Source organism: Podarcis raffonei, chromosome 16, assembly GCF_027172205.1.
Source record: "Podarcis raffonei isolate rPodRaf1 chromosome 16, rPodRaf1.pri, whole genome shotgun sequence".
Taxonomy (NCBI): domain Eukaryota; kingdom Metazoa; phylum Chordata; class Lepidosauria; order Squamata; family Lacertidae; genus Podarcis; species Podarcis raffonei.
This window is the reverse complement of record NC_070617.1, coordinates 2,821,131-3,334,061: the sequence shown is the minus strand read 5'-3', so window position 1 is coordinate 3,334,061 and position 512,931 is coordinate 2,821,131. Positions and strand designations below refer to the sequence as shown.

General features: G+C 47.6%; 10 protein-coding genes across 22 annotated transcripts; 6 read left to right on the top strand and 4 right to left on the bottom strand.

Annotated features, from left to right (window-relative positions):
- The first annotated feature begins 21,717 nt into the window (after positions 1-21,717).
- Positions 21,718-28,639, top strand: MCL1 (MCL1 apoptosis regulator, BCL2 family member). Its single transcript, XM_053368505.1, has 3 exons — positions 21,718-22,552; positions 26,392-26,639; positions 27,078-28,639. Exons 1-3 carry the CDS (start codon positions 21,802-21,804, stop codon positions 27,192-27,194), a joined length of 1,116 nt encoding a protein of 371 aa, XP_053224480.1. The 5' UTR covers positions 21,718-21,801; the 3' UTR covers positions 27,195-28,639.
- A 64,667-nt stretch (positions 28,640-93,306) lies between these two features.
- On the bottom strand, positions 93,307-113,304 carry RFX5 (regulatory factor X5). Of its 5 annotated transcripts, none has more exons than XM_053368337.1 (11): positions 112,971-113,304; positions 111,658-111,720; positions 106,797-106,934; positions 105,552-105,585; positions 102,555-102,637; positions 100,330-100,449; positions 99,327-99,443; positions 98,761-98,842; positions 97,907-98,105; positions 96,624-96,718; positions 93,307-95,616 (listed from the first exon to the last, which is right to left on the bottom strand). In XM_053368337.1, the coding sequence occupies exons 3-11, from the start codon at positions 106,919-106,921 to the stop codon at positions 94,318-94,320; spliced, it is 2,154 nt and encodes a 717-aa protein (XP_053224312.1). In that variant the 5' UTR covers positions 106,922-106,934; positions 111,658-111,720; positions 112,971-113,304; the 3' UTR covers positions 93,307-94,317. The 5 variants fall into 5 exon arrangements, with proteins under 5 accessions (XP_053224312.1, XP_053224311.1, XP_053224309.1 ...); XM_053368336.1 differs by lacking the exon at positions 111,658-111,720 and adding an exon at positions 111,524-111,591 and having other exon boundaries at positions 98,761-98,830; positions 99,315-99,443; XM_053368334.1 differs by lacking the exon at positions 111,658-111,720 and adding an exon at positions 111,524-111,591.
- A 5,362-nt stretch (positions 113,305-118,666) lies between these two features.
- LOC128403513 (methanethiol oxidase-like) lies at positions 118,667-147,030 on the bottom strand. Of its 2 annotated transcripts, none has more exons than XM_053368340.1 (12): positions 146,961-147,030; positions 140,016-140,069; positions 135,727-135,839; positions 132,653-132,838; positions 128,577-128,697; positions 126,302-126,484; positions 124,225-124,403; positions 122,747-122,825; positions 121,297-121,418; positions 120,129-120,221; positions 119,922-120,040; positions 118,667-119,169 (listed from the first exon to the last, which is right to left on the bottom strand). In XM_053368340.1, the coding sequence occupies exons 1-12, from the start codon at positions 147,013-147,015 to the stop codon at positions 119,007-119,009; spliced, it is 1,467 nt and encodes a 488-aa protein (XP_053224315.1). In that variant the 5' UTR covers positions 147,016-147,030; the 3' UTR covers positions 118,667-119,006. The 2 variants fall into 2 exon arrangements, with proteins under 2 accessions (XP_053224315.1, XP_053224314.1); XM_053368339.1 differs by lacking the exon at positions 146,961-147,030 and adding an exon at positions 141,979-142,131.
- Positions 147,031-159,586: 12,556 nt separating this feature from the next.
- Positions 159,587-189,618, bottom strand: LOC128404106 (methanethiol oxidase-like). The gene is made up of 12 exons (XM_053369428.1): positions 189,329-189,618; positions 183,549-183,602; positions 178,202-178,314; positions 175,606-175,791; positions 174,037-174,157; positions 172,507-172,689; positions 170,075-170,253; positions 165,391-165,469; positions 164,471-164,592; positions 162,851-162,943; positions 162,140-162,258; positions 159,587-160,707 (listed from the first exon to the last, which is right to left on the bottom strand). Exons 1-12 carry the CDS (start codon positions 189,330-189,332, stop codon positions 160,545-160,547), a joined length of 1,416 nt encoding a protein of 471 aa, XP_053225403.1. The 5' UTR covers positions 189,333-189,618; the 3' UTR covers positions 159,587-160,544.
- Positions 189,619-208,004: 18,386 nt separating this feature from the next.
- On the top strand, positions 208,005-247,856 carry POGZ (pogo transposable element derived with ZNF domain). 3 transcript variants are annotated; one of them, XM_053369421.1, is made up of 19 exons: positions 208,005-208,180; positions 224,689-224,813; positions 229,708-229,866; positions 230,284-230,459; positions 231,355-231,463; positions 232,908-233,210; positions 234,583-234,777; positions 235,185-235,294; positions 235,739-236,073; positions 236,650-236,804; positions 237,377-237,477; positions 238,039-238,185; positions 239,639-239,773; positions 240,492-240,664; positions 241,603-241,743; positions 241,993-242,052; positions 243,049-243,161; positions 244,204-244,228; positions 244,708-247,856. In XM_053369421.1, exons 2-19 carry the CDS (start codon positions 224,690-224,692, stop codon positions 246,329-246,331), a joined length of 4,185 nt encoding a protein of 1,394 aa, XP_053225396.1. In that variant the 5' UTR covers positions 208,005-208,180; position 224,689; the 3' UTR covers positions 246,332-247,856. The 3 variants fall into 3 exon arrangements, with proteins under 3 accessions (XP_053225396.1, XP_053225398.1, XP_053225397.1); XM_053369423.1 differs by having other exon boundaries at positions 208,006-208,180; positions 232,908-233,087; XM_053369422.1 differs by lacking the exon at positions 208,005-208,180 and adding an exon at positions 209,608-209,691.
- Positions 247,857-249,471: 1,615 nt separating this feature from the next.
- PSMB4 (proteasome 20S subunit beta 4) lies at positions 249,472-256,629 on the bottom strand. Its single transcript, XM_053369429.1, has 7 exons — positions 256,457-256,629; positions 254,134-254,340; positions 252,577-252,723; positions 251,523-251,604; positions 251,224-251,340; positions 250,937-251,025; positions 249,472-249,629 (listed from the first exon to the last, which is right to left on the bottom strand). Exons 1-7 carry the CDS (start codon positions 256,582-256,584, stop codon positions 249,617-249,619), a joined length of 783 nt encoding a protein of 260 aa, XP_053225404.1. The 5' UTR covers positions 256,585-256,629; the 3' UTR covers positions 249,472-249,616.
- A 15,259-nt stretch (positions 256,630-271,888) lies between these two features.
- Positions 271,889-341,898, top strand: CGN (cingulin). 3 transcript variants are annotated; one of them, XM_053369424.1, is made up of 21 exons: positions 271,889-271,994; positions 294,267-295,487; positions 297,707-297,807; positions 298,652-298,721; positions 302,869-302,967; positions 305,291-305,442; positions 307,937-308,078; positions 308,965-309,177; positions 311,040-311,188; positions 311,931-312,072; positions 312,932-313,177; positions 315,163-315,363; positions 317,282-317,539; positions 321,109-321,279; positions 322,553-322,714; positions 324,929-325,018; positions 327,827-327,910; positions 335,676-335,794; positions 338,695-338,803; positions 340,416-340,579; positions 341,400-341,898. In XM_053369424.1, exons 2-21 carry the CDS (start codon positions 294,297-294,299, stop codon positions 341,539-341,541), a joined length of 4,005 nt encoding a protein of 1,334 aa, XP_053225399.1. In that variant the 5' UTR covers positions 271,889-271,994; positions 294,267-294,296; the 3' UTR covers positions 341,542-341,898. The 3 variants fall into 3 exon arrangements, with proteins under 3 accessions (XP_053225399.1, XP_053225401.1, XP_053225400.1); XM_053369426.1 differs by lacking the exon at positions 271,889-271,994 and adding an exon at positions 289,329-290,079; XM_053369425.1 differs by lacking the exon at positions 271,889-271,994 and adding an exon at positions 289,329-290,120.
- An 18,809-nt stretch (positions 341,899-360,707) lies between these two features.
- TUFT1 (tuftelin 1) lies at positions 360,708-413,499 on the top strand. 3 transcript variants are annotated; one of them, XM_053368635.1, is made up of 12 exons: positions 360,708-360,886; positions 389,268-389,342; positions 393,005-393,109; positions 394,847-394,933; positions 398,970-399,041; positions 400,722-400,838; positions 402,792-402,920; positions 405,828-405,922; positions 407,352-407,457; positions 410,295-410,378; positions 411,512-411,603; positions 413,409-413,499. In XM_053368635.1, exons 1-12 carry the CDS (start codon positions 360,770-360,772, stop codon positions 413,470-413,472), a joined length of 1,143 nt encoding a protein of 380 aa, XP_053224610.1. In that variant the 5' UTR covers positions 360,708-360,769; the 3' UTR covers positions 413,473-413,499. The 3 variants fall into 3 exon arrangements, with proteins under 3 accessions (XP_053224610.1, XP_053224609.1, XP_053224611.1); XM_053368634.1 differs by having other exon boundaries at positions 411,512-411,615; XM_053368636.1 differs by lacking the exon at positions 360,708-360,886 and adding an exon at positions 372,645-372,744 and having other exon boundaries at positions 411,512-411,615.
- Positions 413,500-424,164: 10,665 nt separating this feature from the next.
- Positions 424,165-469,741, top strand: SNX27 (sorting nexin 27). Of its 2 annotated transcripts, none has more exons than XM_053368940.1 (13): positions 424,165-424,463; positions 448,311-448,542; positions 453,462-453,654; positions 455,725-455,789; positions 458,742-458,846; positions 460,744-460,822; positions 461,486-461,649; positions 464,522-464,611; positions 465,468-465,617; positions 465,760-465,888; positions 466,126-466,185; positions 467,780-467,842; positions 469,150-469,741. In XM_053368940.1, exons 1-13 carry the CDS (start codon positions 424,180-424,182, stop codon positions 469,195-469,197), a joined length of 1,662 nt encoding a protein of 553 aa, XP_053224915.1. In that variant the 5' UTR covers positions 424,165-424,179; the 3' UTR covers positions 469,198-469,741. The 2 variants fall into 2 exon arrangements, with proteins under 2 accessions (XP_053224915.1, XP_053224914.1); XM_053368939.1 differs by having other exon boundaries at positions 424,165-424,598.
- An 18,964-nt stretch (positions 469,742-488,705) lies between these two features.
- On the top strand, positions 488,706-512,194 carry LOC128403843 (neuronal acetylcholine receptor subunit alpha-7-like). The gene is made up of 11 exons (XM_053368944.1): positions 488,706-489,500; positions 489,877-490,088; positions 497,448-497,587; positions 497,797-497,841; positions 498,163-498,272; positions 499,818-499,897; positions 501,899-502,066; positions 503,332-503,526; positions 504,648-504,734; positions 507,075-507,184; positions 509,465-512,194. The coding sequence occupies exons 2-11, from the start codon at positions 490,037-490,039 to the stop codon at positions 509,969-509,971; spliced, it is 1,494 nt and encodes a 497-aa protein (XP_053224919.1). The 5' UTR covers positions 488,706-489,500; positions 489,877-490,036; the 3' UTR covers positions 509,972-512,194.
- Positions 512,195-512,931: the final 737 nt, after the last annotated feature.

Sequence of the window (512,931 nt, the reverse complement as noted above, 5' to 3'; positions counted from 1 at the left end):
AGGATCCGGGGTGCCGTGTTCATTTCAAAGCAAGAGTTTTGGAAAGCGTTTTTGTCAGACCAACTTTAGGTAGGTGTAAAGAACGTGGAGAGTTTTAAGTTTCACACGGCTCTTCAGCAAACAGGCAGGCCGCCACTGTCGCACAGGTCGGCATCTAGCTTTTCCTCGAGGGCCCTTTGACAGAGTGGCCGCCGGTGGCTCAAAGTCCCAGCACCCCACTCCCCAAATGGCTGTGTTTCCCCTCGTGGATTTTTTAAAAGCCACAACATGAAATTCTGTGCCAATGGAAGCAGAGGGTCGGTTATCTGGATCAGTCGAGGAAATTGTAGGGGCTACAGAGATGTTTGCTGCTTCTCAGTCCTGATTATTGGGAAGGAGAGATCTCAGCCGATCCAGCAGTGCTTGGCTTCTGACATTGCAGCAAAATATATTGCCCTTGTCCTTTTGAGGCTTAAGGACTAGGGCCTTGGCTTAGTTTGTAAACGGGTGCTGAAATCCTTGACCTACAGAGTTTCCCTCTCTATCGCTGCCCTCTACCAAACTGCAAGGTATTCTGTTCACGGGGTGTGATGCTGCCTTGTTTGGAAGTGACCTTGATTCCAATGTTGTTCTTGACAACTTTTAACTCTCTCCCCCTCCCCCCCCAAAAAAGCATTTAGAAAATGGACACAAATTCATCCCCAATGCAGTCGGTGAGCATAATAAAATAACTTTTATGCCTAAGGAAAGCAGGTCGGATTTCTATTTGAGAAAAGAGAATTGGTAAGAGAATCATGATCACTATAATGGAAATCTTTTAGCTTTGAATTCAAGCATCTGGGTCTCGTGTGACAAATTTGAGGGTTTTATTTGGCAGTGGCCATTTGGTTCCACAGACATCCATATACCTCGATGCTCAGCTCTGTTTGAACCTCCCAGGGTCTCGTTGTGTGAAAAACCTTTTCCTTAAAAAATATTGAGCTGAGTTCTGCCACTCTGCACCTCCAATCCCTTGACTCCCCCCCCAAAAAAAAATATTAATTGGATTTTCAAATTAACAAAATGCAGTGCCTTAAGTGGGATGAGCTACGGCCAAGTTAGCTTGACCTTAAGAGTTGGCTCGGCTTCTGGCGGACTTTGAAATGAAATCTCTCATCCTTTAGTTGATTTCCCACTGTCACCCACACTAAATCTCTGGTTCTCCACCCCCTCAACAAATTAGGATTTTATTGCCTCTTTGTGTTCAGGACATCCTTTGCCAAATAGGCCTTCCAGATGGGTCAAGACTACAAAGCCCATCCTCCCCAGCCAGCACAGCCTCATGGGAGTTGTAGTCCAAAACAGCCAGAGGGCAGCAGGTTGAGGACAGCTGGGTCAGGGAAACCAATCCTGTAGCAAGGAGCAAGTTTTTCCCGATGGCTGTCCTTGAGGCTTCTGGAATAATACTGCACACAGCAACTGGCAGAGCTGAACTTCTCCTCTAAAACAAAAAGAAAAAGCACAAAAGATTAATTTGCTGCTGCTGAAAAGATTTAAAAACAAAATCTAGCATATTGCCTCTCCCCCACCCATCTGTGTGGGTCCTCACAGCCTACAACAGAGTTTGTAATAATTAATTTGGCTCCATTTGTTACAGGGCTGTGAGGGCGAATGAGAAAGTAAAAAATGGCAGCAGGGGGAACCTCGGTCCTAGCTTGTCCTGGGCTTTGCCTTTCGATGACACCCGAGAAAGTTCTCTGCAGTTTCCATAGAATGAGACCCCCACCTGTTAAATGTTCTGCCTTCTTGAGTCGACAGCTCTTTGGTGGGGCAATGCTGCAAGAAAAACGCAGCAGAGTGTTTCTGTGAAGCCTCTTCCCCCTGTGACCTCTGGCAGCCTTGTCCCGCCTCCTCTCTTGGCTTGAGGGATTTCACCAAGCATTCCTTGCTAGTAATGCTGATCCTGTGGTCTTAGAAGGCTAGAAACTTCGGGAAAGCTGGAAGCCCTGCTCTGCTGCCAACGCCTGAAGTCCACGCTGCTCTGCATGTTTGAGCTGCCTGGTCCTCTGCATCACCGCCGAACTGGCGCCGAGATCCCAGAACCTCTGCAAGCCTGCATTTAAAAACATTTGTTTACCATGGTGCATCTCCTGGAGAAAACACACCCCACTACCCTTTCTCTGCTCCCAGGAGTTTTCTCCCTGCACTTCTGACACAGGAATGTGCCACTCCCATCTTTTGTCGTCCTCTGCCTCTGTCATTCTGGGCTGAGAAGAGAATTTGGGGCCGTCAGATGGGTTGGAGTACAGACAATGGGAGCAAAGGGCAATGTAAAAATTAAGATGGATGGCTTCACGTATTATTATTTTTAAAAATTGAGCGGTGACCATCCGAGTGTCTCTCTCTCTTATGTCTTTCCAAGAGGAGCTGGCAAGCCAAGGTGGCAGAGACTGGGCAAAATATCTGACGAATGATCTGACCGGTTGGACCTCCGACTTCCTCTCACTGTCTTGCCAGTTGATGCTTCAGGGGTTACAGGCCCAGCAGGGAAAACAAAGCCCACCTTGATTTGAGGGTAGTCGACACCAGCTCAAAATTGTCACAGTTGTCAGATGAGTGCAGAAAAAGGTGCCATCGGCAAGGCTTCGTTGGCTAGAAAGCCTGTGGGGTGTGCCTACCTTGGCACAAGCTGGTCAGTGAGGACGGAGGACTCTCGGGAGTGAGTTAGGCTCGTTTCCTCCGTGTTCAGGTATCTGTGTAGCCACTGCTCCTCCCTGGGTGGGACTGAAACGGCAGGGCATTTTAGAGCGGGTTGTGTTTGGCGGTTGGCTGTACTTGGAGGCAGGTTCTTGTTTCCTTCCCTTCTGCCCTTTCAAAAGACTTCTCCCCTCAAAGTTCGCTTCCGTTTCTCCCAGATGAACTACCGTACGGCAGGGGTGACGTAACACCCTCTTTTGGGGCTCGAGGGCCATTTGAGAGCCGTCGGGGGGCTGCAGGCCAGTGGCGATGGAAGGGCGTGTGGCCAGTACACACCCCAGAGCATCCTTGCAAACGGGCAGCGGTGGTAAATTGAGCTGGGGGCTGGGCTGTCCAAATCTGGCTCTTGGGCCATCTCTGGCCTGCAGGCTAACAGTTCACAACATGGATATATTTCTAGCCTCCGGTTCCTATACTTCCCCTCCCCCCGCCTCCCAGCCATACTGTAAATAGATGTGAATCATATATATATAAATATATATATATATACATACATACATATATATATATAATTTTTTTACATCATCTTCATCTCTATCTTCTGGTGTTTGCTTTTTTTCTAAAAAAATAAAAATAAAAATAGTCAAAAAGACGCATTCTAAAAAACATGCAAAAAGCGCACCACCCCATATCTGTCGCACATCACTGGCCCGCCTGTCAGCCGTTCCACTGAGGCCTCTGGTGCAGCCAAGATTTTGGAGTTTTGAAGCTGCTGCTTCTTGTAGCGGTGGGGGAGGTGGGTGTTGGCACCCTCCTTTTGTCCGGGTCCTGTTGGGCAATTGCAGATGACTGTGTTGTTGTTGTTGATGATGTAGAAAGAGGAAGGAAGGGAGAGTTGGGTGCGAAAGAGAATTAAAGAGAAAATGTGTGGAAATAAAGTAACCCTTGTCTCGACCCGTAGGTTTGAAGTTTGTGCTCTCTTAAAAGTACCTAAAAAGTACTTTGAAATGCCGTCCGGCTCGTGTCGACATGGACTTTTTGATTCCTGGTTCTCTCCTACGATGGCTGCAGCATTTGCTTCCATGGCATCCCAAACTTCGTTCTGTTACTTAGGTTTCCCTGCTCACAGTTTTAGGCAGCTAAGTTTCCAGCAGAGAGTCTCTCTGGTCCCTACCTGGAGATTGAACTGGGACGTTCTGCTTTGTCCCTGAGCCACAGCTCTTCCTTTAAAGGGGGAGTATTTCTTTATTTGGGACGCGGGTGGCGCTGTGGGTTAAACCACTGAGCCTGGGACTTGCCGATCAGAAGGTTGGCGGTTCGAATCCCGCGACGGGGTGAGCTCCCGTTGCTCGGTCCCAGCTCCTGCCAACCTAGCAGTTCAAAAGCACATCAAAGTGCAAGTAGATAAATAGGTACCACTCCAGCGGGAAGGTAAACGGTGTTTCTGTGCGCTGCTCTGGTTCACCAGAAGCGGCTTAGTCATGCTGGCCACATGACCCGGAAGCTGTACACCGGCTCCCTCGGCCAATAAAGCGAGATGAGCGCCGCAACCCCAGAGTCGGTCACGACTGGACCTAATGGTCAGGGGTCCCTTTACCTTTACCTTTTTATTTCCTTTTTTAATTTCTGCACCACCCTTTCTTCGAAGATCACAGGGCAGTTAAAAATTAAAACACTAGTCCTTGTGGTTCTGAAGAAAGCTGTTGACTTAAGGCAGGAACACAGGAAGCAGTTGCAGGTTGCAATTGCAATGGATTAGTTATCAGCTCCCTTCTACTGAGTTGGGGGCATTGGTCCATCTAAGCTGGTCTACACTGACTGGCAGCAGTGGCTTTCCACGGTTTTGGCAGGCGGTCTCTCCCAGCCCTATCGGGAGGACGTAAGAAGGATCTAAGAAACCTTGGTGGATCAGGCCAAAGGGGACTTGCCCTGTTCTCACCAAAGCCCTTAAGAACCTAGGCATTTAGGTAGACTGCCTCTGGACCTGGAGGTTCCATATGTACACCAGAAGAGCCCCATAGCTGGATCAGGCCAAGGCTAAGGACACACACACTCCAGCCACTCTAAAGTATGGATAGTCTGCCCTGTTGCTGGATTATATTCTAAACCGACCGAATCTTTTTTAAAAAATATCCTAAACGACTACAAATGTAGTCCCTTGTGACATGCCAGTAATAATCGGGCCAACCGTCCGAAGGCCCCTTTCCCCACCAAAATACCGGTTTAAAAATAAGATCCGATAGAACGTCAGAAGGGAGGGCCGTTGCAGTTCTCCTTTTGGTCGGCAGAGGCTGAAAGAGACTTTCGGATGAAGCCGGATAAATGCGAATCGCTCCCAAATAAGGGAAGGAGAGGCCAGAGTTTTGCCTTGCATTTTCAAAGGTTTAGGTCATTCGCCTCCGGGAAGTGTGGGAAGAAATGATCAGCAACTGGGGGCAGGGGGGGTTTAAGGCCAGCAAACCATGGGAACCAACTCCTTAGAATTTCCTGTTTATTTGCAATTTGAGGAGAAGCCCCAGTTTGGAAGCATCTTCAGACTTCTTCCAAGTCTGCCTTCTCCCCCTGCCGAAACAAATACACCCCATCAGGCTCTTCACTTGGGAATAAATAAATAAGGATCTCTGTCGTTGGCCTGTTTTGCTGCTGGTGCAACGGAGAGTCATCAGAGCCCAGCTGTTGCTTCTAGAACTGAAGTGGGAAACCTCAGACCGAGTGTGGCTCTCCAGGCTCTTCTGTTTGGCCCCCGGACACCCCCTCAATAGCCCTGCTTTGCACCCTCCTGGAGTGCTTTTGGCCTGGTCAGCATGCATCCCTGAACTCCAACCATGGCTGGAAAAGGGGATATGTGAGTGGCTGTAGAAACCTGCCTACTCTACACAGTTTATGTTCACAATTGTTGCTCCACCCACTTTTCCCTCTGGCCCTGCCCACCACTGGCACGCGGCCCCTGAAAATCTTCCCAGAGGGGAAATGTGGCCCTCGGGATGAAAAAGTCCTGATCTGGAAGTTGGAGGAAATCTGTGCACTTTTTGGCTTGACATTTGTTCCTATTTCCAACTCTCCAATGGTTTGGACTCCCAGCAGTCAGCGTGACTGGGCCGGGCGAGCAACTCTCCTTCATCTGTGTTTAAAAATAAACCTCTCCTGTTTGCTTTCAAAGATATAATCGCTGTTTTCTTTTCCCCCAGGTGCATACCTGCACCCTGTGATTAACTTGAGAGTGTGTCATGCAAGGGATAACATCACTTGACTGGTGCAAAAGGGGGAGACGGCAGCGGGGAGGGAGGAAAGGTTTGCTGGTAAAGTTTTGGATCTGAACCACAGGAGACCCCTTCAAAAAGGACCAGTCTTCAGCCAACAGGCCAGAGCTTACTACAGGGCCACTGGTCTGATTTCAGGAGGGTCGCAACAACAGCACTATCAACTCTGCAAAAATAGAGTAGACCCAACGCTGGGTGGGTTGGGAAAAATTGTACCACCTGACATTCCGATTTATTTATTTTTCATTTCAATATTTATAAACTCTGCTTTCATATAAATGTATTGCCAAATGAGAAGCACAGTTAAAAAACAAAAATGACCAGCCTCAAAAAGAGCTGGCTGGCAAAGCAATCTCTGTGATAATAATCCTTGCACTCTGGCCTGCTATCTAAAAGACGTAGCACAAAAGGAAAAAGGGATGGGGAAATAGGAGGGGAGAGCAAAGCAAAATTGGGCACCAGTTCTTCACTGCAAGGTTCTCGTGACGACTGGCTGGAGTGGAACAAGCTGAAGAAGAGGGAAAAGCTGGAACTTGCTGATCTCTCAGCTGAGCCGATAAGGAAGCCCCGCGGTTCCTTTTCTTTCCTCCTGTCGCCTGATGGAATGGCTGCTTCTAGGCCGGCCGGTGAAAGCGGAGCCTGATGGAATCAATCTAAAGAAAATTACATTTTTGTTGAGACACTGATGCAGAGACACGTTTGAATTTGGCTTGGGGTAGCAAAGTGTGTGTCCCCAAATTCCCAAGCTGCCATTTGTAGTTTCCATTCGGTATCTTCATGCTGTGAAACGAAACAACAACCAAAGTCCCATGTGATTTCTCAAGCAGAAACTGGTCCAGGGAAACAGACGAAAGCGCTCTTCTGCTAATGCAACATTCTTCTTTGGTTCTTCTGGCATGATGCAGTTAAGTAGGGGCTGCCAACCTTTCCTCCTGTTTTGCCCTTCGCCCACATCGGACCAGCTCCCATCTCCTTTACACCTCACCCATCCCTCTTTGCCAGTCCACCCACAGCTCACCCAAGCCCCTCCCACCATGCCCCAAGCTCCACCCCTTTTAAAGGGGGAGGAGCTTCACAGCAGCTTGCTAAACCGCTGTGTATAGTGCCTCCGCCCTGCGTTCAACAGCTTGCCTGAAAAGGGTGACAACAACTTACATTTTTATGAATTATGATTTTCCGTCTTGCTCTTCCTCCCAAAGTTGACCCGGGAGGTAAAGCTGGTAAAACAATACATTTAAAAAATAAAAGTTTGAAACATTAACGCCATCAAAAAAACATTTAAAAACTGTGGCCTTCGCAACTAATAATTCCAGTGTTGCCACCAAAAAGCCTGAAGTGAGCAGGAATGTTTTAAGTTATTCCTGAAAGTCAATAAAGAGGAAGGGTGTTCCACAAGGAAGGAGCAGTCACCGAAAAGGTCCTGCCACGTGGCTTCCTTCGGGCTGCCCCAAGATGCAGAGGAATTCCACTTGGGCTTGAAAAATTCACCCTAAAAACGGCGTATGTCAACTTCCGTCTGTGAGGGTTAAATCTGTGGTCAAAGTGTTTATTTGAATGACGTTGCTCTTCCACCGCAGAGGCCCTCACAAAGCTGCTTACAGCAAAATTAGTTGCTGGGTGTTTTTATAGCCATTGCGTCACGAAAACAAGAATTTTAAAATGGTTTGGTTAATCCTAATATAGCTCTACCAAAAACAAGCAGCACAGTCAAAATGTACCCAAATTGACCCGGAAAGCCCCGTGGGTCAGGTTTCGTCAGATTTTGAATAATTCCAGCGCAGTCTCCGAAGGAGGAAACTCAGAAGCTGTCACCGTAGGTGAGGGGAAACGAGAATAGAGGCAGAACATGGACACGGGTGGCGCTGTGGGTTAAACCACAGAGCCTAGGACTTGCCCATCAGAAGGTCGGCGGTTTGAATCCCTGCGACGAGGTGAGCTCCCGTTGCTCGGTCCCTGCTCCTGCCAACCTAGCAGTTCGAAAGCACCTCAAAGTGCAAGTAGATAAATAGGTACCGCTCCGGCGGGAAGGTAAACGGTTTTCCATGCGCTGCTCTGGTTCGCCAGAAGCGGCTTAGTCCTGCTGGCCACATGACCCCGGAGGCTGTATGCTGGCTCCCTTGACCAGTAAAGCGAGATGAGCACCGCAACCCCAGAGTCGGCCACGACTGGACCTAATGGTCCTTTTACCTTTTTTATGGCCAGTCAGATGGGTGGAGTATTATTATTATTATTAGCTCCTAGCCTTTGATAGCCACCTCCTCCTCCATGATTCTGTCTAATTTGCTCCATGCTGAGAATCATGAGGCCCAGAGTATTTTTAAGGGTCAGCACTCTCCACACAGAAGCTCCCACCTTCAATATCTGGCCTCTCCAGCCAAGGGAGGCTGCAATGTGAAACCTTGGCAAGATGCTGCCAGCCAGTGTACACACCACTGAGTCCGTTGCACCAAGGGTCTGGCTCAGTACAAAGCAGTTTCCTGGGTTCCTCTTGGAACCAGCCTTTATATCACAGCCACGGGGGCTGGTCATTTGCTTTTGTTTTAGTGGAATGGCCCTAACTTGGGGCAAAGCATAGGCTTTGCCTGCAGAAAGCCCCTGTTTCAGTCCCCACTGGCATTTCCTGGTAGGGCTGGGAGAGGCTCCCTGCTTGAAACCCCCAGAGAGCTGCTGCCAGCCAGTGCAGACAGTACTGAGCCAGATGGAGCAATGGTAAAGCCAGCTTCCTCTGTTCTGTGAATCGCGCCGTCTGTTTCTACCACAATATCAGATCTCGGGAGCCTTCGAATTCTGAAAGATTCCGCTTTTGGCATTGGGAGGCAGCCAGGGGGCAGGAAAGGCGCTGGCTGCAAGTTCCCTCTTTATTGTCCCAGGAAAAGGAAACTTATTTCTCTGATCTGCTGACTCCTAATCCCAAAATAACTTGATTGCAATGCATTGTCCAAAGTCAGGCACTTTTGGCTCCAGGCTCTTGTCCGTAAATCACAGCGCAAAAAGCAACACTTGAGTCAACTCTCAGATTAAGCAGAAAAATAACTTAATATTATTAAGGTTTTTGTTAGATTTTCGTAACTTCCTATAGTCATCCCTTTTATATACTGCATACTACCACACTTATCACCGAATTCATATTCCTCGATTACGTCATGCATTTCATCTAACGTATATTCCTCTATTTCATATGCCGTATTTTTTGCTCTATAGGACGCACTTTTTCCCCTCCAAAAATTAAGGGGAAATGTGTGTGTGTCTTACGGAGCGAATGCAGGCTCCCTGGCTTCAGAGATAGCAACGCGAAGCCTCCGAAGCCTGTGCTCCGGAGGTTTCGCTTTGCTTTCGCTGAAGCCTGGAGAGTCTGGTCTTTGAGGCTGGCAGTGGGGGAAAGCAGCGCTTCCCCCCACCGCCAGCCCCACAGGCTCTGGGGGCAGTGGGAAGGTGCGCAACGCCTTCGCGCTACTCCCCGACCTGATTTTGAGGCTGGCGGTGGGGGAAAACAGTGCTTCCCCCCACGCCAGCCCCACAGGCTTGGTCGAAAAGCCCGCAGGAGCCGCGCGCTCTTTAAAGGGTCCGCGGCTCCTGTGGGCTTTTGCGGGAGATGGGGGAATTCCCCCCCCCTCCCGCAAAAGCCGCACGCTCTTTAAAGGGTGCGCAACTTCTGCGGGCTTTTCTACGAGGTGGGGGAATTCCCCCACCTCCTAGAAAAGCCCGCAGGAGCCGTGCAGCCTTTAAAGAGCGTGCTGCTCTTGGGGGCTTTTCCCCAAGGAGGGAGAAGGGACTGACTGGCCGAGTCAGTCCCTACTCCCTTCTGTGGGCTTTTGCGGGAGATGGGGGAATTCCCCCACCTCCCGCAAAAGCAGGGAGAAGGTCTAGGAGAAATGCACAGTATATTATTTCTTCAGCAGAAAAATAACTTGACACCCCTGGAAAACCTCAAGCCCATCTTTGTAGAATAATACTGCATATAAAAAGCAAAAACAAACCAATCTGGTTCAAAAATCCTATTGGGTTAATTTTTAATAGATGGAGGGGGGGGGAGAAATTGCAAGTAAATATCTCAGAAAGGCAAACGGAGGCAAATACCTGAAGCCCTTCTGAAGCAAATACGTGAAGCAGTTTACGCAAATGTTGCTGTCTGTCTAAAAAAGCGGAGGAGAGGCGCATTTGGAATACTGTGGATGGTTCTGGGCACCTCGCCTCAAAAAGGATATGGAAAAGGTTCAGAAAAGAGCGACCAAAACGATCAAGGGGATGGAACAACTCCCCTACGAAGGAAGGTTGCAGCGTTTGGGACATCAGTTTGGAGAAAAGGCAAGTAAGAAGAGCATGATGGTAGTTTATAAAATAATGCAGGGGGTGAAGAAAGTGGGCATCCCTCTCTCGTGGCCGCGCTATGAAGCCGAATGGTGGAAGATTCGAGACAGAGAGATCCTAACCTGTGAGGTAGGTCAGGCTGCATGGTGCTGACTGGCTCAAGGTCCCTCAGGGAGCTTCATGACCGGTGGGAATTTGAACCCTGGTCTCCCAGGTACAGTCATACCTCGGGTTACAGCCGCTTCAGGTTGCGGTTTTTCGGGTTACGCACCTGCCGAAACCCGGAAGTACTGGAACAAGTTACTTCCAGGTTTTTGCACTTTGCAATCGCACTTTGCGCATGTGCAGAAGTGCCGAATTGCAGCCTGCACATGTGCAGAAACGCTGCTGCGGATTGTGAACACTGCAGGTTGCGAACGTGCATCTCGCAAGGATCATGTTCGCAACCCGAGCGTCCACTGTGCTAACCACTATGCCACACTGTCATGGTTGGGAAACTAGGTTCTTCGAAGGCCAGGTATGTTGTGTGTGTGTGTGTTTCATTCTCACTTCCTTGTTTTTCTTTCTATTTCCCATATATATATTCCTACACACACACACACACACACACACACACACACACACACACACACTATACTTTTCCATCTATAAGACACCCCCATGTATAAGACCTCCCCAAATTTTGGGGACTTGGTTTTAAGAAAATGAGGGGAGATGGCCCCAAGTTGTTGAGCTTTCCCCCCGCCCCAGCCGCGGACAGGAAACACTCCCTAGATTATTTCCCGTGCGCAGCAGCATGGGGGGAAGTTGCGCTCCTGCCAACCGGCTGGCTGGTAGGGGCATCACTTCTCCCCCCCCATGCCACTATCCGTGTATTGGACGACCCCAGTTTTTCGACATGATTTTTGAGTCAAAAAAACCTCTAATACATGGAAAAAATACGGTACATTACAGAACTGGGCAATTCCATGAAAATTTCAGCTTACAGATTCATTTTTCATTTCAGAGTTAACATGCTCTGTTATCATTTTAAAGATGATTTCCCAGAGTTTCATTACCAGGTAGCAGGTTCTTTTTCTTCTTCCCAAAAGTCACTCAGGATGGAATTACCCAAATTTTGGATGAAAATAATAATTTTCTTTTTAAAGCTTAACTTAAAACGTGTCCTTGACCTGTGATTGTGCCTCTTGCTTGTCCTTACAAAGGTGAGACTCACCTGCCTGGCCCCGCCTACTTTTGCCTCTGGCAAGGTTACCCAGGGCATTCAGAAAACCCTTCAAGGTAGCAAAGTGCAGCCACTCCTGTTTCTGCCCACTCAGCCTGAGTCAGGAGATTCTTGGGCTGTACTCTGGATATGATGATGATGATTGCATTTATTACCACCCTTCACCCAAAGATCACAATTAAAAAATGTTACAGCCACAGGAATAGAGAGGGTTCTGAAACCAACACAGCTCAGCTGTCAAAGGTGTGTGTCTTCAGCATGTGTCTTCAGCATGGGTAGGCAAACTAAGGCCCAGGGGCCGGATCCAGCCCAATCGCCTTCTAAATCCGGCCCACGGACAGTTGGGAATCAGCGTGTTTTTACATGAGCAGAATGCGTCCTTTTATTTAAAATGCATCTCTGAGTTATTTGTGGAGCCTGCCTGGTGTTTTTACATTAGTAGAATGTGTGTTTTATTTAAAATGCATCTCTGGGTTATTTGTGGGGCCTGCCTGGTGTTTTTACATGAGAAAAATGTGTGCTTTTATTTAAAATGTAGCTCTGGGTTATTTGTGGGGCATAGGAATTCGTTCATCCCCCCCCCAAAAAAATATAGTCCGGCCCCCCACAAGGTTTGAGGGACAGTGGACCAGCCCCCTGCTGAAAAAGTTTGCTGGCCCCTGCTCTTCAGCATTCACCCAAAGCCATATAGTGAAGACACCAGCTGTATGCCAGAGAGCAAGAGTTTAAAAGATTTTAAAAGTCACAGCCGTTCCCCAAAATGATTTGCAGCGGTGCACCTCAGGTTCCACTGTTCTTGAGATTCCCCCCCAAATATTCGAAGGATCTTTGAATCGCTCTGTTGTTTTCGAGTTAAGGGGTAGGGAAAATTAGCTCAGTCTTCACCCGATCTTCAGTCAGCTGGGTCCTCTTCCCTACTTTCAGTTTTACATTGTAAGCCCCACAGGACAAGGAGGGAAAATACAATGTGCAACAGGGAAAGTGGGCATGCCAGACCTGAACTAGCAGGGAGTTTCTTAAAATTGGGCCCACAAAACAGACGACTTTCGGGATAGCTCAGTCGGTAGAGCAGGAGACTTTTAGCTGGGCGAAAGATTCCTGCATTGCAAGGGGTTGGGCTATAGCTGTCAACTTTCAGATTTGAAAATAAGAGATCAGCAGCCTCGAAAATAAGGGATCAGCAGCCTCACCTCTCCCGGGGACAGTCTACGGGATATCTAACAATCTGAGATAGCAGCGGGAAGCAGCAGGAAATGGCTCTGGAATAAGGGAATTTCCCGCAAAAAAAGGCAAGGTTGACAGCTATGGGTTGGGCTGGTTTACCCTCGTGGTCCCTTCCTATTCTACAATCTATGGGTGATCAGAACTGTGCGCCTGAGTGATAACATTAACTCCCAAAAAACCTCAGTGATGGGGCAGGGATTTAAGGGCTCAGGCAGTCCTTGGGGTATCCTGGACTCAGGCTGTTCAGGGCCTTGTAAATCACAACAAGGACTTGAACCCGGCTCGGTCACGTAGGGGCAACCAGTGTGGGCTTCTGAACACTGGAGTTATGTGCTGGAGCTGTCTAGCCATAGAGCTTTGTACCAGCTGGAGACTTTGGCCCAGGGTCTAGGATAGCCCCACACATGAGTCGTGGTCCAAAATGTCTTGTGGGCACCAGGTTGGGCAAGGTTGAGCTAGGTTTATCCTGACTTCCTGCATATTTCAATCTTCTCCATCGCAGTGTGGTTTCTGTGTGGAGTTTGGGGTCCCTTCCCACCCAAGGCAGGGTGCAGATTCCCGCAGGATATCTCCGCGGTCGAAGGTCTACTCTTATCTCCTAGGAACGTTATTGCTAGAGACTTTGCCCTCTTTTTTATGTGTAGGACTTTGAGGCTGGTCTGATGATTAAGTTTATGGGGAGTCATACATGAGAATTCTGTTATCTCAGGGCCAAAGTCTCAGGCGGACGTCATTCACCCTGCAAGATACCGGATGTCTCGGGGGCTTCTTCAGTGCATGACTCAGCCAGGCTGTCAAGAAAAGAGCAGGGACACTTCGGCAGCCTGAGGGCCGCATTTCTTTCTGAGCAACCTCCCAGGGGCCAGAGGCAAAAGTTTGTGGAATGACACACTTTGTGAATTTTGTAAATGTTGCCCTTGTACCATAGCTGTCAAGCGTCCCTTATTTGGCGGGACAGTCCCTTATCCCACCGCCATGTCCCGCTGCTGTCCCTTATGGATGATGTCCCTTAAATAAGCTGCTGAAGATAATGGGGCTCTTTCTATGTCCAGCTGTCCTTTGTCAACAACAAATTGTTGCTGTTTTTTTGTGTTGAATATATGCTATATGGTAATTTATGGACCTAATAGGTATCTAAAGCCATTTGTACGCAACAAAATATGTATTCGATCAAAGTAATTGTTGATCCCTTATTTTGGCTGCTGATCCCTTATTTTCAAGGCTGCTGGTCCCTTATTTTCAAATCTGTAAGTTGACAGCTATGTCTTGTACAGAAGACTACTTTCTACAGATACTCGTCCACGTCCCTCACTATATTCCACCCTTTGGCCATGCTTGCTGAGGCTATTGCCCTTCATTGGCGTCAAGCGTTTTCCTGCCACAATGAGGGCTAGAAACTTGCTCCCCACCCTGTATTGATAAAGCTCAGATCCATGAGCAATTGTTGCTGTTTAATAGAGAGGTGAGTTTTTCTGGTTTTCCCAGGGGGCGGAGGCAGACACTGTGTTTTGCTAATCTAGTTGCACCTTTCTCAAAATAGAAAGGGGAAAAAATGATGATTGGCAGTCCCTAAGCGCAACTCAGGACAGGTTTGGGCATGTCATACGTCATTTTTGTGACATCTGAATACGGCATGTACTTTTTAAAAATAGGTGTGCGTTGGTGTTTATTTTATTTCCCCAGGTATGTTCCCACAAAAGGGTTGCGGTGATGCAATCTCCAGCGACCTGTTAAATCTGCTTACATAAGAGCAGGCATGTCTTTCAAAGAGAGTCCTCAGAGCCCGCAGAGCAAATGGTTTCGTCTCTGTGTCACCTCTGCCAGTTTCAGTTGCAACTGAAGTTCAGGGTGGGCTGCCCAGGGCTGGCTCTGCCGTGGGGCAAAGTGAGGTAGACACTGGTTCTCACCGTTGCTGAGGTTTTGTTCCAACTGGCAACAAATTTTGTCCCTTTGAGAGATGGGGAGCTGAGCACCAACCCTAGGTTCCAGAAAAGTCATAATATTCACACATTTCCCCCTGGCCTTTGGTCTGACAACTGCCTGATCCCTTGTATCCCTACCTGATCACTGAGATCTTGGGGGGAGTCTCTGCTGATGGTCATCCATGGCTGAGATGCATGGCTTGTAACTACTAGAAGATCTGCAGTTGGTCTCATTGGCCCAAGCTTGTGGAACTCCCTTTCACCTGACAGTACATTCCATGCTGAACTTCAGCTGCACAGCAAATACTTCCTTATTCTAGCAGGTGTCTCTTGGGCATTGATGATTATTATTTTTTTAGTTCATTCTCTGTATGGCTCATTTTTAGACACAGCGCTTAGAAATACTAAACAACTGAGTGGTATATAAATGCCTTAAAATAAATACTAAATGTATTTTTGTTTCTAATGGCTCATCTAAGCTCAGTATTGTTGATGCTTACTGGTAGTGGCTGTCCATGGTTTCAGTCTTTCCCTTAAAAATATTATACTCCTCGTGATTCTGAATAAAGAGCTGGTTTAAATATGAACATAGGAAACTTGTACCAAGTTAGGCCATGGTTTTGGGCCTCACATGGCAGGACCGAGTCTCAAATGAAGATGTGCTCTCCCAAGCCTACATTCTGAGCATGATCACGCTTCTGTCTCAGCAACGTCTGCGCTGGCTTGGCCATGTGCGCAGATTGGAAGATGGCAGGATCCCCAAGGACGTGCTCTGCGGGGAGCTGGCTTCAGGCACCAGATCTGTTGAGAGACCAGCTCTGTGTCACAAAGATGTCTGCAAATGTGACACAAAGGCTGGCAGTATCAACACCGCCATGTGGGAATCCCTTGCAGATGACCACAGTGCCTGGAGACAGACAGGTCGGACATTCATAGCAGTGACCAGAGGATGAATGACCGCTGGGAGCAGTGCAGAGAGAAGAAACGTCGTGGTGCATCTGCAGCAGCAGAACCGGATGCCATCATCTGCCCCAGCTGCAACAAAACATCTCTCTCCTGTATCGGACTCTACAGCCACAGCAGGTGCTGTAAGTCTCCAACGGTTTGACTTCACCTCCAAAGGCACACTCCTCCGTTCTCTCCCAAGACAGACGGGTGCCAACCATCTAGCTCAATATTGTCAACACTAACTAGCAGCTGCTCTCCTGGGGCCTTCTGCATGCAGAGCAGCCGCTCTGCCCTTTTGCAAGCCCTGACAATCAGCTGAACGGCGACAACCTTGCTGGTTCCAATGACCACTTCGGAAAACCCTATGCCCTCCACGAGACACAGACGTCATCTGGGACAAACAGGCTTGTCTGGGGTGCCTCTACCTCCTGACCTATATTTCTGCAAAATCAGCTGGTGCTTTTTTTTGCAGAAGTCGGCAGTGGGGGAATGCACATCCGGTGGAAAAAAAAGCACCACTTTCCAGCGCAGACGTGACATCCTGTTATGCTCGGTGCAGAATCAGGAAAGAGGGCAGAGCGAGCTGGACTTTGGGTGGGTGGGGGGAATGGACTTATGCTAAAATCTGGTGGGTGGGTTTCGTCAAACCCTTTTCACTGAAGCCAGCTCACATCCACCTCAGTCATAAATGAAACATTGACAAATCCCCAGAAAACGCTTTGCACCTCTGTTGTTTATGGGGACAAGGTGCCCATGGCAATGAGCAGTGGGCAGGCTCCCTTTTGATCTGCTGCTTCTTTCTTACCTTATACCGAGGCAGACTGTTAATAATAATAATAATAATAATAATAATAATAATAATAATAATAATATATTATTTATTATTTATTATTTATACTCCGCCCATCTGGCTGGGTTTCCCCAGCCACTCTGGGCGGCTTCCAACAAAATATTAATATACAATAGTCTGTTAAAACATTAAAAGCTTCCCTAAACAGGGCTGCCTTCAGATCCACAGAGTTCAGGGCTGTCCACACTGAATGGCAGCAACTGGGCTTTCAGATGGGGGATATTCCAAGCCCTGCCTGGAGATGTTGAGGATTGAACCTGCGTGCTCCCGGCTTGCTCTAATCTGCTCTACCAAATGAGCTGCAGCCCTTGGCCTAAAGATAAGGTTCTATTCCTCATGGTTCTAGAGATAGAGAGAGGCGGTTTAAACAGGGGGAAAGGAAGGGGCCTGCCACTGCGTCAGACCACGGGTCCATCTGCCTCAGTAACGCCTGCACAGGCTGGCAGCTGCTCTCCATGGTTTCAGGCAAGGGAGATGTCGGCACGCCTTCTCAAGCAGAATTGAATCAATGATCCCAAGCGCAAAGGACAGGATGCTGGAGTGTAAGGGACTGTGGGATGCGCTCTTCTGATGCCCTCGTAGTCTTAGGGGATCTTGCATCCACCAAGACCCTATGGCACACACATTAAAGTGTGCTTTTCTTTAAAATGCATCATTTCCTTTTATCGGGTGCTGAAAATAAAGCTTTCGGGAAGCTGCTGGAAGTTTCCAATGTTTGTTCTTCTCCTCAGTCTCATGGGGAAGTTCCCCCCCTTCCTCTTTTTGAGACTTGTTTCCCTTCTCCTCTCTGCCCCCCTTGAGAAAGCGTTACATAACAAAGCATTCTGCATTCTCCAGGGGTGAGTCACACACACAGATACTTCCTATTCTCCTTTAAGATCTCTCTTCTCTTTTCCATTGATGGGAGAGGGGAAAACCCAAATCCTTCACCCATTGAGCTTTTACCCCCCAAACAGATACTCCTCCCTTTCCAGCTTGGCTCCGCCTTCCTCCATTAAGTTCCATGGAGCTGTCGATCCTTCCCACCTCTCCTGTAGCATCGCTGCTTCAGTGTTCAACACAGATATGACAAAAAAATTTTTTTCTTCCAGTAGCACCTTAAAGACCAACTAAGTTAGTTCTTGGTATGAGCTTTCGTGTGCATGCACTCTTCTTCAGATACACACCAAGAACTAACTTAGTTGGTCTTTAAGGTGCTACTGGAAGAAAAAAAAGTTTTGTTTTGACTATGGCAGACCAACACGGCTACCTATCTGCAACACAGATATGTTAAATTGTAGACTGAACCATTTCTTTCTTTCTGGGGGGGGCGGGCGGAGGGAGAAGTGAGCGCTACCCATGAAACTCAAACGGTGCGGGAGGGACTCCCAACATTTTATTTCGTTTCCTTAATTTTATTTATTGTTACATTTCTAACCTACCTTTCCTCCAAGGAGCCGAAGGTGATGGATATAAGTAAAAAAAACCCTGCTCCTTTTCCCTTATGGAGAGCCCATATAGAGTCCTTTTGTAGGTAGGAGAAAATAACAGAGACCAATCAGAGAATATTGAGAATAGTAAGCCTGATCTTTAATAACTGTTGCAACAGGGTGCTCCCCTCACCCGCAGGAGAAAGAGGAGGACCCAGAACAAAGGTGTGCCTGCCCTTATATAGACATTTTAAATTGCCCGCCCTGGAGTCCAAGACCACCCCAGAAACATCATACCTACATCACAGAAAAGGCGGTCTACAATAGAAATCTGAGTGCGTTGTTTTTACCCTGTCCGCCAGGCCACCTGTTAATGGTCACTTGACTGGATTACCTGTGGAGCCTGGCCATTCTTTTGTAAAAATAATACTTAATTCCTGAGCCAGGTCACAGGCTCACCTTAAATGTGTCCTTAAGGCAGGATTTGTGAGGACAGAGACAATGGGGAAGTTTCTGCGTTTCCTTTGACCTTGCAGAGAAATATTTGAGGTGACTGAAGCAGTCAAAATGGCTTTAGGACTTTTCCTATGGGTTTCAGACATGTGGTTTATATATTTATATGTGTGTTTGCTTGGTACATTTATGAACATTTATTATAGATATATAAGACCTAAAAATTCTTATAACAACGACAGTTCTCCCACTCTCTCCATTTTACCCCAACAACAATCCTGTGGGGTAGGTCAGGTTGAGAGGTGGTGACTGGCCCAAGGTCACCCACAGTGAGCTCCATGGGCAAGTGAGGATTTGAACCCAGGTTTCCCAGGTCCTACTCTGATGCTCTTAACAACTGCACCACACTGGCTAATGGGCTATAATTGCTCTGGTAGGCCAATTTTGCTTAGCGTTGGGAGGACTTTGTTAAAAAGAAGACCCAAGTCCTCCTCAGAGTAAACCCACTGAAATCACTGGTGGCCACGAGTAACTTTTAAGTCCATGGATTTATAGGAGTACTGCGGGACGCCGGTGGCACTGTGGGTTAAACCACAGAGCCTAGGACTTGCCGATCAGAAGGCCGGCGGTTCGAATCCCCGCGACGGGGTGAGCTCTCGTTGCTCGGTCCCTGCTCCTGCCAACCTAGCAGTTCGAAAGCATGTCAAAGTGCAAGTAGATAAATAGGTGGGAAGGTAAACAGTGTTTCCGTGCACTGCTCTGGTTCGCCAGAAGCGGCTTAGTCCTGCTGGCCACATGACCCAGAAGCTGTACGCCGGCTCCCTCGGCCAATAAAGTGAGATGAGCGCCGCGACCCCAGAGTTGGTCACGACTGGACCTTTACATTACCCCATGTTAGAAAGAGCTCTTCCTCTTCCTAACCCAGGTCTTAAGTGTGGCATTTATCGCTCCATCCTATGCCCATCTCCTCAAAATAAACAATTTCTGGACAATGGTGGTTTGATGCAGCAAAAACAACAGGATCTTGTGGAACCTTAAAGGCTGATACATTTTATGACGGCATCAGCTTTCGTGGATTGGAGAGCCCTGCAACAGGATCAGGCAAAAGGGCCTGTCAAGTCTATCATCCTGTCCTCGCAGTGGCCAAATCCCGCAGAGAACCTAGGAATCTAGATAGACTGCCTCTGGACCTGGGGGTTCCATAAGAACGTCAGAAGAGCCTGGTTACTGGATCAGGCCAAAGGGGGCGCATCATAGTCCAGTGTCCTCACAGTGGCCAATCAGATGCCTATTATGCAAAACCCTCAAGCATGACCTGAGCACAACAGCACTTTAAGGAAGGGGGGTCTGGTCCACAGAAGCTGATGCCATAATAAAAATTGGTTAACTCCATTAAGATGCTGTAAGCCTCTTTCCTGTTCTTACTCAGAGGTGAACACTACTCATCTCAATAAAACTCACTCCCACACAAATCTGTATAAGGGTTACAGCCTCAGTGTTGAAAACCTGTTCATATCAGCAGGGCATTGTAACCTGTCAGTTTCAAAGTGAGTCAACTAAAGATGACGTTTCTGCATGAAATCAAGCGCTGGATTTGGCCCAGGGAGGGAGAGACCCCAGGGTAGTTTGAACAGAGAAAGATTTTGCTGCAAGCTGAGGGGGTGCTTTACATGGGTGGTCTTGTCCCATAACTCCATATCCAGTCCCAGATGAGCCTTGCGATTTTTAAGCACTGGACTGGATTGCAGGGCTGTTGTAAACTGATCTCTCTTTCAGTCGCAGCAGCACAGGAAGACCCCAATCTGCAATATGGGAGTCACAGCAATGGACAACATTGCAGGACCGTTGTAAGCTTGTCTCCCTTTCCAAGTTCTTGCAATGCTGGACTACACAGCAGGGGCGTTGTAAGCCCACCTGAAATATATGGGCAATGGGCTGCACATTTAAAAAATGCACATTCCACACAAAATAAGACAGAGGTATTTAAAGGGTAATTGCTTGGCTATTTCCATTTGTTTTTCTCTTTGCTAATGGTTTGTGGGTAGGCTCCCTGGTATCCCAAATCACAGCTGCTCTGAAATCTGGCTTTTTTCTTTCTCGGTGCCCACAGCATGGCTGGGTAGATTTCATGCTTTGGAGATTTGTTTCCACCAGATTCCCAGAATCCAGAAACCGAAGCCAAGTGTTTGCACAGTGGCTGAACAGGTCAGACGCACCCTTGGAATCGAAGGAGGGTAAAGAGTACATATGGGAGAACAAACACGGCTCAGCCCAGGAATCTTGTTTACAGTTCCAGTTTTCAGTTTCAGAACTCAACTTTCAGCCTCAGCTTTTTTTGCTCAGACATCCGCTCCTGGTTTCTGCCCTGCCTGATCTAGAACAGCAATCCGCTAATCTGGAATGGCAAACCGCCAATCTAGAATGGAAAATGCTAATCTAGAACTGCAAGCCCATAAACTAGGGCTACGAAACTCTAATCCAGAATTGCAATGCCCTAATGCAGGATTGCAATACCCTTATCTAAAATGGCAAACCTCTATTATTTGTTGTTGTTGTTTAGTCGTTTAGTTGTGTCCGACTCTTCATGACCCCATGGACCAGAGCACGCCAGGCACCTCTAATACAGAAACACAAAAAAACCCACCTGATCTAGTATGGCAAAACCCTAATCTCGAACTGCAAAATTTTGGCCACGGGTCTCAGATGCACTCCCTGCTCTTAGGGGAACTGTCTACTGTGAGAACAGGATGCTGGACTAGATTGGCAAGGGGACAGAAGAACAAACCATCAGCCGGAAAGGGGCCAGTCTCCTGGGAAACCACCCGGACGCCTACTTTGCCTTTGGTTTGGACTCAGTCTGACCCTTATGTTTCCCTCCCCTTATGCTTTTGATCTATGGGCTACTTTTAAAATGAGGCTGCATTTTAAATTGCAGTTTAACCTGTATTTTAAATTGGGTCCCCCCCTCTTTCCCCCATTATGTTTTGTACTGTGATTTTATTGGTGTTAGCTGCCCTGAGCCCGGCTCTGGCCGGGGAATAAATAAAATTATTATTATTTATTATTATTATCATCACTACTACTACGGGCTACTTTTAAAATGAGGCTGCATTTTAAATTGCAGTTTAACCTGTATTTTAAATTGGGTTTTTTCCCTCTATTATGTTTTTACTGTAATTTTACTGGTGTTAGCCGCCCTGAGCATAAATAAAATTTATTACTATTAATTATTATTTATTATTATTATTATTACTGCTACTGCTAACCGACTCCGACCTGCCCGCCCCTGAACAATGGAGCAACCAAGAAGCGCCCTATACAAAAGCGGGCTTCTTCTTCTACCCTTTAAACTTCTATGGTGGCCTGTTTTAGCCACGCCCCCTCCCCTCCCCTCCGCGTCACTGCCTCAAGCCCACGTCGTATGCCACGTCCCTTCTGACGCCAGCGCGTCAGAGCCTTTATAAGACCCTCCCCGCCGCCGCCGCTCCCCTCTCACAGCTCTGCGCGACGAGCTTCGGAGTTCGCGGAAAGCTGCGAGGAGGCCGCCATGTTTAACAAGAAGTCGGTGGTGTTGTATTGTGGGGGCGCACCGAGCATGGCGCCCGCCACGCCGGTCTCCCCGGGGGCCGGCGGAGGCGGCAGCAGTAGCAGCGGAGCCCCAGCCGCCGCGGCCGTCTTCACCGCCAACGGCCGCTCTGAGGGCGCCGGCCCGTTCTCGCCTCGGATTGGGCGCGGCTGGGGGGCCAGCGTCTTCCCTGAGGGGCCCTTGGCGCGGATTGGCTCAGGGGCGCCCCTGGCGGGGCCCCTGGCGCGGATTGGGCCCTTCGAAGTAGCGCCCCGCGCGCTGATTGGCTCCCCCGCCGCGGCGGCCGTTGGCGGCGCCGCGCGGCCGTTGGCGCTGCCGCTCCCTGAGGGAGAGCTGGACGGCTGCGACGACGAGGCCGAGGCCGCCGCGGAGGCCGGAGACCTGCCTTCGCCCACCCCTTCGCTGGAGTCCATCCCGTCCGCGCAGGGCGACGACGACGACGCGGCGGTGGCTGCGGCGCCCGCCCCGGACGACCTGCGCAAAGTGACGCTGGAGTTGGTGAGCCGGTACCTGCGCGAGGCCGCCTCGGGCGACGGCGACGCCAAAGGGCCGTCGGGAGGCGGCGGGAAGAAGATGCTGAAGGGCCTCCTGGGCCGCTTGGCGACCACGGAGGAGGAGGAGGCCGTCGCCTCGCCGGGCGCCGCGCAGGCGCTGGAGACCCTCCGGCGGGTCGGGGACAACATCCTCGACAAGCACCAGCTGGCTTTCCAAGGTGGGTGATGGGAGCGGAGGGGGAAGGGGAACCCCGAGGTCATCTAGCCCAACCCCTGGAAACGCAGTTGGACCAAGGTGGGAGGAGGAAGCGGGGCAAGAGGGTTGCGGGGAGAAAGCGTCTCGCCCTTTAATCCTTGTGTCGAGGTTATTGCAAGCCGCCCCGAAAAGGGGCCAGGGCGGCTTACAAGAGCCGTAGGAGGTGGGCGTGGTGCCAGTTCTTAAGGCTACGCGTTGCCCTCGACGGGACCAGGTTGGCACCCTTTTTTGCGGGGGGGGGGAGAGTAAATGGAAGGGGTGCCTGAAAGATGGCTGGGGAAGAAATGATGAATCATTTCTTATTCTAGACAGCCATAATAATAATGAATAGTGGGGGAGGAGTCTGTTCTGGGGCCACGCCCCCTCTTGATCCCAGATTGGCACCCTTCATTGGGGATGGAAAAAGGTCAAGGGAAGAAGAAAGCCAGAGGCGATCTACAAATAAGGGCTGGGGGAGATTATAACTTGCCCCCAAAGCAGCCCAAGCTAGCTTCTGTCCATAATGATGATGATGTAGGGTGGGGGGATTGCTTTTTCTTGAGATCACACCCCCTTTTCCTAGGCTCTGACTTTTGCATGTTTAAGTGTTCTTCGCCTGGCTGGAATGTGTCCTTGAGCTATGATGATGCCTCATTAAATAAATGAAACAGAAGCTGTTTTCAATGAAGATGATAAACATATACAAAAAAAAAACAGGAAGTACATTCAAGAAAGGACCATAGGCCTAACAAACTGGTAAAGACTCATTTATCCTGTGAGGAAAGCCTGAAGCAGAAGGCCATGGGCCACATTTGGGCAGCCTTTTTGTGGGAACTATTTACAGATACAAAATACCAGAGACATATGCAACAACATTTATGGAAGAGATAAAAAATACAGAATAGCCATAACAATGGCTGCTTCATTTTAAGAAAATAAAAGCCTCTGCAGAGGCCCATTGGCATAAAACAGTTTTTCAAGAGGATGCCTGCCTAATCTTCTGGACGTGTACCCCACTGCCTGGGACCTATGACACCAAGTGCCTGTCTGCTAGTTGAAGCCAGTCAGGCAAGCTGACAGACTGCAACACTCCTCAGCAATATTTCCTGGGTGGCTGAAGAGAAAAGCAACATTTAAAATAAAATTATTCTAATTACATACACTGAAGTTGAGGTGTGGCTTTCTTAGAATGAGAATTAGAAGGAAATGGGGGCGTTTGCTTGCTTGGGAGGAAACAGGAGTAATAACTGATGGGGGGCTTAAGTCATGGGGTGTGGAAACTGTATCAGCATCTCACATTTACTGACATTTTAGTATCTTGCCTTTCTCTTAAAGCAGCCAAGGTGGTTCGCAAAAACTAATACAAGATTTATTGTTATAAAAAAAGCAAAAACAAATCCTTAGCAGCACTAGCAGGAAGTGCAGCAGGGTACTGAAGTGGAAAGGGACTGTGGGGAACGAGGAGGACGGGAAGCACTCACTAAGGTGTGTTTAGGGAAGTGCATGAAAGGAGCTTGTGTGGGGCAAAGAAAAGTTGGGGGTGTCAGCTGTAAGGGGTGAATGGAAGTGGAGGTGAGCACCTGTAGGGCTGGTGAAGTGCTAGAGTAGGGGTTGGGAGAGGGGAGGGAGGAAAGCAGGTTGCCTGAGGGGGGGGGGAGTGAAGGTGAGGAGCTAAACATAGTGGATCAGGGCGTCCTTGGGATGGGAATGTAGCAAAGTTGGGGGGGCAGTGAGGAAATTGATGGGTGGAAGGGGAAATGTGTTGGAGGGTCAAGTAAAGGGGAGAAATGGTGGGGCTCTTATGAAAAAGAATTGGAAGAGTGTCCAGAGTTTAAAAAGAGTAAATAGGGATGTTGAAGGGAAAGCTCCTGATGTGTTCATGGCCTGAAAGGTTGCACATTTGAGTCTGGTTGGTTGACTTCAGTTCTGTGCAGTTTGGGCCAGATTCCTGATCTTCAGTAGAGTTCAGGCTTCTTGAGAGGCCACCCTGGCAGCCAGAAGTTTGTGGGTGGCCCAGCCTGCCTTCCCACCCTGTTTTTCTGCAAGGAGTCATTGTGAAAGCACCAAGCCCAGCAGAAACGAAACTGAATTTAGTTCACCTGACTGTGGGGTGGGGAGAAACTCTTGCAGGCAGAAGAAGATAATCTGGGTACAGATTAGCTCTTGCTGACATCCTGCTCCTGCCTAGCAAGTGAAATATAATTCATTGTAAACATGATGATAAACGATTAGCTGGCTCCTGCTGTGAACAACTAACTTCCTTCGGAGTTGCTTTGGAGCAGGTTTGCTATTTACCAGCACTTTGCCATTCTCATTTGACTTTATTTTAGTATATTACATTAGCTAGGGCACTGACGATGTAGAGTTGGGAAGTAGCCTTAAAATAACCTCCAGTAATTTGAACACTCCTAGAGAGCCTCTATGGTTTGCCACCTCTAAGTCAGTGTCCTCCAGTTGTCTATCCCCTCCCAGCTACCCTTGTGGCTGAGCTGCTCAGGTTTTTGTAATGTGGATGGGCAAGAAAAACTTTTGACAGTAGCTATTTGTGAGATGTCCTGTAGAACATTCCTTACATCCTGCTTATACAGAAGTCACAATGGCACAGACTTCCCACAGAGGTATTGTTTGTTTTCTGGGTTAGGACTTGGCTCACTCATCTAGTGTATAAGAACAAATTTCATTAGACTTATGTTTAATGGTTTGCTTTAAGCCTTCTGAATCATTGCCTCTCCACAGTACAATAAAGACTCTGCTTTGGGGCAACTCCTAAATGCGGATGCAAGCATCCCTGTTCCTGAATCATGAAAATGAACTAGCTGTAGTCACTTCCTTGTTGACTTCGGGATTTCAGCTTCCTCAAGTTTCTTTTAAGTATCAGTGGCTAATAGTTGAAGGCTGCTTAACCCTTAAGGACAGAATTGTACTGCCAGGATTCAAGTCTTGAACCACAAGCTCAAAGCATGACTACTGTTGGATACATTGTTTTGTATTAAAAAATACTTAGACGCTAGAGCTGGGCTTTGGTCTAGAGCTGCGGATATCAGTGGCTGTAAGTAGGAGTTGTGTTAAATTTGTCTGAGTATTGGACTCTGAAACAGGCAGCTGCTGATCTGCAAGTCTAAAGCAGCTCTAGAACATTTTAATGTTCTTCTCAGGAAGTGCTAGAACTTATTATTTTTATTCAGACAATCACTTTATATTCAAATGAATTCATAAAGTGAAAGTCAAAATAAAAAAACAGTAGAACATCAAAATGGGAAGTGAAAACCATTTAAACGAATCTCAAAGCAATGTACAACATGGGAAGCAAATACAATGCAACAGAATTTTAAAACAGCACAAAATAGAAATCAAATGCAATACAGTATATTAATAATCAAATAAAAGCCTACAGTTACAAAATCCCAACCAATCACTTTGTACAACAAAGACAGCTGACCAGATAAAAACTCATATAGCCCCAGAATTAAAGTAAGTAATAACTGCCTCCCACCTAGGACAGCACATTCACTCCCTGTCTCATTGGGGAGGGGGAAGCTCTTGCCAATAAGACTTCTGAGCAAGCTTATCCCATCAACATTCCATCTGTTCAGGCTCTGACCCCGAGTTTTAAACATCAGTGCCCACCCACCATCCATTGCTCATTCAACCAAGTACTGCAACCTCCTTCCTTCCAAAAACAAAGATCAAAGAGGGGGGGAGGGGGAGAAAACCAAACTGCTTTGTTAATGATTTTGATGGTTAAAAGTTCTTGCACACTTAAATGTGGAATTTTCAGTATTTTCACCTGTGTTCCTTGCTTATTGCTCACCCCTTCTTCAGGAATGCTTAGGAAGATTGAAATAAAGAAAGAGGATGACCTGAAGACTGTGTCAGAAGTTGCAAAGCACCTTTTCAGTGACGGCATAACAAACTGGGGTCGAATTGTGACTCTCATCTCTTTTGGTGCCTTTGTTGCCAAACATCTGAAGCGCATCAATCAGGAGAGTGCCATCGGTCGTTTGGCAGAGCTCATCACTGAGGTTCTGGTTACAGACAAGCGGGAATGGATCCTCAACAATAATGCCTGGGTAAGTGAGTCATGGTGGGCCTGAATGGTAGATGCTGTTGTGCTGCCCCTTTCCCTTGTAACTCTTCCCAGTCAAAATCCAAACCTGGAGAGCCCAATACCTTCCTGTAGCTGATCTTTCTGGAAGTGAATGCACGCTTCATCAGATTTTAGGGCTGCCTCCCTATGTTAACTCTCCATAAATAGAGTGAATATCTGTCATGAGGTGTTTAAAAGAGCTACGTTAAAATTGGTTTCCCACAAAGGGAACATTGTTTGTGTGTGCGTGGTTGTGGTTGTTGAAAATGGGGAGCGGATTGGACTCAGAATTGCTGGATGTTGGACTTTGCTCAGTACGTGGTTTTACCTTCCATTCTTGCTGCGAATTCTCTTTGAAGCAGTCAGACACACATGGCTGCCAGTGCTTAAAAGCAATTAACAATGCAATTCTTTCTTCTAGGAGGGATTTGTTAATTTCTTCCATGTAGAGGACGTAGAAGGCAGCATCAGAAGCGTTCTGATGGCTTTTGCAGGCGTGGCTGGAATAGGAGCAGGTTTGGCTTACATGATCCGGTGAGTCAAGGAGTGCTCCCAGTGAGGAGCTAGCTTGGACTATCCTGTTCTACTGTGACTAGAAAACTGAGCCGTTCTTTGAAAGTTGACGGGAGAATTAAAACACCTCGAAATCCCATGGAAAGTTTGGTCTGAACCGTCAGTTTTAGAATGTCATCAACAAGGATGTCTTTGCAAATTGGGAGTAGATCCTTCAAGCCAAGGAACACGCACTCCGCTTCCTCCAGTGGTGGAGCTAAGAGGACTGAAGCCCACCTGAGCACAGTCTTGGGCTTGGACTATGAACCCACAGCCACATTGGGCTTATAAGAACTGATGGATGTGCTAGGTAGTGTTCTATTTGCACAGAACTGTGACCATACGCCCAAGCGGGGTATCTAAATTATCACCTTCAGAGAAGAGAGTGGCGTGTTAGGGGTGACGTGCAAGATTGTGCGGTGAGCAAAATGAAGGACCTTCGGGTGAACACTGCAAATGCCTTATCTGTTCGCTGGCACAGGTGTGTGTTGTGTCTGCTGTGGAGAGAGAAAACTCCAAAATCTGAACCCATCTCATTGCATCAAGGGCTGATCCTGTTCTATGTACTCCCTTCAGTTTTTGTTTCCTGTTCTCCTCTGCCCTCCCCTTGGAAGCGTACACTGCCATAGCTCCCAAGTTATCACAAGACATGGAGCGCAATAGTGTAAATATGTATAAACCTTCACGGGGAAGTCAGCAGAATTGTATGTACATTTGTAGCTGAACCTGTACAAAGTGTATACTCTTAAAAGAGATTTATCTTTGGGAAAGGTTGTAAAAGAGTTTTTTTGTAATGTAATTAGATTCAGGTTTTGCAGCTCTTATTCTTTAGCCCTCTAAATGTCACATAATCTGGGCCTACCTTTCTATGTACTTCAATAACAACTTGGTTCTGCCAGGTGACTTTACTGAACAACCATCTAAGTACAGCTGAGCGCCTTTCTTTTTGTTCTTTAAAATGTTTTCTTTCTTCATGATTGCCAGGGGAGGCATTTCCACAAATCTTAAGTTTTTTTTAACCTTCTTTATTTTGATTCTTGCTTTCTTTAAAGCCAATTATTTTAAGCTAAACTTACAAAAGAATGTCATACTTGTCTCTAAGAATAAAATTTCTCAAATGAGTTAGCAGTGTAAGACATTATGGCCTATGCACGGAATAAATCTGAATCTTTAAGGGAGAATATGAGAGGGGCTTGTAGACTTGGAGTTTCTTGAACTCTTTTATTAGGCAGAAGGGTTCAGTATAGGAGCAAGAGGTTAAGTTGTTTTTGCAGTTTGACTAGATTGCGTTTAGTCTTCGCTGTACTGTTAGCTTTGTTTAGACCAGATTGTGGCAGATGTGAAAACCTAAAACAAAGCATAGACTCAACATGGTGCTATGGTCAGACTTTCTTGTTTACATAAACTGTCCAATAAAACAATTCACAGGTGGTTGCCGTGTGTGCCTTCTGTTAAGGCAGAAACATGAAACAATTGAAGCTATATTTGTATGCATCCTGCCTTCTCTGTGGCCAAACTCTACTAGAAGGCCTGGCCATTTGCTGCCTCTCTTCTTTCCTTTTTGTCACTCAATCTTGCAGCTGGCTCTGGAGGGGAGCACCCCTGGCTGGCTTGTGAAAAAGTAGCCAGTTACTGCTAGATCCTGGATTATGCCCCTGGGGTTGCCATGACTGGTATCTCTGTATCAGTGGTGGGTAAGCTTACAACCCTAGGTGCTGGTGAGAGTTGCAGTCAAACAGCATCAGGAGTGCTTCAGTTTCCCTACTGCACTGCCTTTATCCATAGCTCTCTTAGCATATCTATGCCTATATGCATTTTTCAACGGTAGTTTAAAAAAAGGTGAGAGTTACCGTATTTTTTGCTCTATAAGATTCACTTTTTCCCTCCTAAAAAGTAAGGGGAAATGTGTGTGCGTCTTATGGAGCGAATGCAGGCTGCGCAGCTATCCCAGAAGCCAGAACAGCAAGAGGGATTGCTGCTTTCACTGCGCAGTGATCCCTCTTGCTGTTCTGAGATTCAGAATATTTTTTTCTTGTTTTCCTCCTGGAAAAACTAGGTACGTCTCGTGGTCTGGTGCATCTTTTAGAGCGAAAAATACGGTATATTAGTGCAATATTGCAGTAGTCTCTTTGAAATTAAGTGCTGCATTTTACATTATTATTTTTATTACTGCTACTACCACCACCCGCCCTTAACTAGCAGATTTCAAGGCAGATTGCAACAATTTAAAATTCAGAATTGAAAACAGATTACTGTCATAGGAGTAGGGTGGGTCCTGAATTTATATAAGAAGCAGTCTTCCCCTTCTAAGTGCTGTGACTCTTAAGACAAGAGGTATGAAACCATTTTCACAATCCTCCACACCAACTTTGTAATGCCTTTGAATGTGCTGGTGGTGCACTCTGGCCCTATGCAAAGCTTTGCCCTGGAAATATGCAAATCTGCACCTTCTGCAAAGTTCTGTTTCTAGTTAGTGGTGCAGTGTTTGTGTCAAAGGTGGATGCTTCCTGGTTAGGGTAGATTGGGCAATTTCTGAAGCAACTTATTTCACATAACAGGAAATCTCTCTGTCAAAAGTAGAGGGAGGGGTTTTTATAACCAGACCCTTCACTTAACTATTTAAACACAGTTCTAGATGTTTCATTGGACTCTGTTCTGCTAATTTGCACTTGGCAAAAGTTGACAAAAGCCAAATCCCTGTGCTCCGTTTCAAGGGAATCCTGAGGAAAATCAAGCATTTCATGCTTCTAATGCCAGAGAGGGAAACCTGTGCTGGAATACAACTCGTCATATCCCTGGCCATTGGCTGTGCTAGCTGGGGCTGATGGTAATTGTTATTATTACTATATTTCGGTTTATCTACCAGTTTATATCAAAAGATCCCATGGCCATGGACAACATTTTACAGAGCATAATAATAACAATACAGAGCATAATAATGCCATAATAAAATAATATTAATAACAGATCCCTTTAACAGGCCATTGATTACTTAATGGCTGAAGACCTGTGTAAAGAGGAATGTTTTTGCCTGGTGCCTAAAGACATGTAATGATGGGGCCTGGTGAGCTTCTGAGGAGAGCATTCCACACATGGGAGCCGCTACAGAAAAGGCCTGCTCTTGTGTTGCCACCCTCTGAACCTTTAAGGAAGCAGGTACATAGAAGAGGGTCATGGATGACAAGTGCGGTCTGTTCATCTAGGGAGAGGCAGTCCCAAGGCATTGATGTCCACACCAGCACTTTGAAGTGGGCTGGGAAACAAATTGGCAGCTATTGCAGTTGGGCGTTATATGCTCAAACAGTCTTGTTCTGGTGAGCAGTCTGGCCGTTGAATTTTGTAGTAGCTGAGGTTTCTGAGCCATCTTCAGAGGCCCACGTATAACGCATTGCAGTAAATCAACCTAGTTCATCCCTGTCCAGATATGAGCCTAGCTGGGCCACCCTCCAAAGCTGATAAAAGACCACCTGGGTTTCAAGCAACACCAATAGATCCAGGAGCATCCCCAAGATACATCCCTTCTCCTTAAGAGGGTGTGTAACCCCCTCAAGAGCAGGCAGTCTCCCATCCATCTGGTCTAGGGGACCACCCATCAACAGTGCCTCTATCTTATCTGGCTTGAGCTTCAGTTTGTTGGCTCCCAACCAGTCCATTACCTAGGCAAGGCACCAGTCTAGTACACCTACTGCCTCTCCTTCAGATGTAAAGGTGAAATAGAGCTGTGGGTCATTAGCATACTGCTGGCAGCACACTCCAAAACTGGAAGACTCCACTCAGCCGCCTCATATAGATATTAAACAACATGGGGGAGAGAACTGCCCTGAGGGACCCCACATTGAAGGCCCCATGGTGCCGAAAAACACTCCCCAAGCATCAGCTGATGAAGACAACCATCCGAGTAGGACTGGGACCACTGTAAAGCAGTGTTGCCCACCCACAACTCAGAAAGCCTTTCCAGGAGGATACAGTGGTTAATTGGTATTGAAAGTCGCCAAGAGGTCAAGAAGGATTAACAGATACATTGCCCTGTCTCTCTCCCGACAGGTTATATAGGGCGCTTGGGGTAGTTCCAAGTTGGAAGCCCTGATTGAAATGAATCTAGAAAATAAAGAACAGTTAGAGGGCCAGAGTTTCCCCATCCCTCAGCACAAACCCCTCTACTTGTGGTCTAGGTCAGTAATGGGGAATTTAGCCCTCCAAATGACAGAACTCCCAGTTCTCCCATCATTCCTGACCATTGACTACATGGACATGGGGGGACAGAAGTTGAGGGATCCAACAGCACCTGCAGGGCCACAGTATTCTTCTCAAATCCATGCATACCTCTAACCTGATCGTAAGAATGGGACAGGATCTAAAATGCCCCTATTCTCAGCAGAATTCCTCTTTGGAAGGGCGCTTTGTAGTTCAGGTAACCTTGCTATGCATCCTTTAGCATCACAAACGTATTTGCTCCTGAACCGCCCACATTTTCTTCATATGTTTCAAGCATCTCCAACCAACCAGAAGTGAATTTCTTGCTCCTAAGCTTGCTGCTGCCGCTGCTGGGTAGTCCTGTTACCTAACAGGGTTTACCTTTGGGGTTTCTGCTAGCTTGGTATGTTCAGCCTGGAAATAAATTCCCTCTAGAAAGAGTGATTCACAATTGCTGTGTCTGCCAGAAAATCCCGCCCTGCCCCACCCCCAGAAGATCAGTTCTCTGCCATTTGGAAGGTTAATAATGTCAAGATCATTTGCTTTTAATAGGTGGGTGAATGCATTGTTTCCATGGTACTAGACTTGAAGCATAAATACACCACTGAAATGGTTACCTAATGCAGCCCGCTGGCCTATGCCCACCCACAGGAATAGTTGCTGGAGTTCAGAAACATTCTGCCCTGCTATGAAGGTGCTAAAGTGAGAAGGGATCCATGAACCTCCTGTGAAAAAATGCAGTGAAACTACATAACAATTGGGCCTAATGGAGTTCATTTTCCTCTTAAACTATAATAACTCCTAATAATAATTTATTATTTATACCGTGCCCATCTGGCTGGGTTTCCCCAGCCACTCTGGGCCGCTTCCAACCAAATATTAAAACAATACAGCATCAGACATTAAAAACTTCTAAACAGGGCTGCCTTCAGTTGTGTTTTAAAAGTAAAATAGTTGTTTATTGCCTTGACATCTGCTGGGAGGGCGTTCCACAGGGCAGGCACCACTACCGAGAAGGCCCTGGGGAGGGTTTATTCTTCGTAACATATAAAAACTAAAAAGTAGCTGTGGGTATTTTGCCAGGGAATTCCCAGTTATCAAAAAATAAACAAAGCCCAACATGATCTGTCCTTAAGCACATAGTCATAATTTCCCAGCCCTGATTGATCCAGACTAGTTAACAGTGGAGTTCTTTTTGCACCTTTCCCCAAAAGTAGGCCTTTGTAAGTTTGAGCAAATGTTTTTTGTTTTTTTTCCAGTTTTGCAATACACACAGGTGGCTGTTTTGGAAATCAGGTTGGGTGTGGTGCTTAATTCAATGGCTGTTCTTCAAAGCAAAAGAGGAGGTCATGCTTTTTTAAAAAAAACAAATACCCAAGGAAAGGACACACACACACACACAATGATATTCCTGTGGAGGGAAACAAAACTGGGTCTCAACTAAACTGTGTGTCTTTCTTGCCAAAAACGAAAATCAGTTTTGCCTGTTAGAACTCACTTCAACATTGGCTGAATTGTTTAGGCAAATAATGGCAAGCAGCACTGAGTATCAGCCTTCTCTGTTTACATATCAACTTCACTGTGTGGCATTGATCCAGCCCAGGGTCTGTGTTGATATGAATGGGGGTCAGGGGAGAATCTGGATTAGGAATACAGTCTTCTCTTGTAGTTCCAGTTATTCTTACTTCCAAAGTTTACCACCATAGCGATCATGTTTCAAAGCGCCCTCCTGTAGCCATGGGGACTAGATGCTTACTTCAAAGGTCGGGTTCTCAGAGGTCCATGGTGACCCAACTGTAGCTGCCTTTTTGCAAATGGATTTCGTAGGCTTTTTTGTGATTCATTTGCAAACAACATGAGTTGATGGCTGTCAAGGGCACCATCTGTTTCAAAGGGTGCTGGACTCCTTCAAAACAATTGACCGAAGTCTCAAGGAAAGACTCCAAAAGGGAGCAGGCCTTCAGTTTGCTTGATTAAGGATTTCTGCAGAGGATCCCTGCCTTGGGCTGTTCCTTTTCTTTTGCCTACCTTCTCTGGGATCTAGCTGATTCATAAAGCCATCCAGCCTAACTTAATGCAGCTGCTTTTAGCTCCGGTTGCGAAAGCAAAAAATAAAGCCATCCAAATGTTAACGCCATTCCTCCCCGGTGAAGTCATTGCTGTGGCTTTTCCTGTAATAAGAGGCCTTGCAAATAAATAAATGAAAGGGAAGCTTTTATCCAGGCAAGCAGACGGGCAGCGTTTCCTTCACAGGCCTGACGAGGTGAAAAGCACTCTTTGCTAGTGTGCCTTCCTCTCAGTTATTTGTACTTGTCAATGTTTGCACACAACACTTTCATTTTCTTTTTAATTGCAGTATTTGGGGAAGTGTGTTTGTCAGATATGCAGACAGTTTCCCCCAAACTTGGGGTAGCTGAGGCACCGTTGGTGAACAGATTTTCCACCAGAGGACTCAGTTGCTTTTGCACCTGAAAGGGCTTGCTTGGTGCATGCCAACTAAATGTTCCTCTGGTCTGGGGCTGCCTACCCTCCAGATGTTGTACTCCCTGACTGTTGGCCACGCACTGGCTGGGGGCAGATAGGAGTTGCAAGCTCAACAGTATCTAGAGAGCCACCAGTTAGCCACTCCTAATCTCCTGCAAACCAGATACGTACATCTGAGAAGCCCAGTATAATGAAACGAAAGCAATAGCTTTCCTCTGTAATTCCCTCCCTCATCTTGATATTAAAGGTAAAAAGGTAAAGTGACCCCTGACCATTAGGTCCAGTCATGGCCGACTCTGGGGTTGCGGCGCTCATCTCGCTTTATTGGCCGAGGCAGCCGGCGTACAGCTTCCGGGTCATTTGCCCAGAAGGACTAAGCAGCTTCTGGCAAACCAGAGCAGCGCACGGAAACGCCGTTTACCTTCCCGTCGGAGCGGTACCTATTTATCTATTTGCACTTTGACGTGCTTTCGAACTGCTAGGTTGGCAGGAGCAGGGACCGAGCAACGGGAGCTCACCCCATGGCGGGGTTTCGAACCGCCGACCTTCTGATTGGCAAGTCCTAGGTTCTGTGGTTTAACCCACAGCGCCACCCGATATTAAAGGTACACTACCACTAAACGTGGAAGTACTGTTTCCAGCTATTGTAAAAATGGTGCAGTAGCCCTGCTGGATGAGATATGAAGAGCCTGCCGGGTCAGGGCAGTGGTCCATCGAGTCCAGCATCCTATTCCCACAGGGGCCAACCGGATGCCTGTGGGAAACCTGCAAGCAGGATTTGACCTCGAGCAATTCTCCCCTTCTGTGGTTTCCAGCAGCTGGTTTCCAGAAACATTTACTGCCTCTGACTGTGGAGGCGGCAGAGCGTAGCCATTGTTGCTATTAGCCATTGATAGCCTTATCTTGCATGAATTTTGTCAACCCTTAAAAGCCAAACAGGTTGGTGGGAATCGCTGCCTCTTGGGAGAGCAAGTTCCATAGTGTAACTCAGCGCTGCCTAGATTTAAGCGTCCATCTGGTCAGCCTTCCGTTTGCAAGTCCTTTCCCAGGGGCATCTTTCTGCTGTTCCCCCCTCAGCAATTGCTCTTCAGAAGCATCTCATCTCTAACCACTAAACCGGTGTGGCTAACAGCACTTCCTTTTACAGACCCCCCCACTCCAAATAACGTCTTGCTTGGAGTTCCATAAGCTCACTTGCGTGTTTAAAACATCGAACGAAACACCCAGGGACCTCCGTTTCAATTCCAAACTGTGTTCCTGCAGTACCTGCTGCCCTGATGAGAACTGAAGGTGAGACTGAAAGCCGTTTTGCGTATGCGCCTCTCGTGAAACCAAGGAGGGAGCAAGAAGAGGTTTCAAATGGTCAAGCAGCTGTCATGGAAGACTCACTTGGCTGCCGTAGATATATATACCTCAAAGAGGTCTGTTCTGTGCATGGTTCCCGCTTGGAGAACTCAGGAAGGAGGATGGGATTGACTGCCTGTTAGTGGCTCTGGAAGATCACTGCTTCTATAGGGCTTTTGCAAGAAGGTGGAGGGCTATGTGAAATTAAGCCTTGTGTGACCGCAGGGCTGAAGGTTGCCTGCTTCTGTTGAGCCACTTCAGTACACTGGCATCCAAGCTGACCGGTCCAGTTTTGACTTCTGTTCCAGAGGATATAGGACACCAAAGCAGTTACCTGCACCCAGATATATAACATGCACCTGGCTTTCCACCCCCAGTCCACGAGGGCAACCTTGTGTGGACATGCATTTATTATTTCCTCCCATATACATAAAAATGTACAGCTGTGATTGCATAGCTCCAGTTGGAAGATATGTAGCGCTTCATCGCAGTCCTGGCTTTTATGAAGAAATGGGGTTGGGAAGGTGGAAGGTGAGTTTAGTGGTTGCATGGGGCGGGTAGGGGAAGTTTTAGCGCAGGCATCCCCAAACTCTGCCCTCCAGATGTTTTGGGACTACAGTTCCCACCATCCCTGACCACTGGTCCTGTTAGCTAGGGATGGTGGGAGTTGTAGTCCCAAAACATCTGGAGGGCCGAGTTTGGGGATTCCTGCTCTAGCGGGCTGGTAAGCAGAGCTAGAAGGGACAAAGCTCCATGTATTTCATAAACGAATCTACAACTTGACTGTAAAAACAAACAACCCAGCTCAAAGTGGTTACAGATGAACCTGCGTTTTGCTGAGTCCGTACCACTGATCTGTTTTGCTCAGTATCAATTATTCCTGGCCGGCAGTGACCCTCCAGAGGAACCTTCTTCATCCTAGACCAGAGGGTTGGAAGGCACAAACGATGGTTTCTGTGTTCCAAATCAAGTTTTTGCAGGGCCTTGGCATCGGAAATACTTTCTGCTACGGACGTGGCATCAGTTGACCTTGCCACACAGAGTTAAGGAAAAATGACAGCTGTTATGCCTTGGATTCTCTTTGGGCTTCCCTTCAGGTGGTAGGACCAGGGTGCAAATCTGTGTGTGGTGAGGGGGGAGTAACTCTGCCCCTCCACCTCAACTGGACCGATCCTATTTGCCAGGCATGGGTTGCCACCTGAATGTCACTGTTGTATTGGAGTCATGTCAATCAAACTGCATTGGACCGAGACCTCTTGGCTTGGTACTAGGCCCTATTGAAAATGGCGGAAGGGTAAGGAGGAGTCTTCATATCTCCAGCGATAGTAAGGCCTGAAGCAGCACTATGGGCATGTAGGAAAAGGCCATGAATGAGGCTGCCAGAGTCTCGATCGAGTTTTCTCAGCAGACAGCAGGAGACAGGCATTCCACTGACATGAATTCACTCTTGGGTCCTGTCCAGGTCTGAAAAGAGAACAGCTCTCTCTCTCTTTTTTCCCGCCAAGAAAGAAAATCTGTTTTTCTCAGTATAATTGGTGGTCTGAGTAGTTGCTGGGCTTTTCAGAAAGAACCTTAGCCGTTTTTCTTCTTTCACAGGGCTTGCGGTGACTCTTCCTATTACGCTCCTTGCTTTTTTAGATGACAAAGCAGCTGTTGCATTTAAAAAGCAAAATAAAATAGTTCATATGCAGGCAGGACCCTTGTTTGCATGTTAATTGCCTTCCCCCAATATGGCTATTATTTATTTGTTAGTTGTCTCACATTTGTATTCCGACTTCTCATCACAGAACACAAGGTGTCATAGAAGTGGCTTCTGGGCTTTCTGGATCCTGAGGTGACATCCATCAGCCCTTGCTGCATTGGGATCTGATTGAATTGCAGCTGACCTGAAATCTCCAGATTTGACTGGCCCCCTCCAATTGGCAAGGGGAGGGTTTGAATCTCCAGGTGGCTGAGAGGGCCTTCAATTTTTTTAAATTAAGAAGACTATGCATGCAGCTTGCAGGCTTCATCCTGGTAAGAGCCAGATGCAAATGATTGCTGCTTCCCCCTCCCAATTAACCTCCGTCTCTAAATCTTTGCAAAGGCTTTGGGGGAGTTGTCCTCCCCCCTCCCTCTTTCCTGTTCCAATTAATCTCCATCTCCAGGACTCAGTAGGACAGGGGTCAGCAAACTTTTCAGCAGGGGGGCTAGTCCACTGTCCTTCAGACCTTGTGGGGGGAATATTTTATATTTGGGGGGGGGGAATGAATGAATTCCTATGCCCCACAAATATCCCAGAGGTACATTTTAAATAAAAGCACACATTTTTCTCATGTAAAAACACCAGGCAGGCCCCACAAATAACCCAGAGCTGCATTTTAAATAAAAGCACACATTTTTCTCATGTAAAAACACCAGGCAGGCCCCACAAATAACCCAGAGATGCATTTTAAATAAAAGCACACATTCTACTCATGTAAAAACACGCTGATTTCCCAGACCATCCGCAAGCCGGATTTAGAAGGCGATTGGGCCGGATCCGGCCCCCGGGCCTTAGTTTGCCTACCCCTGCAGTAGGGGGACAGAGTGCAGAGGAAGAATCACCAGGGCCTGCCCCCATTGCATCACCAGGGGCCACCCCTAGGACTCAGGTTTAGACCCTGAGATCTCAGGGTCTGGGATGCTCTTAACCTGGCAGCCCTATTGCAAGATCAAGAACACATTCATTCAAGCCATATAAGTTTATTGTTCCAGCCAAAGGCCATGACAAGCCCACAGCAACAGTGCCAATAAAATGATAGAGATCCATAATACGAGCAAACATCCTTGATGTCATAGGGATGTTACAGAGACACCGACAAACTCAAATTCACCTTGATTTCATTTAAACCTCTGAATCACCACAACAATTTATAGCGATTTTATCTAGCTCCTGACCCTGTGTTACGAAGCTACTGCTGTCATTCAAAGGAAACTGGACCATTTCTGCCAGGGTGTACCTGCTTCCTTGTGTGATCAAAGGTTTCAGAAAGGGATCGCTTGGGTCTCTATCTGAGGGACAGGCTAACAGATAATGAGTGATGTCTCCCACCTGAGGTTGGACGGAAATACAAAATCTGTCTGCATACGGGGCCTTGTTGTAGTGGCCCATCCAAGGCTGCGTTGGACATCACTTGGAAATGCAGCTCAGTAAAGGCTTAAAACAGTGTTTTAAAAGCACCAGTCACACCACCTTTTAAACCTATTCTGACCCTGTATACTTCTTGGATCAATAACAGAAGTCTGCACTCAATGTTGGCAATTTGAAATTTCTCCCACAGGCCTGGGCTTATCATAAGCATTTGTTAATGGATAATCTCTTTGATTTCTGGAACATAGATTGCTAGCAGGGTAGGAATTTTGGGCCCCTAACCAGAGCATATTTATTCCAACACCTGCATTCGGGCCAATCTTCCCTTCTTATCTGTTGGAGCATATCCAGACGTTATTAGGATATGTGACAAAGGCATGAGTCTTACAGCTTGAGAACTTCCTGCTCCTTCCAGCAGGAACTTGCAGACTGCAGTTCCTTTTCTCTAGTAAGGCTCAGGACGGCGGTACCTCAAGGACCGCCTCTCCCCATATAAACTGAGCCGAACTCTTCATTCACCATCTAAGGCCCTCCTTCGTGTGCTTCCTCCAAGAGATGTCCAGAGGATGGCAACATGAGAACAGGGCCTTTTCTGCAGTAGCCCCCCATTTGTGGAATGCTCTCCCCTCGCTTCTATATCTTCAGGGGGAAATGTCCCTCTTCAACCATGTGTTTGTGGGAGGGGGCTATTGTTTGGTAGTTTTCGTTTTAATAACTTATTTGCGTTTCTATCTTGTATTTTTATCTTGGGGAACCACACTGAGATCTTTTGATGAAGGGCAAGTACGTAAATCTAATAAACAAATAAATAGCCGGTACAGGGAATGGATATTTCTAAATTGCCATTGGGCGGGTGGGGGTTATTTGGGAAACCTTTCAATTCTAATAACAGCTGCCTGTCAACAAACGTAAGAATTGGAAACCCAACATTTATGCCATACATCTGGATCCTAAAACGATAGTTTGATACTGCCTCTCTGGTCACAATTAAACAGGTATTTACAACGCAGACCATTTCCTAAATCCAGAGAAGCCCCTACAATGGCTTGTATTCCTGCTTTTAGTTCAGATTCTGTTATAATTTTTCCTCTGGATTTCTTCACTGGCCGGTTATGTAGTGACCTCTTTCCAGAAGAAGCATCATTGAAATTTGGACTTTCCCCCTCTGTGTTTATTACACTGGTACCTCTGGTTGCGAACAGGATCTGTTCCGGAGGCCCGTTTGCGACATGAAAAGCCCGCAACCTGAAGCGCCATATCTGCACAGGTGTGCGGCGTGATGTAGTGCTACTGCGCATGCGCGAGCGGCAAAACCCGGAACCCTTTCTGGTACTTCCGGGTCGCCGCGGGACACAACCTGAAAAAACATAACATGAAGCAAACATAACATGAGGTATGACTGTAATCCATTGCTCACTGCCTTTTCTTCCCGTCCACGGTGGGGCAGGGAGCGTGAAGTTTTCGACTTGCAGCCTGCAGAGCACAACACACAATAAAACACTAGTCTGGAGGGGCTCTGAGTTGCTGCTGGGGTTTTCTTGGGTGAGAGGGAGGAGGTTAGTGTCTCTTCTGCCCCTCCCACAGCCCAAGCAGGTCCGTAAAGATCCCAGAATTTCTTCACCTTCCGGAGAGCTGAGTGGATTCACCACAAATCTTGAGCGCTGACATCTCTCTGCTGAACCAGCGGACTTTTGCTAAAGTCTCGTGGAAATTGGAGACTGGGAAACATAGGTCACAGCGTCTCAAAAAGGGTTATCTGAGTACTTTGTCCTCTACAGTTGACCAACTGTGGCAAAACCTTGTGCAGAACAGCTGAGTTGCAAATGTCAGTTCCCCTGTAAACATCCGAAAAGGAGGACAAGTCATTCATCCTGAAAGATGAAGTCTCAATGATGAATTTGGAAGACTGTCAGAAACAGGGATGGAGTCATCGTCTGTTGTCACTGACTGCTTGCTGGGGCTGAAAGAATTGCATGGGCTGCCAGTTAGCTACAGGCAAGCCTGGGTTCAAGGTGCTAGTCCTGGTGTAAAGAGTTCTATACAGCTTGGGACCAGGTTACCTTACCTCTTACAGACCAGTCTATCACTCAACTGAGGGCCTCCTGCAGATACCATCTTATCAGGCAGTCCGTTCCACACAATGTAGGAAGCGGGCCTTTAGCAGGTTGGCCCCTGTCCTTTGAAACTCCCTCCCACTGTATATCAGACAGGCTCCATCTCTGTTGTATTTTCGGCACCTGCTGAAGACCTTCTAAGCCTTTAAAGCTGAGATCTTTCCCAAACCGCATCTGTGCTGGAATCATTTTAGGATGTTTAACATGTCTGCTATTCTTTTATCTCTTGTTGGATGTCCTGTGTTCCTTTGGAAGGAAAAGGGCAGGATATTCATTTAACTAATAAATACCGGGCAGGGCTGGGAGTTCAGGAGGCAATGTCTTGAGACTGTGTGTTTGCATATACATGTGGGTGATTCCTCAGCTGAGCCCTGAAGGCGTTTTAACTTACCACAATTTCTTGACACAGCTGGCTGGTCTAATAACCATCAGATCAGTCAGACATCTCCCAGATCTGCTTTGCATCAGTTGAAGAACTGATTCCCCTTAACGCTCTTGACTCACTTTTCCTTCCATCATGTCCATGGCATCATCATCATAATCATCATCAACGTCAGGCTGTTTCGCTGGAAAGTCTTTCTTGCCCGACGATCTCTAGGAATTCCAGTTTGAAGTGGCACTTAGGAGTCCAAGTTAGAAAACAGTCTTCACTCTCCCAAAACTACATGTCCCAGGGTCCTTTTTGGGGAGGGAAACAATCATGTTGTTGTTGTTTAGTTGTTTAGTCGTGTCCGACTCTTCGTGACCCCCTGGACCAGAGCACGCCAGGCACTCCTGTCTTCCACTGCCTCCCGCAGTTTGGTCAAACTCATGTCCGTAGCTTCGAGAACACTGTCCCACCATCTCGTCCTCTGTCGTCCCCTTCTCCTTGTGCCCTCCATCTTTCCCAGCATCAGGGTCTTTTCCAGGGAGTCTTCTCTTCTCCTGAGGTGGCCAGAGTCTTGGAGCCTCAGCTTCAGGATCTGTCCTTCCAGTGAGCACTCAGAGCTGATTTCCTTCTGAATGGAGAGGTTTGATCTTCTTGCAGTCCATGGGACTCTCAAGAGTCTCCTCCAGCACCAGAATTCAAAAGCATCAATTCTTTGGCGATCAGCCTTCTTGATGGTCCAGCTCTCACTTCCATACATCACTACCGGGAAAACCATAGCTTTTACAATCATAGTGGCTTTGAATTTCCAGCTCAGATGTGGCTTAAGTCAAGGCAGGCAAAACAGAGAGGTAAGTTTTATCAGCTCTGGCTCTGCTGAAAGACTAGATCCATAGATCCATAGGGCAGTCTCTACCCTCAAACAGTTCCCAATCCAGTTGATCATAAAAAAATTAAGATTTAGTTCCTGTGCTTGCCCCCCCTTTTTTCTGTCCCTTTTCCCTTTTCTGTTGTGTCTTTTCAGTAGCAAACCTGCAGGCTCTCCTTGTTTTAACTGATTGTTGGTCCAGAAGCCATTCTTAGAGCCTTTTTGGCTGCAAGATCAGGGTGCAAGCATCCTAAATGATAAATGTAGCATAGTCCTAACCTGTTCCCATGCTTAAAGGGCTACCTGTGGTTGGATGGTGTTAAAAATATTGGCTGGTCCTTTTCGGTTTTCAGGATTCAGCCATTGCCAGGGGGCCAGGGGGCGTACAGAATGGGGGCACACTGAGGAATTGATGTGTGGCCTTGCATTTATTTGAGAGTTTCTAGGGAGAGCTGTCACATCATCTTTCAAAGCTGGCTTGTTTGTTTCTGCTATCAAATCTCTCGGGTGCAAGCGAATAGCGTTTCCTTGAATTTGCGATGAGCCAAAAGAACATTTACTGCATTACGGAGAAACGGGGGGCGGATGCAGTACACGAAATCCAACCAAGCTCAAGGAACTGGGCTTTCATTTCGCAGAACAGCGGAGATAAAAACCACCGAGGAATCTTATCAGCCCCACGCACACCAAGAGTGGGGGGAAGTGGGGGCTGGCCTTTGGTTTGACGCCTGCGGGTAGCAGCCGAAAATGGCATGCTGACGAGAGAGAGAGAGAGAGAGAGAGAGAGAGAGAGAGAGAGAGAGACGGAAATTCAAAAAGCAACAGCCCAAAGTGTTGACAGCCCATAAGTCAAATTCTAAACACCATATCAGGGCTTTAAAACAAAACAAAGCAAAGCAAAAATTAGGCCAACCGGAACATTGCAAAGCTGTGTGCAAGCTTGCAGCAGCCTCCAGCATTCTTCACCAGAATCTGCTGGTTAGACTGAATGCAGACTCATGGTGCTAAAAACCAACTAGACTTTATCTCTCTCCATCGAGGTAGCGGGGGGGGGGGGGGCCGGGAAGGCCAGCTGCCCCCTCCCTAAATCAATAAAAATGAACAAAAATACACAGCAAACGGAGGTTACAATAATAATTGATTATTTATACCCCGCCCATCTGGCTGAGTTTCCCCAGCCACTCTGGGCGGCTCCCAATCAAGTGTTAAAAACAGTACAGCATTAAATATTAAAAACTTCCCTGAACCCTTCCCTTCAGATGTCTTTTAAAGATAGGATAGCTGCTTATTTCCTTCACATCTGAAGGGAGGGCGTTCCACAGGGTGGGTGCCACTACCGAGAAGGCCCTCTGTCTGGTTCCCTGTAACCTCACTTCTCGCAATGAGGGAACCGCCAGAAGGCCCTTGGAGCTGGACCTCAGTGTCCGGGTAGAGCGATGGGGGTGGAGACACTCCTTCAGGTATACAGGTATATAGAGGTCCTTCCTCTCCCCAACAAAAGGCCTGCCCTCCCAAAAAAATCTTGGCTACGCCCATGTCTCTCTGCCCCCCTTTTGTTTTGCCTGGCTGGAATGTGTCCTGGAACTCTGTTTATCCCTTTTGCTTCTTTGACTGGAGGATAGAGAGGGGTTGCATGGGTAGGCAAACTAAGGCCCAGGGGCCGGATCCAGCCCAATCACTTTCTAAATCCGGCCTGTGTACGGTCCGGGAATCAGTGTGTTTTTACATGAGTAGAATGTGTCCTTTCATTTAAAATGCATCTCTGGGTTATTTGTGGGGCCTGCCTGGTGTTTTCACATGAGTAGAATGTGTGCTTTTATTTAAAACACATCTCTGATGTGTGAACTGATGGACGAAGGGTCTGATTTGATATAAGGCGAGTTTCCTATGCTCCTCCGACATAACTGCTTTCCTTTCCACTTCTGCTCCTTACTTAATTCTCCTGGACACATCTGGCCGCAGGCAAGCTAGCAAACCCGTATACCCTTCCTCATTGCATCCCTGCCTTCCAGGCAGTTTAGCAATTACCAGGATTTGCAACTGAAAAGACAATTTGGAAAGGTATTGCCCATTTCCTTCCTTCTACTGCAGATAAAGGTTTTGGGTTATTTGGGAGAGCCAAAACAGCTTCAGGATTGCTCACCTAGACCATTTCAGAATGTGGCTCATGCACACACACCCTGTGTATTTATGAACATTTATTTTATTGATTTGACACCTTAGAGGCAAGAGGGGTAGGTACACGCAATGGCCAGTTCTCGGGTAACAATAACAGTGGTTAGCTCCCCAGACCTGGTTGTGAAAGGCCCACCCCCCTGTTATAAGAATTTTAAGGTCTTATATATATAAAATAGATGTTCATAAATGTACCAAGCAAACACATACAAATATGTAAACCACATGTCTGAAACCCACAGAAAAGTCCTGAAACCATTTTCTCTCTCCCAAAATGACCTCAAATATTTCTTTGCAAGGTCGAAGGAAATGGGAAATCTCCACATTGTCTCTTTCACATATCCTGTCATAAAGGGACCCTTGACCATTAGGTCCAGTCGTGGCCGACTCTGGGGTTGCGGCACTCATCTTGCTTTATTGGCCGAGGGAGCCGGCGTACAGCTTCCGGGTCATGTGGCCAGCAGGACTAAGCCGCTTCTGGCGAACCAGAGCAGCGCACGGAAACGCCATTTACCTTCCCACCAGAGTGGTACCTATTTATCTACTTGCACTTTTTGGGGTGCTTTCAAACTGTTAGGTTTGCAGGAGCTGGGACCGAGCAACGGACCGAGTGGTACCTATTTGTCTACTTGCACTTTGACGTGCTTTCAAACTGCTAAGTTGGCAGGAGCAGGGACCGAGCAATGGGAGCTCACCCCGTGGCGGGGATTTGAACCGCTGGCTGGCAAGCCCTAGGCTCTGTGTTTTAACCCACAGCGCCACCCACATCTTTCACAAATCCTGTCATAAGGGCACATTTAAGATATGAATAGGGTGTGAGCCTGTGACCTGTGGCCTGGATTCAGGAATTGAGTAACAAGAGAGTGGCCAGGATACCCAGGTAATCCAATCAGGCAACCTAGCTGACAAGAGAGAAAAAACAACGCACTCAGATTTCTGTTGTAGTCCGCCCCTCCTGTGATGTATGTATGATGTTTCTGGGGGTGGTGTAGAGTTTGAGGGTATGCAATTTTAAAAGTCTATATAAGGGTGGGCACACCTTTGTTCTGGGTCCCCCCCTCCGTGTGTGTGGGGAGCACCTTGTTGCAACAGCTTTAATAAAGATCAGGCTTACTAGCTGCTTTGCTTCTCAATATTCTCTGGTCGGCCTCTGTTATCTTCTCCTACCAATAGGGAACCTACACAAGGACTCTATATGGGCTCTTGGGTACCCCATAAGGGAAAAGGAGCAGTTTTTTCTCATAACACCCCCTAACATTCCATGTTTCACACCCCCCCCCAATGTAGGTCCGCCACAGGCCAGCAATATCCAAAAGGCAAAAAGCTGGCAACTGGAAAACCCCTTGTTTGCTTAGAGAGAGTTTACAAAACGCACCAGTTGAGAGCAGAGCAAATCGCAGCGTCCAAATGCTTAAAAAAAACAGCGCATACATTATTGCCCCGAATTGCCCCAAGTTGTGGTGCAGTGCTGTGCTGAGACATTCCGCCTGATGTGTGCAGAAGCAACTCTGCTGATTTCCCTGTGCTTCGTACATGGGGTGTTATTGGGAGTTGGGTAGAGTTTATTGCCCCCCACGGACAGGAAAGGAGAGAGGTGTGACTCTGCGTCACTTCCCTCCTGGCTAGACACCGGAGTCGGGATCCACCCTCTTGCAACAGGGCCTCATGAGTCACGTTGGGGAACTGCCTTGACCTCTTCCCATTTCACAGAGGGAGAAACCGAGGTTTTCTCATGAGGCCTGTTTTTGGACCGCGTGCGGCGGGTGGTTGCAACATTTAGACCTTTTCAGTTCAGAGAAAAAGTGAGTAAGGAGTGGCATGTTAGAAGCGCATAAAAATATGCGCGGCATGGAGACAGCGGATAGAGGGAAGTTTTTTCTCCCTCTCTCGCAACCCCAGAGCGAGAGTGTAACATCCCATGCGGTTGAATGCTGGGAAGATTCAAGACAGATAAAGCCCTGTGGAACTCCCTGCCACAAGAGGGAGTGATGGCCACCAACTTGGATGGCTTTAAAAGAGGTCTGGATAAATTGGTGGAGGGATAAGGCTATCAATGGCTACTTGCCGCGATGGCTGGGCTCTGCCCCCACGGACAGAGGCAAGAGGGCTTCTGAATACCAGTTGCCGGAAACGGCTGGAGGGGAGAGAGTTGCTCTTGTGTTCGAATCCTGCTTGAGGGTTTCTCTTTGGGGCATCTGGTTGGCTGGACTAGATGGGCTGTTGGCCTCATTCCAGCATCCTCTTCTTACGTCGCTATCCGACCGAATCCTACTCCAGAGTAGACCCACCGAAATCAATGTCCGCGGCTTACTTAAATCGGCTGGTTTCAATGGGTTTCTGCTCTGGGCAGAAGGGAGCTGGAGACAACCTGAGAGATCAGTCCTGCCAGTGCCTTGGTTCTGTGTTTCCCACCACCAGAGAGAGGGGTGAAAAAAAAATCCTTTTTCGGTCTTGTTCCGGATTTCCTTCGCTGCTGCGTCCTTCCCCGCTTTGGCCACCCACCTGCAAAGAAAGCGGTTAATTGGGAGCTTTGAAAAAAAAGAGCGAGAGAGCAAGATCTGGCGAAACCCAGGAGGGGAGTGAATAGAAAGCAGAACAAAAGGAGCTTATTTTTGGGAGAGCTGGCCAAAGCCAGATTGCAGTTGGCAAGAGGAAGCTGAGAGTGGCGGGGGGGGGAGAGAAACATATGACGAAGCCCCCGCTCTGCCATCTGGTCCTTTGCATCTGCTCCTCCGAAGGCCCTTTTGCCCCAAAGCTCTTTCCGCGGCAGCTGCTCCTTTTGTCTGCCCCTCTGCTTTCAAGGATCTTGGCACCAGGACAGAGCCGATTAGATCTCCCCTCCCTGGGTGGAAACGAACCCTGCCGAAGAGCACAGCTGGCTCAGGCCTGTTCAGGGAGAAAGGGTGGGCTGAGAGCACACAACAACCTTGCATAGGATTTAGGAAGTGGCCTTAGGCAGAACTCAGTATTGTCAACACTGACCGGCAGCACTTGCCTGGGGTTTCAGGCAAGGGACGATCGAACCAAGGACCTTTTGCAGGCGAATCGGATGCTCTGTCCCTGAGCTGCAGCCGTTAAAAACAATAGTAAGGTTCCAGTCCTCATGGTTCTGAAGAAAATAGGAGGGGAGGAAGATGCCTTTTCCAGACCCTTGGTCCATCTGGTATTGCCAACACTGGTCAGCAGAAGCCCCCCAGGATTTCAGGCAGGGGTCGTACCCAGCTCTACCTTTGGGGGTCAGACTTGGGGCCTTCTGCATTCAGAGCAGTTGTTCTATCGCTGAGCTTTGGGCCCTTCCCTGACAATAGAGTTCTTGCCTCAAGAAGGGTTTCCATGTCCTCTCATACGATATACGATATCTTTATTGTCATTGTCCCATGCAGAACAATGAAATTGAAAAACTACATAAAACATTCAAAACCCCCTAAAAACTCTGAAACCCCATTTTAAAATACACTATACTATAGAGACCCCTTATGCTGCGTTTAGAACCAGAATTGCATTTGGGTAGAAACTGTTTCTCAGGTGACTAGTCCTGGTCTTTAAAACCCTGTACCTTCTTCCAGAAGGCAGAAGCTGAAAGAGATCATTTCCAGGGTGCGTACTATCCTGCGCTATCTCTGCCACTTTCTTATGGCACCTGACAGCATAGATTTGATCTAAGGTGGGAAGAGTGCGCCCAATTATTCTCTCTGCAGTCTTTACAACCCTGGACAGCATTGTTTTTTCCCTGGCTGTGCAGCTCCCAAACCACACATGCATTGCTGGTATTTCAAACAACCAGAATGTGAAAAGACCAGTTGAGTGCCTCTGAGCACGTGCAAAGTGGCTCACCCACACCATTCCTGTTGTGTGGCTAGACCCCACCTGTTGGTGCTTTTAGGAGGCAAGCTTTTCGGTCCCAGGAGTGCGGTTGTGAGGCTCCGCCCAGGACCACGTTGTTCGTGTGGACATCAAGTGGTCTGGCTGCAAGAAGGCAAGGATAGAGAACTTCTTGCTGGACTCCCAACTCTCGTTGTCATCACTCACTGACCATCGGCCAGTCTGGGCTGCCGAGGCAGATGGACCTCATAATCCAGGGGTCAGCAACCTAAGGCCCATGGGCCGGAAGTGGCCCACGAAGGTCCTTTTCGAGCACAATTCAAAATGTTGGTGCTGATCTTTAAAGCCCTAAACGGCCTCGGTCCTGTATACCTGAAGGAGCGTCTCCACCCCCATCGTTCAGCCCGGACACTGAGATCCAGCACCAAGGGCCTTCTGGCGGTTCCCTCCCTGCGAGAAGTGAGGTTACAGGGAACCAGACAGAGGGCCTTCTCGGTAGTGGCGCCCACCCTGTGGAACGCCCTCCCTTCAGATGTGAAGGGGAAAAGCAGCTATCCTATCTTTAAAAGACATCTGAAGGCAGCCCTGTTCAGGGAAGTTTTTAATATTTAATGCTGTACTGTTTTTAACATTTGATTGGGAGCCGCCCAGAGTGGCTGGGGAAACTCAGCCAGATGGGCGGGGTATAAATAATAAATTATTATAATATTATTATTATTATTATATTATTATTTGACCAGCCCACGAGCTGCCCCTGAACCGAGATGCCTGCGCGAGTGCTGCGCTAAATCGGCGCAGTGCGGCGCGGGGACTTGCTTCCGTGGCACCAGAAATCGCGTCTGCGCAGATGCCAAAAATCCGGCCCATGCAGGGATCTCCGCGGGACTGATCCGGCCCAGGCAAGATAAACCTTGCTGACCGCTGATAATCCAAAGACCTAGGGAAGGATGCTGCAAACCGGAAGTAGCCCTCAGTGCTGGGGCTCAGTCCCTAGATACATGGAAGCATGGACCCCCGGATCAGATGCCTCTGAGCATGTGCAAAGAGAGTTTCTCCCGCAGCCACTGAGGAAGCACACCCCAGCTTCCCGTAACCTCAAAGGCAGCATGGCCCAATGGTCAGGGACGACGGTGATGATGAACTCCCTAGGACGGCAGTGGTCTCTCCTTCCTTGGAAGTTTCTAAGCAGAGGCTAGATGGACATCTGTCATGGACGCTTTAGCTGCGATTTCCACTTTGTGATGGGTTGAACTTGCAACTCTACAGCTCTACGATTTTGTGACGGGCGACACGACGCCGGCTACCCCAGCTCCAAATCATGCACAGAGTAAAAATGTCCCCGCGTGCTTGAGGAACTACAGCCAGGCAAGCCACATCCAGGGTACCAAACTCTTTATTTTTATTTTATGGCTAGGGCTTGACCCTCTGCAGTCTTGGTTTTTTGGTGTTTTTTTTAGGGGATTAAGTGCCTAACACACCTTTAGCACAGCGCCCTGCCCTGTCTGGGTTTGGAGCTTCCCTCCGCACGCAGAGCACGGACACACAGCCCCCCACCCCACCCCAAATCATGCACCACCACACGTCCACAGCCCTCGGGACAAAGGGGAGGCTGCATTCCTTTCTCTCCCCTCCACCCCCCCCCAGCTTGTGTACGTGTTTAAAGGGAAGAATTCAGAGCTGGTGAGAAAGTAAAACAAGGTTAGTTAAGCCATGTGCCCTTCATCCATCAAGGGTCTGGCTTTAGGATGATGTTGATGTATGCTTTCAGAGGCAGAAGTGACCTTCCATTATTATTATTTATTATTAATATTATTATTATGACCAGATCTTACAGCGGCACTCAGGAAAGAGTGTCTCATTGTGTCCGGGGTGGGGAGTGGGGGCTCTTGACATTTTCCAGATTTCAGAAAACAAAAAGTGGCTGAGATAAATGTTTTCCCTTTGGTTATCTCCACTTGTATGATTTGACCAAAGGCTATCCGGACCAGCCTGCTTCTGGAAAATAAAACTGGCGACAATCCCAATTTGGTTGGAACCAAAAGCAATCTTGTTCCACGTCTCATATTGGACGGGAAGAGACCCCCGCCTCGTAGAAATGGCACCCCCATCTTTTCACATCTTGGGGTGCTGATTGGGCTGGATTTTTCTCTCTCTTCCAAAGTGGACCCGTAAACTTTATATTTGGAAGGAGTTGGGGGGGGGTTGGAGGTGAGAAGTGGGTAAGTAGAAGGCCTCTTGGCCTCTTAGATCATGGGTAGGCAAACTAAGGCCTGGGGGCCGGATCCGGCCCAATCGCCTTCTAAATCCGGCCCGCTGACGGTCCAGGAATCAGCGTGTTTTTACATAAGTAGAATGTGTCCTTTTATTTAAAATGCATCTCTGGGTTATTTGTGGGGCATAGGAATTCGTTCATTATTTTTTCTCCAAAATGTAGTCCGGCCCCCCACAAGGCCTGAGGGACAGTGGACCAGCCCCCTGCTGAAAAAGTTTGCTGACCCGTGTCTTAGATACTGATCTTTGAAGTAATAGTGCCACTGTATTCTGCTCTGGTCAGACCTCACCTGGAGTACTGTGTCCAGTTCTGGGCACCACAGTTCAAGAAGGACACTGACAAACTGGAACGTGTCCAGAGGAGGGCAACCAAAATGGTCAAAGGCCTGGAAACGATGCCTTATGAGGAACGGCTAAGGGAGCTGGGCATGTTTAGCCTGGAGAAGAGGAGGTTAAGGGGTGATATGATAGCCATGTTCAAATATATAAAAGGATGTCACATAGAGGAGGGAGTTTTCTGCTGCTCCAGAGAAGCGGACATGGAGCAATGGTTCCAAACTACAAAAGAAGATTCCACCTAAACATTAGGAAGAACTTCCTGACAGTAAGAGCTGTTTGACAGTGGAATTTGCTGCCAAGGAGTGTGGTGGAGTCTCCTTCTTTGGAGGTCTTTAAGCAGAGGCTTGACAACCATATGTCAGGAGTGCTCTGATGGTGTTTCCTGCTTGGCAGGGGGTTGGACTCGATGGCCCTTGTGGTCTCTTCCAACTCGATGATTCTATGATCAGAACTGCTCCAAAGCTTATTCCTCACTTCCTGTGGCCTTGAGCAAGTACCGTATTTTTCGCTGTGCTCCAAAGGCTTCAGGCGGCTATCCCTGAAGCCTGGAGAGCGAGGGGTCGGTGCGCACCAACCCCTCTCGCTCTCCAGTCTTCAGTGAAAGCAACGCGTAGCCTCCGGAGCGCGGAGGGAGTGCTTCCTCTGCGCTTTGGAGGCTTTGCTTTGCTTTCGCTGAAGCCAAGGAGCCTGCATTCGCTCCATAGGACGCACACACATTTCCCCTTAATTTTTGGAGGGGAAAAAGTTCGTCCTATAGAGCGAAAAATACGGTATTTAATCACCCTACTTCGCAAGTGGTGAATCTCAGACCTGTGCCCCCACCCCAGGCTTCTCTATCTGCCCCATTGAGGTGCTGAAGGACAGAGCTGTGTGTGCCCTCTGTGCCCCATAAGTAATTCTGCTGCCCACAATTGCACTGCCCTCTTAAGGTTTTGTATGTGGACTATGGGAATCATCATCATCACATTTGCCTCAGGCATTGCCTCTTCGTCACCATGAGGTCTAGAAACTTGCGTCTTTTTTACAGCTGAAATGTTCCGGATGCGAGGTGTGTCTAAGCACAAATATACGAGGTTGTGAACTCAACTGCATTACAATCCACACATGTGATAACTATCATTTTCTTTTATGTTTCTATAGCTGCCATTTTAGTTTTTATAGCTCAGCTTTTACTGTTATTTCCCATCCAAATTTAGGTGCTGTGTTATAGCAAAGGAGGGAACCCTACTCTGTTATTATAATATGGGCTTTTCTGTTTTAACAGAATATTTCTTTCTTTTCTTAATAAATTGTATTTTATTAATAATGTTATAAAATTTTAGGGCACACACACATAGCAGACACATATTCCACAGAAAACCAGTACTTCACCCTTCAAAATTTAGGAAATATTTGCTGAGAAAACTACACATTATTTTAGCACACAGAACAATCCAAAAAAAGCCATATTGGCTCTCCTAATTACTCTAATTATTTCCTCTCCAGAAGGCAATATCTTGGAGACACCTTTCCCATTGTTTCTTTTTCACTTACAAATCCTTAAAGGCATATTTTGTGTAGGAATAGGGTGGGCCTGTGACCTGGATTCAAGAATTTTAGTGTTTACCATCTCAAAAGTATGGCCAGACTGCTCACGTAATGCAATTGGTAAAACATTTTCAGCTATGTTGGCAGACGGGAGAAAAGCCACAGGCTCCAATTCCAGAGCGAGACCACCTCTTTCTGTGATGTAAGTGTGATGCTCTTAGGGTGGTCTTTGGCGATGTCTAAAGTCTTCAAAGTTTCCTGCACACTTTGTTCTTGGTCTCTCGCCTCCTTGCAAGGAGAGTGGGTAGGTGGGTGGACTCTGTTGCAACAGAAAAATGAAGATCTGCCTTGCTTTGACCGGTTCATGGCTCCATCCATTCTTCTCTGACCGATCCTGGACTTAGGAGGACTCGGAATCCCTCAGGGAATTGGACAGCAAAAGTTTCCACAACAATAAGCAAAATAAACCAAAGATAAGGAGTAAAAGAACTACTGTTACAGCAGGTTGAAAGCTGCATAGGTTTGCATTTTACCGCTGAACTGGTCATTCCAAAACATTACAAAAAATACCCATTTTCCCGTAAACCTGTTAGGCTGCGTTATATGTGTTCTTTTGCAACGCTAGCTTAATTATAGTAACCGTGATTAACAACAGGTTTCTGTCGATGCTGTTTGCCCGATCGTCCTAGGCTTTCCTTCAAATTCTGTATTCTAATTTAAAGTAAAATTTTGCTGGGGTTTGAAAGGGGTGGGGAAACGGTGGCCGTATTCTGCCTCTTCTCTGGAGGCTGTGGAAATAGGAAATCCAAAAACATCATGAGTCAGTGTATGTAAGGCTTGCAAATTCTTGACACAGCACCAGTGAGTCATAAGAACAGCTGACATTAGAGGAGGCTGGCAGCCCCATCTTTGCAACCACCACCCCCAATTTATTTCCAAATTATCCTCCCTGGCTGCACGCACACACCATACACTTAAAGCACATTGAAAGCAGCTGGGAACTGTAGTTTAAGGGTGTTGGGAACTGTAGCTCTGGGGGGGTAGTAGTGCCATCCTCCCGATTAAATGTGTGCTGTGTCAAATCCCAAATCCCTAGGAACGAAAATGAAATAAAGACAAGAAATAGCAATGTGCGATCAGCGTTTGTTGATCCTCAGTCGTCATTACGAGGCATCGTAACAGATAAGAAATGCCTACGTTCTTATTCCCCTCCCGGTACTTTCTATTTACGATCGCTATGTAAAGCTTTATAGCGTGTTTTCGTGATGTCCTGGTTCCGTCCTCCCCGTTTCCTGATTTCTTATGTTTTCTTGTTGCCCCTTTATTGTGAAAAGTCTCCAAGCAACTTGTGCTTCTCCTCTCCTAACAACAGGACAATAAATATTTCTCTCTCTTTTTTTTTAAAAAAGAAAGAAATAATAAATGTGGTTTCCTTGGGGAACCCCCTCATTAATACAGAGGTTCATCACTGGCAAGGAAAGTGCGCTCTGCACATGCTCGCGTCTGTTAGATTTTGGGTTTGGATTTCATCAAGACTTTATTATGAAGTCAAAAGAACAATCCAATGCTCTTTAGTTCTGATTATTATTATTTTTTTGCACTTTGCCTCTAAACTTCTTTTTCACCACATGGTGTTTATTTGCCCCCCTGCACAGTCCTCTCACCCCCTAACCAAGGGTAAAGGTAAAGGGAGCCCTGACCATTAGGGTCCCGTTGAGACCGACTCTGGGGCTGCGGCATGTGGCCAGCAGGACTAAGCTGCTTCTGGCGAACCAGAGCAGCGCACGGAAACGCCGTTTACCTTCCCGCCGGAGCGGTACCTATTTATCTACTTGCACTTGGACGTGCTTTCAAACTGCTAGGTTGGCAGGAGCAAGGACCGAGCAACGGGAGCTCACCCCATCATTGGGGGGATTCGAACTGCCGACCTTCTGATCGGCAAGTCCTAGGCTCTGTGGTTTAACCCACAGCACCACCCGCGTCCCTTAACCAAGGGGGGGGGAGATAAATATCAGCTGCATGGGGGACCCCGATACCCAGGACAGGTCAGCCCTATACATTTAAAGCACACACACACACACACCAATAATCCCCAGGGCTAGCTGGCTGAATTGGTCCTACTTGGGCCAGCGAGGAGGCCAGGGGAGAATTACTTGTGGGGTCTCAGAGCGGGTGATCTTCATAAAAGGGGAGGGGGAAGGAAGGGAAATAAAAGATCGGGCTGAATTCAAATTAAAGGCCAGGCGGAATAGAGCTCCAGAACAAAGTAAGTTCTTAACCTGAGGTACCACTGTAGTCCCAAAACACCTGGAGGGCCAAGTTTGCCTATGCTTGGACTAGAAGACCCTCGTGGGTCCCTTCCAACTATACAATTCTGTGGTGCTGTGTTGCATAATGGAATATGTATTTCCTTTCTGGGGTTCAAAGGACCTTTGCTCTGGTCAAGGAAGGCTCTTCTGACCTTTTCTCTATTCCCTCTTCACAGCCACATCTCCACCAGAGTTTCCTCACAGAGTCTCTGGCTATGAGGGTGTCCTTCTGAGTCATCAGCGGCTGACTCGCTAACCCACAGCCATGCGCCCATCACCTGCCCTTGGGGCTGATGTGAGGGTGACTCAGATCTAGAACTGAGAATTTCCATTAGGTACTAATATTTGGGGCTTGTTCCTGGCAATGGCATGTTGAGGCGAAGCTCCATTTTCAAAAGTACGCATTTGTGCCATCTCTGTTGGAAAAAAATATTAAATAATTTTTCCGTTTAACAGACAAGCGAAGCAAAACAATACAGATCAGACAAAAAACCTTTCCTCCCACACAATTGTTCTGTTTCACCATTTCACATCCGCAAAGAGCGAGCCATTTTTTTTTATTTAAGAAATTAAGAATAGGTCAACTGAAGTAGTTAGAACTGAGGTTATATTACTTTGAAAACAAATGCTGAAACCAAAGGCCTTGAGCAGTTAAACACACACCTGGACTTAAACCTGGGGTTGCAATATCCAACGTCAATCATAGAGTAAAGGTAAAGGTAAAGGGACCCCTGACAATTAAGTCCAGTCGCGGACGGCTCTGGGGTTGTGCGCTCATCTCGTTTTACTGGCCAAGGGAGCCGGCGTTTGTCCACAGACAGTTTTTCTGGGTCATGTGGCCAGCATGACTAAGCCACTTCTGGCGAACCAGAGCAGCGCACGGAAACGCCATTTACCTTCCCGCTGGAGTGGTACCTATTTATCTACTTGCACTTTGACGTGCTTTCGAACTGCTAGGTGGGCAGGAGCAGGGACCGAGCAACGGGAGCTCACCCCATTGCAGGGATTCGAACCGCCGACCTTCTGATCGGCAAGTCCTAGGCTCAGTGGTTTAGACCACAGCGCCACCCACATTCCCCAATCATAGAGTAGCCCCTCTGAAATTAATGGTCATGGGAAACGGAGGTCCATTCATTTCAATGTGAGTAGAACTTAGGTTTGAGGAAGCGAACCATGCATCTAAACCACCTGGCATTCCCAAAGGAATCCTGGGAACCCCCCACAGAGCCACATTTCCCAGCACCCTTATCAAACTACAGTTCCCAGGATTCTGGGGAGGCGAAGCCAGCTGCTTTCAGTGTGTCTTGGAAGCAACAGGTTTTCAGTTCAATGAGCTCAGGCCTCTGGAAGGCTAGTGCCAGCCATTTTCTCGCCACCAACCCATCCAGCTCTCTAGCCACACCCAGATGGCAATGCATGCCAACTTGCACACTGTATTTTCTTTTTGTATTGATTTTTATTTGATTTTACAAATTAAAGTTTGCATTCAAAAATTACAAATAAAAACAAATAAACAGATTCTTCTGAATCTTTGAACTTCCCTCTGCCCCTCCATGGGTTCTGTTGTTAACCTTTTCTACTGCATACTTTACGTCACTCTAATTGTTCAATTGTCCATTACCGGTATATCCAAAGTCTCTGTTATTACAAGTGTTATTTAAGTCATGCCAAAGAGTTCAGTTGTTTACAATGGTCTGCCAAATGTAATATAAATTTACCGCTTTCTTTATTAAAGTTTTGATCTTCCTGGTTTCTGATTTTCCTGGTCATTCTTGCCATCTCTGCATAGCCCATTCCACTCTGGCAGGGACCTTATCTTCTTTCCAGCTCTGGGCTTATAGCATCCTGCCAGCTGTCATTGCGTACAAAAACAGTCTTTTCTGCTCCTTTGGTATTTCTGTACCTACAATTCCTAACGAAAAAGCTTCTGGTTTTTTTTTAACAAACATTATTTTAAACATTTTTTTCAACCCATTATATATCATTTCCCAGAATTCTTTTTACTTTACAGTTCCACCACATATGGTAAAGAAGAAGGTGCCTTCTTTCTGTTTACATTTCCAGCAAATACGTTGTCCTATACGTTTTTGCTCATTTCCTCAGTTAAATACCAACTTTCACACTGTAGGCCTCAGCCCGCCAGGATATCAGGCTCCAGATTTTCCCCTAAGTCAGACTTATTGCCCACCAAGCTTAGTTCTGTCTGCACTGACTGGCAGAAGCTGACCAGGGTTTCAGACAGGGAGTCCCCCCCCCCCGAGCCTGCTGGAGCTCTAACACTTCCCAAGAGCTCTACCACTTAGCAACGGCCTGTCCCCAATAGGAAGTGGCTTTATAATGAGCGCGAACCATGTCCATCCTTCCTCCCTTTATTCATTTTTGTTGTTTAGTCATTTAGTCATGTCCGCCTCTTCGTGACCCCCTGGACCAGAGCACACCAGGCCCTCCTGTCTTCCACTGCCTCCCGCAGTTTGGTCAAACTCATGCTGGTAGCTTCAAGAACACTGTCCCACCATCTCGTCCTCCGTCGTCCCCTTCTCCTTGCGCCCTCCATCTTTCCCAACATCGGGGTCTTTTCCAGGGTGTCTTCTCTTCTCATGAGGTGGCCAAAGCCTTGGAGCCTCAGCTTCAGGATCTGTCCTTCCAGTGAGCTCTCAGGGCTGATTTCCCTCAGAATGGATTGGTTTGATCTTCTTGCAGTCCATGGGACTCTCAAGAGTCTCCTCCAGCACCAGAATTCAAAAGCATCCATTCTTTGGCCATCAGCCTTCTTTATAGTCCAGCTCTCACTTCCATACATCACTATTGGGAAAACCAGAGCTTTAATCATTATTAGATTTCTTTCTCACCTTTCCTCCAAGGAAACGAAATACTAGCTCCCCCTTGTATCCTCAGAACAACCCTGTGTGGCAGGCTAGGCTAAGAGACGTAGACTTTTGGTCCTGGGCCAGCTGTGTTAGCATCCAGCCCTCACCTAACCAGCCTGAGGGGTATCCCCCTGGCTGTCCGCTTCCTGCTGGCTAGCCTCAGTGTTGCCCTTCTGAAACACAGCAGAGACGAGGAAGGAGAGAAACGGAAACAAAACACAAATGAGCAGCGTTTTCTGAAACTGGCTTCTTCCTGCTTTGAGCAGCCAGGGTTTTGCACGGAATTCTTAGCATGCTGCAAGCACTGGGTGTGGGACTCCCTAAAGGTAAAGGTGAAGGGACCCCTGACCATTAGGTCCAGTCGTGGCCAACCCTGGGGTTGCGGTGCTCATCTCGCTTTACTGGCCGAGGGAGCCGGGATACAGCTTCCAGGTCATGTGGCCAGCATGACTAAGCCGCTTCTGGAGAACCAGAGCAGCGCACGGAAACGCCGTTTACCTTCCCGCCAGAGCAGTACCTATTTATCTACTTGCACTGTGTGCTTTCAAACTGCTAGGTTGGCAGGAGCAGGGACTGAGCAACGGGAGCTCACCCCGTTGCGGGGAATCGAACCACCGACCTTCTGATCAGCAAGTCCTAGGCTCTGTGGTTTAACCCACAGCGCCCCCTGCGCCCCCGTGGGACTCCCTCCCACCCCTCCCTCCTGCTGCCCTCATCTCCCAGGCTGGGAGTTAACATCCTATTGTGCTTTCGCCCCTGACCCTGGGAGAGGAGGGATGAAAGAGCCCTTTTTTGGGGGGGAAGCAATGATTTATTCACCCCGCCCTCCCTCTAGAGTAGACAAACATATCTGCCTGCCAAAGGGGTGGAGAAGAAGCCAAGAGGGAAAGAAGGCAGGATGGAAACAGGGGCAAGAGCCTGGTGGCCCTTCACGATTGATTGATTGATTGATTGATTGATCGATCAATCAATCAATCGCTCTCTCCAGACTCCCTTCAGCCCCAGTCAGCAAGGCCAATATTCAGGGATGATTGGAGTTGGAGCATCATCATCTGTGTGGACGAAGGTTAAATGTCCATACCACCACTTTCAACAGAGCCCCTAAAGGACCAGGCTAGCCAGCACAACTTTGCACATTTCCGATGCTGCCCACTGCATCCCTGAGAGGCAAAGGGTTTGGGGCGGTTACCCAGCTTCATTCCCAAATATCCTTGCAACTTCCCGTTGAAATCTCTTAGTGCCTCGTACCACAATTTTATCAATGTAGTGGAAGAAGCAAAGATCACCAGTGTTGAAACAATGATTCTTCAACGTCAACTTTGTTGGACTGGTCATGTTGTGCGTGTGCCTGATGATTGTCTTCCAACGCAACTACTCTCTTCAAAACTTAAAAATGGAAAGCGTAATGCTGGTGGTCAACAAAAGAGGTTTAAAGACTCTCTCAAGGCAAATCTAAAAAAATGCAGTATACACACCGACAACTGGGAAACACTGGCCTGCAAGCGCTCGAATTGGAGAACAGCCTTTACCAAAGGTGGCATGGGCTTTGAAGACACTCGAACTCAGGACGCAAGGGAGAAATGTGCTAAGAGGAAGGCACGCTTGGCAAATCCACACCGTGACCAACTCCCGCCCGGTAACCAATGTCCCCACTGTGGAAAGACGTGTGGATCCAGAATTGGCCTCCACAGTCACTTACGGACTCATTGTTAAAACCGTGTTTATGGAAGACAATCTTACTCGGCTACGAGGGATCGCCAAAGAAGAAGAAGAATAATTTTCATCCCACTTTTCTCGTGCTGTCGCTCCTCCGGACAGCGATGACACAGTATAAGGCGTTTGGAAAGCCGCACAGAACATCCCCTAAAAAGCAGAATAAATCCACCGCTCAACTACTTTTACTGGGCCAAGAGCACCTTGCAGGATGCGTCCCCAGTAAAACACTGGTCTGGCATGGCCCCTCAGCTCACTACCATACTGTTTTCTTTTGGTTTTGGTTTTTTTGGAATATGAAAAAAGGCAGAAGGATTCTGGTTGAGGATTATGTGAGCAACCAGCAGCTCTGGAGAGAAAAGGCCGCCGATATATCTATAAGCTACACACCCAGAAAAGTGTTCTTTGCCCCAGTGAGGTTACATTCTAAATTTGCCACAACAGCTGAGCAGCAGAAAATAAGCGGTTTTGAGGCAATGTGAGGCAGAGCTCAGCCCTCAGAGAGAGAGAAGGTATTTCAGGGTAGTCTTATGTTTAGGCAAGAGGTCTCTGTAGTGTTTCCGCCTGTCGCCTATGGGTTTAGAACCGCTGCTGTCTCAGCTGCAGGAAGCTGGCTTCGAAATAGCCTGTTTCCTTGTGTCTGTGAATGATGCCGATTCTGGAGGGCTTATCGAGAGCACATTTTGATAGCAGAGCCCGGCCTTGAGAAATAATCTTACTTGCGGCGTTGTGTATTATTGACGCCTCTTCCTCAGGCAGGTGGTGGTGTAAGGCTGTGCACCCACTGCACTTTAAAAGCACACTGTTGTTGTTTAGTCATTTAGTAGTGTCCGCCTCTTTGTGACCCCCTGGACCAGAGCACGCCAGGCCCTCCTGTCTTCCAGTGCCTCCCGCAGTTTGGTCAAACTCATGCTGGTAGCTTCGAGAACACGAAGAGTAGGACACGACTAAACAACTAAACAACAACAACAGAATGCCCTGGCTTTACCTCCAGGAACAAGCTGGGGTTGTCCCTTGCCTGAAAGCCTGGAGAGGTTATTTTCTTTAAAAAAAAAAAAAAGCACTTTGAAATGGATCGGTTTAACACTTGTTTGTGGCCTTCTCCTTATCCCAAGGTCTCCTTGATGGAGAAATCTGACTGCTCGTTTTAAGGTGCCAGGAAAGTCCACGTGGCTTTGTCTTGGGGTAGCAGGGCTGGGGCATGGAGGGGACATGGGGCGGCTGGCCAGAGAGAGCCGTGCTGAAATGCAGGATGTCTTGCAAAACTTCTTCTGCTTTGCAAGGAAACTGTGAAACTAGTTGCGGCTTCTCGCAGAGGAACCGACACGCAGGGTTTCTCCGAAATGCGTGCTATAACGGTCTCTGTTGCCAGGCAGAACAAGCCCTGAATTTGTGGGTGTTTGTGGGTGTGGGTGTGGGTGTGCACACACGCGCGCGCACACACACACACATTTAAATCAGGCCAGTCTGGGGAAACCCAGACCCATTTTTTGGGTGGGTGGCAAAGGTTATAATTCATTTTGTGTGTCGTTTTGCCACATTGCGAAGGTCGCAGCATCTGGGGACTTTTTAGTTTAGAGAAAAGGCCAGCGTGAGAGGTAGCAGGATAGAATTTTATAAAACGGCGCATGGCGGGTTGAAAGTGGATAGAGGACATTATCCTCCCTGTTACGACACTAGAATTCCTGGGCGTCCAATGAAGCTGAATGTTGGAAGACTGATCATAGAAATCCCTCCTTCACATAGGGCCCTGTTAAACTGTGGAACTCCCTGCCACAGGAGGCAGCGATGGCCATTAACTTGGATGGCTTTAAAAGAGGATTGGACAAATTTATGGAGGAGGAGAGGGCTAATCGGTGGCTACTGGCCGCAATGGCTCTGCTCTGCCCTCCACAATTTGGGGCAGTGATGGTCCTCTGAATAGCAGTTGCTGGAAACTGCAAGAGGCAAGAGAGAGAGCTCTTGTGTTCAGATCCTGCCTGAGTGTTTCCTACAGGCATCCGGCTGGTCACTGTGAGAACAGGATGCCGGACTGGATGGGCCATGGGCCTGATCCTGCAGGGCTCCTCTTACACTCTTACAAAGTGGGGTTTGAGTCTGTTGTTGTTGTTGTTTAGTTGTTTAGCCGTGTCCGCCTCTTTGTGACCCCCTGGACCAGAGCACGCCAGGCACTTCTGTCTTCCACTGCCTCCCGCAGTTTGGTCAAACTCATGCTGGTAGCTTCGAGAACACTGTCCCACCATCTCGTCCTCCGTCGTCCCCTTCTCCTTGCGCCCTCCATCTTTCCCAACATCAGGGTCTTCTCTTCTCCTGAGGTGGCCAAAGTCTTGGAGCCTCAGCTTCAGGATCTGTCCTTCCAGTGAGCACTCAGGGCTGATTTCCTTCAGAATGGATAGGTTGGATCTTCTTGCAGTCCACGGGACTCTCAAGAGTCTCCTCCAGCACCAGAATTGAGTCTAGCCACAGGCAACTCCCTTTGACCGATGGAAAGCTCCGAGCAGCGACATGACAAGCAGAAATGCTATGACATGTTGCCGACTTTGCAGGTGTACTGCCCATGTCCATGGGGGCTCTGTTAAGCTTTTGTTTTGTTTTCTCAAAAAAAAATTATTCATTTTATAACACAACTAAACAACACAAACAGAAAAATGAACAATACAAACAAATTCTTGTCTTATCCTTATTTTTTCTAAACATTGTTAGGTGGGCTTCCCCAAGTCCCCTTTTATGATTTTCATTTTACCTCATCTTTAGTAGTTTGCATATATCATAATTTCTAACCATTTTTTATCACACTTACTTTTACCATAAAAATCTTCACATTTTATCACTTACAAATAATACTGTTTTAAAATACACTATCTTCTACTTCTAACCCTACAGCCTATATCCACTTCCAAAGCTATTCTAATATTTAAATATTAACTTTTTTTCCCAAATATTCTTTAAAATTCTTCCAATCTTCTTCCACCGTCTCTTCTCTCTGGTCTCGGAGTCTCCCCGTCAGTTCGGCAAGTTCCATCTAGTCCGTCATCCTCATCTGCCATTCTTCGATAGTTGGTAAATCTTGTTTCTTCCAATTCTTCACTAGTAATATTCTCGCAGCTGTTGTGGCATACAGAAAAAAAGTAACATCCTTTTGGGGGATTTCACCCCCCACTATACCAAGTAAAAAGGCTTCTGGTTTCTTAATAAATGTGATTTTCAAGACTTTTTTCAGTTCATTATAAATCCTTTCCCAGAAGTCTTTTACCTTGGGGCACGTCCAGCACATGTGATAAAAGGTTCCTTCTTTTGGCTTTGTTAAGATTTTGAGTGCTGCTTTGAGTGGGGCTGGTGGAGCCACAATCCAAAGGCTCTGGCTGGCAAAATCTGGCCTGAATCCCGTTTCCCAGCCTTTGTCATGCTGGCTGAGTCGGTTGGGAGTTCAAATCCAGCCACATCTGAAAGGGCCACACACCTGTCAGTTGTTTCACAGCTGTGTCCTAGCTGAGATAGATAGATGTTAGCTTCATGGCCTACACTGGAGCTTCTCAGCCCCGACTCTATAATGCAAACTGCTCCCTTATCTCCATGAGGACTAGAACATTTGCTCCGGCAGGTATCGGCATCCTTCAAGAGCGTGATGAACTTGATTTACCTTCAACCAGCAAATTGCTTCTGGATGGACTGACCCTTCATTTAAAGCATGGGTGTGTGTCAGAAATGCAGCACAGCCAGCTTCTCCCTTAAGAACCTGGGTCTGCAGAAATTAGCAGATGGGACTTTTCATAGTGGGACGCAGGTGGCGCTGTGGGTTAAACCCCAGAGCCTAGGACTTGCTGATCAGAAGGTTGGCGGTTCGAATCCCCGTGACGGGGTGAGCTCCCGTTGCTCGGTCCCTGCTCCTGCCCACCTAGCAGTTTGAAAGCGCATCCAAGTGCAAGTATATAAATAGGTACCGCTCCGGCGGGAAGGTAAACGGCGTTTCCGTGCGCTGCTCTGGTTCGCCAGAAGCGGCTTAGTTATGCTGGCCACATGACTTGGAAGCTGTATGCCGGCTCCCTCGGCCAGTAAAGCGGGATGAGCGCCACAACCCCAGAGTCGGTCACGACTGGACCTCATGGTCAGGGGTCCCTTTACCTTTACCTTTACTTTTCATAGCAAGGAGTGATATGGCATTCCTGCCTTCTTGCTGCTGTTTTTGAGCTGCTCAAGAGCTCCAAACCGATGGCGACGGCTGCAAAAAAAATATCTGCACACCAGAGAGAAGTGAAACAAACCTCTTCATTCCTTTTCCTCCCCGCGCTGGTATTGATTCATTGTCTAGTTTCGATTCTCCATTAGCCCCAAACAAAAGCAGAACGAAAACACTTGTTGCAAGAGCGCTTATAGCTTGCAAGAAGAGCTATAAGCCGCTTTGAGCTATAAGCCTGCTCCCCAGAACCGGAATCCCTTCTCCTGAATTCCAGGAACATGGGAAGTGGTTGCAGTTGCAGGGAGATGCCAGGAAAGCACTCTTTGCATGCTCAGAAGCACAAATATGTGTGTGGGGGGGAGAAGGGTCTGATCCGGTGCTTTTCCTCTCTGCCTTGGGGTCCACTTTGGAATGCTTTCCTATTCATTTTATGTTCTGTTTGTTTGTTTTGTGCTATTTAAGATGACTTTTAACAGGGAGAAATGTAAAGTATTGCACTTGGGCAAAAAAAATGAGAGGCACAAATACAAGATGGGTGACACCTGGCTTGAGAGCAGTACATGTGAAAAGGATCTAGGAGTCTTGGTTGACCACAAACTTGACATGAGCCAACAGTGTGGCGCGGCAGCTAAAAAAGCCAATGCAATTCTGGGCTGCATCAATAGGAGTATAGCATCTAGATCAAGGGAAGTAATAGTGCCACTGTATTCTGCTCTGGAAGTAATAGTGCCACTGTATTCTGCTCTGGTCAGACCTCACCTGGAGTACTGTGTCCAGTTCTGGGCACCACAGTTCAAGAAGGACATTGACAAACTGGAACGTGTCCAGAGGAGGGCAACCAAAATGGTCAAAGGCCTGGAAACGATGCCTTATGAGGAACGGCTAAGGGAGCTGGGCATGTTTAGCCTGGAGAAGAGGAGGTTAAGGGGTGATATGATAGCCATGTTCAAATATATAAAAGGATGTCACATAGAGGAGGGAGAAAGGTTGTTTTCTGCTGCTCCAGAGAAGCGGACACGGAGCAATGGATCCAAACTACAAGAAAGAAGATTCCACCTAAACATTAGGAAGAACTTCCTGACAGTAAGAGCTGTTTGACAGTGGAATTTGCTGCCAAGGAGTGTGGTGGAGTCTCCTTCTTTGGAGGTCTTTAAGCAGAGGCTTGACAACCATATGTCAGGAGTGCTCTGATGGTGTTTCCTGCTTGGCAGGGGGTTGGACTCGATGGCCCTTGTGGTCTCTTCCAACTCTATGATTCTATGATTCTATTTTTAACGGTTCTTATTTATTCATGCAAATATTTATCTACCCCTGTTTCATAAAGCACCTCAAAGCAGTTTACAGCAAAAGGACGTAAAAGCATGCAATAAAAGCCATAAAGTGAAGATTAAAACCAGACATCAATTTTATTCTTTGCATTGCTTTGGGACATATGGGGAAATAATAATAATAATAATTAATAATAATAATAATAATAATAATGGGTCTTTCATGATGCACAGCGCAGATTATTTCACTCCAAGTAGTCTTACAACAGCTTGAGAATCTGAGTTGCTACTAAAGCTGGTTCCAAACAACGGGCTTATTCATCCTCATTTGTTTGCAAGATTAGACAACATTTGTCTATATAATGAGCATTCATTCCGATTCGTTTGGGTGCCGTTGCGTGAAAGCAAGTGTTGTCCTGATGATTAAGACAAATTAGCTGTGTTTGGATATAATATACAGCTAAAAGAATGGGAGAGGTTGTGGAAAGAAAGAATAAAATTTACAGCATGTAACGCTTTGAAAGAGAATATGATGAAAATGATGTATAGGTGGTATATCACACCTGTGAAATTAGCTAAAATGTATAAGACAAGTAATAAATGTTGGAAATGTAAAGAAAAAGAAGGATCATTTTATCATATGTGGTGGGAATGTAAGAAAGTAAAAAACTTCTGGGAAATGATATATAATGAGATGAAAAAGGTGTTGAAATATACATTTTTAAAAAGACCAGAAGCATTTTTACTTGGTATTACAAGTGAGGACATTAATAGACAGGATATTAAAACTGTTTTTATATGCAACAACAGCGGCAAGAGTATTGTTGGCCCAGAAATGGAAGCAAGAAGAAATTCCGACAAAAGAAGAATGGCAGACAAAATTAATGGACTACGCAGAATTGGACAAAATGACAGGAAGGATTTGAAACCTGCGGGACCAGAGATTCACAGAAGATTGGAAGAAATATACGAACTATTTGAAGAGCAACTGTAATCAACAAATTACACTAGTAGGACTACAAGAAGTTTTGTAAGGAGGAATATATGAAACATTGCAAAGAAAAGAAAGAAGAGAAATATTATGATATTTAAATGTAACAGTGAAAGTAAGAAATATAAATTAAGTGGAAAACATTGGAAAATTTTCAGATGTGATTGATGGAAGTAAAAAAAAACTGTATAAGATATAAAAGCATGTTCAATAATTGTTGAAAATGATATGTTAAAAAACCAATAATAAAAAAGACAAATTACCTGTGATTCCTGCATTGTAGGGAGTTGGACTAGATGAATCACAGCTCTGTGATTCTATCCAGCGCATTTCGCCGTCACATTCTTCACCCCAAAACGTCTGATCTCTCGGGGACGCAGGCGTCTTGCGCAAGGGTTCCCAACTATAATCGCACAACCCGCACTTGGAGGCATGGGGTGGAATCCCACCCATCTGGAAGCCCCCCAAGGGAGGCAGGCTTATCCAAAGCACCCCTGGCTTTATTTGTAACTTTGCAACTCCACCCATCACCTTGGACCATTAAGGTGGAAGGTTTTGCTGCCAGGGTGGGGGCAAAGTTGCCGCATTACCTCTCTTGCCCTGACCTCGCCACTGTGATCCAGGCGACGGTCACCTCCAGACATGATTATTGTAACTCGCTCTACATGGGGCTGCCCTTGAGACTGACCCAGAAACTCCAGCGGGTGCAGAATGCTGCGGCGAGACTCCTTACGGGGTCCTCACCGCGGGATCACATTCACCCAGTGCTTTACCAGCTGCACTGGCTCCCAGTGGAGTACAGGATCAGGTTTAAGGTGCTGGTTTTCACCTTGAAAGCCCTATACGGCCTAGGACCCTCGTACCTATGGGACCGCCTCTCCTGGTATGTCCCATGGAGGACCTTTCGGTCTTCAAACAAAAACATCTTGGAGGTCCCGGGCCACAGGGAGGTTAGGCTGGCCTCAACCAGAGCCAGGGCTTTTTCACCTGTGGCCCCAATCTGGTGGAACGCTCTGTCCCAAGAGACTAGGGCCCTGCGGGACTTGACATCTTTCCGCAGGGCCTGCAAGACGGAGCTGTTCCACCAGGCCTTTGGCCAAGGCACAATCTCACCCCCTCTCTCCTTCTGTAATCCTCATAGAACTCTAGCCCTATGATTGCCATTAATTTGATTTTGAATTGATTTTGGAAAGAATTGATTTTAGAATGCTGTGTTACTTTTATTGTTGTTAGCTGCTCTGAGCGCAGTTTCAGCTGGGGAGGGCGGGATATAAATAAAATTTTGTTATTATTATTGTTGTTGTTGCTTAAAGCAGGGGTCAGCAAACATTTTCAGCAGGGGGCCAGTCCACCATCCCTTGGACCTTGTGGTGAGCCAGACTATATTTTGAAGGGGGAAAAATGAACGAATTCCTATGCCCCACAAAGAACCCAGAGATGCATTTTAAATAAAAGGACGCTGATTTAAATAAAAACACGCTGATTCCCGGGCCGTCCGCGGGCCGGATTTAGAAGGCAATTGGGCCAGATCTGGCCCCTGGGTTCTGCTGCAGTTTGCCTACCCATCACTTAAAGGCTATAATTCTGGATGACTTGGGTAGGCTGGGGAAGGCCCTAGAAAAAGAGGCAGGAAATTATTTTTCTGTCTCTTCCTATAACGCTACACAAGGGATGCAAGAAGGAAGCACTGATTTCCTTCGTCGCCCGCACCACCGTTTCCTTTCTGCTGCAGTTCAGCTTCTTCGGGGGGGGGGGAACCCTATGATATCTATCTCAGCCTGCTATGTTGTTCTACCCCATTCATTTCAACCCAAAGAAAGCACAATGCAAACTGTGAGCAGGAAAGGGGAGAACGATCATCCATTGCATATTGGGGCTACCCTTGAAGGTGACCCAGAAACTACAACTAATCCAGAATGTGGCAGCTAGACTGTGAGTGGCCGCCGAGACCACAGAACACCAGTCCTGAAAGACCTACACTGGCTCTCAGTACATTCCCAGTGTTGGTGCTGACCTTGAAAGCCCTAAACGGCCTCGGCCCAGTATACCTGAAGGAGCATCTCCACCTCCATCATCCAGCCCGGACGCTGAGGTCCAGCGCCAAGGGCCTTCTGGCGGTTCTCTCTCTGCGAGAAGCCAAGTTACAGGGAACCAGGCAGAGGGCCTTCTCGGTGGTGGCACCCACCCTGTGGAACGCCCTCCCACCAGATGTCAAAGAGAAAAACAACTACCAGACTTTTAGAAGACATCCGAAGGCAGCCCTGTTTAAGGAAGCTTTTAATGTTTAATAGACTGTTGTATTTTAATATTCTGTTGGAAGCTGTCCAGAGTGGCTGGGGAAACCCAGCCAGATGGGCGGGGTATAAATAATAAATTATTATTATTATTATTTTGTTTGTGGGTGAAAACAACAACAGCATGCCCCACAAGGGATTGCCCTTGATGACTGGCTGTGGCTGTTGTTTTTGCCAGGACAAAATGCCTGAGGGGTGAGTTTAAAGCATTACTCCATACACACTCCATAAAAGAGACTTCCTCGTTGCAAATCTCCGTAACTGAAGTGACACAACTTCTTGCACGTACATAGCTAAGGTGCAGTTCTCTGTATTGTGTCAAAACAACAGACAGAAGTTGTGCCGCGTTGCTTGGAGAGGAGAAACTTCCCAAATCCCAGCTGCGGGCAGCAGATTAATGTTTGCGCTCTGCACATCACTCAGGTCACTCTCCACTTTCCCCCCTTTCATTTCTGCCTCTGTCCTAAGACTGAAACCCTCTGAGATTGGGAATGAGGCTCAGGTGCCAAAGAGAGACAGGGGGGCAAAAGTGGGCGGGGCCAGAGGCAAAAGTGGGCGGAGCAACCAAGGTGATTGCCACCTTTGTGCAGTAGGCTAGCTTCGGCTAGCTCCAGGTAAGCAAGGTCAGAGTTCGAGGGCAAACCCCAGCCAGGCAAAAACACCTAAGGAGGGTGCAAAACAGGTCCGACAAGGGGCACGGCTGCCTGGGAGAGGCTTGTGGCCTGGGGAGAGTTCTGAGGGCCAGATTGTGAGGCACAGGGGTCCGTATTCAGCTCTTGGACCTGAGGTTTCTTTTTAAAAACACACCTCTGTTCAGGCGCAGGGAAATTGTGAGGTTTAATCTGACTCGATTAGCACAGAATACCGCCTGCAGCATTAACGGATCAACAAGCATGGTAACTCGGCTGCTTTTTTAGAAGGGGACACCCCCCCCCGGTTTTTCCAAGCACGGTTGCCGGGCTCTGGATGGGAGGAAACATTCCTTTACGGAAGAAGGGGGGGGCGAGGTTTCGGCGTGACAAAAACCAGCCAGTTCGGGCCTGGCTCGGCTCAGCAGAGGAAATGAGAACAACGGGTGCTTTTATGGGACGAAGCAGGGAGGGGGCCGGATCGGCACAAAGTGCCTTTGTTAAGCTGCTGGGTGCAAAACGGGAATTCTGAGGCTTGACAGGACTAGGAAGTACCAACCTCACTCTGCCCCCAACCCCGCCAGCGTGAACGGTGCCAGGGCGACCCAGGCCAGGGTGGCAACGTCGTCTGCAGTCGGGGAAACAATGCTGCCACTCTGGTCAGGGAGAGCCAGACTCCACAACCGGGATGAAGGGTGCGTTTTGGGGAGCGTGGGTTAATTATTTGGTTTGGCTTTTGCCACCGAAGGACCCGTAATTCTTCTCAATGCCCTACCCTATCCCAGCTGTTTTTGGATGCCGTTCCCAGATTTCCCAAGACTTGGGTGGTGGCCACCTACGTCCTACTCAGAGTAAAGATAAAGGGACCCCTGACCATTAGGTCCAGTCGTGACCGACTCTGGGGTTGCGGCGCTCATCTCGCTTTACTGGCCGAGGTAGCCGGCGTACAGCTTCTGGGTCATGTGGCCAGCATGACTAAGCCGCTTCTGGCGAACCAGAGCAGCGCACGGAAACGCCGTTTACCTTCCCGCCGGAGTGGTACCTATTTATCTACTTGTACTTTGACGTGCTTTCGAACTGCTAGGTTGGCAGGAGCTGGGACTGAGCAATGGGAGCTCACCCCGTCACGGGGATTCGAACCGCCGACCTTCTGATTGGCAAGCCCTAGGCTCTGTGGTTTAACCCACAGCGCCACCCACATCCCTCTCCTACTCAGAGTAGACCCCCTGAAATACGCCAGCCTGGTGCAAACCTGGTGCTCTGCACTGCAACTCCCCAAGGCAGTTTTGCCGCAGTCTTTGCCGATACGCAACCGCACAGGCGTTAAACTGACGAATTTCCATGCGATCCTAAATACACCTCCTGAGACATATGTCCCATTGCATTCAAATGAGACTGAAAACAGCTGGCTTTCATGTGGAAGCCCCCAGCTTCAATTGCCAGCATCTCCAGGGAGTTCCAGGAAAGATCTGGACCAGTCAGTGTGGACATCCCTAACCTAGAATGATGCTTCATTTAAACGAAGGGTTCAAGGCAGACAAGAAAAGAGGCTTTACAAAGGAAATCTCATTACTAGATAAAGAGTTATTACAAAATCAGACCAAGGTACAGTGGTACCTCGGGTGACATACACTTCAGGTTACAGACTCCGCTAACCCAGAAATAGTACCTCGGGTTAAGAACTTTGCTTCAGGATGAGAACAGAAATCATGCTCCGGTGGCGCGGCAGCAGCAGGAGGCCCCATTAGCTAAAGTGGTGCTTCAGGTTAAGAACAGTTTCAGGTTAAGAACGGACCTCCAGAACAAATTAAGTACTTAACCTGAGGTACCACTGTAACTTCTAAAATTTATGAAACGCTACTGGAGTGGGAGTTGAGGGACGAACAGGTAAAAGAGTTAATGATTAGATGGGCTATAGCTATAGCTAAAACTATCGAATTATCATCATGGGGAAAATTATGGAGAGAGTTGGAAATTTACAGCTTATGAAGTGATAAGGGAAAATTTAATAAAGATGTTTTACAGATGGTGTTTAACACCAACCAAAATATGTAAAATGTATAAAACAAAATCAGATCTGTGTTGGAGGCGTAACAAAGCAGAGGGGACACTCATACATATGTGGTGGACATGCGGCAAAATCAAAGGCTTCTGTGATATAGCGTACGAAGAGTTAAAGTAAATGTTTAAACAAAACTTTGTTTAAAATTAAAAATAAATAGAAGGGCTGGCTCTCTGACTCAGAATAAAGCAACTTCCTTTCTTCTGCAATACAGAGTTTGGAAATAAAACAAAACAGGATAGAGGAACACTCTGAATGAACCTGTTCCCCTTCAGAAACAAGAGCAGGTCCAAAGGCTGGGAAAAATTTGGGCCAGGAGGAGAATCTTGGAAGCAGCCCTTGCTGCCAAAGATGGGCATGTTGCTAGGGTGCAATATGTCTGGAAGTACAGGGTCAGGTTTAAGGTGCTGGTTTTGACCTTTAAAGCCCTATGCGGCCTAGGACCCTCGTACCTACGGGACCGCCTCTCCTGTTATGCCCTGTGGAGGACCTTAAGGTCCACAAATGACAACACCTTGGAGGTCCCAGGTCGCAAGGAGTTTAGATTGGTCTCAACTAGGGCCAGGGCCTTTTCAGTACTGGCCTCGACTTGGTGGAACGCTCTGTCCCAAGAGACCAGGGTCCTGCGGGACTTGAAATCTTTCCACAGGGCCTGCAAGACAGAAATTCTGCCTGGCCTTTGGTTTGGACTCAGTCTGACCCTTATGTTTCCCTCCCCTTATGATCTTGATCTAAGGGCTACTATTAAAATAAGGCTGCATTTTAAATTGTATTTTAAACCTGTATTTTAAATTGCCCCCCCCCCCACATTATGTTTTTATTGTAATTTTACTGGTGTTAGCCGCCCTGAGCCCGGCTCTGGCCAGGGCGGGCAGGGTATAAATAAAAATTTATTCTTATTATTATTAATAACGAAGTCGGCAGTAGTGTCCGGGCGGAAATCGGCCAGGTGTCCAGGAAAATCCAAATTTACGGCAGCCCACAATGGCAGTGCTGTTCTTGCCAATTTTCCATAACAACAAATTTGGGCAAAACTAAAAAAAAGCTCAAAAACTTTGCCAAAAAAAAAGTTCGGCAACTTTCCTAGCATGTGCTTCCATCCTGTGCCATAAGAGATGGATGAGCCTTGCAGTGGGAAACCTCACCAGCTTCATGCAGGGAAACCAGCGCCAACAGACACCTCTCCTTTGCTGAATTGGAGCTGATAGCTTTTCTCCCTTTTCCAAAATTAGCAATCCTCTTCGGGGCCTGGCAAACGTTTGGAGCATGACTCTCTGCGGTGATACATGTGGCAGAGATTGCACAGAGTATACCTGTTGCGGAACCGAAGTGAGAATCCAACTAGCAGTTAAGTTGCCCGTGTAAAAATACGCCCGTTGTCCACAGAGGCAGGGGCCGGCCGGATCATTAGGCAGAGTGAGGTAGCTGCCTCAGGCAGCTAATTCTGAGGGTCAGCAGCCAGGACAGATCTGTGTGCGACCACGGATGTAGGAGAAACTATTCGATTCACATTTAAAGGCAAACCTGTGGTTTTCCCAGTAGTGATGTATGGAAGTGAGAGCCGGACCATAAAGAAGGCTGATCGCTGAAGAATGGATGCTTTTGAATTCTGGTGCTGGAGGAGACTCTTGAGAGTCCCATGGACTGCAAGAAGATCCAACCTAGCCATTCCTAAGGAAATCAGCCCTGAGTGCTCACTGGAAGGACAGATCCTGAAGCTGAGGCTCCAAGACTTTGGCCACCTCATGAGAAGAGAAGACTGCCTGGAAAAGACCCTGATGTTGGGAAAGATGGAGGGTACAAGGAGAAGGGGACAACAGTGGACGAGATGGTTGGATAGTGTTCTCGAAGCTACCAGCATGAGTTTGACCAAACTGCGGGAGGCAGTGGAAGACAGGAGGGCCTGGAGTGCTCTGGTCCAGGGGGTTACGAAGAGTTGGACACGACTAAATGACTCAACAACAACAACTGTCCAATCTGTGCTTTCCAAAACATTATGCAAAGCAAAACGCAGCCATCCTTCAAAACTCACGCTTCTTCCAGTGTTGTGATGCAGCTCTTCAGCCAAGGAATGCATAGAAAAATGTACATTTAACTGCGTAGATTGGTGAAAATATGCTACGAGAATGCATGACATTGGGGGAAATGGCTTTGCAAAAACGTATAAAGAAAATTTGTGTACAAAAAGTCCTATGCTGGGGGAGATTTGCATGAAAACGATGAGTTTTCACGAGGACCTGGAAAAAAATAAATTGGCACCCTGATGTGGAAATGAATGAATCTTTATTTGCGACAGCCATCAGCCATAGTAATAAAACAACAATACGATATACAAAGAATAGAAATAAAAAGTCCATTGTATAAAATACATTTTAGGGTTTGGGGATGCGGAAATGTGGAAAGCTGAACTTGGGATTGCAAAGGTGAGAAAGGAAGAAAAAGATGGAGTTGACAGACCTGCCTGTCCATTGTTGCAGGAGACCCTGTCACAATGACAAATCCCTCATTGCCCCACAGGTGTGATGCAAGTAAAATTGTTTGTTTGTGTGTGGGAGCAGGCGAGCCTAGCTGCGTAATTAGAAGGATCCGACTTCTTTTCCTCTGTAGGGCAATCCTTTCCGGTTAAGTCACAACCACTTCTGTTCCCTCTGTTTTGAAGAGTGATGTGATGATCAGCAAAGGAATGTGACGCAGAGTTTGGTCTCAAAGCCTGAGACCAGACTATCTGCATTCCCGTTACATGAGCTGGGAGGGATGTCATAGAATTCCAGCAGAAGTGAAAACAGGAGCGGAAATTGCTTCATGTTCGCTTCCTCGCTCCACATCCAGAACGGAAATCTGTCTGGTATTCACTCTTGTTGCTGCTCTCTGTCCACAAGAGACACGTAACTGATGGCGTTACTTCATTTCATTTCATAAAATTTATATACCGCTTGCTTGCAAAAACCAACCAACCTCAAAGCAGTTTCCAAAAAAATGCAACCTGTGTTGCTGATGGAAGTAGTGCGACTCATGCAACACGTTCGCAATTAATATACACAGAACAATAATTATTCATACTTTATCAACCTCCTGAGAAAAATACAAAACATTGAACAAAGACTTGCAAACTACCCAGCCTAAAATGAACTTATAATGTCTGGTTTCAATAGATTTTTTTCAAATGCTTCACTCGGTCTATTAGATAAGTTCATGAAGATATCAACAAAAGGTAAGTTTGGTGATACAGTGGTACCTCAGGTTACATATGCTTCAGGTTACATACGCTTCAGGTTACAGACTCTGCTAACCCAGAAATAGTGCTTCAGGTTAAGAACTTTGCTTCAGGATGAGAACAGAAATTGTGCTCTGGCGGCAGCAGGAGGCCCCATTAGCTAAAGTGGTGCTTCAGGTTAAGAACAGTTTCAGGTTAAGAACGGACCTCCAGAACGAATTAAGTACTTAACCTGAGGTACCACTGTATTCACAATACCGAGAGATGCTAGTGGAGTTGTAGAGACAGGGTGCCGGTGTTTTGCACCTGTTTCGCCCTGGCAGTCCAAGGAATAAAGGCCGCTGTTCACCCCCAATGGGGCCCTTTAACTGGGGCTTGCAGGTAGCCCACTCCCAAGAGAGTTTTCCGGGCTTCTTCAGTGGTCTAATCTTGAAGTCTTGATATTGTATATTGATATTCAATCTTATACAGAATGCTCTTTCTTGGCTTAAGCTTAAGAGACTGATTTGCGTAGAAATATAACTGACATTTCCTGCTGCTGAGCTACCTCCTACAATCTCGAGACTTGCCAGCAAATGTCAACATCCACTAAGTTGCAGACATTTCCCATAAAGTGAATATACTTGTTTTTTTGTTTTTTAAAGTTAGACAGCGCCCATGGAGTATCGAACTGCCGTTAAGCAATTGATGAAAGTGCAAAGATTGCTCCAAAGTAACCGCTAGGCTAATCTGGCCCAAGTGTATATACTTATTTTGTGTGCACTGGTGTTCATGTACCCTGTGATCCTCGTGAGCTTCATTGCCATCATTTATAATAGTAATTTATAATAATAATAATAATTTATTACTCATACCCCGCCCATCTGGCCGGACCTCCCCAGCCACTCTGGGCGGCTTCCAACAGAACACCAAAATACATTAACCTATTAAACATTAAAAGCTTCCCTAAACGGGGCTGCCTTCAGATGTCTTCTAAAAGTCTGGTAGTTGGACTGGCTGCCTCCACATCTGTCTGACATCTGGTGGGAGGGCGTTCCACAGGGCGGGTGCCACCACCGAGAAGGCCCTCTGCCTGGTTCCCTGTAACTTGGCTTCTCGCAGGGAGGGAACCGCCAGAAGGCCCTCGGTGCTGGACCTCCATGTCCGGGCAGAACGATGGGGGTGGAGACGCTCCTTCAGGTATACTGGACCGAGGCCGTTTATTCATATTTTTTTTGCAGGAAGTCTCAAAGCGACTACAAAACAGCTGAATAGTAATTCGAAACCATCTGTGCAGGGGGTGGGGTGGGGACAAAAACAATAGAAGATAATTACTGAAAATGGCCATTCATCAATATAAAAAGGATGAACTCTGCCCCTGTGACTGTGTACACCCAAAGAATCCTGGGAACTGCGGTGGGGAACTCATGAACAGGAGCACAAAGATAACAGACCCACACCCTTGTATATCCTCAACATCATGGGTAGGCAAACTAAGGCCCAAGGCCCGGATCCGGCCCAAACGCCTTCTAAATCTGGCCCGTGGACGGTCCAGGAATCAGCGTGTTTTTACATGAGTAGAATGTGCCCTTTTATTTAAAATGCATCTCTGGGTTATTTGTGGAGTATAGGAATTCGTTCATTTTTTCTTCTTCAAAATATAGTCTGGCCCCCCACAAGGTCTGAGTGACAGCGGACCGGCCCCCTGCTGAAAAAGTTTGCTGACCCCTGCTCAACATCTAATATTCAGATGTAGACTGCACCTGTACACAGAGGTTCTGGATATAGCTGACAGACATAGAGTTTCCCATCACCAGCCCCACTTTATCAGACCCCCTTTGAAATCTGTCTAAGCCAGTGCCTGTTTCCCTGTAGCGGTGAGTTCCGCAGGCTTTGTAACGTGTCATGCCAACGTGTGCATCTGCCGCCCAGCTGCTGCTTGTGCATTTAGCAGGTGACTAAGAAGTGAGGAGACAGAGAGGGAGGGGAAACTTTCACTCGCTTCTCTCCAGGGCCCAAGACGGTGCTCCTGGGAGCACGTTCGCAGCCAGGTGCCTCAGGCCTCGACATGTGCAATATATACAGATATTCAGCGTTGTCAGCTGGGTGAAGCCAGCTGGCAAGCGGGGCAACGCCCTTCTTTATCAGAACGAACGCATTGGGGCTTAAATGCCAAGCAGGTTCTTCACAGTACAATTGCCACTCTGCCTCTCCCATCTGATATCAGGGCTGGGGTTTTACCACCTCCACCCCGGGTTAAAAGAAGATAAACACACGTGTTTCCAGAGGGAGAGAATTGCAGTTTTATAATGGACATAGTCCATAGGGAAGGAGAGGGCATTCTTAATGGCCTCAATAATATCATCGGAACTGGGTGTTACTGCTTCCCCATGCCAGGATTAGTCTCAAAACATGCAAAGGTTGATAAGCAAAAGCATCTGAGCCAAACTTTTCTCACACCCACCAGGGTACACAAAAACCCTTCGTATCGAAGTTAGATTGTTCCTGGTCACACCAGCTGCCTCAATTAACCTGCACCAGATCTTGCTAGCAGGAGCGGAAGGGAAGCGTGATTCAGTTGACATCGAAAGGCGACATTAACCAAACCTGCGCTTTCTGAAATGATGCATAAACGATGAAACACAGCCACCCCTGAATTTTCGCAATGCAGTTCTCCAGCCGAGCAACTTGTACGAAAAGCGTGCGTATAAATTTGTCCGTTCACGAAAGCAACGTACCAAACGAAAACATTACACTGGTTTGCAAAAGTTTGCATATTCAACAAGATTGCATAGCGGGGAAATGGGGGTAGGGAACCGAGGGGCCACATGCAGCCCTCTCTCTGGCCCTCAAGTAATTTCCATGCATTGTTCCGCCCATTTTTGCCTCTGGCTCCTCCCACCATTGCCATGTCACTCCCGGAAGGCTGCTCAGAAAGGAATGTGGCCCCCCAGCTAAAAAATGTCTCTCCCCCCGCACCTCCGTGGGAGAGGGTCCCGGGGTCAGTTTCCTAAGAATCTCAGCTGCTTCTTCAATTAAAGAGGAAGACAGCATCTTAAAAAGCAGAGACATCACCTTGCCAACAAAGGTCCGTATAGTCAAAGCTCTGGTTTTCCCAGTCGTGATGTATGGAAGTGAGAGCTGGACCGTAAAGAAGGCTGATCGCCAAAGAATGGATGCTTTTGAATTCTGGTGCTGGAGGAGACTCTGGAGAGTCCCATGGACTGCAAGAAGATCCAACCTCTCCATTCTTAAGGAAACCAGCCCTGAGTGCTCACTGGAAGGGCAGATCCTGAAGCTGAGGCTCCAAGACTTTGGCCGCCTCATGAGAAGAGAAGACTCCCTGGAAAAGACCCTGATGCTGGGAAAGATGGAGGGCACAAGGAGAAGGGGACGGCAGAGGACAAGATGGTGGGACAGTGTTCTCGAAGGGACCAGCATGAGTTTGACCAAACTGCGGGAGGCAGTGGAAGACAGGAGGGCCTGGCCTGCTCTGGTCCAGGGGGTCACAAAGAGGCGGACACGACTAAACGACAACATGTGGAAAATGCCTGCTGATGTCTTGGGAGTTAGAGCAGCTGCATGCAAAGGACTGAATGAACCTCATCCAGTTCTTACATGACAGCAATAAATCACAGTGAGCAAGCTGGAGTTAACTCTCTCTTAGCGAAAACAGGGTGTGCACAGGAGTGCCAGGCCTTGTGAGTACAGCAACTTGTGTCTGGCAGGTCTTGCCCCCATGAAGCAGTCGCCGAGACTGAAGGTCCCTGCCTCCCCCCAGCCGCCTAATTCCCCTCCCCTCCAGGGCTTTCCCCAAGCAATCAGAGACTGTGCCTCTGCAAAGCTAACTTATCCTCTGCCCTTTTCATGCCTCTTCTGCGTCTGGGAGACAAGGCGGAAGAGGGATTTTTTGCAGCAAGAGAGGGAGACGCCTGTGACTCTTCTCCAGCCAGACTTAAACTTTGCCTCTTGGCACTGGCGGAGGAAGGTGGGTTTGGTAGGTGCGACCCACCCTGGGTGTCATCCCTGGGGGGGGTCACATTGCTGTGCCGCCCCCTTGGGACACTCACTGCGGGATGCACCCCCTGGGGATGCTTGCCGCTCACCGCAGACGACACCCCCCTGGGACGATCGCCCCGCCCCTGTGGGTGACTAGCCCCTCCCCTGCAGGCGGCTAGCCCTGCCCCCAGGTGCATAACATGTGGGTTGCAGAGCAGATAGCTCTGCCTCCGCCTCTTACAAGAATTACAAGCCTGGTAGATGAAGGGAACGCAGTGGATGTAGCCTACCTTGATTTCAGCAAGGCATTTGACAAGGTGCCCCATGATATTCTTGTAAAGAAGCTGGTAAAATGCGGTCTTGACTATGCTACCACTCAGTGGATTTGTAACTGGCTGGCTGACCGAACCCAAAGGGTGCTCATCAATGGTTCCTCTTCATCCTGGAGAAGAGTGACTAGTGGGGTGCCACAGGGTTCTGTCTTGGGCCCGGTCTTATTCAACATCTTTATCAACGACTTGGATGATGGACTCAAGGGCATCCTGATCAAATTTGCAGATGACACCAAACTGGGAGGGGTGGCTAACACCCCAGAGGACAGGATCACACTTCAAAACGACCTTGTCAGATTAGAGAACTGGGCCAAAACAAACAAGATGAATTTTAACAGGGAGAAATGTAAAGTATTGCACTTGGGCAAAAAAAATGAGAGGCACAAATACAAGATGGGTGACACCTGGCTTGAGAGCACTACATGTGAAAAGGATCTAGGAGTCTTGGTTGACCACAAACTTGACATGAGCCAACAGTGTGACGCGGCAGCTAAAAAAGCCAATGCAATTCTGGGCTGCATCAATAGGAGTATAGCATCTAGATCAAGGGAAGTAATAGTGCCACTGTATTCTGCTCTGGTCAGACCTCACCTGGAGTACTGTGTCCAGTTCTGGGCACCACAGTTCAAGAAGGACACTGACAAACTGGAACGTGTCCAGAGGAGGGCAACCAAAATGGTCAAAGGCCTGGAAACGATGCCTTATGAGGAACGGCTAAGGGAGCTGGGCATGTTTAGCCTGGAGAAGAGGAGGTTAAGGGGTGATATGATAGCCATGTTCAAATATATAAAAGGATGTCACATAGAGGAGGGAGAAAGGTTGTTTTCTGCTGCTCCAGAGAAGCGGACACGGAGCAATGGATCCAAACTACAAGAAAGAAGATTCCACCTAAACATTAGGAAGAACTTCCTGACAGTAAGAGCTGTTTGACAGTGGAATTTGCTGCCAAGGAGTGTGGTGGAGTCTCCTTCTTTGGAGGTCTTTAAGCAGAGGCTTGACAACCATATGTCAGGAGTGCTCTGATGGTGTTTCCTGCTTGGCAGGGGGTTGGACTCGATGGCCCTTGTGGTCTCTTCCAACTCTATGATTCTATGATTCTATGATTCTTGGCCTCTCTTCCTCTCCTGCTCCTGATTCTGGACTGCTCTCTGACACAGAATCTCCCCGCTCACTAAGCCCTGTTGCCTCTTCAGCTTCCGACGCCTCCCCTTCCCCATCTTCTCCCTCTGGCCACCCATCGCCGTCCCACCGCCAATCCCCGGGCTCTGAGCCGTCTTCCCTTGGGGGGTTTCCCACCTCATTCCTCCCACCATTCCTCTTCACCCAACCAGTCCATGACCTTCCATCCAAGGCAGAACGCGACCACCTCGAGAGGCTATCCCTGAGCACATACAGAGAGCGGCTCCCTGCGCACCCGCATGCAGCACTTATCCGTAGCCAAGAGTCGCAGGAGAAGCTGGGCGAGCTGGCCCTGATCCCGCATGCCTGCTCACCCAGCGGAACAGGGAGAAACCATCGCTCAGTTATGCGTGAGACCTCACGCTGGTTTCTCCAGCAACACGCTCATGCTCACACCAGCCCCGTCTTCCTCTGCCCAGGCAACAGTTGTTTGCAAAGGGCAAAACTGCTCACACAAGGGAAAACGTGCTCTGCTGAGTTGGCAGAAACAGGCCCTGTTGCACTCACGCACCACCCAACCCATCTCTGCCTCGAGCGCTGCCTCTTCGCCCTGGCTCTGACATGGCCTGATCAGCAGCCGGATACTTTAGAGAAAGGGCAAGTGAGAGGGGACACGTTAAGAAATTTATAGATATCCAGATGCGATGCAGAAAGTGGATAGAAAATGTGTGTTTTTTATCCTTCTATCATATCTATTCTGAAGGAAATCAGCCCTGAGCGCTCACTGATCCTGAAGCTGAGGCTCCAAGACTTTGGCCACCTCATGAGAAGAGAAGACTCCCTGGAAAAGACCCTGATGCTGGGAAAGATGGAGGGCACAAGGAGAAGGGGACGACAGAGGACCAGATGGTGGGACAGTGTTCTTGAAGCTACGAACATGAGGGAGGCAGTGGAAGACAGGAGGGCCTGGCGTGCTCTGGTCCAGGGGGTCACGAAGAGGCGGACACGACTAAACGACTAAACAACAACAACATCATAAGGCTAGAACACAGGGACAGAGAATGAAGCTGAATGTTGGGATGTAGAGGACAGAGAGAAGAAAGTATTCGGACATGTAGCATGCCGTTAATCTGTGGAACTCGCTGCCACAGTCGTGGCTTTAAAAGGGGATTAGGCAAATTCTATCAATGGCCACTAGCCACAATGGTCAGCGACACTAATTTTCCTGAATTGCTAGAAATCTAAGGGGGAGGCATGCTCTTGTGTTCAGGTCCCGGTAGGCCATGGTGAGAACTAGACGGGCCTCCTTTGGCCTGATCCAGCCACATTCTTGTGCAGTGCCAAGGTGGAGTGTCGAGCCTGTGCCTGCTACGCCAAAAGAGATCGGAGGTCATGCACCGACGCGGAGACCCCATAGCCTGGTTTGTCTACCAGCTCCATCTGGTATGCAGACGGAGACCCTCCCTGCCCGCGGACTGCCTTGCCAGAGTGGTGAATGCTTTGGTTATTTCCCGCTTGGACTACTGCAATGCGCTCTACGTGGGGCTACCCTTGAAGGTGACCTGGAAACTGCAACTAATCCAGAATGTGGCAGCCAGACTGGTGACTGGGCGGCCGTCAAGACCACAAAGTCCTACATTGGCTCCCAGTACGTTTCTGAGCACAATTCAAAGTGTTCCTGCTGACCTTGAAAGCCCTAAACGGCCTTGGTCCAGTATACCTGAAGGAGCGTCTCCATCCCATCGTTGTGCCTGGACGCTGAGGTCCAGCGCCGAGGGCCTTCCGGCGGTTCCCTCATTGCGAGAAGCAAGGCTACAGGGAACCAGGCAGAGGGCCTTCTCGGTGGTGGCGCCCGCCCTGTGGAACACCCTCCCACCAGATGTCAAAGAGATAAACAACTATCTGACATTCAGAAGACATCTTAAGGCAGCCCTGTTCAGGGAAGTTTTTAATGTATGACATATTCGTGTATTTTTGCTCTTTGTTGAGGCCGCCCAGAGTGGCAGGGGAGGCCCAGCCAGATGCGCGGGGTACAAATAATAAATTATTATTATTATGGCTCAGAAGACGCAGGGTTGCGAAGAGACGCAAAAGGATCAATGCTTCTTGGAACGTTCCGCAAACAGTGAGTTGTATAGGGAGCCACGCGGGAGGCAATGAGCCTTTGTCACTGCGGTTGGCAGGTAGATGCTTGCAGCATTTTTGTAGCGTCCCTAGAAGTCTTGCTGCCACCATCACACACACACCACACAAACCTATTTATGAAGGAATGCAGGCTGTCTCTCTCAGATGTCGGACTTTGCCCCTCCTTAGCAACACAAACTGTTCTCCGCTGGGAGCTTCATATGGACTCAACTGTTCAGCTCCAGAGGGGCACTTTCCAATAATAATAATAATAATAATTTATTATTTATACCCCGCCCATCTGGCTGGGTTTCCCGGCCACTCTGGGCGGCTTCCAACTGAATATTAAAAACAATACAGTGGTACCTCGGGTTAAGAACTTAATTTGTTCTGGAGGTCCGTTCTTAACCTGAAACTGTTCTTAACCTGAGGTACCACTTTAGCTAATGGGGCCTCCCGCTGCCGCCGCGCAATTTCTGTTCTCATCCTGAAGCAAAGTTCTTAACCCGAGGTACTATTTCTGGGTTAGCGGAGTCTGTAACCTGAAGCGTCTGTAACCTGAAGCATCTGTAACCTGAGGTACCACTGTACAGCATCAGACATTAAAAACTTCCCTAAACATATCTTCACAAATTTCTTCCCACCTGTCTCTGTCCTGCTTAAAGAAAATGCACCGGTTTGGAATTACTAACGTTGCCGATCCGATCCTGGCTGGGATAAAAGTTTCTGGATTCTAAATGTTCCTGATATATAACACAGGGAAACAGGAACACTTAACAACATAGCACTTTAAAAGAAAAAGCATCGCAAACATTTGATATAAGACGGGATGGAGGAAAATTCAATCCAGGTGCAAAAATGGCTTCTGCTAGGTTGAAGGGTGCACAGAAATGCATAGATGAATGAAAATAACGTGCAAAGTTGTGTCATATGAGGGGCAATTGCCTTGCCAAATTGTGTCTGTTAGGCGGTGTGGTGTAGTGGTTAGAGCACTAGGCTAGGACCTGGGAGAGACCAGGGTTCAAATCCCCACTCAGCCGCATGAAGCTCCCTGACTTACCTTGCATGTGGGAATGAAATGGGGACCAGGACTATTAATGCCACCTTGACAGGATAAAAACGAAATAAACGAAATAAACGAAGAATCAAAATTGCATGCAAAAAGGTGTTCTATTAGGAGAAACTCACACTTAAATGCTGATGAGTTTTCATGAGAACTTTATATCTACAAATTGCTAACGGATATGGAAATGTAGATAACTGAACTTAAGCCTGGAAAGACTGAGCAACCGAAAGAAGCTGAAATTGATAAATTCGCTGATTCCTAGATAAAAGACAATCCGACGAGCCAATTGGCACGCTTGAAAACAGGAAGAGGAGCTGTTTTGAACGAAGACAGAAAACTTTTTGTTTTTCTTATGTGGTTGGGTTTATGAACAGCTGGGTTATTTCTGTGATCCAGAGGAAAGCACCCCGGAATTCCAGAAGGGGACTTGTCGACCTGGCTCTTCAGTGTCAACAAAGGAGATAAAAACCCTTGCCAAGTTCTCTTAAAGTTCACCCCTCACCGAACTACATCATCACGCCATCTTAACAAACTACAGTTCCCAGAATTCTCTTTTTTCGGGAGGAGAGTCATGCACTTTAAACGTATGAAGTTTTAAACCACTTTAAATCATCCCATTTGCAGTGGAACCTCTGGTTACGTACTTAATTCGTTCCGGAGGTCAGTTCTTAACCTGAAACTGTTCTTAACCTGAAGCACCACTTTAGCTAATGGGGCCTCCTGCTGCCGCCGCGCCGCCGGAGCACGATTGCTGTTCTCATCCTGAAGCAAAGTTCTTAACCCGAGGTGCTATTTCTGGGTTAGCGGAGTCTGTAACCTGAAGCATATATAACCTGAAGCGTATGTAACCCGAGGTACCACTGAAAACCATTTCTTGGGCTCCATGAACACTGCAGATGGTGACAGCAGTCACGAAATTAAAAGACACCTGCTTCTTGGGAGAAAAGCAATGACAAACCTAGACAGCATCTTAAAAAGCAGAGACATCACCTTGCCAACAAAGGTCCGTATAGTTCAAGCTCTGCTTTTCCCCGACGTGATGTATGGAAGTCAGAGCTGGACCATAAAGATGGCTGATCGCCAAAGAATGGATACTTTTGAATTCTGGTGCTGGAGGAGACTCTTGAGAGTCCCATGGACTGCAAGAAGATCAAACCTCTCCATTCTGAAGGAAATCAGCCCTGAGTGCTCACTGGAAGGACAGATCCTGAAGCTCCAAGACTTTGGCCACCTCATGAGAAGAGAAGACTCCCTGGAAAAGACCCTGATGTTGGGAAAGATGGAGGGCACAAGGAGAAGGGGGCGACAGAGGACGAGATGGTGGGACAGTGTTCCCGAAGCTACCAGCATGAGTTTGACCAAACTGCGGGAGGCAGTGGAAGACAGGAGGGCCAGGCGTGCTCTGGTCCAGGGGGTCACGAAGAGGCGGACACGACTAAACAACTAAACAACAACAGCAAAACCATCCCAAGAGTCCTGGGGCCTGCAGTTTGGTCAGGGTTGTGGGGGAAAACACCTCTCCTGAGTGCGTAAGGAGAATCTCCTAACTCTCTGCCCCCTTTGCAAACTAGTTTGTAGGATTCTTTGCACGGGGGCCCAGTTGGGGCAAGCCCTGACTTCTACAGTTTGCACCAGAGTGCTTTCAAAGTGCTGCGCGGCCGGCCAGCGGGCTCTCGCCTCCTGCTGAGCCCCGGAGGACGGCTGGTCCGCATTCCTGGCATAGCGACCCATGAACTGCACCCCACATGAATCAACAATGCTAGGATTGCAACAATATTTATACTTCTCTGTGGTACCTGGCAGAGCCGCAAGTCAAGTTCCGTAAACTTGCCTTGTTTATTTCCATTACAGTTTTTGGACCCAGGTTTCTCCAGTTCAGTGCCTGGCGGGAGAGGCTTCTGCAGTGGCTCAGCTCAATTTTTTTGTTGGAAAAAATTGAAATCTGTTGCTGCAACATTGGGGGCGGAAGCTGAACGGCCATTGCCACCCCTGCCCTCCATTCAAGGCAAGGCTGTACACATGGGGCATCTGCGAAACTGCAGGGTTTGCAGTCTTGCAAAACTCAGGTTTGAAATGCCACTTAAGGTTCTAGTCCTTATGGATTGCAAAAATAAAAAAGCTGGGTACTATAGTAGGACCGTATAGGTCCGTATAGTAAAAGCTATGGTTTCCCCAGTAGTGATGTATGGAAGTGAGAGCTGGACCGTAAAGAAGGCTGATCGCCGAAGAATGGATGCTGTTGAATTCTGGTGCTGGAGGAGACTCTGGAGAGTCCCATGGACTGCAAGAAGATCCAACCTCTCCATTCTGAAGGAAATCAGCCCTGAGTGCTCACTGGAAGGACAGATCCTGAAGCTGAGTCTCCAAGACTTTGGCCACCTCATGAGAAGAGAAGACTCCCTGGAAAAGACCCTGAAGTTGGGAAAGATGGAGGGCACAAGGAGAAGGGGACGACAGAGGACGAGATGGTTGGACAGTGTTCTCGAAGAGACCAACATGAGTTTGACAAAACTGCGGGAGGCAGTGGAAGACAGGAGTGCCTGATGTGCTCTGGTCCAGGGGGTCACGAAGAGGCGGACACGACTAAACGACTAAACAACAAATAGTGGGACGTGAGGGCAATGCCTGCCTATCTTTTTGAAGAAACATGTGCACCAGAACAGCGGAAGCTGCCTTGTTCCAAGTGAGACTCCTGGTCCATCTACCTCCATATTGTCCACACTGACTGGCAGCAGCTGTCTCCAGTCATCTCAGGAAGGGCACTCTTCTGTAACTGCCGGGCTGAGGAACCTTTGTCAGCCGAGGGCCGCCTTCCTTTCCACGCAGGCTTCCAGGGGCCACATACCACTGTGGGCGGGGCCAGAGGCAAAAGTGGGGGCGGAGCAACGAATGCAAATTTCTACCTTTGTGCAGGTAGGCTCATTTTTACATACACACAGTTGGTGCGAGCTTCTCTATCCTCCATCCAGGCGGAGCTCAAGGACAAAATTCAAGCTTGGGGAGAGGAGTGTGGTCTCAGAGAGAGTCCCAAGGGCCAGACAGAGAGTTATGGGGGCCGCATTTAGCTCCCCACCAAAGAAAGGGACAGGGATATCATTTCCATGGGTTTATTTGCACCATGGACCAAGCCACATGGTGGATGCAAAACCCTTGACTTGCTCTCTCTTTCTGCATTGTTCAAAAAGCTGGGAACGAGGGTGCGGGCTTCCCCCGCCCTCCCCATCAGGCCCCGATCAGCCGCAAAGAGCATGTGGGCGGCAGAGAGAGGAAATCACCCCTGCCGCGGATCCTCTTGCACCAATCTTGCTCCTTCCTGCTGCTTCTTCTCCTGGCGCAAGCTGTGCCAGTTTTACGTATAAGTTAAACAAGCTACAGCTTAGGGCTCCACTCTCTTGGGGGGGCCCCAAAAAAAGTAAAGAGAAAAAAACTGGATGTACATTTCCAAAATATAAGATAAAAAACAAATAAAATAAAACCTACATACATCAACAGTGTTTTGTGTTGTGTAGGCTCCTAAGATATAAGTCATGGGCCCCGTCTGCTCCCTAAATATCACTGGTTTGCTCCTTTCTATATATAGGGTGCCTACATTCTGCATGGACTGGTTGCAGGGCAACACACGCAAATGGCTTTAGATACCTATTAGGTTCATAAATGACCATATGGCATATATTCATCACAAAAAACAGAGACAATTTGATATTGACTAAGATTGCCGGAAGAAATAACAACCTCAGATATGCAGATGACACAACCTTGATGGCAGAAAGTGAGGAGGAATCCCTGCAGGAACTCGCAAGACATTTTCGTCTTGTGAAGCAAGCCCATAGGAAATTCATTTTGCGAAGCACCTCTAAAACGGAAAACCCTTTCGTCTAGCGGGTTTTCCCTCTTGCGAGGCATTCGTATTGCGGGGCACCACTGTATGTAATGCTAGAGAAATCTGTGCATAGACTCTTGCCTGGCTACAATGTGGACTCCTGTACAAAGGTCAAAAGCCATTCTCTTTTGCTCCGCCCACTTCCCCCTCAGGCCCCGCCCACACGGCCCCTGGAAGGTCGTCTGCAAGACAGTGTGGCCCTGGGCCTGGGAAAGGTTCTCCATATAGCAGCTCAGAGAGTTTGAGAACATTCTGCGCAGGTGAGGTCTATCCAGTGGTATTAAGCCATGGAAATAGACGGACTCTGCACATTTTAGTGAAATTAACATGCAATCGTTATTATATTAGGGGGAACTGCTTTGCAGAAATCGGACAAAATTGTACAGAAAAATATTAGGAGAATTTTGCACTAAAATACTGGTGAATTTTCATGATTGCTTTGAAAAATAAATCAATCATGAACTGTCATGGAAAACAATGTAAGGGTGGGGAAATCAGAGGCCAAAATTTGACATATCCACCCAGGAAAGCAGGACCCTGGACTGAATGGGCCTTTGGCCTTTCTTACACTGACTTCTGAGCACTACGAATCTGCCTAACCCTCTTTTAAAGCCCCTCCAAGTTGCTGGCAATCCCTGCATCTTGTGGCAGAGAGTTCCACAGTTTAACTGTGTGCTGCGTGAAGTTTCTCCTTCCGTCCGAATCTTCTGCTAACAGTTGCACATTGCACATTGCTTCGAAAAGCTTTCCCCACCACCACCACCAAAAAAGGGGGGAATTGCACTCTGCATTTGATCGGTAGGTCCACCCCCTGCCCCCAAAAGGACGGTTATTCCCTCGCAGAGCACTCTGCATATGCTCAAAGCCACCCCGGCAGAAATATTTGTGCATAAACAGGGGGCAAAGTTGTTTAAAAACAGCAGTTCAGGGCTACTGGGTGCTACTGAGCTGCACCGAGTTAGAAACAAAAGAGGAATGTAAATGGGTAAAATTGATGGTAATTGCAGACAGACAGGTTATAGCGAGTAATTGGGAAAATGCAGAAGAGCTAGGGGTGAACCAATGGAGGGGAAAATTGAAAAATATTATAATCTTAGAATACCTGTGAAGATGCATAAAATTAAAGAGTTTAAGGTCAGTGAGAAGGAGGAGGATTGGTTTGAGAAGATATTGAATTATTTGGGCAGGTTTGAACAATTTGGGGCAATTAAAATGTTAAAGGTTAAATAAACCTTGTGGAGGGAGGAGTGTTAAGGTATATAGAATTGTACATATGGTTGATTTGAATATGTTATTATTGATTATGTATACCCAATGTATCAGCTGCCTGGGGGGCGTTTCACTGTTTGTTTTCACTGTGTTTTGGTTGTTGGTAAAAATATATATATATTTTTTTTAAAAAACAGCAGTTCAGCATTTAACAGGGGGGAAATGCAGGGACACACATATATATCGGTGAAGCGGTCCCCCACACGTTGGAACATGCCTTTTCCCTATCGCTGAACCGGGTACATTCAGGTACAGAAACGCCAAGCTGGAATCCGATTTCCCCCCGGCTTGTTTACCTTGGAACCGGCTGCGCCAGGCCAGAGCTGAGTCAGACCTCTGGAATGTCTCTCTGCGGGGACAGAATGTTCAAAACAGACCCAGCAGCCAAACAAACACGAATCTGGCCATATTGGAGGGTTTAGTCTGTGGAGCAATGCATTCCTCTGTGCGCACTCACAAGGGCAAATCCCCACCATGCTTTGGACGCACATTACTGCCTTCAAAGGGGACACGGGTGGCGCTGTGTGTTAAACCACAGAGCCTAGGGCTTGCTGATCAGAAGGTCGCGGTTCGAATCCCCGCAATGACGGGGTGAGCTCCCGTTGCTCAGTCCCAGCTCCTGCCCACCTAGCAGTTCGAAAGCACGTCCAAGTGCAAGTAGATAAATAGGTACCACTCTGGCGGGAAGGTAAATGGCGTTTCCGTGCGCTGCTCTGGTTCGCCAGAAGCGGCTTAGTCATGCTGGCCACATGACCCGGAAGCTGTACGCCGGCTCCCTCGGCCAGTAAAGCGAGATGAGCGCCACAACCCCAGAGTCGTCCGCAACTCGACCTAATGGTCAGGGGTCCCTTTACCTTTACCCACTGAGCTAGGGATGTTGGTGGCGCTGTGGTCTAAACCACAGAGCCCAGGGCTTGCCGATCAGAAGGTCAGGGTTCGAATCCCCGCGACGGGGTGAGCTCCCGTTGCTCAGTCCCAGCTCCTGCCCACCTAGCAGTTTGAAAGCACGTCAAAGTGCAAGTAGATAAATAGGTACCACTCTGGCGGGAAGGTAAACGGCGTTTCCGTGCGCTGCTCTGGTTCGCCAGAGGCGGCTTAGTCATGCTGGCCACATGACCCGGAAGCTGTACGCTGGCTCCCTCGGCCAATAAAGCGAGATGAGCGCCGCAACCCCAGAGTCGGCCACGACTGGACCTAATGGTCCCTTTACCTTTACCTAAAGTGCTGTGATACCGCTTTAGGCAGTCATGGTTTCCCCTAAAGAATCTTGGGAGTTGTACTTTGTTAAGAGTGCTGAGAGATGTTGAGAGGCCCCTGTTGCAGAGGTACAATTCTCAGAGTGGTTTAACAATCAGAATTGCTCTCCGCAGGGAATTCTGAATTGTAGCTCTGGGAGGGGAACAGGGGCCTCTTAACATCTTCTCCAAGATCTCACACCTGCCCTGTGGAACGTCCTCCCGTCAGATATCAAAGAGATAAGTAATGACTGGACGACTGGACCTAATGGTCAGGGGTCCCTTTACCTTTACTGCCTTCAAAGAATCCTGGGAACTGTAGTTTAAGAGGGCTGGGAATTGCAGCTCTGTGCGGCAGGAAACTACAGTTCCCGGGAATCTTTGGGTGAAGGCACAGAGATGTAGAATTCTAGCGTTGGAAGGGGGTCATCTAGTCCAACTCCCAGCAATGCCGGGGACACAGCTAAAGAACCCCTGACAGATGTCCGTCCAAACTCTGCATAAAAATCTCCAGTGGAATCGTGCGCCTTAAATGTGCTTGCCATGGATCTGCACCTGTAAGCCAAACTGGGTCTCAGAATCAGTTCTAAAACCAGAGTTTGAAGCAGATGGACAGCGAAATGTCACCTTACGAAAACTACAGTTCCCACTATTATTCCTGAGCATTGACCGCACTGGGTGCTGGGAGATTTTTATGTTATTGGCTCATCTCCAAGGCGACGTTCCCACCCGACATTTAAAGCGCTACGATACCGCTTTAAACAGTTATGGCTTCCCTCCCGAAGTGTTCTGGGAACTGTAGTTTGCCAGGTGTGCTAGGCGTTGCTCCCACTCCCCTCACAGAGCTAAAATATCCAGCGGGCTAAGAAGCAATCCCTCTTCCCAGGGAACTCTGGGAATTGTAGGTCTGTGAGAGAAAGGGGAGTCACCTAACAGATCTCAGAACCACCCTTAACAAACTACAGTTCCCAGAATTCTTTGAGGAGGGGAAGCCATGATGGTTTAAAGTGCTTTAAATGTATGAATGTGGCCCTCGGATCCTCTTATGGCTAGACCCCAGTAAAAAGTGGGTGGTGTAAATGGTTATTATGGCATCGTTGGATCCTCACAATTGGGGAACACGCCGAGGCCTCAAAGGCAGGTCGTCATCCTCAAACAAAGAATTCTAGAATCGGTTCGAGATCAGAAGCAGAGTTTGAGACCCACACTGGGCAAGATTCCTGCATTGCAGGGGGTTGGACTAAATGACCCTCAGGATCCCTCCCCATTCTACAATTCTAGGAAACGCAGTAAGAAATAATTGCCAAGCAGAGATTTGGGGAGTTCTCCCTCCCCAAAACATCCAAACTGATTGCCAGTTTGAAACCTGGTCTGTGCGCGACGAACTGTTTCCAAAGGACTGGAGCAAATTTATATATTTTATATATATATATATATATATATATATATATATATATATATATATGAAAGAATATTGAAAATGTGACATTTTTGTGTATTTTTCATCTTTGTTGGAAGCCGCCCAGAGTGGCTGGGGAAACCCAGCCAGAGGGGCGGGGTACAAATAATAATTATTATTATTATTATTATTATTATTATTATTATTATTATTATTATTATTAACATCTGAAAACGTTTGTAGCTTTGAGTTGAAATGTTTTGTAATGACAATACAGTGGTACCTCGGGTTAAGTACTTAATTCGTTCCGGAGGTCCGTACTTAACCTGAAACTGTTCTTAACCTGAAGCACCACTTTAGCTAATGGGGCCTCCCGCTGCCGCTGGAGCACAATTTCTGTTCTCATCCTGAAGCAAAGTTCTTAACCCAAGGTACTATTTCTGGGTTAGCGGAGTCTGTAACCTGAAGTCTGTAACCCGAGGTACCACTGTGTAAGGATCTGATTTACATTTAATATGGTGAAATATAAAAATAAGAGTGAAGAAATGTTTTCTAATCTTCCCTTGGTTACATGTATTTTCTTTATTTCTTTGTATATTTTTTCTATTTTGTACTTAATAAAACTTAATAAAAATTAATATAAAAAAAGAGAGAAGGTAAAAAAGTGGTTATAGAAACGCTAAGTAAATATGTACGGAAGTCAAGAAGAGGGGCGGGAAGAGGTCGATGCTCGCTTAGAGCGATGTATGAGCTTACTGACTTACGTATGGATATTGTGATTACAAAAAAATGAAAACGTAATAAAAATTACTTTTTTTAAAAAAAAATGAAACCTGGTCTGTGTTGTGTCTTTCTGGCCGTTGTCAAGCTATCTGCCTGTGCACATCGCGCTTGTGTCGTAATCCCAGGGAGAGTTCTTTACCTCTGGCATTTCCGGCCAGAATGCTCAGATGGTTGGGTAGCGCCGCCTAGTGGTTTGAAGGGGGGGAACAAAGCATTTTTAGGACTGATCAAAAGGCGCACCTAAATTGAGGATCCCGGGAAGCTAGCTGGTTTATGCTCCGTCATCTAGCTCAGTATAGCTGGCGCCGAACACCAGCACTAGGGTTCCCCGGCTGATTCATGAGCCAGATGTGGAGGAGGCCAGTGCACCTACCAGACTTTTAGAAGACATCTGAAGGCAGCCCTGTTTAGGGAAGCTTTTAATGTTTAATAGACTATTGTATTTTAATATTCTGTTGATAGCTGCCCAGAGTGGATGGGGTATAAATAAATAAATTGTTGTTGTTGTTGTTTATTCTTGTCCTCCTCTTTGTGACCCCCTGGACCAGAGCACACCAGGCACTCCTGTCTTCCACTGCATCCCGCAGTTTGGTCACACTCATGCTGGTAGCTTTGAGAACACTGCCCCACCATCTCGTCCTCTGTCGCCCCCTTCTCCTTGCGCCCTCCATCTTCCCCAACATCAGGGTCTTTTCCAGGGAGTCTTCTCTTCTCATGAGGTGGCCAAAGTCTTGGAGCCTCAGCTTCAGGATCTGTCCTTCCAGTGAGCACTCAGGGCTGGTTTCCTTCCGAATGGAGAGGTTTGATCTTCTTGCAGTCCATGGGACTCTCCAGAGTCTCCTCCAGCACCAGAATTCAAAAGCATCCATTCTTTGGCGGTCTGTTTTCTTTATGGTCCAGCTCTCACTTCCATACATCACTACTGGGAAAACCATGGCTTTAACTATACGCACCTAAATTGAGCTGGTTTATGCTCCGTCCTGTAGCTCAGTATTGCTGACGCCAAATGCCAGCAGCTCTCTAGAGTTCCCAGGCTGATTCCTGAGCCAGATGTGGGGGCAGCCAGCCCACAGACAAGGAGCCTGTGACCCTCCAAAAGCTGATGGACCCCAATCCCCAAACTTTTTTGGGGGGGAGACCTCAAAATTGTTGATTCTTCCGACTTGCCTCAGATCCAGGACAAAGCGCCGCCTTTCAGAAATCCCCCCAGACGTCAATTCTGCCTTTGAAATCTCAGTAATGCCCAAGATAATCAAGACGTATGGCAGCCCTACAGTATTGCCAAAACCGGTTGGAATCTCCCAGTTACAGAAGATCACCCTGTTGTTTACCGGGGAGAGTTGCTGCCAGTCAGAACAGGCAATACCAGCCTGCATGCCAGCCAATGGGAGTTGAGTCAACAGCCAAATGGCCTTAGGTTCCCCAGGTTAAAGCTGCATAGGCATCATTTAATAATAATAAATAATAAAAAAATTATGTATATCCCGCCCTCCCCAGCCGAAGCCGGGCTCAGGGCGGCTAACAATAAGATAATACAACATTCTAAAATCAGTTCATTATAAAATTAATTCAAATCAAATTGATGGCAACCATTGGGCTAGAATTCTGTGAAGATTGCCAAAGGAGTCAGGCTGTGACCTGGCCAAAGGCCTGGTGAAACAGCTCTGTCTTGCAGACCCTGTGGAAAGATGTCAAGTCCCACAGGACCTTAGTCTCTTGGGACAGAGCGTTCCACCAAGTCAGGGCCAGTACTGAAAAGGCCCTGGCTCTGGTTGAGGCCAGCCTAACCTCTCTGTGGCCTGGGACCTCCAAGATGTTTTTATTTGATAGACCGTAAGGTCCTCCGTGGCACATACCAGGAGAGGCGGTCCCGTAGGTCCGAGGGCCCTAGGCCATATAGGGCTTTAAAGGTTAAAACCAGCACTTTAAACCTGATCCTGTACTCCACCAGGGGGCCAGTGCAGCTGGTACAGCACTGGGTGAATGTGATCTTGCAGTGAGGACCACGTAAGGAGTCTCGCTGCGGCATTCTGCACCCGCTGGAGTTTCTGGGTCAGTCTCAAGGGCAGCCCCACGTAGAGCGAGTTACAGTAATCCAGTCTGGAGGTGACCGTTGCGTGGATCACAGTGGCTAGGTCAGGACGAGAGAGGGTTATTACTAAATTATTATTTCGTAAACTTACTAGTCCTCTTTTTTTTTATGAAACTTTTTATGAAACTAACTTCAAGCAACTTGCACCAAATAATAAGTAACATAGAACTAAGCACACACTGCTCACCCCAGGAATTCTGGGAAGTGTAGTTTCTTAAGGGAGTTGGGAATCGTAGCTCCGCGAGGGGCAAACTACAGCTCCCAGGAGTCTTTTTTTGGGAGGGGAGGGGGTGCTTTCAAAGCATTTTAAATAGGCTTCTTGTGAGCAGCAACTGAGGTCTTCTTCACCAAAAATTATTTATTTTTTTAAACCACCTTTCACCCGAAGCTCAGAGGATGCTTTGCAATATAGAAACACAAAAATACTTAACATAGTGACAACAAAAACAGCAACCTCCTTCCTGGTTTAAAAAGCCACAGCTTGTTCAATCCTAGTATGCAAGAGGCACAGGATTTTTGTACAATTGTGTTCTGTTCAGCATGGACCCACACAAAAAAATAAGGGATTTAAGTTACGTCTATCCAATAATTTCAACGGGTCTTACTCACGAGTAGAACTAACCCACCATTTATAAGATCCGGAGCGGCGGAGGCAATGAAACAACTTTTAACAAAACATATACAACCATTTTTATTTTTATTTTAAAAAATTAATGTGCATATGGTTTCTTCGGTATTTATAATGGAAACAAGAGACGGGAAAGGAGTACTTAGAAGAGGCGAGTAACAACTCACACAAGTAACAAATAAAGGAGCAAATACGGGTATTAACTTTTTTTAAACTGCCCCCAGGTCAGTGAACTCCCCGGGAGAAAAACTAGGGGGTATGAGGGCGCCATTGGTCTGTGGCCAGGCTACGACTCCTGCTCTCCCTGACCATTAGGCCTGCTGGCTGCTGGGAGTCCAGCAACACCTGGGGGACACCCCCCTTGCCCCACCAATGTCCTCAAGCCCCTGAGCTGGAAACGGAGAGGGAGAACAACAAAACTCTTTGGGATGTTGGCTGCAAGGTGATTGTCTCTAAAGTTCAGAGTAGAAGGGGTTTTTTTTTGGGGGGGGGAGGGTGTTTCAGGGTCAGGATCCGCACTCAGATCGCAACACTATTTCGTCCCCTTTTGGACTGAGAAAGATTTGTGCAGAGATTCCAAATGGGAGAGAATTCTCCTCTCCCTGCCCAGCCCTTTGAAGTCCCAAGGAGAGCAATGGGGAGAGATCGGTGGGGGGGGGTGTCCCATAAATACGCCCCCATTCCCATATGTGGCCTGCCTAAATGACCTCCCCAAGAACCTTTCCATTCTCGACATTTTCACTCCCCTTATCAGAGCACGGTAGGCCACATGGGCTTTCGAGAAAAGGATTTGGGTGTGCGGTGGCAGCTGGTGGGCCAGGAAGCAGGGAGCTGAACAGTAGGTGGCGCCAGAGCCCAGGTCAGGCAACTTCTCAGCCACATAGCCTTGCAAGGCGGCCAAGGAAGAGGCATGACGGAAAGTCGCTTTTGCAAGCTCACATCGCCGTGTATTTCCCCCCGTACACGCGTGCATTAAATTAGTAAAAGCAAGCAGAACCAGGGTGCCTTTGCATGGGAGAGCTTGGCATTGGGAGACGCACCCCAGAGCAGGGGTGGGGTGATGTTATCGGCTGGGGGCCTGCGCCGATGTCCCTGGCGGACTCGCCGTCTCTGCTGCCTTCCCCTGGTCCGCACTGACCCTGTGCAAGTTTACAGACGAGGGCCGCAAGCCGCAGGCCTCCAAGCGACCCCTGGAGGGTGGCGGGGCAACTTTGCGCATGGAAAGATCGGTGGGTTGGAGTTCACCTTCTGAGGAGCTCTCGCTCTCCGGGTCCTCCCAGTCCCTCGCGACGGTGATTCTGGTACCAATCCTCGGCGCTGCTGCGCCTTCAGCCAACTGCGGGGGCTCCCTCGAGCCACTTCCTGTCTCTTTGGAGCCACTTCCTGTCTCTTTGGAGCCACTTCCTGTCTCCTTCCAGTCACTTCCTGTCTCTTTGGAGCCACTTCCTGTCTCCTTCCAGTCACTTCCTGTCTCTTCCACAACAACAGGCATGGCGGACCTCCGGCCCCTGATGACGCTTACCTGGGTGGGCAGCACAGCGGCTTTGGGGACAGGGCTGACAATGAGGCTGCCGGCCCGGGAAGGGCCCTCTTCGCTCGTCTCCTGGGGGAACGGGCTCTTGGGCTTCCCGACGTGGACCACCTCCACTTCCGTGCTCTCTTCCCGAGACGCGGAGCGGGAGGACGGGCGGGCGGCCTGGTCGCCGTAACCCACAGTCACGACGATGATATCCGAGTCCTCTTCGGCGCCGGGCGCTCCCTCCTTGGCGGTTCTCTTCTCGGGCGAAGGGGGGTCCGCCTTCTTGCGCGGCCGACCCCGCTTCCTCTTTGCTGTCGCCTCCCCGGGTGCTTCCGCCGGCCGCTTAGCGGGGGGCTTGACTCTCTGCGGGTCCTGGGGGCTCCGCTGAGCCTCGCAGCCGTTCACCCCTCCACCGGCAGGGGCGCTCTTGTGCTTCAGCGGGATCTCGGCCACCGGCGGCACCGGTGCCATGTTGATGACCGGCATCATGTTGATGACCGGCACGGCGCCCGGAGGGCTGACCACGCCGGCCAGCCCGTTCATGGCGGGGGCCACCAGAGTGGACGGCCCCGGCCCCATGGAGAGAGCCATCTTGACCGTCCCTCCCGAGGCAGTCAGCTTGGGCGCCAGGACGGCGGGGGCCGGGTGCATGGCCGCCACCCCTGGAGACACCACCAGCCGGTCCCCGGGCTGGACCTGGACGCGGGGCAGCAGCAGCGGCAGCCGAGCCACCAAGGCGTTGATCTGCGGGCTGCTGGCGGGCTTCGCTGGGGCGTCCGGCGGCTTCTTGGCCTCGCTCCGCGGAGCTGCGGCCGAGGGCTTGGCGGCGTTTTCCGCTTTGGCCTGAGGAGAGGAAAGGACGAGAGAAGCGTTGGGTTCAGCTGCTCTTTGGCCCTCGGCTGAGCCGCAGGCCCAAACCCAGGGATGAGCCACAAGGCCGGAGTGAAAATGGGTCAACTACAGATGGGGCTGCATAAATCGAAAATCCTGCCCAAATTGGGGGGGGGGTTCTCCCTCACAAAGCTGAATTTCGACTTTTGAATCTGTGTGCCCCACCGGCCATCACACCTGGGTCTTTAGACTTCTTCCAGTGTGATGTTGTGCATTTCCCAGACCAGAGGCAGATCGCACCAGATAACACCTTAGGGGCTGTTTTGGGCACGGTGGGAACATGATGCTGAACTGGTCCAACTAAAAGGCCCTTCTGAGGTGGTTACATAAGCTCAATTCTGCATCCAGGGCAGCCGACTACCAGCTCCATCTGGTATGCAGGATGAGGCCCTCCCTTCCCACAGACTCTCTCACCAAGGCGGTGGATACTCTAGTTATCTCTCGCTCGCACTACTGCAATGCGCTCTACCTTTGAAGGTGACCCGGAAACTACAACTAATCCAGAATGCGGCAGCTGGACTGGTGACTGGGAGACCATATAACACCGGTCTTGAAAGTCCTACATTGGCTCCCAGTACGTTTCCGAGCACAATTCAAAGTGTTGGTGCTGACCTTGAAAGCCCTAAACGGCCTCGGTCCAGTATACCTGAAGGAGCGTCTCCACCCCCATCGTTCTGCCCGGACACTGAGGTCCAGCTCTGAGGGCCTTCTGCTGGTTCCCTCCCTGTGAGAAGCGAAGTTACAGGGAACCAGGCAGAGGGCCTTCTCGGTGGTGGTGCCCACCATGTGGAATACTCTCCCATCAGATGTCAAGGGGATAAACCACCACAGACTTTCCAGAGACATCTAAAGGCAGCCCTGTTCAGGGAAGCTTTTATGCAGGAAGTCACCCGGAGTAGCTGGGGCAAAGCAGTCAGATGGGTGGGGTATAAGTAATAAATTGTTGTTGTTACTACTACCTGGGTCTGCTTATTGTCTGAACTCTCCACGCCTTCGGGCTCATTTTTCTTCATGGTTTGGGGCGGCCGTTTGTCACGGTGGTTCTCGGTAATTTCTGCAACCAGAAAAGATTTAGATCAAGAGAGCTTTCTCTGAACAAAGCTCCGTTACAAAAAAAGGGGGGAAAAAGTGGAAAAATCCCTGTGGGATCGGAACACAGCTGCCTTATACAGAACCAACCCATTGGTCCATCCAGCTTAGTATTACCTACACTGGCCGGCACCAGCTGCTCCCCAGGGTTTCAGGCAGGGGCCACCCCCAGCCCTACCTGAAGACGCCAATAGAGGATTGAACCAGGGACCTTCTGCATGCAAAGCAAACACTCTACCCCTGAGCTGGCTGTAAACACAAAGCAAGATTCTAGTCCTCATGGTTTTGACCGATTTAACTCAGGAGCTGCTCTCGACTGAGTCACCGATCTAGCTCAGCGTCGTCTGCAGACTGACAGACGCTTTCTCAGGGGCCAAATTGGACCCCCAAGAGTAGCCCATGATCCAGAAGTTCCCCACCTGTTTTATCTCATAAGTCAAGAGGTTTATATTTTGTATTCCAACGCGGGCATCACTCTCATCTACACTCGCAGGCCGCTTAGAAGCCCACGGCAATTTACAAATTAAATTATATCAACAAGAAAGCCATCTTCAAATACCGTATGTTCCGGCGTACAAGACAACTTTTTAACCCTGGAAAATCACCCCAAAAGTCAGGGGTCGTCTTATACGCCGGGTATACGCATTGGGAAGGAGGAGAGGGAGTCAGTGAGCAGAGGCGCCCCTTCTGGCATCGCTCCTCCTCCCTCCCCACAGAAGGGGACCCCGAAAGTCCTTCTGAGCGCGGCGCTCGCCTGCCCACGAAACGCCTCGGGCTGCTGCTGCGACGGCAGAGGAGGGGTGCACGCTCTGCCCCGGCGGTGCTCAAACTCTCTAACTCTAAAATGGAACAGCAAAAGTTGGGGGCCGTCTTATACGCCCAGTCGCCCAATACGCCGGAATCTACGGTATTTCAAGGACTGAAGAGGGAGGGAGCTCGTTTTCTCCTCCTCCCGAGGGCAGGACTCGAACCAGTGGCTTCAAGTGGCAAGGAAGGAACTTCCGACTAAACTTCAGGAAGAACTTTCTGACAGTAAGAGCCATTTGGCAGGGGGACAGACTCCCAGGAGAGGTGGTGGGCTCTATGAAGAGCCCGTCGGGCAGCGCGATGGAGGTGCAAGGAGCGGAGGCGGGCGTGAGGAGGGGTCTCCAACCTGAGACCACCATGGCCATGATGAGGTCGACGTGGGGCGAGCGGGAGCTGATGATGTGCTGCTGGATGAGGAACTGGGCCACCTCCACGATGTTGTTGAACGAGCGCTTGAGGATCTTCTCGGCCCAGTCGCAGGTCAAGGCGCAGGCCGCTTCCATCACCTCGTCGCTGTAGGACTGGAACACCTCTGGCCTCTCTGGCTGCAGGAGAGGAAGGAAGAACAGGAAATGTGAGGAGCACCAGGCACAGTTTTCCCACATACCGTCAAAAGCGGATCTGAAGCACCGCTTTGGGCCCAGAGATGCCACGCTTCTGCCGTTCTGCTATTGCACAATGCAGCCTCCATCTTGAGCTCAGAAGGCTTTATTTACACTCATACCTCGGGTTACAGATGCTTTGGGTTGTGTGATTTTGGGTTGCGCACCACGCCAAACCCAGAAGTACCGGAACTGGTTACTTCCAGGTTTTGGCACTTGCGCATAAGTGCTAAATCACGCGTTGCGCATGCACAGAAGCGCCGAATCGCAACCCGCGCATGCACATGCAGCGCTGCAGGTTGTGAACGCTGTGGGTTGCGCACGGATCACGTTCGCAACCCGGGCGTCCACTGTATTGGTGTTTCAGAAGACTCGCACACCGCTCAAAAGACCTCAAAACAGTTTACCAAAAAAAGAAGTCATAACAAGAACCAGCAAGAAAAAAATAACAGCTGTGATTAGGGCTGCCAAAAAAGAAAAGAAAAGAAAAAGGAACAGGGCCCTGGACTAGGAGAGTCTTTTTGGCTCACTTTCTTAACGCTCTTCAAAACACGGAGACACGCGCAAGAGAATAATGAGCCAACAAGCAGGGCCTTACCGACTCCGTCTCTTTCAGATCCAGGCTGGGAAGAGGGGGCATGTTCACCACAGTCTTCCTCCGTATCCCGCTGTAGCAATACGTGGGGGGGCAGAGTTAAGGAGGAAACTCGAAAGGCTCCATTTCCATTGCCACATCCATTTATTTCATAGCTGGGGAGGCTCAAAGGTGTTGTGGGGTACCCCTTCGCGGGAAGAATCTGCACTGTGCCTGTTTTTCGTTTGGAGTTACAGTCATACCTCGAGTTACAGACGCTTCGGGTTGCGCGATTTCGGGTTGTGCACCGCACTGAACCCAGAAGTACCAGAACGGGTTACTTCTGAGTTTTGGCACTTGCGCATGACCGCTAAATCGTGCTTTGCGCATGTGCAGAAGCGCCGAATCGCACAGATTACGTTCTCTGTAATGGTTTTGTGAAGGTGGGACATACAGCTGGGCTCTCTCCTGAGCACAGAAAGGTTGCGCTTGCATGAGTTTGGGGAGCGTGAGACAGACTGCCGCAGCCTTTCACTGACCTCACTGCAGCCCACACCGCCTGGCGACTTTTTACACACACAAAAGGATATTTTGACTGCCCGCGACCTCCCAGCCTCCTCGCTTTGATGTTCGGGAAGATTTCCCTGATGATCTTGCCGAAGTTGGCCGCGCTCAGAGAGCGGCTGCAAAGGTTATCGCAGTAACGCCTGCCAGGGGAAGGAGAAAAAGGAAAGGCGGTTTATTTGTCAGTTGCATTTAGATCCCATCTTCTTACCCTTCCAGGAGCTCAAGGCGGCATTTACGGTTCCCTCCCCTCCTCGTTCGATTCCCACAACAACCCTGTGAGGCAGGCTAGGCTGAGAAGTCACCCGCAGGGAGCATCGTGCGGCCGAACAGGGATTTGAACCCAGGTCCACATCTGACACTCTAACCACTACACCACCGCTGCCTCGCTTATGCTTTACATGTTGTCTCCGAAAATTTTTACAGATCACTTGGGAAGACAGGCAAACTAATGCCAGTGTCCTGGAAGAAGCAAAGATCACCAGTGTTGAAGCAATGATTCTTCAACATCAACTGCGTTGGACTGGCCATGTCGTGCGGATGCCTGATGATCGTCTTCCAAAGCAACTCCTCTATTCCAAACTTAAAAATGGAAAGCGTAATGCTGGTGGTCAACAAAAGAGGTTTAAAGACTGTCTCAAGGCAAGTCTTTAAAAATGTAGTATAAACACAGACAACTGAGAAACACTGGCCTGCGAGCGCTCCAGTTGGAGAACAGCCTTTCCCAAAGGTGTCATGGGCTTTGAAGACACTCGAACTCAGGACGCAAGGGAGAAAGGTGCTAAGAGGGAGGCACGCTTGGCAAATCCACACTGTGATCAGCTCCCACCCGGAAACCAATGTCCCCACTGTGGAAGGACGTGGGGATCCAGAATTGGCCTCCACAGTCACTTACAGACTCATTGTTAAAACTGTGTTTGTGGAAGACAATCTTACTCGGCTACGAGGGATCGCCAAAGAAGAAGAAGAGGTAACCTCTCCACCCCACAGAGATGCCTCTGGGTCCCGTTCTTCGGAGCCAGAACTCACTTGTAAGCATCGAAAACGTCTTGTTTTGGCAAGCAGGTGTCTGGGTATTCCTCCAGGTGATTCCGGATCCATGTGCAAGCATGCATGTGCTCAGCTGAGCTCAGAGAAGTCAGGTCCAGGCTGGTGGCCCCAAGAAAAGAAAATAATAATAATAATAATAATAATAATAATAATAATAATAATAATATACCATCCTATACCTGCAGGTCTCGGGGTGGTTACAGCATAAAAGCACAATATAAAAACAGAAAGCACATAATGAAAACAAAAACCCAATACAGTGGTATCTCGGTTGTCAAATGTAATCCACTCCGGAAGACTGTTCGACTTCCGAAATGTTCGACAAGCGAGGCGCAACCAGTGGCATGCAATTTCAACGGAGAAAATGGAAAAACACGCATTCGAAAATGGAAGCATTTCCTTCCGGATTTTCAGTGTTCGAAAACTGAAACGTTTGGCTTCTGAGATGCTTGAAAACCGAGGTTCCACTGTAATCCTCCCGTCCCCTGGTTTTGGCAAGATGTGTGTAAATTCAGCACCTTCTTCCTTTTCGCAGCACACAGCGTCCCTGGGGGACACCTGACATCTTTCGAACCCTGCCCCTCTCGCATTCAAAGCCTGCCTCTGGAACCATGAGGTCCGCCAACTTGAACTTCAACAGAAGTTCCCAGGATAGATTCTCAGTCCTGCACCTCACAGATCCCTGCATCCTCCGGATCTATAAGGACTAGAAACCTGCCCTTTTGTTTTTAAATTCCATGGCAGCACTTTGCTGATTTTTAGGCCTAGCTGAAAGTCTCACTGGTTCGGCTAAGTCAGGGGTCAGCAAACTTTTTCAGCAGGGGGCCAGTCCGCTGTCCCTCAGACTTTGTGGGGGGCCGGACTATATTTTGAAGGGGAAAAAATGAACGAATTCCTATGCCCCACAAATAACCAAGTCTTTTTTATTTAAGTGTTTAATTAAGTATTATTTAGGAAGATTAAGGGGGGGGGGTTGTACGTAAATTTGCTTTTTCTTCTTTCTTCATTTTCTTCTTTTCTTAATTGTTTTTCTTTAATTTTCTTTCTGTAGTATGAGATTGTAAATTCTTTGTATCAGTGTGTAATTTAAATTAATAAAGATTAAAAAACAAACAAATAACCCGGAGATGCATTTTAAATAAAAGCACACGTACTACTCACGTAAAAACACGCTGATTCCTGGACTGTCCACGGGCCAAAATTAGAAGGCGATTGGGCCGGATCTGGCCCCCGGGCCTTAGGTTCCCTACCCATGGGCTAAGTCGTAGGGTGCAGGCTGCCAACTAAGTGAGGCCCTAAGGTGCTGTGTAGGGTCCACATCTGCCTACAATACTTTGCTTCCAAGTTTCATTCCTACACTCGTTTAGGTGGGCAATGATGGCAGGCCCAGAAAATATCTCCCATGGGGTTGGTTTCGCTCGGAGGCTGCTAGTTGCTGACCCCTGAATGATCTTTTTATTTTATTTTAAAGAAAGCAGTCTGCTAATTTCCTTGCCTTTCCACCTCACCGTTTCCATCCCTCCCGCATATATACCGTATTTTTCGCTTTATAGGACGCACTTTTTCCCCTTCAAAAATGAAGGGGAAATGTGTGTGCGTCCTATGGAGCGAAGACGCCATAGCCCTGCCGCGCTCTCCCGGCTGGAGAGGTAAGGCGGGGCTATGGCAGGAGCCTCCATAGGCGCGAGTTACCTCTCCAGCCGGGAGAGCGTGCGCGGGGCTAAAGAAGCCATAGCCCCGGGACCCTCTCCCAGCTGGAGAAGTGACGCGTGACTATGGCAGCAGCCCCTCTGCTGCGCCTTTCCGCTGCTCCCTGACCTGCTCTTTGGGGCTGGTGGTGGGCTCCCCCCCGCCAGCCCCAAAGAGCAGGTCGAAGGAACCTGAAGCCTGGAGAGCGAGAGGGGTCGGTGCGCACCGACCCCTCTCGCTCTCCAGGCTTCCAAGGTAGCCGCCTGAACGCACCTTAAACGCACCTTGTTTTAGAAGGGGAAAACAAGAGGGGGGAAATTCTCCCACTCTCTGCGCAGCGCCTCCTGCCGCTTCACTGAAGGGGTGCTGGGCAGAGAGCGGAAGAATTTTTTTCCCTTGTTCTCCCCCCTCTAAAACAAGGTGCGTCCTATTGTCCGGTGCGTCCTATGGTGTGAAAAATACGGTATAAAGCAGTAAATGAACAAGATTTGGGAAACAAGGCGGCAATAACTCACTTTTTTTCCCCTGAGCTTGGGCCGGAAGGGAGTTGGAGGTAAAGATAAAGCTTGGCATGGTCAGTGAACCTCTGGACATCTTGCTGTGTTCATAGAGTGGGAAAGAGAGACACGTGAAGATCACCAGGAAATGAAAACTGGAAAACGGTCGCCCAAAAATGTAAACGTAGTAAACACAAGCCGTGTTTTGTGATCGGCTGTTGTGACAATGCGCAGCTTTGCACCCGATACCTCAAGAACTTTCCTCTCCCCATAGGAACCGACCCAGGCCCAGCAATCATCATCTGAGACCCTTCTCCAGGTGCCCCTTCCACCATTATTATTATTATTATTATTATTATTATTATTATTATTATTGATTGAATTCTTTATTAAACATATTTCACAAAATTATACAGCGATATATTATATTACAATTCGTAACCCACCCCATACTGCAGAAAAATTAAAAATATTTTTTTAAAAAAAAGACCTAAAATAGACTTCTGATTGTTCTACAAAAAACAACAACCCTAAATTAACAGTTGTTATATTTTACACAGTATCCTATGAATATATCATTTTCTTAAATCTTTTCGATAACGGAAAAAAACCACATTAAATTTAAATATATTGTCTGTACAATGCAAGATCTGCCAGGTGGCTTGTGCTGTCACAGTAGCTTTTCAGGTACTCCTTGAATATACCGTATCCATTCTTGGTTTACTTTTTGCGTTGAATTCCCTCTTACCCCCCAGGTGCCCCTTCCATGGGGGGATCTGGAGGGTGGCGACACGAGAACGGGGCCTTTTCAGTGGTGGCTCCCTGCTTGTTGAACGTTCTCCCCAGGGAGGCTTAACTGGCGCCACCATCATTACTTATCTTTAGGCACCAGGCAAAACAGCATTTCTTTTCCACCAGGCCTTTGGCTTTTACTTATCTGTGGCCCCTGCAGCACAATAGGTCAGCGCATCTGGCCCTTAACCAGATGGTTGGTGGTTCGAGCCCACCCAGGGACAGGATTCCTGCAGTTGCAGGGGGTTGAACTTCCAGCTCTATAGTTCTATTATTCTGTCCCTTCCAGAGGGTGGGATGTTTCATTCCTGCCTTTTAAAAGCATGAATGGGTTTTCACCCTTCCTCCCGCTTTCATTTTATGCTACGCAAATGATCCACCGCTAACACGCTATTATCATGTCAACGACATGCTTTGGAATATACCTGGTGTTTGCCCTCCACCCACTGACTTTTGCTCTCCAATTTTTCGGAGCGTCCTTTCTTGTTAAATGCCCTCTTCCCCTGCCAATAGCCTCTTCCGCTGCCTGAGCTTCCTTTCCCAGGAAAAAAAAGTCAGGTAAATAAGGTTATCCACCCACCGGTCTCCCTTCCTCTTCTTCTTTTATTCCTTTAACCTAGAGACACACACCAGAAATTCCTGCAATCATCTATTCTTTATTTAAAGGTCCGACCTGAGCATATTCCACTCCAGAACGTGCCAAGTCCCACTTTCTCCTTATTTTAGGGCTTCTAACTTGCTTCTGGAGGGATGCGGGTGGCGCTGTGGGTTAAACCACAGAGCCTAAGACTTGCCGATCAGAAGGTCGGCGGTTCAAATCCCCGCGACGGGGGAGCTCCCGTTCCTCGGTCCCTGCGCCTGCCATCCTAGCAGTTCGAAAGCACGTCCAAGTGCAAGTAGATAAATAGGTACTGCTCTGGCGGGAAGGTAAACGCCGTTTCCGTGCACTGCTCTGGTTCGCCAGAAACGGCTTAGTCATGCTGGCCACATGACCCGGAAGCTGTACGCCGGCTACCTTGGCCAATAAAGCGAGATGAGCGCCGCAACCCCAGAGTCGGCCACGACTGGACCTGATGGTCAGGGGTCCCTTTACCTTTACTAACTTGCTTCTAGCTATCTTTTGGTAGTTAGCTTCTTATAGGTAAAGGTAAAGGGACCCCTGACCATTAGGTCCAGTCGTGGCTGACTCTGGGGTTGCGGTGCTCATCTCGCTTTATTGGCCGAGGGAGCCGGCGTATGACTTAGCCGCTTCTGGCGAACCAGAGCAGCGCACGGAAACTCTGTTTACCTTCCCACTGGAGTGGTACCTATTTATCTACTTGCACTTTGACATGCTTTCAAACTGTTAGGTTGGCAGGAGCTGGGAAAGAGCAATGGGAGCTCACCCCTTCGCGGGGATTCAAATCGCCGACCTTCTGATCGGCAAGCCCAAGAGGCTCAGTGGTTTAGACGACAGCACCACCCACGTCCCTAGCTTCTTATAGTAACCCTCTAAAACATCGGTCGGAACCCACAGGTGAGTAGCAAGGCTACACCGGACAGAACACGGCAAATCTTATTGCTGCCACATTCAACTCCAGCCAAGGCTCAACCAGACCAAAAGAGTACCCCATGGCATGCACGCTAGGATACAATCTTCTGCCAAGACACCCGTTCTATCAATTCCCATGAATGCTGCAAAAACGGAATGAGAAAGGCACGAACCATTTTTCTTACAAAATACAGATTTCTGGCCAACCATGCGGTCACCGTTTTTTCCAACAGCTCCTCAGCCTTTCGGCTAAGGCTGCTTGTCATTGAGGAGTAATGCTAATTTTATTAAGCACCACTTTAGGATTAATGATGTGCACTGCTAGCACTGCTGAGAATAAATCGGAAAGGGGGAAAATGTGGATGTGGGTCCCAGGTTGCAGGCTGGCAGCCAGCCTTGGGTCCAGATCAGGTGATGATCGCTGCGCTAGAAGAATATCAGAAGCGCTGCGTCAGGTGGAAGCTGCCCAGCATCCTATTCTCATAGAGGCTTATCAGATGCCTCTTTGGAAACCGCAAAAGCGACTCTCCCAGTCTGTGTTCCCAGCAGCTAGTATTCTGCCTCCGACACTGGAGGGAGAACTCAGCCCATATTTACCCAAAGCGCAATTCATCGGCCACATATTGTACAAACAGGTGCGTGTTATTTTAGTTCCCCCAGCTGCTTTTGAAGTGCCCCATCAAGCCACTCACCAGTATGTAGTCGATTTTGCACTGCACAGACTTCCTGTAAGAAGAAAACCACGTGTTACTCTCTTGATTTTTCCAGCTCCCTTTACCCTCTAGGACAGGTAACCCCAAACTCGGCCCGCCAGATGTTTTGGGACTACAGTTCCCATCATCCCTGACCACTGGTCCTGTTAGCTAGGGATGATGGGAGTTGTAGTCCCAAAACATCTGGAGGGGCGAGTTTGGGGGTGCCTGCTCTAGGACATGTGCAGGCAACCTCAGGATAATAATAATATTTTTTTTATTTATACCCCGCCCTTCCCGGTTCAGAAACTGGGCTCAGGGCGGCTAACAACAAATTTAAAACACTTAATTGTAAAAGCAGCATAAAAATATAGTATAAAAACATGAATAACAATAAAATTCAAAGTTCAGAAATCAATTTAGGGGAAATCCATCTAATAAGCATTAGATAAATCACCAGGGCTAGCTGGCTGAATTAGTCCTACTTGGGCCAGGGGAGAATTAGCTGTAGAACAGGAGTCAAACAGGTCTCTCTCTCTCTGTGTGTTGCTTGTTCAGGGTACTGAGAGTGGTTCAGAGACCCCCTTCCGCTCAGGGGTGGATCACAAAACCCCTCCAAGAATGGTAGGCCTGTGACGGGGAACAGAAGTCTCGTGGCCACCACTCGCAGCTCTCTGATCAAACTACAGTTCCCAGGATTCCTTGGGGGAAGCTGCGACTGTTTAAAGTGGCACGGGGCTGCTTTAAACGTATCGTTCTTATTCAGGGGGGGAAATATATATTTATTCATTCACAAAATTCAGATACCGCCTGATTGTAAAACAAACATTGAAGCAGTTCACAAAAGAAAACGGTGACGTTACCAGTAAAAAAATGCAGTTTAAAACGACTCTTTCTAAACATCCGGAATTAATTAAAACCAGCAATAAGCTGGAAACCAGATTAAAATGCGTGCCAACTTTCTACATGTCTGGATGCAGGCTGTGCCTAAGCAAAGATGTTTCTAGCAGGGGTCTAAAAAAGGACAGGGATGGGTCAATAGGCAGGGAGTTCCGAAGTGCTGCCACACTAAAAGATATGATTTCTTGCAAATACAGAACTGGTATGTCTGGTGCAAAAGGGGGCCTAGGAAGGAAGGAAGGAAGGAAGGAAGGAAGGAAGGAAGGAAGGAAGGAAGGAAGGAAGGAAGGAAAGAGGAGGGAGAGAAGGAAGGCAGGGGAAAGGAATAAGAAGTGTCGCCCTTACGAAATAGTTCCTCTCAGTTTCTGTAGCAAGGTACTTGACTCCACAGAGACGCCCTGCGGATCCGCCTCTAAGCTTTCGCTCACGTTTTCCGCGATCTTCGTATAAAGTCCGTTGTCGTCCGCCATGGCACCCGGTTCCCTGGTTCAAAGAGAGAAAGAGGAGCCCAACGCCTTAGTCCAGGGCAGCGAGCGTCTGCACATGGCGCGAGCCCATCACCCCAGAGAAAAACAACCCTGTCACAGTGACGGATTTACGTAAAAGCTAAACAAGCTATAGCTAAGGGCCCCACTCTCTTGGGGCCCAAAAAAATTAAAGGAAAAAAACTCCTAGAATCATACAGTTGGAAGAGACCCCAAGGGCCATCGAGTCCAACCCCCTGCCAAGCAGGAAACACCATCAGAGCACTCCTGACATATGGCTGTCAAGCCTCTGCTTAAAGACCTCCAAAGAAGGAGACTCCACCACACTCCTTGGCAGCAAATTCCACTGTCGAACAGCTCTTACTGTCAGGAAGTTCTTCCTAATGTTTAGGTGGAATCTTCTTTCCTGCAGCTTGGATCCATTGCTCCGTGTCCGCTTCTCTGGAGCAGCAGAAAACAACCTTTCTCCCTCCTCTATGTGACATCCTTTTACATATTTGAACATGGCTATCATATCACCCCTTAGCCTCCTCTTCTCCAGGCTAAACATGCCCAGCTCCCTTAGCCGTTCCTCATAAGGCATCGTTTCCAGGCCTTTGACCATTTTGGTTGCCCTCCTCTAGACACGTTCCAGTTTGTCAGTGTCCTTCTTGAACTGTGGTGTCCAGAACTGGATGTACCTTTCCAAAATATAAGATAAAAAACAAATAAAATAAAACCTACACACAGCAAGAGTGTTTTGTGTTGTGTAGGCTCCTAGGATGTACATCATGGGCCCCGCCTGCTCCCTAAAATATCACTGGTTTGCTCCTTTCTATATATAGGGTGCCTACATTCTACATGTGCAAATGGCTTTAGATACCTATTAGGTCCATCAATTACCATACAGCATATATTCAACACAAAAAACAGTGACAATTTGTTGTTGACAAAGGACAGCTGGACATATAAAGGGCCTCATTACCTTCAGTAGCTCAGGGCCTCATCAAACCTAAATCCGACCCTGACCCTGTGTTACACCCAGGGCTGGTCCTACTCAAGAGTAGACCCACTGAAATGAACAGTAACTTAAGTTCATTTATTTCGATGCCTCTGCTGTGAGCAGAACTGAATGGAATACAACGCTCTGGTCGGATCTCGCAGCCTCATTTGCTTGGATTGACTAATTGCTGTGTTTGAACGGCAACTGGTAAATCATTCTGGTCTCCATGTTAAGACTTCACTCCCTTTGCAGAACTGGAAATTGAACTGGTCTTCTGTGGAGTGGTGGGGACAGGCCCTGGATTACTGTCCCTACTTAGAGGACAAGCGTTCGAAATTCGATAGACCTTTGTTAGTCGTGTCCATTTATCTTAATAGGTGTCTTTCTGAGCAAAGCCGATTTCTGCATGTTGTATGGATGCTAAAAGGCGCAGGAGCAAGTCTGGCTGGGGATTTCCAGGTCAGTTGGCAAGCCTAACCTTCTGAGGTTGCCCCAATGGAAGAAGTAAGGAGACAAATTACAGATCAGTTACAGTATCGTCGGATATATGACACATTTAAATTAGATTTTTAAAAATGTGTTTCCGGATCAAAGCTCAGAATTTGAAAAAGAACTATTTTGGAATAAGGATAAAATATTGTCAGAAATGTATAGCTTGTTATTAGAATGGGAAACAAAAGATGAGTTAGTCAAAACTTCAATGACACACCAGGCAATGGATACAGGGCATAACATAGACCTAAACCTCTGGGAGAAACTCTGGAAGAACGTTTCGAAATTTACCGCATGTTATACTTTGAAAGAGAATTGTATGAAACGATACACAGATGGTATTTAACCACAAGTAGGTTGGTTAAGATGTACAAAGTAGGATCAGATCTGCGTTGGAAATGCAGAGAAATGGAAGGAACATTTTTTCACATGTGGTAGACATGGAAAAAGGTTGAAGGCTATTGGGAAATGATCTACAATGAGTTAAAAAAACATGTTTAAAACAACATTCCCCCCCCCAAAAAACCTGAGGCCTTTTTGTTAGGAATAGTTCAGCCTGAAGATCCCAGTTGTCAGAAAAAGTTATTTATGTACGCAACCACAGCGGCTCGACTTTTGCTAGCCCAAAGATCGAAAGGGAGTGAGATCCCTCGTTAGGAAGATTGGCAAATTAAGATGGTAGAATTTGCGGAGGAAGCCGGTTTAATTTACAGAATAAGAGAGCAAGAAGAATCTTTATTCAAAGAGAAGTGCTGAGTGTTTAGAAAATAACTTTGTACAACTGAAAAGGCCGGTAGCGTTTAGATAAATTCAACACTATGATAAATATTTGAAGGATATAAAATGGAAAAACGAATAGATTGTTTATAGTAAAATATACAGGAAGGTTAAATAAGTAAAATAAACCACGTAAGGGGAAGGAGGGAAGTCAATTGTTACATGTAAAATGTTTATTTTGAGATGTATAAACTGAAAAAATAATAAAAATCGTTATATATATAAAAATAACCTTTAGAGGTTGCAACAAGAGAAAAGGAAATTCGGCTGGAAAAGCAAGCACCCAGCAACACGATCACTCCTGAATTTGTCCAATCCTCTTTTCAAACCACCCAAACTGGCGGTCCTCACTTCCCCCTGTGGCAGTGAGTTCCACAGTTTCTTCCACGCTTTCAAAAGCTGCCCGTCTTCCATCCATCCTGTGGACCTCAGATAAGATTCCTCTTCTTCTTCCCACCCCCAACGCCTCTGAAACAAATTCAGACTCGTCTCCCCGGAGATATTATTTCTTCTCCGCAGCTCCTTTCACACCTCCTTCTAACCTTCACCTGAACTGCAAACTCTTCCAAGGTCCGTGGCCTTGTGAGAGAATCCTGCCTAGCAACAGAGAGCTCCTCCACTTCTGGAGGCTGAGATTGGTCCGAAACCATGGCAACAGCAAGACAAGCAAGTCCGCTGACTGAACACTGGCCGGGGGGAGAAAAAAGAAGCTTTTTAAGTAAAAAAATAATAAACAGGAGTTGAAGAACACCCTCGACCTAAAACAACAACGACAACCCGTTTTCCCAAAGCACAGAATACAATCTTCCAGGAGGGAAGCAGCCCTGCAAAGTCCATGGATGAAAAACACACAACAGCACCTGCCAGTGCACCACAGCCTCTTGTGAACTTGCTCAAACTCAGCCATTTCTTATCCTTTTCACCCCAAAGTCAGCAGGGACCGTCCTCAATCCTTCCTCCCCTACACTGCCACATCCCAAGCCGTTGCGCTGAAACGTTTCGGAACTATAAGCTGTCAAACCTGCACTCCCTCATACACTATTTCTCATTACAGTGGACGCTCGGGTTGCGAACGTGATCCATGCGGGAGGCATGTTCGCAACCCGCAGTGCCACATCTGCGCATGCATGGGTTGCGATTTGGCGCTTCTGCACATGCACAAAGCACGATTTAGCGCTTCTGCGCAACCGCCGAAACCCAGAAGTAACCCATTGCAGTTTTTCTGGGTTTCGGTGGGTCCGTAACACAAAAAAACAACAACCTGAAGCGTCTGTAACCCAAGGTATGACTGTACAGTCATACCTCATGTTACGTTTGCTTCAGGTTGAGCATTTCCAGGTTGTCTCCGGAAGTACCGGAAAGGGTTACTTCTGGGTTTTGCCACTCGCGCCTGCGCAGACGCACAAAATGATGTCACGTGCATGCGCAGAAGCGGCAAATCGCGACTGGCAGGCTGCCTTCTGCTCATGTTGCGAACGGGCCTCCGGAATGGATCCTGTTCACAACCAGAGGTACCACTGTATTATGGTGGGATGCAATCCTGTCCGTGCTCCCTTAAGCGTGACCCTATACAGTGGTATCTCGGGTTACAGACGCTTCAGGTTACAGGCTCCGCTAACCCAGAAATAGTGCTTCAGGTTAAGAACTTTGCTTCAGGATAATAACAGAAATCGGGCTCCAGCGGCACGGCAGCAGCAGGAGGCCCCATTAGCTAAAGTGGTGCTTCAGGTTAAGAACAGTTTCGGGTTAAGAACAGACCTCTGGAACGAATTAAGTACTTAACCCAAGGTACCACTGTAATTCTCTTTTAAAAATAATAATTAGATCCCACATCAACCCGAAAGCCAGCTCTTTTGCAACTTGATATGAATATCTGGGCACTCTGTGCATGATCAAAGGCACTCATCTCTTGACAGCAGCATCACAGTATTCAGAGTAGAGCCCGGGTGATTTAAACCTGTAATCTCTATGGGGCAGGGAACTTTCTCCTGACCATAAACAGCCCTGTACATTGCTAATATGTAAACAAGTTAACAGTAATTTCAGTTGAAAGTTATGCCTGACTCTTTGTCAAACCGCCCATCATCATTAAGTCGCCAACTCTTTTTTGCCGCCAAGGCTCCTGAGCCTTTAACAAGAAAACAGAAACTCACCAGCTGCTTTGGCAGAGAGATCTGGACTCATAAATCTAAACCACATCGCCCCAAAAGAATCATGGGAACTGTAGTTTACTCCCCAGAAAGTTACAATTCCAAACACCCTTAAAAAACTACAGTTCCTGGGATTCCCAGGTGTGACCCTGAAGCCAGCAGTCACACACATCAAGCCTTACCTACCTCACAGGGTTGTTGTGGCGATAAAATGGAGAGGGGAAGCCAGCAACATGTATGCCACCTTCAGTTCCCTGAGGAGAAGAGACATACGCACATAAGTTAATACATTCAATTTAAATTTTTTTTTTACTTTTTACCTTACGAATTTATTTTAAACATTTTTTCATTCTTCATTTCAGCCGGTCAGCCGACAAAGACACCTGCGGCAATGAACAATGCGTTAAACTCGGTTTCCCAACAAATGTAAGCTCCTTGGGGGCAGAGACCTGTGCCCACAATGAAAGGCATGTGTGGGGAGAGGAAGCTGGGGACTGTTTTAAGCGTTGCACATGTTGAAATCAACCTTTCATGCTCTGGATTGATCGCAGAAGGCCAGCCACCCCCTCAGCGTACATTTTAGACGTTAAAGATCAGGCTTTTAATTTTAAATTCCTGCATCCCACGCGAAGCTGACTCAGAAGTTCGGCTAAGCATCCTCGTGTCAGGTTTTCAGCAGCTGTGCAAATCTAGACATGACAATGAAATAGCTGCTGTTCGCCACAGTACCCTACCTATTATTTTGGCTTTTTAGCAACTCCCAAAAGGGTTCCAGGCAGAGCTCATGTGAAGGGCTGCTGGGTGCTTTTTATAAATATACAAAATATATCACTGATAAGACAATCTGTCTCGGCTGACGGTACATTTCTGCCTTGGGGGGGGGATTAACTCACCAAGATTGCTACTCCAATTGGATCCTGATTAAAATCTAATAAACACACACATTCCTTAATAATAATTCCCCATAATAAACACACACATTCCTTGGGCGGGAAACTGAAGTTGCTCTCCTCTGTGCCCCAGAGGCGGGTTCATCCTAGCAGCTGCACCACGTATTTAAATTCCAGGAGGAGGGAAATTCGAATTCCTGCAGTGAGAATGTGGGAAACCTGAAACCTCTTTTGCAGAGAGAGAGAGATTGAGTCAACCTTTTTGTTGCTTGAGATCACACAAACCACCTCTTCTTCCCCATCCTCCTACCCTTAGAAGGAAACCCTTATTTTTCAGGAGTCTCCCCTGCATAGCTGCCAACTTTTCCCTTTTTTAAAAAAAGGGAAGTTCCCTTATTCCGAATAGGATTCCTCGCAAGAAAAGGGAAAAGTTGCCAGCTATGCTCCCCTGCTTCAAAAATGCATGCATCTCAATCCAAAAACACGCCATGAAAAACAACAACAACACAGGCGCCTTTTTGCAAAGTTCCTCCATCAGCTCAGATGCATTTTAAGGGATCTGTCTTGATCCATGCCCTCTTTTTGGAAACGGATCTCCCTTGAACACACCCAATTCGATCCGTTTCCTTAATCCAGAAAACTCCCAGAATTGTAAACTCTCCCCCCCCCCATCAACCTTTCTCTCTCTCTATATATATATATATATATTTATATTTGGGGAAAGAGGGTGAAATGGAACTTACCTTTTATTTCAGGCTGAGATTCCTCTTTCTGCAGCTTTTTAAGATCCGGGCCGCGTTTTGCAAAAAGGGAAAGCTCAGGAAAAACTCAGGAGCTGCAAACATCGCTGCTCCAAAACCCAAACTTCTCCCTGCCCCAAAGAGTTAATGGATTCCTCTCTCTCCCCCCACCCAATTTTTTAAAAAAATAATATTTCCTGGATCTTTTAGGATCCCCTTTTCCCCAATGCGGATTTCCTACTCCGCTTGCAAAAGGATCCACCCCTCTTGCAGTTTGCGCGGCGCATCTGAGCCCTTGCAAAAATAAAAGGGAAAAAGAAACTACCAGCCGAGGGGGGCGGGGGGAAGAGGAGCGGGTGGGCGGGGCCGGCGGGGTTTTCTTTTTCTCTGATTGGTCCGGACGCCTCTGATCTGCCCGGATACGACGCTCTTCTTTAATGCAAATGGCTGCCGCGTGGTTTTCTCGCTTTCCACCCGGATACAGCTGGGGCTCGACTCCGGATTGGCCAGCGGGGTCGGGAAGTCTGCCTAGCAACGCGCTTCTGGTTGGTCCGAGCTCTGCCAGTTCGGCAGAGGACGAGGAAAAGAGGCGCGCAGGGCTGCCTTTATATTTATATTTAATTTATTTTTTTCTCCTTTTTTGAAAGGACTGGACTGGCTGCACTAGGATCACGTTAACCCCCCAGGGTCGCTAGGATGCAAAAGTCTCAGGCTCCAAAACCCACAAAAAGTCTTTTTTTCCCTTTTTTCCCTTTTTTTTAATTGATTTTCCAAAAATTTCAAACAAAACAAACACAAATCTCAACCGTAATTAAACCAATCTTAGTAACACTGTTAAGTGACTTCCTCAAATCCCCCTAGTTGAATTGCAGTGTGTATCATTTTAACATTTTTCCAAAACCAATTTCCTCATAAAATTAACTTAATCACTTAACATCTTTCATTCTTTCTATTTTAGCTTTAGACATCTTAATGCCTATCATTGCATATTTGAATCCTAAGTCTATCCCCAAAAAGTCATTTTCAAACTGTCCTCTATTTATTGCCATTTTCCCTCGCTCCTCTTTCTGGAAAATTATACTTTTTTTTTGGGCAGGGGGATGGCAGGCACCTTGGCTGTGGTGTCCATACATTTAATGCAGGGGACAATTCCCAGCACCCTTGAACTACAATTCCCCGTGTTATTTGGTGACGGAGATCACAAAATACTGGGAATTGTAGTTCAAGGTGCTGGGAATTGTAGCGCCTTGAGGGGGCACTCCTCTGGCATCCATATTTGCTGGTCCTTTTGCTCCCGCATCCTTATAGGCATAGCACACAGCCACATAATACATCTAAACCAGGGATCACCAACTTTTTCCAGATTCAGGACCCCACATTTAAGCCAAACGTGCATTTAGAGGCCTATTTCTTAACTTTTTGGCATTTGTCTGCCTGGCCGTAGTGCTCCTACTGTGACCCACCTTAGAACAGGATGAAACCCACGAATCCTGACCTACCCAGTGAAGACCAGTGATCTAAAGTAGATGACTGTCAACATTATTTCAAACTGCTTTTTAATTGTGTTTTTTCTTTTTAAAAATTGCTTTTTAACTGTTTTTATGTGGGAGGTTTTTTGGAGGGGGGGGTTATTTGGATGTTTCTGCTTATATTTTGATTAGGGAAGTTTTTAATGTCTAATGCTGTATTGTTTTTAATATTCAGTTGGGAGCCGCCCAGAGTGGCTAGAGAAACCCAGCCAGATGGGCGGGGTATAAATAATAAATTATTATTATTATTATTATTATTATTATTATTATTATTATTATTATTATGTATTTTGTGGTTTTATATTGTAGTTTTATCTTGTGAACCACCCTGAGACCTGCAGGTATAGGGTGGCATATAAATTTAATTACGGCAATTACGGTAAAGCACTCTTAGGCTGTGTAAACACCTTAGCTCAGTTGGTAGAGCATGAGATTTTTAATCTCAGTGTTGTGAGTTTGTGCGCCATGTTGAGCAAAATTCCTGCATTGTAGAAGCTTGGACTAGATCATGGGTAGGGAAACTAAGGCCCGGGGTCTGGATCCGGCCCAATCACCTTCTCAATCTGGCCCGCGAACGGTCCGGGAATCAGTGTGTTTTTACATGAGTAGAATGTGCCCTTTTATTTAAAATGCATCTCTGGGTTATTTGTGGGGCATAGGAATTCGTTCATTTTTTTTCCTTTTCCAAAATAGAGTCCGGGCCCCCCACAAGGTCTGAGGGACAGTGGACCAGCCCCCTGCTTAAAAAGTTTGCTGACCCCTGGACTAGATAATCCTCAGGGTATCTTCCAACTCTCCTGTGATACACTTGAAGCACATCTAAAAAGGTAAAGGGACCCCTGACCATTAGGTCCAGTCGTGGCCGACTCTGGAGCAGCGCACGGAAACGCCGTTTACCTTCCTGCTAGAGTGGTACCTATCTACTTGCACTTTTGACGTGCTTTGGAACTGCTAGGTTGGCAGGAGCAGGGACCGAGCAACGGGAGCTCACCCCGTCGCGGGGATTCGAACCACCCACCTTCTGATCGGCAAGTCCTAGGCTCTGTGGTTTAACCCACAGCGCCACCCGCGTCCCTCTTGAAGCACATCTAGAACACCAAATAATCCCAAGAACTTCCGTTTAGCCCTCATCTAAATATTTTTCTATGTGATATTTGACAAAGAGAGGTGTGGTGTGGTGGTTAGAGGGTTGGACCTGGGTTCAGCTCGCCACCTGGCCATGAAGGTGTCCATGGGCCAGATCCTGCCTCTCTACCCAACCTACCTCACAGGGTGGTTGTGGGGATTAAATTAGGATTGGGGAAGCCTGCATGCTGCCTTGAGCTCTGGGAAGGGGGCAGGGAATGGAATATGGAGGCAATAGATAAATAAATGAAATAATCCTTGCAAAGCGGCTTAATGGCTATTGCCTGTTCATTTCGCTGAAACACGCATCCTTTACCTCATTCAACCTTTGCATTTCCATTTTTGCAGTGCTTTCCCTCCCCTAGAGGGACGCAGGGGTATGCATACCCCTAAACATTTTGTGAATCTTTGTACTTTGGTCCATTTACTGTATTTATTTTTCCCAGTTTGAACGATAAAATGGTGGTTTTTCTCGAGTCCAAAGGAGAGTACCCCTAAACACTTTTTTAAGAGGAAAAAAACACTGCATCTTTGCACCCATTATTTGGCTGCATTGCAAAATTAAGAAAAGGGCATGTTCTGCAGTGTGGCAGTTCGCAGATTGCTTCAGAAAGTACAAAATACACGGGCTTTGCCTTTAAATGCAGGCTGGATCAAAATTTATCACGCACAGCTATTTGCTGCTGTCAAGAACTAGAAGTGGTTTAAGGACAGTAGACCCTGGATCTCAACAATAATGGAAGTAGACAATCTAGGGTGCCAGAGGGCCAGGCCCTATACTATACTGGATCCCTATACTGGATCCCTATACCTGCAAGGAATCTGGGTGGACTTTTTGGTCCAGAAGGATGCTGTTTAAATTGCTAGGTGGCAGTTTGGGCACCAGGTGACGCTGCAGCCCCAGGAATGAATAGGCTTGCAGAAACTGTGGGTCTCATCCATTCTTCTGGGTCTGGAGGGTGTGTTTGAAGGCATGCGGAGGGCAAATCTCCTGGGTTTCAGGCAGGGAGCATCGCAGCCCCATATCTGGAGATGCCAGCGACTGAGAACTTCTGCATGGGAAATGGGTACCGAAATGAGGCTGCATTTTAACGTTGAATTTTAATCTTGTTTTTAAGTTGCATTTTAATCAATTGTTTTTATACCTGGTGTTAGCCGCCCTGAGCCCATTCTTGGCTGGGGAGGGTGGGGTATAAATAAAATTTATTATTATTGTTGTTGTTGTTCTTGTTGTTGTTTAGTCGTTTAGTTGTGTCCGCCTCTTCGTGGCCCCTTGGACCAGAGCACACCAGGCATTTCTGTCTTCCACTGCCTCCTGCAGTTTGGCCAAACTCATGCTGGTAGCTTCCAGAACACTGTCCCACCATCTCGTCCTCTGTCGTCCCCTTCTCCTTGTGCCCTCCATCTTTCCCAACATCAGGGTCTTTTCCAGGGAGTCTTCTCTTCTCATGAGGTGGCCAAAGTCTTTGAGCCTCAACTTCAGGATCTGTCCTTCCAGTGAGCACTCAGGGCTGATTTCCTTCCGAATGGAGAGGTTTGATCTTCTTGCAGTCCATGGGACTCTCAAGAGTCTCCTCCAGAGGGATGCGGGTGGCGCTGTGGGCTAAACCACAGAGCCTAGGGCTTGCCGATCAGAAGATCAGCGGTTTGAATCCCCGCAACGGGGAGCGCTTTCGTTGCTCGGTCCCTACTCCTGCCAACCTAGCAGTTCGAAAGCACGTCAAAGTACAAGTAGATAAATAGGTACCGCTCCGACGGGAAGGTAAACGGTGTTTCCGTACGCTGCTCTGGTTCGCCAGAAGCAGCTTAGTCCTGCTGGCCACATGACCCGGAAGCTGTACGCCGGCTCCCTCGGCCAATAAAGCGAGATGAGCGTTGCAACCCAAGAGTCGGCCACGACTGGGCCTAAGGGTCAGGGGTCTCTTTACACAAATTCCACCTTAGTCTCCTGTTTCCCAGGCTAAACATACCCAACACACTTAGGCAGGAAGAACCAGATGCACAAATATAAGGTAGGAGGTACCTGGCTTGCCAGTAGTACCTGTGAAAAGGATCTAGGGATCTTGGTTGACCACAGACTTAACATGAGTCAACAGTGTGACGCAGCAGCAAAAAAAGCTAATGCTATTCTAGGCTGCATCAACAGAGGTATAGTGTCCAGATCAAGGGAAGTAATAGTGCCACTCTATTCTGCCTTGGTCAGGTCACACCTGGAATACTATGTCCAGTTCTGGGCACCACAATTTAAGAAGGATGTTGACAAGCTGGAACATGTGCAGAGGAGGGCGACCAAAATGATCCAGGGTCTGAAAACTAGGCCTTATGAGGAATGTTATATTGTCTTAATTCTATTACACTTTAATTACCTTTTAACTATTATCTTTTATATATTTTTAGCTTTCTGTAATTTAACTGTGTTGCTTTGATTTCTGTTAAGCTGCCTTGAGTCCTCCTGGTCTGGGGAAAAAGTGGACTATAAATAAGTATTATAATAATAAATGCTCTCTGAGCATTTAGCACAGTATAGATGTGAGGTGCAAGGGAAGATTAAACGTGGCCCATTTGATACCTCCCAGTTTCCCTTTTTCAGTTACCGTATTTTTCTATCTATAAGATGCCCCCTATTTTGGGGGACTCAGATTTAAGAAAATGGGGAGATGTATCTGTGTACAGTGGTACCTCGGGTTAAGAACTTAATTCATTCCGGAGGTCCATTCTTAATCTGAAACTGTTCTTAACCTGAGGTACCACTTTAGACAATGGGGCCTCCCACTGCCGCTGCGTGATTTCTGTTCTCATCCTGAAGCAAAGTTCTTAACCTGAGGTACTATTTCTGGGTTAGCGGAGTCTGTTACCTGAAGCGTCTGTATCCTGAAGCATCTGTAACCCGAGGTACCACTGTATAAGACGCCCCCTAATTTTTGACATTTTTTTTTTCCAGGAAAAAAAAACCTAGTCTTATACATGGAAAAATACGGTGTGTAAATAAATCAGACAATCGGACCACCTGCTACCCATTAATGAAGGGACCATGTATCAAGCATATGAGATTAAAAAAAATGTTTATTCATTTTCTGCAGCTCTGTTTTCAACAGTCTTGTCATGCAATGAGTTGAGTGCCAAAACCACCCTATGCAGTTCTCCCCCCCCCCCCGCCCTTTAGATTGGTTTATTGTTGTACGAAATACATATTAAAAAAAATACTTTGGAGGCAGGCAGGGAAGAAAACCGCTGACTCAGGAGAGAGAGGGACTTCCATGACTCAGCAGGTGCATACAGACATTTTTAAAGGGTGAAAACCTGTGACGAAGAGATGCTTCCGTAAAGTTAGCTTAGCAGGAGGAAGGAGGGGAGAGAGATGCCTGCCCAGATCGCCTAGATCCGCCTAGATCCAGATGTCCGAGGTGCAATCTCCCCCGGGGTAGCGCATCTCGTGAGCGCGAGCAGGACCAAAGGGCTCCTTCCCGAAATCCACCAGGAAGTCCGGGTTCACACAGAGGCCGCCGTTCTCGGTGTCCACGTCAATCTGCAGCATGACTGACCCTTCCCTGCAAAAGGCAAAGGCAAAAGGGAGCTCAGAGGCACAGGGTACAGCTGGAGCTTTTAGATTCTTTTATTGGGCTGCATTATGAAAAAGCTTTTGTTATGTACTGAGTTGAATAGGACCCAAAATGCAGCAGTCTGATTGGTCCTAGAACAATAGGACCCAGAATGCAGCAGTCTGATTGGTCCTAGAACAATAGGACCCAGAATGCAGCAGTCTGATTGGTCCGCAGGAGCCACCCAATCCAGCCCCAGGTGGAAGTGAATCCGCAACCTGATTGGCTTACAGGAGAATCATGGAATTAGCCAATCACGTGGGGCCCATTGTGTAAATAATGTATATAAAGCAGACATTCTGGGGGAACTTCCATTCCTCCTCACCACTATGAGCTGAATAAAGAGCATGAAATCCACACTTGACTCCGAGTATATTTTAGCTTTAATAAAATATGTTTTTAGAAAAAGAACCATGAGGACTGGAATCTTGCTATTATATTTAAGGGAAGGGGCATAGCTCAGTGCATTAGCACTTGCTTCGCCTGCAGAAGGTGCCAGGTCCAGTCCCTTGGCAGGGAGGGTTCATCTCCCTGGCAGGGAGGCTGTGACACTTAAAGAATCACAGAATCGCAGCGTTGGATGGGACCCCGTGGGTCATCTAGTCCAACCCCCTGAACTTGTGATACACACATCCCAGATTTCAGTACAGAGCAGGGGAAGAAGGGGCGGAATCAGCCAGTTAGCTGCTTGATGCTCTTACCTGACCATCTGAGGGTAAAACTGCTTGTCCCAAGGTGTGTACAAAGAGGTCGTTGTGTACAGCCTCTTGCCATCCAAGCTGAGTTGAATCATTTGAGGTCCGCCATAGACCCTCTTTCCCTAAAGGCAGAGAAAATGTGGGGTGAGGAAGGTTCAGTTTGGGTTCCTCCCGCTCCCTCGCCACCCTTGCAGCTCCAGGTTTACTCACCTGGATCATAAACGGGTCAGGCTGGCAGTCCAGCTCATCGTCTTCCAGGACGGTCACGACGCCACCTTTGTAAATGTTCCCACCAACAAACACCTGGGGGCGCAACACAAGTCCCCCAAAACCCCAGAGAAAGAGATAATCAGCTGAGCTCATGAGGAACAGCGTCTTCCAAGGAGCTGTTTGCCTTGACAAGGTCATATCCATGGCGTACACTTTTAAAACATGTGGCTTTCCCCGCAAAGAATTATGGGAACTGTAGTTTGAGGAGGGTGCTGGGAGTTCTAGCACCGCGGTGGGGGGACTACAGTTCCCAGGATTCCTTGGGGGAAGCAGGGAAGTTCGCCTGGCGCCTTCATTATACACCTTTAGGTGCCAGGCAAAAACATTCCTTTTTAACCAGGCCTTTGGTTGACCTGATCAACAGCCCATACCCTTTTAAAAATATGGCTCTTTGCAGGGGGTGTGTTATTGGGTTATTGCTTTTATTTTTATTTTATATACTGTGGTGTTTTTATGTGAACTGCCCTGAGTCCTCTGGGTATAGGGCGGCAAATAAATAAATAAATAAATAAATAAATAAATGAATGAATGAATGAATGAATGTGTTAGAGCAGCAGTGGGGAGTTCCAGGAACATTGAACCCCCTGCTAAAACAGAGCCTTTTCCCTCCATTTTAACTGTGTTTTGTTGCCTGCGAGGTACTTTTAAATCCCCAGTCGTCGTCGTGATGTCCAGGGACTGACAGATGGGTGTTGCATGTGGCCCTTCTCGGTAGTGGTGCCCAGACTGTGGAACGCACCCCCCCATCAGATGTTAAAGAAATAAACAACCACCTGACGTTTAAAAGATGAAGGCAGCCCTGTTTAGGGAAGTTTTTCATGGCTGATGTTTTATCGTGTTTTTAATTTTCAGTTGGAAGCGACCCAGAGTGGGTGTGGAGGCCCGGCCAGATGGGCAGGGTATGAGTAATGAATTATTATTATTATTATTATTATTATTATTATTATTATTATTATTAATTATTATTATCATCATCATCCCTGAGGTGTAACTGAACCAAGAGTGTGGATGTGATAAGAATTCTGCGGTCATTTAGCCCAGTATCCTGTTTCCAACTGTGGTCAGCCGGAAGCCACAAAGTCTGGCAAGGGGTCAGGTGCTCTTTTACCTGGCCAACCAGTTTAGGGCAGAATGGGTTGGTGATGTCATACTGGCGGAGATCGCCATGCAGCCAGTTGCTCAAGAAGAGGAACCGGTCGTCCATCGAAATGAGGATGTCGGTGACGAAACCTGGAGGAGAAGAGGGCAGGTCAGCATTCGCTTTCTTTTATTCCATAATAATAATAATAATTTTTTTAAAAAAAATTATTTATATTCCGCCCTCCCCAGCCAAAGCCGGGCTCAGAGCGGCTAACAAGAGTAAAAATAACACATACATAAAATCACAATCAATTAATTGAAATACGTTCTACAATCAATTCATTCTCAAATCAATTCAGAATCAAATTAATGGCAACGGTTGGGCTAGAGTTCTATGAGGATTACAGAAGGAGGGGGTCAGACTGTGCCTTGGCCAAAGGCCTGGTGGAACAGCTCCGTCTTGCAGGCCCTGTGGAAAGATGTGAAGTCCCGCAGGGCCCTAGTCTCTTGGGACAGAGATCGGGGCCACAGCCGAAAAGGCCCTGGCTCTGGTCAAGGCCAGTCTAGTTTCCCTGTGGCCCGGGACCTCAAAGATGTTTTTGTTTGAAGACCGCAAGGTCCTCCGTGGGACATACCAGGAGAGGCGGTCCCGTAGGTACGAGGGTCCTAGGGCTTTAAAGGTTAAAACCACTCACTAGGTTATTTTCTGCCACACAGATTCAATGACCACACCATTTGTTGAAAGCACTTCTGACGCCACTTTAAGCCATAACGGCTTCCTCTAGCCCCCAAAGGATTCTGGGAACTATAGCTTGTTGAGGGTGCTGAGAGTCGCCAGGAAGCTCCCAAATCAGAACAATGATTCCAGGCTGCCTTCAAGGGCTGCCCTGTGCAGAGCACATTGCAGTAGTCTAATCTAGGGGTTCACAAAGCACGGAACGACAGCGACCGGTTCTCTGTCTTCCAGGAAGTGGCGCTAGCTAGCTGCCCTATCGACCAAATCCGAGGCTAGGTTTTATTTCGGGAACAGTGGCTGCTGGATTCAGTTGAAAGGAACGTGGAAAGTGAAATATACTCTGAGTCAAGAGTGGATTTCATGCTCTTTATTCAGCTCATAGTGGTGAGGAGGAATGGAAGTTCCCCCGAAATGTCTGCTTTATATATATTATTTACACAATGGGCCCCACATGATTGGATAATTCCGGGATTCTCCTCCAGGCCAATCAGGTTGTGGATTCACTTCCATCTGGAGCTGGATTGGGTGGCTCCTGTGGACCAATCAGGCTGCTGCATTCTGGATCCTATTGTTCTAGGACCAATCAGACTGCTGCATTCTGGATCCTATTGTTCTAGGACCAATTAGACTGCTGCATTCTGAATCCTATTGTTCTAGGACCAATCAGACTGATGCATTTTGGATCCTATTCAACTCAGTACATAACAGAAAGTGAGCCACAGCCGCCCATTTCTTTACTCACCTGGCATTTCAGGAAAGTACCATCCGGACACCTTCTTGTTTGGAATCTGGATCACCTTTTCGGCTGCCCAGTCCCCGTCCTGCAGCAGAAAAGCATGTTGAGAAGGGGGATCCACTGTGCCAAGACGCTACAGCATGGAGGGATCTCTGCTGAAGAGCCCAGACAGACCACTGCATTCCTCCCCAACCCCTGGCTTTCGATTTCCTCCGCTCCACCATCAGTCAGCATTCCTCGACCAATCTGCACACACAGCTTTCTGTGGGCCATGCTTTGGGGTTCCCTTTCTGGGATTCACCACGAAGGAAGGTCTGTGCTCCTACAAACCTTGGGTCTTCCTCTGAAACTGTTCAATCACAGGCAGTTCCATTTTTATCCCTCTTGTGCAAGGGATAGAATCCAAGAATCTTAAGAGCTGGAAGGGATCCACGGGTCATCTAGTCCAACCCCCTGACAGATGGCCACCCAACCTCTGCTTAAAAGTCTCCACCCTCATCCTTCTGCCCGGACACTGAGATCCAGTGCCGAGGGCCTTCTGGTGGTTCCCTCCCTGCGAGAAGCCAGGTTACAGGGAACCAGGCAAAGGGCCTTCTCGGTGGTGGCCCCCGCCCTGTGGAACGCCCTCCCACCAGATGTCAAAGAGAACAACAACTACCAGAATTTTAGAAGACATCGGAAGGCAGCCCTGTTTAGGGAAGCTTTTAATGTTTGAGACATTACTGTATTTTAATATTTTGTTGGAAGCCGCCCAGAGTGGCTGACCACTGTTTAGACCACAGCGCCACCCGCGTCCCAGGTGATAAGTAAACAGTGATATTTTATTGCTCCTGTCTCATTTTCTGGCCCTTGGAATCTCTGTAGTTTGTCTTTCCTTTTTTCCTAGCAACCAGGAAGCGTCCTGGGTTCGTCTGAGATCAGGTACTCCCTAGAAGTTAATTTCTCCAAGTACTGCTACGTGAGAAGTGCGGGTAGAGGATGCAGAATCCCTTCCCCAAATGGAATGCCCAGATTTTATGCAAATCTGCGTCCTCATTCCCAAGTAAGTCAGAGGGCCCAATCCACCAGCTGCTTAAAAAGGCAAAGGTAAAGGGACCCCTGACTGTTAGGTCCAGTTGTGGCCGACTCTGGGGTTGTGGCGCTCATCTCGCTTTATTGGCCAAGGGAGCCGGCGTACAGCTTCCGGGTCATGTGGCCAGCAGGACTAAGCCGCTTCTGGCGAACCAGAGCAGCGCACGGAAACGCCGTTTATCTTCCCGCCGGAGTGGTACCTATTTATCTACTTGCACTTTGACGTGCTTTCGAACTGCTAGGTTGGCAGGAGCAGGGATCGAGCAACGGGAGCTCACCCCATCGCAGGGATTCGAACCACCGACCTTCTGATCGGCAAGTCCTAGGCTCTGTGGCTTAACCCACAGCGCCACCCGCGTCCCTTACTGGGCCCCCAAACTCCTGTGGGCTCCCCTGCCCCCATTCATTCTAACCTCTGTCTTGAAGAAATGATGGATGGAACTCTGCAATGTGCAGCCCACCATTCCATGTGCAGCGTCGGGGTTATGTAGGAACCGGATCTCCAAGGGGGCAGAATCCTCTCCAACGTCAATCTGTTGGATCAGGCAGTGAGTTGTCCAGTCCCAGACGTTCAGCCGACGCCCGTAGCGCTCTGCAGAGGAGCAAAACAAGGACAACATGAACCACAGAGGGACCCTGGTCGCGATCCTGCAACACCCAACGAAACAGGCTGCTCGGGGTTTTTTAGCCCTGAGTGTCAGGAGCGAGCCAGCAGTAAATCACACTGTGCAAGTTGGAGTTAACTCTCTAGTGGCAAAAACACAATATGCGAAGGTATCTCAGGGCTAACTCATCTCTGGTAGGTCTTGCCACAGACTCTCCCCACTCACTAAATCCTGTTACCTCTTCAGCTTCTGACACTCGCTCTTTCCTGTCTTCTCCCTCTTCTCCTCCTGACCACCCAATGTTGTTCCACCCCCCTGGGCTCTGAGCCTGCTTCCCTTGGGGGTTCCCCAGCTGGTCGCCCCCACTATTCCTCTGCTTTCAACCAGTCCACACGAGTGTCATGGGTCGGTGGTTCCCATCACCAGTCTAGGTGCCACTATGTCAGGTGTGCGTGCAGGAGCCAGGCCCTGTGACCAATAGGACTTTGCAGGACTGGGGCCTTCCGAAGTTTGTTCTGAAGAGGCAAGGCGCGGCTGCACAGGTGAGGCTGATTGGTAACTCACAGCACCTGGTGGCAAGAGCCGGGAAGGGATATAAGGGCTCTTTGCCACAGCAACACATTCCTTGCCTTGGTGCCTTTGGCTCCTTGACTCCTGGCTTCTTGATCCTCTGACCCCTGACTTCGTGGCTCCTTGCTTCTTGATCCTTGGACCTCTGACTTCGTGACTCCTGGCTTCTTGATCCTCTGACCCCTGACTTCGTGACTCGTTGCTTCTTGATCCTCGGCCCCTGACTTCATGACTCCTTGCTTCTTGATCCTCGGACCCTGACTTCGTGACTTCTTGCTTCTTGATCCTCGGACCCTGACTTTGTGACTTCTTGCTTCTTGATCCTCGGCCCCTGACTTCATGACTTCTTGCTTCTTGATCCTCGGCCCCTGACTTCGTGACTTCTTGCTTCTTGATCCTCGGACCCCTGACTTCGTGACTTCTTGCTTCTTGATCCTCGGCCCCTGACTTTGTGACTTCTTGCTCCTTGATCCTCGGCCCCTGACTTCGTGACTCCTTGCTTCTTGATCCTTGGCCCCTGACTTCATGACTCCTTGCTTCTTGATCCTCGGCCCCTGACTTCATGACTCCTTGCTCCTTGATCCTCGGACCTCTGACTTCGTGACTCCTTGCTCCTTGATCCTCGGCCCCTGACTTCATGACTCCTTGCTCCTTGATCCTCGGCCCCTGACTTCGTGACTCCTTGCTCCTTGATCCTCGGACCTCTGACTTCGTGACTCCTTGCTCCTTGATCCTCGGCCCCTGACTTCATGACTCCTTGCTTCTTGATCCTCGGCCCCTGACTTCGTGACTCCTTGCTCCTTGATCCTCAGCCCCTGACTTCGTGACTTCTTGCTTCTTGATCCTCGGACCCCTGACTCCTTGACTTCTTGCTTCTTGATCCTCGGACCCCTGACTTCGTGACTCCTTGCTTCCTGACCCTCGGACCCCTGACTTCGTGACTCCTTGCTTCCTGACCCTCGGACCCCTGACTTCGTGACTCCTTGCTTCCTGACCCTCGGACCCCTGACTTTGTGACTCCTTGCTTCCTGACCCTCGGACCCCTGACTTTGTGACTCCCTGCTTCTTGATCCTCGGACCCCTGACTTCTGGACTCCCGTTCCTGCTCCCACCCCGCCATCTTGCCCCCGGTCCCGACGTCCCCAGCCGGGACTTCGATCGCCCGTGAACCGGACCGTGACGCACTAGGACAGGAATAAAGCCCCCTTCTCTGCTTTCTGACTCCACAAACCACTGGGATCTGAAGGCGGCCCTGAAATCGACCGCCTCAATGGCAGGTGTTCCCACCCACCCCCGTCTCAAATGAAGGATGTACCTTTCTTCAGATCCTCTGGGTTGAAACCGTTCGCAAAGTACTTGGGCACTCCCCACTCGGTGCTGATCATGACATTGTGCCTGGGCTGGTACCAGAAGTCGTAGCCTTGCGGGGGCTCGTCCCCCGGCCGCTCCCAGGTCCCTTTCACTTCCCAGGTCTCCGCGTCAATAAGGATGAATCCGCCTGGAGTCACAAGAACAACTGTTCTCAGAAAGCGACGTATTTATGGAGATAAGCGTGAACATACGATTCGGGTTGAGGGCATTGCGGGTAGCGGGGGTGCAAATTAATTCAAACAGGCATGGGGAGGCACACATTTGTGTGTGTGTGTGTGTGTGTGTGTGAAGACTGGGGTAGGGTGCAAGGATGTGAATAGATGCCAGGAGACAATATATTTATTCAATATTAATAAATATAATAATAATGGTAATGATATATTTATACCCTGTCCATCTGGCTGGGTTTCCGCAGCCACTCTGGACAGCTCCCAATAGAATATTAAACACACAATAAAACATCAAACATTGAAAACTTCCCTAAACAGACTGCCTTCAGATGTCTTCTAAAAGTCAGGTAGTTGTTTATCCCCTTGACATCTGGCGGGAGGGCGTTCTAAGGGGCGGGCGCCACTACCGAGAAGGCCCTCTGCCTGGTTCCCTGTAACCTCACTTCTCGCAGGGAGGGAATGGCCAGAAGGCCCTCGGTGCTGGACCTTAGTGTCTGGGCTGAACGATGGGGGTGGAGACGCTCCTTCAGGTCTACTGGGCCGAGGCTGTTTAGGGCTTTCAAGGTCAGCACCAACACTTTGAATTGTGCTCGGAAACGTACTGGGAGCCAATGTAGGTCTTTCAAGACCGGTGTTATATGGTCTTGGTAGCCGCTCCCAGTCCCCAGTCTAGCTGTTATTACCCTTCCTCCCTCATGTCTGTTGTTCAGCAGAGTGCATCCCTTTGCAGCTTAAAAGGGGAGCTTATATAGGCTGGTTTTAGGCTTTTAGTTTAAATACAGTGGTACCTGGGGTTACAGATGCTTCAGGTTACAGACTCCGCTAACCCAAAAATATTACCTCTGGTTAAGAACTTTGCTTCAGGATGAGAACAGAAATCGTGCTCCAGCGGCACGGCGGCAGCAGGAGGCCCCATTAGCTGAAGTGGTGCTTCAGGTTAAGAACAGTTTCAGGTTAAGAACGGACCTCTGGAACGAATTAAGTTCTTAATCCGAGGTACCACTGTAATCTAGGATGCACTGTAAGTACAGTATCCCACATTGGGGAGCCTGTGGCCCCCCAGATATGGCTAGATTTCAACTCCCATCATCCTTCCTGATCATTGGCAACGGTGCCTGGGGGGCGATGGGAGTTAACATCAGGAAAGCCCTGCTGGGTTAAGCCAAAGGGATCCCATTGAATCCAGTGCTGGGAATCACAGGTGGAGAGAGGGTTCTCATGCTCAGCTCCTACTTGTGAGTTTTCCACGGGGGTATCTCTGGGAGGGCTGCATTAAGACCGTTAGAGGCCCCAAACACTTAAAGACTTTGGTGCCTCCATATATATATATATCTAATTCAAAATATAAAGCATTATAAACCATAAAATAAAAAATTAATATTATATGTGTGTGTGTATGTAATTTTTTCTTTGATTGTGGGAGGGTTTTTTTGTGGAACCTGGTTCATAATACGGTCCATAGTAAATCCGGTAATGGAAAATTTCTGTGGTTCTCCCCTCGATGCCCTTATTTCGTTGAATGGTTAATCCAGCCCTGGCCACTGTGAGAAGAGAACGCTAGACTGGATGAGCCCCACTTTGGCCTGATCCAGCGATGGGGCTATACTCATGTTTCTAAACTATTATTACAGGTCTCTGGGCGCAGAATGCAGTGCTGGCGAGGCCCCAGCCACTCGCGATCTAAATATTTGCCTGGAGGCATCTATAAACATACAGTCATACCTTGGTTCTTGAACACCTTGATACCCGGACGTTTTGGGTCCTGAGCACCGCAAACCTGGAAGTGAGTGTTTCGGTTTGCGAACGTTTTGTGGAAACTGAACGTCCGAAGCAGCTTTGAGTGCAAGAAGCTTCTGCAGCCAATCGGAAAGCTGTGTCTTGGTTTTCGAACGGTTTTGGGAGTCGAAGGGACTTCCAGAACGGATTAACTTCGACAGCCAAGGTACGACTGTAGTAGCATATGCCAACTGCATATACATTTTGCACCATGGGTCTCTGGCTCCCACACCCTTTAAGACATAAGTGACACACAAACACAGCTGGCCATACCTTTCCCGTTGCCTAGTGTGTCGGCCAAAGCGCTGATCATCACCTCTCCGCTACCCAGGCAGTGGGAGGTGTGTGGGAAAGTCAAGTTGCACTTCTCAAAGACTTCCCTGGGCTCAATAACCTGCGAGGAGAGTCAGGGAGAGAAATCAGTTTCTGGTGTGATTATTCTTCCTGTTCTTTACACAAAGCACTTTTTTTCTTAAAATCCAGGATTCAGCACACCCACAGATCAAACTCCAAAGGCCGTCATCAGTGAGGGCTGTAATGTGATTAAAATGATCTTCCTCAGTGGATCATGTGAGTTTTGCTGAACTCACCAGTTCTTAATTGCTCCATGTTCTATAAAGATATGTTTTTTCTCAGAGGAACTTATTCTCCTGTTGATGGTTCTTTGCTCCTAATAAAACCTGTCTCATTTCTCTTCTAGATCTTTCTTCTTTCGCTACTTTAGTTGTGTGCACACCACACATTTATATCACATGACTTCCCCCAAAGAACCCTGGGGACCGTAGTTTGTTATGGATGCTGGGAATTATAGCATCATGAGGGGTAATCAACAGTTCCCAGGATTCTTAAAGGAAGTCACTTGCTTTAGATATATGGTGAGTTTCTCTGTTATTTCAATTCTTGAGGTTGCGTGCTTGACCTGTTCAGAGTAGACCAATTGAAATTGCAAGACAACTAATTTAAGTACATTAATTTTGTAGATTAGAATTTAGAGACAGACTTTGTACTCAATTTACTTCCCATTTGCATACATACATACATATACACATATTATGCAAATGGGAAGTAAATTGAGTACAAAGTCTGTCTCTAAATTCTAATCTACAAAATTAATGTACTTAAATTAGTTGTCTTGCAATTTCAATTGGTCTACTCTGAACAGGTCAAGCACGCAACCTCAAGAATTGAAATAACAGAGAAACTCACCATATATGTAAAGCAAGTAATTAAGCAAGAATTCTGGTGCTGGAGGAGACTCTAGAGAGTCCCATGGACTGCAAGAAGACCAAACCTGTCCATTCTGAAGGAAATCAGCCCTGAGTGCTCACTGGAAGGACAGATCCTGAAGCTGAGGCTCCAAGACTTTGGCCACCTCATGAGAAGAGAAGACTCCCTGGAAAAGACCCTGATGTTGAGAAAGATGGAGGGCGCAAGGAGAAGGGGACGACAGAGGACGAGATGGTTGGACAGTGTTCTCGAAGAGACCAGCATGAGTTTGACCAAAGTGCGGGAGGCAGTGGAAGACAGGAGTGCCTGGTGTGCTCTGGTCCAGGGGGTCACGAAGAGGAGGACACAACTAAATGACTAAACAACAACATGTATGTATAAAAACTGCAATATAAAGTCTTGTTTCTAATACATTCATTTGAATTTTAAGGCATCGTTAAGAGGTGTGGTAACTCAAATCTGTTCTTTTTTGACACGTTCGTCCGCTTTCCGTCTGTTCTCTTTTTTCCTGGTCTATATCACCAGGAAAACCATATCAATTTACCCCTTCCTGGGCATGTTTACTTTTAATGCCCAATCTATTTCTGTTCTCACGATCTCGACTGCATCCTCTGAAAACATTTTAAACATCCCCTGCCAAAGCCAACACTTTTGATGGGAGGGGACCCGCCTCTGCTGATCATGGCTCAATATCATCTACTCTAATTACAGCTTTTGTAATTGCTTTTGTATGAATTATGAATCATTCTCCTCCTCCTCCTCCTCCTCCGATGAAGCCTATTCTCAGCTTCAGCAACGCAACAAACTTTTTTTATTCCAGCCAATAATGGATTGAGCCAAAGGTGTTTTTCTGGGTCATCAAAATATTACCTATACGCCTTCCCTAATTTCTGCTCTTCTCCTCATCAGTAACCAAATCACAAAGGTGGTTTCTTGTTCCCCTCGTTTGGCCTCATTAAAAGCGGTCCTGTCTTAAGTGTTCGTTTCCATTTTCTTCATTGGTTAGAGTCTTTGACGTGGGGCGTAATGACTGGATTGTTCAGGGGTGGGAACCTCAGGAGAATAATGCGGCCCTCCAGCCACTCTATTTGTGTGAGATGTGATGCACAAGTAGCAGTCAAGTACAACATTCCTTGTTTTCCTAGAGTGGACATGCAAAGGGGATGTTTGTTCCAGCAAGTCGAAAACTTCCTGTTTCCTCCTGGGCTGGAGCATCCTTCCTTTTGCATGTGACCAGAGGTGGGCGTGACCTTACCTGTAAAGGTAACAAAAGCACAAAAGCCCTCTTTTCCATCTTTCGTCGTATGAACTGCAGTGACTACCAGTCTGCAGTCACTGGGATTAACCCCCTATATGGGGTACAGTGGTACCCCGCAAGACGAACGCCTCGGAAGACGAAAAACTCGCTAGACAAAGGAGTTTTTCGTTTTCTTAGCCGCTTCGCAAGATGCATTTCCCTATGGGCTTGCTTCGCAAAACGAAGCTTGCCCCGCAAGCTCCGGGGATAGCGGGGAAGCGCAGCGCGTCTTCCCCGCTGTCCCCGGACCTCTTTTGAAGCAAGGGGCGGCGGGGAGAAGATCGCTTCTCCCCTCCGCCCCTTGCTTCAAAAGAGGGGACAGAGGGGAAGGCGCACACGCCTTCCCCTCTCTCCCCGGACCCCTTTTGTTTTTTTGTTTTTTATAATATTTTTATTAAACAATTTTTATGTTAATACAAACAAAACATACATAAACAAACAACAAACAATAACAGAACAAAAAAACAGGTACCATTTCATATCCTAATTTCTTTAACCTTTCTTCCTCGACTTCCTCTTGCCTCCCGTTTCTGTATTCCAAATTCTTATAATTATTCAGCGAATCTTCCCTTATTTTACTATAAATTTATGTTAATCATCCTTATTCTCTTTGTCTTAGCCATTACTAATAGTAACCAATTATTTTAATCCAACATCATTTTAACTGTCATTAATTTTGTAATATTTCTTTAAATAGTCCTTGAACTTTTTCCATTCTTCTTCCGCCGCTTCTCTTCCCTGGTTTCGGATTCTGCTCGTCATTTCTGCCAAGCCCATGTAGTCCATCACCTTCATCTGCCATTCTTCCAGTGTGGGTAGATCCTGTGTCTTCCAGTACTTTGCAATGAGTATTCTAGCTGCTGTTGTAGCATACATAAAAAAAGTTGTATCTGTCTTTAACACCCCCTGGCCGACAATACCCAAGAGAAAGGCCTCTGGTTTCTTGGGGAAAGTATATTTAAATACCTTTTTCAGTTCATTGTAAATCATTTCCCAGAATGCCTTAATCTTCGGGCACGTCCACCAGAGGTGAAAGAATGTACCTTCCTTTTCTTTACATTTTCTCCCCGGACCCCTTTTGAACCAAGGGGCGGCAACGGGGAGAAGCGATCTTCCGCCCCCCCCCCCCAGACATGCAGGACATTGACCTGTGTCTTCATCTGGTTTTTAGCTTAGCATTGAATGTAATTTTTAAAAAGAAAATGTTTTAAATCAGTGGTTCTCGAAGGGCGTGCCACGCTGGTGTGGCAGGAGAGGATGGTAAGTGTGGCAGGAATATTCAAGGGTAATCAATTTTAAATTTTGGGAATGATTCAAATGTTCTTAGGTGGCTGCTGTGCTGTTTTATACTTTCTTGAAATTCCATGATCATATTACACTACACACACAGTAGTTTTGTTCTTCTACATTATAAATCAAGCAGGGCCAAGAGTTGTTTCTTTTCATTTCCAATGTATTCCTTATCAATAAAAAATTTGTTGTGCTGCCAGCGAATTTCTGAAAGTGTGGCCTAAAGAGAAAAGTTTGAGAACCACTGTTTTAAATATTTGTTTTTAACTGTTTTTCATTGGTGTTTTTTTCTGAAGGGTCCTGAAGACATCATTCATTTATTTCATAATATTTAGGTAAAAAGAATAAAAAAGAATAAAACCGTGGTAAAACCACTTGAGAGGTGGGGTTTTTTTATTCTTTTTACAATCAAGATGCACCTAAATATTATGAAATAAATGAATGATAACTTCAGGACCCTTCCGCTACATCCACCCTCCCCACACTCTACCCAAGCCTAGCTCAGTCCTGCTCCTTTGAGGGAAGGAAGACGTACTTTGAACATCCTGGGGGCTCGCAGGTCTGTCCCCGTATCCACTATGTAAATGCGGGAAGATCCCAGGCTGGGCAGGACCAGGCGGTTACGCTTCTTGCTGGTGTCTCCGAAGCAGCTGCTGCAGGCGTTCCACCCCGTGTGATGAAGCTCATCGTCGATATACAGCATGGGAAGGCGATGGATCACCTATTGGGAAGACGGGAGAGTAAGGTAAGACTTCTGGGCGAGGTGGGGGGGGGCAGATGTCCACCCCTCTGCCCAAAGCGCTTCCATGTGCGTCTCATTTCCAAAAGTGCAAACTGAATAGGTTTCCCTTGAAATGTGAACTGAATTCATTTTTGTCTTCCATCCTTTGCTCATTGCATAGCTGTGCCCTCGCTGCTGCCCGAGGCAGCTTGCTCACTTTGCCTAACAATCGGGCTGGCCCCTGCCTCTTCTGACAAAGGGCATATTTTGACATGGGCAACTCTATTCTTTTTATTTTAAAAAACATAAATGTTATGTACTGAGTTGAATAGGATCCAAAATACAGCAGTCTGATTGGTCCTAGAACAATAGAATCCAGAATGCAGCAGTCTGATTGGTCCTAGAACCATAGGATCCGGAATGCAGCAGTCTGATTGGTCCTAGAACAATAGGATCCAGAATGCAGCAGTCTGATTAGTCCTAGAACAATAGAATCCAGAATGCAGCAGTCTGATTGGTCCTAGAACCATAGGATCCGGAATGCAGCAGTCTGATTGGTCCTAGAACAATAGGATCCAGAATGCAGCAGTCTGATTGGTCCGCAGGAGCCACCCAATCCAACACCAGGTGGAAGTGAATCTGCAACCTGATTGGCCTACAGGAGAATCCCAGAATCAGCCAATCACGTGAGGCCCATTGTGTAAATAATGTATATAAAGCAGACATTCTGGGGGAACTTCCATTCCTCCTCACTACTATGAGCTGAATAAAGAGCATGAAATCCACACTCGACTCCGAGTATATTTCAGGAAACGTTTTCCTTTTTCTTTTACGAGAGCCTCAACTAGGCTATGAATACTGAAAGAGAAAATATACACGAGGTGCTTACACAATCAATAATGCGAAGATGCACATTAGCAAATATGGGCTTGTATACGATGGAATTAATGGGCCCAAATTAGTTGCTGCGGGGCTAGTGACATTTCCCAGACAAGTGATGCCAGCGTCATGTGCTTTCATTTAAGGGAGTGTTTATCTGAGGAACCTGAACAAGTTATCACTTAGCACTTCAAGTGGTGATTCCAGCAATATGAAAAAAGGTCGATTTTGCCCCTGGGGTGCAGTTCATGCAAATGAACTGCAGGTGCACAGCTCTGCCCGATCTGGAAGAAACTGTTCTATTAATTTGACGCATGTTAATTGTTCTCAGGTCTTATTAAGTTGCTTTGTCTTTGCCTTTCCAGCAAAAAGTATCTTGGAGATTGTCAGCAAAGGCCTTCCCGATATTTCTTAACTGGGAGAGGGGGTGGAAATAACACAGGGCACGTACAAAGGGACCCTGTAATGCAGGAATATGCAGCCGTCCCATACGGGGATTGGACCTGCAAATTTGGCATTATCAGAACCATGCTTTAACAGACTGAGCTAGCCAGGTTTCGGTATGGCTGTTCAAAAAGCGAACGAACCAAGGAGGTAAGCAGAGCCCTGCTAGATTAGGTTGGGATCAGGAGAGGCAATATAAAGCTCCTTTTCAGACAGTGCATAGTTAAACTCCGGAACTCCTTCCCACAAGACAGAAGGGACATGATAAAGGTAAAGGTAAAGGGACCCCTAACCATTAGGTCCAGTCACGGACGACTCTGGGGTTTTGGCGCTCATCTCACTTTACTGGCCGAGGGAGCCGGCGTTTGTCCGCAGACAATATTTCTGGGTCATGTGGCCAGCATGACTAAGTCACTTCTGGCAAACCAGAGCAGCGCATGGAAACGCCGTTTACCTTCCCGCCGGAGTGGTACCTATTTATCTACTTGCACTTTGACATGCTTTCGAACTGCTAGGTGGGCAGGAGCAGAGACTGAGCAACGGGAGCTCACCCCGTCGCGGGGATTTGAACCGCCGACCTTCTGATCGGCAAGCCCTGGGCTCTGTGGTTTAACACACAGCGCCACCTGTGTCCCAAGGGACATGATAGATGCATATAAAATTAAGTATGGAATGGTGAAAGTGGGTGGAGAATTTTTTTCCCTCCTCTCATAACCCTAGAATTTAATGGGCATTGAACTCATCCAACGAAGCTGAATGCTAGAAGATTCAGAACAGAATCTCCGCCGTGCAAAGAAGATCTGCCTTTTGCTGATTCCGCCTCTCAGCTTTTTGGCAGCCAGTTTCTGCAGAGTCCTTTGGTTTTGGGGAATGAGGAGTGTCGAATAATGAACCCGTAAGAGGACTTCTAAGGCAGAGATGCTTCCCTAGAAACTCTGACCATCTTTGAGGTTCCCATCGGTGCTCGAAGGCATTCCACGACGCCTTCTGAAGTCTCCTTCCACCCCTTAGGTTTGAGCTTTCTTCCATCTTCCCCCCCAGGGGTTGTCTTTCCAGACGATTCTAATCGAGGTTACCTGTCACCTCTCTAAGATTCCCAGGCTATAAATCAACCAGTGGCAGAAAGCGTAATTAACCGCTGCTGGCAATACACAAAAGGAGTCAGAATCCGCGTTTACATGGAACGGAATTAAGTCTCAATGCCTTTCCCGACCCACTTTGGACCGTGGGTTCTGAATTCGAATGCTGGCTGTCTTCCGTGCCAGAGATAGTTTGGCTGCTAAACAATTTCTTTCCTACATGCTACTTTCCAACCTGAGAAGTGTGGATCTTTCTCAACCACTCTTGGAGGTGAATCTTTCTTGAGGCTACAGTCCACAAAGACAGGCTTGTGGCTGTGTGGTAAAGATTCCTAAAGCCAGCTTTCCCAAGTCGGACGCCTTCTCCAGCTGCTTCGGACTACAGCTCCCATCAGCCCCACCTGCGCTAGCTAGGGCTGATGGGAGTTGTAGTCCGAAGCAGCCAGAAGGGGCACCAGGCGACAGAAGGCGGATCTAATGTGATACCTGGCAATAGCAGGGAGATTCCGGATCCACATCCACCGTAGCAAGGTAATCAGGCTGCTGTGTTCCAGTCCCAGTTAAGATGCAGGGCACGTAGATCAGCTTCTCTCGTGGACCTTCAGGGGGGGAAAGTCCATATTTAGGGATCTGTCTTGGGTGAGGAAAGGGACGAGCTCTGAGCCACTCAGCCCAAGCTTAGGGAAATCTTTTGGCAAAGCTTACCTGTATCTAATACCATCCTAACAGTCTTTCGATATCACCTTGTCGCAACGATCCCTGTAGGACAGGCAACAATCTGTCCCAATATTACATACCGAATGTGATTTCTCTAAGGTTACAGTGGACGCTTGGGTTGCAAATGTGATCCGTGTGGGATGCACGTTTGCAACCCACGCCTGCGCATGCACGGGTCGCAATTCACCGCTTCTGTACATGCGCAAAGAGCAATTTAGCATTTCTGCGCATGCGCAACCGCCGAAACCCGGAAGTAACCCATTCTGGTACTTCGGGGTTTCGGCGGTCTGTAACCTGAAAAATCGCAACCTGAAGCGGCTTTTCCTGGGACAAGATTGTGGCACCCAAATGGCCGCCGCAATCTCATGTGAGAAAATGGGACGTCCCATTTTTCCCAGGACACTTGGCAAGTATGACATCGCCATCCTGGCTAGCAGCCATGGATAGCCTTATCCTCCACAAATTTGTCCAATTCTCTATTAGTGTGCCATGATCCAATACATGGAAGCTGGAATGTTTACACCAAAGCCTAAAACTGAAAATCCTGCTTGAGGGATCTGGTCGGCCGCTGTGAGAACAGGATATGGAACTGGATGGAACACTGGCCAGATCCCGCAGACTCTCCTTATGTTCTTAATATTTCAGTGGAAGATTGAAAGGGCTGCTTAGCTGTTTTAGGTAGAGGAGGTGGAACCTGTGGACCTCCAGATGGCACTGGGCTCCAACTCAAATGCAGGTGGCACAATTAAAAGATGGCTGAAAGGTCTTGTGTCCACAAAATATTAGACTTTGTGGGACAAAGAAGTGCCTGGAAACCGTGGAAGTGAAATCAGAGTGAAGGCTCTTTAAATAGCCGTCGTCATCTAAGGTCTCCCTGCAATGAGCAAACCAAAGCTTTACCTCTGTTGCACATTCAAAACACATTCTTTCCCTCAAAGGATTCTGGGCTCTGCAGTTTACCTCACACAAGAGTTATAATTCCCAGCAACAAACTACAGTGCCCAGAATTCCTTGAGGGGGGAGAAGGGGCTTTAAAAGTATTGTGTGCAGCACAGCCTAAGATGAATGCTCAGTCAACAGGCCGCCTAGAAGCATCCTCTGATTCACAATTCCCAGTGACTCTGCATTTTCTGAATTCAGGCGCCCAGGGAAATTTTAATAAGCTTTGATGAATTGAAAGTAATTTGTTACCTGCCAGCTTGGACAACTTTCCTTTATTGTGCTGAGTGTAATAGGCGGCATTGTTAAGAGGCGTGGAAGGTTAATATAGAAGACTCGAAAGACTTTGAGTGTGGTTATTAATTCTTATTTCACCCTTCATCCGAGGACCTCGGGGCAGCGTAAATGTCCCTGCTACTGCTTTATCAAGGCAGGTGATGCCTGGCTTAATGTGTGTTTAGTGGGGAATTTAATTCAGGCCTCTTTGATGTCAATCCAGCGCTCTAACTGCTACACCGCTCTGGGTGCAGTTTCTTACACATTTCAGAAAGGGTATTTGAATGCAGACAACGAAGCAGCATTCATATAACCTGGCCACAATGATGCGGGCCTAGGTAACTACTAGGTTGGACTACCGTGATGCGCTCCATGTGGGGCCACCCTTGACGTTGATTTGGAAACTGCAGCTAATGCAGAATGCCTTGACTTTTGGCTGGAACAGTTCTGCACCGGTGCATTCAGCACTTTTTGTGCGTGAAAAAAACGAGGTGCCGGCACTCATATCTTGATAAAAGTGTCGGGCGTACCAGCACACAGTGAGTGTATTATTCCAAAACTGAAAGCTTTGCGGTGGCTACTGGTATATTACTGAGCTAAGTTCTGTTAGTGTAAAAAGGTAAAGGAACCCCTGGCCATTAGGTCCAGTTGTGGCCGACTCTGGGGTTGCGGCGCTCATCTCACTTTACTGGCCAAGGGAGCCGGCGCACAGCTTCCGGGTTATGTGGTCAGCATGACTAAGCCGCTTCTGGCGAACCAGAGCAGTGCACAGAAACGCCGTTTACCTTACCTCCGGAGCGGTACCTATTTATCTACTTGCACTTTGACGTGCTTTTGACCTGCTAGGTTGGCAGGAGCAGGGACCGAGCAACGGGAGCTCACCTCGTCGCAGGGATTCTAACTGCCGACCTTCTGATCGGCAAGCCCTAGGCTCTGTGGTTTAACCCACAGCGCCACCCTCATCCCTGTTAGTTAGTGTAGAAATCCCTAAATGGACCAGGTTACCTGAAGAGTTATTTTTCATTCCTTATACACCAGCCAGATCACTGTGATCATCTGGAGACGCCCTCCTGACTGTCCGACAGTATTCATGTATTTATTTATGCCACATTTGCGCCACATTTTTAAGTGTTATGATAGCACTTGAACCAGTCATGGCTTCGCTCCCCCAAAGAATTCTGGGAGTTGTAGCTCAGTATGGATCACCATCATCATCATCATTGTTATGATAACAATAACAGCTTGTTTTTTGTACCCCACCCATCTGACTGGATTGCCCTAGCCACTCTGGGTGGCTTCCAACATAATATTGCAGAAACACAACACAACAGAACAGCACATATTAAAAGCATCCCGATACAGGGCTGCCTTCAGATCAGTGCGGGATTTATGTATAAGCTAAACAAACTATAGCTTAGGGCCCCACTCTTTTGGGGGCCCCAAAATTTTTTCACTATTAATATACTTCTATTTAATTGTATTTCAGTTCAACAATTACTTTGATAAAATACATATTTTGTTATGTGCAAATGGCTTAGATACCTGTTAGGCCCATAAATTACCATATAGCATATATTCAGCACAAACAACAGCAACAAGGCTGTCTTCAGATGTCTATGGAAGATTATATCATTACTTATCTCTTTGATATCTGAGGAGGAATTCCACAGGGCAGGTGTGAGATCTTGGAAAAGATGTTAAGAGGCCCCACCCAGAGCTACAATTCACAGATTGTTAAACCACTCTGAGAATTGTACCTCTGCAACAGGGGCCTCTGAACATCTCTCAGCACTCTTAACAAAGTACAGCTCCCAAGATTCTTCAGGGGAAACCATGACTGCCTAAAGCGGTATCACAGCACTTTAAATAAACAGTGCAAATGTGGCATAAGTTTCTTCACAAGCCAAGGCTTCTAGTGTGGTGGCCCCCACAATTTGGAATGTTGTTCCTACTGAAATCAGACAGGCGGCAACAATCCTGACATTTCGTCACCTGCCGAAAATGTTCCTGTTTTGCCAAGCATTTTCTGAGAATGAATGAGATCCTTCTGCATTTTATAGTTTTATGAAGCTTTGATGCTTTTATTGTAAAGGTAAAGGGACCCCTGACCATTAGGTCCAGTCGTGGCCGACTCTGGGGTTGTGGGGCTCATCTCACTTTATTGGCTGAGGGAGCCGGCATACAGCTGGTCATGTGGCCAGCATGATTAAGCCACTTCTGGCGAACCAGAGCAGCGCACGGAAATGCCATTTACCTTCCTGCTGGAGCGGTACCTATTTATCTACTTGCACTTTGACGTGCTTTCGAACTGCTAGGTGGGCAGGAGCAGGGACTGAGCAATGGGAGCTCACCCCGTTGCGGGGATTCGAACCGCCCACCTTCTGATCGGCAAGTCCTAGGCTCTGTGTTTTAACCCACAGCGCCACCTGCTTTTATTGTACACCACTATTATATAGCTATAGCTAGTGATGGTTTGTAAATTTTCTTATAATAAAATTAAAAAAACTGAGCCCTGCTGGAACAGAGCAGTCCCCACACCTTTCCTCCCACTGCAGCTAACTGGATGTCCCTGGGAAGACCACAAGAAGGGCACAAACGGAATAGCACATCCTCTTTTACACCCTCAACAACTGGTCTTTCAATGTATCCTGCTCCTTTACCTGGAAGTTTTGCCATAATTATTAGCCACTGATAAACCACACCTCCTCTGTACTAGTGCCTAATCCCTTAATCTTCCTCCTGAGCAATCTTGATTTGGGAGCACTGCTAAACCTGATTGTCGTGTGGCTTGAAATAAGGTCTCAATTTTTTCTGGCCAGTGGTGGAATCAGTTTGAGACTTACCTCTCATAGCATCCAGAGGGGTTGCATAACCTGGGCCATGACATCCACACTGCTCTGTAGGTTTTGGAAGAGGGAGAAGGAAAGAGTCAGCATATCCACATCAAAAATATCATAATTATTATTAAAATTAACTTACAGCAATAAAAAGCACATACATTAAAACCAGCATTAAAAAACAGAGAAAGATGTCAAACTTACTCACATTTTTTAAAAAGGCAGGACTGAAGCAGACATCCCACCCATTGAAGGTTCTTTGAATTATTTACTTCTAATGAGAGACTGACAATTAAGGGATGCAATCATAGGGGCAGTGCTTTTTTTCTGGGGAGAAGCAGGGGTACACATACCCCTAAACATTTTGTGAATCCAAGTTTGGCCTCATTGAGGGGCAGTATTTCAATGTGAGTAGGAAAATGAGAGTACCCCTAAACATATTCCAGGAGGGGAATAGGGTGTGTGTCCCCAGTGCCGGATTTCCATATTAGCTAAACAAGCTATAGCTTAGGGCTTCACTCTCTTGGGGGCCCCCAAAAAATTTAAAGGAAAAAAAACCTGGATGTTTCCAAAATACAGTGGTACCTTGGGTTACATACGCTTCAGGTTACAGACTCCGCTAACCCAGAAATAGTGCTTCAGGTTAAGAACTTTGCTTCAGGATGAGAACAGAAAATGTGCTCTGGCGGCGCGGCAGCAGCAGGAGGCCCCATTAGTTAAAGTGATGCTTCAGGTTAAGAACAGTTTCAGGTTAAGCACGGACCTCCAGATCAAATTAAGTACTTAACCCGAGGTACCACTGTATAAGATAAAAACCAAAAAAGCAAATAAAATAAAGCCAGCATACAGCAACAGTCTTTTGTGTTGTGTAGGCTCCTATGATGTAAGTTATGGGCCCTGCACATAGCATATATTCACCCCAAAAAACAGCGACAATTTGTGGTTGACAAAGGACAGCTGGACGTATAAAGGGCCCTGTTACATTCAGTAGTGTTGTAAACAAAAATTGCCCTTTTCCCTTATGGGGTAGCCAAGAGCCCATATAGAGTCCTTACATAGGTTCCCTATTGGTAGGAGAAAATAACAGAGGCCAACCAGAGACTATTGAGAAGCAAAGCAGCTAGTAAGCCTGATCTTTATTGATCTGTTGCAACAGGGTGCTCCCCTCACCCGCAGGAGAGAGGAGGAACCAAGGAAAATGACGGCACAAGGGCTTATAAAGACTTTTTGAAATTCCCATCCTGTAGATCAAGACCACCCCCAGAAACATCATACATACATCACAGATGGGGTGTAACCTAAGACCACCCCTCAGATACCGGTACATCCCACCTACATCACAGAAATTTTAATATTGTTTTTCTCCTGTTGTTGTTTATCTCCTGTCTGGCAGGTTACTTGATTGGATTTCCTGAGGAGCCTGGCCAGTCTTTTGTAATGATAAATACTTCGTTCCTGAGCCAGGTCACAGGCTCACACCCTATTCAAACACAGACATACCCTTAAGACAGGATTTGCGAAGGAAAAGACAATGGGGAGGCTTTTCCATTTTGACCTTGCAGAGAAAACATTTGGTCAGTTTAGGAATAAAAATGGTTCCAGGTTGGCCTTCCTGTGCTGATCTATGTATGTGCGGTTATGAACATTACCATATATCTAAGACCATAAAATTCCTATCACAGTAGCTGAGGGCCTCATCGGACCTCAATCCGGCCCTGTGCATGTCTCCTGAAAACTGTCCACAGCACCCTTAAGAAACTACAACTCCCAAGATACTTGGGAGGTGGGTGGATGGGAACACGGCATCATAACATTTTAAATGTACGCCGCCACCAAGAAAACACCCTCTGCCCCTCGATATTCAACCGAAATCTTCCATCCTGAGCCCGCTAGAGCTAATCTTGAGAGCAAGAAGCCTTTTGGCTGCTGCTGCTTCTTCTTCTTCCTCCTCAGTATCCAGTTTTTGCACCTGCTTGCAGCTTGAGTTGAGCAAGAGTCGAGCTGTACACTCGTATAGCCATTCCCACAACCTCTGTGGACAGTCCTTCTGGTCTTTTGAAGGGAGGCAGGTGGCAAAGGCAGAGGGGGGAGCGCAATAAAGGACGGACCAGTCAAGGCTGGGGGGCATTAATAAGGGACGGACCACAAAAGGAAGACTTGGTCCCAGAGGCCCATGCAGGTCAAATGGATGGATTTTATGCCTATATGGCTTAAATGAAGTGTCAGAAATCAGGGAGACCAAAAATTTCAATAAGGAATGGGGGAAATTGATAACCTATCTTAAAAAGCATTGTAAACAATTAAAACCGTTAGCAGGACATTGGAATATCCCTTGTAGCTTAGTGGTGAATTTTGGACACAGCAGAGATGTAAAAGATTTGGACGATCATAAAAGATGCAGGAGGAAATGAGGAAAGTCCAAGAGATTCCTTGGAATCTTGTTTTTACTTTATGCATTCGATATAGTAAAATTTCAATCTGAAAAGCCAAATTTATTTTAAAATTTATTTTAAAAGAGAATTTTAAATTTATTTTAAAAAAGAAAAGAAAACAAGAAAGAGCTCTGGTTTTCCAAGTTCACTATGATAATACCCAGATAACAGAGGGGTGTTTTGTTTTTTTAATGTAATTTTTAGGAGAGATTAAAAGGTAAAATAAAGGTTTTTTTTAAAAAAAAATGTAATTAGGGTTGTGTTCAATACTCCCCACCCACCAACCGGGCCAATTTTACAAGTTATATTGTTTGTTTCAGTGCTTTAACAGTGTAAACCACTGTTGCAGAAAGGCAGCATATAAAGGCAATTCATAATTATTAATGATAAAATCATAATCATAATAAGCTACTAAGACATTGAAATCCCATTTTGGAGCTATTTTAAAGGATTATCAGTTTACCATACACCTGAATTTTCCCGGACATTTTTGCCAATTTCTGCCTGAACACTGCTTCCAACTACAGCATTCTGAGAATGTCAGGGGATATTATGGGTTGGATCCAAGTACATTATACTGTGGGTAGACCCATTCAAATGAATAGCCCTAAGTTTGTCGGGTCCATTTATTCTTAATGGGTGCACTTGGACTAACGCTAGACACAACCTTCAGAATTTGTAAGGAATGTGGAGATAGTATGAAGTTGCATGATGTTGTTTATATAGAAATTATGGGATGCGTCCAGCTAAGTTATGCAATGTATCCTGAACAGACACATTGAAATTGAGGGATCCAAGTCAGTCAGGTCCATTCACTTCAACAGATTTACCCTGAAAAGATCTAACACTGGCTACAACCCTATAATAAAGCTTTTTTTAAGAAGAATTCTAGAGAATGTTTAGTTTGTCACTGTAATGCACACATAAGGTGTTTGCTTCACGATACCACAAGTCATGATCAATATCTCCATGTGCTGCCCATTAATTAATGCACTCCAGACTAGTTTTGAGGGTGCGTGGCCTGCTTTACAGAAGAGAACCCTATATTTCAAGGTGGCCTATTTGATGGGCTATCTAGTAGGGCTGCCGTACGTCCAGGTTTTCAGAAACACATCCGGGGATTCGGCCCGAAAATGGTGTCTGTGCGGATTTTTGGCAAATTGGCAAAACGTCCAGGAAAACCTAGACATATAGTAAGGGGGAGGTAATGTTTTTTATAAAATCATTTAAAAATTCAAAAAAGGCCCAATACTTTTATTTTATCACAAAAAAGCTCTATAACTTTCTCTGGATTTTCACTTTTGGGAATATGGCCACCCTATATCTAGTCCAGGTCTGATTTAAAGATGAAGTAAGGTGCAGTAAGAAGGGAGAACAGAAAATGCCTTCATGGTGCCCATCCACAAGGTTCTAGCCAATGTTATTCCTGCTGAGAGTAGACCAATAGAAACTAATCCACATGAGTTTTAATCTAGGCCATTTAATCTAGCTAGATTCCATCAGCAATTAGCTCTTGGTAGATGACTGTGCGCCCTTGAATGGAAACTCCCTTGTCCGTGTCAATCATTGTTGTTTATTCTCTTCCAATATCATTTGCATGGGTGCAGACCTCAAAACTGGTCAGACCACACCTGGAATATTGTGTCCGGTTCTGGGCGCCAGAGTTTAAGAAGCATATTGACAAGCTGGAATGAGTGCAGAGGAGGGCGACCAAGACACGATCAAGGGTGTGCAAGCCAAGCCTTATTGGGAATGGTTGAGGAAGCTGAGTATGTTGAGCCTGGAAAGGAGGAGATATGCTGTACCAACTGCACTGGCTCCCGGTGGAGTACAGGGTCAGGTTTAAGGTGCTGGTTTTGACCTTTAAAGCCCTAGGACCCACGTACCTACGGGACCGCCTCTCCTGGTCTGCCCCACGGAGGACCTTAAGGTCCACAAATGACAACACTTTGGAGATCCCAAGTCACAAGGTGGTTAGATTGGTCTCAACTAGGGCCAGGGCCTTTTCTGTACTGGCCCCGACTTGGTGGAACGCTCTGTCACAAGAGACCAGGGCCCCGTGGGACTTGACATCTTTCCTCAGGGCCTGCAAGACAGAGCTGTTCTGCCTGGCCTTTGGTACGGACTCAGTCTGACCCTTATGTTTCCCTCCCCTTATGGTTTTGATCTATGGGCTACTTTTAAAATGAGGCTGCATTTTAAATTGCAGTTTAACCTGTATTTTAAATTGCCCCCCCCCATTATGCTTTTACTGTAATTTTACTGGGGTTAGCCGCCCTGAGCCCGGCTCTGGCCGGGGAGGGCAGGGTATAAATAAATTATTATTATTATTATTATTATTATTATTATTATTATTATTAAGAGCCATCTTCAAATATCTGAAGGGCTGTCACATGGAAGATGGAGCAAGATTGTTTTCTCCTGCTATGGAAGGTTGGACTCGGAACAATGGCTTCAAGTTATAAGAAAAGAGATTCTAGCTAAACTTCAGGAAGAACTTTCTGGCAGTAAGAGCTGTTTGACAGTGGAACGAACCGCCTCAAGAGGTTGTGGACTCTCCTTGGAGGTTTTTAAGCAGAAGATGGATGGCCACCTGTAAGATATTATTCAGCTGTGGCTTCTGACGAAACCCTGTCGCCCCTTCAGCAGCCAGACCAGGGGTCCCCAAACTAAGGCCCGCGGGCCGGATAAGGCCCGAGGGACTCGTTTATCCGGTCCACAGCAACGCCCGCTGCCGCCACTCACTCTTACCGGCACGGCGCTGCGCAGCTGCCCACTTCTGGGTCGGAGGAACACCGGAAAGAGCTTGTGCGCACGCACAAGCGTTATTTGCGCATGCGCAAGCGTTATTTGCACATGCACAAGTGTTATTTCTGGTGCACATCTGGGTCAGAGGAGGCCCATGCACGTGCGCACAAGCTATTTCTGGTGCTCTTCCGCCCTGGAAGTGTGCCAGAAATAGTGTGTGCGCACGTGTATGGGCATGCGCCCCCCCCCCACCCTCTGGCTTGCTGCGCGATTCGCACTGGAGACACAGGCCCGAGGTGCGGTAAGTTTGCTGACCCCACCACCTATCTCTCAGCTCTGAGCCTTCCTCCTCTGGGGATGTGTGCGTCTCCCTCAAGGGTTCCCCAGCTGGTGCCTCTCAGCCCTCCTCGTCATGCTTTTCGTTGTGCATTCATGATTATTTGTGCTCATCATGGTGTCAGAGCCCTTATACACAATCCTGCTTTCAAAAGTTTCAGGGAGGGCATATGGCTTCATTTCCAATCAGATATTCATTTCCCTTCACATCCTACCGAAAACATTCCCCTTTATTTTTCGTCCTGCTTTCGTTTTGCAAAAGTGCACCCTCCTGAGGACGATTGTGCAGTAACGTTGGGGAAGCATCTCAGAAAAATAACTACAGTGGTACCTCGGGTTAAGAACTTAATTCGTTCCGGAGGTCCGTTCTTAACCTGAAACTGTTCTTAACCTGAGGTACCACTTTAGCTAATGGGGCCTCCCGCTGCTGCCAGAGCACGATTTCTGTTCTCATCCTGAAGCAAAGTTCTTAACCCGAGGTAATATTTCTGGGTTAGCGGAGTCTGTAACCTGAAGCGTATGTAACCCGAGGTACCACTGTAATGGAAGTGGAATTCTGTGTGGACAGTCTGGTATCAATCCAGCACCGAGGCACTTTTATTGCATCAATGTCCTACAGAAAAGCCTCACCAGTCTGGAGAGACCCTGAATGAATGAGTGAATGAATGAATGAATGAATGAACTAAAAGAGAATGCTAACTCCAAGTAGGCTTGCTAAGGTGTATAAGACTGAATCAGATAAGTGCTGGAGATGCCAAGAGGTAGAGGGAAAGTTCTTTCACATGTGGCAGACTTGTAAAAGGGTATTGGGAAATGCTCCATAACGAATTGAAAAAAATGTTTAAAAGTTCTCCCCCCCCCCCCAAAAAAATAACCACACACACAGTCCTTTCTGTTGGGGATAATTCAGACTGAAATTCCCAGGTGTCAAAAAAGGTTATTTATGTATGCTACTACTGCAGCCCGTATTTAGTTAGCCCCAAAATGGAAAACAAGCGAGGTCCCAGCTAAAGAAGAATGGCAACTGAAGCTGACTGAATATGCACAGCTTGTAGACTTAACATATAGAATAAGAGAACAAGAAGAACATATGTTTAGAGAAGGTTGGAAAATGTTTATTGAATATATGGGGGGGAATTGCGTACACCTGAAAACGCTGTGAGCATCAAGATAAATTCAACAGTGTAAATAAGTTTTGATGGAATACGGAAGGGTTTAGTTTTTGTAAAATACGCAGGGATTTATGATATGCAAAATGAACCGTGGAAAGAGAAGAAGGGAAGTCATTTATATTTTAAGGATGTTAAAATGAGTATTTTAAATGGTAAAATAGAAAATTTAATAAAAATTATATATAAATAATAATAATAATAAAATAAAAGAGAATGCTAATTATTGCTCCAGCCGGCTGAAGACAGAGAGGATCAATTCTTACCTCCTTTGTCGGGCTCCTCTTGTTCCGGGACAACTCCTCCTGTTGTCTGATACATTCTCTGGCAGCCCAGGCTTGTGCGTCTGATGGTAGTAAGAAGATGCTTGAGATCTGCTTATACCCAGAGGGACCCTCTAAATATATAAGTGTGCACACACACCCAAGAGGATACCAAAACAGTGGGTGAGGAAGGCGTGGTCTTGTAAAGGAATTCATTAAGGGAAAAGCTGACTCCCAAGAAAGCTTTTTTCTTGGCCCACTCACCCCATCCACCTGTAGCCAGGTGATCACACGCCCTTTGGAGATCTCAGAGCTCAGGAGGAGACAGTCGCAGAAGATTTGGATTCCGGTTGGTCCAGTTCCTCTTCTCACACGGGCTTTAAGGAAAGCACATGTTGGGATGGCATGATCTCTAACTGTGCCTGTTTATCTGCAGCCCTCGTTTCTCTCTCTTTAGTCAATTTGGGGGCCTTTAAAAAAGGTAAAGGGACGCGGGTGGCGCTGTGGGTTAAACCACAGAGCCTAGGACTTGCCGATCAGAAGGTCGGCGGTTCAAATCCCAGCGACAGGGTGAGCTCCCGTTGCTCGGTCCCTGCTCCTGCCAACCTAGCAGTTTGAAAGCACACCAGTGCAAGTAGATAAATAGGTACCGCTCCAGTGGGAAGGTAAACGGCGTTTCCATGCGCTGCTCTGGTTCGCCAGAAGTGGCTTAGTCATGCTGGCCACGTGACCCGGAAGCTGTACGCCGGCTCCCTCGGCCAATAAAGCGAGATGAGCACCACAACCCCAGAGTCGGCCACGACTGGACCTAATGGTCAGGGGTCCCTTTACCTTTAGGGGTGGTATTGGCTGGGGGGGGTCATTGGAAGATGGTTGGATTGGCGTAGCCAGGGGGTAGGGAGGGGTAGCTGCCTCCCCTAAATCAAGTAAATAAATAAAAATACTTAACTAAAAGTAGAAATTATCATAATATTCAAAATTGAAATGTTTGCTGAGGTCACTTGTACTGTGGAGCAGTCATTCAGGAGAGAGTAATCACCTGGCTAAGGAAAACGTCTCCATGGGCTCTGCTTACTGAGCGTGCACAGAAAAACTGTCTTGGGGGGTGAAAAAGGAGTTATTTGAGAATAAAGTGCTGAAAGGGTTTTCAGCAAATCCAAGAAAACTTGTTTTAGTTTAGATTTTTTAAAAACAAGATGTAAAAAAGGCATGTTCTTTGTAATTGTGCAAAATAGGCTCGATCAGGGCGGTTCCTGAATTGGAGAAAGATAATTTGATTGAATTTCTTACACAGGAATTTGCAGGCTTTTGGAATCCAGATTTGGAGAAGGACAGCTTCAAGATAGTGAGTGCTTTTAGACTCTGAAAAGGAGGGAGAAAGAATAGAGTAGGAGACTGTTTGATCACCCTCCGAACAAAAGAGGGGAGAGACAAAATCCTGAGTCTGCACTTCCAGAAGACTTTGGTAATACATCAGTCAAGAGTGGAGATATTTAAGGATATTCCGAAACATCTTTTGGACCTTAGGTCCAGTTACAGAGATTTGACTGCACTGCTGAGAAGTAACGGAATCTTTTTTAGGTGGGAATTCCCCCAAGGCCTGTCTTTTAGTTATAAAGGCAAGAAGATAAAAATAAGATCAGAGGACGACAAAGTTAAATTTTGGAGAGACCACGGAGAAGACTTGCAGAAGAAAACTGAAGGAGAGTTAAGAGCACTTGTAAGTGAAACTTTGGATATACCAGATTTACCTCCTGAATTAAAAGACCGCTTGAAGAAGGTGATACCACCAACAGAACAGGAACAGGCACTGGGTGCAGTTGGAGGAGAAGCATAGTAACTACATCATGGCTCTGCAACTACTAAGTTGGAATTGTAACGGTTTGAACTCCCCTCAGAAAAGGAGATCTGCGTTTCATTTATTAAAAAAGGAACAATTGGATCTGATTTGTTTACAAGAAACTCATATAACAAGGCTACACAGGAAACTATTGATTAATAAAAGACTTGGTCAGGAGTTTATTTCATCGGACAAGGTAAAAAAAAGAGGAGTTGTGATTTACGCAAAAGAGAGATTACTACCAAAATTTGTATCTAAAGATGACCAAGGAAGATTTGTGGCAGTGGAAATTCAAATACAGGGAGAAAAAATTTTGATAGTAGGCATTTATGCACCAAATGAGGGGAAATCTGATTTTTTTAAAAAGTTGCATGAGATCCTGATGGACTATTTGGATTACAATGTAATTTTGCTGGGAGACATGAATGGAGTGGGATCTACACATATGGACAAGGCACAAAGACAGGTAGCCACCAAGGATGGTAGACTACCGAAAACTTTTTTTGAGATGACAGACAACTTGGATTTAGTTGATATTTGGAGAATAAAGAACCCCTTGGCTAAGGAGGGAACCTTCTTTTCTGAAGCCAAAATGACATGGACTAGAATTGATCAAATATGGGTAACTAGAGGAATGGCACCAAAGATTAGAAAAGTGGAAATCTGCTCAAAAACCTGCTCCGATAATGCTGTCCAGATGGAAATGAGACTAATATCAACTGGTTCCTTCAGATGGAGGATGAATGACACCTTATTTAGAGATGAAGAAGTACTAAAGAAGGCCCAAAAAACCTTGAGAGACTACTTTGAGATAAATATGAACACCAATGTGGAAAAAAGAGTAATCTGGTTATAACTTGCTGTTGAAATGGAACACTCAGGATGAGACGGTCAAATCTGCTATAATCAAATGGGCACAAGATGTTGGACATAACATTATGTTTGCTGACTGGGAACAGTTGTGGACCACTGGGATGAAATTTACAGCATGTAATGCCTTAAGAGAAAATATTATGAAAATGATATACAGGTGGTACATGACCCCAGTCAAGCTTGCAAAAATTTACCATTTGCCCAACAACAAATGTTGGAAATGCAAAGAAAATGAAGGTACATTCTTTCACCTTTGGTGGACGTGCCCTAAGATTAAGGCTTTCTGGGAAATGATCTATAACGAATTGAAAAAGGTATTTAAATATACCTTTTTGAAGAAACCAGAGGCCTTTCTCCTGGGCATGGTCGGCCAGTTGGTGTCAAAAAAGGATAGAACTTTCTTTATGTATGCTACAACAGCAGCAAGAATACTTATTGCAAAGTACTGGAAGACGCAAGATTTACCCACTCTGGAAGAATGGCAGATGAAGATGATTGACTGCATGGGATTGGCAGAAATGACTGGCAGAATCCGTGACCAGGGAGAAGAGTCGGCAGAAGAAGATTGGAAGAAATTCAAGGACTATTTACAGAAATATTGTAAAATTAATGAATGTTGAATGATGTTGGATAGAAATCAAGGGGTTTTTAGCTGTAATGCTTTGAGATAAGGATTTGCTGAATAAATAATTTGAAATGGAATACAATAAGGGGAGGTATGAGGAGGTCAGGGAAATATGTCATTGAAAATTAAGTATTGTGAATTTTATGTGTTTTTAAACTTTTTTGCTTTTTTCTTTTTGTTTGTATAAAAATTGGAAACTTTAATAAACATCTTTTTAAAAAAAAAGAAAAAAGAGTAATCTGGGACGCCAGCAAGGCGGTTATGAGAGGGTTCTTGATACAACAGAATGCACTAAAAAAGAGAATCCAGAATGAGAAGAAGGATAAAATTTTGGAGAAAATAAAGGAAGGTGAAAAAAAATTGAGAGCAAAACCCAAGTCGCAGGAGATTTTGAGAGAAATAAAGTTACATCAAGTGCAATTTATGAAAATTATGAACCAAGAGATTGAATGGAAAATTAAACAAATGAGACAAAAGACATTTGAGTCGGCTAATAAATGTGGGAAACTGTTGGCTTGGCAAATGAAAAAAAGACAAAAACTAAATACAATTATAAATTTAGAAGTGGAAGGAAGGAACATACAGAACCCAGCTGAGATCAGAAACTGCTTCCAGAGGTATTTCAAACAATTATATACACAAGGGCCACAGAGAGAAATCGATGTAGACCAATTTTTGAAGAAAAATGGATTACAAAAAATCTCTCAAGAAAATAAATCAACGTTGAGCTATAAAATAACTGAACAGGAGATAGAAGGTGCCATTCAGAATACGCAACTGGGTAAATCTCCAGGACCGGATGGACTGACTTCTAGATACTACAGATCCTTAAAGGAATGGTTAGTACAACCCTTGAAAGAAGTCTGTAATGAAATAATGGAGGGGGGAAAGGCACCAGAGTCGTGGAAAGAAGCATATATCACACTTGTACCGAAAACAGAGACTGAAAAGACGCAGCTCAAGAACTACCGTCCCATCACTGCTTAATGTGGATTACAAAATCTTTGCAGATATTTTGGCTAAAAGACTAAAAAGAGTGTTAGTGGAAGAGATACATAAAGACCAAGCAGGTTTTCTCCCAGGAAGACATCTTTCTGATAATGTGAGAAACATAATTAATATTATAGAGAAACTACAAGTGAATATAAATACTAAGGCAGTTTTAATATTTGTGGATGTGGAGAAAGCTTTTGACAACATTTCTTGGACTTTTATGAAAAAGAACTTACAGGATATGGGGGTAGGCCAAGGTTTTGAAAATGGTATAAGTGCAGTATATTCAGAACAAAAGGCTAAATTAATTGTAAACAATATGGTGATGGAAGAATTTAAAATAGAAAAAGGGACACGACAAGGTTGCCCAATCTCCCCATTGCTTTTTATATCGGTTCTGGAGGTTTTGTTGAACATGATTAGAAGGGACCAGTTGGTTAAAGGTATACAGGTCAGAGCCAAACAGTACAAACTGAGAGCATTTGCAGATGATTTAGTATTGACGCTACAGGAGCCAGAATCTAGTACTAAAAGGGTTTTAGAACTGATTCAAGAATTTGGTCAGGTCGCAGGGTTTAAACTGAATAAGTCAAAAACCAAGGTTTTAGAGAAAAATTTAACACCAATTGAGAGAGAGAGGTTTCAGAATATGACAGGTTTAACAGTGGTTAAGAAAGTTAAATACCTGGGGATCAATATGACAGCAAAAAATGGGAATTTATTTAAAGATAACAATGAAAAATGCTGGGGTGAAGTGAAAAAAGATTTAGAAATATGGTCAAATTTGAAACTTTCATTGCTGGGCCATATCGCTGCTATAAAAATGAATGTATTGCCTAGAACAGGCATTGCAAATTGTGGACAAGGTGGACTGTTTCAAGAAGTGGCAGAGAGATATTTCAAGATTTGTCTGGCGGGGCAAGAAGCCTAGAATAAAATTTAAAATATTAACGGATGCAAAGGAAAGAGGTGGATTTGCCCTGCCAGACTTTAAACTTTATTATGAATCAGCAGCTTTCTGCTGGTTGAAAGAATGGCTACTTCTTGAAAACACAGACATTTTGGATTTGGAAGGTTTTAACAACGTATTTGGATGGCGTGCATATCTGTGGTATGATAAGGTCAAAGCGCATAAAGCATTTAAAAACCATATTGTTAGGAAAGCATTGTTCAATGTTTGGATAAGATACAAGGATCTATTGGAAAATAAAACCCCAAGGTGGCTGTCACCAATGGAAGCGAAAGCTCAGAAAAAGCTCAATATGGAGGCTAAATGGCCGAAATATTGGGAAATTTTGGAACAAGATGGAGATAGACTAAAACTGCAGAGTTTTGAGAAACTAAAGTATAAAGTGTGAGACTGGCTTCATTATTATCAGATAATGGAGGCATATAATTTGGACAAGAAAATTGGCTTCCAGGTGGAAAAATCAAAATTAGAAACAGAACTGTTAGAACCCAAAACTAAGAATTTGTCAAGGATGTATAACTTGCTGTTGAAATGGAATACTCAGGATGAAACGGTGAAATCTGTTATGATTAAATGGGCACAAGATGTTGGACACAATATTATGTTTGCTGACTGGGAACAGTTATGGACCACAGGTATGAAGTTTACGGCATGTAATGCCTTAAGAGAGAATATTATGAAAATGATATACAGGTGGTACATGACCCCAGTCAAGCTAGCAAAAATCTACCATTTGCCCGATAATAAATGTTGGAAATGTAAAGAAACTGAAGGTACATTCTTTCACCTTTGGTGGACGTGCCCAAGGATTAAGGCTTTCTGGAAGACGATATATAATGAATTGAAAAAGGTATTTAAATATACCTTCTTGAAGAAACCAGAGGCCTTTCTCCTGGGCCTAGTTGACCAATCGGTGTTAAAGAAGGATAGAACTTTCTTTATGTACAGTGGTACCCCGCTAGACGAATGCCCCGCTAAACGAAAAACGCGCAAGACGAAAGGGCTTTCCGATATTTTTCCCGCTTCGCAAGACGAAGTTTTCTATGGGGCTTACTCGCAAAACGAATTTTTTCCCATGGTCTCCCTTTTTTTTGCCTTTTCTGAAAGGCGCTAAGCTCCTTATCTGTAAATTGCCGCTTATTCGCTAATCCGCTAATCCGCTAAAAGCCGCTAAGCCGCTTATCTGTCAGTTACCGCTTATCAGCTGATCAGCTGATAAGCGGTACTCCGCAAGACGAAAATCCCTGCAAGACGAAGGCACCCGCAGAACGGATTATTTTTGTCTTGCGGGGCACCACTGTACGCTACAACAGCAGCAAGAATACTTATTGCAAAATATTGGAAGACACAAGATTTACCCACTCTGGAAGAATGGCAGATGAAGGTGATGGATTACATGGAGTTGGCGGAAATGACTGGCAGGATCCGAGATCAGGGAGAAGCGTCAGTGGAAGAAGACTGGAAGAAATTTAAAGACTATCTACAGAGACATTGTAAAATTAATGAATCTTAGAATGATGTTGGATTGAAATTAAGTGGTTTCTAGCTGTAATGGTATAAAAGAATATGAAAAAATGGTGTTTTTTTTATAAGTAAAAATTCAAGGTTATAATAATTTAAGATTAAAGATCTGGGTAGAAGAAAGAGGGAAAGAAACTGCTGAGCTAATAAATTGAACTGGAATACAAAAAAGGAAAGTACGAGGAGGTCCGAGAAACAAGTAAACGAAAAATAATGTGATGAAAAGATTGATTGTTTTTAACAACTTTTATTTTGTATTTTTTCTTTTTTCTTTTTCTATTTTGTAATGTAAAAATCTTAATAAAAATTTTATAAAAAACAAAAAAACAAAATAGGCTCGTTAACCCCATGGAAGGTACTCCCTGGTATTTATTTTTTGCTTAACTTCCTAGTTTTCAAACGACTGGAGATTTTGACAGGTTTTTCTGGGCACTTGGGATCAGAAGAAAGTAATTGAAGACAACTGGGGTTGAGACATTCCATCCCAAATTTGCCAGACAGAAGACGACGACGACAGGTGGGTGTCGCGCACCCCTAATATAAATCCTGGCAACACCCATGGCGTTCTTTTTGTGCTCCCGCCACCCAGTTCATCATTGCAAACAGTTCATCATTATCACACCTTCTTTTCCGTCTTGTGTTGTTTGGCACTGGTTGTGAGGCAGGTGGCACGGATTCTGCCTGGCACCTGGAATTAATTGCAACTGAGGGTGAGCTACACGCATGACTCTGCCTTTATCAGTGAGCATGACGCAGCAAAAAGTTCCCATAAATGTTTTGACTGCCTCGTTCAAGCGCATGGCTGGGGTCCAGGAAGCAGCGGGGCGTGCCTGCAAGCATATATGTATGTATGCTCAGCAGTTCATTAGCGCTTCTTATTTGTCTTTGAACCGCCCTGTCGCCATATCGCCGCTTCTGAAATCACCCCAAGCTTAAGACGTGAGCCAAAGTGTTGGGGGCTGAAAGGAGGGAGCCTGCCGTTCAAGAAATGCAAGACGGAAAGCCCCGCTGGGCGTCTGGGGATGAGAACATTTGAGATCTACACCGTGTGACCCAACTCGCTGATACGAGCTCAACGTTTTCAGATGTGCTGGGCTGCGGGATGTGACAGAGAACAGGAGAGGCGATTGGTCAATTGGCTGCTGAGGTCACAGCAGCCCTTGACACTACATGAAAGTTAGGTTCTTATTTTTTTTAATAAAAAAATATTTACTGCATTTTTCGCTCCATAAGACGCACCTGATCATAAGATGAACCTAGTTTTTAGAGGAGGAAAACAAGAAAAAAAAATTCTGAATGTAACAGTGGATATATGATTTTTGTTGTTCATTCTGTGGCCCCAGACATGATATGTGATTTGATGGTAAGTTTGCGGTAGCCCAATGCAAAAATCCTGAGAATCCATGTGGATCCGTGCTTTGTGACCACATTTTTGCGCCACTGCGGCCCCACAAAACAATGGATGCGTGGTTTTTTTGGTGCAGGCTGTAGTCATGGACATGCTATGTGATCTGATGGTGAATTTGGGGTGACCCAGTGCAAAAATCCTGAGGATCCATGGGCTTTTAGCCTCCTTTATCGATAGAGTCCCTAATCTCGCTCCTGATCACTTGCCGATCAGCCGCTTCCTTTCAACACCCACTTCCCTCTTTCTAAAAAAAGAGAGCATGATCTGCTTTTCACCTCTGGGCAATTCGGCTCCAGGGACCATGCATTCGCTCCATAAGACGCACAGACATTTTCCCTTACTTTTTAGGAGGAAAAAAGTGCGTCTTATGGAGCGAATAATACGGTATATGCCACAATTCGTTAAAAAAAAATCAGCGTGCATAAACCCTGCAATAAAAATTATGTAAAAAGTTATATAGTGGAGGACGAAGGCAGAATTGATGCCCAGGGGGAATTTCTGAAAGGCAGTGCTTTGTCCTGGATCTTAGACATATAAAAGCTCAACAATTTGGAGGTTTCCTAAAAGAAGCTCCAGTTGTGCAATATACACCTTCCTCAACACACCTTAACTGGATTCTGACCCGTCACCTACCTTCCCTGGAAGGGACTCGCATACCTTTCTGATATGCTGGTCCCTTCTGCTTTTTGTTAAAACGCTTTATAAATTTCTCCAAAACATGCACTCAATTTCCACAGGAATGCCTGCAGCTTACTCTGTCATGAAAACATTCTCCAATAAAAAGTTACAGGATTTCAAGCTGGAGGTTACAGGAAATGCAACGACTGGAACCGAAGCAGTTATGTCCTCTCCAAAACTTTTGTAGGTGCAAACAGAATTGTGTATAACCGCCTCAGTATTCTCATAAGCACGGATAATCATAGGTAAAGGTAAAGGGACCCCTGACCATTAGGTCCAGTCGTGGCCGACTCTGGGGTTGCGGCACTCATCTCGCTTTATTGGCTTTTATACAGCTTCTGGGTCATGTGGCCAGCAGGACTAAGCCGCTTCTGGCGAACCAGAGAAGCGCACGGAAACGCCGTTTACTTTTATATATATATATAATATTTATTAAAGTTTTAAAAGTTACAAAAGGAAAAAGTAAAAACACCATACCAAGCAAAAACAAAACAACACATCACAGTAATGAAAAAAGAAAAAAAGAGAAAAAGAAAAAAAACAGAAAAATAAAATCCTTTAAAAAAAAACCAAAACACAGCGAATCTTCCCATAACTTATCTTTCATTTACTTGTTTCCTTGACCTCCTCACACCTCCCTTTTTTGTATTCTAGTTCGGTTAACTATTTCAGCAAATCCTTTCCATCTTTTCCAATTTTTGTCCTGTAATTTATCTTAATATAATGTAACTTTACTTTCCCTCCTTTCACCAATTAACAGTCTATTTTTTCTTAAACCTTTATAACATTTCTGCTAAAACCACATAACTTCATTCCAACATCCTTCTAACATTCATTGATTTTACAATGTTTCTGTAAATAGTATTTGAATTTCTTCCAATCTTCCTCCACCGACTCTTCTCCTTGGTCTCGGATTCTGCCAGTCATTTCCGCCAGTTCCATGTAGTCCATCACCTTCATCTGCCATTCTTCCCGGGTGGGTAGATCTTGTGTCTTCCAGTACTTTGCAATAAGTATTCTTGCTGCTGTTGTAGCATACATAAAGAAAATTCTATCCTTCTTTGGCACCAATTGGGGAAACGCCGTTTACCTTCCCGCCAGAGTGGTACCTATTTATCTACTTGCACTTGACGTGCTTTCGAACTGCTAGGTTGGCAGGAGCAGGGACCGAGCAACGGGAGCTCACCCCGTCGTGGGGATTCGAACCGCCGACCTTCTGATCGACAAATCCTAGGCTCTGTGGTTTAACCCACAGCGCCATAAGCATTATTAAAAAGGATGTCTGGCAGGGGCCTTAAACCAATTTGAAACCTCTCCCTGGGGATTGTAGCCTCACTACGAATTCCAATAATTTTTGGTGAAGACCACCTTCCTCAGGTTTGTTGGTCGTGATAACACAGTTGAACTTATCGTCAAGTTGGTTTAAAAGCAGTAATGTACAGTATTGTAGATGCAGGCAGAGCCCCTAGTTAAATGGCGTGTGGTAAAATACGAATGTGACCTCTTGTGGCAGAAAGTGGTAGTTACCAAATAAAGAGCGAACCATTCATTTTTTGGCCAGGAAGGATGAGTAATTTCAGATCTCACTGCAGAACCGGCCATTCTTGGGTCCCCAGATGTTGTTGGACTACAACTCCCATCATCCCTGACCCAAAGGTTCTGCCAGCTAGGGATGATGGGAGTTGTAGTCCAACAGCCTCTTGAGAAAGGCTGCTGTAGACTGTGGGTATTTTAACACATTTTCACCATTCAGTAATGAGGAAGGATGAGAAACAAATTGTGCTTGGGTTCAAACCTTATACATTCAAAAAAATCCATTAGCCTTTGGGTCCTGTTGACACTTTTAAAGAAGACGGAACGTTAAAATATGGTTACCAGATTTTTTTCAATGAATCCGGGGACACTTTTTTTCTTTGAAGCTGAGTAGCAACAGGGAGTCAGGAGTGGGGATGGTGAGGCAGAAGACCCTGGGCCCAAGCACGCATATTGTATAAAGGTGCAAAGCCCTTCTTTCGCACCCTGTGAAACATAAATGCACAGTTTTTAAAAAACTGGGCAATGGCGCGCCGCACACCCTTGACTCCTGAGCCTCCCCTGATCTCCTGCCCCCTTCCCCCTTCGTTTTGACTGATCCGGGGAGGCTCAGGAGTTGCGGCCGGCCGTTGCCCAATTTTTAAAAAACTCTGCACATTTATGTTTCACAGGGTGCAAAAGAAGGGCTTTGCTCCTTGCCTGGCAGAGAAACCATGCGCCTTGCACCCCTCCTGGGCAACGGCCACCCACCCGCAACTCCTGAGCCTCCCCCGATCTGTCAAAACAAAGGGGGGAGGAGGCAGGAAATCTGTACCCCTGGATGCCCCCGGTTCCCCCTCGGCAGTGGCAGTGACAACGAGCAGCTCCTGAAGCCAGCCAGAGCCAAGTGCGCTACCAGGCTGGCTGCGGGCTGCTGAGGCTGCCGCTGCCACATTTCCCGGGGACAGATTTGCAAATCTGGGGACTGTCCCCGGGAACCGGGGATGTCTGGTAACCCTACGTTAAAATCCAAGTAGGCGGTAGGAAGGAAGCACCATATTTTTCGCTCCATAAGACGCACCTGACCGTAAGACGCACCTAGTTTTTAGAGGAGGAAAAAAAATATTCTGAACGAAACAGTGGATGTATGATTTTTGTGGTTAAAGCTGTGACCACAGACATGTGATCTGATGGTGAATTTGGGGTGACCCAGTGCAAAAATCCTGAGGATCCATGTGGATCCGTGCTTTGTAACCACGTTTTTGCACCATTGCGGCCCCATGCAATTGTGGGTGCGTGATTTTTTTGGTGCAGGATGTAGCCATGGACATGCTATGTGAACTGATGGTGAATTTTGGGTGACCCAATGTAAAAATTCTGAGGATCCATGGGCTTTTACCTCCCCTCTCCTAGGCAGCCTCCGCTAGCCTCCCTTATCTCTCTTCCGATCCCATCGATCAGCTGTTTCCTTTCAACATTCCCTTCCCTCTTGTTTGCCTTAGTTTCTTTTCCTTGAGCAGTTTTTTTGCTCCTCCTTTTCTTCTAATTTCTCTCCTCATTGCTTTAGTCTTCCTGTTTTCCCCCTTTGCAAGTGTGCTGTCTTTACCTCCCCCTCCCAGGCAGCCTCCTTTATCTCTAGCGTCCCTTATCTCCCTCCTGATCACTTGCCGATCAGCTGCTTCCTTTCAACACCCACTTCCCTCTTTCAAAAAAAAAAAGCACGATCTGCTTTTTGCCCCTGGACAATTCGGCTCCAGGGACTACGTATTCGCTCCATAAGACGCACAGACATTTCCCCTTACTTTTTAGGAAGAAAAAAGTGCATCTTATGGAGCGAAAAATACGGTAGTTTACGAGGGCAAAGCTAATGCCCGGATCCAGAGCCACAATAGCTGTGTGCACTGGAGGTAGGATGTCTCTGAATATCATTTCCTGGGGAGCACATGTGGGGAGAAGGCCTTTTTATTTATTTTTGCCAGAGGTCCTTCTAGTCTAGCATCCCTGTTCTCACTCTGGGTAGCCAGATGCCTCAATGGGAAGCAGGACCTGAGCGCAGCAGGGCTCTCCCCACCAGAAATTCCCCGAAACTGGTATTCAGAAACATTTCTGCCTCCAGCATCAAAGTCACTAGGTATTGGTAGCCTTCTTCTCCACGAATTTGTCCAAGACTTTTAAAAAACCATTGATACATCCAGCAGGGACCACATGCCACAGTTCAGCTATTCGTTTATTTATTTCGTAAGATTTATACACTGATTGGTTGTGAAAGAAAACTCTCCAAGTGCTGTGTGGAGAAGAACTTTCATTCATCTGCCCTGAATCTTTCCACATTCAGCTTCATCGAATGGCCCCAAGGCCTAGTGTGATGATCTATCACGTACAGAATAAATCATGTGAGCAAGACTACAGTTTGCAATAGAGAGAGGCAGACCGACCAATAAACACCCAGGACAGTCTGGTATCATTAAAAGCATCAGGTAATACATCTGTTCCAGAGATTCTCATAATCTACCCACTGAGCTATGGATGATTCCTTCAGCCTTCAGGAAGTGGGAGTTACATGTTGGAAAACTTCCCCTCCCACTCTCCCCAGACTCCCTATACATAGAGAAAGCTGATCATAAGCCTTACTGCTAATGTACTAGTTTTCTATGTGCATATTTTTTTTTATCGTTGTGTGGGAGCGTCCTAAGGTGCCACACCCCGGCTTACTGCCTGAAGTGGTACAGTCCAGGAAAAGCTGTACAGTCGTACCTCGGGTTACAGGTGCTTCAGGTTGCGTTTTTTCAGGTTATGGACCCGCCAAAACCCGGAAGTACCGGAACAGGTTACTTCCGGGTTTCGGCGGTCGCGCATGCGCAGAAGTGCTAAATTGCACTTTGCACATGCGCAGAAGCGCCAAATCGCAACCTGCGTGTGTGCAGACGCACCACTGCAGGTTGCGAACGCTGCAGGCTGCGAACATGCATCCTGCACGGATCATGTTCGCAACCTGAGCGTCCACTGTACTGTTTGGTTCCACAGACTATAAACTTGCTCCCTGTCTGCAACAACATGGAAATCTGGTTAGAGGCCCCACCAAGATCAATTTTCATATGTGGAACATAGAAAGGACAAAGGGTCAACATTAAGGATCCAACTGCTCTCTGCCCTGCTGGGAGCCTTCCTCAGATCCAGATATCGGAGGTGCAGTCTCCTCCTGGGTAGCGGATCTCGTGGGCGAGCGCAGGGCCTTCCGGCTCTTTCCCAAAATCCACGAGGAAATTTTTATTCACTTTCAAGCCGCCTTTCTTGGTGTCCACGTCGATTTGTAACATGACAGAGCCTTCCCTGAAGTGAAGAGGAGGGGAAACGGGAGTGGAGAAAACATGTTGTGAAGGAAGGCAGAAATAAGGCCATAATCATTTATTTTTGAGGACAAAAGGGAAGAGTCCAGTAGCAGAATCAGGCCAGTGGCCCATCTGGTCCAGAACCCAGCTATCTTTCTTTGCAGGTAGAGAAAGACCAGGCAGGTAATTTTCTGGTACACCAAACGCAGAAGCTTGCTGATGTATTAACCCGGCTGAATTTGGTTGATGCAAACCCAGCAGACACACCGATGGTGACAGGTTACCAGGTAGATGGTACTGCTGAAGCATTTTCTGACACCACACTGTACAGATGCATTCCAGGCAAACTGAATTTCATTGCTAGATGTTCAAGACCTGACATTGCTGTAAGCACTAACCTGCTTAGCAGACATGCTAACAATCCTACTGTTCAGGATTGGAAAGCTGGACCAGATGCCTCAGTGGGAACCCGCAAACAGGATTCAAGCACAGAAGCCCTCTCTTCTCATCTGCGGTTTCCAGCAACTGAGATTCAGAAGCATCCCTGGATTCCAGGGATAAGTTCATCTTAGGTTGGGTAGTTCGCAAGTCTCTGTGGCTTTGTTTATGTTTTGTATTTTTCTCAGAAGGTTGATAAAGTATGTATAATTATTGTTCTGTGTATATTAATCGCCAACGTGTTGCCTGAGTCGCACTGCTTCCATCAGCAACACAGGTTGCATTTTTCTAGCATTAATCCTTTTTTAAAGGCATCCATGGCCTTAATGGAGCCAGTTCCATAGTTTAACTGGGCGCTGTGTGAAGAAGATGCTTTGAGCAGAGGGCCAGAGGCTCTCCAGGGTTTTAGGGAGGGGTCTTTATTGACCCAACGTGGAGTTTGAACCTGGGGCCTTCTGCATGCAAAGCAGGTGTCCGGCCACTGGGCTACAGCCCTGACTTTTAAAATATATCCAGGTGAAAGGCGAAAGGAAGTTGAGTGGTGGGGGAGTGGTGCAGGAAAAACAACTTACTCCTTAACTTAAAGAAAACAAAAGAGATTATTGTGGACTTTAGGAAATGTAAATTGAATATTCAGCCACTTATTATTGAGGGGAAGTGCGTGGAATAGTGCGCAGGATAGTGCGCACCCCGGAAATGATCTCTTTCAGCTTCTGCCTTGTGGAAGAAGGTACAGGGTTATAAAGACTAGGACCAGCCGCCTGAGAAACAGTTTCTATCCAAATGCGATTTTGGTTTTTAACGCAGTATAAGGAGTCTGTATGGGAGTATATTGTATTTAATTACGGGGTATCAGAGTTTTTAGGGGGCTAACCAGGTTGGGATAGCTGGGATAGCAGGCTTGTTGGTTTCTGAATGTCTTATGTAGGTTTTTTCAATTTTGTTGTTCTGTATGGGACAATGACAATAAAGATTATCGTATTGTATCGTCTTACTTGACCATGTCTGGGTAGAACTGCTTGTCCCAGCCGCTGTAGAGGGAAGTACTGACATACAGTCGCTTGCCGTCCAAGCTTAGCTGGATCATTTGAGGTCCGCCTTGAACCCTCTTTCCCTGAAAAAAACCAGATATGTTAACACACTCCAGAGGATCGTGTGCTGCTTGGCGTACGTGGAAGGACAATTTGGAGCAAGAGGAAAGAGTGAAGCAGGGATGCAGGACATCTGTGCCCTTCCAGATTTTAAGAAGGTAAGAAGAACCTTCTGGACCAGGCCAATAGCCCGTCTAGTCCAGCTGCTTCCTGTGGCAGGGAGTTTAACAATGTGCTGTTTTGTTGGACTCCCCTCAGCCCAAACAAACCAGCATGGTCAAGGGTTAGGGACAATGATGGTTGGAGTTTTAATCCAGCAAACATCTGATGGGCTACAGGACTCCTCCCAAACCCTGGGATAAAGCATTTGGGGTTTTTTTTTGTTTAGAGGCAAGGCAAGCCTAGGGGAGAAATGGGAAGAACAGGGTGGAGGACCTGATGCTCAAGGGATGCTAATTTCATGCTGGTAGTGACAAGGGCAAAAACAGAAGGGGAGGAAGGAAGGAAGGAAGGAAGGAGGGAGGGAGTGTTTCTTGAGTGCCTTGGGTTAAAGGCATGATATAAAATGTGATAAACAATTAATAAATAGGGGGGAATGTGGTGGTCCTCATGCACCTTGATGATAAAGGGCTCTGGCTGGCAGTCCAGCTCTTGGTCCTCAACCACAGTGACTGGCCCGCCTTTGACGATGTTGCCTCCAACAAAAACCTGCAAGGAAATATACCAGACTCAGGACAGGACAGAATCATGCTTGCAAAGTCGCCAGCTTCCTGGGGCAAACAGCGCAGCCAGCAATCTCCCTACTGTATTGGCCATCTGGCAAGATGGTGTAAATTAAAAAAAATCTGGCTGGTTAGTTGCTAGCTGGTTTTCCTTCCTAGGTATGTGTGACCTCTGCATCTGATTAGAGGTAAGATATTGACTACTGCAAAGGGGTCTACCTTGGGCTGCCCCTTGGAGACAGTTCACCTTTTTGGTTAGTGCAAATTGCAGCCGCCGGCAATGGGCATTCAGAAGCACATTGCCTCCCAAAGGGAAAGTAGAACATTATAGTCAGCATGGCTGATAGCCACTGATAGCCTTACCTACAAATTTGTCTAATCTTCCTTAAAGCCATCACTACATTGTGGGAGCAAACTCTATAGTTTTAACTATGTGCTGTGTGGCAAGGTTCTTCCTTTTAATATGTTTTTTGATTGATATACAGTGATACCTTGGGTTACGTTACCTTCGGGTAATGTAAAATTGAGTTATGAACGCAGCAAATCCGGAAGTGTATACTTCTGGGTTTTGCTGTGTGCGCATGTGCAGAAGCGTACAGAAGCATGTGTGCAGAAGCACATGCACAGAAGCGCTCTATCACACTGCTCACGTGCGCAGAAACGGCGCCTCCAGATACGGACTTTGGGGGCTAAGTATGGACCCCCGGAACAAATTACAGTATTTTTCGTTCTATAAGACGCACCAGACCACAAGACGCGCCTAGTTTTTGGAGGAGGAAAACAAGAAAAAAAGTATTCTGAATTTCAGAAGCCAGAACAGCAAGAGGGGTCGCTGCGCAGCGAAAGCAGCGATCCCTCTTGCTGTTCTGGCTTCTGGGATAGCTGCGCAGCCTGCATTCGCTCCATAACACACACACACACATTTCCCCTTACTTTTTAGGAGGAAAAAAAGTGAGTCTTATAGAGCAAAAAATACGGTAAGTTCTTATCCAGAGGGTCCACTGTATGTATTTGCTGACTGATGCTGATAAATGGAGCATGATGTTAAACACATGCATATATTGGTGACTTTGCCAGGTATTAATTATCACTTTATCTACAGTTTACACTTCCTTTTTCATACACCAGTGGAAGCCTGGATATTTAACAAACAAACAAATTTAAATGTTTATTTTGCTTTGCAGATAATACAATTTATAAATAAACAACAAAGAATTCCTCCCCCACCCTCCTTGCCAGTATGTATCAGCACAATCAAACAAAATAGTTTATTAACTTTGGATTCAATTTCAAAAACGAGTATCTGTCTATAGTCTACCACGTGTTGCTGGCGGTTGAAAGCCTTTTTCTTTTGTGTATATGTAACAAAGTCAAACAATTTTTTCTTGAAATTGTTCATTCTCTTATTGGTAAATTATTATTAGTAAATACCTTATTGGTAAATATATATATATATATATATATTAAAATAATTATTATTCGCTCTGATCATTCACTCAAAGCCAGCTTTTACCTGTCCCACCAGTTTGGGCTGCTGGGTGTTGGTGATGTCATACTGACGGATGTCTCCATGAAGCCAGTCGCTAAAATACAGAAATTTGTCATCCAGGGAGATGAGGATGTCTGTGATAAGACCTTAAGGAGAATATTGGAGAGTAATAAAAGAAGCCACAGCGTTAAACTCTTGTGAGTCACCTGTTTGTGTGTATGGGGGGAGCAGAGAGAGAGAGAGAGAAATATACGAAGTGCTGCAAAGATATCACACATCTCTAATATTTTATTCTCTCCAGTGAACTTACTCTCTTTTGGGGGGGCGGGGAGATGTAGTTTTCGTTTTGTTTTGTTCTCTTTAAAGAAATACTTTGCTTTTTGGTAAATTTGTTGTTTTTTTTTAATATTTTTATTAAGCAATTTCAACATAAGAAATTATCAAATCATATAATCACATACATTATTTCCCCCCCTTCCATCCCTCGCTCCCCCCCAACCAGGGACTTCCCTCAGCTCCTGTCTCTGATTTCTCTGCACATATTATTCTCTGCATGTTATAAAATTATACGTATCCTTGCCTTGTCTATCTATCATGTTATCAACCAATAAATTTGTGTAGGTTTCTTCAAAACCTGACAAGGAGTCCAGTTCATTTTGTTGTCTTTTTAAATAAGTTGTAAAATTATTTAAAATTTGTAAAAAGTTCCCATTCTTCCTTAAAGTCGCAATTGTCCTTGTCCTGCAGTTTGTATGTCCATATATCCAGTTCTGCATAACTCACCCATTTTTCTTGCCACTGTTCTTTCGTTGGGACGAACTTACTCTCTTAAGCTGCCCTGAACTTCTTGCCTCTAGGGGCCTGGTAGGTGGGTTGGGGAAGCTGCTCAAAATGACAAGATAAATCCTACTTGTGGTCCAAATCTGAAACCACGCTGGACTGACCTGGCATGTCAGGAAGAACCCAGCCGTCCACCTTCTTGCTGGGCACCTGGATCACTTGCTTGGCCGCCCAGGTCCCATTCTGCAGAAAGAGCAATCACAGTGGAGATTAATCACTGCCATTGTCGCGCTCAGCACAGATGGATATATTCTTAATATTGCAGGACGGATGGCGGCTAACGGATTGAGGTTGAATCCTGACAAGGCAGAAGTACTGTTCTTGGGGGGACAGGAGGCGGGCAGGTGTGGAGGACTCCCTGGTGCATAATGGGGTAACTGTGCCCCTGAAGGACCAGGTGCGCAGCCTGGGAGTCATTCTGGACTCACAGCTATCCATGGAGGTGCAGGTCAGTTCTGTGTCCAGGGCGGCTGTTTACCAGCTCCATTTGGTACGCAGGATGAGACCCTACCTGCCTGCGGACTGTCTTGCCAGAGTGGTGCACGCTCTGTTTATCTCCCGCTTGGACTCCTGCCATGCGCTCTACGTGGGGCTACCTTTGAAGGTGACCCGGAAACTACAACTAATCCAGAATGCGGCAGCCAGACTGGGGACTGGGAGCAGCTGCTGAAACCACATAACGCCGGTCTTGAAAGACCTCCATTGGCTCCCAGTACGTTTCTGAGCACAATTCAAAGTGTTGGTGCTGACCTGTAAAGCCCTAAACGGCCTCCTTGTTAGGAGATGCTCAGGCCTTGGGGAAAGGGTTTGACCATTAAGCCACTCTGAGACCTGGAGCTCTTTGAGGGGAATTGAAGTGTGTCTCCTAACTCTCAGCACCCTGAGCAAACTACAGTTCCCATGATTCTTGGTGGAGGAGGGAAGTAGCTACTGTTAAAATAGTATAATGTTGCTTTAAATGTATGCTGAGAATGTGACCACACTCTGCGAGGGGGCAAAAAGACTTAAGGAAGATCAAAGTCTACTAGCTGATCCCTTGGACTGATTTGCAATATGCCAGCAATTGTTCAATAATTGTTTAACGCCAGCAAAAAATTGGGATCCCACCCTCCTAGGTGAAGGTAAAGGGACCCCTGACCATGAGGTCCAGTCATGACCGACTCTGGGGTTGTGGCGCTCATCTCGCTTTACTGGCTGAGGGAGCCGGCGTTTGTCTGCAGACAGTTTTTCCAGGTCATCTGGCCAGCATGACTAAGCTGCTTCTGGCGAACCAGAGCAGCGCACGGAAACGTCGTTTACCTTCCCGCCAGAGTGGTACCTATTTATATATTTGCACTCTGACGTGCTTTCGAACTGCTAGGTTGGCAGGAGCAGGGACCGAGCAACGGGAGCTCACCCCGTCGTGGGGATTCGAACCGCTGACCTTCTGATCAGCAAGTCCTAGGCTCTGTGGTTTAACCCACAGCGCCACCCGCATCCCCCCACCCTCCTACCCTATTTCTAAATCAGGCTGCTGGGAGGGGAAGAGTGTTTTTTTGGGGGGGTCCAGGCATGGACTTTTGTGTGACAACTGCTGAAAAGAAATTCTGGTGCTGAGCATGTGCTCAGAGGCATCTTGTTATTTTATTCTTAGAGAATGGGTGCTTCCAGGCCAGCTGTTGGAATAATCCACTTATGATCCCCACCCCACCCCACTCCAGCCACTATTTTGCATCTGGTTCCAGTCAGTGGATCTCAGGGGTAAAAAAAAAAAGGGGGGGTGAGGAATGCTCAAAGCAGGCCCTGCAAACCTGAAGTGTGCCTGGCTCTGTTACAAGGCATGCCAAACATTATTAGTCCCATTTTACAGATGGAAGGGCTGAGGCAGCAGGAGAGAGCGAGTGCAGGGCAGAGGCGAAATCTCTGAACGCTGAGACTTCCTCCGTCACCACTGTCTCTTGGCCACTCCACAACGCACTGCAGAATAAACAGCTCTTGTGCCGTATCACAGCCGCCTATCTTATGTAGACAAGAGAAAGCTTAATGGCTTGAACCGCCGCACAATCGTATGTACACAGCTCGACATATGCGGAGGTGACATGAGACCTGAGCAAACAGCCATTACAATGGGAGCGGCGGCTCAATGAACCACCTCGGGTAAGCCAGGCGGGTTAATGATTGCGCTGTCCCATTATGCCAAAGATCAATAATTCACTCACTGAGATGCAAAGGCGATAACTGCGCATACTGGGGTGGGGAGGGAACGGCTTGCAGATCTGGGCCTCCGTCAGACAACCGTTGGGATCGCAGAGCCTCCTGCTCACCGCCTGACAACACCTGTTTGACTCCATCGCCAGTTGGACTGGCGCCTATTCCTGCCGACACAGATCCGGTGCACTGTTGGCTTTTTACATGTTCAGAGGGAATCGGACTGTCAGCAATTTGTCCCACCGTGCTTTGCTGCAAGAAGGGATCTTTTGCACCAAGTTGGGGGCTGGGGAGATCCCTTTTGGATGCCCCCATTGGTAAAACTTAATTTCACCTGCAAATACTTCCCTTTGCCCACCGTCACAAACTGCACAGGAGGTGTGTGTGTGCATCCTCAGTCCAGTATACCTGAAGGAGCATCTCCACCCCCATTGTTCTGCCCGGACACTGAGGTCCAGCGTCGAGGGCCTTCTGGCGGTTCCCTCATTGCAAGAACTGAAGTCACAGGGAACCAGGCAGAGGGCCTTCTTGGTAGTGGCACCCGCCCTGTGGAACGCCCTCCCACCAGATGTCAAAAAGAAGAACTACCAGACTTTTAGAAGACACCTGAAGGCAGCCCTGTATAGGGAAGCTTTTAATGTTTAATAAAGGTAAAGGGGACCCCTGACCCTTAGGTCCAGTCGTGGCCGACTCTGGGGTTGCGGCGCTCATCTCACTTTATTGGCCGAGGGAGCCGGCATCCAGCTTCCGGGTCATGTGGCCAGCAGGACTAAGCCGCTTCTGGCGAACCAGAGCAGCGCACGGAAACGCCGTTTATCTTCCCGCCGGAGCGGTGCCTATTTATCTACTTGCACTTTGATGTGCTTTAGAACTGCTCGGTTGGCAGGAGCAGGGATCGAGCAACGGGAGCTCACCCCGTCGCAGGGATTCAAACCGCTGACCTTCTGATCGGCAAATCCTCAGCTCTGTGGTTTAACCCACAGCGCCACCCGCGTCCCTTTTAATGTTTAATAGGTTATTGTATTTTAGCGTTCTGTTGGAAGCCGCCCAGAGTGGCTGGGGAAACCCAGCCAGATGGGCGGGGAATAAATTATTATTATCCTCATCCCCTCCAATGCTGGCTCCCTTGGACGAAACACCCTCCGTGAGTTCCCCTCCTCGCCACCGCCAGCAGCAGCTCCTCTTCCTCCTCATCACTGCTGACCTGCTTACTTGACAGGCAGAGAAGGAATGAGGAAGCAGAGAGGGGTATCACTGTTCTTTCTGTTCACCACCACCAATGTCTGCCCCACAACAAGAGGTGGGTGAACAAGCAGGCAGGTTGCAACAGTAGAGAGGAAGAGAAGGTCTGCAGTGGGGGCCGGGCTGTTGTTAATGCGGCCCCTGTTAGGGTGCAGAGCCTCAACAGATGCCCTACCATAGGGACCCTTGCCACATCCCTTTGCAATGTCGTCTATTTTATGGTCTCTAACCACATACACTCAAATACAGTGGATGCTCGGGTTGCGAACATGATCCATGCGGGATGCACGTTCACAACCCGCGTCTGTGTGTCTGCACACACGCAGGTTGCGACTCGGCGCTTCTGCACATGCGCAAAGCGCAATTTAGCACTTCTGCGCATGCACAGCCGCCGAAACCCGGAAGTAACCTGTTCCGGTACTTCCAGGTTTCGGCAGTCTGCAACCTGAAAAAAACACAACCTGAAGAAGAAGAGAAGAAGAGGAGTTTGGATTTGATATCCCGCTTTATCACTACCCGAAGGAGTCTCAAAGCGGCTAACAATCTCCTTTCCCTTCCTCCCCCACAACAAACACTCTGTGAGGTGAGTGAGGCTGAGACTTCAGAGAAGTGTGACTGGCCCAATGTCACCCAGCAGCTGCATGTGGAGGAGCGGAGAAGCGAACCCGGTTCACCAGATTACGAGTCCACCGCTCTTAACCACTACACCACACTGGCTCTCACTGAAGCGGCTGTAACCCGAGGTATGGCTGTACACCAATAAATATTTTGCAAAAGAGAACGGCCCAACAGAGTACGCTCCCCAAGGCCATATCCAACTAGGCACCTGTCAATTTCGGATTCTGTTTTTCTCCCCTTCCCCCATCTTAAGTTCAGTTCTCCACATTCCCACATCAGTTTGGATTTTTTTTTTTAAGTCCTCGTGAAAACTCACCAGCACTTTAGTGCAAATTTCTCCCAAACACATTTTTGTATGAAATTTCACCTACCATCCACAATTTTGCAAATCGATTTCCCCTGCTATTAAGTATTTTTGTGTGCTACCTTTCTGAACACATGCATTTTTATGTACACTTTCCCCCAGTATATGCATTTTTGTACGTGATACTTGGTTGGAGAACCGCACTGCAAAATTTGGAAAAGGGCAAATTTCAATGGAAGGCTGTGTTTCAGTCCATCCATTGTTTCAGAAAGTGCAAACTGAGTGAGTTGGCCTTCCGGCGTGAACTGAATTTAAATTTCTCCCCCAAGTCTACAAAGAAATGCTCTTTTCTAATTGGAGGTGCCTGGGAGGATCTTATGCCAGCGAGCCATACCCTGTCCTCAAGTATTACTAAAAACTTTACTCCTTTTTATTACCGCGGTCTTGTGGAAACGATGAATCGCACTGGTGAGGGCGCAGCCGATGAACCCTTCTGCCGCGTCGGGGTTGTGGAGAAAGCGGATTTCAAGAGGGATGGAATTCTTCCCCACGTCGATCGACTGGATGAGTTCATGGGTGGTCCAGTCCCACACATTAATGTTGCTACCATAGCAGCCTTCAAAGATGAAGTGGTTGTGGAGAAGGTAGAGTAAATAAAGAGCAGAAAAGTAAAGCTTACGGAGAGGTCACTTTTTCGATTTCCCCCAGCATTGGTGTGTGAGGAGAGCTGTGTGATAGGAATTTTATGGTCTTAGATATACGGTAATGTTCATAACCGCACATACATAGATCAGCACAGGAAGACCAACCTGGAACCATTTTGATTCCTAAACTGACCAAATGTTTTCTCTGCAAGGTCAAAGTGGAAAAGCCTCCCCATTGTCTTTTCCTTCGCAAATCCTGTCTTAAGCGTATGTCTGTGTTTGAATAAGGTGTGAGCCTGTGACCTGGCTCAGGAACGAAGTATTTATCACTACAAAAGAATGGCCAGGCTACCCAGGAAAATCCAATCAAGTAACCTGCCAGACAGGAGATAAACAGGGACAGGAGAAAAACAACATGCAAATGTTCTGTTTTAGACAGGTTTTTTTTTTTGTGAAGGTGTGATGTATCTGAGGGGTGGTCTTAGGTTACACCCCTTCTGTGATGTATGTATGATGTTTCTGCGAGTGGTCTTGATCTAGAGGATGGGAATTTCAAAACTCTTTATAAGCCCTTGCACAGCATTTTTGGGGGTCTTCCTCCTTTCCTGCGTGTGAGGGGAGCACCCTGTTGCAACAGATCAATAAAAATCAGGCTTACTAGCTGCTTTGCTTCTCAATAGTCTCTGGTTGGCCTCTGTTATTTTCTCCTACCAATAGGGAACCTATGTAAGGACTCTATATGGGCTCTTGGCTACCCCATAAGGGAAAAGGGCAATTTTTGTTTACAACAGCTGCCTGTGAAAGACATTCTTTTGTGCACAAAATCCCTCCCATCTAACAATGTAAGAAGAGTTTTGCTGGATCAGGGCGATGGCCCAACTAGTCTAGCATCCTGTTTTCACAGTGGTCAATCGGATGCTCTTGACAGAAGCCCACAAGCAAGACCTGAGGACAATGGCCATTCTCCCCACTTGCAATTCCCAGCAAGTGCCATTCAGAATATAGCCTTATTGTCCTCCGTGGATGTTATGTACTGAGTTGAATAGGATCCAAACTGCAGCAGTCTGATTGGTCCTAGAACAATAGGATCCAAAAGGCAGCAGTCTGATTGGTCCTAGAACAATAGGATTCAGAATGCAGCAGTCTGATTGGTCCTAGAACAATGCAGCAGTATGATTGGTTGGCAGGAACCACCCAATCATGCTCCAGATAGAAGTGAATCCACAGCCTGATTGGCTTACAGTAGAATTCCGGAATTAGCCAATCATGTGCAGCCCATTGTGTAAATAATGTATATAAAGCAGATACTTTGAGGGGACTTTCATTCATTCCTCCTCACCACTATGAGCTGAATAAAGAGCATGAAATCACTTCGTGACTCTGAGTATATTTCAGTGGATTTGTCTAAACCTTTTGCAAAGCCATCCTAGCTGGCAGCCATTGCTACTTCTCACAGGGAGCAAATTCCATCATTTCAACTATGCACTGTGTGAAGAAATCCTTCCTTTCGCTACTCTCAATTCTTCAGCGTTCCGCTCCTCATAATTTCATAGAGGAATGCTGCATTGCGAAACAGCACAACAAACAATGCAAGCAACACGAAGACCAGTATACTAGATAGCACTGTAATTCTTATTGCATAATACACATGATTTAGTACAACAAAAACAAAATGTGTACACTTGTAAATTCTCTAATATATTTGAAATCAAAAGAACACACGTCTGTCAATCTTTGAAAGTCCGTAGAAGTATAAGTCACTTACTACTTCGGCGCCATGAACGCCTAAAAATGTTTTACCGCTTAGCCCACAGGATAGCATCTATTACTTTGTTTCAACCATAGACATATTATACTTCTACGGACCTTCAAAGATGCACTATTTCTGGGTTAGCGGAGTCTGTAACCTGAAGCGTATGTAACCTGAGGTACCACTGTAATTTGTTCCGGAGGTCCGTTCTTAACCTGAAACTGTTCTGAACCTGAAGCACCACTTTAGCTAATGGGGCCTCCTGCTGTCGCCGCGCTGCTGGGGCACGATTTCTGTTCTCATCCTGAAGCAAAGTTCTTAACCTGAAACACTATTTCTGGGTTAGCGGAGTCTGTAACCTGAAGCGTATGTAACCTGAAGCGTATGTAACCCGAGGTATCACTGTATTACAATTATTATTCCCCCCAGCCACCCTTTGCTTCAATAGTGCTTATGTGCAGAAGGACGCACTCACCTTTTTCCAGATCAGCTGGATTAAACCCATTTGCCAGGCACTTGGGCACTCCCCACTCTGTGCTCATCAGGACGTTATGCCTCGGCTGGTACCAGAAATCGTAGCCCAGCTTAGGGACCTTGGACCCTTTTTCCCAGTTTCCCTTCACCTCAAACGTCTCCCCATCCAGCAGCACGAAACCACCTGACATTACAAATAAAAACAACAAAAACCATTAGGAATGTCGTAGGAACACAGGGAATTGAACCTGAGGCTTTCTCCATGCAAGGGAGATGCTCTGCCAATAAGCTACAATCGTTGCCATCAACAAGATGCATTATTCTAAATCCCAAAAGGTATTTGATACAGCCCAGCTGGTGTGCGTGCGTGTTGCAAAAAGACTTGTAGGTTTGAAGGTAAACATGCACCATCCACTACTCAGTGGTCTGAAGTTCACGCTGCCCTTTCTACATTTGAAGGTAGATTATAATGGTTTGGTTGGCCATCCGTCTGTCAATGGAGGAGTGTGTCTTTTGGAGTGAAGTCAAACTGTTGGAAGGTTGTAGAAACCAATGTAGGATAGACATGTTTTGTTGCAGATGAAGGCGCCCGGTGTGTGTGTGTGTGTGTGTGTGTGTGTGTGTGTGTGTGTACGTACACACACACACACACACACACACAGTGGTACCTTGGTTTACGAACTTAATCCATTCTGGAAGTCCGTTCTTAAACCAAAACCATTCTTAAACTGAGGCACACTTTCCCTAATGAGGCCTCCCGCCGCTGGTGCCCTTCCAGCATTCGGATTCTGTTCTTAGACTAAGGTAAAGTTCTCAAACCAAGACACTATTTCCGGTTTTGCGGAGTTTGTAAATCAAATTGTTCTTAAACCGGACTATTCTTAAACCAAGGTACCACTGTATATAATGTGTGTGTGTGTGTGTTTGTGTGTGTATAGTTTAAGTCAGAATTGATGGATTTTTTTTAATATTAATGTGAGCTGATGCTGTTCCTTTCTTTTCTTTCTTTTTGTTATATTTGTATTAAATAAATAAATAAAAACCTCTCCTAGAGAGTATGCGTGCAAATTGCTGTATCTTGGTTGTGTAACTTTGCCCTAAGCAAGATAAAGAGACTAACAAATTTAACAAATAAATAAATAAGGAGCTGGCCCACAAGAATCCTAACATTTCAGTTTCCCAATTATCTCTGCTTCCTTCCACCCCCCCTGCCCTAGCCTTTTTCTTTTTTTTTTAAAGTTAAGTTTGTAGTCCTTATGATTGCAGAGACACAGTCTAGAATTGTGAGTCGTGCCTGTTGAAACCCAACAAGCAGATGAATACACCCAGGAGCTTGGTGGCAGGGGGAAACTGCTCCAGAGTCATCAATATTGGAATAAATTATGCAAAATAAAAGGCAGGGTGCAAATCTGCATTTAATAAACTGCATGTGGAAGAACAGAAATTTTCTCCGTTCAGAATTTGGACTGGGACTCGCTCTTGTTAACCCAGCCCAGACCACCTCCTTTGCTTGCCCAGCCCCCAAAAACACCTTTTCCATTGCCGGACGGGTCTCCCATGGTGCTGATCATGATTTCGCCACTGCCCAAGCAGTGGGTGGTATGAGGATTAGCCAGGTTGCACTTCCAGTACATCTCAACGGGCTCAACAGCCTAAGGGAAAAGGTGGCACAGAGAAAGGGAAGGTTAGTGCGGTGTTAAAAATTTCTCCTCTGTGTGCTTTTTAAGTTTCTGGCTCTTATGATTCCAAGGGTACAGGACCGACAGAAATTGTGTGAATCGTGCCTTCTTCTGCACAGAGAAAGTAACGCTAGTGCAATATACTCAGAGTTGCAAAGTGATTTCATGCTCTTTATTCAGCTCATAGTGGTGAGGAGGAATGAATGAAAGTCCCCTCAAAGTATCTGCTTTATATACATTATTTACACAATGGGCTGCACATGATTGGCTAATTCCAGAATTCTACTGTAAGCCAATCAGGTTGTGGATTCACTTCTATCTGGAGCATGATTGGGTGGTTCCTGCCAACCAATCATACTGCTGCATTGTTCTAGGACCAATCAGACTGCTGCATTCTGAATCCTATTGTTCTAGGACCAATCAGACTGCTGCAGTTTGGATCCTATTCAACTCAGCACATAACAGCTAGTGTCCTGAAAACGTTCTATGTGTGTGTTCCTCACTCCCTAACCGTTCTCCATCAATGAAAGAGAAGAGAAACTGCCATAAAGGGAATATTTTTAGCATACATTTCTCCTATGATACTCTTTAAATGCCATTTCCTCTTAACGTATTAACCTTTGCAAGCAATTTCTCCTAATATAATGCATTCCTGTGCGCTGTTTTATCTAATATATGAATTTTTAGGCACACCTTCACTTAACATTTGCATTCTTGTACGCATTGTTGGAGAACTGCGTCCCAAAGTTCAGAGAAGTGTGTGAATTTTGGAGGGTGGTGGCATTTCGGTTCATGCATTGGACTTAGAAAGTTAGAACCGTTTGGCTCGCATTAAAATGCAAAACTAAACGGATTTGATCCCCCATCCATAAAGGTAAAGGTAAAGGGACCCCTGACCATTAGGTCCAGTCATGGCCGACTCTGGGGTTGCGGCGCTCATCTCGCTTTACTGGCTGAGGGAGCCGGCGTTTGTCCACAGACAGCAGGACTAAGCCACTTCTGGCGAACCAGAGCAGCGCACGGAAACGCCGTTTACCTTCCCGCCGGAGCGGTACCTATTTATCTACTTGTACTTTGAGGTGCTTTCGAACTGCTAGGTTGGCAGGAGCAGGGACTGAGCAACGGGAGCTCACCCCGTCACGGGGATTTGAACCACCGACCTTCTGATCGGCAAGTCCTAGGCTCTGTGGTTTAACCCACAGCCCCACCCGCGTCCCTCCCCCATCCATAGTGCTAACATTATTACCTATTTTGTGAGGGACTGGTTCTGCTGCAAAAAACCCTCAATGCTGATGGCCTTGTAAATACTACAGTGAAGACTCACTGCAAGCCACTCTGTTAGGGCTTCTGATTCATTGAGCAACACAGGAACTTGCAAAAGGGAGGGCGTGGTTTCTGGTGAGCCCCAGAAAAGCCTGTACCTTATGGAGGCGTGGAGTTCGAGGGTCAGTGCCTGTATCAACCACATAAATCCTGGAAGAGATCAAGCTGGGAAGGATGAGCCTGTTTCGCTTCTTGGTCGTGTCCCCAAAACAGCTGCTGCAAGAGTTCCACCCAGTGTGGTGGAGTTCATCGTTGACATTTGGCATGGGCAGGCGATGGATGACCTATGAAATTAATAATAATAATAAGTGAGAGCTGGACCATAAAGAAGGCTGATCGCTGAAGAATTGATGCTTTTGAATTCTGGTGCTGGAGGAGACTCTTGAGAGTCCCATGGGCTGCAAGAAGATCAAACCTCTCCATTCTGAAGGAAATCAGCCCTGAGTGCGCACTGGAAGGACAGATCCTGAAGCTGAGGCTCCAAGACTTTGGCCACCTCATGAGAAGAGAAGACTCCCTGGAAAAGACCCTGATGTTGGGAAAGATGGAGGGCGAAAGGAGAAGGGGACGACAGAGGACGAGATGGTTGGACAGTGTTCTCGAAGCTACCAGCATGAGTTTGACCAAACTGCGGGAGGCAGTGGAAGACAGGAGGGCATGGCGTACTCTGGTCCAGAGAGTTACGAAGAGCCGGACACGACTAAACGACTAAACAACAACAACAACAATCCCAACATGTTGATCTTTAATCTGTCAATGCTTAATTTTAATTATCTTTTACATGTTTTTAATTACCGTATTTTTCACCCTATAGAACGCACCGGCCCATAGGACGCACCTAGATTTTTTGGGGGGGGGATAAAGGGAAAAAAATTATTCCCCCCCCAGGCATAGGGCTGGGGCGGGGGAAGTCCGAGCTTCCCCCACCCCAACCCCTAGAACAGGCAGCTCTCTGCAAGCCTTGGAGGCCAGTGCGAAGTCGCGCCGGGCTCCCACAGCTTGCGGAGAGCTGTGCAAAGCCCACTCTGGGAGCATGCGGGGCTGGGGGAGGGGGAAGCCCGAGCTTCCCCCATCCCCAGCCCCACAACGGGTCCCAGAGCGATCCCGAAGCTGTGCGCTGTCCCCTGAGCTTGCAGGGCTGGCGGCGGGGAGAAGCACGCGTCTCCCCGCTGTCAGCCTCCAAACCACATCGGGTTTGTGGGGCTGGTGGTGGGGCTCTCCAGGCTTAAGCGAAAGCCTGCATTCGCCCCATAGGACGCACACACATTTCCCCTTCATTTTTGGAGGGGGAAAAGTGCGTCCTATAGGGCGAAAAATACGGCATTTGCTCTTAACTGATTTTGTTGATATTCACAACATTTCTTATAGACTGCTTAGAGGCGTAAACAATTTTGTTAAATAAAAATAGATCTCAGGTGTAAAGAGGTGTGCCTTTGGCGTACGGTGAAAGCTGTACAATGAAGATTTTGAGGCCTCTCTGCAGAAAGGGAGCCACCACCATTTAGGCGCTGCTGCGAAGAATGCCCTCTCTTGGGCTGCTATTCCCTATACTTCTGAGGGTGGCAGAACAAGAGGGTCTCCTCTGTCGATCTTAACACCTGAGAGTGTCTGTAGGGAAGAGGGGGAGGTGGTCTCTCAGATATCTGGACGCTTAGTTGTTTAGAACTTTAAACACAACTGCATTTGCAAATGGGTAAAATTGATGGTAACTGCAGCCAGACAGGTTATAGCGAGTAACTGGGAAAATGCAGAAGAGCTAGGGGTGAACCAATGGAGGAAAAAACTGAATAATATTATAATTTTAGAATACCTAACTGTGAAGATACATAGAATGAAAGGGTTTAAGGTCAGTGAGAAGGAGGATGGGTTTGAGAAGATACGGAATCATTTGAGTAGGTTTGAACAGCTTGGGGCAGTTAAAATGTTAAAAGTTAAATAAACCTTGTGGAAGGAGGAGTGTTAAGGTATATAGAAGTGTACATATGGTTAATTTGAATATATTATTATTGAATATGTATATTATTGAATATTGTATACCCAATATATCAGCCGCCTGCGGGGGGTTTCACTGTTTGTGTTTTGGTGATTGGTAATTTTTTTAAAAAAAATTAAAAAAGATCTTTAAACACAACTATCACTCTGAGGTTCCCCCACCCGCACCCCTCTCATACACCGACGTGGCAACTTGCAACATTTATTTACAATTTAAGGTTTTTGAAAATATACCATAAAATAAAATTAACAAGCTTTGACAAGATATCTTGCTGGACCAGATCAACTGCCCCACAAAGTGTGCGGCTAAGTATACAAAAGCCAACAAAAGATTTAGCAATCTGAACCGCTTGAGAATGAACGGGAAAGTGTTTGGAAAAACCACCACACCCCCACTTTTGTTCTGCAAGAATGCACTCTCCAGTTTTAAAGCGAGCAGCTGTCACAAATGACCTCTGCAACAGCCTGAATGAGGCGGATTGCAATGTTTGCACTTTTAAAAGTGTTTTTAGGGTGGGGTTTTGCTATGGGGATGTGTCAGGGTGTCTTTTGGTTTTCTTTTACGAGATACGACTTAGAATTATCCTTGGAAAGCAAACAGGACTTCTCACACAATTGTGGAGCAATAATGTAACCCTGAAGATATCGGCGCATGCCAAGCATTCTTGCGTGACCAGCCTTCGCACACTGAAAGATACTTACTTGGCAATAGGTTGGAGATTTGGGGTCCACATCCACCGTGGCCAGATAGTCTGGTTTCTTTATTCCGGTGTTCCTGTAGATGCAGGGCAGGTATACAATCTCTTCCCGGGGGCCTGTCCAAAAGCAAAAAACCTTGTATGAGCCACCGGGAGTGGGGGAACAGGGAAGCAAACACACTGGTGAAATAAACAAATTAAGGCCTTATGTATATAATAAACGTTCATAAATGTACCAGGCAAACACGTACATAGATATATAGGCCACATGTCTGAAGCTGCACAGGAGAGCAGCCATGGAGCCATTTTGACTCCCAAACTGACCAAATGATTTCTCTGCAAGGTCAAGGAAAATGGAAAAGCCTCCCCATTGTCTTTTCCTTCACAAATCCTGTCTTAAGGGTATGTCTGTGTATGAACAGGGTGAGCCTGTGACTTGGCTCAGGAACGAAGTACTTATCATTACAAAGGACTGGCCAGGCTCCCCAGGGTATCCAATCAAGTGAGCATTAACAGGTAACCTGCCAGACAGGAGGTAAACAACGCACTCAGATTTCTGCTGTAGTCCGCCCATTCTGTGATGTAGGTATGATGTTTCTGGGGGTGGTCTTGGACTCCAGGGCGGGCAATTCCAAAAGTCTATATAAGGATGGACACACCTTTTTTCTGGGTCCTCCTCCTTTCCTGCGTGTGAGGGGAGCACCCTGTTGCAACAGTTCAATAAAAATCAGGCTTCCTAACTGCTTTGCTTCTCAGTATTCTCTGGTTGGCCTCTGTTTTTTCCTCCGACCGATGGAGAACCTGCAAAGGACTCTATAAGGGCTCTTGTGTCCCCCATAAGGGAATAAGGGCAGATTTTTTGTATTAAGGGGAGCCAGATCAAGAAAGGAGGAAAGCTCACCCTTTCAGCGCTGCGTTTGGATGTGACGAACAATGCAAACAGTATCTTTCTTCGAACATTCTCTGCTTTGCTCATGAATGAAACAGTGAGCAAGACTTCCATTAGACATTGGCAAGGTCAAGGGAGTGGGAGAACGATGACGTGAGATAATATCGCCCAAGGGGGCAAATCCCTCACGTGAGCCACAAACCGGCCATCCCCGATTTGCCATGAAATGAGGCCAATTTTTTAAAAGCTTCGTTTATGAATTTATGCATGAATTTGCACATGGGGGAGAAATAGTTCTAAAGGGCAGAAGGGAAGAAACTTTGCTTTTTGGTGATGCAGGTACAGTTCTTACCTCCGGTTAAGAACTTAATTCATTCCGGAGGTCTGTTCTTAACCTGAAACTGTTCTTAACTTGAGGTATCACTTTAGCTAATGGGGCCTCCCGCTGCCGCAGCTCAATTTCTGATCTCATCCTGAAGCAAAGTTCTTAACCAGAGGTACTATTTCTGGGTTAGTGGAGTCTGTAACCTGAAGCGTCTGTAACCTGAAGCGTCTGTCACCCGAGGTATTCATCACAACAGGGGTAGTTTTGGAAGAGGCAGGCAAGAAGGTAATGCCTCATCTTGTGCCATTCCTCCCCTTCTTGTACCTCATTTAAAAAGAGGTGCTCCCTCTTGTTTGACACACAGAATGGAGTGCTCCTTCTAGTATCTGTTAGATTTCTGTTATGCCACTGTGCAGTTCTTGGAGTCACAAGACTCTGTTGACATTCTAGACTATTGGAAGTCTCATGGGAGATGGATGTTGAAGTTACTGGTTTCCTGTTTCTTTGTTACTGTTGTTTTTCTGTCTCTCACAGAGAGCAGACACATATTCTTTTCTGTCCTTCATAGTTAGAAATAAAAGTAGCAATGTAGCACATATTTCTGGCTCCGGAGGAATAGCCATTTCAGCTCGGTTTTACGGAGGCTCCGACAGTATTGTCTGAGAAGAGGCATTCTCTCTCGTGAGAGGGAATGCCCTTTCTAATGCTATTTGAGACAAGGTACCGTATCTCTCCTCACGCCTCCTTCTAATAAGTCTTCCACCTTCACTCACACACTAGATGGAATGAGGCATCCCTCCTCTCTCACATCCCATCTTATGAAGAGGTGTTCCTCCCGCAACATAGGACATAGGACAATGCTATCTGAAAGTCTTGTAAGCATCTGTTTTTTTTAATTAAAAGAAATAGTCACATTTCAAACATTTGCTGTTGAATTAAGGCAGGGGGGACTTTTTAGCCAATCAAAATGCTTTTCAATCTATCTCACCAATCTAACATGACTAAATATGGCAGTTCTTTTATTTCCCAAATAACATTTAGGGAAAAACCAGATGCTTTTCTACTAGGTATTTTAGGTGCACGGGACGTGGGTGGCGCTGTGGGTTAAACCACAGAGCCTAGGACTTGCCGATCAGAAGGTTGGCAGTTCGAATCCCTGCGACGGGGTGAGCTCCCATTGCTCAGTCCCTGCTCCTGCCCACCTAGCAGTTCGAAAGCACGAAGTGCAAGTAGATAAATAGGTACCACTCTGGCGGGAAGGTAAACGGCGTTTCCGTGCACTGCTCTGGTTCGCCAGAAGCGGCTTAGTCATGCTGGCCACATGTACGCCGGCTCCCTCGGCCAGTAAAGCGAGATGAGCGCCAAAACCCCAGAGTCAACCACGACTGGACCAAATGGTCAGGGGTCCCTTTACCTTTACTATTTTAGGTGCAGAGATCCAAAGGAGCAGAAACTACTATTCATGTATGCAATGACAGCAACACGAATGCTAGTGGCCCAGAGATGGAAAGAAGAAAAAGTTCCAACCAGAGACAAATGGCTGATGAAGATGGACTACCCTGAAATGGCAAAATTGACTGGGAAAATCAAAAACCAGGAGAAGAAGAATTTTAAGAAGGAATGGGGAAAATTCACAATGTATTTAAGAGAACACTGTAAACAACTACAAACTTTGGCAGGATTTGAGTAATGCTTGTAATATACGAAGAATTATGGTGAAAGTGGTTTATTTGTTTTTTAAAAAGAGAGAAAACAAGGAAGGCAGTTGGAAAAAAAGATTGAAAATTGTAACAATGGAAGGGCGGAGGAGAGTCGTAGGATTCAGAGAATTCTAGATGTTGATGTATAATGTTTGAATTCAAATTGGTACTGTAAAACTCAATAAAAATATATTGGTGGGGGAGTGGCAGTCCTACATAATGTTAAAAACCTACATGAAAACGTCTATATTTCTTTTAACATATCACCTACTGGGGGTTATGAAGGCCTGAAGACTGAAGAGGAGAGCAGTCCAGGATCATTTCAGATACATTTGCAGCCCTGGCAATGATACCCTCAAAAACCACAGCCTGTTATCTACAGTGCCTAGATGTGGATGAAAAATGAAAGAGGGAGTTTCTTTAGCTTGAAAGCATTTCCTTATTATTGCTGGCGCTTCTCCCAAGTGTTAGGACACAGTTGCCACTCCCTGATGGAGTCTGAGACTGCAGTTCAGGAAACCTTGGGAGGGGTGTGCAAATTTCATTAAATTTCTTAATGTGCAAAAATGAAACATTAGTAAGCTTGCAGTCCCAAGAGAGGGCAGGGCCGTAGTTCAGTGGCTGGGTCCCGGGTTCAAAACCTGGCGCATCCAGGTAGCGCTGGGAGTGTCCCATGCCTGGCACTCTGAAGAGCCACTGCCAGTCAGTGTGGACAACACTGAGTTTGGATTTGGATTTGATATCCCACTTTATCACTACCCTAAGGCGTCTCAAAGTGGCTCACATTCTCCTTTCTCTTCCTCCCCCACAACAAACACTCTGTGAGGTGAGTGGGGCTGAGAGACTTCAGAGAAGTGTGACTGGCCCAAGGTCACCCAGCAGCTGCAGGTGGAGGAGCGGAGACGCGAACCCGGTTCCCCAGATTACAAGTCCACCGCTCTTAACCACTACACCACACTGGCACTGAGTTAGATGGAACAAGGAAGCTTCCTTTGTCCTTCCTAAGCTGTGCATGGCTTCAGAGACAATCTGATCAGCATGACCACTTCAGTAGTACAGTGCTTGTTTTACAATGCAGGGGTCCCAGGAATCTGGAGTCTCAGAAGGTCTGCAGGTAGGTCTCCTGGCTGACCATTGGTATTTAATTCCCAATAAACTATTTAGAGCAGGGGTCAGCAGACTTTTTCAGCAGGTTCACTGTCCCTCAGACCTTGTGGGGGGGCGGACTATATTTTGAAGGGGGAAAATGAGCGAATTCCTATGCCCCACAAATAACCCAGAGATGCATTTTAAATAAAAGGACACATTCTACTCCTGTAAAAACACGCTGATTCCCGGACCGCCCGTGGGCCAGACTGAGAAGGTGATTGGGCCAGATCTGCCCCCCGGACCTTAGTTTGCCTACCCCTGATTTAGAGGGATGCAGGTGGCACTGTGGTCTAAACCACAGAGCCTAGGGCTTGCCGATCGGAAGGTCGGTGGGTCGATTGTTATATGCACAAAGATGGAAAGATACAGCCCTACCCACTATAGATGAATGGCTGATAAAACTATTGGACTTGGCTGAGATGGCAAAGGTAATGTGTTTAATTAGAGAAAAAATCATTATTGACATTTACTCAGGACTGGAAACTTCTTATGGACTTTTTGCATGAAAGAGAAAATGAACTTGTAATATCTGGATTCGAAGATGGAAAAAGTACTGGTTTATAGACAACAGAATGAGCGAATAATATGTTTAGGTGAAGGACAGAGAACTAGAAATCTTTTTATATATTTTTTTCTTTTCTCTTTCCCCATGCTTTTCTTTCTTTCTTTCTTTCTTTCTTTCTTTCTTTCTTTCTTCTTCCTCTTCTTCTTCATATTCTTCCTGCCTCTGTTCTTTTTTTAGATATTGCAGTGTATTATATTTTTGTGATAGGTATGCATTTTTGTACAAGTATCAATAAAAATACTATATATATATAAGAAAGAGAAAGATCACCCGCTGAATCGCTGGAAAGCCACCGCCAATCAGCGTATAAACATTACTGAACTCAATGGACTAGTGGGTAGATTGGATTTCACCATGCTCTTGTTTCTCATTTAGGAACAGTTACTAAGTTGCACACAAGTTATAAACAAGGGAATCCCAGGCCACAGACTTACAACCTAGAACCGGAACTACACAAAAGGAAAAAGCAGTGGGGAAGCAGAGCAAGCACTACCTTCAAATCCCCGTACGATGACACAGACAAGGCACTGGTTTTTTCCCAGTACAGGGTTGTTGGCAAACACAAACAGTAGCCAGCAATTGGGACTGGCAAAAAAATAAATTGTGGGTCCCCTTGTGCTGTTGGGGTAAGCAAGCTTGCTCTGAACTCCTTGGAAAGTTGGCAAGATACAGGCATGCTTGTAATAAAAATAAAAAGTGGCCACAAAGACCCTGGCCCCTTACCTTTCATAGCGTCCAATGGCGTTTTGTATCCAGGGCCGCACTCTCCGCATTTCGCTGCAAATTGAAATGGTTGAAAGATCAGCAGGTGACAGTTTTGCTGGTCCCAAGAGATGCCTTTCCTGGATATATTCCCAGGCTTTTTGTTTGAACAACAACAACAACAACAATTTATTATTTATACCCTGCCCATCTGGCTGAGTCTCCCCAGCCACTCTGGGTGGCTCCCAATCGAGTGTTAATGTGATTGAATGTCTTTAATTTGCTATCTTGGGACAGGGGACTGCAGAGAGTAAAGAATGACTCCCCATGCAGAATTCAACTTCCTAGGCACCTTAACTTTCTTTCTTTTAAAATTAGAATTAATAATAATAATAATTTATTACTTATGCCCCGCCCATCTGGCCGGGCCTCTGTGGTTTAACCCACAGCTCCACCCGCGTCCCTCGGTCTTCATCCACAGGGTGGCAATTTCAAAAGTCCATATAAGGCCTTGCGTGTCATTGTTCGGGGTTTCCTCCCTCCTTCCTGTGGGGAGTGAGGACCCTGTTGCAACAGATCAATAAAGATCAAGCTTACGAGCTGCTTTGTACCAAATGTAAGAATTCACTGATAAATGCATCTATGTACTGGCTCACAGGGAAAACTTCAGAAATTCATCTAGACATGTGAGCTCAGCTCCTCAGCAGCCCCTCTGCCTGAGTGATAATCCCTGGCATCCTGAAACCTGAGTGCCAGACAGGTAGCCATTCCAGAAATAAGAAACCCAGATGGAGACAAAAGGGTGTGATTAACTTGGCTGGGAAACAGGGAAATGTAAATATCTCTCTTGTTACACTTGATGAGTGTTTGGTGGAGGGCAAGGAGAACCATGGGGCAGGGTCCAGGATGCTCATATTCCGGCCACCAGACCTCCTCTTTCATGATGTAATTGTGATGTATGAGTGATGTAGTTGGGGGGGTGTAACATGGGGATTAGCAGCTAATAAAAGTGTTGGGGGCTCTTTCGTTCGGGGCTTCCACCTGGTGGCAGGTGGGAGTCCTGTCGCGACAGTCTTCAATAAAGACCAAGCCTACTGGCTGCTGTTTTGCTCTGGTATTCCTGGCTGGTATCCTTGTTTTTTGCCCAAGGGAGCCCTCAGATTTCTCCGTTAACAGGCCTGACCTAGCGAGGTTCTTCTTGCTAGCTCTCTGCATGGCTACACTGGAGAAAGCTGCCAATATTGAGCTGTGGGCCCACAGCTGGGGTAGATCCACACAACAGTTCCACTTTTAAGGTTGGTTGAGATCCAAGAAATGGGTGTAAACAACATGAAGCTCTGGAATGGACAAACTTGGCACTGGAGTGAAAATTTTTGGCACCCGACAGCTACTTGTGCTAAAACACACCCCACACTCTAAATTGTATTTTTTAGGAGTGTCCTGTTAAGCCTCTTAGGCAGCTGCTGTCACGCAAGAGATCAGGCGCCGACCCAAAGAGCCTGACCTGGGGTCATTGTAAAACATCCTAGGCCAGCTTTCCCCAACATGGTGCCCTCCGAACTCTATCAGCCCCAGCCAGCATGGCCAGTGGTCAGGGCGGGGGCTGTAGTTGCAGCAAAACGGTATCTGGAGATCGTCAGGGTGGGAAAGCTCTTCAAAGATAACATTTTCCAAAAATGTCCTGCCCCTGCTGCAGGACTCCTGCAAGCTGCAATCTGTCCTGGGGAAAGTTGCAAGGTGCACCCATGTTTTAGTTCAGCGGCCAAACCTGTTGCTGTGTGACTTGACAGTGAACCCTAGAAGGCACTCAAATATCTTTCATGTTTGTGTGTGTGTGTGTGTGTGTGTGTGTGTGAAGTTGATCCAGAAAAAAGCTTTTATCCTTCTCACCATAGCACTAGAATCTGGAGATACCGTATTTTTCACTCCATAAGACGCACCTGACCATAAGACGCACCTAGTTTTTAGAGGGGGAGTGCAATAAAAAAATAATCTTTAAAGGGAGCGCTGAGCAGAGCCTGAAGAGGGTTTGCACGGCGAAGCCAGAAGCTAGAACAGCGAGAGGGAGCGCTGTGCAGCAATCCCTCTTGCTGTTCTGGCTCCTGGGATAGCTGCGCAGCCTGCATTCACTCCATAAGACGCACACACATTTCCCCTTACTTTTTAGGAGGGAAAAAGTGCGTCTTATAGAGCAAAAAATACAGTATTTAAGAAGGTTGCGAGGCCAGCATTGTGAGAACCTGCATTTACGATACGACATCTTTATTGTCATTGTCCCATACAGAACAATGAAACTGAAAAATCTACATAAGACATTCAAAAACCCCTAAAAACTCTGAAACCCCATTTTAAAATACAATATACTATAGAGACTCCTTATACTGCGTTTAAAACCAGAATTGCATTTGGGTAGAAACTGTTTCTCAGGCGGCTAGTCCTAGTCTTTATAACCCTGTACCTTCTTCCAGAAGGCAGAAGCTGAAAGAGATCATTTGAGATCCTGCCTTAAATAGAGGTTTACACCAGAAGATTGCCAAGGTACTACCTGACTCCAGAAGTCTACAAAATTAACTTGCAGCAGATTCTGGGCAGACAAAGGATGGATATTTTTTTTCACCCAACACCAAATTAATGCATGGAATTTGTTGCAAAAAAAAAAATATGGTGGGTAGCCACAAGTCTTGGTTAATGGCCATTAGTCACAGTTAAACATGAGACTAAGAAGTGGATAAATGTGGCCTCTTCATAAGCTGCCCATCGCTCTGGCCTTGGGTCTGCCAACATTTTGCTCCAAATTTCACAACGTTCTTTCCCTCTTGGGTTTCTTCAGGCTCCATTTCAAAACTCCCTAGTGCAGTCAATGCTTTTTTATGATACATAAAAACCCTTGTAATGCGCTTGCTTCATCTCAGCTTAGCTTTAGGAGCTACTGCATATCTATTGCAAAAAAACAGGCAGGCTTTTCTTTTCTTTTTTGGCTTATCTTTAAGTCTTTAAGGCTACAAGCCTACACACATTTACCTGGAAGTAAGCCCTAATGAACTCAGTGGGGCTGAACTCAAAGTAGGCATGTCTAGAACTGTCCTGTAAAAGACGCTTTTTGAGTTGAATTTCCTGCAGCAAGCCAGTGGAGCTGGAATTTGGGCTCAACTGGAATTTGGGCTGAACAAGCCCCAAAGCAGTATATTTGATTTAATAAGTAACAGATTAAGCAAAAGAAGGCAAAGAGGAGACGACTGGTGTCAGATGGCCTTATCATAGCAATAAACTAAAGCAATATATCCAAATTGCAGGAACTCACTTTTCAGTTTGGAGGTATTTTAATTGCCCATAAAATGACACAGCCCTCCAGTCGCCCAGACAAAAGTGGAGTGGTTACTTTCCGTGCCTTGGAAACGATGATTCTATCAATGCAGCTTAAAATGGAATTTGTCTTTTTTGCTGCAGTGTTACATGGCTGGCTCAGCTTGCGATTGATTAGTCCCAAGATCATTTTCACATGCACTGCTTCCAAGCCTGGTATCTCCCAGTGTATACTTGTTTGTTTGGTTTTTGCCTAAATGCATCTACTACTGCTGAATTTCCATTCTCTCAAAGTACAGTAATAGCAGAATTTTATCCCAGCATTCACTACTCCTCTCAGTTTTGTGTCATCCACAGATTTGATAAAGATTCCCTTCACCCTTTCATCTAAGTCACTAACAATTTTTTTTAACAAGTACTGGGCCCAGGACAGCTGATTAGCACTCCCAGTTTGATGAAGAAGAACCAAAGAGCAAAGCCATCAAGCCCACATTTAACCAGTCTACTAAACAAAATATTATGGGGGTCTTTGTCAAATGCTTTGCTGAAGCAAAGATAAATTATGTCCACAGCATTCCCACAATACACGAATCAGGTTCTTGGTGCATTCCTACAATAACCTGATTTTTGAGAAGAGAGAGACAAGATTAATCAGCCAGGATTTATTCCTAAGAAATCCATGCTTGCTCCTACTAATCATGCATGAACAAACTGATCACTTTATAACCTGTTTTGCCATATTTCCCAGTATCAAAAAATCAGGCTGGGGTTGGACAAGGTTAACTTTAAGGTCCCCTCCACTGTTGTGAGTCTGCGAATTGTTTATAGGCTTACTGTCTCACTTTTATTCACTTTCCAGATTGTTTGATTCTCTTTTGATATTGTTGTATACAATTTTATATCGTGTTGTTAGGTGTTTTAGGCTGGCTTTTGGAAAAGCATGGCACAAACAGATCATGGTGCATGACCAGTCTGCACTTTCCAGATCTTCCAGATTTTGTATTTGGACTTTCAAAAGGCCTGTCTCTCCATTCCAGTGGCACCTTGCGCAATTCATCTGCTGGCCCTAAAATCTCACGACTTATGCAGATTTGCCCATAGTTTTCTCTATGCAAGATAGAAGCAAAAAAGGAGAACACTCTGTTGAAAAACATTGAAACTTTATCTCCACGTAAACATGCACAGGACTGGGCAGGGGTTTCAAAGTGGAATTACTGCTCACAGGCTATGAAAAATACCATTAAAGCTCAATCCTAAACATACTTACTTGGAAGTAAGCCTCAGTAAAACAAAACCAAAAAAAAACCTATTTTTGAGGAAACATGTTTTATTTAACCTACATGTCTGTAGGTGTGTGTGTGTGTGTGTGTGTGTGTGTACACACACACATTTATGTCAAATTTAAAATGTCATAGGTTCTGGTGGATCAGTCTAGACCAGAGTTTCCCACATTTGGGTTTCCCACTGTTTTTGTACTACAACTCCCACCATCCCTAGCTAGAAGGACCAGTGGTCAGGGATGATGGGAACTGTAGTCCGAAAAACATCTGGAGACCCAGATTTGGGGGAAGCTGCTAAATGGTATTCATGGGTCTCTTTCAAGCCTCTGATTCTGTATCTGTGAGGTTAGAATCCATAGGAGTAAACCTGCTGAATCCACAGCAGTGACCAGAGGAGAATGACCACAGGGAGGAGCGCAGAGAGAATAAAAAGCCATGGTGCAGCTGTAGCAGCAAAACTGGGTGCCTTCATCTGCCCCGGCTGCAATGAAACATGTCTCTCCTGTATTGTTCTCTACAGGCACAGCAAGCGCTGTAACTCTCCAACAGTTTGACTTCACCCCCTAAGGTGGGTGACTCTTCCACTGTCTCCCGAGACAGACGGATGCCAGCAAAACCTGCTGAACCAGACAAATCAGTTCTTTTAAGGTAATCGCTAGCCTTTCAGCTAACCTCCTGTCATCAGCATATTAAATAAGGAGGTTGTCTATTTATAATAAAATACTTTACTTGGAGAGTGTATTTTCCTGGAAGCCCCATGGATTTCTATGGAATGTACTCTCCAGACTGCCCCTGCGGGGATAAAAGTTGCGCAGTCCACTTAAGACGGGCACATTTACCTAAAAGCAAACCTCTCTTGGAGTTCCACGAGGCTTTACTCCCGAGGAAACATCCATGAGCTTGCAACCCAAACCAGAGACCGCATGGAAAGGTTCTGCGAGAGAAACCATACCAGCGCCCACAAGTTGGGCTGGTTAAGCTGCAAAAGAAAAGCAACAAACACACACACACACACACACACAAACAAACACTTTCAACCCTCCAAGATGTAAACTTGGAGGCGTGTGGGTTGTGTGTACAGGATTGCAGAGCAAAAAACCGTAAAACTGGAGCATGTTAGAGCTGGGAGCTACATAGAAAGCAGAAGGAGGGCAAACTCAGCTTTCCCACAGATCACACAGCTGGGTGAAAAGCAGAAAGAGGTGGTTCTTCTCTTACCCATACTGGAGTCCTCTGCTTCTCCCTTTTTCCAGATTCTGAGGAATTCAGCAGCAAAAAAGGAGGCGCAGACTCCGAGGTCTGCTCTGCAGGGCTATATATACCAGCTGAATGGGCGGAGAAGGGGAGTGTTGAGAGAAAGAAGCTGTTAGAGGAGGCAACTGGAAGGAGGAGAGGCTGAAGTGGGAGGAGGGATTCAGGGTCAAAATCCAGTAGCTTCCCTCACTTTCAGTAAGCCACAAAGGACAGATTTGTTCCCTGGCTTGGATGGTGTTTATTTCCCCCACACAGACGCAGTTCAGGATGAGATCCAACTCTAGTTTCAGAAGGCAGAAAAAAACATCTTGGGTTCCTGGGCTGGAGAGGAAAGGAAGCAAGCAAGTGGAGTTTAGCAAAAACTCTTGGCTGGAGGTGGTGTTGCAAAATGCAGCCCGCCAGCCAGCGCATGCCTCAGCTGACAGGGCAGTTTTGAAACTAACAGGCAAAGGGGGCAGGTTTTTTTAATTTAAAAAAAACACCATTTTGCTTGCATGTCAGGTGCAAAGCAACCGCTGGCAGGCTCCGGAGGGGTTGCGAAAGCAGCCAAGTTGTGAGTTGTGCCAAGAAGCGCAACGGATGCCCAGTTCTGCCTCAATGCAACATATGGTTGTGTGCCACCCCAGGCTCCGAGTGGTGCAAGATTCCAGGGGTTCCCTGAACTCATAACAATACAGTGGTACCTCGGGTTACAGACGCTTCAGGTTACAGACTCTGCTAACCCAGAAATATTACCTCAGGTTAAGCACTTTGCTTCAGGATGAGAACAGAAATTGCATGGTGGCAGCGGGAGGCCCTATTAGCTAAAGTGGTGCTTCAGGTTAAGAACAGTTTCAGGTTAAGCACGGACCTCCAGAACGAATTAAGTTCTTAACCCAAGGTAAAGGGACCCCTGACCATTAGGTCCAGTCGTGGCCGACTCTGGAGTTGCGGTGCTCATCTCGCTTTATTGGCCGAGGGAGCAGGCGTACAGCTTCCGGGTCATGTGGCCAGAAGGACTAAGCAGCTTCTGGCAAACCAGAGCAGCGCACAGAAACGCCGTTTACCTTCCTGCTGGAGTGGTACCTATTTATCTACTTGCACTTTTACGTGCTTTCTAACTGCTAGGTTGGCAGGAGCAGGAACCGAGCAACAGGAGCTCACCCTGTTGCGGGGACTCGAACCGCCGACCTTTTGATCAGCAAGCCCAAGAGGTTCAGTGGTTTAACCCACAGCACCACCCACATCCCTATTAACCTGAGGTACCACTGTATAAATCTATGGTGTGCACTTGGAATAAAGTGTACAGTTCTGGCTGCCTCACCTGAGGAAGAACATTGCAGAGTCGGAAAAAGGTTCTGGAAAAGGCAACCCAAAACCATCTAGGGAGCAGAGCAACTCCCCAGTGAGGGAAAGTGACAACTTGGGGGGGGGGACTTCTTAGTTTATAGAAAAGGCAAGGAGGGGGCAGCATGATAGGTGTATATAAAAATTCTGCATGGCGTGGGAAAAGTGAACGGGTGGTTTTTCTTCTCTCTCAAAGCTCTAGACATCAAATGATTCTGAATGTCAAGACAATTCAGAACAGACGGAAGGACTGATGGTTAAACTATGGAATATGCTCCCTGTCAGGGGACTGCCATCGGAACAGGGGAGGGAGGCAGGGGGGCCGTTGGGATACAGAGAGCCTCCGAAACTCCTGAGGGGCAGTTCCTTGTCCAGCAGTGGGAAAAGCCACACCTCCAGTGGAGAAGAGAGGGAAGGGGCCAGCCAAGCGAGGAAAGGGCTCAAGGATGCTGCTGAGAGCCCCAGCGCCTCACCTGGCCAGGCTGGAAGGAAAGGGCTAGAGGATGCTGCTGAGAGCCCCAGCGCCTCACCTGGCCAGGCTGGAAGGAAAGGGCTAGAGGATGCTGCTGAGAGCCCCAGCGCCTCACCTAGCCAGGCTGGAAGGAAAGGGCTAGAGGATGCTGCTGAGAGCCCCAGCGCCTCACCTGGCCAGGCTGGAAGGAAAGGGCTCAAGGATGATGCTGAGAGCCCCAGCGCCTCACCTGGCCAGGCTGGAAGGAAAGGGCTAGAGGATGCTGCTGAGAGCCCCAGCGCCTCACCTGGCCAGGCTGGAAGGAAAGGGCTCAAGGATGCTGCTGAGAGCCCCAGGGCCTCACCTGGCCAGGCTGGAAGGAAAGGGCTAGAGGATGCTGCTGAGAGCCCCAGCGCCTCACCTGGCCAGGCTGGAAGGAAAGGGCTCAAGGATGATGCAGAGAGCCCCAGCGCCTCACCTGGCCAGGCTGGAAGGAAAGGGCTCAAGGATGATGCTGAGAGCCCCAGCGCCTCACCTGGCCAGGCTGGAAGGAAAGGGCTAGAGGATGCTGCTGAGAGCCCCAGCGCCTCACCTGGCCAGGCTGGAAGGAAAGGGCTAGAGGATGCTGCTGAGAGCCCCAGCGCCTCACCTGGCCAGGCTGGAAGGAAAGGGCTCAAGGATGATGCAGAGAGCCCCAGCGCCTCACCTGGCCAGGCTGGAAGGAAAGGGCTAGAGGATGATGCAGAGAGCCCCAGCGCCTCACCTGGCCAGGCTGGAAGGAAAGGGCTAGAGGATGCTGCTGAGAGCCCCAGCGCCTCACCTGGCCAGGCTGGAAGGAAAGGGCTCAAGGATGATGCAGAGAGCCCCAGCGCCTCACCTGGCCAGGCTGGAAGGAAAGGGCTCAAGGATGATGCTGAGAGCCCCAGGGCCTCACCTGGCCAGGCTGGAAGGAAAGGGCTCAAGGATGCTGCTGAGAGCCCCAGCGCCTCACCTGGCCAGGCTGGAAGGAAAGGGCTCAAGGATGCTGCTGAGAGCCCCAGGGCCTCACCTGGCCAGGCTGGAAGGAAAGGGCTCAAGGATGCTGCTGAGAGCCCCAGCGCCTCACCTGGCCAGGCTGGAAGGAAAGGGCTCAAGGATGATGCTGACAGCCCCAGCGCCTCACCTGGCCAGGCTGGAAGGAAAGGGCTCAAGCATGATGCAGAGAGCCCCAGCGCCTCACCTGGCCAGGCTGGCTGGGAGGGACGCACGCCACTTCCGCCGCCCAGCTTGCGCAGAGGGGTGAAACATAAGGAGGGGAGGAGGAGCCTTGAGGTGCCAAAGTTTTTATGTTGGGGGAGAAGCCGGAAGGAGCCACTCCCGGATTCTGCAAGTGACTGAGACGGACATGAACTTGGTAGATCTGCACTGTAAATAGTTTGCACAATAAAACCTGTAAAAGACAGGTCGGGGTCCTGCCTGGTTACTCACCAGCAACCACCCCCAGCATCTGGCACTCCCACCAGAGATACTGATGGGCACCAACTTAGAATCGTAGAATGGTAGATGGTAGGAACCACAAGGGTCATCTAGTTCAACCCCCTGCAACGCCGGAATCTTTTGCACAACGTGGGGCTCCAGCCCATGACCCTGAGATTAAGTGTCTCATGTGCTACCAGGTGAGCTATGGCTCTAAAAGAGGGCTAGACCAATTCATGGAGGATGAAGCTATCAGTGGTGTAGCAGGAACCCCACCCCCACCCCAATCATTCTGTTTGTACAAACTTCACACACACACACACTCACACACTACATACGCCACATTTCTGTTATAAATTCATAGAAAAATCAACCATACATCGGATTTGCACTGTTCCATTTTATTTTACTCCATATGACAAGGACTATCAAAGGGGGGGTGGCTTGGTCCTGGTCAGCCATAATCCCTTCACCATCCCAGCACATCCACAGGAGCCCTGCCCAGTTGCTATGCCAACCCTGATGGTCCTAGACAGAAGACAATCAAGATCACAAAGAACTTCCATATGGGAGTGGATTCAGCTTGGACTGGAACAAAGGACAATGATCAGATCTTCCCTCAGGGGGCAGGAAACTGCGACTACATTTTGTCTTCAGACAATAATTCCTGGGGAGGGGGAAAGGGGGAACCAGCCAGGTGACAGGACACTCAGGTTACCACCACAACTCCTCCCTCAACCCCTCCTTTCTGTAATGTATGCATGATGTTTCTGGGGGTGGGCTTGACCTAGGGGATGGGAATTTCAAAAGTTTTTATAAGACCTGGCACACCATTTTTCTGGGTCTTTCCTCTCACCTGCAAGTGAGGGGAGCACCCTGTCGCGACAGTCTTTCTTCAATAAAGACCAAGCCTACAGGCTGCTGACTTGCTTCAATTTACTCTGGTTGGTGTCTTTACTTTTTGTCCAAGGGAGCCCTCAGATTTTTCCGGTAACAGTGGCTATTAAGCCCAATGGCTAGGCTCTCTCTCCCCTGTCAGAGGCAGTAGTACATCTCTGAATGTCAGTTGCTGGAACCCAGAGGAGGAGAGAGAGTTGTGCTGTTGTGCTCAGGTCCTGCTTTCGGGTTTCTCCTTGGCATCTAGCTGGCCCCTGTGAGAACAGGATGCTGCACTACATCTTTGGCAATCCCTCGTAGAAAAGTAAGATTGTCTTCCATAAACACGGTTATACACACACACACACACACACACACACATATACATACATATACAGTGGTACCTTGGGTTACAGACGCTTCAGGTTGCATACGCTTCAGGTTACAGACTCCGCTAACCCAGAAATATTACCTTGGGTTAAGAACTTTGCTTCAGGATGAGAACAGAAATCAGCAGGAGGCTCCATTAGCTAAAGTGGTGCTTCAGGTTAAGAACAGTTTCAGGTTAAGAACGGACCTCCAGAACAAATTCAGTTCTTAACCCGAGATACCACTATATACCGTATTTTTCGGCCCATAGGGTGCACCGGCCCATAGGGCGCACCAAGTTTTTTTGGGGGGGAAATAAAGAAAAAAAATTTATTTCCCCCCCCCCAGGCGTGGGGCTGGGTCGGGGGAAGCCCGAGCTTCCCCCGACCCCAGCCCCCAGAACAGGCAGCTCTCCACAAGCCGTGGGAGAGCTGCACGAAGCCCAAAGCCTGGGGGGCGCTGAGCTCAGCGCGCCCCCAGGCTTCGGGGTGCAGGCAGCTCTCCAAAAGCCGTGGGAGAGCTGTGCGACTTCGCGCAGCTCTCCCACGGCTTGCGTATAGCTTCCTGAAGCCTGGATTCGCCCCATAGGACGTATACATATTTCCCCTTCATTTTTGGAGGGGGAAAAGTGCGTCCTATAGGGCGAAAAATACGGTACATACACACATACACACACAAACATACACACATTTTTATTAATTTTTTAACATATCAGTTCCAACAGTCTTACAACATAACTTCTCCTCTTATACAATATTTTTAGACTTCGGTCAACACCTCTGATGATTTTTCGTTCTTTATCACTTATTATGCATTTCTTAACTTCATATTACCTTTAATTGTCCTTAACTAATAATTCTCCTCATTATCTTTCTTGCAATATTTCAAATAATTCACCTTACAAAACTTCTTGCAAACCTACTAGCGTAATCTGTTCATCACAGTCACTTTTCAAATAGTTCATAAATTTACTCCAGTCTTCTGAGAATCTCTGGTCCCGCAAGTCTCGAATCCTTCCTGTTAATTTATCTAATTCTGCATAGTCCATCAATTTCATCCTCCATTCTTCTTTCGTCGGTAATTCTTCTTGCTTCCATTTTTGTGCCAATAATATTCTTGCTGCCGTCATAGCATAACTTATATCATTTCCCATAACTTTTTCACTTTTTTTACATTCCCACCACGTGATAAAATGTTCCTTCTTTTTCTTTACATTTCCAACATTTATTACTAACTTTATACATTTTAGCTAATTTCACAGGAGTAATATACCACCTGTACATCATTTTCATCACATTTTCTTTTAAGGCATTGCATGCAGTTCTTTAATCCTTCTTTCCACAATTTTCCCCATTCTTTTAACTGTATATTATACCCAAAGTCTTTGGTCCATAAACACGTTGAGTCCGTAAGTAACTGTGGAGGCCAATTCTGGATCCCCACGTCCTTCCACAGTGGGGACATTGGTTTCCGGGTGGGAGTTGATCACGGTGTGGATTTGCCAAGCGTGCCTCCCTCTTAGCACCTTTCTCCCTTGCGTCCTGGACTACATAGGCCACCACTAGCCTGACCTAGTCTGCTCTTCTTACGTTGACCAAAGGAAATCCTGTTAAATATGCCCATGACAAATGTTGTGCATGTAACACAACTACAGTCCTGTAATTTGGTTATCTCTGGATTCGAGTGGCCGAGGAACAAATGTCCTCTAGGATTTCACAGCTGAAAGAAGGAATAATCTTATTTATCATGTCTTCTTTCATGCATCTCTCCATTTCTTATGTTAATTTTAAAAGGCAAGAATATGTGATACACATTTTATTAATCTCTATCCCATTAACTGTCATCTTCTGGGGTCTTGCTATCTATTCCAATTACAAAAACCTAAATGCTTTTTGGTGGTAAATGCTCATAAAAGTGCACTTATTTAATGACATTAGCAGCTCTGAATGCCCTTCTGAGATATTTTAAAAAGTGTGTCCATTTTTTACTTTAGATAATCAAAAATATTTGAAATCAATTTAAAAAGTATGTAAAAATTTGGAAATACTTAATCACTCCATGTTTTATGGTTGTGGTGTGTGGAGTTTTTTTTGCAGTTTAAAGATTGGGAATAAATTGGACTATAGCACATAATAGAATTTGTTGTGGGGGTTTAGGCTTAAATTTGGAAAACAATTAAAAAAATAATCTAGAAAATACCAGAGTCCTCAAAAAGCAGGAAAGGTGAAACTGTGGGAACAAGTGGTGGATTCTAGGTGATCTGGGAACAGGGTCTTCGATTAAAGATTGAGGAAAGCTTGTAGAAGGGGATATACATGATAAATGCTCCTAATTTTACTGGCTTCTTTAATCCGTTGCTGATCTACTGCAGAAAGCTTATTTTGAGTATGTGTTGAAGGCAAGCTCTTAGAAGAGATATACCCTCCTGCATGGCAGAAAAGATCATGTTTGCTATCTGTTGTTTTTATAATTAATTAAAGCATTCACATTCCACTTTTCGACTGAAAGTGGCTCCCAGGGTGACTTACAAAGATCGGAAATGAGATAGTCGTTGCTTGAAGCTTACCATTTGAAAGATACAATACAGGAAGAAAAGGCGCTGGTAGAGAAGAAGAAAGTAAACTCAGACACTAGCCCTTAGTCACAAAATTCTTATAAAGCCACTTCCAGGCCTGCCCCAGGAGGTGGGGTTGCGGGCATCACGCCCTCCCCACGTGAGCGGGGGCTGGTTTCAGCCCCCGCGAGAACAGGGGAATCCCGACCGTCCACGCCTCCCAGCCAGCCAATCGGCGGGCGGGGGGAGCGTGGCTTGCCCTATTTAGGGCCGGAGCGGAGGGGGCTCGCCCTCTCTTCTCCGGCTAGCCCCCACGTTTTCCCACCCTCCCTCCCTTTAGTTGGGCTTTAGGTAGGTCTGACTTTGCTATGGACTTCGGTCTGTCGCCGCAAGGGGCATGGTAGGAATTTTTCCCAATTGGCAATTTACAGCCTTTTGGTTTTTCGCCTACCTCGTAGCAACTCGTCACAACTCTTCGGCATTGGCGGTAGGCATTGGTAAGAAGGGGTTAAGAGGATGTGGGGGGGGGAGGAACACCATCACCTCCCCCTAGTGAGCGAAGGGTGGTCCATTAAAGGACTCCGGGGGGCGTGGCCCTGTCTGCAGCCTATGGAGGTGTGGGCCAAAGGCATGCCCCAGAGCGGTGACCCGGGGGAGCTCCTAGTCGACGTGCCTCGGCGGGAGACTCTCCCGATATAGTGTTAACCCTTCCCCGTGTCTCCAGCAAATGGGCTGGAGCCGGATAGTCGATAGGACCAATGCCTAAGCCAATGCCTCTCATTCCTAAATTCAATAAAGTTGTGGCCTAATTCGCCCAATTAACCTTAATTATGGTGTCTCGTGTGTTTATTTATCTTGGTGGGGGGCGGGAACTCGCCACGCAACAATAGGTGGAATGAAAAAGATTCTAGGAAATGTATTGCTGCAAATCTCTCACCCAAACTAGCTGAGTTGCCCAGCCTCCCTCTACTAGACTTTATACTTACATCATCAACATCAACATCATTACTATAGTCTATATACTATCATCATCGTCATCATTACTACTACTACTACTACTACTACTACTACTACTACTAGGTAAAGGGACCCCTGACCATTAGGTCCAGTCGTGGCTGACTCTGGGGTTGCGGCGCTCATCTCGCTTTATTGGCCAAGGGAGCCGGAGTACAGCTTCTGGGTCATGTGACCAGCATGACTAAGCCGCTTCTGGTGAACCAGAGCAGCGCACGGAAACGCCGTTTACCTTCTCGCCGGAGCGGTACCTATTTATCTACTTGCACTTTGACGTGCTTTCGAACTGCTAGGTTGGCAGGAGCAGGGACTGAGCAACGGGAGCTCACACCATCGCGGGGATTCAAACTGCCAAACTTCTGATCGGCAAGTCCTAGGCTCAGTGGTTTAACTCACAGAGCCACCCGCGTCCCTAATTATTATTATTATTATCCTCCAATTGATTGTTGCTGTTTAGTCGTTTAGTCGTGTCCGACTCTTCGTGACCCCATGGACCAGAGCACGCCAGGCACCTCTGTCCTCCACTACCTCCCGCAGTTTGGTCAAACTCATGCTGGAAACCTCAAAAACACTATCCAACCATCTCGTCCTCTGTCGCCCCCTTCTCCTTGTGCCCTCCATCTTTCCCAGCATCAGTGTCTTCTCCAGGGAGTCTTCTCTTCTCATGAGGTGGCCAAAGTACTGGAGCCTCAGCTTCACGATCTGTCCTTCCAGTGAGCACTCAGGGCTGATTTCATTAAGAATGGATGCGTTTGATCTTCTTGCAGTCCATGGGACTCTCAAGAGTCTTCTCCAGCACCATAATTCAAAAGCATCAATTCTTCGGCGATCAGCCTTCTTTATGGTCCAGCTCTCACTTCCATACATCACTACTGGGAAAACCATGGCTTTAACTATACGGACCTTTGTTGGCAAGGTGACGTCTCTACTTCTCAAGATGCTGTCTAGGCCTGTCATTGCCCTTCTCCCAAGAAGCAGGCGTCTTTTAATTTCGTGGCTGCTGTCACCATCTGCAGTGATCATGGAGCCCAAGAAAGTAAAATCTCTCACTGCCTCCATTTCTTCCCCTTCTATTTGCCAGGAGGTGATGGGGCCAGTGGCCATGATCTTCGTTTTTTTGATGTTGAGCCTCAGACCATATTTTGCGCTCTCCTCTTTCACCCTCATTAAAAGGGTCTTTAATTCCTCCTCACTTTCTGCCATCAAGGTTGTGTCATCTGCATATCTGAGGTTGTTGATATTTCTTCCGGCAATCTTAATTCCAGTTTGGGATTCATCCAGCCCAGCCTTTCGCATGATGTATTCTGCATATAAATTAAATAAGCAGGGAGATAAAATACAGCCTTGTCGTACTCCTTTCCCAATTTTGAACCAATCAGTTGTTCCATATCCAGTTCTAACTGTAGCTTCCTCCAATTGATACTGGGCATCTTTTCATACATCAGAAGCAGTTTTATTGGATTAATCTAACCCAGGGGTCAGCAAACTTTTTCAGCAGGGGGCTGGTCCACTGTCCCTCAGACCTTGTAGGGGGCAGGACTATATTTTGGAAAAAATCATGAACAAATTCCTATGCCCCACAAATAGCCCAGAGATGTATTTTAAATAAAAGCAGACATTCTACTCATATAAAAACACCAGGCAGGCCCCACAAATAACCCAGAGATGCATTTTAAATAAAAAGACACATTCTACTCATGTAAAAACACACTGATTCTCGGACCATCCGCAGGCCGGATTGAGAAGGCGATTGGGCCGGATCCAGCCTCCAGGCCTTAGTTTGCCTACCCACGATCTAACCAATTAAATTAACTGAATAAATCAGCTGAAAAAGGCTGCTTTCTTGTTGGTATTTTGAAGACTAATGGTTTGGATCCAGACCATGTTAGTTACACTGTATCAATGGAACCTGAATAAACTGCAACAAACATTTTGCATTGATTTCAATGGAACTTAACTGCAACTAACTTTAGTCTTGATGCAACCCTATGGCTCCATAATTAAATCTATCTGTGCGCCTCTATGAGGCACTGGTCATAATCCCATACAGATTTGTACACCTTCAATCACTCCCTAATGATTTTGGGAAGATCCACACCACACATTAAAAGCACATCTGTTGTTGTTGTTGTTTAGTTGTTTAGTCGTGTCCGACTCTTCGTGACCCCATGGACCAGAGAACGCCAGGCACCTCTGTCCTCCACTGCCTCCCGCAGTTTGGTCAAACTCATGCTGGTAACCTCGAAAACACTATCCAACCATCTCGTCCTCTGTCGCCCCCTTCTCCTTGTGCCCTCCATCATGGTTCTTACATTCCAGGTTCCTATGCAATATTTTTCTTTACAGCATTGGACTTTCCTTTCACATCTAACACACATTTAAAGCACCTGACTCCCCTCAAATAATCTTGGGAACTGTAGTTTAAGGGTCTTAGGAATTCTAGCTCTGTGAAAGGGACACGACAGCACCCAGGATACCTTGGAGAAAGTCATGCGCTTTAAATATGCATTGACCGGGCCTCATATGTGTAGTGTGAATCTTCCTTTCCATGGGACAAGCGTGCCTAACTGTGCACTGATTTGTGGCTATTGTACACTACTATTGTTATAAGAATTTAAGGTCTCATATATATATATATAAATTAAATGTACAAGGCAAACACGTACATAAATATATAAACCACATGTCTGAAACAGTACAGGAAATAAAAAAAATTCCTTCCAGTAGCACCTTCGAGACCAACTAAGTTTGTTATTGGTATGAGCTTTCGTGTGCATGCACACTTCTTCAGATACACTGAAACAGAAGTCACGGATCCTTATATATAGTGAGAGGGTGGGGAGGGGTACAGTGGTACCTCGGGTTAAGTACTTAATTCGTTCTGGAGGTCCGTTCTTAACCTGAAACTGTTCTTAATCTGAAGCACCACTTTAGCTAATGGGGCCTGCTGCTGCTGCGCTGCCGGAGCAGGATTTCTGTTCTCATCCTGAAGCAAAGTTCTTAACCCAAGGTACTATTTCTGGATTAGCGGAGTCTGTAACCTGAAGCGTATGTAACCCGAGGTACCACTGCATTACTCAGAAAGGTGTTGGGAATGGGTGATTGGCTGATAGGTGTGGTAAACCTGTTGACAACTGTTAACGACTGCAGTTGGCCTTACATGTATAATGAGATAACAATCCAATGTCTCTATTCAGACCAGGTCTCGCCATGGTTTTAAGTTTGGTAATAAGTTGCAATTCAGCAACTTCTCTTTCTAGTCTATTTCTGAAATTCTTTTGTAATAAGAACCTTGGGATCTTGTATAGAATGTCCTGGGAGATTGAATCCTACTGGTTTCTCTGTCTTGTGATTCCTGATATCAGGACTCTCCCAAACTGACCAAATGTTTCTCTGCAAGGAGGGAATAACTTAAAAAACCTCCCCATTGTCTCTGTGCTCACAAATCCTGCCTTAGGGGCACATTTAAGGTGTGAATAGGGTGAGCCTGTGACCTGGAATTAAGTAGTTATAACAACAAAAGTGACGCGGGTGGCGCTGTGGGTGAAAGCCTCAGTGCCTAGGACTTGCCGATTGCATGGTCGGCGGTTCGAATCCCCGCGGCGGGGTGCGCTCCCGTCGTTTGGTCCCAGCGCCTGCCAACCTAGCAGTTCGAAAGCACGTCAAAGTGCAAGTAGATAAGTAGGTAACGCTCCGGCAGGAAGGTAAACGGCGTTTCTGTGCGCTGCTCTGGTTCGCCAGAAGCGGCTTAGTCATGCTGGCCACATGACCCGGAAGCTGTATGTTGGCTCCCTCGGCCCGTAAAGCGAGATGAGTGCTGCAACCCCAGAGTCGTCCACAACAAAAGAGTGGCCAAAATCCAGATAATGCAAGCAAGTAACCTGCCAGACAGGAGATAAACAATACACTCAGGATTCTGTTTTAGACAGCCCCGTGACGTATGTATGATGTTTCTGGGGGTGATCATGGACTCCAGGGCGGGCAATTCCAAAAGTCTATATAAGGGCGGACACACCTTTGTTCTGGGTCCTCCTCCTTTCCTGCGTGTGAGGGGAGCACCCTGCTGCAACAGTTCAATAAAGATCAGGCTTACGAGCTGCTTTGCTTCTCAATATTCTCTGGTTGGCCTCTGTTATTTTCTCCGACCGATGGAGAACTTGCAAAGGACTCTATAAGGGCTCTTGTGTACCCCATAAGGGAATAAGGGCAGAATTTGTTTACGACACTAGTTGATACCGTAGAAGAAAATTCCTGGCTTAAATGTTTCCGACAAATAACATCAACATTATCAAAATTATGTGAATGGGATTTATTTGCCTAGACTTCATGAACCTGAAAGATGTGTCATAATGCTTTAGTCATATGTGTGAATAAAAACATGACTTGTGTTTCATGTAATTAAGTTTAAAAACATTAATTATGACAGTATTATGCCTCAAAGTGGTAAGTGAACACACTACTTGTTATGCCCGCAGTGATCCCCAGCATCAAACAGAAATCATATGACTCGCACATTCTCTTCCCTCTAAAAAAAAGAGAGTTCTGTCACTTTGTAAGTATTCCCAGACATTGCTCTTTCGTTCTGCCACTTTTCCCTCTAGATGCTGTTGGAGTCGACTCCAGCTCCTTTAAGCCCCAACCAGTGTGGCCAGTGATCCTGGGTGATCTGAGACGGGAATCCAAAAACACCTGGAGGGTCACAAATTACCGTATTGGCCTGAATATAAGCCTCACTTTTCCCCCAAATTCCGACCGTGGAAAGTTAAAGCGTGGCCTATATTCATGACAGGGGACGTGGGTGGCGCTGTGGGTAAAAGCCTCAGTGCCTAGGGCTTGCCGATCGAAAGGTCGGCGGTTCAAATCCCCGCGGCGGGGTGCGCTCCCGTTGTTCGGTCCCAGCACCTGCCAACCTAGCAGTTTGAAAGCACCTCCGGGTGCAAGTAGATAAATAGGGACCGCTTACTAGCGGGAAGGTAAACGGCGTTTCCGTGTGCGGCTCTGGCTCACCAGAGCAGCGATGTCACGCTAGCCACGTGACCCGGAAGTGTCTCCGGACAGCGCTGGCCCCCGGCCTCTTGAGTGAGATGGGCGCACAACCCTAGAGTCTGTCAAGACTGGCCCGTACGGGCAGGGGTACCTTTACCTTTTTATATTCATGACATTACAGTATGCAGCCAGGAGCGTGGGGCAAACAGCACCAGGAGTGCGCAAAGCGGTGCCCGCCCCATGCGTAGTTCCCCCATCCTCTCCCCCAAGGCCGGGAAGGGAGAAAGCGAGGAAGGGGAAAGGCCGCTGGCAACACAGCGCAGCTCCCACCCACCCCAGTATGCAGCCAGGAGCAGCGAGGAATGGAGGCTCGGCTTATATTCAGGTGCGGCTTATATTCGGGCCAATACGGTAGCTACCCCTGCTCCGGAGCTTTGTGCTCCTGTTACTGTGAGTGTGGGTACACCATGACATTTTATTGTAGATCCCACACATTTGCTCCATTTGCAAGCTCAAGCTAATCAAGGGCTGACAGTCACCCAAAATAAGTCATGGCATGTTTTTTGCTGTAACCCACCCTGAGACCTTATGGTGAAAAATGGGGAAGAAATTCAATCAATCAATCAATCAATCAATCGGTCAGTCAGTCAGTTAGTTAGTCAGTCAGTAAGTTCCAGAGATCTTTCACTTTCAGCAGACATTGCATCATCAATGATGAGCAGGCAGCAGCACTAACTAAATACATTTATATTTCATGATGGCTGCAGTAATTTCATATGGCTGCAGTTTACAATTAGACAGCTTAAGGCTGTTACCTTCCCAACTAGAAGCTAGTAGATCCATATGTTGAATAGGTAAATTGACTTTACTGGCCTCAGTCCAGTATATCTGAAGGAGCGTCTCCACCCCCATTGTTCTACACTGAGGTCCAGTGCCGAGGGCCTTCTGGCGGTTCCCTCACTGTGAGAAGCCAAGTTACAGGGAACCAGGCAGAGGGCCTTCTTCATGGTGGCACCCGCCCTGAGGAACTCCCTCCCACCAGATGTCAAAGAGAAAAACAACTACCAGACTTTTAGAAGACATCTGAAGGAAGCCCTGTTTAGGGAAGCTTTTAATGTTTGATGCATTACTGTATTTTAATATTTTGTTGGAAGCTGCCCAGAGTGGCTGGGGAAGCCCAGCCAGATGGGCGGGGTATAAATAATAAATTATTATTAGTAGTATTACTTTCAGTAAAGTGTATTTTATAGCTGAGAGCACCCCCCCCACACACACACTGATTTCAGTCAGAGACAAACACAACTAACTGTGCTCCTTCTAGACCAGTCTAGACCAGGAGGTGGCGAACCCGTGTCCTTCCAGATGTTGCTACAACTCACATCAGCCTTGACAGTTGGCCATGCTTTCTGGGGCTGATGGGAGTTGGAGTCCAATAATATATGGAGGACAATATATGTTAGCCAACCCAGGTCTATACTATGGTCTACTGTTTTATTTTAGATATTAGTTATATGTTACTTTAACGTACTGTGAGGCATTTCCTCCCCCAGGAGCTTCACTTGGGCCCCTTTCCTATGACTTCTACATGTTGTTTTTTTTTAATCCACCAAGCTGTTTACAGTGGTGCCCTGCAAGACGAATGCCTCGCAAGACGAAAAGCTCGCTAGACGAAAGGGTTTTCCGTTTTTTGAGTTGTTCCGCAAGACGAATTTCCCTATGGGCTTGCTTCGCAAGACGAAACGTCTTGCGAGTTCTTGCGAGTTTGTTTCCTTTTTCTTAAAGCCACTAAGCCGTTAATAGCCGCTAAGCCGCTAATAGCCCTGCTTCGCAAGACGAAAAAACTGCAAGACGAAGAGACTCGCGGAACGGATTAATTTCGTCTTGCGAGGCACCACTGTATTGATTTTATTGCTGGCGCAGTATTCAATTTTATATTATGCTGTTTTTGTTATGTGTTTAGCCAATAATTTTAACAATTTTATTGTAAGCTGCATTATGAGGGCTTCTCCTAAAAGTCAGGGCTAATAATAATATATTATTTATACCCCACCCATCTGGTTGGGCTTCCCCAGCCACCCTGGGCGGCTTCCAACAAAACCCTAAAATACAGTAATGCATCAAACATTGAAAGCTTCCCTAAACAGGGCTGCCTTCAGATGTCTTCTAAATAAATATAAATAAATATCACTACATCATCATTATTATCACAACCAATAGCATGAAGAAGGTCTGCCAGGCCTGCGTGTTGAGCTCACTGCTTCATGGAAGTGAGTCATGGGCAAAGCACATTAACCCCGCCGTATGGGAATCCCTTGCAGGTGATCGCAGTGCCTGGAGACAGACAGGCAGGTTGTGTAGCTGCAGCAGTGACCAGAGGAGGAATAAGCACTGGGTGGAGGGCAGAGAGAAGGAACGCCATGGGGCACCTGCAGCTGCACAAATGGGCCCCTTCATCTGCCCTATCGGCAATAAAACATCTCTCTCCCGCATTGGTCTCTACGGCCACAGCAGGCCCTGCAACTCTCCAACAGTTTGACTTGCCTCCAAAGGTCACTCTTGCATTGTCTCCCGAGACAGACGGATATCAGAAACAATATCACTTTCATAAATATTGTTATTTCACCTGAAGCATTCAGGAACAAAGGTTGTTGTCGTTGTTGTTAAACTAAATAAATCTGTTACCCACTATAGGATATATAAATTTGGGGAACCATTTCAATAGTCAGTGCCTTCAGCTATGGTTAGCTTATTTTAATTAATTAAAGAAATTTAAAATTAGCTAGAAAGGTTTTTTAATTCTCTGCCCCCCAGAAGTCCTGTTACCGAAGGGCAGTTTGCAACTTAAGCCAATAAATAAATATAAATTAATTGTAAAATTCTTTAAATGATATTATTTGATTTTGTGTGTTGTTAACAATGATTTTAATTGAAGCACATTACAGGATACTGTTTTCTCTGAATTATTTTTTAGAGGCCTGTCAGGCAGAATGTTTTTAAAATAAATTTATTATGTGTGTATCAGAGAACATATTTTGCATAACTAGCACAATGCTATCATTTTGATGGATGTGGCATGTGAGACGGCTTATGTGACACCATCTATTAAGAATCAAGACTGCCCCTTCATTTGAATTAATTTTTAATTCTGTTGGTCACATGACAGCACGACAGGAGGTTGGAAACTGGCTTTTGAACTAGTATGTTTTGAGGGAACCAATATTTACCTGTTCTGATGAATACTTATTGCCTCTCCTAAAGCTGCCAATAACTTCTTGCCATTTTCATAAAGGGCTACACATATTGCAATCAATATGATAATGTCGTAATCCTGCTGCCAGCTGGCGTTACCTTTGCCTGCAGTTCAGGTCTTGGCAATGCAACATCTTTATCAAAACGAGTTGTGTTTCTGATCCATCTAGTTTGAGGGGAAACCAAAGCAGAATTTCCAGATACAGTACTGTAACTCCTGCTTGAAACATGCTGGGAAGTTGTTGCTTTTAAATAAAACTTTGGGTATCCACTGGAATTTGCTGACTTGTTGACTTTGTGGCATTGCCCACTCGCTGTGGAAACATAATAAAACACCTTTAACACCTTTATAGTACCCAGAGCTACAGAAATTTGTTGGCCCTTCATTCATAATTTCCAACTAGCAGAATCTGTTGTGGCAAAGCAGCCCAAGTAATATTGCACTAGGGGACCATTAAGTCGTTATGAGACACGGGTGTTAAGCCAGCACACTTTGCCACCTACATATGCAGCTGTAATTAACTGCTAGCTAAAGACCTTCAGCGTTAAAACGTTTAGTCAAGTAGGACGGAGCCTCTGGGCACTTGCTCAACGTATACAACAGGAACAACTGTGTTCAGTGTCTTGTCAACAAGACAGTGGAAATTATAGGTATTAATTCAGAGGAAGAATCCCAGGAGCCACAAACTGTTTACAAAGGGATGTTCCTCATTTTGATTTCTACCATCAAGTCCTATCATTAAGCAGTGACCACAGTTCTAAGAAGACAGATTCTGGAAGAAGTCAGCCAATCATCAACTACAGTATTTCACTTATTATATATATTCTTACTGCAGCCAGTGGCAGAACTTGGGAGTCTCAGATTTCTGCGGCACCCTGCAAAATGCCAAAATTCAGTGCCCCCCGCCTCTCACCTTCCATTCTACCTCATAGTTGAGGTGCCCCCAGCGCTCCATGCCATGGGCGACCAAACCCATGGTGCACCCCTAAGTCCATCTCTGTAGTAGCCAAGGGTGCCATTTTGATTTTCTGCCAAAGTCACTGGGAAGTCTTAGACCTCAGTCCATTTTGATGGCTTTAAAAGTTTGGGTCAATCCCAACGATGAAGTAAACTAATGACTGATAATTTTTTTAATCTTCCAAAACCCCACATAATCCCTCATTATAGTCAAGGTTTATGTAGACATCAACTTTTTGGGCTTGATGTGACGGACCATGTTTATTTTTCCTGATCACATTGTATCAAATGCTGTTCTCTTTGATAACTATGCTATTAGCGTCTTCTTTTTGACTTTAGAACACTTTTGTCTCCACCAGGCCATTTGGACATTTAATTTATTTATTTTTGGGGGGTGGGGTGTGTGTGGGCTGTTCAACACATGCTTTGTTTGGACCTGGTTTCAACCGGAATGATGATTTTATTGTAATCTGCAGTTTTTATAGGCAATCCGGTTATGAAAAGTTATGGATGTGAGCTGTCTTATAAGTTCTTTGAGTGCCAAGGCACTATTGGAACGTTACTAAATAATTATTAAATAAGTTATTAATTAAGTAAATGTCCCAATAGACAACTGATCATCTAGCGGGAAAAAGTAAGACTGCCCACATAATGGGTTGAAATCCATGGAGACTTCGGTGTAGTTGAGTAATCTCAAATGCTTCTAAATATATATATATATGTATGTATGTCTGTCTGTATGTATGTAGGCATAATTTAAATAATCAGTCTTCAAAATCCCAGTGGCGGGATTATTTCTGATGACTCGATTCTTTTCAACACTTGTTTGATGGAATGGTGCGGCCTTCCATGCTTCTACTTGAGCGCCAATGAGTTCCCAACAGCGGAGCCAAATCAAACCTCCAGAACTTTTGCATCTGTTGGAAAACAGAGGAAAAAAATGAAAATAGTAACATATTTTAGTGTAAATGCAACAATAGCTGAATGTTTGGCGTGATGCGCTAACGCCTCCTTCAATGGGGAATGGCCAACCTTGATCCCCTGTTCCCCCTACCACCTGTTGTTCCCTTTCTAGCTTGAAAATACCTTTTAAAAAAAGACACCCCCCCCAATAAAACACTGGCAGGAACCAGAGGGGAGGGGGGGAAATCACCCAAAATAATTTATGCCTCAGACAAACTTCACCAGGTTGGGTTAGGGTGTGCCAGCCTGCCAGTGACGTCACTCCCCCAGCCAATCCGCCTGCCGCTTGGCGGGCCGGAGGAAATGACGTCACCGTATCCCTCCGCCAGCCAGGACCCCTTTTTGTGTGTGTGTGTGTTGTTCCTTCAGTATCAACCCGCGACCATATTTTTTTAAAAAAATTTTTTCCAACAGGGGGAAAAAAAATAAACCGGAGATTTGTGGGAGGGAGGGGTGTGCGCGTAGAAGCTCATGCTAGGCCGCTCTCCTCCGAGGAGGGGTGTGTGTGTCCCTTTAAGAGTGTGGACGCGCCAAGCCTCCGAGGCTTTGAGGAGGGAGACGGGAGGCGCAGAAGCGGCGGCGGCGGCGGCAGCCGCGGCGGCCAGAGCCTGGAAGGTGAGTTGGCGCCATTCCGTTATGTAGGGGAGAGGCGGACGCGACGGAAGGCACGACCCGCTAGCTGTGGGGGGAGGGGAAGAGGCAGCGCGTGAGGGAAGAAGGGAAGGTGTGTGTGGTGTGTGAGGGGAGCGCGCGTGCGCCATGGCGGCGGCGGCGGCGCGCGGGCGCCAGCCAACGGAACGCAGGTGGCGGTTGGAGACCGTTGGAAACCGGTTCGAACCGCCCGGGTCTCTTTTTCACCCCCGCATTCGTCTCTTCACCGGCCCGCTTTCCCCCCTTTTTTATATATATATATATTTTACCTCAGCCGCGTATGGGGGGGGCAGCGAGGGAAGAAAGTGCGCGCGCGCCGTACACAAAGCGAGACGTTCCTTGGGGGGGGAGGGGGCAGGCGAGGGGCGAAGCGAAAGCCGGCGATTGGAGGGATTTGGGGAGAGGGCGGGGCCTCGTTCTTAGAGGGGGAGAAAGGGGCGGGGCTTCGCTCTTTTCCCGCCCGCTAGGCGGCGGCATACCTTGCCTTGTTACTTTTTCCCTCCGCCCTCTGTGAGGGGAAGGCGCGGAGTGATCCCGGACTACTTCGTCCTGAGGGGCGGGACGAGAAAGAGAGGAGAAAAACGGCGTGAGGCGGCCGCGGCTCCCTCCGCCCACTCCCAATCTTCTTTTTCGTCGCTCAGACAGAGCCCGTTCCTTCCTCCCTGCTAACCCCCCCCCCCAAAAAAATCTCGTTTGAGGTACTAAGTAAAAGCATAAATACACGCTAAAATCAGAATAAACCATAGGACTCCATGGATCTACACACCATCCACACACACACATATATAGTACAAATTTATTAATATATTAATCTAATGCACCCATCCTTCCCAAGCTGCAACTCAGTTGCTGGGTGGGCGGCCATGTTGGGCAAAGGGATTATTTTTCTCCCCCCCCCCCACTAAAGCATGAGGTGGTGTGCTTTCTAAGGTGATTTTTAAATTCACATTGGGAGGAATAATGATATTTCGTTGGGGTCCTCTGGAGTGGGAACTAGCTGGTTTTGAATTTCCCTCACTTTGAGGGTGGGGGAAAAAAAAGAGTTAAGGGAGATGCTTTGCTTCAGAAATCGCTTCCCTCCCCAAAACATACACACATAATTATAATATAAGAATATGTTCACTTGGTGTTTAATATTGTTTAATATGTGTTTAATATTCTGACAACCCCCTCCGTTTCCCCCCCATCAGAATTAAGAAAGGAAGCTTCATCCCTTGACCTGACTTTGTTGTCATGTCAACCACCTCGAGGCAACACAGCTCCTTTTATTCTGCATTAAATAGAATTCCGCATTTGCCGTTGCCGATGTGAGTTCTGTGAGAGTTGCACCCTTTCCATACTAATTCACACCGAGGGCTGTTTTTGTTCACTGCCAAAGTCTTCTTGTGCAGGGAGTTCGCGGCCATGTGACAGTCGCGGCCGGGGCTTCCCCCTTTCCCTGTGCTTACGATCAGCTGTTGGGCTAAGAGCTACAGGTGAGCTTCCCATTAATTTTTCTTCTGTGCATTATACCATAATGATCGTCCGCGCAACGTAGGGAGGAAAGCCACCGTTTCCCGACTCTGCATCTGTGTAGCAAGGAGGCTGGTGGGTTGACACCTTTATGGCTTCAGGGATGTGTCACATTTGTATACAGTGGCCTGGTTTAATAAATGGCATGAGCATGGGAGATTAGCATATCGGTGGCTACAAGGCATGATGTCTGTGTCCTCCACTGTCAGAAGCAGTATGCCTCTTTATACCACATGCCGGGAATCGCAAGTGGGAAGAGTGCTGTTGTTTAATTTCATTGTACACAGGTTGTAAAATGACGGTAAAGGTACAGTGGATGCTCGGGGTGCGAATGTGATCCGTGCACGATGCGCGTTCGCAACCCGCGGCGGTGTATCTGCACACGTGCGGGTTTAGCGCTTCTGCACATGCGCGACCGCCGAAACCCAGAAGTAACCCATTCCGTTACTTCTGGGTTTTGGCCCGTAAAGGTAAAGGGACCCCTGACCATTAGGTCCAGTCGTGGCCGACTGGGGTTGCAGTGCTCATCTCGCTTTACTGGCCGAGGGAGCCGGCGTACAGCTTCCGGGTCATGTGGCCAGCATGACAAAGCCGCTTCTGGCGAACCAGAGCAGCACACGGAAACACCGTTTACCTTCCCGGCGGAGCGGGACCTCTTTATCTACTTGCACTTTGACGTGCTTTCGAACTGCTAGGTTGGCAGGAGCAGGGACTGAGCAACGGGAGCTCACCCCGTCACGGGGATTCAAACCGCTGACCTTCTGATCAGCAAGTCCTAGGCTCTGCTCTGTGGTTTAACCCACAGTGCCACCCGCGTCCCTTTTTGGCGGGTGCATAACCCAAAAAAACGCAACCTGAAGTGGCTGTAACCCGAGGTATGACTGTATTATTATTGTGCCCAGGTCCAGCATGTGGGCTTTCCAGAGGCCTTTGGTTGACCCCTGCATGAATAGTATGCTGGGCTAGACAGACCTTTGCCAGGGCCCTTATGCGCTTAAACTATGGTTTATTAAACCATGGCTTAGCATTGCATGCAAAGGCCAGTTGCTTAATTGTGGTTTGTTTACTGCCCAACAGACAGTGATCTGAAACCCTGGTTTGTTGTTGGCTTACAAAACTTGGTTTGCTTTAACCACATCTTGGGTATTATGTGTTAATTCTCTATGAATCACCCCTAAGATCTTTTGATGAAATACGGCATATAAATTTAATAAATAATAATAATGGTTTGTTTGGCCACCCCATCCTCAGATGCTCAGTAACCCATAAAGGCACCAGGCAAAAGCAGCTGGGAAACAAACCAAACGCTGGAGAAAAGCCATGGCTTCTTTGATTGTCTGTGGGACAACTCATCGCTTGTTAAACTGTGGCTTAAACCAAGTTAAGTGTGAACCGGGCCATTATCTTCATGTGCTTATATAACAAGACAGTAAGTTGGCCCATTTTTCTTAACTCCAAATTACAGGTGGGCATTAAGACAGACATATTTGTTGCTGTTAGGGCATCCTGTGAATTCATGGCAGGTGGTATAAACCTATAGCTCACAGATCACAGTGCAAATTGGCACCTGTATACATGGTGGCAAATTCTGTGAAGGGATTGTCTGCTGTGTAGGGATTTTGTAAAGTGTCAAACAGTTGAAAAGGTGGTATGTTTAAGCCCCACTGTCAAAAGGTGACGAATGTCCCCAGATTTGATATACTAGAAGGCTCCTAAGAGTTTTCCTTTTGAAGTAAATCCTACTGTATTCAGTGGGGTTTGTTCCCTAATAAGTGAGTTCAGGAGTCTTAGAAACACAGGATTTGGGCATCCTTTGTTAGTTACAAGGTCTGGGGGGGAGGAATCCAAGCAGTCCACGCAGGTCTATAAGAAAAATAAATAGTTTGGTGATAAATTTAGGATAATAGTTTGCATAAATTTAGGACACAATCTCTCAGTGCCCCTACCTTTATGTGCCTAGAACAAAATACTGTAGTCCTTTAAGAAGGGTGTTTTTATTTAATTGCCATATATCACTGTTTCTCTAGCACTTATTCCTGTTGTAATGTCTGACACCAGCATGAGCACCATAATGGATTAAATTATCTACATGTTCAGCGGAGTTTTCAATGTCAAGGCTGTATTTTTAAAAAAAAACAAACAAAGCACTCTGTACATAGGAAACTCATTGAGATGAGTGTTAATGTACTTGCTGCTATCTGCAGCTCAAACTGCTACTGAGGTTGTAGATTCATGGGCTCTTTCAAAAGTTGGCAATCCTATTTCCATGAAGAAGAAGGACACCCTCTTCTTCAATGTAGGATGGTATTGTCTAGCTAGGACTCTGCCACATTGTTTAACAACAACAGCAACAAATGAATAAATAAATAAATTGTTGAATTGGTTGGCTGGTTCTAATATACTATGCTCTGAACTATCACTTAGTCAGCATTTAATTTTGACACATTTTTAATATACCATTTCCCAATGTGCTTAGGAAAGTGTGCACAGAGTTTACCTACTTAGTGTTCACAACAACCCTGTAAAGAGATAAAGACTGAGAGTAGCCCAACATCACCCAGTGAATTTCTTCACTAAGCTGGAATTTGAACATCCTTTGAAGGGTGACCAACCATTCACTTTCTTCAGTTCTATCTATCTATCTATCTATCTATCTATCTATCTATCTATCTATCTATCTATATCTTATCTATCCATTCTATCTGAAAACACGAGCAGTAAGTCCTGTTTATCTTCCTTAATCTTGCTAATTACACCCCCGTATCTTCAGACTTTCCTCAGACTATCTCCCTATTTTCCAACTTCTTTGGGTTGCCCAAGAGATGCTTCACTGGTCCAAAATAGACCAGTTCCATTGCTTCCAGAACCTTGGCTGTGATATTTCATTGATGCAACATTCTTCTGTATCATAGCAACCTATTGTTGGCTTATCTAATGTCCACTTTGTTGTACTGTAATTCCTGAATCTTCCTTTCGAAGTGCGAGTAGCTAGTGAGTTTTGCCCCATCAGAAAGTTAACGTATTCGATAACCTTCTGTGTAACACTTAACTTCTACTTCCATTCAATTGCATCTTGATTTCTCCTTCGTTTCAGATCATTTTGAATTTTTCCTCAGAAATGGTTGCACGTCCTCCTACTTTTGTCTCATTTTCATAAGCATATATGTCAGGGGCGGGGAACCTCAAGCACAGGAGGTGAAAGTGGCCCTCCAGCCCTCTCTCTGTGGCCCTCATAACCCTTTTTGAGAGTATACACCCTGCTTCCCGGCAACACCCCTCAGTAGCCCTGCTTTACACCCCCAGTGCTTTTGCCTGGCTGGAATGTGTTGTTGAAGTCTGATAATGCCTCTTGCTGTTTTGGATAGAGGATACAGAATGCTGTGTGAGTATGTGCAGAAACTAACTTACTTATATAGGTAAAATTGGTATTAGTTGCTCCTCTCATTTTACCCTCTGGCCCTGCCCACTGCTGACATGTCACCTTCAAAAGCTTGCCTGAAAGGGAATGCGCGTCTCAAGCTGAAAAAGTCTCTATCCCTGTTGTTGTTGTTTAGTCGTTTAGTTGTGTCCGCCTCTTCGTGACCCCCTGGACCAGAGCACGCCAGGCATTTCTGTCTTCCACTGCCTCCCCAGTTTGGTCAAACTCATCCTGGTAACTTCGAGAACACTATCCCACCATCTCGTCCTCTGTCATCCCCTTCTCTTTGTGCCCTCCATCTTTCCCAACATCAGGGTCTCTTCCAGGGAGTTGTCTTTGTCCATGGAGTTTTCTTGGCAGGGAAACTGGAGTGGCTTGCCGGTTCCTCCTCCAGGTGGATCACATTTGGTCAAAACTCTCCACTATGACCTGTTCATCTTGGGTGCCCTGCTCGGCATAGTTCATAGCTTCTCTGAGTTATTCAGGCCCCTTCGCCATGGCAAACCAGTGATTCATGAAGGGGCTATCCACCCCTAGTTTATGTAATTAATGTGGATTTTGAATAGTGCGTGACCCTAGGTCTGACCTCTGCAGAATCCTGTTCTGTTCAAGGCTGCAGTCTGACGAAATTTCTCTGTAAACATGCATGTAATTGAACAATGTGTAGTATCTTGTCAGTTCCTTCAAGACTAACCTTTGAGTGTGTGTTTTAAACCAGTTCTGCTGTCTGTCAGGTGACTGTGTCTTCTACCCACCTCTTCCCAGGAGTTCTCCCAGGTGCCATGCTTCTTGTTGAATCAGAATCTCCTGCTAGGAAAATGGGCCTTTTGAGTTGGAAAGCTTCTCTTCTCTTAACAGTACTTTGAGGAAGTCGTAGACTCTTTGGCCTGAAAAATGCGTCACGAGAAATAGGATCTGGGGCTGGTTTGTTGCATTCCAGAGCCATCCAGCCTTAATCCCTCTGGCCAGTATGACATTATTAACATACCCTTTAAAAAAATAATAATAATGTGTTGATGAAAATGTGAGGGGAGGAACTGCAGCTCAGTGGTAGAGCAACTGCTTTGCATGCAGGAGATACTGGGTCCAATCCCCAGCATCTCCACCTAGGGCTGTGAAGAACTCCTGCCTAAAATCTTGGGAGAACTGCTTCCAGTCAGTCCAGATAATACTGTCTGACTCAGTATGGCAGCTTCCTATGCCCCTGTTCAAATCAGCCGATCATTCAGAATCATGAGGACTGGAATCTTGCTTTAGTTTTGAGGCAAGGACCACAGCTCTGTTTTAGAGCACATAGTTTGCATGTAAAAGGTCCCGGGTTCAACTCCCTGCACTTCCATGAGAGCCACTGCCAGTCAGTGTGGACAGTACTGAGCTAGTTGAATCAAGGATCTGATTCATAGAATCATAGAGTTGGAAGAGACCACAAGGGCCATCGAGTCCAACCCCCTGCCAAGCAGGAAACACCATCAGAGCACTCCTGACATATGGTTGTCAAGCCTCTGCTTAAAGACCTCCAAAGAAGGAGACTCCACCACACTCCTTGGCAGCAAATTCCACTGTCAAACAGCTCTTACTGTCAGGAAGTTCTTCCTAATGTTTAGGTGGAATCTTCTTGTAGTTTGGAACCATTGCTCCGTGTCCGCTTCTCTGGAGCAGCAGAAAACAACCTTTCTCCCTCCTCTATGTGACATCCTTTTATATATTTGGACATGGCTATCATATCACCCCTTAACCTCCTCTTCTCCAGGCTAAACATGCCCAGCTCCCTTAGCCGTTCCTCATAAGGCATCGTTTCCAGGCCTTTGACCATTTTGGTTGCCCTCCTCTGGACACGTTCCAGTTTGTCAGTGTCCTTCTTGAACTGTGGTGCCCAGAACTGGACACAGTACTCCAGGTGAGGTCTGACCAGAGCAGAATACAGTGGCACTATTACTTCCCTTGATCTAGATGCTATACTCCTATTGATGCAGCCCAGAATTGCATTGGCTTTTTTAGCTGCCGCGTCACACTGTTGGCTCATGTCAAGTTTGTGGTCAACCAAGACTCCTAGATCCTTTTCACATGTACTGCTCTCAAGCCAGGTGTCACCCATCTTGTATTTGTGCCTCTCATTTTTTTTGCCCAAGTGCAATACTTTACATTTCTCCCTGTTAAAATTCATCTTGTTTGTTTTGGCCCAGTTCTCTAATCTGTCAAGGTCGTTTTGAAGTTTGATCCTGTCCTCTGGGGTGTTAGCCACCCCTCCCAGTTTGGTGTCATCTGCAAATTTGATCAGGATGCCCTTGAGTCCATCATCCAAGTCGTTGATAAAGATGTTGAATAAGACCGGGCCCAAGACAGAACCCTGTGGCACCCCACTAGTCACTCTTCTCCAGGATGAAGAGGAACCATTGATGAGCACCCTTTGGGTTCGGTCAGTCAGCCAGTTACAAATCCACTGAGTGGTAGCATAGTCAAGACCGCATTTTACCAGCTTCTTTACAAGAATATCATGGGGCACCTTGTCAAATGCCTTGCTGAAATCAAGGTAGGCTACATCCACTGCGTTCCCTTCATCTACCAGGCTTGTAATTCTGTCAAAAAATGAGATCAGGTTAGTCTGACATGACTTATTTTTCAGAAATCCATGCTGACTATTGGTGATCACAGCATTCCTTTCTAGGTGCTCACAGACTGTTTGCTTAATGATCTGCTCCAGAATCTTCCCTGGTATTGATGTCAGACTGACTGGGCGGTAATTATTTGGGTCCTCTCTTTCCCCCTTTTTGAAAATAGGGACAACATTTGCCCTCCTCCAGTCTGCCGGGACTTCGCCTGTTCTCCAGGAATTCTCAAAGATGACTGCCAGTGGTTCTGAGATCACATCTGCCAGTTCTTTTAATACTCTTGGGTGCAGTTCATCTGGCCCTGGAGACTTGAATACATCTAGACTAGCCAAGTATTCTTGTACTATCTCCTTAGTTATTCTGGGCTGTGTTTCCTCTGCTGAATCATTTGCTCCAAATTCTTCAGATCGGGCATTGTTTTCTTTATCGGAGAAGACTGAGGCAAAGAAGGCAAGGAATATAAGGCAGCTTTCTGTGCCATGTTGTTGTTTAGTTGTTTAGTCGTGTCCGCCTCTTTGTGACCCCCTGGACCAGAGCAAGCCAGGCACTTCTGTCTTCCACTGCCTCCCGCAGTTTGGTTAAACTCATGTTAGTAGCTTCGAGAACATTATCCAGCCATCTCGTCCTCTGTTGTCCCCTTCTCCTTGCGCCCTCCATCTTTCCCAACATCAGGGTCTTTTCCAGGGAGTCATCTCTTCTCATGAGGTGGCCAAAGTCTTGGAGCCTCAGCTTCAGGATCTGTCCTTCCAGTGAGCACTCAGGGCTGATTTCTTTAAGAATGGATAGGTTTGATCTTCTTGCAGTCCATGGGACTCTCAAGAGTCTCCTCCAGCACCATAATTCAAAAGCATCAATTCTTTGGCGATCAGCCTTCTTTATGGTCCAGCTTTCACTTCCATACATCACTACTGGGAAAACCATGTACACCTTCAATATTCCAAGTTGCTGCTGGAGTAAGGGGGGAAATCTTACATGTTCCTAGGTGCCATTTGTAATTGTTGGAACCACACCCTGGGACCTGCTGGTGAAGAATAGGCAATAAATTTAACCATCAGTTAATTGATTTTGGGAGCACTATAACCAAATTTGTCAGTGATGGGCAGCCTGGAAATTCCACACACACACACTGGCCAGTCCCAGGACAATACCTTCCTTTCTTCTTTTTCTGCTAAAAATAAGCTCCCCATTTAACCACCCCATAGCTTCAAACAGCTGAGTCCTGTGGCGTCTTAAAAGACTGTCATTTCAGTGGACCACAGGCCACGTGGTCAGATTTGGAAAAGTGGTCTCTAGCCCAAGAAACCTTCTAGCATGAGAAACGTGATAATCTTTCAGGTGCCACTGGATCCTTGGTTTTTTATTCTTACAAAATGTGGTCAGCCCTCTGGAATTGTAAGCCTAATTCTGTTTCAGGGATGGGTAACCTGTGGCTCTCCAGATGTTACTGAACTACAGTTCCCACTGTGTCTGATTATTGGCCATGGTGGTTAGGGCTGATGGAAGTTTGAGCCAAACAACGTATGGGGTGGGCGGGCAAAGTTTTCCCAGCCCTGGTCTAATTAACTGCTGGATTTCAACCAATGGACTAGAATGCACAAATGTGGCATTGCTATCTTTCTTTTCTTCTTGGAATTTTTTTTAAGAGAAGGGGAAATATTGAAAAAAGGCAGGAAGTAGAGAGAAAAGTGGGGGGGGGGAGTAGTAGTAGTAGTAGTAGTAGTAGTAATAATAATAATAATAATAATAATAATAATAATAATATAATGAGTGTGTGCAGGGTTTTTTTTTATGAAGCAGATTGGTCCTATGTTGTGTGTTAGGGGTTAAAGGTCTGAAAGCTTTGGTGATTGCTGTAATGCAGGTGCCTGTGGGCCCTCCAAATATCTCTAGTCTCAAGTTCTCATCCTCCCTGACCATTGGCTGGCCTCTCCTGGGAGAGCCAAAGCTTTAGCCACCTTTGCTGTAAACAAATTCCTTCTTTCCACTGTTCTCAGGCTGCCTTGCAGCATCTAGGGTTTTTACACACTTTGTATCTTTTACATACTTCTTTTCTGTCAAAATATCCACAGCCGTTGACTCTGTGGTTATGGCCGTGGTACCCCTTGATAACAACTGTCAGTAAACAAGCCACTCACTGTGTTTCACCCAGGCATAATATGTTTTCATCATCCTGACTTTTAATATGCTAAAAGCAGATTGGCACTATGTGCTCCTGGTTGGAAAAGGAAGACCAGTTTCCTAGACAGACTGGCTGGCTGCTCCTGAGTTGCTTCTTATTGGAGCACGGTCCCTGTGCATCCTCCCCCCATTCTTCTGTTACTGTTGATCAAGTGTGTATCCTTGCCAACCTGCGTGGGTGTTGTGAGGTCTCGGTTAAATACTGGCTGTTGAGTGCACTGGGTTTCTGAGAGAGGTGACACCTTAGCAATCTCTGGGTATTTACTTGCTGGTAGCATTGTCAATGTGCATGATGCTTTATGATGTACAAGAGGTCCAGTGTGAAATTTAACGTGGGAGATAGTGTTGGCTCCAGGTTTCAGAGAACCTCCTCCCCTCAGCGAATCTACCTCCTCTCCACCATCATCACCATCTCCTTCTCTTCCTCTTCATGGCAACAGAGCTGCTTGCTTGACAAGCAGAGAACGAACAAGATACCTGAGAGCGTCATTTCTGATCCACTTTCTCACCACTAACACTTTCTGGACCAGAGTGAAGAGGCTGATAAACAAGCAAGGAGGTTGCAATGGTGGAGAGGAGCAGGTCTTGCGGGGAGGTGCTGTTGCTATTCACACACACACACACACACACACACACACAAGCTCCACCAGTGTGGGCCCCCAGTAAATTCCCAGCCATTCCAACCACTGGGGCCAACCGTGGCGGAAGAGGCAACAGAAGGGGGAGAAGAGTAACTACAGGAAGAATATGCATTTCTTTCTAGATAAAAGGCGAGGTGCCTGTCCCAAGGGGACTTAAATTTTAAAATTAGTCAAATGGGAAGTGTGTGTGTGTGTGTGTGTGTGGTAGCAAGGAGCGGAATAATATGTGTTTATTCCAGTTGCAATCATTACAATGTAATTTCACACAGGCTTTTTAAATAGCCACACATCTGATCGCCCATGGTGAAGGAGATTCACCTCCATGTGAACCTTGCTTTTTTTAAAAAAAGTTCAGGACCAAATCAATAACCTAAATATGAGTATGATGGTTTTAACCTCTCATTTTCCTCAGCAATTTTTCAGCCATTCTTTTTCTTTGGGGGGCCGCAGAGCGTTGTAACACTTGGGGACTTTTCTTAGATTACGTGGGCATATTAACTCTGTTCATCTTGTATGACTTGCTAACAGTGGTGCACAGGGTTTGATGCTGCTGGTTGGAAAATAAAATGGGAACGCAGTTAATGAGCTTCACCTAATAGTGTTGATGTGAAAGGAACAAGGGAGTATCAGTCAGCATTAGATGCTTCAGGGATACACCGCCCCCAACACCCCCCCCGACAGTTGTAAGGTGAACTGAGTCCACCTGTGTGTCCTTCCTCATTCAGGGCCATAGCACCTGCCTATATTAGCATAGTGGGATTAAGAACACATTAAGAGTCTGCTGGATCAGGCTAGTAGCCCATTTAGTCCAGGATCCCGTTCTCACAGTAGCCAACCAGATTCCTGTGGGAAACCTGCAACAGGTATCTGAGTTCAAGAACCCTCTCCCCTCTGTTGTTTTCTAGCAACTGGTATTTGGAAGCATGGCTGTCTCCAGCTGTTGAGGCAAAGCATAGCCACCATGGCTAGTATCCATTGATGGCCTACTCAATGGATTTGTCCAGTCCACTTTGATCAACACTCCATGGCCTCCCTCCTTCAAGGGGTATAGATTAGCAGAAACCTCACCAATGTTCTATGCTCTGTTTTGAACTATAACTTCCATCACCCACAGCCATCCAGATCTGGAGGTTTTCAGATTGGTGAAGGCTTGGTTGGTGGGTACATCCATCATATCATTTGTATGTGGGTTATAATATTGTAATTATAATATTGAGTATGAGTGCTTTATGTATAAGTGGTTGGTTGAGGTAGTGAAGGAGTGTGGTGGTTGCATGGAAGGTGAGTGGACCAAGTGAGTGGGTGTAATGACAATGTGTTTTAGCTGGTTGAAATATTACGTTGTGCTGCCTAGTAGTGCTCCCCTATTTCATTTACGTGAGTATTGTGTTTATGTATGGATATTGTTTATATATTTGTTTTACAAATCACTTGGTGGAAGATTTTATTGTACTTACTTTACTGTGCTCATATCTATCCATTGTAAATTGCTTTGAGATCTCAGACAACAACCAGTCTGTATATGTAAATAATAAACACTGTTTTCATTTTTCATGGCACTCAGTTTGAAAATAATGGAATGATTCCTTTCCTTGTTGTAAGAAAATTTAAAACTGGTTTGGCTGCTTAAGTTAAGGAAGTGGTCTGCGTTTATTATTATTTGTGCCAGGTTGTTAATCAATTAAGTACACTAAGTACGGTAACTTAATTACTTAGTGCCCACAAAGGTCTATTTTAATAGAACAAATCTCTAATATGTTCGAATCTGGTTTAGAAGGGGGGGGGGAAAGATATATTGTGATATATTTAGCACATTCTGGGTCCATGTTTGCAAATGAGCATCTGCCTATGAGGTGACAGAAAGCAAAATGTTAGCGTTATTTATCACTTGGATTAAATAATTGGATTGAATCAGGGAAGCCTTAGGGTCTCAAAATCATGTACAGCAAAGGCTTTGGGAGGAAAACTGAAGGGAAGAAGAAATGGGGAAGATTTCTACTTAGTTGAACTGGTGTGTGGAAATGGTACAAATTTGTGCTTGAGGCTGGACACAGTGGCCTGCTTAGAATTTGTCTCTTTGCAGTACTTGAAGAGTTCTGGAGGTTTAAAATAATGTGCTGAGGTTGTAGGTAGACCAGTGAATCTTGATCCCAGGCTATGTTTGTTCTCAAATCTTCAAAGATGTTGATGGAGGCAACCAAGAGAATTATTAGAGTTCAATGGGACATCCCAACCAAGCCAAAAGACTCAAGTAGGCTATGAAGTAAGGCTGGCGGAGGTGGTGGCCTGGAGAGAATATTGAGGGTTGGACAGAGAGGCTTGGAGAGCTGTATTTGGTTTCCAGGCCTGTGGCTCCCTGCCTTTGATCAATGTGGACCCAAGGGGTTTGAAAACAGCAGTATCGCTTGAGCAGCACCCAGCTTTCTGCTCATGGTAGACCCGCTGAAATGAATGGACCTCAGTTGGATGCAAACCCTGGTAACAGAGGACCCACGGAGGTTGTGAGGAAAAGAGGATGGGAAGTCAAAGGGAGTTGGCTTCAGTAGGTGACCAAGAAGTTGATGGCAAATAGCACAAGGGACAGAGAGTAAAAGTTTAATGAGGTAGGAAATGGAATCATCCACAAGAAGGTGGAATTTAAGCCAAGAGGTGTTATCTGAAGAGTTGAAAGGCAGGAGGCCGAACGGCAAAAGTCTCTCTATTCACTTTTAGTTGCTTGCTACAACATCTTTCCAACCAAAGCAGCATCTGCAATAGTGACTTTCATGCTATTTTCAAGCTGGTTAAAAGCACATAGGAATAATAAAATGAATCATGCAAACTAACACAACCAGCTAAAATGGAAACAGTCCATTCAAATTCTCTTGCACGTTGCTTAGAGAGGACCGCGATTAAGCGGTATGCAAATTGTTGAAATAATATAACGGTAGAGTAGTAGACACATTGAAATTACTAATAGACATGACTAACTTAGGTCCATTGATTTCAGTAGGTCTACTTTGGGTAAAAATTGGTTGCAGACAACCCATTAAAATTGAAACTACTAGGGTTGCCATATTTCAGAAACAAAAAACTAGGACACCCCGAAAGTTGTTGAGCTTTAAAGTCTTAAGAGAGTCCAGACTCTCAGTGCTTCTCCAGGGCTTTGTCAAGGAGCTTGTTCAGCCAATTCACTGTTGGCCAGGGGGTCATCATTCAGGCCTGCTGCTATCATGGCATTGTCGTAGATCTGGCCAAGCAGCATATGGGCCAGATCAGGCTGGCTGGCTGGGGCAGAGCTAGTTGAGCTTCCTGATCAAAAAAACGGGAGTAAACATCAACTTTGTTTTGCAAATGTAATGCTACGTAAATGGAATAACAGCAAGAAGTATGGCAAAACTGATCCATTAAGAGGACATTTTTTAGCTGCCCTGTGAATATAATTTTTTGTTTAGGGTGTATGAATTAAGTAATAATAATAATAAAGTCGCCTCCTCGGATCGTTTATAACTTTGAACCATGTCAGCAAGCTTTGAATGCAGAGAGAGTTCACGGGATGGTTCTTCTTTGGCACTTTCTCTCTCTACCAATGAGAACACCTTTTTGGATGTGGCACCTCAGCTGGTTCATTCCATATCAAGTGATCCAACTTTTTTACCTTGCCGTCCAATTTTCTTAATATTTTGTACACTTGTTGAATGATCAAAACAAAGTTTAAATCTAAAATTTTCGCTTTTTATCTCATCCCGTTTGTGAGCTATGAGGGTTTGAAATTGTAAAAAAAAAAAGACAATTTTGGCCTTGTTGGAGTATACAAAAATCTTAAAAGCTCAACCCAGCATTGAGATACGTTAAAACTAAAACACCAATCTCTTCAGAACTTCTTGGGATTTTAATATGATATGTCAAAAGATGAACTTAAAAATTAATGATGAAACTTTTTCAAAAAATATTGTATTGATTATTTAATATTTCTAAGATCTACCTGCAAAATTTCATCTTGGGCTCTCAATGGGATCACATTGGAAAAAATATTTTGCACATATCTGCCTTACTGGGTTCTATTTAGGGTGAATAGGTCTTCTTGGAGTAAAATATAACAGAAGAAACAAGACTTCAAACTATAATATCAGTTACTTCAGGCATTTCTTTAGAAAATTATGCAGTTATAAGGAATCTGAAAAGCTAGTCAGGCTTTTCTTTTAAAAACACGTTCCAAAGTAGAGTGATAGCTTGCTGCTGCGTTATAGAATTGCTTTGAAAGAATTATTGTTAGTACTTCATTTCATGAACATTACAACAAAATGCATATCAAACTAAATTATGGGTGTGTGTGGAAACCTTACACATGAAACGGGTCTGAAAACATTTATTCTTCCATTATTTATACTTCACACCAAACTCTCTTAAAGAGCATTTGTAGCAACACAACGTTTCATTTTTTGTCAAAGTGTAAGTGCGCGGCCAGTTGCAGTTCTTGGTTGACCCTTGTTAGAACTTGTGCTCACCCGACCTTAAGAGCATCCCGGCTAGATGGCTAAACAGAAGATGATACTGGGCTTGGCGGGTGAAAGAAGTCACGGTTCCTTTTTCACTTTCATAGTCCACCAACAGCACATATCCAGAGATTTTGTACCTCCTTCAGTGTCAAACTTCTCAATCTCATTGCTAAAGGAGTACACCTCAGTCACAATTTCTGTTAGACTGGATGTAGATGGAAAAAAGCAGTGAAATCCTTGATCACCTTCACTCTTTCAAAGCGTCGTTTTAGGAACATTTCTTCTTTTTTGTACTCCTCGTTTGTTGAAATTAAGAACTAGATAGAAGGAATGTTATCTTGGCACCAGTTGAAGCAGGGTAGGCAACCTAGGGCCTGGGGGCCGGATGTGGACCAATCGCCTTCTAAATCCGGCCCACGGACGGTCCAGGAATCAGCGTGTTTTTACATGAGTAGAATGTGTCCTTTTATTTAAAATGCATCTCTGAGTTATTTGTGGGGCATAGGAATTTGTTCATATTCCCCCCCCCCACAAAAAAAAATATAGTCCGGCCCACCACATGGTCTGAGGGACGGTGGACCGGCCCATGGCTGAAAAAGGTTGCTGACCTCTGAGTTAAAGAGTTCCCGCAGTGTCATAATTTGGTTTGATGGGTATTTTGTTGTAATATTCATGAAATGAAGTACTAATAATAATTCTTTCAAAGATATATAAATGTGATAGTATGTATCACAGCCAACATACAGTTACAATCTAAATGACTGAAGCAAAACAAAGTAACAGCAAGTATTTAAAAACAACAACACAAAGCCAGTTTTTAAACTTTCAGTTTAGCAGTTGTTCTAAATAGGCATTGGGCCAATTCCTCAAACACTTTCAGCATCATGGCTTTGTGGAAGATCTGACAATATTCCCTCTTTACTTTAGTTATTAAATAATATTTATAATCTGTCCTCTCATCTGTTCTCTGGTGGGGCACAGATAAAAACAAACAAATAATAAACAACATGCTGAAATATACCATTGAAAAATAGATCAGGTTAAAACAACCATCAACTTTACAAAACTTGACATGCCTGGGTGAAATGATAATGCTCTTGGAACTGGCTCTACCTGTAAGGGAAGGGCTGTCCCCATTTGGGAAGCCACCACATTGAAGGCCCTGCCATGCACTACCACATAGCCACGTTCCCCCAGTGGTGGAATACAGAGAAGAGATCCTTCCAACAATCTCGGTACACAGACAGGGCTGGTATTTGACCAGCCTTAGGCAGGTGTTGAACACTTCCCAGCATGATCAAGAATTGGGGGCCGCTAGAATGCGTAAGGAATTCTGAAACCACTACTGTCAGAGGCATTGTGCCTGTCAGTTGCTGGAAACGGGGTGTGGAGGGAAGAGTGCCTTTGTGCTCATGTCCACCTTATGTGGACTTCTTATTTGCATCTGGTTGGCCACTGAGATGATCCAGCAGGACTCTTACATTCATTGAACGTGGAGAGAGTTCCCAGAGGGGAGGAAGTTTGAGAACCATTCCATTGGACTGATAGCATATGTTTTCCTGGCTTAGGCCTCAGTTCTTCCTTTCCCCGCAAAAGACAGATTGACAAATTTTATTTTCTTCTCCCCCACCCCCAGGATGGCGGACACAGACCTATTTATGGAATGTGAGGAGGAGGAGCTGGAGCCGTGGCAGAAAATCAGCGATGTGATCGAGGACTCTGTGGTTGAAGATTACAATTTGGTTGACAAAACTGCAACAGGTAATGATCCTCTTCCTTTCCTTCTTTAAAAAAACAAAGCAAAACTCGTGTAAGATGATACACAAATTCTACATTACGTTGCTTGGCAGTTTTCATTTCAGGTGGTATGCCATCCATACCCAGTTTAAATAATTCATCTGCCTTCCAATCTGATGTACTGCAGCATTCATTTTCCAAATGCTTAAAAAAAAAAGAAATCTTGCATTTGGTTCTGTTTCTGTGTCTCACCATTTTCATAATGCATGAATTGAGCCTTTATGTATGTCCCTTCCAGGTGGGCATAGAACAAGAGTTTCCTGGAATTTGACAATTAATTCATAAGAAAAACATGGGCAGCTGCCTTATACCCAGACAGAATTGATCTGTATAACTCAGACTCCATGCTGGCTCTAGTTGCTCTGCAGGGTTTCAGACAGGACATTCCCAGCCCTACCTGGCAATGCCAGGGGGTGGGGTTGAACATGGGACCTTCTGCATGCAAAGCAGATGTTCTGCCACTAAGCTGTGGTCCTTCCAGAATTATCCTTATTACAGTGGTACCTCTGGATATGAATGGGATCCGTTCCAGAGCCCCATTCGCATACAGAAGCAAATGTAACTAGTGACGGCACGTCTGCGCATGCACGTGTCACTTTTCGCCGCTTTGGGCATGCACGTGACGTCATTTTGAGCGTATGCGCAAGTGGCAAAACCCAGAAGTAATGCGCTCCGTTACTTCCGGGTTGCTGTGGAGCACAACTCGAACACCCTCAACATGAAGCATATTCAACCTGAGGTATGACTGTACTAGCAAAAGGCTTGTCAAGTCTTAGCGGAGCAGAGAGTTCCAGTACTCTTCTCCAGCCATACTTCCTGGCAAGTAAGCTCCCTGGCTTTTCACTAAACGTTAGCAGTTCTATTAATTTCAACAGTGATGTGGTTTTTAGGGTTTGGGGAGTTATCATCTTTCTTCCGCTGACAGATTTTAATGTTGTTTATGGGAGCCCTTTTCGCACAGCTTTGTAAAATGGCCGTTGATATTCCTGTATTTATGGATTTTTAAATTGTATTTCCTATTTTGTATCTCGTAAGTCACCTTAAAGACTTTGGTGGGAGTAATGCACACAGTTAATAAATAATAATCATAGCCAGGTGCCCTTGAGAAGCCCACAAGCAACACCTGTGTGTGACAGCACCTCTCCCCATTTATAACTTGGTATTCAAAGACATCCTGTCTCCCAGCAGTAGAAGGTAGTTGTACAAAGCAAGAAAAACTTACCCTTATCCACTTTTTCCACAGCATGTATTGTTTTATGCAGCTCTATCATGTCCCTTATTCACCCTTTTTCTCAACTTAAAATGCCTTAAATGTTGTAACCTTTCCTGGAAAGAGAGTTGGTCCAGTATTGCACACATAGTCCTGGTCATTTTGCTAGCCCTTTTCTGGCTCTACAATATCCTTTTTGAGGTCTGGTAACTAACCAGAACTGTTTCCCAGTGTTCCCAGTGTGGTTCCACTATAGAGTTGTATAAGAATGCTATGATATTGGTAGTTTTATCCTCAACCCCTTTACCGATGGAATTCAGTCTCTGTTCTTTAGTCTTACATGCAAAGACACGGGGGGGAGACCCCATTATTCCTTCCCTAGCTATTAATATCCTTGTGGGTGTAACAGATTGGCACATTTAATAGCTTGTCTTCTTGTCTGGCTGTTCTGATTTGCTCCTTCCCTGCCTTCTGGCTGATATAAAGAATAGCTTCAATTTGAGATTAATATGTGAGATTTGGGTCTTAGATTCTGAGAAGCAGCTGGTGAGATGTTCGATCTTTTTCTGGGCTGTATGATTGCAGGTACATAAGAACAGCCCTGCTGGATCAGGCCAATGGCCTGTTCTCATGGTGTCTAACTGGATTCCTGTGGGAAACCTGCAAGCAAGACTCAAACACAAGAGTTTTCTCCCCTCCTCTGGCTTCCAGGAACTGGTATTCAAGAAGCATTGCTGCTTCTGTCTGTGGAGGCAGAGCCTAGCCATTGTGGCTGGTAACCATTAATGTCCTTGTCCTTCAAGAATTTGTCCAGACCTCTCTTAAAGCCATCCATCTTGGTGGCTATCACTGCCTCCTGTGGGAGCGAGTTCCATAGTCTATGCACTGCATGAAGAAATACTTTCTTTTATCTGTCCTGAGAGGGACGTGGGTGGCGCTGTGGGTTAAATCACAGAGCCTAGGACTTGCTGATCAGAAGGTCGGTGGTTCGAATCCCCGCGACGGGGTGAGCTCCTATTGCTCGGTCCCTGCTCCTGCCAACCTAGCAGTTCGAAAGCACATCAAAGTGCAAGTAGATAAATAGGTACCGCTCCGGTGGGAAGGTAAACGTTTCTGTGCGCTGCTCTGGTTCGCCAGAAGCGGCTTAGTCATGCTGGCCACATGACCCAGAAGCTGTACACCGGCTCCCTCGGCCAATAAAGCGAGATGAGCGCCGCAACCCCAGAGTCGGCCACGACTGGACCTCATGGTCAGGGGTCCCTTTACCTTTACCTTCTATCTGTCCTGAGCCTTCCAGTGTTCAACTTCATTGGATATCCCCAAGTTCTAAGGTTATGAGAGACAGAGAGAGAAGCTATTTTCTAAACCTTTGGGCCATCTAGCTCAGCATCATCTACACTGACTGTTTCAGTTCTCCAGAGTTTCAGACAATATGTCTTTCCAAAGCCTTACCTGACCATGCCAAAGTTTGAACCTAGGACTTTCTGCATGCAAAGCAGATGAGCCACCACCAGGCTGTGGACCTTCCCTTAAAAATAATAGCAATAGTCCAATCCCCATGGTTCTGGAGAGGTCAATAGGAAGCTGCCCTGTACCAAACCAGACCATTTGTCCATCTAGTATTATCTACGCCAACTGGCGGCAGCTCTCCAGACATTCCCAGCCTGCTTCTACACAGGAAACCAAATATGTCCCTGCATGTAGAAAGCTATCACCTTTCACCCTCAGCCATGACATGCTAATTTTCTCTGCACTGGGATTATTGGTTTGTTTACTTTCAGTGGAGGATCACTCTTCATGCTGAAGGTAGGGGTTCATTCATCTGTGTGGATTCTCCTCTAATAAAGAAGGAATCCTTGCATATAGACAACTAGTGTAGTAGAGTGAGATAAGGCTCCATCATATACTGATTTTCTTTTTTTTTTTATAATATTTTTATTAAGCAATTTTTATATTAATACAAACAAAACATACATAAACAAACAACAAATAATAACAGAACAAAAAACAGGTACCATTTCATATCCTAATTTCTTAAACCTTTCTTCCACGACTTCCTCTTGCCTCCCGTTTCTGTATTCCAAATTCTTATAATTATTCAGCGAATCTTCCCTTATTTTACTATAAATTTATGCTAATCATCCTTATTCTCTTTGTCTTAACCATTACTAATAGTAACCATTTATTTTAATCCAACATCATTCTAACTGTCATTAATTTTGTAGTATTTCTTTAAATAGTCCTTGAACTTTTTCCATTCTTCTTCCGCCGCTTCTCTTCCCTGGTTTCGGATTCTGCTCGTCATTTCTGCCAAGCCCATATAGTCCATCACCTTCATCTGCCATTCTTCCAGTGTGGGTAGATCCTGTGTCTTCCAGTACTTTGCAATGAGTATCCTGGCTGCTGTTGTAGCATACATAAAAAAAGTTGTATCTGTCTTTAACACCCCCTGGCCGACAATACCCAAGAGAAAGGCCTCTGGTTTCTTGGGGAAAGTATATTTAAATACCTTTTTCAGTTCATTATAAATCATTTCCCAGAATGCCTTAATCTTTGGGCACGTCCACCAGAGGTGAAAGAATGTACCTTCCTTTTCTTTACATTTCCAACATTTATTGTCAGGCAAATGGTAGATCTTTGCAAGCTTGACTGGGGTTATGTACCACCTATAAATCATTTTCATTATATTTTCTCTTAAGGCATTACATGCCGTGAATTTCAACCCGGTGGTCCACAACTTTTCCCAGTCAGCAAACATAATGTTATGACCAATGTCCTGAGCCCATTTAATCATACTTGATTTTACCGTTTCATCTTGTGTATTCCATTTCAGCAGCAGGTTATACATTTTTGACAAATTCTTAGTACTGGATTCTAACAGTTCAGTCTCTAATTTTGATTTTTCCACCTGGACATCATATACTGATTTTCTGTCTGCAAGGATTTTTATTTTATTTTCAGTAAGTAAATTTATTTATTTATTTATTTATTTTTGGTATGGAGGACCATTCCATCCTGTTAGTTCCCTTCCAGTGCTGCTGCACTGGTTTTCAGATCCAGAGCCTTTCATTGTTGGCAGATACTTATTTCCCCCCACAAAATTTATGTACTGCTTCATTGTAAGAAAGAGCAAAAAATCTCAAAGTGGTTTACAGAAATAATAAGATGATGATGATGATAATAATAATAATAATAATAATAATAATAATAATAATAATAATTTTTATTTATACCCCGCCCTCCCCAGCCAAGCCCGGGCTCAGGGCAGCTAACAAGCAATAATAAAAACAAGTTGAAGGAATACAACTTAAAAACAAGATTAAAATACAACAATTAAAATATTGAAACATTAAAATATTAAAATGCAGCCTCATCACAATGAAATTATCAGTAAGAATAGTTAAAGGGAACTGTTTAAAACATTAAAACAATAATTAAAATCACTGATGAGCTAAATACCAGATGTCTAGATAGACTTTGCCTAAACAAAAATGGTTTTTTTAGCAGGTGCCGAAAGGAATAGAGTGAAGCTGCCTTCCTGGTATCAGTCAGTCACTAAGTGTTTCTGCACAAGGAGCTAAGCCATGTGGATGTTCTCTCTGTCCGTACCTGCAGGCAGTAAACCATTTTGAATTTCCTTCCCGGCAGTTTCGGTGAGCGTGCAGCCAGTTGCCACCCCAATGCCGATCGTCGCTCACGCATCCATTGGTGGCGGCCTCACAACCTCCACATCTGTCAGCGGCAGTGGAGGACCCAACAGCGACAGCACAAAGAAGACACTAGTGACGCTTTTTGCTAACAACAGCGGTAAGGGGAGAGGCTTTGGATGGGAGGATCTTGGTTTGGGGGTGAGTGTTAGGATCTGCAGGCCACACACTTCAGATATCCCACTCACCCTAATACTTTGCCAAGGAAAATGGGTTTCTGTGGCCAGTACCAATCCTGCCAATTAAGTAAATGACCCACTTTCACATTTGCCACATTCATGCTTTGATGCCACTTTAAGAAGTTGTATTTTCCCTCAAATAATATTGGGAATCCCAGTGTATATGCAGTAGATAATTTGCTCCATCCTGCTGGAGCGCCATTTTGCATCTGACTCCACCACCAGTCCTCCTAGCCACTGTTTGGCCCTGAAGTGACAAAGCTGATCCCACAAAAGTTGGAAGTTGTAGGGCAGGTGACAGTGATGATTTTGCCTACTTGTCCTTCTCTTTTGTCCAGCTGGGACTCCTCTCGTTCAGCAAGGCGGGCAGCCTCTGATCCTCACGCAGAACCCAGGCTCTGGCCTCAGCACAGTGGTGACCCAACCAGTCCTCCGGCCTGTGCAGGTCATGCAGAACGCCAACCATGTGACCAATTCCCCGGTGACCAGTCAGCCCATCTTCATCACGACTCAGGTGAGGGAGTGGCAGCACCTCTTCTACCTCTCGATACCAGTTGCTGGGGGGGGGGTTGCAGTCAACAGGGTATGCCCCCCTTCTTGCCCAGCTTATGGGTTTTCCAAAGGCATCTCATTGGCTCTTGCAGGAAGTACAGGGTGGCCACAAAGTAGGTATACAGTTGAATCAGTGAAATTCATCACAACAGATTATATGGGTACACATCACTGACACACAACAAAGTAGCAGTTAAATTTCAGGCTGGCAGTTGGAAAGAATAGTGGAGTCAGATAAAAGGATTATTATACTGTTATTGTGAATGATGACGGCGAACTTGAGTCACGCACAAAGAAAGTTGATTCTAAAGCAGTATACTTTTGGACCACTCTGTATGTTGCCACATTGAGGATCCGACAGAGCTCTTCTTCTGTTGATAACTCTTTATGAGTACCTGGCACATTCCTGGTTTGTTTTTATGCAGATGTGTAGTTCATTTATTTCTTTTTCACATTTGGAGCTGGTGGATGGTACCATTGGCCTGTCACTGTGTTTCGTGGTAGACTTTAACTGGGCCAGCAGGGTGACACCTTGATCAATGAGCTGACTGAAATGTTAAGAGAACCCACTCATCTCCAGAGCTGTGTACGCTTTTTACTCAATGTTATAATAATCCAGAAACCTCTATAATATGGTGCCAGTCTGAACAATTCTATGTAAAAAAATTCTGCACTATTAATTTATTTGTACAATTTGTATTCCATTTAACTGCTAAAAACATTTGTATTTAGACAAGCCTACCCAGGTCCCTTAGTTCCTGTGGAATTGCAGCATGCAGCAGTCCTCATTGTCTGCCCCCAGGCCTGCTGTTGAGATAAGCCTGCTAAATCCACTTCTTTTTGCTTGCACGTTGCAGGGTTTCCCCGTGCGAAACGTCCGGCCTGTGCAGAACGCGATGAACCAGGTTGGGATTGTCCTGAATGTACAGCAAGGCCAGACAGTGCGGCCCATTACCCTTGTCCCAGGTAAAGCAGAGGCTGGAACTGTGAAAGTGAGGAGGGGTCAGGCTGCTGGGCCAGTAGGTGTCAAAAGGGAAGAAAAGAGGCCCAGGAAATTTCCCTCCAGCACCAGAGTATGGGCTGCGGAGGCAGGGCTATGCGAAAAGCTTCACGGTTTTGCTGCCACCTTCAGTGGGAGGGGCTTCCGCAGTCCCAGCCCCGCCTCCTTTGAAGGTACAGAGCTCCTATACACCTGTGTCTCTTTAGCCAAAGAAAGTGTGATGAATATATTATCTTCATATATATAATCCTAGAGGTTCGCTTATCTAGCATCTTTCTGCCTCATTTGGGTTTACAAAAAATGCAGCGCGAGGGCAGGCTTATCAAAGGTGGGACAAAAAGTACAGGAGTAGAAAGAGGGTAGCAGGAGGTGGAGGGAGAGTGGGGGCCGCACCAGGTTTCAGCCACAAAACCAGTTTGCACTGCATGGTAAACCAGGATTCATGGCTGACCGAAGTCATGGCTTAAAGTCTGCAGGGGTTTTTTCCTGCGTACTTCTGTTAAAAGCAAGAGAAAAGAGAGAGCGCATTTTCCATGCTGGGGGCAGGGAAGACTGCCTTCTTTTGGATTATGGGTGGGGAACATCTGTGGCCCTCCAAATGTTGCTGGACTCCCAGCCGCTCATCCCTGCCCAATGGCCGTTCTAATTGCTGGGGCTGCTGGGAGTTGTGGTCCAGCAGCAATTAGAGGACCACAGGCAATCTCCCACCACCCCTGGTTTCAGCCTGTGCAGTTTGTGTCATACAGACATTAAAAATAAGAACATTAAAATCCGTTTTTAAATCTATCAAACATCAACAGCCCAATATGTAATTGTTTTAGAGAATTGTACAAATCATATTTCTGCAAATATGAGCAAGTTGTTGTAAACTGTTTTTAATATTGTGTTTTAGTGTTGTAACCCGCCCTTGGACCTTAGGGTGAAGGGCAGGTAATAAATGTCTTCCAAGCTTAATATTTCCTAGATTCCTATTGCAATGATCTATGAAGTATGGCCACCTCTCGACCAGTGTCTGTAATGTTTAATTGGATCGAGGATGATGTGTTTGCAGGATAGATGTATTTAGTAAAAAAACAAACAAACGCAAAACAAAAACCCTGGTTAATCGCAGCCAGAAATTGAGAGACTTTCCTGTTCCATCTATATGGCGATGGCTCTAAAGTGCCTGGAGTTAGCATAAATGGGCAAGTTGACTGATTTGCCCCATAAGTGGAAGGGCACTTCCTTATAACAGCAGTAATTATTTTTCCAGGAGAGTCTCCTGGAACTGATTAGAATTTCTAGAATTAATGGAAATGAACAAGCTGACTGATTTGATCCATCGGAGGAATGGCACCTCCTTAATAGTTTAGTTTTAGGAGAGTCTCGAGGACCGACGGGACGGTAACTGTGCCCTCCTTTCCTTTGCAGCCCCAGGCACCCAGTTTGTGAAGCCTGCAGTCGGCGTCCCTCAGGTTTTCTCCCAAATGGCCCAGGTGAGACCTGGTCCGGCCATGCCGGTCCGGCCGTCTTCCAACACGTTCACGACGGTCATTCCAGCCACCCTTACCATCCGGAGCACAGTACCGCAGTCCCAGGCCCAACCGCAAAGTAAGTCCTCTCCCAGCACCTCCTCCACCACCACCACTCCTACTCCAGCACAGCCAGCCGCACTGGGACAGTTAACTGTACAGCAGCCAGGGCAGTCCACTCAAGCTACTAACCCCAAATTAGGTAAGACTTCCCGTGGAGAGGGAAACTAAAAATGAAAGAAAAAGAAAAACGGTATTACTTTGGTCCTCATTTGCCTGGAGGAGCTGGGAAACATTGTGGCCCCTGGGTTTTGCTGCGGCCCCTGCATTATGTGGGGCTCATGGCACAGCAAATGCTCACCGTTTGTTCATCCGATTGGGAGGTGGGCTAAGGAAAAACACTCCCGCTCTACTCCAGGGAAGGGCAGAATGTGAAAGTATGCAAATATAAGAAAAACAGCTCATGTCGATTAATGATTACTGTAATTTTAACCAGTGCGTTACAAGACTATTCGTCAATTACATTTAAATTTTTTTTCAAAGCATCTATGCATTTACTCTTCAGTTGGAACAGGTGACAATTTTTTTAAAAATGTCGCAATCCCTGCCTCTCAGGTTTATAGCCTGAAAAGGCATGGCACAAAAGGAAAAAGGGATGGGGAGGGAAGAAGAAAACCTTCCACTGAGGAACTCAGGATAGCATACATGATCCCACTGCCACCATTTCATCCCTCACACAAGAAACCTGTGAGATCATTCAGTCTGAGAAAAGATGGGCCCAAGGTCACCCAGTAAGCAGGGATTTGAACCTGGGGCACCCCAGCCCAGTAGCTCCTGCTTATTAAATGGTACATTCTCTGACATTGTCCCTGCAACATCCCTGTTAATAACACCTCGCTTCCATATATACAAAAGGTACTTAAGTCAGTCCATCCAAAGGCCGATGACCAATGGGCTCCATGTTCTCCAGTTGCTTATTACTAGTCCTTAGTTGTCAAGTCAAAGGAGGGAAATAAAGTGATATTAAAATCCAGTCTACAAGAGGGAAGGGATAGACCATGGCTTTCCTGTCCCTGCCATTTCCAGCAGGCTTACAGGATACGTCTCTCACTCTTGCAAGCCTTTATCTGTCTTTCATTCCAAGAAACTTAAGATACTGCTTTATATCAAGTCAGACCTTTGCTCCGTCTATCTCAGAATTGTTTACACTGACTGGCAGCAGTGCTCCTGGGTTTCAGATGGGAGTCCTTTTCCCAGCTCAGCCTAGGGTTGAACCTGGGACCTTCTGCATGCAAAGCAGATTCTCTGTCTACCTATTCATCTCTTTTGAAAGGGTGTGTGTGTGTGGAAGGAATGCACTTCCTGTATTTTGTTACCAAAACGCAGAAATTGCTTGGGTCTATATTTCCAAAGGGAATATAGTTAATGTTTTTCTATTAACTGCTTTGCCTGCCCTGTAACATACCTTGAAAGCTTACCAGCCCTCTCCTGCTTTCTCCATCTAACAATAATAATTAAAATATTCTGCTCCATCTCCCTGTTCTTCAACTTAAAAACGCTTGTCTCCCTGACAGTGAGCATTGCAAGTTTCGTGACGGTGAAAAGGCCCGGGGTGACGGGGGAGAACAGCAACGAGGTGGCAAAGCTGGTGAACACCTTGAACACGGTCCCTTCCCTCGGCCAGAGCTCGGGCCCCATTGTGGTCTCCAACAACAGCCCGGCCCATGTCCCCCAGAGAGCAGGCATCTCGGAGTCTTCGGCGCAGAAAGGTAAGCTCTGCCAGCAGCCTGGGCTTGGGCAGGTTCCGACTGTAACTTGATCCCAAACCACAGCATCAAGTTTCACTTTGGCCCATTGCACAGAAAACAGGAATTCCCTAGTGATGGAGGATGGTACTACGTGGGTGACTCCTCCCACTCACTCTGGGGGTGGTGCCATGCAAATATGCCCTCCCAATTCCACTCCTGCGCGCATGAAAGAGATAGGGGTGCACTATGGGAGCATTGACAGCACAGCCTGGACAGCTCTTTCCTCCATTGTTACATAGGGTGGGAAAGGAGATCCAGGGGAAAGGAAAGGAAAAATGTGACCAGCCCAAGTGAGAAGTCCAAAGAGGTAGTTGCAGGGCTTCTGGATGCTAGCCATGACCTTTTCTCCTTTTTTCTTCCCGTTACAGTCAGCTCCTCCCCCATCCCCGCCTTCGACCTGCAGGACAGCGGGCGGAAAGTCTGTCCCCGGTGCAATGCCCAGTTTAGAGTCACTGAAGCTTTAAGAGGCCATATGTGTGTAAGTAACCCCCTTCCCGAATTATGAGATCAAGGCCATTGCAGCGTTACACGCTGCTGGCAGCCGAGAATAAAGTCAAAGGACTATGGTGTCTGCCCAGAGCAGAAGCTCAAGTCGATTGCTGTTGCTAAAAAAACTGGGAGCTCAGGGAGCGGGGCGGTGGTGATGTCACCCTGCAAAGTTGATAGGCAGTGAGATTCAGGACTGAAAGGCGAAAGGACCTTTGTTTAAGCAAAGCCACAGTTGGAGGCAGGGATGCTTCTGAATACTAGTTGCTGGAACGGACGGGAGTGTGCTCTTGTACTCAGATCCCTCTCACAGGTTTCCCAGAGTCATCTGGTAGGCCACTGTGAGAACAGGATGCTGGGCTGGCCTGATCCAGTAGCTCTCGTCTTACATTCATATATTAACCTTAACTCGAGGACCTCCTCCTCCTTTCCTCAGTACTGCTGCCCTGAAATGGTGGAGTTCCTGAAGAAAGGGAAGCCCCTGGAGTCTGAACCAAATATCCAAGCCCCCAAGCCCCCCTCCCCGGAGAAAGCAGCCGCCGTCGCTTCGCCCCCCTCCTCCACCCCCATCCCCGCCCTCTCGCCGCCAGCCAAAGTCTCTGAGCACAGCGACGGCACGGGCGACGGGGCGCAGAGCAAGCTGATAATGCTGGTGGACGACTTCTACTACGGCCGGGACGGCGGGAAGGTGAACCAGCTGCTCAACTTCCCCAAGGTGCCAACGTCCTTCCGCTGCCCGCACTGCACCAAGAGGCTCAAGAACAACATCCGGTAAACGGTGATGGGTGAAGCGTTGTCAGGGAGGGGAGGGAGGAAGGGCTGCGGCAAAGCCAGGTGGAGGAGGAGGTGTGGCCCTTGGGAAGATTCTGGAGGTGATGGGCTTTTGCCGTCCAGCATTAGCTGGAGAGCCACAAACTCCCCACTCTGGTCTTAAAGAGAGCCAGCCCACTTTAAGGAGGTTTATCTGTTGTGTTTGGCTGCCAGCCTTGATGCCCATGCTCTGTCTCCATGGACAGAACCAGTCATGTTTCTGGATTCCAGTTGCTGGGAACTGCAGGAGGGAATAAGGCTCTTGTGCTCGGGTCCCGTTTGAGGATTTGCAAAGGCTAGAGGGGACCCATCTCCTTCCAGCATCCCCTTTCCCACAATGGCCAGCCAGAGTGCCTCTTCCAGGAAGCCCACGTGCAGGACACAAGCCCAATGCCAACACTCCCCAACAACCAATATTCAGAGAGGCAATCGGAGCTGCTGCCTGCAGTGAGCAGCAAGGGGAAACAAGCAGGAAGAGATTTCTCCCCCGCTTGAAGTAACCACAGAAACGTCTGCTCCTTTCCCCCACCCCTCCAGGTTTATGAACCACATGAAGCACCACGTCGAGCTGGATCAGCAGAACGGTGAGGTGGACGTCCACACCATCTGCCAGCATTGTTACCGGCAGTTTTCTACGCCCTTCCAGCTCCAGTGCCACTTGGAGAATGTACACAGCCCCTACGAATCGACCAGTAAGCTCTGCCCCAAAGTGTCTCCCCCTGTCCGTCCGTCCCCCCCGCAAAACATCTGAGCAGGGGCAGATGAGAAGGGTCTCCACGATGGTCACAGCCTGCACTGGAAAAAAGGCTTCCTTCAGAGGTTCCCTTTTCCTTTGGTGCAGAGGAGGACTGTCTGCTCTGCTCACCATGGACAGGGCAGGAAACAGTGGCATTATTTACAGGGCATCCATTTGACTTTGCAGAGTACCAGGGGCTGCTCCCTGCCCCAAGGGGGTTGCAGGAGGCAATAGGGGAAAGGGGAAGGATTTGCAGTTTTGAGCTGCATGTAATTAGGCATAGTTACAGTTTGGTCCAGGAGAATGGGAAACTAAACCTAAATATAAATTATTTTGCAGGCACGTTTCTTCGTTGCCTGATTTTGTTTCATGACCAACAGGGACCCTTAATGGGGCTTGGGGATGGTTATCTGAGGTTCAACCCAGACTTTGTTCCCGGGCCGGGCCCTGCAAGCCTTCTGCAGTTTGGGGTGGCACCTGAATCCTCCTGGCGTCCTCCTTTTTGACAGACTCCCTCTTGCGTTACAGCAAAATGCAAGATCTGTGAATGGGCTTTCGAGAGCGAGCCCATGTTCCTGCAGCACATGAAGGACACTCACAAGCCAGGGGAGATGCCCTACGTTTGCCAGGTATGGAGAACACCCCCCCCAAAAAAAAAACCCAGTTGGCTTCAACAAACTGAGAATCCACACTGGGTCTGGCCAGCCTGCTCTCCCCTTTGTTAGCTACAATGTAGTAGGAATGGAACTTCCATGCACAGAGGCAGTCTACCCCTGAATAACAGTTTCTGATGTATGGGAGTTTCTGTGCAGGGGGAGAAAGTGATATGGGAGAGCCATGGCCTTCGCACGCTCCTTATTTATTTATATATCTCTTGATTTTTTGATTTTTTTTTAATTTTTAAAACCGCCTCAAAGTTATTTACGAAATAATTATGAGCTTCCCACATTAAGCCATTGCTGAAGGCAAAATGCCAGACAAGAATTTGGAGGGCTTGTATCAGATAGTTGCTTTACTTATTGCTCACCTGATTTTAATGCTTATCACTTCTTTCCAAAAACATACTGTAACATACGAGAAATCTGTGACTGTTCGTTTCGGCGTTGCTGTTTTTTTTTTTTTACTGTACTGTAATTTGCAAAAGGAAAAAAAAAGTATATCCATGCTTCTGTGCTCATGGCTCCCTCCAGGTCTGCCAGTACCGCTCGTCACTCTACTCCGAAGTAGACAGCCACTTCCGAATGGTCCACGAGGACACGCGGCACCTCCTCTGCCCTTACTGCCTCAAGGTCTTCAAGAACGGCAACGCCTTCCAGCAGCATTTCATGAGGCACCAGGTAAATTGGCCTTGCAGGTGAAGCGCTCGCCTGGTTCCCTTGGTGACTGGGAATGGCATGCAGGCCAGCTGAATTCACTGGCCCTCCTCCTCAGCTCAACCCGAGGCCATAGAGGTCTCAGAAGCGTTTCCCAGAGGTGCCTTGCAACTCTGTATCTGGTTTCAGCTTCCCTTTTAAGGGGTAGTGGGAGAATGTAACAGAAAGTAAAAACCAGGACAAAAAATTCTAAAGGGGGGTGGTGGGGAAGATGCAGGGATATAGAAATAGTTATTGATTTCCCACCCTTATTGTTATTTTTATCTTGAGGCCTACCTGTGCATTAGAATGAGGCCGGAGAGTCCTGAGGGTAGTGGCTAGTGTTGGGATACTGCCAGGGAGACAAAGGCCATCATGTCTCCACGTCGATTCCGGACAATCCATCAATCTCCCGTAGATACAGTATCAGTCAATTAGCGACACGAGCCTCAGAAATAGCTTTCCACATTCCAGACTCGTGCACGCTCTTTCAGCAGAGTTCGCACAACGAAAGATGCACCCAGGAGAGCATTATTTACAACTTTATTCAGCGTTGGTCAGAACAAAGAAAAACATGACTGCCTGCCGGCGTGTCCAGGCACAGAGACAAAAGCTATATACAAAAAAGAGAAACTTCCTGTGAGCCGGAAGTACGCAGACTGTGACTCAAACAACAGCCTGCTCCCTTTTTAAGGTGGAACGGAAATATCCTAACAGTTAGAACAGGGGTCAGCAAACTTTTTCAGCAGGGGGCCAGTCCACCGTCCCTCAGACCTTGTGGGGGGCCGGACTGTATTTTTTTGGGGGGGGGGGATGAACGAATTCCTATGCCCCACAAATAACCCAGAGATGCATTTTAAATAAAAGGACACATTCTACTCATGTAAAAACACGCTGATTCCTGGACCGTCTGCAGGCCAGATTTAGAAGGCAATTGGGCCGGATCCGGCCCTGGGCCTTAGGTTGCCTACCCATGGGTTAGAATGTCAACCTAGGACCTGGAAGAGACCAGGGGTCAAATCCCTGCTTGGCCACATGGCGCTCCCTGTGGGTGACCTTGGGCCAGTCACTGCCTCTTAGCCTAACCTACCGCACAGGATTGTTGTGGGTATATAATGGTGGGTAAGAACACCAGCCAAGTGGTGACCACACTGGCCGTGTCAGCGGCATCTGGAGGGGCCGCGGGTTCCCCACCCTCCCTTTACGACAAAAGCCACTGTCTGCTGTTGCTGCTTCCTCCACCTGCAGCAGCTGGGTGACCTTGGGCCAGTCACACTTCTTTGAAGTCTCTCAGCCCCACTCACCTCACAGAGTGTTTGTTGTGGGGGAGGAAGGGAAAGGAGAATGTTAGCCGCTTTGAGACTCCTTTGCGTAGTGATAAAGCGGGATATCAAATCCAAACTCTTCTTCTTCCATGCCACTCCAATTCCTCCCGCAGAAGAAGAGCATCTATCACTGCAACAAGTGCCGGCTGCAGTTCCTCTTTGCCAAGGACAAGATTGAGCACAAGCTGCAGCACCACAAAACCTTCCGCAAGCCCAAGCAGCTGGAGGGGCTAAAACCAGGCACCAAGGTACGGAGAGGGACACCTGGGGGGGCCGGGGGGGGGCAGAAGCAGCCGTGCCTCTCTTTTAAATCAAGCCAGGCCTCGGGAACAGACAGGCAGTCCTCACTGCACAATCTAGCGGGCAGACATTACTAAGGTTCCCTGTCTGTGTGGTTCCCCACGCCACTTTCTTTTTTAAGGCACAAAGTGACAGGCTGGCTGGTTGAAATGTTTGCGGACCAGAAACTTGCGTGGACTTGTTTGCATAGTTTCCCTGGGCTCCCAACCTGCCTGTAGTGGGTAGAGCACTGGACTTCAGGATTCAGCAGGATTCAAATTCTCTCCCCCTCCCACGCCACCCCATCAGCCATGAAGCTCACTAGATGTGATCCTGGCATGTCTTTCAGCCTAGCCTACCTCACAGGGCAGTTGCGAGAATAACATGGGGAGGAGATGTCTGTAGGCCACCTTGAAAGGTGGGATATAAATATAAGACACGAATAAAATACATTTCCAGCTAGTTCCTCTGTCCCCATCTTTAATGCTGATCGATTTCTGGCTTCCCCTCAGCTGGTGAGGAAGGTTACTGGGGAGTGGGTAACCCCTCCCACTTTTCCCAGGGGTGGGGCTATGCAAATGAGGTGCAGGCATCATTTTGAGATTTTTCCCTTTTTTGAAACCCCATCTGTATCTGTATAGCGCTCGAGTGTTTTCATTGCAGTCTCTCTCCTCCTCTGCGCCACAGGTCACCATCAGGGCCTCCCGAGGGCAGCCGCGGACGGTGCCCTTGTCTGCCAACGACATGCCCCCAGGCCTCCTCCAAGACACCACCTTGCTCTCAGCCTCGGCGGACCCCCAGCCCAACTTCCTGTGCCCACCCTACCAGAGGAACATCCAGAAGAAAGCCGTCAGGAAGATGTCAGAGCTCATTACTAAATTTCCCACTAAAACATCTCTTAGAAATAATAATCTGTGGCGGGTGGGTGGGGAGAACTGTACTGTTCAGTGGTTCAGATTCTGCAGCTTCCTCCTTACGTTCGACAGCTGCTGCTTTGCATTACTTTTGTGAGGAAGGTGACTTGACGTGGAGGCAGGGACAGCTTGGACAGAAGGGCTTGCTGGAGGGAGTTTAGGGAACCGCATTTGGCCCTTCGGCCTGAGGTTCCTCCCAACCCCTGGTATAGATGCTTCCCTGCACTGTCCCTGCCAGGGGAGCAAAGAGGAAGCCGCCTCTGCTGTCAGCTGAACACCTGGCCAGGTGTGGGACTCCAGCTACAAAATCCAAATCCTGCACTTTGACTTGGGTGCACAATGACCCAAAGGTCCTTTACAGAATTGCTCATTTAATTTGGTGGTGTTTTGGTTTGTTTGTTTTTAATAAAAAAAGCAATAGGGCTCCATTTTCAAGGTTTTTCTCTTAACGCAAGTGTCTGGTCCTTATGGCTTAAGGCGATACAGGACAACAAGCCAGGAAGGAGTCCACAGCTGCGGCACTAGCCTGTCGCTTTGTCAACCGTGATCCAAAGCCTCTTGAGAGCCAGTGTGGTGTAGTAGTTAAGAGCGGTAGATTTGTAATCTGGGGAACCGGGTTCGATTCCCCGCTCCTCCACATGCAGCTGCTGGGTGACCTTGGGCTAGTCACACTTCTCTGAAGTCTCTCAGCCCCGCTCACCTCAGAGAGTGTTTGTTGTGGGGGAGGAAGGGAAAGGAGAATGTTAGCCGCTTTGAGACTCCTTTGGGTAGTGATAAAGCGGGATATCAAATCCAAACTTCTTCTTCTCTTGCAACCCTCTTAGCGAAACCCACATCCTTTGTTGGAACCCAGCCCCTGACCGGCTCCCCCTTTCTCTCCGCAGGAGCGTCCTTGGCCGGCAAACGTGTCTGGAGTGCAGCTTCGAAATCCCGGATTTCCCAAACCACTTCCCCACCTATGTCCACTGCTCGCTATGCCGTTACAGCACCTGCTGCTCCCGCGCCTATGCCAACCACATGATCAAGTAAGTCAGGCCAAGCGGTTTTCTCTTCCTCCTCCTCTGATCTTTTGGTGCAGTGGCTAACTCTTCCCTTCCGGCTGAAGCGGGAGGGGGCAAGAGTGTGCCTGCTCTTCTCTTTTTTTGACCTGCGCACCCACTTTTGCTGGGCTGAAGTGTTTGCTGGGCCTTGTTAAGGAAGTGGGTGGCTTGTGGGAGTCCATAAGAATTTTTCTCTTTCCTCATTTGTGTGTTTGCTTGCTCTCTTTTTACCAGCAACCACGTTCCTCGCAAGAGTCCGAAGTACTTGGCCTTGTTCAAAAACTACACTGCTTGGTAAGGCAGAAATTTCCCTGGAACAATAATTTCCTTTCTTTACCTGCTAGCTAGCACCTTTTTTATGTTCTGGTGTGTTGTTCGTCTACACCGTGGACCTAAACCTGCCTTAATAATCCTTCTCTCACACCTAATATTTGTAACTCTGGCCCAGTTGGGGGTAGTCAAGCCAAGAATGCCTTCTCAGCCTCTTCAGCGACCTACAGTTCCCAGAATTCCTTGCAGGGTGGCTGGAGCTATGATAATTAAAATGAGAGGGATTTGGTTCATGTGCTATGTTAAAGAAAGTGATGGCAATGACAATGAGGACTTTGCTTGTGGTTTGTTTGGAGATAAGCAAACCATGAATCAATAAGTCACCTGAAGCCTCTGCTGGAGCCCTCAGGTTGGGAAACGCTGGTTTAGACCATTTTAAGTCTGTGAGCTGAACTGGTGTTACGACTTGTATTTTTATAGTGTAGATTTGCCTCATGAGCTTTCCTGTGTGTGATTTATCTAATCGCTTTTGTGCTGATCGCAAATGGCAGTTCCTGGGTCTGGAGTACAAATGCTGCAGAACCTCAGCTCAAAATGCTTGACTCCAGCCTTAGTGGAGAGAGCACTTTGAGGGGTTGGCTTTTCGAACATTGGATTAATAACTTTTTAAACCAGCCCTGCAAGGTCTGTGGTTGTTTTCAAAACCTTGTTTTCTGACATGCTTCATCAGTGAGGCTTAGACAGTTTTCGTGTGTGTGTGTGTGTAAGTAATGAATGTGTTGGAATTCTTGGCACTTATAACAAGATCGCCAAAGAATCACATCAAGGGGCTTCAAGTTCCCCACCCTGATGTGATTTATCTTCTGAGCAGCTAAATCAAGATGTGCATTGCCAGGGAAGAGGGGGTGTCGTTGTTGTTGTTTGTCTACAAGGGAAGATGTTTGGGAATCAAATATGCTTGCTGGTGGCAAGATCCTACCACAAGGGATGACCTTCCTTCTTTTCATTTCTGCCTCACAGCGGAGTGCGATTGGCTTGCTCGGCTTGTCTCTTTGCCACATCGGAAGGCGACGCGATGGCCAAGCACCTTGTCTTCAACCCCTCGCACGAATTCAGCAACGTACTCCTACGAGGTGAGGGCTGGAGGGGGCAGGTGGAAATCGGATGATGCAGCACAGCTCCTCCCAACTCCTCCACTCCCAGCGTTTGCTCATTTAAACAGACTTCCTCACCAAAAAGAATCATCAACACCACATGTGTCTTATAAGCCAGGAAACGGCTTTATACTGGTCCATCTCAGCATTGCCCACACTGATTAGTAGCAGCTTCCCATGGTTTCGAACTGAGACTCTCTTTTGAGAGAGAGAGAGAGAGAGAGAGAGGCATTTCCTCTCTGTTTTATTGCAAGCCTGTTTGAACACTTCACTCTTGCCCTTGCTGCAGTTCTACTCCCTCTGCCATCCCCGCCATTCCCGTTGCCTTGATACTTCCAGCCTTTTTGCTCTTCCTTTCCCAACAAGCTCAGAGACGGAAGTCCTTGGGGGCAGCTGCCTAGGAAACTCTGGGTTCAAAGAGCAATGGATCTGGGTTTAATTCTCAGAACGTGCCCACAAAACTTGTCCTTGAGACACACACATTGGGGTATCAACAAGGGGTGAGGAAATAAAGGGAAGGCAATGGTGTTGCCCACTAGATAGGTACAAAAAGGTCCAGGACTCTTCCAGGAAGATCACCAGGCCACAGCGGTGCTTGACTGAGGGGCAAGACAGATTTGCAGGCTTGAACAGGAGGGTGCCAACAGGAGAGCAAGGCCAGTTTCTGGAAGGCAGAATAGGCAGGGAGAGGATGGGGGAGCTAGTCTGCTGCGTAGGGGAGCCAGGGAGGGGCAAAGCATGGCATGGTGTCTGAGCTGCTTGCAACTGGTTCTCCGTCGCCTTCCTAAGAGGCAGTTTATATGCTGATGGAAAAGAGTAGTGATGGATTGCTGTGCAGACTCAGGGTATGGCTACTAGTTCCCAGAAGGCCCCTGGATTTTCCTCTGCCCCCGTGCTGTGAGTCCACCTGTTGCCACTGACCCTGGCTGGCTGTCCAGTCCCTTTGTGTGTTCCTTGTTAACAAGCCGCCTGGTGCAAGCTCAGCCTCTCAATACTTTTATTTCCTCTTTTTTTCTAACAGGTTCCACCTGGAGTTCACATTCAAGGTAAATTTCCCCCAATTTCCCTCCCATCTGGGCAGATTCATGAGGGATTTTCCTCTTTCTTTACTGCAAAACTGGCCCTGTTACAAGTGCCACATCATACCCATTCCACATTTGTGAGAAATATTTTATTGTGGTAGCACCCACACTCTGAGATGCCCTGTGTATCGACAGGGAAGGTGACTTCACTGTACTCTTCTTACTGCCTGAAAAAACATTTTTGTTCAGCCTCCCCAGACGTGCAGAATGTAGATACATGTTTTAATCTGCTTTTAGTTAATTGCTGTGATCTTTTCTCTTTTGAATCATCTTGAGAGTTGTTTTGTATGGTTTTTACTGATAATTTTATTGCTTTATTCACTTTGTAAACTGCTTTTGAGATCCCCCCCCCCTTAAGCAGTGTGTAAACTTGATGAGATAAAGAAAGAAAGAAAAATACTCAAGGATCTTCCCCGTCTTTCTTTTTTTCTCCCACCCTTCAGGCCTGCCCAGCCCTTTGACAGAGACGTGAAGGCCCCCAGCTCCACCTACCCGCCAATCAAAGCTGCTACTGTGAACACGGCCTCGCCTCTGCCTGAGGACGAGAAAGAGAAGGAGGCGCCTGAAGCCGGCAACAGACCCCCTGTCGTCGCTCCCACTCCGGCTCCCACCACTATCCAGGAGGACGAAGACGAGTGCTTGAACGTGGAAGATGAGGACGAGGAGCCGCCGGCGAAGGAAGCGCCTGAGCCGGCGAGCCGAAAGGAGCAGCTCTCGGTGAAGAAGCTACGGGTGGTCCTCTTCGCCCTGTGCTGCAACACGGAGCAGGCGGCGGAGCACTTCAAGAACCCCCCGCGGCGGATCCGGCGCTGGCTTCGGCGGTTCCAGGCTTTCCAGGAGGAGAACGTGGCCTCCCTGTCAGAGGGGAAGTACCTGAGCTTCGAGGCGGAGGAGAAGCTGGCAGAGTGGGTTCTCACACAGCGGGAGCAGCAGCTGCCGGTCAACGAGGAGACCCTCTTCCAGAAGGCCACCAAGATCGGGCGGTCCTTGGAAGGCGGCTTCAAGATCTCCTACGAGTGGGCCGTCCGCTTCATGCTCCGGCACAACCTCAGCACGCACAACCGCCGGGCGGTGGCCCACCCTCTGCCCAAGGACGTCGAGGGCAGTGCCAGCTGCTTCATTGAGTTCGTGCAGCGGCAGATCCACACCCAGGACCTGCCTCTATCCATGATCGCCGCCATCGACGAGATCTCCCTCTTCCTGGACGTGGAAGTGCTCTGCAGCGACGACCGGAAGGAGAACGCCTTGCAGACGGTGGGGACGGGGGAGCCCTGGTGCGACGTGGTCCTGGCCATCTTGGCTGACGGGAGCGTGCTGCCCACCCTCGTCTTCTACCGGGGCCGGGTGGAGCAGGCCGCCAACGTCCCGGAGACGATTGTGCTGGAGGTGAAGGAGGGTGGCTACAGCGACGACGAGATCATGGAGTCGTGGTCCTCCACGGTGTGGCACAAGCACATAAAGAGCCAGAACAGCAAAGGCATGCTGGTCCTGGATTGCCACCGGACGCACCTCTCGGAAGAGGTCCTCTCCGTGCTGAGCTCCTCCAACACGCTGCCGGCCGTCGTCCCTGCCGGCTGCAGCTCCAAAAACCAGCCGCTGGACGTTTGCATCAAAAGGACCGTGAAAAACTTCTTGCACAAAAAGTGGAAGGAGCAGGCCAAGGAGATGGCCGACTCCACGTGCGACTCGGACATCCTCCTCCAGCTGGTCCTGTGCTGGCTGGCCGAGGCGCTCGAGGTCATCAGCGACTGCCCCGAACTGGTCCAGCAGTCCTTCCTGGTGGCCAGTGTGCTGCCGGGCCCCGATGGCACGGCCAACACACCCACCCGCAACGCCGACATGCAGGAGGAGCTCATTGCCTCGCTGGAGGAGCAGCTGAAGCTCAACAACGAGCCACAGGAGGAAGAGGAGGAGGAGGAAGAGGCAGAGCTGCAGGACGGGGCATCGGTCGCGCCAGCCGAGGAATCTGCCAACCCCGAGATCCTCCACCAGCTCTTTGAAGGGGAGAGCGAGACAGAATCGTTCTACGGCTTTGAGGATGCTGACTTGGATCTGATGGAAGTCTGAGTGCTTTCCCCCTTGATCCAGAGAAAGAAGTTCTTTTCCTCTCTCTTTTATATATATATAGATATATATAGAGATATATAGATATATATATAAAAGAAAATCAATGTTGGATGAGACCATTTTCACTTCCCTGTGGATCTGTGGCTACGGGAGATTAGTAGGTGAACACGCAGACTAATAGCCATTTTATGCTGTCTGTTCATTTCTTTAAAAAGAAAAAAATGTGCTTAATTTGTTTTTGTTTTTTCTTAAATCACTGTGTTGCTATTTTCTGAAGATACATTGTGGGTGAATTATTTTTTGCTTTTCATTTTCTTTACCTCACTGTATTATAGTTTCTGGGTTGTGTTTGTTTTATACTGTGCAAAAAAAGGTTTTTAATTAAGCCACATCATCAATGTGACCTTTTTTCTTTTGAAAAAACCAAGGAACACCAATATGTAGCTAAAGAATGAAAATCTCTACACCCCACCCCCACTTTTTTAAAAAATTGTCATAACACAGACCTCCCCTACCCTTCCCCATTTTAACACTTGGATCCAGAAATGTTGATTTCTAGGTGATAACATCTTTTCTTTCTTTTAAGGTATGAATGTTTCCTTTAACACATTGAACATTCTGTAGCTGCCCTTTGAAAATTTGAGGTTTCCTTATTAACAAAGAGGACAGCAATTAAAGGCCGACACCGTTGTTTAGGGACAGGAAAGGGGTTGATCCCGCCTGTTGGTCACCAGCAAATGGATCTTTATAGACATAGAAGTGCCATGCTTTGGGTTGACCGATGATCTACTTTGGTCGAGAGTTATCTGGACTTCCAGGCAGCTGTCGTAACTTCCTCGTCTGTTGGCTAAACTACTGGGCACCTGCTCCTTCGGATTCCTAACAAGAGTATAAACTGTGGAAGCTTCAAGCCTTTTGACAACTCCGTTCAGGTTGGCAACATCCTTTCCGGTTGGCTCCTTGGTTGCAAGCTAAGCCTCTCCTGGACCATTGACTTTAAACCTTCTGGAAACTTATCGATAGCTACTGAATCCTGCTTTCTCCGACGGCGCCAAGACACACTACGTACCCCGAATTTGCTACTTCGGTTGAACCCAGCTACACACTCAAAAAACAAGGGAGAACTTGTTTTTATTTTTCACTGCCAGCGTAAAAAACAGAGACAAAAGAAAGACAAAAAGAGAGATGTTTTTTCTACTGTTTGCATGTTTGAGAGTTTTTTAAAAATCGTAACGTATTATGGTCTGAACAATGAAAAGCATTTTGACATGACGAAAGAACGTGGGAGCCTTCCCCGCCCTTCATGCCACTTCTGGTTTTACTTTTTTCCGTTGAAGTTTTAAGACTCTCCTCTGTGGCCGACGCCTTCCCTCCCTTTCCCCGAAGCCCCCAATATGCCCACCCCGCTCCCCACCCCATTGACTCAAGGGAAGAAGGAAACAGGGTGGGCTGACCTGTAAATGATTAATCTCTAAAATGTACATACGTGGAACATTTAATAAAGCCAGGGAAATGGATTTATAAACGCTGTGTTTTTATTATGGAGAATGACAGCTGGATGGGGCAGGTTGAAGTTTTGTGCGCCTTGTAAATTAACAGGAGCTTCAGGCAGGATGCCCAATACACCTGGTGTCCTCCATCCAGGTGTTTTCATCTTCCATCAGCCCAAGGCAGCACAGCTGAATGATGCTGAGGTTACCGGGAGGGTATGGATGCTGATGGAGCCTAAAGCAGCTGTGGTGTAGCAAAAGGGGGCACTCAGCTGCGTTTTCAGTTGTGGGGTCCAGAGGAAAGTTATTTGGGCCAGATCCCCAAAGAGAGTCTTGTCTCTTCTGTACATTTGGAATATTGTGTACAGTTCTGGTTGCCACATCTCAAAAAGGATATTGGCAGAGTCAGAAGAGGTTCAGAAAAGGTCCACCAAGAGGTGACCTTGTAGAAAAGCACAAAATTAGCAACTGGATAGTTTTTTTCTCCCTGTTATACAACACTAGAATCCCTTCCTTCCTTGGACGCACAGATTACCACCCCAGCCCCTGCCCAAAGTGGATCTTGCCATCCCATCATCTTTCCCCTTTCCAGTCCAAGGGGCTCATCTTCCTCCCCATCCGCATCTCAACCATTTTAGCTGATTCTTCCTCTTGCTTTTCCTTCTTCTCTGCTGCAGACACTGTCATGCCCCCTTATCCAGCCTTCCCCTCAAGACTGTAAGCAGCTCTCAAACTTGGTGTCAGGGTGCTTTGAAAATTAGACAGCCAACACGGTGCTTATTCAGATGTTTTGAATGCCTCTCAGTGGTCCCATGTGTTTGTAGTTGTACTGGCTGTTCCTGAGCTCATCAGGGGTTTAAGAATGAGATTGGTAACAGCAGGGGTGGCAAACTCTGAGCCTGTTATCTATCTGCCTGTCAAATTGCAGAAAGTGGGCTTCCAATCTCTGCCACTTTTGTCTTCTCATCTACTTGGCAAGCGAAGTGTCCATGTGCATTCTCTGGATCTGTGTTGGAACTGAACCACACAGGCCCAAACAGCACCATTCATTAGCATAGCTGTCAAATTTTCCCTTTTTTTAAGGGAAATTCCCTTATTCCGAATAGGATTCCTCGCAAGAAAAGGGAAAAGTCGACAGCTATGTTCATTAGTGATTACGTTAATTTCCCCCTAAAGGACGGACCCATTCACACAGTCACTAAACTGCATGACTGATATGCCACATTCAGTTTAGCCCTCAGCCCCAGAGCCTCATCAATTCCCTCTACATCAAATAATACATTCCCCTGGTAGTAGAAAATCAAGAGTGTCACGAAAGGCTAGACTGCAGGCTTCTTCCTTGATGTGTCAGCTTTCTACAATGCAGTGAATTTTCTGGGCGCTTTCAGTAGACGGAGAAGCATTTTTTCAAAAATGTACCTCCCACTCTACTTTAATTATAAGTGTTGTTCCCCCCCCCCCGACATACACAAACAGCCTCACCACAAGATTAGTCTGACAAGCTCAGAAAGGGGAGAAGCCAGCAATGCTTTAAGATGACACAGGATCAGGAATGCCCGATTCAGGCCGACAGGAAGCTTATAGCAGAGAAAACTGGAAAGTTACAGTGAATGTTTCAAGTATAAGAATCATGACATGTACATACAGGCAAAGAGTCTAAACCTCATTTATTCTGTTTACAAAAAAAGAAAACGTGGTCTGAGGAGCTGCCGAAACATTAGGCATCAAACAGCATCGCAAGGGATTTGGGATTATCTCTTGACGGGAACAGAGGCTGCCCACGAGCTCTTGAGCTTCATTCAAAGCCGCTGCAGAGAAAGGGGGAGGAAATGGGGGGAAATTAGGTTGGCAGTACCCAAATTAGCAGGAGGCAAGAGTTGCACGATGTCTAGAAATGGTTGCAGAACAGGAAATTGTTTTTAAGACAAAATGAAACACAGTATTTAGGGTATGAATATGGAATTACTATAGCCTTTGGGCCCAGGAATACTAGATAGACATTTAACCATGTTCAGAATGTCGCTATGAGACAGTTTGGTAAGTGGTCACAGAGGTGTGCGTGCCTCTTGCTAGGAGCCAGTCATTCCTTCTAAAACCTGCATATTCCTTTCAAAGTTCATATATAAACACCCAAAACCTAGCTAATCTGGAGGGTCTGAGGCAGGGGGACCTTTTATACACCGAGGGCCACAATCACTTGTGGGGAGCTTTACGGGGGCCATGGATAAGATGCTCGCTGCCCAGTAGGCTAGAGGCCAAGCAAAGGTCAAGAAGGTTTCTGCACACCCTTCTATAGGCATCATTGCAGTTCAGGGATGGCTTTTGGCCAGGAAAACACACTTGAGGGCCCAGGCAAGAAGCTAAGAAGAGCTTGGCCCAATGGCCCATCTAGCCAAGTGTCAGCTCTCACAGGGGCCAACCAAAACGCCTGTGCGAAAACGACAGATCATGGCTGGTAGTGGGTGTAGCATGCTGAAGAGGTGTAACCTGGGAGGAACTCTAAAGGGGCTGGATGGCTCCCGGGGCAAGAAAAGGAAAACCTAGTGGCCTTTTCAGCTCCTGTTCCCAAAGGTAAGGTAATGTGAGGTGAGCCAAGCCAAGAAAATGGGAGCAGAACAAAGAGTTCTAGGATAATCTGAAAGATGTTACTCATTTGGTTTATTTCCCCATCTTTCATGCTAAGGTCCCAGGGCAGGCGACCACAATTTAAAAACACGTGACTCAAACACAGTCCAAAACATGTGACAATCACAAAAATAGAGAGACCCTAAAAATGCACCTCGCAAGCGTGGTGAAGAGACAATTTTTGAGCCAAAAACTGCATAGCTAACCTCGCCTCTGTGGGAAGTGGGTTCCACAACTTGGGGGAACAAAGGAAGCCCCTTTTGTAAGCTGCTATTAACCCCAAAACTTCTGAGGGAGGTGGAACTTCCATGAGGGCCCTCTCTGATGTTCTTGGCAGCAGAGGGGGTTTCTGTGAGGGTGTCCAGACAGTGTAGGGTCCAAAAATGCCACCTTCCCAAAGGTCATGTAGGTAGCCTGGTAATTTTCCTGTACTGTGTGCCAGCCGCAAACTGCTTCATTTGAAAGCCCATCCAAAGGGAGGTGTGCTTACCTGACCAGGTGTGCTATTTCCCAGTTGGTCTCGGAGGAGATGGGCCCTTCTACTTCCACGCCTTTCTCTGTCACCGTCGTGAGCTCGTACTGAGAGAAAGAAGAGTGATAGGTTAGACCTTCTTGCCAGACGCGTTTGCCCTAAACAGGACCTCCTGTGGCCGTCTACCAGCATCAGTTGTGACCTTTGGCCAGGGCTGGTGAGAGATGCGAATCCGGACATCAGGAAGGTCGCAAAGACCCACCCTTCCGTGGTTCTAAAGCCAAGTTGCACAGTGGGAGACTTACCCTGTTGAACGAGCGGGCGTCTCTGTAGTAGAGGATTTTCATGCAGCGTTCAAGGAGGCTTCTGGCCTCCTGCTTAGACAGGACGGGCTTATTTTCCAAGGCTTCCCTCATCAGTGGCTGTGATAGAGCGGGAGAAATAAAACTGTCAGCTGTGCAGCCGCAAGCAGTGGGAACTAAGGCGGCCATGGGCCATCGGGCACCCTGGTCTCACAGTGGCCAACCAAAAGCGGCTGGGCACAGACCGGATCTTTGGCACCTCTTAACATGAGACGTGTGCTGCCTCCGCCTGAAACACTTACCTGTGCCACGTAAGAACCGTATCCCGTCGCCAGAGAAGCGGCTTCATACGCCACCCCGAGCATGTCAACGTAACCTAGGAAACTGAGAGGAGGGGAGGCTTTAGTAGTAGTAGTAGTAGTAATAATAATAATATAAAATTTATTTATACCCCACCCTCCCTAGCCAAGACTGGGCTCAGGGCGGCTAACACCAGGTATAAAAACAAGTGATTAAAATACAACTTAAAAACAAGATTAAGTACAACATGCAGCCTCATTTCAGTAGAAACTCAAGGCAAAAACTTTTGGGGGGGGTGAAAACGTCAAATCTTCACTAAGGCCAACTATCCAGACTGGTCCTACATGGGCCAGAAAAAAAGCCAGGGAAGTCCCCAAATAGGAGTTCCGTCACAGAAGGAGAAAGGAAAAAGGAAAGAGGGGAAGGGGATCAAGTTGATTCCAAGCCAAAGTCCAGGTGGAACAACTTGTCTTGCAGGCCCTGCAGAAAGAAATCAGATCCCGCAGGGCCCTGGTCTCATGAGGCAGAGCGTTCCACCAGGCCGGGGCCAGAGTTGAAAAGGCCCTGGGCTCTGGTTGAGGCTAATCTGACTTCCTTAGGGCCTGGGACCTCTAGGGTGTTGCTATTTATGGACCTTAAGGTCCTCTGTGGGGCATATGTATTGAGATATCAATAAATAAGTAAATAAACAAAACAAAACGGAAAATCAGAAGAGCCCTCTAGCTGGATCAGGCCATGTGGTCCAGCACCCTCTTGTCACAGCAGCCACCCAATTGCCTAAGTGAGAAAACCACAAGCAGGACTCCGGCACAAGAGCCTTCTCCCCTCCTGCAGTTTCCAGCAACTGGTGTTCAGAAGCATTCCCGCAAGAGCACAGCCAACATGAGTAGTAGCCATTAAAAGCTTCATCTTCCAGAATGAACCCTCTCCACATTAAAAAGGCAGGCAGGCAGGCAGGCAGAGCACTTTAGCCAGAGGTCTCATCCCATCCCATCTGAATGCTGATTCCAACAGCGCTCCCAACCTTTCTGCCCATCGCACCCCAGGATGACTTACCTTTCTCCGTTGCTGAAGCCGCCTATCACCACGGTGTTCCAGAGGGGGTTCATCTTGGACCGCCGGCTGTACATGGCTCGGGTGAGCCAGGAGTGAATGGCCTTGGGGCTGTAGCTGTGGCCATCTCCCAGGAGCTCCTCGTCGATCCTGCAGGGCGGAAGCCAGATTAGATGCAGCACCTGGTGCTCTACAGCAAGGAGTGGGGAACCTCAGGCGTGGGGCTGAATAGGGAACCCCCCATTTTGACGCCTGAATCCAGCAATATCCCAGACACAGACTATATAAGGGCCAGCTAAGGAACCAGGCCAAGTTCATGTCGACACACTATGCCAATCATTTGGGGCTCCTTTCTCGGTCTGCAGTCACCCAGAAAGTCTTCCAAGCTCTTCTTTCTTGCTTCAGCTCACCTCTTGGTGAATACCCATGCGGGAATAAACACCTCATCCATTCCTGTTCTACTTAAAGTATTTGCTGAAGAATTAACATTACAGTGGTACTTCTAGTTACGAACTTAATTCGTTCCGGAGGTCCGTTCTGAACCTGAAACTGTTCTTAACTAGAGACGTGCTTTCGCTAATGGGGCCTCTTGCTGCTGCTGCGCCGCCGGCACACGATTTCCGTTCTCATCCTGGGGCAAAGTTCTCAACTCGAGGTAACTCTTCCAGCTTAGAGGAGTTTGCAACCTGAAGCGTTTGTAACTCGAGGTACCACTGTACAACTTATGCAACTACTGGTCTAAGAAAAACAAAGTAAAACTGTATACACGGAATCATTCCATCTCTCTGCTCTTCAATCATCCGGGCAGAGTAACAGCCACTATCAGAGAACGTCTAATATAGAAGTCTGTTGCTAAGGAAACCCGGCTGCTGGGAGGCAAAACTATGCAAGAATCATTTCAAGCCTATTTTTAGATTACACTAACAGTTCAGGGCTCGGAGCTGGCGGCTGGATATCGGAGGGACACAGAGTGGCAGACAGAAGCCCCCAGAATAACCTCCCGGACCCCCAGGGCCAGAGCTGGGACTCTCATAGGTGCCTCTGTCAGTCCAGCAGTGTAGGAGGTGCCCCAGGAGGCAGGCTATGGGACAGAGGAGGAGGAGGAGTGTCTGTCTTCAGGTTTGTTCTTTATATAATAATAATAATTTATTATTTGTACCCCGCCCATCTGGCTGGGTTTCCCCAGCCACTCTGAGCGGCTTCCAACAAAGATGAAAGATACCCTAAAATGTCACATATTAAAAACTTCCCTGAACAGGGCTGCCTTCAGATGTCTTCTGAATGTCAGGTAGATGTTTATTGCTTTGACATCTGGTGGGAGGGCGTTCCACAGGGCGGGCGCCACTACCGAGAAAGCCCTCTGCCTGGTTCCCTGTAACTTGGCCTCTCGCAGTGAGGGAACTGCCAGAAGGCCCTCGGAGCTGGACCTCTTTAAGGTTCTACATTTCTCCAGGAGAGGGTGGAGCCTGGAGGAGGTGAATTAGAGGCTTAAAAGGCCACCATCTGCTCTAGTTGGGAGAAACTGCTCCCTGCCGTTGGTTTGGAGAACTTCAGACTTACACCATCTGCTCAATGACTTGCTTGAGGTACTGGAAGTCAGCGTAGTCGCCCGAAGCCCCCAGCACGGTGCTGTCGTTGACCTTCATGATCCTGGAGATGTTGCGGAAGCGGGCGAGCGACCCGTAGGAGCCCAGCATGTCGGCCGCAATCATCACCCCACCGTTGAACTTCACCCCCAGGACTGAGGTGCCTGTCACCATGGGGCTCCTTTGAGGGGAACAAGAAGCATCAGAGGGTCAGCTTGCAGCTCGCCTAGCTCTGCGGGGAATAACTTGAGTTGGAAGAAATGGCAAAGCAGCCGCACATCTCCTGCCGTGTTTGAGTGCCTCTTCCTACTTGACTCCTTATTGGGGGAAAGGGCTGTAGATCAGTGGTAGGGCATCTGCTAGGCATGTAGAAGTTCCCAGGTTTAATTCCTGGCATCTTCAGGCAGGGCTGGGAATGTCCCCTGCCTGAAACTCTGGAGAGCTGCTGCCAGCCAGTGTGGACAGCACTGAACTAAATGGACTGACATGGTATAAGTCAGCCTCCTGTGCTAGCATTTTGTACTCTCTCCCTTTGAGGCAGTCAAATCTAACCCCACAAAACGCTGCTTGTTCACTCAACACCTATTTCCCACTCTGCCCCCGCTGCCCTGGGACAGACACACCCCCCCAGGCAGAGCTAACAAGTCCCTCCTAACAAATAATACCAAACTGATGTAGATGATGTTGTAAGAGGGTATTATTTTCTATTAGGCTTCTTAGCTGCTTATTACCTGAAAGTCCCCAAGTGACTAACAACACATGTAACTCACAATAAAGGTAAAGGTAAAGGGACCCCTGACCATTAGGTCCAGTCGTGACCGACTCTGGGGTTGCGGCGCTCATCTTGCTTTATTGGCCGAGGGAGCCGGCGTACAGCTTCTGGGTCATGTGGCCAGCAGGACTAAGCTGCTTCTGGCAAATCAGAGCAGCGCACGGAAACGCTGTTTACCTTCTCGCCGGAGCGGTACCTATTTATCTACTTGCACTTTGACGTGCTTTTGAACTGCTAGGTTGGCAGGAGCAGGGACCGAGCAACAGGAGCTCACCCTGTCACGGGGATTCGAACTGCCGACCTTCTGATCGGCAAGCCCAAGAGGCTCAGTGGTTTAATCCACAGCACCACACGCATCCCTTCTAGGGAGGGAGGAGCAATGCTCAAATGTGTGACATCACCCTAACAAGCTGGCGCCTCTGGTCCTAACTGTCCCCCTTTGAAAAAGTTCGCCGCATGCCCCTGGGTGCCCCTGTGGGAAGCCCACTCGCATGAGCTGAGCGCATAGGCAACTCTCCCCTTCTGCAATTTTCTGTCATGTTCAGAAGCACCCTGCTTCCAACTGTGGAGAGTCCTCTGCTGTTGTAAACAAAATAATCTGCCCTTTTTCCTTTATGGGGTATCCAAGAGCCCATATAGAGTCCTTATGTGGGTTCCCTATTGGTAGGAGAAAATAACAGAGGCCAACCAGAGACTATTGAGAAGCAAAGCAGCTCGTAAGCCTGATCTTTATTGATCTGTTGCAACAGGGTGCTCCCCTCACACGCAGGAAAGGAGGAGGAACCCCGAACCAAGGTGTGCCTGCCCTTATATATAGACATTTTAAATTCCCTGCCCTGGAGATCAAGACCACCCCTCTGTTTACCTTCCCGCCGGAGCGGTACCTATTTATCTACTTGCACTTTGACGTGCTTTCGAACTGCTAGGTTGGCAGGAGCAGGGACAGAGCAACGGGAGCTCACCCTGTCGCGGGGATTCGAACCACCGACCTTCTGATCGGCAAGTCCTAGGCTCTGTGGTTTAACCTACAGCGCCCCCCGCGTCCCACGGGGTCACAATACCTATACCTAAAACCTTCATAAATAAAACTCACAATACCTGTACCTAAAACCTTCATAAATAGCTGCAGCATATCTCTATACCCTCATCCCTGCCGGATCAGGATATGGTCTGTGAATTTGGTCCATTTATTTAGATGCTGATGGGCTAAATGGGGAAATCGGGATGTAATTGGACCCTTGTTCCTTGCTTGGGGTGTGTGTGCTGGGAGTTGAGTCCAGCAACATCCGGATGGGGCCACAGAGACTCCCCACTTCTGAACTAAATAAATGCCCATTTAAACAAGATATAATTTGTCTAATTGAGCCATTCTTCTCCCCCAACCCCCCCTCCTGCCCACCCTAACCCAGAGACGTCATCAACCTGGTGTGACGTCAGCAAGGTGACATCACAGGCGCATTTTCTCTCCCCTCCCCCCTTTTAGGCCTAACTGGGGGCGCTCAGCCTCCCCCCCCAGCCCCCTTACAGAGTCCTGGTGACGCCCTCGGCCTGGACCCCGGGTGCGTTTCCCGGGCAGGGCGGTGAGTAAAGCGCCCCCGGAGCGGGACCACCGGCCCAGAACGGCGGCAGCGAGAACGGCGACGGAACCTCCATCTTTCCCCGAAGAGCCGCAGCTTAGTCACTGAGCAGGAAGCGGCGCCGGCATTCTGCGCATGCGCGGCGCTCGGGGATTCGTTTTTTGTCCTCGGCGGTGACCCGTACAGGAAGCCGAAGACCGTGAGGAGCCGCCATTTTGTGTGTGGCGGAACTGAAGCATCTCTTTAACTTTTTAAAAAAGGTAATATATCATACGTCCTAGCAAGCGCAGACCGCAGAGCGCTACAAAAGTACTTTTTAATATTGGGAAGTTGTGGTGCGAAGGGGGCCGCACAGGCGGTATAATCTAAGATGGCATGTTTCCCGCCCCCGGTGTCGCCATCTTGAGTGTTGCTCAAAACTTAGCTAGAGCCCGTAGAGTAGAGCAAGCAGGCCTAGAGTGACAAACGCCGTCGCAGACTTTATGAGCACTTCCGCTATCTCAGAGGGATACTAGTTTCCCGCGCTTCCATCATAGAGATGCGAACGGCTAGAGCAACAGCTTGCGGCCTACGTTCACATATTGCCGGAAGTTTTCACTAAATGTGTCGCTCTAGCCTTTTGAAATCTCTATGGTCTAAGCTGAGCACGAGTTTGTGAAGCTTTCTTTCCTCGAGGGGGCGCTCTTTCCCTGTTACTTGAATGGAGAAGCGCCATCTTGAGTGTGGCATCAGTTAACGCCACACCTCTTTTACCCATTACTGTAGTATTTAAGTGTATATTCTGTAATCATTATTATTCCAAGAATTTGCTCATGTAATAGTAATGAATATATACATTCTCTCTTTCTCTCGCTCTAATATTGTATGTGTTATGTACTGAGTTGAATAGGATCCAAACTGCAGCAGTCTGATTGGTCCTAGAACAATAGGGTCCAAACTGCAGCAGTCTGATTGGTCCTAGAACAATAGGCTCCAAAATGCAGCAGTCTGATTGGTCCTAGAACAATAGGGTCCAAACTGCAGCAGTCTGATTGGTCCTAGAACAATAGGCTCCAAAATGCAGCAGTCTGATTGGTCCTAGAACAATAGGGTCCAAACTGCAGCAGTCTGATTGGTCCTAGAACAATAGGGTCCAAAATGCAGCAGTCTGATTGGTCCTAGAACAATAGGGTCCAAACTGCAGCAGTCTGATTGGTCCTAGAACAATAGGATCCAAAATGCAGCAGTCTGATTGGTCCTAGAACAATAGGGTCCAAACTGCAGCAGTCTGATTGGTCCTAGAACAATAGGATCCAAAATGCAGCAGTCTGATTGGTCCTAGAACAATAGGGTCCAAACTGCAGCAGTCTGATTGGTCCTAGAACAATAGGATCCAAAATGCAGCAGTCTGATTGGTCCTAGAACAATAGGATTCAGAATGCAGCAGTCTGATTGGTCCTAGAACAATAGGATCCAAAATGCAGCAGTCTGATTGGTCCTAGAACAATGCAGCAGTATGATTGGTTGGCAGGAGCCACCCTATCCAGCTCCAGATAGAAGTGAATCCACAACCTGATTGGCCTACAGGAGAATTCCGAAATTAGCCAATCATGTGCAGCCCATTGTGTAAATAATGTATATAAAGCAGACCTTTCGGGAGAACTTCCATTCCTCCTCACCACTATGAGCTGAATAAAGAGCATGAAATCACTTTGCGACTCTGAGTATATTTCAGTATGTCATGCCTTTTTATTTATTAGAATACAAATACAGTGGTACCTCGGGTTACATATGCTTCAGGTTACAGACTCTGCTAACCCAGAAATAGCACCTCGGGTTAGGAACTTTGCTTCAGGATGAGAACAGAAATTGTGCTCCGGCGGCGCAGCAGCAGCAGGAGGCCCCATTAGCTAAAGTGGTGCTTCAGGTTAAGAACAGTTTCAGGTTAAGAACGGACCTCCGGAACGAATTAAGTACTTAACACGAGGTACCCCTGTATGTTTTAAGAATGTAAGGAAAGGTTCTTTATGTATGCTACTACTGTGGCCCGTGTTTTGTTAGCCCCAAAATGGAAAACGAGCGAGGTCCCAGCTAAAGAAAAATGGAAACTTAAACTGATGGAATATGTGCAGCTTGCGGACCTAACATAGAATAAGAAAACAAGAAGAACACACAATTAAAGAAGATTGGAAAATGGTTATTGAATACAGTATATGGGGGGAATTGTGTACACTTGAAAACACTGGCAGCATTAAGATAAATTCAACAGTGTAAATAAGTTTTGACGGATGTGATAAGGGAATATTGAATGGTTTAGTTTATATAAAATATGCAGGGATTTATGTTATGCAAAATGAACCATGGAAAGAGAAGAAAGGAAGTCATTGATGTTAAATGAATTTTCTAAATTGTAAAACAGAAAATTTAATAAAAATATCGCAGATGACTCTGGGGTTGCGGCGCTCATCTCGCTTTATTGGTCGAGGGAGCCAGCGTACAGCTTCCGTGTCCTGTGGCCAGCAGGACTAAGCCGCTTCTGGCGAACCAGAGCAGCGCACAGAAACGCCGTTTACCTTCCCTATTTATCTACTTGCACTTTAACGTGCTTTTGAACTGCTAGGTTGGCAGGAGCAGGGACTGAGCAACGGGAGCTCACCCCGTCGTGGGGATTCGAACCGCCAACCTTCTGATCGGCAAGTCCTAGGCTCAGTGGTTTAACCCACAGCGCCACCCGCGTCCCTAGATATAGATATAGATATAGGTATAGAGTCCATTTGGATCAGGCCATTGATCCACCCAGCCTGACTTCCTGTTCACACCATGGTCAAATGCTCCTAATAACCTAGTAATCAAGGTAGACTGCTTTTGAACCTGGAGGTTCCATGGGTACATCAGAAGATCCCTCTCGCTCGATCAGGCCAGAGGCCCAAGTACTGGTAGTTCAGCATCCTCTTCTCCCAGTAGGCACAGAGATGCCTCAGTGGGAAACCCTCAGGATTCAACCACAACAGCCCTCTCCCCTTCTGTGTTTTCCTTCAGGCAGGTAATAAGGTAAAGGACCCCTGGATGGTTAAGTCCAGTCAAAGGCAACTATGGGGTTGCGGCGCTCATTTCACTTTCAGGCTGAGGGAGGCTGCGTTTGTCCACAGACAGCTTTCCGGGTCATGCGGCCAGCAGGACTACTAAACCGCTACTGGCGCACGGAGGACCATGATGAGTGCCAGAGCGCATGGAAACGCCATTTACCTTCCCGCCGCAGTGCTACCTATTTATCTACTTGCACTGGTGTACTTTCAGATTGCTAGGTTGGCAGAAGCTGGGACAGAGCAACGGGAGCTCACCCCGTCACAGGGATTCAAACCGCCGACCTTCTCATCAGCAAGCCCTAGGCTCAGTGGTTTAGACCACAGCACCGCCCGCATCCTGTTTTCCTTCAACGGATATTCAGACGCATTCCTGCCTCTGATTGCAGAGTACTGCCATCACGGCTAGTCATCACTGATAACTTGATCCTCCAGGAATTCGTCTAATCCTCTTTCAAACCACCCAAGTTGGTAGCCATCACTGCATCCTGAACTGAGGAGGAAGCCATGCTAACATTTTGCTTGCCCTTTAAAAAAATATTTTCCAACTCTACAATATCCTTTATGGGGAGAGGTGCCCAGAACTATAGGAACAGAAGATTGATTTAGGGTGTGTGTGTGGCTATATTAGGTAAAGTCTTTTGCCGAGGGATTAGAGGCAATGCCAGGATTATTGGGAAGAGCAGACATTTCTCATAAATTGCGACGTAATTGTAAACTGGAAATTAAAATGTGTCTTGCAGTGGAGTTAAGTGCAAGCTTAACTCTGTCAAAACCAATACAGCTGACTTCAGTCAAATAGAAAGCATATTTGTAAGTCAGGAGCATCAATGAGGAAAATATTTTTATTTCTTTTTTCAGAAATCTAATGTGGGACAAAACATGTGTTCCTCCTTTGCCTCTGCTGGGCTCCCCTCTCTCCCCACACACTGAAAATGAAGTCTCTTCAAATCTCTCCTAGATATGGGAGACTTCCTTTCCTTTTTTAGCCTTAAAGATAAGAGGTGAATTGTCTTGATGCTTCTATCTGCTTATCCCTCTTTTGGAATGTGAGTGGAATGAAACCATCTTGATTTAATTTTAAGCATTCCAAATATGCGAAATATACAGTACTTTACTGTAATAAAGAAATGAGGAATAACTTTCTCCTAATAAAGATGATTGTTTACAACTAAGTTATACTTATTGGAATGAAAAGACCCACGTTAGTAACACCCTTTGTTTTTAATGGGGTCTGCTACTCTGAGGACTAACACTGGGTGCAATCTAGAATATATAAATTGTTTTTGTGTGTGTTGCAGAATAAGTGCTTTTCTCTATCTCATAATACTAGAACCGCAAGGTGTTCCAAATGAGATTCAGGACAGACAAGAAGATGTATTGTTTTGAAATGTTTACTCTTTCTAAATTGTTGTGTCTAATGTAGATTACCTCTATCTTTATACTTTTTGCACCATTTTTCTCTTTATTTAACCCTGCAAAGATTCGAGGTCTTAGAACAAAGGAAGGAAGTCAATATGTGTATATGTACGTAATGATTAGAATGATGATATGGTTTTATTTGTAGATGTGTGTTTTTGTTTTTGTTTTTAGTTTGTTTGTTTTTCTTCTTGTCTTTTTTCTTATTTCTACTGCTTTATTTTGCATTCAATTTTTGTAATTTTTGCTGTAATTTCGCATTGAAAATAAAAGTTTAAAAAAGAAAAAAAAGATGTCTTGTTTCACAGTCAAAGTCTGGAATTTGCTTACAGATGCATTTTAAATGGCTTTAAAACGGGGATTAGATAAGTAAACTCACAGAGGATAAGGCTATCAATAGCTGCAAATCAATGGTTGCTTTATTATTAACTCCAGGGTCAGGAGGATGTCCCTGAATACCAGTTGGCTGGGGACAGTTGGCAGTTGCGCTCATGTTCTCTTTTCAAGTTTCCCCTTGGGCATCTGGGTGGGAGAACAGGATCCTATACTAGATCCCTTTGGCCTGACCCAGCTGCAGCGTTCTGTGATGTCCTTGTGGAACCCCCAGGTCCAGAGGCAGTCTACCTGGGATGGGGCAACTGTGCCCCTGAAGGACCAGGTGCGCAGCCTGGGAGTCATTCTGGACTCACAGCTCTCCATGGAGGCACAGGTCAATTCTGTGTCCAGGGCAGCTGTTTACCAGCTCCATCTGGTACGTAGGCTGAGACCCTATTTGCCTGCAGACTGTCTCGCCAGAGTGGCGCATGCTCTGGTTATCTCCCGCTTGGACTACTGCAATGCGCTATATGTGGGGCTACCTTTGAAGGTGACCCGGAAACTACAACTAATCCAGAATGTGGCAGCTAGACTGGTGACTGGGAGTGGCCGCTGGGACCACATAACACCGGTCTTGAAAGATCTACATTGGCTCCCAGTACGTTTCTGAGCACAATTCAAACTGTTGGTGCTGACCTTGAAAGCCCTAAATGGCCTTGGTCCAGTATACTTGAAGGAGCGTCTCCACCTCCATCATTCAGCCTGGACGCTGAGGTCCAGCTCCGAGGGCCTTCTGGCAGTTCCCTCACTGCGAGAAGCAAAGCTACAGGGAACCAGGTAGAGGGCCTTCTCGGTGGTGGCGCCTGCCCTGTGGAACACCCTCCCACCAGATGTCAAAAAACTACCAGATTTTTGGAAAACATCTGAAGGCAGCCCTGTTTAGGGAAGCTTTTAATGTGCGACATTTTAATGTCTTTTTAATCTTTGTTGGAAGCCGCCCAGAGTGGCTGGGGAAACCCAGCCAGATGAGCGGGGTACAATTAATTATTATTATTATTATTATTATTATTATTATTATTATTCCATGCATCTCAGGGGTATTTGGTCACTGTGAGAACAGCATGATGAACTAGATGAGCCTGCTCCTGTTTGTAGTCCTTTCTGCAACATCTAATACGTGGCCTACTTTTAAGGAGCATTCACACCTGATAAATAACCATAGCTGAATAATACACCTGTAAACTGAACGAGGAGGAAGAAGCCACGCTAGCAAGATTGTATCTCACCCCGCCTATTTCCCACCTGCTTTTCATTTCACATTTTACAACGCCCATAAAGTTGGCCAGGACACATTCCTTATCTGCAGTTGTGACTTTGTCCTTCCTGGCTAAGCAAGTGGGTAGGGCCTTGTGGAAGCAACTGGAGGAACCTGAATCTAACATTTTGTTTCACTTTCCCCCATTGACAGGTAGGCAAAGGATATAATTAACTTCCCCTTCTTCCCCGTCTTTATTATTATTATTTTTTAAAAAGGCCAACAGCGGTATTGCAGATATCACGCTTACGGCCATAAGGAGACCAATTCATCTTTCTTCCTAGCTATTAATCAGACAAAAGACTTACATATTTTCTTTAATAGGCACCAGCGAGCCGAATCTGCTTGCTCGCTAGGTTTTTGGATGGCTCTTAGCCAACCACCTCGGCTAAGGCCTGGAAACAGCTTGTCGCTGGGCAGGCATCCAGAGAGAGAAAAAGAGGTACAGATTTCTGCAGCTGGCTCCAACAGCAGGCTGTTTTCCTGGAGGAGGGAACTGGCAAAAGTGCCAGGAGAGCTTTGCTGGATCTGACCAGAGCATAGCTGTCAACTTACAGATTTGAAAATAAGGGACCAGCAGCCTCGAAAATAAGGGATCAGCAGCCAAAATAAGGGATTTTAGTCAACCAGCAGCCAAACGAAGCCTCAAGCGGTGGTTCCCACAGCGCAGCAACCCGGCAAAGGGGATGCAGCAAGGAAAACCACCGTCACCTCTCCGCTGGGAAGCGCTGAGCAAAGGCGAGTCCCCAGGCAACGCGGCTGATTTGATCAGCACGAGACATGCAAGCTCCACCCCCCAGTCATTCTTAGACTCCTGATTGGGTGAGCAACGCAGCCAAGCAACACAGTTGGAGCCTCCCTCCTCCCTGGCCGGCAGGGAGGGAGGGAGAGGAGCTGCTTCCTTTGAAACCCGGGAAATCTAAGGGGCATCATCAATAAGGCAGAGCAGCGGGACACGGCGCTGGGATAAGGGACTTTCCCACCAAATAAGGGACGCTTGACAGCTATGGACCAGAGGCCCACCTGGTCCAGCAGCCTATTTTCGCTGGGGCCAATCAGATTTCCACAGGCAAGAGCCCTCCATCATCAGAACAGAAAACAGCATCCTGGATCAGGCCCATCTAAGTTCCCCATCCTTTTCTAGCAGTGGCCAGCCTGCAAGCAGGACGCGACTCTTGAGTACAGTACTTTTTGCACACCTGTGACGCCCCTGGGCCTGTTTGCTCCTTGCTGTTGAACTTAGAGGCACTCGTAAGGTAGAAGGCAGTGTGATAAGAATTTAAAGTCTTAGATATATAATAAATGTTCATAAATGTACCAACCAAGCATGTACAGAGATCAGCACAAGGAAGACCGACCTGAAACCATTTTTGGTTCCCAAACTGACCAAATGTTTTTTTCTGCAAGATCAAAGGAAAATGGAAAAGCCTTCCCATTATCTTTTCCTTTACAAATCCTGTCTTAAGGGTATGTCTGTGTTTGAATAGGGTGAGCCTGTGACCTGGCTCAGGAACTAAGTATTTGTCACTACAAAAGACTGGCCAGGCTCCCCAGGGTATCCAATCAAGTGAGCATTAACAGGTAACCTGTCAGACGAGGTAAACAACGCACTCATATTTCTGCTGTAGACCGCCTTTTCTGTGATGTAGGTATGTGGGGGGGGGGTCTTGGGTTACACCCTTTCTGTGATGTATGCATGATGTATAGAGGGGTGGTCTTGATCTCCAGGGCAGGGAATTTAAAATGTCTATATATAAGGGCAGGCACACCTTGGTTCGGGGTTCCTCCTCCTTTCCTGCGTGTGAGGGGAGCACCCTGTTGCAACAGATCAATAAAGATCAGGCTTACGAGCTGCTTTGCTTCTCAATAGTCTCTGGTTGGCCTCTGTTATTTTCTCCTACCAATAGGGAACCCACATAAGGACTCTATATGGGCTCTTGGATACCCCATAAAGGAAAAAGGGCAGATTATTTTGTTTACAACAGCAGAGGACTCTCCACAGTTGGAAGCAGGGTGCTTCTGAACATGACAGAAAATTGCAGAAGGGGAGAGTTGCCTATGCGCTCAGCTCTTGCGAGTGGGCTTCCCACAGGGGCACCCAGGGGCATGCGGCGAACTTTTTCAAAGGGGGACAGTTAGGACCAGAGGCGCCAGCTTGTTAGGGTGATGTCACACATTTGAGCATTGCTCCTCCCTCCCTAGAAGGGATGCGGGTGGCGCTGTGGATTAAACCACTGAGCCTCTTGGGCTTGCCGATTAGAAGGTCGGCGGTTCGAATCCCCACAACAGGGTGAGCTCCCGTTGCTCGGTCCCAGCTCCTGCCAACCTAGCAGTTCAAAAGCACGTCAAAGTGCAAGTAGATAAATAGGTACCGCTCTGGCGGGAAGGTAAATGGCGTTTCTGTGCGCTGCTCTGGTTCACCAGAAGCAGCTTAGTCCTGCTGGCCACATGACCCAGAAGCTGTACGCCGGCTCCCTCGGCCAGTAAAGCGAGATGAGCGCCGCAACCCCAGAGTCATCTGCGATATTTTTATTAAATTTTCTGTTTTACAATTTAGAAAATTCATTTAAAACATCAATGACTTCCTTTCTTCTTTCCATGGTTCATTTTGCATAACATAAACTAAACCATTCAATATTCCCTTATCACATCCGTCAAAACTTATTTACACTGTTGAATTTATCTTAATGCTGCCAGTGTTTTCAAGTGTACACAATTCCCCTGGACCTAATGGTCAGGGGTCCCTTTACCTTTAACTTTTTATCTCCCTCCCTAAGCTGGGTAGAAGCTTCCTGGGCTTTGGGAAGGAGGCACCAGGGAAACATTTAGGAGACTATTCTAGTTCCCCAGTGCACTGACCGCACGCCAATGGGGACATCAATTTGGCCACTGTTAGAACAGGATGGTGGACAGCTTATATAGTAATAATAATAATAATAATAAATTATTATTTATACCGCACCCAACTGACTGGGTTTCCCCAGCCACTCTGGGCGGCTTCCAACAAAATATTAAAATACAGTAATGCATCAAACATTAAAAGCTTCCCTAAACAGGGCTGCCTTCAGATGTCTTCTAAAAGTGTGGTAGTTGTTCTTCTCTTTGACATCTGATGGGAGGGCGTTCCACAGGGCGGGCGCCACCACCGAGAAGGCCCTCTGCCTGGTTCCCTGTAACTTGGCTTCTCACAGCGAGGGAACCGCCAGAAGGCCCTTGGAGCTGGACCTCAGTGTCCGGGCAGAACGATGGGGGTGGAGACACTCCTTTGTGCCTGATAATGCCCCTCTGCGCAGGAAAAAAGATTGCAGAGGACCCTTCAAAATGCTGTCACTGCACAGAGAAGTGGGGAAAGCATAATGCAGCGTTGTTCTTCTTTTGCTGTTATGCACAGCTGATGCCTGCCCCCCTTCGGGGTCTCTCCCATTGAACTTTCCCTGCTTCCAATTAGAGGATTGGCCTTCGCCATCCCTAGAAAAAGCTGGCAGTGTCGCATGGAGGCGTTCTCATGAGTGATGGCGCCAAACATTCGTGGTTGGTCCATTTCCGTCCCCCCCCCGCGCACCACCCCGGCCGTCTTACACAGGCAGAAAAGAAAGTGACAGTGCGGTGATATGATTAAGGTTAACGAGCTGCTGATTACCCAGCGCAGAGCATAATTTGGGTGACAAGGTTTCTGGAATGATGCGCTGCAGCAAATCGCTTGTGGGGCTGCGGAAGAATGGGAGCTGGCTGGCTTCCACCCTTTACCCTGCAGGATTGGCGTTCCAAACTGGTGTGGTTTGGTACAGGATTCCCACAGCCTGAAGGGGGAAAAGTTTGATGATGTATGATTGCTGCAGGGAGAGGTTGTCAATACAGGATTGTTTTGACCTTAAAAGTGCAGGTCCTATATTTTCTGTTCCTTGTTTATTTGTTTGTTTTGCTGCACAATAAAATATTTAATAACAACTTTTTAAAAAAGCCATTTGAACAGGGTGGCGTATCCGAAGAAGAGATTAACATTCCACACTCTGGCGATTCACATAGTTTGTAAATTAAATGAATTGCACTTGCAACGGTGCTGTGGTCTAAACCACTGAGCTTGCCGATTGGAAGGTCGGCGGTCCAGCTTCTGCCAACCTAGCAGTTCGAAAGCACACCAGTGTGAGTAGATAAATAGATACCAATGCGGCGGGAAGGTAAATGGCATTTCTGTGCACTCTGGCACTCGTCACGGTGTCCTGTTGCGCCAGAAGTGATTTAGTCATGTTGGCCCCATGACCCAGAAAAGCTATCTGTGGACAAACGCCGGCTCCCCCGGCCTGAAGCAAGATCAGCACCGCACCCATTAGTCGAATTTGACTGGACTTAACTGTCCTTTACCTTTACCTTTTACCTGCTTCCACGATGGTTTTGTTCTGTCTTCACTTTCAGAGGGAGTATTCCTTTGAATACCAGTTGCTGGGAACTGCAAGTGGCGAGAACATTATTGCTCTCAGGTCCGGTTTGCAGGTTTCAATCTACTTGGCTACTCCAAGAGAAGGATAACAGAATCGTAGAATTGTCCTCAGGGTCATCCAGTCCAACCCTCTGCAGTGCAGGAATCACAGCTAAATAATCTCTGACAGATGGCCATCTAACCTCTGCTTTAAAAACTCTAGATGGACCTTTGTCTTGATCCGGCAGGACTTTTCTCATGTTCTTGGCGTGTAAGTGTATTGTATGTAATAGGATTTTCAACTGCAACAATTATCAGGTGTCTTGAAAGAGCCAGCAGTTCACTGAACTGTTGTTGTTGTTGTTCAGTTGTTTAGTCATGTCTGACTCTTCTTGACCCCCTGGACCAGAGCACACCAGGCCCTCCTGTCTTCCACTGCCTCCCGCAGTTTGGTCAAACTCATGCTGGTAGCTTCGAGAACACTGTCCCACCATCTCGTCCTCTGTCATCCCCTTCTCCTTGCACCCTCCATCTTTCCCAACATCAGGGTCTTTTCCAGGGAGTCTTCTCTTCTCAGGAGGTGGCCAAAGTCTTGGAGCCTCAGCTTCAGGATCTGTCCTTCCAGTGAGCACTCAGGGCTGATTTCCTTCAGAATGGAGAGGTTGGATCTTCTTGCAGGCCATGGGACTCTCCATGGGACTCGCTGAACTACTGGATTGTAAAAGCTGCGCAGTCCACACTCTTGAGGGAGTTTTGGACTTCGGTTTCACCAGGGGTGGAAGAAGAGTGTTGGTATTTCCTTCTGATCTGATCTGATCTACAGAACTCTTGAAACACCTGATAGGAAACGGACCTGCTATTTGCTTTAGTATGTGTACAAGCAAACAGAAGGCCTGAAGACCCCCCCCATCAGACATTGATGTTTAAGCTCTGGATTTTCTTCTGACTCTTGCCAGTCGGCCCCACAAAGGGAGCAGTCCACACCATTCAAGGTTTAAGTGATCCCAGCAGACTGCTTAAGATGGTGATGTCTCGGCTAAGATTTCTTAGTATACCCTTTTTTTTTTTGTCCTGCCTTACTTTTAAAACTGTGCAGGACCAATGACTGCAGAGCATATGAATGCAACTGGTGCAGCCACTGTTGGGATGATCGAAGAACCACATTCCCTACTTTCATCTGTCGTGGGAGACAGGTTCAAACTTCCTGACCGCTGCTCCAGAGAGAGAGAGAGAACATACTCCCCTACCGCAGCGGCAGACAATAAACACTTGTTCTTAATTTGTTATCTCCGGCGATGGGTCTGGCAAATTAGTTAGGGCCAAAGGAGAGGGATGCGTCGTTCTGCAGCGAGCCGTCCGGTTCCTGGGGAGTTGTGTGCATTCAAGGCCCAGGGCAGAAAAGCAGAGCAAGTTTCTCCGCCACCGTGAAAACACAGGCTGGTCCAGATCGAAGCATACCTGTTCTTTGCCCACCTCTGCCCTGTCGATCCGGCTGTTCTTTTCCGCCATTCTCCCCTGCTGCCTGGTGCGGAGGAAGGGGCCCTCCGGGGGAACGCTTGGCAGCGGCGGCAGGTGATAAAATGGTCAGCGGAAGGGAAGGAGACAGGCCCGACAGGAGCCCAAGGTGAGAGGTGGCGTGCCGTCTTTGCATTGCCGCCTGGAAGGGGAATCGGTGAGGTGAGCTCTGCATCCAGGTGTCAGGAGCGGTAATGCTCAAACCAGACTGTGCAAAGCTTCTCCGCGGCTGTGCCAGCATCACCAACGGTGTAGAAACTGAAGGGAATGTGACGGGTCCAAATCGAGTGATCCAAATGTTCCCTGCTGTTGAGCATTATCTTCTTATTTCCCCCCTCTATGTTGACAGGCAAGTGACCATGGTGACCGGCATTTGTTCTGTTTGCCGCGAAGGGTTGCATGGTGATTCTTGCCAAACTTACCTGCAGCAGACTAGTTTCTGGACTGAGCTGGAAGCACAACTTCACTTTTACACACACCTTCCACATATTTTATTTTAGAGCTAGTAAGAGAAGGAACTTCCCAGGGTTAAAGAGAGCATCTCCTGTATTTGTGGGCATGTTGTTGTTGACGACGACGACGACGACGACGACGACGACGACAACAACAACAACAACAACAACAACAACAACAACAACAACAACAACATGTATGCATACTCCGCCCATCTGGCTGGATTTTCCCAGCCACTCTGGGTGGCTTCCAACAAAAGATTAAAAATACATTAAAACACCAGACAACAAACAACAACAACAACAACAATTTATTATTTGTATCCCGCCCATCTGTCTAGGTTTCCCCAGCCACTCTGGGCGGCTTCCAACAAAGATTAAAAATACATTAAACATCAGACATTAAAAACTTCCCTGAACAGGGCTGCCTTCAGATGTCTTCTAAACATCAGATAGTTGTTTATTTCCTTGACATCTGACGGGAGGGCGTTCCGCAGGGTGGGCGCCACCACCGAGAAGGCCCTCTGCCTGGTTCCCTGTAACGTGGCTTCTCGCAGGGAGGGAACCGCCAGAAGGCCCTCGGCGCTGGACCTCCTTATTTGAAGGAAGCAGAGCAGGGGCTCAGAACAGGGACTCTCACAGAGATGCAACAGGAGTTTTCTCCTCTGACGGTGGCTAAAGGTGCCTTGCGCCTCAATCAGGAATAATGGACTGCTCCAATTGCACCTGACACATAACAGCACAAAATTAGGTGTCGCTGGTTTGGTAGGCAGGGAGGCTGGAGAAGAGAATGAGAGGCAGTGGATCCCTTCCTTCGTAGTGCTGCTGTTTACTCCAGGTAGCACACAGTAGAGGTCTTTACAGGAATAGGAGACACAAAGGAGGTGGAAGTTATATCTCTTGACTAGACCAGTTTAGGTCTGTGTCGTGCTTTGGGAGCATGAAAGCTTTCGAGCTACACAGAACCCTTTCGCAAGGCAGAGCGGAGCAGCCTGCAGCAATCTGAAATGGACATGCAGCCAGTTGCAGTTGCTTTGAACTTGTCTAGAAAAACAAGAATAAAAGGTTAGCAGCAAATAATGAAATGATGATAGACTGCTGAGCCTGTGGCATAGCAAACAGAGTCTTGAACCTGGGTTGCAAAGACCTGCGTTCAAATCCCTTCTCCGTTATTAAACGAATGAGAAAAGCCCTGGGCAAATCGCTGTCTCTTAGCTTAGCCTCCCTTGCGGGGCTGTTTTGAAGCCAAACTAGACTGGCACCATATGTTTGCTGCCCTGAGCTGTTTATTATGAACTGTGAGCAGTGAATAATAAAGATTGCACTTTTATATACTGTATATATCTAAAAAAAGCCTGAAATTAATGACCGGTAGAGCCAGAAAGTGTCAAGAAGAATCTTAAATCTGGTTGCAGTTTAGAGAGGAGAATTGCCCAGGCGGCCGTAGCTGGAGACGTCTCTTTCAACTTCGGCTTTCCCCATCAAGGATCTAATCTGATCTCTCCGGTGCCCTCAGATGTGGCTCACGGCAATGTTTTCTTAACTTCTGGGCTCACTACCCAAAATCAACTCGACATGCTATCCGAAAGGGGTCAGCCACGGCCATGTCTGAAGCGCTGTTTGTTTGTTTGCAAGAGGGTTGCAGAGATCATGCATCGATCTCAAGCGGAAAAGGCTTCGTCTTCTATGGCCTCATCGCTCTTGGGGAAGAGTCTCCCTCGCCAGTGCCAGCTGTCCTGAGATACTCTTTGCCCGGACATAAGAAGTTCGGCTCGAGAACTTTTTTTGCAGTCGCCGATGCAGCCATTTTCAAACAGGGGGTCAGGAACTGGCGTCCCCCAAGTCAAACCCGGCTTAATTAAGACAAAATGTCATTCTGGCCTCGAGGAGAGCCGTCAAGAGTCAAGGAAAGGGGGATATGAGGGAACTGAGCGGGGTTCTTCTTCACCCACCAACCCTTCTGTTTTTGACAGGCTGGTCATCCTGACCACACGTCAATCTCCTAGCTGTGGGAATTCGGCAAGGCTTCAGTTTTGACCCAGGCAGCAACCCAGCCAGTTTGTGAGGCCAAGATCCAGCCTTGGAATATGCAAAACAAAAATAAAGAGTTCCATGGAGCATGTCCAGAGTGCTTTCTCCTCCCTCACCCACTGTAATTTGACCGTGTGTTGTTGCAAAATGACAAAAGGGTCCTGTGTCACCCTGAAGACCTTTATTAAGCCTCACAATTTTGACTTTTTTAAAAATAAAAAATGGCCTGCATTTTAAAAATGGATTATATATACAGAGTCGGTCACAACTGGACTTAATGGTCAGGGGTCCCTTTACCTTTTTATATATATACATATATACATGTTTATGTATTATACTGTATACATATGTATATGTATACATATATGTATACATGCATATATGTATACATATGTATGTATTCATATATATATGTGTGTGTGTATAATATAAATGGGCCACACAACACAGCTATCTTTATTTCCAGTTTTTAAAAAGATGCTTTCTACACTTAGCCAAAACAAAAGCTCTATGAAAACAACAAATTAAACAAAATAAAACGCCCTTTCTTCTGAAAGGCCAAGGCCTGGCCTGGTTGCTAAGGCCGAGGCAGCCTCACTGCCCGGTTGCTAAGGGCTCCTTCCAGCCCCGCCCCCTCGCCCGAAACTCGGCGGCCATTTTTTATCCTCCCCGCTCCTTTCCCGCCTGATGACGTGCGGACGCTTATGCCACGCCCACCGAGCTCGTGGAAGCGGAGAAAGAAGGGGGGGGCGAAGTGGAGAAGGAGGGGGCGTGGTCGCCCGGGGAGGGAGGGGCGAGCGAAGGGGCCGGGCCTCCCGGAGCGCCGGAGCCAATGGGGAGCGGCGTGGGCGTGGCCCCGGCGCCTGGCTCAGGTAACAGGTTGCGCCCGCCCGGGCAGAGGCGCAGAAGGTGTGAGAGGCGAGCGGGGCAGGTGGGGGCGGCCGAGGAGGAAGCCAGAGGGTGAGTAAGAGGGAAAAAAACCCCTTTTTGCGCGTGAATAAGGCTCTCTCCTTCCCTTCCCACCCTCCTTTTGAAAGCAGCGGTCCCAGCCGTGCGCCCCACCCCATTTCCTTTTATGGGTATCGCCCCCCACCCCAGTTTCTGCCCTGCCCCAGTTCACTGTCCCCAAGCGAGGACGGGCGCCCCCTTGCGGTTAAGGCTTCCCCCCCCCGCCCAGCCGCTGCTTTTATTTGTGGGAGGGGGTGGTTAGGGTGCTGGACCCCCGATTTCTCATTTTTGCCCTCCACCTTAGCTCCTATATCTCCTTTCAGTCCCGGGGGAGTTTGTGGATTATTAATTATTATTATTATTATTATTATTATTATTATTATTATTATTTGTTATAAACCCTCCTGCTTCCAGCTGCTATTGGTGTCCCCCCCTCCCCGCCGCCTTTTAAAGAATTACTATGTTTCTTTGAAAACAAAAAATTTTTTTCCTTCCAGTAGCACCTTAAAGACCAACTAAGTTAGTTCTTGGTATGAGCTTTCGTGTGCATGCACACTTCTTCAGATTCTTTGGAAAGAAATCCAGGCAGTATGTATCTCCCTTCGCCCAACTGCCCTCTCAGTTTGGGGTTCGTACTCCTCTTCAACTTTTTCAGAGACAGGACCCCCTTCTAAAACCCAAACGTGCATTGGATTGATCCGGGAATCGCTAGTGGCTCCAGATCCTGCTGGTTGAAGACCAGTGCTCTGGGGGACCATGCCTGCCCACCCTCTCCTGTCCTCAGGGGACACTGCCTGACCCCCCCCCCAACTTATGTACCTACCTAACACTGATGTTTATCACTGTGATTTCTGGGTTGCATCTAACTAAGTTCCAGTTTGACCCATTAGAATTCATCGACTTGCGTTAGTCACAGGGGTGGATGGACTTTGGTAATCTGGTGCCTGAAGCAAGGACAAATTTGATGCCTGCCTCTAAATATTTATTATTTTCACAATAGTTCCTTTTTTTCTGTATTATTGTTTTGCACCCCCTCAGCTCAGCGCCCTGTGCAGGGGAAGCACCCGGGTTGCCCTAAATCTGGCACTGTTAGTGGAGCCTGTTAATTTCTAGAGTGGAACTAACATTGAATACAATCCTCTTGGTGCTGTTTCTGGTTTTATACTCCCACCATCTAGGGGTGTGGCACACCATTTGTGATAAATACTTCCTGTGTGTGTGTACACACACACACACACACACAGTGTGTATATGGTCACTATTCCTGCCCCCACAATCTGTCACAGCCTGACACTTTCTCTCTCACACACATACACACAAAAAACACAATTTTAATCCTGATTTTCTGCCCTGTGCACACTGAATTCCCCCTACAGCTACACCCCACACCTGGAATTTTGCTCCCCCTCGTCTCAGATCCCCCCCCCTTCCAAGATTGCTGTCCCAGGGCGGGGCTGTGCTGCCTCTATCTTCCATTCTGGCTATATTTTCCCATAGTGGAACACCTTTAAAAAACGCCAACTGAGATAACTCTGGGGAGGAATTCTTTGCTGGCATTCTGCTTTCTGAACGGTGTGGACTGGCCTCTTTGTGGGGCTGACTAGCAGGAGCTGGCAGAAATTCCAGGAGCCTAAATGTTGATGCCTGGTTCTGGTGCCTGGGAACTTTGAAATCTTTGCTCGGTTTCCTTCCACGTAAAGTGGGAATAGAGATTGGAAGTGTTCCTTTACATTCTTTGGGATTTGCACCATGTTATTCCATCACATCTTGTGTCAAGGTAGCTCTGTTTGCCTGATGGGTTAGTGCAGGATAGCAGGAAAGGAGGTGGTGTTTTCTGCTGTCGGACCCAGAAGGGCTACAGAAGGTTTTAAGTTAGATGCACCTTCAGAATACCATGGGAGGAACCCACTAGTGGGTTTTCTCTGGTGTAAATCAGGATTGCACTGGGAACCACATGCGTGAAAGCCGCTCTGAGGTTGCCCTCTTGACCAAGGTTGGTGTACACAAGATGTCAGCCAAAAGCCGTATCTTAGCCCGTCATTCCTTTTGAAATACTGTATTCTGCTGCAGCTTTGATCCAAATTGAGGAAAAAGAATAACCTAGCTGGTTTTTTTAAGCTGGTAGTGTATATCCAGCCAAAAAGGGACTTTGATCCTGGAAGGGGGTCTGTTTGTGTTAGCTAAGGCTTCAAACTTTGAGCAGTTTTGGGGATGGTTTATTTTGATGCGATGTGTATGGCATTGGTGACCGATGGCTCCAAAAACCACCAACTCTGGATAAAATCCTCCTTTTATTAGCTCTCTGGACATTGCACTTTTACTGCAAGGGATGCTTTGATTGTGAAGGCAGGCCTGTCACTCTCTTTTTCTTGCTCCAAGCTTGCTCTTCAATAAATAACCTCCTGTTAATGTTCCCATGCGTGTAAACTAAAGGGTTCCCTTTATACAGTCACATTGGTGTTGGTAATTGCTATAAGGTAGGAGGCGCAAAATGAGTACTGTAAAACTAGATCAGGCTTCCTCAACCTTGGCCTACAACTCCCATGATCCCTAGCTAGCAGGACCAGTGGTCAGGGATGATAGGAATTGTAGTCTCAAAACATCTGGAGGGCTGAGGTTGAGGATGCTAGAAGAGAGAGATGTGTGCAAGCCTATGAGCATCACAGAACTCTTCGGGTGGAAGGGAAGAGTAACTGACTGATGCATTTATGCGCATAAACCCCCCGTGGCTCAGGGGCCTGAAACAAAATGAATTAAGCCTTTCTGGGGTCTAATCCAGCACCCCACTTTCCACAGTGACTAGAAAGAGGGCCACAACCCCCCCCAATTGCCTGACTGCAGCATCTAGTTTTCAGAGGTAGTGTGTCTTGGAAGATGGCGGTGCCATTCCCAAGCGTTTATATGGCTACTGAGAACAGGAGAGTCTTGCTAGATTAGATCAGGATGTCCAAGTTTTTTTTTTAATATTTTTTATTAAGGATTTTCTTGTTTTACAGAAGTGTAGTGCCTCGTATTTTTTCTTCTTCTTCTTCCATGTAACATTTTTACAAATCCGTTTCATTTGTTGAGGCATTAGGGGGAGAAGAAAAAAGAAAGAAAAAAGAAAAGGGGGGTGGAGAGAGGGAAGATGGATGGGGGTGGGGTCGGGTGGCGGTGTTTCTATTATGTTTAATGTATGTAGAGTTTGGTGTCAGCGTTGCTTGTGTTGTTCACTTGTGTTCCTTTGGTGGTGAGAGAGGTTGGGGTTGGCCTAGGGTGTGATTGTTTGCTTGTGATTGGCTGTGGTTATATCAGGATGTCCAAGTTATGGCAATCAGAGGTATACTGTGTCCAAACATGGAGGCTCTATTTAGACTTATCTTCCATTAATTTGCCTCTCTTTTGGGAGGTTTCCTGCCTGGCTCCGTAATAATTCCTGATTGCAAGCTCCAAATCCCTCCTCTGTTATTATTATGATTATTATTATTCATTTGTTGCAGCATTTATATCCTGCTTTTTCTCCAGGGATCTAAAGATGATGAACATAGTTCTGCCCTCCATCTCCATTTTATCCTTACCCTGTGAGGTAGGTTAGACTGAAATGCAGAGACTTGGCCCAAGGCCACCCAGCGAGCTTTATAGCTGAATAAGGGGATTTGAACCCTGGTTTCCCAGGTCCTAGTCCAACACTCCTAACTGCTGCACCTGGGGGATCAGGGTTCAAATCACCCATGCACAGTCTCTTAGCTTAATCTGTTGGGTCTGCACAAACCTACCTAGAAGGGTTGCTAAGGATAAAACCGGGAGATCCTTGCAGGAAAGGCTCAAGATACATAAAAGGAATAAAACAACTTTCTTCCTATCCAAGAAACAGCAAAGGGTTCTTTAAAAAACACACAGCTCCACAGTTAAAGGCAAAGCTGGTGTTGTTCCTTTGCCCCTGGAGGAAGGGATTAAAAGAGGCCTTTGACTACGTGACCTTTTGGAATGCGAAGGAATCCTATTATAAATCGCTTTGAGATGGGGGTGGAGGAAGGAAGTGACCCCAGCTATATCAGCCATGCAAAGATTTGCTCTCTCTCTCTCTCAAAGGATAGGGAACCTGATGCCCTCAAGGTGTTGCTGAGCTATTATTCCTGGCCATTTGGCTGCGCTGGAGATTCGGAATCCCAACATTATTATATATTGTTATTGCATTCAACATTATATATTCTTATTGCATCCATACGCCTCCTTTTTCCAAGGAACTCAAGGTGCTCCTCCTCCCCATTTCATCCTCAACGACAACCCTGTGAGGTGGGTTAGACTAAGAGATACGTGACTGGCCCCAGGGCACCCAGTGGCTGCGTGGGGATTCGAACCCTGGTCCCCCAGGTCATAATCCAACACTCTAGCCATTTGTACCACTGGCTCTGGTACACATGGCAGGCCTGAGGTTCCCTGATATATAGAGCAAATCTTTGCATTGCTGATAGATGGGAGTCATTTTCTCTCTCTACTCCCCCCCCCCCGGCTTTTTCTAACTGGAAACAACCCCCCTCACATTGAAGCCCCTCTGTTGCTAAATCCGGCTGTGGTCATCCGGCAGCAGACACGGAGCAATGGATCCAAACTACAAGAAAGAAGATTCCACCTAAACATTAGGAAGAACTTCCTGACAGTAAGAGCTGTTTGACAGTGGAATTTGCTGCCAAGGAGTGTGGTGGAGTCTCCTTCTTTGGAGGTCTTTAAGCAGAGGCTTGACAACCATATGTCAGGAGTGCTCTGATGGTGTTTCCTGCTTGGCAGGGGGTTGGACTCGATGGCCCTTGTGGTCTCTTCCAACTCTATGATTCTATGATCTCCCCCCCCCTTGTCCCACTCCCAAATTTGCAAAAAATTAACTGTCTTTTGATTTGGAACAGTTTAGGAAAGTTACAGTGAAATAAGATTCCAGCCTTAAACTGCTATCTTAGGCAGACGTACAGTCAACATTATTGGGTCTTACTTCTGAGTAAGGATGCAAGCTCTCTCTCTCTCTCTCTCTCTCTCTCTCTCTCTCTCTCACACACACACACACACACACACACAGAGTGAACTACACACTTGCATTGAAATTGACAATTGCTTTTTGCTTTCCTGTAACACTGCCCCTTCTTACGATTAAAATTTAGAACGACCTTCTTGGTGCGATACATCTTTGCATTGGAAAACGCAGCTGCTTTTGTGAAATCTATCCAGTGGAACTTTGGTTTCTGAATTTAATCCGTTCAGGGAGTCTGTTCGATTCCTGAAACAGTTCGGGAACCAAAGCGCAGCTTCTGATATAAGTCTGGTGCTTTTTTCTGTACTCAAGAGTACAGAGTACTGGCAATTTTTCTTTCTAGGCAAAAAGCACTGCATAAGACCTCCTGAATTCAGCCAGACTTCCTTCCATGTAAGTAGGGTTAGGATTGCAGCCTTCGTTCCAAAGTGACTGCAAAATTCGTCTTTTCTCCTATTTTTGTATGTGCTTGTAGGAATTTCGACCACCATCCTCTCTCTCCAGGTATTCAGTTTGAGGTTTCCTCTTACACCTTCAGGGTGTATGTCCTCCTCTCTCCCTTCCATCACCTGAATGAAACTAGAGTAAAGGCTGAAATTCTAGTTTTCCCCATGAATGGAGAACAATATCCCAGTGTCTGGGGGCTGCTGCCTTCAAGTTGCTGGGAGCTGCTGTTTCTCGCATCCATCTGGGAGACCTCATTGCTTAATTGGCTATTTCTGCAAAGAATTTGCCCATTGTCGAATCCTGTTTGGATAAAGTAAGCGGGGGCGGGGGGTGGACTTAGATCTAGCTAAACCGCTGACCTTTTTTCTTTTCCTTTTTTGAATAAAATAAATAAATCCACAAGGGCCAGCCCCCTGGAGATTTCGCTTCAGCAGGAGCTGCTGTCAAAGGTCAACGGCCGAGAGGGCAAACGAAGGGCGATCGATATCAATTCTTGCCCTGCTGAGAGGAAGGGTTTCTAAAAATATATAAAAACGAACCAATGTGGCTAGGGAGGTCAAGTTTCTAGGCCTTGTGGCGTTAAAGAAACAGCCCCCTCCGGATCCAGAATCCTAAAATCCTGATGGAATCTTTTATATTAATGTCCTGACACATCACTGGTTTGCTAGATGAGATGGGATGGGGCTGTTCTGTGGGGAATGCAAGTCCAAAGTGTCTATACCACCACCTTAGGCATCCTGTATGAGTCATACAATCGGCACACACTCCTTTTAACAAGAGTGGCTGGGGAAACCCAGCCAGATGAGCGGGCTATAAATACAGTGGTGCCTCGCAAGACAAAATTAATTCGTTCCGCGAGTTTTGTCGTCTTGCGATTTTTTTCGTCTTGCGAAGCACGGTGTCGGGAAAGTTTTGGAAAAGCTTCAAAAATCACCAAAGTCTTTAAAAACCTCAAAAAAGGCTACCACACCGCGTTCTATGAGTTGCTCCTCGAAGTCAAGTCGCAACTGTTTTAACGGTGTTAAGAAAAAGGAAACAAACTTGCAAGACATTTCCGTCTTGCGAAGCAAGCCCATAGGGAAAATCGTCTTGCGAAGCAGCTCAAAAAACAAAAAAAACCTTTCGTCTAGCGAGTTTTTTGTCTTGCGAGGCATTCGTCTTGCGAGGTACCACTGTAATAAATTCTTATAATAATATTATTACAGTGGACGCTCGGGTTGTGAACGTGATCCGTGCGGGATGCACATTCGCAACCCACAGCGTTCGCAACCCACAGCGGCGTGTCTGTCACGTGCGAGTTGCGATTCGATGCTTCTGTGCATGTGCAAAGCATGATTTAGCGCTTCTGAGCATGTGCGACCACCAAAACCCGGAAGTAACCTGTTTCAGTACTTCCGGGTTTTGGCGGTCCGTAACCCGAAAAAACGCAACCTGAAGCGTCTGTAACCCAAGGTATGACTGTATTATTAAATAACTTAAATGAAAGCTTGGTATGTTGTGCCTCATGCCTATGGTGTACGTATAATAATAATAAAAAATAATTAATTATTTACACCCCACCCATCTGGCTGGGTTTCCCCAGCCACTCTGGGCGGCTTCTAACAGAATATTAAAATCCAATTGTCTATTAAACATTAAAAGCTTCCCTAAACAGGGCTGCCTTCAGATGTCTTCTAAAAATCTGGTAGTTGTTTTCCTCTTTGACATCTGGTGGGAGGGCGTTCCACAGGGCGGGTGCCACCACCGAGAAGGCCCTCTGCCTGGTTCCCTGTAACTTCGCTTCTTGCGATGAGGGAACCACCAGAAGGCTCTCGGCGCTGGACCTCAGTGTCTGGGCACACATAGATTGGCAGATAGTCCAATCCTTGGCATACCCACAAAGGGCTGGAAAAGATTCCCTGCCTAAACCCTGGAGAGCTGCTGCCATTCCGTGTGGGCAATACTGACCTAGATGGACCTGTTTTCTGACTCCGTAGAAGGCAGCTGCTACCTGCGTCCCTGTATGTAGCATCTATGATTTTTTTGTCTGTACACATCGTAGAGAATATGTCTGATCATTATGTGAGATTACATCCCTCCTGGGGCGTCTCCGAAATCGCCTGCTAAAGACAAGACCCCCTGCATGCACCTATCTTGGTGAGTTTATTTTGTTAATCTCTTCGGTGCCAGGCTTGAGCGCTGGCATGAACTGAACCCTGCACCTCCCTTCTGTAATGCGATGCCTTTAAAATTTTAATGTTCCAACTCTCAATTGGCAGTTTCCACGGCAGGCGATGATAACCTGAGCCCTTTGCGAGTTGTCGAAAATCTGAATAATTCCACTGTTCGCCTGCAACCTTGAGTGGCGGGTCTGGTACTTCTGGTTAAGGGCGGTGTCCGAATGTCATACTTTCAGGGTGTCGCCAGCTGAAACGTTTAGCCACCTGTCAAGAAACGGAGAGGTGATCGAATTGAGGTCACCTGCTGGTCTTTGCGTTGACCTTGTCACAGATGCGTCATTTGAGAAACCTTGTCCCTGTTGCAAAAGTCCACCTCCACAAACACCCCTGGTTTAAAATATACCCATTTCACAGATCGGAAGGCAGTGGCACCCAGGGACTGGCATATCCCTGTCTCTGATAATAAAAATGCTGTCCTTATTTCACCTCTGGGGAAGGTGTTGGGGATTACTGCCCTAAAAATAAAATAAAATGTAAAGTTCGCTCACGGTTGCTAGATTTTCCTGCTACTTTCCTTGATATAAAACCTCTTGCGTGGGGTTTTGCTGCGTCATCGTGTAAGTGTGTGTACACCTGAGGAAAATATTCAGAACACACCTCCCTTTCCAGATAGCACATTTTGTCAGTTCTGCCATAATCACAGCCAGATTTGTCATGTTCTTCACCCCATGACAATGCAATCCTATCCATTATCTACTCAGAAGCAACCCTACTGAGTTCAATGGGACTTGCTCCCAGGTAAGCCTAGGATCGCAACCTCAGGATTGGCTGCCAAGTTCTCGAGATCCTGGTGGAAAAAAATTCCCTTTTATACTGGCTTCACAGTCCAGTGTTTTGGCAAAGAAACTGACTTTTATTTTCTTCCCAAACTAATTTCACCCCCTTTCCCTTATCCCACTCCAACCTGTTAGGCTGGTTTTTTGCTCCTGTCCCCCACCAGGTTCAGGTTTCTGTTGGAAGAAAGTATTTAAAAAGTCCTCTGTATGTGGTTAAAAAAACACAACTTTGCTGCTGTTCGTGTCTCCAGGTTGGAACAGTGTGTGACCACAAAATGGTGGGTGGTTTTTTTAAAAAGAATTGTTGGTGGTTACATTATATTATACTTTTTTTATTTTAATATTTGCATAGCCTCATCTGTTGCAAGGAGCCCTGAGTCTTTTTTTTAACAGAAAGAGGCTTTAAATAAATTTAATAATACTGAAACTTAACTACAGAATTTTCCACTCTTCCATTTTCGCCCAGAAACCTCCCCCAGCCGCAAATTTGAAATTAAATAGCTTCAGCCTACCCTGCAAGGTTGTTGTGATGAGAAAGCTACTCCCTCCACCAACCTGAATGGCTTTCGAAGAGGTGTAGGCGCTGGTTTTTGGCCATGTTGACAGCTGGTCCCAGACCAGGAAGCTGGGGTTTAGAACGCCCTTTTCCCGGGGGTCAAAGCTCACCTCCTTTCCCCCATTGAAAACCTCACCTTTGCAAGACGCTCTTAATTGTCGGCTGGGATATTCTGGAGCGGGCGGGGAAGGAGTGATTTTTTTAATGCTTTGATGGCGCACACTCTGATGAACGCTTCAGGGGCATCCGAAAAAGCAGGAAGCAATTTCTATGCATTGTTTGTTTCTCTTTGGGGAGCGTGGCTTATGATTAACGACGCTCGGGGTTTTGTTCTTTTTTTGCTTTCCTTGCCTGCGGAAGGATAAAACCTGAAATGCACGCCCAGCACATCCTCCTAAACCAAGGCGGGGAACTGTTTTCAGGCTGAAGGGCTGCATTTTGGGTGGCCATTTAGGTGGGGCTCTTAACTCCTGGTTTGGGATTCCCCCCAAAAATATCTGAGTTCAGTGAGCTGCTGGGGATCCAGGGCAGGTCTGTACCAGACATCGAAAGCATACCCTATGCACATTTAAAGGCACTCCTGTCTTCCACTGCCTCCTGCAGTTTGGTCAAACTCATGCTGGTAGCTTCGAGAACACTGTCCAACCACCTCATCCTCTGTCCTCCCCTTCTCCTTGTGCCCTCCATATTCCCCAGCATCCGGGTCTGTTCCAGGGAGTCTTCTCTTCTCATGGGGTGGCCAAAGGATTGGAGCCTCAGCTTCAGGATCTGTCCTTCCAGTGAGCACTCAGGGCTGATTTCCTTCAGAATGGAGAGGTTGGATCTTCTTGCAGTCCATGGGACTCTCCAGAGTCTCCTCCAGCACCAGAATTCAAAAGCATCCATTCCTCGGCGATCAGCCTTCTTTATGGTCCAGCTCTCACTTCCATATAATGTTTAATAGGTTATTGTATTTTAGTGTTCTGATGGAAGCCGCCCAGAGTGGCTGGGGGGACCCAGCCATATGGGCGTGGTATAAATAATAAATTATTATTATTATTATTATTATTATTATTATTATTATTATTATTATTATTAAAAGTTCTGATGTAAACTTGTCCCTGTCCCTATCTTGGGCAAGCGCTAGGCCAGGGGTCAGCAACCTTTTTCAGCTGTGGGCCGTCCCTCAGACCATGTGGTGTGCCAGACTATATTTTGAAGAAGAAAAAAATGAACGAATTCCTATGCCCCACAAATAACCCAGAGATGCATTTTAAATAAAAGCACACATTCCACTCATGTGAAAACACGCTGATTCCTGGACCGTCTGCGGGCCGGATTTAGAAGGCGATTGGGCCGCATCCGACCCCCGGGCCTTAGGTTGCCTGCGCTAGGCGGTCTCCTAGTTCAAGGGACAGGTTCCAGCCAGGTAAAATCACCTGAGGAACCTGCGGAGGAGCATGACCTGAGGAGGGCAGTTGTGTTGTTGCCTGGGTCGAGTTAGAGAGGTCTGAGGTCCCTTGCTCCTTCCTAAACTCTTCTGCTGGGAAATGGCCACCGCAGCCTACTGTGGAAGGGAGTTCCGCAGTTTAACTACGTGCTCTGTGCCGAAGTACTTTCCCCTCTCTGCCCTGAATCTTCCCACAGTCTTCAGATCCTGTGCTTGGAAAAAGCGAGAGCGACTGCAGGCCCTTCTCCTCCCTGCGTGGCAAGGACGTTCCTGCCGTCCCGATCGCTGCTATTTACCCGGGACGGCGAGTCCTTGCGCAACAGGTGAAGGGCTGCTCTCATGCCTCTGGAATTCCATTCCTCCCGCTGCACCTGCAAGGACGGATCGATGATGCAAGCCTGAGGTGTGGCGGTTTCAGGTTGCTCCCTGAACCGGCCCTCTCTAAGCACCTGCCAGCCTAAAATCCAGCAAACGAAAAAACACACACGCTGCAAAAGCCCGTCTGAATAATAGAGTTTGGGGAAGGCTGGAACGATGGTTGCCGGACCTGTGGCAGGGAGTTCCACAGGGCAGAGCCTGTGGAGAGAGCTGGTGTGCGGTAGTCGTTAAGAGTGCTGGACTTGGACCCGGGAGGAGACCAAGGTTCGAATCCTAATGGCAACATCACTTTGGGCTGCTGCTTATATCTCAGCCTAACTTGCCTCACAGGGTTGTTGTGAAGATTAAATGAAGGAGGGAGTGCTGCCTTGAATTGCTTTCCCGGTGGGGTGGGGAAACAGGCGGGGTTTTTTATTTTATTTTTGAATTTGCATTTTATTTATTTGTTGACATTCTTATATTACATCGGTAAACGCTGGCATATTACATTACAGGACTTACTGTAATAAAATTTCTAACATATAGAAAAATTACGGTATATACAAATTTTATATACCTAGAAAGAAAATGAAACAAAAAAAGAACATAGAGAAAAAACAAAAACAATTCCCCCCCCCAAATCATATACATACCAACACACTAGACTTCCTGTCTATCCCGTTGTATATTCCTTTTTTACAAATGAATGTACTCTTATTATTGCATATTGCTTTACATTTTATCTAATACATTCCTATATCAATATGTGCTCTTAGTCGGGAACAGGCGGGATATAAATGCATAATAAAATAAAAAATAAAGGCTCAGCCCCTAGTGAAGGTTGCTCAAATCTTAGGGGCCTGTGGGCGACTGTATTAAGTGCCCCATCAGATAATAACATATAAAAATAATTTATTATTTACCGTATTTTTCGTCCCATAGGACGTTCCGTCCCATAGTCTTCCACTGCCTCCCGCAGTTTGGTCAAACTCATGCTAGTCACTTCGAGAACACTGTCCCACCATCTCGTCCTCTGTCCTCCCCTTCTCCTTGCGCCCTCCATCTTTCCCAGCATCAGGGTCTTTTCCAGGGAGTCTTCTCTTCTCATGAGGTGGCCAAAGTCTTGGAGCCTCAGCTTCAGGATCTGTCCTTCCAGTGAGCACTCAGGGCTGATTTCCTTCAGAATGGAGAGGTTTGATCTTCTTGCAGTCCATGGGACTCTCAAGAGTCTCCTCCAGCACCATAATTCAAAAGCATCCATTCTTCGGCCATCAGCCTTCTTTATGGTCCAGTTCTCACTTCCATACATCACTATTGGGAAATTATTAAGCTTAAGAATAGACAATACAGTACATTACATACAATACAGACATACCTCTTGTTACATTTGCTTCAGGTTAAATCTTTTCAGGTTGCATCCCATGGCACCCGGAAGTACAGGAAAGGTTACTTCTGGGTTTGCTGCTCGTGAATGCACAGGTGCTCAAAATGATGTCACGCGCATGCGCAGAAGCAGCGAATTGCGACCCGTGCACGTGCAGACACCGGTTGTGTTCTGCTCCGGAACAGATCCCGTTCACAACCAGAGGTACCACTGTAGATACAATACATACTTTACCTATATACATACCCAATGTGAATACACCCAAGTGTTTTACTTCCAACTATTCTCATTGTGCTATTTTACATTTTGGTGGTCTATACACATTTTTATTATTTAGGTTTCCACTTTTTCTCTCTCTACGAATTTTACTATATATTCCTCTATTTTCTGTCTCTCAGGAGATTTGTCTTGTCTGTGTAGTTTTTAAGATATTCATTGAAAACCACTGATTTTCCAATATGCTTCTACAGCACAGTCCCGCTGAGGCTTCAGGCTGGCATTGGGAAGAGGAAATTTTTAAGCCTTTCCCACTCAACATCCCACACCCCCAGCAAATCTTTCCCTCCCTACCCGAGAAAAATGGAGTGTGCTTTTTTCCCATCTATTGCATCTTATCGAAGAATCGTACTCCGCGTATCGTGAACTCTGCTGGAGAGGTTATGCTCGTCTGCGCAAATCTTGTTGCGCTAATGATCTAGAGAGGATTGAAATAATGAGCTGTAGATTATGGGATTGGTCAGGCATCTGTATATATTTCTTCCCCAGGAGGGGGCTGGTTTCCTAGGCTCTGAGCTCCGGGGAATTTCTGGTGGCAGCCGACGCGCTGCGATTTCCTCTCCCAGACGCACATATCTGCCATGGCATGTGCAAAGATTTCACTAGGCTTCGCTGTCTTTGCAGGAAATCCCTGGCATTTGCAAGGGGCTGGACTAGATGGCATTTTGAGGTCCCTTTGGGCACCAGAATTCTATGGTTGTTCGATTCAGGGAGGTGGACTTCCAGAGAAGTTTGGATCTGTTTTATTATTTTTCCCGTTGTTGGGAAACTGATAGGAAATGTTGACACGCTTGTGTGATTGACGCCGTTGTATGTCCACTGTAGTCGGTTTGGGCTTAACACTAGGTTGAAATACAGTGGTACCTCGGGTTACATACGCTTCAGGTTACAGACTCCGCTAACCCAGAAATAGTGCTTCAGATTAAGAACTTTGCTTCAGAATGAGAACAGAAATCGTCCTGTGGCGGCAGCAGGAGGCCCCATTAGCTAAAGTGGTGTTTCAGGTTAATAACAGTTTCAGGTTAAGTACAGACCTCCGGAACTAATTAAGTACTTAACCAGAGGTACCACTGTATGTATTGCATTGGAGCCCTTAATATGTTTCCTATTCTGTGCTTTGATTGTGCGTGGGGGGGGGTATTTCAATGGAAATTGTCGTTTGTGAACCTGTAAATTAAAATCACTGATATTTTTAAAGTTTGCAGTACTTCTGCAATACAGTGACTAAATTCCCAACAAAAAATACTTTACAATAAACTGAGAACATCACATGTCATTATACTTGGCTGAGCCAACACCCATTTTTTCATAAATGTGGTTGGTTGTTTTGCTTGTACAGGAGTCTCCTGCGATAAGTTTGACCATTTTCGCTGTGCTCCAGGTTAAGTGCACTCCTATGGAATCAGAGGTGATTTTGGCAACTTATTATTTTTGCTGCAGTAATCAAATTGGTTTCCACCTCTTGATCGCTCTCTGTTTAAATATCCAAGCAGGAATATCTTAGGCTCCGTTGGCACATGGTCTCCTAATTTTGGAAATAGGAGTCGTCCCCCCAAAAAGTATGGTGCATCTCTAGCAATTATCCATCTTGGTTTTCAATTTGCTGTACAAAATCAACAACAAACAAACCAGATAGAAAGTGAGATGAGGGGGTGATTGGCCCCAATCGCAGGAGGATTTTCTTACGCTCTTTTTGAGAATCTGCATGCTTGGGATCGCCGGGAGGAAATCCTGAATATGTACTCCTGGCTTTGTGCAGATTTAGGAAAGGGTCATTGCCTAGTGGTTAGAGCACCTCCTTTGCATGCGGAAGTTGCAGATTGCATCCCCAGTGGCACCTGCAGGAAGGGCTGGGAATGTCCCCTGGCCGAAACCCTGGAGAGCTGCTGCCAGTCTGTGCGGACAGTACTGAACTAGATACGGTGATAGTCTCATAAGCCAGCTTTCTATGTTCTGGTTTAAGTCAGAACCATGAGGACTAGGATCTTGAGTCTGTTTAGTGGAAGGACAACAGTTCAGCGGCAGACCTCCAGGTTCGATACCCAGGTGAGGCTTCCAAAAGCACCTGCCAAAGCCTGGAGGGCCGCTGCCAGTCAGAGCAAGCAGTGCTGAGTTTGATGGAGCAATGGCCTGACTGCTTGTAAGGCCGCTTTCTGTGCCTCTGTTTAAACCAGCCATTTTTGTCCGTAACCACGAGGACTGGAGTCTCGCTTTATTCCTGCCTGAGAAGGGCCGTAGCCCTATGGTGGAACATCTGCTTTGCGTGCAGAAAGTCCCAGGTTCAGTCTATCACAAGTTAATAATTATAATAATAATGATAATTTATAATTTATTATTTATACCCCGCCCATCTGGCTGAGTTTCCCCAGCCACTCTGGGCGGCTCCCAATCAAATGTTAAAAACAGTACAGCATTAAATATTAAAAACTTCCCTAAACAGGGCTGCCTTCAGATGTCTTTTAAAGATAAGATAGCTGCTTATTTCCTTCACATTAAAAGGGAGGGCGTTCCACAGGGCGGGTGCCACCACCGAGAAGGCCCTCTGCCTGGTTCCCTGTAACCTCACTTCTCGCAGTGAGGGAACCACCAGAAGGCCCTCGGAGCTGGACCTCAGTGTCTGGGCTGAATGATGGAGATGGAGACGCTCCTTCAGGTATACTGGACCGAGGCCGTTTAGGGCTTTCAAGGTCAGCACCAACACTTTGAATTGTGCTCGGAAATGTACTGGGAGCCAATGTAGGTCTTTCAATACCAGTGTTATGTGGTTTCGGCGGCCGCTCCCAGTCCCCAGTCTAGCTGCCGCATTCTGGATTAATTGCAGTTTCCGGGTCACCTTCAAAGGTAGCCCCACATAGAGCGCATTGCAGTAGTCCAAGCGGGAGATAACCAGAGCATGCACCACTCTGGTGAGACAGTCTGCGGGCAGGGAGGGTCTCATCCTGCGTACCAGATGGAGCTGCCCTGGACACAGAATTGACCTGTGCCTCCATGGACAGCTGTGAGTCCAGAATGACTCCCAGGCTGCGCACCTGGTCCTTCAGGGGCACAGGTACCCCATTCAGGACCAGGGAGTCCTCCACACCAGCCTCTCCCCTGTCCCCCAAGAACAGTACTTCTGTCTTGTCAGGATTCAACCTCAACTGTTAGCCGTTAAGCCTGGGAAATGCTCCTGCCTGGGCATAAAGCTGATCGCTAGTTTCCTAAAAAGCCAGTGGACTCTCATTAAAAACAAGTAAATCATGTGGAGCTGAAGTCATGAGTCTGTAGCCGGGGAGGGTCAGAGAGGCTTCGCATTCCTGCGGCTCTCACTTTCCCAGCGATTCCGAAACCACGGTGGTCACTTGACCAGGTACATTGGCGGGTGGGAGGGTGGAGGTTCATGCCAGCCCCCCTTCTCCTCTCCGTTTGCTGGGCCCAGGGAGTGAATGCCAGCCTCGGACGGGCACCTGACTCACCTCCTCCCTCCGCTGATACAGAGCTGGCGCCTGCCCAGCGATTGTTGGACGGAAACTGGCAGCCGCGTTCTGCCTGGGTTGCTTGCCGTGTTCCAAGCCCTGTCCGTGGCCACGTAGGCTGCGTTTGCAGAAAAGCAACGGCCTCCTCCGTGTCAGATCTCCCGCCGCTGCTGATCCTTCTGATCGGAAAGGTGTGTGCTTCAGCCAAAGAGATGCGGGGTTTATTATTCTTATTTTGGCTCAGATCCTGAGAGCTGCTTTGGACGTTTGCTCCCCTGCACTGCCTCCGTAAATCCTGCTCACTGGTTTCCCTCTGGTTGGTTGGCCGCTGTGAGAGGAGGATACGGGATTAGACGGGCCTTTGGCCTGATCCAGCAACCTCTTCTCGTTTTCTTGCCATCCCAGCTGATGGGACTGGAGTCCAGATGTCCACAGACTTCCCACCCCCAAGTCTAAAATAAGAATTTAAGCTATTCCTGCCTCCGTGCTTCTTGCAGTAGCCAGTCAGATGCCTCCCACACAACCTGAAAGCAGAGCATGATGGGAATATCCCACCGCTGCTCTTTCCTCCCAGTATTTGGGGGTAGACTGCCTCTGGACCTGGAAGTTCCATTTTACCCTCACATTAATAGGCAGCGACAGATTTTTGCGGTTTTGATTAATCCCTCTTTCCCCTTTTTGTTTTTTCAAATGTAAGCTAGTGGACCTTGCCGCAGGGAGTTCCACAGATAGGATTCTTCTTTGTGTGTTATTTGTGTGCGTCAGGGGGCCTATAATTCTAGTCGAAGAGACAAAAGCTTTATTCACCCTCTCCTGTTTTTCTTCTCCTCAGCCTGTGTGATTTTTATAGACCTACATTCCCCCACCCCTTAATTTTCTTTCTATCCCTATCCCCTAAACTGAAATGCCTCCCGCATCCCATTTTGAGAGACACGTTATATAATCTGTTTCAATCCTTTAAAAGTGTATAAACCGCTTTGGCCGAAAGGCAGTGAATACTGTACTTAATAAATAAATAAGGTAGCTGGCTCATTCCGCTGCATTCAGTTTAATTTATTTCATTTTTAGCCCACCTTTTTCTCCAATGAGCTAAAGGTGGAACGCACAGTCCTGTCCTGTCCCTCCTCAATTGATTCCCACAACAACCCTGTGAGGTAGACCAGCGACTGGCCTCCAAGGTCACCCCTGCCAGTGATCTTCATGCCAGAGTGAGGATTTGAACCCTGGTCTGTCCCAGCCTGACACTCTTAACCACTATGCCTCCTCTTAGCACACAAACAGCATCCTTATCGTGTCTGAAAACCGTCACCTCTCTCTGCAGCAGAAGCTGTTCCGCATGGGACAGCAAATCTTGTCTCTCAAAGACCTGAATCCCCAAATCTCATTTTCCACACCTCCTCCTCCTTCCTCCCCCCACCCTCAACCCCCTCCTGCTGCTCCTCCTCCTTTCCCGATCTGTGATCAAACCACATGCACACAAACACACACCTTCCAGCTGATGTTGCAAATTCCGCATCCAGCCACCAGCCAGCTCCATTCGCTCTCCTGCCTTCCACTAACCAGAACACCCCCCTCTTGCCCCGGCTGTTTCTGATTCCCTTCGCCCCTGCCTGGAGAAGGACGAAGACCCCTTTGTGCTTGTCTTCCTGGCTCTCTTTGGAAGCCTGCGTCCGGGAGCAGGCAGGACAGCGGAGGGGAGAAAGCAGGCGAGATAAGTGTTCCAGCTGACCGTTGGCTCAAGGACATCGCTCTCCCTCAGCCAGCCAGCCGGCCAGCCAGCCGCTCTCCTCCCCACGGCTGGCCGGGAAGCTTGCCTGATCTGCGGAGCCTGCGGCAAGGAAGGAACTGGCCGGCGGGGGGGAAGCGGGGCCGTTTGGCTCTCCCTCTCCCTGTTCCCCGCCTGCCGTGGAACCGATGCCACGATGCAGCCCAGCCACGCCGCCACGTGCCGCCGGCGCCACTAAACTGCCACCGCATTGCACTGCGCTCAAAATGTCAGGTCTCGCCGCCACCCGGACGCGAGCGGGTCTGCGGGCCGGCCAGGTTCCCACGGCGTTCAGCCACGGAGGACGCTGGCTGCCTCTTTAGCTGCGCCAAACTTTTTTTTTTTTTATTTCTCTTCTCTTCTGCACACACCTCTGCCCCTTTCTGGATGCACTTCTAACCCCCTCCTCTTTTCGGATTGCTCCAGTCGCAGTGAGTATGCAGCAGTAATCTGGCAAGCTGCAGAAAGTAAGGTGGGTGGGTTGGAGAGCAGCACCCTTTTGTTTTTCCGCCTTCCCATTTGGCTCGGCAGCCTGGCAGTGGGTGATGGACACAACGTTGGCAGCCCTGCAGCGGGCGATGGACACAATGGTACCCCTTCCCGCCGCTCCCCCAGCTTCTCTGCTCGCGAGGTTCTGCCGGTCCATTTCCCGCTGACACTGCGTTATTGTCGTTTTGGTTTTTTTTTAATTGATGCTGTTGACGGTCCCCAATCGCGCGATGCTCTGATGGAGTTGAAAGGAGCCAGTTTCTGAGTGAGACTCTCGCGAAAACAATCGCCTGTATTGTTCCCGGCTTCCCTGATCAACCTCGCAAGCCCCCTCTCCCTTGCAGGCTCCAGCACCCTTTGAAATCCATTTCTGGTTTAAAGGTAGCGGCTTCGTTCGGCTGAGCAAAAAGGGAGCGTGCCGGCTGGTCGGGGAGCTAAGAGTGCGAGACAGGAAGTTTCCTCCGGGAAACTGTGTGTGAGAGAGATTTCCTCAAGCTGTGAGCTATGTTGGACAGTTTCTCCGTCTCTCAGAATGCTTAGAACGTGGGAAAACGATGCTGGATCAGGCCAAAGGAGGCCCAATCTCTCCCAGCATCCTGCTGTCACAGGGCCAACCAGATGCCCTGTAGGGAGACCACAACAACTTAGCATAAGACCCCCCTCTCCCCTCCTATGGTTTCAGAGGCATTGCTGGAGGCAAAGCATAGCTATCATGACGAGAAGCCATCAGTAGCCTTGTTTTGTTGTTGTTGTTTAGTCGTTTAGTTGTGTCCGCCTCTTTGTGACCCCCTGGACCAGAGCACACCAGGCACTCCTGTCTTCCACTGCCTCCCGCAGTTTGGTCAAACTCATCCTGGTAGCTTCGAGAACACTGTCCCACCATCTCATCCTCTGTCGTCCCCTTCTCCTTGTGCCCTCCATCTTTTCCAGGGAGTCTTCTCATGAGGTGGCCAAAGTCTTGGAGCCTCAGCTTCAGGATCTGTCCTTCCAGTGAGCACTCAGGGCTGGTTTCCTTCAGAATGGAGAGGTTTGATCTTCTTGCAGTCCATGGGACTCTCAAGAGTCTCCTCCAGCACCAGAATTCAAAAGCATCCATTCTTCGGCGATCAGCCTTCTTTATGGTCCAACTCTCACTTCCATACATCACTGCTGCGGAAACCATGGCTTTAACTATACGGACCTTTGTCGGCAAGGTGATGTCTCTGCTTTTTAAGATGCTGTCTAGGTTACCCTCCGCGAATTTGTCTAATCCTCTTTTAAAGGCCATCCAAGTTGGTGGAGACTTCAGGTGGCATCCTCGCACCTCCAGGGGCCGATGGCCAGGTACGAAATGCCCCTGTTGCCTGGCTAATTTCGAACACTGTTGGACATGGCAGAGGCTGAACCACAGTCCTCCTTACTTCAGAGCATGTGTTCTGCTCCTGAGCGACTTCCCCATGCACAGGCGCTCCCAGGGCACACCCGGTTTGCCCCCAAAGGCCTTGAGCCATTCCTGGGTGTGAGGCAAGCTGCTCAGATGCTCATGAGGACTAGAAACTTAGGCTGATTTAGAGGCATGGATGCTCCCCGCCCCCTTGAGATGCCCGCTGCTCACCAGGACAGATGGGTGGACCCACGACAGGCAGGTCTGCCAAGTGTGAATCGGACAACAACCTGCAATTATTTGGCCGGATAGGTGGAGCAATGCTGTCTTTGAGAAAAAGTACTCTGGGATGACACCCTCTGAATGGTCCTGCTGTGTAAATAAAAATCCTGGGTTGTTCATGCATTCCTGACGGTGAGGTCATTCTGGCAGGGCGCTCATGGGAACATCTGGTTGGCCACTGCAAGAACAGGATGCTATCCTGAACCCCTTTGGCCTGATCCAGCAACCAGGCTCTTCTGACATTCTGATGGAGCCTCCAAGTCCAGCAGCAGTCTATCCAGATTTCTAGGTTTTTCAGGGCATTTGGCCTGATCCTATATGGATCTTACGTTTTTATTTTAGAATCTCACAAGGTGTGTGTATGTGTGTGGTCTGGCCTCCACACACTTTGCACCCATTTTACAGACATGGACGACTGAGTCCTTGCAGGTAGTCTCTCTACTGGGATTCGCACCCTGCTCCCCAAGTTCCGCTGGCGTTATTCACCCATGCTCTCGGTCTGCTTGCATTCCTGCATGGTGGCAGATTTCTGACGGCAGCCGGGTGTGTTTTTCCACCTGAAACGCTTGCAACCTGCACTCTGCCTTGACCCGATAAGAGCGCTTTGCATATTTATTTGTTTTTCCCTGCTCGCTCCCCCATCGTAAAAGGGAGTTGCCGGCCGGGCATGTTGTGTGGAGGTGAAAGTGCAGCTTTGCTGCTGGTAGCTGAGAGTGGAACTAATCCCTGAATTAATGCAGGGTTTTAAATCTCTGGCCAAGGCTGTAGCTCAGTAGCAAGAAGGTCCCAGGTTAAATCTCTGACATTTCCAGGTAGAGCTGAGACTGTCCCCTACCTGAAACCCTGGAGAGCTGCTGCCAGTCTGCGCAGGCAGTACTGGTCCAGGAGGACCCTGTCTGCCTCTGCTCCTGTTTAAATCCAGCCTTTGACTCAGAACCTTGAGGCTCAAGGGTAGAGCGTCTGCCCTGCGCACAAGGCTCCAGGTTCAGTCCCCGATGGCATTACCAGGTAGGGCTGGGAGAGGCTGCCTGCCAGCCTGAAGCCCCTGGAGAGCTGCTGCCAGCCAGTGTGGGCATTACTGAGCTCGGTGAAGTTGTGTTCAGACTTAGCGCAAGTAAGGCAGGTTCATAAAAATCTTGAGAGCAGGAGATCAAGCGGAGGAGGATGGCAGCTGAGGAAATATTCTCAAAACCCAGGAAGTATTCTCTCTCTCACCCCCCACCGCCCCTTCTGGGTTCAAATTTCACCTCTACCATGAACTCTCCCTCCCCACCCACCCTCTAATCCACAATAAGAGGACAAAACTGTCCTACCTTGCAGGGTTGCTGTAAGAATTTACATTATTTCCGATTTATTTCCTGCTGTTCACCATAACCGATCTCAGGGCAGGTTACAGAAATTAGTAATGCAATATTATTTTAAAAATCCTGTTGAGTTGAGGTTGTGGTTATATACAGAGCTAGGATTTTGCAGGATTGGCCCCACTGCTCAGCCTCCTGGGACATCTTCCCAACCGCCTCATTTAAATGTTTGATGCATTTATATTGTTTGCTATTCATTCATTTATTTATCTGTTACATTTACATACCACCGCTCCAATTATCACAAGGTGCTGCGCGTGGTTCTCGTCCAGACCCCTTTTCACCCTCACGACAACCCTGTGAGGTAGGTTAGGCTAAGACAGCCTTTCTCAACCTGCGGGTCCCCAGATGTTGTGGAACTACAACTCCCATCACCCCTAGCTAGCAAGACCAGGGCTCAGGGATGATGGGAGTTGTAGTCCAACAACATCTGCGGACCTACGGCTTGAGAACCGCTGGGCTAAGAGGTGGTGACTGGCTGCAGTGACTTTAGGATGTATATATTTGTGTGTGTGTGTGTGTACACATATACATACACACACACACACATATTCATATGGGACGTGGGTGGCGCTGTGGGTTAAACCACAGAGCCTAGGACTTTGCCAATCAGAAGGTCGGCTGTTTAAATCCCGTGATGGGATGAGCTCCCGTTGCTCGGTCCCTGCTCCTGCCAGCCTAGCAGTTCGAAAGCACGTCAAAGTGCAAGTAGATAAATAGGTACCACTCTGGCGGGAAGGTAAACGGCGTTTCCGTGCATTGCTCTGGTTGGCCAGAAGTGGCCTACTCCTGCTGGCCACATGACCCGGAAGCTGTACGCCGGCTCCCTCGGCCAGTGAAGCGAGATGAGCGCCACAACCCCAGAGTCAGCCACAACTGGACCTAATGGTCAGGGGTCCCTTTACCTTTATATATATATAACCTGAGCCTAAGATGTAGGGGCTCGCAGGTGTTAGCTAGCCCAAGAACATCAGAAGCCTGCAGGATCAGGCCGTTGCGATAGGTAAAAACAAGTCCTGCGTTATTCCAGCATTGCAGAGGCGTTGGCCTACATGACTCGCAGAGTCCCATCCAGGTCTATAATCTGCGATTCTGAGCCTGTGTTCTCTCCCCCCTTTGGCAGGATCCTTTCAAGGCCCCCGACCCGCAGAAGATGGACCACCACGTGAACGGCACCCTAGCCGAGAAGCCGGGCCCCATGGACTATGGGGTCCAGATACGCTTCATCAACGACTTGAAGGAGCCCAGCAAGTCTCAGAAGATCCGCCCCAAGCCCTCCAAGCCGGGCTCCTACGGGGTGGCGGTCCGGGTGCAGGGCATTGACGGGCAGCCCTTCGTGGTCCTCAACAGCGGCGAGAAAGGGGGAGACTCCTTCGGGGTGCAGATCAAAGGCGAGAGCAAGTACGGGCCCCCCGCCCGCAGCCCCCAGCGGGATGACTCCTTCCCCGCTTCCCCCGGGGCTGCGTCTTCCTCCAAAGACGCCTCTGGCTCCTTCAGCTCCGATTCTGACCTGCCGGAGAACCCGTACGGGGCCAGGCAGTCCCGCCACGGCTCCCGCTACAGCACCTCGGACGAGGAGCCCGGCCCGCGGCGGACCCCGAAAGCAGGCAGCTTGGAGGGGCGGCCCGCGCCGCAGCACCGCGCCGGCGGCTACCGGACACTGCCGCACAAAAAATCCTTCGGGGAGCAGCTGCGGCGGACTCAGTCGCACAGCTCCTTGCTTGACCCCGAGCTGGACGAGCCTCCCCAGCCCAGCGCCCCTGGGGCCGGCCCCCCGGACACCCCCCAGCCCCTGCCTCCGGGGGGCGCCGTGAGGAGCACTAGCATGATGAACCTGCCTGGTCGCCGGCAGCCCAGCCCCAGTGAGGACTCTGCAGGCAGCCTGTCCGGCTTGAGACCCGTCCGCAAGCTGGCGGTGGCGACCTCCCCTGAGCCCGCCGCTCCGGCCGGCGACATTGACACCAAGCCCCTGTCCTCGGTGGACTCTCTGATCCACAAGTTCGACGCGAAGGCGCAGCAGCGGGGGCGGCCGTCCCGGAGGAACCGTCTCTCCCTGGACGAGAGGAAGCGGTCCAAGAGCCTCGACGGGAGGGTGCCTTACCATGACACGGCCGACGGCCGGGAGCTGGGTGCCGGGGAGCCCCAGGCGGGCTCCGGAGGAGGGGCAGGGGGCTCGGCGGCCAACCCCGAGCCCCCAGGAAGCAGGAGCCTCGGCCGAGCCTCTGGGCGGCCGGTGAAGGAGAACGGACTGGACAAATCAAAGCTGACCCGGGAATGGGTCAACAAGAGCCTGGAGGCACCAGCCTTGGAGAAGCAGGCGAGGAAATCTCAGCCAGACCTGCAGGTGATATTCTTTCCTTGTGTTTTTGCGGGGCTTCTCCTGATGGCAGCCTGCGGGGCCCAGCGTCTTTAGAAACAGAGACCAGGGGGCCAGGTGTGTTGCGTTCTGAGGCCAAAGGAAAGGACCAGACCCTGATTAAAATAAGACACGAGGCTTTGACCAGCAAGGCTCTCGGAGAAAGTGCGTCCCCCACACCCCTCACCAGGCCATTTTATTAGCAAAAGAATCCTTTACACGGTGCTCGTAAGAACCAATCAGATTTCCTCTGAGCATTTAAACAAACCCCAAGTGGGGACAAAGTTAAACTATAAACACTAGTTAGGCATGCATACTTTGGAGTAAATGAATGAAAACAACAAAGGAGCGAATACAGCAACCCCGGAGGTCATAAACAATCAGTACACATGATAAGAAGGATGGCCAGGAGGACAGTGACCATTATCACCTTAATGTGAAACCTGTTTCCTGGCCCTAAGATTAACATCCTAGGATTAATATATAAGAAAGCTACATCAACGAAGCTGCCCATTATCTTTGAGGACCCAGGAAACCTGCCTGTCTAAGTGTGTACGTGACTTGTGAAGAGAGAGAAATGGAACAGGGGTGCAGAGGTGTGGATTGATCAAGAATCATATCAAAATAGTTTAAACCCAGTCAACGCAATGCTTTCATTGCTGACACAGATGGCTTACTCTATATTTGTTATAATTCCTCATAGCAATCCCACCTGATCACTACACCGGTGGGAAGGCAGTCAGTTCAGCACGCTTGTCTTGAGAAGGTTGCCGTGATTGTTAATCAGCTTGATGCACCTCCGTGGCAGAACAGCTGCCGTGCGTGCAGAAGGTTCAGTTCCTAGTGGCATTTCTGGGTAGCGCTACGAGGGCTCGTGCCAGAGACCCCAAAAAGCGCCTGCCCACCAGCATAGACCTGTAACAAAGGAAATCCCCTCTGTTGCAAAAACAGACAAACTTTAAGCAATAGCAGACAACACATGGCTGATAATGTTGTAACAAAATATATGTAATATAATAATAATTTATTATTTATACCCCGCTCATCTGGCTGGGTTTCCCCAGCCACTCTGGGCGGCTTCCAACCGAATATTAAAAACAATACAGCATCAGACATTAAGAACTTCCCTAAACAGGGCCGCCTTCAGTTGTCTTTTAAATGTAAAATAGTTGTTTATTGCCTTGACATCTGCTGGGAGGGTGTTCCACAGGGCGGGCGCCACCACCGAGAAGGCCCTCTGTCTGGTTCCCTGTAACCTCACTTATCACAGTGAGGGAACCACCAGAAGGCCCTCGGTGCTGGACCTCAGTGTCCGGGCTGAATAATGGGGGTGGAGACGCTCCTTCAGGTATACTGGACCGAGGCCGTATTATTTCGCAATGCTTAAACAGAGAACATATGGTGCACCAACACTTCAAATTGTGCTCAGAAATGTACCAGCAGCCAATGTAGGTCTTTCAGGAACAGTGTTATATGCCACTCCCAGTCACCAAGTCTGGCAGCCACATTCTGGATTAGTTGTAGCTTCTGGGTCACCTTCAAAGGTAGCCCCATGTAGAGCGCGTTGGAGTAGTCCAAGTGAGAGATAACCAGAGCATGCGCCACTCTGGAAAGGCAGTCCGCGGGCAGGTAGGGTCTCATCCTGCATACCAGATGGAGCTGGTAGACAGCTGCCGTAGACACAGAATTGACCTGCGCCTCCATGGACAGCTGTGAGTCCAAAATGACTCCCAGGCTGCGCACCTGGTCCTTCAGGGGCACAGTTACCCCATTCAGGACCAGGGAGTCCTCCATACCAGCCTCTCCCCTGTCCCCCAAAAACAGTACTTCTGTCTTGTTGAGAGTCAACCTCAATCCGTTAATCACCGTCCACCCTGCAACCACCTCCAGACACTCACACAGGACATTCGCTACCTTCCCTGCTTCCAATTTAAACGAGCGATATCATCTGCATATTGGTGAACACCCGTTTATAAGGTCCTGGGTTCCATCTTTGGCGTCTCCTGGCAGCATGAACATGTCCACTGCCTGAAACCCTTGGGAGCCTCTGCTCATCAGTGTGGTCAGCGCTGATCCAGATGGACCAGGGCTGTTTCCTATGCCCTAGTCTAGCCCTGTGTTGTCTACTCTGGCAGCAGCCTTTTGAAAACACTGCTTTCCTCCCTCTCAGAAATGCTGGGGTTTAATCTTTGGGGTTTTCCTTCCAGCTGAAGTCCACCCCAGACCTCCTGAAGGACCAGCAAGAGGTATCTCAGCCCGGAAGCAGCAACCACAGCAAGGAGCTCATCTACAGTATTCTGAAGGATGGGTAAGCGTTGGGGCGGGAGCAGAGGAGGAACTGTGACCAATCGGATGTACGGGGCGGGGCATGGAGGCAACTGCGTCTGGTAGATTGCTCCTGAATCTGGAAGCTTCATTTAGTCATCATACCCATTCATCAGACTGTTCTTCAGAAATTGGGGTTTAATCCCTTAAAAAAATAAAAAGAACTACTATTATTGCTATTTTATTTTAAAAGACATTTCACAGGAGCAAATTAAAATATAATACGATGCACATGACTTATTTATTTGTGTCTTGCCAGTGTGTGCCATATTTTAACCCTATCTGGTAAAAGGTAAAGGGACCCCTGACCATTAGGTCCAGTCGTGACTGACTCTGGGGTTGCGGCGCTCATCTCGCTTTATTGGCCGAGGGAGCCGGCGTACAGCTTCTGGGTCATGTGGCCAGCATGACTAAGCCGCTTCTGGCGAACCAGAGCAGCACACGGAAACGCCGTTTACCTTCCCGCCAGAGTGGTACTTATTTATCTACTTGCAGTTGACGTGCTTCCGAACTGCTAAGTTGGCAGGAGCAGGGACCGAGCAATGGGAGCTCACCCCGTCGCGGGGATTCGAACCGCCGACCTTCTGATTGGCAACTCCTAGGCTTTGTGGTTTAACCCACAGCACCACCCACATCCCTAACCCTATCTGGGTCTGCTGTAAATTTTTTTGTAAATGTTTGGATTACATTTTAAGAGCACACACACACATGGGGCTCTGCTGGATCCTATTCAAAATAACAGGATCTGACATGCTGGCGATTTTCATTCTAAGCTGAGCTGGTTGGTTTTATTTTATTTTATTTTTTAACGTTTTTGTCACTTTCAGAAACACGGAAAGCGACGCCGCGGTGAAGAGAAAGACCAACCTCATCTTCGAGAAGGTCCAAGCGCTATCCGTAAGTACCTGGCGAAAAACAAAAATGTCACAGCTGTGAGACAAAATCATTTCCTCCATAGTGTGATTCCTGCCCTCTTTCTGCTCGACGTGTCCCAGTTCTGGGGGGACGCGGACAAGGACGGACTGCTGAACCCACATCCGTTTCTGCCGGGATGCCAATATTCCTGGGCTTATCCCCAGAACAATGAGGACTAGGAACTTGCCCTCGGGTTCTCCTGAGCCCGAGATGGCTATGGTTTGTTTGATTGTGGAGATTTATTTACTGTGTTCTTGGGAGACCATGCCAAGGAGATCATGAGGGGATTAAGGGAAAGGATAGGCCTGGGCGTAAGGCAGCCTGCCTTTTAAGAAAGGAATAGCTAAGCCCTGCATTAATCCCAATGCACACTCTACAAAGAACATAACGAGAGCCCAGCTTTCTAGATCAGACCAATGGCCCATCTAGCTAGCATCCTGTTCTCACAGTGGCTAGCCACTGTGGGAAACCCGAAAGCCGGATTTTCCCAGAGTTTCCATTTGTAACTGCCTTCCACCAAGTGACAAACATTGTCCCTTGAGACCAATATTGTCTGCTAAGCTCTGATGGGCAGGGTCTCTGGCTGAGAAAGGCTTTCTCTGCTATCGACTGCCAGCTTGTTCTTCTAACTAGAGACGCCAGGAATCGAACCTGGAGCCTGTGTGCAATAATAATAATATAATATTAATTTATTATTTATACCCCGCCCACCTGGCTGGGTTTCCCCAGCCACTCTGGGCGGCTTCCAACAAAACACTGAAAGACAATAACCTATTAAATGTTATAAGCTTCCCTAAACAGGGCTGCCTTCAGACGTCTTCTAAAAGTTTGGTAGTTATTTTTCTTTTTGACATCTGGTGGGAGGGCGTTCCACAGGGCGGGCGCCACCACCAAGAAAGCCCTCTGCCTGATTCCCTGTAACCTCACTTCTCGCAATGAGGGAACCGCCAGAAGGTCCTCGGAGCTGGACCTCAGTGTCCGGGGAGAACAATGGAGGTGGAGACGCTCCTTCAGGTATACAGGACCTAGGCTGTTTAGGGCTTTAAAGGTCAGCACCAACACTTTGAATTGTGCTCGGAAACGTACCGGGAGCCAATGTAGGTCTTTCAGGACTGGTGTTCTGTGGTCTCGGCGGCCGCTCCCAGTTACCAGTCTAGCTGCCGCATTCTGGATTAGTTGTGGTTTCCAGGTCACCTTCAAAGGTAGCCCCACGTAGAGCGCATTGCAGTAGTCCAAGCGGGAGATAACCAGAGCATGCACCACTCTGGCGAGACAGTCTGCAGGCAGGGAGGGTCTCATGGTGGAAACCACGAGCTTGGTGCTAGAGTCCCCACTCTGTTATACAAAACCTCCCAGACCTGATCCCTGGTATCCCCAGCTAGACTGGGAATCTCCCCGCTGCCTGAAACCCTGCTGCCAGCCAGTGTTGGCAATGCTGAGCTAGATAGGCCCAGTGGCTTGTATTAAATTAGCTTCCTCTCCTCTTTAAACCAGCCTTTTATTTGGAATTATGAGGGCTGGAGCCCTACTTTCTTTTGAGAGGCAGGACCCGAACTCAGGACCCCAGTCCCCCCAGCCTCAATAAGACCTCATTTTGTGGGTTGTCTAGAGTTGTACCCACTGCTTTTTTTTCCTGTGGGGATGCAGGGTTACACATTTTGTCGTTGAGTCGTGTCCGCCTCTTTGTGACCCCCTGGACCAGAGCACGCCAGGCACTCCTGTCTTCCACTGCCTCCCGCAGTTTGGTCAAACTCATGCTGGTCTCTTCGAGAACACTGTCCCACCATCTCATCCTCTGTCGTCCCCTTCTCCTTGTGCCCTCCATCTTTCCCAACATCAGGGTCTTTTCCAGGGAGTCTTCTCTTCTCATGAGGTGGCCAAAGTCTTGGAGCCTCAGCTTCAGGATCTGTCCTTCCAGTGAGCACTCAGGGCAGATTTCCTTCAGAATGGAGAGGTTTGATCTTCTTGCAGTCCATGGGACTCTCAAGAGTCTCCTCCAGCACCATAATTCAAAAGCATCTAAGTTTGGCCTCATTGAGGGGCAGTATTTTAATATGAGTAGGAAAATGAGAGCACCCCTAAACATTTCTTTTAGAAAAAAGCACTGGTTGTACCAGCCCTGGAACGACAATTGCTCTCTTTACTGGGAAGGTGATTATTATTATTTTTGAATGTATTTTCTCCACAAAGAAAGAGGATTTTCCTTCCGATATGGGGGGCAGCTTTCCCATTGGCCAAAACTAGTCTCTCTTCTCCCCACTTTCCCCATGAGACCCCCCCGAAACGTGGAAAAGGGACAGATTAACTCCCGCCTGCCTGTCCTCTACTCTGTGGGGCAAAGTGGGTTTTCTTTTTACAGCGAATATCTTGCAGAGGAAAAAACAATCCCTGTGTCAGCAAGAGTTTGGATGAAACCATTTCAAAGCCCAGAAGCTTTGATCTCTGCTCAGCTTCAGATAGTGATGAATTCCTGCTGTGCATCTTCAGGGGGGGGCGGGGGGCCATGTTAGCACTTTTTCAAACATGAACCCAAACATCATTCTTTTTGCAAACTTCAGTTCTTTTTTTAAAGAGCTCTCCCGGCAAATCTTGCTCTCTCTCCTGCCCTCCCTCCAGCCCTCGTTTCTTGACAGGGATCTCTTTCTCTCTCTATTGAAACTGACACCTCAAGAGGACCGGCTGCTTGAGGGCGGAGGGAGGCCACAAACAGATGACTCTCTGGTTGAAGGGATGTGGAAAGGGCCTCGGGTGCAAGAATGCTGCTTGCCCAAGCTTTACATTTCAAAGCGGAGAGCTTCGTGGGGTGGGGTGGGGGTCATGCTGCTGCCTCGTTCTCAGTCCCGGGGGGCTGGGGCAGACGATACGATACGATATCTTTATTGTCGTTGTCCCATACAGAAGAATGAAACTGAAAAATCTACATAAGACATTCAAAAACCCCTAAAAACTCTGAAACCCCTTCTTAAAATACAATATACTATAGAGACTCCTTATACAATGGTACCTTGGGTTACATATGGTTCAGGTTACATACGCTTCAGGTTACATTCTCCGCTAACCCAGAAATAGTACTTCGGGTTAAGAACTTTCTTTCAGGATGAGAACAGAAATAGTTCTCTGGCGGTGCAGCAGCAGCAAGAGGCCCCATTAGCTAAAGTGGTGCTTCAGGTTAAGAACAGTTTCAGGTTAAGAACGGACCTCTGGAACGAATTAAGTACTTAACCCGAGGTACCACTGTACTGCGTTTAAAACCAGAATTGCATTTGGGTAGAAACTGTTTCTCAGGCAGCTAGTCCTGGTCTTTATAACCCTGGACCTTCTTCCAGAAGGTAGAAGCTGAAAGAGATCATTTCCGGGGTGCGCGCTATCCTGCACGATCTCTGCAGCTTTCTTATGACACCTGGAAGCATAGATTTGATCCAAGGTGGGAAGAGTGCACCCAATTATTCTCTCCGCAGGCTTTACAACCCGGGACAGCATTGTTTTTCCCCTGACCGTGCAGCTCCCAAACCACACACACAGACCATAAGTTAATACGCTCTCCACAGTGCAATGGTAAAATGCCATCAACAGGTCCTTTGAGAGATTGTTTTTCCGAAGGATTCTCAGAAAATATAACCTCTGCTGTGCTCTCTTCATCAGGTCTTTACTGTTTTCTCCCCAGGCTAGGTCCTCTCTCAACTCCATTCCCAGAAATCGAAACACTGGGACCTGTTCCACGCACTTCCCCTCAATAATAAGTGGCTGAATGTTCAATTTACATTTCCTAAAGTCCACAATAATCTCTTTTGTTTTCTTTAAGTTAAGGAGTAAGTTGTTTTTCCTGCTCCACTCCCCCAACTGCTCAACTTCCTTCCTATAGGCCGCCTCCCCCCCTCCAGCCGTGATTAAACCAACCACCATTGTATCATCTGCAAAAACTTATTATTATTACTGGGGTATTTGGGGGCACAGTCAGCTGTATAGAGCATAGATAAAAGCAGGCTCAACCCGCACGTCCAGGTTATGGGTTTTTTGCGATGGTGTTGGTTCCCCCCCTAGAATTCCAAGGTGCCAACCATATTCCATGTCTCCAGTGTCTCCCCATCTGATGTCCTTTGCTTCTCCCCCCCCCTTTTTTTCTGGGAAGGCTGCCCCCACGGCGAAGTCGACAGCCTCCCTCCCCCCGGCGGGCGAACTGAAGCAGAAGGTGGAGGAACTTCAGCGGAAGTTGGACGAGGAAACCAAGGTGTGTTGGCACTGTTAACGGAGAAATCCGAGGGCTCCCTTGGGCAAAAAACAAGGACACCAGCCAGGAATACCAGAGCAAAACAGCAGCCAGTAGGCTTGGTCTTGATTGAAGTCTGTCGCCACAGGACTCCCACCTGCCACCAGGTGGAATAAGATGGAAGCCCCGAACAAAAGAGCCCCCAAACTTTTATTAGCTGCTCATCCCCATGTTAAAAGGTAAAGGTACCCCTGCCCGTACGGGCCAGTCTTGACAGACTCTAGGGTTGTGCGCCCATCTCACTTAAAAGGCCAGGGGCCAGCGCTGTCCGAAGACACTTCCGGGTCACATGGCCAGCGTGACATCGCTGCTCTGGCGAGCCAGAGCCGCACACGGAAACGCCGTTTACCTTCCCGCTAGTAAGCGGTCCCTATTTATCTACTTGCACCCAGGGGTGCTTTCGAACTGCTAGGTTGGCAGGCGCTGGGACTGAGCAGCGGGAGCGCACCCCGCTGCGGGGATTCGAACCGCCGACCTTTCGATCGGCAAGCCCTAGGCGCTGAGGCTTTTACCCACAGCGCCACCCGCGTCCCAATCCCCATGTTACACCCCCCCCAAACTACATCACTAATACATCACAGTTACATCCTGAAAGGGGAGGTCTCGTGGCAGGAATCTGAGCATCCTGGACCCTGCCCCATGGTTCCCCTTGCCCTCCACCAAACACCCATCAAGTGTAACAAAAAAGATATTTACATCTCCCTGTTTCCCATCCAAGTTCATCACACCCTTTTGTCTTCATCTGGGTTTGTTGTTTCTGGAATGGCTACCTGTCTGGCACTCAGGTATCAGGAGGCCAGGAATTATCACTCAGGCAGAGGGGCTGCTGAGGAGCTGAGCTCACATGTCTAGATGAATTTCTGAAGTTTTCCCAGTGAGCCAGTACATAGATACATTTATCAGTGAGTTATTACATTTGGCATCGTGCAGCAGAGGCCCTTTGAATAGATAGGAAGAAACTCTGATGAAGTGTTTTATGGGGACATGTCACAAAAGTGATTGTGCTGGTTTTGGTAGTGGGCTGCGTGTGCATGATATCTGCTGGAGGGGCAACCCCCCCCCTAACCTATACATAAATTCCTGCAACAGCACCTCTTCCCCTTTTGTTGGAACAAGAGCCTCACCTGTATTCTCTCCCCCCCCCCCCGAGGACATGGTCCTACTCAAAACAAACAAGAAGCAGAACACATGGGGCCATTGTTCTCCTTCCTGACTTGCAGGAAGGAGGTCCCAGGTTCAGGCTCCTGGAAAAAAAGGCGCTGGGAGTGTCTCCTGTTCCCTGTTTAAAATCAGCCCTCGATTCGGAACCATGAGGACCGGAGTCTTGTCCTTATCTTTAGGGAGAGAGGTGCTGTGTCTCCAGGAGCAGCGCACCTGCTTTGCATGTAGAAGGTCCCAGGTGTCGTCAGGTAGGCCCAGGAATGTCCCCTGCTTCTGCCAGCCAGTGTCGGGCAGCCCTGAGCTGCATGGGCCAAGGGGCTGGTTCAGTACAAGGCAGCTTCCTCTGTTCCCATTTAGTGCAGCCGTCTCCTTAAAACCACAAGGACTAGAAACTTAACACATATATTTAAAAACGCAGTGTAGATCGGTGGTAGAGCAAATCCTTGGCATGCATAATAATAATAATAATAGTAATAATAATAATAATAATAATTTATTATTTATACTCTGCCCATCTGGCTGAGTTTCCCCAGCCACTCTGGGCAGCTCTCAATCGAGTGTTTAAAACAATGCAGCATTAAATATTAAAATCTTCCCTAAACAGGGCTGCCTTCAGATGTTTTTTAAAGATAAGATAGCTACTTATTTCCTAAACATCTGAAGGGAGGGCGTTCCACAGGGCGGGTGCCACAACCGAGAAGGCCCTCTGCCTGGTTCCCTGTAACTTGGCTTCTCTCAAAGAGGGAACTGCCAGAAGGCCCTTGGTGCTGGATCTCAGTGTCCGGGTTGAACGATGCGGGTGCAGAAGGTCCCAAGTTCAATCCTCAATATCTCCAGGTAGGCCTGGGAGCGTCCGCTGCCTGAAACCCCGGATAGCTGCTGCCAGTCAGTGTAGACAATACTAGGGTTAGGTGTCTGGGGTCTCTGCTCTTTCCTCCCCTCCCCACTGCTCCCCAGTCGGTGGGTCTGCGGCCGCCATCTTTGTCACGCCTTCCCATCCAAGCTGTGGAAGCAGAGGCTTCTGGGTAATGCCGGAACATCTGGAAAAAAAACCTGTAGATGGTTGCATTCTGGGCCTATTTATTTTCTTTCTTTCTTTCACCGCTCCTCCACCCAAACGCAGCTCCGTCAGAGGTTGGAGCTGTTGCAGAACGGCCACAGGAACGGCGCCCACCACGACCTGGAGGTCCAGCTGGAGGAGTCGGAAGAGGAGTGCCACCGGCTGCGGGTGGCCTTTGAGAAGAAAAGCCAGGAACTCCAGGGCAGCGTACAAGAGTAAGTGCAAATCTGGGGTTTATTTGGAGGTGTGCTGCTTGAGAAACGCTGCTTGAGAAACGCTTCCAGTCTCTGGGTTCTTTTCACGCTCTGTTTCTGCCCACTCAGGACTGGGCCCATAACCTGTTAGAGGGGGATTTTTCACTGGTGGCAGAGACTGTGACTCCATGAGACAGGTGTAAAACCAAATTAAATAAGGGTTTTATTTCAAAACAACAAACAGCAAAGCTTGTGGGTGTTTTTCCTGCAGGCAGATTTCAAACTGCAGCTTTTCTCCTTTTGTAGCCATGGCCAGCGGCAACCAATTAGCCCAGAGCTTACAGAAAACTGTTCTTAAAGGTACAAACATGTTTCTGTGCAGAATGTCTCCCAACAATCTTGTCACCTGAACGTCTCCAAGCGACTTACAGCAAAAAAGGATACAGTGGTGCCTTGCAAGACGAAATTAATTCGTTCCGCAAGTTTTTTCTTCTTGCGAGTTTTTTGTCTTGCGAAGCACGGTTTCCCATAGGAATGCATTGAAAATCAATCAATGCGTTCCTATGGAGACCGCTTGCCAGGCTGGCGGTGCGGAGAAGGGCTTTTCTCCCCACCGCAAGCCTTCAGGACAGGTACGGGAACAGAGGGGAAGGCGCGCAGCGCTTCTCCTCTGTTCCCAGGGCTTGCGGTGGGAGGAGGGTTTTTCCTCCCCACCGCCAACATTCAGAACAGCATTCTGAATGTTGGCGGTGGGAAGGAAAACCCTCCTCCCACCGCAAGTCTTCAGGACAGCCATCCGAAGGCTGGCGCGGGGAGAAGGTCTCTCCGCCCCACCGCCAGCCTTCGGAGGAGGTCCGAGGACAGTGGGGAAGACGCGCTGCGCTTCCCCGCTGTCCCGGAGATTTCCCTATGGCCTTTCGTCTTGCGAAGGAAGCCCATAGGGAAATTCGTTTTGCGAAGCGCCTCCAAAACAGAAAACCCTTTCGTCTAGCGGGTTTTCCGTCTTACGAGGCGTTTGTCTTGCGGGGCACCACTGTATACTGTACTGTACATAATAACTCTTGGGGGCAAAGAGGGAGGCGGAGCTGCTGTACAGAGGTAAAAATTTGCATGTGTTGCCCCTCCCACTTTTGCGTCTGGCCCCGCCCACCACCACCAGGTGGCTCCCAGGCGGAAAGGGTAGAAATGCATCACATAGCACCTGGGTGAAAGAGGGGTGGATTTGAGACTTCAGCCGCAGCGTCCAGATCTGCTGTTTCTGGTTCCAGAGGGCTGGGGGAGCAGAGTTGGCTGCGGCCGAATCGCAGCTCCGCCACCATAGCCGCCATGCAGCCTCACCCGTGTCACTTGCGGTCTCGGTGACACTTGTATTGCAGGCTCTATATAGCTCACAGGACGAATAAACTTTGTAGGCAAGTGTGGCGTTCCCAAAGCAAGGAAGGATTGGACTCTGATTAATAAATACACACGAGGCTTGACCAGCAAGACTGTGGGAGGAGTGCGTATAATAATAATTCCTCTCCACCCCTCGGCCCAGGTCGTTTTATTCACGAAAGAACTTTTTACACAGTGTTTATAAGAACCAATCAGATTTCCTCTGAGCATTTCAAAAAAACTCCACGTGGGACAAAGTTAAAGTTAAAACTACAAAGAAACTATTTCCTACTTGAGGATGCATAGTAGTCCAGAGTAAATAAAATAGGAATATAAATAGGAATGCATTCAGCAAAACCCCGGAGGTCATAAACAGGAGAGACAGGATGGCAGTGGTCCCCAACCCTACAAAAAGCATTATTCAGGCTAGTGGCTTGCACGTCCCACTAAGGAAGAGGAACAATAACAACAACAACAACACAATCAAGTTCAAAAATAGCAATGAGTTGCGATCCGATGGAAACTGTTTGGCGTAATTGATTCGACAAAATTGAACTTGATCAAGTCATGCCGGCTTTTCAAAGTCTGATAGTTACCCTCGTACCTATGGGACCGCCTCTCCTGGTATGTCCCACGGAGGACCTTACGGTCTTCAAAGAAAAACATATTGGAGATCCCAGGCCACAGGGAGGTTAGGCTGGCCTCAACCAGAGCCAGGGCTTTTTCAGCTGTCGCCCCGATCTGGTGGAATGCTCTGTCCCAAGAGACTAGGGCCCTGTGGGACTTGACATCTTTCCGCAGGGCCTGCAAGACAGAGCTGTTCCAACAGGCCTTTGGCCAGGGCACAGTCTGACCCCCTCCATTGGTGATCCTCACAGAACTCTAGCCCAATGGTTGCCATTAATTTGATTTTGAATTGATTTTAAAATGAATTGATTTCAGAATGCTGTGTTACTTTTATTGTTGTTAGCCGCTCTGAGCCTGGCTTCGGCTGGGGAGGGTGGGATATAAATTATTATTATTATTATTATTATTATTATTATTATTATTATTTATTATTATTACTGACGCCTCTAGCCCTACCTGGCACAGTTAAGATGAACTCCCACCCCCTTCTCTTTCCTCCTTCCTGATTCTTAAGGCTGAAGGACGTGAAAACAGTCAAGGAAGAGACAGAAGCCAAGTTGGCCGACTTGGAAGACCAGCTGATGGAGATGCAAGAGGCGCTGGACCGGTTCCGGGAGCCGATGGGAGATTCTCCGGACAGGGATGCTTTGCTGAAAGTAAGTGGCTCCCTGGAGCCTCTGCGTAGCTCTTCAATGTGCCAGTGTCACAACGTTGTAGGGGTGTCGGGGAACCTGGGGCTCATCTAGTCTAACCCCTTGCAATGAAGGAATCACAGCTCAGTAATTCCTGACAGGTGCCCCTGCTCCCAATTTTGGATTTAAAACTTCCAGCATAGGAGAGTTCACCGCGTTCCGAGAGAGTCCATTCCACGATCGAACAACTCTTCCTGCATGACGACAGCCTTACATTTCTATGTCTATAGGAAGACAAGCAAAACCACTTTTGTGGTTAACAGTGTTAGACAAGGGCCAGGTGTGGGGGATCTTTGGCCCTCCAGATGTTGCAGCGGCTGATGGGAGTTGTAGTTGGTCAGCATCTGGAGGGCAAAAGGTTCCCCCAGGCCTGGGAGACCAGAGTTCAAATCCCTGCTCAGCCATGAAACTCGCTTAGGCGTGATCTTGGACCAATCGTATTTTGCCCTAACCTACTTCACAGGGTTGTTTGTGAGGATGAAATGGGATGTGGTCTGGGGAGATTCCTGAGGGCCAGGTAGGTTATCTGTGCCTGAAGTTGCCCTGTTCTAAGAAAAACTCCCAACTGGGTGCAGGCTTTGTCTTGCAAACTATTTATTTGCTTATTTAGAGCATTTGTACCCTGCTCTTCAGCCAAAAGGGTTACCAGAGCAGCTTATGTTTGATGGTCCCTGCCATCAAACTTATAATCTTAAAAACAAACAACAACAACAACACACAAGGAAAAAGGGATGTGGAGGGAAGAGGAAAAAGTCAAGCTCTAAACACTGGCCCAATTCAGTACCTGATGGAGCCGGCCTGCCAAGGCTTAGCCGATGGGGTGAGAGCCAGTTCTGCCCTCTTTCCCCAGGAGCTGCTGGAGACCAGAGAGGAGCTGGAGGAGGTTCTGAGGGCCCGGCAAAAGCTGGAGGATCACCTGCGCCAGCGGGAGAGGGAGCTGACGGCCCTGAAGGGGGCCCTGAAGGAGGAGGTGGCCAGTCACGACCGGGAGCTGGACCGGGTGCGGCAGGAGTACCAGCACGACATGGAGCAGCTCCGGCGCAACATGGAGGACGTGTCACAGGTGAGCCTGTGGGGCTTGACCATCTCCAGTTGCAGATGGGAGGCTCACGTAGATGGCTTTCTTTCTGTGAATGAGAACGAAGCCCCTCGCACTTAGAAATCTAGCACATCAGGGAGAAGCGGCCTGTCCTCTCCTTGACATGCTAGTTTTCTGTGTGCAGGGATATCAGGTTATGGGCCCTCACCCACAGTCTCGGTGGCAAGACTTAGACCCTCATGTCTGCTTTTACGTGAACTCTCCACATCGTTCTGCCCAGACACTGAGATCCAGTGCCGAGGGCCTTCTGGCGGTTCCCTCATTGCGAGAAGTGAGGTTACAGGGAACCAGGCAGAGGGCCTTCTCGGTGGTGGCGCCCGCCCTGTGGAACGCCCTCCCATCAGATGTGAAGGAAATGAGCAACTACCTTCTCTTTAAAAGACATCTGGAGGCAGCCCTGTTTAGGGAAGTTTTTAATATTTAATGCTTTATTGTTTTTAACCCTTGATTGGGAGCTGCCCAGAGTGGCTGGGGAAACTCAGCCAGATGGGTGGGCTATAAATAAATTATTATTATTATTATTATTATTATTATTATTATTATTATTATTATGCTGCCAGTCAGAGCCATTTGGTCAGAGTTGGAGATAAGGCAGTTTGTTAGAAAAAAATGGCACAATGGGTCCATCCTTTATAGCCCACGGACCATTGTGCTGATCCAGGCTATCACTTAACTTTTGACATCTTGTCCAGGGACCGGTTCTACCGTTAGGCAGAGGGAGACGACAAAACATCCTTTGTGCCCCAGAATCATCTTCCCGACACCAGTCGCTGCTGACAAACAGGTCCAGTCCTACTATTAGGCAGGATAGCAGCAGGCATCATACTTCCTGGTGTGGAGGACTCCCTGGTCCTGAATGGGGTAACTGTGTCCCTGAAGGACCAGGTGCGCAGCCTGGAAGTCATTTGGGACTCACAGCTGTCCATGGAGGCGCAGGTCAATTCTGTGTCCAGGGCAGCTGTCTACCAGCTCCATCTGGTACGCAGGATGAGACCCTCCCTGCCCGCAGGAAGTGCATGCTCTGGTGCATGCTCTTGTGCATATCTCCCGCTTGGACTCCTGCAATGCGCTCTACGTGGGGCTACCTTTGAAGGTGACCCGGAAACTGCAACTAATCCAGAATGCGGCAGCCAGACTGGTGACTGGGAGCAGCTGCTGAGACCACATAACACCGGTCTTGAAAGACCTACATTGGCTCCCAGTACGTTTCCGAGCACAATTCAAAGTGTTGGTGCTGACCTTAAAAGCCCTAAACGGCCTTGGCCCAGTATACCTGAAGGAGCGTCTCCACCCCCATCGTTCTGCCCAGACTCTGAGGTCCAGCTCCGAGGGCCTTCTGGCAGTTCCCTCATTGCGAGAAGCAAAGCTGCAGGGAACCAGGCAGAGGGCCTTCTTGGTGGTGGCACCTGCCCTGTGGAATGCCCTCCCATCAGATGTCAAAGAGATAAGCAACTACCTGTCATTCAGAAGACATCTGAAGGCAGCCCTGTTCAGGGAAGTTTTTAATGTATGACATATTAGTGTTTTTTTGGTCTTTGTGGAAGCCGCCTAGAGTGGCTGGGGAAACCCAGCCAGATGGGCAGGGTACAAATAATAAATTATTATTATTATTATTATTATTATTATTATTATTATTATTATTACTATCTCCCGGGCCGCTTCCCCATCTGTTTGAGTCCAGAGCTGTGCATAGCGCACACATGCGCCGTCCAAGCTGTCCTGCCAACTTTGCTAGACGACGCTGCCTTTTGCCGCAAGGTTCAAGCACCAGCCTGCTTTTGCACGTGGGGGAAATCGTAGCTTTGCTTCTCCTCGTCTCTTGCCAGGATCAGGCCAGCCTGGAGTCGGAGAGGCAGAAGATCAACACGGTGGTGAGGAATCTGCAGAGGGAGTTGCAGGAGAGCGGCGAGGAGGCGGCCCATTGGAAGGAGATGTTCCAGAAGAACAAGGACGAACTGCGAAGCACCAAGCAGGAGTGAGTCGTCCCATCCTCCCTGTTTCCTCCCCAAATCTTTAAAAATTGAGCCAATTGATTTTTATGCACAAGGCAGCGTGTGGGTTGTTGTTGCGTCCTGCATTTGTGCCTCAGCCTTTTAGGCTTCTGTAGGGAGGGGCAGCCTAGACAGCGCTTTGATTTGAGACAGAGAAACTCGTCAGCACAAAGGAGCCTTTGTCTTTTCTGACCTTTGGTATTTGTCAGAGTGGAAAACCCCTGTTCGAAACAATATGTCGTGGAGAACTCTGGGAGGATAGCCAATGCTTTTGAATATCTACTCCTATTCTGCAAATTAAAAAAAATACCCAAATATTTTGATACTACACTACACTGAAAGGTTTAAATGTTTCCTTGATTGCCCTTGACTCTTCATGCCACACTTGCCGCCATCTCCTGCCACGCCAGTGTGGCACACCGCCCCCTAGGTGATCTCACTGCCCTCCATAGGAACATCTGTGCTAGAAGCTTTTAGATCAGCCTTTCTCAAACTGTGAGTCCCCAGCTGTTCTTGGACTACAACTCCCATTATCCCTAGCTAGCAAGGCCAGAGCTCAGGGATGATGGGAGTTGTAGTCCAACAACAGCTGGGGACCCACAGGTTGAGAACCGCCGTTTTAGATGTTTCACTTATCTTGCCTTTAGTGGAAGGGCGGGTGCGAATTTAGCAAATTGCAATTAAATGCCTCCTTTTTCTGGCTCTCCTTCCTTCGACCGCTTCCAGGCTGTTGCAGGTAAAGGTGGAACGTGAGGACTTTGAGGAGGAGCTGAAGGAGCTGAGAGAGCGTTTTGCGGCCGTGCGGCAGGAAGCGGATCAGGCCCGGAACGGCGCTGGCGATTCTGGAGAGGCCAGCGCCCTCAGAAAGGTGCGCTCGGTTCACGGGGGTTCCTAGGGCAGACTCTGGCTTGCAGCAGTGTGGGTGGGCATATGGAGAATGTTCAAAGATTGTGTGGGCGGGGCCAGGGGCAGGCAGGAGGCGGGGCTAATCACAGAAGCTTTTTGTTTCACTCTAGTGCTGTGGGTTAAACCACAGAGCCTAGGACTTGCCGATCAGAAGGTCGGCGGTTCGAATCCCCGCGACGGGGTGAGCTCCCGTTGCTCGGTCCCTGCTCCTGCCGACCTAGCAGTTCGAAAGCACGTCAAAGCGCAAGTAGATCAATAGATCCCGCTCCGGCGGGAAGGTAAACGGCGTTTCCGTGCGCTGCTCTGGTTCGCCAGAAGCGGCTTAGTCATGCTGGCCACATGACCCGGAAGCTGTACGCCGGCTCCCTCGGCGAATAAAGCGAGATGAGCGCCGCAACCCCAGAGTCGGTCACGACTGGACCTAATGGTCAGAGGTCCCTTTACATTTACCTACTACAGTGGTGCCTCTGGTTACATACTTAATTCGTTCCGGAGGTCCTTTCTTAACCTGAAACTGTTCTTAGCCTGAAGCACCACTTTAGCTAATGGGGCTTCCCGCTGCCGCTGCACGATTTCTGTTCTCATCCTGAGGCAAAGTTCTTAACCCGAGGTACTATTTCTGGGTTAGCGGAGTCTGTAACCTGAAGCGTATGGAACCCGAGGTACCACTGTATTTATTAATTTAATGGTCATATCGATCTCTTGTAGCTCAAACTTTTTTCTTCCACGATGGATGCTTGCTATTCTTCCACCAGGCTCTGTGGATTTGTGTGTGTGCGTGCACAGCTTTCTAATTCCCTCCTTTTCCCTCGTTCCGGCAGGAGCTGCGTGAGGTCCGAGATCAGCTGAGAGACTTGACGTTGTCCAAGCAGGCCCAAGACGATGTCCTCCGCCAGCGGGAGAGGGAGCTGCTGGCCCTGAAAGAGGCTCTGGAGGACGAAGTGGGCGGCCACGACCAGGAAATGGCTGAGCTGAAGCAGCAGTTCCAGCAGAACGTCCAGCAGCTACAGAAGGATTATGAAGAGGCCTTCAAGGCAAGGATCCCTGGTGTTTTGTTGCCGGGGTGTGTGTGTCTTTGCAATCAGCTCCCTGCCCAGAGTTCCCACTGTGATGTCAGGTGATTGACACGTGGCTGACCCTACCCCTCTGTTGAAATTGGCCCTTGGGCATGGGGTGGCGCATCCATCCTGCCCATCTGCACCCAGCTCCCCCCACCCGTCACATAAGAACATCCCTAAGGAAGCCAGACTATCCTCCACCAGGGCCTTCTCAGTGGTGGCTCCGACCTGGTGGAATGCTCTGTCCCATGAGACCAGGGCCCTGCAGGATTGAACCGCCTTCCGCAGGGCCTGTGAGACAGAGCTATTCCGCCTGGCTTTCAATTTGAACTTAGCCTGATCTTTTATTCCCCTTCCTTCCCATTTTATGAAGATTACCCGCTCTGGAATCCCACAGCTAATTCTCCCCTGGTCTCCTCGCTGGACCAAATAGGACTAATTTAGCCAGCCAGCCCTGGTGATCATCTAATGTTTATTGGATGGATTTCCCCCCTAAATTGATTTTTCAATTCTGAATTTATTGTTAGTCACGTTTTATACTGTATTTTATGCTGTTTTTTGTCACATCAATTAAGTGTTTCAAATTTGTTGTTAGCCGCCCTGAGCCCGGTTTTGTGAACCAGGAAGGGCAGGGTATAAATAAAAAATTATTAATATTATTATTATTAATTTGTGGGCAGTCCAAAGTGGTATAGTCCTTTCTGCCACGTGGTGACTGTACCACCTCTGTTCTGCTGCATGCGTGGTAGAACTTGTCTCTTCTCACAGCTTTCTGGGGGGAAACTGCCCTTCATGATGCCCCATCTCTCTTCCCGCCCCTCGCCTGATTTCCTGAATCGTGTAGGGGCCGAGGGAATGGAAACCCTTCGCCATAGGAAGCCATGTTAACCATGCAAAAAGCACACCAAGAACTCAGGCCAATATAAGTGTCAACAGTGGGAGTGGTCCCCACTCGCAAATCAATAGTCAATAGTAACAAAAACTAATCCATTCAAAAGTATATATTCTAACAAGGATTACAAACTCAGAGATTACAAACTCAAACTCATAAGGATATAAAAACAAAAATTTTTTTTCCCTTCCAGTAGCACCTTAAAGACCAACTAAGTTAGTTCTTGGTATGAGCTTTCGTGTGCATGCACACTTCTTCAGAAACGTTGAACGGATTGTAAAATTAATGAAATGTATAAATTTGAAAAGTACACATAAAACCTTAAATGCCTAACTCTTCTTCTTTTTTTTAATATTAACCTATCTGAAGAAGTGTGCGTGCACACAAAAGCTCATACCAAGAACTAACTTACTTGGTCTTTAAGGTGCTACTGGAAGGAAAAAATTTTTTTTGTTTTGACTATGGCAGACCAACACGGCTACCTTTCTGTCATAAGGATATGTGTAACACAATAATTCATTACAGTGTTAGAGATAAAAGTTTATAGATAGAGTTTTATAGTTTAAAGTTTATAGTTCATGTTAGTCCATAGTCAGATTTGACGTGAAGATCTTAGTTTCAGTCACTGAGCAAAAGTCAGAAGTCAATTATGGGTCTGAAACCAGGACAGAGCCCTGTTTCAATGTATTCACCTTCATCAGCTACTTTTTAAGGGGTCGTGTAAGTTTGAGGAATTCGTATAAATATATCCTGTTATTTTCTACGTTTCTCAGAGATTGCAACTAAGTGTGGGTAGATCAACGTGTATTGAGCACACTTAGTGGCAATCTCTGAGTTTTATAAGAATATCTATTTACAGTAGATAATTAAATGAGTAAATTAAATGAGTTTGGATATGCAGAAGTTGTGAAAAAAATAAATTTAAGGAATCGCAGAAAGAGTGGGAAGGAGGTCAAGTTTTGAAACGTTGAACGGATTGTAAAATTAATGAAATGTATAAATTTGAAAAGTACACATAAAACCTTAAATGCCTAACTCTTCTTCTTTTTTTAAATATTAACCTATTTGTCTCTTTCCTCCGTCCCACCGCCATCAGGTAAAGTCCTCGTTGGAAGGTGAGAAGGAGGCGACTGAGCAGATGAAGAAGGCGGTGGAGTCCACCTTGAGGGAGACGCAGGAGGAGAACGACGACCTTCGGCGGAAGATCCTTGGGCTGGAAACTCAGCTCAAGGAATACCGGCACTTTGCTGACAACTGGCAGGGGACAGAGGCCAGGCTGAAGGAGAAGATTGCCAAACTGGAGGTACCTTTCTTTTGGGGGGTGGCGGGAGAAGATCACAAGGGAGAGTCTGGGGCAGTTTCTCGCAAGCCTCTTTATTTTCCCACCGTGGCGGCGAACTGTATCCCAACCCAGGCAAAAGCTTTCCATCATTGAACCCTTGGCCGCCAGTTTGCTTAGCCCCAGTGCAGAGCCCTGCAAAGGGGGGGCCATCAGGTGTCAAACAGATAAATAACTATAGGACCACTGCAAGACACCTGAAGGCAGCCCCGTATAGGGAAGTTCTTAATGTTTGGTGTTTTATTCTGCTTTTATATTTTGCCAAAAGCTGCCCATCTCGTCCAGCCCCCTGCAGTGCAGGAATATGCAGCTGTCCGATATGGGATTTTATTTTTTGACTGCCCTGTGAATCGCCCTGGGAACCTCCGGGTATCGGGCGGTATATAAATTCAGTAAATAAAAATAATAAAAATAATATGGGGACTGAACTTGCAACATTGGCATTACCAGCACTGTGCTCTAACCCATGGGTAGGCAAACTAAGGCCCAGGGGCCGGTTCTGACCCAATCGCCTTCTAAATCTGGCCCACGGAAGGTCTGGGAATCAGGAGTAGAATGTGTCCTTTTATTTGAAATGCATCTCTGGGTTATTTGTGGGGCCTGCCTGGTGTTTTTAAATGAGTAGAATGTGTCCTTTTATTTAAAATGCATCTCTGGGTTATTTGTGGGGCATGGGAATTCATTCATTTCCCCCACAAAAATACAGTACGGCCCCCCACAAGGTCTGAGGGACAGTGGACTGGCCCCCTGCTAAAAAAGTTTGCTGGCCCCTGCCTAACCATCTGACCTCTCCAGGCTGACTATTACAGTGGCACCTTGGTTGTCAAATTTAATCCGTTCCAGGAGTCTGTTTGACTCCTGGAACTGTTCGAAAACCAAGGCGCGGCTTCCGATTGGCTGCAGGAGCTCCTTGCACTCAATCAGAAGCCGCACCAGATGTTCGGCTTCCAAAAAAAATTCACAAACCGGAACACTCACTTACGGGTTTGCGGTGTTGGGGGAGCTGATTTGTTTGGGAGCCAAGCCGTTTGACAACCGAGGCACCGGGCTTTCTGAACTTTTGTTCTCAGATGTTGTTGGACTACATTTCCCATCGTCCAGGATTCGGGATCAGGACAATCAGAGATTCCAGGAAAGTTGGGGTAAATTTATGGTGCATTTAAAGGATAATTGTAAAACTCTAAAAACACTGGCAGGATTGAAATAACTCCTACAATGTGAAGATAGAGAAGAGCTTTAGTATTAAAATACGCAATTTAAAAGAATAAGGGATAGCTGTTGAAGGGAAGGAGGGAAGTCACAAGCTCAGCAGAGCTAAGAGGATATATGTGGTTTGATGTACAGTGGTACCTCGGGTTGCATACTCTTCAGGTTACATACGCTTCAGGTTACACACTCCACTAACCCAGAAATAATGCTTCAGGTTAAGAACTTTGCTTCAGGATAAGAACAGAAATCGTGCTCCGGCGGCGCAGCAGCAGCGGGAGGCCCCATTAGCTAAAGTGGTGCTTCAGGTTAAGAACAGTTTCAGGTTAAGTACAGACCTCCGGAATGAATTAAGTACTTTACCCGAGGTACCACTGTATTGTATAAAACTGAGTTAATAAAAATTTATTGGGGGGGGGGGAGAAATACAATTCCCATCGTCCATAGCCATCAGGGGCAGCAATCCAGGATGATGGGAGTGGTAGTCCAACGATACCCGAGAACCCAAGGTTGAGAAAGGCTGCCTTAAACTGTAGGTGGGCGGGGACCGATCCGAAGTGCCCTTGTCCTTAAGTAATAGGGACTTGAAGGAGCGGCCGCAGGTGTCTTGCGCTATGTACTACTGCTGTCTCCCTTTTTTGACGTGTGTTCCTGCGCTGTTGTCCCCCGTTCCCAGTCCGACCGCAAGCAGATGGAGGAGTCTCTGGGGGAGGCCACCGACCAGGAACAGGAGCTGCTTCTGGTGAAGCGGTCTCTGGAAAGCCGCCTGGAAGACGCCCAGAGGAGCCTCAACCGCCTCTCCCGGGAGCACCAGGACCTGAGCGCCTCTCTCCACGAGGAGCTGGCGCAGAAGGAACAGCTCAAGAGGGCCAAGACCGAGCTGGAGGAGGAGAAGCGCCTGCTGGACAAGAGCATCGGGAAGCTGACGAAGGAGGTGGGTGCTCCCCGGGCTGGCCGGCCGCTGCTAATTAACCAGTCTATAAAAATTATTCGTGGCATGGAGAGATTGGTTTTCTCCCTCCTAACACTAGAGCTCATTCAGGCATTCAGGGAAGCTGAATGTTGGGAGATTTGGGGCTGGTGAAAGGAAGGGCGACTTCACGCAGCTTGTCGTTAATCTGTGGAACTCTCTCCTGCAGGAGGCAAACATGGCCACTAACCTTGTTGTTGTTTAGTCGTGTCCGCCTCTTTGTGACCCCCTGGACCAGAGCACACCAGGCCCTCCTGTCTTCCACTGCCTCCCGCAGTTTGGTCAAACTCATGCTGGTAGCTTCGAGAACACTGTCCCACAATCTCGTCCTCTGTCGTCCCCTTCTCTTTGCACCCTCCATCTTTCCCAACATCAGGGTCTTTTCCAGGGAGTCTTCTCTTCTCATGAGGTGGCCAAAGTCTTGGAGCCTCAGCTTCAGGATCTGTCCTTCCAGTGAGCACTCAGGGCTGGTTTCCTTCAGAATGGAGAGGTTGGATCTTCTTGCAGTCCATGGGACTCTCAAGAGTCTCCTCCAGCGCCAGAATTCAAAAGCATCCATTCTTTGGCGATCAGCCTTCTTGATGGTCCAGCTCTCACTTCCCTACATCCCTACTGGGAAAACCATAGCTTTAACTATACGGACCTTTGTTGACAAGGTGATGTCTCTGCTTTTTAAGATGCTGTCTAGGTTTGTCATTGCTTTTCTCCCAAGAAGCAGGCGTCTTTTAATTTCGTGGCTGGCTTTAAAAGAGGATGAGAGACATCCATGGAGCAGGAGAGGGTTGTCAATGGCTCTTGGCCACGATGGCTTTGCTCTGCCTCCACGGATGGAAGCCCATTGTGAATCCCAATTGCTGGAATCTGCAGGAGGGGAGTGTTGCTCCCATGCTAAAATCCCTCTTGTGGGTTTCCCTTGGGGGCATCTGGTTGGCCGCAGTGAGAACAGCAGGCTGGACCACATGGGCCGTTGGCGCTTCTTAAGTTCTTCTGCCCTTTTTAATTTTTGTAGAGGACCTGCTGGAAGCTGCCTAATTCTCATTCTCAGACCATTGCTCACCTAGTTCAATGTTTTCAGCACTGGCTGGCAGCAGATCTCCAGGGTTGCAGGCAAGGAGTGTTCCCATCCCTGCATGGAAGATTGTGCCAGGGCCCTTCTTTGTGCAAAGCAGATACTCTACCACAGAGTAGAGTTTCTAGGGTACCAGGCCTCATGGCCAGATGTAGAAAAGGCTGGTTTAAGCCCTGTTCACTTTGAAATTATCCCGTGAAAGCCCCATCGAAGCAAATGGCAGTGGCTCATGAGCACCAACTGGCTAGCAGCCGTGACCTCACCAACCAACTGTCATGCTCTTGATTTGGCTCCTGTCCTTTTTTGAGAAGGCTCTGTGCTCAGATTACTTCGAAGTGGGTTGTCCCCCAGTGGTGTCCTTGATTTGATCGCTTTTACAGTGGACGCTCAGGTTGTGAACGTGACGCATGCAGGATGCACATTCGCAACCCACGTCTGTGCACACACAGGTTGCAATTCGGGGCTTCTGCACATGCGCAAAGTGCGATCTAGCACTTCTGCGCATGTGCAACTGCCAGAACCCGGAAGTAACCTGTTCCGGTACTTCTGGGTTTCGGCAGTTCGCAACCCGAAAAAACACAACCTGAAGCGGATGCAACATGAGGTATGGCTGCATATTTTTAAACATGGAATACTTGGGACTCCTAAGGGACGCGGGTGGTGCTGTGGGTTAAACGAAGCCTAGGATTTGCCGATCAGAAGGTCGGCGGTTCAAATCCCCACGACGGGGTGAGCTCCCGTTGCTCGGTCCCTGCTCCTGCCAACCTAACAGTTTGAAAGCACAAAGTGCAAGTAGATAAATAGGTACCGCTCCAGTGGGAAGGTAAACGGCATTTCCATGCGCTGCTCTGGTTCGCCAGAAGCGGCTTGGTCCTGCTGGCCACATGACCCAGAAGCTGTACGCTGGCTCCCTCGGCCAATAAAGCGAGATGAGCGCCGCAACCCCAGAGTCGGCCACGACTGGACATAATGGTCAGGGGTCCCTTTACCTTTACTTGGGACTCCTATCAACGCCCTCCCCCAGGCACGGGCCTGCTCAGCTTTGGCAGGCCTGCAAAACTGTTGTACTGTTTTATTGTTGTTAGCCACCCTGAGCCCGGCTTCGGTTGGGGAGGGCAGGATATAAATAAAATTTATTATTATTATTATTATTATTATTATTATTATTATTAAAACCAATTCCTTGGTGTGTCTCTGCCTTGCCTTGCCTCACGTTAGGGCTTTATGTGGACTGAATTCAGCTCCCTCTCAGGGTCTCTGCTGCAAAGCCGGCTGCCGCAGCACTGCATGGGTAGGTGGCATTCGCTCCCAGCCAGATCATTAGGCAGCAGGCCCTTGCTGCCAGCTCCCATTTTCTGCTGAGGTTTAAGGAGCTGACACGGGTGATCTGGCGGGGCTTTTAACAGAGCAGCAGGATTGTGACAGGGTCCGCGAGGGTGGACAAGGCGATGACAGCAGCAGCCAGCAGATGATGCCTTGGCCTTCGCTGGCCCTGAGAGGGAGAGACGCAGAATCTTGGTCAGGCTGTGCAGAGAGATGGCCAAAGACCCTGTATTTCGTGTGTGTGTTAGAGAGGAACTTAGATGCTCTACCACTGAGCTATGGCTCTCCCACAGCTGTATATATACATGTATTAAAAATGCAAAAGGTTATCCATCCCTGCTCTGGTCTTATGAAATAGGAGGCAATTGGGGAGCCAGCCATCCTCCCACTTCTTGGAGACCGGGGGGGAATTGGGAAGGGTGTTAACCATCTTCCTGGTCCTTATCTTGGTAGCTTCGAGAACACTGTCCCACCATCTCGTCCTCTGTCCTCTCCTTCTCCTTGCGCCCTCCATCTTTCCCAACATCAGGGTCTTTTCCAGGGAGTCTTCTCTTCTCATGAGGTGGCCAAAGTCTTGGAGCCTCAGCTTCAGGATCTGTCCTTCCAGTCAGCACTCAGGGCTGATTTCCTTCAGAATGGAGAGGTTGGATCTTCTTGCAGTCCATGGGACTCTCAAGAGTCTCCTCCAGCACCAGAATTCATCCATTCTTTGGCGATCAGCCTTCTTTATGGTCCAGCTCTCACTTCCATACATCACTGCTGGGAAAACCATAGCTTTAACTTTACGGACCTTTGTTGGCAAGGTGATGTCTCTGCTTTTTAAGATGCTGTCTAGGTTTGTCATCACTTTTCTCGCAAGAAGCAGGCGTCTTTTAATTTCGTGGCTGCTGTCACCATCTGCAGTGATCATGGAGCCCAGGAAAGTAAAATCTCTCACTTAACTGGTCTTGATTAAAACATGGTTGCAAGAACCAATGATCCCTATATTCTGAAAAAAATGCTTGTTCAACCTGGAGCTAGGCTGTATGACTTGTGTATTGCTTTGTAACGATTTGTTGGGTCCCTGGACTGTAATAAAGGTTGATGATGATTAAAACATCCTCCTTGAGGTTTCACCTGGAGTCCCTCTCCTCTCCTCCAGCTAGACCAGATGGCTCAAGAATCCCACAGCGCCCTGTCCAAGCTGCAGACTCAGCTGGAGGAATACAAGGAGAAGTCCCGCAAGGAGATCACAGACTCCCAGAAGCAGGCCAAGGACAGGAACACGGAGGTGGAGAAGATGCAGTACAACCTGGGGCGGTTGCAGGACGAGGTAAGATGGGGAGGCAGGTGGGAAGAGGGCCCTGCTCCCCTTTTCTCTGCTTTCAAAACCAGAGGCAAACACAATGTAAGGAAGGGGCTATGGAATGAGCAGGGGGCTCCGAGACCCCAGAGGTAGCAGTGGACACTGGACTAGGTGGGGCCAGTCGTCTCGGCCAGGTGAGCGGCTCTGCTTCCTCCTCTTTGGTCTCCATGAGACTCAGCAGGAAGGACAAGGATGGGGAGGAACTAGAGTTAGCTGGCTCCGCCTTTCATTGCCACTATAACGTAATATAATAATAATTTATTATTTATACCCCGCCCATCAGGCTGGGTTTCCAACACAATATTAAAAGACAGTAATGCATCAAACATTAAAAGCTTCCCTAAACAGGGCTGCCTTCAGATGTCATCTAAAAGTCTGGTAGTTGTTGTTCTCTTTGACATCTGGTGGGAGGGCGTTCCACAGGGCGGGTGCCACCACCGAGAAGGCCCTCTGCCTGGTTCCCTGTAACCTCACTTCTCTCAGGGAGGGAACCGCCAGAAGGTCCTCGGAGTTGGACCTCAGTGTCCAGGCAGAATGATTGGGGTGGAGACGCTCCTTCAGATATACTGGACCGAGGCCGTTTAGGGCTTTCAAGGTCAGCACCAACACTTTGAATTGTGTTCGGAAATGTCCTGGGAGCCAATGTAGGTCTTTCAAGACCGGTGTTATATGGTCTCGGCGGCCGCTCCCAGACCGCAGTCCAGCTGCCGAATTCTGGATTAGTTGTAGTTTCCTGGTCACCTTCAAAGGTAGCCCCACATAGAGCATATTGCAGTAGTCCAAGCGGGAGATAACCACTGGCTCGGCCTACTCTTTGGTCCCCGCGCCTTCCGCCCCACGTTTCCCAGTGGGCTCTGGATAGGCCTCTTGCCCTGATCCAGCACCCTTATTCACTCCCGATAGCTGGGGGCAGAACCTCCCTCTGCAGGGGCAGTCTATCTCTGACACTAGGGGAACACACTGGATGAGGAGGGCTGCCTCTTTCGTTCCCGCCTTGTGGGTTTCCACCAAGACTGCCTCCGGCAGGAGAGTCAGTGTGGACTTCAGCTCCCAGCAGCCCCAGCTGGCAGCCAAGGATGATGGGAGATGTAGTCCAGCAACACCCAAGGGTCACGGGGGTTTCCCACAAGGGGAAAAGCGCCAGGTTGGAGGCAGGGCCTGGGTTCGAATCTCTGACTCCTCCAGAAAGGCATGCTGGTCTACTCCCTCGCAAACCCGCTTCCCGTGACCTCCCTTCCAGGTGATGCGTCTCAAGCAAGCCCTGCAGGACGCCCAAGCTGAGCGTGAGAACGCCGTCCTGGACAAGGAACTGCTGGCCCAGCGCCTCCACAACTTGGAGCAGGAGATGGAGTCCAAGCGGAGGTCGCAAGACGATCGATCCCGGCAAGTCAAGGCCCTGGAGGTTTGCATTTCCACCCTCCCCTGCCTTCCTCTTTCCTGAACTGAGAATCCCAGCAGACCTCCAGACCCGTGGCTCCAGCTCATGCTTAAAGCTGTGTGATGCCTCTTCGTAAACAGCCTTCGGCTTCCCCCAAAGGATTCTGGGAGCTGTGGTTTGGCAAGGGTCCTGACAATTGCTGGGAGACTCGCTCTGCCCCCATTTGGCTCCTGGGGGGCCGAAGAATCGCTCCCCCTTCACAGAGAACTCTGGGAATTGTAGGGGAATAGAAAACTGGAAACGAGGGAGGGTTCCTCTCCTTGTCAAAGCAAGAAAAAAATGTGTTTGTTTGCCTTCTGGTCTGGGTCCCCCTTGCATGCAATGCCTCGTAGCCAACAGGAGGAGGCAGCAGTGCTGCTTTTCAAAAAGTCTCTGTCCGTCCCCCATACAGCGGTTTGGTTCGTCTGTCTCTGCTACAAACACCCCACCCCCAGTACAGAGCAATTTTGGTAAAACCTGATGATTTTTGCATGTGTTTAAAAATAGCAACACAGCACAGATGTGTTTTCCGGCTCCTCCTGCTGCAACACGTTTGCAAACACTGCATTTTCCCACATGAAGCGCTTTTTTTTTTGTAAAACAACCACGGCAAAAACCTATTTTCCTAGTTTAAGCAGGCAGAAATTAAACCAAGCAGTCTGATGGTTTAGTTTTTTTGCGATCAGAAGGTCGGCGGTTCGAATCCCCGCAATGACGGGGAGAGCTCCCGTTGCTCGGTCCCTGCTCCTGCCAACCTAGCAGTTCGAAAGCATGTCAAAGTGCAAGTAGATAAATAGGTACCGCTCCGGCGGGAAGGTAAATGGCGTTTCCGTGCGCTGCTCTGGTTTGCCAGAAGCGGCTTAGTTCTGCTGGCCACATGACCTGGAAGCTGTATGCCGGCTCCCTCGGCCAATAAAGCGAGATGAGCGCCGCAACCCCAGAGTCGGCCACGACGGGACCAAATGGTCAGCGGTCCATTTACCTTTCCTCCAAGGGAGCTCAAGGTGGCTTGTAGAATTCTTACCTCTGCTGATGTTATCTTCTCAGCAGCTCCCAGGTGGTAGTCCCACACTCTGGCCACTGCATCCCACTAGCTAGAGGTGGTTAGGGTTGTAAGATTGTAAGATATATGACCTGGGAGACCAGGTTTCAAATCTCTGTCCACAGCCAGGAAGCTCACAGAAAGCTAATAATAATAATAATAATAATAATAATAATAATAATAATAATAATAATTTTTTATTTGTACCCTGGCCAGAGCTGGGCTCAGGGCGGCTAACACCAGTAAAATTACAATAAAAACATAATAGGAGAAGAAAACCAATTTAAAATACAGGTTAAAATACAATTTAAAAATTGAGCTCCTTGGAGGAAAAGTTGGTACAGTGGTGCCTCGCAAGACGAAATTAATTCGTTCCGCAAGTTTTTTCTTCTTGCGAGTTTTTCATCTTGCAAAGCACGGTTTCCCATCGGAATGCATTGAAAATCAATTAATGCGTTCCTATGGAGACCGCTTGCCAGGCTGGCGGTGCGGAGAAGGGCTTTTCTCCCCACCGCAAGCCTTCAGGACAGGTACGGGAACAGAGGGGAAGGCGCGCAGCGCTTCTCCTCTGTTTCCGGGGCTTGCGGTGGGAGGAGGGTTTTTCCTCCCCACCGCCAACATTCAGAACAGGATTCTGAATGTTGGCGGTGGGAAGGAAAACCCTCCTCCCACCGCAAGTCTTCAGGACAGCCATCCGAAGGCTGGCGCGGGGAGGAGGTCTCTCCGCCCCACCGCCAGCCTTCGGAGGAGGTCCGAGGACAGTGGGGAAGATGCGCTGCGCTTCCCCGCTGTCCCGGAGATTTCCCTATGCCTTTCATCTTGCGAAGGAAGCCCATAGGAAATTCGTCTGGCGAAGCGCCTCCAAAACGGAAAACCCTTTCGTCTAGCGGGTTTGTCGTCTTGCGAGGCGTTCGTCTTGTGGGGCACCACTGTATATAAATGAGATAATTATTATTCAAGTCATACTTTCTTTTCTTCTGGTCAGGGTTGGGTTTTTCCCATTTTATTGTGGCCTTTTCCCACACAGTTCCAGAGCTTCAGTGACATTTCTGAAGCCAGCTCAATGCGCCGCCTTTGTGCCATTGCCTGAATGACACCTGCATTCACGGGCGGGAGAGGAGATAACGTTTGATTAAAAGCGTAAAATGGTTTTTCAGGACAAATCAAAACGCCTGGAAGTGGAGCTGGACGAGGAAAGGAACACGGTGGAACTCTTGACGGAGAGGATCAACCGCACAAGAGACCAGGTAGGGGAGCTGGCGCCTGTCGAGATCTTGGCCGCTTGCAAAATCGGGCTGCGTCTAAAGCAGCGTTGTGCCACTTTAAACCCCAAGGAATTCTGGGAAGTGTAGTTTGTTGAGGGTGCTGAGATTTGTTAGAATATCCCAGGCATCCCCAACCTGCAGCCCTCCATATGTTTTGGCCTACAACTCCCATGATCCCTAGCTAACAGGACCAGTGGTCAGGGATGATGGGAATTGTAGTCCAAAACATCTGGAGGGCTGCAGGTTGGGGATGCCATATTCTAACAAATCTCAGCACCCAGAACAAGCAAACTAGTTCGTCTGGTGGCTGTACTGAGATGGGCATACCTGGCTGCAGGCGGCATCAGTGCACTGGGTTGGGATACTACGGGACCGCCTCTCCTGGTATGTCCCATGGAGGACCTTACGATCTTCAAACAAAAACGTTTTGGAGCTCCCGGGCCACAGAGAGGTTAGGCTGGCCTCAACCAGAGCCAGGGCCTTTTCAGTACTGGCCCCAATCTGGTGGAACACTCTGTCACAAGTGACCAGGGCCCTGTGGGACTTGACATCTTTCCGCAGGGCCTGCAAGACGGAGCTGTTCCACCAGGCCTTTGGCCAAGGCACAGCCTGACTCCCTCCTTCGGTAATCCTCATAGAACTCTAGCCCAATGGTTGCTATTAATTTGATTTTGAATTGATTTTAGAATAGAATGCATTTCAATCAATTGATTGTGATTTTATGTAAACTGTGTTACTTTTGTTGTTGTTTGCCGCTCTGAGCCCAGCTTTGGCTGGGGTGGGCGGGATATAAATAAAAAAAATTATAATATTCATTATCATGATTATTATAGTCCAACGCAGTCAGGCTGCTCTGCCCACAACCCTGTCCCCTATCAAAACCTTGTGGTTTTGATCTATGGGCTACTTTTAAAATGAGGCTGCATTTTAAATTGCATTTTAACCTGTATTTTAAATTTTTTTCCCTTTTATGATTTTACTGTAATTTTACTGGTGTTAGCTGCCCTGAGCCCAGGCAGAGTATAAATAAAATTTATTATTACAGTGGTACCTCGGGTTAAATACGCTTCAGGTTACAGATGCTTCAGGTTACAGACTCCGCTAACCCAGAAATAGTACCTCGGGTTAAGAACTTTGCTTCAGGATGAGAACAGAAATCGTGCTCCAGCGGCGCAGCAGCAGCGGGAGGCCCCATTAGCTAAAGTGGTGCTTCAGGTTAAGAACAGTTTCAGGTTAAGAACAGACCTCCGGAACGAATTACCGTATTTTTCGCACTATAGGACGCACTTTTCCCCCTCCAAAAATGAAGGGGAAATGTGTGTGCGTCCTATGGTGCGAATGCAGGCTTTCGCTGAAGCCTGGAGAGCGAGAGGGGTCGGTGCGCACCGACCCCTCTCGCTCTCCAGGCTTCAGGAGAGCCCCACCGCCAGCCCCACAAGCTCGGGGGACAGCGGGGAGGCGGAACGCCGCCATCCCGCTGTCCCCCGACTTGGTTAGAAGGCTGGCGGGGGGAGAAGCCTGCTCCTCCCCGTCGCCAGCCCTGCAAACTCGGGAGACAGCGGGAGAGGCGCAGCGCGCCATCCCCCTGTCCCCCGACTTGGCTAGAAGGCTGGCGGGGGGGAGAAGCCTGCTCCTCCCCTCGCCAGCCCTCAAACTCGGGAGACAGCGGGAGAGGCGCAGCGCACCATCCCGCTGTCCCCCGACTTGGCTAGAAGGCTGGCGGGGGGAGAAGCCTGCTCCTCCCCTCGCCAGCCCTCAAACTCGGGAGACAGCGGGAGAGGCGCAGCGCGCCATCCCCCTGTCCCCCGACTTGGCTAGAAGGCTGGCGGGGGGGAGAAGCCTGCTCCTCCCCTCGCCAGCCCTCAAACTCGGGAGACAGCGGGAGAGGCGCAGCGCACCATCCCGCTGTCCCCCGACTTGGCTAGAAGGCTGGCGCGGGGAAAAGCCTGCTCCTCCCCTCGCCAGCCCTCAAACTCGGGAGACAGCGGGAGAGGCGCAGCGCACCATCCCGCTGTCCCCCGACTTGGCTAGAAGGCTGGCGGGGGGAGAAGCCTGCTCCTCCCCTCGCCAGCCCTCAAACTCGGGAGACAGCGGGAGAGGCGCAGCGCACCATCCCGCTGTCCCCCGACTTGGCTAGAAGGCTGGCGGGGGGGGGGGGAGAAGCCTGCTCCTCCCCTCGCCAGCCCTCAAACTCGGGAGACAGCGGGAGAGGCGCAGCGCACCATCCCGCTGTCCCCCGACTTGGCTAGAAGGCTGGCGGGGGGAGAAGCCTGCTCCTCCCCTCGCCAGCCCCGCAAACTCGGGAGACAGCGGGAGAGGCGCAGCGCACCATCCCGCTGTCTCCCGACTTGGTTAGAAGGCTGGCGGGGGGGGGGGAGAAGCCTGCTCCTCCCCGTCGCCAGCCCCGCAAACTCGGGGGATAGCGGGAGAGGCGCAGCGCGGCATCCCACTGTCTCCCGACATGGTTTGGAGACTGGCGGAGGGCTTCCTCCTCCCGCAGCCCCGCAAGCTCCCAGAGCGATGCCAAAGCTGCGCGCAGCTTCGGCATGGCTCTGGGTCCCGTTCTGGGGGAGGGGGAAGCTCGGGCTTCCCCCGCCCCAGCCCCGCGCCTGGCGGGGGGGGGGAAAATAAATTTTTCCCCTTTATTTCCCCCCCAAATCTACGTGCGTCCTATGGACCGGTGCGTCCTATCGTGCGAAAAATACGGTAAGTACTTAACCCGAGGCACCACTGTATTATTATTGTTGTTGTTGATTTTTAATTATTATTATTATCTCTGTCTCCCTCCAGATCGACCAGCTGCGGGCCGAACTCCTCCAAGAGCGCTCCGTGCGGCAGGACCTGGAGTGTGATAAGATCTCGCTGGAAAGACAGGTGAGGCTGCCGCCGGCGTGTTGGGTCAGGTCTGCATCTTCTCTTTGCTGACTCAGCGATCGGAGGCTGAAGGGATCGTCTCACTTTCCTCCTCCCACTGCCACTGCGTATAGTTTTAAAGTTATACAGATAATAACCGGCTGATTCTGCTCCCCCAACACCCAAAGAATGGAGAGTCCACAACTTCCTGAAGGAGCCCGTTCCACTGCCAAACAGCTCTCACTGTCAGGAAGCTGTTCCTGATGTTAGATGGAATCTCCTTTCTTGGAACTTGAAGCCATGGATTCGAGTCCTGCCCTCCAGAGCAGGAGAAAACAAGCTTGCTCCATCTTCCATGCAGTAGCCCTTGAGATATTTGAAGCTGGCTCTCATATCTCCTCTCAGTCTCCTCTTTTTTTTTTTTAAATGTTTATTAAAGTTTTACAAAACATACATCACATATAACAAAACAAAAACAAATCAACAGACAAAAACTAACAAGAAAAAGAAGAAAAAGAAAGAACAATTCCACTTTAAAATTTCAAAATTCCATATCCCTCTTTCCTGACCTCCTCACATCTCCCTTTTTTGTATTCCTCTTTACTCCGTCAGATTCAGCAAATTCTAACCCATTTCCAACCTCGTTTATAATTATATATTTCCACTTATTATGTCTCTAATTTCCCTTATCTTGATCCTTTACTCCACCTTATATACTTTGACATAATATTATTCTAGTCATACCCCCTTCTTATTAAAAATTCTTCTTTACATAACTCATTTAACTATATCCCAAATGCCATGTTACCTTCACATCCCACATCATTTTAACACTCAAACATTTTACAATATTTTTGTAGGTAGTTCTTGAACTTTTTCCAATCCTCTTCCATCAATTCTTCTCCCTGGTCACGGATTCTGCCAGTCATTTCTGCCATCTCCATATGGTCCTCCTCTCAGTCTCCTCTTTTCCAGGCTTAAACGTACCCATCTCCTTCAACCGTTCCTCATCAGGCTTAGTTTCCAGGCCCTTGATCATCTTGGTCGCCCTTCTCTGCACACCTTCCAGCGTGTCAACATCCTTCTTAAATTGTGGTGCCCAGAACTGGACACAGGATTCCAGGTGTGCTCTGATTTCTGGGAATTGTAGCTCTGAGAAGGGGGAACAGAGATCTCCTATGAACTCTCAGCACTCTTGTTGTTTAGTCGTTTAGTGGTGTCCAACTCTTCGTGACCCCCTGGACCAGAGCACGCCAGGCACTCCTGTCTTCCACTGCCTCCCGCAGTTTGGTCAAACTCATGCTGGTCTCTTCAAGAACACTGTCCCACCATCTGGTCCTCTGTTGTCCCCTTCTCCTTGTGCCCTCCATCTTTCCCAACATCAGGGTCTTTTCCAGGGAGTCTTCTCTTCTCATGAGGTGGCCAAAGTCTTGGAGCCTCAGCTTCAGGATCTGCCCTTCCAGTGAGCACTCAGGGCTGATTTCCTTCAGAATGGAGAGGTTGGATCTTCTTGCAGTCCATGGGACTCTCAAGAGTCTCCTCCAGCACCATAATTCAAAAGCATCAATTCTTCGGCGATCAGCCTTCTTTATGGTCCAGCTCTCACTTCCATACATCACTACTGTGGGGACTATTACACGCCTTAATCTGGACTCTAGACTTCTGTTGATGCAGCCTAGAATAGCATTGGCATTTTTTGCTGCTGCATCACATGGTTGACTCATGTTAAGCTTGTGGTCTGCTTAGACCCCCATAAGCTAATAATGGTGGTGACTTGGTGCTAGTTTATTTATTGATTTTGATTTTAAAGTCCGTCGTCTTTTTATCCAGCCCATGTCTTACCCCAAAACGATATTCCAGCTATTGTTGCTTCTCTTTCTAATCCTTCTGAGTCCCAAGTTCACACCAGAAATAGAGAGCATTTTGCCTCCCCCTTCAAATAATTTTGGCAGCGCCAGATGGTGGAAGGGAGATAAAATTTAAACTAAATCGGAATGGCAGGCGAAGTTCTTTGAATATGTAGAATTGGCAAAGATGACAGGGGAAATTAGGAATCAAACAAACCAAGAGTTTAATAAAGAACGGGATTTATTCAAATGATATTGTTCTCAGGTAAAATCTCTGACATGTTTTGAATAACTTCTGCAAAGATATATTCTACCATGAATACGAACAATTGACGATAAGTTAAAAAATATGCAGTCAACAAGGTAATGATGGACCCATATTGAGGATTAGGGAAGTCACAATTTATGGAAGAATTTTATGATTTGTATGTGAGGTGATTTGCTTTCTCTTTTTGTTGTTGTTGTTGTTCTTTTGCGGTGGAGGGATTTAATACTTCAAATAAAGATGAGAATTCAAAAATAAAATAAAATTGGCAGCTGCGGTTTGCTAGGAGACCCCTCTCTCCCTATTCCCCCTCACAGAGCTGAAATTCCCAGAGTGGTTTAATATTTGCCCCCCAACTGGCATTCGGACGGTGGAAGGAGGTTCAGGCTCTGTTTATAGAATCATAGAGTTGGAAGAGACCACAAGGGCCATCGAGTCCAACCCCCTGCCAAGCAGGAAACACCATCAGAGCACTCCTGACATATGGTTGTCAAGCCTCTGCTTAAAGACCTCCAAAGAAGGAGACTCCACCACACTCCTTGGCAGCAAATTCCACTGTCGAACAGCTCTTACTGTCAGGAAGTTCTTCCTAATGTTTAGGTGGAATCTTCTTTCTTGTAGTTTGGATCCATTGCTCCGTGTCCGCTTCTCCGGAGCAGCAGAAAACAACCTTTCTCCCTCCTCTATGTGACATCCTTTTATATATTTGAACATGGCTATCATATCACCCCTTAGCCTCCTCTTCTCCAGGCTAAACATGCCCAGCTCCCTTAGCCGTTCCTCATAAGGCATCGTTTCCAGGCCTTTGACCATTTTGGTTGCCCTCCTCTGGACACGTTCCAGTTTGTCAGTGTCCTTCTTGAACTGTGGTGCCCAGAACTGGACACAGTACTCCAGCTGAGGTCTGACCAGAGCAGAATACAGTGGCACTATTACTTCCCTTGATCTAGATGCTATACTCCTATTGATGCAGCCCAGAATTGCATTGGCTTTTTTAGCTGCCGCGTCACACTGTTGGCTCATGTCCAGTTTGTGGTCCACCAAGACTCCTAGATCCTTTTCACATGTACTGCTCTCAAGCCAGGTGTCACCCATCTTGTATTTGTGCCTCTCATTTTTTTTGCCCAAGTGCAATACTTTACATTTCTCCCTGTTAAAATTCATCTTGTTTGTTTTGGCCCAGTTCTCTAATCTGTCAAGTTCGTTTTGAAGGGTGATCCTGTCCTTAACTGTTCAAAGCAGTTGTTGTTCGGAAGCGGGTTTGGACCTGGAAACTTCCCCAGCAGTCTCTTTCCCCACCAGATCTGCCTTCTGCGTCTGCAGGAGCCCTGCCTGTCTGGGCTTGTAGCGGGTGTGTGGGGGGGGTGACAAGACAGGTTATGTAATTTGCACCATTTCAAAATCCACCCCCCCCCGAGTCATTTCAATAAATGAGCTGCTGTTGCCGTGCAATTAACGAGGGCGAAAACAGCCCCGGCGACACTCTGCTTGGACGCCGGCCACGTGCGGCTCAGAGCGTTCCCCGTAGAGACCTTTATTGTAGAATTGCAGAGCTGGAAGGGACCCCACAAGGTCATTCAGACCACCCCCTGCAATTGTCCTTTGCAAACAGACTTTCCTCTTGTATTGTCACCCTCTCCCAGGCCCCCAGGTCCACGAGAAGCTGAGCTACGTCTTGCCTCTCTCTCGGTGTGCGTGAAACCTGCTTCTTTCACAACAGGGGCAGGGCTAGAACATTTGCGGTCCTCTGGGCGCCACCGGACTACAACTCCCAGCAACCCCAGGGGCTGCTGGGAGTTGGAGCCTTGGAGAGCCACAAATTTTAGACTGGCCTATGTGCCATACATTCAGAGCACATTCTTTTCACCCAGAGGATCCTGGGAACTTGCAAAGCTACAGTTCCCAGCACCCTCAAACTATAGTTCCCAACATTCCTTTTTGCGGGTGGGGGGGGGAAATGGAAGCTTTCTTACAGCGCCGAAAACCAGCAGTTGTGGGATGGCTCTTGTTTGTTTTTTAAAGCGACAGATCAGAAGCTTTCTTGCATAAACTTCCACTCGGCTCTGGGTTGTATGGGAAGAGACCTGCAGCCGTAGAATTTTATAGTGTTAGTCATGCTCCGAGGAGGCCCATTGACATTAATAGACATGAGTCACTTGACCCATTAGTTTCAAATGGGTCTACTCTTGTGTATGACTCATAGTGCCTGCAGAATCATAGAATTGTGCAGTTGGAAGGAACCTCAGGAGCCATTTAGTCCAATCCAGGAATCACAGCTACCATGCAAAGAGTTTTGGTTTTTTGAAGTTGGTGCATTTGAGCCAAAGTATGAAAAAGTTGCAAGGGACGCAGGTGGCGCTATGGGTTAAACCACTGAGCCTAGGACTTGCCGATCAGAAGGTCGGCGGTTCGAATCCCTGCGATGGGGTGAGCTCCCGTTGCTCGGTCCCAGCTCCTGCCAACCTAGCAGTTCGAAAGCACATCAAAGTGCATGTAGATAAATAGGTACCGCTCTGGCGGGAAGGTAAACGGCGCTGCTCTGGTTCGCCAGAAGCGGCTTAGTCCTGATGGCCACATGACCCGGAAGCTGTACGCCGCTCCCTCGGCCAGTAAAGTGAGATGAGCGCCACAACCCCAGAGTCAGCCACGACTGGACCTAACGGTCAGGGGTCCCTTTACCTTTATATGAGGAATAAATCTGAATTTGGGGAGCTGCTGCCAAGGAAGGGGATATTTGAGTCTGTTCCTCTCCACCCCGTTTTCTCGCACTCGGAGCCCTCCCTCTTCGTCTCTGGGGAAGGAAGACAAGCGTGTGAACAGGCTCGTGCCTCATTTGGCCCTTAATTGGGCCAAATGACCAAATGCTTACTAATTAACGCATTACATTACTCCTAGTTTTAAGCAACAAAACAGAACCGGTTTGTTTCGAAACATTGCAGAGCGGTGAGCAAGCCTCTGAGCTCAGCAGAGCGCTTCTTCATTTCTGGATGTTCGGAAAGGGAGGGATCGCCCGGGGAGGCGTTCTGTGGAACAGGGAAGCTTGCCTGCTGCGGTGTCAATTTTTGCAGGGGGTCCTCATTTCACTGCAGTTAATTTAGGATTATTATTCATATTACCATTTTCCTAATAGTCCAGCCTGCCTGCCTGCTATCCTTTTGCACCAGCTGTAGAGTTTTAGCCCAAAACTCAGGTTGCTTTGCGGCCTGGAAGAAAGCCTCTTTCCGATAGGCCCCTGCATTTTTCTCGGCCACCATGAGGACTAGCCTCTTTCTTCTTCCTCTAACGACAACAACAACAACAATTTATTTATACCCCGCCCATCTTGCTGAGTTTCCCCAGCCACTCTAGACTGCTCCCAATCAAGTATTAAAAACAATACAGCATTAAATATTAAAAACTTTCCTAAACAGAGCTGCCTTCAGATGTCTTTTAAAGATAGGATAGCTACTTATTTCCTTCACATCTGAAGGGAGGGTGTTCCACAGGGCAAGTGCCACCACCGAGAAGGCCCTCTGCCTGGTTCCCTGTAACCTCACTTCTCGCAATGAGGGAACCGCCAGAAGGCCCTCGGCGCTGGATCTCAGTGTCCGGGCAGAACGATGGGGGTGGAAACGCTCCATCAGGTATACAGGACCGAGACCGTTTAGGTTTTAAAGGTCAGCACCAATACTTTGAATTGTGCTTGGAAACGTACTGGGAGCCAATGCAGATCTCTCAGAACCGGTGTTATGCGGTCCCGTCGGCCGCTCCCAGTCACCAGTCTAGCTGCCACATTCTGGATTAATTGCAGTTTCTGGGTCACCTTCAAAGGTAGCCCCACGTAGAGCGCATTGCAGGAGTCCAAGCGGGAGATAACCAGAGCATGTATCACTCTGGCCAGACAGTCTGTGGGCAGGTAGGGTCTTATCCTGCATACCAGATGGAGCTGGTAAACAGCTGCCCTGGACACATAATTGACCTGCGCCTCCATGGACAGCTGTGAGTCTAAAATGACTCGCAGGCTGCGCACCTGGTCCTTCAGGGGCACAGTTACCCCATTCAGGACCCATTAAACAAAAACCGGATTTCTAAGGGATTTGGCAGCAGTCTCTCTGGGCTGCGCTTCCCTGTCTGTGCTACTGTTTGGGAGCTGTGGCCCAAAACATGTCTGAACACAGATGAGAGAGAACAGGAGCTCTTTTTTGCATTCCTCCTGAGGCTTTGCACTCTCTCTCTCTCTCTCTTTCATAAAGAAAAGCAGCTAAACAAGGCCTCCCACTATCACCCACCTTGGCTGCACTGCAAAGGAAGGGGAAAGCAATTATTACTGTTATGTAACTCTGCTAATCAAAATTCCTGCTTTCTGAAGCGGGGAGGGGAATTTTGTTCCGCCCGGCCCGGGACATTACATAACCCTGTGCAGCCGGAGTTTGTGTTTGTGTGTGTGTGTGTTTCTGTGTTTGCTCTCTATCTTGTTGCTTATAACCCCAAGTTGCCTATTCAGCTAGAAGCCGCCTGAAAGAGGCTTCGACCCCCCCCCCCCAATTTTTTTTATTGATTTTCGCATTTATCACGTAAAAAGAAAAACCTTACAAAAAACACACAACAACAAAAAATAGCACAAAGAAAAATTATTACTTCAAATTCCTAATTTCATTACATTAATAACTGACTTCCTCAAATCCCCTCTAACTGAATTTCATTATATCGCCTGTTTAGCAGTTCTCCAAATTCTTATTTCTAATAATATTAACTTCTTTCATTTAACTTCTTCTCCTTTATTAATACTGAAATCCAAAATAATTACTGACATATATTCTTATTCTGCTCCTAAGCCTATTCGTTACTTCCAGGAATTTTCTATTTATCTTACATTACAATATTTAGCTAGCTATTCTTTGAATTTCTTCCAGTTCTCTTGTGTCGCCTCTTCTTTCTGGTCGCGGATTCTTCCAGTCCGATCGGCCAGCTCCGAAAAGTCCAACATCTTCATCTGCCATTCTTCTACTGTTGGTGTCTCTTGCGATTTCCAGTTTTTGGCCAGTAAAAGTCTTGCCGCTGTGGTGGCATACGAAAACAACCTACCATCTATTTTGGGGCAATTCCAATCCTATTATTCCAAGTAGAAAGGCTTCTGGTTTCTTAATTCTGCAAGAGACTTTTAATGAAACTATTGGTCCAACACAGATCAGAGCACTGTGCTTTCCAGTCCTTTTCTGCCTCAGTTTCCCCATGCATGCAAAGACCTTCTGAAAGGCTGGTCCCCTCATCTCAAAAAGGATATTGTAGAGAGTGTTTTGTCAGAGCAAAGGTGGCAATCCTAGCCACAGAAGTCCCTTCCAGATTGTTATGTACTGAAGTTCTCACCCTGGGCCAGCAGGGGGATACTGTAGATAGTTTTCACTCAGGTCCACATATGCAAATAAGGGATTGAAAGTGACGTTCAGTGATTGGATAGTTACAGAAAGTGGTTACAGTTGCGTTGTAGTGGAGCTCTATATAAGCAGGCTGGCTGAACCCTTCAGTTCAGTTCTGTTCTGGCCTGTGAATAAACAAGAGCTGTTTGAAGAATCGCTGTGTCGTCTGATATGTTCACCCGCAACTTAATACAGGTCATGCAGGAACTTGTCCCCGGCCACTGGTCATTTCCTCTCTAAATCTCTAAATATCCCCGCTTCCAAATCTCTCTTTCCAGAACAAAGACTTGAAAGGCCGCCTTGCCAGCAGCGAAGTCCTCCAGAAACCCAGCGCCAACGTCTCCCAGCTGGAATCGCGCATTCAAGAGCTTCAGGACAAACTCCAGGCTGAAGAGAGGTAAGTCACGGAGAGGCAGTGTGGGGTAGCGGTCAGAGTGTCATGGGGGAAACCGGGGTTCAGATACCCTGCTCAGTGATTAATAATAATAATAATAATTAATAATAATAATTAATTTTTATTTATACCCCGCCCTTCCTGGTTCAAAAACCGGGCTCAGGGCGGCTAACAACAAATTTAAAACAATTATAAAAGCAGCATAAAATACAGTATAAAAACATGAATAACAATAAAATTAAATAATCAATTAAATAATGCCCAGGGCTAGCTGGCTGAATTGGTCCCACTTGGGCCAGCGAGGAGGCCAGGGGAGAATTAGCTGTGGGGTCTCAGGGCAGGTGATCTTCATAAAAGGGGAGGGGGAGGGAAGAGAAGGGAAATAAAAGATCAGGCTGAACTCAAATTAAAGGCCAGGCGGAATAGCTCTGTCTTACAGGCCCGACAGAAGGAGGTTAAATCCTGAAGGGCCCTAGTCTCCTGGGACAGAGCATTCCACCAGGTCGGAGCCATCACTGAAAAGGCCCTGGTGGAGGATAGTCTGGCTTCCTTAGGGCCCAGGACCTCTAAACTATGAAGCTCTCTGGGTGTGGCCTTGGCCCAGTCACTGTCCCTCTCGGCCTGACCTACTCCACAGGGTTGTTGTTGTGGAGATTAAATGAGGAGATTGTAGGGGAAATGGCAAATGCCGCCTCAAGCTCCTTGCAGAAAATGGTGGGATCGAAGCGCAGTAAACCTATACGGTGGGGTCTTTGGAATTTATTTAGGGAAGTATTTTTGTACCACCCTCTCACAAAACATCAATGTGCGGTGTACATCAGTGCGTAAAACCTTTAAAAGCAATGCAGAACGATCAGCCATGTGGCTGGCTACTCAAGAAAATTTGAAGCATCGACATGGAAGATTCTTGAAGAAACGCCTGGAAGCCCAAAGCAAGAGGCTGCCTGTTGCATCTCTGCTGGAAGAGCGTTCCCCAGCGTGGGCCTGGTGGCACTAAATTGACTAGGCTTGCTGGGGGTTGTTCTAAAAATTTAAAGGTGCACACACTTAGTGGACACACACAATTCACAGGAAACCAGTTATTCAACAAAAATTAGGAAGTATTCCCTGAGATGTTGATGATGATGATATTTAAAATTTATTTCTTTATGCATTATTGTTATTATTAGTTGATTATTTAATCATCAAAAGAGGGCAGTTCACATAATACACTTCCTTTAAGTACACAGCGCAAACCCCAAGCTATCTTGGAAAACCTTTCCCAATAGTTCTTTCCACTTGCAAATCCTTCAAATCTTATAGATAGATAAAACGTCTTGGCTACCCCTCTGCAAAACTGGCCTGGCAAGTAGTAATAATAATAATAATAATAATAATAATAATAATAATAATAATAATAATAATAATAATAATATACCCCGCCCATCTGGCTGGGCTTCCTCAGCCACTCTGGGCGGCTTCCAACCAAATATTAAAATACAGTAAATCCATCAAATATTAAAAACTTCCCTAAAAAGGGCTGCCTTCAGATGTCTTCTAAAAGTCTGGTAGTTGTTCTCTTTGACATCTGGTGGGAGGGTGTTCCACAGGGCGGGTGCCACCACCGAGAAGGCCCTCTGCCTGGTTCCCTGTAACTTGACTTCTCGCAGTGAGGGAACCACCAGAAGGCCCTCGGAGCTGGACCTCAGCAGAAGCTCCTTCAGGTATACTGGACCGAGGCCGTTTAGGGCTTTCAAGGTCAGCACCAACACTTTGAATTGTGCCCAGAAACATACTGGGAGCCAATGTAGATCTTTCAAGACCGGTGTTACCTGGTCTTGGTGCCACTCCTAGTCCCTAGTCTAGCTGCCGCATTCTGGATTAATTGCAGTTTCCAAGTAACCTTCAAAGATAGCCCCACATAGAGCGCATTGCAGTAGTCCAAGCGGGAGACAACCAGAGCATGTACCACTCTGGCGAGACAGTTTGCGGGCAGGTAGGGTCTCATCCTGCATACCAGATGAAGCTGATAAACAGCCGCCCTGGACACAGAATTGACCTGCTCCTCCATGGACAGCTGTGAGTCCAAAATGACTCCCAGGCTGCGCACCTGGTCCTTCAGGGGCACAGTTGCCCCATTCAGGACCAGGGAGTCCCCCACACCCGCCCGCCCCTTGTCCCCCAAGAACATTACTTCTGTTTTGCCAGGATTCAGCCTGTTAGCCGCCATCCATCCTCCAACCGCCTCCAGGCACTCACACAGGACCTTCACCGCCTTCACTGGTTCTGATTTAAAAGAGAGGTAGAGGCTGATGGGAGTTGTAGTTCAGCGACACCCTGAGAACCGAAGTTTCCCCCCTTCTGTGCCTCGGACAAGCAACACATCACCTGCCTTGCTTGCGGAAGACCCCCAGAACCTCCATTGTTGTTGTTGTTTAGTCGTTGAGTCGTGTCCGCCTCTTCATGGCCCCCTGGACCAGAGCACACCAGGCACTCCTATCTTCCACTGCCTCCTGCAGTTTGGTCAAACTCATGCTGGTAGCTTCGAGAACACTGTCCCACCATCTCGTCCTCTGTCGTCCCCTTCTCCTTGCGCCCTCCATCTTTCCCAACATCAGGGTCTTTTCCAGGGAGTCTTCTCTTCTCATGAGGTGGCCAAAGTATTGGAGCCTCAGCTTCAGGATCTGTCCTTCCAGTGAGCACTCAGGGCTGATTTCCTTCAGAATGGAGAGGCTGGATCTTCTTGCAGTCCATGGAACTCTCAAGTGTCTCCTCCAGCACCAGAATTCACCTCCACGTTTTGCTGGAAATCTCCCCTTCCTGAAGCCCTGGACAGCCGCTCCCGCTCAGTGCAGGCAGTGCTGAGTTCAGTGACCGGACTCTTCAGAAATCGGCTCCCACCTTTTTCTTCCCTGTCGCCGCAGGGAGAAGAGCGTCCTGGTCTCCTCGAACCGCAAGCTGGAGCGGAAGGTCAAGGAGCTGACCATCCAGATCGATGACGAGAGACAGCATGTCAATGACCAGAAGGACCAGGTGAGCTGGGGTGGGGTGGGCAGCGGGGCTCAGAAGACCCCCAAAGGCATCTCCAGACAGGGCTGTAAAAAGATGTCCCTCTCTGAAATCTTGGACCGCCACAACCAGCCTTTGTTTTGTTTTTTTAAAAAAATATTTTTATTAGACCGTTTCAACATAACAAATTATCAATCCAAATATTCAATTACATTATTTTCTCCCCTCTCTGGTTTCTTTGCACATATTGTTCTCTGCGTATTATAAAATTGTCCCTATCCTTGCCTTATCCATCACGTATTCAACTGTAATAAATTTGTGGGTGTTTATTCAAAACCTGCCAAGGAGTCCAGATCTTTTTGTTGTATTTTTAGATAATTTGTAAAAAGTTCTTCCTTGAAGTCACGATTGTCCTTATCATGCAGTTTGTATGTCAATTTAGCCAGTTCCGCATAGCTCACCAGTTTTTCTTGCCACTGTTCTTTTGTTGGGATTTCCTCATTCTTCCATCCTTGTGCTAACAAGGCTCCTGCCGCTGTTGTAGCATACATAAATAAGTTATTTGTTTTTCTTGGCAGGTCTTGTCCTACAGTCCCTAACAAAAATGCTTCTGGTGTTTTTTTACAAGTGTCATTTTAAACATTTTTTTTCAGTTTGTTATATATCATTTCCCAAAATTTTTTAACTTCTCTGCATTCCCACCACATATGCTAAAAAGTACTTTCTTTTTCTTTACGTCTCCAGCATATATTTGACCTGGTTTTGTACATTTTTGCTATTTGTACTGGTGTGATATACCATCTATACATCATTTTCATGTAGTTTTCTTTCAAAAGAGAACAACCAGCCTTTGTTGACAGTATGGAGACAGGTGGACCTGAGAGCCTGGCTCTGTTTGAGGCAGCTTCCTCTGCTTAAAACCAGAATCTTGAGGACTAGACCCTTACTTTTACTTTTACAGGGAGGGCCCAAGATTGCGGGGTATAGAGCTTTGCACACAAATAGCCCCAGCTTCATCTCCTGCATCTTCTGCAACTGAGTGCTTTTTGCCTGGTTGCCACTTATTTATCATTTTCCTGCTGGATTGTCAAACCAAACGCTAAAATCGTTGATTTGAAATGCTATTAAAAATAGGTGTTAAAAATATTACTGAAATCAACTCTAGCTGAGAAAGAGATAAAACATGTGCAGCTTCTCCGTGTCTAGATAGGCTTGCCTTTTTAAAAAAAAAAAAAAATTATTAGGTTTTACAACGAATTTTAACATATTCACTACTGATAATATAATCACAAACTAAGTTTCAAAACTTAAACAAAAATGTTTCAAGGGGACGCTGAAAAGAGTTCAGCGAAAATAATATTAATAATTATGATGATTTTTTTAAAAAGAGTTCAGTGAAGGCTGCCTCCTTGGTGTCCATTGGCAGGGAGTTCCAAAGGACAGGTTCTGCTGCACTGGAAGGTTTAAAGGGGAAAGACCCTGCTGTGTGATGTTTCCACTCCTTACGGGGGGTTTAAATTAGCCAGCATGTATTTATCAGGTCTCGGCTGGGCCCTTCAGTTGCCAGGGCATCTCAGATCTCCCTGCTGCTACCCCCGGGTCAAACTGAGCAGGCCTTCCTTCCTTCCTCCCATAGCTAAGCCTGCGGGTCAAGGCGTTGAAGAGGCAAGTGGACGAGGCAGAAGAGGAGATCGAGCGGCTGGAAGCTGCACGCAAGAAGGCCCTGCGGGAGCTGGAGGAACAGCACGAGACCAATGAGCAGCTCCAGAGCCGCGTCAAGTCCCTGGAGAAGGACCTCTGGTAAGGAGGGCGGACCCTTTGAGGGTCTGGAGGAAATGGGTCTTGCTTGGGGGGCCTCTCCTGGTCTGCCCCGCAGAGGACCTTAAGGTCCATGAACAACCATAGTTTAGAGGTCCCGGGCCCTAAGGAAGTCAAACTATCCTCCACCAGGGCCAGGGCCTTTTCAGTGATGGCTCCGACCTGGTGGAATGCTCTGTCCCAGGAGAACAGGGCCCTGCAGGATTTAACTTCCTTCCGCAGAGCCTGTAAGACAGAGCTGTTCCGCCTGGCCTTTAATTTGAATTCAGCCTGATCTTTTATTTCTCTTCCCTCCCCCTCCCCTTTTATGAAGATCACCCGCTCTGAGACCCCCCAGCTAATTCTCCCCTGGCCTCCTCGCTGGCCCAAGTAGGACCAATTCAGCCAGCTAGCCCTGAGGATTATCTAATGCTTATTTCCCCAAAATTGATTTTTGAATTTTATTGCTATTCATGTTTTTATACTGTACTTTATGCTGCTTTTACAATTAAGTGTTTTAAATTTGTTGTTAGCCGCCCTGAGCCCGGTTTTTGAACCAGGAAGGGTGGGGTATAAATAAAAATTTATTATTATTATTATTATTATTATTATTATTATTATTATTATTATAATATTTGGGGTGTCCGATTGGCCACTGCAAGAACAGGATGCTGGCCTAGATAGACCCCCTTTGGCCTGGCCCAGGTGCATGGCTCTTTGATGTACTTATGGAACCTCCAGCCCCAGAGGCAGTCTACCTTGATTCCCAGGTTCTTCGGGAATGGAGAGCTGGGCCCTGACCTTTCTCTCCCTTCTCCACCAGGCGCAAGGCAGCCCGGTCCACAGCCGAGTCCTCCCTGAAGGACGACCACCTGAGCTCCGATGAGGAGTTTGACAGCGCCTACGGCCCGTCCTCCATCGCCTCGCTTCTGACAGAAGGGAACCTCCAGACCAGCTCCTGTTAGCGTCTTCCGGCCGACCCATTTGCGGATCCCGTCGGAACCCCTGAACGTTTAAAACACTTCGAAACCCGTCCGAAGTGCCGTCCTCGTGTTTGCCGGTCCCTGGCGGAGCAGCCGGAAGATTCTCCTCCCGGAAATGTTGTGTGCCTGAAGATGGAAACAGACCTCTTTATCGAAGTGAAGGATATATTTTTATGTTTATTCTTTTTCTTTGCTTGCTATGGGGCAACGAGAGGCCGGTCGTAAAACGGAAATGATGACAGAACTTTCTCTCTCTCTCTCTTTTTAAACCCCCCTTGATCTGGTTCTCAGGGCAACTGGTGAATGATTAAGAAATAGAATCTTCCAGTTTTTTGCTTTTTCTAAACCAAAATTTTAATTTTCTGCATATGTATGTGTACATAGATATATATATAGATAGGGCCTGTGTATGTATGTCGATTTTGCATGTGTTCCAAATTTGGATGTGCAATAATGTTTCATGGAGGGATCTGGGGAGATAGTGGAATGTGTCTGGGGGGAGGTGGGGACCTGGAGCCGCCCCCCCCCCTTTGCGGTACATGTATATATGGGTCTGCAGAAAACAGATCCTCAGGTGGCCTTAACTACTGATTCTGATCGCTGTGCCCTTGACCCTCCCACTGAGTCTTCAAGAACAGGTGCTTGGGATGGGAAGAGATGACTTGTGATTTTCCCGCTGGGCAGCTATCTCTGCTCATAGGTTTTTCTCGCCACCGAGACCCTCGAAGCCGATCCCTGCTTCATCTTTGGACATCTGCCCTGCTCCCCTTTCCGGAATTTCGGACAACCCTCTCCTAAATCCGTCACCTGAAACCGTCTCGCCCAGGAATTCTGAAGCGTAGTTTGGGATTTGCCTGGGGTGGCCCAGGGATGGTAACATGAGCGACGGCCTTGACGCAGAAATTGGGCAAACGCCGATGGCGAGGTCAATAGGACTTGCCTCCATTTTAAGCTTCTTGCTGACTGGAGCAGCGTAAATTAGAACCAGCTTGTGTTACCACCATCCCAGGAAACCAGCCGTCATTTCGCAGAACTGGGGCTCTGTTCCGAACCGTTCCCAAAATGTCAGTCCTTTCATTTTGCAGGGAGAGAGGATCTGGCTGGAGCCATCAAGCGATGGTAGCCGACTTGGCACCCTGCAGACAGCTCTTTGTCACCTCTGACCCTTGGCCATCCTGGCTGGGGCTGATGGGAGTTGTAGGCCAATAAGATCTGGAGGGAACCGCATTCCCAGTTTCCATCGGTGAGGCACCAATCCTTGGCTTTCTCTTCAAGGCGTTTTGGGTTCTGCGTTGGGAACGAGGCCAAGACTAAGCCTGAGGAACCCCTTCCAGGGATGGTGAACCTCTGAATGATGTTGGTGGACTCCAGTTCCCATCGGCCAGGACCGACCCTGCTGGACGGTGGCCGTGTCAGACAACCTTCTTGGCTGCTGATGAGTGCATGAAATCTGCCGTCTCCAGCACGGAAATCTTAAAGAGAGAAAAATCTCCATGGTCTTCTGAATGAGGGGTGGGGAGCCAGATGTTCCTGGACATCCCATCAGCCCCAAATGACAGATATTGGGAGTCCGGCGAGATCTGGAGAAGCCATGTGTCCCCGTTCCCTATTTGTATATAAACTATGTCCCATCGTGGCTGTGGGGTTTTCCGCTCCTGATTCCTAAAGCAACAGCAAAGCCAGACTCTGGTCTCGCAACCCTGTCGGGACGGCCAGTTCTGAAGATACTCTTCTCGGATCCATGCTGACAGTTTCCTCTGTCGGGGGGACGGAAGAACAGCAATAGCTCTTTTTTTCTGATTGCCGTTTGGAGCCCTCGCTTGGCTAAGACGCTACCTAACAGCCGAGGGTACGATATTGCCCCCGCTGCAACCACTGGCTCTGTCGGAGGCACCGCACGCAATCCTTCGCGTGCGACTGTCAGCGTGTTTGCAAAATGCACACCCCTCTGGCCATTTCTTCCCGGGCCGATTGCTGTGCCATGTCTTCAGCTGGGGCGTGACAAAGGAGGAACGTGAGCACCAAACTCCGTGGAAGAACGCCTCCGTGACAATTTGGGGTTTTGTGGACTTCTCCTTGGGAAAATTCTGCTTCGCACAAGACTGGGCGTCGGAGGATGCTACTGTGTCGCTCAGCAGAATACGGCTGCATTATCAAACCTTAGTAAGGGCTGCTTTTTCCACCCTGTCCCCTTAACACAGTGCGTGGGGGAACCTCTGACCCACAGGCCAGATGTGGATGTGGCCTGGCGTGGATCTCCGTTTAGCCCTCGAGGCTGTTTCCGCCCCAAACCGCAACCACCTGTGACATCAGGTGTGGGGCATGTCGATGTGGCGAGGTCGCAGAAGAGTTCCTTGTAGGGGGAACTTGATTGCACAGCCCATCTATGGGGTGGGGAGGCTCAGTCGCCACACTTCACAGCTGCATTCCCCGTGAGGCAAACGGGACTGCGCAGCCGCATCCTGCAGAAAGCGCTTTTGCCAGACCTCGAGAAAGGCCAAGTTCAGATATCACAAAGGGCTTTGCGCTCCCCAAACTCAGTCAGGCGCCTGGGAAGCACTGCACAAGCAGCTCTGATGGGTTGGGTGTGACTGCCCACCTGTCAAAGCCCGACATCAGGGGAATTGACAGGCGCATTGCCCCACCCATATGTCGGAGCTGGTCTGCTGGGCCAAAAGGATTCCCTACGCTCTCTTTAACAGTACCCAGGTGCCCCAATTTAACCTCTCCAGGTCTTGCACCAAGTGCCTTATCATGGATGTGTCCCAGGAGAAGGGCTCACTCTTAATGTACTTGTTTCACGCGGGAACCGACTGGGTGTGCCATGCTTGGAATGGCACCATCAAAGGCATGATGCGCACCTCTGCCTTTTATACTTCTGCATACACATGTGCCGGCATCGAGGTCTTGCTAGGTCCCATCTTTGCTTGCCTTGGGGCTCCCCCTCTCAAAAGCGGGCGCTGTGCCGTCATCGTCACAATGGCGCTAAAAAACGGGGATTTCGGCACGACTTTAAAGTGCTGGCTCCTGGCTGGCCACCCTGTTTTGCACTGAAATGAGCCCTGCTTAAAGGGCTGTGCATTTTGTGGGGAGGGGAAATTACACCTTCGGCAGGGGGAAAAAGTGAGGCAGGATCGTATCCACCACCCCTGGCTGGCACCACCTTGTCCACAACTATTTTGGCAGTCTCTGGAGGCTCATCCCTTCTGCCAGCACAAGTCTTCCAAATACACCCTGGGTCAGAGGGGAGATCTTAGCTTCTTTGCTTCAGTGGTTGCAGAAACGTCCAAGAGGTTTTACTGGGTGTGTTGCCAAAAACACACAAGGCATCTAGTCCTCAAGAAACTCGTCTGCATTGCAGCCAGCATCAAAAGCAGAGCGACCATCTTATTTGTGGAAGATCGCTCCCCTTTCCCCCTCTACTGCTCGACCAATATCTCGGCTGCTGGCTTCCCTGTATTTTTCCCTGCCATTCCTCCCTCCACCTGCCCCCAAATGCAGCAAGACATCAGCTTTGCCAGAACATTGACAGGTTGCACAAGCTCGGTGGGTCTTGGAGACAGAGTCTGCTGAGCCATTGTGCCCATGTTTTCCACTTCGTGTTTGACTTATGACCCGTTTTTGAGCCGCAGATTCCATTCCCAGTTGGTGGGTTTTTTGTTTTGGAAGTTTTCTCATGCAAATGTCTTTGAACCAATTATTTCTGCAAATCTTTCTCTCGGAAGAGCTTGTGTTTATATTTCGTTGACACCGTCCATGTCTTTGAGCTATAGTCATGGCAAATCAGGGTGGGGATAACGTCTTGTTTGTTCTCCACAACCCTCAACATGACTTCGGACTGCGGAAGTCGCTGGGCATCAGGAATTCGATGGAATGAGTTGATCTGCAGTGTCCACCGGCAGCTGGAGCAATCCACAGCCTTGAAAACATTCTCCTGTGTTGTCAAATTTAGCCATTACATTGCAGATCGGGTGTGGAGACAGTTTGACCATCCAAAAGTTGCTGGAGTACAATTCACATCATCCCAGGCCATCCTCACTAAGACTAACGGGAGTTCGGGAACATCTGGCGGGCCAAAGGTGTGGCAGATCTTTGAAATGTCATTTGGCCGAGATGGGGAAAAAACTCCTGCCTTGTTTTTGTCCCTTTTATCCAGCTTCTGGGCTCAGATGAGTTTCTCGCTTTGCCTCTCCCTCTCTTGAAGGTTGCATAAAGTGATTCAGACCGGTAATTGTCTTGTGAAGGGGTCCGCAGGCCGCTGACCACCCCGCTCAGATTTACGGAGAGCAAAAAAGGAGCAGGCATCTTCAGGCCTCAAGTCGCAATAACAAAATAAACCGCCCGGTTCTACCTTCTGGGTACATGAAAACCCAATCTGGGTCATTTGTTTAGAGATCAAGCGTTTGGTAGCAGGCACTGCTGCGTCCGTCAGGGCAAGATGGACGGCATTTTGTTGGAACCTGGTTCTCAAAACTGGATGTCTTGAAAACGCTCCCTTGTTTTGGATGCCCCCCCCCAGCCTGCCCCGTTCAGTTTCCCTGGGGCAAAACCTGAGGGTGAGGTTTTTATACCTAGGTCTTTGGAGCTGTGATTCTCTCTCTGTCTGTCTCTCTCGTTCTTTTTTAAACAGTAATGCAATAATTTAGAAGCGTGTATATTTGGGGGAGGGAGGAAAACCTGATCTTAGAGGCTTGTTTCGTAACGAGGGTTCCCTCGTCCCCAGCACAGTGGATTTGTACAGTTTTAAATGGCTGCTATAATATACGATCTGGGTTGGTTTTTATTATTTGTAATTTTTGATTTCCCTCCAGATTTATTTTCCTTTAATAAAGAACAAAAAAAAAACCCCACACCACAACCGTGTACATTGATTTTTTCCCAAAACCTCCCACTAAAGTCCTATACGAATTGGACTTTCTGACCACCACCCCTCTCCCACCCCCAAATTGGTGTGTGGTAAAGGCCTTGGGTGAATCTATCTTTCATCATTAAAATGCCTGATTATAATGGTTTAAATTAAAACATTTAAAGAAAAGTTAAAGAAATAAAATTAAATGTCAACATCTATTTGTCTGGATAGGTTTGCTTAAACCAAAATCGCTTTCAGTCCATGCTGAAAAGAATACGGCAAAGGCTAAACATCAACAGGCAGGGAGTTCCAAAGATCAGAGAGGCTGAGTGGGCATGCATGGGGCAAGGTGATCTCACAGGTAAAACTGGTCCCAAGATCATCTAAAACATGGGTAGGCAAACTAAGGCCCGGGGGCTGGATCCGGCCCAATCGCCTTCTAAATCCAGCCCGCGGACGGTCCGGGAATCAGCGTGTTTTTACATGAGTAGAATGTGTGCTTTTATTTAAAATGCATCTCTGGCTTATTTGTGGGGCATAGAAATTCATTCATTATTTCCCCCCAAAATATGGTCCAGCCCCCCACAAGGTCTGAGAGACAGTGGACCGGCCCCCGGCTGAAAAAGGTTGCTGACCCCTGATTTAAAACATAAGAGTTGTGAGTGGAGAAGCTGTGGTGCTTGCAGAGGTTGGATGTTAGCTGCTGTCATCACTAACTATTGGCCATGGTGCCCAGGGATTATGGTGGTACCTCGGGTTAAGAACTTAATCCGTTCTGGAGGTCTGATCTTAACCTGAATCTGTTCTTAACCTGAAGCACCACTTTAGCTAATGGGGCCTCCTGCTGCTGCCGCACAATTTCTGTTCTCATCCTGAAGCAAAGTTCTTAACCCGAGGTACTATTTCTGGGTTAGCAGAGTCTGTAACCTGAAGCGTATGTAACCCGAGGTACCACTTTATAGGAACTGGAGTCCAATGTTACAACTACGCCTTGTTTTAACAGATAAGCATCTCTCCCAACTCTGCAATGACTCTGTGATCCCACAGGAGCTCAATTCAATTCAGCGACAGAATTGAAAACAGAAGGGAGGGAGTCATTGACATTGAGTGGTAAGGTAAAGGGTAGGCCCCTGACCATTAGGTCCAGTCTGGGGTTGCAGTGCTCATCTCACTTTATTGGCCGAGGGAGCCGGCGTACAGCTTCCGGGTCATGTGGCCAACATGACTAAGCCACTTCTGGCAAACCAGAGCAGCGCACGGAAACGCCGTTTACCTTCCTGCCGGAGCGGTACCTATTTATCTTCTTGCACTTTGGCGTGCTTTCGAACTGCTAGGTTGGCAGGAGCAGGGACCGAACAACGGGAGCTCACCCCTTCGCAGGGATTCAAACCGCCGACCTTCCCAAAAACCCAGAGAGGAAGAATGTTCTCCATTGCTGGGCACCTAAAATGACAATAACCGCACTGGTGCCCAACAGTAATCCCCAAGAACATGGTTCTCAAGGCCTGGCGCTGTCCCTTGCCGGTCCCTAAGCTCTGAAGTGACTGGATTTCTCCCTATGTGGCCCTCTGGTTCTTTGCATCGCCCCCCAGACTTACCCTGGTGCATAGGTGTATTAAAACCTCTCACTTTTGCCTTGTTGTTGTTGTTTAGTGGTGTCCGACTCTTCCTGACCCCCTGGACCAGAGCACGCCAGGCACTCCTGTCTTCTACTGCCTCCCGCAGTTTGGTCAAACTCATGCTGGCCGCTTCGAGAACACTGTCCCATCATCTCGTTCTCTGTTGTCCCCTTCTCCTTGTGCCCTCCATCTTTCCCAACAGGGAGTCTTCTCTTCTCATGAGGTGGCCAAAGTCTTCAGGATCTGTCCTTCCAGTGAGCACTCAGGGCTGGTTTCCTTCAGAATGGAGAGGTTTGCTCTTCTTGCAGTCCATGGGACTCTCAAGAGTCTCCTCCAGCCCCAGAATTCAAAAGCATCCATTCTTCGGCGATCAGCCTTCTTCATGGTCCAGCTCTCACTTCCATACATCTCTACTGGGAAAACCAGAGCTTTCACTATACAGACCTTTGTTGGCAAGGTGATGTCTCTGCTTTTGCCTAGCAGTTGTACAAAGGTAAGCTATGCATTGCCCCTCCCACTTTTGCCTCTGGCCCCGCCCACCTCAGGAAGCAAACTTCTGCACCCTTGTCGGTGCTATAACTCACCTGGGCCACCAGGAAGTCGCAATATTTGCTACATATCGCTTGATCCCTGGCCCACGCAGAGCGGTTCTGCAACCTGTTGCAGCTCAGTCATATCGCACTTTGCTAGGGAAATGGCACAGAGATTTGTTGCATAACTCAAAAGAGTGAAGGGGGTTTGCTGGAGAACTGGGCTGGGTGCCTAGGAATGGGTTTCCGGCACGCCCTGAAATTGAATCCTCCTCTTCTGGCCTACATATTGAGCAAAGCTGGGGGAAGCCGGTCTGATAAGCTGATAAGTTTCCCACACCCTCCTGGTGATTATTCTTCCCAGTCCTTTAAAGGAGCAGAACTCCACCCTGTGGTGTGTGGCTCCGGCCTTTGGGAACTTAGGATCTGTCTTGTATGCAGTCAGATCATTTATTCATAGCTGTCAACTTACAGATTTGAAAATAAGGGACCAGCAGCCTCGAAAATAAGGGATCAGCAGCCAAAATAAGGGATTTCCCCAGCACAGGTATGTTCAACTTCTGAGCCCCTCCGAGCCAAAGGCAGAAAGCCCAGCCAGCAGCGAAACGAAGCCTCAAGCGGTGGTTCCCACAGCGCAGCAACCCGGCAAAGGGGACGCAGCAAGGAAAACCACCATCACCTCTCCGCTGGGAAGCGCTGAGCAAAGGCGAGTCCCCAGGCAACGCGGCCGATTTGATCGGCACAAGGCATGCAAGCTCCACCCCCCAGTCGTTCTTAGACTCCTTATTGGGTGAGCAACACAGCCAAGCAACACAGTTGGAGCCTCCCTCCTCCCTGGCCGGCAGGGAGGGAGGGAGAGGAGCTGCTTCCTTTGAAACCCAGGAAATTTAAGGGACATCATCAATAAGGGACAGCAGCGGGACACGGCGCTGGGATAAGGGACTCTCCCGCCAAATAAGGGACTGTTGACAGCTATGATCTGGAGATCAAACCCGGGACGTTCTGCATGCAAATCTTGAGCTACAAATGGTTTCAGATTGGATTGGGGATTGTGGGTTGAGATTCCTGCATTGAACGGGCTTGGGCTAGATCAGGGGTAGGCAAACTAAGGCCCAGGGGCCAGATCCGGCCCAATCGCCTTCTCAATCCGGCCTGCAGACGGTCCAGGAATAAGCCTGTTTTTACATGAGTAGAATGTGTCCTTTTATTTAAAATGCACCTCTGGGTTATTTGTGGGGCATAGGAATTCGTTCATATTTTTTTTCCAAAATATAGTCTGGCCCCCCACAAGGTCTGAGGGACAGTGGACCGGCCCTCTGCTGAAAACATTTGTTGACCCCTGGACTAGATGACCCTACTTTACAATTCTATGATTATCCCTAGGGTCACGGGGAAAGGTTTAGCTAGGCGGCCCACATATTTGCCTAGCGTTAATGTTGTTGTTATTGTTATTGTTATGTTATTGTTATTGTTAATCTTCATATTAATTTATTGCATCCATACCCCACTTTTTTCTCCAAGGAGCTCAAAGTGGCATGCATTGTTGTTGTTTAGTCATTTAGTCGTGTCCGACTCTTCATGACCCCCTGGACCAGAGCACGCCAGGCACTTCTGTCTTCCACTGCCTCCCGCAGTTTGGTCAGACTCATGCTGGTAGCTTCGAGAACACTGTCCCACCATCTCGTCATCTGTCGTCCCCTTCTCCTTGCGCCCTCCATCTTTCCCAACATCAGGGTCTTTTCCAGGGAGTCTTCTCTTCTCATGAGGTGGCCAAAGTCTTGGAGCCTCAGCTTCAGGATCTGTCTTTCCAGTGAGCACTCAGGGCTGATTTCCTTCAGAATGGAGAGGTTTGGTCTTCTTGCAGCCCATGGGACTCTCAAGAGTCTCCTCACCAGAATTCCAAAGCATCAATTCTTTGGCGATCAGCCTTCTCTATGGTCCAGCTCTCACTTCCCTACATCACTACTGGGAAAACCATGGCTTTAACTATATGGACCTTTGTTGTCAAGGTGACGTCTCTACTTCTCAAGATGCTGCCTAGGTTTGTCATTGCTTTTCTCCCAAGAAGCAGGCGTCTTTTAATTTCGTGACTGCTGTCACCATCTGCAGTGATCATGGAGCCCAAGAAAGTAAAATCTCTCACTGCCTCCATTTCTTCCCCTTCTATTTGCCAGGAGGTGATGGGACCAGTGGCCATGATCTTCGTTTTTTTGATGTTGAGCTTCGGACCATATTTTGCGCTCTCCTCTTTCACCCTCATTAAAAGGTTCTTTAATTCCTCCTCACTTTCTGCCATCAAGGTTGTGTCATCTGCATATCTGAGGTTGTTGATATTTCTTCCGGCAATCTTAATTCCGGCTTGGGATTCATCTAGCCCAGCCTTTCGCATGATGTATTCTGCATATAAATTAAATAAGCAGGGAGATAAAATACAGCCTTGTCGTACTCCTTTCCCAATTTTGAACCAATCAGTTGTTCCATATCCAGTGGCATGCATGGTTCTCACTTAATCAGCTGAGGCTGAGAGGCAGTGACTGGTGCCAAGGTCACGCAATGAGCTTCGCAGCCGAGTGGAGATTCGAACCCTGGTCTCTCCTCCTGGGACCAGAACGCCACGCTGGCTTGTTTGCACGCCCTTGGCGTTGAAAGAGGATTTGACAAATTGATAGAGGGCAGGGCTATATGTGGGTACGGCCAAGTTCACCACTGGATGAGGTAGTAATAGTAATAGTAATTTATTATCTGTACCCCGCCCATCTGGCTGGGTTTCCCCAGCCACTCTGGGCGGCTTCCAACGAAGATTAAAAATCCATTAAAATGTCACAGATTAGAAACTTCCCTAAACAGGGCTGCCTTCAGATGTCTTCTAAAAGTCAGATAGTTGTTTATTTCCTTGACATCTGCTGGGAGGGCGTTCCACAGGGCGGGGGGCACCACCGAGAAGGCCCTCTGCCTGGTTCCCTGTAACTTGGCTTCTCGCAGGGAGGGAACCGCCAGAAGGCTCTCGGAGCTGGACCTCAGTGTCTGGGTGGAACGATGGGGGTGGAGACGCTCCTTCAGGTATACTGGGCCGAGGCTGTTTAGGGCTTTCAAGGTCAGCACCAACACTTTGAATTCTGCTCGGAAATGTACTGGGAGCCAATGTAGGTCTTTCAAGACCGGTGTTATGTGGTCCCTGCGGCCACTCCCAGTCACCAGTCTGGCTGCTGCATTCTGGATTAATTGCAGTTTCCGGGTCACCTTCAAAGGTAGCCCCACGTAGAGCGCATTGCAGTAGTCCAAGCGAGCGATAACTAGAGCATGCACCACTCTGGTGAGACAGACAGCTGGCAGATAGGGTCTCATCCTGCGTACCAGATGGAGCTGATAAACAGCTACCCTGGACACAGAGTTGACCTGCGCCTCCGTGGAGAGCTGTGAGTCCAAAATGACTCCCAGGCTGCGGACCTGGTCCTTCAGGGGCACAGTTGCCCCATTCAGGACCAGGGAATCCTCCACTCCCACTCGCCCCCTGTCCCTCCAAAAAAGTACTTCTGTCTTGTCAGGATTCAACCTCAATCTGTTAGCCGCCATCCATCCTCCAACCGCCTCCAGACACTCACACAGGACCTTCACTGCCTTCACTGGTTCCGATTTGAAAGAGAGGTAGAGCTGGGTATCATCCGCATATTGATGGACACCCAGCCCAAACCCCCAGATTATCTCTCCCAGCGGCTGCAGGTATGCTTCTGAACACCAGTTGCTGGAATCGCAAGCAGAGACCATTGATATTGTGCTCAGGTCTGGCTTTTGGGCTTCTTCCCAATGGGGAATTTGGGAGGTCACTGTGAGAACAGGATGTCGAGTCCCTTTCAGCCTGATCTGGCAGGGCTCTCCTGGCGTCCTTATGGAACCTGCAGGTCCAGGAGCAGTCTATCACGTTCGCAACCCAAGCGTCCACTGTATTGAGAAGCAAAGCGGCTAGTAAGCCTGATCTATTTTAAAGGAAATAAACTGTTGCAACAGGGTCCCCACTCACCACACGCAGGAGGGAGGAGGAACCCCGAACAATGGTGTGCCAGCCTCTATAAAGATTTTTGAAATTGCCCACCCTGTAGCCCAAGACCACCCCCAAAAAACATCATACATACATCGCAGAAGGAGGCGGTCTACAGCAGAAATTTTAGAGTGTTGCTTCTCTCCTGTCTGCCAGGATCCCTGATAATGCCTTACTTGATTGCATTTTCTGGGTAGCCTGGCCATTCCTTTGAGATGGTAAATACTTTAGTTCCTGAATCTCTTATGTATATTGATAGTTTGCTCAGTTTAACAGATACTTGCCAGACTGTATCTTAAAAGGGAGGTATAAGCCCCTAGAGTCAAAAGACAATTGGAAAGCTTTTCTCATTTCCTTCCTCCTTGCAGAGAAAATTTTGAAGTCAATTTTGGAGAGTCATAATGGCTTCAGGATTGCTCTCAGACACTATACTTATGCATGTGTGTTTGCATTGTACGTTTATGAACATTTATTCTGTATTTGAGACCTTAGAATTCTTATAACAACACCCATTGTATTCAATATTCAATCTTGAGTTATTTAACCACTTCACGATCGCTTCTTTTGTTTCTTAGATTGTGTTTTATGGCGCAGCAAATTGAATTCTATCAGCGATTTGCATTCTGTACAGGACAATTTCTAGAAAATGAAAGAGGCAATTAAAAAGCAATTAAGAACCATCCAGCGTCGCTTAGCACGGCCCATTAACAATGGCTACAATAAGCAGGGAAATCATTAAGGGGTCGGCCAATAACCTCAGCCATTTCCCAACGCTTTAAAATACGCACTAAGATGCTGGCAAATCATCGTGAGGACTTTGAACATTGCAAGCTGGTGCAGATAAGTCTCAAACTGCAGATGGCAGCCGAAATTGACAGATTTGTCCATTCCTAAGCCGTCCTCCTTTTTTAAAAAATCCATAGCACTGGGCATATTTTTTAAAAAATATTTTATTAGTTGAATATAAGAACAACATGTCTGTGTATGAATAGGGTGAGTCTGTGACCTGGCTCAGGAACTAAGTATTTATCATTACAAAAGACTGGCCAGGCTCCCCAGGGTATCCAATCAAGAAAGCATTAACAGGTGACCTGCCAGACAGGAGATAAACAACGCACTCAGATTTCTGTTGTAGACCACCCTTTCTGTGATGTAGGTATGATGTTTCTGGGGGTGGTTTGGAGTTTGAGGGTGGGCAATTCCAAAAGTCTATATAGGGGAGGACACACCTTTGTTCTGGGTCCTCCTCCTTTCCTGCGTGAGAGGGGAGCACCCTGTTGCAACAGCTCAATAAAGATCAGGCTTACGAACTGCTTTGCTTCTCCATATTCTCTGGTTGGCCTCTGTTATTTTCTACGACCGATGGAGAACCTGCAAAGGACTCTATAAGGTCTCTTGTGTCCCCCATAAGGGAATAAGGGCAGATTTTCGTTTATTACATTATAAATGCTGAACTCGGAAGCAACAGCATGCTAGGAGCTGTCCAGAACGGGTGTCGCCTCATCTGTTCTGCTCAGGCTCTTCTTAGCCCAGGGAAACAAATTTCAACCAGGTCGTCGTTTTGCTGGTTTTACAAGGAAGGCTTGGCGGCAGGACACCTGCCTGGCATCCAGAATGTGCTGTGCTTCCGACAGAAACCAGTCCTTTGTTCAGAATCTTGAGGACTAGGGACTTGCGTCATTTTTAGGGGAAGAGCTCAGTGGCAGGACACCTGCTTGGCAGGCAGAAGGTCCCAGATTTGATCCTCAATGGCCTCTGCAGGTAAGGTCGGGAATGTCTCCTGTCTGAAACCCTGGAGAACCGCTGCCTGTCCGAGCTGGCTGGATGCTGGGGTCTGACTTGGGAAAAGCGGCTTCCTTCATTGCTAAGCCAGGCATTTCTTCAGCGGGTTGTGCTGACATTAGCTGGTGAGAATATTCACCTCCTTCATTTCCCGGTTCTCGAAGGATTGTGGCTGCTGCTGCAAAGCACAAGAGCGTGCTGGGTGTGTGGGTGTTGTTTTTCCCTGGTCAGTTGGCAACCCAAGAAGGGAAGATGCAGCGAGACATCTCAGCAACAAGGCTGATATCAGATTTCTCGCAGCTCCAGTTTATCACCTCCTCCCAAATGCGGAAGTTGGGGCTTTGCAAAAACCCACCTTTGGAACAAAAAAACGGTTGATCAAACACCACACCCTTTGACAGAGTAGCCGTGAATTTTCCAGGGCAGGCGGAACTCCATGCCACATGAAAGCATCCCCTGTCACCCAGAGGCACAAGTGCAACTCAGATGAACAGCCAGCATCTGAGGCTCACGGCTTAGTCAACAGCCCTTTGGGAAGGAATCCAAAAAAAGGATGACTAATCCCCTCCGCTTTTTAACACAAGGGAAATGGAGACAAGCAAGGTACATACTACATACCATGAGTCAGCGGCACAGAGCCCTGAAGAGACCCCCTGAGGGCATCCAGCTCAAAATGCAAAGCTTCACCTATGGGATTTCTGACAGTAACACTCCACTACAAAACTTTTTTGAATTCTGCCTGTAATTAAAAGGCACAGAGCCTCTCGGCTGCCTTTTAAGGATGGCAGCCATAGGGAATGTCTGCACATCCTCAGAGGCACTCTTTGTCATGAGGTTTGTTTACTACGGATGACACTTCTCACACACTGAATGGGCTTAAGGGCCGAGTGAGGATTTGAATCTGGGTCTCCCGGAGCCTAACTTGAGATGCTAAACCGGGAGACGGGATCCTGATAGCCTCAACCTCCCCCAACCCCCGCGAAGTATCTATGGTTTATTTTAAACTATAAGTGCCATGGAAAAAAATAGACAATTGAACATTCCCCCCGCCCTTTTCTTTGTAAAGGTTTCTCTGCCTTCACATTATTTCTATTGGCTTTTCAGTGAAAATGCCTATTATATAACGTTACCAAACAGAAATGGAATTTAACAAGAAATAAACACACACACACACATTTCCACATTTTAATTTTGATTCTATGTTGTATAATAATAATAATAATAATAATAATAATAATAATAATAATAATAATAAAAAAGAAATACAAAAACGAAGCAGCCTCAGGCTTATTCCAAAGGGCCGGTTTGAACCCTGTGACCTCTCAGGGCAGAAAGGAGAGAGAGAAAAAGGTGTCCCTAGAAAGAAGAGCTTGGCAGTGTAATAAGAATTTTAAGGTCTTAGATATATATATATATATAATAAATGTTCATAAATGTACCAAGCAAACACGTACATAAATATATAAACCACATGTCTGAAGCAGCACAGGAAGACAGTCCTGAAACCATGTTGACTCCCAAACTGACCAAATGTTTTCTCTGCAAGGAGGGAGGAGGTGAAAAAAAAACCTTCCTTTTTACAGGAATTAGGTAATCACCGTCTCAAAGGAACGGGCAGACTACCAGGAAAGGCAATCAGATAAGGCATTATCAGATAACCTGGCAGACAGGAAAAACAACACACTCAAATTTCTGTTGTAGACCGCCTTTTCTGTGATGTAGGTATGATGTTGTCTTTGTCCGAAGTGAGAGCTGGACCATAAAGGATGCTGATCGCCAAAGAATTTATGCTTTTGAATTATGGTGCTGGAGGAGACTCTGGAGAGTCCCATGGACTGCAAGAAGATCCAACCTCTCCATTCTGAAGGAAATCAGCCCTGAGTGCTCACTGGAAGGACAGATCCTGAAGTTGAGGCTCAAAGACTTTGGCCACCTCATGAGAAGAGAAGACTCCCTGGAAAAGACCCTGATGCTGGGAAAGATGAAGGGTGCAAGGAGAAGGGGACGACAGAGGACGAGATGGTGGGACAGTGTTCTCAAAGCTACCAGCATGACTCTGACCAAACTGCGGGAGGCAGTGGAAGACAGGAGGGCCTGGCGTGCTCTGGTCCAGGGGGTCACAAAGAGTCGGACATGACTAAACGACTAAACAACAGGTATGATGTTTGTGGGGGTGGTGGTCTTGGGTTACACCCCTTCTGTGATGTATATATGATGTATGGCGGGGTGGTATGTGGGGCAGAGAGTTTAAAATAAGGGCAGGCACACCTATGTTCTGGGTCCTCCTCCTTTCCTGCGTGTGAGGGGAGCACCCTGTTGCAACAGATCAATAAAGATCAGGCTTACTAGCTGCTTTGCTTCTCAATATTCTCTGGTTGGCCTCTATTCTTTTCTCCTGCCAATAGGGAACCCACGTAAGGACTCTATACGGGCTCTTGGATACCCCATAAGGGAAAAAGGGCAGATTTTGTTTACAACAGGGGGCAGAGCAAGAAGACAGAAGCAGGATACGGAAAGAGAGAGAAAGCAGATGAGCTTTGTGCCTTGAGTCTTCCGGCCTCCTTGTTGTGATCCTGTAAACACCACCTTTGGCCAGATGTTGCGTGTCTGCCGGGTGATTCACAGGGCAAAAATGATCCGCTCAGCCATCTGCAGTGATGGAACCTCTCTGAGACTGCAAAGGAATCGCTCTGTAATTGGACGCCTGGGTTTGCAGAACTCGCCTCCCTCCTGCTCAGGTGTGACATCATACCTGCGGCGAGACGGAAAACATGACCGTGTTGGGTATAGAGAAAGGGCAACTGCCGTAGGATGAAGGAGCCAGCGAGGTTTCCTCTGATCTTCCCTAATCTGTGCAACAGTTCCACGTAGCTTTAGATCAGGGGTCAGCAAACTTTTTCAGCAGAGGACCAGTCCACTGTCCCTCAGATCTTGTGGGCGGCCAGACTATATTTTGAAAAAAATAATGAACGAATTCCTATGCCCCACAAATAACCCAGAGATGCATTTTAAATAAAAGGACACATTTTACGCACTTGAAAACACGCTGATTCTCAGACCGTCTGTGGGCTGGATTTACAAGGCGATTGAGGCGGATCCGGCCCTCAGGCCTACCCATGCTTTAGGTTCTCATTCACAACCACTCATATTTCTGGGTGAAAAACAGAGAGAGAGAAAGAGGGGGGGGGGGGGGAGAGGGAGAGGGAGAGGGAGGGAGGGAGAGAGAGAGATTCACACCAGGCCAGAATGAATATTTCTATTCATCCATTCAAACCATTTTTTAACCCGCTGTTCACTGCTGGAAAAGCCTTCCAAGTCAGCTTGGAAACATGAAGGAATAAGACAGACACGGCACAAAAGGAAAAGCGATTGGGAGGGAGGAGGAAAAAGCAACGTGGTGCAGCAGCGGCAGCAGCAGGCAGGCCCATTTTACATCTGTGGAACACCGAGGCTCAGAGCTTGCCTACAGTTAGAGCAGAGTCAAGAAATGCTTTCTGGTCTACTGAGAAAGACTCGGCAGCCTGCTGGCAATCTACCAATTTCCCAGATCCTTTGCACCCCAGAAGCTCCTTCCCTCAGGAGAAGGAAAGCGGCTTTGCTACATCTCAAATATCTAAAATCTGCCGAACCGGCCCCAGTTATCAGCTGCTGGGGGAAGTGGCAAACTGTGGGCTGGGCTGGGCGCTGCTTGTGTTTGCTCAGCTGGTCAGGACAAAGTTCACATCCAATTCCGCTGTGCAACTTTTGCAGGTGCCCTTCGCTCAAGTTTCGCTGTGTTTCCTTAGGAGGAGCTGCCAATCAGAGATCATTGCCTACCTTTCCAGGTAGAAGGTTCCAGGGAGCACTGGGCACCTTTCCTGCCTGCCCTTCTGCTTCTTCCGGTGGCTTATCTTCTGTATTTTTAAGAGCAATCTGTCTTGCATAAGGATAAAATCACAGGTCATCTATTCCAACCCCCTGCAATGCAGAAATCTCAGCAAAAGCATCCATGACAGACGGCCGTCCAACCTTTGCTTTAAAACATCCAAGGAAGGAATGTTGTAAACAAAAATTGCCCTTTTTTCCCTTATGGGGTACCCAAGAGCCCATATAGAGTCCTTACGTAGGTTCCCTATTGGTAGGAGAAAATAACAGAGGCCAGCCAGAGAATATTGAGAAGCAAAGCAGCTAATAAGCCTGATCTTTATTGATCTGTTGCAACAGGGGGCTCCCTTCACACGCAGGAAAGGAGGAGGACCTCGAACAACGTCTAGACATTTTAAATTCCCTGCCCTGGAGCTCAAGACACCCCTCCACACATCATACATACATCACAGAAGGGGTGTAACCCAAGACCACCCCCCACATACTTACATCACAGAAAAGGCGGTCTACAGCAGAAATCTGAACGCATTTTTCCTGTCTGCCAGGTTATCTGCCTTTCCTGATAGTCTGTCAACCATTAAAATGCTGATTACTCAATTCCTGAGACAATGGGAAGGCTCCCTGACCCGCCTCCCTCCTTGCAGAGGAAACATTTGGTCAGTTTGGGAATCAAAAATGGTTTCAGGTCAGTCTTCCTGTGCTGATCTATGTACGTGCTTGGTTGGTACACTTATGAACATTTATTATATATCTAGGGACGCGGGTGGCACTGTGGGTTAAACCACAGAGCCTAGGACTGGCTGATCAGAAGGTCGGCGGTTTGAATCCCTGCGACGGGGTGAGCTCCCGTTGCTCGGTCCCTGCTCCTGCCAACCTAGCAGTTCGAAAGCACGTCAAAAGTGCAAGTAGATAAATAGGTACCCCTCTGGCGGGAAGGTAAATGGCGTTTCTGTGCGCTGCTCTGGTTTGCCAGAAGTGGCTTAGTCCTGCTGGCCACATGACCCGGAAGCTGTACGCCGGCTCCCTCGGCCAATAAAGTGAGATGAGCGCCACAACCCCAGAGTCGGCCACGACTGTACCTAATGGTCAGGGGTCCCTTTACCTTTAAAAGAGGATTGGGTGTATTAATTAACGGAGGTTACCAGAACCTCCACAGCCGGAGGCAGCCGTGCGTCTGAATACCAGTCGCTGGAAACCATAGGAGGAGAAAGAGTTCGAATCCTGCTGGTTCCCCACAGGACTCTGGTTGGCCAAGGTGAGAATCAGAAGCTGAACTGGTTGGGCCCCCTTTGGCCCGATTCGGCAGGCTTTCCTTATGTTCTTAATCCTGGGAACCGTAGTTTCCCCGTGGGCAGTTCTACAGTTCCCAGCACCCTTAAAAAACAACAACACATTGATTGCACAAAACTGGAAGACTGGAGAAACACCAACTAAAGAACAACGGCAATAGAAGTTGATGAACTATACAGAACTGGCAAAAAATGACAGATAGACTAAGAGAAAAAGACAACAGAGACTTTGAAAAAGATTGGGAACCATTCATATTATATTTGCAGAAACAAAGAAAGTCAATAGACTTGATGGCAGGATTTAAATAAACATCCACATTATCAGCATCAGAAAATGTTTAGAAGATGGTGAAATAGGATGGTGTATTTACTTTTATTTCTATGTTTTTAGGTTTGATGTTATGTCCAGTATACCTGAAGGAGCGTCTCCACCCCCATCGTTCTGCCCGGACACTGAGGTCCAGCTCCGAGGGCCTTCTGGCAGTTCCCTCCCTGTGAGAAGCGAAGTTACAGGGAACCAGGCAGAGGGCCTTCTTGGTGGTGGCGCCCACCCTGTGGAACGCCCTCCCACCAGATGTCAAAGAGAACAACAACTACCACACTTTTAGATGACATCTGAAGGCAGCCCTGTTTAGGGAAGCTTTTAATGTTTGATGCATTACTGTATTTTAATATTTTGTTGGAAGCTGCCCAGAGTGGCTGGGGAAACCCAACCAGATGGGTGGGGTATAAATAAATTATTATTATTATTATTATTATTATTATTATTATTATCATTATCATCATTATCATCATTATCATCATTATCATTATTATCTTTTTCTGTGGAGAGATAGCAAAGCGGGTGAAAGGAGAAACCAGAAGCGGAAGTTGGGGGAAGGGGAGGGAGGGAGGAATATATAGTAAATGTTCAGAATTTGAGATGTATGTAATGAATGAAATAGAAAAATGAATAATTTAAAAAAACAACAACAAGACATTCCCATGGGAGAATGTGCTTTCATTCTGTCGCTGTGCATGCAGCCTCCCTGATGAGTTTGAAGACTCCCTTCCATCCTTGGGCCTCCATGATGTAATTTCGAGGGAATGTGACAATTAGGAGGAGGAGGAGCAGCCCAAGGGAACGATGGAACGCCTCTCTCAGCCGAGCTGGAGGTCAGACCGGCTCCTCAGCTCAGGCAGGTGAGAAGGAGAAGAAGGAGAGGTTGTTGTCGACAGATGCTCCGAGCCGAAAAGGCGCCATGGCCTCCTGGCACCGTCCCAGAAGGCTCTCCATGCCGGCCGGAGGGATAGGGAGAAGCTGGCTGCACCCTCATCTCTGGGGTCCAGAGGAGGAGAGGAGGGTTTTCTGCCCCCAGGTGAGTCTCTGAAGGGGAAGGGGCTTCCCGCAGAGCCTGCTTGGTGACCTGGGTCGGCAACTGGCGGACCTTGTGCCAAATTTGGCCCAGGAGCGGCAGAAGGGGATGGATGAACTGGATTGGGGACGTATCGGAAGCACATTCGATCCCCACGAAAAGATATGGGAATTGTCGTTTGTCGAGGGTGCTAGGAATTGTAGCTCTGTGAGGGGCGAACTAAAGTTTCCAGGATTCTGGAGGGGTAGGTGTGTTTTGAATGTAGTTTGTCAAGGTGCTGGGAATTGTAGCTTTTTCTAAAGAGGTAAATGGCAGTTCTTAGGTTACTGGGGTGCGTGGCTGCTTTAAATGTAGCTTGTCAGGGGTGCTGGGAAATGTAGCGCTGCGAGGGGTGAACTGCAGTTTTTAGGATTCTTGAGGGGTGTGATAAAAGTTATTTGTCATGGATGATGGGAATTGTCGCTCTGGGAGAAGTAAACTATAGTTCTCAGGTTATTGGAGGGGGTGTTAAATGTAGGTTGTTGGGCATGCTGGGAATTGTAGTTCTGTAAATTACAGTATACAGGGTTCTTTGGGGGGGGAGCAGTGCTTTAAAGATATGCTGTGCAGGCGACACTGGGAAGCAAAATTGCACTAGATGGAGATCTGTCAAGCGATTTGGGGCCAAGGAAGCTCACGGCTGACCCCTTGGGCAAAATCCGCTCCCGTCTAGACGCCATCCCTGAAGTGGGATAAATGTTTCTCCTAGGTCTGTGAGGATGAGGCCAGATAGAGCCTCCTCAGCCAGGAGTGGTCTACCTGCGGGGAGACCCTGGAGGTGTTCCTGCCTCAGAAAAGGGGTCTATCTGGCTGTTGGTGTGGTGAGTGCTTTAGTGTGTGAGAGAGAAAAATACCTCTCTTCATTTTATATCTTTCTCTCAGAGGAGGCTCTCGTAGGAACATTGGGAGCTGCTGACTCCAACCAAGTTAGCCCAGGGGTTCATTTAACTCAATATTGTCTACACTGACTGGCAGGCTCTCTCCAGGGGTTTCCGGCAGGGAACATTCCCAGCTGTACCTGGAGATGTTTGGGATTGAACCAAAAATCTTCTGCATGCAGGGCAGCTGCCCTGCCCATTTAAGCTGCAGTCTTTTCCTTAAAAAGAAATTAAGATTCCAGTCCTCAGCGTTCGAAATATGGGGCTGATTTAAAGATAGGAAGAAGATGGGAAGCTGTTTCCCAACCCTACCAGGAGATGCCAGGAATTGAACCCAGAACCTTCTGCACCCAAGGTTGAAGCTCACTCACTAAGTCCTTCTCCTGCAACGAGTGTTTACATGCTGCATTTGACAACTACAGTGGTACCTCGGGTTACATACGCTTCAGGTTACATTCGCTTCAGGTTACAGACTCCGCTAACCCAGAAATAGTGCTTCAGGTTAATAACTTTGCTTCAGGATAAGAACAGAAATCGTGCTCCTGCGGCGCGGCGGCAGCAGGAAGCCTCATTAGCTAAAGTGGTGCTTCAGGTTAAGAACAGTTTCAGGTTAAGAACGGACCTCTGGAACGAATTAAGTTCTTAACCCGAGGTACCACTGTACACAAGCTGTGCAGCCATGTAGCTGCTCACCTCTCAGGTTCAATGACAAGTGTGTTCACTCTTTCTCACAAGCGTACGCAACCTTTCTACAAGCGCTGGCCCACGGCTGGAAGCAGCCTGTGCTCCGTTTAATGCGCCGATGAGTCTTGAGTCCGTGAGATGTGCTGGTCAGAGTGTTGGACCAGGACCTGCGCCTTGTCCGACTGCTTTAAAAGCTCCCGATGACTCGAGAAAGCGAGCCACGCTGCGATCGGCAGAAAACAGATGCCTGCTCTTTTTTATTTTCTCAAAAAAGTATATTCATTTTATAACACAAATAAAAAACACAAACAGAAAAGACAAACAATACAAACAAATTCTTGTCATATCCTTTTTTTTCCTAAATATTGTTAAGTGGACTTCCCCAAGTCCCACCTATCTGATTTTCATTTTACTTCATCTTTAGCAGTTTACATATATCATAATGTCTAACCATCTTTTTTTTTATCACACTTAAAATAACTTCACATTTTATACTTACAAATAATACTGTTTTAAAATACCCTATCTTCTACTTCTAACCCTACAGCCTATATCCACTTCCAAAGCTATTCTAAGATTTAAATATTAACATTTTCCCCCCAAATATTCTTTAAACTTCTTCCAATCTTTTTCCACCGTCTCTTCTCTCTGGTCTCGGAGTCTCCTGGTCAGTTTGGCAAGTTCCATAAAGTCCATCATCTTCATCTGCCATTCTTTAATAGTTGGTAAATATTGTTTCTTCCAATTCTTCGCTAAACGGATGCCTTTTCTTGAAGCAATTTGACTTGGTAAGGCAGGAGGGGGGAACCTGCGGCCCTTCAGAGGCAGCGGTTGTGTAGTGGTTAGAGTGCCGGACTAGGGAGAGACTCGGGTTCAAATCTCCAGTCGGCCATGGAGCTTCGATGGCCCGGTCACGGCCTCTCAGCCTAGCCTACCTCACAAGGTTGTTGTGAGAAGAACCTTGGGATATCAATGTAATAAATAATGGAGATGAGTTATTTCAGGACTTAAGATGTGGTGGTAGCGATTGTATGATTATCTGTTATTGAGGGGCACCCAGGCTATTGGATGGGGTGGCTTTGCACCCAATAAACCCTCGTTCTGGGTGTGTGTGTGTCAGCACATCTGCTTTGGTGTTGAATATTGACTGACGTGTGCTTGACATGTTTTCAGCAGCTTGATTAAAAAAGAAGTCTGTTCGTGTGATTAATCCTCTGTAATTTGACTCATTTAATCAATTAAACAAATTAGCATTTGGACAAAACCTCAATATGTTTTCAGGATATTTAAGGAGGCGTCTGCTGACATGACGATGTGATAAGCAGAGACGCCCTTTCAAGGGAAAGGCATATGGATGGGCTCATCTTGAATTCTGGTAACTCAGCCAGATCTCAAGAAGCTGGCACAGCAGAAGGGGCGTAATTTGAACTCGGGGCCTGATTCATTTGAAAGAAACCACTTGTGTTTTTTGAAAAGAAAATACATTTGCATGTTGATGGAGAAGTATATTCAAATCACCTGGAGGAGGCAGTCAAATTTAGATAGGAAATATGTCATGCATATCCAGCAAAAATTTGCAGGCTACAGACTATTTGGTGTGAAGACTTGCAGGCGGAAACGCTGAAAGGAATTTATTTATTTTTTTGTTATAGCTTTTCTGTTTCAATTTTAACGAAAATGAATATAATGCATATAAGAGAGAGAACAAGCATAGCAACAGATAACAGATGAAAATTAAAAGATGAAAAGCAAAACTATAAAACAGATACCGAAGGGAACGGATCCAGCAAATGCAGGTTTTCTCCTTCTTCAATGTCCTCCTTAAAAAAAAGAAATTCTCTCTCCATTTCCAGTTTTTAAAAGCACAAGGCAACTTACAATAACATGAATATAACAATATTTTTCTATCTCTCTGTCTGATCAGATGTAATACATATTGAGAGGGGAGCTTGCTATCTTTAATGCTCTTTAAGGATAATATTCAGTAGCTGCCTGTCCAGCAGAAAACTCATGGGTCAAGCTTTCCCCCTTAGCACAGAGCTGCAGTGAAGGACATAAGCTACACCTGCAGAATTTCTGCCTGTCATGTGGTGTCTCTGCCCCCCAAACGATGGCAGCCTCTGTTTCTTTTGGCCAAACAAACTTCCTGTTTCATTTTTTATTCTGTGACTGTGCACGCACCATATATTTAAAGCACCCTTCCAATAATGTTGGGAACTGTAGTTTTTTACGGGCGCTGTGAACTTGCAGATCAGTGAAGGGCGAACCGCACTTCCCAGAATTCTCGGGGTGGGAGGGATGTGTTTTGTGTACGCACCGCTCAAGTTCCTTCTCGGCCTCACCTAATTAAAATTCCTGACCTGTGCAGGACGTATTTAAATTTGTTTTGTTCTTTGCATTGTTCCAAAATGTCATTGGCAGTGACATTACCAATGCCTTGGGGGTGGACAGGACTTCCTGATGACTTCCAGGATACAAGTTCCAAGAACAGAGTTGCTCTTCGTTATGTGTCATGTGTGTGCAACTGCTTTTTTTTTTAATGCCATTGTCTGCAAACACTTTCCCTATTGGTTGACCTTCTCTGATGACACAAGAATGTTCAGCTGCCTCCAAAGGGCAGTCGCGGAATGCAGAAAAAAACGGATGGAACTGAAGAGAGTTGACAGGCGGGAAATTGGTATTTCTTTGGCCAGAAACAGTTTTAGGAAGGGAGGAATATCAAATATGGCGCAGAGGCAAAGAGATCTCTTGAAGCGGAGTTGAGGAGTTAAGGGGCTTGGGATAAAATAAGGGAGTGCAAGGACAGGTTGTGTGTGTCAGCAAGGGTTTCAGAGAGGTATTTTGTTGTTGTTGTTTAGTCGTTTAGTCGTGTCCGCCTCTTCGTGACCCCCTGGACCAGAGCACGCCAGGCACTCCTGTCTTCCACTGCCTCCCACAGTTTGGTCAAATTCATGTTCGTAGCCTCAAGAACACTGTCCCACCATCTCGTCCTCTGTCGTCCCCTTCTCCTTGTGCCCTCCATCTTTCCCAACATCAGGGTCTTTTCCAGGGAGTCTTCTCTTCTCAGGAGGTGGCCAAAGTCTTGGAGCCTCAGCTTCAGGATCTGTCCTTCCAGTGAGCACTCAGGGCTGATTTCCTTCAGAATGGAGAGGTTGGATCTTCTCGCAGTCCATGGGACTCTCAAGAGTCTCCTCCAGCACCAGAATTCAAAAGCATCAATTCTTCGGCGATCAGCCTTCTTTATGGTCCAGCTCTCACTTCCATACATCACTACTGGGAAAACCATGGCTTTAACTATACGGACCTTTGTTGGCAAGGTGACGTCTCTACTTCTCAAGATGCTGTCTAGGCCTGTCATTGCCCTTCTCCCAAGAAGCAGGCGTCTTTTAATTTCGTGGCTGCTGTCACCATCTGCAGTGATCATGGAGCCCAAGAAAGTAAAATCTCTCACTGCCTCCATTTCTTCCCCTTCTATTTGCCAGGAGGTGATATAGAGGGTTGAATTTCACACTGCTAACAAGCCAGATCTTTGGTTTCTGTAATATTTCTTGGATTGAGGAAGAATAAGCTGCGTACACACATTTAAAGCACATTTAATGCACACACCAAAGATCCTGGGAACTATAGTTTACCTCTTGACAGAGCTACAATTCTCAGCACCCTTAATAAACTACAATTCTTTTTTCTTGGATTTGTGTGTGTGCTCTTTAAATGTGCTTTATAGAAAGACCCCTGACTGAAACCCCACAGAGGAAACCAGCGTAGGCAATACAGTTTGAAGCTAGGCAGAGCATTGGCCTGACTACGTATAAGACCTAGATAAGGCTTTCTAGAGCAGCCCTGTATTCAGGAACCATGAGGACTAGCCTCTTACTTTAAGAGAGAGGCTGTAGCTCTGTGGTAGAGCCAGCGGCGTAGCGTGGGTTGTCAGCACCCGGGGCAAGGCAAGTAATTTGCGCCCCCTAACCCGGGGCAAGGCAAGTAATTTGCGCCCCCTAACCCCTAACCTGCCGCCGCTGCCAGCTTCTTCTTGCTGCTGCCTGGTCTGGTCTGGTGTGGTTCTCTCCCGCGCTCAGCGCTGCGCTGGGCGGCCACTGCACTGTCCCTCCCCCAGATAGTCCCTCGCTCTCTCTCCGCACCACACGCCTGGCACCCACCCCCTCCACAGTGGGCGGCGACCCGGCGGCTCGGATTGGATTCGCACAGCCAGCACTGCAGTGAGAGAGAGTGAGTGAGCCAGGTAGGCGCAGAGAGCTGCGAGTGCGAGCGCCCCCCCAGATGTTGCGCCCGGTGCGGCTGGCCCCCCCTGCACCCCCCACGCTACGCCACTGGGTAGAGCACCTGCTTCCTGTGGCTCCGCTGTATTGGATAAAGATGCAAAGACACGCAGCCGTTTGCAAATAGACAGAAGCGGCAGGCCTGGCTTTATTGCTCTAACCCTGATGTTTATTTAAGGAGAAAATGCAGGGTTTAAAAAAAGGGGGTTGTTTCTAGTTCTCATGATTCTATAGGGGGGGAAACCAAATTACTGATGAAACTGCAAGGAGCTTTTCCTAAGGGTTCAGCCGGAGCAAAAGCAAACAAAAGCCCTTACCCAACTCTTGTTTTCGTTTTAAAGCTTACGATTCTGGCAGGGTGAGCGAGCCCTGTAATTTATCCTTAACTCTCAGGGGTGTGTCTCTCAGACAAGCGCTGGCCTTTCCTTACATCAACAACCGGAACAGAGAATAAAAGGACACGGATGTGTTCACATCAAAGAACTTTATTCCTGTCCTGGGTTTTCTCTGGCCTCGCCTCCCGGCCCTACCCAGTACATGTGTGTTTTGAAATCTGCTGCTAGGAACTAGACCTTATCCCTTAAATATAACAGTTAAGTTTCCAGTTCTCATGGTTTTGGTTATAGGACTGAATTAAATATGAACACAGGGAGTATACAAAATATTGATTTCAGTGTGGTTTTTGACAAAGTCCAAGTGATATTCTCACAAGGAAGCTGGTAAACTGTGGGTTGAACAAGGTAACTGTTAGGTGGATTTGTAGCTGGTTGACTGACCGAACCCAAAGATTAATGCAGTGGTTCTCAACCTGTGGGTCCCCAGATGTTGTTGGACTACAACTCCCATCATCCCTAGCTAGCAAGGCCAGAGCTCAGGGATGATGGGAGTTGTAGTCCAACAACATCTGGGGATCTACAGGTTGACAACCGCTGGATTAATGGTTCCTCGTCATCCTGGGGAAAAGTTGGGGTGCCGCAGGGTTCTGGCCTGGGCCCGTTGTTGTTCAACGTCTTTATAAATGACTTGGATGAAGGAATTGAGGGGGTGCTCATCAAATGTGCAGATGACACCAAACTGGGAGGGGTAGCTAATGCCGCAGAAGACAGAATCAGAATTCAAAATGACCTTAACGGATTGGAGACCTGGGTGCAAGCAAGTTAACAAAATGAATTTCAAGAAGGGCAAATGTAAGGTTCTGCACTTAGGCAGGAAGAACCTGATGCACAAATATAGGATGGGGGACACCTGGCTTGCCAGCAGTACAGTGGTACCTCAGGTTAACTACTTAATTCATTCTGGAGGTCCGTTCTTAACCTGAAACTGTTCTTAACCTGAGGTACCATTTTAGCTAATGGGGCCTCCCGCTGCCACGCGATTTCTGTTCTCATCCTGAAGCAAAGTTCTTAACCTGAGGTACTATTTCTGGGTTAGCGGATTCTGTAACCTGAAGCGTTTGTAAGGTACCACTGTACATGTGAAAAGGATCAAGGGGTCTTGGTGGACCCACAAGCTGAACCTGAGTCAACATTGTGATGCAGCAGCAAAATAATGCTATTCTAGGCTGCATCAACAGAAGTCCGGATCAAGGGAAGTCATAGTCCCACTCTCCCCTGCCTTGGTCAGAGCACACCTGGAGTACTGTGTCCAGTTCTGGGTGCCACAATTTAAGAAGGATCTTGACAAGCTGAATGTGTGCAGAGGAAGGCAACCAAGATGATTGAGGGTCTGAAAACCAAGCCTTATGAGGAATGGTTTAGGGAGCTGGGTGTGTCTAGCCTGAAAGAGAGGAGACTGAGAAGAGATATGAGAGCTATCTTCAAATATCTCACATGGAAAGATGGAGCCTGCTTGTTTTCTCCTGCTCTGGAGATTAGGGCTTGAGGCTCTTGTCCAGCCCATTACTGAAATAAGACACCAAACCAGCACATTCCCCGCTGCACTTTCTGATGTAAAGGCGAAATAAGAGCTATGTGTCATCAGCGAATTGATGACAATGCACTCCAAATATCTGGATGACCCTGCTCAGCAGATTCAGATCGATGACCACTGACTTGGAGGGTTTTAAAAGAGCGTTGGATGAATACAGGGAGGAGGGGGCAGCTATCAAGGGCTACTAGCCTGGGTAGCTATGTTCTGTAGGATCCTAAATGGGGAGAATCAACAACCTCAGATATGCAGATGACACAACCTTGATGGCAGAAAGTGAGGAGGAATTAAAGAACCTTTTAATGAGGGTGAAAGAGGAGAGCGCAAAATATGGTCTGAATCATAGAATCATAGAATCATAGAGTTGGAATAGACCACAAGGGCCATCGAGTCCAACCCCCTGCCAAGCAGGAAACACCATCAGAGCACTCCTGACATATGGTTGTCAAGCCTCTGCTTAAAGACCTCCAAAGAAGAAGACTCCACCACACTCCTTGGCAGCAAATTCCACTGTCAAACAGCTCTTACTGTCAGGAAGTTCTTCCTCATGTTTAGGTGGAATCTTCTTTCCTGCAGTTTGGATCCATTGCTCCGTGTCCGCTTCTCTGGAGCAGCAGAAAACAACCTTTCTCCCTCCTCTATGTGACATCCTTTTATATATTTGAACATGGCTATCATATCACCCCTTCACCTCCTCTTCTCCAGGCTAAACATGCCCAGCTCCCTTAGCCGTTCCTCATAAGGCATCGTTTCCAGGCCTTTGACCATTTTGGTTGCCCTCCTCTGGACACATTCCAGTTTGTCAGTGTCCTTCTTGAACTGTGGCGCCCAGAACTGGACACAGTACTCCAGGTGAGGTCTGACCAGAGCACAATACAGTGGCACTATTACTTCCCTTGATCTAGATGCTATACTCCTATTGATGCAGCCCAGAATTGCATTGGCTTTTTTAGCTGCCGCGTCACACTGTTGACTCATGTCAAGTTTGTGGTCAACCAAGACTCCTAGATCCTTTTCACATGTCTGAAGCTCAACATCAAAAAAACTAAGGTCATGGCCACTGTCCCATCACCTCTTGGCAAATAGAAGGGGAAGAAATGGAGGCAGTAAGAGATTTTACTTTCTTGGGCTCCATGATCACTGCAGATGGTGACAGCAGTCAGGAAATTAAAAGACGCCTGCTTCTTGGGAGAAAAGCAATGACAAACCTAGACAGCATCTGAAAAAGCAGAGACATCACCTTGCCAACAAAGGTCCGTATAGTAAAAGCTATGGTTTTCCCAGTAGTGATGTAGGGAAGTGAGAGCTGGACCATCAAGAAGGCTGATTGCCGAAGAATGGATGCTTTTGAATTAAAGATGAGAGAGAGGATGTCACTCATTTGGTTTGTGGCACCTGCCAGATTACATCCTGAGGGCATGTGGGCCTTGTCAGAAAAACAAAACAAAAGATATTGGCCACTGTTGAGCTCAGGCTTCAGGGCCTGGGAGCAAACTGGCACAGGCTGTCCTTGCCAAGCTGCAGTCCTGGGTTTATGGGCCAACGATGGCTCCAGGAGGCCACCTTCCATGTCAGGTTGGTGGAGATGTGCCTGAAGGCGACTGCTTAATAGCACAGGCAAAATGCACTCTGCACATGCTCTTGAGATGTGGTGCTTGGTGTTTCTACTTTATATATCTAGTTTTGTTCATTATCACATTTCTACCCCACGTTTCCTCCAAGGAACTAGTCCATGTGCTTCTTAACCCCCCCCCCCCTTCTATTCTCAAAACAACCCTGTGAGGTAGGTTTGGCTGAGAGGTTGTGACTGAACCAATGTCACCCAGTGTGGGCTTCATGGGGCTGTGTGGGGATTTGAACCCTGGACACGCCCAGATCTTAGTCCAGCCCTCTAACCACTATACAACACTGCTGCATATATGTATATATGTGTGTGTATTTATTTGCCCAATGAGGGGCTCAAACCCAAGACCCTGAGATTGAGCTTCATGTTCTGACAGCTGAGCTATTTTCCCCTTCATACAGTAACCTCGTTTCCACACCCAGACAACCCAAACATTAAAAGCCTTGCCAGAGTGTGTTGTTTTGTGTATCTCTAACTGATGCTATAAGGGATGCGGGTGGTGCTGTGGGTTAAACCACAGAGCCTAGGACTTGCCGATCAGAAGGTCGGCAGTTCGAATCCCCACCACGGGGTGAGCTCCTGTTGCTCGGTCCCTGCTCCTGCCAACCTAGCAGTTCAAAAGCATGTCAAAGTGCAAGTAGATAAATAGGTACCACTCTGGTGGGAAGGTATACGGCGTTTCTGTGCGCTACTCTGGTTTGCCAGAAGCGGCTTAGTCATGCTGGCCACATGATCCGGAAGCTGTACGCCGGCTCCCTCGGCCAGTAAAGCGAGATGAGCGCCGCAACCCCAGAGTCGGCCACGACTGGACCTAATGGTCAGGGGTCCCTTTACCTTAACTGATGCTATATGCCTGTTGTCTTTGTCCATGGAGTTTTCTTGGCAGGGATACTGGAGTGGCTTGCCGTTTCCTGTTCCAGGTGGATCACGTTTGGTCAAAACTCTCCACTATGACCTGTCCATCTTGGGTGGCCCTGCACGGCAGAGCTCATAGCTTCTCTGAGTTATTCAGAGTATCTCTAATTGATGCTATAGCAATGACAAACCTAGACAGCACCTTAAAAAGCAGAGACATCACCTTGCCAACAAAGGTTTGTATAGTGAAAGCTCTGGTTTTCCCAGTGGTGATGTATGGAAGTGAGAGCTGGACCATAAAGAAGGCTGATCGCCGAAGAATGGATGCTTTGGAATTCTGGTGCTGGAGGAGACTCTTGAGAGTCCCATGGACTGCAAGAAGATCAAACCTCTCCATTCTAAAGGAAATCAGCCCTGAGTGCTCACTGGAAGGACAGATCCTGAAGCTGAGGCTCCAAGACTTTGGCCACCTCAGGAGAAGAGAAGAGTCCCTGGAAAAGACCCTGATGTTGGGAAAGATGGAGGGCACAAGGAGAAGGGGACGGCAGAGGACGAGATGGTGGGACAGTGTTCTCGAAGAGGCCAACATGAGTTTGACCAAACTGCGGGAGGCAGTGGAAGACAGGAGGGCCTGGCGTGCTCTGGTCCAGGGGGTCACCAAGAGGTGGACACGACTAAACAGCAACTGATGCTATTTGCAAAACAACTGTTTGTCTCCTGCTGTATCTAGAAGCGACGAAAACTAAATCAATCCTCCCTGAACAAAGCAGTCTACTTGTAAATTACTCGAGCCTGCAAGGTAGCTTACAATACCATGCTCTCAGTAACTAAAGCATGACTATTACTAATATTTAAAAAGGCTAACCATTAACAATTACAATTGTAATTTTTAAATAAAATTGTGATTTCTTATTTATGTTTATTAATAATCGCAATAAGTAGCCAAAACTATTAATAATAACGAGTTTATACGTAATTATTAATTGGTTTATAGCCAATAATTAATCATTATTGGAAATATTAAAATGAATTATTATTGACTAAAGGCTGGATCACTGAGGACGGCAGGCATCCTGACTCTAGAGGCAATTCCCTGCCCTCAAACGTTTGCAGACTTTATGCGCGGGACTAACCAATTAGTTAATAGATGTATACATTGCCAATGTATTAATATAAAGGGACAAAGCGAATGCGCATGTGCGGGGAAAGGGAGTAGGGAGGGGCAGGGGGCGGAGCCTAAGGAGTCGCCGAGCCGCGACGGACAAAAGAATGACGGCAAAGGTGGGCGGGCCTTTGAGAGCGCGCGGAGGCGTGGCCAGCGGGGGGGGAGATGACGCAGCAGAACGGAGGGGTGGGCGTGGCCAGCGCTGGCGGGCGAGTGAGGGGAGGGGGCGTGGCCGAGGCGGCAGGGGCGGGGAGTGGGCGTGGTCAATATATAAGGAGCGGGCGTGGCCGGATGCGCCTTCAGTCGTAAGGAAGCGTCGCCGGGAGCGGAGCGGGCAGGGAAGGTTTGCTGCAATGAACGGGGCAAGGAGCCTTTGCACGCTGGTGGATCTGCAACCGGAGGGAGAGAACCCGGTAAGTGGATACGGGGGTTCCTCTGCACCGCTTCACCCTCCCCTGTTCGAGGCTTCATATATAATAATTAAACTTTTAAATAAAACTTACTTTTCTCTAATATTTAAAACCTTTGCAATACTGTGGCAATCGTAAAGAGTAACAAACAAAAGTATTTACTTGTTTATATCTTTTTTTTACTTTTTTATATAATTTTTTTTACTTTTTTATATAATTTTTTTTACTTTTTTATATCATTTTTAAAAATTCCTTACCGTTTGTAAAGCAGCGTTCCTCTGCACCTGTTCGAGGCTTTATAAATAATAATTAAACTTTTAAATATATTTTACTTCTCTCTAATATTTGAAACCTATTTTACTTTTTAATATCATTTTTTAAAAATTCCTTACCGTTCGTAAAGCATCGTTCCTTGGTAACTTTTATTTGCTATTCTTTTAAAGGGAAAAAAAGGACTTTAGGTTGCTAAGTGTTACTCAGAGTAGGTCCACTGAATTTTATGAACCTGAATTAGTTGTGTTTCTTCAATGAGTCTACTCTGAGGAGCATCGAATTAACACCCTTGGAAAGCGATGTGCCCTGTTGATACATAAAAGAAAATGAAGTAATGTGATTTTGTGTGTGTGTTTAAATGCAGTACTGTACATTATTTAAGAATAACGCTGCATCCGAGATGTAAAAAGAAAAACGACTGTCAAAAAGATAAACAAGTTTGTTCTAAGTCAAAATCAGATTGTACTGCGATACAGCCAGAAGTGTAGGTGTGTGTTTGGCAGATCAAGGTTGAATCCTATAAACACTTGGACTGTCATCTTGTCCCTGAGAGTACAACTCCTTGAACCTTACTTCTGAGTAGACCTGTGTAGGATCGCACTGTTAGTTGAGTACAGTGGTACCTCGGGTTACATACGCTTCAGGTTACAGACTCCGCTAACACAGAAATAGTGCTTCAGGTTAAGAACTTTGCTTCAGGATAAGAACAGAAATCGTGCTCCGGCGGTGTGGCGGCAGCAGGAGGTCCCATTAACTAAAGTGGTACTTCAGGTTAAGAACAGTTTCAGGTTAAGAACGGACCTCCGGAATGAATTAAGTACTTAACCCGAGGTATCACTGTACAGTTGGCACTCAGTTAAATAAGTACTGTATAAGGTAGTCCTGCGTGGTGGTTACTCGTAATGTAAATACTAGCTGTCGCTCATTGCACTTTGTAAAGATTGCCTCTGAGCATGTGCAGTTGGCCCTTATGTCAACAAGTTCCAGACATATATACAGTATTTCTTAGTCTCTGTCTGTCTCTTTTTTTTGCAAGTTACCCCTAAAGCAGAGGTTACAGCTTTTTGCCTGGGGGGGAAGGCATGGTATCCACAGTTCTGGGCCAAAAAGCTCATATTTGGTGTGGAAGAAACTACTAGAGACACATTTTTTATCTGGGATTAGTCTGAACTTGTGTTAAAGTCAAGTAGACTCAAGATTTAAAGAACAAATGGCTTCAAACCTAAGTTTGATTGCTCAAAAGTAACTCCCCGTGGAATTCTGTGGGGTTTACTTTTGAGTAGGTGTAGCTAGGATCACTGCCTATATGTATGCATGAGTCTCCTGATCAGATTGTTGTTTGCTTCTTCCTTGGGTGTCCTGTTTTAAAAAAGGAGAAAAGCAAATTATATTTTAAAGAAATACATAGAATATGCTCCTTTGTAAGGAGGAGGCTATATAATTTTTTACCAATATTCTTGCGGCGACTTCTGAGTTGTAACACTTAGATTTGAGAGGCTCAACAGTTTTGAGAAGTATTTATTTTGCAGGGTGCAAAATGTCAAAGGCAGTGGCTAGACTTAGGACATAATTGACTTGCGTTAGTTGAAGAAGGATTCCACAAAAAGTTTGTGCGTATCATCTGGCCGTAACATTGACCCTTGGAAGCGAGGAAGGAAAGATTTTGTGTGCCCATTTTGCAGATGGCAATGGGGGAAATAGAGGCCAGGAGAAAATGACTTCCCTCAGGCCACCTGATGAGTTTGTGAGGACTACCAATGTTCACCGCAGTTGTGTTTTCCCTCTTGTGATAGTGATTTTTGTTGTATGAGGTAGCCCGGAGGTGGCATCTATTTCCGTAGGTTTGTGAGGTTGCAGTTACTAAAGGCCTCTTTCCTTCTAGGACCTACTTTAGGGTAGGGTGGATAAAAATCAATGATTGTTTTAAATATATATAGATTTTTTTTGTTTAAATAGAATTTTTAAAATAAAATGCTTTTGGAGGAAAAATCTTTCTAAAGGTAGTTTTCTGTTTAGGTTACATTATAGTCCAAAGGCTGTTCATCAGGAAGTAAGGATTTGTTTTAAGTTAACAAACATGGATACATATGCTACAATGTTATTGCTTTAGTTAAATAAGTTGTTTAAATTGTTATTAAGTAAATGATTATTTTTCTCCTTCCAGATAAAGTACAGCAGAAAAGTTGTCCAAATATAAACAGTTCACTTATTGAACCTCACAGTAATTTCATAATTATCTGTCTATGTATTTCTAATAGTATAACCAAATCAGTGATTTTTGATATCACTGTAAAAACCGCTCTGGAAATTTATTATTCCAAAAAGGAAGCCTTCATCTGGTTGTAATTATTGAGATTATACCAGCAAGAATGAGTCTTTCTGTAAAAAAAATGAGAGATTTAAATCAAGTCTTACTGACTAGTGATTTAAATCATGATTTAAATCAGACCCACCCTGTTTTAGGGACTCTCCCACCATTACCTCTCACTTGTGAAGGCTGCCCAGTGATCATCTCTCTATGGTGAGTTTGGGGTTGTCCCATCTCCCACTCCCCCCCCCCAATAAAATTCTTAAAGCAGGATCCCTGTGACCCTTTAAATCCCAGGGTAGATTTAGTTGTAGGGGTCTGGGAGTCAGCGACTGGGGCTTGGCCTGCTACCTGGGGAGTCCCTACAGGTTTTCCAACATCTTACTATTTTGGGGGGGGGGGCTTCCGTGGGGGTTGAGTGGTCTTTGATCGGAGTATTTTGTGCTGTCAGATGCAGGAATGAGTCTCGTTTCTTCCCCCCCCCCAAAATTTTTTATTAATTTTCCAAAAAAAAATTTAAACACACAAATAGACAAACAAACATAGATCTCAACCGTATTTAAGCTAAACATTGTTGAGTGACTTCCTCCTATCCCCCAGGTTGAATTTCAGTGTATATCATTTTAACGGTTTTCCAAAACCACTATTCTTACAAAATTAACTTAGTCACTTAAAATATTTTTATTTTCCTTTCCAACTCTGTATTAAACATATTAATTCATCCTATTATCTGATTATGTCCTATCTGTTATTTGCAAGCTTCTCCAATTAGTTTAACTTAACATATTTTACTAAATAGTCTTTAAATTTCATCCATTCTTCCTGGTAATCCTCCTCCTTCTGGTCGTGGACTCTTAGGAATGAGTCTTGTGTGGAAAGTCGAACATGATTTAAAACTGTTATCTGAAAGAATTGCAGGTTGGCTGTTTTGACACGTCCAACCTTTTTGGGATGGCACCAATAATGACATGATAATGCCACTCCTTGCTGCTGAAAATGGTTGCTTATCTGATGTCTCCGCTGGGAGATGAGGAGGGCAAATTAATGAGATATTCCTGAAATAGGCCTTTTTTGGGGAAAGGAGGTGGGGTAGGAGTTGAAAGGATGGATGGTGGGAACATATTTTTGAAAAAATTAATGCAAGTTCAGGCGGATGTTAATGTCTTGCACTTTTACAAAACAGAGTGGGTGTCTGTTGTGTTTGTTAATTTACCAGTATTTATTTAACAGAATTTACGTGCCACTTAATTGTAAATAAAACCTCTGGTACACAGATTTGTAAACTGCCCAGGTTGGTCTGACTCAATAGCTAAATTTACCTGTGTTTACTCTCCTTAGAGAGATAGGTAGGGTATTGTAGTTCACCTGCGTTGTCTGTCTCTTCTTCCTTATCTTGTTCTTTGTCTCTGCTGTTATCTGGTTTTGCAAATTCCTCTGCCCACCCAAATTCTTGAAATTGCTGAATCAAAGCATGAACTTTGACCATCTTTCAAATCTCATCCTTCACCTTAAAAGGCCAAGATAATGAGTTTCTCCCTCCCAACCTTGTCCTTGGCTTAATTTACTGCTCATTCCTTGTCGGGTCTTGGCATTTTAAAAAAGTAAAACAACAACAACACTCTGAAGGAGAGTTTTTTTTCCCCTTTCTTTAACGAGTAGCTGTCGCTTGGATAAAAATTTGGGCATTTGACCCAGCAAAAAAGGAAGATTTATCCAGTTGACCAGTCAAGTAACAGTGAAGCATTTTGCAATTTATTTGTGTTGGAACAGAAATGTGATTTAAATCGTTTAAAGTTTAAATAATCAGCAGGCTTGGCAGGTAGGCGGAACACAAAAACAAAGTGCGGTAGCTAACTCTGGTTTAGAAGCAAAGGCATCCAGCTCCTTTTTATTTCATGTTCCAACTTTGCACAACACTCCCTAAGGCCTCTAATAAATAAACAGATCATGACACACGCTTTTTATTTAATCCTGGAACACAGAATCTGCTTCAAGTCAATTTTTTAAGGAAGGAGATTAAGCCAAATAACGTAACAGCAAGCATTTTTTTTTTAAAGCCAAACCTGAAACAAAGGCTGTTTTTGCTAAGTAGACAGCCGTCCACTTTGTCAAGCCTCATAGAATATTTGACTGCTGGCGAATTGACAGCATTTAAGTGGTCAGTTGGCTGGTGTACAAACCCTAATTTTAAGCTGAAGGAGGAAGGCTTCTGAGTGGATTTTAGCATATATATATATATATATATATATATATATATATATATATATATATATGCTGGGAGAGTAATAAAAGGTCAAAGGGGGAAAACCATCTCTTCTGGTTAGAAACAGGGATGCTCACCTGATCCCCATCATTGCTCACCTTTAGGAAAACCTTTTTCCTTTCTGCAAGGCCTTCGGCTTTCAGTTACCTGTAGGCTCCTTGATTGGGTGGGATGTTTTAATCCTGCCTTTTAAAAATACAAAATTTTTTTTTTCTTTCCAGTAGCACCTTAAAAACCAACAAAGTTAGTTCTTGGTATGAGCTTTCGTGTGCATGCACACTTCTTCAGATACACTGAAACTGTATCTGAAGAAGTGTGCATGCACACGAAAGCTCATACCAAGAACTAACTTAGTTGGTCTTTAAGGTGCTAATGGAAAGAAATTTTTTTTTTTGTTTTGACTATGGCAGACCAACACGGCTACCTATCTGTAACTGGAATTTTAAAAATACAGTTGTCTTTTTCTGTTTTATGCTGGTTTTAAATAATGCAAATAAGCAACTGGAATGCTTAGCTAGGATGCAGCTCAAATCTTCCTTCCCTAAGGTGGTTGTTCCCTGCCCACTCCTAAAAAAAAGAAAAAAAAAGGTGTTTTGCCAGGGATATATTGTGTGATCACTGAGAAGGAAAGTTACCGTATTTTTTGCTCTATAAGACTCACTTTTTCCCTCCTAAAAAGTAAGGGGAAATGTGTGTGCGTCTTATGGAGCGAATGCAGGCTGCGCAGCTATCCCAGAAGCCAGAACAGCAAGAGGGATTGCTGCTTTCACTGCGATCCCTCTTGCTGTTCTGGCTTCTGAGATTCAGAAATTTTTTTTCTTGTTTCCTTCTCCAAAAACTAGGTGCGTCTGTGGTCTGATGCGTCTCATAGAGCGAAAAATATGGTACCTGTTTTTTAATCTACTGTGACCCTCTGTTCTTATTAGGCAGGGTTATGAATGTGAACTCCTGCTTATCACAGACTTCTGAAATGGCGTCTTTGTGACTCAGATTTCATTTGGAAAACCGTATCTTTATTAAAAATTTTAGTTTGCAAGAAATGGGTCGCGTGCAGGTGTGGGGTTTCTGTGTGTGCTAGTTTTCCTGGTCATAAATTCTAGCGCTTACATCTTGATTTCCATCATTCTGTTTACATTGCAATGCCTTGTGTTAGGAAACTCTGGCTTTTAAAAAATCAGTTTACCGCCACATCACACTGAATTTTAAATGGCGGTAAAGAACCGTAGGCCCTGAATTTTGTCACTGCAAGTTTTCCTGAGTTAACAGTCTTGCAAATGCCCCCTCTCCTACAAGAAAGGATTAAGGCGTAAATAAGAGCTAAACTTCCACTCAATGCAGCCATGGCATCTCAGGACTCCAACGAGGTATTTTAAAATTCCTAGGCAGGGTCATAACAATAGCATTCCTCGTCTCTTTAGGGTGGATTTATAAACCTTTTCTCCCACCTGTCCCCAGTTTGAGTTCTTGAGGAAAGTGACCGTTTTGACGATTCTTATTTTCATCAGTTGTGTGCTAAGCCCATCCCAAACCTGTTATAAGATGGCGCTGTCTGTTAAACCACAGAGCCGCTTGGGCTTGCCGATCAGAAGGTCGGCGGTTCGAATTCCCGTGACAGGGTGAGCTCCCGTTGCTCGGTCCCTGCTTCCGCCAACTTAGCAGTTCGAAAGCACACCAAAGTGCAAGTAGATAAATAGGTACCACTCCGGCGGGAAGGTAAACGGCGTTTCCGTGCGCTGCTCTGGTTTCGCCAGAAGCGGCTTAGTCCTGCTGGCTACGTGACCCGGAAGCTGTACACCGACTCCCTCGGCCAATAAAGCGAGATGAGCACTGCAACCCCAGAGTCGTCCACGACTGGACCTAATGGTCAGAGGTCCCTTTACCTTTCCCTATGTCTTGTTTTGGGATGAGCCAGTTTTGTGGTTACTGTGTGAATGTATCCACGTTCTAGCAACCAAGGGTGCCTTAGCGGTGACGTCACAGGCGCTGTCCACTAGGTGCATGTGGCCTTTCTGCAATTACATCCTGGATCACAAGAGCCTGGCTAGCTGGACTCCTATATAAATGTTAGTTATTACCAAATACGTAACGTGCTTGCAGTTGGGAGTTAGTTATTATCAAATACATAACGTGCTTGCGTTTGGGAGTCGGAAGTTTGTGATGTAGGTTGATGACACAACAGCAGCAACAACAACAAACCCAGAGGGATTTTGTGGCTAATATCCTACCTGGGTGGATACTGGTGATTATGCACACTGAGGACTAGTAACTTGCCTCTCTTCCCAAGTTCAATGCCCAGTATCTCCAGTTAACCCACCTCAAGTCGGCGTATTGTGGAAAAGACTTCTGGCTGGGCTCTAAGCCCTGCTGAAGAGAAAATGTGAAGGCTTTGTACAACAGCCGTGTAAAGGAGGCCACAAACTTTTTCTTCTGTTCACATCTTATCAGGTGGCGGCTGTTATTTTTATTTATTTATTTAACCTGTCCTTCCTCCAGTTTTCCCAAGGCTGTGTATGTGGTCTCATCTTATCCTACCAACATCCCTGTGAGGTAGGACTGTGTGAACGACTTAAGGTTCACACAGTAGATTTTGGAACCCGGGTCTTGGTGACCAGTATACAGCAGTGCACCACATTGGCTAAAATATGGCAGTTAGTGCCTTTTTAATCGATGAGCGTTGGAAAATATCACCTGCATCAAAATCTCCACTTAATTACCGTATTTTTCCGTGTATAAGACTAGGCCCCCCCCCCTAGAAAATAATGTCATAAATTAGGGGGCATCTTATACACGGATACACCCTCCCCCAAAAGCGGGGGCATCTTATACATGGGGGCATCTTATAGATGGAAAAATATGGTAAATGTGTGCCAATCCCTCCCTCTCAGCCTAATCACCCTGATCTATTGAGCTTTGTGACTTGAGTTGAGATTTGAACTCTGAACCTAGTCTGACTCTCATTCTACATCTGACTGCTCCTTCTCCCCCCAGGGAGCCACCACAGTTAAGACACCGCCCTCCCATTACCACCCTGTTATTAGTTCCCGTCTTAGAGAAGAAGTAAAGACATTGATTTATTTCATAAAATTTATACAAGTCTTGATTGTAAAAAGCCTCTAAGTGGTTTTCAAAAAATGAGTAAGACTCATTACCCGAAGACAGCATCTACTCACTGTAAGTGACCATCCCAACGGCTGTTTTAAGGCATCCATTCCTCTTAACCTTGGGGGAAAAAACTACAAATAGGGGTTTGGTTATGTGTTTCTTGCTCATTAGTGTCTTGAAAAATACCTATCACTCTGACCTCATGTTTTCTCATAAATGTCGCTCGCAAATGGGTTCTGATGGAGTGAGGAATGTAAAGATAATTATAACCCGGTGTGGAAAATGGGACTGTAATCTTTCTGCAACATTTAACATGCCCCTTGCCGAGTGGGTAATTGTGCCGGGGACTCTGGAGAGTTGCATTTGCGTAATCAAGACATCTCCTGGGACTTAAATTGTGGCGTGTTGCTTGTTCAGTCATTTATTTCTCAGGAGAGAGCCGCGAGGCCTAGCTGCAATTTCGTTCAGCTGATCGCATCTCGGCTTGAAGTGACAGATCCAGATGCGTGTCACAGCTCTCCTGACAAAGCACATAATGCCTTTTGAGGTTTTAAAAAGAGGAATCTGGCAGAGCGGTGGACAGCAAAGGTGAATGGATATACATTGGAAACTGATGCTCTGAAAACCTGGGGAAATCTGTGTGAAATCTGTGATGAAGGCCACCCACCCACAGCCCCTGCTAGATGTAATTAGTGCTGTGCTAAATGCTCTTTTCAGTTGCAAAATTGATTTTGCAATGCCTCTTTGTGCAAAACGCTAAGGGGGTGTTTTTCAGAGTCTCGAGTCCACAGACGGTGCAGATCTCCAGCAAATACCAATGTTTGCATGGCTTCTGAACTGGGATGCAGTCGGTTAGAGTTAATTGCTTTAAGGTTGGGCATTTGCCTAGCCAAGAAATAAAATAGAACATTGACCGACTGGCCAGAGCAACGACCCCCAACCCTGGTCCACAGGTTTTGGTCTACAACTGTAAAGCAGAGCTCGCCTCCATTGCCTCTGTTGTGGCAGACCAGCTCCATCCAGTCTCCTCTCCCCCCATATTTCATTGGGAAAAGCCATTCCATCAGGCTTTGTCAGTAGGAGAGTTGGGAATCAATAGGGCACGTCTCATCATCTTTTCTGGAGACCCCGTTCCCTTAGGCACCTCCTGCCCCTGAGCTGCGCCAGCATTTGGTCATTTCAGGAACACCTGTTGAGAAATAGGTGCTTGAGTTTTCCTCTTCCCTCCCTGTCCCTTTTCCCTTGTGTGTCTTTTTAAAAATAAAATAAAATATTGAGGTAGGGACTGTCTTGTTTGGAATCTGTTAAGCAGCGGCAGGATTATGCACTTCTGTGCCTGTTCTCCGTTCCCATCCCGGCTGGCCACCTAGAAGAATTTGCAGCTAAGAACTTACACCTGGATTTGCGCTTTTTCCTGGGAACTGTAGGGTGTTCAGGGTGCTGGGAATTGTAGTTCTACAGCTCCCAGGAATCTCTCAGGAGTGTTGGGGTCATGATTCTTAAAGTGTTATCAGCATGTGTCAGCGCTGCCCAAGGTCCCAGCTCACACAAGACCAACGCTGCTTCTTCCTCAAGTAAAAAAGTCTTTATTGAAGTTCAGTTTCATTTCCAGACGCGCAGCGCGCAACGCTACGTCTATGCCTTAGACCGTAGAAGTCCCATCTGAATCTCCTCCCCCCTGACACCAGCTTAAGATTCTAGCCTTACTCCACCTCTTCCTCTGTTCCTTCTTTCTCTGGGTCCTCCTGCTAGTCGGAGTTTCAGCCCTCCTAGATTCTTCTGACGCTGAGTCCCCTGACTCTTCCCCCTCCCTCCTTCGGGCTTTAGGACCTGGCTCCCAATCCGGGTTTTCTGCTGTCCCGCGCTCCTCCACATTTGAACTTGACGCGCGCAGCCTCCCACCTTCCTTCTGACCGTTACACTTGTGTCACTGCTCCCTCTTTCGGGGAGGCTAGCTGGACCTGGCCTTCCCTCCGTTTCCCCACTCCCCGATGGAGGCATGGTCACCCCTGACTCATCTTCTCTCCCTGCTGGAGGAGAAGCTGGTCCTGACTCATGTGACTCTTCCCCCCCACTGTGCTCTGGTGGGGGAACTGGTCCTGATCCTCCGCTGCTCCCTTGGGAGTCCCCTCTGGTCCCTTGTTTATGGAGCGTCCCCCCTGGGACTCCCCTCGCCCTTACCATAGGCGCCCCCTCCTGGGAATCTTCTGATTCGCTGGAGAAGCTCATGGAATCTCTCGGGTCACTGTCATATTCCCCTACGCTCCCCTCGGATTCCTCTCCTCCGCTCTCTATTTGCTCTCTCCCCTGCTCTTCTGCTCCTGAGCCTCTGACAGCATGCTTCCAAATATACAAGCATAAGATTAACCTTGGATGCGAAGGAAAAATTCCATGCTTAGGCTGTTTACATAGAGCAAGCTCATTGACCGTTAACAAAATATTAACTTCTACATCTTGACTCGTATTTTCTGGGGTGGTTTTCTTTTTGCATGTGTGTGTGTGTGTGTGTGTGTGTGTGTATAGATATATAATTTCCCCAGGGGCTTTCCCACCTTGATATTGGTGAATGGCGTGACTCATTTCCTGAAACACTCAGCCGATCTGTGAAGTTCTGCCCCCCCCCCTTACCATATATGGGGCGATTGCAGAATCTCACCTGTGTATTTTGTGTTTGCGTGGCGATGGCTGCTATAGAGACCAGCTTAATAACCGCTTCGCTTGACCTGCCACGCCTTCAGAATTCTTGGTGGGGCTGGTCGATCTCTGCCGCAAATCCTCATATTTCAGGAACTGGAGCCAGTGACCCAAACAGGGAAAAGGTAGTCAGCCGTTGGAAGAAAATCTGCAATTAGTCAAATCTCCTGGAGATATCAGCATTCTTTACATCAGCGAATTTCGACCATATGTTAGTGGGCATTGTGATTCAGCAACAACTCCAAGTTGAAGAAACCATTGAAGGGTTGGACTACGACTCCCATCATCCACTGGCAGTGCCAGCAATGGATGATGGGAGTTGGAGTCCCGGCAGAGTCCATTTTGCAGGCACCAGGTTGGGGAAGTCTGCTGTAGGCGCAGAAATGCGTTTTTTGTTTGTGAGTTGTGTATGGCCACATTCACACCATGTGTTTGAAGCACTGTGATATCACTTGGAACAAATTCTGGTCGTGGTAGTTTAGGCTGCTGAGAATTGGTAGGAGAATGTGCCCCCCCTGCGTTGTATCAAATATTCATATAGCATCAGATGTTCAAATTGGCTTCTAATTGTATTTTTATTGCTGCTTCTGGTTCTTACGTTGCCATATTATGGCTTGAATCCTGTGGAATTTGGATTGTAACATGATAGAGTAAAATGGTTAAGAACTAAAAGAAGCAATAAAAATAATTGCAAATGCTACCACGGGCAGGGGAAAAAAAACCATTAAGCCGCCCCCCCCCGGACTCTTGGCAATTTTAATGTGGCCCATGGCAGGAAAGCAAAGTTTGAGAACCTCTGACTAAGCATTAGCCCAAAGGAGATGGAGAAAAAGTGGGGGATGAAGACAAGGGCCGGTATTCCAGCCACCCTCTTAGTTTTGGTGATTCCCACAGGCACCATCTGCATTCTTCCAAGTTTATCTGTGCATAATGAGGTCTAGAACCTTGTTTGTGTGTACGTGTTTTTAAAAGCTGAAATTCTCTGAGATCAGAATTTGGGGCTCACTATCATATTACGTGTGGGTTTTGCGTGCTCCTGGATAACAGAACGAGCCTGTTTATATTTTTTATTTTGGTTCTGCAGCTCTGCGGGCTTTGATTCGGGAATCAAGAAGGCATTTTCTGTTCTGTCCTGTAGTGCTTGCACGTGGCGCCATGTCTGTTCCACTGCAGTTTGCCTTCTGCCAAAAGCTACGTCGTGGGGCTCACTCTCTGCCGTGGCGAAACCTCATAACTTGCGTAATTACATTACGTAGATGATAAAGCCCTTATGTTATGCCAGGCGAGTTCTTTTCAGCACAGAGGGAACGTATTGTGAGCGAACCAAAAGCGGAATACTGATTGTATTCTCTGGGTCGAATTCCTTTCCAGACACGAGACAGGTAGATGTGGTGCAATCATTTGGTCCTCTTCTACCCTGCTTGCTCTCTCCAGCTGAATTCCCCCCCCCCAAAAAAAATAAGTCGAATATCTTCTTGCAAATGTGAGAGCGTTTGTTCAGGGCAGATCCTGCACCTCTGGAGCAGCAGCTGGGTTGTCCTGGGTGTGGAATGACACATTGCGGAGATCCTGCTCCGAGTTTGCCTAAAAAATGTTGCCGTCCCGGTTTGTTCCCGATTCTTGCTTCATAAGCCCTGGATGTCGTAATTGAGAGTTGGGACAGACCCAGAGCAAGGGGGAAAAGCCCCAAAATGTCAGAGGTGGGCGGAGGATGCCTTGCCCTTGTGCCACAAATCGCCCCAGGTCGGCCCGAACTCCTGGTCGCCTGCCAACGTGGTGCTGGAATGGTGTGTTGTTGTTTTTTTGAAACAGCAAACAAGATGACGACTGTGACTTTAATAGGCTTCGCCAGAGCCTTTTGCCCCCCAGGCAATTAAGGTACGCCTTTCTGTGTCACGTTGAAAGACGTTGTGCTCTCGAAGCAGCTTCTGGAACGCACGCCCTCCCTCTCGACTGGAATTGGGCGTTCAAGGGCTGGTGGCGCATGTACAAATTGCTGGCGATTAAAGCAGGGGAAACGTGGGTCGGTCCTAATTGTGGCCCCCTGGGCGTCCAGGTGGGGTCATGGGTATCCTAAACAGGTGTGTGCAGTTCCACAGAGGTGTGATGTGCTGAGGTTGGCAGGTACTTTTCTTTCCCTGGACAGGTTGGTTGCTCTCTCTCTCGCCTTGCCCAAATGCACACGCTTTGCTGATCGCGCCGTACTTGTCCGTGTGCTGATAGCACCGTGTTAATTAGCTGAACGGCAGAAGGATCTTAGGGCCCTTGTCTTTTTTTTTTTTTTTTAAGAGATATTTATTAAAGTTTCCAATTTTTATGCAAACAAAAAACAAACAAAAAAGTTTTTAAAAAAACATATAGTTCATAATACATACTTTTCCATAACATATTTCTCTGACCTCCTCATACCTCCCCTTCTTGTATTCCATTTCAAATTATTTGTTCAGCAAATCCTTAACTTAAAGCATTACAGCTTATAAACACCTTGTTTTCTATCCAATCCTTTTTTTTCCATATTCCTTTATATCATTACAGCTAGAAACCACTCAATTTCAATCCAGCATCATTCAACAATCCTTAATTTTACAATATTTCTGTAAATAGTCCTTAAATTTTTTCCAATCTTCTTCTGCCGACTCTTCTCCCTGGTCACCTTAGGGCCCTTGTCTTTACAGGACTGCCTCTCCTGGTCTGCCCCGCGGAGGACCTTAGGGTCCATGAATAACCATAGTTTAGAGGTCCTGGGCCCTAAGGAAGTCAGATTATCCTCCCCCAGGGCCAGGGCCTTCTCAGTGATGGCTCCGACCTAGTGGAATGCTCTGTCCCAGGAGACCAGGGCCCTGCAGGATTTAACCTCCTTCCGTCGGGCCTGTAAGACAGAGCTATTCTGCCTGACTTTCAATTTGAACTTAGCCTGATCTTTTATTCCCCTTCCTTCCCTTTTTATGAAGGTTCCCCACTCTGGGATCCCACAGCTAATTCTCCCCTGGTTTCCTCGCTGGCCCAAATAGGACTAACTTAGCCAGCTAGCCCTGGTGATCATCTAATGTTTATTGGATGGATTTTCCCCCTAAATTGATTTTTTAATTCTGAATTTATTGTAATTCATGTTTTATACTGTATTTTATGCTGTTTTTTGTGGCATCAATTAAGTGTTTTAAAATTGTTGTTAGCCACCCTGAGCCCGGTTTTCTGATCAAGGAAGGGCAGGATATAAATAAAAAATTATTATTATTATTATTATTATTATTATTATTATTATTATTATTTTATTATCTTGGCTCGGACCAGCACCCACAACACTCAAGCGATCTGCTCACGAGGAGCCCACCAGCAGGAAAGGAAAGCAACAGCGCTCTCTCAGATGGCGTGCAAATTTGTCGAGAGAGGCCCTGTGTGACATTGACTGTTGCACACACACCCCTTCCGTGTCACTCCATTTCATAAAATGCGTTCACGATATCGAGTGGGTGTCTGAAAGTAGGGTGGTTCTCCAGTAAACCAGGCCTAGGCCACCTGTCATGTAGGATTTAATAATAAATAGTAATAACTTAAAAACAAGATTAAAATACAACATTAAAATGCAGCCTCATTTCAGCAGAAACTCAAAAACTTTTTGGGGATGAAAACGTCAAGTCTTCACCAAGGCTAACTATCCAGACTGGTCCTACGTGGGCCAGAAAAAAGCCAGGGAAGTCCCCAAATAGGAGTTCCATCACAGAAGGAGAAAGGAAAGAGGGGAAGGGGATCAAGTTGATCCCAAGCCAAAGGCCAGGCGGAACAACTCTGTCCACGGGCCTGATTTAGAAGGCGATTGGGCCAGATCCGGCCCCCAGGCCTTAGTTTGCCTGCCCACGATCTTGACTGTTTCCACACATTAACAACACATCCTGGAGAATTATTCCCGTTACATTTTATCTGCAACATCAGAATGAATTTCAGGAACCAAGAAGTCACGTTGAAAAACCTGACTTGGAAGCTGCCTAGCTCCAAAATGGCCATTCGGCACTCCGTTTTGGTGGCCGTACGCCTGGTTTAAGGAGCCGTTTGGCTAAATACAGATCTGAGTTTCCAACACTGCTCCCTTGCCGTGGGCTGCCGTTTGCCGTGAAAATGTTCACGCTGAGTTTGTTGGACGTGTGCACAGCTTCTGAAGAGCTCCAATCTCTGCTGTGGATGACTTCGCAGAGAGAGAAAAGACACCATAACATAAGAACGTCGCTTTTGCCGTGTCTCAGAGCCCTGATGTCTGGCGCTCTCTCTCTCTCTCTCTCTCTCTCTCTCTCTCTCTCTCTGGCTAAAATAAGTCTATTTTCACGCTTGTTTACAAGGCTGAGAACAAGTTGCTGAACAAGTTTGGCTAGAGGCAGAAGGAGAAAAGGAAAGCCTGCATGTTAAGCTCTTTACGCAGCGCGGGGAGGCGGAAACGAATCCTCCGCGCCAACTGTCTCCCATGAATTAAAAATGAGTGCCTGTCTCTCGGGCAGAACCGCGCTTGCATTGATTACTGCAGAGCCGAAGTTGGGCAGAGCCGGCCTGGGAGGGTTTGGGGGGCTCACAGGAGGCTGCCTTCTGCAGATCCAGAACTGTGGTTCCTCTAGTTCAGTGCAGACTGCACTGGCTGGCAGCTGCTTGCCCAGGGAATGTTCAGGCCAGGGAATGTTCCCCAGCCATTCCTGGAGACGCCAGCGATGGAAGCTGGGACCTTGTGCATGCAAAAGAGCCGCTCTGCCCCTGAGCCACCTTCTCCAAAAACAAATCAAGGCTCCAGGCCTCATGGTTCTGAACACAGGGGTAGTTTAAATGGGGCCTTCTGCATGCAGAGCAGCTGTTCTCTACCACCTTTGGCTGTTCACTAAGAATTGCTAGTCGCCCAAAGCTGTTATTTGTTCATATTAGTGCCTTTTTGGGAGAATCTCTTCGGCTGTTAGACGGCACTTCCTTTCCCCTGTTTCAGATCCCTCTGTAAAATCAACCCATCCCGTGAAGCCTTGTCATTCTTGAGATCAGGAGATCTGCTTCACACCATGACAGAACCAGGCCTCCCGTGTGGTGGCCCTTAGCCTTTGGAACTCCCTCCCACTGCACGTATCAGACAGGCGCCTTCTCTCTCGTCTTTTTGGCACCTGTTTAAGAAGTTCCTCTTTCAACAGCCTTCTAAAATCTCTATCCCAGTTTCCTTCTCTCTTAGATGGGTCCAAGTTGATTTCAAGCAACTGCCGTTATGTTGAGACAGTGTTTGTATTTTAGTATATACAGGTGAAACTCGAAAAATTAGAATATCGTGGAAAAGTTCCTTTCTTTCACTAATTCAGCTTCAAAGGTGAAACTAATATATGAGATCGACTTGTGACATGCCAAGCAAGATATGTCAAGCCTTGATTTCTTACCATTGCGATGATCATGGTGTACAGCTTATGAAAACCCCAAATTAACAATCTCAGAAAATTAGAATAGTCAAGGAAATCTGCAAAACAAGGGTTGCAAATCGAGCAAGATGGGACCCCTCTGAGAAGTAGAAACACCTCTCGCTTTGCATGTCATGAGTCGACTTCATATATTAGTTTCGCCTTTTAAGTTGAATTACTGAAATAAACGAACTTTTCCATGATCTTCTAATTTTTCGAGTTTCACCTGTATATACATACTTTATAGACCTCATATGCAGTTCTATATAACGGTTGATTATGTTTTGATCATGCCGCAAATTTGGGCTGCCTCTTGGGAAGCTATCCACGAACAAAATCGACGACAGCGCCTTGAATGACAACCTTTCTGCGGCTGTTATATTTATTAGAGATCGCTTTGGGATGCAATTCGCAAATACTGGTAAATGTTGCTAAGCCAACGTCTTGAGCGTGTCTCTTTTGCCGTCTTGTTTTCCAGGACAGTGTGAAAATACTAAGACTGACCCTCCAGAATGACCTTCCTGGGGACAGGCGCGACCAAGGAAAGCAAAAGGTGAGTGGCTGGTGTGAATAAGGCCCCGCTTGCTATACTATTTTAGCAGCCACGACTGCCCCTGAAGAACCCTGGGAGCTATAGTTTGTTGCGGGTGCTGAGATTTGTCAGGAGACCCCCCCAGTTCCCCTTACAAAGCTGCAACTCTCAGCAGCTTGACTGAACCTTCCTAGGAAATTTTGGGAACTGTAGTTTTGTGATGGGAATTGGGGGTGTGTGTCTCGTCATAACTCTCAGCACCCTTCAAATGCTACAGTTCCCAGGATGAGGGCCGGATTTAGGTCTGATGAGGCCCTGAGCTATTGAAGGTAATGGGGCCCTTTATATGTCCAGTTGTCCTTTGTCAACAGCAAATTGTCACTGTTTTTGTCTGCTGAATATATGCTATATGCTAATTTATGGACCTAATAGGTATCTAAAGCCATTTGCACATCACAAAATATGTATTTTATCAAAGTAATTGTTGAACTGAAATACAATTTAGAAGAAGTACCATATTTTCCATGTATAAGACTAGGTTTTTTGTTTTTTGTTACTAAAAAATAACGTTAAAAGGGGGGGGGTAGTCTTATACGCAGGGGCAACCCCCCCATTTTCTTAATTTTGAGTCCCCCCCAAATAGGGAGCATCTTATACACAGGGGCGTGTTATACACAGAAAAGTACGGTATATTAATAGTGAAATGCAATTAAGAAGTATAGGGGGGGGGAGAGAGTAGGGCCCTAAGCGATAGCTTTTTTAGCTTATACGTAAATCCGGCACTGCCCAGGTTCCTTTGGGAAGAAGCCATGTTTGTTAAATGTGGCATAAAAGACAATGTCCAGGTCCTCGTTATGGGGAGCGATTTGGGTTTCCCCAGCCACTCTGGGTGGATTCCAACAGAACACTAAAATACAATAACCTATTAAGCGTTAAAAGCTTCCCTAAACAGGGCTGCCTTCAGATGTCTTCTAAAAGTCTGGTAGTTGTTTTTCTCTTTGACGTCTGGTGGGAGGGCGTTCCACAGGGCGGGCGCCACCACCAAGAAGGCCCTCTGCTTGGTTCCCTGTAACTTGGGTTCTCACAGTGAGGGAACCGCCAGAAGGCCCTCGGAGCTGGACCTCAGTGTCCAGGCTGAACAATGGGGGTGGAGACGCTCCTTCAGGTCTACTGGGCCGTTTAGGGCTTTAAAGGTCAGCACCAACACTTTGAATTGTGCTCAGAAACGTGCTGGGAGCCAGTGTAGGTCTTTCAAGACTGGTGTTATGTGGTCTCGGCGGCCGCTCCCAGTCACCAGTCTGGCTGCCCCATTCTGGATTAGTTGTAGTTTCCGGGTCACCTTCAAAGGTAGCCCCACGTAGAGCGCATGGCAGTAGTCCAAGCGGGAGATAACCAGAGCATGCACCACTCTGGTGAGACAGTCCGCGGGCAGGGAGGGTCTCAGCCAGCCTACCAGATGGAGCTGGTAGACAGCTGCCCTGGACACAGAATTGAGCTGCGCCTCCACGGACAGCGGTGAGTCCAGAATAGTCAGGACTCATTACCCAGGCTGCGCACCTGGTAATGAGGAGAGGGAGGTGTGTTTAGAAATCTCTGGGTTTTGTGGGGCTGGAGAGCTGCCTGATTTGCAGAGCTTTTTTTTTTTTTAAAAAAAATTGTTATTAATGTTAATACTAAAGCAAGTCATGACAATATACTTCAAACGAAATTTAAAGTTGCAATATAACTTTCTCTGTTACTACAGCATTATAAAATGTTCCTAATAATAAACTTTAATTACACATTGCTGCCATATCGGCCATGTTTTCAGTCAATATCTAACCGTCACATTGGCTCATGAAACGTTTTCAGTCACTTCACCCTCTCCATAAGCATTCTGGGGATGATGCGGGTATTTAAATGTTTTTGTTTTTCATTAATAAAGAAGGGGGGGCGGGAGGAGACCAAATGCCAATATGAGCAAGAAGGAAATTACTACTTGGCATCCGAGAGTAAGATTCAGAGTCTGATCTAATAAAAGCAAGGGCCAAATGGGGAGAAACGGACTATTTAGTGATTTTGGAGGACGGACGAAACACCTTTTCCCAAAAGTGCAGTGCTGCCAATTATGAAAATAGGAACCTTGCTCTCCACAGCCTTTCCAGCACACCAGTGAAGGATTTATTCTTGCAAGGTGTCTGTGTGGGGGGGGGTCTAGTGCCCAGACCCTGTCCGAAATTGTTTTTAAAGATGGGTTGTGGCGGCGAGGCAGGACTGAGATGTGCAAATATGCTTCAGAGATCCAGACCGTGGGGAGCCCCCCAAAATTAATAATTATAATCTGGACTGTAATTTGGCCTTTTTTTATTTCAGTTTTTTATTTTAATTGGAGTACAGTGGTACCTCGGGTTAAGTACTTAATTCGTTCCGGAGGTCCGTTCTTAACCTGAAACTGTTCTTAACCTGAAGCACCACTTTAGCTAATGGGGCCTCCTGCTGCTGCCGTGCCGCTGGAGAACGATTTCTGTTCTCATCCTGAAGCAAAGTTCTTAACCCAAGGTACTATTTCTGGGTTAGCCGAGTCTGTAACCTGAAGCGTATGTAACCTGAAGTGTATGTAACCCGAGGTACCACTGTAGTAATGATGATGATGATGATAATAATAATTAATAATAATCCCGCCCTCCCCAGCCAAAGCCGGTCTCAGAGCGACAGTTGCATAAGATCACAATCAATTAAGTGATAAGGCGGACATTGGTGGGAAGTAGAGGGAGGAGAGGTGGAGAAATATTGTTAAAAAGGTGTAGTTATAGGTATATCCGTACTCAAATCTGAATTGAGTATTAGTGTTATTATTGTGTTATTAATTAATTGTGTTATTAGTGTTCTTGTGGTTTTTGTTGTACAGTGGTGCCTCGCAAGACGGAAAACCCGCTAGACGAAAGGGTTTTCCGTTTTGGAGGCGCTTCGCAAAACGAATTTCCCTATGGGCTTCCTTCGCAAGACGAAAGGCCATAGGGAAATCTCCGGGACAGCGGGGAAGCGCAGCGCGTCTTCCCCACTGTCCTCGGACCTCCTCCGAAGGCTGGCGGTGGGGCGGAGAGACCTTCTCCCCGCGCCAGCCTTCGGATGGCTGTCCTGAAGACTTGCGGTGGGAGGAGGGTTTTCCTTCCCACCGCCAACATTCAGAATGCTGTTCTGAATGTTGGCGGTGGGGAGGAAAAACCCTCCTCCCACCGCAAGCCCCGGGAACAGAGGAGAAGCGCTGCGCGCCTTCCCCTCTGTTCCCGGACCTGTCCTGAAGGCTTGCGGTGGGGAGAAAAGCCCTTCTCCGCACCGCCAGCCTGGCAAGCGGTCTCCATAGGAACGCATCAATTGATTTTCAATGCATTCCTATGGGAAACCGTGCTTCGCAAGACGAAAAACTCGCAAGAAGAAAAAACTTGCGGAACGAATTAATTTCGTCTTGCGAGGCACCACTGTATGTGCTTTTTGTGGTGGTTGTTTGTATTGAAAAAATGAATAAATAAATTTAATAATAATGATAATGATAATAATAATAATAATAATAATAATAATAATAATAATAATAATAAAAAATCACAATCAATTAATTAAAATACATTCTAAAATCAATCTAAAATTCAGAGGGTAAGCAGAAAAGGGAACCTGCTCACACGAAGCCTTCGTTTTGTCTCTCGCAGCCGGTGGGAAGGGCCTTTGCCATGGTGGCCAACCGGCCCCCCAGCAGCCACGCCTTGGCGTCGGAGTACGTCAAGTCCAGCGAGGGCGACGAGGAAATCATAAAGGTGAGCTGGGACCAGCCGGCGCTCGGCTTTTGCGGCTTTATTTTTAGCAGACAGGGTGTTGTTTGCGAGCGAGAAATAGAGGGAAGGAACCGGCTTTTCAGGGAGGGTTTTGTAGTTCGGGGGGCAGAGCAGCTTTCTTTTGCAACCAGAAGGTCCCAGGTGCAAAAACCCAGCATCTCCAGGTAGGTTTGGGAGAGACGCCCTGCCTGCAGCTGCCAGTCAGTGTAGGCAGTATGGAGCTATATGCCCAGATGCTTCAGTGTAAGGCAACTTCTGGTGCCTCTGCTTAAAGCAGCCCTCTTGCTCAGAACCATGAGGACTGGAGCCTTGCTTCATTTTAAGGGGGAATGTGTGTAGCAGAAGGTCCGAGGTTCAATCCTGCCCCCCCACATCTCCAGATGGGGTTGGTTTCTTCTTGAAACCCCAGAGAGCTGCTGCCAGCCAGTGTTGGCAGCACTGAGGTAGGTAGACTCCCAGTGGCCTGGCTCTGTAGGGCAGCTTTCCGTGTTCCTGTTTAAGGTCACGGCGTACATTTAAAGCACCTGCCTTCCCCTCAAGGGTTCATTTTATTTTATTTTTTATTTTATTTATGCTTTTTCTGGTTTATACATTTCACTAATTTCACAATCCTTTTAACATTTCATAACTTTGACTTCCTTCCCCCTCTTTCCACGGTTCCTAAAATTTATTTTTAATACCTTTTGCCTATCCAAATTCACTTAATTTGCTCATTTATTCATTTACTTCAAATATATGCTCTTATAGAACTGCAGCTGATTGCAATAATCCTTCCAATGTTCTTATCTGTTTACAATTTATCAGTAAATATTCAATAAACCATTTCCATTCTTTTATAAAAAGTTTGTTAACTTGATTTCTTATTCTTCTGGTAAGTTTCTCCGCCTGTTCCGTAAGTTTTTGTATCTGTTCTTCCTTTGCTTTCCCCTCAAGGGTTTCTGGGAACTGTAGTTTGCCCCCTCTCAGAGCTGCAGTTCCCAGGATGCTTAGCAAGGAGAAGCCGGGTGCTGTGGCTCTGGCTTCTTTTTCACATGAGGACTAGAATCTTTGCAGGGGGAAGGATTGCAGCTCAGCAACAAGGCAGTGTAGGTGAAGCTTACAGAGGAGGCTACGTACTTCCTGATGTTGCTGGACTCAAGCTCCCGTCATCCCTGGTAAAAATAAACTAAATAATAAAAATCAAAAAGTTTAAGGAAAAAAATTAGTAAATTGAACAAAGCCTTAACGGGATGCCGGCTACAAACCTCGTTTCACTGAACTATTCAGTTTCCTCAGAAGGAAAATCATAAATGACCAAAATTCAAAAAAAGGTGTAGAAGTCCCAAAAATTCTGAAGTGTTATAATCCTAGGTAAAGCAAGGTTTTTCTAATTTCCCCCCTTAAACTTTTTGATTTTTATTATTTAGTTTATTTCTACAAGAGAATATTTCTAGTCAATTACTTCTCGTTTCAGGGATTTTCATTTGTTTTGTGCAATTCTCAGTTCCGTGACTGTCTTTTTTTCTGCTGACTCCCATCATCCCTAGTGGCTGGCCATGCTTGATGGGACTTGGAGTCCAGCCGCGTCTGGAGGGCTCCAGCTTGCTCCCCCCAGCCCTAATCCTCAACCGTTCCCCAAGCCCGCGCCTGTCCCATTTTGTCCCGGGTTTGCCTCCTTCCCATCAGGGCAGCTTTCCTTCCCAACTTGATGGCCGTTGTGGTTTCTCCTCTGTGACTCAGGTCTACCTCCGAGCCCGAGCCGAGGACAGGGCCCAGAACGAAAAGAGCCTCCATCAACTGAAAAGTGACGGCTGTCATCTCCAAGCGGTAATTAGCGTCCTTTTAAATAATGTGTGCTGGCAAGTAGCGCGGAGGTAATTTTGCAAAACGGAAGGAACTGGTGGCACGGACTCTCAACGGGGCACTGAAGGGTGTGTGTGTGTGTGTGCAGAAATAACATAAATACCGTATTTTTTGCTCTATAAGACTCACTTTTTCCCTCCTAAAAAGTAGTGGGAAATGTTTGTGCGTCTTATGGAGCGAATGCAGGCTGTGCAGCTATCCCAGAAGCCAGAACAGCAAGAGGGATCGCTGCTTTCGCTGTTCTGGCATCTGAGATTCAGAATATTTTTTTTCTTGTTTTCCTCCTCCAAAAACTAGGTGCATCTTATGGTCTGGTGCGTCTTATAGAGCGAGAAATATAGCGGCTGAAGAGGCAAGCAACTTTTCAGCTACAGCCGGAAAGGGAGGCTTGCCTCTTCAGCGGTTTGGAAAAAACCTGTTGCTACCCAGTATATTTTTCTCCCACCAATGCACAGATTCCGTCCCAGAAAAAAAAAATTCTCGCATTCTCACTGATGCATTCTGCAAAGGGGAGTAAGGAAGGCCCTTAAGACAAGTTGCAAAAGGCAAACCTTTGTGCAGAGGAACGCCTTGTGTTGGAGCTTGGCTATAGAAATCCGCTCCGCCTAACTGGCACCAAAGGGTGTTTTCTCTCTCCTTCCCTCCCCCCCTTTTGCATCAAGAAGCTCGCTGACTCACGCCCGCCTTAGAAGCTCTGCCGGATCCGAGGCCCTAATTGCTTTGCAAGCTGGAAAGGATCTGTCAGGAGTTGCCTTCTGTGTTTTGCCTGCCCGTCTTGGCCCAGCTGCCTGCGTGCCACACCTCGCAGCGAGGGCCTCTCCCCGCTCTGAAGGTGTTGGCGGTTCCTTTGGCAAAGTCCCTGGCGTTTCCCAAGAGTTTTGGGAGGTCTGCAACCACAGACAGCCTGATGGGTCTTTGCTCGGTTCCTTCAAAGATGGGAAAGTCTGAGATGGAGAGGGGTGATTTTTTGACAATAATATTTATTAATTTTCGATAGACACAACAAAAAAGAAAATATGCAGCAACACAATAGAGAAGTGAAAAAGAAGGAAAAAAGAATAACAAACTTAAAATACGTAAACAGAAAAAAAGAAACTCAATTAATTAATTGAAATCCATTTTCATAAACATTTTAGTTGACTTCCTCTAATCTCCTCCACCTGAATTTCCTCTTAATTTGAATGTAGCAGTTTCCAATATCATTATTTCATAAAACAATATTACAGTTGTATTCCAATTTCTTTACCTTTCTTATAGTACATTTTCTTATTTATATATTTAAGTCTAATTTAATCCTAGGCCTGATTGGTTCTTTCAAGTGGTTACATTTCTTTAATATTAGAATATTTGTTCAAATAGTCTTTAAATTTCTTCCGGTCTTCTTGGTAGTCCTTTCTGGTCGCGGATTCTCCCGGTGAGATCAGCCAGCTCCATAAATTCCGTCATCTTCATCTGCCTGAGATGAAGAGGTTAGGCTGAGCCAGAGGGCGATCAGAGCGAGGGTTTGGCTCTGTTTATATTGTGTCTTTCCTTCCAGGAATTCCAGGGCGATGTACGGAGTGTTTCACCCTGCTACCAAAAAAAAATAAAATCCCCGAATTTATCTCACAACAACCCTGTGAGGTCGGCCAAGCTGAGAGGTTGTGACCGGGGTCTGTGTGTGTTTGTGTGTCGGGGGGAAGAGCAGGAGTGCCTGGCGTCGCTCAGGAAGCAGCCCCCCCCATGGACCCTGCTAGAAAAATGCAACCTGTGTTGCTGATAGAAGTATTGCGACTCATGCAACACATTGGCGATTACCGTTTTTTTTGCTCTGTAAGACGCACTTTTCCCCTCCTAAAAAGTAAGGGGAAATGTGTGTGTGCATCTTATGGAGCGAATGCAGGCGGGAGGCTCTGCTCAGCGCTCCCTTTAAAGAGCCGCGTGGAGCGTGTGTGCAGCTCTTGAGGGCTTTTCCCCGAGGAGGGAGAAGGGCTGCCCATCTCCCTCCTCGGGGAAAAGCCCCCAAGAGCCGCACACACACTCCGCGCGCTCATAGCTGTCAACTTACAGATTTGTAAATAAGGGACCAGCAGCCTCGAAAATAAGGGATCAGCAGCCAAAATAAGGGATTTTCTGGACACAGGTATGTTCGGTTTCTGAGCCCCTCTGAGCAAAAGGCAGAAAGCCCAGCCAGCAGCCAAACGAAGCCTCAAGCGGTGGTTCCCACAGCGCAGCAACCCGGCAAAGGGGACGCAGCAAGGAAAACCACCGTCACCTCTCCGCTGGGAAGCGCTGAGCAAAGGCAAGTCCCCAGGCAACCCGGCTGATTTGATCGGCACAAGGCATGCAAGCTCCACCCCCCCAGTCGTTCTTAGACTCCTTATTGGGTGAGCAACGCAGCCAAGCAACCCAGTTGGAGCCTCCCTCCTCCCTGGGAGGGAGGGAGGGAGGGAGGGGAGCTGCTTCCTTTGAAACCCGGGGAATTTAAGGGACATCATCAATAAGGGACAGCAGCGGGACACGGCGCTGGGATAAAGGAGTTTCCCGCCAAATAAGGGACTGTTGACAGCTATACGCGTGTTCTTTAAAGGGAGCGCTGCTCTTGGGGGAGGCTTAGCTGCATGCAGCCTCTCTCGGGCAGGGGGGTGATGGCTCCCCTCGCCTGGGAGAGGCTGCGCACGGCTATCCCATAATCCAGGACAGCCAGTGGGATTGCTGCTCTGTGATCCCGCTTGCTGTCCTGCCTTCTGGGTTTCAGAATATTTTTTTTCTTGTTTTCCTCTTCCAAAAACTAGGTGCATCTTATGGTCTGGTGCGTCTTATAGAGCGAAAAATACGGTGATATACACAGAACAATAATTATACATACATTATCAACCACCTGAGAAAAATACAAAGCATTAAACAAATCCACAAAGACTTGCAAACTACCCAGCCTAAAATGAACTTATAATGTCTGGTTTCAATAGATTTTTTTCAGATGCTTAACTCGGTCTATTAGATCAGTTCACAAAGATACCAAGAGAAGGTAAGTTTGGTGATATTCACAATACCGAGAGATGCTAGTGGAGTTGTAGAGACAGGGTGCTGGCGTTTTGCGCCTGTTTCGCCCTGGCAGGCCAAGGAATCAAAAGGCGGCTGTTCGCCCCCAATGAGGCCCTTTAACTGGGGCTTGCAGGTAGCACACTCCCAAGGTAGTTTCCCGGGCTTCTTCAGTGGTCTAATCTCAAAGTCTTGATATTGTATATTGATATTCAGTTTTACAGAGAATGCTCTTTCTTGGCTTAAGCTTAAGAGACTGATTTGCTTAGCCTAAAGGGCCCCACCGGGGGCAAACAGCCGCCTTTTGATTACGGTATTGTGAATATCACCGAACTTACCTTTTGTTGGTTATCTTCATGAACCCATGGACTCCGCAGCTTTGAAACGTTGAGTCCGCCATCTTGATTCAAAATGGCGCCCAACAGTATCTGGGATTAGAGAAAACCCTGCTCCTCAGTCCCAAGGACCGCCTTGCCAAATTTGGGTCCAAATCGCTGCAGTTCCAAAAGGTTGAGTCCGCCATTTTGTTTCCAGATGGCTCCCCAAAATGGAGGCACTCTTGCTCCTTTACCTCAGGAACCATCGTTCAAGTGCAGACACACACACACAGAGCCGCTGTTATTCAGTTGCATATTAACCGTACATCGCTGATGTCAATTATAACCGTTTATTAATAAATTAATGAAGAGATTGCTATACTGCCCTTCACCAAAAATGGTCACAGGGCAATTTGAAAAACAAAATAGCATTAAAATAATTGTGATAAATTGCCTAAATAATATACTTTTAAAAACTGTCCTAAAAATGGCGTTACCCATCAGCTGCTAAAAGCCTGGCGATAAATATGGTTTCTTTATCTGCATGATTAAAAGGGTGTGAGAGACCTCTCTGTGTGGAGTTCTGTCACGAAAAGAGGCGGTGTTCTGGTCCCTTTCCCCATTTTATTTTACTTTATTTGCGTGTGTGTCTTTAAACACAGAAAACGCTGGACAAGCCGAACGGGATCCGTCCTCACAGAACTACCTCATTTCGCAGCGTGTCACTATGCCAGGTCCGTGCGCGAGAGTCTGTGGCCGTGGGGGGGACGGTTGGCGTTCACAGGTGGCCTCCATGCCTGGAAGGAACTGAGGTTGGGGAGAACCTGGGCTGGCCACAAAAGGGCTGGCTTGTTCACTCGCTCTGACCTAGAGCTGAAGTTAGGGGAGAGAGGGGAGGCAGTGTGGTGCAATGGTTAGAGCCTCAGGCCAGTGGGGTAGGGAACCCTCACTCTGCCCCTGGGTGATTTTTGGGGGCCCCGACCTTGCAAGGAGAAGCCAAGGAAGTGAAAGCCCTGTCCCTTGGCTTGGATCTTCTTGCGGGGCGGGGGGGGGGGAGATGTTAATGCAATTAATTAATGCCTTCAGCAAGGTGAATCAGCTTGCTTGTGACTCGTTTGCACGTTATTTATTATTGCATTTATACCCCACCGTTTCTCCAAGGATCTCAAAGTGGCCTATGCACCTCTCCCTTTCTCTTCACCCCCCCCCACCCGCACAACAACCCTGTGAGGTAGGTTAGGCTCAGAGATGCTGGCCGGCCCACTGTCACCCCAGTGGGGATTTGAAGCCCAGTCCGGCACTCTAACCATTGCACCACCCTGGATGTCAGCATCAAATGGGGAGTTGGGAGTCCATCGTTTGCAGTTCAGGGGTGGGGAGATCTCAGGCCTGGGGGCGGGGCTAAATATGCCCCTCCAGGCCTCTGTGTCTGCTCTTTGCCCAGCCACTCTGGGCGGCTCCCAATCGAGTGTTAAAAACAATACAGCACTAAATATTAAAAGCTTCCCTAAACAGGGCTGCCTTCAGATGTCTTTTAAAGAGAAGGTAGTTGCTTATTTCCTTCACATTTGAAGGGAGGGCGTTCCACAGGGCAGGCGCCACCACCGAGAAGGCCCTCTGCCTGGTTCTCTGTAACCTCACTTCTCGCAGTGAGGGAGCCACCAGAAGGCCCTCGGAGCTGGACCTCAGTGTCCGGGCAGAACGATGGGGATGGAGATGCTCCTTCAGGTATACTGGACCGAGGCCCATTAAGGGCTTTCAAGGTCAGCACCAACACTTTGAATTGTGCTCGGAAACGTACCGGAAGCCAATGTAGGTCTTTCAAGACCAGTGTTATATGGTATCGGCGGCCGCTCCCAGTCACCAGTCTAGCTGCCGCATTCTGGATTAATCGCAGTTTCCGGGTCACCTTCAAAGGTAGCCCCACGTAGAGCGCATTGCAGTAGTCCAAGGGAGAGATAACCAGAGCATGCACCACTCTGGACAGACAGTCCGCGGGCAGGGAGGGTCTCATCCTGCATACCAGATGGAGCTGGTAGACAGCCGCCCCGGACACAGAACCGACCTGTGCCTCCATGGACAGCTGTGAGTCCAGAATGACTCCCAGTCTGCGCACCTGGTCCTTCATGGGCTCAGTTACCCCATTCAGGACCAGGGAGTCCCCCCCACCCGCCCACCCGCCCCTGTCCCCCAAAAACAGTACTTCTGTCTTGTCAGGATTCAATCTGTTGAGAGAGAGCGAAGTGGGAAACTAACCTATCATAAAAAACAAAGTATTCCCATTGCTCCGCCCAGTCTTGTTTATGGCTCCGCCCACTGCTGGTGTGTGGCCTCCGGGAGGCTGCCCGCACATGGGAAAGTGGCCCTCTGGCTGAAAAAGGTCCCCCTTGCTTAAAAACCTTACCTCCCTTCAGGATGAGCCGACGTACCCCGGAGAAGACATCTCGATAATGCGGGAGACCACCAAGAAGCTGTTCACGAAACTTCAAGAGGCCGAGAAGCGCCACCAGTCAGACAGAGCCGCCTATGAGGTTAGAACACAAGAAAGGCCCGCTGGATCAGGCCAGTGGTTCCCAAACTTTTGTGGGTGTCACCGCTCCCTTGGTTCCATAAGCTCATCCCCAGGGCCCGCAACCTTACCCTACAAAAATCATGATTCAAAACTGCAGTTTGAGCAACCCGTTCAGGAAGCAATAACATTCAAAGCGGTTGCAATCAATTGCACATTCTTCAAAATCTAGTTCGGACAGTTTAGCTCGACTGATGCAACAAAACTGACGAACTTGGTCCAGGGATAGCGGCTTTCCAAAGTGTGAGCATCCTTTACACCTCCAGCACACCTGTGTAGGGCTGGCTTTCAGCGTTGCAATATATCGCCAGCTAAACATTGCGATATACCGTGGTACCTCTGGATGCGAACGGGATCCGTTCCTGAGCCCCATTCGCACTCTGAAGAGAACGCGACATGCATCTGCGCGGGTCGCAATTTGCTGCTTCTGCACATGTGTCTGACGTCATTTTGAGCGCATGTGCGAGCGGCGAAACCCGGAAGTAACGTGTTCTGTTATTTCCGGGTCGCCGCAGAGCGCAACCCGAAAACGCTCAACCTGAAGCAACTTTAACCCGAGGTATGACTGTAGAGTCGCGCCTTGGATCCTGGATGCCCTGGAACTCGGACGTTTCGGCTCCCGGACAATTGAAACCTGGAAGCGAGTGTTCTGGTTTTCAAACGTTCTTTTGGAACCTGAACTGCTGACGGGGCTTCCTGCAGCCAATCAGAATATTCAAACGTTTTGGAAGTTGAATGGCCTTCCGGAACGGATTCTGTTCAGCTTCCAAGTACGACTGTACTGATATATCACACTGTCTGAAATAAGGATGGAGCTACTAGGGACGTGGGTGGTGCTGTGGTCTAAACCACTGAGCCTTGGGCTTTCCGATCAGAAGGTCGGCGGTTTGAATCCCCACGAGGGGGTGAGCTCCCGTTGCTCGGTCCCAGCTCCTGCCAACCTAGCAGTTTGAAAGCACACCAGTGCAAGTAGATAAATAGGTACCACTCCGGCGGGAAGGTAAACGGCGTTTCCATGCGCTGCTCTGGTTTGCTAGAAGCGGCTTAGTCCTGCTGGCCACATGACCCGGAAGCTGTATGCCGGCTCCCTCGGCCAATAAAGCGAGATGAGCGCCGCAACCCCAGAGTCGGCCACAACTGGACCTAATGGTCAGGGGTCCCCTTTACGTTTATGCAGAGCATTGGCTGGCTTCATGGTTTCCCCCGCATCCCACACAACAGAGACACACATCACCCTTCCTCAAACCCTGCTAGGTCCCGCAGGAGTGGTACTGTCCACTTTGAGAACCATTGATGTGGCCCAACGTCCAACACCTGGGAGGCCTGTGGCTTTGCATCCTCGACCCTGGTTGCAAGGACCACCCTCTCTGAGGCTGCGCTGCCAGTTGCATGAGATGCTTGAGCTGTGGGCCAGGGAAGGGGTCCTTTGTCATGGCTCCACATAATAATAATAATTTATTATTTATACCCTGCCCATCAGGCTGAGTTTCCCCAGCCACTCTGGGCGGCTCCCAATCAAGTGTTAAAAACAGTACAGCGTTAAATATTAAAAACTTCCCTAAACAGGGCTGCCTTCAGATGTCTTTTAAAGATAGGATAGCTGCTTATTTCCTTCACATCTGCTGGGAGGGCGTTCCACAGGGCGGGCGCCACCACCGAGAAGGCCCTCTGCCTGGTTCCCTGTAACTTGACTTCTCGCAATGAGGGAACCTCCAGAAGGCCCTCGGCGCTGGACCTCAGTGTCCGGGCTGGACGATGGGTGTGGAGACGCTCCTTCAGGTATACAGGACCGAGGCCGTTTAGGGTTGATGATGGTTGCCAGGCTTTTGGGGTGAACAGTGCAATTTCGCTAGCTGTGTTTGTGTGAAACGGTCGACATGCATGCAAAAGTGCCCCCTCTCTCCTCTTCTTGCAGACGTCCATTTCCCATTATCGGAGGGAAGCTGAACATTCGGGAGCAGCTCTCCGAAGGGCAGAGCTGGACTTGGAAGAGAAGGATTTGAAGCTGGAGGAGCTGCAGAGACTCCTGACAGGGATGGAGAAGGTACTCACCTGACGGAAGACGCCAGCGGTTGTCCGCAGGGCAGATTGGCGCAGCGAAAGCCGTTGTGCCACTGGGCCAAAATTGAGAGAGAGTGCAAATTCGCTTGGTTTGGTGAAGCATCTAATTGTACCTTTTTGTTTAATTTAATTCAGAACCCTCTTTCCTTTAGTTGTCTTTTATTTGGAGTGGCCCTTGCAAGCGGAGGATGGCATTAAAAACAGTCTAGCAAACTTATCAGAGACCAAACAGTGCTTTAGACCCTCGAAAGGAGCAACCGTAGACCAGAATGCCTTAAAAAATAAAAAATAAAAAATGTAATTATAACATTAAACCAAAAACGTGCTGGTTTACAGCTTAAAAGACTAGGACTAGCCGCCTGAGAAACAGTTTCTATCCAAATGCGATTTTGATTTTAAACACAGTGTAAGGCACTGTGGGTTAAACACCACAGAGCCTAGGACTTGCCGATCAGAAGGTCGGCAGTTCGAATCCCCGCGACGGGGTGAGCTCCCATTGCTTGGTCCCTGCTCCTTCCAACCTAGCAGTTCAAAAGCACGTCAAAGTGCAAGTAGATAAATAGGTACCGCTCCGGCAGGAAGGTAAACTGCGTTTCCGTGCGCTGCTCTGGTTTGCCAGAAGCGGCTTAGTCATGCTGGCCACATGACCCGGAAGCTGTACGCCGGCTCCCTCGGCCAATAAAGCGAGATGAATGCCACAACCCCCGAGCCGGTCACAACTGGACCTAATGGTCAGGGGTCCCTTTACCTTTACCTTTAAGGGGTCTCTATGGGAGTGTATTGTATTTTAAAAATGGGGTATCAGTTTTTAGGGGGCTAACCAGGCTGGGGTAGCAGGCTTGTTGGTTTTGAATGTCTTGTGTAGATTTTTTTCCCCTTCCAATTTCGTTGTTCTGTATGGGACAATGACAATAAAGATTATCGTATTGTATTGTATCCTATCATAAAGCAGCATTTCCCATCCTTGGGACTGCAGCTGTTTTAGGACTACAACTCACAGATCACACTTCAAAACGACCTTGACAGATTAGAGAACTGGGCCAAAACAAACAAGATGAACTTTAACAGGGAGAAATGTAAAGTATTGCACTTGGGCAAAAAAAATGAGAGGCACAAATACAAGATGGGTGACACCTGGCTTGAGAGCAGTACATGTGAAAAGGATCTAGGAGTCTTGGTTGACCACAAACTTGACATGAGCCAACAGTGTGACGCGGCAGCTAAAAAAGCCAATGCAATTCTGGGCTGCATCAATAGGAGTATAGCATCTAGATCAAGGGAAGTAACAGTGCCACTGTATTCTGCTCTGGTCAGACCTCACCTGGAGTACTGTGTCCAGTTCTGGGCACCACAGTTCAAGAAGGACACTGACAAACTGGAATGTGTCCAGAGGAGGGCAACCAAAATGGTCAAAGGCCTGGAAACGATGCCTTATGAGGAACGGCTAAGGGAGCTGGGCATGTTTAGCCTGGAGAAGAGGAGGTTAAGGGGTGATATGATAGCCATGTTCAAATATATAAAAGGATGTCACATAGAGGAGGGAGAAAGGTTGTTTTCTGCTGCTCCAGAGAAGCGGACACGGAGCAATGGATCCAAACTACAAGAAAGAAGATTCCACCTAAACATTAGGAAGAACTTCCTGACAGTAAGAGCTGTTCGACAGTGGAATTTGCTGCCAAGGAGTGTGGTGGAGTCTCCTCCTTTGGAGGTCTTTAAGCAGAGGCTTGACAACCATATGTCAGGAGTGCTCTGATGGTGTTTCCTGCTTGGCAGGGGGTTGGACTCGATGGCCCTTGTGGTCTCTTCCAACTCTATGATTCGATGAACTCCCATCATCCCTAGCTAGCAAGACCGGTGGTCAGGGACAATGGGAATGGGAGTCCAAAAACAGCTGGAGACCCAAGGCTGGGAAACACTGGCTTAAAGTACCCACACCTGCTCAGGATGGGAATCTAAGAAGAACTGTAGCCTTTTCTACCTCTGTGAATCCGCCCCGTCCTCTTTTAAAGACATTCCTGTTGGCAGGCGTCGCTGCCTCTAGCGAGAACAAATTATGTGCATACTGTGGGTCAGGAATGATAATAATAATAATAAATAATAATAATAATAATAATAACAACAACAACAATACATTTTTATTTATATCCCGCCCTCCCCAGCCGAAGCCGGGCTCAGGGCGGCTAACAACAATAAAATAAGACAACATTTTAAAATCATTTCATTAAAAAATTACTTCAAATCAAATTGATGGCAACCATTGGGTAGAGTTCTGTGAAGATTGCCAAAGGAGGGAGTCAGGCTGTGCCCTGGCCAAAGGCTTGGCGGAACAGCTCTGTCTTGCAGGCCCTGCGGAAAGATGTCAGGTCCCGCAGGGCCCTAGTCTCTTGGGACAGAGCGTTCCACCAGATCGGGGCCACAGCCGAAAAAGCCCTGGCTCTTGTTGAGGCCAGCCTAACCTCTCCGTGGCCTGGGACCTCCAATATGTTTTTGTTTGTAGACCGTAAGGTCCTCCTTGGGACATACCAGGAGAGGCGGTCCCGTAGGTACGAGGGTCCTAGGTCGCATAGGGCTTTAAAGGTTAAAACCAGCACCTTAAACCTGATCCTGTACTCCACCGGGAGCCAGTGCAGCTGGTAGAGCACCGGGTGAATGTGATCTCGAAGCGAGGACCCCGTAAGGAGTCTCGCTGCAGCATTCTGCACCCGCTGGAGTTTCTGGGTCAGTCTCAAGGGCAGCCCCACGTAGAGCGAATACTGCCCAGCCCTATGGCGTTCTCTGTTCTTCCCCTCCCTAGGCGTAGCTTTTTGGGTTTTTTGCAAGGCCCGCTGTCGGATCTGAGAGCCTCGCGGCAGCCACCTTATCCCTTCTTTCCCTTCTCTCCCCATTGCAGGAGCACAAAACTCTGCTTCAGAAGATGAGGGACGACGAGTCTGAGCTGGAGCAGCTGCGCAGCGTCGAGAAGGACAAAGTTGCCGAGCAGGAAAGGTGAGAGGCTTGAGCCCCAGGCATGGTGGATCAGTGGGGCTGGGGACTTTTGTCTGACTTGCGTCCAGTAGGGTTTTGTGACGGATAGCACAGAACAGGGCGTGGGATGGGAGGAGAGATAATAAACAGATCCCCATTTGCATACGGGTTACATTCCGAGGCACAACACATTTATGTGAAATCGTGTATATTGGAACACCGTTGGAAAAACCACTAAACACCCTCCAAACTTCTGGAAAACCCTTTCAAAAAACAAAAAAATTCACCAAACTCCACTGTGATCACTCCTTGCTCAAACTCCCAATGCTCCACAGGTCTCAAAGTTCAGTGCTGGGATTGCTAGATGCTATTTTTGAGTCATTTTTAATAATAATAATAATATAAATTTTATTTATACCTCACCCTCCCCTTCCAGAGCTGGGCTCAGGGTGGCTAACACCAGCAAAATTACAATAAAAACATAATAGGGGAAAAACAACAACAAAACAATTTAAAATACAGGTTAAAATGCAGCCTCATGTTGTTGTTGTCGTTTAGTTGTGTCCGACTCTTCGTAACCCCATGGACCAGAGCACGCCAGGCCCTTCTGTCTGCTGTCATTTTAAAAGTAGCCAATAAATCAAGACCATAAGACCCTTCCAATTTTAAGCTCCACTGATGTTGAATTCAGTAGGTGTTTTAACTGTGTCTCATTTGTGGTCCAATGATTTAAAGTGGGGAAAGGGGTGTGTGTGCAGGCCTCCAGATAAGAGTATAAGAAAAGCCCGCTGGATCAGGTATATGGCCCATTTAGTCCAGCATCCCATTCTCACAGTGGCCAAACAGATAATAATAATAATAAATAATAATAATAAATTTTATTTATTCCCCGACCAGAGCCGGGCTCAGGGCAGCTAACACCAGTAAAATTACAGTAAAAACATAATAGGGGAAAAAAACACAATTTAAAATACAGGTTAAAATGCAGCCTCATTTTAAAAGCAGCCCATAGATCAAAACCGTAAGGGGAGGGAAACATAAGGGTCAGACTGAGTCCAAACCAAAGGCCAGGCGGAACAGCTCTGTCTTGCAGGCCCTGCGGAAAGATGTCAAGTCCCACGGGGCCCTGGTCTCTTGGGACAGAGCGTTCCACCAAGTCGGGGCCAGTACTGAAAAGGCCCTGGCCCTAGCTGAGACCAATCTATCCACCTTGCGACCTGGGACCTCCAAGGTGTTGTCATGGGGCCGTTTTCGTGTTCTTTCGGGGCCCTTTTTATGCTGCGTCTGAGTTCGCAGCAGTGCACACGTGTGCCCCGAGAGCGCATAAATGGGGAGTTGCCCGTGCAGCTGCTTTTCAAGCTGGAACGAAAAGCGGGGTCTTACAGAACTTGCTTTTGCATAACCTATGGCCTCTTTCTCCTCTCCTCCTTCTTCGTCCTCCTGCTCTCAGGTCGGCCAAACTGGAGAAGGAAGTTGCCACATTGCGGGAGAAGATCCACCACTTGGACGACATGCTCAAGAGCCAGCAGAGGAAGGTCCGGCAGATGATTGAGCAGGTGGGTGCTGGGGATGAGCTGTGCACTGCGGCTGGGATGGAGCGTTTTGGGGGGTCTCGTCCTCGTCCCCTTCCTGAGTTTGGGGTTACGCAACCTGCTTCTTTCTCCTTCCTCCACTCTTACCCCTCCGCTTGCCGGCATCCTCCTGTCTCCAGAGGTAATGTTGTGCTAGACCCGAGCGTAATGCAAAGAGCAGGATGAGTCCAGCATCCTTGTTCCTGGTCTGCTCTCAGCCAACTCCCTCCCGGCCTGGCTTCCTACTTAACAACCAGTAAGAGGTGTGGCCCTGCCTGTTCGCTTCCTCCTCACCCTTTGTCACGGTCCGGTTCACGGGCGATCGAAATCCCGGCTGGGGACGTCAGGATCGGGGGCAAGATGGGGTGGGAGCAGGAACGGGGGGTCCAGAAGCCAGGAGTCAGGAAGCCAAGAGTCCGAGGGTCAGAGAGCCGGGAGTCAAGAAACCAAAGGTCCAAGGGTCAGGAAGCAAGGAGTCACGAAGTCAGGGGTCCGAGAATCAAGAAGCAAGGAGTCACGAAGTCAAGGGTCCGAGAATCAAGAAGCAAGGAGTCACGAAGTCAAGGGTCCGAGAATCAAGAAGCAAGGAGTCACGAAGTCAAGGGTCCGAGAATCAAGAAGCAAGGAGTCACGAAGTCAAGGGTCCGAGAATCAAGAAGCAAGGAGTCACGAAGTCAAGGGTCCGAGAATCAAGAAGCAAGGAGTCACGAAGTCAGGGGTCCGAGGATCAAGAAGCAGGGAGTCACGAAGTCAGGGGTCTGAGGGTCAAGAAGCAGGGAGTCAAGGAGTCAAACGCAGCAAGGCAGGGAATGTGTTGCTGTGGCAAAGAGCCGAAGGGAAAATGCTGACCTGATATCCCTTCCCGGCTCTTGCCATCAGGTGTTGTGAGTTGCCAATCGGCCTCACCTGTGTGGCCACGCCTTGCCTCTCCAGGACAAACTTAGGAAGGCCCCCATCCTGCAAAGACCTATTGGTCACAGGGCCTGGCTCCTGCACGCACACCTGACACCCTTGGTCTCAACATTGCCTCTTGTAGAACTGGGCAAGTAGGAGGAAGAAGGGGCGGGAAGTAGAGGAAGTTGGCTCCGCCTCCTGTTGACACTGGCTCCACCCCTGTTGACACAGGCTCCGCCTCCCGTTGGCTCTGGCCCCGCCTCCTGTTGGGATTCTTTCTCTGCCTTCTTCCCCACCAGGCTGCCACTGGGAGTAACCCCAAAAAAGCATTTTTGCGTATCTGCTCTTACCTATTTTACTCCGGAGAGTTTATATGTCACTTGAATGTCCAAAAGCTCATTGGACCGCAAAGCAGGTTACAGAGACAATAAAGCAAGGGAATTATCTGTTTTTCAAAAACCTCTTGAACAATTCTTTAAAACCTTCAAAAAAACAGCTAATGAAGAGCTATAAAAAGCCATATTAAAACACACGTCAGTGCTCTGCGTGCCTGGATAGGCTTGTCTTTGTGCATTTGTAAGTCTAGACAGTGAAAGTGAGCTAACAGCCAAACATAACAGAAACCAGATGGTAAGATTAACAAATAAAAAAGAGAGAGTCTCTTCGCCTTTAAAACCAGCCTTGTGTGTATCTCCCTGACTTGGGAAAGAGTTAAATCTTAAGCCCTGTGCCAATTAATTTGGCTTCTGTTTGATTTAACACTGACCTCCCAGCTTTTGAGTGACTCACACCTCAAAAGGACTCCCTTTTCATGGAGGTGTCTGGGGCTGATGTAGTGACGATTCTCTCTCTCTCTCTCTCTCTCTCTCTCTGTCTCTGAAAATTCTGCAAATCGGCAGAGGATTAGGGATTCAAACTTAAAATTGTGTTAGAAAAACCTTTCTAAACAAACTCCACGCAGCTGAGAGACCAGCAGCTTTTGGAGCCTCCCAGCTGGTCGTTAGAACAACTTTACATCTTACGAGCTCGAGTTTCCTTCTTTCCTCTTCCCTCCCAATCGGTTTTCCTTGTGTGTTGTGACTTTTTTAGACTGTAAGCCTATGGGGAGGGGCTGTTGCGTTTTAAAAATGATTCATAAGCTGCTGTAGGAGCCCGATTAATCAGGCAGCGTGCATTAACTACAGAGAGAGAGAGAGTTCAGACATTTCTGTGCCATGGGTGGTAGTGGATTACAGCTGCATTCCTGACCCTTGACCCTTTGGGCTGCTGGGAGTTGAAGTACAGCAACATCGGGAGCTTTCTGCCAATTCCTCACCCCTCCTTTGACAGCTGTGGCCCCACATCATGGGAGATGAAGTTTGATGTTGCATCTTTGCTTTGAGATCTGTCTGTCTGTCTCCCACCTTCCCCATGATTACAGATCCCACTTTCTCTGGGGGTGGGGGTGCTAGTTTTAAACCCCTGGTGCAACTTAAAAGCTAAAGGGACCCCTGACCATTTGGTCCCGTCGTGGCCGACTCTGGGGTTGCGGCGCTCATCTCGCTTTATTGGCCGAGGGAGCCGGCGTACAGCTTCCGGGTCATGTGGCCAGCATGACTAAGCCGCTTCTGGCGAACCAGAGCAGCGCACGGAAACGCCGTTTACCTTCCCACCAGAGTGGTACCTATTTATCTACTTGCACTTTGATGTGCTTTAGAACTGCTAGGTGGGCAGGAGCAGGGACTGAGCAACGGGAGCTCACCCCATCGTGGGGATTCGAACTGCCGACCTTCTGATCGGCAAGTCCTAGGCTCTGTGGTTTAACCCACAGCGCCACCCCCGTCCCTGGTGCAACTTACCTGGGCCATTTTGGGGCATGTTTGCAGCTAGCTTCTCCTTTTCTGGAGACTCCAGGGCTGTTCATTTCTAACAATCCTCCTTCTCCACAGCTTCAAAACTCCAAGACTGTGATTCAGTCCAAAGACACAATCATCCAAGAACTCAAAGAACGTGTGGCCTACCTGGAGGCTGAGGTAGGCAGCCATTTTTATTAAAGTTCCTAATCCTGTTGCCTGCAAGATATTGACATTAAAGGGCCTAAGTTTTCTCATTAGTTTTTTTTCTATGCATTGAGTGGGGCTAACATTGGCTGCAAACCCATATAGTCCCTTTTTAGAGCCATCCAGTGCAGTCCCCTGTCAGCCCACCTTGTGATCATATTTCTCCCTTCGATGTTTGTGCATATGGCTGCAGATTATTACAGTTTTATCCAACCTTAGTCCTATTCGGACTCATTGAAATCAACATGCCTAGCTTAGGTCTGCTAATTTCGGCGGAGGTCTACGCTGAGTAGGGCACCACCCCTGAAGCCCACATTTTGGATGCGCTCCTTATGTACGAGATACTCTTTTAAAAACGTAAAATGCACCGCTAATACTTCTCAGTGCATTCGCCTGCAAAAACCAGGCATGGCGTACGCAGCCTTAAAAGAAAAAAACTATTTTTGCATGTGTACACAGCCTTAAAAACACCTATTTTTGCACATGCTTTCCCATCGTGAAATCTGGAGAAAATGCATCATCCAATTTTGGAGTAGAGTGGGGTGTTTGCATTTTGATTTTGCAAGTTGGCAATCTGGGTGGTGAAAGACCAAGCGCGTTCCTTGCCCCAGAAGAGCCCTTGGCTCGGCTGCCCCCTGGTGGGGCGTTTACGGTGCTACGGGAATGTCAGCCGGGTCCGGAGCAGACTCTTGCAACCTGACTCTCCAGGTGTGTTGAAAGGACACACACAGGCACGAAACTGACTTGCAGGTGGGACTGTTTTTCCTCCCTGCCAAAATGAGCATCAAAGCAGAGGAAATGGCGCCATCAGAGAGGAATTTAATGCACATTTTGCCAGTTTCTGCCAAATGTGTAGTTTTTCTCTTGGCACGTCCCGAACATGATGCTTTGCTGCCGTTACTGAAATGCCGTTTGTTCTTCCATTGGTTCAGGCCAGTTCTGTCTGCCTCCCTTTTTCTCGAGCGAAATGTTGCCGGTTTCATGAACATGGCCCTTTTTTTTAATACGGTTGTAGAGCTGGAAGCCCCCCACCCCCAGTTCATTTAGACCAGCCCTCTGGAAATCAGTGACATCATCCCTTTCACCCTCGTGTTTTCTCCCTTCAGAACCTTGAGATGCACGACCGCATGGAGCACCTTATTGAAAAGCAGGCCCAGAGCGCCGGGGTCCACAATGCAAGGCCCCGCTCCAAATCAGAGTACGTCAGCAGGTGAGCGGCAGGGTGGAGGGGCTGCCACCTGCCCTTTAGGGGTGGAATAACAACAACAACAACAAAATTTATTTGTATCCCGCCCTCCCTGGCCAGAGCCAGGCTCAGAGCATCTAACATCATATAAATAAGACAATATGCATAATACAGTACAGTAGTACCTCGGGTTAAGAACTTAATTCGTTCCGGAGGTCCGTTCTTATCCTAAAACTGTTCTTAACCTGAAGCACCACTTTAGCTAATGGGGCCTCCCGCTGCCGCTGCGCCGCCGGAGCACGATTTCTGTTCTTATCCTGAAGCAAAGTTCTTAACCCGAGGTACTATTTCTGGGTTAGCAGAGTCTGTAACCTGAAGCATCTGTAACCCGAGGCACCACTGTATAAAATATGCAAATGAAATAACATTCAACATTCATTAGAATAATATAGAATAATAATAAATAGAAGCATTTCAAGATTAAGCAGAAATCCACTCTTAACAGTTACAATAAGCAATTTCCCAACTCCAGTCAATAAAACAACATCAAGCCCCAATGCACAACATAATGCAGTACAAAATGAGAAGCAGCGACTGGAGGGTGGGGCAAGGCAGGTGGAAAGAGGCCTTGCCTGGTGGGGTCTCACTCCTCAACTACACTCCCTGAGTCGTGAGCCCCTTTGGGGCACCCCTCTTCTCTCCCCCCTCCCCAAAGCGACTTGCACATTCCTAAAATGCGAATAGCTTAACACGCCTTCAGAGCGATGGGCCAGAATCCCATAGGAAGTTCTTATCCGCACATTCAATTCACTGCAAAAAGGGACAAGTCCTACCCACTCACTGCAGAACAGGCCAGGAATAATAATAATAATAATAATAATAATAATAATTATTATTATTATTATTATTATTATTATTATTAATTATTATTTATACAGAGCCCATCTGGCTGAGTTTCCCCAGCCACTCTGGGCGGCTCCCAGTCGAGTGTTTAAAACAATACAGCATTAGATATTTAAAACTTCCCTAAACAGGGCTGCCTTCAGATGTCTTAAAGATAGGATAGCTGCTTATTTCCTTCACATCTGAAGGGAGGGCGTTCCACAAGGCAGGCGCCACTACCGAGAAGGCCCTCTGCCTGGTTCCCTGTAACCTCACTTGTCGCAATGAGGGAACCGCCAGAAGGCCCTCGGCACTGGATCTCAGTGTCCGGGCAGAACGATGAGGGTGGAGACGCTCCTTCAGGTATACTGGACCGAGGCCGTTTAGGGCTTTCAAGGTCAGCACCAACACTTCAAATTTTGCTCGGAAACGTACTGGGAACCAGTGCAGATCTCTCAGGACCGGCGTTATATGGTTTCTTCAGCCGCTCCCAATCCCCAGTCTAGCTGCTGCATTCTGGATTAGTTGCAGTTTCTGAGTCACCTTCAAAGGTAGCCCCACGTAGAGCGTATTACAGTAGTCCAAGCGAGAGATAACTAGAGCATGCACCACTCTGGCGAGACAGTCTGTGGGCAGGTAGGGTCTCATCCTGCATACCAGATGGAGCTGGTAGACAGCTGCCCTGGACACAGAGTTAACCTGCGCCTCCATGGACAGCGATGAGTCCAAAATGACTCCCAGGCTGCGCACCTGGTCCTTCAGGGGCACAGGTACCCCATTCAGGACCAGGGAATCCCCCACACCAGCCCGCTCCCTGTCCCCCAAAAACAGTCCTTCTATCCCAACACCTTTATCACCACATTTCCTAATGTCAGCTTATTCTCTAATATCTCTCTCCCTCCCCTCTCTCTTCTCTCTCTCCCTCTCTCCTGCAGCAAACGGCTCACCAAGTCTCCGGGTCCCAAACCTTTGCCTCTCATCCGAGTGCTGGAAACATGAACTCAAACTCCTCTCCTCCGCTCCCCGCTCCCCGAAAAAGGAACCCTCTGCAAACTCGCCGGGCTCTTATTCCATCACCAGCTGCTTCGCCCTTGCTGCTCGCTCCCCAGAGGCAAACAACTCCCTTGTAGCGTGTGGTGGGACTGTCTGGATAGCCCCATCCGCCCAGCAGCACGGCCTGCTTGAAGCTGCAAAAAAGAAAAAAAGGAGGATTTTCTGAAAGGGGTTTGATCGGGACGGGACACGAGGACGTTTGAAGGCCAAAAGGACGCTTTTGCCCCACCCAAAGGCCGCAAGAAGGAACCTTTGCATTTCTTGCAATTGATCTGTAACGCTGGTCCCTTTTTGGAAAGAAAGTGCCTTTTTAGTAATTATATATATAATTATATACATCATGTATATATATGGCTGTTAGCTCCATCCAGTGCTAGGAAGTTCAGTTTTTATCCCCGTTCAAGCCAGTACGCCTATCAAGGGTTGTTTTCAGATTATTAATAACAGTGTAAAGGCGCATTGGGTTGGACAAAGTTGAGGAGGTTTCTTGTCCTGGTTTCTTGCCTCTTCTCACCTCCGAAAGAATATGTTTCAGCGACTGCCCATCCACCTCTCAGGCAGCGAGTGAACTTCTCCTGTCAAACTCAGCCTAGCCCCCTAGAGAACAGAGATTATCCCATGTCTGCATTTAACCCTGTCGGTTGCCCACGCCGCACCGTGGCAGAATGTAGAGGATCGACTCGTATAATGTAATCTAGCATTGTGTGAATGTAGAAATAAATACTGAGTTGAGTGTTTAAAAAAAAAAGAGGAGGTGTTTCATATGCATTAAGCAGGGGTCAGCAAATTTTTTCAGCAGGGGGCCAGTCCACTGTCTCTCAGACCTTGTGGGGGGGCGGTCTATGTTTTTTTGGGGGAAATGAACGAATTCCTATGCCCCACCAATAACCCAGAGATGCATTTTAAATAAAAGGGCACATTCTACTCATGTAAAAATATGCTGATTCCTGGACCATCCGCAGGCCGGATTTAGAAGGCGATTGGGCGGGTTCTGGCCCCCCCGGACCTTAGTTTGCCTAGGTAAAGGGACCCCTGACCATTCAGTCACGGAGGACTCGGGGGTTGCGGTGCTCATCTCACTTTAGTGGCCGAGGGAGCCAGTGTTTGTCCATAGACATGTGGCCAGCATGACAAAGCCGCTTCTGGTGAACCAGAGCAACACACAGAAACACCATTTACCTTCCCGCTGGAGTGGTACCTATTTATCTACTTGCACTTTGACGTGCTTTTGAACTGCTAGGTTGGCAGGAGCTGGGACCGAGCAACAGTAGCTCACCCTGTCGCAGGGATTCGAACCGCCAGCCTTCTGATCATCAAGCCCAAGAGGCTCAGTGGTTTAGATCACAGCTGTTCAGGGCTTTAAAGGTCAGCACCAACACTTTGAATTGTGCTCGGAAACGTACTGGGAGCCAATGTAGGTCTTTCAAGACCGTTGTTATGGGGTCTCGGCAGCCGCTTCCAGTCACCAGTCTAGCTGCCACATTCTGGATTAGTTGTAATTTCCGGGTCACCTTCAAAGTTGCCCCACGTAGAGTGCATTGCAGTAGTCCAAGCGGGAGATAACCAGAGCATGCACCACTCTGGCCAGACCATGCGCAGGCAGGGAGGGTCTCAGCCTGCATACCAGATGGAGCTGGTAGACAGCTGCCCCGGACACAGAACTGACCTGCAGCTCCATGGACAGCTGTGAGTCCAGAATGACTCCCAGGCTGCGCACCTGGTCCTTCCGGGGCACAGTTGTCCCATTCAGGACCAGGGAGTCCCTCACACACACTTGCCCCCTGTCCCCCAAGAACAGTACTTCTGTCTTGTCAGGATTCAACCTCAATCCATTAGCTACCATCCAACACTCGAGGGGCATGCAAAGCACGGGAGTTGAGGGCGTGTGGCCTGCAAAGGGTGCTGGGGGCCACATAGAGGCTTGGAGGGGTCTGCATTTATGCTGTGGGTCCCCTCTTGTCTTAGTCCCTGCGGGTGGTGACTTCCACGTAGATAAGGATGAACACAACCTGTCAGCAAAACCTATACATTGGAGGGCAAGCCTTGGGAACCCAGAGAGGTGCCTTAGACCAGTGGTGGCAAACCTTTTGGAGACCCAGTGCCCAAACTGCAACCCAAAACCCACTTATTTATCTCAAAGTGCCAACACGGCAATTTAACCTGAATACTGAGGTTTTAGTTTAGAAAAAAACAAATCATACATTAACACAGAATCATAGAAGAGTTGGAAGAGACCACAAGGGCCATCGAGTCCAACCCCCTGCCAAGCAGGAAACACCATCAGAGCACTCCTGACATATGGTTGTCAAGCCTCTGCTTAAAGACCCCCAAAGAAGGAGACTCCACCACACTCCTTGGCAGCAAATTCCACTGTCAAACAGCTCTTACTGTCAGGAAGTTCTTCCTAATGTTTAGGTGGAATCTTCTTTCTTGTAGTTTGGATCCATTGCTCCGTGTCCGCTTCTCTGGAGCAGCAGAAAACAACCTTTCTCCCTCCTCTATGTGACATCCTTTTATATATTTGAACATGGCTATCATATCGCCCCTTAACCTCCTCTTCTCCAGCTCCCTTAGCCGTTCCTCATAAGGCATCGTTTCCAGGCCTTTGACCATTTTGGTTGCCCTCCTCTGGACACGTTCCAGTTTGTCAGTGTCCTTCTTGAACTGTGGCGCCCAGAACTGGACACAGTACTCCAGGTGAGGTCTGACCAGAGCAGAATACAGTGGCACTATTACTTCCCTTGATCTAGATGCTATACTCCTATTGATGCAGCCCAGAATTGCATTGGCTTTTTTAGCTGCCGCGTCACACTGTTGGCTCATGTCAAGTTTGTGGTCAACCAAGACTCCTAGATCCTTTTCACATGTAGTGCTCTCAAGCCAGCTGTCACCCATCTTGTATTTGTGCCTCTCTCTTTTTTTGCCCAAGTGCAATACTTTACACTTCTCCCTGTTAAAATTCATCTTGTTTGTTTTGGCCCAGTTCTCTAATTTGTCATCTTTTGCCTTAAAAGGAAAACGTAGTAACAGAGCTTTCAATGATGCAAACAGCTTTTTATTGAAAGGTAAAAGTTTGCATTATCCTTGCTTGGGAAAAAGGGAATTACCAAACAACATGGCCATTTTGACAATTTTCCTTCAAGAAACTCTTATTTGGGAGATTTCAAAGCAGAAGCTGAATGGCCATCTGCCCTGGAAGCTGTAGTTGAGATCCCGCATGTAAACGTAATAGGATGTATAGTAACAATCGCAAAGTTAATGGACTTTGTTCCTTTTTCTTTTGTCAAAATATCTGTATTGTGATTCATCCTCTATACCCATCCCAGATTGGGAGGAGTGTTATGTACTGAAGTTCTCACCCTGGGCCAGCAGGGGGATACTGTAGATAGTTTTCACTCAGGTCCACATATGCAAATAAAGGATCGAAAGTGATGTTCAGTGATTGGATAGTTACAGAAATTGGTTACTGTTGCGTTCTAGTGGAGCTCTATATAAGCAGGCTGGCTGAACCCTTCAGTTCTGGCCTGTGAATAAACAAGAGCTGTCTGAAGAATCATTGTGTCGTCTGATATGTTCACCCACAACATAACAAGGAGGGTTTTAAAAATTTTCTATATCTATTTGAAACCTGATAAAAACAATTAAAAACTGGCACCAGAGAACAAGTCAACCTTTTCTGGGAAGTCTGAGCGGTAGGCCTGGTTCCTGAGAAACTTGCGGGAGGATGAATCGCCTACCTTTTGACAGGATGATTGATGTGTTGCAATTTAGATCCTGCATCTCAAGATACAAACCTTACCAAGGTGTGGCTTACAAGCAATATCATTCAATGGACAGACTTCAAAAATATATGCTGCTAACATATTTAAAAGCCATTGGGATCCTTTCCACAGGGCGATACTCATTTTGACTACGTACCTCTTCGTCTCTTAAGCTGGGAAAAACAATGCAATGCAGATAAAAGTACTAAGTGGAACCCATAAAATCGGGATTCAGTTTAACTGCCTGCTGGAATGAAAGAAGACTTCACTTGGTGTTGGAAGTTCAACAGGGAGAGTGGGCCTGTCTGACCTCACCTGGAAGGGAGTTCCATAAATTTTGCATGGCTCCTCTTGGATCTGACCCGTGGGGGACTGTGAACAGTGACTCCCCCAAAGGCCTCTGGGATATAAGGGATCTGGGGGTCTTGACGTACCCTAGACCCCAATGGTTAAGGGCCTAGGAAATTAATAGTGTAAATTAAGTGGTAGGTTGACTACAGTGCAACTTCTAGTGGAAGCGTTCTTGCATCTTTCAGAAAAGCCCCATTCTGCGTAGTGTTCTTGAGATGAGTGGGAAAGGGTTACTTATCAGTACCTAACTTATTTAGAGTGTTTTATCTCCCTCTTCAGACAAAAGGGCTCCCAGAGTGGCTTACTTACATTCAATTAAAACAAGACAAGTCTCTGCCTGCAGGCTTATAATCTTGAAAGGAAGAAAGAAGGAAAGATAAACCAGCACGACACACAAGGAAAAAGGCACAGGGAGGGAGGAGGAAAAAAACAAACTCGGGACCCAATTTTTAAACAATGTTTTTTTGGTATCATGATCAAATGCTGGCACAGTGTGGGGGTAGAAGGCACCTGTTGGAGCTGGCCTTTCGGCAGAGCTGATGGAGCAAGTTTTCTGCCTCCCATCTCTCCCACCAAGGGAGAAGGAGGGAATGATTGCCCCCGGGTGACAGCTATGGGTGAGGAGGCCTGAGGGAACTGATCTCACAGTGGAGCTGATGGGTTAGCCTGTGTTTGGTGCAAAAAACCCGAAACCCACAGCCCACTCTGATATTGCACCCATGGCCAAGGGGCAGGGGAAACGCTAGCAGTCGACAACATCCCCATCGTATGCAGAAACCACCCCAGGTTTCCAATTCTGTTTCTTTAGTGCACCTCATAGTACGAAGCTCTTGTAACTCTGAAACCAGAGGGAAGCCTGCTTTCCGGAGGGAAGGCTTGTTGTGTCGGGAATCTGAGGCAGGAATACCTGGAAATTGTAATAAACAAAAATCTACCCTTATTCCCTTATGGGGGACACAAGAGCCCTTATAGAGTCCTTTGCAGGTTCTCCATCGGTCGGAGAAAAGAACAGAGGCCAACCAGAGAATATTGAGAAGCAAAGCAGCTAGTAAGCCTGATCTTTATTGAACTGTTGCAACAGGGTGCCCCCTTCACACGCAGGAAAGGAGGAGGATCCAGAACCAAGGTGTGCCCGCCCTTATATAGACATTTTAAATTGACAGCTCTGGAGTCCAAGACCACCCCCAGAAACATCATACCTACATCACAAAAGAGGCGGTCTACAGCAGAAATCTGAGTGCATTGTTTACCTCCTGTCTGGCAGGTTACCTGTTAATGCTCACTTGATTGGATTTCCTGGGGAGCCTGGCCAATCTTTTGTAATGATAAATACTTAGTTCCTGAGCCAGGTCACCCTATTTATACACAGACATACCCTTTAGACAGGATTTGTGAAGGAAAAGACAATGGGGAGGCTTTTCCATTTTCCTCCGACCTTGCAGAGAAATATTTGAGGTCAATTTGGGAGGGGCAAAATGGCTTCAGGACTTTTTCTGTGGGGTTTCAGACATGTGGTTTATATATGCAGTTATGAACATTTAATATATATATATATATATATATATATATATATATATGACCTCAAATTTTTTATTTCAAAACAAACCCCACTGTGTTCCAAGTCAGCAAAGATGGAACCAAATGAAGGCTGTTCATTTGATTCTGCAAGGGTCCCTCTCCTGTATGGTAGAGTGATGTCCAGCTAGCTGCACCCAGGGATGTGTGTCCCTGCATGTGGAAAATGCAAACGCTTTCACCTGCCCAGGTGCGCGACTTGCAGGCAGGCCTTCCAGGCAAACATTTGCTGTTGCAGAGGTTTGGTTGAGTGCAGAACAACAACACGCACAACCCTGCTCTGTTTCCCCTTAAGCCGACGCAGCTGTGAGCATTTGCAAACATTGACTCGATTTGCTTCCCATTAGCCCATATGTGTTGACAATCAAATGCGCAAGCTGTTAATTAATATCGCCCACTTCTCCTCCTCTGGTTGGCGGGTGCCTCTGGGAGGAGAAGGGTACATCTCGCCTTTCGGAATAGGTTTCCCTGAGTCTCCGAGGAAAATGCGGACAGGTATAGAGGGAACTCTGGGAATTGTAGCTCTGGGAAGGGGGAACAGAAATCTCAGCACCCTTGTTGTTTAGTCGTGTCCGCCTCTTCGTGACCCCCTGGACCAGAGCACGCCAGGCCCTCCTGTCTTCCACTGCCTCCCTCATGCTGGTAGCCTCGAGAACACTGTCCCACCATCTCGTCCTCTGTTGTCCCCTTCTCCTTGCGCCCTCCATCTTTCCCAACATCAGGGTCTTTTCCAGGGAGTCTTCTCTTCTCAGGAGGTGGCCAAAGACTTGGAGCCTCAGCTTCAGGATCTGTCCTTCCAGTGAGCACTCAGGGCTGGTTTCCTTCAGAATGGAGAGGTTGGATCTTCTTGCAGTCCATGGGACTCTCCAGAGTCTCCTCCAGCACCAGAATTCAAAAGCATCCATTCTTCGGCAATCAGCCTTCCTTATGGTCCAGCTCTCACTTCCATACATCACTACTGGGAAACCATAGCTTTAACTATACGGACCTTTGTCGGCAAGGTGATGTCTCTGCTTTTTGAGATGCTAACAAACTATAACTCCCATAATTCTTTGGCGTGGTGGTAGTGGTGGTGGGAAACCATGGCTGTTTAGAATTTATGGTGGCTGTATCTATGTCCACAAATTTCAGTGGGTCTGCACTGGGTTATGCAAAATAACAGCCGTAATGCCCGAAATTGTTTATAAAGCAGAAAAGCAGGGTACAGTTTAATATTTCTGTGTGTGCACAGTTCGTTAAGTGAGCAGGAAAGCAGCACTGAATATGCAAAGGTTAATTTGTAAATGTCGGAACAACAAATTGGATGGTGTTTGATCTAGCTGGGATTCCTACCTTGTAGGGGATTGGATTTAATAATAATAATAATAATAATAATAATAATAATAATAATAATAATAATAATAATAAATATTTATACCCCGCCCATCTGGCTGGGCCCCCTTCCAACTCATATGATTGATTCTATGACTCTAAATAACATGGCTATCATAACAGCGAATGTTGTCAGCAAAACTCGGTTTTATTTTTATATTATTTTCAAGGGTGGGTTCAGGAAATGTTGCATGCTGGGGAATTCGAAGGGGAAAGAACCAAGCCAGGCCCAGGGCTGTGGTTGCCCATGGCAACCTGCTACCCACTCCCCACTCAGCGGAACTACAGCCCCCGAAAGCCCTTGCGCGAAAGAGGCGGGGCGCGCCTCCCCTGACGCCGCGCGAGGAAAGGAGAACGTCACTCTCCGCTTGCTCACGTTTTTCCCCTTGGAGCAGCGGCCGTTCCAAAGGGGCGTGTCCTTGCCTGCCTGTCTCCCTCCCTGAACTCCAACTCCCATGAGGCATTGCAGCAAAGGCGCGTGCGCAGTCTTGGCATAGCGGGGCCCAGGGAACCGTTTTAGGCTTACTGGCTGCCCTGGACTGCAATTCCCATGAAGCTCCGCGACGAGGATTTAGGCTCTAATTCATGAGTTATTAATAATTGAGATCATTAATTAACATGCAGTGCCTAATGTTTATTAGCGCATGGAAAGGGAATTGCATTTCCCCCCTTCTCCCTCATTTTGGATGTGACTTGCCCAAAATTGCAAATCCTGCAACATTTCCCCCCCAGGATTAAACTCCTATGAGGCTTGGTAGCTCCAGCGCGGGAGGAAGGATGCACATTCCCCCCCAGCTCGGACAATAAAGGGATTTTAGACGCTGGACTTAATGGTCTTCTGGGCAGGGAGGCAATATGACACTAGATGGTAATGACAGTTGCAAGTCTCTCCACCTTTTTATTGGATTTATTAGGAGTTCTTTACGGCTTTCATGTCCCATCCTTTAGCCAAAAAAGGCTCAAAGACTGTATACCTCACCAGCTTAAAACACAGCTAGGCTGTTCTTTTTTCCTGTTTGGTTCGAAGCTGTTTTTCCCGGGGGAAATGCAGGATTTCATAGAATCGTGGCTAACCTTGGGAGGGCATTTGATGCCGAGTAAAACGCAGGTGGCACTTGCGATCAGAAGGTTGGCAGTTCGAATCCCCTCCAGTTGTTTGGTCCCTGCTCCTGCCAACTTAGCAGTTCGAAAGCACGTCAAAGTGCAAGTAGATAAATAGGTACCGCTCTGGCGGGAAGGTAAATGGCGTTTCCGTGTGCTGCTCTGGTTCGCCAGAAGCGGCTTAGTCATGCTGGGCACATGACCCGGAAGCTGTACGCTGGCTCCCTCGGCCAGTAAACCCCAGAGTCATCTGTGACTGGACCTAACAGTCATGCATCCCTTTACCTTTAAATGGGAGTTATGTACACAGCCTCAGAGCAGCAGTTCCTTGCTGATGTCAGTGGCAATTCTGGCAGTGAAGGGCGGAAGTCTCAAAGCATTTTAGTTCATTGTAATTTAACTTGGACCTGATTTTTGTATAGAAGTTCAAATTGCCACTCTAATCATCATCATCCTCCTCCACTCTGCAGCTCACAGCACTTGAAAAAGCATAGTAAAACGTCAAAGATTTAAAACTTTTGGCGAATTACTGCCTTGAGTCTAGACCAACGTACCACACAGGGTTGTTCAAATGATGGAGGGGGAGAACAACGTATGCCACCTTGAGCGCCTTGGAGAAGAAATGTGCAATTAATAATATCAATAACAACAATAACAATAATTTACTACTTGCACCCTGCCCATCAACTGGGTTGCCCTAGCCGCTCTGGACGGCTTGCTTCCAACAAAATATAGAAGGACACGCGATAAATAAACTTTTTTGTTTTTTCAATATTTTAATCTATTCTTTAGGTGGTATATCTATCTGTTGGCCACCTTGGGCAGCTTCTAGCGTCCCAGAGAGGTACAGTTGGGGTGGGCTTTTCAGAGGCTGCTGGACTGCATCTCCCATCTTCCCCCAGCAGCTGGCCTAATGGGCAATGATCAGCTGGGCCGATGAGCATGATGGGAGCCGTAGTCCCTCAACCCCTGGAAAAGCCGTCGCTACCATACAGCCACCCTTCCTTCCTGGGACTACATCTCCCATGATCCCTGCCCTCCTCGCCTTTTCCCTTGGCTCGGCTGAGGGAACCACACAGGCTACTGTTGTTGTTGTTTAGTCGTGTCTGCCTCTTCGTGACCCCCTGGACCAGAGCACGCCAGGCCCTCCTGTCTTCCACTGCCTCCCGCAGTTTGGTCAAACTCATGCTGCTGGCTTTGAGAACACTATCCAACCATCTCGTCCTCTGTCGTCCCCTTCTCCTTGTGCCCTCCATCTTTCCCAACATCAGGGTCTTTTCCAGGGAGTCTTCTCTTCTCATGAGGTGGCCAAAGTCTTGGAGCCTCAGCTTCAGGATCTGTCCTTCCAGGGAGCACCCAGGGCTGATTTCCTTCAAAATGGAGAGGTTTGATCTTCTTGCAGTCCATGGGACTCTCAAGAGTCTCCTCCAGCACCAGAATTCAAAAGCATCCATTCTTCGGCGATCAGCCTTCTTTATGGTCCAGCTCTCACTTCCATACATCACTACTGGGAAAACCAGAGCTTTTATTATACAGACCTTTGTTGGCAAGGTGATGTCTCTGCTTTTTAAGATGCAGGTTACTACAGTGGTACCTCGGGTTAAGTACTTAATTCGTTCCAGAGGTCTGTTCTTAACCTGAAACTGTTCTTAACCTGAAGCACCACTCTAGCTAATGGGGCCTCCTGCTGCTGCCGCACCGCCAGAACACGAATTCTGTTCTCATCCTGAAGCAAAGTTCTTTTTTTTTTAAGGAATATTTATTAAATTTTCCAATTTTTTAAACAAACAAACAAACAAACAAAACAAACAGAAACATTAAACACAGGCATAAAATTCATAAACCATACTTTTAAATAACAAATTTCTCAGACCTCCTCATACTTCTCCTCCTTGTATCCCAATTAAGGTTATTTGTTCAGCAAATCCTTCATTTAAAGCATTACAGCTTATAACATTACCTTATTTTTCAAACCCTTTCTTTTCCCCATCTATGTTCTTATATATTATTGCAGCTAGAAACCTCTCAATTTCAATCCAACACCTGAAGAAAAGTTCTTAACCTGAAGCACTATTTCTGGGTTAGCGGAGTCTGTAACCTGAAGCGTCTGTAACCCGAGGTACCACTCTACTGTTCACTAACTTGACCAGAGTTTCCCAAACTTGGGTCTCCAGCTGGTTTTTTTCTTTTTTGGACTACAACTCCCATCACCCCTAGCTAGCGGGACCAGTGGTGAGGGATGATGGGGACTGTAGTCCTAAAGCAGCTGGCGACCCGAGTTTGGCTCTACGGTCTGCGTGGAATCGGCTCGCCCGCTTGTGCGCATGCGTCCTCGTGCGTGCGGCGGCGGCGCGTACGGAAGCCGGCGAGCCGGAAAGGAGGCGGAGGCAGGGAGGGAGAAGGGGGCGTGGCCGGTCGCGTGACAGCGCTCGCGCTCTCCGAGGGGGGGGGGCGGGGGGCCCAAGAGCCGCGGCGGCGTCTTGCTCGCGCCAAGATGGCGGACGAGGGGAGCGAGGGGCTGCCGCGCTCCGTCCTGCCGGGCCCGCTGAGGGGCGGCAGCTCCGGGGGCGGAGGCGGCGGCGGCGGCTCGGGCTCCTTGTCGTCGTCTTCGTCGTCGTCGGCAGCAGCAGCGGCGCCGGCTCCCTCCTCCTCCGTCGCCGTCGCCACCACCCCCACGGCTCCCCCTCAGCCGCCGCCGCCGCCTCCCGCCCCCCCGGCGGGGCCTCGCGTGGTCCGCATCGTCAAGTCGGAATCCGGCTACGGGTTCAACGTGCGCGGGCAAGTGAGCGAGGGCGGGCAGCTGCGCAGCATCAACGGGGAGCTCTACGCGCCGCTGCAGCACGTCAGCGCCGTCCTGGGCGGGGGGGCGGCCGAGCGCGCCGGGGTGCGCAAAGGGGACCGCATCCTCGAGGTGTGAGTACGGGGGGGCGGGGCCGGGGAGGGGAGGGGAGGGAGGGTCCCTCATCCACCCCCCCAAAAAAACACACGCACCTGCAGCTCCCCCCCTTCTCCACACGCGTGTGCGTGTGTACACACCAACACGTGTGCAGCGTGAGGCTGTGCACCCCGGAGTTTTATTTGCATGCCTGTGTGGATATGCATATGTATATACACCCATGCAAAGGGGACAGCATCCTCAAGGTGTGAGTACGGGGGGCGGGGCCGGGGAGGGAGGGAGGGAGGGTCTCTCATCCACCCCCCAAAAAACACACGCACCTGCAGCTCAGAGCAGCTTCTCCCCTTCTCCACACGCGTGTGCGTGTGTACACACCAACACGTGTGCAGCGTGAGGCTGTGCACCCCGGAGTTTTATTTGCATGCCTGTGTGGATATGCATATGTATATACACCCATGCAAAGGGGACAGCATCCTCAAGGTGTGAGTACGGGGGGCGGGGCCGGGGAGGGAGGGAGGGAGGGTCTCTCATCCACCCCCCAAAAAACACACGCACCTGCAGCTCAGAGCAGCTTCTCCCCTTCTCCACACGCGTGTGCGTGTGTACACACCAACACGTGTGCAGCGTGAGGCTGTGCACCCCGGAGTTTTATTTGCATGCCTGTGTGGATATGCATATGTATATACACCCATGCAAAGGGGACAGCATCCTCAAGGTGTGAGTACGGGGGGCGGGGCCGGGGAGGGAGGGAGGGTCCCTCATCCCCCCCAAAAAACACACGCACCTGCAGCTCCTCCCTTTCTCCACACGCGTGTGCATGTGTACACACCAACACGTGTGCTACGTGAGGCTGTACAGTTTTATTTGCGTGTGTGTATGCATCTGTATATACACCCATGCATGCATATAATTCAGAGCATCCTCTCCCCCCTTTCTCCACACGTACACACCAACACGTGTGCAGCGCGAGGCTGTGCACCCTGGAGTTTTATTTGCATGCCTGTGTGGATATGCATATGTATATACACCCATGCAAAGGGGACAGCATCCTCAAGGTGTGAGTACGGGGGGCGGGGCCGGGGAGGGGAGGGAGGGGCGCTCGTCCACCCCCCCAAAACACACACACCTGCAGCTCAGAGCAGCCTCCCCCCCTTCTCCACACCAACACGTGTGCGGCGTGAGGCTGTACACCCCAGAGTTTTATTTGCGTGCATACGTGTGTGTGTGTGTGTGTGTGTATATATATATATATATATATATAAATATATAGATAGATAGACAGTATGCATATGTATATACACCCATGCATGCATACAATTCACTTCTGTTCTTCAAACTCATCAAATGCCACAGCTGATGACTCTGCTTAGGGGTCTAACCCCAGCTACCTGCAAATCCCAATTTTAGATCTCTTCCCTGTTTTTTCCCTGTGGGTCTGTGGCTCCTGAGTTTATGCATATGTTCAGTTGTGTTGATAAGACTCTGCCTTATCACTAGCACTGTCCTTTTGCAGCGCCCACACAAGCACACATGTGTAGAGGGAGTATATGTTTATGCCTGAGTTTATGTCTATATATTCATCTGTGTTTTGATGCTGAAGATGGTGCTGCTTGTTAGTATCACAGCCCCATTCAAGATTTGCACCACAGGTGAGGGGATGCATTTAGTGTGCATAACCTGCCACAATTATTTATTGTTTCTTGATTTCACCAAATTTATATACTGCGTGGTTGTAATAAAATCTCCAAGTGGCTTATAGTTATGTAGTCATGTTCTTCATATATCTATATATGTATCTGTGTGCATGTACTCCCAGAGCATATATATATATAATACATTTTACTTTATATATATATATGTATGTTAGGGGGGTGTGCACTATGGCCCCCCCCACAGTTGCATTTTGCTAAGTTATACGCAGAGTAGGCCCATTGGAATCATATGGACTCAAATGACCCAAGTGCATTGATGTCAGTAGGTTTGCACTGAGGATGACTTAGCCAGATACGACCCATATATAGACATGCAGAAAGAGTCTTGTGAAATATTGACGGCCAATAAATTTATTAAGTCTTAATAAGTCTTAATGGGCTTCATTAGGGGCATCTGATGAAGTGGACCGAAGCCTAGCAAAGCTTATATGTCCCAATAAGCCAGCTTTCAAATTCCACAATACTTCTTCCCCCCCCCTAACTTATTCTATAGGAAGCCAGCACAGCTAACCCTCTGGGAAGCATACCTAGTTTCAGAGTAAATAATAGATCATACTACCTTTGTTTTTTCACTACAGCTGAATCATATTCTCTCTTTCTGTTTTAAAAAATTACATTCTTGCAGTACACCATATAGCTCATACTCCTTATATTCAAGATTTCCTTTAAAGGTGAGGGAATATGTGGAGCTCCCCATCCTTTTGGGGGCAACCCATCTACAATTATATAGAAATGTTCCTCACATATTGAAGGATACCATACTGTGCTGCTACTTGCATCCTGGCCTGTTCAAGGTTTTCACTATAGTTGAGGGGGTACTTGGGAGAAAGGACACCCACTCAGAAGTTTTATTGCATTATTCCCTCTTTAGAAATGAAAAAAGTTTGATATTCTCAAATTATATCAGGCTGAGCAAAGGAATGTTTAGGTTGTGGAGGAAGAGTTCTCCACTTATGGTTTATGTAGCAATATTCTCCCTGTTAAAGAAAATGTGTAAGGGTTTTTCAGATTACATCATTGCTGCTTTAAACTTTCTTCTACAGGTGCATTTCGCTTTGGTATAAACCACCCACAATTCATACAGCAAAATTCTAAAGTTGATTTATTACCTCCCCAGGGGACAGCATACAGCACTCTCCCTCGTATATCTAGGATTTCCCTATAACCGCAAGGAGAGATATGGGGAGCCCCCGTCCCCATTCCTTCATCAACAGTTAATATTGTGATACCTTGCATCAGAGATAATGCTGCTCTTTAGAATGGTTGGTTCAAGACTGGCTACAGCTGTAGGGGATGGATATTATTAAGATACTGTATTATTATTTTTCTTAATTGTTTTTCATGGCCTATTCAAGGCTTTGTTTTAGCTTCAGGCTTTTAGTCATTTCCAGATTCCTCTTTCCCTGTATGTTAATGAAAAAAAGGGAGTGTAATGTTATAAAATGTTGGGAGTTGGTTTTTTTAATCCCACCTTTCTTTCATCATGGAGCCCAAGGCAATGGGGTGCATGGGGTTCCCAGGGAGTTTTCTGTTAATACACTGCTCCAACCCAGGCCTGGTTAGTGTTAGCCCCCTGTGCCTTCAGACCATACCCTGTGTGCGATCCTCCACTTGGAGACACCTTACTCGCTCACCTGTTCTCATAAGCACCTCTCTTTTCTCTGTTAGACAGGTAAAAAGATTTGAAAGTCCGCAGGCAGGGTTGGAATATATGCCTGTGTGTGGCCTTCCTTCCCCAAAGGGATGATTGAGGGGGTATTGAATACAGATGAAAACTGGGAGTCCCTTATTATTCCCCCCCCAGTTATAAGTTGGAGAAGCTTGATTTTGATTGATTTATTTTTCAACCACCCTGTGTAACTGACTTTAGTTTCTGCTGAACGTAATATTTTTTGTTCTGCTGTGGCTGATTCCCCTCCTCCTAGAAGATGGTTTTGTTGCTACTGGGACTTTATGAAGCGTAAGCTGCCTTCAGAATTTCACGTTAATAAGATAAAAGTTGGGGGGGGTACAAGATTTTGGGGGGCCATGTCTTCTCTTAGAGGCAATGCCCCCCTAAGTATCACGGGCAATCTCTGCCTTCTTGAATATACTAGTATTGGTAGCTATTTTCATTAAGTAGGGTTGCTTTTTTAAAAATGAAAATAACCAATCTACTCTACTGATGTGGGCTGCCATACGTTCGGATTTTCCCAGACATTTCAGCGATTTCCGCCCGGACACTGCTTAAGGGGGCTAAATACCAGACATACGGCAACCCTACATTAAAAAGCTCCTAGTTCAGCCTATTCCTTCCCAAGCTCTCCCCTCAAACATCATCTCCATGAAGATGGAATAGAGAGGAGGACTTGTGTCCAGGAAGTGTCTTCATCTCCTAGCAGGTTATCCATGAAACTGTTGCATTGAAATGGTCCTGCTTAATAAAGCCTGATATTCCCTGACAAAAGTAGCAGAAAATGTTTCTCAGTATTCTTTGGATTGGAGACAGTTCTCCCAAACTGGTTTTTTTGGGGGGTTGCAGCCAACCAAGTTCTACTTAGAGAAGACGAGTTGAAATTAGTGGACTTACGTTAGTTGTATGGATTTCAATGAGAGTCTGTTCATGAGGAGGAGTAGCACTTCTTGCAACACTTGGGAGCGGATTTATTGGGTGTGGGTGAAATAATTAGAAAGAAGATTGAAGCACTTCTGTTGCTCTCTGATCAGTGTCTTGTTAGGACTGATGTACAAGTCAGCTGGTCTTTTTCTGTTTCTTCCCCTGTTCAGAGCAAACCAGTTCCTAAGAACGTCTGTTTCATTTAAACGTTTTTTTGTTGAACACCGACAAAGAGTGTCTATTTACTAGGAGAAAATGAAGAGTTTTGTAGCGGTTGGAAGGATGCGTTGGACGTGCTGAGTTTGGATTCCCTTACTGGCTCAGTGAATTAAAATGTTTTGGTCCATGGGATGGCTAAAAAAATTGCCTACAGGGCCAGCTTCTCTGCAAGACCAGTTACCCTCCCTACTAGTGGGTGCTTTTGAGTTTTCTGTGCTGAGTGAGTTTGGGAGATGTCAGCAGAAGGGGAAAAAATGTGTCCTCATTTTAGTCTTGTTAGTCGGGCAATGTTCCCATGAGCTGGAGAAAAAGTCACTGGTTTTTCCATTGCATGAATTAAACCCAGCATGGACAACTTTCTTAGTCAACCCTGGGTGGGGATTTTCGTTTTGCATGCTGCTGGCTTGGCGGACGATTTGTTCCGGTGCTTGGCAGTGGCCTAAGGTTGCAGTGCCTGCGTGGAATAGGGTCACTTCCATTTAAGAAGGAGAAGAGGTGGTTTGTGCTGTAAAATGAGGAATTAGGTCAGTGCGAGGTTGCCACTAACGTGGCCTAGAACAGCAGTCTAGCAGCTTCAGGGGTGGGGTTGTGGGGAAACGAAAAATGATATTGGACCCTTCATATCTTCCGGGATTCTGCACCTGACCGAACACATTTGGCGTTTAAACTTCCGTGGACGCACAAATTGAGTCTTATTAAACTCACCATGGGGATCAAAACAGGACTCTTTCTTATGCGTTGGAAGTGTCGAATATACTCCCTATTTTGGTCATACTGGTGGTTTACAGACATTACTGAATCTTTCCGGGTAGAAAACCTTTTTTTTAACTTGTCATCCTTCTCTGAGGAACACCTCAGAAGGACTTTGTTGCTGTATCTCTGAATATTTGCACATGCAACTGAGCATGTATGGCTTTAAAACATTTTGCTTGTTCTGTGGTTTATTCTGTGTAGCATTAATCTGTGTAGCATTAAAGATTGTGAACCCCTTAGCATAATGAGAGGTTGGTCTTTTGCAGGACACCACCTGTTTGATACTCTTTAGGTTCCTGTGAATAAGCTCAGCAAGGGGTGTGACTTGGCTGGGGCTCCTGCTCCATTTTCTAGGCATGTGCAATCTCTTCCCATCCCCATGGAGAAATTCTGTGAGTCCTGTCTCATGTTGCAAGTCAACCCTGCCCTTAATTTTGCCCAATCCCTCTCCTCGGTCTGTAATAGGAACATGCTACTGGTTCCCTACCTTAACAGTGTTGCTGGGTCAGGGCAGTGGCCCATCTAGTCTGACATTCTGTTCTCACAGTGGCCAACCAGATGCCTTTGGAAGGCCTGCAAGTAGGACCTGAGTCCAACAGCACACTGTCCACCAGTGATTCCCAGCAGAGTGGAATTCAGAGGCATGCTGCCTCTGAGTCGAAACTGAATCATGCCATATAAATGCTTTTAACAATGATCATTTAAGCTAGCCCTGGGAAAGATAAGACTCTGTTTACTGGTACTGAAAGGTGAATATGAGCCTTTTTGTGTATTTTAAAGTTGTACTTAAAATATCTAAAGCCTTCTCAGGAAATGTAGCCCTGATTTCTTCTTATACAAGTGAAACAGCACAGAGTTGAAGCTGGCATACTTTTACACTGGATGTAATTTTGCCTCTCCTGGTATGCCCCACGGAGGACCTTGAGGTCCACAAATGACAACATTTTGGGGGTCCCAAGTCATAAGGTGCTTAGGTTGGTCTTAGCTAGGGCCAGGGCCTTTTCAGTAATGGCCCCGACTTGGTGGAATTCTCTGTCACAAGAGATTAGGGCCCTGCGGGACTTGACATCTTTCCGCAGGGCCTGCAAGACAGAGCTGTTCCGCCTCGCCTTTGGTTTGGACTCACTCTGACCCTTATGTTTGCCTCCCCTTTATGGTTTTGACTTTTAAAATGAGGCTGCATTTTACATTGCATTTTAAGTTGTATTTTAAATTTTTCTTTTTCTTATTATGTTTTTACTGAAATTTTATTGGTGTTATCCGCCCTGAGCCCGGCTCTGGCCAGGGAGGGTGGGGTATAAATAAAATGTATTATTATTCTTCAAATCACTGAGGTAGTGGTGGTCAGAGGGAGAATGGCTCCCCCTCTCACACCTTGCATGCCATGTTTAGAGGGCTGTGGGTAATGTGGCATGATCTTGACTTTGGAGGATGACGCTTGTGAGCTGTACCCAATGCTAGTCCTACTGGTGGTGGACCCAATGAAAATGATGGTCTTGGGCCCATGAATTACAGTGGGTCTCCTCTAGAACTTAGTTGGAGACAAACCCTGTGGGTTTCACAAAGGGCCTCCAGCCTTTCCTGCCCACCTCCCATCATTTCAAGAAGGACACTGACAAACTGGAACGTGTCCAGAGGAGGGCAACCAAAATGGTCAAAGGCCTGGAATCGATGCCTTAGGAGGAACGGCTAAGGGAGCTGGGCATGTTTAGCCTGGAGAAGAGGAGGTTAAGGGGTGATATGATAGCCATGTTCCAATATATAAAAGGATGTCACATAGAGGAGGGAGAAAGGTTGTTTTCTGCTGCTCCAGAGAAGCGGACACGGAGCAATGGATCCAAACTACAAGAAAGAAGATTCCACCTAAACATTAGGAAGAACTTCCTGACAGTAAGAGCTGTTTGACAGTGGAATTTGCTGCCAAGGAGTGTGGTGGAGTCTCCTTCTTTGGAGGTCTTTAAGCAGAGGCTTGACAACCATATGTCAGGAGTGCTCTGATGGTGTTTCCTGCTTGGCAGGGGTTTGGACTCGATGGCCCTTGTGGTCTCTTCCAACTCTATGATTCTATGATTTTGAATACTATTTAGTTCCAAATCCTTCAAGTATTATGGTCACGATCTGGCCCTATTCTTTAAGATTGGGTGTGGGAGCGAGTCAAGCCCTTATTGCATGAGAGGAAGTGATGTAGACCTCTGTGTGCAGGGCAACCCACCCATGAGGCAAAATGAGATGACCGCCTCAGGCAGCAGGGTCCACCTGGCCTCCAAGGAATGAATCTCTTGCTGCTGCTGTTGTAGCAGGGGGGGCTGTGGCATGCTCCTTAGAGGCTGGACCTGCCGCTTCCTTGGCAGCCCTCCCTGTGCCCCCTCCACAGTGGCCTCTTGGCAAACAGGCACTGCTGCTGGTCTCCTCCCACCTCTAGGGAGTAAATGGCAGGGGCTGCCCTCTGGAGTCTCTGGGGCTCTGCTTGGCGTGATTCAGAGCCCTCTCCTCCCTCTCGATGTAGATCTTGATTCCCCGCTCGTTCCCTATGTAGATCTTCACTGACCCCTTCTTCCTTGGAAGGGTGGGGGACAGGACGGGACGAGATGCCCTTTTGTGGTTTGCCTCAGGTGCCAAACTGTCTTGGACCAAATTATGCGTTGTATCCAGCTAGGTTATCCTCTACGGATATCAGGGGCCCCAAGTTAGCCATGTCCTTTAATCTCAGTGGGTCCACACTGTGCTTGACTAACCCTAGGAGTCAGAGTCCAGGAAACTTAAATAAACAGAAGAGTTCTAAAGATTGTTCCTGTCTCTGCCTCACAAATTCCTACCCAGTTGGGGAAGTCAGATGCTTGTGTCCTTGCTAAAGATGTCTGGCTGGCCACATCTGCAAGCAAGTAGGCAGGGCTAAGAGAGATCTTTGGCCTTGTCCACCAATGCATTTCTTGATACACACATTTTTTTAAAAATCAAAATTTTGAATTTCCTGGCCTGGGAAATTTGCAGCAACAAATGCCATCTAATCCAGTGGCTGTCAACAAACAGTTTAGAGAATGAGTTGTTCATTTTAGTAGTGTCTGGTGGAAAGTACTGGATATTTAGGATGCGCTTGAGAACAAGATAGTTTTTGTTTAGCAGCTTGGGATATGGCAGGATTAGGCAACCGATGTACAGACCAACAGGTGTTTCTTGGAGGAAACAAGAACAAACGTTCATGTTGACTAGTATTCATCGAAGAGGCACTATTCAGTGATCAAGACCTATATATTTTAGATCAGAGGTGGAAAATCTTCGGCCCCCATTCCAGATGTGGCCCTCAATGCCTCTCTGTCTCTTCCTCTGGGCTTCCTCCAGGTCATGGATCTCCCTGACTTAACACCTTCCACAGGCGCTTTTGCCTAGCTGGAATGTGTCCTTCAAAAGCTTGCCTGGATGAAAGACAGAAGTGTGTGGGAACTTCTGCTTTTCCATGGCTGGAATGCACCTTGCCGCACAAAGGTTAGAGTCACCTTGATTCCCTGTCTGGGGGAAAAGGTGAGAAATGAATGAATGAATGAATGAATGAATGAATGATACAATAGGTTGCTTATGAGGTAATGCGACTCTGAGGCTGGAAAAAAGTTGTTTGCTTTAGAGGAAAAACCCTGGAATCATGATTCTCAATCAATATCCGTAAGCATAGGAGTGATTCCTTTTTTACAACAAGCGTTATAATTTCAGCACCACTGATGGCGTTTTGCCATGTCAACAGGTGTCATTGTGCTATTAATTTCTGAGTCGCAGAATTTAACAAAAGTTCACTCTAAGTGACACAAAATCTACTGACGGCACTTTTCTTGCTTTCCTTTGCCCCAGTTTCATTCTGGTTATTGTGACCGTTCTGCTAGGTTCTGTGCCTCGTTCCCAAGAGCCATGTGCCCCACTTCTAAGAAACCAGACTGAGGAGTTTGCTTTCCCCGAAGTCTTGTTTCCAGCTGCTAAATAGTCCACTGCTCTTCTGTGGCTTCTAAGCTGAAGGTGGGATGGTGCTTTGCAGCGGGCCAGGAGGAAACAAGTTGTTTCCCCAGGTAGGCTGGCGACACATAGGGATGCAGTTAGGTAAAGGTAAAGGGACCCCTGACCGTTAGGTCCAGTTGTGGCCGACTCTGGGGTTGCGGCGCTCATCTCGCTTTACTGGCCGAGGGAGCCGGCGTACAGCTTCCAGGTCATGTGGCCAGCATGACTAAGCTGCTTCTGGCCAACCAGAGCAGCACACGGAAACGCCGTTTACCTTCCCGCAGGAGCGGTACCTATTTATCTACTTGCACTTTGACATGCTTTCGAACTGCTAGGTTGGCAGGAGCTGGGACCAAGCAACGGGAGCTCACCCCGTCATTGCGGGGATTCGAACCGCGACCTTCTGATCGGCAAGTCCTAGGCTCTGTGGTTTAACCCACAGCGCCACCCGTGTCCCTACAGTTAGGCAAAGTGGGGAACAATTGTTAGCTGGCATCGTAATCCTCATCCCCAAAATTCATAACTTGCAAAAGTGCCTAAAGTATTCTGGGCATTGGACAGGAAGAAGGCGTACTGGTCCCTTCATACAGCAGAGAGAAAGTGTTGACTTAACCCAAGCCAGGCCCTTGATCCATCTAGCTTAGTTTTGTCTACACTGACTGGCAGCAGCTCTCTAGTGTTTCAGAGAGATCCCGCCTGCACCCTACACAGAGATGCCAGGGGTCAAACCTTTGCCCATTTGCCACCTCTTTGCCCATTTGCAGTCTAAAAAATAAAATTTAGAGAGAAGAGGGGATTTGGAGGGGGACCTTTTCACTGGAGGGGTCAGAGTGTTTCTTTTAAAGTAGAACCTTTGCAATAATTAACCCGTGGGGAGGAAAAGGAATTGCCTCAGAACACCAAGAAGGAAAAACAAGAGTTTTGAGTCACTTTGTGAAGCGGAGCAAAGGAGACGAAGAGAGGGAAGGAGGCCAGGACAGGTGTGGGAGGAGCCTTGGCCCCCCAGATGTTGCTGAACTACAACTCCCATCATCCCTGCTTGGTAGGGCCAATGGATGTTGTAGTCCAGCAACACGGGCGGAGACAAAGGCAGAGCAAAGTCACCAGAGTTCACATTCTGCATGCAGGAAGTCCCCTGGCATCTCCAGGTTGGTGAAAGCCTTTGCCCTTGGGCATTGGAGTAGATTACACATGCCAGGCCAGCCTTCCCCAGTAGCTGACTGGGGGCTGTTGGGAGTCCTAGCCCAAAACATCTGGAGGGCACCAGGTTGGGGAACACAGGGCGAGGGGACCAGTGGCCTGCCTGATAAGATAGCTTCCCACATCCATAAGCTTCCAGACAAGGAGCCTTCCTGGCCTTCCCTCCAGAGATGATTGAACTGCCCTGGCAACCAGAATATTGAACCCTCCTGCTTGAAAGCCCCTTTGCTTCCCATCCTGTCCTTGTTGCACACAGTGCATCATGAAGTCACCCGCTTGCCTGTGCAACAGAACAAAAGCTAAACTCTTTATCATGCAGTACAAAGATACCAGTCCTTTAAAGGCTGGTTTTTAATTTTGCCGGAGCTGCTGCCGGGAGCATACAAAGTGGAGGGTCTCTGTTCTTTCCGAGTCGCTTCTGATAACAGAACTTGCCCTTCTGTGCACTGTGGAGGGATCTAGTAAGGTCCCCCACCAGATAGGATGACGATATTCCTTTGCAGTCTTGCTCGGTGGCTCTGCCATTACTGGAGTGGCATTGGCAGCAACGGCCCCCCAGCTCCCACACCCGTGCCAGTAAATGTGACTTGGCTCATAAATCCTGGCCGCTCTCCTTCTTCCCCTTCTTGGTTTCTCTTTCTTTTTTTACTGTTCCGCTATCAGCCGAAAGCCCTTGAGGGAGGATCGTAAACCATTCCTGCGTTCTGGGTATCACCTCCTTGCAGAGTGGATAGGTTACTTAATAGGAGGGTGTCAGGAACCTTGAAAAAGTTATTGCGTGGGCAAAGCTACTTGAGGCAAGATGACGCTTTCCTTTTCCTCCACCACCAGTGCCCAAGATCTGGGAAACCTGGATCCCCGCGCCAGCAGAGGTCCCTTACTGTCCCTTGTAGGATTTGTGACAGTGATTGCATCTTTAAGGCCACACCACCCTGATTTGAGGAGGAGGAGGAGAAGGTTGAATAGTGCAGCTGCTCAGGCCCATATTAATAATAATAATAATAATAATAATAATAATAATAATAATAATACAGTGGTACCTCGGGTTAAGTACTTAATTCGTTCCGGAGGTCCGTACTTAACCTGAAACTGTTCTTAACCTGAAGCACAACTTTAGCTGATGGGGCCTCCTGCTGCCGCCCTGCAGCCGGAGCACGATTTCTTATCCTGAAGCAAAGTTCTTAACCTGAAGCACTATTTCTGGGTTAGCGGAGTCTGTAACCTGAAGTGTCTTTAACCTGAAGCATATGTAACCTGAGGTACCACTGTAATAATAATAATAATAATAAATTTATTATTTATACCCCGTCCATCTGGCTAGGTCTGCCCAGCCACCCTGGGCGGCTTCCAACAAAGTATTAAAATACAGTGGTCTGTTAAACATTAAAAGCTTCCCTAAACAGGGCTGCCTTCAGATGTCTTCTGAAGGTTCCCTGGGCATGGTTTTAGGATTGGGCGGAGAGGATTGGACAAAGTCGCAAGGGAGAAGGCTGTCAGTGGCTGCTAGCCACAGAGGCTATTCTCTGCCTCCACGGTCAGAGGCAGCGACGCTCCTGGACATCTGAACGCTTTGCAACATCTGCCTGATGCATTCAGCCGGACAGGAAGGGAGCGTTACTTGCAAGTAAAGCCTGCTGAGGATGGCAGCCGTTAGTTACCTGCTTTCTCCACTGTCTCAATGAGCCGAGGGGAATGCAAAGCTTGGCGAAGGCATAGAATCGGTCTCTGAAAGCAAGGCGGTGTCCCATCTACATTGGGATATTTTCACAGTGCTTGAGCTTGGGAGAGGGTGCCAGAAAATGGCTCGGTGAAGGGATCGGCAGAGTGAGCAAGGCCCAAATATTTCTGTCCTGTGGGCTGTCTTAGCACTTAAAAAAAAATATAGCTGCAGGATTCTGCATTAGGACGCGGCATTTTGTGGGTGCTTCTGTACTTGCTCAGGAGGCGGAGTGTTGGATTCTCTCCCCCCCCCCGCCCTGCCCGAGAAGCTCACAAATAGTGTATGAAGGGTGGTAAAAAGTAAAGGACCCCTGACAGTTAAGTCCAGTTGTGAACGACTCTGGGGTTGTGGCGCTCATCTCGCTTTACAGGCCGAGGGAGCCGGCATTTGTCCGCAGACAGTTTTTCCGGGTCATGTGGCCAGCAGGACTAAGCCGCTTCTGGCGCAACCAGAGCAGTGCACGGAAACGCCGTTCACCTTCCCGCCAGAGCGGTACCTATTTATCTACTTGAACTGGTGTGCTTTCGAACTGCTAGGTTGGCAGGAGCTGGGACCGAGCAACGGGAGCTCACCCCGTTGCGGGGATTCGAACCGCCAACCTTCTGATTGGCAACCCAAGAGGCTCAGTGGCACCCGTGTCCTTATGAAGGATGGTAGCCCTCCCTTATTGTTAATCCCCTGCAGCTGGTAGTCAGAGGTAGACTGTCCCTAAACCCAGAGGCTCTATAAAGTCATCATGGCCAATGACCTTTTTATCTCTGCTGTCCAAATCTGTGGCCTTAGGTAAATTTCGCAGCTTAAATAACAGGTTTTAAGAAGCACCTTTCCTTTTGTGGACTTACTGCCATTCAGCTTCTTTGGGTGATTCAGAACTCTGGTATTCAGTGGGGGAAAGACTGCTTCCTTATACCGTTTAGTAATGATACAAAACTCTGTCTTACCTATCTGCACTTTAGACGCTTTTATAAGAAAAAGAAATAAAAGGCCCCCAATGTTAGCCTTTCCCCAGTGGAGAAACGGCTCTGTCCTTTGATAATTTTTGTTACCCTTTTCTGCACCTCTTCTAGCTCTACTGTATCCTCCCTGGGATGAGGGGGGCAGTATCCTGAGTTCTGGCCAATCACGAAATGCCTTGGGTAGGGTTAGTTTTCTCCTGGCCTCCTGTACCCCATCTGTGAAATGGGCATAATAGAGTCTGCCCTAAACGATTTGGGCCACAAGTGTACGAAAGAGTGCCTCCTTCCATACTGACTAGCCTAAGGGTTATGATCGGTGAAAAAGACCCTCCTAGTGGTTCTGTTGCCCTCAGACATTTGAGGGGTGGGAGTGGCTCTTGAGAGGGCCTCCTCAGTGGTGGCCCCAAGAATGCAGAACTCACCGCCCATAAAGATATGCCTGGCAGCTTCTCTCTATAGTTTCTGGTGTTGATGTTTCAAGTGCTTCAAAGCACTGGTTGTTTAAAATTAATATTTCAATACAAACCATCATATTAATGTTTTTAACCCTCTTAAAACAGTTTCACAACCATGTTCTTTTGTTCTCATTTAATTTCCGAAACCACCTTCAGCATGACCCCATAACGTTTGCAGTGTGGTTTAGTGGCTGAAGCTCTTCCCAAAAGAGCAAAGACTGTGTTCCTTTGTTGCAGACTTCCTAATTGAAACAAAACAAATTACGCGAAAGCATGCGAGAGGAAAGCGGTGCGGGCAAATCCCTCGCGGGGCTCTTGCTCCATTACTTGGACTGCTTCCAGGCTGTTGCCCCAAAGGAAATAGCTGGCAGGGCTTGGCCTGCGCTGGAAGGTGCCTCGCCAGCACCAGACGTCTTTAGGAGGCTTGTTAAATTGAAATTCCCCCGTGCTGAGAATTCTGGATCTGCCGGAGCCGAAGCAAATGTGCTTGTGCGAGATCCGGCTGGCGTGCAGTTTCTTTGGGAGCACATTTTTGCTGTGCCTCTGTTTCCCCAGGCAAGGCGCTGCACTGGGCGGCTGTGTGGGGAAGAGGAGATGTCTGGAGGGAACCAGCTTTTCAGAGCATAGCTGCAGTCCTTAGCTCATTTGCCTTCCCGACCAGTGGTGGCTGGTGCCCACTGGGAGAGTTGGGTTTTGTCCCCCATCCTCCTGCTGCATTCAACAGTATGGCTGCTAAGGAGGAGACTTGCATGCCAGCCGTGTAAGCGAGAAGGCAGGCCAGTGGGCTTGGAGGAGGCTGGTGCGGCAGTGCCCCATTGGTGTCATAGACCAGCCTCCCCTGCTTCCCACAACCTTGAGAAGTACACCAGTGCACTTGAAAGAATTTATACCAGTGACAAAAGATCTGTGCTGGCTGTCTATTAGTTACTGAACTAAGTGCTTTGCTGCTGCCGTTCCTCCTCCTCCTCTTATTTATTTATTTATTGTTATACATCCCACCTTCCCCCCAAGAACCAGGAGTCATGACTGCTCACAGAAATGAAAACTGATAAAACACACTTTCTGCCTAAAATGCAGATGGGGAAAAAAAGGTACCGCCTGCACAACTTGGCAGTGATGAAAGCTATGCCCAGTGAAGGGGGCTTTTTTGTACATCGTGGCAGAGACCGCCCGCTGTTTCCGTTCCTCAGCTCAGCCTCCGGGTGGGTCATGAACCAGTGACCTGAAGGATGTTCGGCTGCCCAAAGGCCAGCCACCTTTCACCAAGGGGTGGGGAAATTTGCAGAGAGAAAAGAGAAGCGAGGGGCCCTTGGCTCCATAGGCCAAAGCAAATCGAGCGGCAGCCCCCAGTCCGACTGTGGGCCTGCCTGATAGCCAGTGTCTTGGCGGTCAGTCGGTGGCTAATGTTTTGAACAGGAGAGCAAGCAAGCAGGATGTTCTGCTGTGCTGCAACCGGGCAAGGGCCGGCAGGAAGAGAGAGGCTGCCAAATTCTCATTATTTATACCAGGCCTGTCCAGTCCACCCGCCTTACCCTCCTCGCTGATTGCAAGAGTTGATCTTGTGCACCTGTGCCTGGAGAGGGCTAGATAGAGCCCCCCATCCTCTGACAGCATGTATGTTTTAAACAGATGTCATATATTTAGACAGTTTTAGTTCTATCAGTGTTTAATTGTGTTTTAACGATTGAAATTTTCTGTGTTTTCAGCAGTTCTTGTTTTTATCCGTAAGCTGCCTAGAGTCCCGTCAGGGAAAAAAGCGGGTTATACATAAATATAATAACAATGATGATGATGTCCAAGCTCCCGCACTGCCTGTAGATAAAAAAATAAATAAGAAATCCACAGATCTGCTTGGCCTGGCCTCAGTTTGGAATCGCTCTCCTTCTCCAAACAATCCTCCCTGGGGACAGGGCAGGTCTGCTGCTGCAACAACAAGAGGTTCCTTGTGGGAAGGGACAGATTTCAGGTCCCAGGGGCCAGAACCAGGAAACGTCCCCGAGATTCAGAGCGTGGCAACTCCCTGGTGCTTGTTTTCCCTTTCTTCCACAAGAAGGAAGAGAATCGAAGCACAACAAACCCAAACAATTAATTCATTCACTAAAAAAAAAAAAGGCAGCGGTAGCACCAGCGGCCGCTGGCGATCTCTTCCCTCTGTGCTTCCCCGTTTCGCAGATCTGCAGCTCTTGGCTTTCGCTGCTGGTTGTTCCCAGCTGGGTTGCCATGGAGACCTGACTGCAAAAGGTCCTAGCCTTTCGGTCCCCTCTGGTGTGGAGATGCCATGGGAGGGTCGGGAGCTGAATTGGGGCCAGGGACCAGCAGCTTCATCCCCAGGGTCAAAGGTGCAGTTGTACCGTGTTCTTAAATAGCCATGCATGCACCCAGTGACTCTTTCATTCTGCCAAGGTGAGCTCCAGGGAACTGGTCCTGTGTTCATCTCTCCCTGCCTGGCCCAAGTGCTGTCCTGTGGGGCGGGGGGGTCTTCCCTGCCCCTGGGTCTGACCCTCATCGTGGCTGCAGCTGACGTAGCAAAGGAGCTCTGTGTAGTTCCTTCACTCTACAAAGTGTGACTTTGGTTGTTGCTCCCAGCTGGCTGCTGCAGAGATTGGCTTTGCTCATGTTCGCCTCCACGTTTTAGCTGTGCATGTCAACGCAGGAACAAGGTGTTTAGCTGCAAAAAGGGGAAGAAAGCAGGGTCCAGGTTGCATCTAGGGAACATCAGAAGCTGTCTGACACCAAGCCAAACCATTGGCACTTCCAGCTCAATATTGTCCTCGCTTCCTAGCAGAGGCACCTGGGAGTTTTCAGACGGGCCGCATTCCCAGCAGTGCCCCATTGACGACCCTGATGGACCCATTGACTCCCCTGCAGTCGCCCACCATGCCTAGAGCAGCTTTGCTTCAGTCAGGTTGCAAAAGCCCCATGTACCTTCAGACTGTAGCATAAAGGTTAAGCTGTCTGCTTAGATAAATGGCAGCAAAACAAGGCAGAGCAATTTTTTAAAAACCTGACTACAGGTGGGAGTTGGAATCCTGCAACATCGGAAGGGCCACGGCGTCCTGAGTCCAGGCTCCCCACTGCTGGCTAATCCAGCCTCCCTTAGAAGGGGATTGCGTCATCCTGGTGCTGCCACTGAGAGAGACCCGTCTCCCACACAGCCTCCCCTGTCTCACCTGGAGCATGGTCTCCAGTCATGAGCTGAACTCACATTCTGCAATGGTTTTAGGTTTCCAGTAACCTGGGGGATGAGCGACAGCGGACAGATGAAGTCATTTCAGTGGCAATTTGTTCAGATTGTAAGCGATTTTACTCTTTTGAAATGAACTTGCCCTGGCACGGCCCTTGAAGTAAAACACAAATTTGGATCTCTAGTTCATGGGCAGGCGGTTTCCTTGCGGTGGATGAGGCCTGGGATTGGCTCACACCTTGTTTTTTTATTTATTTATTTCAGCAGCAGATAATGCCCATTTAGCCGGGATGTTGCTGGCGTGGGAGCCAGGACACCCACCACTCTTTAAACTGTTGAATAAACTATTTTAGATGCCTTTAGCCAACAATCTTGCCAACCGAATAAACACAGCTAAATTTAGTTCTGTAGCGGGAAAAGAAAGCCAGTGCTTCTCCTTGGAGGTCTGTGAGGGAACTGTGGTCAGGGTGTGCGCCCAATGTGCTGGCAGACGTGAGCCTTTTGAAAACAGACTCGCTTGTTGTGGTCAGTTTTCTCGGGCCTGTGTGGTCAAGACCAGATTTGACAGCCTCCTCCCCACTGCATCCTGCAGCTGTGACTTTAAAGGTGAAGATTCCTGCATTAATCCTACCACTACTACTGTACTAAGGGACGTGGGTGGCACTGTGGGTTAAACCACTGAGCCTAGGGCTTGCCGATCAGAAGGTCGGCGGTTCGAATCCCCGCGATGGGGTGAGCTCCCATTGCTCGGTCCCTGCTCCTGCCAACCTAGCAGTTTGAAAGCACGTCAAAGTGCAAGTAGATAAATAGGTACCGCTCCGGCGGGAAGGTAAACGGCGTTTCCGTGCGCTGCTCTGGTTCGCCAGAAGCGGCTTAGTCCTGCTGGCCACATGACCCGGAAGCTGTACGCCGGCTCCCTCAGCCAATAAAGTGAGATGAGCGCCGCAGTCCCAGAGTCGTCCACGACTGGACCTGATGGTCAGGGGTCCCTTTACCTTACTACTGTACTACATTTATTACATATACCCTGCCCATCTGCCTGGGTTGCCCCAGCCACTCTTGGCCGATGGGGGTTGGACTAGATGACCCTCGGGATCCCTTCCAACTCTACAGTGCTATGATTTCATGATTCACAGGTGGGACTCTGCCTTGTTCAGGATTTGGCATGGATATTTTGCGCCTGTATGTATTAAACGAAGCTGGAGGCTCTGCCAGGTCCAGGCCTTGTGACAATCCTCCCCTTGCCTGCTGGCCCTGCTTTGCACCCTCCTTGAGTGCCTTTGCCTGGCCTGAATATGCCCTTGAACTCTCACTGTGTGACTTGCTCACCTGGGTGGGGGATAGAGAGGGGTGTGTGTAGAAACTAGCTTACTGTACCAAGGTAAAATATCTATCCTCTGCCCACTTTTATGGTGTGCAAACCCTGGAAGATTGCCCAGAAGGCTTAAAAAGCCCCCGCCCCAGTCTTAAACATGAAACCTGTTTGCTGCAGACCATGATTTTTCATCATCATCATCAAACCTTTATTGGGATCACATGCAAACATTCGGAATAAATAGGCCAGTGCGATCTCGTCGCCATTTCAACAGTACAGTCATTTGCCAAAGGGAAGAGAAGGTGCGCAATCTATTTCATCTCTGTGGGTCTCCAGCAAGGGCAGGATCTTGTAGCGTACTTTGGCGACAAAAAAATCGAATAGCGGAACTTAGCTACTGTCTTGGTGAGCTCCTGGTCTCTCCCCTGTAATAAGAAGCATATAACCTCCCTCTCTGGTTTCCATGTCGGAATACATAGATGGTCTAGAAATTGTTGGCGGAGATCATCATACATTTTACATTTAAGGGCCATGTGAGCTAGAGTTTCCACCAGGTGGGCATTGCATGGGCAGATCCTATCTCCTTCTGCCATACCCGCAAACCTACCCCAAACCATGATTTTCCCCTGCAGACATTCCCTGGCTGAACAAGCATCCCAGGTAGTCCCGTCCTTTTCCCTGAGACCGTAGACATCGGCTGCCAGAGTAGATAGCTCTGGGCTACATGAATGGTTGGCTTGACAGAGGCAGCAGTGCTTCTGTGCGCCACTTGCTAGAAACTCTGTGAGGGGAGGGTGCTCTTGTGCTCAGGCCCTGCTTGTGGTTTTCCCATAGGCGTCTGCTTGGCCACTGTGAGAACATGATGCCCGACTAGATGATCCATTGGCTTGATCCAGGAGCCTCTTCTTGTGTTCGTACGACTTGGTTTAAGGCAGCACCCATTGAGCCTTCTGGGGGACTCCGTTCACATCAGCTTCCCACCTTCTGTCTTTCCGTCTTGAAGTCCTGGCAAGTCCTTTCTGAAAACGTGGACATTGTGGTTTAGCATTGTAGGCTGGCAAAGACATTAATCAGTGCAAATCCTATACCTTTATTAAAAAACCCCTGTCCTCTGACTTTCTTGTTTTAGGACCTCGGAGGAAGGACCTTTAATGATGAATTTTATGGTTTGGTGTCTATATCCCGCCTTCCCATTGCTTCTCTGCCAGCCATTCAGACTTACTTTGCGCTGGTTCCGTTTGTGGTTTTATATCCTGTGGCTGGGATCCAAAGGTCCCCATATGATCTTCTGTTTGTGCACAGGGGCTTTCCAACCTCCCTTTTTCAGTGGCAGCCCCCTGGGAAGATTGTGGAGGGGCTCCTGAGGCACAGGGGTCTGCAACTGGAAGGGAAAGCGAATAGCACCCTCTCCCTTTTGTGCATCACACACACACACACACACACACACACACACACACACACACACACGGCACAAGGATTCAGTATTCCTTCTGCAGCACAAAAACACCTTCAGCCTCCCTTTCGACTTGCTTTGCCTGAACACTTCCTGCCGTCTGGCTCCCTTTAAAAACTGGAACATCCTCTCCTTCCTGCCCTCACCCCTCACCCCCTGGCCGAAGGCAAAGCCTCTTCTGGACGGCCATATATCCCCATCGTCTAGCAGATAACATAGGAAACTGCCTTACGCAGCACCAGACACTTGATCCCTCTTGTTCAGTGTTGTTTACACTGACTGGTAGCAGCTCCTCAGGGTTTCGGGCAGAGGGTCTCTCCCAGCCGAGCTTGGAGAAGCTGCCAGGTATTGAACCTTCTGCATGCGGAACAGGTACTCTGCCACTGAGCCCATCGCCCCACCTTGTCCGCCTTTGAGATTGTGAGCCCTCTGGGGGCAGAGACTGCCGGTGCCATGTTCCGCACAGTGCCTGGCACAGTGCCAGTTCTTAACTACAGATCTGTGCTCTCCTTCCAACCTGTTGGCGAGATAACAGTAGCATCTTCAGGATTCCCAGGGGTCTCTTTCATGCCTGTTCCACCCAGAGAGCAGCAGAGGTCAAGGGACCCCTGACCATTAGGTCCAGTTGTGTCCGACTTTGGGGTTGCGGTGCTCATCTCGCTTTGTTGGCCGAGGGAGCCGGCGTACAGCTTCCGGGTCATGTGGCCAGCATGACTAAGCCGCTTCTGGCGAACCAGAGCAGCGCACGGAAACGCCGTTTACCTTCCCACCAGAGCGGTACCTATTTATCTACTTGCACTTTGACATGCTTTTGAACTGCTAGGTTGGCAGGAGCAGGGACCGAGCAATAGGAGCTCACCCCGTCGCGGGGATTCGAACCGCCGACCTTCTGATCGGCAAGTCCTAGGCTCAGTGGTTTAACCCACAGCGCCACCCGCGTCCCGTGGAGCAGTGGTACATGGACACTTCTGGCTCTGGGGGTTCTAGGGAATGCCCCTGAGATGCTGGCACCTACCGTCCATATCTTCTGCTCCTGTCCCCTCCAGTATTCTCAGTTGTGAACTGGGGAGGGGATGGAAGAAGACAAGCAGTAAAGCAGATGATTCCTCCCACGATGCTTTGCTCTCCTCCATACTGCCATTCTCCAAGGGGGTTGAGAGATTCTGCCCCCCCTGCCAGCTCGCATAGCAAGCCTTGGTGGCGGCGGTGGAGCAGCCTCTTAAGCATGCAAAGGCCTGGAGGAAATGTCTCTGCCTCCCCCTCCTGTTGTTCATTTGGGTGGCCTTCACAATTTTAGAAACCTCCCTTCATTGTGGTTAATTAGTTATTCATTTGCACCCCACTTTTTTCCGCCAAAGAGCTTGAGGTAGCTGGCGTGAATTTAATCATTTAATCCCTGCAAGAACCCTGAAAGGGAGCTTAGATGGAGAGGCAATGACTGGCCAAAGGTCCCTCCCGGTGGGCTTCATGCCCAAGGGGGGATTTGAACCCTGGTCCTAGCCTGACTCCCTTTTAACTGCTACACCACATTTGGTCTCTGGCAATGGTTGTGTCTTTTCCTTGGAGGTCTCCCCCTTCCACACCTCCTGTTCTTCATTTGGCCTTGCCTTGGTGAATTGGACTCGTAATATACGGAGCTGAGGAATGGCTCTCTTGCTATCCTGCAGACGACCCACCCCTCCACTGGCGAGGGGCACATGGACGACCTGCCTGGTCTCTTGGTCGCTCTGGAGGGAGACCAAAAGCCACAGATGTGCAGGGACTCAGTGCCTCTAATTAACAATTTTACGCACAGTCTGCTGTAAGGATACAGGCTTCTAATCTGCCTATTGCTTTGTTGTTGTTGTTGTTTTGAAGATAAATGTCTCAGGCTCCCTGTGGGTGATTTTCCCCTCAAGCTCAATGTTCTCTCTGAATTCAGGCTCGCCCAAGCTCCTCTGGACTTTTGAGGCATTGTTCTCTGCAAGTAAAAGTCCCCTGAGAAGGAAATTCCTCTCTATTGGGGGAAGTGTGTGTGTGTGTGTGTGTTGCGTTATCAAGAGCCAGAAAGTTGCCTATCCCCCCCGCCTCCCACACGGCTCTGTTTACAAAACATTTCCTTCCCAAGTTCCCAAATGATTTTGCCTGTGTGCGCCTTAAACGGGAGCTCCTGTCGAGTTTGTAAATGGCATTGAACAGGGCGGCAGGGGGCAAGTTCTGCAGTCTTAGTCAGTAACTAGTCTGAGCTGCAAGGTGTCTCCTGAAGAATTGCTGCCCGTTTAGCTCCCATCATTGTGTGTGTGTGTGTGTGTGTGTCAGAGAGAGAGAGAGAGAGAGAGAGAGAGAGAGAGAGAGAGAGAGAAGTTAAAGGTAAAGGTAAAGGGAACCCTGACCATTAGGTCCAGTCGTGGCCGACTCTAGGGTTGCGCGCTCATCTCGCTCTATAGGCCGAAGGAGCCGGCGTTTGTCCGCAGACAGCTTCTGGGTTATGTGGCGAACCAGAGCAGCGCACAGAAACGCTGTTTACCTTCCCGCCGGAGCGGGACCTATTTATCTACTTGCAATTTGATGTGCTTTTGAACTGCTAGGTTGGCAGGAGCAGGGACCGAGCAACGGGAGCTCCCCCCGTCACGGGGATTCGAACCACCGACCTTCTGTTCGGCAAGTCCTAGGCTCTGTGGTTTAACCCACAGCGCCACCCGCGTCCCTTAGAGAGAAGTTAGGTTGCTCTAAATGCACCTGCTCCCCATAGACATCACTTTCCAAATATTTCCACCAAATCGTCTTTACTGCATAGGTTTCTGGGCTAGTGGCTCAGTGGCTTAGAAAAGAAGTTAAGAATGAGAGCAAATGACATCTAGCAGCCCTCAATGGCAAGCTTATTTATAATATTTGTTAGTTGCATTTCTCATGGAGTGACACAGATCAACTTGCATTGAAACCAGTTAGGAACATCCAGCAACAGTCTAAAATCACAGATAAGACAGATCAGGACTTACTCATCCCACCCCACTAAGAGAGGCCACAGTACCACCATTCAAATCAAGGGCCGAAAGCTGAGGCAAAGAAAAAAGTCTTTGCCTGGAGCCTCCAAAAGATGGTGCCAGGCGAGACTTCCTGGGGAGAGCACCCCACAAGTATAGAAAGGCCTGATCTCATGTTGACACCCTCCTTTTATTTCCAAGTGGAAGCTTGTAAAAAAGGAGTCTGCGCAGCTAAGCAGGGCAGCTTGCAGCAGTTGTTGTTGTTTAGTCGTTTAGTCGTGTCCGACTCTTCGTGACCCCCTGGACCAGAGCACGCCAGGCACTCCTATCTTCCACTACCTCCCGCAGTTTGGTCAGACTCATGTTTGTAGCTTTGAGAACACTGTCCAACCATCTTGTCCTCTGTCGTCCCCTTCTCCTTGTGCCCTCCATCTTTCCCAGCATCAGGGTCTTTTCCAGGGAGTCTTCTCTTCTCATGAGGTGGACAAAGTCTTGGAGCCTCAGCTTCAGGATCTGTCCTTCCAGTGAGCACTCAGGGCTGATTTCCTTCAGAATGGATAGGTTTGATCTTCTTGCAGTCCATGGGACTCTCCAGAGTCTCCTCCAGCACCATAATTCAAAAGCATCAATTCTTTGGCGATCAGCCTTCTTGATGGTCCAGCTCTCACTTCCATACATCACTACTGGGAAAACCATAGCTTTAACTACATGGACCTTTGTTGGTAAGGTGATGTTTCTGCTTGCAGCAGAGATCATCTTGAAATCCACACACCACCCAGGTTATTATTAAATGATCTTGGCAAGCAATAGCTAGGCACACTCCTTTTTTGTAATAAGATTTTTATTAAAGTTTTTCATAATACGATAAAATAGCTGCTACCAAAAATAGAAATAGAATAGGTAGAATACTGAGTCCTCTCTTAAAAGTAATTCTTATCCCTTACCACTCACAAAAGATAGCTCATCCTAACTCTCGCCTGGGATTGTTCCTTTCTCTTCCCAGCCTTTTACACGTCTTAAGAGGGGCCTGATACACCAGAAGTAAGGCAGCAGGGAAATTTTAACACCCCCTGTCCCTTTATTTTCCTCTGATTTTCAAATCCTAGAGCTGTTCTGTCGCTTCAGTTTCTGCACCCATTTTTATTTGCTATTACTGACTCCAATAACGTTGGCGCCTGCCTCAAGCTTGTGGAACAACCGTCTCCCCCTTCTCCTCTGCCAGGAACGGCGTGAACGTCGAAGGGGCGACGCACAAGCAAGTGGTGGACCTGATCCGGGCGGGGGAGAAGGAGCTGATTCTGACGGTTCTGTCGGTGCCCCCCCACGAGGCCGACAACCTCGACCCGAGCGACGACTCTCTGGGCCAGTCGTTCTACGACTACACTGAGAAGCAGGCAGTGCCCATCTCCATCCCCACCTACAAGCATGTGGAACAGAATGGTGAGAAGTTTGTGGTGAGTACCAGCCTGGCTGGGGGGGTCCCTTTTGGGTGCCTGTGTCTCGTGATGGAGGGCTTTGGAATGCTCTGGCATGTCTTTCTGCTCCCCGACTGGTATAGAGTCCGGCTAGCAAATGTTTGGGCAAAAGAGAGAGTGTCGGCCTTCAGCGTTTGCCAGTACACAACTCCCCTGTCTGTCTCCTTCTCTCTGGGAGAGGAACGGGATTCCTCTTGTTCTGTAATGTGAAGGAGGGGAAAAACAGCAGGAGTCCCCTTTTCTCCAAACTGCTTGTGCAAGTCTTTGGGAACTCCCCGCCTCATCCCCGAGCTTTCCGGCAAGCAGAAAGAACTCAGGAGAAGACAGCTCCATTCACACCACACATGACTGTGATATCATTTTCAGCAGCCATGGCTTTGCTCCCTAAGGATTCTGGGTGCTGTAGTTTTTTAAGGGTGCTGTGACCTGTTAGGAGACACACACCCTTTCCCCTAGGAGCTACAATTCCCAGAGTTCCCTGTGAAGAGTGATTGTTTGTTAAACCACTACAGTGGTACCTCGGGTTACAGACACCTCGGGTTACAAACTCTGCTAACCCGGAAATAGTACCTCTGGTTAAGAACTTTGCCCCAGGGTGAGAACAGAAATCGCGCGGTGGTGGCAGCGGGAGGCCCCATTAGCTAAAGTGGTACCTCAGGCTAAGAACAGTTTCAGCTTAAGAACGGACCTCCGGAACGAATTAAGTTCTTAACCAGAGGTACCACTGTTTGGGAATTGTGGCTATGGGAGGAGACTAGGGACCTCTTGACAACTCTCAACGCTCCCAAACTCCCAGAATTGGCCTGGGTACAGCTCTCGCTGCATCTTCCAATGTCCAAGTCTCCATTCAAGCAAGGCCCTGTTGCTCAGTGGTAGACTTTGCACATGGCGAGTCCCAGCTTCAGTCCCTCAAGGCATCTCCCGCTAGGGCTGCACAGATCCCCTGCCTGGAACCCTGGAGAGCCTCTTCCTGTTGGTGTAGACAACCCTAAGCAGGATGGATTGAGAGGCAGAGCATCCTCTTGGCAGGCAGTGGTTCCAGGTTCAGCCCGTGGCACAGGAACACCAGAAGAGCTTGATGGCTCTAATGCAGCGTCCTGCCCTCGCAGCAGCCAACCAGGTGCCCCTGGGCTGGGAAGCCCACAAGCAAGACCTGAGCGCCAGCAGCAACTCTCCCTGCTTGGGATCCCCAGAGGTATTCTGCCTCTGACAGGGGAGGGTAGAACATAGTCATTTTGGCTAGTAGCCACAGGTAGCCTTATCCTTCATGACTTTTTCTAAGGGTAAGGCTGGGAAATTGCCAATAAACAGATGAATCCAAAACGATAAAATGGCTGTTTTGTTGTGGCTTGACAAAATGGCAACCGATTTCATCAGGATAAGAGCAGACCGTGTGTGCACACTGGGCAAATGCTTTGCGAAAGGCATTCCACAACCCATTTAGCTGCCATTGGCCTCACCTCTGGAGGAGAGGGCACCTGGAGCAAATTCTACTCTGACCCGACCTGGTGAAGGAAGCATGGTGATGCATGATGCACCTCTGAGATTCCTCTTTTGGTGATGGAAAGAAGGACAACCTCACTTTGGCCACATCCACAGAAAACATTCTTCCCCTGAAGAAGCCTGGGAACTGTAGTTTAAGGGTGCTGGGGATTGTAGCTTTGTGCAGGGGTAAACTATGCTCTTAAAAAGCAGAGACATCACCTTGCCAACAAAGGTCCGTATAGTAAAAGCCATGGTTTTCCCAGTAGTGATGTATGGAAGTGAGAGCTGGACCACAAAGAAGGCTGATCGCCGAAGAATGGATGCTTTTGAATTATGGGGCTGGAGGAGACTCTTGAGAGCCCCATGGACTGCAAGAAGATCCAACCTCTCCATTCTGAAGGAAACCAGCCCTAAGTGCTCACTGGAAGGACAGATCCTGAAGCTGAGGCTCCAATACTTTGGCCACCTCATGAGAAGAGAAGACTCCTGATGTTGGGAAAGATGGAGGGCACAAGGAGAAGGGGGCGACGGAGGACGAGATGGTGGGACAGTGTTCTCGAAGCTACCAGCATGAGTTTGACCAAACTGCGGGAGGCAGTGGACGACAGGAGGGCCTGGCATGCTCTGGTCTAGGGGGTCACGAAGAGGCGGACACGACTAAACAACAGCAACAAACTATGCTCCCAGGATTCTTTGGGGGAAGTGATGTCCTTTCAGTGTGTGGCATGAGGGCGACCTAGGTGCAGCAAAACGTGTTATCTGCATGGCCACTCCAGGGGGACTTCGGCTTCTTTGCCATTGGACTCCCCACTGTGAAAACCACTGGCTGTCCCATCTTGCCATGCACTGAGTAAAGTAGCCAGGAGAAGTTGATTCTGTTGCAGAGGATACTCTGTCCAACTGCTTCTTCTGCCCAGGAGGAGCCAAGAACATCCCATCCCCATTCCAGAGCTTCTCCATGCTGCCTCTTTCGAACGTTCTCCAAAACATAGCCCACCCCTCGTGGGTTGCCATTGAAAAGCAGAGTTATTCCTGGTCATGTGCCAGCCCTGCAGGAATGGGGCGTGTGCCCATCTGCTGTGCCGGCCTGTGCCAAAGCAGCCTGCTGCCCACGAACTTCCAAAGGACCCAGTGAAGCCTTCAGATCCCATCTGGTCTTGTGGGGTTTGGGACCTTTTAGCCTGTGCCAATTTGAAAGTGTGTGTGTGGCTATAAATTACTCATCAGTAATTGGAATGAGACAGCTTATTTACGGGCTCTGAGTACAGTGGGGAAGTTTGCTCACTGAACGGGCAAGACGGATGTTGCATTGATTTCCACCCCCTTCCTCTCTCCTCCCCCCCCCACTTGTGAAACAGGAACTATATTTCCAAGGAGAGGCAAAGTCCTTGTTTAGAAAGGATCATGTGCTAAATTGGAGTGTGTGTGTTGATGACTTAGGGGTCTCCACAAATTTGCTGACCTTTTTTTTGTGCAAAATCTCAAAGAATATATATGAAGTTTTTGAACTCTTTTTAAGGAAATCTAGACTTTTGACATTGGTTGCCATAAATCTGGATTTCCCCAGACATTTCAGCGATTTCCGCCTGGACACTGCTTCCGACTGCAGTATTCCGGCTGTGTCTAGAAAATTCCGGACGTATGGCAACCCTACCAAATAACGTACTGGAGGGAGATCTGATTTTAGGGCAGAATTAGAGGCTTATTATCCCCCCGCCCTGGGCAGTGCATCTCTATAGATTATGCAGTTACTTTCATTGTGTTATTCTCCTTAAGAAACAAATCAGAATTTTGGATGGTAAGAACTTCAAGGTTCTTTTGGCATAGCTGGGCTAAGAGGACAGAACAACGAGAACGTGTGTGGGGTGTTTGAGAGTGTGGATAAGTAAAACGAGCTCAGCAGTAAAACACCTGCTTTGCATGCAGAAGGTCCCAGTTTCCATCTCCTGGAGAGACTCTGCCAGTCAGTGTGGACAATACAGTGGTACCTCGGGTTACATACGCTTCAGGTTACACACTCCGCTAACCCAGAAATAGTGCTTCAGGTTAAGAACTTTGCTTCAGGATGATAATAGAAATCGTGCTCCGGCGGCGCGGCAGCAGCGGGAGGCCCCATTAGCTAAAGTGGTGCTTCAGGTTAAGAACAGTTTCAGGTTAAGAACGGACCTCCGGAATGAATTAAGTACTTAACCTGAGGTACCACTGTATTGAGCTTGATGTAACAGTGAGTCTTACTTGATGTAAGGCAACTTCCCGCTTACAAAAAGTTGATTGATAAGAAAAATATTCACAAACTGGAGTTCAAACAGCAACATATTATAATTTTTAAAAAAGGCAGTAAGGTAAACAGCCTGGGAGATAGCTGGGGCATTCTGCTTATCAACCCCCTAACTGGACCAAAGAGAGCTGCCTTATTCCGATTCAAGCCATTGGTCCATCATGCTCAGTGTTGTACACACTGACTAGTATCAGATCTCCAGGGTTTCAAGCTGGGAGTTTTCCCCATCCTCTACGCAGAGCTGCCCTTGAAGCTGTCCCAGAAACTCCAGCGGGTGCAGAATGCTGCAGTGAGGCTCCTCACGGGGTCTCTGCCATGGGAGCATATTCACCCAGTGCTTTTCCAGCTGCACTGGCCTCCGGTGGAGTACAGGGTCAGATTTAAGGTGCTGCTTTTGACCTTTAAAGCCCTTCATGGCCTAGGACCCTCATACCTATGGGGCCGCCTCTCCCGATATGCCCCACGGAGAGCCTCAAGGTCCATAAATAGCAACACCCTAGAGGTCCCGGGCCCTAAGGAAGTCAGATTAGCCTCAACCAGAGCCAGGGCCTTTTCAACGCTGGCTCCGACCTGGTGGAACGCCTCATGAGACCAGGGGCCTGCAGGATCTGATTTCTTTCGGCAGGGCCTGTAAGACAGAGTTGTTCCACCTGGCCTTTGGCTTGGAGCCAATTTGATTCTCTCCCTCTCTTTCTTTTTTCTTTTCCTTTCTCCTGCGATGAGGCTACATTTTCATATTTTCATATTTCAATATTTTAATGTTGTATTTTAATCTTGTTTTTAAGTTGTATTCATTCAACTTGTTTTTATTATTGCTTGTTAGCCGCCCTGACCCGGCCTTGGCTGGGGAGGGTGGGGTATAAATAATAATAATAATAATAATAATAATAATAATAATAATAATTACCTGGGGATGTGGTCGGGGATTGAACCTGGAGCCTTCTGCACTCAAAGCAGGTGCTCCACCCCTGAGCTACTGCCCTTCCCCATCACTTTTGCTGGATCTGAGTATATCCTTCGGCAGTGGTTAATTGATGTTTTCTTTGTAACTCTTTATGGTTTTATTATACGTTTGTAATACATGGACTCGCCTTCACCTTGTTTTCCCCCTGCCCTTTTCCTGCCTCCTTCCCAGGTCTACAACGTTTACATGGCAGGCCGGCAGCTGTGCTCCAAGCGGTACCGCGAGTTCGCCATCCTGCACCAGAACTTGAAGCGGGAGTTTGCCAGCTTCACCTTCCCCCGCCTGCCGGGCAAGTGGCCCTTCTCCTTGTCAGAGCAGCAGCTGGATGCCAGGCGGCGGGGGCTGGAGGAATACCTTGAAAAGGGTATGCAGACAAGAGCATGTGTGTCGGGGAGGGGGCCGTTGGCATATTCTCCACCGACAGCCGATTCAGCTGAACAAACCACCGTTTGGTCAGCTGCTTCCTTAGAAGTGGAGCTGAAACACAAGGTTTCAGAAAGGCTAATAATTTGATTTTTAAAAGTACCCCTGCAGTGAATTGCGCCACAGATTTTCCATGCATTTATTTTATTCTTTAGTTCCAAAACATTTATACAGTGGTACCTCGGGTTACATACGCTTCAGGTTACACACGCCACTAACGCAGAAATAGTGCTTCAGGTTAAGAACTTTGCTTCAGCATGAGAACAGAAATCGGGCTCCCGCGGTGCAGCGGCAGAAGGAGGACCCATTAGCTAAAGTGGTACTTCAGGTTAAGAACAGTTTCAGGTTAAGAACGGACCTCCAGAACGAATTAAGTACTTAACCCGAGGTACCACTGTACACAGCTTGATTGTAAGAAGCAAACAAACCTACTCAGCAAGCCTCAAAAAGGCTTATATATGTAAAAAACCAATAAAACGGTCAATAAGAAAAAACTAGCACTAGTAATTTTAAGATTAAAAAATTTAAGCAACAGAACCTGTTTTCAGGGCAAGGTAACAAGTCATGCTCTTAAAAGAGGCATTCTTTATAAGGCTTGGCGGGGAGGAATTCCTTTTCGGAGCGGGTGCATTTTTTATTTAGAGTTACGAGAATAAGCAGATGCATGCAGATGCATTAAATCATGCAACCGGTTAAACCTCATTCGATCGATCACCTGGGAAATGTCTGTGGCCCCGCCCAGATGTGGCTGGACTCCCAAGTCCCAGCAGCCGCAGAAGCCAGCATGGGCAAATGACGATGGGAGTTGTAGTCCCGAGAGCATCCAGACGGCCTCTCAGGCTGCCCATCTCTGGCCCTGACAGTTCTTTAATCGAGCCTCAGGCTGCCCTGGAAGCTTTGAGAATTGAGGTTGATAGGAAACAGCCTTCGCCTACCGTCCAGCCCTTCAGATTCCTCCGTTGGCATGGTTAAGTCTGGTTAAGGCAGAAGGTGCAAAGATTATCCTGGGAGCACCCAGTCCTGTAGCTAAGGAGGTGTGCATTTGATCAGTACTGGATGGGGGGCCACTACCTCCCTCTTCCTCCCCACATAAATTGCATTAGCAGCCCACCTGGCAAGCACATAATACAGCCCCCTCCCCAGTTTTTTACAGGTAAATGTTCTGGGGTGGCCTTGGAATAAGCAGGTGGGGGTCTGTGCTTGGCAGTGGGGCAGACCCACCACTCTGTTAATCTCCAAGGAACCTTGAAAACAATCCAGGGACTGAGATCTCCTCTTGTTCTGCCAATTCCCTCTTCCTGCCCGTTAACTTTAAAAATATATATTTTTTTACCAACAACCAAAACACAAATAGTGAAACCCCCAGGCGGCTGATACATTGGGTATACATAATCAATAATAACATATTCAAATCAACCATATGTACAATTTTATATACGTTAACACTCCTCCATCCACAAGGTTTATTTAACTTCTAACATTTTAATTGCCCCAAATTGTTCAAACCTACCCAAATAATTCAGTATCTTCTCAAGCTAATCCTCCTCTTTCTCACGGACCTTAAACCCTTTCATTCTGTCTATCTTCACAGTTAGATATTCTAAAATTATAATATTATTCAGTTTTTTTCTCCATCGGTTCACCTCTAACTCTTCTGCATTTTTCCAATTTCTCGCTATAATCTGTCTGGCTGCAGTTACCATCAATTTTATCCATTTACATTCCTCTTTTGTTTTTATCTCGGTGCTACTCAGACAAATAAGAACCATTAATTTAGATATTCCCACTATCCTACCCACAGTTCCCGATATTTCTATACCAATCTGTTTCCAAAATTCATTAACTAACGGACAGTCCCGCCACATATGACTGTACTTTCCCATCACTCCACATTTCCTCCAACAATTCTTACTTCCAGATTTTGTAATATGATATAACCTTACAGATGTATAATACCATTTTTGTACCAACTTCCTGCCCGTTAACTGAGCCGTTCTCCTTCCCTCTGCAGTGTGTTCCATCCGGGTCATCGGGGAGAGCGACATCATGCAGGAGTTCTTGTCAGAGTCAGATGAGGTAGGCAAGCAAAAAACCGGACGCTGCAAGGGAGGTGCCAGAGCATATGCAGTTGATGCTTAAAGTGTGCCCTAGAGTGTTGGACAGGGACCTGGGTGGCGCTGTGGTCTAAACCACAGAGCCTAGGACTTGCCGGTCAGGTGGTCGGCGGTTCGAATCCCCGCGACGGGGTGAGCTCCCGTTGCTCAGTCCCTGCTCCTGCCAACCTAGCAGTTCGAAAGCACGTCAGAGTGCAAGTAGATAAATAGGTACCACTCTGGCGGGAAGGTAAATGGCGTTTCCGTGCGCTGCTCTGGTTTGCCAGAAGCGGCTTAGTCATGCTGGCCACATGACCCGGAAGATGTACGCCGGCTCCAATAAAGCGAGATGAGCGCCGCAACCCCAGAGTCGGCCACGACTGGACCTCATGGTCAGGGGTCCCTTTACCTTTAGGGTGTTGGACTAAGTCCTTGGAGACCAGGGTTCAAATCCTCACATGCCAATGAAGCTCACCGGGTGACCTTAGGCCAGTCGCTGCCTCTCAGCCTCGCCTACTTCACAGGATTGTTGGGATTAAATGATGAGGGACAGAACCATGCGCCCCATCTTGAGCTCTTTGCAGAAAATGGTGGGCTATCAGTGCAACAACATCCCAATAAATAATAAACAAAAGGCTGTCGGTTCAATCCCCGGCTTCTCTCATCCAGGTGTTTAGAGCTTTGAGAAGCTCAGCAACGACTTTTCCTGCCAGGAATTTCAGGAGAGTTGGGAAATCGTGTGTGTTTTGAGTTCTTAGTTGTTGTTTTTCAAAAACTAACACCCACACTCCTGCTTTCTGTTTAAGTGGATTGGCCCGTCACATTTCATTTCATTTTTATGAGCGGCATACTTTGAGCCTCTTTGCGGAGGACATAGTTGGCAGAAGAGCGGGACAGACATCTCAACAAACAGGAAAAGCAGAACAAGGTGTCCTGGGGGGGGGGAAAGGCCCCCACCTGTACGTGCATATCGAACCTCCTGTGTGGGTGTAGATAGAAGCTGCCCTTACAGAGCAAGAACTTGCTTGGCCCTCCAGGCAAAGAGCCTTCTGAGACGTGGGGCTTGGGGACCCAGGCACCTCAAAGAGCTCCATCCTCTGTATCAACCGTCTCGGGTCCAGCCATCAGCAGAGGCCCTGTGGGTGGTGCCACTGCCGGGGGGGGGGTGTGCCTGACCTGTCACAGGGTTTTTTTAGTGGTAGTTCCTCCTTTGTGGGGAACACCCCCACCCACCCCAACACCCACCCACACCTATTCACCCAGGCATTTGATAGCTGAGAGTTCCCTTCCTGGAAATTCTGAAATTATTTCAGGACAAGTGATGGCTTTTATGAGTTTTAAATTGTTTTTTTAGAAGGTTGTATTTAAGCTTTTTAAAGACTTCTTAGTTGTATTAGTATCGATCCTTTTGCTGCCCTGGGCTCCTTTGGAGGAGGGTATACTTCTAAAAGTATAAGGGACACGGGTGGCGCTGTGGGTTAAACCACTGAGCCTAGGACTTGCCGATCAGAAGGTCGGCGGTTCGAATCCCCGCAATGGGTGAGCTCCCGTTGCTCAGTCCCTGCTCCTGCCAATCTAGCAGTTCGAAAGCACGTCCAAGTGTAAGTAGATAAATAGGTACCACTCCGGCGGGAAGGTAAACGGCGTTTCCGTGCGCTGCTTTGGTTTGCCAGAAGCGGCTTAGTCATGGTGGCCACATGACCCGGAAACTGTCCTCGGACAAACGCCGACTCCCTCGGCCAATAAAGCGAGATGAGCACCGCAACCCCAGAGTCGGCCACAACTGGACCTAATGGTCAGGGGTCCCTTTACGTTTACCTATACAGTGGTACCTTGGGTTACATACGCTTCAGGTTACATACGCTTCAGGTTACAGACTCCGCTAACCCAGAAATAGTACCTCGGTTTAAGAACTTTGCTTCAGGATGGAACAGAAATCATGCAGCAGCGGCACAGCAGCAGCAGGGGGCTCCATTAGCTAAAGTGGTGCTTCAGGTTAAGAACAGTTTCAGGTTAAGAACAGACCTCCGGAACAAGTTAAGTTCTTAACCTGAGGTACAACTGTACTTCTAAAGAATTGTGTGCAGAAGGGTGTCCCCCATGATACCAGGGAAGCCACAGCCCACCCCCTCTCATTATGGTGCGACCAAAGGCTTTTCCAGACCGGTGGCTGCCCCATACCCTTTTAAGCAGGCTCAATTCCCCCAGCCTCTCATGCTAGGAAAGAATCCAGTTTGATAATGCAGGCTTCCACTTGACTAGGTGCAGGGAATCCTTGGCCGTCTAGATGTTGCTGAACTACGTCTCCCATCACCCCTAGCCATTGGGCATGCTTGCTGGGGCTGCTGGGAGCTGCAGTTCAGCAACGTCTGGAGGGCCAAAGCTCTCCTCCCCACCCCTAAACGGTCTCGGTCCAGTATATCTGAAGGAGCGTCTCCACCTCCATCGTTCTGCCTGGACACTGAGGTCCAATGCCGAGGGCCTTCTGGCGGTTCCCTCCCTGTGAGAAGCCAAGTTACAAGGAACCAGGCAGAGGGCCTTCTCGGTGGTGGCACCCGCCCTGTGGAATGCCCTCCCACCAGATGTCAAAGAGATAAACAACTACCAGACTTTTAGAAGACATCTGAAGGCAGCCCTGTTTAGGGAAGCTTTTAATGTTTGGTGTATTACTGTATTTTAATCTTTTGTTGGAAGCCGCCCAGAGTGGCTGGGGAAACCCAACCAGATGGGCGGGGTATAAATAATAAATTATTAGTAGTAGTATTGGCTCCCCTCTCTTTCCCCCTCTCTTTGCGACATTGCTCCTCATAGCTGAGGATCCTTTCCTTCTGCCATTGAGAAACCAGATTTTAAAACCTGGGACTGGAGCATGAGAGGCATATCGTAAACAAAAATAAATAAATCCTGGCTTTATCTTCCCACCCTTGCACCCTAGAACTACAACGGCGTGTCGGACGTGGAGCTCAGAGTGGCGCTTCCGGACATCACGACAGTGACCGTCCGGGTCAAAAAGAACAGCACCACGGACCAGGTGTATCAGGTGAGGAGGGCAGGGCGGCATCTAGGGATGCGTTTCCTCCCTGGCAACAGAGAAAGAAAGACAGAAACAGGCTCGGATTTCTTTACTCTGTGCGCTGTTTTTAAGGAAGACTGTAGACTTTTAGAAATGTGAGAAGCTGCCTTATACCGAGCCCAGACTCTTGTTCCATCCGGCTCAGCATTGTCTGCACAGGCACGCAGCAGCTGTCTCGGGTTTCAGACAGAGGGTATCTCCAGGCTTAACTTCCCATTCTGCACGTGACACACTGAGTCGTTTGTGTGGGAAAACTCCACCCTGAGAGACATGAAAAGGGAAGTGTGGGGTATCCTTTGTGGCTGTCCGCACCGGGGTGTGCCATTATGAGCGGCTCTTTGCCTGTCTCCAGGAGCAGAATGGGGCCTTGGCAGGCTCTCCGCGCCAAGCAGAGGAAGCTAGAAGGCCAGGCCATTGTCGCCAGCCTTTTCCACCCCTGCTCAGTTCAAGGCTCCAGCCCTTTCCTCCTCCTCTCACATCTCCCCAATATCAGGAATTGAAACTGTGTGGATTGAAAAGAGCTGACCTAACCATCTCCAAAGCCTGAATCACTTTGCAAGAAGAAGTCCTTGCTCTAAAACAGCCTTTCTCAACCTGTGGGTCCCCAGATGTTGTTGAACTACAACTCCCATCACCCCTAGCTAGCAAGGCCAGAGCTCAGGGATGATGGGAGTTGTAGTCCAACAACATCTGGGGACCCACAGGTTGAGAACCGCTGCTCTAAAATAACAAGCAGATGTGGGGGTTGGGTCAGGCTTCATGCCTCTGGCCTCAGAGTCTGGCTTGAGAATTAGCAGCTCACCCCCTTTTCATCATGATCATTATTATTATTGTAACATAATAACCTTTACGAACAGCCCTAAGGTACAGTGGAACCTATTATAATTATTACTTATTAATTTATTACTCGCCATTCCCTCTAAGGCAGGGTTACTCAACCTTGGGTCTCCAGCTGTTTTTGGACTACAACTCCCATCATCCCTAGCTAGCAGAACCAGTGGCCAGGGATGATGGGAATTGTAGTCCCAAAACAGCTGGAGACCCAAAGTTGGGAAACACTGCTCTAAGGTGCCAGGATGGGCCACAGCATTAAAAACAAATTAAAAACATTTTAGCTAGCGGAGTGAGCCCCTGTCTGCATTCAGCCCTGTCAGCTGGTCACTCCACAGTGTGACAAAATGTAGAGAATTGACACATATAATGTAATATAGCAGTGTGTGCATATATAGATAAATACTGAGTTGAGAGGGGTTTTTTATTCATGTTTTTATGGTAACATAATGACCTTTCCTAACAACCCAAAGGTGCAACACCAGGGTATTTCATCACACTGTGTCCAAACCACAAGAAATAAAGTCGCACCAGCTGACATAAAAGCGTTCTGGGTCCTCTGTCCCTCTAGAGGCATGCAATTGATGTTATTTCCCCCTGCTATAGCCAAAGTCTATACCTTTGTATATGACACAAAGACAGAGGTAGATTTTCTGAAAGGTTTTCCAGTGCTGGGCTGTTGAAATCCCAGCTGCAGCTAACGTCTGTGGAGTGACCAGTTTTCACATTATCAGACTGCGTACTCAGTGGCGACAGTGCTGGGGAGGCCTGAAAAGGCGATTTGAGCCTTATAGATATTTATTGATGTGCTTGAGACCAGAATAACGAAACCCAAGGGCACCAAAGATGGAAGAATGTTCTGCAAGCGACAACCCTGCCAGCCGTTCTGTGTGTGTATTAGCATCCCTTGAAGAGACAGTCGTGTGCCCAGAGGCAGCCCTGCTGTGCCTTCCACTGTCCCAGGGACTAAACCCCCCCCCCCCCAGTTTGTCTGATGCTTATTCTTTCTCTTCTCCCTCTTCTTGCCCTCCAGGCTGTTGCTGCCAAAGTTGGGATGGACAGCACAACCGCCAACTACTTTGCCTTGTTTGAAGTGATCAATCACTCTTTTGGTGAGGCCTGAAGCCGGGTGGGAGGTTCAGAGTGTGTGTGGGGGGGTGTCTTTCTTCTGCATGTTCAGAGATTTCCTTGAGCCCCTTCTCTAGGAGGGAAAAGCTCAAGCAGCAGACAAAATCCAGAAAAAACCGAGAAACTGCTAAGTGGGGGGAAATGCATGATACCTTTATAAGATTCTACACGTTGTGGAGGAAGCAGCATATTTTTACGCACCCGACCCTAAGACGCTCCTAGTTTTTGGAGGAGGAAAACAAGAAAAAAAAAAATTCTGAATCCCAGAAACCAGAACAGCAAGAGGGAGTGCTGCGCAGCGATCCCTCTTGCTGTTCTGGCTTCTGGGATAGCCGCACAGCCTGCATTCGCTCCATAAGACGCACACACATTTCCCCTTTTTAGGAGGGAAAAAGTGTGTCTTATAGAGCGAAAAATATGGTAAATGAGCTTTTCTCTCTCCTCACAACCCAGAATATTGTAATTCAGGGCCACCCACTGGAATTAGGCAGTGAGATAGTTTAAAAGGATCTGGTGCGAGTTTACGCATCTTTGTCTATGGATCTGTGGGGGGAGCAGGGAGTTAAAGGGGCACCCTCTGAATATGTGGTACCAATTCTTCACCTCCTCCCCCCCCCGCATTTCTGCACCCCCCCCCCACCACGCAGTGCGGAAGCTGGCGCCCAACGAGTTCCCCCACAAGCTCTACGTGCAGAACTACACCTCGGCCGTGCCAGGGACCTGCCTGACGATCCGGAAGTGGCTCTTCACCACGGAGGAGGAGGTCCTTCTGAACGACAACGACCTGGCGGTCACCTATTTCTTCCACCAGGTGGGCGCCCTCGGGTGGTCTCTGCGCTCGCACGGTCTTTGTGCATGTGTGTCCATCCTTCTCCTTGCGGGCTCTTCTTTTTGAAGGTTCTCCCGGATTGCAGAAGGTCTCACACACACAGTGTGCTACAATCATGTGGCAATCTTTCCAGGGAGCGGGAGAAGGAGGTAAAAGGCAGCTGGGGTAGCACGAATAGTAGTGCTTAAAATTATACATGGTATGGTGACAGTGGGCAGAGAGAGGTTTTCCTCCCTCTTTCAGAATACTGTCATACCTCGGGTTACAGACGCTTCAGGTTGCATTTTTTTGGGTTACGGATGCACCGAAACCTGGAAGTACTTCTGGGTTTCGGGAGTTGCGCATGTGCAGAAGTGCCGAATCGCAACCCGTTCATGCGCAGACGCAGTGCTGCGGGTTGCGAACCCTGTGGGTTGTGAACGTGCCTCCTGCACGGATCACGTTCTCTTTTTTTTTTTTTTAAATATTTTTATTAAACAGTTTTTATAATCACACAAACAAAACATAACAACGACAAATACATAAACAAACAATAACAAAAAAAAACCAAAAAAAACAAGTATCATTTCATATCCTAATTTCTTAAACCTTTCTTCCTCGACTTCCTCATGCCTCCCTTTTCTGTATTCCAAATTCTAATCAATTACTCAGCAAATCTTCCCTTATTTTACTTTAAATTTAAGCTAATCTTCCTTATTCTCCTTGTCTTAACCATTGCTAATAGTAACCATTTACTTTCCAGTCCAACATCATTCTAACTTTCATTAATTTTGTAGTATTTCTTTAAATAGTCCTTAAACTTTTTCCATTCTTCTTCCGCTGCTTCTCTTCCCTGGTTTCGGATTCTGCTCGTCATTTCTGCCAAGCCCATGTAGTCAATCACCTTCATCTGCCATTCTTCCAGTGTGGGTAGATCTTGTGTCTTCCAGTACTTCGCAATAAGTATTCTAGCTGCTGTTGTAGCATACATAAAAAAAGTTATATCCGTCTTTAACACCCCTTGGCCGACAATGCCCAAGAGAAAGGCCTCTGGTTTCTTAGTGAAGGTATATTTAAATACCTTTTTAAGTTCATTATAGATCATTTCCCAGAATGCCTTGATCTTCGGGCACGTCCACCAAAGGTGAAAAAATGTACCTTCCTTTTCTTTACATTTCCAACATTTATTATCAGGCAAATGGTAAATCTTTGCAAGCTTGACTGGGGTTATGTACCACCTATAAATCATTTTCATAATATTTTCTCTTAAGGCATTACATGCCGTGAATTTCATCCCGGTGGTCCACAACTTTTCCCAGTCAGCAAACAAAATATTATGACCAATGTCCTGAGCCCATTTAATCATAGTTGATTTAACCGTTTCATCTTGTGTATTCCATTTCAGCAGCAAATTGTACATTTTTGACAGATTCTTAGTACTGGATTCTAACAATTCAGTCTCCAATTTTGATTTTTCCACCTGGAAGCCAATTTTACTGTCCAATTTAAACACTTCATTTATTTGGTGATAGTGCAACCAATCTCTCACCTTCTCTTTTAATTTCTCAAAACTCTGCAATCTCAGTTTGTCCCCTTCCTTTTCCAGAATTTCCCAATATCTTGGCCACTTCGACTCCATATTTAATTTTTTAACTGCCTTAGCTTCCATTGGCGACAACCACCTTGGGGATCACGTTCTCAACCCGAGCGTCCATTGTACTACAAGTGACTCGCATCTTACACAGGGGTTTATGTCCCTGCCTACTGCGCGTATGAGCAAAATTGTGCAAGCCAGGAACCCCTGGAACCGGGCCCACTCACTGCAAGGGTGCAAGGCTGCTTGCTTGCCTTTGGGAAGGAGGTGGCAGGGCCAGAAGTTCAGCACTTTGCTCACCTGGCTTTGGGAAGGTGGCATGGGGACTCTGGGGTGCTGCCATTGCATATTTGTGCAGGTGTGTGTGTGTGTGTGTGTGTGTGTGTGTGTGTGGAATAAATAAATGCAGAGTGGGTTTCCTCCACTCTCCATTTATTTATTTATTATGCCCCACCCCCACAAAGCTGCAATTGCAAAAGTAAAATGTAGGTAAGTTGCAAGTTACCTGTACTTTGCTTTCTTTACAGGCAGTCAGCAGACCATTAAAACATTCTGTAACGATCAGCAGTTACTTTGATAAAACTAATAACAATGCACATTAATAAAGCTGACACAGAATCAAAATGCTAGACTGTATGTCAGGCGGTCATAGGAGGCCTATTAAAAATATATTTTAATAATAATAATTTATTATTTGTTATTTATACCCCGCCCATCTGGCTGGGCTTCCCCAGCCACTCTGGGCGGCTTCCAACAAAATATTAAAATACAGTAATGCATCAAACATTAAAAGCTTCCCTAAAGAGGGCTGCCTTCAGATGTCTTCTAAAAGTCTGGTAGTTGTTGTTCTCTTTGACATCTGGTGGGAGGGTGTTCCACAGGGCGGGCGCCACCACCGAGAAGGCCCCCTGCCTGGTTCCCTGTAACTTGGCTTCTCGCAGGGAGGGAACCACCAGAAGGCCCTTGAAGCTGGACCTCAGTGTCCGGGCAGAACGATGGGGGTGGAGACGCTCCTTCAGGTATACTGGACCAAGGCCGTTTAGGGCTTTAAGCATAAGGACTAGAAACTTGGAAGTCCTAATGACAGGACGTCAGGAGCTGGCGTGGCGTTTGAAGCAAAACACGGAGATTGACAGTGAAGTGGAATGGAGGGTGACCAAAGCTGGTCTAGGCATACCCGGGTGATCTTGTGGTAGCCGAGCCAAGGAGAAACAAAAAATACTGGCGTCGGCCCTAGTCGAAGAACCAGGCCGGTCTCTGAATGCTTCTTATGTCACCCAGGCTGTTGATGACGTGAAGAAGGGGTACATAAAAGCAGAGGAGAAGTCCTACCAGCTGCAGAAGCTCTGTGAGCAACGGAAGATGGTCATGGTAAGGGAAGTCCCCTACCCCCCCCCCCATTCGGAGAAAGGCATTCTGGGATGTGGGCTTTGCTGTTCCCGCCTGCTGGGCTGTAGCGCCTGGAAGCAGCGAAATGCCTTTCCTATATCGTATGCGGAATTTTGTAACTTGGAGTTTTTAAGATCCTTTCCCTCTCTCTTGATTGGTATTTCACGTTTAGAATTGATCACATTGACTGCATCGAGTTAATAAAGTTTTAATCTTGGCGATGGATGGGATTGGATCGGAAATCAAAAGAGCGGCATCATCTGCAAATAAACTGATTTTATGTTGTGCATTTCATAGCCCTTAACGTCTGAAAACCTCCCTCGCTGCTGTTGCCGGAGGTTCCCTAGTAATGAATAGCCGAGAGCAGCAGTGAGAGAGGACAGCCTCGTTTTGTGCCTTTTCCAAATTTAATGTTGGCATTTTCAAAGACGTTTAGTCTAATGCTGGTTATCCTTTCCTAATACAGTCGAACTTTTTATTGATTTTAATCTATTAAAAGAAAAGGGTAAGTAGGAAGCTGATAAAGGAAAGAGGTACACAAAAAATTACTTTTAGATAGGAGAGTTAAAACTGAGTGAAATGAATTACAAGGCGACACACCATTTATTATTTCCAGTATTGGATGGACAGGGTTGGGAAGCATTTTATCGAGGCTTTTAAATCCTCTTAAACGAGCAAATAAATGGGCAAGCATCGCTTTATAACTAACCCTAAGAAGCGGGATGTGGGAGCAGCGCTGACTGTGCTTGATTGGCTGGCCTTTCAGCCAATCAGATTAGAAAGCAGGGAGGGCGCATCCTCTATCCCCCCTCACTTCCTGCGGCCTCCTCCCCTGCAGTACCTGAACATGTTGCGGACTTGCGAGGGTTACAACGAGATCATCTTCCCGCACTGCTCCTGCGACTCGCGGCGGAAGGGTCACGTGATCACAGCCATCAGCATCAAGCACTTTAAACTCCATGCCTGCACCGAGGAGGGTCAGCTAGAGGTCAGCCGTCAGGGGTCCCCGGCTGGGGCGGTTGGGGTGGGTCTCCGCAGTGGGGCGAGAGCGGCTGAAAGGCCCCCACACCCAAGGAGGTTCCCTCTCGTTCCCTCTCATTGACACCTCCGCCTCCTCTCCGCTCTCCCAGAACCAGGTAATAGCCTTCGAATGGGACGAGATGCAGCGATGGGACACCGACGAGGAGGGCATGGCGTTCTGCTTCGAATACGCGCGGGGGGAAAAGAAGCCACGCTGGGTGAAGATCTTCACCCCTTACGTGAGTGTGGGCCGACGGGGAAGAGAGCGAGGCATCGGGGAAGCAGCAGGGGCACGGAATATCTAGCGATGCTTTTGGAGCTGCCACCAGGGGGCACCAGCCTCTGACCTTCTGGGGGAAAGAGGCGTCTGGTCGGTGCAGCTGTGGCTGGGATGGCAGAGCCGAGTGAAAGGTGCAAACCCTCAGTCCTGAGAGATGGTTGTGTTTTCTCTTTCTCTCTCTCCCACCCCATTGCAGTTTAACTACATGCACGAATGTTTCGAGCGAGTGTTCTGCGAGCTCAAGTGGCGGAAAGAGGTGAGGAGTCCGTTTGGCGTCATTTATGGTGATGCAAAGCGTGTTTTTGCCTTCCACAAGGAGATATCTTCCCTACGGTTCTCAGTGTGAGATATCTTGCCTACGGTTCTCAGTGTGCAAGACTGGCAAAACTTGTCTGCCAGGTTGGGAAAGGGTTTTGCAAAGTGGTCCTGCAGCAGCCACTAAGAGATGCTCCTTTCAGGAGAGGGCAGAGACCCTGTTCATGTCTCTTGCTGTCTTGTGCTTGGCTGGTTCCTGCATGCAGGCTTCCTATTAGAGCAGTGGTTCTCCACCTGTGGGTCCCCAGATATTGTTGGACTACAACTCCCATCATCCCTGAGCTCTGGCCTTGCTAGCTAGGGGTGATGGGAGTTGTAGTTCAACAACATCTGGGGACCCACAGGTTGAGAAAGGCTGTATCAGAGCATCTGGTTGGCCACTGTGCAAACAGGATGCTGGACTAGGTGGTCCCTCTTTGGCCTGATCCGATAGGGCTTGTCTTATGAGTAACAGTGTGGAGGGCTCTCGCCTTCATCATCATCATCATCAAAATAATTTTTTATTTATATCCTGCCCTTCCCAGTTCAAAAACCGGGCTCAGGGCGGCTAACAACAAATTTAAAACACTTAATTGTAAAAGCAGCATAAAATACAGTATAAAAACATGAAGAACAATAAAAATCAAAAATCAATTTAGGGGAAATAAGCATTGGATAATCCCCAGGGCTAGCTGGCTGAATTGGTCCTACTTGGGCCAGTGAGGCGGCCAGGGGAGAATTAGCTGGGGGGGTCTCAGAGCGGGTGATCTTCATAAAAGGGGAGGGGGAGGGAAGAGAAGGGAAATAAAAGATCAGGCTGAATTCAAATTAAAAGCCAGGTGGAATAGCTCTGTCTTACAGGCCCGACGGAAGGAGGTTAAATCCTGCAGGGCCCTGGTCTTCTGGGACAGAGCATTCCACCAGGTCGGAGCCATCACTGAGAAGGCCCTGGCCCTGGGGGAGGATAGTCTGGCCTCCTTAGGGCCCGGGACCTCTAAGCTATGGTTATTCATGGACCTTAAGGTCCTTTGCGGGGCAGACCAGGAGAGGCGGTCCCATAAATACGAGGGCCCTAAGCCCCACCTGTGGACTTGCTGGAAGAATCTGTTTACCCACCGTAAGAAAGAAGCTGTTGAATTAGAAGAGCCTGTTGGCCTCATCTAGCTTCAGGGCTCTTATGTGGCACGTGCAAGCCAAGAACTGGAAGAGCCGCCATTTTTATTATCGCTGGGAGCCAGTGGAACGCTGCCTCCAAATTCCTGGTTGCCTCCTTAGTCTTTCCACCCCACCAAGTGCACCTCCAGATGTTTTGGACTCCCACAATCCCCTGCTGGCATAGCCATGTGACGTTGGGGCTGGCAGGAACAGTGCAGGTGGTCAGAGCCGATTTGGAGGTGCGCCTGGTTTGGGGAAGACAAGCGATCTGTCAAGGTGGACCTCAAGAGGTTTGATTGGAAGGGTGGAGGAAGAGGCGGGGCTGACACCTCTGCTCCTGGAGCTGATTGGCCGCCGCTCGCTTCCATACATCCTCTTAAAACAATCCTGTCCTTTCAAAGGTGGAGGAAGAGGCGACAGACAAGGATAACAAGAACTGCAGTAAAGACAACATGTGCAGCAAGGTAGGGGATGAGGACCCTCCCAACCCCCCAGTTTTCTAGCGCAAGTGCAGGATAAGAGCTCTGCTTCTTTTCCGTGTTGTGCGGAGCGTGCTTGAGGTTGGGAAGAGCTAACCCCACTCTCTGGTCTGCTTCAAAGAGGCGCCCCGTTTCAAAGTGGGCCGAGACGTCTTCCAAGACTTGATCTGGCTCAAAACAGCAGTTTCTAAGTGTTGCTAATAATATTAATAGGGACACGGGTGGCGCTGTGGTCTAAACCACAGAGCCTAGGACTTGCCCATCAGAAGGTCGGCGGTTCGAATCCCCGTGACGGGGTGAGCTCCCGTTGCTCGGTCCCTGCTCCTGCCAACCTAGCAGTTTGAAAGCACGTCAAAGTGCAAGTAGATCAGTAGGTCTGGCGGGAAGGTAAACGGCGTTTCCGTGCGCTGCTCTGGTTCGCCAGAAGCGGCTTAGTCCTGCTGGCCACATGACCCGGAAGCTGTACGCCGGCTCCCTCAGCCAGTACAGCGAGATGAGCGCCGCAACCCCAGAGTTGGTCACGACTGGACCTAATGGTCAGGGGTCCCTTTACCTTTAATATTATTAATAAAGTTAAGCCTGCAGCTTACTGCGGGAGTTCGTTCCATTCTGGGGATTGCGCCTAAGGCCAAAATTGCAAACGGCCAAAGCAGGTTGGGTTCATTGGTGGGTGGGGTTGCCAAAGTCATTTTCCCCAGAACCCTGCTCTCTTTCCGCCCCCCTTTATTTATATATTTCCCGCCACACATGTAAAGCTGAATGCGCACGAGTTTAATGTGCATACGTTGCGGGTTTAGCATAATAATAATAATTTGCAGTTGAAGTGGTAATCCACATGGCCCTGTGGTCAAGGAGTTTGGACTCCCAACAGCATCTGTGCACCACAGGTGGTCCTCCCCCAAACCCTGCTTTGAAACTGTTCTTCTGAACGTGCCCAGCAGCACTTTTCCTGCTTGGAATCTTGGGATTTGTAGTTTCTTTGCCTGGGGAAACTGACTTTCCATCACTCGAGGGCAAGGCGGTGTGTGCCTGAGCCCAAGCTGAGGACCTGGGTCTGCCGGCCGGCCGGCCAACCTCTTATGAACTTTTGCCTGCTGCTGTCCCTGTGCCACTGAAGGTGCCCATGAAAGCCCCTTCTGAGGATTTTGTCAGTGTTCATCAGGAATGCTTTCGCAACCCCGTCAGCTTTCAAGGCAGAATTTATGGGGAGGGTCTGTGCCCGTAGATCACGTTTTCCATCGCTGCTCTTGGTATCTCAGCCGCCGTTCTCTCTCTTTTGGTCTCCTTTCCAGAACATCTTTCAGATGATGCGGACACAGCACAGAGACATTACGACTTAGCCTCGCGGCCGCCATGGACAAAAACAGACAACCACACACAGACACACACACACACACAGACAGACAGACCGAGAAGCAAAACGTATTATCCCTTTCCCCGCCCCCCCCTTCCTGAAAATTAACACTTTTAAAAACGGAAAAGAGAGAGGGGAAAATGGTTTATTGTATTAAAGCCCTTAAAACTAAATATTAATAATACCATTTGTGAATTTCATGTTAAATCAACTGGGGGGGCGGGGGGGCAGGCAGGGATCCAGCCAAGTTGTTGAAAGCAGGAAGAGTGGGAAGAGAGGGAGGTGGGAGCGGGGAATCCCGTTTCTTACCACCGAAAATTATGGGGGGGGGTCTTCTCCCCCCCACAGTTTGCCCCCCTTCCTGTTGTTCAAAGATGGACTCTGCTGAGGGTTTTTTCTGTTCTTTCCTTTTCCTTTTTATTTTTTTTTAAACAAACTGGATATAGAAATGTACATCCATTTGCACTGTTTGGACATATATATGTATGTATGTAAAAAAAAAATTATATATACAAACTATCACACACGTATATACATATATATATAATTTCATCTCGGCGGCCATTTAACTTTCAGAATGCTTACATTTCTACACGGAGTTTTCCTTCCTCCGGAATTTGTCACGGTGGTGCTTCTTTTTCCTCTTGTAATAAATAAATAAATCAAGAACGGGGAAGAGAGCGGGCGGGAATAGAAAGCAGCATTAAAGGAGATGCCTTTGCTCTCATTCATAGGAATTAACTGGAGCCGAAACAAATTTCAAATGCCATCATCGTCCAATCCCACATTCTGAAACCATGAAAGAAGTTTGAGTTTCAATGCTGGAAGCCCCTTTTAAATGTGTGTGTGTGTGTGAGAGAGAGAGAGAATTTCTTCCCCCTGTTTTTGTGGCTGCATTTTGGGATGTCGGCAGGAGAAGTGGGGGGGGGGGGAGTTTCTGGACAAAGCATTTCAGGAAAAACACTTTTGGTTCCAACTGGATTGAAACATCCAAGGTGTGTTTGCAATTGTGGAATTTCAGCTTGAAGATTTTGTTGGGGTTTTTTTGTGGGGGGCGGTGTTTAAATTTAATAATTGCATCTGGGCGCCTTGGCTATTCCGGGCTTATCACACCTACTCCCTCTGTCACCCCCCACCCTTGTGGCATTTGAGATTTTGTCAGTGTCACCGTCATGCATTTAAAATTGAGCAAAGAGGGGCTGGATGAGAAGAGGAGGTGAAAGAAAATTCCTTACAAGATTAGAACCCACCATCATGGAAACATGGTTGTTGCTTGAACTGCTATCCAGCACAGCCATGCTTGGCAGCTGGAGAGTTCTGCCCTATTCCCCTCCCAGAACTACAATTCCCGGCGTGTTTTAACAGCCAGTCCCTCTTCCCAAGGCACTCTGGAAATCGCTGCTTCCCAGGATTCTTTGGGAGGGGGAACCGTGACTGTTTAAAGCATAGCTGTCAACGTTTCCCTTTTTCAAAGGGAAATTCCCTTATTCCGAATAGGATTCTTCGCAAGGAAAGGGAAAAGTTGACAGCTTTGGTTTAAAGTGGCATCATAGCGCTTTGAATGTGAGGTGCAAATGTGGCCAAGGCGAGGAGAGACCGTGTCTTCCCCGTCCTCTTTTCTCCAAAGCATTTGTGGCTCCAGATTTCCTGCCAGGAGGCGTACCAAGAGTGGTGGGGCTAGGTCAGTTTCCGGCCTTTAAAACAACACGGGAGATGATGGCCGAGCAAGCCGGAGTGGTGGCCCGTTCTCGGCCAGGCTTCCAGAACAGGAAAGCAGGGCGGCATGTGTGCGTTTGCCCAGTGTCTGGAGAAGGCTGGTCCCGTGCTCACATCTTTGAGGCACGTACTGTAGGCAGAGGAGCTACCGTATTTTTTGCTCCATAAGATGTACCTGACCTTAAGACGCACCTAGTTTTTAGAGGAGGAAAGGAGGAAAGCCCCGTTTTTTGAGGATCAGCTCAAAGTTGTGCAGCTTCTTTTGCAAAGGGGAAAAGCCCCTTTTTTCAAGGATCAGCTCAAAGTTGTTGAGCTTACTTTGCAAAGGGAAAAAATCCTGTTTTTATGGGGTTCAACTCACAGTTCTGCAGCTTCTTTAGGAAAGGAAAGGGAGCCGTTTCTACAGTTTCCAGACAGATAATCTAATCAGCCAGTCACATGTCGCTGGGGAAACAAATAGTCTCCATCTGCAGAACATTCAACAATGGAGGACTGGGCAAGGGGGCGGGGCTGGAAAGGGAGCCAGCGAGCGACCACACATTCGCTCCATAAGACGCACAGACATGTCCCCTTACCTTTTAGGAGGAAAAAAGTGCATCTTATGGAGCGAAAAATGCGGTAGATCATTTGCCCACGTGTTAGAAGTAGGGGCTGCAGTTGGGCTTAATGGAAAAGTAGGGTGTGAGATCATGCCCAAGCAGGTGTGACTTCACTGCCACTGGACACACACTTGGGTGCTTTTCTGAGGCTTTCCCCACAAGTTCAAGAGTCAACACCTGACTTGAGAGTGTAAGAAAAGCCCCTCGGAGCAGGGCCAAAGGCCCATCGAGCCCTACATCTCGCTCTCCCATTGTGGCCAGGCAGGAGCAGCAGGGCGAGAAATCCTTAGTTGTAGTTTCCAAGTCACCTTCAAGGGTAGCCCCACGAAGAGCACATTGCAGTAGTCCAAGCAGGAGATAACCAGAGCATGCACCACTCTGGCGAGACAGTCTGCGGGCAGGGAGGGTCTCAGCCTGTGTACCAGGTGGAGCTGATAAACAGCCGCCCTGGACACAGAATTGGCCTGCGCCTCCATGGAGAGCTGTGAGTCCAGAGAGTAGGAAGCTACAGTGTGTATGCCAGAGAAGGATCTTTGCTCAAAGAGGGAGCATGTCAAAGGTCCCAGGTTCCATCCTCAACATCTCCAGATACGACTGGAAGAGATCCCTGCCTGAAACCCTGCAGAGCTGCTTTCGGTTGTTGTGGACAGTCGTGAGCTAGATTGTCCAGTGGCCTGTCTTGCTCTAAGGCAGATTCCTACACCGCAGTGTGGTGTAGTGGTTGAGAGCGGTAGACTCGTAATCTGGTGAACCGGGTTCGCTTCCCCACTCCTCCACCTGCAGCTGCTGGGTGACCTTGGGCCAGTCACACTTCTCTGAAGTCTCTCAGCCCCACTCACCTCACAGAGTGTTTGTTGTGGGGGAGGAAGGGAAGGGAGATTGTTAGCCGCTTTGATACTCCTGAAGGGGAGTGAAAGGTGGGGTATCAAATCCAAACTCCTCTTCTTCTTCTCTTCTTCCTTGGGTTTGGAAGATGTGAGATCTCTTAGTTGGAGGGCAGATACCTGAGTGCACATGTGTATAAATGCATGTGGTGTAGTGGTTGAGGCGGGTAGACTTGTAATCTGGGGAACCGGGTTCGATTCCCCGCTCCTCCACATGCAGCTGCTGGGTGACCTTGGGCCAGTCACACTTCTGTGAAGTCTCTCAGCCCCACTCACCTCACAGAGTGTTTGTTGTGGGGGAGGAAGGGAAAGGAGAATGTGAGCCGCTTTGAGACTTCTTCGGGTTGCGATAAAGCGGGATATCAAATCCAAACTCCTCCTCCACCACCACCCTTATTTAAACCTGCCTTACCCAGAACCATGAGAACTGGAATGGCGTTCTGTTTCAAGGGCAAAGGCCGTAGCTCATATGGGAGAGCGTGCAGAAGGTCCCTGGTCTCCTTCCTGGTAGAGCTAAGAACGTCCCTTACCTGAAACTGGGAGGGTCTCTGCCGGTCAGTGTGGGGTTTGCTGAGCTGGAGGGACCCCAATGGTTTGCCTTCCTCTGTTGCTAAGGCAGCAGCCCCAAGCGATGCCCTCCAGGAAACTGAGCAGGGAGGTGAAATGACCCCCTCTAATGCCTCAGACATCTATGGGGTGTCCCTCCCTCCCTTCCCATGTAGAACAAGAATTGCCCCCAAACTGGCTGGCCAGCGCTCTCCAGGTCTTAAGGTAAGGCTTCATCTGTGTTTGAGGCTAGGATTCCCTCCTGGGGCGGGCAGTGTGCCATGTGCCTCTGAGCTAGTGCAGAGCGCTTTCCCTCCTGGCCGAGTGACTCCAGGCAGCCTCTGTTCCCCTCTCTTTGTAGAAGAAGTTCAAAGATGGAAAGCACGCAGAACTTTCTAGCCAGTCAACTTATTTCCTCAACTTATCGCATCTTTCCAGGCAAGGCAAGCCTCACCTTTGCTTTTCAGCTGTTCCTCCTCTGAGAGAGAGTTCTTTCAGGAGCTGGTTCAAGCATGAGTAGCTGCAGGCACCAGCCGCAGCCAGAGAAGCATTAGAAAGAAATTGAGTCCATCTTGTTTGCTGGAGCTTCAGGAAGTTCAAACTTCTTTTTTTTGGTTTTCGGGGAGAGGAGATGGGAGTTTTCCAGGGGATTTTCCGGCTGGGGATTTCTGGTGGCCTGAAACATCCGTGGAGGAGCAGAAAGGAGTATTTATAATGGCTGATAAAATGGAACTATTGAGTGAATGTGCCTATTCCTGCATTGTCGGGAGCTGTGGAGACTTCTGTTAACAACCCTGTCCTTGGGTATGAGGAACCTCTGGCCCTCCAGGAGCCTCTGAGCCACAGCTCTCGTGATTGACCATGCAAAGGTTCAGCCAAGGTTCCCCATCCGTCCCTTAACTTCTCAAACGTGTATCTCCCAAGACACAGTTATTATATGGAGGTTTGTTACAGTCTATTATGCATTCAGTTTATCAGTCGCACAACACAGAAGGGGTCTCTTGAGCAGATTGCAAAATGTTTAAAACATGATGCGTGACATGAAATCGAGCGAGGAGAGCAGTGCGTCACAGTAGCTAGAGGTGGTCCTCTTGAGGAATTTGAAACAATCACATGTTTATTCAAAATCCAATTGAAGCTAGTTTAGTTTGACAAAACCGAACTTGATCCGGTGATGCCAGCTTCTCAAAGTCTTGAGAGGCATTGACACCTCTGGCACTCCCCTCCTTGCCGCTCCCACCATTCACTTTGGGAACCTCTAACAGTTGAAAACATCATTCCACCCGGTGATCACAGGGTTGCAACAGGGGCATTTTCAACTTCCTCAAACGTCAAAAAGATGGAAACAGATACACCGCACTGGGGGGACATTGTGCAACCAGGGGACCACCACCCAAAAGGCCCTGCCATGGGTCAGTGTCAACGAGGCACCACTGCTGTTATAGGCAGATATTTCTCCTCTCCATAGAAGTCCCTGCAATATGCTCTTACATCTTCAACTTGATTTGCAGCAGTTTTGACCTCTGGTTTTAAAACGTTGGCGTTTACCTTCGTTGATGTGGCTGCGGTTCTGATGTTGCTCTTTCCGGTAAGAACTTGCAGGAGAAATTGGGGCAGAGCCCCGTCAGGGTACCCAACTTAGTCTCGTCCGGGTGCTGTTGAACTCCCATCATCGCCATCCTTGACCATCAGCCTTGCTGGCTGCAACTGGGAGCTGGACTCTGGGGACGTCCAGAGGGCGGCCATGTTTGCTGCTCCTGCGCTAGGGAGAAAAGTTTTTGGCGTGATGGTCTCAGTCCTGGGAATCGTCCCCTTTTGCCTGCCAAAGCAACTACCGGGGGTCTTAGCAAAGGTCCATTGGCCACGCTTGGGGCGTGAAAGCCCAGTGGGCCTGCTCCACCACTTGGCATTCGGAGGTAGACTGCCTCTGACGCTGGAGGTTCTGTAACCGTTATGACCAGTTGTTACCAACACGCCTCCCCATTTAAAGCCATCTAAGTTGGTGGCACTCTCCGCACTTTGTGGCTGCAAATTCATTGTGTGAAGCACCTTGCAGGGTGTTGGTGTGCGAGAGGAATCATAGAATCATAGAATCATAGAGTTGGAAGAGACCCCAAGGGCCATCGAGTCCAACCCCCTGCCAAGCAGGAAACACCATCAGAGCACTCCTGACATATGGTTGTCAAGCCTCTGCTTAAAGACCTCCAAAGAAGGAGACTCCACCACACTCCTTGGCAGCAAATTCCACTGTCAAACAGCTCTTACTGTCAGGAAGTTCTTCCTAATGTTTAGGTGGAATCTTCTTTCTTGTAGTTTGGATCCATTGCTCCGTGTCTGCTTCTCTGGAGCAGCAGAAAACAACCTTTCTCCCTCCTCTATATGACATCCTTTTATATATTTGAACATGGCTATCATATCACCCCTTAACCTCCTCTTCTCCAGGCTAAACATGCCCAGCTCCCTTAGCCGTTCCTCATAAGGCATCGTTTCCAGGCCTGTGACCATTTTGGTTGCCCTCCTCTGGACACGTTCCAGTTTGTCAGTGTCCTTCTTGAACTGTGGCGCCCAGAACTGGACACAGTACTCCAGGTGAGGTCTGACCAGAGGGGCAGTGAGTTGTGTAGCCTTGCGCACGCTGAAATTCAGAACCTTGCCACCTGCCGGTAGCTGGTGCCCATCCAGCCCAGAAAAAGGGCAGTAGGAGAACCATGAGGAATCGCAAGTAAAATGGAAAGGAGGCAGTGTGCTGAGAGGTGAGAGTTTATGCTCTGAGCACAGATTCGTTCCTGGGCAAAGCTTCAACCCTGTGGGCCCTTGACAGCAAGAACCCAGAACTCATCAAAACTCATGGCAAAGCTTGGGCTGGGCTGCTTTAGGTGGCGGCGGGAGCTGTGTGATTGCTCTCCCAAAGAACATTACAATAAAACTTCCTGTATGTGGAAATACTGCGTTCAAGGCAGAAGCCTACTTGTCTCCTTGACATGCTAGATTTCTCTGTTAGGGAATAAAAAACCCCCCTATAAATCAGAGTAACTCGAGAGCCCCAAGTCGCCTTCTCCCTTCGCACCCTGAATATAAGCTTGGTCGTTCCTTTGCAATTGGAAGATTTTATTATTATTGTTGTTGTTGTTATTATTATTATTATTTTGCTATGCACAGATCAGTTGGGCGGAAAAGCAAATATCGGTGGCCCCCGGGGGAAAGAACAGCCTGCCTCTCAATTCTCCTGAGCTGCATGACTTGAAAGTAGATTCCGGTCCTTTGGCCTAGGCAATATTCCCCCCCCCCCTTCCCTGCCTAATCGGCTCTCTGGCAATCCAGATTAAATCCGTCAAGTGCGTGGAAACATGAATGCCTTCCATATGCATTTCACCTGTTTTTCTCTTGCTTCTCACGCTCCCCTCCTCCCTGACTTTCCCTCCTGCTTTGCAAGCGACATGTAGGTGTGTGTTTTTTTTAAAAGGCATCCCTTCCGGCTTCCTTTAACGCATCTTCATTTTCTGAGCTGGTGACTTCTCTTCCTTATTTTAAAAAAAGGAATTACTCACAAAGCCATCGCTGGCGGCAACTCAAACGCGCCGTGGAAGCTAAGCAGGAATTTATTTATTTCCCCCCTAAATGGGTCAGGGTGTTTGTGTTTTTGTACAACAGCTCGGTGCATTCCTAATTTGAATATTCAGGAACTACATTTTTTTCTTTTTTTGATGGAGAGGCTATTCTTAGCAGCCGTAACAGGATAAAGCTCCCAAGCAGCCGCCAGGCTAAGCCGGGTGATGTCAAAAGCAAATGTTTGTGGGGTACGTGTCGGCAACTGGCTGTTTCCAAAGCCACATCCTCCCTCCCAGTTGGGGGCACAGTTTGGCCCCCACGTTGCATCTGGGACCTGCATGGCCTTCGTGGGCTTGTGCCAAAGGCAGGAATGGCATCCTTAAGGAGAATTTATTGGCTTATTGGTGCCTTTCTGGGACGCGGGTGGTGCTGTGGGTTAAGCCACAGAGCCTAGGACTTGCCGATCAGAAGGTTGGTGGTTCGAATCCCTGCAACGGGGTGAGCTCCCGTTGCTCAGTCCCTGCTCCTGCCAACCTAGCAGTTCAAAAGCACGTCAAAGTGCAAGTAGATAAATAGATACCGCTCCGGCGGGAAGGTGAACGGCGTTTCCGTGCGTTGCTCTGGTTCACCAGAAGCGGCTTAGTCCTGCTGGCCACATGACCCGGAAGCTGAACGCCGGCTCCCTCGGCCAATAAAGCGAGATGAGCGCCGCAACCCCAGAGTCGGCCACGACTGGACCTAATGGTCAGGGGTCCCTTTACCTTTACCTTTATGGTACCTTTCTGTATTGTATATGCCTTCCTGGGCAAAGTTGCCGCTTAATCACAGCCTTCTCTGGTCTTATTTTCTTGTCTGCGAGAGGAAAATAACTCATCTCCTACTCCCCTGCCTGAAACTCTGGAGAGCTTCAGCCAATCAGTGTAGACTATGTTGAGCTAGGCAAACCCAGGGCCCGGCTTCCTATGTCCCTCTTCAAACCAGCCCTTTATTCCGAACCATGAGGACTGGAAACTTGGGACCTGTTCTCAGAGGAAGGGCCACTGGTCAGTCTCGGAGCCTGTGCATTGCATGCAAAATGTCCCAGCTTCGATCCTCAGCATCCCCAGGTAGGGCTGAGAATGCCCCCCACCCAAAACCTGAAGAGATGCTGCCAGCCAGTGCAGCCAGCACTGAGCGAGAAGGACCAAAAGGAGCTTCCGACACCCCTGTGTTGTTGCATTGTGGAGAACAGCCTGTTAGCTGGTCAGCAGAATAAGTTGCTCCTAATCTCTGTGCCTACTGTTTGGGAAAGGTTGAGCAGGATGCTTTGCAATGCAGATGAACCCAGAGATGTTTCCAGCTGAAGCTTCTGGAGAAGCAGGTTTCATGTTTTGAGAGATGAGGGAGACTGAGATCTTGGAAGATCACGGACGACTCCATCAAGCCTTGGTGGACCAGATGTGAGACTTCCGAGCTTGACAGCAGCTTGGCGGATGTTTTCGAGGCAGAAGGCCCTGGGTTCTTTTCCGGTTGAAAGTCTGCCTTGCAAAGTCCGGTTGCAAAGACCCCTCTCTCTGCCTGACTTCCAGATATTGCTGGTCAACATGAGACACAGCAACAGTACTCTGGCTCTGTTTAAGGCAGCTTCATATTTAACATTTGGTTGCTTTGAATTATCAGTACTGCAATTCCGGGGACGCGGGTGGCGCTGTGGGTTAAACCGCAGAGCCTAGGACTTGCCGATCAGAAGGTCAGTGGTTCGAATCCCCGCGACGCCCGTTGCTTGGTCCCTGCTCCTGCCAACCTAGCAGTTCGAAAGCACGTCAAAGTGCAAGTAGATAAATAGGTACCACTCCAGCGGGAAGGTAAACGGAGTTTCCGTGCGCTGCTCTGGTTCACCAGAAGCGGCTTAGTCATGCTGGCCACATGACCCGGAAGGAAGCTGTACACCGGCTCCCACGGCCAATAAAGCGAGATGAGCGCTGCAACCCCAGAGTTGTCCACGACTGGACCTAATGGTCAGGGGTCCCTTTACCTTTTTTACTGCAATTCTGTACTTAAGGAGTGGGGAACCTGAGGGCTGAATGTGGCCCTTCAGCTGTTTCCACCTGGCCGTTGGTACTTTCACAAGGCCACGCCCCTCACCAGCCTTGCATCCATTGCTCCACCCACTTTTGGCCCCTCCCACATCTGGCATGTGACCTCCCAGAAGAGTCCCAAGAAGTCCGAACATCAGACTTGGCCAACCCCTGCCCCACCGATGTAATTGGGGCTTGCTTCTGAGTCAGCCTGCCTCATCTTGCATTGCACACAGCTTTTGAAAACTGAGTTTTAATAGGCAGGGGGTCTCCACTTTGTGCCGAAAGATCTCCAGCAAGGCAACACGAACCCTACATCTGCTTTTTGAACAAAGAAAAGCCTTTGGTTCCATTATCCTTGCAGTCCCCGGGAGCATTCCACGTGTTACGTAACACAGGTTTCTAACACCTTTTGGGCATGAGAGAGAGAGAAAAAGCCTCTGAAAGTGAACGTTGTCGAACGCAAGAGCCTCAAGTGTTGGACAAATACGTAGATCATGCACCCCCCCCGAACAAAACGCTAGAATGGCCAGAGTCCGTCCCTATGCTTTAGCTAAGCCAGCATGTTGTTGTTTAGTCGTTTAGTCGTGTCCGCCTCTTCGTGACCCCCTGGACCAGAGCACACCAGGCACTCCTGTCTTCCACTGCCTCCCGCAGTTTGGTCAGACTCATGCTGGTACCTTCGAGAACACTGTCCCACCATCTCATCTTCTGTCGTCCGCTTCTCCTTGTGCCCTCCATCTTTCCCAACATCAGGGTCTTTTCCAGGGAGTCTTCTCTTCTCATGGGGTGGCCAAAGTCTTGGAGCCTCAGCTTCAGGATCTGTCCTTCCAGTGAGCACTCAGGGCTGATTTCCTTCAGAATGGAGAGGTTGGATCTTCTTGCAGTCCATGGGACTCTCCAGAGTCTCCTCCAGCACCAGAATTCAAAAGCATCCATTCTTCGGCGATCAGCCTTCTTTATGGTCCAGCTTTCACTTCCATACATCGCTACTGGGAATACCAGAGCTTGAACTATACGGTGTCCTGTTTTGCAGCTTGCATGGTGAGTGCTCCGGGGTCCTGATGTTCGATGCCTCCCAACAAAACCTGTTTGTGATCCCTGCTGCTGTAGCTTCTGACATTTAATCAGGTGTTGGGCATTTTAACGCTTTCCCCCCGCTTGAGGACTAGCACCTTATATACAAAGGAAAAAGAAGAGCTCTGGGGTACTCAGAATACCAAATTCTATGCCCAATTGCAGATTCAGTTATCCTGCATTCACCCTGTGCCGCGGAGAGAGGATATCGGCACAAGTAAATTAACCCTCTGCAAGGACCAAATGGAGAAACCGTTCTTTTTTTTAGTAGCCTGACTCCCCCAGGCACAGACTCTTCAAACGGCTTTCTTCAGACTGCTTAACCTGTCAGCGAGAAGGAGGAAGCCAACAGTAGCATATTAAGAGCATATTTCATATTCTGGACTGCCAAAGCCTCTTGCCAGCAGCTGTCAGTCTTTCTACAATGCAGGGGCGGGGGGGGGCGTCCTTCGGGGAGCAGAGCAGCCGCCTTTGCATGCAGAAAGAGTCCCAGGTTCATTCCCGACACCTTTTTAAAAGTACCGTATTTTTCACCCTATAGGAGGCACTTTTTCCCCTCCAAAAATGAAGGGGAAATGTGTGTGCGTCCTATGGGGCGAATGCAGGCTTTCGCTGAAGCCTGGAGAGCGAGAGGGGTCGGTGCGCACCGACCCTTCTCGCTCTCCAGGCTTCAGGAAGCTATCCACAAGCCTTGGGAACCCAGCGGGAGTTCCCGCTGGGCTCCCAAGGCTTGCGGACAGCAGCCTGCAGCCCAAAACCTGGGGAGCACAGCGGAGCGCACCCCGGGCTTCGGGCAGATATCTGCAAGCCAAGCGGATAGCAGCCTGTTCTGGGGGCTGGGGTTGGGGGAAGCTCGGGCTTCCCCCACCCCAGCCCCATGTCTGGGGGAAAAAATAATTTTTCCCCCTTTATTCCCCCCCCAAAAAAACTAGGTACGCCCTATGGGCCGGTGCGCCCTATAGGACGAAAAATACGGTAAACAGGAAAGTCTCATTTGAGGGCCTCTGGGAACTGAGCCCCTGATGGACAGAGTTTGACAATACTGGGCTGGGGGGTCACTGGTCCGATTCGAAGAATGGTTGAGGGACCTGGGTTTCTTTAACCTGGAGAAAAGGAGTCAAAGGTGATAGGAGAACCACCTTGAAATATCTGCCGCATAGAAGATGGAGCCAGTAGGACCCAAACCGATGGATTTGGATTCCAAGGACGGAGATTCCGACTAAACATTAGGAAGAACTTTCTGGTGGTAAGAGCTGTTTGACTGTGGAATGGACTCGCTTGGGATATTTTTAAGCAGAGGCTGGAAAGGATCTTTGATGCAGGGGTTGGACTAGATCAGGGGTCAGTAAGGTTTACCGGCCATGGGCTGGATCACTCTCACAGAGATCATCCGTGGGCCGGACTGGCGCAGCGCGATGCCGGAAATTGCTTCTGCGCATGCCCAGATGCCGAAAGCTGCGTCTGCACAGATGCAATTTTCGGTGTCTGGACATGTGCAGATGCGATTTACAGCGCCACTCGGCAAGTCCCCATGCTGCGCTGGTTTAGCGCAGCGGGCGGGGTACTCTCCGAGTGGGCAGCTTGGGGGCCGGTAAAACGGTCCGTGGGCTGCATCCGGTCCACGTTGCTGACCCCTGGACTAGATGGCTCTCAGGCTCCCTTCTAACTACAATTCTATGATAATTATATTCTTAGGAGTTCTTCTCTCTCCACCCCCCAATTCCTAAATTTAACATGCTTGGCGGTATCTTCAGGCAGGGAAACGGGCTTTGATGGGTCTTGTTTTGAGCTCTGCTTGTCTGCCTTTGAGCAAAGGCACCGTCTGCGGCTGCTGAGAGCCCCTCCAGGACTAGATTGCGTTTGTGACGCACGTCCCTTTGTTGGGTCACCCCCCCCATTCTTCCCACCTTGAGATGAAGCATGTTAAAAGCAGAAAGGATCCCCCCCCTCCCGTGAAAGGCACCGATCGTCAGAATCCGACTGCCGATTGCATAAAACCGTCCGCCGGGAATGCAAGCACTGCCTACCAGGGTGATCGCTGGGTGCATTTACACAATCGGGTGGATTTTCACCACGACGATCAAACCATAGAATCCTAGAATCATAGAGTTGGAAGAGACCACAAGGGCCATCGAGTCCAACCCCTGCCAAGCAGGAAACACCATCAGAGCACTCCTGACATATGGTTGTCAAGCCTCTGCTTAAAGACCTCCAAAGAAGGAGACTCCACCACACTCCTTGGCAGCAAATTCCACTGTCGAACAGCTCTTACTGTCAGGAAGTTCTTCCTAATGTTTAGGTGGAATCTTCTTTCTTGTAGTTTGGATCCATTGCTCCGTGTCCGCTTCTCTGGAGCAGCAGAAAACAACCTTTCTCCCTCCTCTATGTGACATCCTTTTATATATTTGAACATGGCTATCATATCACCCCTTAACCTCCTCTTCTCCAGGCTAAACATGCCCAGCTCCCTTAGCCGTTCCTCATAAGGCATCGTTTCCAGGCCTTTGACCATTTTGGTTGCCCTCCTCTGGACACGTTCCAGTTTGTCAGTGTCCTTCTTGAACTGTGGCGCCCAGAACTGGACACAGTACTCCAGGTGAGGTCTGACCAGAGCAGAATACAGTGGCACTATTACTTCAATCACGAAAATCCGCCCGCTGGGGGTGTGAGCGCCTGCATGCTGATCCGCCCGGGGGGATTTTGTCACCCCCCCAGGCATGACATCTGGGGCAGACCGCACTCCACCTTGCAATGCCCCTGAGAAATGCCACCCCCACCTCAAATCCTGAAGAGCTGCTACCAGGTATATAATTCCTATATACCTGGAATTAGTCTAAACATCTGTCTCTGCTCCTCCCTGATGCGGCTTCTTAAAACAACAACAACAACAATAATAAAATAAAATAAACTTTATTTATACCCCACCCTCCCCGGCCAGAGCCGGGCTCAGGGTAGCTAACACCAATAAAATCACAGTAACAACATAATAGGGTAAAAAGGGGGGGGAGGAAAAGGAAAAAATGATAATTTTAAAATACAGGTTGAAATGCAATTTAAAATGCAGCCTCATTTTAAAGTAGCTGATAAAAGGTGTCCCATTTACTTGAACCAGTCATTCCCGGGTTCTCTGAAGCCATACAGCGCTCTCTTGCTCCCCTGTCTAGTTTTAATTTATTGGAGACATCTCTACATTGTGACTTCCATTGCAGTACCTTGTATTTTTTTGTTGCACTTTCAAGATGTGGAGGAGAAAACAGATTCTTTTTGTGGGGTGGGGAAGCAAAGGGTAAAAAAAGAAAAACACAAAATCGATTCCCACTTTCCTGCAGTGTTTCATTCTTCATTTTCTTTAGAGCTAACCACTCTTAAAATTTTGTTCGGTAAAAGTCAATTAGTGTAACTAATTGTAACATACTCTTTTAAATAAAATTGATTTATTGATGAAACGTCTAAGCTTTCAGTTGGTCTTGGGGCAGGGGCGCGGTGTGAAATTTATACTGGAGACACGTTTCTTAAACGAGTCTGTACATACTTGGAGTTTGGATTGAAACAAAAACACATCTTGTTGCAAAAGCACCTAGATCCTGCAACCTGTGTAGCAGACGAAGGGAACCTCACACCCAGAGGCCAAATACAGCCCCCGGGACCTTTATATCTGGTCCTGGGGACCCTGTCCAGGCCACGAACCTCCTGATGGATTCTGGCAATGCCTCCTGCTTGCTGGATGGAGGATGGAGGGGTGTGGGTGTGTTGAAACCACCCTCCAGCCTAATAATAATAATAATAATAATAATAATAATAATAATAATAATTTATTATTTATACCCTGCCCATCTGGCTGGGCTTCCCCAGCCACTCTGGGCGGCTTCCAACAAAATATTAAAATACAGGGACACGGGTGGCTCTGTGGTTTAGACCACAAGACTTGCCGATCAGAAGGTTGGCGGTTCGAATCCCTGCGACGGGGTGAGCTCCCGTTGCTCAGTCCCTGCTCCTGCCAACCTAGCAGTTCGAAAGCACGTCAAAGTGCAAGTAGATAAATAGGTACCGCACCAGCGGGAAGGTAAACGGCGTTTTTGTGCGCTGCTCTGGTTCGCCAGAAGCGGCAATAGTCATGCTGGCAACAGGACCCGGAAGCTGCACGCCGGCTCCCTCGGCCAGTAAAGCGAGATGAGCGCCGCAACCCCAGAGTCGGCCACAACTGGACCTAATGGCCAGGGGTCCCTTTACATTTACCTTTACCTCCCCAAGTCCTACCCTGATGCTCTTAACCACTACACCAGCCTGGCTCTCTTACTTGGGAATTGTAAGCATGACGATTGCAAAACTTGAGATCTAGAAACTTGCTCAGTGCACCTCCATGGAAACCTGGCCTCTTCAAAGTGGATGTGGGGATTCTCGGGGAGCCAGATTCTGTTCCCAAGACCCATTGCTGCCCTTTCCAGGAATGGCGCTTAGACTGCCTGCCCTGCTGGTGGCAAGATTTTTGCAAGCAGAACTAACTTCCCAGCTTTCCAAAAGCAACCTTTCTTTGGTGGCGCGATGGGAAGGCGTGGGAGAGAGTATTTAGGATTTCAGAACTCCCCGGGCTGCTTACAGATAGTCACCAAATGGAAATAAATTTCCCTTCCTCTCTCTAGAGATTTAGCGGCGCCACGGACAACTCCGACAGCTTTCAACTACGACTATGTGGGTCAAATCAATAAATATTCCCAAGGGGGAAAGAGGTGGAAGAAAGGAGGAAGACTCTCTGCTAAATGCAGCCTGGGGTTGAAAAAAGAAGCAGCGAGAGAGGCAAAGCAGCTTTCGAAGGAGGTGAAAACAAAAAGGCTTTTTAAGTATTTATAACCCTAGTACTGATAACATCTTTTCTCAAGATGCAGGTTTCCGTGTTTTAAAGAGCCTGGCGGGGCTTGGAGCAATTTGCCAACATCCCAGGGAGGTTTCCAGGCCAGCGAGGAAAGATACTTGTTAGTTTATTTATTACCTTTTCTTACAAGGAGCTATGGTTTTCCCGGTAGTGATGTATGGAAGTGAGAGCTGGACCACAAAGAAGGCTGATCGCCAAAGAATGGATGCTTTTGAATTGTGGTGTTGGAGGAGACTCTGGAGAGTCCCATGGACTGCAAGAAGATCAAACGCATCCATTCTGAAGGAAATCAGCCCTGAGCGCTCACTGGAAGGCCAGATCCTGAAGCTGAGGCTCCAAGACTTTGGCCACCTCATGAGAAGAGAAGACTCCCTGGAGAAGACCCTGATGTTGGGAAAGATGGAGGGCACAAGGAGAAGGGGACGACGGAGGACGAGATGGTGGGACAGTGTTCTCGAAGCTACCAGCATGAGTTTGACCAAACTGCGGGAGGCAGTGGAAGACAGGAGTGCCTGGCGTGCTCTGGTCCAGGGGGTCACGAAGAGGCGGACACGACTAAACAACAACAACAACAAGCTTCTCCCACCTGTTGTACCAGACAACTTCCAAGATGCTCAAGGTGGTGAGTCTTGTTCTCCCTCTTTTATCCTTACAACAACCCTGTGAGGTAGTTTAGGCTGAGAAGACGTGACTGGCCCGAGGCCGCCCAGTGAGCTTTATACCCAAGTGGGGAGTCAGACCCAGGTCTCCCCGGTCTGTCACCCCTTAGCATTGCACCACACTGCCTCTGCTTTAAGGGAATGGTGGGAAACCTCAAATGCGGCCCCTTGGCCCTCTTTCTGTGGCCCTCAGAACCTTCCCCAGGCCCCACCCCTCTCTGGTCCTGCTCTGCATCCTCCTAGAGTCTTTTTGCCTGGCTGGGCTGCATTAATAATAATAATAATAATAATAATAATAATAATAATAATAATAATATATTTATTCCCCAGCCACTCTGGGCAGCTTCCAACAAAATATTAAAATACAGTAATGCTTCAAACATTAAAAGCTTCCCTAAACAGGGCTGCCTTCAGATGTCTTCTAAACGTCATATAGTTGTTTATTTCCTTGACATCTGGTGGGAGGGCGTTCCACAGGGCAGGTGCCACTACCGAGAAGGCCCTCTGCCTGGTTTCCTGTAACTTGGCTTCTCGCAATGAGGGAACCGCCAAAAGGCCCTTGGCGCTGGAACTCAGTGTCTGGACAGAACGATGGAGGTGGAGATGCTCCTTCAGGTATACTGGACCGAGGCCGTTTAGGGCTTTCAAGGTCAGCACCAACACTTTGAATTGTGATCATACTTGGATGGGGGATAGAGGGTTGTGTGTCTGTGCAAAGGTAAAAAATTATCTTCATTGCTCTTCCCACTTTTCCTCTGCCCCCCCCCCCCGACATGTGGCTTTAAAACATTACCTGAAAGGGAATGTAGCCTTCAAGCTGGAACAATATCCTGGTTCCTTGCCGCACCGGTTGCTGAGCATGGACCCAGCCGGTCACATCCTAACAATCATCACTGGTGAAGCAAAGATCACGTAGCTACCTCCTTTTGACTTTTTAATTTTTATCTTTTCTTCATTCTCCTCCTGCCCTTCCGCCTCAGGCTGCTAAGTTTTGGATGGCAAAATAAAACCTGACTCCTATTTTCTCCCGATTCCCAGCTTCGGGAAAAAGGAGACCTTTCTCTTCTTTTTGCTGACGTGGGCATTTATATCGCGCACACCCCTCGTGCCAAGAGCCTGATTTCAATTAGAGCTTTGGCCCCTGCCGGTTTCTGCAGTGGCGGCGGCACGATTTATGGCTCCCACTGCATAACAGGACCTGGAGGTGGTCCTAGATGCTGCAGAGCGGAGCTGCAACAGCGTGGCCAAGGAGAGACGCGGATGCTGCGGTTTGGGAGGCGAGATGGGGCTGGATCCTGGCAGGGCGAGGAGATGGGATCAGGACCATTGTGGCGAATGGTATGCCAGGGGTGCATCTTCCTTTCCAAAAATGGAGAGCAAAGAGGGTGTGCGAGCGTGTGTCTAAACTAGACCATGCCATGAGAGTAACTTTTATATTCATGTCTCCGACCACATTGGCTGACCCTTCCGCAGGAGAATTCAACAGCACACATCTGTTTATCAATGGCCTGGCAGGCTAGGAAACTGTCCAGAGCAGCAAGAAAGTGCAACAGACTCTTTTCAGACTTCAGGATTCCCCAACACGGTGTGTTCTTGTGCCCTGAAAGCCTTTGAGCTTCCCGCCTGCAACTTACTACTTCCTTGAACAGGAGGTGATGAGGGTGATTGAAAGGAAAAACTCCAGCAGTTAAGGAACAACAAAAGGGTGTTTATTGCTAGCAATAAAGGCTCAGTGGGATTACTCTCCAAAAGCTCAGCAAAGCCCCCAAAGGGTGGGGCCTCCTTAATATACATAAAGATAAAGGGACCCCTGATCATTAGGTCCAGTCGTAGCCGACTCTGGGGTTGCACGCTCATCTCGCTTTACAGGCCGAGGGAGCCAACGTTTGTCCGCAGACAGTTTTTCCGGGTCATGTGGCCAGCATGACTAAGCCACTTCTGGCGAACCAGAGCAGCGCACAGAAACGCCGTTCACCTTCCCACCAGAGCGGTACCTATTTATCTACTTGCACTTTGACGTGCTTTCGAACTGCTAGGTTGGCAGGAGAGCAGAGACCGAACAACGGGAGCTCACCCCGTTGCGGGGTGATTCGAATCGCCAACCTTCTGATGGGCAAGCCCTAGGCTCTGTGGTTTAGACCACAGCGCCACCTGCGTCCCATTTAATATACACAGCTGTTATCTATTAAAGCAATACATATGCATAAACTTCCTACAATCTAAAGTTACAACACAATACAGTGGTACCTCGGGTTAAGTACTTAATTCGTTCCGGAGGTCTGTTCTTAACCTGAAACTGTTCTTAACCTGAAGCACCACTTTAGCTAATGGGGCCTCCTGCTGCTGCTGCGCCGCCGGAGCACGATTTCTGTTCTCATCCTGAAGCAAAGTTCTTAACCCGAGGTACTATTTCTGGGTTTGTGGAGTCTGTAACCTGAAGCGTATGTAACCCAAGGTACCACTGTACTAATTATACCATGTATGGTCTTTCCTTCGTTACCTATTCATTGAGCAAGGGAACAAAGAACAATCTCTAAGCTACGCCTTGCTGCACATGATCTCTTTGCATTCCTTTCTACCTGAGGAGGCTAGAACCTGAACCGGCTCATGAGCTGCCCCCGAACCGTGCTGCCCGTTTGGCGAGTCTGCGGTGCCGGAAATCGCGTCTGCACAGATGCCAACGCCAGAAATCATGTCTGCATAGACCATAGCTGTCAGCTTACAGATTTGAAAATAAGGGACCAGCAGCCTTGAAAATAAGGGATCAGCAGCCAAAATAAGGGATTTTCAGAGCACAGGTATGTTCAACTTCTGAGCTCCTCTGAGCCAAAGGCAGAAAGCCCAGCCAGCAGCCAAACGAAGCCTCAAGCGGTGGTTCCCACAGCACAGCAACCCGGCAAAGGGGACGCAGCAAGGAAAACCACCGTCACCTCTCCGCTGGGAAGCGCTGAGCAAAGGCGAGTCCCCAGGCAACGCGGCCGATTTGATCGGCACAAGGCATGCAAGCTCCACCCCCAGTCGTTCTTAGACTCCTTATTGGGTGAGCAATGCAGCCAAGCAACACAGTTGGAGCCTCCCTCCTCCCTGGCTGGCAGGGAGGGAGGGAGAGGAGCTGCTTCCTTTGAAACCCGGGAAATCTAAGGGACATCATCAATAAGGGACAGCAGCGGGACACTGCGCTGGGATAATGGACTGTCCCGCCAAATAAGGGACGCTTGACAGCTATGGCATAGATGCCGAAAATCGTGGCCATGCACGTGATCCGGCCCACGGAGGGATCTCTGCTGGAGTGAACCAGCCCAGGCGAGGTAAACCTTGCCCGACCCCTACTCTACAGAATGTAGAAAAACTGCCTTTTTGAGCTTCGGGACCCACTACAGTGGTACCTTGGGTTACAGATGCTTCAGGTTACAGACACTTCAGGTTACAGACTCCGCAAACCCAGAAATAGTACCTCGGGTTAAGAACTTTGCTTCAGGATGAGAACAGAAATCGTGCTCTGGCAGCATGGCAGCTGCAGGAAGCCCCATTAGCTAAAGTGGTGCTTCAGGTTAAGAACAGTTTCAGGTTAAGAACGGACCTCCAGAACGAATTAAGTTCTTAACCCGAGGTACCACTGTATTGGTCTTGTCAGCTCAATGTTTCAGAGCCTGTATTCGCATGCAGGGGAAGTCCCTAGCGCACAGAGGGTTTGAGACCCATCGACCGCCCTCACTTGGTTTAACCGGCCAGTCAAAGCCATGACCCAGGGTGCGGCCGCTGTCATGTGCTGGTCCAAATCTTTCTCCCGGTGTCTAATCTGGTGTATCTCTCCAGGGTATCTGCTCATCAATCTGGCTACCTTGCGTATCTATTAGTGACAAGGGGGATAAATTGAATTCAGTTCGTGCTTAAAGGCGAAACTGCCTGATTTTGCACTTTATGAAACAATGCACGAACCGAAACTCTGCCGTCCCTCGAAATTCGTACCTCCCCAAATTTTTGCAGTGCAGCTGTCCAGCCAAGTGCTGTGATTTAAAAATGCACCAGCTGGGACAAAGTGTGCATAAAAACATGTATATTGGTGAAGATAACATGCAGAAGTGCAGTAAATCCCTGGAAGTTGATTTGCAAAAAAAAATGTGCCTAATAGGAGAACATGAGTATCGGCAAATGCACATATGGATAAATGAGCCCTGAAATGTTGATGTCTTTTTGCGAGGGCTTTGAGAATAAAACCAGGAGACCGTGTGAAAATGTGGAGAAATGAACTTGAGATTGGGGGGGGGGGGGGAAACGAGCAACGCTGGAGAAACCGAAACGGACAGATTCATTCATCCCTGATACCCGTCTGTAAGATTCTGTTGATTTAAGTTCACAATTATTGCGGGGAGATCAGCTCCTTTCTGAACTTCCTTTGACGTACACATCTACACGACTGCACTGCAATCTACTGTACCTGCCTCTCTCTTCCAATCGCTCCTTCATCTCCTGTTTGCCTAATCTCTAATGGTCTTTTAATGTGTGTGTGTGAGAGAGAGAGGGAGAGAGATGCCATGAAATTAATGCCCCTTCTAAGTCCCATTAACACTGACCTTCTAAAGAGCTCATGTGGCTCTTAAAACCTCTCCAGCCAAAACAGCACTGAAATGATTGAATTAATGAGAGCTGAAAAGCGTCCAGTGGGCAATGATGATGCTTCATTCTCCTTTTTCCTTCCCCTCCCCAGCCTCTTCTAAATAAAGATTCTCGCTGTTTCCCTCGGTGAGTGAGCTGTGCGTCCTCCGCTGAGCCAGTACAGAGCGCGATGAGGAAAGCAGACTAGTTGGCACCAGCTTGGGGGGGTGTCTCCAGTTGCCCCCTTTCCTTTCCGCGATCCGGTTGCGGACATGGAACCCTCTGCCCGGATTTGTACCCTGAGCATCTTCCTTCTCTTCCAAGGTAACTTCCTCTCTTTATTATCTGTGCCCCATTTCTCTTCCCCCTCCACCGCTCCCCTAACCAGGTATGCAAAAAATACCCCTCATTTCTTTTCCCTGCCATGAAACACAAGAAACCGAAAACCTCAGAAAAAGGCAGAGGGAAGCAGATCTCCAGCTGTTTTCGTTTTTTCAAGAAGGATTTTCCAGGATAGATTGGATGAGAGATAAAAAGCAAGCCTGGAACCTTTTCAAATCTCCCAGGGCTTTGAAACAGGTCTGGTGTTTTTCTGAAAGCAAAGCTTTTGTCTTTCCCCTTAATAAACTGCGAGATCTTTTAGCGTCTTAGGACTAGATGATCTCCCAAGATGTCAGGAAAAACCCACTTTCTGCCCTGTGATTTCAAGCTGGAGTCAGGACAAAACCCCTCTCAGTTTTCTGTCCTTACAGAGGGAGAAGAATTGGGGCCTGGATTGGTTTCCCCCCCTCCTATAAAACCTCCTTTTTTCCCTTTCTCTCCTCGGCTTTTATGGTTTGCAGGAATAAAAGCAAATTTGACTGGGTTGTCTAGCTTTCCCGACTCCCCCCCCTTCCACTGTACCCCTCCTACCACTGCCTAGCTTATTTCATGCTTGCTGAGTTTAATTTCATAGATAGCCTTCGTTTCTTCGGAAGGTGGGAGAATGGGCAGGCTGCCTTGTCAGTTTTGTTTAGGGTCTCAAGTTAAAAGGGGGTCCGTCTCCTCACCCTTTTCGACCCGCCTCCCTCTGTCTTGTTGCAGGATGGATCTGGCCGGTGTGTGTGTGTGTGTGTGTGTGTGTGTGTGTGTTGCTGTGTCAATAGTGGATGTGTGGGAAACTGCACAGCGAGACGAGGCTGTTTCTTCCATCCCAACCTCTCACAATACAGTGGTACCTGGGGTTACAGACGCTTCAGGTTACAGGCGCTTCAGGTTAAAGGCTCCACTAACCCAGAAATAGTACCTCGGGTTAAGAACTTTGCTTCAGGATGAGAACAGAAATTGGACGGTGGCGGCAGCGGGAGGCCCCATTAGCTAAAGTGGTACCTCAGGCTAAGAACAGTTTCAGGTTAAGAACGGACCTCCGGAATGAAAAAAACACCTGGATGTACATTTCCAGAATACAAGATACAGTGGTACCTCAGGTTACAGATGCTTCAGGTTACAGATGCTTCATTCAGGTTACAGACTCTGATAAGCCAGAAATAGTACCTCGGGTTAAGAACTTTGCTTCAGGATGAGAACAGAAATCGTGTGCCAGCGGGAGGCCCCATTAGCTAAAGTGGTGCTTCAGGTTAAGAACAGTTCCACCTTAAGAACAGACCTCCAGAACGATTTCAGTTCTTAACCCGAAGTACCACTGTACTGGAGGTTTGCGTTTTCTGAAATTGGCAGGACGGTAGATTCCGAACACAGGAGGAATGGCGATTGCTTCAGCCTCAGCGGCGCTTAATTTATTTATGGGATTTGCAGGTTCTGGCGGCCGAGGGGCTGAGACGCCTTTCAGAAGGGATCAGGGAAAGGCGTATGAAGAGGAAGGGGCCTGTCAACACCTCTTTATCCCTGGAGCATCCATGTTCAGAGGCAGTGCACCCTCTGACTCCCAGGAGGGGGGGAGGCAATTCAAAGGGGGCAGACTGTCCCCTTCCTGGGATCATAAGTGCATCGCAAGCTTCCTTCTATGTCCAGTTTCCTTGGGTGTCCGTGGGGCTGTGAGGGAAGGAGAAAAGCTTCACCCACTTTCTCTTTGATTTATTTTATTTTGAATTTTATTTATTTATTAAAGTTCTTACGTTACATCAGTAAACATCATCATATTACATCACAAGGCTTATTATACTATAGTTTTCAACATGTATACAAAGTTTATATACTAAAAGAAAGGAAAAAAGGGCAAAAAACTATTCCAAAATCATGTATGTACCAACACTTTGGACTTCCTGTCTATCCCATTGTATATTCCTTTTTTTCAAATGAATGTACTCTTATTATTGTATATTTCTTTACATTTTATCTACATTCCTCTATCAATATGTACCCTAGCTCTTATTTCTCAACTCAGTCTCTCTCCAACGTCAATCGAACGCTAGCGTAGACAGCGAACCTTTACTGTATTTTTGAACATATATCTTATATCTATCCCACTTTTACATAAATTTTTGTTTTGAATTGCCTCTCAGGCTATTTGTCAACTGCGCCATTTCAGCAAATTCTTGTAGGTTGTTATGCCAATCCATTATCGTCGGGGCTTCTTCTTCCTTCCACCCCTTTGCCACCAAAGTCCGAGCTGCAGCCGTTGCATATAAAAATACCTCCCTAAAGTCATTTGGAATGTCCCAGCCAATAATACTTAACAGAAATGCCTCTGGTCTTTTTAGAAAGGTTATTCCAAACATATTGTTGTTGTTGTTTTTGGAATAACCTTTCTAAAAAGCTGTATCCTTTCTCTGTGCCATGTGTAATTTTATACGCTTCTATCGTGCCGCCTCTTAACATTTTCTCTAAACTAAAAAGTTGGAAGGGTCCTCGAGGGTCATCTAGTCCAACCCCCCTTCAACACAGGAATCTCAAGTATTGCGTCCGGGACAGATGGCCGTCCAACCTCTGTTAAAAAACTTCCAAAAAAGGAGTCTGTAGCTACCCGAGGGAGACCGTTCCCATACATACCCTCCAATATTTCTCTGATGAAAATAGGGACGTTCCACTCCATAATGATCATTTTACTATTTTTATACCCCACACATCTTATTGGGTTGCCCCAGCCACTCTGGACAGCTTCCAATATATTGAAAAACATAATAAAACATTAAACGTTTTTTTAAAACTTCCCCATACAGGATTGCCTTCAGACGGCTCGGCGGTCAGATAACTCCATCCCCTCCAATATTTCTCCAGTGAAACTAGGGACGTCCTAAGCAAAAGCGGGACATTCTGGGATCAAATCAGAAACTGGGACGGCTTCTCTAAATCAGGGGCGTCCCTGGAAAATAGGGACACTGGGATGATCTGTGTTCCCTCCCTGCGAGAAGTGAAGTTACAGGGAACCAGGCAGAGGGCCTTCTCGGTGGTGGCACCCGCCCTGTGGAACGCCCTCCCACCAGATGTCAAAGAGATAAACAACTATCTGACACTTAGAAGACATCTAAAGCAGCCCTGTTTAGGGAAGCTTTTAATGTTTAATAGGCTAATGTATTTTAATATTGTGTTGGAAGCCGCCTAGAGTGGCTGGGGAAACCCAGCCAGATGGGCAGGGTACAAATAATAAATTCTTATTATTATTATTCCACTGTCAAACAGCTCTTACTGTCAGAAAGTTCTTCCCGATGTTTAGTCGGAATCTTCTTCCTTGTTACTTGAATCCATTGGTCTGAGTTCTGCCCTCCAGAGCAGGAGAAAACAAGCTTGTTCCTTCTTCCATGTGACTAAGGTGCTACTGGACAATTTTTAATTTATATTTTACATTAAAAAGCAACAACCCAGTACATAGACACTGATCCATTTCTGGTTTTCCTCCTAAGCTTTTTTCATCACAGCAACCTAATTTAGGGAGGTTGTGGACAGGGAGATTCCCTTTTGATGCTGCTACAGTCAGGCCCATCTTACCCATAGAGACTAGTGGTGCTGGGCGCCAGGGTGCCAATTTGTGGAGGGCACCAGGCGAGAGTCCGGGGAACACCAAACAAGCGCGCTGAGTGAGCGAGGGTGTGTGTGTCGCTCCTGCAGAGCATCGTCTTGGTTTCACAACCATCGTCTTGGGTCAACAACTCTGGGAAAGGGGGCAGTGCCAGAGGGATTTTTGCACCACAGCGCCGGATATGCTTAAGACGGCCCTGGCTACAGTTGAACGATGGGGATCCAGAAATTCTTGGCAATCTACTTTAAAAAACAACAGCCATTACCTGCCAACAAGAGGGAACTTCCCCTGTATTTGATGAAGGCGACTCTAATCCATGCAGAGCAAAACTGCTTTTGTGATTCTTCATGAAGTCACAGATGAACATAGGAAGTTCAAGCTGCTTTCACGGACTTAGGAAGCTGGTCTGACTGAGTCAGGATCGTCTACTGTGACTGATAACCTGCTGCCTTGCATCAAGGGAAATCTCCAAGTCACCAGTTTGGATGGCTTTTTTTATAATAATATTTTATTCTTTATCCATCTATAAAGTTACACTTGTTACTCAACAGTTATATTCCAGTTCAACACAACTAGTGGCTCCCTGCTCACCCGATGTCGATGTTTACAACCCAAATTACATACAACTGCGTTTAAAGCTTCCGTCTTACCTAATTTCATCCTCTTTAACATGTTTCTTCATATATTCTGCTATTTTCTTGCACTTCAAAGCCTGCTGTGGCCTTCGCATAGGGGAAATAACTTTTTATATAGTCTAGAAAAGGTTTTCCAGCCTTCTTTAAAGGCTTCTAAATTTGTGTTGCTGTGTATTCTGAGATTTTCATCAACCGTTCTTCCTCCGAGGCTGTTTCCCTCCGCCTTCCATTTCTGTGCACAGAGAATCTTTGCTGCTGTAGCCACAAACATAAATACCATTGAGGCTTTTTAGTTTGGATGGCTTTGAAGGAAAATTCAATATATTCATGGAGGATCAGACTACTCTTCCTTGACGGCCAGACATAGGATTGTCTCTGGCTGCCGATTGTCGGGAATTGCAAAGGGCGAGAGCTGCTCATGTGTTCGAATCCTGCTTTGGTTGGTTTCCCATTAAGGCATCTGGTTGTCCACTGTGAGACAGGATGCTGGACAAGGTGGGCCCTTGGCCTCATCCTGCAGGCTCTTAAGTTCTTACCTGGAGATGTCAGGGGTTGAACGAGTCCCATTCTGCTCTAATACTGAGCTATGGGACTCCCTTCCCAGGGTACCTGCTGGCTCGCATCATCCCCTGTGAAAACTCCCCATGCCATGATTGCACCAAGCGAGGAGAAAAATATATAGATGGAAGCAGGCCTGTGTAGCAAAGGTGTGCGTCTGTAACATGCTTTCTACCAGTAAATTCTGATTTTGCACACATCTGAGAGTAAGTAAAAGGTAAAGGGACCCCTGACCATTAGGTCCAGTCGTGACCGACTCTGGGGTTGCGGCGCTCATCTCATTTTATTGGCCAAGGGAGCCAGTGTACAGCTTCCTGACCAAGCCGCTTCTGGCGAACCAGAGCAGCGCATGGAAACGCCGTTTACCTTCCCGCTGGAGCGGTACCTATTTATCTACTTGCACTTTGACGTGCTTTCGAACTGCTAGGTTGGCAGGAGCTGGGACCGAACATCGGGAGCTCACCCCGTCGCAGGGATTCAAACCACCGACCTTCTGATCGGCAAGTCCTAGGCTCTGGGGTTTAACCCACAGCGCCACCCGCGTCCCACATTTGAGAGTAATCCCCGCTTATTCCAGGTAACCATGTGTAGAGGGGTCATGGCTTTTGGAAAGCGAAATGAATAGTTGAATTAGAAACAAAACAATAACAGTGGCGACAACGATGGGATCAGAGGCGAGTTTCAAACCGGGGTCTTCCTGAGCTTACGAGCTCATCGCCTGTTCTAAATGAAGCAGCGATTCAGGCCTTCAGCTCCACGGTTTTCGCAGCCTCCAATCCTCGGCTTCGTTTAAAGCCTCAGGCCCAAAGAAGCTCGTTCGCCGCTGCCGCAGCTTCAAGACTGCTAGCAGCAAATGACAAGCAGAGAAGCTCACGGATGCCCTGCAGCCATCGCCCAAGGCAGTGAAAATTCGGAGCCAGGCGGAGATGGAAGAAGCAGCCCCAGGAGACAGGACTCACAACACCCCTGTCGCCCCAAGGAAGGAAGAAAAACAGTGAACCAGTAAAATGGACAAAACGACTTAAGTAGATGCACACGAGAGGTGGAAGCAGGAGCAGACTAGTGCATTTGTAATATTCCTGTTTTCACGAGGGTCGCTGTCTCAGCATAAATGCTCGCTCTTCTGCATTTGGTACTGAAATAAAAAAATGAAGGTCTTATATATATAATAAAAGTTCACAAATGTACCAAGCAAACACATACATAAATATATAAACCGCGTGTCTGAAGCAGCACAGGGAACAGCCCTGGAACCATTTTGACTCCCAAACTGACCAAATTATTTCTCTGCAAGGTCGAAGGAAAATGGAAAAGCCTCCCCATTGTCTTTATGTTCACAAATCCTGTCTGAAGGGTATGTCTGTGTAGGAATAGGGTGACCTGACTCAGGAACTGTATTTAACATTACAAAGGACTGGCCAGGCTCCGCAGGGTATCCAATCAAGTAAGCATTAATAGGTAACCTGCCAGACAGGAGGTAAACAAAGCACTCAGATTTCTGCTGTAGACCGCCTTTTCTGTGATGTAGGTATGATGTTTCTGGGGGTGGTCTTGGACTCCAAGGCGGGCAATTTAAAATGTCTATATAAGGGCAGACACACCTTTTTTCTGGGTCCTCCTCCTTTTCTGCGTGTGAAGGAGGCACCCTGTTGCAACAGTTCAATAAAGATCAGGCTTACGAGCTGCTTTGCTTCTCAATATTCTCTGGTTGGCCTCTGTTATTTTCTCCGACCGATGGAGAACCTGCAAAGGACTCTATAAGGGCTCTGGTGTCCCCCATAAGGGAATAAGGGCAGATTTTCGTTTATTACAGTACATTTTTCAACAGCCTGTCCTGCAATGAACTAATTGGAGAGGGCTGTCGATGCCTAACAGCCACCATGGCTGAGGTCTGTGTCCAAAGCTGGGGGCAGCGATGCTTCTGAAGGGCAGATGCTGGAAACCTTAGGAAGGGAGAGTGGGTTTTGTGTTCGAATCCTACTTGTGGGTTTCCCACAGGCAATCTGGTCAGCCGCTGTGAGAACAGGACGCTGGACTAGACAGGTCTGAAAGACCTACATTGGCTCCCAGCACCTTTCCGAGCACAATTCAAAGTGTTGGTGCTGACCTTCAAAGCCCTAAATGGCCTTGGTCCTGTATACCTGAAGGAGCATCTCCACCCCCATCCTTCTGCCCGGACACTGAGGTCCAGCTCCGAGGGCCTTCTGGTGGTTCCCTCATTGCAAGAAGTGAGGTTACAGGGAACCAGGCAGAGGGCCTTCTTGGTAGTGGCACCCGCCCTGTGGAATGCCCTCCCACCAGATGTCAAAGAGAAAAATAAGTACCAGACCTTTAGAAGACATCTGAAGGCAGCCCTGTTTAGGGAAGCTTTTAATGTTTAATAGGTTATTGTATTTTAGTGTTCTGTTGGAAACCGCCTAGAGTGGCTGGGGAGGCCCAGCCAGATGGGCAGGGTATAAAATAATAATAATAATAATAATAATAATAATAATAATAATAATAATAATAATTCTCATACCCCTGTGTGATTTGCAGGCTCTCAAGGAGGCGTCTACCAGCGGCAGCTGCTGAAAGCCTTGATGGAGAATTATACCCCCCTTGAAAGGCCGGTGGGGGATGACTCACAGCCCATAACCGTCCACTTCACCCTGAGCCTCATGCAGATCATGGATGTGGTAAGATCCTGAGCCTGGACAGGCTTATATGGAAACAATGCGCATCGAATATATCACTTTCCCCTTCCCCTCCCCTGTCCATCTTGGGGTTTTCCTTGGGGACCTGTACATTATGCACTAGAAATCTTTCCCTCCTTATTTGCCCTCTGAAATTCCTCACTGCCTCATTCCTGAGCTTTTAACATTCCCCTCCCCCCCTTTTTTTGCAGGATGAGAAAAACCAAGTTTTGACCACCAACGTCTGGCTCCAGATGGTAAGGTCATGGCTTACGGGGGGCAGAGAAACCAGATGTACCTGTTGTACCGCGGCATCGACTGCGTTGTATCAGTAGCCCTGCTTCTGATCTTCGCAGCTTACCTCTTGCAAAGCTTAGCTTGCTTCCCCGCCAAGTAGTGGTACCTATTGCAATGCATCGTGTTGCTTCAGATGAAGCTCACCCGGGGTGGGAGAACAAACGGGCCCTTAAATATTGGCAACTTTGCCTTAAACAACAGCAGCAACACCCTAACCCTATCCCTAACCGAACTAAACATCGGCAGGGTCCCATCAACGCTGCTTTTTCTCACCCCCTCAGTACTGGTACGACCATTACTTGCAATGGAATGAATCGGAATACCCCGGTGTGAAGACCCTGCGGTTCGCCGCTAACCAAGTCTGGAAGCCCGACATCCTTTTGTACAACAGGTGGGAGAAGCTTGCTGTTGTTTAGTCGTTTAGTTGTGTCCGCCTCTTCGTGACCCCCTGGACCAGAGCACGCCAGGCACTCCTGTCTTCCACTGCCTCCCGCAGTTTGGTCAAACTCATGCTGGTAGCTTCGAGAACACTGTCCCACCATCTCGTCCTCTGTCGTCCCCTTCTCCTTGCGCCCTCCATCTTTCCCAACATCAGGGTCTTTTCCAGGGAGTCTTCTCTTCTCCTGAGGTGGCCAAAGTCTTGGAGCCTCAGCTTCAGGATCTGTCCTTCCAGTGAGCACTCAGGGCTGATTTCCTTCAGAATGGAGAGGTTTGATCTTCTTGCAGTCCATGGGACTCTCAAGAGTCTCCTCCAGCACCAGAATTCCAAAGCATCCATTCTTCGGCGATCAGCCTTCTTTATGGTCCAGCTCTCACTTCCATACATCACTACTGGGAAAACCAGAGCCTTAACTTTACGGACCTTTGTCGGCAAGGTGTTGTCTCTGCTTTTTAAGATGCTGTCTAGGTTTGTCATTGCTTTTCTCCCAAGAAGCAGGCGTCTTTTAATTTCGTGACTGCTGTCACCGTCTGCAGTGATCATGGAGTGGGAGAAGCTTGTAGCTGGGATATTTTGTGGTGTTCGCTGGGTGGGTAATAAGTTGGGCTTCTACAAGAGCCAGGTGGCCAAGTCAACCAGTGGTCAAAGAACTCAGAAAGGCAGCTGGACCACAGCTCTCTGACCATCCCTGGCTGGGCTTGCTAGGGCCGCTGGGAGCTGCAGTTCAGCGTTTGGAGAGCACCACGTTGGTGACCCCTGAGCTAGAGAATGAAACCTTTGCAAGGATTTGTAAGGAGCAATCTCTTTTCGGAGCGCTCCCATCGATACAAACCTCCCTGGACTCACAGGTGGATGGGAGGTCCAGAGAGTGGCACCAAGGCACCAGGGCCTTTTTGGTGTTGGCTCCAGCCTTGCAGAATGCTCTCCCCAGTGAAACCCGCCTGGTACCAGCTTATCCCTGAAAGGAGAGGAAGAGAATTTCATTCCTCATTCATTTCATTCCTGTTTTTGGGGGAGAAATGAACGAATTCCTATGCCCCACAAATAACCCGGAGATGCATTTTAAATAAAAGGACACATTCTACTCATGTAAAAACATGCTGGTTCCCACAGGTTGGATTGAGAAGGCGATTGGGCCGGATCTGGCCCCCGGGCCTTAGTTTGCCTACCCTTGCTTTACGTGCTCTGATGAGTCAGTTGAAGCAACCAGAAAGAAATCTGATTTAACATGCTTAACATAGAAAATTGAAGGAAAACTATGTGAAGATGATCTCTAGATGGTACTTGATGCCAAGTAAACTAGCAAAAATGTATGTCAGAGTCAGGTACATGCTGGAAATGCAAAGGAAATGTAAAAATGCGAAGGTACATTTTATCATAAGTTGTTGGACGTGTAGAGTAGCTAAGGGGTTTGGGGCGATGACATATAAAGGAATGAAATCTGATTTCACTGAGCTTCTTCAACTCTTCCACTCCCCTTATCCTTTCCCTCCCCAGTGCCAATGAAGAGTTTGACTCCACGTTCCACACCAACGTCTTAGTCAACTCCAGCGGCTACTGCCAGTGGCTCCCCCCAGGTGAGAGGCGGACGGAGAGGTCCAGAGGTGGATTGGTGCCACATAGCGGGAAAGTGGTGTCTTTTGCTAAAGGCAAGGTGGTTCTTTTAAAATGAGATTCAGAAGTCACACAAAACACAGAGGAGTGAGAAGATGAAAGATTTTATTCTGAACAGCAAGCAATATATACATCCCAAGCGAGCGCTTCAATCTGCCACTTGGAAGCCCTAAAAAAGCGGTGAAATGTAGCCTCAGTTTGTGGTCGATCAGTCCGTGCAGGAACTTCAAAGAAACTCTTCCCACAACTATCCAATTTATGGCTAGCCAGCCCTTATGCATAGCTGTCAAGCGTCCCTTATTTGGCGGGGCAGTCCCTTATCCCAGCGCCATGTCCCGCTGCTGTCGCTTATTGATGATGTACCTTAAATAAGCTCCTGAAGGTAATGGGGCCCTTTATATGTCCAGCTGTCCTTAGTCAACAACAAATTGTAGCTGTTTTTTTGTGTTTAATATGTGCTATATGGTAACTGATGGACCTAAAAGGTATCTAAAGCCATTTGCATGCAACAAAATATGTATTTTATCAAAGTAATTGTTGATCCCTTATTTTGGCTGCTGATCCCTTATTTTCAAATCTGTAAGTTGACAGCTATGCCCTTATAGCTTGCCCAACTGGCTACGTGCAGATCATTCAGGGCTGGATTTAGGCTGGATGAGGCCCTCAGCTTCTGATGGTAATGGGGCCTTTTATATGTCCAGCTGTCCTTTGTCAACAACAAATGTCGCTTTTTTGGTTTGTTTTTTTGAATATATGCTATATGGTCATTTATGGACCTAATAGGTATCTAGAGCCATTTGCACATCACAAAATATGTATTTTATCAACATACCATGCTTTTCTGTGTATAAGACTATGTTTTTTTACTCTAATGTTCAAAATCTGGGCTCGTCTTATACACTGATAGTATCTCCCCCCCATTTTCTTAAATGGGAGTCCGCCAAAATAGGGGGCGTCTTATACATAGGGGTGTCTTATAGAGGGGAAAATATGGCAATTATTGAACTGAAATACAATTAAGAAGAAGTATATTAATAGTGAAATAATTATTTAGCTCTAACTTAAAATGATTGGGGGCCCATGACTTACATCATTGGAGCCTATACAACACAAAACACTGTTGCTGTATGTAGGTTTTAGTTTATTTGTTTTTTAACTTATATTTTGGAAATGTACACCCAGCCCCTCCCTATTCCCGAGGGTCTGAATCCCTATTCGGAAATCTCCAAAATACTGGGGCGCTTTGAAGCATTTATGTCACCGATTACAACAGTTAAATGTTAAACTAGAGCTCCCCCTGGTGACAAATTCTAAAAAGAATTTTTTTTTTTGTAGCAGGTCAAAAGTAGCATAACGATCATAAATCAGGCATGACAAAAGTCCGTTTTGGGGGCCTAATCTGGCCCGCTGGTTGATTTAATCCGGCCCCCATGGCAGTATATGTACTGGGGTAAAATCCTAAAAAAACTTCAACAACTTTTGGGTAAAATTGATTTTCCAATAAAAAACACCCAATTAAATATCCAATCATAATACTTCAATTAAACTAAAAAAACCTAAAATGAAAAAGATCAAATTATAGTCTAAACTGTATTTATTAATTTCTCGGGGCTCCCCACGGTCTGGATCTCTGGAGCAGATCTCCACATCTTAGTCCTGCTTCTCCTTGTTGTTTCCATATTTTCCACATCTCGATTTTAAGGCTTCATAATAAAAAGCTCAACAACTTCAATCCTAAAAAAGTTTTGGTTGGCCCTCATGCATATTCACTTCGTCAAGTCTGGCCCTCTTTGGAAAAAGTATGGGCACCCTGTCATAAGTCCTTGTCTTTTCCATTGCATTTTGGCTACGTATATAATTTCTGTTCTTAATAATACTAATACTAATACTAATACTAATATTAACAACAACAACAACCACAACAACCTTGGTGTGGCTCATTTGGCCCGTTCCCCCTGCCCCAGGCATCTTGAAAAGCACCTGTCGAATCGACGTCCGCTGGTTCCCCTTCGACACCCAGAAGTGTGACCTGAAGTTTGGCTCCTGGACGTACGACGGTTGGCTGCTTGACCTGCGCATGCTGGAGACTGACACCTCTGGCTATGTGGCCAATGGCGAGTGGGACCTCATGGGTAAGGGGGAACCTCCAGCAAACCCAGTGCCAAGCTCCTAGCCCTCATGAAGTTGGGTTTATTATTATTTTAAACAATAGGGCTCCTGCGGCTAGGGCTAGGGGAAGGAATTCAGCTTTGTTCTCATTTAAAGGCAAACCTGCCTTGTTCACGCTTTTTGAAAAACAGTGCAAACTGGAACACAGTTGTTCCGCCTGGCCTTTGGCTTGGAATCAATTTGATCCGCTTCCCCTCTTTTTTCCTTTCTCCTTCTGTGATGGAGCTCCTATTTGGGGACTTCCCTGGCTTTTTTCTGGCCCACGTAGGACCAGTCTGGATAGTTGGTGAAGACTTGACGTTTTTATCCCCCCAAAAGTTTTTGATTGAGTTTCCACGGAAATGAGGCTGCATTTTAATGTTTTAATGTTGTATTTTAATCTTGTTTTTTAAGCTGTATTTCAATCAATTGTTTTTATATTTGGTGTTAGCCGCCCTGAGCCCGGTCTTGGCTGGGGAGGGCGGGGTATAAATAAAATTTATTATTATTATTTATTAATATTATTATCCTTCTTAATTTGCACTTAGCAGGGCAGTTTTACAGCCAAGTCGGGAGTACAAAATTGCATCTGCCTGGGTAAAACATACACATAAATGCATATATATGAAGCCTGATGCAAAGAAAGTCCTGGGCCTTGCAGACTTGAGTAAATGAGAGAGGCGTCAGTTGGGACAGATTTCTTAGACTGGCGTGACCAAATCAAACTTGTGAAAATTCCCTGTAAAGGGTACCAGAGGCCAATGGACCTCATCCTGCACACACAGATCTCTGGAATGCCGTTAGACCATCTACTGTTGCTCAGCAACTCCGGAATGGGGGGAGAAATTCAATTGATCTCTCATTTAAACCCAAACTGACCAAATCCACACTTTCCAAGCCAATACATGAATTAAACAAAGCCACCCTCCCAAATTCACACTTCTCCGAATTTTGCAATGCGCTTCTCCAGCTGAGCGATGTTTATGATATTTATGCATATACTGTGGTGAAGCGTGCATAGAAATGCATATAATGTGCAAAAAAAAATGTATTAGGAAATTGCATTGCAAAAATGGTGTGCGGCAGGACTTCTGAAAGTACAAGTTTGCAAACTGATGTGGGCATGTGGAGGAGAATGGGACCTCAGGCTGGGGGGCAAAAAAACCAACCCCATGAGAAACAGGAAGAAACCAAAACGGATTGATTCTCTGGCGTACGCTGACTCCCACTTCCTCCTCACCTGCTACAGGTGTGCCTGGCAGTCAGAACAAAGTGTTCTACGAATGCTGCCGGGAGCCCTACCTGGACGTCACCTTTGCGGTCACCATGCGGCGCCGAACACTTTATTACGCCCTCAACATGCTGGTTCCTTGCCTGCTCCTCTCGGCCATGACCTTCCTGGTCTTTCTTCTGCCAGCCGATTCCGGAGAGAAGATTTCCCTGGGTAAGCAGAACAATTCAAGCCGAACAATTACGCTAACTATTGCCTGCGTGGTTCCCCCCTTTTACTACCTAGCACCTTTGTTGTTGTTTAGTCGTTTAGTCGTGTCCGCCTTTTCGTGACCCCCTGGGCCAGAGCACGCCAGGCACTCCTGTCTTCCACTGCCTCCCGCAGTTTGGTCAGACTCATGCTGGTCGCTTCGAGAACACTGCCCAACCATCTCGTCCTCTTTCGTCCCGTTCTCCTTGCGCCCTCCATCTTTCCCAACATCAGGGTCTTTTCCAGGGAGTCTTCTCTTCTCATGAGGGGGCCAAAGTCTTGGAGCCTCAGCTTCAGGATCTGTCCTTCCCGTGAGCACTCAGGGCTGATTTCCTTCAGAATGGAGAGGTTTGATCTTCTTGCAGTCCATGGGACTCTCCAGAGTCTCCTCCAGCACCAGAATTCCAAAGCGCCAATTCTTTGGCGATCAGCCTTCTTTATGGTCCAGCTCTCACTTCCATACATCACTACTGGGAAAACCAGAGCTTTTACTATACGGACCTTTGTTGGCAAGACGATGTCTCTGCTTTTTAAGATGCTGTCTAGGTTTGTCATTGCTTTTCTCCCAAGAAGCAGGCGTCTTTTAATTTCGTGACTGCTGTCACCATCTGCTGTGATCATGGAGCCCAAGAAAGTAAAATCTCTCACTGCCTCCATTTCTTCCCCTTCTATTTGCCAGGAGGTGATGGGACCAGTGGTCAGGCACCCCCAAACTCGGCCCTCCAGCTGTTTTGGGACTACAATTCCCACCACCCCTGACCACTAGTCCTATTAGCTAGGGATGATGGGAGTTGTAGTCCCAAAACAGCTGGAGGGCCGAGTTTGGGGGTGCCTGACCTAGCAGAAGCCCCGGCGTTCGAAGCCCTTTGGAGATATTATCTGAGTGGATTCTCACAACAGCCCCACGCGGAAGGTTGGTGTTTGTTGTACCCATATTGCAGAAGGAAGGACTGAGGCAGAGGAGTGTGGACAAGGCAGCTGAGCCTCCTGGCACATTTTCCTTGGGTTGTTGTTGGTTTTTGCCTCTCTCACTTAGACGCTCCTCCAAACCCAGTGGAATAACAGCCTGTTTCCCCCCCTGACAGGCATCACTGTTCTCCTCTCGCTCACTGTCTTCATGCTGCTTGTGGCAGAGGTTATGCCGGCCACCTCTGACTCCATTCCGCTCATAGGTATGTACGGGAGGGAGCTCGGGAGATGGATTGGTTTGCCCAGGGATGGGCAGACCTTAATTGTGCTCTCTGCTCCTAAATGTGATGGAGCCAAACAATTAAACCCCTGTGTTGCAAACAATTATCAGTAATACCTAAGGCAACACGATGACCAAGTACAACAATGCAATATCAATATAAACTCTTTATATAATCTATACGGAACATAGAACAATATGAAAAACCAAATAAACAGAATCTCATAAATCTCTGAAAGTAAGTCTTATAAGTCTTGTTATGTTACATAACTGTATGACCACTGCTCTATAGATATTGTTGTTATACAATTCCATTTGCCATATATACTGTATTTTTTGCTCTATGACTCACTTTTTCCCTCCCAAGAAGTAAGGGGAAATGTGTGTGCGTCCTATGGAGCGAATGCAGGCTGTGCAGCTAGCCCAGAAGCCAGAACAGCAAGAGGGATTGCTGCTTTCACTGTGCAGCGATCCCTCTTGCTGTTCTGGCTTCTGGGATTCAGAATTTTTTCCCCTCTTGTTTTCCTTCTCCAAAAACTAGGTGCGTCTTGTGGTCTGGTGCGTCTTATAGAGTGAAAAATACGGTACATGGGTTTATGAAGCATTTCTGCATCCTTCTGCTGTGCTGAAGAAGAATTCTACAAAACATATCCGAAATCACTGTTCACTGCGTCTGTTTGCGGACAACTTTGGCAGCGTTGGACGTCATAAAACAAAGCTATAATGGCTTGTTTTCATCAGATAAGAATCCGACCCATTGCTTCTCTCAGAGACTTGCATAGTCTACAAAGACTTTCAGAGACTTATAAGACTTACTTTCAGAGATTTATGAGATTCTGTTTATTTGGTTTTTCATATTGTTCTATGTTCCGCATAGGTTATATAAAGAGTTTATATTGATATTGCATTGTTGTACCTGGTCATTGTGTTGCCTTGGGTATTACTGATTACTACTGCTCCTAACGCGGGTGGTGCTGTGGGCTAAACCACAGAGCCTAGGACTTGCCGATCAGAAGGTTGGCGGTTCAAATCCCCGGGACGGGCTGAGCTCCCGTTGCTCGGTCCCTGCTCCTGCCAACCTAGCAGTTCGAAAGCACGTCAAAGTGCAAGTAGATAAATAGGTACCGCTCCAGCGGGAAGGTAAACGGCGTTTCCGTGCGCTGCTCTGGTTCGCCAGAAGCGGCTTAGTCACACTGGCCACATGACCCGGAAGCTGTACTTCGGCTCCCTCGGCCAATAAAGCGAGATGAGCACCACAACCTCATAGTCGGTCACGACTGGACCTAATGGTCAGGGGTCCCTTTACCTTTACCTTACTGCTCCTAAATATGATGGAGACATGTTGCCATGGGCACTTTGTACAGGTTTAGAGATCATAGAATCGTCAAACTGTAGAGCTGGAAGGGACCATGAGGGTTGACTCTACCCCCTTGCAATGCAAAACCCCCCCCTGATTCCTGAGATATACTGCTCCCGTACTTGGAAGTTCCATTTAAGCCTCACATCTGTCAATACACCTGTCCCTCCATGGATTTATTCATTCTTAGTTGCGTGCCAGCAGAAGGCAGGCAAATCTTATAGAAACAATAATTAGGATATCACTGCTAGGTAAAAAGGGTAAAGGGACCCCGGCCATTAGGTCCAGTCGTGGCCGACTCTGGGGTTGCGGCGCTCATCTCGCTTAATTGGCCGAGGGAGCCAGCATACAGCTTCTGGGTCACGTGGCCAGCATGACTAAGCCGCATCTGGGGAACCAGAGCAGCGCACGGAAATGCCGTTTACCTTCCCGCTGGAGTGGTACCTATTTATCTACCTGCACTTTGATGTGCTTTCGAACTGCTAGGTTGGCAAGAGCAGGGACCGAGCAACGGGAGCTCACCCCGTCGCGGGGATTCAAACCGCCGACCTTCTGATCGGCAAGTCCTAGGCTCTGTGGTTTAACCCACAGCGCCAAACCTGTCAATTCCAGTTTCTCATTTTCCAGTTTTCAGCTTGCCGCTGTGTCGTTTTTGGTTTTTAAAAGTAAGCACAATTTTTTTTTTTTGCTGCACATCTTCGAAGATACACAATTTTGCAAGCAAATTCCCCCAACTCGTTGCATTTTTGTATGCTGTTCTCAGGAAAATGTATTCCTTTTCCTGCAACTTTCCCCCTAACATATGCATTTTCGTACATATTTTGTTTGCAAGAAGTTTCGGGGGATTCGCTGGTTAGCGTTTTGATTCAGGAAGTGTGAATCAGGCAGGGTGTGATCCTGCAAGATCTGCCCACCCTTCCTGATGTGCACTTCAGAATCCTCTGAGTCCTTTCTCTCTGCCTCTAGGACAATACTTTGCCAGTACGATGGGCATGGTGAGCCTCTCTGTGGTCGCGACAGTCTTTGTGCTCCAGTACCACCATCACGACCCGGACGGCGGCTGCATGCCGAGATGGGTGAGCGCTTTTAAAAATCCGTTTTCAGAATCGCTGCTTTATCACATGGCGCCTTGTATCCAACGTAGGCGACATTCATGGCATTCCTTTTATTTTTCTTAAATCTTTTTTATTAATTTCCCAATAAAAAACATTGAGTTAACATATCAAACCATAATCCAATAAAAATAAAGAACTAAAATTAAAAAGACCAAATTATCATCCAAATTATAATTATTAATTTTTCGGGGATTCCCATAATCTGGACCTTGAAGCATATCTCCAAACCTCAATCCTGCTTCCTCTCATTGTTTCCATATTTTCCACATCTCGATTTTAACACTTTATTATTTTTTTTAAATAAGTTTTTATTGTTAACATAATTCATCATTAATACACATATACAAGCATACGAACATACATTTCATACAATCCTTAAAATTGTTCAAACATACTTACACTCAATCCCACAAATAGTTCCTTTCCCTGCACCATCCACCACCCCTCACCCCACCTTTGTGTTTGACTTCCAATCTACTCAATTACAATTTCTTTCCACTTCTATTACCGTATTTTTCGCTCTATAAGACGCACCAGAGCACAAGACGCACCTAGTTTTTGGAGGAGGAAAACAAGAAAAAAAATATTCTGAATTTCAGAAGCCAGAGCAGCAAGAGGGACCCCTGTGCAGTGAAAGCAGCGATCCCTCTTGCTGTTCTGGCTTCTGGGATAGCTGCGCAGCCTGCATTCGCTCCATAAGACGCACACACATTTCCCCTTACTTTTTAGGAGGGAAAAAGTGAGTCTTATAGAGCAAAAAATACGGTACCTTCTTTCACACACCTTTAGCCTAATTTCATACTTCTTTTTCTATTACACATTATTATCCATCTTGTTTGATATTTCAGTATTTGAAACGGAACTTGTTTATTCTAATAGGAGTTCTGATTTTTTGATATGATTTTGCACGTATCTTTTAAACATCTTCCAGTCCCTATCTATCTTTTCTTTTGAAATCCTTCCAATTTCTTCCATTGTTTTGGACATATTGTAATACTCCAATAATTTGGCAAGCCACTCTGTTTTTGTCGGTATTATGCCACTTTTCCAAACTGGAAAACTGGATTTTAACACTTTAAACTTCTCTGTCTCTGTCTCTGCGTCATTCCTCTCAAAGCACTAGGATCCCACCATAAACACTGCCTTGGCTTCCCCCAGAGAATCATGGGAGCTGTAGTTTGTGATGGGTGCTGAGACTGGTTGCTAGGAGACACTATTCCCCTCACAGAGCTACAATTCCAAGAGTGGTTAAGCATCCATCCCTCTTTTCTCACGTATGTAACAACAGCGGCTAGGATTCACTACGCACAAAAATGGAAGATCCCACCAAAGAATGGGTAAGTGAGGCGATGGATGATGTAGAACTGGCCAAGTTAACAGCCAGATTAAGAGAATCTAGTGATGATCACTTTGTGGAGGGCCGGAAACACTTTTTGGACTACAGTGGTACCTCTGGATACGAAAGGGATCAGTTCCAGAGCCCCGTTTGCATCCTGAAGCGAACGCAACCCGCGTCTGTGCGGGTCGCGATCTGCCGCTTCTGAGCATGTGTGTGACGTCATTTTGACCGTCTGCACATGCGCGAGCAGCGAAACCCGGAAGTAACGCGTTTCGTTACTTCCGGGTCGCTGTGGAGCACAACCCGAAAACACTCAATCTAAAGCAACTTCAACCCAAGGTATGACTGTATTTAACTCGTGATGAACTTCACAAGCAGGATTTGAAATATGAGCAACGGGAGGAACTGGAGAATGCAGTATGGATGGGGTGGTAAAAAAGAGAAAAGCTTTTGTGCGGCAGAAGGGGAGAAATAAAAACACAATGAAATATGGGATAGGAAGCTGGAAAAATGTCTTACGTATGGAAGCGTTAATGTCAAATTTTTGAAAATTTGATAACAATTTATTACAAAAAATGAAACCGCCCACCCCTCTTTCCAGGGAATTCTGGGAATTGTAGCTCATCCGACCAACTCACAGCACCAGTAACAAAAGACAGTTCCCATAATTCTTTGGGAGAAACCAAATGTTATCCTAGTGCTTCAGATGTGTGGTGGGAACTTGGCCTAAGAGCCTTTATTGGTTTCCGAGTTGTTGTTGACCTTCCCCTGACGATCCACTCCCTCTTCCCTTCCCTTGTGGACCCCCCTCCTTTCTCGGTCCGGTATTAAACGGGGTCCCCGTTTCCCCTCGCCCGTAAACTCTGTTCCCTCTCCCTTATCGTCTTGCTGTTTCCACGCAGGTCCAGGTGGTGGTGCTGCAGTGGGGAGCCTGGCTTCTGCGCATGCGCCAACCCGGCGAGGACCCGGTGGGGCGCCCGCACTGTGCCCCCAGCCTGCTGAGTTGCAGCTCAGACAGCAGCGACGGCAGCGGCACGCTGACCCGGCAGGCCCGTCTCCCCGTGGCGCTGGCCAACGGCAACCTCGCCTACCCCGCAGCGCTGCTCCCGGCCAAGCCCCCCGACGTGCCGCGCCCGTTCCTCCCATCACCGGAGCTGCCGTCCTCCAGCCCCGAGGAACTGATTGCCACCCCTGAGCTGGGCCGCATCCTGGAGGAACTGCACTATGTGGCTCAGTGTTTCCGGGGCCGCGACGCCGCCCAGGCCGCCTGCAGCCAGTGGAAGTTTGTGGCAGCCGTACTGGACCGGCTGTGCTTGGTCACCTTCGCTCTGGTCCACATCGTCTGCTCCATCGGCATTCTCATGGCCGCGCCCAACTTCCCCGAGGCCATCACAAAGGACTTCCTGTGACCTTAAGCCCGCAAAATGACAGGTTTCCCCGACGCCTAGGTTTTGGTGTCCTCCCCTCGCGGCAGGACAGGTCTTTCTAACATGGCTTCCGTCCCTACCGGCAGGATGTTGCTAGGGGCTTCCGGTGAGGAGTATCTGGGACAATTGAGGACAACCGGCCAGGGCTTCCGACCCACTTGTTAACGCTATCCTGTCAAGTTCTGTGTGCTCAACAGGAGGACCAAACGGACACCATACCGACACCCCTGTCCCGCACGCCAAGTCCGTAACACTCGCCCTGAAGGATTTCAGATCATAGCTGTCAACTTACAGATTTGAAAATAAGGGACCAGCAGCCTCGAAAATAAGGGATCAGCAGCCAAAATAAGGGATTTTCCAGGCACAGGGATGTTCAACTTCTGAGCCCCTCTGAGCCAAAGGCAGAAAGCCCAGCCAGCAGCCAAACAAAGCCTCAAGCAGTGGTTCCCACAGCGCAGCAACCCGGCAAAGGGGACGCAGCAAGGAAAACCACCGTCACCTCCCCGCTGGGAAGCGCTGAGCAAAGGCGAGTCCCCAGGCAACGCGGCTGATTTGATCAGCACGAGACATGCAAGCTCCACCCCCCAGTCGTTCTTAGACTCCTTATTGGGTGAGCAACGCAGCCAAGCAACACAGGTGGAGCCTCCCTCCTCCCTGGCCGGCAGGGAGGGAGGGAGAGGAGCTGCTTCCTTTGAAACCCGGGGAATTTAAGGGACATCATCAATAAGGGACAGCAGCAGGAAACAGCACTGGGATAAGGGACTTTCCCGCCAAATAAGGGATGGTTGACAGCTATGTTTCAGATTCAATCTTCCTCTAGAATTTACCACTCATTGTTTTTCTGAGAGGGGCCTATTTGAGCCTGAACACCACGGATGTCAAAAAGTCCTGATTCTCCACCCAGCCCCACTGCTGCCGCACGCAGCGCTGTTTCCCTTCTGCTGCAGTTCATCTTCTGCCAAAGGTTATCTGTCTTGCTGCCCGCTGTGGTGAAATTACATAACATATGTAATGAATTACCCCGGCGTTTATGTTACGCTTGGCCCCGTGCATTTTGGTGAAAATGAAACACAGAGTAAATGGTGTGTTAATTGGTCTTGTGTCGTTTACAGACCAACAGCAGCAACAAATACCGATTGCATTTGCTGTCCCATTTCCCTTCCACGCTTGGGACGACCAAGCGAACATGGTCCACTTCCACGCCATAGTCTTGGAACTCCTAAATCAGTTTGGGAGCCCTGACCTGGTTTATAAACCCCGGAGGAGGTTTTCGTGGAGACCCTTTTATAGCAAAGGAAACTAAATCGATTCACATGTCTTTGTGTGTACACATCCCGCGATGGATCGTGGCCAGGGATTCAAGCCCTGCCCCAGCAGCCTTGAGCCGAGGCCACACGGCCACGCTCTCTGCCTCAGTTTTCCTACTCTGTAAAATGGGAACATCCCAAGCTACCCTCTTGCCAGGGTCTGCTATGAAATCAAAGGATGCAATGAACTTTATGAAAGCGTTTTCGCAACGGATGAGGTTCGGATTCACTGAATGTGGGAATGTTTTTATTGTGTCATACAGTACCAATCTTTCTTTGAAAGGCAATGCTATGAACATTCGCATGTTCACAGTTTTGTGTATGTTAACAAGAGATTGCTAAATGTCGTGCCAAAAGGAAGAGGGCGGTATCTTTCCATTTTGATGGTTCCTTTGTGATCTTTCTGGTTCCCGCCCCCCCCCCCCCCGATATAGTGTGTTGTCATTTATGGTGGCATATATATAAATGTATTTTTTTTTAACACTTGCCTTCCCAGGAGGACAGAGAATGTTAGCCAAATCAAGTACACCTTTTCTCTCCTCTTTTCACAACCACTACAGTATCTCTAATTGACGGCAACATAGATTGGATTTGCTTTTCATTTAATTTTATTTAGACAGAAAAAATTAAATTATTAAAAGTGGCAATAAATAATCAATAACTTAAGCATTGATATTGTCTGAAACATATAATCCAACTCTTCGTTTTTTCTTAAAATTCCTCATCACTAAAAGTTCTTCTGATTTTGGGGGTCCCCCCCTTCTTTATTTTTTCCTCATTTTTTCCCTTTTCTCCTTCTAAATAAAATGTCCAAGTAGTAAACCCACCTCCCACCCTAGAAGGGAAAAAGAAAAGAAAAAGAGAGAGGGACAGAGAGAGAAAGAGAAAGAAAGAAAGATTAAAAAATCCTCTAAAATCAGAAAAGTTAACATGGTGATGGATAGGAAACCCTTTTTTAAAATTTAATTGCAGCTAATCGCAATGGAATTATTTACAATTACTGGATCAGCAAAAGAGACTTGTAAACATATATTTCTTTTTTCTTCTCTTTCCTTCCTCATGGTATATAACCTTGATTTCAGAGCGCTTGTGAGCATGAGAGGTTTCTGAGCACGGAGGGAGAGAGAGAGATTATGGTTTGATAACCCCAGCCCTCCATCCTTAGGGGAGACATAGGTAAAAATAAATACAAGACCTTCTGTTTTGCAGTGGGGGCAAGCGGAAGAGTCATGAGTAGGTTTTGGTCTCTGGGCTTGTTGGGTTAACTTTACACACACCAAACTACTCAAGAGGGGAGAGTGAGCGTGGGGTGTGTTTAAGCAGAAAGGGGAGAGAAGTATTTTGGGTCTGGGGTCTGACAGAGCAGAAAGATAAGGAATGGGTAATTCAGTCAGTACCGAAAACGGGGAATTTCTGGTAAGCAAGGAGCTTAACTTAGGAAGAGACATCCTGTGTTTGGAGATCCAGCTTTGGTGAGCATCTTTTGACTTGCCCTCTTGGCGAGCGCTGAGTCCGTTCCGTGCCCTCGGATCACCACCCAAACAAACAAGGTCTGGACAGCAGCTCTGTGTTATGGCCCTGCAGGACAACTGGGTGTATAAAACTGCAGTTGGCCCTCCTCACATGTTTGGATAT

Coding starts and splice junctions, on each gene's coding strand:
- LOC128403843 (XM_053368944.1), top strand. CDS start 490,037: ATGGAACCCTCTGCCCGGATTTGTACCCTGAGCATCTTCCTTCTCTTC. Junction 498,273..499,817: donor GACATCCTTTTGTACAACAG/GTGGGAGAAGCT, acceptor TTCCCTCCCCAG/TGCCAATGAAGAGTTTGACT. Junction 499,898..501,898: donor CTGCCAGTGGCTCCCCCCAG/GTGAGAGGCGGA, acceptor CCCCTGCCCCAG/GCATCTTGAAAAGCACCTGT.
- POGZ (XM_053369421.1), top strand. CDS start 224,690: ATGGCGGACACAGACCTATTTATGGAATGTGAGGAGGAGGAGCTGGAG. Junction 234,778..235,184: donor GGAGTCTTCGGCGCAGAAAG/GTAAGCTCTGCC, acceptor TTCCCGTTACAG/TCAGCTCCTCCCCCATCCCC. Junction 236,074..236,649: donor AGGCTCAAGAACAACATCCG/GTAAACGGTGAT, acceptor CCACCCCTCCAG/GTTTATGAACCACATGAAGC.
- PSMB4 (XM_053369429.1), bottom strand. CDS start 256,584: ATGGAGGTTCCGTCGCCGTTCTCGCTGCCGCCGTTCTGGGCCGGTGGT. Junction 254,341..256,456: donor GAGGGCGTCACCAGGACTCT/GTAAGGGGGCTG, acceptor TTCCCCTCAAAG/GAGCCCCATGGTGACAGGCA. Junction 251,026..251,223: donor ACGCCCGCTCGTTCAACAGG/GTAAGTCTCCCA, acceptor TCTTTCTCTCAG/TACGAGCTCACGACGGTGAC.
- SNX27 (XM_053368939.1), top strand. CDS start 424,180: ATGGCGGACGAGGGGAGCGAGGGGCTGCCGCGCTCCGTCCTGCCGGGC. Junction 453,655..455,724: donor GGAGGAATACCTTGAAAAGG/GTATGCAGACAA, acceptor TTCCCTCTGCAG/TGTGTTCCATCCGGGTCATC. Junction 466,186..467,779: donor AGCTCAAGTGGCGGAAAGAG/GTGAGGAGTCCG, acceptor GTCCTTTCAAAG/GTGGAGGAAGAGGCGACAGA.
- CGN (XM_053369424.1), top strand. CDS start 294,297: ATGGACCACCACGTGAACGGCACCCTAGCCGAGAAGCCGGGCCCCATG. Junction 302,968..305,290: donor AGTTGGACGAGGAAACCAAG/GTGTGTTGGCAC, acceptor ACCCAAACGCAG/CTCCGTCAGAGGTTGGAGCT. Junction 309,178..311,039: donor ACATGGAGGACGTGTCACAG/GTGAGCCTGTGG, acceptor GTCTCTTGCCAG/GATCAGGCCAGCCTGGAGTC.
- MCL1 (XM_053368505.1), top strand. CDS start 21,802: ATGTTTAACAAGAAGTCGGTGGTGTTGTATTGTGGGGGCGCACCGAGC. Junction 22,553..26,391: donor GCACCAGCTGGCTTTCCAAG/GTGGGTGATGGG, acceptor CCCCTTCTTCAG/GAATGCTTAGGAAGATTGAA. Junction 26,640..27,077: donor TCCTCAACAATAATGCCTGG/GTAAGTGAGTCA, acceptor TCTTTCTTCTAG/GAGGGATTTGTTAATTTCTT.
- LOC128404106 (XM_053369428.1), bottom strand. Junction 178,315..183,548: donor GCCATTGGACGCTATGAAAG/GTAAGGGGCCAG, acceptor GCTTTTGGACAG/GCCCCCGGGAAGAGATTGTA. Junction 165,470..170,074: donor ATCGTTTCCACAAGACCGCG/GTAATAAAAAGG, acceptor CTCTTTCTGCAG/AATGGGACCTGGGCGGCCAA.
- TUFT1 (XM_053368634.1), top strand. CDS start 360,770: ATGGCCTCCTGGCACCGTCCCAGAAGGCTCTCCATGCCGGCCGGAGGG. Junction 394,934..398,969: donor ACGGCTGTCATCTCCAAGCG/GTAATTAGCGTC, acceptor CTTTAAACACAG/AAAACGCTGGACAAGCCGAA. Junction 410,379..411,511: donor TGGCCTACCTGGAGGCTGAG/GTAGGCAGCCAT, acceptor TTCTCCCTTCAG/AACCTTGAGATGCACGACCG.
- LOC128403513 (XM_053368340.1), bottom strand. CDS start 147,015: ATGTATCAGACAACAGGAGGAGTTGTCCCGGAACAAGAGGAGCCCGAC. Junction 121,419..122,746: donor GTACTTTCCTGAAATGCCAG/GTGAGTAAAGAA, acceptor CTTCTCCTCCAG/GTTTCGTCACCGACATCCTC. Junction 120,041..120,128: donor CTGACCCGTTTATGATCCAG/GTGAGTAAACCT, acceptor CTCTGCCTTTAG/GGAAAGAGGGTCTATGGCGG.
- RFX5 (XM_053368337.1), bottom strand. CDS start 106,921: ATGGCGGACGACAACGGACTTTATACGAAGATCGCGGAAAACGTGAGC. Junction 102,638..105,551: donor GCAAAATCGACTACATACTG/GTGAGTGGCTTG, acceptor CTATGAACACAG/CAAGATGTCCAGAGGTTCAC. Junction 98,843..99,326: donor GGAGGTCGCGGGCAGTCAAA/ATATCCTTTTGT, acceptor CTGCCCCCCCAC/GTATTGCTACAGCGGGATAC.